Source organism: Dermochelys coriacea, chromosome 2 (genome assembly GCF_009764565.3).
Source record: "Dermochelys coriacea isolate rDerCor1 chromosome 2, rDerCor1.pri.v4, whole genome shotgun sequence".
Classification (NCBI taxonomy): Eukaryota; Metazoa; Chordata; order Testudines; family Dermochelyidae; genus Dermochelys; species Dermochelys coriacea.
Genome location: NC_050069.1, coordinates 98,354,290 through 98,884,548, shown reverse-complemented (window position 1 = coordinate 98,884,548; position 530,259 = coordinate 98,354,290). Strand labels below are relative to the sequence as shown.

General features: G+C 41.0%; 2 protein-coding genes and 1 long non-coding RNA gene across 6 annotated transcripts; 1 reads left to right on the top strand and 2 right to left on the bottom strand.

Annotated features, from left to right (window-relative positions):
* Positions 1-48,782: 48,782 nt before the first annotated feature.
* Positions 48,783-87,217, top strand: CD226 (CD226 molecule). 2 transcript variants are annotated; one of them, XM_043508167.1, is made up of 7 exons: positions 48,783-48,939; positions 49,233-49,562; positions 63,718-64,050; positions 79,356-79,467; positions 80,660-80,720; positions 83,206-83,694; positions 83,762-87,217. In XM_043508167.1, the coding sequence occupies exons 1-6, from the start codon at positions 48,894-48,896 to the stop codon at positions 83,341-83,343; spliced, it is 1,020 nt and encodes a 339-aa protein (XP_043364102.1). In that variant the 5' UTR covers positions 48,783-48,893; the 3' UTR covers positions 83,344-83,694; positions 83,762-87,217. The 2 variants fall into 2 exon arrangements, with proteins under 2 accessions (XP_043364102.1, XP_043364103.1); XM_043508168.1 differs by lacking the exon at positions 83,762-87,217 and having other exon boundaries at positions 79,356-79,471; positions 83,206-83,264.
* A 1,484-nt stretch (positions 87,218-88,701) lies between these two features.
* Positions 88,702-527,817, bottom strand: DOK6 (docking protein 6). 3 transcript variants are annotated; one of them, XR_006278942.1, is made up of 10 exons: positions 527,540-527,817; positions 328,604-328,711; positions 300,616-300,730; positions 253,743-253,862; positions 238,234-238,423; positions 195,954-196,092; positions 160,000-160,117; positions 141,689-141,762; positions 96,840-98,597; positions 88,702-96,343 (listed from the first exon to the last, which is right to left on the bottom strand). XR_006278942.1 is itself a non-coding variant. In XM_038391994.2 (9 exons), the coding sequence occupies exons 1-9, from the start codon at positions 527,603-527,605 to the stop codon at positions 98,346-98,348; spliced, it is 1,182 nt and encodes a 393-aa protein (XP_038247922.1). In that variant the 5' UTR covers positions 527,606-527,817; the 3' UTR covers positions 88,702-98,345. The 3 variants fall into 3 exon arrangements, 2 of the variants coding, with proteins under 2 accessions (XP_038247922.1, XP_038247919.1); XM_038391994.2 differs by having other exon boundaries at positions 88,702-98,597; XM_038391991.2 differs by lacking the exon at positions 141,689-141,762 and having other exon boundaries at positions 88,702-98,597.
* Positions 411,372-412,253, bottom strand: LOC122458738. The gene is made up of 2 exons (XR_006278943.1): positions 412,118-412,253; positions 411,372-411,459 (listed from the first exon to the last, which is right to left on the bottom strand). It is a non-coding gene; the product is annotated as an uncharacterized LOC122458738 (long non-coding RNA).
* Positions 527,818-530,259: the final 2,442 nt, after the last annotated feature.

Sequence of the window (530,259 nt, the reverse complement as noted above, 5' to 3'; positions counted from 1 at the left end):
ACGAGAAGGTGAGTAACTGTTTTTTCCCATGGATTTTTCAGTTTAAAGTTAGAACCTTTACGTCAAAATGTGTACAAGAGAAGTCCCTATTGATATTGTCACATTAACATAGCAGCTCTTATGTCTGTGCAAGTGTTTGAGGCTCTTCTGTTTGAAATCAGAATGGAAAAGTTATAATTACAACATTGTAAGAGACACTTCCAGAAACTGTGTTTATTACTTGTAGAGTTCTAGTGCTTTACAAAAACCACAGAGGCAGAGCGCTACCTTGAAGAGATTAGACTGTTAGGCAGGTCTGTGTATCCTTAAACTGCTATCATGTCATTAATATCATCATGGTTTTCCTAATAAATTCTAGATACATTCAGGAACATTGGAGAGTGGAAAGAGTGTCACCATGTAGTGCGTGGCTGAGAGCTCCAGTGCAAGTGCTTCTGAGATCCATTACAGGGCTGCTTTGCTTCTCCCTAGGTACACTTGGTGTTTTCATGGTTCCCCCAGGGAGAACTGACACACAATTATTTCAAAATGAGCAAAGAGCAGGTTCAGCATGAACAAACTTCTAAGAAACACCTGAAGCAGAGATTTGAGTCTCCATTTTTAACTGTCCTACTTTTCCTCCAGACCAGACCACAAAAGACTGTAGCACTTTTGAAAACTGATCTATCTTTGCTTATTTCTGAAATTATATTCTGGCAATAATTATAAAACTGTGCAACTTTATAACATAATAATAGACATTGCCATGATGGAGATAACGTTGGGTTAGCTCTCTATCAGGACAGTAGTAGCTCAGATGAAAATCAGCAAAATCCTGGGTGATTTTCCTGAAAGGAGAAAAGAAGTCCTTTAGATCATCAAGACCTGATTTTCCACTATCTTGCAAATTGCATAGTCATTTATCCTGGCACAGCTGCTATGAAATGCTGCCATTCTGACCTAGTAGTGTTTTATACCCACTTTGAATAAGTGTAAATGACTGCACAAAATGCAAGGCAGTGGAGAGTCAGGATTACAGTCTCTAATGGATGAAGTAGACTATGTAGAAAGTCATCACCACAGTTATAATATATGTATTTTATGATTCCCTGAGGAACTGGAAACTGCAGACATTACTGCTTTCCTTCAGAATCTATTGTTTAAAGATTTTTCTGAAAAGGCAACTAATGAACAGGCACATAAAATGTCAACTCTCCCACCTCATCTGACAGAGAGAGACAGAAAGCCCGGTCTTTCACTGCCAAATTCATTAATTTTAAACATAAGGAATTTATTATGCATTTAGGAGGAGCAAAAAGAAAGCTGTTATATCAATTTAAAAATATTCTTTTCTGAAGTTTACCAAGTGGATCCAATAAGGCAGGGAAAACAGTGATGAGTTATCTAGCTAACTCAAAACCCAGTTGTATTTGGTTGATATAAAAAAAATATTTTATCTGTAGAGGTACAGAAATTGAAAAGCTCTTCACTATTGTGAGGAAAGAATCACACGTGCACATTCAAGAAATAAAAACCATACAAGATTCCTCAGGTCAAAGGAAGACCTGCCTGGAAGATTACAAGCATGGTGACAAATGATCTGTCTACGTTCTGAACTTTTAAATTCTGCACAGACAAGTTCTTTTGTCTAATTGGTATCTGATACTGATGTATCTAACACATAGTCTAAAAAATTTCACTCAAATCCAGGTACAGTACAACATGGATGTAATAGAATTGGATTTCCTTTTTAATATATAATTTTGAATTTATTAAGCTATTTGTGTTCTTTATCCAATTACTCCTATTGTAAAATGCAGGTAGATTCCGGTTATATTTGTTGCTATAGCAGATCTTACTCTATTACTTTGTATATCTCAAATCCACAGCCAGACAAATTCTTTATATTTCTCAACATTTTCTTTATGAAGCAATAATGGGAGGCAGTTTTAACTGTTCTCTATTATGATTAAGGTAAATAAGGCCTAAGAAATCTAGGTCTACAGGTCCAAATTTGTACTCAAGCTGGCTAAAATTCTTAATGTAGAATTTGTCAGAGACTGAAGATGTTTTCATGCTGTAAGAAAGGGTTTTTTTTCTCTCATGCTGTTATTTTCAACCATTGTATACTAATAACTCATGTTAAAAACTGCCCTGTTGGTGACATACTAATACACTGCTATCATGGCAGGTAAATATTTAACAAAATCAGAGAACATATATAACAGACATGTAGTGGCTCACCAAACATTCATCTGCATCTCTTATAGGAAATGGTTGAATAAACCACATATATTTCTGTCAGACTTCCTGTGTGAGGGCCCTTAAAGCTACTTGTACAAACTTAGAGACCACTGTACAGATTTAGACTTAAGATGGAAAGGTACTGAAAATTCATAAGCAAAATAATACCTGGCTTTCATCAGTAGATCTGAAAGCACTTTACAAAGGAGGTAAGTATCATTATCCTTGTTTATCGGATAACTGATCTGATATTCTTACACGCATTTACCCTTAAGGTAAAACCTAACAACCGTCTAATTGATGGGAACATATGTATCATTTAACAGTGCAAACCTGTTGTAAGCTGTGATGGAGTGTTCACCCCATACAAGCGCTAAACGGTTAAGGTGGCTCAGAAGGAGCCAATTAACCATATAGACCACACGTGGGTTTCCCTGCCAATCAGTGGGGAAGTGGCACAGACTGGGAATTGGCACAGACTGGGAATTGGCATGAAGGACTGCCAGTGTACAGACAGGAGTTGGTCCAAGAGGGACTTTTATACCCAGGAAGGGGAAGACTAGATAGTGACCTAGCTGGAGGGCTGAGCCACAAAGGTGGAGTTCTGTGAAGTATGAGAAAAGAGACCACCACAGCCATAGAATCACTGGTGGTAGGAGGGTGCCAAACCAGGCATGAGCTAATCTCCAGACCCAACCACGTGGAGGCACCCCAGCAGTGAGTGAACCTTGTCACAATTTGATGGAGAATGCAGGTATGACTGTTGCCCCCATGACTCGCCCAAGGCAAGTGTGAGAGGTTGCAGTGGAAGAACAGGGAGAAAGATAATGGGGTCATATATGGAAGCCACCTTTCCAGAAGGTAGGTACACTCTCCCACTTAAGGGGGCTGACAACAAAAGGGGATCCCGGCACTACTTACACAGGTCCCTGGAGCAGTAGAGACAGTGGGAAGCACAGTTACATTTGTAAAGCTGTTTGAGGCTGGGGAAACAGCAGTATTTATATAGGGTCTTGCGGGAGGAAATTAGCAGAGACTTCAGAGGCAGGGAAAAGAAAAGAGGTTCTTAGGTCAGCAGTGCAGCCAAGGAAGCTTGACGCCTATGGGGACGTGCAAAAAAAAAAAAAAGTGACCCTAACTGTATGGGGATAAGAAGCCTTACAGTGGAGATGGGGATGCAAGAAAGCCTTAAGGCAGCTAACCTGCTGGGAGAGTTGGAAGGGGATGTGCCTGTTCGTTCTGTGGGGAATTGTGACATGGGAGGAGGCATTGCCCTCATAAGAAGCAGAAATGTGTCCAAGAGAAGTGCAGGGTCCTAACTTGGGGACTGAAGAAAGTTGGTGACTGCAGCATCGGCACAGGTAGAGTAGAGAAGGCTGTGATGACAGAGCGTGAGAAGGAACTGAAGGGGAGAAAGGTTCTTACAAAGACAAACCTGAAGGAGGCAGGAATAAAAACAGAGATTAGCCAGTATACGTTTAGAACCCAGATCCTGAGAGAGCGTCTGCAGAGCAAGGGAAGGGGCTACAAGAGAAGGCAGTAGCTGCAGAGCAGACCTTACAAGTAGCTGTACAGGACCTAGAATATCAGAACGAAAAGTAGTGGTACACCATGGAAGAGGGGGAAACTGCTTCTCTTGATGAGTGAATTAGAGCAGGAGTGAAATGACCTCCGGGCCCAACTCTGGTAAATGCAGGGTTGGGGGAATCCATACCCCTGACAGTTGCAGTCTTGATGGGGAGAGTATGTGATGGGGTATTCACCCCACACCTGCCCTGATGGAGTTAAGGTGGCTGAGATGAGACCAGTTAACCTTATAGATTGCACCTGGGGGAAAGTCAGGCTTGACTGACAAGCTCTAATTGAAGATGAAGCCCAGCTGGGCAGGAACAGACCGGGCTTGTATAAAACTAGGAAATTGAAAGGGGTGCTGCAGGGAGAGATTCTGCAGTCACCTGGGTGCAGAGAAGTGGGTGTGAGGAAACCCTGGGATTCTCCTGTCCTTCACATAAGGGGTTTAGTCAGAGGAGTTGCAGGGAAAGCCTGTGGAAGGCAGAATTGGAAGAAGCCCAGGAAAAGAGCAGCAAAGGTTGACTGTGTACACTTTGGCTGCTGAGGATAGGGTCCCTGGGCTGGGGTAGAGGAGGGAATCGCTGGGAAAGTGGCATAGACTGGGAATTGACATGGAGGACTGCATGGGCCAGTATACAGACAGTCCAAAGGAATTTTTGATACCCCAGAGGGGGAAGAATAGATCAAGACCTAGTCAGAGGGCTGAGCCAGAAAAAGGGAGTGCTGTGAAGTATTGGAGAAGAGACCACTACCGCAACTGAATGACCAACGAAAGGGGGTGCCAAACCTAGCAAGAACTAATCCCCAGATCCAGCCACAAGGAGAGCCACAGCGGTTAGTGAAACTGGATGCATAAACATAATAAATCTTACAAAATACCACCGTAAAATACTTTTAAATGTTAACAATGACAATGAATTACACCCTGATACAGAAATCTTACGTTTTTAGAGAGTGCTATAACAAACTTGTTATACCTATAAATTACAAGCTTCTGAAAACATCAAATATCATAATAAAATCAATTTTCTATACTGAACAAGGCTTATTCAGTCAACTCGGATGGCACAGTCACCCCTACAAAATAAGTGGTTAGGGTGTGTAACTAAACTCTTGTTGGCAAGGTCACATCATCTTTCATGATGGAAGCAGTAAATATCTACATTATACATACTGGGTGTGTTTGTGTACATAAAAAGAAAAGGAGTACTTGTGGCACCTTAGAGACTAACAAATTTATTTGTTGTTTTATTTATTTATCTGTGTACATACTAATGTACTTTCTATCAGTGTAGGAGCCTCTATCATGTAAAATTGATAGCAATAGCAAAGTTCCTAGTGGACTCTGTGGCATCTCTGGATCTCCTCTACGGGAGTAAAAAAAATTGATACAGTTTGATGATGGGGGGGGGTGATATTTTGAGTGGGTTTTTTATTTTGTTTTTTGTATGTTAATTTTCTTGTACTATGGGGGATTATTTTTGGATGGGGGAGGGGAGGGGAAGATAGAATGCGTCAGTGATGTCATTCCGAGCCCCCTCCGTGTCAGCCTTCACAATCAGGCTGTCCCCATGATATTCCTGTCCCCATGATAACTGGAGGCAGACCAGATCTTTGCTTTGAGCCTGGGCTCCTCAGGAAGACATCCCCAGAATTCTCTGCCTCCAAGCAGCCCATGCGGCAGACCCCACGTCTCCCACTACAGCAGAACTTGCACAGGATTTCTAAAGAAGATTTTTAATTAAATGTCTCTTGAGTTTCTTCGCTGGCTTCATTTTTTTTTCTCCTGAGAATGGCCAAATTAAAAAAAAACCCCAAAAACAAACAAAAAACCCCCACCCTTTTTGGCTTTCTGAGGAGGGTTTTGAGGGCTGCAGGCTCTCCTCCCTGCCCCCTCAGAAATGGCAGTCAGAGATAGAGAAACCTGGCTCCAGCCTTGGTCAACGCTGAGACAGTGAAGTTCCCTTCACTGAGACCAAGCCAGAATCAGCGGCCTGTAACCAGGCCACTGTTTTGTTTAATTTAATAGTGCAAGGATAAGAATAAATCTAGCATGTCTCCTAGGCATGGGATTCCTATTCCCACAGCTTGTAGGGCCAGCAGGAAAGGTTCACTGGAGTCTCCTGAATCTCTGGGAAGAGGTCTCCCCTTAGCAACCAGGAAGGAATTCCTGCTCCCAGCCAGCATGCAAGCAAAATCTGTGCTGAGATGTTGAGAAGACTACAAAGTATTCTAGCCCCTCTTCCTACAAGTGGTTTCCCACAGGCAGCTAGGCCTCAGCAAACATGAAAGGTGCCAGCCTTTGTGACCTCCCTGATACCAATGCATCATTTGTCCAGCACTCATTTTGTGTGGTCAGTTCGCACTCAGCCTGGCCCCAGCAACAGGGAGCATGGCATAAAGTTAATCAGATCCCCTTCTTTGAGAGACAGACCCTACCTCCTCTCCCCTCCCAGTCTCCAGGGGTTCTACAGGAGGTTATAAAGTGGCTACTGGTTTCCTCAGGGTACATGTCTGCAGACTGTCTTCACAATCTTCCTGATAATGCACTCTGTCCCTCATGGGGCCCGTCCCCTTTTTTTCAGGTGTTTGACCTAGTGACTGGTGAAACATATTCCTTACAAGCAGCTCTTAAAGGGGCAGCACAAAGATGTAAACTTTCTCTTGGATCCCTCCCCCTCTTCCTCTGAAGGGAAGAAGAAATCGCTAAAGCTGGAGCTTTGGGTGAGAACTTAGACTCTCAATTAAGCTTCCCAGAATTACGTGAGAATGGGGATATAACTTTGTAGGTATTTGTTTTCAGAAAACAAAATGCCAAAAAATCCAACAACCCTGTAATTCTTCCTCACCTCATTTATGATGGTGTGATTAAGGTGGAGTAGAAATTCCCTGTAAATACTTGCTTGAATATCTTTTAGTTCTTATTACTCTGCGTAGAGTTAAGCCTGCTGTGGTCTCCTTGATAAAGGACATAGTTACACCAGCTGAAGGAGATAATCACTCAGGCAAAACTTCAATACAACAACTCAGCCGTGTGTATGTTGTCAGATGAATATTCTAGGGGAAAATACTGAAATATACCATTGCCGCATTATTGTTCCAAAACTTCAGAATATGAAAATAAACATTCTGGACTGCTACTGAAGATATGGAGATCATTCAGAGAAACCTTTAGTTTCTGCTACAAGAAGAACTATTTTCAATAGAGAGTACTCTCTTTTTGAACTTGTAACTTTTACATGGGTATTCATAAATGCCATATCTCTCCCTTGCAAGTGAAAGGAATGCATGTCTTTGCCTTGTTAGGCTATGCAGGACACACAAGCCAAATCTTCTGAAATATGGTTTTGAACAAGCAATTAGAAGGGCCAATTGAAGCCCCTCACAAAACTCCAGCATCTATTTTGTTATTCAAGACCGCATTTGTTTCAGAAGAGAGACGGAAGTAGTATGGTAACATAAGCTGGCGTTCTTTTTTGTTTGTTTTTTTTGATGCAATTCTGTGGTTGCAGTTTTTCTGAACACAATATATTTTGCAGATGCACACCAGCCATACCACCAGTTTGATTATGGACTTTAACTATCATTGCCACACATTAATGCTCTGAAATTACAAAGTAGCAGAGTCTCTGACCCTGTGCAAACTCAGATTAGAGGGCAGAGTAGAAACTTCAGACAGTACTGATTCTAGAGATGTGGAATCTACAAGCAGGAGCGCTATCCCCTCACATTTGAAACTTGTGGGTCATTTGCCAGCTTGAGTACAACCTTTTAAAGCCCTGAGACTCTGGTTTTGAACACTAACACTTGTGTAGTCCCACTGCAAGACAGAAGCCAACCTATACTAGGATTGATAAATTGCCATTTTTGTGCATTATTATTGCATTCAAGTCAATAAATAGTGGCTAGGATGGGAGGCAGTTTGTCTTCTATGCCCATCATGTTAACTTTTGAATACAAAACCTGTATATATGTATAATATGATAGAGCTGGTTGGGAAGTGTTTTTTTTTTCTCCTGTAAAACCACAACTTTTCATTATTGCTCCAAGAAAACCCTAAAATTCATGTCAAGGTTCTGCTGCAAAAGGTTTCAGTTGACTAGCTCTTTAAAACTTTTATATAGTTAACTTCCAATGCTGGAAAATACTGAACTCTGGGGAGTTCTTCCTGAGAAATGGTTCAAAGTATAGGCTCAGAGCCGAAGATCTGATATACCTGCAATTGCCATGGTGACAGGAAAACTTCCTGTTGCGAAGACTCTCAAAATTCCCAGGTAAGGCAGAATTTTCCCTTACTTGCTCTGATGGACAGGTGGTTTTGAATGTTTTGCAGCATCTCAGAAGATGGTACTAATTTAATCTGTACTGCAAATTCATTCCATAGCTGGATCTCCTCAACTGTGACTGCTTTGTCCCCAGCTCTCACATGCTTCATCTTAGACTTTGTCATCTGCATTCTCAGAAGGGTGCAACTGTCTCAGCAGTTCTGCTATTTAAAATTCAGTCTTTAACATAATTGAGGCTTGGTCCATTAATTGTTTTGAAGATTAAGACTAAGTCTTTAAATTGGCCTCTGAAACTGACTAGAAGTTAGTAGAGAGACTTGAGATTTGGAGAGCCTGGTGTGCTCCTGGCAGCCAAAACCATGGAGCAGACAGGTATATATGTTCTGTACCAGCTGGAAAAATTTTGACCAGCTCTGCTACTTGGTAGAAATGGGAAATAATTTCTGCTTCCCCGTCAGGCAAGGAAATATGCTGTTTTCTTACCCTGTTCTCACCTGGCACACTGCAAAGTTAAACCTTTTTATTTCAATTATATTTCAGACCTTACCGGCAGGGCTGCCGGGCAAAAGGGGCAGCTGGCCTGGGACTCCGGACGCTGCCGCAGTAGTGGTGCCCGGGAGCCCTGGGCCCTTTTAAATTGCAGCCAGAGCCCTGGGCAGCGCAGGCCAGGCAGCACAGATGGGCTGGCTGAGGGAGGCTGACAGCCAGCCCCACCCCTTCTGCCTGAGGCCCAGAGCCAAGCACCTGTCCTATAAGTATTTAATATTACTTTCACCCCTGCTTTGAGTTAATATTTGTGCTTTTTGAGTTCTTTAGCTGATTTTGAACCTCCATTTCAATTTTTAAAAATTCCATAATCCTCTTAAATTTTCTCAATGGTATTCTGATGTTAATTTCAGTAGAGGGTAATTAAGTTAAGAACAATATGTAAGGATCTTGTTTATGTGATGATAAGGCTTTATAGTCTTGCTGATGTAAGCAAAACCATTCAGGCCCTTAGAATATGTGTATATATTGACCCTTTGGAAAAATTTCAGTCCTTGGTCCTCTGTTTTTTTTCTGGAAAAAAAATTAGGTCAATCAAACATTATGATTAAGCTAAAGTATTTTTACTATGGTCAGTTGTATCTATTGGTGAAGATGGAAAGCAAATATTAGTGAGTTTTATAATGACAATATGTTTCTGTGATTTAATTTTACTCTAGTTCACTTTGGATAGTTACAGGCCAAAATGCCAAATTAACAGCTTCTATTAACCAGATAGGTAACTTTAATATGTATCAAAGCTGGATATCTACTTTGAGTAGCTCCTACTGCTATCTCTGATACTGACAGTCAAAAATCCATTTATAGATCTGATTGCTTCCTTCCGGGACAGTAATGAGAACACTACCCGTTAGTGCATGGAAGAGAGTAGGTCAGGTTTCACTGGCATTCCTAATGTCCGCTCCTACCTAATATAAAATGGCCTAAGTCTTCTGCTTAGTTGGCCCAGTATTTTACTAAAATGGCTGACATACCAATATGAAAATACTTGAGACACCAATAGGTTAACACCTGTGTGTAACTTAACTGTAACACATCGCATATATAGAATTTTAAGTATTGGAGAGAGCATTTCTAAGAAATGTTGGCCAACAGCCCTTACCCCACAAAGCCTTCAATGATAAACCACCAAGCAATGGTTTGCTTTATCATCAAACCCAGGAAATGCATTTCATTTAATTATAATTTTCTTCTCTGATTAAGGTAGGACCTGTAATTTCATCAGGCTGCACCAAAATTAGTAATGAAGATGGCTGCAGTCTGCCATCTGCCATCTGCAGTCTGTTTTATATATCTACATCTGTCTCTATATACACACAAACATATATTAGGTGCAACCCTCGGGTTACTGACAGATTGCTATTACAGCTTTCATCTGGGCAAGATTTGGGCTATCTTGGGCTACAGCGTTTCTACTAACTAGCAATGGAAGTCTTGAGGATACTGTTTATTCACTCCACATTCTCATGTTTTGTTTGTATCTACTTTCTTCCTTACATAGTCTTAAAATATCCATCTAAATAAATAAACAGCTCTTAATTTAATAAGTAATTTTTTTTTTTAGTGGTAACACTAAACCTAGAATAGTTCTTCCACTTGGCAATGGTAAAATCAAGACAAAGTATGCTATAAAATATTTCCTTGAACAAATAGTCCACTGAAAACCACCAGCAAGATTTCTGTGCAAATGTAATAAATAACTCCATGTATGTACATGGATTAAATGGGATCAGATAAAGCATGGAAAATATTTGGTCTTTAGTTGTGAGGAGGTTTCTCACACTGGATGTCACTGTTTTAAAAAGGGAGGTTGCAAATGCTCTCAGCTTTTTGCAAATAAAAGTATATTTTGCAACTTGTAGAGTAAAACTCCAACAACGTAAGATGAAAGGGGTCTGTGCATCACCCACGCTACTGAAAAAACCGCAGATCAGCAGATAATCTGACAGCCTCTTGAAAACCCTCAGTAGCAAAAGCCCCTGCTAGCCACTCATGTGCAATAAAATGAGTGCTGCTCATATCTTGGGGGAGGGGGGAAGGGAGAAAAGAACAATTTTACAACTGAAAGGTAACTTCAAAAATATGGTGACAATGCTCCATTCTTTTCAACAAAACAGCAAATAACACAAGTATCTTAGGCTATATGATTGTAGAAATATCAACAAGCATTGCAGATCAGTTTCATATTGGCAGTTGACATTTTTAATATTTGTTTTGGAAATGCTCAAAGGCTGCAACCAGGATCAAGAACCTGTTGTGCTGAACAGCTGCTGTCAAGAGTTTTCAGTCTTCGGCCCCAAACTTTCAGTAAGATTCACTTAGTTTGAGCTTTGCAGGGTCAAGGCCCACGAAGACAAGTGATGTATAAGAATGGCCATAGTGGGTTAGACCAGTGGTCCATCTAGACCAGTATTTTGTCTCCCTGTTCAGAGGGAATTAACAGAACGCAGCAACTATTGAGTGATCTGTCCCCTGTCAACCAGTCTCAGCATCTGGCAGTCACAGGTTTAGACTCACCCAAAGGATGGGGATTACTCACTGACCGCCCTGACTAATTGCCATTGACGACCTATCCTCCATGAACCTATCTTTTAATTCTTTTTTGAAGCCAGGAGTATTTTTGGCCTTTTCAGCATCCCCTAGTAACGAGATTCACAGGATGGCTGTGTGTTGTGTGAAGAAATAGCTCCCTATGTTTGTTTTAAGCCTGCTGCCTATTAATTTCATAGGTTGAACCCTGGTTTGAGTGTTATGTGGAGAGGCCCATAATGCCTTTTCTCCACAGCGTGCATGATTTGATAGACCTCTGTCATATTCTCCTCTTACTTGTCTCTCTTTCTAAACTGAACATCCCTGTCTTTTTAATCTCTCCTCATATGGAAGTTCTATACCCCTAATAATTTTTGTTGCCCTTCTCTGTACTTTTTTAAATTCGAATGTATCCTTTTTGAGATGGGGTGACCAGCACTGCACACAATATTCAAGATGTGGGCATGCCATGGATTTATATAGCAGCATTAGGATATTTTCTTTTTTTATTATCTATCTCTTTCTTAATGGTTCCTAACATTCTGTTTGCTTTTTTGACTGACACTGCACATTGAGCAGATGTTTTCAGTGAACTATCCACCAAGACTCCAAGATCTCTGATCCAAGTGGTAACAGCTAATTTAGAACCCATCATTTTGTATGTATAGTTGGGATTTTTTTTCAATGTCCATTACTTTCCCTTTGTTAACATTGAATTTAAATTGCCATTTGTTGCCCAGTCACCCAGCTTTGTGAGATCCCTTTGTAACTCTGCAGTCTGCTTTGGATTTAACTATCTTGAATAATTTTGTATCATCTGCAAATTTTGTCACCTCACTGTTCACCCCTTTTTATTTCCCTCCACTATATAAAGGATGGAGAGAGAACGATCAAGTCAAATATTAAAGCTGGCAACAAAATCCATAAAATATTGACAGAAAAGGGCTTTTCAATGAATGGAAATTTTTGAGAAACTTGTTTTTGTCAAAGTTTTATCAAAAAGGTTTTTAACAAAAATTAAACCATTTTGTTTAGAAAAATGTTTTTTTTTTTCAGGAAGAAAAATAATCCTTCCCTAACCAGCTCTCTGACTGTACCATTTATTATTAAAAAGTGCAAACGTGTGTCCTCTATGCCCAACTGCCTCCCAACCTATCCACTATTAACTGACTTGACTGAAATAATGATGCACAAGTAGTGTTGCCAACTTTCTAATTTCTGAAAACAGGACCCCCCTGCCCCATCTGTCTCCACAGAGGCCCTGCTCCGCCTCTTCCCTCGAGGCCCTGCCCCCCCGTTCTTCTCCCTCTCTCCCTTTACAAAGTCTGCCAAGCCCTCTGCTGTTTTAATGCCTAACAAACAGATTCCAGTCCCAGCAACATCTCTCTAACCCCTGGGCAACTCCAACATGAGCAATCCCAAGGGACGTGCAAATCCCAGTTCGAGCAGGCCACCTGGAAGTGCAGGTCAGATGAGCACTGTGGTCTCTCAGGAGCAGCCAGGCACCCCCTGCTTGCAAGCTAGGACTCAGTATTCCTGCACAGCAGCCTCCCTCTGCACTGCCTGCCCAGAAGCCCCCTTACCCGTCCATTCGAGCCCTCCCAAACCCCAGAGCTGCCTGACAGCACAGCCAGGGAAGCTGCAGTTCACATTCCTTCCCTCCCGGGGAAAGTTCCATGCCTGCTGGGAGCCCCACCCCACCCCACCCCACTCGCCATGAGCCCCTGCATTCTGTCCTCCACTGCAGCCCTGCAAACAGTGCTCCTTAAAGGGGCCACCCACATCAGTGCATGCATGCTGCCATGGGAGCTGACTCCTCAGGGCCTGGTGAGAGGCTTTTGGTTTCTGGTCTTTTGGTTTCTGGTCAGTACAACCAACCAGACTCTGCCAGGTCCTCTTTTTGACAGGTCAAGAGGTATTAATCCTGCCATACTTGGGCTTCTATCCAGCAGTGGCACTATTCACGTGTGTGCTGATCTCAAGATAAGGACCTCAGTGCTTTAAAAGTTTGTACTCAGGTTGGAAAATGATCCAGAAGTCTGAGGGGTGATGAGAGAATGCTCCTGCTTGCATCAATAAATACAACATCAATAGACTCCTCAGGTCTCGGAAGTTTCCGCTCTGCTTTTTAATTTGTAGTTTGCATAGGCTCATAGTACCTGCAACTTTGTAACATCAGAGCATAAGGCTGGTAAAGGTCTGTAGCAAACTTTTGTAGACCCTGTGGTATGGCTGTTGTGCACCTGCAAAATATATTGTTTCAACAAAACTGCACAGAATTGCAGAATGATGTCTTGTCTGAGAATATATGACACATCTTTCAAGGGTCTGGCTCAATTATAACAAAAATTAACATTTTAAATTATTTACATGCTCCATAAGATTTGAAATATTTGAAATAAAGTTGCTTTAGGGCCTTTGCAATTGAATTTCTTAATATGCTAAGAAAGTGTGTGTTTTCTTATATTGTACTACTTTAAAAATCTGTAAAATGACACAGAACTATGCAGTATTCATATTCATTTTTTCTCATTGAAATGACAAATCCTGCTGCTTCTCAGAAATTATCACACACAACTGGTGTGCTACTGTAGTCTGCTGTTATAAATCAGGCAATCTGAAAACTTCTCTGCAAAAGCCAAATTAATATGAAAGAACAAGCAGAGTTGTTCAATATTAAGTCATTACAGTATGAAAGGACTAGCCAAGAGTCCTTTCAGGACCAGTATTCTAGGACTTTAGTTTGTTTAAGACTGTTTATAATCATGAAGTTTGTGCTAAGATAGAATGTATGACAGTTAATAGATCAAAAAGAACAATCATTTTAAGCAATTGTTGCTTTTACAGGGACATCATCAACTTAAAAATCACACCTTTGTCAGGTGTCGTGTACTAATAGACTTTAATGTTTTGTGACAGGGCAAGGCCAGAAGGCTATGGAAGAGTAGTGGGAGATAGATATATTACCTCCAGGCTAAACAAATCCCTGGTACCAGGATAAGTGAAATGGGAGCTGCTCCAGGTCAATTAAGAACTTTCCAGAAGGCAGGGAGAAGGCTAAGTTGATTGGGACACCTGAAGCGAATCAGGCTGGCCTGAAACGAGTTAAAAGCCTCCCAGTCGGTCAGGTGGGTGTGCATGTCAGGAACTGTGGGAAGAAGTTGCGCGGTTGGAGAGGCTGAGTAGTACACACCATATCAGGCACACGGAAGGAGGCCCTGAGGTAAGGGTGAAGTGGAGCTTGAGGAAGTGAGGGCTGCTGTGGGGGAAGTAGCCCAGGGAATTGTCATGTCTCTAAAAGGTCAGCTACCATAGCTGATACTATTAGGGTCCCTGGGCTGGAACCCGGAGTAGAGGGTGGGCCCGGGCTCCCCCCCCCCCCACCTTTGCCCCCTGTTTAATCACTGAGACTGGGAGACAACAGAGACTGCAAGGAAGGATAACTTCTCCTCACCTCCCTCGCTGGCTTATGAAAATGGCTCTGTAGACTGTGACCCTTGTCTCTAGAGAAAGAAGGGTTACATGGAGGGTCACAGTGAGCTTCTGAGGCTAGCGAAATCTGCCAGGAAACGCGGGACCCACAAAGGCAAGGACAGAGCTTTGTCACAGTTTATTACAAAAAAAAATTTTTCTTTGTTTACTTTGTCCATTTGAGAATTTTATATATAGTCCATTTCTCCACTTATTTGTGAGTCTTTCATAGAGCAAGAAGGCAAAGAAAAATATTTTTTTAAATAGGAAAATGTTTTTGTAGTATCACAAAAACTGGCAGAGAGTGAGTATAGTATGAGCAATTACTCTGAACTCATTTTTTGAAAATCTCACTATTTCTAATGGTAGAAAAATCCTGCAAACTGCGAATGAAAAATAAGAGACTGCAGGTTTTTCATCATTTAGTATTCTATATTGTTCCTAGTTTGTATGCAATTGCCACAGTTTTACATTGTGGTTTTTATCAAGAAGAATCCTAAAGCATATTGCATGTCCTTGCAATTAGTACACTGAGCACTATGCACCCATGATAATAAGTAAAACAGCAACTGTAAGGGACAATTCAAAGTCCATTGAAGTAAATGGAAAGAGTTCTATTGAAGTCAGTGGGCATTGGACCAGGTCCTAACAGAATAAAATACTGCTGTATAGATGACCATACCAATAGGAAGTACATAGGGCATTAAGAGGAAAATGTAGTTACTGAGAACACAGGTCCCTATGGACTCAGTTTTATGCCACCTCTGAAAGGAGGCATAGCAGAGAAGCCCCTAACCCTATGCTGAGGGAATTGGCTCAGTGACTAGAGAGAAGAATGTCACATACTGAATTGCCAACACATTCCATACAGTTCCTTGGATTTTTCCTTCGCTGTCTCCAGACAAATACTGATCATGCCAGGTGTTGATTTAATGCTAAAATTTGAGATCACAACCTGAAGTGGAAACAATATGGCTGATAAAAAGAAATGTGTGCACCTGTCTGAAGGTTTGAAATACAGCTGCAGTTAACAAGAACTGAAGAGGGGTGGGAAGGAGGGGAAGATTTAACAGAATAATGTTGATACAAAGTGGCTGTTGGGATTATCGTGTTTACTTGTGATAAGTAACCGAGAGTCCAGTTTATAGTAGAGTAAACTTGGAAAAGAAATTATTTAGTGTGCTACAGTTTGGATTCATTTTTTTTGTTTGTACTTGGTTTCCTTATCTTTATTTGTGTGCTTGCTAATGACCTGCTATATTCCATTGCTGCATTCTGGAAACTTTTTAGTTGAACTCATCAGTATGAATAAAATTGCCTGGCACATGACAGTGATGTCATCCTGAGGACGGAGAGATCTACTTGCTGACTTAAACTAGCATTAAAGAGTTTCTCAAAATGACCTATAGTCATCATAACTGGCATTACTGAGACAAACCCCTTTCTGAGTAAGACATTAGTTATTTCTTTCTTATAGATTAATTTACAGAAACTTGTCTGCAACTTCCCACACTTTACATAAATGAATTTAAAGAAAATGTTTAGGTTTGAACTACACATGCATTTTGTACCTATATAATAATTTTAACAATAATTTTTTACCCATATAAATTATACTGGAGCAAGCCCTAGTATAGATGCAATTATACTAATTTAAAGATGTCTTGTAAGAATATAGCTTATCCCCCTTCCCATAGGGGAATGAGCCATAACTGAGTGCCTTCGTGCCAATATAACTTCAACAATACAAGTAGGTTGTACTGCTTTAACTACATTGGCATAAAGTGTTACAACTTTTGAGTGTAGATAATCCCTTAGTTTTCTTCATTGAGAATAAAGGGAATAGAAATGCGTCTTGTTAGGCTGTTTTGTTTAGGTTTTTCTCCTACTTAAATGACCTCATTCCACCATCCTGCAAATTTACAATAATGACTCATTTCTGGGTTTAGCAAGAACTTTGCTCTTTTCTTCTGATTTCTAAAGAAATATAACAATATGATTTAGTATGACAGATAACCAATGTGACCAAGGTAGAGTGAAATGTTACATAGGCTAGATGTTTAGCAGAGCTACAGCCAGGTTCTACCAATGAATCACTTTGTGTAGAGTTTACCTATCTATAAAATTGGGCTAACTACCTGCCTCACATTGGTATTATGAAGCTTAATTTGTTTTCTATGTGCTTTGAAATCCTCAGATAAAATGTTTGATGTACATGCAGAGTAACATTGCTGTTCTATCATGTAATCAATGAATTTTACTGCTGCTACATTTGGAGGAAGCTATTCTCTCAGTAATCCATTCACTGAAAAAAGAATATCTGCAGTATCTCCCAAGTACACATTCTTTTATTAACACAAGACAATACTAGCAGTAACACTTGTTTCAGAACAAAATATTTGATCAGTGTAAACAGGAATTTAATTGGGACTTAGTTAGACTCATCTATAAACAAACTTGATATTTCTTTCAAACTCGGCAGAAGGGAATGATGTGAAAATGAAATCTAAGGAGTCAGTGTTTCTCATCTCAAAATTAATTACTTTTCAAGTAGCTAAAATCATGCCCCAAAGATTCCATTGCTCCCATTTAAAATGCTTGGATGACTGTCTTATACAAAGAATAGGTAATATCTGGCAGGATATCTGTATCTGTGTTCACATATTTACCAATTTAGTAAATTAATTCAGTTCCCACATACTGTGAATAATTTTTAAATTGCTCCAGAAGCAGAAAAACGTCTAATTAAATGACAATTGGCCAAATGCGTTTATCAGGCTTATAGAAAATGGCAATTGTTGCAGTGGTGGGGAAAAAAGTCTGTAGAGCCTCAGCCATACTACCTATCAATCACCACCTACCACCACGTGGAACATAAAAAAGACCAGCACAAAGGCTTCAGTCATGCTAGGAAACAGGGGAAGAAAAACAATGATAACAATGCCACTGTAGTTGCAGCATGTGTTTTGTGTTCAGAGTAATATGCACATCATAAAACCTAGATGCTGGGCATCCAGTTTTCTTGTTGAAAAATACATTGCAATGGATGCATCCAGCAATACAAGGAGGTTGAAGAATAAATATGTTTGACTGCAGCTATCCCAGTTCAGGCTGTTAACTTGGCACAAGCTAAGAAAAGTTAAGCCAAGCTAGAGCTTGGATGATTTCAAAGAAAACCCAGCTCTGCAGGGAAGTAGTAAGGAGGATTGGATAAATGGCACATCTTGCCTTGTTTTATGAGTTAAATAAAGGCCCAGTATTGTATTAGGGTTACTGTACTGTTGGAGGTGTCACCTTTTGTCTGAGACACCAAACCAAAATCATGACTATTTTTGATCATTAAAGATACCATGACACTTTATTGTAAGAGTTTGGAATGTTAGTTTATTTTGGTAAACAAGGGGACTATTCGTGTGGGCAAAGTTACACCTGTGTATCAGTGTTTCTAAGACAGACCCTTTGTCATTTCACCTAGTTGGTTGGGTAGATCTTTCACACACGGACAAGAAATCATTTTCAAAAATAGGAAAACATGATGGTAAAAGCAGAGATAATGGCTAGAGGTAGGTGGGGTGCCTGAAACTTTTAGCTCACTCTTAAAAAGTGACTATATTTCAAATTCATGATGTCCTTAAGGTAAAATAACTTTTTGATTATAGCTCCAATGTTCAAGGCAGTTTGCCTTATTTCTGAAAATCTTCCTTGTGCTGAATCTTGGCACATGATTTTTGGATAAGGTGGAATTAAAGCAAATTTTGAGAATAAAAGAAATAGTGAGGCTTTCTGGATGTGTAATGGTACTAATAACTTAAATATTAGGGTATTTGAAAAATCACACTTGAGCTTGTAAAAATATTGTACAAGCTCATTTAGTTCCTCATGTGTATCAGCTTTGTTTTTAAAAACCTCTAAGAGATCAGGTTCTTTGAGGAATATTTTAATGTAGTAAATAGGCCTGTGAAGTCACAATAATTGAATTTTTAAAAGTAAGCCTTAGTAGGATGACTTGCAGTGCTTCTATAATGGCTGCTGTAATTAAATCTGCTGACTATGAAGAGATAACATCAGTGAATAGAAAATAGTTGCATAATGAATGCTAGATAAATGCTAAGGCAAAGCCATGACATTCCTTTTCAAAGCAGGAGATGTTAATCCAGTGATGGGGACTGATTCATCACTGCTTTAGTATAAATGCCATTGATTTCATTGGAGTTACACTAGTGTAAAACAGAAGTAACGTGGTGGTGAATAAGGCATAAGTTTCTGGTACAATTACTCTTTCTATTAAATCAAATGATTACTGCAGATTCCCTCATTCTTTCTTTGGTTCAGTTAGTTTACAGCTGCCATTCTTGAAAAGCTCCACTGCTGTGACACTGTAGCTGGGAGACCAGACTTCTGTAAAAATGTCATCCTGGTCTTCCACATGTATTCTTTCTTTGGGAGGGGCATGGGGAATCCTCTCTCCAGCACTCAAATGGAGACTTTGTGTATGAGAAGCTGGAACGTGAATGTACAGCGCACTGGTCTGCCATGCACTAAATTGCCAAGTGGACCCTGCTGCAGTGCACTAAAATTCCATTTCTGTCTCAAAGAGCAGCAAGTCAAAGTGCTCTATGGAACTTTAAGTGCATGGTATCGGGGTCCGCAATTAGGGATTTAGTGCATGGCAGGCTAGTGTGTCACATGCTCCAGCTTGCCATGCACTAAGTCTCTGTACAGATGAGTCTCTGTACTTCGTTGGGATCTTTGCACAGGGAAGTGTAGAGAAGGAAACATCCCCTCTTCAGACTATAGTCTAATGTTTTTGCAGCTGTAGGGCGAGCCCCTCCCTGTGCAGTTAGGGATGACTGGAGGATCCAGGTAGCACTTTTGGAAGGTGCTTAGATATCATTGAGTTGGGTGTGGTATAAGTAAGCAGCCTGCCAGAGACTCTAGCTCACTGGTTTTAAAACTTTTTTTCTGGGGACCCAGTTGAAGAAAATTGTTGATGCCTGCTACCCAACAGAGCTGGTAATGAGGGGTTTGGGGCGTGGGAGGGGCTCAGGGCTAGGGCAGAGGGTTGGAGTGAGGGCTTCCGGGTGGGGCCATGAATGAGGGGTTCAGGGTGTGGGAGGGGGCTCTGGGCTGGAGCAGGGCATTGCGGTGAGGGAGGTCTGGGCTGGGGCCAGGGATGAGCAGGAAGGGGCTCTGGTTTTGCGGGGGATTCAGGGCTGCAGCAGGGGGTTGGGGTGCAGGCTTGCCTTGGGCAGCTCCCGGTCAGCAGTGCAGCAGAGGTGCTAAGGCAGGCTTCCTGCCTGTCCTGGCACCACAGACCGCGCTGCACCCTGGAAGAAGCCAGCAGCAGGTCCGGCTCCTAGGCGGAGGCCCTTACATGGCTCCATGCAATTCTTGCCTGCCCTCCTGCCCCCAGATCCTGGCCAATGGGAGTGTGGAGCCGGTGCTCAGGGCAGTGACAGTGCGTGGAGCTCTATGGCTGCCCCTCCCCTGCTGCTGGCCATTTCCAGGGCACCGTGTAGTGTCAGACAGGTAGGGACTAGCCTGCTTTCGCTGGGCAGCACTGCCAATGGGACTTTTAAAGACTTGGTCAGCAGTGCTGACCAGAGCCACCACAACCCAGTGCCTGACATTCCATGACCCAATACTGGGCTGCTACTCACAGTTTGAAAATCACTGCTCTAGCTAGAAGGAACAGGAACTGTTGCACTGGAGTGAGGAGGTAAAATGGGGCCCACCTGGAGCCACCCCTTCCCTAACTATTCGTTAGGACTTGGGCAATGCCTTCCTGCCCTCCCCTCCCCAAATGGTCTTGAGGGGGAACTTCAGAAAGCAGCCAAATAGATGCCAGCCACTTGGATCAGGAGTGGACAAAGCAGGGACCTTTGGACTTCTGGACATTTCTGACTTTCTCTGCCCTGTATTGGTTGGCTGATTGCTCCCTCCCAGTCTCTTCACCTCAAGCGTCATTTCACACTTGGCCAACCTCCAGTCCCCCTTTCATCCCCTTCCCTTTCCCATCCATTTAGCTGATCCCCTCCTAACTAAACCCACCAAAAGTAAATAAATAAACTTGAAACTAACATGACATTTGCTGCCATCACATTGTTCACTCTATCTCCTTCCCCTGCCCTGTCTTTCTATTTAGACAATACTGTCTCCTCGTTTCCTTGTACTCCCCTGTCTCCATCTGTTGTCTCTTGTCTTGTCTATTATAAAGACTTTGGGGGTGAGACAGTCTTTCTTCTTTGTTTGTACAGTGTCTAGTGCAATAGGGTCCTGGCCATGGCTGGGGTTTCTAGGTGCCACTGCAATACAAATAATAACCCGAATAAAATAATTTGTCTTTCCTCCACACTCCAGCTTATGACCACACATAGACCCTTAGCAGAGTCAGGGGTGTGCCTGTACTGTGCAGTGTGGGTAGGTGTCATCTAATGGGCTTCATTTCCCTCTCTTTCTGTCCCAAGGGCATTGTACACCCACAGAGGTGGTGCAGGATTTTGTTCCCCATCCCCTCTTGACTTCTGTAGCAAATTCTTTGTCGTTTTGAGTTTGGATTATTTTAGCTGGGTACTTCATTTATGTTGGGTTTTGTTGTTGTTTTGAAATATATTTCTATTGGTGTATTTTAATTATTTTACATCAGTTAGAGATGTGGATTGGGGCCTTTTGTAAAAGTCACAAACAATTGTCAAAGATCAACAAACAATTTCTCTAATTATCCAGCAATGATGGGATGTGTATCCCACACTGGTAGTTCAAGGGTTAACTGGAGCTGGAGAGTAATTAGTGCATTCACTTGCACCTGGAAGGTGAGCCAGTCCCAGTTTAGTATTAGCTCCAGCTGGATGTCTCCTAAAGGAAGGACTTTAGGGCATTAGAGGGGAGGAAGGAGGCCCAGGGTGGGAGTAGGCCTTGGGATTGTCTCCTGAAATGGGAGCTCTGGCAAAGGGCCAGTGGACAGGCCCAAACACCCTGACAGTCTGGGGAGAGGCAGAGAGGTGCTAGAGTTCCAGGGAGAAAGCTCAGGGGCATTGCTCTGTATAAGAGCAGGAAAAACTCTGCAGAGCTTGGGAGGGGATGAAAAGCCTGTAGAGCAGTGAGACCAGGAAGAGGCAAGCCAAGGTAGCAACTAGTCTAGGGAGGCAGCAAGGAGCCTTAGGGAGCAGACCTTAGCTGCTCACTGCAGAGTCTCTGGGCTGAAAACCTGAGCAGTGGAGCAGCCTGTGTTCCTGTCATAAATATAAAGAGAAGGGTAACCACCTTTCTGTATACAGAACTACAAAATCCCTCCTGGCCAGAGGCAAAACCCTTTCACCTGTAAAAGGGTTAAGAAGCTAGGATAACCTCACTGGCACCTGACCAAAGTGACCAATGAGGAGACAAGTTACTTTCAAATCTGAAGGGGGAGGAAACAAAGGGTTCTCTCGGTCTGTGTGATGCTTTTGCCAGGACCAGAGCAGGAATGCAGGTCAGAACTCCTGTAAAGAGTTAGTAAGCAATCTAGTTAGATATGCGTCAGATTCTGTTTTGTTTAAATGGCTGATAAAATAGGTTGTGCTGAATGGAATGTATATTTCTGTTTTTGTGTCTTTTTGTAACTTAAGGTTTTGCCTAGAGGGATTCACTGTGTTTTGAATCTGATTAACCTTTAAGGTATTTACCATCCTGATTTTACAGAGGTGATTCTTTTACTTTTTCTTTCATTAAAATTCTTCTTTTAAGAACCTGATTGCTTTTTCATTGTTCTTAAGATCCAAGGGTTTGGGTCTGTGTTCACCTATGCAAATTGGTAAGGATTTTTATCAAGCCTTCCCCAGGAAAGGGGGTGTAGTGTTTGGTGGGAATGTTTTTTGGGAGGGAGACGTTTCCAAGTGAGCACTTCCCCTATTGTTTTGGTAGACACTTTGGTGGTGGCAGCTTTTAACCTAAGCTCGTAAGAATAAGCGAAGGGGGGTCTTTCATGCAGGTCCCCACATCTATACCCTAGAGTTCAGAGTGGGAAAGGAACCTTGACAGTTCCCTTACTGACCACTGAGCGAGATGGTGTGAAAGCCCTGTGATTTATGGTAGCTGTTCTCAACCAGGGATATGTTTACCCCCGAGGGTACACAGAGGTCTTTCAGGGGATATATCAACTCATCTAGATAGTTGCCTAATTTTACAATAGGCTACATAAAAAGCACTAACAAAGTCAGTACAAACTAAAATTTCAGACAGTGACTTGTTTATTCTGCTCTATATAATTATATTCTAATTGATTTAGTTTATAATTATATAGTAAATGAGAATATAAGCAATTTTTCAATAAGTGTGCTGTTATACTTTTTTTTGTATTTTTGTCTGGTTTTGTAATCAAATAGTTTTAAGTGAGGTGTAACTTGGGAGTACACAAAAACAAATCAGACCCCTGAAAGGGGTACAGTAGTCTGGAAAGGTTGAGAGCCACTGATTTATGGATTGTTAATACTATTAAACCCAGAATCAGGCTGCAGACATGGCATGAAGTCATTGAATTATTATTTGGGGGAAAATCATGAGAAGAAGCTGATTGCCACAAGTCTGGACGGCTAATGGCAGGGGACACCAGAGGAAGAGAGCCTGCTATGCCATACTCGGGAAGAGGCGTACCAGTCAGTGAGTCACCCTTCTACACCAGTCTTTTGGGCTAAGCCAAGCATCTGAAAATCTAAATACAGCTGTTTAACACATTATCACCAAAGTACATTGTGGAGTTAGGTTAATAAGCAGTTTTTGGATGATGCCACACTTGGAATAGACTACTTACTCAGATCATAGGAAGAATATATGCACTAGAATAAAATTCTGTAATCAGGTTTTAAAATTGTTCCATACTTTTCTGCTTTAGCAACCTCTCGATAGGTGTGGTACATAAAGGACTTGAAATAATAGGGTACAAGAGACCCCCTTCTCCTCTACATGTCCTAGACTAGGATATTCTGGTGTAAGAAGGTAGGTTAAGTCAGAGATACTAAAAATCAATGAGAAATATGTTAAGGCTGTTGTACCTTATGCCCTCTCTATAAATGATGCCATATTTGAAGCACGTTCAAAAGCTATTGAGGGCTCAGGCCACACACATTCATTTGAATTAATGTAAATAATAGACTCTCTTAGAATTAGGATTCTATCAATTCAGGCATATTTTCATCTGGCCTCAGCATTGCTTTGTTCTAAGCAGAAAGGCATCCAACTTGAGTTGCCACGTGGGAAGGTTGTATGTTCAGGCTTCTGTTAAGCTCATGAGATAGAAAATTACACAGTAAGCCTGTTTCAGCAATAGAGAAACAGGTGACACTTGTTTGTTAAAGGTGGCCTTTAATACTTTTAAAATGGCTGTGCATTATTGTAGAGAAATGACTGGTAAAGAGCATATAGTACAATCAGGAAAAAAATTGTGTTTGGGGAGGGGGAGTGAGGAAATAGAGGAAAGAATGGCCATGCGCTGAGAGCATTGACTTGGGATGGAGTGGGGTTTGGAAGAGGCTTTATTCCATATTCGGATACAGATTTCCTGTGGGACCTTCAAATCTTTCTGCATCGCTTTTTCCTTTAGTAAATTGAAGATAACACTTTTTCTGTTAGAAGGTATGGTAAGCATTATCAATAGAAAACTAATGAAAACGAGAACTGAATGGGGGAAAGGAGCTAAATTTTTAAAACAATGTTACAAGACCCACTGTTGAAACAACATCAGTAAATGAATCTGACAAGGATTCAAATGCTACACAACAGCTGTCTGGGAGGTAATTTTTTGTTTGCTATAAATGTACTTCAAATACTTCCTCCATTGTAAAATGCCAGTTATTCTCAGGTAGGTACATGTAGGTGTCTTCCGATATCTATAATAGGCCTTACAACAGTCACCAACATAACACAGTTACTTCTTCTAAATATAGAGGAAAACTACACTATTTCAGATACCACTGTGTGGCAAATGCTGACTTTGTAATGGTGACTATTGTCTGATTAAAATAGGCTTAGATGAACGGTGGCTAGTGACATCTTATACCTGAGTCTCCAATTTATCACTTAGAATATTTTGTCTCTTTAAATATTTAATTTCTCTCAAGTCCTTGTCTGATTATTTTCTTATGATTGATTATTTTTGAGTTTTCTCTGTCTCTTTTTAACTTCCTTCAGTTTGTTTTTGGGAAATATAATAAAGGAGAGGTCAAGACAATTTCCATTTTTATTTTAAGCTAATGTCCAGAAGGTTACCCTCAATTTTTTTTCATAGTAACTATGCTTTGGGTTGTACAACAGAAAATAACAAAAAATAAACAAGCTGTGCCCAGCTTCCTGGGCATAATTTTTCTTGCCAAGAAACGGACACAAAATCAGTTATACAATGTCTTTTAAAAAAACCAAAGCGAACAGCCTTCATTCTTTAGCAAGGTAGTCAGTAATGCTAGCTCTGTGACCAGTGCTTTGTTTGTTGTAGTTTTAATGCTTTCTACAGTGGTGCTTCTACTACATCCCTGGTTAAAATTATTCCACAGACTGCTAAATCTCACTGTTAGGAAATTCATCCTGCTATTTTTTTCCTTTGTTCAGCCACCATCAATTAATCATAGTTAGTCCCTCTTAGAAAACCAATAAAACGAGCTTCCTGAATCTCAACATTTCAGTGACATCTGTACACGCATTGCTTTGCATCCTTCTGTCACCAGCAATCTGTAATTTCCTGGCACATTTGGGTACCCAAGTGATACTGGGAATCAGCATTTGCAGTTAATGTTGCCTAGCACCAGAAATGTAAAAATAAAATGTGTTATCTGTCTTTTTAAGTGTTATCACTAATGGCCTTTTCTCTAGCATGAGCATATGGTTTAAAAAAATCTCTCCACGCTCCGCTGATTTGACATCACTTTATTAAACTGATTTTTGTTCCCCGTGGTTTGTTGAAATGCTAGAGAACTCCTGTGCAGTGGATCATTAAGTTGTCAGTATTGTAACTACAGTGTATTAATTCCATCAGTTGTTATGAACTGAGTTTATAGAAAACTCTGGATACGTAATTCCCATTTGCCTTACATCAAAAAATATAAACACACATTATTGGCAAGGGAAACTGTACAATAACTGTTTTCATTTCAAATGATATTTTATAGTGTTGCCTCTCAAAGAAATTATTGTGATTAAATGTATAGGACTAACTTGAAGATGTACAGTGTTCTCTAGATTTCATTCTCTCTCCTTTCCTGTTTATAGGCAAGGTCAAATTGGAGTCCATTCCCTCCCCTTTGAGTCATCCTTGTCTCTATGTCTCTAAAATATGATTTTATTTAATTCATAACTTTCTCCTCTCTCTGTTTAGAGTAATAGATGGTATTAACATATCCTTTCCTTTGAGGTTAATGAATACATGCTAAAGATTTCTATCCATTATGTCAGTGAGTCAGGCATGCTTGCTAGATTAATCCAATATTATTTTAGGCTTTATTGATTCAGTTGGATTAGAAATTGAAAAGGAAAAAAGCAAATTAAATTATTGTATCTTGAGTCTACTGCAGTAGTGAGACACTCTGCTTAGAGAAACTGTGGAATGATAAACAGCAGTAGAGGCGATTTCCCTGGTGAGGGGTTCGTTCACCACAGGAAGCCAATCATTCATAAGGAAACAGGTGAATCTATTGATTCTTAATTGACCCATTGTTTTCACTTCAGTGAGCCTGGCTTCCTTGGGAAGATTCAGGTAAACCAGGAAAAATGAAAAAATATCTTTTCTTCTTGCTTGCTTCATCGTTTTTACTTAACTCAACAAAACTAACTATTTGTAGTGCATATTACTGTCCCTTTTCAAACCAAGTGGCTAGTCAAATTTCAGGGCTCTAGGAATGTTCCAGCTAGAAGTAGAAATTGACCAAATCTGATAGCTTCTTTGATACAATTTTGTTTATTTACAAGGAATGTACAAAGTCCTGCCTCTTCGACTGCAGGAGGAACCAAGAACAAAAAGAGCAGGTTTTTAGCTTATACCCCAAAGCTTCTTTAGCCAACTGGCCCAGAAGCTTTCGCTCTAGTCTTTTTGCAAGGTCACACTGTGCTCACAGGCTACAGATTGGCTTTCTAGCTTTTTTGCCTCAGCCCCTCTCTGCTGTTGGTTTCTGTGTGTTCTTTCATCTTCTCCGCTCCACACGCCAAGTCACAATATCCAGGGAATTCCCCTGCCCACACGGTGCTGGTTTCTGCTTAGGCTCTCTTAGGCCTTGTTTCAGGTGTGACCCCTTAACTGTCTTGCACTTATTTGAAATGAATGGGACAGAATTGTAGGATTGGAAGGGACCTCAGTAGATCATCTAGTCCCATCCGCTGAACTCAAGGCAGGACTATGTAATAACTAGATCATCCCTGACAGGTGTTTGTCTAACTTGTTATTAAAAACCTCCAATGAGGGAGATTCCACAACCTGCCCTAGGTAATTTGTTCCAGTGTTTACCCTGACAGGAAGTTTTTCCTAATGTCCAACTTAAAACTGCCCTTGCTGCAATTTAAGCTCATTGCTTCTTGTCCTATCCTCCGAGGTTAAGGAGAACACTTTTTCTCCCTCCTCTTTGTAACAATCTTTTATTTACTTGAAAATTGTTATCCTGTCCCCCCTCAGCCTTCTCTTCTCCATACTAAATAAACATATTTTTTTTCAATCTTTCCTCAGAGGGAGGGCATGTTTTCCAGACCTTTAATCATTTTTGTTGCTCTTCTCTGGACTTTCTCCAATTTGTCCCCATCTTTCCTGAAATGTGGTGCCCAGAACTAGACACCATACTCCATATGAGGCCTTATCAGCATGGAGTAGGGTGGAAGACTTACTTCTCATGTCTTGCTTACAACACTTCTGCTAATATATCATAGAATTATATTCACTTTTTTTGCAAGAGCGTCACATTGTTGTCTCTCATTTAGCTTGTGATCCACTATAATTCCCAGATCCCTTTCCACAGCACTCCTTCCTAGGCAGTCATTTCCCATTTTGTATTTGTTCATACAAAGACAGACAGCTGCAGTGGCACAGGAGCTAGCAAACAGAGCTCTAAACAGGGGAGTTGGAGTGGAAGTTCTGTTGGAGGAGAAGGTAGTCGTACTTAGTTTTGTATTTTTAGTATTTGTGTGTGTGTAGGGGCTTTGTGCTGGGAGAGCAGCTGAGCCCTGCTTAGGGGGTGGGGCTTTGTGCTGTGAGCAGCTGAGCCCTGCTTAGGGGGTGGGGCTTCTGACTAGGGGTCCTATAAAGGTAGCCAGCCAGTCAGGCACTGGCACAGACAGCTGCAGCGGCACAGGAGCTAGCAAACAGGGCTCTAAACAGGGGAGTTTGAGTGGGAGTTTATATTGTGGTGCTTGTTTGGGGTTTGCTTTTGCTGGGGGGGTCTTTTTGGTGTGCCTTGTGTTTCCCAGATGAACAGGATTTAGGTGGGAAGGTGATGACAGATATGGAGGCAGCTGTGGGAGTGACTCATGTAGTGCAAGACACATTGAGGATGACTGGATGTGGAAGCTGTGGTATGTACATGATCCTGGAGGGGTGAACCGGTAAGACTTTTTTCTGCATGAAATGTCATCTGATGGAGGAAAAGATCCGAGGTTTGGAGATGCAGGTGGAAAGTCTGGTTGAGTTTAGGAAGGGGTTTGAGCAGATGATGGAGCAAAGATATGAGTTATCTGAAGGGAAAATCTCAGACTCACAGATGGAAGCAGGGCTGGGGAATTTTGAGGGGAGACTGGGTGAGGAAAGTGGTCAGTGGAAGCATGGGACTAAAAGAACCAGGCAGAGGAAAAGACGGGCTAGTGAAGGAGAAATAGAGCTTAGGAATAGGTTTCCAGAGTTGGAAAATGAAGAAGGGGCTCAGCAGGTACTTGTTGAAGGTGGAAGGGTAAGGAAGAAGAGAAGAGAGGCTAGTCCTATAGGAAAAGCGGAAGAGTGAAGGGAGACTAGACCAAATATGAGCCCCAGGAGGATACAGGATGGGTTGAAGAAGATTATAAGGGAAAATAGGAATGGAAAGAACTTGCAGCCAGAGGGAACAGGGGAGAGACTGGAGAATAGCACAGTCACCAGGAAAAGGCAGGTCTATGTGATCGGGGACTCTTTATTGAGAAGAATAGACAGGCCTGTAACTAGAGCTGATCCAGAGAATAGAAGGGTGTGCTGTCTTCCAGGTGCTAAGATACGGGATGTAGACCTGAAGTTGAAAAGGATCCTAAAGGGAGCGGGAAAGAATCCCCTAATTATCCTTCATGTGGGAACAAATGATATGGCTAGATTCTCGCTGGAAAGTATTAAGGGAGACTATGCTAGGCTGGGGAAGACGCTTAAGGAAATTGAGGCTCAGGTGATCTTTAGCGGGATCTTTCCTGTTCCTAGAAAAGGGCAACAAAGGTGTGACAAGATTATGACTGTCAACAGATGGCTTAGGCAGTGGTGCTATAAGGAGGGCTTTGGGATGTATGGCCACTGGGAGGCATTCATGGACAGAGGACAGTTCTCTTGGGATGGACTTCATCTGAGTAGTGAAGGAAATAGACTTCTAGGATGGAGGCTGGCACAACTGATAAAGAGAGCTTTAAACTAGGAATTAGGGGGAGATGGATGGGAGATGCCCAGGAAATCTCCACGCCAGATTTTAGCATTGAGAGGGAAGAAGACGAAGTAAGAAAGGATACAGCCGTGGGTAGGAGAATGTATATAAGGAGTGAGGGCGGTGTGGATACTAGCCTAATAGGTTATACTGGCTGTAGAATGACTGTGCCTAATAGGGTACAAAATGTGAGCGAGGCCAAACAGCAAAAATTAAGATGTTTATACACCAATGCGAGGAGCCTAGGTAACAAAATGGAGGAACTAGAGCTACTGGTGCAAGAAGTGAAACCAGATATTCTAGGGATAACAGAAACATGGTGGAATAGTAGTCATGACTGGACTACAGGTATTGAAGGGTATGTGCTGCTTAGGAAAGACAGAAACAAAGGTAAAGGGGGTGGAGTAGCATTGTATATCAATGATGAGGTAGAATGTAAAGAAATAAGAAGCGATGCAATGGATAAGACAGAGTCCGTCTGGGCAAAAATTACATTGGGGAAGAAAACTAGTAAAGCCTCTCCTACGATAGTGCTTGGGGTGTGCTATAGACCTCCGGGATCTAATTTGGATATGGATAGAGCCCTTTTTAATGTCTTTAATAAAGTAAATACTAATGGAAACTGCGTGATCATGGGAGACTTTAACTTCCCAGATATAGCCTGGAGGACCAGTGCTAGTAATAATAATAGGGCTCAGATTTTCCTGAATGCGATAGCTGATGGATTCCTTCATCAAGTAGTTGCTGAACCGACTAGAGGGGATGCCATTTTAGATTTAATTTTGGTGAGTAGCGAGGACCTCATAGAAGAAATGGTTGTAGGGGACAATCTTGGCTCAAGTGATCATGAGCTAATTCAGTTCAAACTAAATGGAAGGATTAACAAAAATAAATCTGCAACTAGGGTTTTTGATTTCAAAAGGGCTGACTTTCAAAAATTAAGGAAATTAGTTAGGGAAGTGGATTGGACTGAAGAATTTATGGATCTAAAGGTAGAGGAGGCCTGGGATTACTTTAAATCAAAGCTGCAGAAGCTATCGGAAGCCTGTATCCCAAGAAAGGGGAAAAAATTCATAGGAAGGAGTTGTAGACCAAGCTGGATGAGCAAGCATCTTAGAGAGGTGATTAAGAAGAAGCAGAAAGCATACAGGGAGTGGAAGATGGGAGGGATCAGCAAGAAAAGCTACCTAATTGAGGTCAGAACATGTAGGGATAAAGTGAGACGGGCTAAAAGTCGAGTAGAGTTGGACCTTGCAAAGGGAATTAAAACCAATAGTAAAAGGTTCTCTCGCCATATAAATAAGAAGAAAACTAAGAAAGAAGAAGTGGGGCCGCTTAACACTGAGGATGGAGTGGAGGTTAAAGATAATCTAGGCATGGCCCAATATCTAAACAAATACTTTGCCTCAGTCTTTAATAAGGCTAAAGAGGATCTTAGGGATAATGGTAGCATGACAAATGGGAATGAGGATATGGAGGTAGATATTACCATATCTGAGGTAGAAGCCAAACTGAAACAGCTTAATGGGACTAAATCAGGGGGCCCAGATAATCTTCATCCAAGAATATTAAAGGAATTGGCACCTGAAATTGCAAGCCCATTAGCAAGAATTTTTAATGAATCTGTAAACTCAGGAGTAGTACCGAATGATTGGAGAATTGCTAATATAGTTCCTATTTTTAAGAAAGGAAAAAAAAGTGATCCGGGTAACTACAGGCCAGTTAGTTTGACATCTGTAGTATGTAAGGTCCTGGAAAAAATTTTGAAGGAGAAATTAGTTAAGGACATTGAAGTCAATGGTAAATGGGACAAAATACAACATGGTTTTACAAAAGGTAGATCGTGCCAAACCAACCTAATCTCCTTTTTTGAAAAAGTAACAGATTTTTTAGATAAAGGAAATGCAGTGGATCTAATTTACCTAGATTTCAGTAAGGCATTTGATACCGTGCCACATGGGGAATTATTAGTTAAATTGGAGAAGATGGGGATCAATATGAACATCAAAAGGTGGATAAGGAATTGGTTAAAGGGGAGACTGCAACGGGTCCTACTGAAAGGCGAACTGTCAGGTTGGAGGGAGGTTACCAGTGGAGTTCCTCAGGGACTGGTTTTGGGACCAATCTTATTTAATCTTTTTATTACTGACCTTGGCACAAAAAGTGGGAGTGTGCTAATAAAGTTTGCAGATGATACAAAGCTGGGAGGTATTGCCAATTCGGAGAAGGATCGGGATATTATACAGGAGGATCTGGATGACCTTGTAAACTGTAGTAATAGTAATAGGATGAAATTTAATAGTGAGAAGTGTAAGGTTATGCATTTAGGGATTAATAACAAGAATTTTAGTTATAAATTGGGGACGCATCAATTAGAAGTAACGGAAGAGGAGAAGGACCTTGGAGTATTGGTTGATCATAGGATGACTATGAGCTGCCACTGTGATATGGCTGTGAAAAAAGCTAATGTGGTTTTGGGATGCATCAGGAGAGGCATTTCCAGTAGGGATAAGGAGGTTTTAGTACCGTTATACGAGGCACTGGTGAGACCTCACCTAGAATACTGTGTGCAGTTCTGGTCTCCCATGTTTAAAAAGGATGAATTCAAGCTGGAGCAGGTACAGAGAAGGGCTACTAGGATGATCCGAGGAATGGAAAACTTGTCTTATGAAAGGAGACTTAAGGAGCTTAGCTTGTTTAGCCTAACTAAAAGAAGGTTCGCAAAAAGAAAAGGAGTACTTGTGGCACCTTAGAGACTAACAAATTTATTTATATCATATAAATCTCTCCTCTGTTTTTTCCACCAAATGCATCCGATGAAGTGAGCTGTAGCTCACGAAAGCTTATGCTCTAATAAATTTGTTAGTCTCTAAGGTGCCACAAGTACTCCTTTTCTTTTTGCGAATACAGACTAACACGGCTGCTACTCTGAAACCTAAAAGAAGGTTGAGGGGAGATATGATTGCTCTCTATAAATATATCAGAGGGATAAATATAGGAGAGGGAGAGGAATTATTTCAGCTCAGCACCAATGTGGACACAAGAACAAATGGGTATAAACTGGCTACCAGGAAGTTTAGACTTGAAATCAGAGGAAGGTTTTTAACCATCAGAGGAGTGAAGTTTTGGAATAGCTTTCCAAGGGAAGCAGTGGGGGCAAAAGATCTATCTGGTTTTAAGATTCTACTTGATAAGTTTATGGAGGAGATGGTATGATGGGATAATGGGATTTTGGTAAGTAATTGATCTTTAAATATTCAGGGTAAATAGGCCAAATCCCCTGAGATGGGATATTAGATGGATGGGATCTGAGTTACCCAGGAAAGAATTTTCTGCAGTATGTGGCTGGTGAATCTTGCCCATATGCTCAGGGTTTAGCTGATTGCCATATTTGGGGTCGGGAAGGAATTTTCGTCCAGGGCAGATTGGAGAGGCCCTGGAGGTTTTTCGCCTTCCTCTGTAGCATGGGGCATGGTTGACTTGAGGGAGGCTTCTCTGCTCCTTGAGGTCTTTAAACCATGATTTAAGGACTTCAATAGCCCAGACATAGGTGAGGTTTTTCATAGGAGTGGGTGGGTGAGATTCTGTGGCCTGCACTGTGCAGGAGGTCAGACTAGATGATCAGAATGGTCCCTTCTGACCTTAGTATCTATGAATCTATGAATTGATTGTTCCTCCGTAAGTGGAGTACTTTGCTGTTGTCCTTATTGAATTTCATCCTATTTACTTCAGAGCATTTCTCCTGTTTGTCCAGATCATTTTGAATTTTAATCCTATCCTCCAGAGCACTTGCAACCCCTATCAGCTTGGTAATGTTCACAAACTTGTACATGTTCACAAATTAGTTTGAGCAGGGTTTTACCTATCTCATAACAATATTCCAGGGCCAGTTCTGTTTTTGTTGTATCCTATATAGTAAGAAGCCTGAAAACAAAACACAATTCTTCATCATTAAGTAGCAACTTCCATTACAGGTGTTTATAATAATAGACATTTATGCAACATACTTCAAAACATCTCTGTGCATTAGGTATTATCTGTATTTTGCAGGCACATGAACATGAAGTGACTTGCCCAAGGTCACACAGGAAGTGTGTCAGCTGAGAATAGAATCCAATGTGTGTGTTCACTGCAAGACCCTATTTCCTCCTTTATTTTAGTTAATCTTCTAAGTGCATTTAATGTTGGAGTTACGGTCTTGGGGTAAGAGCTTTACAATACTATACATGTAACTCTGGTTATTTTGGTTATCCTTGAGTGCGAGTGGTTTTTACCTCTGTCCCATTCTTCCTGCCCAACGTTGTCAACTTCTCACTGGGCTGCAAGGACTCTGCCCTCCGTTATGTCCTCTTCTTCTGCTGGCAGGTCCAACTTCAACTGATGCCACCAGCACGTAGTGGGGTGGTGCTCCAGGGTCCTTTTTGGTGCTGTACCAGGGGGCCCACTACCAGGTGCACTAGTCTTCTGGGGAAGCCCAGTGTTCCCTCTGCTGAGCAACAGGGCATGTCCAGAGGGACTTCCCCCTGGTCCGGCACGGAGGGGTGCCTGGGACCCCTGAGACCCGGGAGGGTGCTGGCCCTGCCATCGCTGCCGACCCTAGTGGCCCGGCTCCCATAGTCCACCCTCCTCCTCCTGCCATAGTTCCCGTGGGTAGCCCCAGTGTTGTGCCAGGATGAGCAGGTGGGTCCTGCCCCCGTTGTGTGTGTGTGTGTGTGTAGTCTGGTGGGGGGCAGGGCCATTGCTGGGCATGGGAGAGGGCCTGCCCAAAGGCAAGGTTTCCCTTCCCCTCATTGTCGCCTCCCAGACAACAAGTTCATTGCCCTTGCCCCCTGGCCCCACCCCCGCCGGCCGGCCCTCCACCTCCGCCTTGGAGGGCTGGGTACTCATGCAGGGGAAATGCACCAAAAGGAGGGCTCGGGCTAAGAACCTCCCCATCAACGCAGAGGGGGGGAGGCACCCCGCAAGACCATGAGGGGGGCCACTGCTGCCGAGCCTTCTGCCATGCCCCCCGATAGAGTCTAGCAGGTGGAGCCGGCCATAGCAGTGGAGGGGGGCAGGACTGCCCCTCTCTTGGAGTATATCCCCAAGGGGGCCTCAGATGGAGCCCCCGCTACCCTTTTGTCACCTGTGCCCCTTGCTGGCGCCGAGGCAATTGCCGCCTCGGTTACTGGCAGGGAGGTCTCTGTGGCGGTGGGGGGAGACTTCACTTCCATCTTTGAGAAGATCAAGGCCCCGGGTCTGACCCCGATCACCCAGGAGGAGGATGACCCTTTGCCAGCAGGCCTCAATCTGGGCAGCGTCATGCTGCCCCCTCCTCCTCTTTCACCCTTGCTCCAAGCTGTTGTCCCAGCTCTTGACCCTTGGGATGCCCCTGGGTTTGTTCATATTCCCGGCCACAGATGGCACCGAGCTTGTGGCTGCTGAGCCTGTGGTGGTGACAGCCAGCGCTGAGCAACCGGGCCCAGAGCTCTTGCGTGCGCCCCTTTCTAAGGCGGGCAGCTGCCTCCCCTCTAGGTTGGGGGCCCTGCTGCTGATGCCACTAAATCCGATGCTGTGGTTGAGGGCGCTAAGCTTGTTGAAGAACCCAGGCCTGGCGTCAGTGAGGGCCCCCTTCCCGTCCCTGCCCCCTCAGACCCTGAATCTGGTCGACAGGTGCCGCACGCCGGGGATCCCTCTCCCACCTTTGCCCCTGCCACAGGAGCCAGGTGCTCTCCTTCCTCCAGGAGGGCGGGTACTCTGTGATTATCCTCCAGGAGACCCACACGGCTCCAGCTGCTGAGGCTAACTGGCGGCTGAAGTGGGGGAACAGGGTGTACTTTAGCCACCTTAGAGCTAATTTGGCTGGGGTGGCCACCCTGTTCTCCCTGAACCTACGGCCTGAGGTGCTGGGGGTCACCGAGGTCATGCCAGATCGTCTGCTGCATGTCCGGGCCTGTGTGGAGGGGTTGACATTGAATCTATTCAACGTCTGCGCCCTGAACATAGGCCCGGAGCGGGTGCATTTTTATCAGCAGACGTCTGCCTACCTTGGATCCTCACGAGTTCCTGGTCCTGGGCGGGGATTTTAATACCACCCTTCAGAACTGGGATCACTCAGGGCTTGGGAGTAGCCAGGCCATAGCAGGCATCCTGAGGGAGATCGTCGACCATCACTTCCTGGTGGACATGTGGCGTGACCACCACCTGGACGATGATACCACCTTCACCTATGTCCAGGTGGAGGGTGATTGTGCCACTCTGGTTGGACTGCGTTTATTTATCATGTTTCCATATGGCAGGAGTCCACTCCTCCAGCATTTGGATGACCCTGTTCTTGGATCACCACTTGGTGACCATGATGGCTTCTCTGAGCTCAGAGGGGCTGGGGCCGGCCTATTGGCACTTTAATAATAGCTTGCTGGAGTATGTGGGCTTTGTGGCATCCTCCAAGGAGTTCTGGTAAGGGCAGCGGTATGCCTTTCCCTTGGCATGGAGGTGGTGGGATGTGGGAAAGGTGTGCACCTCGCTCTTCTGCTGAGACTACACCTGGGGCATCAGCCAGCACAGGGATGTGGTGATAGGGCAGTTGGAGTGGGAGGTCTTGGAGCTGGAGAGGTGTCTGGCCACCAGCCCTGGGGATCCATCCCTTTGAGAATTGTGCCGCAAAAAGCGGGAGGAGCTCCAGGCCCTGGAGGATCATCGGGCCCAGGGTGCATTCATTCGATCCTGCAACCATCTCCTTTGGGAGATGGATTGCGGCTCCAGCTTCTTCTATGCCCTGAACAAAAAGAGAGGGGCAAGAAGTCACATCACCTGCCTTTTGGCAGAGGATGGCACCCCACTCATGGATCCAGGGGAGATATGTGGAAGCGCCAGGACCTTCTACGCCAGCCTCTTCTCCCTGGATCTGACTGACTCCACTGCTTGCAGGGTGCTCTGGAATGAACTCCTGACAGTCAGCATGGGTGACCAGGACCAGCTGGAGCTGCCTCTCAGTTCTTGGAAGCCCACCATCTCATGCCCACCAATACATCTCTGGGCATGGACGGACAGCCCATGGCAGACGTGGTCCATCCCAAGAAGTACACCATCCCAGGCCACTTCATCTTCGATAACCTGTATTTGGTCCAGGATCTCCTGGAGTTTGGGTGTAGAGATGGTCTGTTGTTCGCCCTCCTGTCCCTGGATCAGGAGAAGGCGTTCGACAGGGTGGATCACGGGTATCTCCTGGGCACTCTGCAGGCATTTGGTTTCAGGCCCCAATTTGTGGGTTTTCTTCAGGAGCTATACGGTTCCACAGAGTGCTTGGTCAGGCTCAACTGGACCCTGACCAAGTTGGTCAGCTTTCGGCAGGGGGTGCATAAGGGGTGTCTGCTCTCAGGCCAGCTGTATACTCTGGCAATCAAGTCCTTCCTCTGTCTCCTCCATTGGAGGTTGATGGGGTTGGTGCTCCATGAGTCAGAGCTTCAGCTGGTCCTGTCAGCATATGCCAATGATGTGCTGCTCGTGGTCCAGGACCCGGGCGACCTGGTGCAGGTGGAGGCCTGCCAGGCGATCGACTCAGTGGCCTCCTCTGCCTGGGTCAACTCTGGCCTGATGGTTGGGGAAGGGTGGCAGAAGAGATCCCTTCCACCCATTCTTCGAGCCATTCGTGGAGCACAGGTCCACTGCTCTATCTCAACATTTACCTTTCCACCATACATCCTTCTCTGCCGGAGAACAGGCAGGATTTGGAGGCCAGGGTGGGTGAGCAGCTGTGGAGATGGACAGGGCTCTTTCAGTGCCCCTCTCTGAGGGGGAGGACACTGATACTGAACCAACTAGTCCTGTCCATGCTCTTGCACCGGCTCAACTCCCTGAGCCTGGCCCTGGGGATCCAGGCCTGGCTCCAGAGGGTAGCTCTGGAGTTCTTCTGGCCAGGACTACACTGGGTCTCTGCAAGGGTCCTGAGTCTTTTCCTGGAGGAGGGAGGACAGGGCCTGGTCTGCCTCCACAGCCAGATCCAGGTCTTCCGCCTCCAGGACCTGCAGAGACTCCTGTATGGTGCAGGTAGTCTGGTGTGGAGAAAGTTGGTACAGGCCTTCCTCTGCTGCCTCCGAGGGCTTCGATATGACTGGCAGCTCTTTTTTTTTTTTTTCCCCCTCCATTCAAGGGGTCTTCCATGAAATGTCTCCGAGCTGCCGGTATTCTACCAGGACCTCCTCCAGACCTGGAAGCTGTTCTTTGCAACCAAGTCCATCATGGCCACTGAGACTATGGACCTACTTGCAGAGCCCCGCTACACAATGCCTCCCTTTGTGTGCAGGTGGCCAAGTCCCCCTCGGTGCACTGGAGGTTGATCCTGGCAGACGCCACCAGAATCTGAGACCACCTGGACTATGACGGGGGGACTGGGTGGATCCCTGAGTGCTCAGTCAGTGCATGGGGGCACTCTACCCTTCTGAACCCCCTGCACATACTCCAGGAGGTGGGGACAGCCTTTTCACCTATCTCTTGGGTTTTCCTTGAGCGGGTACTGCGAGAGGATGCTCCCTGACCACCCCTTACCCCAGGTCCTCTGGACCTTTTCATTGGGCCCCTGTCCTGTGAGTCCTCCCAGCCCCCTTCCTTCCACAATCCGAGCTGGCTGCATGCCTGCAGCCGGTTCACTTCCAAACCACACCAAGGAAACAGCTATATATGCTCGTGCACCACATGTTTCACTTCCTCACCCTCATTTCCTGCCCTGATACCAAATGGTGGGACTATCTACCACCCGTGGAGCATGAGGAACCCCGGTGGGCCAGCCTCTATTCCACCCTGGTCCCATGGCCTACTGGGGATATTGGTTGGTGGCTCCTCCATGGAGCCATGAGCATGGGCGTGTACCTGGCATGGTTCATCCCCATCCCCAATGCCTGCCCCTTTTGCGGTGTGAGGGAGAACCTGGGGCATGCTTATCTCGAGTGCACAAGGCTACAGCCCCTATTCTGAGTTCTCCAGAACCTCCTGTTGAGGTTCTGGCTGCACTTTTCCACACCCGTTTATGTTCTCTCACCCTGTCTCCTGGCCCTGGTCAAAGTGGCTATCTTCAACACCAGGAGGAGGAAGCTAGATAAGGGGGTGCTCTGCAACTGTGGGGCCTATTTCCGCTCCTCCCTACTCTCACGCATCCGGGCAGAGTTCCTCTTGGTGGCCCCCGCTGACTCCCTAGACAGCTTTTAGGAGCAGTGGGTGCTGTCCGGGGTTCTCTGCTCAGTGTCCTCCTCCTGGATTCCTAATTTTGAACCTGTGACCTTCACTCCTGACTCTGTTATTCATTAGTTGTCCCCCATATTCAGTTGGTTCCCGGCTCCAGTGGTCTCTCCTGCAAGGCTGGGGGAGGGCCCTTTAGACATGGGCAGGCTTGCAACCATCTCTCAGGATTCCAATAAGGCCTCACTACAACAGGTTTTTTTAAATTATTAACCCTTCAATGTTTACAAACTTGGACTCTGAATAAACACGAGAAGCAATGTTCCTCTACTGAGAATAATTTGTCTCCATATATGTTTATGTTTAAGCTTAATTAATAGCATTAATGTAGTTCATATAGGGCTTGAGTCTGATATCTATGTTCATTTTGGGTAGTACCTTTCTTGTGAGTGTTTGCATTATGGTCAGTGGGACTATTTCATGGAGTAAGGTATTAGAATCTGGCCAAAAATAGTGTCATTTTGCCAGCATGTATTGAAAGAGTGGTTCTATATATTTTTCCACACCCTTGTCACACGTCCTGGTGAGGTTAGAGAGTTGTGTGTACAGATTTAACTAATTTGTTTCTCCAGTTCATTCTGAAGCTATTTAACTTGAGACAGGAATATAAGAACCACCATACTGGGTCAGACCAGTGGTCCATCTAGCCCAGTATCCTGTCTTCTGACTGTGGCCAATGCTTCAGAGGGAATAACGGATTAGGTAATCATTAAGTGATCCATCCCCTGTGGCGTGTGCAATGCAGGAATGCAGACACAGTTTAGATGGTGGTAATGATCCCTTCTGACCTTAAAATATGACACTCTAATATTATGAACAGGGTGAGGGACAGAATAGAACCTTGCAGTTTTGCTCACTGGACAGCTCTTGTGGCAGATGAGCAATCACCGAAAGCTACTCTGTGGGTCATCTTAAGGAGAAAAGAATGAAGCCAATTAAGCAGACATGGTCTATCTCTGCAAAGATCTGAAAATGTGTCAACAATACCTTGAGATAAGTGATATCAAAGGCAGGGAGAAGAATGAGCATTGATCATCATCCTTTTGCTTGGAGAGATCGGCAAATAACAAGACTAGTGCAAGTGTGATCACTTGTCCAGGCAAAAATGAGACTGACAGGTGTCAAGGAAATATGAAGATTCCAGGTATTATCAGAATTGCATCACCATAACCTGCAGAGGTTGAATATTTTTCCCTTTGGCCCTCGACTGATAAGTGCAGCTCTTTCAGACAACTGATGGCTTATTTTCTCCATGTGTTTCTCTGCAGAGGCAGCATGGGAAGGTGGACGAGAAGACAGATATTAGAGACCGGGGGGGGGGGGTGGAGGCTGCATGCCAGCTCTCACTGGTAGTGGCCTTAACCACCTATTTTGCAAAAAGCTCTGATGGGAGACAGGTGTGTGTGCGTGCATGCAGGGTGGGAGTGGAGCACTAGAAGCATGGAGGTGAAAGAGAGAGAGAGAGAGAGAGAGAGAGAGTTGTTGCTTCATTAAAAACATTCCTATTTGATTCTGCCAAAACTATTTTTATTTTATGACTAAAATTTGGAGTCTGAACTATCTAGGGTGATCAGACAGCAAGTGTGGAAAAATTGGGATAGGGTGAGGGGTAATAGGAGCCTAGATAAGAAAAAGACCCAAAAATCAGGACTGTCCCTATAAAATCAGGACATCTGGTCACCCTAGAACTATCTGCCAGAGACCATATTAATCTTCAGGCTGTGGGGGATATCTTGCTTTGATTTTTGTGTAATTCTCATCACTGAGTTTGATCTTTGTGCACATACTTAGTCCATAAGATATCTGCTATTTTCCTTTAGAAAAACTATATCCTTTTTTACATTTTCTAACATTTGATGTCTTCTGTTTCCAGAGAACAAATAGGTAACGCTTATAAAGTCCAGTCTTCTAAGAAACTGTTTCCCTCTGTGATAAAGATACAATTTATATATAAAGGATCTATATCCTTCTAATGAGAGGTAAAATAGCATACAATTAGGTAAGGTACAGTATCCTGACTCATGTCCTCATTATTTCACTTTCTATATTTTTTTTAGAGAATCTCAGCATCTCAACATTTTCTGAGTGTTATGCAATATGTTTCAAAACAGATTAATTTTTAAAACATGTAAATAGAAAGCTCCAATAGAATTTCTTAGAAAATCCTTTCTATAGACTTTGTAACCAATTTATTCATTCTACAGAAATTGACAACATTCTGTAAGTTTTAGAGTAAAACATCTTTGTTTTCCTGAGGTGCAAGAAAATGGCAGAGCATAAAGATTGAAAATATGTTTTATCAGCTGGCTGTGATTGTATATTAAATATTAGGTGAAGGGAGGCTCCAGGAACAATCTGTTCAATTGTATTTCCAAAATTTGCTATAAAGTGCCTAGAGCAAAAGATAGGAGCTCCTTTTTCATGGCATGAGTGTATAAACTGAAGGTAAATAATTTTTCTTGAAACCTATTAGTCCTATCCCCAGATATCTGTAGAATTCTTCCTTAATGGTTGATGTGATCCCACCTCTTACAATTGATTCATGAGACTAGTTAAATTAATTTGCTCATCTTAGTTTTCCATAGTTCATGTTACAAAAGTAAAATGCTTGTGAGTGAGCAAAATCCCTCTCGAGGTAAAGGATTACTTAAACTTTTTGCCATCTCCACTTTGATAAAAAGCAAATGAGCTCCATCCTCACCTTCCTCTGTTAGTGACAGAATTAATATAGATGAACTGTTAATGAAATACTACAATAGAAAAGTATTCTTCTTACAATAGTAACACTGTTTTTTCCATAAGATCTTTGTCTTGGTAGGTTTTGGGGTGTCACTCAAAAGAGCAATATCATCACAAAGTGTAGATCTTCTATGCATTTGCCATCTACCTAGGCTATGCCAGTGTTTGTGTTGCTAATACTTCATTATCCAGTCTATGGCAATGTCAAACAACAGCGGACATAAAATGTAGCCCTGTTTCTCACCAGTGTCCACGTTGAACCACAAATCTGTTGTTGCTCTTCACTCTTACAGCACACTGCATCTATGTACAGAACCATGATGTTCATGACTCTAGCTGGAATTCCATAAGACTGAAGAACATTCCACAATATATATCTACACGGGCTGTCAAATGCATTTTGAAAATAAACAAAATTGATAAGGGGGGGCCCTGCCATTCTATACATTCTTCTGTGATGGTCCTTAGTGAAAATATTTGATCTACACAGGTTTTCTTGGGCCCTGAATCCAACCTCTTCTTCTTCTGTAAGCTTTGCATCTACTGCTTCTTTTATCCTGTGTAGTATCACACTACAGAAGACTTTCCCTACAACAAGGAGTAGTATGACTTCTCTCCAGTTGTTACAGTCAGTAAGATCACACTTTTTGGGTATTCTGACAATTATTCCATGTTTCCACTGGTCAGAAAGAGTCTTCCCCCGCGACCCCCCCCCCGACTTTACTGAACAACTTGGACAATTCATTAAGGCGGTAGTTTCAGGTGATTTGATCATCTCCCCACACTTTGTTGCTTTTTAGCTTTTTGACTGCAGCTTGTACTCTGAGATCTCTATTGGACCAATGCTGCTGATATCAAGTTGATAAGGCTGGCATGTTTCATTGAACTCGGGGGCTGAGGTAAGGTTGGGTCTGTTGAGATGACCTTGCTCTGCCCATCTGTTCTCCATTTTTTCATCTTTATTTTTTATTGGCCTATTTTGTGTTTTGAATTTTCCACAAAGGGTTTTAATCAGTTGGTAAATGACTCTGGGATTTCCTATCATAGCAGCAGCTTCAGTTGTAGGTCTTCACCATATCTCTGTTTCTCTTTCCTTGCATTGTTTTTCACTGCTTTGTCTGCTTTCTTGCACTCCTCCATTGCTTTTTGTAATAATTCATTGGTCTTACCATTCAGGAGTTTTCCTTTCAGTGCTTTTCTTTCTTCAGTAAGACGCTACGTCTCTTGGCTTATGCAATTCTTGCTCTATTTATGTTGATACCCATTTTCATCTGCTGCAGCTTGATTCACATCATCTCTAAGCACTGACTTTTTTTTTTTCTGGTCCAGTCAGTGTCTCGCGCTACTCTGCTTCTGGCAGTGCTCAGATCTTTCCCTTAGTTCAAGTTGGAATTTCTCACAGTACTCTGTTAGCCACTGGAAACCTCAGGAAAGAGATGTCATCAAGGATAGGAAAGGCATCTACGGCATTCACTAAACTCAGCAACATGTGGAAATCAAAGATATACCATATCAAAACAAAACTAAGACTTTTCAACTCAAATGTAATCACTGTTAATGTATGGCTGTGAGAACCGAAGATCTATTAAAATGTTATACAACCAGATGCCTTTGAAAATAAATGCCTACAATAGATTCTGGGCATTGGGTGGAGAGACTTTATAACTAGCGAAGACATGAACAGTCACTACCAGTTGCTCATCTCCACTAGAATTGGAAGGAAAGAGTGGACATTTGGGGGCATGTATTCTGGGTGCCAACACACAGATCCCCCTCCCCCCCAGAAGCAGTCAAGTGGAATCAACGGGTGTGAGGAAACAAGGTCGTGCAAGAGAAACCTTGAAAAGAAATCTCAGCACAGAGAGCATAAAAGTCAATCTAAGAACATAAGAATGGCCATGTGGGGTCAAATGGATGGTCCATCTAGCCCAGTGCCCTATCTTCCAACAATGGCCAATGCCAGATGCTTCAGAGGGAATGAACAGAACAGACAATTGTCTAGTGATCCATCCCCTGTCGTCCACTCCCAACTTCTGGAAGTCAGAGGCTAGGGACACTCAGAGCATGGGGTTGTATCTCTGGCCATCTTGGCTAATAACCATTGATGGACTTATCCTCCAGAGCGTATCTAATTCTTTTTTGAACCCTGTTATAGTTTTGACCTTCACAACATCCCTTGGCAACTAGGTCCACAGGTTGATTGCATGTTGTATGAAGAAGTACTTCTTTGTTTGTCTTAAACCTGCTGCCTATTAATCTCAACACTATGGAACAGATAGAAGCAGGAGCAAATGGCAGAGAGGGATGGTAGAAACTGGTTTCTGCTCTGTGCACCAATACTGGCATGAGACAGATGTAATAGTAATAACAGCGGGAGCCTGGAGTCTTGAGAATTGTTTGCAGAGGATCCTGGAGAAACCTCATCATTTATGCTTCTGCTCCTCATGCCATCTGAGCCCCATCACGCTAGCCCATTTTCCTCCTTTAAGCCGCTACCCCCTCATTCTGTTCTGCTAATTCCTCTGCTAACAAGGCCTTGAGGTGGCCTGCTGCCTCGTCTTCCCTGCTTTCTCCTCCCTGGTGGCTCCAGGATTACTGGGCACCTGTAGGGGAAGCATTAAAAGAGGGAGGTCCTCCCTTTCCTTAATAGTGGTGCCCCTACTAATAGGGGTCCCAGGCAGTATTGAGGAGGCCTCCCTGTAGCTCTGCTGTATTTATCAGAGATCTAGCTGCTGCTCAAACACATGCTCGGAGACCCTACTATAAAATCCCATGCACCAATTCATTTTCAAGATTGTAAATAAAAAAAGCAAGACATATCTCAGGCACGGCCAGGTCTCCACCAATAAGGACAAGCCCCATGGTATAAGCCTGCTGTAAAATACCACAGAGTTGCAGAAGGTAGCAGTAGAGAGAGCTAGATCAGGCTCTTTCAGTGAGAGCCATGCCCTTCTAATGGCTAGTCCACAGAGAGGATAAGGGAGTTGGTACTAGTACTGCCAGACAGAGTTGCAATAAATGGACTGACTCCTTATCCGTTCCCCTCACTCTGAGCAGGAGGGAAAGGATCTAGCCAGAGGGGTGCAATGTGTTGCACTTTTCAATATCCAGACACTAGAGAGCTCTGTAAGTTCAGTAAAAAAGTGCAACATCCTGAGATCAAGGGTGACGAGGGTCAGGAAAGAGCCAGAAGCTGCATTTGTGCAGGAGCAGCAGGCTGGAGGCAGCCACTAGATAGCTGGCTGGGGAAGGAAGTCTGGGTAGCAGGCACACTGACAGATGAGCAAGGAAGCAGCATGTTGCCAGTAAAGCATCAGTAGTAATTGCAGCAGGAGGATAGAGGGCAGTGACCAATAAGCAGGGAACCACCTGCATGTGATCAGTACAGATGGGCTCCAAAAAGGCCATAGACAAGAGAACTGAGTGGGCAAGAGTCACTGATGTGTTTACATCCAGGAGATGGGAGGCTGGAAGGGAGTATCCCTGGTACTAAACTGAGAGCCCCAAGGTACAGTTATCTTTATACCCCTCAGATGGACTGCCCCAAAGGACTGACTTCTGTACGGTTGGGTTGATTAAAAGTCCTTGCACCAGGGTCCTTGCATCTGCACTTTTTATGTTCTGGCAGCCCTAGTGAAGTGTAGTGTAGTTAATTGAAATGTGTGAGTGTTAATAGATTTGGTGTTCAGTGATCACTCCATGCTTCAGGAGCTTGCTAGAGATTTGCTTTTTATTATGTCAGTTTCCAACTAGCTGTGCATAACAACAGCTTTACAGTGCCATGCCCAGACTCTCGCTGGGAAGCTGAGCCCTTAAATGCTCAGTCCCCAAAACCACAATCGGAATTCCCTGCCCAAAGACTACCACCTGCGAAGAGCTAGTGCTTGCAGCAGCTACAGGGTTTGCCTTCCTAGTTCGTGGTATACAAAGCATGCTCCCAGATATCTAGAGTAGACTGGTATTTCACTGCACTCACAGGGAAATCCTGCAATGGGTTGGTTAAAAAGTTCCCCTTTAGCAGAAATGTCAGAGGACTGTGTTTTTGAAACTATATGTCCAGCATTGTAGTCCCTGCTCTCCTTGTGTGAGTTATATAGTAATTGTGCCTGACATCTGCTGACATGTATTTGTTACAACATATCACGTCCAAAATAATTAGGCATTGTGTAGGGTTGGATAATGATCTTAGTAACTTCCATTTCTCTCTTAATGACAGATGGAGAGAAATGAGCATGGAATTCAGTTCAACATAACAGTAATTTATATATAAACAGACGAGTGAAAATTTACTTTCACTGAAAGGAATTTGTCATTTGTGAGGCTTCTTTGGTAATTCATTTCAGTCCCAATTAAGACTGACAGATTTGTAGGATGCTTCACTAGGAATAATAAAAATAAAAATGTATTAGCACAACTTTATATTTATCTTTCTCTATCTGGTGCCAATTCCTGCAGATCTGTAAAATGCCATGCTCAAGTGTGGTATTATATAAATAATAATCTTCCAGCCTAGAGAGTTCACCTGTGACTAGACATTATAGGTGTTTTGCAGATTTTCCTTGCTCCAGCAAGTACGTGTAGAGTGTTTTGGTGGAACTTTTCTAAGGTTGCAATTTCTTTAATAGATTATATGGGCCTAGTTGACCATTGCTCCAGTCTTACATTAGTGTAACTCCACTGAAATCAGTGGAGCTACACTGATGTAAAATGTGAGTAATGCACTGGTGAATCAGGCTCCTTATTTTCCTTTTTCGGTGTAGGCTTCTTCAGTTATACTATCTGATCGTGAGCTGTAGCTCACGAAAGCTTATGCTCTAATAAATTTGTTAGTCTCTAAGGTGCCACAAGTACTCCTTTTTCTTTTTGTCTGATCTAGTTGTCTATTTCGAATATAAACTCTTGGAGCAGAGACCTTGTCTCCATCTTTGAATGTAAAGCATTTAGTACATTACATAAATAAATATAATCCAGCACCTCTCACTATCAGTGGTTATACCTCCCAATAGCCAGGCACTGAGTCTTGCACTCAAGTTGGCAACTACAGCATAATAGGGGCATCCATACCTGAGTGCCACTCATTTTCCACCAAGATAGCTTGAGTTATGAATGAGTTCCACTCCCCATTCTGTTTTGCCCACTCAGTCCTTCCTAAATAGGGTATAACCATTGATCTTAACATTTCAATCATGCAAATCTTCCCACCATGTTTGTTATACCAACTGGGTCAAATTTATACTAATAAATGAGCAATTCCAATTCCTCTCATTTATTACCCAGACTACTAGCATAGTATATAGGCTAATAAAGAATTTATTCTCTTTATGTTCCCTGGTTTCTTGATTAATTTTGTTCTCAACATCTTGATTTTCTTTTACATAAGTTCTCATTTATTCTCCCTTTTCACCCTCCTCTTTTGTTCTTCTTTAATGCGCTCCAGACTAGTCTAGCCAGCCTGTCCCCTAGAAGATTTGTTCCCCTTTTATTGAGACGGAGGCCATCCAAATTGTACAGCCTCCTTGCCCCAAAGAAGGTGGACCAATGTTCCACAAAACTAAAACCCTGTATCTGACACCACTTACCAAGCCAGCATTTCATTTCCAAAATCTTCAATTTTCTGTCTTCCTTCACCCTCAAGATAAGGATTTCCAAGAAGCTCGTTTGGACGTTCTTCTCTTTCAGCGCCCTTCCGAATTCCCTGATGTTGTCTATAGTGCCAATATACACCATTGTTAATGGATTTTTGTCCACCAACTTCAGAAGCCTATCTAGTCTTACAGTCAAATCTCTTACCTGGGAAGACAGCACATCATCCTGTTTGTCCACCTGTGCCTTGCAAAATGTTCTGTCCATTCTTCTAAGTACCAAAACCCCAACAAGGACAGGCTGTCTTCCTTGGATCATTGGAGATCTCTTCATGGGCAACCTCGCTTACCCTGCAGATTGGGCTGTACAGCCACCCACAGTATGTCCTATGCAGCTCTCCATTCTGTTTGACCAGCTGGATCTTCAGAGATATCTTCTACAGTTTCCACACTGAGAATGTGATAAAAGTTGGGTACTTCTAGCTGTGTGGAATTCCTACAGGGGCTCTTCTCTCTGTTGGTCACAGCCTGCCCATCCTTCATCTGCCTCCAGCCACGTAGCAAGCCACCTGGCCCTCTTGCCTTGGGTGGTTATGAACTACCAAACCTCCTCTCAGGTGTCCATACTCTCTGGTTCCTTAGCAGACAGTTCCTTTGTTTTTTGAATCTGGAGTGGTGAAGCTTCCTGAATCTGGTCATCCAAGAATCCCTCAACCTCTCTGATGCTCCGTGGTATCTGAACTGGTCTTCCAGACCACAAATCTTTTCTTCCAGCACAGTTACCAGCTTGTACTTCATACAGAGGAAATCCCTTGTGGCTTCCAGTAGGAAACAAACCATTGCACATATATTGTTTACCACAACTACGGTTTTATTGCTGGACATCACAGCATTAAGTGTAGAGCTATACCTAGAACAAAAGCTCCTGTTTGCTATTCCTGTTCACTTGGTCATGAGTTCACCTGGCAAATGACTTTCACTCTTCACTCCAGCCCTTCACTAACAACAAGCAAATAACTAGTCACCAAGTTAATCTACCTCCAAGCACAGCATCCACAGGTATGCGCTCTAAAACTCCCATTTGCCACTCCTGTTTGCTGTTATGGTCGAGATTTTGTGGTAAGCTGGATCTAAGTTAGACTTTGGCCTAAGAAGGAGAAATGTGTGATGCCAGTAGAACAAGTCCCAACTCAGATTCCCAATTCTAGATATGTTCTTATATCACACCCCTCACTATGGTATCTGAATGTGAGGAGGCCATTTGCTAGCCTATAGCTCATAGTATTAAAATCAAGTCCCAATCCTTAAGTGAAACCACTGGTATTCAAGATCTATGTATAGATCAGTTCTGTGACAGTCACAGGACCACTTATACTCAAAGGTAGTCTGTGCCATTGCTTTCCAGTTTAAACTACTGTATAATGAAACCATGGAAATTTCTTTTCTTTGGATACAAGAGGAATTTTATTAGCCTGCACAGATGAAAACTAAGGATCCCTATATCAGTGGCTCTCAACCATGGGCACACGAACCCCTGGGAATACACAGAGGTCTTCTAAGGGGTACATCAACTTATCTAGCTATTTCCCTAGTTTTACCAACAGGCTACTGAAATGTAAGTACAATATTTATATTTCAATTGATTTATTTTATAACATGGTAAAAATGAGAAAGTAAGCAATATTTCAGTAATAGTGTGCTGTGGAACTTTTGTGTGTTTATGTCTGGTTTTATAAGCAAGTAATTTTTAAGTGAGGTGAAACTTTGGGGGTTTTTACGCAAGAAAATCAGACTCCTGAAAGGGATAAAGTAATCTGGAAAGGTTGGGAGCCACTGCTGTAGATCACCCAAACATCATCATCATCATCCATATTTTTAAAGTTCTCTTGGGATTGGGAAGCTTTTGTTTCAGTGAATTTTGACAGACTTTTAGTGCATCTGATGTGAATAGCTGAACTATACGGTAAATCTGATTGCCTATAGATGGGGCTATTGTTTATGTGAAAGTAAAAGCACATTGTTTCTTTCTAGTGTCTCATTTCAAAAGTAAAGACTTCAGTGATAACAGTCGATCAGGAAATAGCATATTGTGAAGGGAATCTGAATAAAGCTGTATCACATAGTAATCTAATCTAGAGATGGACTATCTTGCCTGCCTTATTGTTGTTCTCCAGTTATATGAAAGTAAGATTGCTTTCTTTTTCGTTGTTAATATATGTTCTTTTGTTCTTTTTTTCTTGAATGACAGATATAATCAGAATTCATCAGTATTTATGTGTGGCTTGTATAGTTTTTCTGAATGCCTTAAAAGTTAACGGTTTTAAGTAATAACACCCATAAGGATTTTGCTGGGTCTGTTCTTGTGCTGCCAGGCTTTTCAAAATCTCAAGTATTTTGCTTGGTCTTAGGATGTTATCTCGCTAGTTGTATTAAACTTTGAAACTACAATTAGTGCTAATGCTGTGTATGTGTTTCAGCCATGGGGGAAGGAAGATTTGTGGATGCAACTGTAAAACTCACCAGTAATATGAATCTGGAATGCATCTATCCAAAGACAGCTGGTATAACCCAGGTGTCCTGGGTTAAGAGTATTGCAGCTGGCAAAGAAACTATTGCTATCTCCCACCCATTGTACGGTGTGCATATTGAAGACAAATATAAAGGCAGAGTTTGCTTTGTAAATGCTTTCTCAAGAGACAAGTCCCTAAATTTCATCAAGACAACTGAAGCAGACGTGGGCTTGTATTTATGCTCCATAACTTTCTTAGACGGAGTTTGGGAAAAGGTGATACAGGTTATCCAATCAGGTAAGTGAAACCTTTGCTATTTTATAAATTTCTGGTAAATACAAATATATACAAAGTTAGGAAAGATCTGGGCTCTCCTTTTGGTAATGGAATTTGGTGGATGATTCAGTTGCTCTGCTATGTGGAAATGGGGTAATTTGGAGATTGCTTGCTACCATTTCAGAACATAATTACATTGCCAGGGATCCAAGTTAGGGGTGCTCAACATTATCGCAAAGGAGAAGAGCTGAATGTTTAAGGGAAGACCTCACAGCAGTGATACAAATTTATTTAATTGCCATGACAAGGGTTTAGCGATGACAGGGTTTTAGAAAATATTGCACATGGCAACATCAGTGAGCCATTTCCATTGGGATATAATATCTCATGACATTGCAACCTCGCTACATGTATGAAATTAGCCCTTGTTGCCACTTTGTACTTTTTTGGGGTAGATTCATAGATCATAGATACTAAGGTCAGAAGGGACCATTCTGATCATCTAGTCCAACCTCCTGCACAACGCAGGCCACAGAATCTCACCCACCCACTCCCACGAAAAACCTCACCTATGTCTGAGCTATTGAAGTCCTCAAATCGTGGTTTAAAGACTTCAAGGAGCAGAGAATCCTCCCTCAAGTGTCCTGTGCCCCATGCTACAGAGGAAGGCGAAAAACCTCCAGGGCCTCTTCCAATCTGCCCTGGAGGAAAATTCCTTCCCGACCCCAAATATGGCGATCAGCTAAACCCTGAGCATATGGGCAAGATTCACCAGCCAGATACCCAGGAAAGAATTTTCTATAGTAACTCAGATCCCATCCATCTAATATCCCATCTCAGGGGATTAGGCCTATTTACCCTGAATATTTAAAGATCAATTAATTACCAAAATCACATTATCCCATCATACCATCTCCTCCATAAACTTATCAAGTAGAATCTTAAAGCCAGATAGATCTTTTGCCCCCACTGCTTCCCTTGGAAGGCTATTCCAAAACTTTACTCCTCTGATGGTTAGAAACTTCGTCTAATTTCAAGTCTAAACTTCCTGGTGGCCAGTTTATACCCATTTGTTCTTGTGTCCACGTTGATGCTGAGCCTAAATAATTCCTCTCCCTCTCCTATATTTATCCCTCTGATATATTTATAGAGAGCAATCATATCTCCCCTCAATCATGCTTTTGAGTCCACACTACTTGGTCATCAGTCCTTCTGCCCCAGGATTAATTCCTTTAGAAGCTCTTCAGAAACAGAATGACAGAGTAATTAGCCATTTAGGAATGAAGAGACTACGAAAGGGAGACTGTTAGGAAAGGGTAAAAAACAAACAAAAAAAACCCTCTCCCCAAATGGACATTGTTTAAAGCCGGGGAGAGGAGGAAGTCAGAGCCATGTTAATGAAAGTCTGTACAGGAGAGGGAAGGGGCCCATGTGGCTTCGCCTATCCCTGTAGTTGCTGACTGTTTTTATTGTTTGCTTTCTCTCCTTGCCCCTGTGGAAGAGGAAAGCTGGAGGATCCTTTCTTTCTTGCTGTCCCCTGGAGGTGAGAGCAGCAAGGTAGTTGTTTGTTTGGCTCTTCTGTCAAGACTGCCAGCAGTGAGGACACTTAGTGCCAGTTATGAACATCTATCTACTAAGGGAGCTGGATTACAAACATAAATTCATTTTGTGCAGGCTATTGAACAGCTTTCAGAAGATAATACATTTTGGTCACTACTCAGCCTGGGCTACATTTGAACTGCTGACCAGTGAAAGTCCTATTCCAGGCCATTAGAGCTACCGTGGTAAAATTTGACTCTTCATATCTCCATTTTAAAATATTTTATTTTGGTATTTCCCTTTCAGGCAATGATGAGCTGAAAGGAGAATTTAGCCTCTAACAGTTGGAATCCAGTAGCTGCTAATGGGACACTTCCTTTTTAAATTCCATCTTCCTTTCCTGCACTCTGTCCTCTATCCTTCATTTATTTCAGTATCCTTATAAGTTTAAGTTGCAGTTGTAGTCAGAGTTAGCTGTATAAAAATGATATATGGGGGATCCATATTATCCCATGGTGAATATTCTTTCATATTAATCCCAGGTCAAATAAGAGAGAAGACTTTTCTGACTTTCAGGTTCAGCCTGGGATCTAAAAGCCTGTATTCTCTCTAACTTTCGCCTTTCCTCCAGAATGAAGATGTTGCGCTTGGGTTTAAGATGACACTTTTGTTGAGATGGAATCCAGGTCATCCTTCCCTACCTATCTTAGCTCTGTCAATTGTAAAAACTTCTCTTTGTCAGCATAGTGACTAGATGTGGGGAATGAGAAAATTCTGTTTTTACAGTTACTTTCCTGACTAAAACAACACTTTTAAAACTTGCTAATTCTGTTTCTTTTGCTCCTGCCCCAAAAGTTGTTTTAGCTAGAGAAAAAATTCTGGGATGGAAATGACTATACCTATTATGTAGCCATCAATCAGTCTACCAGGTGAGGGGAGCATTTTTTTTCCCTGAAACAAGTATGGGGATTGTGTTAACAGTCTGCCAACAGCAGGGAAGTCTTCATTAGCTGCACCTTGCACCTGTAACAGTCAGTCATTGATAAATCCAGTGTTGAGCTCCATACTTATGCTCACCAGTGGTTTCCTTCAGTGATATCCGTGAGTAGCGGCTTTTTTGTTTTATTTCTCTTGTTAGATTAGGGGTCTTTGCATTTTGGTCTCTTTAGAAGATCAGTAAAGTTAAAAGATTCTGGAGGAAAAGACGATCCTTCTTTGTTTGAAGGATAAGAGGGAAGACTTCTTAAGGGCCATAGGGACCAAATGCTAATTTGAGCCTTTGAAAATCTGCCCTAAAGCCACAGAACTTTTAATATGGTTCATATCACTCAGCCTAGAAATTGTTTCTAAAGGCTAAACCAAACAATTAGGTCCCCTAAAAATAGTACATATTTGCAGTTTTAAAAGTGATTTTAAATAATATCTGATTGGTACATTTGACTTTCCTAATCCTATTATTTTAATTAATTGAAACACGGAGGTTTAAAGAGAATTGTAACAGAAACCAAAGAGCAGTGGAAGGAAAGTTTGTGGTCTCTTCTTTCCTTTGGTGAAATGTCAATATGAAAATATCAGTGATGACACCAGCAAACATCTGAACGTTTTTTTTATTAATTTCTTGTGATACTATTTGCAGAGCTTAGGAAGTGGTTTTTACATGCCATCTATCCCAGTATTTCATTTAGCAAGTTGTGAGGCACAGATATGTAACCCTGACTCCAGCACATTGGCTAGCAGTGCCATTTACAGACAGACCAATGGGTCAGTGGCCTACATCTGTATTCAGTTCTTGCATCCAACACACACTGATCCACCACCTCTAACAAATAAAAAACAAAAACCAAACAGAGGTCTAACTGAGACTTGTTGGACTTACACCCTGACAGACTGAAGACTATAAGAGTCAGAAGCTCTTCCTTGTAACTTTTTACCTGTCTCCAAGCACTTTTTTTTTTTTCCAAGCTGGCACTGCCTAAAATAGCTACCATGCCCTAAAACCAGAACAAGCACTGAGTGAGTCATGGAGAGTTTTCAGTTTGTGATGGTGTGGCATGGAATTAATGAATTTGGGAGATCCTGCACTTAAATAGCACAGTGTTCAAGGCCTGAATTGGAAAGAAAATGGTGCTTTTGGTTAAGGGGGGACTTATTACAGTCAATAAGTACCTACATGGGAAACACACATTTGACAATGGGCTCTTCCATCTAGCAAAGGCAAGTACAATGGCTGGAAGTTGAAATTAACCACTGGAACAACTTACCGAGGGTCATGACTGGATGATCACAGCCTTCTGGTCTTGGAAGCTATTAATGGGCTTCAGCTACTTGAGATGCAATGGAGAATACACAGTGCAGATGTCAAAACATGATCAGAGGTACCTTGGCTTGGTTCCCTCTCAGTGGTATTCAAATATACCCCGGGATAGCGCCAGATTGAAACATAGGCAAAAATCTTGGTGTGCCTAAGAGACTGGCCCCATGAGCCATGTGATGATGTCAAAATCTAAGTTTTCACTTGGGGGGGGGGGAGAAATTTCTAGGCCTTGAATTGCAAAGAAGTTTGAAAACTTGAAAAGATACAGTGAAGTCTGCCTGCAGACAGTGTTCAGCAGAGGGAGAACCAGCAGTCGCTAATCAGACAGAAAGCCACCTGGCCTCAGGCTCATACTCCTGACCAGATTAGGCCCTCACGGCTCCAGGAAAAGGAAAAGGTGCATGGATAGTCAGTGAGGAGGTGTGATTGTCCTGTTGAGCTATGTGGGATCACCCATTGGTAGGGCTCAGATGTCCCACTAGCTTGCACTTCATAGCCATGAGAGTTCAAAGCTTACTTTAAAACAAAAAAGTAAAGAACAACATGGCTATTTCAAGAAAAAAGGGAAAAGGTTGGTGACCCTTTGTGACCCATCGCAATTTGAGCTCTGAGCAAGTCTACCCTTTCTTGACAGGGATTTCCTATAAAATCTAAAAAATTAGAAGTGAAAGAGACCTATAGGCCCTTTTCCAAAAGGCCTGGTTTCTTTGTTCAGTTGGGTATTTTGAAGTTATTTTATACATTGTCTGCAGACATTATGAACCTCTGCCATTTCAGGATTGTGCCGAGATCTGTATTTTTGAGTGCTTTGGCCAGTCTAACTTAAAATTCCTCAAGAAACGAGGCTTCCACCTCATTCCTTTGGGAAATTAATCCACAGTGTAATATCTGCAAATGGCATCCCCTTCACATATATCAGCAAACTATAAATCCCAGTTAAAATTGCAGTCGTTGTCAGAGGTAACTATTTAAAAATGATATCATGAGGTTCGGTATGCTCAGTGTTAGGGATTTTCCCCCCTGTTTTAGCGCTTTTAAAAAAAATTCTTCAGATGTTCTCTTTAATCTGACGAGAGAGAATAAATGTCACATAGAAATAACATTTTTTTTTCATTTAGAAAAATTAAGCCTGGGAACAAGAACAATTGTGTGAATTATTTGCTTCCCTAAAGGTGTATGCAAACATTGGTCTAAATGGAATGAACTGCCTTACCACTGGAGATGATGCCTTATAACTTTATTCTACCACATGCATTAAACACTTAATTAAAAATAGGGCATTAAAATATATCTATCACAGCAAGATCATAGCAGAACATTTTCTGTCAGTTTTATCTAATTTTATAGATATAAATATATACAATCCTGGAGTCAATGAAGGCAGGATGATCTAGCAAATAGAGCACTGAACTATAATTCAGGAGACCTGAGTTTTATTCCCAGCTCTGCCACTGACCAGCAGTATATGATCTCTAGCAAGTCACTTCCCCTCTCGCTTTTAGTTTCACGTCATTGTGTTAGTTTTTCTACCTTTTAATATGAAGATGGTCACATTTGACTTCTTTTCTAAAATGCTTTGAGATCTATGGATGAAAAGTGCTAATGAGAGCAAAGTATTATAGTTCCCTCTGTTTTGCTTTGTGTCCTGCAGTGTAAATTCCATTATCAAGTAACTCTGAGTACCTGTAAAAAGATAGCTGTTATTGAGGCAGTATTCTTTTATACACAAATCTGGCCAATATATCAGAAGGGTCACTTTAGTAGACATTTGAGACTGTTTTTGAGTAACAATGACTTCCTGAGTTTAAGATTTTTGTTAAAATTTGTATTTTATTGACTTTTAATGAACATTACTTTTCCAAAAGGTCTGGTTTCTTTGTTCAGTTGGGTATTTTGAAGTTATTTTATACATTGTCTGCAGACATTATGAACCTCGCTTCTTCTATTTGTTGGAATGGCAGATCTGGGATTTTGCAATAAGCTCCATCTTTATGAAATACAGTGAACTGAATGAGATCTGAAGTTTTATCCAAAAAATATTTTAAATCCTTTTTTTTTCTTGCAAAATAGTTAGCTGTATTTTCTATCATTTTGTTAGGCATACTCTACATGCGAAGTTCCATCAGTTACATTAAAGGTGTGATTTTTATACTAATTTTATTTAAACCACTATAACTTTTTCTGTCTGGGAACTCTTAGATCAATGTAAACATGGCTTATGTCAGTTCAACTTGCAGTGGTAAACTTACAAGCACAAGCTAAACTATATAGCCAGTTTTAAACCAATGTAAGGGGTCCATAGTTTTTTGTTTTTTAACTAATTTATCTAAATCGGATTTTAAACTTGCACAACTTCTGTGCACAGATAAACCCTATGTGTTTTGGATCATTCTTTATAATAAAAAAAATATCAATAGTACTCCATTCAGACAATTCTCAGGCACTGTAGTGCATCACTTAATTTCCAGATTAGTTAGAAAGGAAGAGAAGTGTTCTACAGAAACTGTAGACATAATTAAAATCACACTTAGTCTAAGCTCTATTTGAAGATTGTGAACAACTGTTAGGCTAGTATTGAGCCAGCATTACACTAACAGTATTGGATATGGATTCCTTTCCTTGCTGTTATCTTTACCATTGTTGGTGGAGCTGGTTGGGAATTTTTTGGAAAAAAAAATTTTGTTGGGAAATGCTGATTCATCGAAACTGAAACATTTCATGGAAACTTATCAGTTCTCCCCAAAATTTTAAAAATTTCATCAGGAAAGTTGTTCAGATCCAGGATTGGGAGGTATGGGAATGGGGTGAGGAGGCCAGGAGAAAGAGACCCATCCTAGAATAGCCAGTAGTTAGTTATCATTAGGACACTCACCTGAAATGTGATGGCAATACTATTTTAGACTTGGTTTTGGTAAGTAGTGAGGACATTAAGAAAGAGCTAGTTGTAGAAAATAACCTTGAATCACCAATTGATATAGCTGTGAAAAAGACAAGTGTGAGGTGAGGCCCGTCCAGCAGAGAGAGGGGGAAGTAGTAATACCATTGAACAAGGCATCTGGAATATTGTGTGTGATTCTGGTCACCCATGTTCAAGAAAGAGGAATTCAAATGAGAACAAGTACAGAAAAAGGCTGTACCAGGATGATCAGGAGAATGGGGAGTCTGTCTTACAAGGGAAGACTAAAAGAGCTTGGCTTTTTTAGTTTAGCAAAACTAAGGCTGAGAAGGGGATATTATTGCTCTCTATAAATATATTGGGGAAGGAGGTAAAAGACAATCTAAAGAACAATTTTTGCACAACAATGAATACATATACATTTGTCGTGAGTATCTTTTAGGTTGGAAAATAGAAGAAGGCTTCTAACCATGAGAGGAGTGAGGTTCTAGAATAGAATTGCCCCAATAGTGTAACTGGGGGCAAACAAGCTAACTAGTTTTAAGATGGAGCTTGACAAATTTTATGAATGGGATGACATATGGGGTTGCTTATCATAGCCGTGGGACTGGGATCGATGACCCAGGAAGTCCCATCCAGGTCTATGTGCCTATGGATGTGGGAGACTCTGGTTTAAGTCCCTGCTCTGCCAGATCTGTAATAAAAACAAATATCAAAGCCTTATTTTTGTGTGTGAGATATAGAATCCTTGTTTTTCTAGTCAGCCTTATCTTATACTCCGTGGAGGCCTTGAGCTGGATTATCCTCTACCTTGCACCTTGGATAGTAGTTTAACATCCAAGCAAAGTGAGAACAAAGTCAGGGTAAATTGATAACATTCTGATTTGGTAGCATTTTACATCCACTTTGCACTGGTATAAATGATAATGAAGGCAGGACCCCTGAGGTTTGTCATTGAATAAATATGGCAACAAGTGGCTAATTTGTTGATTGTTCACACTCACTTTAGTTGTATTTGCTGAAATACTTAAGCACCAAATATAACTACAGGCATTTTTAGTGTAAACACCAAGTATGTTGTTTAAATATGTGAATGAAGCATCTTTAAGTGGACGAAATAGTGAACATCTAGAATATTACTGTAGAGACCCCGATGGTACATTCTGTCTTTATTTGATTTGATTATTCAGGTCACTCTAGTGTCCACCAGGAAAACGTTTGCCAGCTCTGTGTTGTTTTTGATAGTGTGTCTTGCTGTGGTCTGAGAGTACACCAAGCTGTTTAGAGAAGTTCTTTAAGGGCCTTTTTAATAGTATTCCTATCTTGTGTGAACCGCAACCACTTCCTATTACCCTAAAAAACCACAGAGAAAGCTCCATTAATATGCCACAAATTGAGCTGAATGTAGGGAGTTTGCCCGTTCCATATAGTTATGTTTCAGACGTTCTTCCTGCACTACACTTAGCACTGTACATGTTTGCACTCTGTTCATGTTTGGGAGTTTTTCTTTAGGACCGTAAAGGCTAGAACTGCCCCAGCCACCCTAAATGGAAGCTAGATTCTGCAGATGCTGCTGAATTTCACTGGGAGAATGCACTTTGACCCCAGCCAGGTCTACGATCAATTGCTGGACTTTCTGAAGTCAGTAGATGAGCTGATGAGGGATATGAAGTTTGGTATATCTACACTTTTATAAAATGTAACTCAAGAGGTCACAGAGTAATTTTTGCAAAACACTATTACATAAATAATAGTGATTAAACACTAACAAAATCCTCAACCAAAAGACTTAATTAAGCTAAAGTTTAGATTGTAAACACCTATGAGTTCTGGAAGGAAAGAAAAATTTAGACCATTTAAATAAAAAAAAAACAAAATAAAGACAAGAAATTCTAAGACAATGATAAACTGAAAAGAATCAACAAAATCAAGCATCTGAAAGTATGGAAAATAGACAGTTAAGATACCACAAACAACCATTTATATGTCACTATACTGTTGTCCACCCACCACTCAAAATGATGAGATAATCATGCCTACACACTGCATCTTCCACACGAAAGTATGAGGCACCTACTCCCATTCTCTCACCTGGAACGCACGATACTCATGTTCACACCACAAAACTCCTACATTTGCATCGCCTACACAACTGCAGACTATCCTCTTATTCACCCCTTCTCGAGAAATGGCAACACCAACATCTTGCTTCGTGTGCTACACATACACACAAAGACCTGTCCGATGTCATACTGCTTTTCTCATACAGTTGTCATCCTGGAAATGTTACAGAGGCTGAATCCTGTATATCTAATTTACCAATCTACGTGTACACCTAAGTTTTTTATGTTGTACTTATCAGTATGGTATCTAAATATTTTCTTTCTCTCTAATCCTTCAGGCAAAAGAACATCGATTTGTGTACTTGATTATTTATTTTAAGGGCATTTATTTTTGTGGGTGGAAGCTACTGAAACAGTAGGTTCTACCATCTGATCTGAATGACAGCTGGCTTGGGCTCAGCCTGATCATTCCTGATATCCTAGCACCAAGAGTGTTCTGTTCCCAGTGTTGTATTATTCCTGGGGAGAGCAAGGCATTCGCTGAGGTACTGCTTAAATAGATTCCAGTTCAACAAGTCTTTTGTAGATTAGGACCAAGCCTTTTAAAATTCTTTTTTGGAAGAGTCCTGGGAGCCTGTGGCATTTAGAAAGCACAGGTGCTCGATGCCTATGTCAGCCTTTGTTGCTAACGACATGAGCTGCTATGAGGTATACTCACTCCAGTTTTTTTGTCGTGATTGACTCTAAACTCAGGTAAGAGTGAGTTAGAGTAGTTCTGTCTGGAGATGATGGAAACAGGAATGACTGTGCCACAGCCTCCTGCCCAAGAGATGGTGAAAAAAGATTAGCTGTTCATTGGCAGCCGGAGTTTCCTCAGTGGTCAGGCTCACTGACCACTAACAGTGGTTATTGTTGACGGCACAGGAGCTAGTGGAGTGACAACATTGAGCCAGGGGCTGAATGTGAGGGGGTTCAGGGCCACATGGGGCTGAGTGGGGGGGTGGCTGAATGGGGAGTGGGTTGCAGGGACACATGGAGATGGGCAGATGTTCCTGACAATGGAAGAGGCTAGGGGTCAGTCAGGGTCTGCATGGGCAAGGCTCCCCAACTCTCTAACAATCCCACTCCAGAAAAAACCTGTTCCATACTTCTCCCAGCCACACCCAACAACCCTCCAGGTTCACTCCTAGGCTCCTTCCCAGCAATTACTTCCCTCTCCCTTAGCTCCTCCATTACCTGTGACTCCCCCAAGCCTTTGCACTATTTCTGAAGGGTCTAGGAAATAAGTTCCTGTATTATAGTTTCAATTAATTATTACTCAAAATTTTGCATTATTATGCTAAGAAAGGAATCTGTTTGTCAAAAAACATTTCCTGAGTCTTTTTTTATCAGTATCTGTGTTCTTACAGACATACTTGGTGACAGGTATTTGAAATAAATTACTAAAATACTGTAAACCTGCTGAGGTTCCACCATATCTATTTGTCTTTGAAAAAGTAAGTAGGAGCAAAAATAGCTGCAAAATTATTGTTACCTACAGAAATGTGAAAAATATATGCAAAAGTAATTTTTGAAGGTGCCCCTGCTCCCTACCCATAGGCAGTGTAAGCACCCTGATGTTGACTGTTGACTCAGGTGGAGTGCTCCCCACAGCAACTGTGTGCACTCACGGCTTGACTTAGATTGCCTGTTGCTAGGCAGAAAGTGCTTGAACTAGTGCAACTTGTGATAAGCAGTAATAAAGTCATATATACTGACTTTAAAAATGAATGAAAAACTAGCTGGGAGTGGGAGAGCCTGATGTCTGAACCATCTGCCAGTGAAGAAACAAAAATTAGGTGAGGTTGTCCAAAGAATGGGAAAAGTATTAGAATTGGGCCAGAAACAGTTCTCTTATCCTGCAAGAATTTTCAAAATTTTTAAAAACTTTCCCATGTCTGATCCGAACAAAAAGTAGGAATATTGAAAATTTTCAGAAGCTGAAATTCTGATTTTTTTTTAGATCAGATAAAAAAAAATTTTGTTTAGATAATTTTGAACTGTTTCATTTTGATTTTTAAAACTTTTTTAAACTATAAATTAACTTTTTCAATTCAAAATAAAAAGCCCTTTCAACCCTACACCTGGAACTTTTTGTTACAGGATGCTGAGAATAGATACTGGAATCCTTCACTCCAGCCAACTTTCTGTTGCAGAATTTGAGCTTATCTGCTCGTCCTCTTAAACCCTAGCAATTAAATTACATTGGTTTATATCCATTTACATTTTCAAGGCTACCATAGCAAGAAAAATGCCTAGAGACTTTCAAGAGACAAACATAAAGATTTTCTTTCACATTTTTAGTGGCCTCAAACCATGGGGAAGGGTCCATGGCTCCAAGATATGAGGAGACTAGAAGATAGCTCTGACTGTGACTGAATTAGTTCCAGCATTAGCAGGGAAAAACTTATTCAGAGAGTCTAGCACACTCATCTCACACAAAGCAAGAAGTAAGTATATAGTGAGATGTGCTAAAAAAGAAAGTTGTTACATGGAGGAGGAGGAGGAAAGTACTGAGCTAACACCCTTGTCAAGATAAAGAGAGCTAATTAAATAAAATAAAAGCTCCAAATGTGCAGTATTTTTGATCCATTTATTGGGAGCATTTAATTAGAAATATGTAGGCCTGATTCTCCACTACCGTGCACCTTCTGGGGTCACCTATACACAGTATGTGTAAAATACTACCGTGTCAGAATGGCAGCGTTTTACACCCACTTTCACAGGTTTAAATGACTGCAGATAGGTTTTATTCTACAGTAGGTTGCCCTATGTATAAACGCGCGTGAGAGAGAAAAGTAAAGATTATCATTTTAAAATAGATTGTGACTTCTTCTTATGATGAAATGCTCAAACAGCTACATATTGGCAATGAATTTCAGTGCTATCCTTATTTGTTTTGTTTTATAAAAATATGTTTGGCTATTATTTTCATTTTCTTCCTATCCTAATATTTATTATATCAAAAATAACCAAGTTAATGCAATATCAAGTCTGAAGTGCACAATATCAAGTATTTAAGTGCATACAAGTCTGAAAGTTATAGGTCTAAGGTCCATAGCCACGTTAACTCTGTTCTTCCTGTGTGTATATTGTAATAGGATCTCTTATTGTAAGACGGTATACTGCTGGTAACTGTTACATATTATTGGGCCACTAATATAATATGAAGAAATAGCACTTTTCATAAAGTCATAGATGTAAAGACCAGAAAGGATCATCTAGTCTGACTAAGCATAGTGCAGGCCAGGAAGACTTCTCTGAATTAATTCGAACCATATCAGTCTCTTAGAAAAACATCCACTCTTGTTGATCAAGTTGGCAAGTTGTTTCAAAGGTTAATTACCCTTCTTGTTAAAATTTTGCACCTTACAGGATGAATTTGTCAACCTTCAGCTTCCAGCCATTGGATTTTGTTATACCCTTGCCCATTAGAGTTCTATTCATCACATTTCTATTCCCCATGAAGGTACTTGTACAAACTTTGAAGAAGTCACCCCCTGAATCTTCTTTTTGATAAGATACATAAATTGAGCTTCTTGAGTTTTTGACTATATGGCATATTTTCCAATTCTTTAATCATTCTTGTGCTTTTCTCTGAACCATCTCCAGTTTTTCGACATCCTTCTTGAATTGTGGACACCAGAACTAGAGACAGTAATTCCAGTAGTGTTTGCAACAATGTCAAATGTATAGGCAATATAACTGCCTCCTCCTGCTTGATATTCCTATATTTGTGCATCCAAGGATCACATTAATCCTTTGGCCATATCATTGAAGTAGATGCTTCTGTTGAGCTGATTGACCATGACACCGCTCCCTCCTTTCCCCCCGCCACTTTTCGGAATCACAGCTTCCCAGGATAGAGTCCCTTAGCCTGTAAGTTGGGCCTCCATTCTTTGTTCCTAGATTTATGTCTTTGCATTAGGTCATAATAAAATGCATATTGTTTTCTTGTGCTTGGTGTATCAAGCAATTTAGATTGTTCTCTATCAGTGACCTGTTCTCTTCATTATTTACCACGTACGGGGTATGCTTTGTATGAAATACCACAACCATATACGAATGATGAATCTGGTGGTTAGAGGTACAGTGTAAATTGCCCATTTCAATAACATTATGAGACCTGTCAGTTAGCCAGTTTTTAATCTACTTAATGTGCTTTTGTATTATTTTGTTTTACTTCACTCTCCCCCATATGTAAGTTAATGGTATCAAGTGCATGCAGAAGCGCATGAGAAACGCATCTTGAGACAAGTTTCTGAAGTGAACAAAAGTAATATGAGATCCAATGCTTCAGTCCTTACCACCAGTGGAAATTGAGTGCACTGAGCACCTTGGACTGTTCCTTTTACAGTAACTTGATTTCCAACCTCTTTCAGTACCAAATGTCTCCAAACAAGACAAAAATACCTATTGTCATTTAGGAGTTACATACATCCAAAAATCGATGTTAGAAACCAAACTGTTATTGAGTCCTCTGAATGCCAAGATTATTTAAAGTTGTTCTAAAGAAGAGGACCTTTTTTCTAGCTTTGTTTATTTATAACCAGCTAACTATTTCACTCCAAAAACTACTTCTGGGCTAAGAAACTTTAACGAGGGATTTTTAAAAAGAATTTCTTTTAAGAAATTTGTGCAACTGAGAAGTCAGTTTTTTGAGCTGACAGTAACTAAAATAATTCATTTGGGGAGTTACTGACCTTTCACAGGTCAGCCAAATGTTTAGCTATCATGCAAGTTTTTCCTCAGTGGGCAGTCTGAGATTTTTTGAGGTGCTCTGGGGCTGTGGTTGGGAGAACTTCAGTTCATTAACTGGTACCTTATGTAATCTAACTGATGAATGTAGATTTGGAACTATATAGGGGGTTGAATTTTTAGTTCATGTGCTGAGAGGTCACAACAGGCAAGTTTTTATTAATCTGGAAAATAAAAATTAACGTGACTGAAAAACAGACTCTTAGAAGGAAAGTGCCATCTGAATCTTAACTTGATTGTTACTATAATTTTGTTGTGGCCAGGGATTTATTCGACAATGTGGGTAAATGGGTAATGCATTAAAAATAAACTTGAAAATATCTTCACATCCTGCATTATAGAGGTGTTATAATATAGTTTGTGCACATGTGTGTGTATATATGTAATGTTACCTTTAAGTGTTTTAAAATTACCAGAAGTCTTCAAACATCCTTCTGCTCTAAGCCAATTTAATTAGTATTAGCACGTAGTATTAGCATATGGACAACAGTATTTCTTGGAATAGATTGTTGCTCTTAAATGTAACCTATATACATTATAAACACTTTTTTGCTTTCCTTTTAACAGATTCTTTTGAGGTACCTGTGCTGCCAATCAACCACATGATTACTGAATCAGGGGGAAATGTGACGCTTAGATGTCCTTACAGTGTTGGAAGTTTGGTGCAGCAATTGATGTGGGAAAGGATTAAAGTGGATCGGGTGGATACCATAGGCCTGTGTAACCTGTCAGAAGGGAAAATCTATGGTTCAGATTACCAGGAGCGTATAATGATAGATTGTGCTACTCAGGAGAGCGACATTCTTGTCATTCAAAATGTTACAGCTTCTGACTCTGGAATTTACCGCTGTCGTTATGGTGGAAACAAAACCCATGTGTTGAACTTGACTGTCACTAGCGGTAAGTGAAGGGGCAGATGGGAACTCTTTGAACTGCTTATGTTTCCCCCCTCATGCACAAATACTCGTAACTGCTAAGTGGGCTTCTCTGATGTCACGAATAGCAGAATGTGGTGGTTACGCTGGCTTTCACAAGGCTGGGCTGACTTTGAACCTGGCTGGTCTCTGTGTTACTTTTACAGCTGTCTCAGGAAAACCAGTGACTGTGTGGGAGTGAGAGAGAAGGGTGCTTTGGAACAGGGGAGAGTAGTGGGAGAGAGCTGCATAAGGCAGGGAAGGAGTCTCCAGCTCCATTCAAGCTGTACCTTGGGAATTTCCGAGTGTTTATGCCCTGGGGCAGGGGTGCTGGAACAGTTTTTATAGTGGGGGTGCTGAGTGCCATTGAAACAAACTGTCAACCCAGTATATGATGGAAACCACTTCAAGCCAAGGGGTGCAGCACCTAAATCCAGCACCTATGCCCTGGAGTGCATTATGCTGGGTTCCAGAAGTGTGATGCACTCTGAGTTGTAAATATCTGGGAAGCTCAAGAGTGCAGTTTGTCTGGAGCTACAGTACATCAAACATGGCTGCTACAATATGCATGTCAGGTACTTGTTTATTTATATATATTTGTTGTTTTGGATATGAGTAGAGAATTCATCCCATCCGTGTTGTAAGCTTCTAATGTAATGCTTGTGAAACAAGCCAAACTGACAGCTACACTTGCTGAAGTCCAATCATTATCCTTGCAATAGTCTAAGCATACACCAAAACAGTGCAAATTCCCCCACGTTGCCCTAAAATGACCTAGGCCTGCCCAGGTGAAAAGATAGCTTGGCCACCCCAGCTCAGTGGTGGGCAACCTGCAGTCTGTGGGTCGCATGCAGCCCATCAGGGTAATCTGATTGCAGGCCACAAGACATTTTGCTGATGTTGACCATCCGCAGGCATGGCCCCCTGCAGCTCCCAGTGGCTGCAATGCACTGTTCCTGGCCAACAGGAGCTTCAAGAAATGGCAGGCCACAGGGACGTGTTGCCCTCCACTGCCCTAGCTTCTCTACTAATTGTGCTGATGATATGGGGATATGGCCACCACCACACTAGTAAATAAGATGGAGACCACAAAAATAATTTCTTCTAGACCATTGAAGAATTGTTGTGTGATATCAACCAGGCTTGGCTTCTCACTGGCAATCTGATAGGAAATGCTCCATGTTCCATTATCAATGCACAGAGCCATCCAGCTGACAGTGCTTTGCATCACTAAAGGCTATGGACTGGATCTCACTACCTTGTCTCAGAACTATATAATGTAGATACCACATGCAGAGTAAAAATTCAAAATAGGAATTTCTTTTTTTGGTTTTCTTTTAAGAACTAGTCGATTTTCATATAGTCTTTTTCATGCTTAGAAACCTATCCAATGAATTTACAGCCAGGAAAGAACACAGTGCAAAGTGCTAACTATGATGTACATGAAATTAAAGACAGTACATGTGAGAATATGGAAACATTTTGCACTGATTGCTTGCAACAGTCTCCTTCTTCCTAACAGGAAATCTAACCATTGCGAAAAATTTGATATTCTCCTGTGTATATGTGAACTAACTCAATTTTATTGCATTTTCCATTCATCCTGATACCGCAGAGCTCCTTTGATGGTCCATTCTAAATAATCCTGCTGCAGTTTTGATTTCTACTTTAAATATGCTTTGAAGGAGCTAAGACTCATTTTAGGTTGTTTTGAAAGTATAACTCCTCTTGTGCCTTCCAAATTCGACTCCTTCCATTCATGTTTAAGTCCATGCTGTTAAGTACCTTTAAAGGTGCTGTTTTTTCTTTTTCATCACTGAGTGTTCTGGATATTCAACATATATCCTAGGACTAGAAGATTTTCTTTAACAGAAGTAGTTCCTATGGCATGGAGTCTGAATCCTTTCAGAAGATTTCATCCAAAGGGTGGTTATTAGGGGGTGGAAACATGGGAAAATAAACTGGGCATGTTACTGTGGTGCACACCTAACCTGTTGTTGAAGCGAGAAGGGAAAGAAGCTTTTGAATCTTGAATTTCTCTTGACTTTAACAGTTTTAGGCATTCAAGTTTAAAAACGTTGACCTTATATAATAATAATCAAACATGCTTGAACCTGATGAAGTGTCTAGGAAAATTCCTATTGACTCCAAGTGCAGCAGGACACAAAAAGCCCAAAACAACAATAAAAAAACCCAAACAATAAAAAGGACCAGTCTACCCCACCTGTTAAAATGCCCTCTCCCAACCTAAAGGTTGATTATTAACCTTCTATAGCTTTAAAGAAATCTTATAAATCCCTGACAACTTTGACATTGTCAGTGTACATTTGACAGGTTTCAGAGTAGCAGCCGTGTTAGTCTGTATTCGCAAAAAGAAAAGGAGTACTTGTGGCACCTTAGAGACTAACAAATTTATTAGAGCATAAGCTTTCGTGAGCTACAGCTCACTTCATCCGATGAGCTCACGAAAGCTTATGCTCTAATAAATTTGTTAGTCTCTAAGGTGCCACAAGTACTCCTTTTCTTTCAGTGTACATTTGGTTTCTCTTTCTAACAACTGTTGTTAGATGGGAAAAAAGTTGAGACTGTGCCTACAGTGCAATACAATTCAGAGTGTGCCAAGCCCTCTCCCTCTCAGATACACACATTGCAACATTACACACACAACTGTGCACCTTTTATCATAATGAAAGGAAATATTTTGGATTGAAATGTTTTTCCAATCATTTTGTTTTTATTTTTCAAAAGTGTTATAACGCACAATGAATGAATGAGAGAAATATTAACTGGAAGGGGGAGAGAGAACTGGTATCACTTCTGTACGTAGTAATGCACATTGGAAAACATAATCCCAGGGTAATCTGATTACTATACATGTAAAATGATGGGGTATAAATTAGCTGTTACCACTGGAGAAAGAGATCTTGGAGTCATTGAGGATAGTTCTCTGAAAACATTTGCTCAATGTACAGCATTAGTCAAAAAACTAAAAATATTAGGAACCATTAAGAAAGGGATAGATAATGAAACTGAATATATCACAATGACACTATGTAAATTCATGGTATGCCCACACCTTGAATACTGTGTATTATCCCATCTCAAAAGAGATGTATTAGAATTGTAAAAAGTACAGGGTGGGGTAACAAGAATGATTAAGAGTATGGAACACCTTCCAGATGAGGAGAGATTAAAAAGTCTGGGACTGTTCAGCATAGAAAAGAGACAACTGACAAGGGACAACAACAAAATCCTGAATCTATAAAATCATGAATGGTGTAGAGAAAGTGAATGGGGAAGTGGTGTTTACCCCTTCACATAGCACAAGAACCAGGGGTCATCCAATGAAATTAACAAGCAGCAGGCAGGCTTAAAACAGTCGTAAGGAAGTACTACTTCACACTATGCACAGTCAACCTGTGGAACTCATTGCCATAGCATGTTGTGAAGGCCAAAAGTATAACTGGTTTCAAAAAAGAATTAGACAAGTTCCTGGTGGATAGGTCCATCAATGGCTATTAGCCAAGATGGTCAGGGACATAACCCCATGCTCTGGGTGTCCCTAAGACTCTGACTGCCAGATACTAGGACTGTATAACAGATGAGTCACTCAATAAATTGCCATGTGCTTTTCTCTCCCTCTGAAGCAACTGGCACCAGCTGCTGGTGGAAGACATGATACTGGGCTAGATGAACCATTGGTCTGACCCAGTATGGCCATTCCTATGTTAACATTCTGTGAGACGTGGGGAAACCAATGAAATGTCCAGCCAAGGTCAAATTTAGTGACTGTGGCCTGGTTCAGCACTTGTTTTGAATGAGCCAAGAAAAACATTTCATTTCTAGGCATGACTACTTGATGTACCATTTTATGTATTTCCTTTTCATATCCATTTAGTCACCTCATTTAGCCTGATTTTCATTTGGGGCTGCAGAGCCAAGTAATAGTCCAGGTTTGATCTCCTATCAAACTCTTTACCATTTCTTCCTGATCTGGAAGTGGATTAAAACCTTGAGAGGTTCTGTACAAATATTGCAAGCCAGAACTAGATATAGGGTAAGGAGAGAGAGGAGTCAAAGATGACTCTGAGGTTTTGAGTCTGGAAAATTGGGGGGGATGGTAGAATTGTAAATAGTGATAGAGAAGTGGTGTTGGAGAGGGATTAAGAGGAAAGATTAGAAATACAGTTTTGGAGAGACCAAGTTTGAGAAGATGGTTGGCCAGTGTAAGAAAATGTCTGACAATTATGGAAGTGGAGAAACTGTACAGAGGGGCATCGGACAGGGGCAGAGAAATAGATTTGGGAGTCATTTGCAGAGTTGAAGCCATAGAAACAGACATACTCAGGTTATGAGAGAGAAAATACTGTGGGAGAATAAAAGTTTCCCCTTTTCTAAATGTGAATTTCTTCATCTCTTTGTGCAAACAGAAATCACACCATGCACTTCTGAGCAAAATAAGGAGTACACGCAAAGTAAGAAAATATACCATGGAGGGCTCATACAATATTTTTCATTAGAAGTCCACATGCTACAGCTGGACATTTTCTCAGGGGAATGAGAGCGGAGCCCACTTAATACTCTGATTTTTCCCCAGTCTATCCTTATTACTTGTATGTATTGGTTTATTTATGTTACAATAAATTTGGAATCCCCATTGTATGGGGTGTTCTACAATTAGATAAGACTTTCTCTGTCCCTAAACCCTTACAGTCTGACTACAGACATGAAGTGACAGCTAGATTGCTGTATACAATATAGAGAAGGGTGACAGTAATAGGAACACAGGGCTGTATATATTGGCTAAATAGATAGCATTATTTTATTTTTAAACAAGCAATCTTGACCATGTTCAGCAGACTTCAGAAAGTTCAATTTCTAGTTTGTAGTGGAGTGATCTAAGGCTGTCTATTATTCTGCAGCAAATTGTCATTTGCAGAGATGCTGTTTCAGATCTTTTAACCACCTAGGTTTAAAGTGCTGGCAACATTCACTACTTTTATGCTTCTTATTCCTCTGTCTGCCCATCCCAAGAGAGATCTTTACAAATGGTGGCATAACAATTTATTTCTAATCTAAACAAAGGAAGACAGAAAACTTATGAGTAGCTGTGGGATCTCTCACTCTTTTTCTGAAAACCAGACAAGTTTTTTAGTGCTTAAATATGGATTTAGGGGCCAGAAGTGCATCTGTTGTGCACTGAATTACACTAGCTGAGCATCTGGCCCTACGTGCCTAACTTGTAGGCATACAAGTTTGAAAATGTTGCCTATATAAGGTTGGCATGTCACTATTTATTATACCAAGTTACATCTGATATATTGTATTTAGATATTTTGTTTTAAAGTTGTTTTTTGAGAGAGTTAAAAGGGGATATAGTTAAAAGACCACAAAGGGTGAAGTAATGAGTGGCTAAGAGATCTTGAGCTATCCATGAGCACTGCTGGAGGTATAGTCAGTAAAGTGAGGTTCAACTCTGAAAAGTGCGTGTAAAAAAACAAAAGAAAAAACACAATAGTATAATTGGAGTGCATGTTTATTATTGCACTGATTTCCATATTATTAGAAGCAAAATTTTCCATCTTTTGAGTTTAACGTGTCTCAGGCTGTAGCCTGTGTAGTGCATCATCTCGTCTCCTGATGACTTGGTTTAACCCCAGCAGCACACTTGACAGGTTTCAGAGTAGCAGCCGTGTTATTCGCAAAAAGAAAAGGAGTACTTGTGGCACCTTAGAGACTAACAAATTTATTAGAGCATAAGCTTTCGTGAGCGATGCATCCGATGAAGTGAGCTGTAGCTCACGAAAGCTTATGCTCTAATAAATTTGTCAGCACACTTGAGTTTCAGTGATGATTGGTCTCACAAAGACTTCAAACCTCTTGTACTTAGTTTGGATGTTTAGATTTCACACAAAACCAATACAACTCAGATGTGTTATTTTCTGAAGCAGCAATGTGCTATGGAATCTATGCTTCTAACATTCAAAAGGATTGTAGGACATTTGCTATGATATGAATCAATTGTAGGATACAGGGAATGTAGGATGTTCATGCTAAGTACCTTATTTTAATTCTAGAAAGCTCACAAGGTATCTTTAAATTGGAAAAGTAGCTGCCAGTTTTTTGTTTGGTATAATAGTTAGAATTAATGTTTAATTTCACAAATCTTTGCAGTAGATGTCATTGTAACACTAAATAATTTTGAGCTAAAGAATTAAAACAAGAACTATGCAGTACAAGTGTTCAAATTAAGATCAAATTGACTGAGCCCGTTTTTTTTTTTTAAGAAATACTGTGTAGTTGGATTCCTTTTATTTACCTTCTTGTCTTTAAGGCTTTAGGGTTCACCTGGAGAGGGGTGCCGCACACACTACTGTATACCTCTCTCACGGGGGGAGTGACCAGCTGACCCAACCCTCCATGCCCAGTGGTCTCCACCCTCCATGCCTGGCTGGGCTCCTGGGATGGACCTGCCTCTCCCGGTACCTGGCACCACATCTTCCTGAGGCAACGCATGGCGGGGTGGCATAGGTTCACATGTCCCCCTCATATTTCTGCCAGGGTTCGCGCCAGAATATAACCAGCAGCAACCTCTTGGCACTGTGCAGGAGGGAAGGGATGGGAGCTGCTTTCAGCTACGAGGGAGGGGGAGGGGAAAGGGATGACCTGGCCTGTGTCTTTGCAGAGCTCATCTCTTCACACCCCCACCCCCATCTTGTGGCTGGAAGCAGCTTGTCCATTCCTGCCTGCACAGTGTCAAAAGGCAGCTAACACCTCCAGGCTGCTGCTGGCCACGGACTTAACCCAGCCGCCTCTGGCTACAGCACGGGCAGGAAGGGGTTAAGCCCTAAGGATGCATTGTGCACCAGGGAACCTGACTGCAGGGGTTTCAGCAAACCCTGCCACAGAGGGACTCAGCTGGGGAGGGTGCCTAGGGGACAAAGCAGCCCGTGCTCCCGGAGGGCAGGACCCAGGGTGGGGTGGGGTGGGGGGTCAGGTGAAGAGGGTGCTAAGCCCAGCCTGTGGACTCTGCAGGGTTGGGGTGTGAACAGGCTGGAAATCGCTCCCCCACCCTCCCACTCCTCCGCCCCTTGGCTAAGCTCGAGGTTTCCCTGTGCCAGTGTTGTACGGGGCTTTGGCACATGCAGAGCTTGGCTCCTCCTGACCAGAGCCCCGGACTGGTGGGTCTTGGGCTTTCCAGGGGCACCAGCTCAGCCAGAGGCAGTGGGGGAAAGAAGGAGCCTGTTGGCCGGGCTGTGGGTGAACTGAGGACTCCGAACGGGGGCTGGTTTTCCACACAGTGCTGGGAGCAGGATGCTGGGGATATGGAGGAGCAGTGGGGACAGGAGGGATGAAGGGGCAAAGCAGGGAGAGGACAGTGAGAGGGGGAGCATGTAAAGGGCTGATGGGTGGGCAGCAGAGGCGACGTGTAGTGTGCAGTGTGCAGCCAGTGCCAGCCAGAAACAGGATGGGGGATGGGGCCCTGCTGGCTGAGAGCCAGCACGCAGAGCAGCCAGCCCCACACGCTGCATCTGTGCCTGGAAACCAGCTTTGCACCCCCACCCACCAACCACTGGACCCTCCCACTCACCACTGGTGGGCAGGCAGCTGGCAAGCAAGGATCTGGCCAGCAGCAGGACCCACCAGTACTGATGGGAGGAGGAGTCAGAAAATATGGGAAAATTTGCCCATTTTTAAGAATGTCAGGATACCTTTGGGAGGGCTTAAATACGGGACAGTCTCTTTAAAAACGGGACAGCTGGTCACCCTAATTAAATCTCCCTGTCTCCTATAAATTCTGTTGACATGATGTCGTGCTAAATATGATCATGTCATGAAATTAGATACTGGCAATAGTTATCCTTTTAATATCTCCATTAGTCTCAACTTGCTTTTAATAAGAGCTGCAGTTAATGTCATTCACCTGTTGCTGACTGTGGCCAAAACATCTAAATTTTGTATAACAACTCCTGCATCCAGCTAATAGACTTTCCATCTGAACACATAAATAACCATTCATTCACTGACTATCCTGTCTGTTTTATAATTTCCTTTGTAAAAAGAAAATTCTTTTAGTACCAATTGCATTCTTTGCCTTTTTACAGACAACATGACAGGTGAATTTACTGAATTAGTTTTGGAATCTCCTTTAAATCTCTAACCTTTAATTAAACTTTGGCATTTACTGAATTACTCTGTATGATCTAAAAATGCTTAAATTATTGTAACTAATTAAAGTGATTTGAGCTGAATTAGGACTAGAGAAAAAAATCAAAATTGTATGTGTACTTTATATACACACACACACACACACACACACACACCCATTCTCTTCAACTGAGAAAAGGCAAAAGGACTTCTAAGTATTATTTTTACATCTAAAGCAAAACTGTAGATTTTTCTTATCCAATCTACTAAAGGTTTTATTTGATTTTAAGATTTCTACTTTTGCCAGATGAGTTTTTGGTGCAGATCTGGGAAAAGGGAAACCAGTTAAAGCATTTGAGAAACTTACCATTTGCTAGTACTTGAGTCAGAGACTATCATTTCCAAAGACGACAGCTCTACATTTGACTGAAAGAAGCTGCCAGCTCCATTAGCTGTCAATAGCCATAGGACCCTGCCATAAATATAAAGGGAAGGGTAAACACCTTTATATCCCACTTGGCCAGAGGAAAAACCCTTTCACCTGTAAAGGGTTAAGAAGCTAGGATAACCTCGCTGGCACCTGACCAAAATGACCAATGAGGAGATGAGGTACTTTCAAAGCTGGAGCGGGGGAGAGGGAAACAAAAGGTTCTCTCTGTCTGTGTGTTGCTTTTGCCGGGACCAGAGCAGGAATGCAGGTCAGAACTCCTGTAAAGAGTTAATAAGCAATCTAGTTAGATATGAGTTAGATTATGTTTTGTTTAAATGGCTGATAAAAATAAGTTGTGCTGAATGGAATGGATATTCCTTTTTTTGTGTCTTTTTGTAACGTAAGGTTTTGCCTAGAGGGATTCTCTATGTTTTGAATCTGATTACCCTGTAAGGTATTTACCATCCTAATTTTACAGAGGTGATTCTTTTACTTTTTCTTTCATTGAAATACTTCTTTTAAGAACCTGATTGCTTTTTCATTGTCTTACGATCCAAGGGTTTGGGTCTGTGTTCACCTATGCAAATTGGTGAGGATTTTTATCAAGTCTTCCCCAGGAAAGGGGATGTAAGGCTTGGGTGGATTTTGGGGGGAAAGACGTTTCCAAGTGGGCTCTTTCCCTGTTGTTTTTGTTAGACGCTTGGTGGTGGCAGGAATAAGGTCCAGGGGCAAAAGGTAAAATAATTTGTACCTTGGGGAAGTTTTAACCTAAGCTGGTAAAAAATAAGCTTAGGGGGTTTTTCATGCAGGTCCCCACATCTGTATCCTAGAGTTAAGAGTGGGGAAGGAACCTTGACAGATCCTTTCTAGACTACTGGCCACCTGAGAAGACAATACCATTTCCACTCTTTGGGTAATGGCCATCCCTGTGGTATTTTAAGCTGTCAGGACTCCAAGGGGCTCAGGTTGCTGGTTCAATGAGAGGGGAAAACCAGCAAGACAATGGGTTGGATCAGGGCCCTTGAGCACAGCCTTCCCACATTGTCTACCCTACATAGGAACACACTTCTCTTCCCTTGCCCTGCCTCATTCTGCCTCCTTGATTGTTGCTGGATCCTGCCCTATGCCTCATTCTGAAAGCAACAGGGAAGGGTGGAAGGGAGGTTCAGGCAATCACTGTGGCAACAATAGCTCAGCGAGAGGATAAAACCAACATGCAGCCAAAAGTGGCTGCTGGGGAATGTTAGATGGGTGGGAAACAGGAGGCACATTGTCCAGTCAGTGGCTCTTCTGGTATGATGTGGGCAGGTGGTATTAGGAGTTCGCCTTCTACAGCAGGCAGTGAGAGGCGTGTGTGTGTGTGGGGTGTGTGTGAAGGCAAGGCTATTGGAGGAAGACAGAAGTGAAGAGATAGGAACTGAGTGGAATTAGCTCTTTTCCCTCACCTTAGTTTCCTAAATGAATTGTGTGTGTCTGTAGGACTTTTAGGAGTTAACAAAGCCCCTTTCCCTAAGCATGAACATGCATGTGTTGCTTTCTTTCTCACTTTCATTTGCACAATCAGCTGTTCCAGCAGTGTGTAGTTAGCATACTGTATGTACCATTCCAGCAACGCATATAACAAGCTATAAGCAGCTCCTTACCCTGCAATAAAAACCTCTCTCATTAGTCACAATGCACTGTAACTGTCTAGCCCATCAGTGTTTCCTTCTCAAAACAACTGTTAGTGTGTTGAAGGTTGAAAGATTTCACCCATAAAAATTACAAAATCCTGTGAAGAAAGTGTCAATACTACAAAACTGTTTTTCATCCAACACTTAAGGGAAATGGGCCTGGCCTTTAGAACAGATGAATAGTCTCCCATCCGCCTAGCTTCTTTTATCAGAAGACAGGCATTAAAGAGATAAATGACAAGTCTCTGACATGTAGATATTGTTTCTGTGAAAGCTTGAATCTTGAAAGGTCAGTAGTTACAGTAGGGTTTGGTATATTTATGAAAACAAAAGCAGCAGTAGGGCATAATTCACTTCAACTGAGAAGGCAAAAAAGGGCTTCTAGGCATTTTTGCTTCTAAAGCAAAATCTGTAGAATTTTCTTACCCAAATTTAACTAGGTAGCTGGTAATCACCATGTTCAAAGTGTCATACACCTGAGATGAGCCCAGCCTAATAACCCTGGAGCCAAAACTCCCCTATGTTTTTGAGGGGAGTTTTCTGGTTGGAATCTACCTTACAAGGATTCAATCCAGAAGTATTGAGCCTGATGCAGATGTACCCTTTCCTGAAATGTGAGGGGATTAGCATCTGATGTTCTGGCACAGATAATAATGAAATGCTCTGTTTTAGCAAAGCAGCTAATATGTGAAAATGTTTGAACTTGCTCCATAGAGGGCAATTGTTTGTTTGTTTCTGCAATTGCCTAAGCAGAAAATTCTTATGATGTAGAGACTGACTAATGCTGTATAATATCTTGGAAGGAAATACAACATGTCTTTCATAGATTCATGGATACTAAGGTCAGAAGGGACCATTCTGATCATCTAGTCCGACCTCCTGCACAACGCAGGCCACAGAATCTCACCCACCCACTCCCACGAAAAACCTCACCTATGTCTGAGCTATTGAAGTCCTCAAATCGTGGTTTAAAGACTTCAAGGAGCAGAGAATCCTCCCTCAAGTGACCAGTGCCCCATGCTACAGAGGAAGGCGAAAAACCTCCAGGGCCTCTTCCAATCTGCCCTAGAGGAAAATTCCTTCCCGACCCCAAATATGGTGATCAGCTAAAGCCAGAGCATATGGGCAAGATTCACCAGCCAGATACTACAGAAAATTCTTTCCTGGGTAACTCAGATCCCATCTATCTAATATCCCATTTCAGGGGATTAGGCCTATTTACCCTGAATATTTAAAGATCAATTAATTACCAAAATCACATTATCCCATCATACCATCTGCTCCATAAACTTATAGAGTAGAATCTTAAAGCCAGATAGATCTTTTGCCCCCACTGCTTCCCTTGGAAGGCTATTCCAAAACTTCACTCCTCTGATGGTTAGAAACCTTCATCTAATTTCAAGTCTAAACTTCCTGGAGGCCAGTTTATACCCATTTGTCCACATTGGTGCTGAGCCTAAATAATTCCTCTCCCTCTCCTGTATTTATCCCTCTGATATATTTATAGAGAGCAATCATATCTCCCCTCAACCTTCTTTTAGTTAGGCTAAACAAGCCAAGCTCCTTAAGTCTCCTTTCATAAGACAAGTTTTCCATTTCTCAGATCATCCTAGTAGCCCTTCTCTGTACTTGCTCCAGTTTGAATTCATCCTTTTTAAATATGGGAGACCAGAACTGCACACAGTATTCCAGATGAGGTCTCACCAGTGCCTTGTATAATGGTACTAAAACCTCCTTATCCCTACTGGAAATGCCTCTCCTGATGCATCCCAAAACTGCATTAGCTTTTTTCACAGCCATATCACATTGGCAACTCATAGTCATCCTATGATCAACCAATACTCCAAGGTCCTTCTCCTCTTCCGTTACTTCTAATTGATGCGTCCCCAATTTATAACTAAAATTCTTGTTATTAATCCCTAAATGCATAACCTTACACTTCTCACTATTAAATTTCATCCTATTACTATTACTCCAGTTTACAAGGTCATCCAGATCCTCCTGTATAATATCCCAATCCTTCTCTGAATTGGCAATACCTCCCAGCTTTGTATCATCTGCAAACTTTATTAGCACACTCCCACTTTTTGTGCCAAGGTCAGTAATAAAAAGATTAAATAAGATTGTTCCCAAAACTGATCCCTGAGGAAGTTCCCAGTGGTAACTTCCCTCCAACCTGACAGTTCGCCTTTCAGTAGGACCCGTTGTAGTCTCCTTTAACCAATTCCTTATCCACCTTTTGATGTTCATATTGATCCCCATCTTTTCCAATTTAACTAATAATTCCCCATGTGGCACGGTATCAAACGCCTTACTGAAATCTAGGTAAATTAGATCCACTGCGTTTCCTTTATCTAAAAAATCTGTTACTTTCTCAAAGAAGGAGATCAGGTTGGTTTGGCATGATCTACCTTTTGTAAAACCATGTTGTATTTTGTCCCATTTACCATTGATTTCAATGTCCTTAACTAATTTCTCTTCTCCTTTGTCATTATAAGCATATGACAACTACAATCAGGCTCAAAACACAAGGCCACAGGTTTTTATATGTGCTTACAATATGAAAGTCTTCAGCTCTTACAGTCCGTCAGAATGCTATAATGTCCCATGTCCCTTCAGCAATATAAAAGTTTGAGTTTTCTTTCTTTCCAGTAGAACAATATTGAAATTAAAGCATGGGGTCTTTCTGTGGGTAGCATTTGCCCTGCAGTTTCCTGTGTGCACATCAGCATTGAAGAGAAGCTAGTGAACAAGTTACGGCCTCTGTTCATAGTATCCAATAATCACTGTCCTCCTAAGGATTCACCTGTGCTATGTTGCCCCCAGAACACAGCCATCTGGTAATGGGTTAAGCAGGTGGCGATTTGTGATGACTGCTACTGATTGGCTTATCTCACATACAAACCCTGCATTTAGCTAGTTCCTGGTTAAACATACTCCTGTTATTGCTACCTTGCCCTATCACCTGCCTATTAGTCTGTTTCTTGCCTGTTTAAACTGTAAGCTCTTTGGGGGCAGGGATTGTCTCTTACTTTGTGTCTGTAGGGTCTGTAGACCCGGTCTGGTTTAGTAATCTAGGCTCTAGTAATACAAATAATAAATAGTAATGATGTATGGCAAGGGTTCTCAAGATCGTCAGTAACATGGAACAGACCTTAATAGAGAGTTTTCTTCATTATCTGCTGTCCTCCCATTTTCAGTTAATTAGTATCTCTGTGGCAATTACAGCAATTGCTTACATGGAAAGAATATTAGGAAAGCACTTCAGCTGTCTTTTAATACATTTTAACAGATGGAAACCAGGAGGAAACACAACACTATGTGACCAACCAGGGTTTCCTGGATCACTGTTTGAGAACTGCTGATATATAGTTAATATAGTCAGTATATTAAAAGTCCCCATTTTTAACAAACCAGATATTTGCCTTTTTCAGCCCATGTCTTCCTTATTGTTCGTTACTTTCATTTCTGTGTCATGTCAGAATTTGAAAACAGTAAGGTTATTTGTTTTTGCATTCTGTTTACTTTTGGCTAGATCCTACCCTCTATGTGCACAGAGGTAAAAGAAGTAGAAGACTGTATAAGGGTGCATTTTTTTCCTATGCAAATAGCTGAACAGAATCCCTCCTACCACTCGGATGGACTGGGTGGTACGTCTGTTCACACACTGACTTTCACATTGTGGACCCTGCAGCATAGAGGTGAAACCAGCTGGCTAATGCTTATGCTGCTATTAACAGTTTGTGTTATCTGGGTGTGCCCCTAGTACCTACTCATAGGAGGAGGAAGCAGTGCATTGTGGTGGGTTGCACAAAGGCTGATTAGAAGTTCTGTGGTTTAACATACTTTTTTTTCCTGCTTCTTTTAATCAAAATCAGTATCAAGAGTGTGAGAAAATATATTCAGTATAACTACTGTGTGTGTAGTAAACAGTACTGAAGAGGGATGGTTGTAGGCCTGAGACTCAAGAGATTTGGGTTCAGGCCCTGGCACTGCCACAGAGTTTTTGGGAGGCTTCCCCTCCGTGCTTCAATTTTCCCATCTGTAAAATTGGGATAATCACTTCTTACCTGTCAGGAGTTTTGTGAGAATATATTAGCATTTGTGGTGCTCAGATATCAGGAACCATATAAACTGACTGTGTGCAGGGCGGTCTCAGGATTGGGGGAATACATATGTAAAATCATCTTTTCCCCCTCAAGTTGGCCATTTGAGTGTTCCTTGGCTACAGTTGGGGTCAGTAAAATTTTCAGAAATAAAATCTAAACATTTCAAGGAAAGTGAAGTCTAACTTAATTTTAATTAAGTGCTTCTCACCTTGGTTATGGTTCTCAGAAAGTGTCTTTGTTTAAATAGTAGAACAGATGAATAGGTTCTTCAAACAAAAGCCCCAGGACATGGGATCTACCATAGGTTAAGGGGATAAATTTTTGTGGAAATGCTTGTTAAAATAGTTTCCCCTACAGTTAGCACAGGAAACAACTGGCATGATTGTGTAGTAGTTGACAATGTAATGTTGACTGTGGCAACCTTTCTGGGGGTCTCTGAAGAGATGACAAAGCTATTGGTTGTTTTGAGTCATGAAGCCCAGAAGGCTGAGTACAGAGAGATTGTTGGACTATTTGTTTAGGATAACCTCTGTAGAGTAAAATCATAGGCCATATCTGGTTCTGCAATAACTTTTACACGACTAGCATGCAGTATTTTTTTTATTTCTACCTGAAGAGATCTTGTCTGTGATATCAGACTCTGGTTTCCTCAGTGGGGAAAAATAAGCTATGAGATGCATTGTTTAGTCCCTATCTCTGTATTGTGGTCTCTCACCTTTTGTGATATCCATGTAAACTCTGCTGAGAGCCCCAGTAATAGTGAAAAATTGGTGTTGGAGCCTGAGGGGAAAGAGGAAGGGCCAGTCTCATTTTCCCCTTTAGCTTTCACTGAATATGTTTTTATCCATATAACTGTTGATTTGAACCTTAGTGGAATGTGAAGAATTCCTGCCTCTTCAAACTATTGATGATCTTTATTATTATCTTCTAGCAACTTTGGATCATCACTGGCATATTTTGCTCATTGCTGGAGGGGCTGTTGCCTCATTATTATTATTGGTCACCATACTGATCATCAGCATCACTCTTGTTTATCGTAGAAAGTAAGTAGAGTAACAGATCCAATTCCTTAATGACCCTGAGTAGCTCTAAAGTGTCAAAGACCTCATATTGGATAGTCTTCCATTGACATCACTGCTAAGAGTCTAACATCCTCTTTAGAATTCGTTTTAAAAAATGGGGTGTGGAAATGTAGCAATTTTTTAAAATTTACCCCTTTTATTCAAAATTTGAAATATCAACACTTGGAAAATTCTGATGCTATCGTTGGTAGAAAAAAATTGTGACTGTTTCAAGTTTTTCCTAATTTTTTAAAAAATTTGAATTTCAAAAAATGTCAACATGTTCTAATCTTCATGCTTTTATGAAGTGCTTTCATGGCATAAACCACAACTGGCACACTCTGCGATTACATGCTAAGGGATTAAGTTCTGAATTTATTTCCTGCTTGAATTCCCTCATCCCCAAGTATGCTGCATCCCCTACCAAATGACTAAAAGTTGTTGAACCTAGATTTCAGAGTAGCAGCCGTGTTAGTCTGTATTCGCAAAAAGAAAAGGAGTACTTGTGGCACCTTAGAGACTAACAAATTTATTAGAGCATAAGCTTTCGTGATGCATCCGATGAAGTGAGCTGTAGCTCACGAAAGCTTATGCTCTAATAAATTTGTTAGTCTCTAAGGTGCCACAAGTACTCCTTTTCTTTGAACCTAGATTGTATATCTTTTTGTTTTTTGTTGAAGCTGGCAAAAACAACAATAACAAAATAATGAGACATCTCGCGCCCTCCCCCCCGTCCCCCCAAATACAAAGCATTTTTAGAAAAAAGGTCATTGTAGCTAATTGGCAAATATGTCTTTATATTCACCTCAAATGGGGTTGGTTTTTTAAATGTATTATTTATGTCCCAACTTTGTGTTCAGCACTATATGAGACAAAGTCAATTTCTGTCCCAAGGAGGACACTAAACTGCTGAGGGACCCAGAGGAGAGGCTGATTGGAGTTTGTTCTTTCTTTTGCTTTGAGTAAGAAGGTAGAACCAGATCTCCATTCTCTCTCTCCTTTCTAGTTCTCCCTGGGAAGGAAAATCCCAAGATGCTAGATGGCCTTTTAAGCCTTTATGGTTATTATTTTTGTATTGAGATTATTGTACAGATCTATGGTGTTAGAATTAATCTGCTAAACTATGTAAATGTGCATTTCCACTGTAACATTCCTGCTGAATGTGTGTCACCAGAAAGAAAAGGAGAAGGATTATGAAGGCCCTGTCGAAAGCCATGTACTCTGCTCAGACCCAGGTAAGACTGGCCAAAGAACTACTTGCTTTTTGCGGGATTTTTTTCTGTATCTTTCTTTTCTGCGTAATTTAAATGTGACAACATGAAAACAGTACTTTCTGCCGTTCGCGATTTAAATTATACTCTTACTACTGGTGTTTTTTTCACTGTTTCCCTGAAATATGCTCACGCTTGTAAGAGACAGTGGTGTAGTGGTCTGAGCATTGATCCAAGCACCAGGAATTCCTGAGGTCTAATCCCGTTGATGGGCTCGTCATGCAGGCCACCATTCTCAAGTCAATGGGAGTTGCAGATACTCAGCAATGCTCCAAATCAGGCCCTGTGTATTTGTCCTAAATATGGATTTATGGGCTGGATTTTGAGCTCCCAATTTGGCTTTAACACCTTTTTGAATTTCTGTTTCCCCTTGAATAAAAATTGATTGCTAGTTTAAGAGGAGTGCTGCAAGGATTAGTTCATATTTGCTAAGGACTTTGATAGTATTAAACATCAAAGTGCTAACTATTTTGGCTGTCATCCTTCTGTGATATAAAAGGATAGATATGTTTGCAAATAATTTACCTTTGGGCTTGAAAGCTAACCCCATCATTCCTCCATATGCTTCATGCATGTTTAATTTTGGACACTAAAGGTAACATTGGTTCATTCTATTATTTGATACATCTTCAGTTTGTCTTAAAAGTAATACCTAAACATATTGCATATGTATGCAGGAATTCTGCCATGGGAGAAGTGTAACAGGAAAACTTTGGGAGCGAGAGTGAGTTAATCTACTTTAATTTTGTAGGGCAGATACCCAGTTTTCAAAGGTTTCCCTCTTTTTTGTTCTTTAGAGATGGGACCCAAACACTAATACTTAAACATGACCAACATGTGCTGGGTCATCATCCGAGACTGCTAGAACATGAAATATATGGCAGAATGTGGTTAAAAAACAGCAGGGGGCATGCAATTCTCCCCCAAGGAGCTCAGTCACAAATTTAATTAATGCATTATTATTTTAACGAGCATCAGCAGGATGGAAGCATGCCCTCCAGAATGATGTCCGAAGCATGAAGGGGCATACAAATGTTTAGTTTAACTGGCACATAAATACCTTGCAATGCCAGCTACAAAAGTGCCATACGAATGCTAGTTCTCACTTTCTGGTGACACTGTAAACAAGAAGAGGACAGCCTTATCTCCCATAAATGTAAACAAACTTGTTTGTCTTAGTTATTGGCTGAACAAGAAGTAGGACTGCGTGGACTTGTAGGCTCTGAAGTTTTACATTGTTTTGTTTTTGAGTGCTGCAGTTATTTAACAAACAAAATCTACATTTATAAGTTGCACTGTCACGACAAAGAGATTGTACTACAGTACTTGTATGAGGTGAATTGAAAAATACTATTTCTTTATCATTTTTACAATGCAAATATTTGTAATCAAAAATAATATTAAGTGAGCACGGTACATCTTGTATTCTGTGCTGTAACTGAAATCAATATATTTGAAAATGTAGAAAAACATTCAAAATATTTAATACATTTCAATTGGTATTCTATTGTTTAACAGTGCAATTAAAACTGCGATTTAATTGCGATTAATTTTTTCTGGCATAGTAGTTGAAGCATGAAGGGACACGTGAATCTTTAACACATCTGGAACGTAAATACCTTGCAATGCCAGCTACAAAAGTGCCATGTGAACACCAGTTCTCACTTTCTGGTGATAGTGTAAACAAGAAGAGGGCAGCATTATCTCCTGCACATGTAAACAAACTTGTCTGAGTGCTTGGCTGAACAAGAAGTGGGACTGAGTGGACTTGTAAGCTCTAAAGTTTGACGTTTGTTTTATTTCTGAATGCAGTTATTTTTTGTGCATAATGCTACATTTGTAAGTTCAACTTTCATGATAAAGAGACTGCACTACAGAACTTGTATTAAGTGAATTGAAAAATACAATTTTTTATTTTTACAGAGCACAAATTAATAAAAAATAAAGTGAGCACTGTACACTGTTGAAATTGAAATCAATATATTTGAAAATGTGGAAAACATCCAAAAATATTTAAATAAATGGTATTCTAATATTATTTAACAGTACAATTTTTTTTAACTGTGTGATCACTTTTTTTAATCGCTTGACAGCCCCATCCTAGATATTTTGAGAAAACTCTCTGGAACTTTTTGAAATGTTCAGAATACTAAAAATACCAACGTGTTCCAGGTTCTTCCTCCCATCTCTGTTCTTTCCCACCTTACCTTCACTACTGCAGTATCTGCTTGTACTGTAAATGAGATCTGGGCTCAAGGACCTTTTCTTCATTTTTTTGACATTCCTATTACTGTTGTTCTGAGGGCATTCAGAGCCCAACACTAACAGGGGCTCTTGAGCTTTAGCTCGATTGTGAACATCTCCCTTGAGTAAATAAAGTGTGGCTGTCTAATGAACCACTGATTTGCAGTTCACTGTTGTCATTTTTAATGGTTTTATGTTCTTCTAGCCCAGTAACAGTTATGGAAGATCCAACTTTCATGGCACACCAAACAGCAGAAGAGGAGTAGAATCAGTATCTGGACAGATGGATGAGATTTATATCAACTACAGAGACTACTCACGCAAACCTAAGACGAGACCATGAGTTTCTTTTGCATGTCTGAATAAAGTAACCAATGTAGAAGTATAGGCTTTGGATCGTAGGCTTGATTCTCTGTACCAGACTGACCTTTTGTTTTTTTAGTCTCCATCAGCAAAGTGACATTGATTTATCAGTGCAGAAAGAGATTTGTTTGTCTATAATTTACACTTTCCGAGACTTTAGTTACATTTTAAGAAATCATTTTGGCAGGGAGGGAGGGAATAAATTAAGGGGCCAACTTCAGAGCTGCTGCACCTCCCATGGCCTGTCTACACCAGGTCTGAATTTGATCTTGGAAGTTTATATGAACGAGTGAAGCAGAGGGAAAATGTGTTCTTTTCTGTCTAGATCCAGGTATTTAACATCTTCACGGTGTCATCGCTGCGGTAAGTCGACAGCTGACTTTCTCCCATTGATCCAGGTATTTAACATCTGCAGTGGCACTCACATTGTGTGTTTTATAGAGTGGTAGCAGAATGAAACTGTTTTTGCCCACTGGTAACATAGTACTTGTATTTGATCTTGTCTCTTCACATACATCTGGTTTCCTCCTGCCCAGAATAAGAAGGGTTCATAGGAACTCACCATCCCTTCCTCTCCATGGCCACACAAGATGTTCAAGCAGTTACTCAGGTCCTTATGGTTGAGGAAAGGATAGAAATCTGGCCCTCAGGCCTGGTCTACACTGGAGTGGGGATCGATCTAAGTTACGCAACTTCAGCTACGTGAATAATATAGCTAAAGTCCATGTATTTAGATCTACTTATTGCAGTGTCTTCACTGCGGTAAGTCGACAGCTGACTTTCTCCCATTGACTCCACCTGTGCCTCTCGCCCTGGTGGAGTACTGGAGTCGAGGGGAGAGCTCTCTATTTATCGCATCTAGACTAGATGTGATAAATCAACCCCTGCTGAATTGATCACTGCCCATTGATCCAGCTGGTAATGTCGACAAGCCCACAGGTGAAAACAAAACACAAAGACTCAGTCACTGGCAAGTTATATTTAATAATAATTTATTATAAGGGTTGGTTGCACAAAAAATAAATGAGAACAAGGAGGATACAGGAATAAATGAGGCAAAACAGAAGAAAAAAGCATGATTAAGAACACTTACAAAATGGTATGTATACATACACATACATATATGTGTATATATTCTGCAGGAACCTGCAGAAGAAAATGCACAAAAATAGAAAGAAACAAAACCAGAAGGCAGACCTGAGAATTATGGTCTACGCATCTTGTTGGCCCTTTACACAAGTGAAATGTCTCTAGGCGTGCGCAGGACAGTCACTTTAACATGAGGGAGGAATCAAGGTGAGTGAGTGCTATCATGAAGACTAATAGTCACATATGGCTGCATACTATAGTGCCTCAACATACTGTATACTGTATGTCAGGCTGATTAATCACATCTGCTTGGCCTGGTGCTCCCTTTCTCTTTAAACATTAGTGAAAGTGGCACTGAAATTGAATATTTCTGGAAAGGGGAAAAAAGTTAACGTCATTCTTCCTAAGCATTAGTTACCAGTTCCATTGAATTTGGCAGGGAAAGAGCATTGACAGCAGCCTGAAAGCTAAAAGCACATTATAGTTAACCTCTTCTGACAGAAGGCTGTTTTCATGTGAATAAGAAAACAGTGGTCTAGATTCTTCTGGTCATCATGTGGACATGGGTGTCCTAAGCTACTGGAGAGGATCACAGCATTGTGCAGCTAACCTACACTTCAGCTAAATTGAAGTGTTGTAAGACTAAAAATTCATTCAAACCTAGCATTTAAGAGTTTCATTGTTTACAATGGCAAACACATTTTTTTTATCTGTGTACTCCTCAGCAAATACCTAAACACATTATAAAGGGTACTTTTATTTTTTTTCCACCGACTGAAGGATGGTAAGCAGATGAACAATGAAATTGCATCATACCGATGAGGATACAAGGAAATGTACTATTAATAAGTTGGGGTTTTTTTACCTGAGTTATCACGTCATACCAGATCATTGCAAATTGTGCACAGTATTACAAGTAGAGCCCTGTATCAGCAGGCCTTTTCTTTAACCTAGATCTGGTGATCCCATTTATATTCAAATGCAAAGTTATTAATATAATTCATTCCAGTAGATTTGTTTTCCAGTCAGAGCGCTGGATGCCTCAAGATATAATAAGCACAAAGTTGGTAGTGCCCTCCTGCTTTTATAGAAGCGGAGTTTTCACTCGTAGTGCATTCATACTAGTTTACATAGACTAAAAAGATGGAGATTTTTTTTTTAACTTGAATAGCTATAGGATCATCTTATTTTCGTTTGTTTCTGGTAAGTGTCCTTGATGTTTCCTTGACATGGTATCTGAGGCCATTATAACATTTCTGTGTACAATTTTTTTTTCAAAATAATTGAACATTTTCCAGATTTTAGGGGGGAAAATCTATACTGCATATCTTGGCATTTTGTTTAATCTATTTTAATTCAAATTCCATAGATGTTTTGCTTCTACAAAGACAGTATACAGGGAAAATTGTGTCACCACATCACACATAGCATAATAAAAGTAATATATTAATCTTTTCCAATAAACAGACCAAGCAACAGCTTAATTTTGTACCATTATCATAAAGCTATATCAGTGAACAGCAGCTGAACCCCAGATGAAACCATTAAAAAAACAACCTTCTCAATGTCCCAAACTGGCAGCAAAATCAATAAGTTACTAAAATCTCTTAAGACTAAAAAGCCTGGCTTGCACATGTTGTCATTAATATGTCAATGTTGCCAACAGTTTGTTTTCTAAATAGAGGGAAAAACTTAGCTACCACTGTGGAGTAACTGTTGGCCAGTGCTGATTTTTTTAATGGAAATCACTGTAGGTGAAGCATCTAAGCACAGCAGTTGGGGAGTAGGATTTAATACCTCTTAAAATGTATGAGTGTGGCTTGAGGGACTGTCTATGGCAAAATTTGCATCGTTTTAAATTAGTGTTCTAGTTACCCACTCTGAAGTCAGACAGCTCATAGGGCATATTTATGACTTAGATGATCAAGCTCTGAATTTCACATAAGAGGACCAAATTACATCCTTAGCCAATGTAAGAAATGCAATTCCTTTTACAGGTGCTTATTTCCTCTAGGGCAAAAGTATGCAACTAAACTTTGCAATCACTTTTGAACAGAAAAATAGCAATGATAAACCGTGAAAATAATGATTGAAATAAGTGTGATTTTTCTCTACAGCTTAGAACCGTTTAAAAAAAATCAATGTCCCACAAAGATAAGAATAAGCCCTGAACAGCAGCCAGATTATGGGATTTACTGAAGGCTGTTACAGCATTACTTATTTAAAAATAACCAAACAAACCCAGGCTCCAGAAACATTACTTAAATAAATGAAGCTTACAGGATAAAGCATATTTTCATTAAACAAAAGAGATATTTAATTTGTTAATCTTTAATTAAGGGACCTCTTAGCAGAAAACTGGAATTATACTGATGAAAAGGAAAAGATGGCTTTTCTTCAGTGACACATTAAATGTGCTATGGCTAGTTGTATGCAAGGAAAGACACATTTATATGCTTGGTTTATGTTTCAAGGAGAAGTCCTGTAATTGATGGCATTATGAAACCTTTTAAATTTAAATACATGTCTCTTGAAGAACCGAGTCCTCCAGAGTAAAATAGTATCTGAAATTGGCCTATTCTGGTAGCACTTCACTCTGCAGAGACAGCCATCTTCCTGGTTCATGAAAAACTCCCACTTTAATGTGCTTTGGGCAGATAGTATAGCAGGGAGTTGAGATGCTATATTGAAATATTTCCTTTAACTTTCTTTATTCTTAAAAAAATGCTGATGTGTTTTAAAGACAATAAATAATCTGCATCCTGCCAAGGCCTCCATCATAACTTCCCTCTTTCTGTTCCTCTTGGCTATTTCTTTCTCTCTGGCCCAACAGAGCACATTTTGTCTGCTAGTAGTTGGAGGTGTGAAGGAATGTCTGGAGAGTTTGCAAAAAGAAAAGGAGTACTTGTGGCACCTTAGAGACTAACAAATTTATTAGAGCATAAGCTTTCGTGAGCTACAGCTCACTTCATCGGATGCATTTGGTGGAAAAAGCAGAGGAGAGATTTATATACACACACACAGAGAACATGAAACAATGGGTTTATCATACACACTGTAAGGAGAGTGATCACTTAAGATGAGCCATCACCAGCAGCAGGGGGGGGAAGGAGGAAAACCTTTCATGGTGACAAGCAGGTAGGCTAATTCCAGCAGTTAACAAGAATATCAGAGGAACAGTGGGGGGTGGGGTGGGAGGGAGAAATACCATGGGGAAATAGTTTTACTTTGTGTAATGACTCATCCATTCCCAGTCTCTATTCAAGCCTAAGTTAATTGTATCCAGTTTGCAAATTAATTCCAATTCAGCAGTCTCTCGTTGGAGTCTGTTTTTGAAGCTTTTTTGTTGAAGTATAGCCACTCTTAGGTCTGTGATCGAGTGACCAGAGAGATTGAAGTGTTCTCCAACTGGTTTTTGAATGTTATAATTCTTGACGTCTGATTTGTGTCCATTCATTCTTTTACGTAGAGACTGTCCAGTTTGGCCAATGTACATGGCAGAGGGGCATTGCTGGCACATGATGGCATATATCACATTGGTAGATGCACAGGTGAACGAGCCTCTGATGGTGTGGCTGATGTGATTAGGCCCTATGATGGTATCCCCTGAATAGATATGTGGACAGAGTTGGCAACGGGCTTTGTTGCAAGGATAGGTTCCTGGGTTAGTGGTTCTGTTGTGTGGTGTGTGGTTGCTGGTGAGTATCATCTCTGGTCACTCGATCACAGACCTAAGAGTGGCTATACTTCAACAAAAAAGCTTCAAAAACAGACTCCAACGAGAGACTGCTGAATTGGAATTAATTTGCAAACTGGATACAATTAACTTAGGCTTGAATAGAGACTGGGAATGGATGAGTCATTACACAAAGTAAAACTATTTCCCCATGGTATTTCTCCCTCCCACCCCACCCCCCACTGTTCCTCTGATATTCTTGTTAACTGCTGGAATTAGCCTACCTGCTTGTCACCATGAAAGGTTTTCCTCCTTCCCCCCCCTGCTGCTGGTGATGGCTCATCTTAAGTGATCACTCTCCTTACAGTGTGTATGATAAACCCATTGTTTCATGTTCTCTGTGTGTGTGTATATAAATCTCTCCTCTGCTTTTTCCACCAAATGCATCCGATGAAGTGAGCTGTAGCTCACGAAAGCTTATGCTCTAATAAATTTGTTAGTCTCTAAGGTGCCACAAGTACTCCTTTTCTTTTTGCGAATACAGACTAACACGGCTGCTACTCTGAAATCTGGAGAGTTTGTTACTGAGAGGGGGAGAGAAGGGAGCTAAAAGTGTATGTTGGGTTGTACTTGAAAGATTGAGTCAGGCAGGGAACTTTGGATTTGGGGAATGGTCTGGGCTGAGCTATGAAAAGAAACTGTTTCAAATAACAGATCCTAGGGCGAAGATTACTTGCAGTCTTAAAACTTCTGGAAACCAGGGGGCAGATTTTCTCATATCTACTTTACACCTCTAAAGTTCCATTTAAACTCAGTAGGCTAAGTGATTGTCATGTGGGGATGGTCCTCTGAAGTCCATTGATTGACACCAGCACAGTTACCATCTACCTCACTGAGTTACACAGATGTAAGTGAGAGGAAACCCAGGCTGTAAATGCCTCCACTGAATTCAGTGGAGTTGTATTTGCTTATTCCAGGGCTACAATTAATTGCTAATGCCTTGTTTCTCCAATTAAATTTAATTGTTTGCTCCTGTCTTTAATGATCATCGGGTAGCAAGATGACTTTCTCAATGTTCTGAGAAATTTATTTTAAAGCTCTTTCTGAAATTAACACCATTGAGATGTTGAAATTGTGCACATTTCTAAAATTTCACATTTCCTTTTACATGTTTTATGTCTAGTTGGACACCAACCTAACTAGTTCAGGCTCCCAATCTAAACCCTGCTCATAGAATTATTTAGATGATGGGCAAAATTTTAGAAACATTTAAATGATTGAGGCTCCTAAGTCCCTTTTTTCAAAAATGATGTAGGCATTTAAAAGTTTAAGTACCACTGACTTGCTATGAAACTTAAGTGCCTAATGACCAGATTTTCTACAGTATTTAGGCACCTAGAGATGTGGATAGGCAAACTGTCAGATTTTCAAAAGCACCAAAGCAGGTTACATGCCTAGTTGCCATGGGAATCAATAGGAGATAGTGCTGAACCAGCTTTAGTTCGTTACCAGGTGTTACACTCTTTTGAAAATGGAAGATAGGTTCCTAAAGCGCTCAGATGCATTTGAAAATGTTACCTGATGTTTTAATCAGTTCTCAGAAGAAAGCAGCTCAGGCATCTACCTCCCAGGCTGAGATATACCTGGAAAAATTTAGATAGCTCATCAATGCTGGAAAATATGCACCTTGGGGTAAGTAAAATTTGCCACACTTTGCTGAAACACATGGCTGTGTTTGCCACACATTGCTGAAACATTATTTTGAAGGTTTTGAACAAAATGTTGTATTGAATATTTCCTAAATCTAGTCACCGCTCTCAGAATTCATCTCTGTCTTGGAAGCTCTATTTCAGAGTGAATGATGCAGTTATCATGCTACTTTGCCTTCTGCTAGCACTGTGTCTAATACAAAGATGGATTCTGGATACAGTTACTTTTCCATCATGTGGGGTACTCAAAAAAAAAAGTTTTACCTTAGTTAAAAAGATAAGTTTATGTTAGTATCTATGGTACAATATTCCCTTATGCTTTGGCTTGGCAGAATTCAATTTTTATTTTTTGTAATTTTTGACACATAATATCAATGTTTATTTGTAAGCTTATTTTTAATCCATTTAAAATTTCATTATCATGAAATTATGGGGGTGGAAGCAAGAACATATGTCAAAATATACAAAGCGACCATCCTTAAATCAAAATCTAATAAGTTTGCAAACGGCACTTTTTGTACTGTGACTATTGATAAATTTTGCTGCCATCAGTGGAAATACTTTTTTATCAACATGTGAGTATGGAGAAATCAATGTTTATAGGTATTAAAAATCTAATCCTGTCTAGCCTACCTATACTTTATATAGGATATAACTGGAATACTAGAAATATTGAAGTAAATTTGTAAAGTTATCTAAGGCAATTGGCATATTTTTATGAGTAGCCACTTTCCTAGTAACACAGCCCGTACTGAGCAAAGTTGAAAATGCTTATGGAAAAAATGAGAAATAGCTGAGACCCCCTGGGTGCCTCTCTATTGCCAACTGGAAGAAGGCACCACCATACCATAACTCACCTGAGGTCTGACACACTCATTATGACAACAGTGAGTTGAGGCAATCTATGTAAAAAAAAGGCATCCTGTAAGGTATCCTATCGAAACTGGTAACACGCCAGTCATTACAGGTGATGTATAGAGAATTATAGCTGTGTGCTGGAAATATGGTCTTAAAACGTGTTTGTCCAGCAGTGCATTAGCCTAACCCAGCCAAAGGAATGTTGTTTCATCGGCTTCACGGTGTTGTCAATGTAAATTGAGCAAGGTGAGGACAGGCATAATGGAAGTACATTTAAAGTAAACACAGCCATAAAACTAGCAGATAGGGGAGATGACCACTTACCGATCAAAATGGGGTATGTTGTACCCTCAGGAAGCCTTCCTGGCTCTTAAAACAGAGACTTTGGAAAATATAAGCAGAAACATAAAGCCACTTTGGCATCTATCAGCTGAGAGAGACAAGGGGCCAGAGCTCTTGAAATCTTGATCCTTCAACCAAGGGGGGGGGGGGGAAGGAAGAAGAGGGGTGAAGTCTCTGGGAACTGACTGTAGGTGAGAAACCTGCTTCGACAAAGATTGTAACATGCTGAAGTTAAGTTTTAGTCACTAGAAAGTATATTTTGTTTGTTACCTTCCATATCTCTTTCATTCCTACGTGAAATCACTTCCAATTAGTGATCAGTAGCACATTAGCCATGCTAAATTATAGTCGAAGTACATTTTGCCACATTTTTCTTGTATTTTTTAATAAGAGTAGTGTATATTTCATTTCCATTTAAGTGTACACTCTGCCAACACCATATTTTCTCACAGCTTAAAGAAGGTATTCAAGAAAATAAATGTTTTAAGATTTATACTATATCCTGCAGAAGATGTAAAACCTCCATAATTGTACACTAATATATCATGTAAGAAATTTCTCATTAGACTCCTTCTGCATGTCATTGTATGGGCAGAAGTATGAGAACTGAGGGTCCTCAAATTTTCTTTCTTATAATTGCTGACACTGTTTTTATTCACATAAATGTTTAATCCAATTCTGAAATGTTCCAAGTTATTTGCTTCAATAAAATCTTACCTCAGTTAGTTCCACAAGCTAAACCAACTATAAATGAGTTTCTTTCATCTAGATTAAACAATGCATTTTAACATGAGTGCTGATGTTCTTATTTACCCTTTTCCATAATATAAGAACACCTGACTGACCCTCTCTGCGCAAATTATTGTTCTGTGGGACCTTGATCCTATGAGTTGAGTGCCAATCTCAGCTTCCATTGAAGCCAGTGGAAGTTGAGCACTTTAGTGAGAGTTGAGTACCCTCAGTTTCCACTGGCTTCAATAGGAGTAGAGGGCACCTTGCAGGATCCAATGCTCTATGAGTATCATATCTCCTAAATCACCCTAATCCTAATCCTTTTAAGTCTTTCCATGTTTTGACTCCTCACCCCATTCCATGCTTCTATTCTTTTTGTTGCCCTTCCCTGAGGGCTCTGTTTACTATGCCCTTTTGGAGATGAGGGGACAAGAGCTGAATGCAGGCTTGAAGATGAGTACATTCCATTTATTACTGTTTTTCTTATTACAGTCTAAAAAAGTGCAATGCAACTTTTACAAAAAGCACCTCCAGAATTTAGATGCTTGATATCATTGTCATCTGAGGAAGCTTAAAAGACTCCAATATTAATTTTGTCACAAGGATAGCTTTATTTTGCACCATGTTCTGTTCTTGCTACAAGAGCAGTCATGACAATAGATGTGTAACTGCCATCTTTGTTCTCATTATTGGTGTAAAATTGTCAAGAGACTGGATTCATTTTATGCTGTCTTTCTATGCTCGCTGCAGTCTTTGTTACAAGACAATGAAATATATATTGAGAACAAGAATAAACATACATTAAAAACGGGGGATAACTTTGCTCAGAACTAAAATAGGTACATGGAAAAATCCTCTGTAAAATATATCAATTCCTCTGACTGTCCTAAGACTATAACAAAAGAAAGATGCAAATCTATTCATTCTCAGGACGCTTTCTACATAGAAAGATAAGGCAGAAGTGGTGAAAACTTAACCCTTAATGCTGTTCAGAATGAAGTGTGAAATTTGAGAAGGGTTTGAACTCATGCATCCGATGAAGTGAACTGTAGCTCACGAAAGCTTATGCTCTAATAAATTTGTTAGTCTCTAAGGTGCCATGGGTACTCCTTTTCTTTTTGCGAATACAGACTAACACGGCTGCTACTCTGAAATCTCTCTTAAAGAGCATTTTATATGCTGAACCGGCATTGAGCTTAGTGGGGGGTTACAAGGTGTAACTGAAAACAAGTTATTTTCAAAGGGGTTGTAACTCAAGGCAAAAGCTGGCCCATAGGGTCAAAGTGAACTTAAAAGGAAAAACTGTGCTTCATCTACAATAATGTTGTTTTCCTCTTTATTTTTAAATGACTAAACATTTTAAATAAAAACAAACTCTTTACAATTAATTTAACATCTTTCTCTAAAAGTCTACCAAGTATAAGAAACAAACTGCAGAAAAAAGCTACAGAAAGGTGTCTTATGGCAAAACTTTCACTGACATGCATGGAATCAGGATTTTTACCTAGAAGCATAGAGGTAGGGTCCTAAATCCACATTTAAGCACCTAAATAAGTGGTTTAATTTTTAAACGTTATGAGTACCCATCACCTCCCATTGTCTTCATTGCCTTGTGAGTGTTTTGCCTCTTAGTGCTACAGAAGGACATTCAGTGTACATTCAAGGACCATTCAACTACCATGTTTGTTCCTCTGTGCTTCTTAGTATTCATTTTATTTTCAAGAGTATTTGTTTTACTTGCTCACTCATTACAAATATCAGACCCCTTTCTTCACAAAGTCAGGAATAAGGACTATGCTTGATTACAGAAGCTCAAGACTTTATCTCCAGAAAGTGCTTATGTACTGCATCAAATCTTAACCAGTTCACTTGTAAAACCTGTGTCAATGCAACCTTCCACCAGTAAATTATAGGCTGACCCCATAGGCTTTTCTGTGTGTGGGAGAATGTGAGAAGCTAGGATTTGTTTGTTGTGCCATAAATGGTTATAGGAGAGTGTCACTAGTTGGGCTGATGTACTAAGAGGAGTCATTCTATTTCTGGTGCTGCCTCCCTGTCATCTTTAATTAACAATGGCTTTTTGCTACCCTATCCTCTAGTCCATTCTTCTTTTGATTTTGTGCAATGGCCATTTCACCCCCTAAGAAATTATCTATAAAATGTGGAAAAATTACAAAATACAAAACTGGACTTGGAGACAAACATGTTGCATTTGAATGATGTTTGTTTTTTTGCTTCAATCTAAAGTGTAGCAATTATGAGATCTGATCATAGAAAACAAAGCCTAGCCTGCAGGTTACCAGTTAAAATCCAGCCTAGATTGCTGGTGGCCAACCTCTAAGCTGAGACCTACGTGACATTGGCCAATGGTCTCAGTGAGTTTCTAATACACAGATAATGGCATCCCTAAAATCACCAGCATTCTTGGCTCTAATTAGCATCTTTGTTAGCAGTTACAATGGAGGCCAATGACTGAATGAGCATGAAGTCTGAACTTTACACACAGGTGGCCACTACAGTTCAAGGCTGAGAAAAAGTACTATCCCTGTTGCATTTGTTCTGCGTATAACTAAAGGACTTTATTGCTCGTGAAACATGCTGAATTGACTGCTTTCTAGTTTCGCTTAGGAAAAAAAGCCCAGGATGTTTGTGAGCTGTTAATATTGTGAGCCCTACTAGTGAAATTATTGCTATGGAGTCTTTCAGCTGTTTTGTCCCAACACCACCCATAAAATTTGGTCTGGTTAACAGGGAGGAACTAATGCAAGGCATAGCTAAAAACAGTATGTTTATTTTACTACCTGGTTCTGATTTGTTTCTATGGCGTCAAATGTAAGATTTGCTAGAAACTTCATGTTAGACCTTTGCTAGAATGAAACAGAATAGCTTTCCTAACAAATTTGATACCTGCATTTACTTTACCAACAGATTCGTAAGCTTTTTCCTATTGCTCTACCTGCACCAACTCAAGAGCATAACTTTAGAAGGACAGCGTGTAGCTGGAGAACTGGGATCAAATTGGAAAAGACAAAAGCAAAGCCCAAATAGTTGTACAATTTTTCTACAAGAAGACTCTAAGCTCCAGATTTCAAGATATTTAATGCAGGCAAGCAAAATTTGATCCATAATGGTATACTCAGAGCCAAATTTAAAGCAAAAAGTGTCACACTGGATCAAATGTATTAAAAACTGGGGTGGCACTGACAACCCTGAGGAAACTACACTACTTTAGAAGCATATTTCATTATTTATCACTGGTCTCCACTCCATTTCCTCTTATCTGCCCTAAGTGAATGCTACAGCTTAAAGACATCAGCATGTGACAATCTACTAGAACATCTCACATGCTATGATTCTAGTTAAGTGCATCTATGCAGAGCCTCATTTGTATATAATGACTAATGTACACCCTGGGTATTTATATTAGAAAAGTCCTTTTCAAAGTGTATATCAAAGCTAATTAGATATATTCATGTTACCAGAACCAAAGAAGTCATTTTGTTGCCCTCTTACTCTACACAGCCCAGGAACTGAAATCAGAGTTCATTTTTCATGCTTCAGGAGTGGACTTCTTATCTGTGTATGTTGCACAGGAATGAAGCTGAGACTTGAATAGGACTCTTTGTGGTCCAAAGGCTCCTTATGGACCCTGATGGTCTCTAGACTGCAGCTCAGCTATGTGCCAAAAAGGAAGCTCCTTCTGGCAGAACCCCATTAGGAGCTGTAAAAGCTTGTTTCAGTGAGAAGCCACTCATATCATAAGCAGGCATATGCCACGAGTTACTGTAATTCAAAGAAGGCAGTGTTTGTGATATGGCTAGCACTAGTAGGAAGTGTAACGGTTCTTGTAGGAAGTGTAACACTCTTCTGGAGAATGACAAACCCAAACCTCTTCAGCTGTATCACCTGCTTTTCTGGGGTGGCACATAAAGCAAACTGTGCAATCTACTCATCTGCTTCTGAAAATCCCTGTGTCTGGGGATTTCTTTTAACGAGTCTTTATAAGATGCTGCAAGTTCATTGTTCACTGTCTGAGAAATCAGGTTTTCTATAGGTTTAATTTAACTTAATTTTGGACCTACTTTCCCTCCTTTTTCTTTTGTTTTAGCTGCACCTGAAGGTGCAAGGACTGGTTAAAGAGTTGATAAAAGTATGAGTGGTTTGGAAATTATAGCCACTCAAAGTTATGAAGATAAAGGCAGTTACTAAGATTCCTATAAGTGGCTTTTTTTTTTTTTTTTTTTTTTTTTTTGCAGGGGGCAGCAGATAGTTTCTGCTGTTACAAGGGCTAGACTAAAATAACACAGATTATCAGCAATCATATATCACCATATGAGGTGATCACCAGCTGGGGTCAGACAGTAATATCATCCATACAACTCAAAAGCAGAAAATCTCCATAATGAGGTATAATCAGAAGCAACTGCTGTGGGCCACCCTCAGAGGCTGGATTCTGAAATATATGGACATGTGGTCCGTATGGCAATTCCAATGCTTCCCTTTTAACCCTGCCAGTTCCCTTGTTTTTGGACCATGATGTATGTATAAATATAAAGTGACCACCATTGATATCACTGAGGGACACAATGAATGAGAATCTGAGGTCATGAAACGAGTATTTAGACCAAGAAATACAAAGGAAATTATACACACACACACACACACATTTTCTTTCTCATTGTGGGCAAGCTGCAGCATTTCCAGTTACAAAGAAGTAAAAATATTAGGCCAGATTGTCAAATGATGTAAATCTGGCATAGCTCCTTTGAACAATGGATTTATGTCAAATTATACCAGCTGAGGATCTGAACCTGATTTTCTTTTTAAAAATGAAAAGTGTAGCTGAGGCTTTATTGATGGGTGCAGTATCATGGGTGCAATTTGCTGACAGTGTGGGATGGCATATTTCCATTGTGGTGTTAGCCCGTTATGCTATACAGGGGGCTGTTCTATTTGTGAATGTGGTGGGGGAAGAGGCCCAATAAGGACTGGGAAGAGAAAGGCAAAGAAAGAAAAGAATAACCTTGATTAAATGAATCAGCTGCACTTTGTAACAAACAAATCACAAACCTTTTCGTTCAGCAGCTGTTCACTGAGGTGTATAAGCTTGCAATCTGTTAGCCTGTAAAATGTTTGGAGAAAAGTCAAACATACTTTATCAATAAATGTTTAGTCAAAGCAGACATTTCTTTTATAAAAAAACCAGCCTTTTTTCAGTTAAATTACCATAGATAAAACTGTTCATGTAATTGGAAAAAAAATCTTCTGCTCTTTTCCTTGTTATGCTGCTTCTGCCAGTCCTGACAACTAATGACAAGAATTCCTCTGGTAATCGCAGAAAACAAGAGAATGGACTGTATGGTTGGCTCACATGATACACAGCAAGTAGATCTTTTGTTCCCCCAATTTCCAGCATTTCAGAGCCTCAGATGCTGCACATAAATAATTGATGACCCTTATGAAAAATTAAATATTCAGGGCAGCTCAAACTCATTCTCCAGACCTACATTTGTGCCTTCCCCATTATTCCTTACTGATTCTAAACAAACTTAGCAGGTTTTTTTTTTAAATGCCTTTCAAGCACGGAAAGGCCTAGTTTAGAATTGTTCCATGTCTTTCCAATTAATTGATCCACAATCATACACAACACACAATGTGGCTAAAACAGAAATCCTGGAAAGAAACTGAAAAAATCAAAGTAACAATGACCAGAAGCATAAGAATAGAGCTAGGCTGCTAGACACTAGCAAAGAATCTAGCTCATTAGGTAGAATAGGAGTTTGCCTTTCAAGATTTCAGCCCAGATTCCTTTGTTTGAAGAATAGTTTCCCCTCTTTTTTTTTTAAAGATATACTTGTCATAACAGTAGACAGTCCTGTTTAGATATTTTGCAGGTGTGAAGACTTCACAGTTCTAAGAGCCGGATTCTGCCCTTTAGATATGTATGTACAGCTCTGAATGGCATTCAGAGGCAGAAATTGGCCGTAGGAATTTAAAATGAGAGCTAAACTAGGTAGTAATATTACTTTTAATGCACCAAATTGTATTTCCCAAGATGTTACTAAAGATTATCTTGCTACTCCCAATATACATGTTTAGTTATACATGGTAGCCATGGGAACCTGATTAAAAAGGTGTTCTACTTTCTGTAATTGCAGCTTTGCTTATTTCTAAGGATAACATCTACAGTCGCTATACTGTTTAACGGACAACACTTTTCCAGTACCAACTGGAACCAATGGGCGGCCACTTCGATATAAAAAGGTGGGTGCTGTCAGTGGGAATGGAGATGGGCAAACTTGACCATAGTGTTGGGGGACAAGTCTAACGTTGATTGTGTCATCATGTTTCCACTCCAGAACAGGTGGTGTCCTGTGAAGCAGAAACCTCCGCTTCACACCAGCAGGGTTTCATTGGATTCAATTGCTTTCTTACACCTGGGAATCTGTCTGGTTGTTTTTACATATGGACCAAAGAAAATAAAAAATTAATAAATAAAAAGACTTAGCCTGTGCCTCATGGAAGTTGCATTGCAGTTTTTAATCTTCACTGTGACCAGACTGGAGCTAGTAGGCCTCAATTTTCATTATAATTTGTCTTTCGTGGATTCTGAGGGTGCAACTGGCTTTCTGAACCTACTGGCAGGTTCCAGGCTCGACTGTCTCTCTGGTCATCTGTTGTGTGTGTATCATTGGATGAGGGCTGAACTGAAGCTGAATCCATAGCTGCTAGACAGCGACAGGGACTGCTGGTGCTCCTTGCCCGGTTCTGAGGTGTAGCTGGGAAACGTCTGTGCACGAGACACCTTTGTTGAACTGAGACTGTGACCTGGAAGGAAGCCAGAGAGCAGTGTATTATGAATCAACTTACTGAGCTTCAAAAACAATTGAGCTGAAAATGTCCTCTGAATAGGCTAATAAGATATTAGCCATAGCTCTTTCTGAACTGGCAACATCCTCTATACACACAAGTGCATCAGCTCCATACTGTATTTGGACCCTTTTAGCCAAAAACACTCAGACAGAGGAGAAAAAGAACAAACCAAGGTTTTGGCTGCATTTTCGGTTCTCTTCCTTTATTTCCTCCATGAATCAAATTAACAAGTACTGATTTATTCATATTTATGCCCTTGTTCCTGGGCTTTTCAGTAAGGGATGCCTCCAACAACCCCCGGACCCCATATGATTAGATTCTGTACTGTTTTGGGTGTGCACATACATAACGGTTATTTGTGTGAGCAGGCTGTTATGGGAGAGAGTGATTGTAAGTGGAAGTCATCCTTGCTTTCCCCATATGAAATGACTTTTTATTTTATTCACTAACAAACAAAATATATGCCATTTTTCACAGCAACAATTAACATGGTCAAGTTCTAAAGTGCTCTTTTAGGAAAAAGGCTATGTAAGTCTCACTAGTTACTTTTGAAGCTGTGGAGAGCTTTCACCAGCACAGAATTCAATTAGTTAAATCCAATTAGTCATGCATCCGATGAAGTGAGCTGTAGCAAGCAGGCAAGCAAGCAGGCTAGCCCTATAGGCTACAGAACTACCTAAATTCTCAGCTATGCTATTGATATGCAGCATGACCTGTCCCTAATTACTCTGAGTTATGGAAAAGTTAAATGACGTCCAAAGTCCAAAACCCTGTAGCAAACCGGTGATAAAACTGGGAATAGAACTCAGATTACTTTGTTCCCTATCCCATAGATTTATCTACCTCAGATGGAAGGTTTGAGGCGAAATTAATTATCTACAATTGATAAAACTCTTTTAGCTCCTTAGATCAAAGGATAATTAGTACAAATTATTATCCATCTTTTTCACCTTTGGAATCCACATTCAAGACTAGAGCTGAAGTGAGATTAGAAGGTGTTAAAATGTATTTAGTAAATTTACTATATATGAGAAGATGAAAGAATAATCCTCTTGGACAATGCCAAAATTAAATATTTGCATGGAATGAAAGGAAACTATTTAACAGTGAATAAGAATGATGGTTTCACACTGAAGAATTTCAAGATAACTAGCAGTTTTCTAGAATGATTTAAACCTGAACTAGTAGAGCAGGAATAGCAAATATGCAGCTGATCAGGAATGAGACACATTGCAAAACTTTGCCATAATGGCTGTCCTTGGAAAAGTCTGGCTATGGCCACTGCTATAAGTCTATTGCTTCATGCAAAATTACAGGTCACCAAAAGGCAAGGAAATGAGCAACAATATCGAGAGAGAGGAAACAAACAAAACGACTAATCAACCCAGCAACATTAAAGACAATAAAACCACAGACTGCTTTCCCAGTGGCAACTTAATGATCACAAAATCCCTTTTATAGCATGCACAGCAGACTGCATTCTGTCTGTATAGCTTTCCTCACTGGGTTAAATTAACATTAGCTATCAAAATCCTGACTGAGATGCCAAGTCTAAATGTCTTTCTGCTTCAAGGAGCCTTTGCATTAAACTAGCAGTGATGTCTGAACAACAAGGTAAAACTATTGAAAAAGCACAAGCGGACTTGGATAGTAAAGAGTCAATTATGAAAAGCTTTACTCATACAAGAGATTCAATTGGGGCCTTGCAGAGCTTTATAGTTATCTGGGGTTTGCATCATAATGATCCGTTCTTTTTTAACTTAACTCAAACCTATCTCTGGTCCAGTCACATGCTCTTACATTTTTTCAAAGCTTCCAGTGTCCTTTCTGAAGATGTAAAGACTCGTTCTGTACTTACCTGAAAGCTGGAATAATATAGTAGTTAATGATTCCTACTGGATTCTTAATATAGAAATTTTATTGGGTCTTCAGAACTTCACCAGTAAAGTATTATGTTTGTGAGCAACACAGGCAGAGAACAAAGCTAATTATCTAATCTAATTCATCTATCCATCCATGTCACTGGTCTTTTCTATTCTTTGAAATGCATTTTGCTATGTACAATGGTAGGCTCTTAGAAAAAGACTAGATGGTACACAAAAACATTAATCAAAACGGGAAAGATTATCTTAGCAGTATTCTACTGCGTATTTTGAAACGTATGACACCAGTGAGCATGTACCTAAAACCAGTACTAGCTCCCTGTTTGCATTCCCTTTAATGGTCATATTGTACCTTTGTTCATGTGTTTTGGTCTCTGGTATAAACCATGCAAAAGCAAAAGAACAGTCCTGGAGCTCACCAGGAGTTGGCAGAAACTGGTCTCTTTTTTTCACAGATAACTCACTCTTTCCGAAGGGCTGAAGCCAGTTTTCTCCCATCTGCTCACTCTGTGGGATTCACATGGATATTTCAAATCCATTTGGGTGTTTCCTCACCAGAATCTCCTGTCTCAGTGGAAATCTATGAACAGGCTGGTGACTAATTCTGAAGCATTAATTCACTTTTGTAGAATTAACAAAACCGCTTGTGGCAGTCCATACATTTGTAGACAATAAAAACTATTGTTCTTTAGTGAGGCAAATTTCATGGAAGCATGATATGGAGGGAGTAAATTTGTGTGAGAGATGATTTAAGTCTGATAAATGATTTTAAGCACTTTTAAAAATTATATTTAACTGCCATTTGAAAAACTTAATAGTATGTGTTAAGTGACAAATCTTGCACACTCCTTCTGCCATGTGCATGAATTTCCCTCTACCATTCCCTCTTGCAGTGGAAATAATGTGATTCCACTCCTCTATAAGTACCACAAGCCCTCTTTTCCCCCTTCCAAAACTTATTAATTGCATATTCCAGACTTGGCCATGTTCCTGATGCTCAAGGATGAACAGAAGGAGGGATGGGGAAGAGCTACCTTACAGAGATTTTCTGGTCTTTCCTGTGGAGCACACTAAGGCCAAATGAAGTCTATTCCAGCTTTTAAGATGGAGTTAAGGCTGTGGAGGGATCTAGAGGAAAAGGCTCCTTCTCCCTCTACCCCTCATAGAATTCTCCAGTGCTCAGTCCTGTCACTTGGACTGGACAGAGAATTTAGATTTAGACAAAAATAGTCTGTAAATACTAATCTTTTGGGCCACATTCTGCACTTTGCATCACATAGGGAAATCCACAGGAGGAAAAGGTTTCCCTCATGGAGGACCTATGCTTCTGGATAGGCTTTGGAATCTACTCTCCCGGATTCTTGCAGCCATGTTACCAAAGCCTCCTCTGTTCACCTTTTGTTAGGCCCCTCTTCCAGGGGGGAGAGAGGACTACAGTGCACGGGGCTTCACTGAAACATGAATACAGACTGAAGATACATTAACTTTTCAGTGGATTCCCCACCAAGCTGGTGTGAGGTGGGGTAAGATAGGAGAACAATGCACATAGTGCATCTATCTTCCCAACTGATCACCTCCAGACACTTGACTCAGTGAAGGGCTATCCAGGTGGGTGATTGTTTTTGCAGATGTGGTTCTTTTACCACTGCCAGGTGCTGAATGGTAGGGGGAAATTCATGCCCAAAGAATTCAAGAGACAGAACTAGGGCCCAGTGGCTGTTTCATAGAGCAATAGAATCCTAGACAGCAACAATCCCAAACTAAATTGTGGTAATGTTAAACCAACAAAGAAAAAACGCCACCAAAAGTGCAATAAATGATACAGAAAAGTCGGCTTATGTATAAATTAGAGTTGTTAATTAATCACAGTTAACTCATGTGATTAATTCAAAAAAATGAATCACTTAAAAAAATTAATCACAGTTTAAACAATAGAATACCTATTGACATTTATTAAATATTTTGGATGTTTTTCTACATTTTCATATATATTGTATTCTGTGTTTTAATTGAAATCAAAGTGTATATTATTTTTATAACAAATATTCACACTGCAAAAATGATAAACAAAAGAAATAGTATTTTTCAATTCACCTCATACAAGTACTGTAGCCCAATCTTTGTTGTGAAACATGCAACTTACAAATGTAGATTTTTTTTGTTATATAATTGCACTCAAAAACAAAACATGTAAAACTTCAGAGCCTGCAAGTCCACTCAACCCTATTTCTTGTTCAGCCAATCACTCAGATAAATGAGTTTGTTTACATTTACAGGAGATAAGGCTGCCTCTTCTTATTTACAATGTCACCAAAGGTGAGAACAGGCATTTGCATGGCACTGTTGTAGCGGGCATTGCAAGGTATTTACGTGACACTTATGCTAAACATTTTTATACCCCTTCATGCTTCAGCCACCATTCCAGAGGACATGCTTCCATGCTGATGATGCTTTTTAAAAAAATAATGCATTAATTAAGTTTGTGACTAAACTCCTTGGGGGAGAATTGTATGACCCCCTGCTCTGTTTTACCCATGTTCTGCCATACGTTATATGTTATAGCAGTCTCGGATGATGACCCAGCACATGCTGTTCATTTTAAGAACACATTCGTTACAGATTTGACAAAACGCAAAGAAGATACCAATGTGAGATTTCTAAGATAGCTACAGAACTTGACTCAAGGTTTAAGAATCTGAAGTACCTTCCAAAATCTAAGAGGGATGAGATGTGGAGCATTCTTTCATAAGTCTTTAAAGAGCAACACTCTGATGCGGAAACTACAGAACCCAAATCACCAAAAAAGTAAATCAACCTTCTGCTGGTGGCATCTGACTCAGATGATGAAAATGAACACACGTTGGTCCACACTGCTTTGATTGTTATTTGGCAGAACCCATCATCAGCATGGACGCATGTCCTCTGGTTGAAGCATGAAAGGACATATGAATCTTTAGCACATTTGGCACATAAATAACTTGTGACACCGGCTAAAATAGAGCCATGAGAATGCCTATTCTCACTTTCAGGTGACATTGTAAGCAAGAAGCATTTCAGTAAGCATGAAAACAAATACGTATCATAACTCAGAACTGGAGCTACCAGGTGATCTGAATTACCATTCCATGAGAAATTCCAACATTTCTATTTTGTTTTCATTCTGAATCTCAATGAAAAAACATTTTGAAATTTCCCATGTAACAAAAATCCACAAAAATTAATTCAAGATCATTGAATCTTTTAGCTTCTAGACCACTGAACTGTTTCATTTTGACTTTATATTATATTACTATATTACATATACATAATATTAATATAACATAAAGGTCAAAATGAAATGAATCACGTTTCAACATTTTCCAAATGAAACAATTAGACATTTTCCTGTTACATTTTTTGTCAAAATCCATACTTTGCTCCTAAACATTTCAAATTCAATGAAACTACATTTGAAACTGAATATATAGGCAGAGTTATTTGCAGTAAATACATTAATTCCACAGTGTTTTAAGCTTCCATTATGAATGTCCCACTTTCTGAGTAACTGTCACACACTATAAATCCCACATCTGGGACCTGGCAAGTTGAGAGCCTATATCGGTAAACTGTCTCCTGCATATTTCAGCAGCTCTGAGCTACTGGGGCTTTTTTCCTGTACATTTCACAATGTGCACAAGACAGACACACACACTTCCATGGCTGTGGTAAAAAGTTCCATTACCATACACTGGTAGGACCCCTCCACACTATGTGAGTTGGTCTGTGACGGATTTATGAAAAGTCTAATTCTTTTCTGTTTTAGGACAGGAAATTGTGTTACATAACTTCTTGTCTTTTTTTATTCCTCTCACTATCACAGGATGCAATGAAGCTTTAGTCAAACCAAATAAGTATACACAATTCATAAAGATAACACGTGTCAGTTGGCAAATTGGGACAAAATTAGATTCCTCCTAATCTTAATTAGGTTGGGGGCAGAAGCAGTTTACTGCAGCATAACACTTTTTGTGGCATGGTTCTTACATATTATGCTACTTTAGAGATAAAAAACAAAACAGCAACAACTAATGATAGGGCAGATGGGTAGGTAGATAAATAATCACAGCTTCTCCAAGGAGGTTAGAAGTGTATAAAGTGGTCTGAGTTTAAATGGAAAATGCAAGAGATTTCAAAATATATACACATCTTAATGTATAGGCCTGCCTCCTTTAAGCAATAATTTCCTAGATTTTTACTGGCTGTGTTGATAGGACATACACTTGAGTGACTTCAGCTCTAAGCAAATGCATTTTTGTTTATGAATTTCCTTGGGTTTTATTTTTTTAAAAAGTGATAAAAGGTAGCCCTATCTTCCTGCTCAGTTTTCCTGAATTTGCTCACATCTATGTTCCTGCTTAACCCCTGTACTCCAGCTCCACACTCTATGATGCCTAAAAAAGTCCCTTCTCTAGAGGTCCAATCCACACATGCCTGCCTGTGATTCCTTCCTTACCTCCCTCCAGGTCCCTCAGCCCCTGCAGTTTCCTTCTTGCCCTTTGGTTCCTTGGATCATCTACTCTATGCCCCCTCAATAGCTCCCTTCAATGTTCCTTGCTTCCCATTCCATTTTTAAATATTTAAAAATTGACTAGGGGCACAAAACTAACATGTGGGGTGCAGCCCCTTTAACATATTGTGCTGTTGTGGGCAGGGACTAGACCTGCTTGCGTAGTGGGAAAGCACCAAACAAAATAGTGACCCAATCATGATCAGGGCCTCTTAAGTGCTGCCATAATACAAATAATAAAAGATAATTACAAATGGGGTGGGTAGCACTGCCAACTATTAAGGTCATCTGACAGTTCCCAAGGTGTGAAATGGGGATAATTCCACCTGCTCATCTAATAAGCATGGTGTTATGAAAAAAAAAATTAATGTTTGTGAATCACTCAGCACTTTAGTATAAGCATAAGTATGAGAAAATTTATAATTCTGTCTTTAGAGCAGGGTTTAAATAGTGTGCAGTAAATAAAGACCTTACATTGAGCAATGAAGAGAAAACAAAATACTGTAAAAACCTCAGAGTTACGAATACTAGAGTTACAAACTGACCGGTGAACCACACACCTCATTTGGACCTGGAAGTATGTAATCAATCATCAGCAAAGACCCCCTCTTCCCTCCCCACCAAAGGCAAATACAATACAGTACTGTGTTAAATGTAAACTATATTAAAAAATAAAGGGACAGATTAAAAAAAAAATTTGACAAGGCTCTGAGTGTGCACAAGTTGGTTTCTGTGCTTGTTTCATTTAAACTAAGATGGTTAAAAGCAGCATTTTTCTTCTACATAGTAAAGTTTAAAGTTGTATTAAGTCAATGTTCAGTTGTAAACATGTGAAAGAACAATCATAACATTTTTTTGAGAGTTATGAACATTTCAGAGGTACGAACAACCTCCATTCCTGAGGTGCTCATAACTCTGAGGTTCTGCTGTACTGAATGAACACACCCACCCACAAAGGCAGGGATCCTATGGAACAAATAGTATGTGCTCATGTCATTAATGACTATCTGTCATGGAGTCCCTGGGCATTGCTCTGGAACTGCTCCCTATGAAGCCAGTCAGGACTCTGGGGAAGTTCCCTCTCTGTGATCAGCCTGTCTTCAGGGCAAGCAGCTCACATAGCTTCCACCTTCCTGGGTCTGATCTTGGAGCATTCAACATCCTCTTCCCCTCTGTGCGCTTCCCACAGTGAGTCCGCCCAGGTGGGGCTCTGGGGAAGCCAGAGGGTTCTGCAGCCCAACTTCGCAGTCAGACGTGACTCTTAGCCAGCCAGTAAAACAGAAGGTTTATTAGATGACAGGAACATGGTCAAAAACAGAGCTTGTAGGTACAAAGAACAGGACCCCCTGCACCTGGTTCCTTTTTGGGGAGCAGGGAGCCAGACAACTCTACGTCCCCAGCCGGCCCCAACCTGGCTCATCCTCCAGCCCCTCCTCTTCTGGGCTTTGTCCCTTTCCTGGGCCAGGAGGTCACCTGATTCCTTTGTTCTCCAACCCTTTAGCTCTCACCTTGCCGGGGGGAGGGGGAGGGTCCAGGCCATCAGTTGCCAGGAGACAGAGTGTTGGCCATTTACGTACACTGGCCCTTTGCTCTCCAACAATTACACCCCCTTATCCCACCACCTAGAGACTTAAGAAATGCATAGGGGAAACTGGGGCACCCCTATAATATTCAGAGGAAACATTAAGAACAGTCCCACTTAGTCACACTGTCATCATGCTTATGCACAAGAGGTTCAAATTAAGGTTCCCAGACAACCTTAAATTTGGTATTTCCTCATTTTGGAGTGCTTGATTTTGCAATTTTAATAATGTGCTTTTAATGCGGTTTTTTAATGTAATAAAAATAGCTGGAGATGTCTAACTACCAAACTATGTGCTTTGTGATGCAAATGAAAATTGTAACATTTGCAAGCACAAGTGCTGACGAGCACAAAATATCAGGCATTAAAGTCAGTTAATTATTTTTATTTTATACAGCAGTGCTCAAAAGTCAGGAATACAGCTCTATGGTGGTTACATGCTATAGAAAAATATGGGTGTTGAAAACTAAGTTGTATACAGCAACTTGTGCGCACACAGAGCCTGAAAAGTGGATCAAGCAAAGCAAAGTAAAACAAAGTCTACTTTTCATGAGAAATTCATTGTCAAGTTGTTATACTTTTAATAAATGGAGCAGTTAAGAAAGCAATGGCACCATGGCAGCCATTAGGAAATTTGTGTGCAGAGTGTTGCAGGGAAGTTGGAAAAAGCAGTAAGTTAATGGATGCTTGCAGAATAAAGGTATGTGAGAGCATGTCTGTATATGTGTGGGGAGGAGGCAGCTGTTGCATTTTGTTTCCACACGTATCTTCACTCATTAGGCTCTAGAAATGGTCTTTTGGCCAGAAAAGTTCATAAAACTGGTAACAGCTTTTTATCTAGATTTATATCCTCTAAAGACATTTCCATCATCAGTGAAAGCGCCTTCTATTTATTTCAGGTAAGGCCCACTGGTTGTGGTAATGTTGTTGTTTTGATAGGGAGTGTGTCTCCAGAGATGCTTCAAGCTGTATATTTTTGGCAGCATCATTGTAAAGAATTATGACAAAAACAGAAAGGCACGGTAGCCATGGTCCTAATTTCCACTGGGAAGAATGAAACACTAAATTGTTATTGCTGCTGATTTTAGAGGGAAGCTTTAATCCTTTTGTTGAGCAGAAATAAAGAATCCTCTTTTTTTAATCTGGGTACAGAAGATGGATTATCAAATACACTAACAGCAACTTCAAGTCACCATAAATGTCTTTTATTGTATTGTTAAATTTCATTTAAAGCAGAAAATAAAGAATTGTGGTTACTCTACTTTGCTTCTATTGGTTAATAAAATTCTACCTACAATTCAATATTGAACAAACAATATCTCTTATTAACCAGTTAATGAGAAACCACTTTTATCTTTTCTGTCCATCATTAAATAGGAAAACTAAAGCAAAGTTTCATACTAGGGTAAACTACTACAAAGTAAACCCATTATTTTGCTGTGAGTATGTTTATATTCATGTATTCTTTCATGTGTTCTTTAAAAGCCCAACTCTGGGATTGATCAAAAATGAAGTCAATGTAAGTCTTTACTGAATTCAATGGGCATAAGAATGGGCCTTCTGTGAGGTACTGAGCATCATAAATGTCTATTTGTTTCAATGGGAGTGGAAAGCATTCTCCACCTTACAGGATTGGACCATTATTGTTTATTTTAAGGGTTAATGGCTTTGTCATCAGCTCTCCCCATTTACTTGAAAGGAATCTCATTTATATTGGTGTTAGTGAGAGTAGAATGGAAATCTTTGTATGTGAAAACCCATAATACACACACACACACACACACACACACACACACACTCATGGGGGGTGGAGTGGGTCCAATCTTGCATCCATATAAGTAAATTTTGATTTTGCTCAAAATTTCCCATTGGGAAAATCTAAATGTAAATCTATTTTATTTTGGTCAATTCAACCTAAATCACAATATTTTGTCTTTTGAACTGACCCTAAACATTTTGTTTTGAAGCAGTTCAACAAAGCTACATTCCCTCCCAGTACATTGCCTTATGAGAGGTTTGGGCCCCCATTCTCTCCTATGGTCTAGGCTCCCCAGAGGACTATATCTCCCCTAATACAATGCAGTTTTCCCTCTAACCTCTGAATGGGGTCATGGGAGTCACATATTCAACTGACTTAAAGTGATGCGTTTCCGGTTATTTCAATCAACTGACACAAAACAGTTGGTTTGGGCAATGTGAAAATGTTTAGTTTTGATTGAAAATATTGAAACAGAACGTTTTCAACATCGTGGTTGCACAAAAAATTTCAACTTTTGTCCTGTTGAAAAATTAAGTGCGAAGAGGATTGAGTCACTTCAGAGTATGAGCCTGATCTTGTGAAGTGGTGACTATCTTCACAAAAGGTGTTGACAGTGCTCAGGAGTCAAGAGTTCAAGACCTAAAAAGGGGCATATATGGTCTCCCAATCACATTGGCTGAGACAATCAGGGACCCAGACAACCCATTATTATGTGATAAGTGGAAGAAGGTTTATAAATGAAACAGCAAAACTTTGGTTTTAATTATTTGTTCCTTGCTATCCAAAATGCAGCAAAATAACTTTGCCTGTAGGTTATACCAAAGGTTAATGGCCAAAATAGTTTTGCAGAGAAGCCAGATAGTTTCATTGTCTTGTTCAAGCTCAAAACGAGCAGAGCTTCATGTGGTTGCAGGATTTTTGTTTTGTTTTAACAAAAGCTTCACAAAGCTCCACTAATAGAGTTGAGAATTGGTATATTAGAGAAAGAAATAGGAAAATGGCTGAGGAAGTCACCCAAAGACAACATTGTTCTATTTTCTTTGAAAAAGATGTTTGAATTAGACTGGAATGACAAATATTACCTATTTGGTCTGATCACAAAGCAAACTCTGGCAAAAATAAAATAGGCATATAACAAATCAATAGTAAGGAAAGAGAACCATTAAAATATTAAATTAATATTAAAAAATTCCAATTACTATTGGAATGACCTGGAAAATGGGTAAGGATATAAGAGTAATAAAACAAGAAACAAAAGCAAAAGAAGATGGTGACTGCACTGCATTAGCTACTTGAATTTAGCAAGAAATCATTTTATTAATCAATTTATTGTTGATTTCACACCTAAATAGATTTATAAGACCATTTTCTTTTAGATCCTTGAAAATTACCTCTACCAAAGTACTTTCACACAGGTATCTTATATCAACAGTGCTAGTTTCTTGATTTACTGGTCTGTTATCTCTTACCAGACATTTTCACGTCTCTCAAAATGTAATACATAATAATTTTCAATTGTTAACCAAATATGCAATTCAAAGGATAGCATCAATTGCCATATTATTTTTTTTAAAAAAGTATATATGCTGATTTCTTATCATGATTTCACTCCGAAGTACTCTTTAACAGAATTACAGAGTAGAGGTAACAAACAAATTCCACCACGGTTTTGAGGCTATATAATAGTCTACTGGTAAATATTTACTGAATTTTAAATCACTTTGACATATGTCCTTTGGAATTGCTATCCCTGAAAACACTTTGTATGTGATAATGGCCTGTATGCAATGCACTGACATTACAGATAGTAAAGTGACATAGTGGAGTGTTTAATATTAGAAGGCCTTAAAAAAGAATAGAGGAAAAAAGAGACTTTTTTTGAAAATATAAAGCTAGATATAAAGATGGAAAGTAGAGCATCTCTTGAAAATAGAAAGTTAATAAAGCTGATTGCTCAGAGATGTTAAAGCTTTTTATCTATTATAGTATTGCTGATATTTCCTGGCCTGACAGTGTTTCCATAATAAATACTCTATTTACAGGATTGATAACTTATTGTAAAAAACTATTCCAAGATAAAACTCGCCATACAAAGTCTGAGGCCAGGGAGAAAATTTGGTTTAGCCACTTGGAGAGAATATGATTTCATCACGTTTTCATAAAACTGAAATATGGATTTGATTTAAAAAATTGACTACCAAGCAACATAATTTATACACTTTTGATAGCGGGGAAGCTGGGGACAGTGGAGTTACACAACACTTAGGCCTTCCCCACTCTACATACATTATCTCTGACTGATAAGTAGCGTAGACAAGGCTGTATGTTGGCACACATTACTGTGAGGCCTATAAAACAGAAAGCAGTCTCTGAAACTATCTGGTTCTCTCAAGCTCTCTAGGCCTCCCTGACTGCACAACAGCAGCGGAAGTTGCTCCCTATTGCTCCCACCTCAGCTTGGAAGTGGCATTTGGTGTCTACCCTACAACTGCACTTTCCAAGTATACACCTGCTTTAGGACCAAGTTTTGTCCCAACTGCATAGAAGCCAGTGGAAATTTTGATGCTTAGGCTCTGGTCACAACTTATTTTAGTGAAGGGAAGATTGTCGCATCAGTTCTTGTGGTATATGGTTTTATGGGAAAATTTTGGCTCTCCTAGAATCAGGCTGGCAAATGATCTTGAATGCTTATGGATCAATGTACTATCAGATAAAGCCCAAGTAGGGGGTACTAGCTGGTGTGTGCTTTAGACCACCAAATTACACTAGGGAACAGGATGACCATTTCCTTATTCATCTATCTACAATGTGTAGGAAACAAAGCTGTGTGATCCTAGGGGAACTTCCATTTGAATGACACATACTTGGAGATCTCATGCTCCCAGTAGTAAAACATCCTTGGAATTTCTAAACATAATAAATGACAATTTCCTAACTCAAAAAGTGTTGCAATGAACATGGGGGAATTCCATATCAGAATTATAATATATATATATATATATATATATATATATACATATATATGGAAGAAAGGGGAAGTTCATAGTCATTAATATAAATGAGATGTTAACAATTTTAGAAAACTGATATGGAAATCCAAGGGACACACAGACAAATCTATGGCTAGCAGAGCTAAGAACAATAAGGAATTTAAAAAAATATAATAGGAACAAAAAGCATCCTGATCATGGTATTTGGTCCATTATTAGATGGAAAGAGTAGAAATGTCTATAATGATGCGGAAAAGGCAGAGGTGTGCAATAAATGTCTCTGTTCTATATTTGGGGGGAATCAGATGATATAGTCTCATCATACGGTGATAGTACTCTTTCCATTCCACTGGTATCTCTGGAGGACGTTAAATTGAATAATGTTAATGTCTGACATTTTAAAATCAGCAGGTCCAGATAACCTGCATCCAAGAATCTTAAAAGAGCTGGCTGTGCAGCTCACTAGATGCTTGATGATTGTCAATAAGCCTTGGAACACTGGGAAAGTTCCAGAAGACTGGAAGAAAGCTAATGTGTGCCAATTTTTAAAAATGGTAAACAGGTTGACCCTGGTAATTATAGGCCTCTGAGCCTGACATCGATCCCAGGCAAGATAATAGAGAAGCTGATACAGGACTCAATTAATAAAGAACTAAAGAAGGGTAATGGAATTAATGCAAATCAACATGGAAAATATAGAAAACAGATCACATCAGTCTAACTTAATAGCTTTTTTATGATGAAATTATAAGTTGCCAAAGGTAACAGTGCTGACATAATATATTTAAACTTCTGTAACATGTTTTCCTTGGTACTGAATAATATTTTGATTAAAAAACTAGAATGATATTACATCAACATGGCACACATTAAATGGATTAAAACCTGGTTAGTGGATAGGTCTCAAAATGTAACTGTAAACAGGAAATCATCATGGAGAGGGTGTATTTCCACTGGGGTCCTGCAGGAATTGGTCTTGGCTCTATGCTATTTAACATTTTTATCAATGATCAGAAAGAAAACGTAAAATCATCACCGATAAAGTTTGCAGATGACAAAAACTGGGGAGTGGTAAATAAAGAAGAGGACAGGTCATTCAGAGCAATCTGGATTACTTGGTACACTGGGTTCAAGCAACCAATATGTGTTTTAATACAGCTAAATGTATACCTTTAGGAATAAAGAACATAGGCCATACTTATAGGATGGGGGACTCTGTCGGGGACTCTAAAGATTTGTGGGTCATGGTGGATAATCAGCTGAACATGAGCATCCAATGCAACATTGTGGCCAAAAGAGCTAATGTGATCCTCCAATGCATAAACAGAGGAATCTCAAGTAGGAGTAGAGAGGTTATTTTACCCCTGTATTTGGCACTCTGTATTGGTGCAACTACTCTTGGAATACTGAGTCCAGTTCTGGTGTCCACAATTCAAGAAGGCTGTTGAGAAATTGGAGAGAGTTCAGAGAAGAGCCACAAGAATGATTAAAGGATTAGAAAGCATGCCACAGTGATAGACTCATGGAGCTCAACCCATTCAGCTTACCAAAGAGAAGGTTAAGGGGTGACTTGATTACAGTCTATAAATACCTGCACGGGAACAAATATTTAATAATTGGCTCTTCAATATAGCAGAGAAAAGAATAACACAATCCCATGACTGGAAGTTCAAGCTGGACAAATTCAGACTGGAAATAAGGTGTAAATTTTTCGGTGAGCATTATTAACCATTGGAACAAGTTAGCAAAGGTTGTCGTGGATTCTCCGTCACTGACCATTTTAAGATCAGGATTGGATGTTTTTCTAAAAGATATACTCTAGGAATTATTTTGGGAAGTTCTGTTGCCTGTGATATGTAAGAAGTCTGATTAGATTATCCTAATGCTTCCTTCTAATTTTAATTTTAAAATTAATTGACAGCAGTAGCTAGTCAGCCAGGGAGTGCACTTTTCTATATAAATACCTTTGCAAGAGCACCTCAACCTGATTTGAGCAGACCCCTGCTTTACCTGATAGATGGCTGTGCTAAATTGTATCACAGTAGGCTGTGTGTATGTGTACATTCTGATTCTTCAGTAACACCTAGTTATCTTCACAATACATATTCCTACATGTATGGAATTCTACTGGAATTTTTGATGTGATTGGACAGAATTAATAGTTTAGAAATGTGTTGCAATATAAAGTTCAATTTGCATGGATTCTAATTCCTGAATGAACTTGTCATTCAACACAATGATGTAATCCTATCATATTTCAGCTTCTGCTGTACAGTTCCTATATCTGTTTTTTATGCTAGTTCTTGTATCACTCATATACACTGATATCACATAGTGAGGGAGGTAAGCACAAAGAAACTGACAAAGAGAAATGTAGTCTACTACGGCAGAATTCATAAAAGTAGTCACAATATGTATATGTTTGGGTTGTTAGTTGTTTTCCAGGAAGTATGTACAGGCAGGTATCATTTTGCTTATAGTAGCCTTTTGAATGGACAAAGCATTATAAATGGGAAACAAGTTTATGACTATGCAACACTCCAGTACTTTTGCATCTTGTCTGTCTCTTTTCCTTTGTAAGTAAACAAAGTACATTTCCCATTACTCTCCCTCTTGCATCTTTCTGTTTTATTCTTTAAAATATCTTTTGTCATGGTGTCCCCATCTCTTTCTCATTACTGCCCATATTTCTCCTTCCCCCCCGCCCAATAGTGACTTGGTCATGCAAAATATTGAGCATTTTAGCCCTTGTCCAGCAAAGCACATGCCTAATTTCAGTCTAGCTTCTCATGTGGTTAAAGTTAAATTTATGCTTAGGTGCTTTGATTAATTAGGGCCAGGATATTTAGCACCTTATGAGATTGGACCCTAGGAGTTTGAATTGAAAGGTAGTGAGTGGCACCTCCTCTGAATATTGTCATCTCCAAATTAAGCTCATGAGAGCCAAAGATGCTCAGACCTCTCAGGGTAAGGCCATTCCCTCCTTGCCTGCACTTTGCAGGGGCATCTGGAGCATGGGAATATTCTGTCTAGAATCCAGATGGCGTCTTCATGTGGTCCTTTATTAAAAACTCTATGTATTATACTTGTCTGAAACACAAAGAGTGTTACATTGTACCAGGGACAATTGGTCACTTTAGACCTGTACTATTTATTTTTCTCGTAAGGAATGGAATACCTACCAGAGTCATAATACTTCATTGAAAAGTGATGTCCTGAGCAGACACCCATCACCCTATGCTATAAAAACCCTGTTCCCTCTGCTATTACATCGCACTACACTATTTGTTTGAATCTCTGCTGCACAGCTAGAAAAGTAGCTCAGATTCCACAGTAATAAGTGTGGTATAAATAATGGGGAAAAAACCCTAGATAAACAGGGAGCGCAAATCAATTAATAAATCCCATTCCCAGGACAGTGCTAACAACTCTGATGGAACAGAAAATTATGCTGTTTGGAAGTATCCATTGCATTCTGTGTCAGCTTGTAGTCAATAATAAAGAGAGAGAAAAATCAGTGTTTGCAAAAGCACTAGGAAAGGATTTTTATTCTGTAGTTTCTAAGAGAATATTACAAGAAAAAAGAGCAGCAATGAGAAACTAAAAATATTAATATAGAAAATTGTGTCTAACTATAGATTTTTTTTAGAAAAAAAATCTATTGACTTAAATGTAACATGGATGTAAACACATGGGGATAAATTCTGCTCTTATATGCACCATGTGTGGTTGCCACCAATTTAATGGGAGCTATAAGCACATTCAAGGGCAGAATTTGTCTCCCAGTATTCATTAATCTTTCTGAGGGTCTCTCTTTATCAGCTCCACTGTACATAAGATCATGAAGAATGGTGACTGCCTTCCCTCTTTGAATTTTATTTTGTGATATGTCCATCTGAGGAGCTGTCTAAAGAGAAGTCCAGCATTTTGTGCTCGTGCACATGCCCGCCCCCCATACACACACATGCCCGCCCCCCATTCATTAAGAAACCAACAAGTTCCCCAAAAAGGAATGTGTAGGAATCCTTGATACAAGAGCACACTCATGCCTCAATAGTCTCTACTACTACTATTATACACATTTTTAAGACAGCCATCACTTGCATATCTAGCTGATGATACATAACTACAGAAGTATATCAACATTTCTTCAAGTAAAGGAACCAATTCTCCTTCCACCATTCCAAAATCATCTAAATTGTTTACTTATGAGCAGATGAATTTATTGTTTCCTACAATAAACATATTGCCAGGGCTGTTCCAGTACAAAGCTGTTAAGGGAATGCAGACTGAACAAAATGATCACAATCTGAGGGTTCGCAAAAAGAAAAGGAGTACTTGTGGCACCTTAGAGACTAACAAATTTATTTGAGCATAAGCTTACATGAGCTACAGCTCACTTCATCAGATGCATTTGGTGACAAATACAGTGGGGAGATTTATATACACACACACAGAACATGAAACAATGGGTTTTATCATACACACTGTAAGGAGAGTGATCACTTAAGATAACTATGTTACCAGCACTCCCAGGTATTTTAGAGACACCACTGACTTCCTGAGAAAACTACAATCCATTGGTGATCTTCCTAAAAACACCCTCCTGGCCACTATGGACGTAGAAGCCCTCTACACCAACATTCCACACAAAGATGGACTACAAGCCGTCAGGAACAGTATCCCTGATAATGTCACGGCTAACCTGGTGGCTGAACTTTGTGACTTTGTCCTCACCCATAACTATTTCACTTTTGGGGACAATGTATACCTTCAAATCAGCGGCACTGCGATGGGTACCCACATGGCCCCACAGTATGCCAATATTTTTATGGCTGACTTAGAACAACGCTTCCTCAGCTCTCGTCCCCTAATGCCCCTACTCTACTTGCGCTACATTGATGACATCTTCATCATATGGACCCATGGAAAAGAAGCCCTTGAGGAATTCCACCATGATTTCAACAATTTCCATCCCACCATCAACCTCAGCCTGGACCAGTCCACACAAGAGATCCACTTCCTGGACACTACGGTGCTAATAAGCGATGGTCACATAAACACCACCCTATATCGGAAACCTACTGACCGCTATTCCTACCTACATGCCTCTAGCTTTCATCCAGATAATACCACACGCTCCATTGTCTACAGTCAAGCTCTACAATATAACCGCATTTGCTCCAACCCCTCAGACAAAGACAAACACCTACAAGATCTCTATCATGCATTCTTACAACTACAATACCCACCTGCTGAAGTGAAGAAACAGATTGACAGAGCCAGAAGAGTATCCAGAAGTCACCTACTACAGGACAGGCCCAACAAAGAAAATAACAGAACACCACTAGCCATCACCTTCAGCCCCCAACTAAAACTTCTCCAATGCATCATCAAGGATCTACAACCTATCCTGAAGGATGACCCATCACTCTCACAGATCTTGGGAGACAGGCCAGTCCTTGCTTACAGACAGCCCTCCAACCTGAAGCAAATACTCTCCAGCAAGCACACACCACACAACAGAACCACTAACCCAGGAACCTCTCCTTGCAACAAAGCCCGTTGCCAACTCTGTCCACATATCTATTCAGGGGACACCATCATAGGGCCTAATCACATCAGCCACACTATCAGAGGCTCGTTCACTGAACATCTACCAATGTGATATATGCCATCATGTGCCAGCAATGCCCCTCTGCCATGTACATTGGTCAAACAGGACAGTCTCTACGTAAAAGAATAAATGGACACAAATCAGACGTCAAGAATTATAACATTCAAAAACCAGTTGGAGAACACTTCAATCTCTCCAGTCACTCGATTACAGACCTGAGGGTGGCTATCCTTCAACAAAAAAACTTCAAAAACAGACTCCAACGAGAGACTGCTGAATTGGAATTAATTTGCTAACTGGATACATTTAACTTTAGGCTTGAATAGAGATTGGGAATGGATGAGTCATTACACAAAGTAAAACTATTTCCCCATGTTATTTCTCCCCACCACCACACCCCCCACTGTTCCTCTGATATTCTTGTTAACTGCTGGAAATGGCCTACCTTGCTTGTCACCATGAAAGGTTTTCCTCCTTTCCCCCCCTTGCTGCTGGTGATGGCTCATCTTAAGTGATCACTCTCCTTACAGTGTGTATGATAAAACCCATTGTTTCATGTTCTCTGTGTGTGTATATAAATCTCCCCACTGTATTTTCCACCAAATGCATCCGATGAAGTGAGCTGTAGCTCATGAAAGCTTATGTTCAAATAAATTTGTTAGTCTCTAAGGTGCCACAAGTACTCCTTTTCTTTTTGCGAATACAGACTAACACGGCTGCTACTCTGAAATCTGAGGGTTGAAAGACTTGGACTTAATCTGACTCACCTTGGACAGACAATGCAATATCAAACCCATATTTACTGTAAAGATTCTTTTCAGAGTAGCAGCCGTGTTAGTCTGTATCCGCAAAAAGAAAAGGAGTACTTGTGGCACCTTAGAGACTCACATATTTATTTGAGCATAAGCTTTCGGCATCCGATGAAGTGAGCTGTAGCTCACTTATGCTCAAATAAACGTGCAAGTCTCTAAGGTGCCACAAGTACTCCTTTTCTTTTTGTAAAGATTCTGTGCACATTTCTACAGAGACTGAACTGCTGATTGACATACTTCACTGACATATTATACAGACTGGATGCTGACTTTGCTGGCCTATCAAACCGTAATATTTTAACATGAGATCAGGGTGGTAGGGAAGACTCAAGAGACAGTTTTCTGACCCACATGAACCAGTCATAAACATCCTGCAAACAAATAGTGATCAAAAGTCACCAACATCTGACTAATTAAGTCTAACCAAAGTGAGTTTTACTTAAGCAATCAAGAACTAAAATTGACCCAATGAGATAGGAGGAAAGGAGTAACATGTACATTACATCAAGTATTCAAGTATGTCTATTGTTCTTCTTTCGCTATTTGCTTCAGTGAATGTCTGTGAAATGTACACATACTTTGAGTTTCCTGAATGGAAGATTTAGACAATGAAAATTCAAGTGAGAGGGATGATTCATAGAATTTATGGCCAGAAGGGACCATTAGGTCAGGGGTTCTCAACCTTTTTCTTCTTGAGCTCCCCCGACCCCAACATGCTATTAAAACTCCACTGCCCACCTGTGCCACACTAACTGATTTTCTGCATATAAAAGCCAGGATCAGTGTTAGGGGGTAGCAAGCAGGACAATTGCCTGGGGCTCCATGTCACAGGGGCCCCTGTAAAGTTACATTGCTCAGTATTTGGCTGCAGCCCCGGGTGGCGGGGCTCACGTCCCTGGGCTTCAGCTCAGGGTGGTGGTGCTTTGGCTTTCTGCCCTGGGCACCAGTGAGTCTAATGCTGGCCCTGCTTGGTTGTCCCCCTGAACCCCTGGTTGCAAATCACTGCATTAGATCATATAGTCTGATCTTCTGTATAACACAGGACATTACATTTTACCCAGTCGTCCCTGTACTAAGCCCAACAACTTGTGTTTGGCTAACACACATTCCAGAAAGGCTCCAGTCTGGATTGGAAGCCATCAAGAAATGAAGACTCCACCACTGTTATTGGGAGTGTGTTTCAATGGTTAATCACCCTCCCTGTTGAACATTTGTGCCTAAATTCTAATTTGAATTTGTCTGGCTTCAGCTTTCAACCATTGGTTCTCTTGTTCTACCTATCTCCTCAAGTTAAAGACTTTTTGATGACTCAGTATTTTCTCCCAGTGAAGGTACTTTTACACTGTAATCAAGTCACCTCTTAATCTTTTTGATAAGCTAAATAGATTGAGCTCTTTATAGAGGTAAAAATCATCTCCCTATTTCTCTATAAACCAAAGGATTGCATGAACCCTTTTAGCCACAGCATCACAGTGGTACCACATGCTGAGTTGCTCATGACACCAAATCCTTTTCAGAATCACTGGTTTCCAGGATGAAGTCCTCCATTTTGTTGGATTAAAACACATTTTCTTTGAATAGGTTCAGCTTACCACACAATGCAGATCCCCCATCATTAGTTACCACTCTGCCTATCTTTGTGTCATATGTAAATTTTATCAGCTGTGATTTTATATTTATCTCCAGATCACCGATGAAAATGCTGAATAGTATTGGGTTTAGTACTTATCCCGGTGGAATCCCACTAGAAACAACCCCATTTGATGATGTTACCCACTGATGACTACTTTGAGATCTGTCAGTTAGCCAGTTCTTATGTATATCTGAAGGAGATGTACTGATGTATCCCTGATGTTCATCTGGAGTTGTACACACACTTGTGGGTCGATGTGTTCTAAAGAAGTCAAGGAAGGTTCACCAGGATGAATTTGGCCAAACATTCCTAGATCATCCAAACAGTGCCCTGAATAGTCAATGCCTTTCAACCAGTATTCAGGAAGAAACAGTAATAAATAATTTCCTTCTACAACAGAAGTTACTAGCCTTTGCTGATTGAGGCAAAAGTTTATAATATTGCCCCTGCTTCCAACATCAGTGTCATATTCTGACATAACTGTTGCCCATCTCCAGAGTGCTAGCCAATGTCTGTCTAGTTTCTTGCAAATCAGTTTCCCAGTGGAGGAGAAACCAGGCAAAGAGTCTGGGTTTATTCTAGGTCAGGGGTTCCCAAACTTGGTTCGCAGCTTGTTCAGGGTAAGCTCCGGTGAGCTGCGAGATGTTTTGTTTACCTGAGCATCCGCCGGTATGGTCGCTTGCAGCTCCCAGTGGCCGCAGTTCACCGTTTCAGGGGCTTACTCTGAACAATTCGCGAAATAAGTTTGGGAACCCCTGTTCTAGGATAACTTGTTTTATTTTCAAATGTACTCCAGCCCTGGAGCAGAAGTGATCAAAGAGCATGCAGGGCATCCCTTCTTTCAGGAATCTCAGCCAACAACAATGCCTGGTTCCTAAAGAGCAATTCTGCCTCTAGAATTGACTCTAATCAGGGACCAAGACAGTCAGCAAACTCTCTTTCTGCTCTCACAGCTCCTTCTCCACAAAACCTTGATTAACTCCAAAGCAAACAACACAATACGGCTTCCTAAAATGGAACATTTGCTTGCACAGTAAAGAAAAACGACAAACACCGAAGAACATATGTAACAGCACTACTTGGTGATACCTGCCATACCAATTATAACTATATGAAATATTCATCCTGATTTCCAATAGTTAAAACTGTTTTCCCTCATTTATTAGTTCTTTTCTTATCATTAAACTAATTAATAGCACATTTTTATTTTCATTCAAATACACACAATAGATTTATAATTTTTTGCACATTTGCTGATCAGAAGCAGACTTTGGGGCCTTGTACTAGATCAGTTTCCTTTTGGAAGAGTCAGGGTATTTTCTAGTGTAAGACAGTTATTTACAAGTCTTGATTATCCTGAACAGAGGAGGTCAAAACTGCACACAGATATTTCCATTCTACAGAACTTTCACCAAAGGCAGCACTGCTCTACTACTGAGAAACAGTGTTCTAGGCTAAAAGCTTCAGAAAAATCTGTCCTCTTTTTGGGCCAGATCCTTGGATAGTGTAAATAGAAGTAGCTCAATTTAACCATATGGTGATATGTCAAGTTATACCAGCTGAGGATCTGGCCTTTAGAAACAAGTTGCTTTAGAACAGCCCAAGCCCCTGAGCCTTCTTCTTGGGAGACCCCTAGGAGTCTCAAGCTTATGCACTGTAATAAACACCCCTGCTATAACAATATTTTCTCTCCCTCTTGATCACAATATCTCTCAAGTGATCTTAACTCTCCACAGCACTTCTAGTGTCAACTCTTATACAAGATCATAATACTTGTTCTGGGGAAGATGGAATTGAAAGTGACAAGACCAGTACACGTTCATGAAGGTAATGCCATTATCCTCAGCACTGTTTATGTCATGTTCCTTAGTCCCAATATTGCTTGATAAAATGATACAAAACAACAATATTTCAATTACATTTATATTTAATTTTCAGTCAATGGGAACAGTTCAAAACAGAACATTTTATTCAGTCTTTATCAACTACTGGAAATGATGTTGTCACTTGAGACTTTAATCGTGCAAATTTTCCTTGGAACTAGTTGCCATGCAAAATGTTCAGAGAGAATGTGCTAGATCCACAAAGTGGACTTAGGCTCTGTGTTGCAAAACCTAACTTTTGGTGCTCTACCGCTTAGTGGAATCCACAGCCCGAAGTTGGACACTTAGCTCTCTATACAATGCTTGGGAAGAGTTAGGCACTTAAGAATAGGATCCACAAAAGCCAGGAAGCCGAGCAAGGAGCTGCGTATATCATCCTGTTGGCATTTCCTGCAATCTGAATGTCAGAGAAGGTGGTAACTTGTACATTTTCTTCTTAATAGTATTTTTCAAACAATACTAGTTTCAATGTTATCAACTTTATGTTGAGCTTTATTAAGGGGGAGCTTTCCGAAGTGCATGTAAAATACCTCTTTAATTTTTTTTTGAATTCTTATCGATGGGTGACAATGATAACTCAATTTCAGCACTGCAATTTTTGACACTGCTCTTTCCCTCTCCCGCATAGTAATACTGTTACTAATTCATGTTATTTGTTTATACAACTCCTCAAAAATTTGCCCATTCCTCTCTGCCAAAACCCTGTTCAGGTCCTAAGGATTAATTGTCACTTTAGTAACTTCAGCTTCTTCATCTGACCTAATGGATGCCACCTTCAATCTGTCCCCAATATTGCTGCTACAGAAATAATCTTCCATGGTCACTGGTCTGACTATGTCTAAGGCCTGGTCTACACTACAGGGTTAGGTCGAATTTAGCCACATTAGGTTGATTTAAAAATGACTGTGTCCAAACAACCAACCCTGTTTGGTCGACCTAAAGGGCTCTTAAAATCGACTTCTGTACTCTTCCCCGACAAGAGGAGTAGCGCTAAAATCGACCTTGCTGGGTCGAATTTGGGGTAGTGCCGATGCAAATTAATGGTATTGGCCTCCAGGAGCTATCCCAGAATGCTCCATTGTGTCTGCTCTGGAAAGCACTTTGAACTCTGATGCATTAGCCAGGTACACAGGAAAAGCCCCGGAAACTTCTGAATTTCTTTTCCTGTTTAGGCAACATGGCGAACTCAGCAGCACTCAGCAGCACAGGTGACCGTGCAGTCCCCCCAGAATCGTAGAGCATAGAATGTTTCTACGCTTCCCCTATCATCTCTGTCCCTGAGGTTATCACAGATTAGAAGGTGAAAAAAACACACTCGCAATGACATGTTTTCCGAGCTCATGCAGTCCTCCTGCACTGATAGGATACAGCTTAATGCATGGAGGCATTCAGTGGCAGAAGCCGGGAAAGAATTAAGTGAGCACGAAGAGTGGAGGCAGGACGCAATGCTGAGGCTAATGGGGGAGCAAATGAACATGATGAAGCATCTGTTGGAGCTGCAGGAAAGCCAACAAGAGCACAGACCCCCACTTCATCCACTGTATAACCGCCTACCCTCCTCCCCATGTTCCATAGCCTCCTCACCCAGACGCCCAAGAACGCGGAGGAAGGGCTCCGGGCACCCAGCCACTCCCCTCCAGAAGATGGCCCAAGCAACAGAAGGCTGTCATTCAAACAGTTTGATTTTTAGTGTGGCTACAATAAGCAATGTGGCCTTGTCCTTCCCTCTTCTCCCACCCCACCCAGGCTACCTTGTCTGTTATCTATTTTTTTTAATTAATAAAGAAAGAATGCATGGTTTCAAACAATAGTTACTTTATTTCGAAGGGGGGAGGGTGGTTGGCTTACAGAGAATTAAAATCAACAAAGGGGGTGGGTCTCCATCAAGGAGAAACACACACAACTGTCACACCGAAGGCTGGCCAGTCATGAAACTGGGTTTCAAAGCCTCTCTGATGTACAGTGCACCTTGCTGTGCTCTTCTAATCGCCCTAGTGTCTGGCTGCTCAAAATCAGACGCCAGATGATTTACCTCAATCTCCCACCCCACCATAAACATCTCCCCCTTACTCTCACAGATATTATGGAGCACATAGCAAACAGCAATAACAATGGGAATGTTAGTTGCGCTGAGGTCTGACCTAGTCAGCAAACAGCACCAGTGATCTTTTAAATGTCCAAAGGCACATTCTAACACCAATTCTGCACTTGCTCAGCCTATAGTTGAACTGCTTCTTACTATTGTCCAGGCTTCATGAGCCATGGGTAGGCTGCGGAAGGTGTGACCGCGCAGTACTGATGACTGGGAGAGCAGCCTAAGGCAGAAGCCTCCAGCTCTCATGATATTCCATGGAAGGACTGAATCTCCATGAGACGAAACTTAAAGAAGAGAATGACCATTCGGTGCTCTAAGAGGAGAATAACCATGTCTGTCCAGGTGCCCCTGATCGATCTCACCGAGGTCTGCCAGGAACACCCAGGAGATGTATGATGGCTATCAGTACTACTGCACCATCTGCCACAAAGGCAAGGAGCTGCTGCTGTGTAGCAATGCAGTACTGCATCTGTCAACAACACCCAGGAGATGTATGGTGACAGTGAGCTCAGTGGGCTTCATGCTTGCCATGGTTAGTCTCTAAGGTGCCACATGCATGGGTAACCCAGGAAAAAAGGCGCAAAATGATTGCAGTTGCTTTCACGGGGGGGGGGGGGGGCTGATGACATGTACCCCAAACCACCCATGACAATGTTTTTGCCCCATCAGGCATTGGGAGCTTAATCCAGAATTCCAATGCGCAGTGGAGACTGCTCGAACTGTGGGATAGCTACCCACAGTACACTGTCTGTAAGTCGATGCTAGCCACGGTAGTGAGGACGCACTCTGTTGACTTAATTCACTTAGCGTGGACGTATGCAATCAACTGTATAAAATCGGTTTCTAAAATTCGAACTAATTTCGTAGTGTAAACAGATCTGAAGAAGACTTAGGGTATTTCTACTTAGTTTTGCAGATCACCTAGATTATCTTTAAGATCTTTGCTTTGCTGCAACCTAGCTCCCGCCTACCTCTCTTCCATCTGTCTGCTACCCTCCTCATTACGCATGGGGAGAGAAAAGGTTCTAGACCATGACAAAGAAAGAGAGAGAGAGATTAACTTTAGGGACAAATACTATTTTCCAGTTTACGAATAAAGTTCTTGTTCAGAGTTAGAGAAACTTAGAGAGAGCAGCTTTCTTCTATCATGGTCACATGACCGATGCCCTCCTTCCATGCTCATGTCCTGGATTTCTTCCAAATAGCCCACATATATGTCATCCTTTCTCAGACCTAAACCATCCTCACTCCAAGTTGCTGCTGGGGAAAAAAAATACTTTCAAAGAGCTCAAAAATTGTCTTCTGGGCAACAATTCCATTCCGGCTAAGGTATTAACTAACGTGACTCTTTGAAAAGATAGGCCATAAATAAACAAAGCCAAAATATTAATTTGCATTAAAAAAATAGGGAGATATCAATACACATGACTACATTTATCATGCAGCTGTATCGCTTTTCATTGCTCCCCTTCTCTCTCTTTGGTTTTGTAATTTGTCAGGCCCAAACAAAATATTTTCCCCTATTATTTATTACTGTGGCATATGAAAGTTTATTCATTTAGGTTATTTAAGTTTAGTAGGAATAAAGTAGTTGCCCAAAACATCCATGAACCACCAAGGGAAACTAATCTACTTTTCATAACTCTAAAAATAGCTTGTTTTAGCTGTAAAAGCCCTCAATTACCACTAGGAAATCAAAAACAAAGGACAGATTTATTGAGGGATGTAAGTTATGTTCTTTTCTTTTCCCCAGAAGGGACTTCTGCTGTGAACTGCCTGTCTCATTTTCACTAGATGCTTGTAAAGCTGGATGAAACCAGATGAGGCAGAACTTGAAAAGATGTGTCAAAAAGTAAGAGAGAGAGAGAGAGTGTGTGTGTGCGCGGTGATGGTAGGAGACCCTTAAAAACATCTCTTGCAAAAAAAAAAAAGAGAAAATAAAAGCTTCATTAAAATACCTCTCCCCTTCCCCCCTCCCCAATGTCTACCAGCATATCCTTTTTGGAATCATTATCCTAACTTGTAAACATCTATCTTGTGTTTTCCAGTCTCCTGCCACCTCTGTTTCTCTGTTCATTCATTCCCTTTCTTTGTTAGTGTTGCCTTTGTGACCAGTACTGTCTCAGAAAATACAACAGTTGTGCAGCAGCCATCCTTACACAGCTCTGTTTAATCCCAAGTGGCTGGAGCTGCATCCTTATGCAAAACATTATAGTCTGACAAATCAAATGAACAATCTGCTAAATGTGCTGGCAGGCAGATCTCTGAAACTGTCTTCTCAAAGGGTAAATTAGTTGTCTTTTCACAGTGCCTCTTAGTTATGTATTACTAGTATGAGCTACATAATTACAAAAAAAGACAGTATGAATCTTTTCAATAGCCCAGGTTATTTTCCAGGAAAACACAACTGATAGTGTTTAGAGTGTGCCACATGCACAAGACAATTATACTTCATATGAACATTTGAGAAAAGGACAGCATTAGGTTAAATTTTATTGCTTACAAAGTAATGGGATCAATCCTTCGATTGAAGAAATGAATGGAAATGTTGCTATTGAACATAAGAATATGGCCATATTAGTCACACCCGTGGTCCAACTAGCCCAGTATCCTGTCTTCGGATAGTTGTCAATGCCAGGTGGTTCAGAGGGAATGAACAGAACAGGTAATCATCAAGTGATCCATCCCCTGTTGCCCAGTCCTAGCTTCTGGCAAACAGAGGCTAGAGACACTTCAGAGCATGGTTTTGCATCCCTGCTCGTCCGGGCTAATACCTATTAATGGACCTATACTCCATGAACTTATTGGCTTTGATAGGAAAAGGAAGGAGACACTACAAAGATTGTTCTCTACTATTACTGCAATATCAGATGCGCTTTGTAAACAGATAGAAGATGACAAAGTGGGAAAGAGAATTGGAGAGGCTGATTCAAGGCTAATGAAAAGATATCAGTTTTTAGGAGGAAGTCGGAATGTGAAAAAAGGGATGGAGAAAGGAGTGAGAGAAAGAGAAGGTTACAGTGAGCCGAGAAGAATTGGCAGAGCATAACACCATTTAGAAATATTTGGAGATAGATTTGTATGCTGCAGTAGTGTAAAGGAAATGCAGCTCTCCTTGACATGCCGCTTCACATGCTTAGTCCCACTTCACATTTTGGTGATGGAAGAGGTGTGGCCAGCACTTTGTGCTCTAGCTATTCTTGGATGTGAAGCAAACCAACAACAGCAACAGAGAAGTTGGTGAAGTTAGATCAGCATCCCAGAAGCAGAGAGATATAAAAAGGGAAATCAAGAAAATGCATGCCATGAACTGTGCCATATGGGCTGCATCTCCTGAGAGAGGCACAGCATAGAATCTGTCCCTTAAACTTCTGTCTTAAACTAGAACCTGTTGTTGTGTAGACACACACAATACGAGACATTCTTAAACTACAGCACCCTTCTTCACAAATATTGCAAACACAGAGGGAATTATCTAAGTACAAGCAAACTTTGATACAGCCGAAGAGGAAGACAATAAACACCAGAATTTTAGTGGCTTCCCAGATAGATGAAACTGGGAATATAGTTATACTGAGCTGGAGGGACATTACAGTCCAATTTTAGCTCACATGACTTTGGAAATAATTTGTCTGATTAAAAAAGGTGATAAAATGCTTTTACATTAGGGCAAAATAGCAGCCTGCAAATATGCAGTACAAAGATTATTGGCTAGAGAGTTTGAACACGAAAGGCAAACCAAAATTAAGGTATCTCCTGTTTTTAAGAATACAATAAAATAATACAGGAAATAAAAAAACAGTAGCTAAACAATCCCCCCAAAGTAAAGATGAACAGCAAACAGCTTTTCCCCACTGCTTTTAATTTGTCTTCTTAAGGCGGCATTCCCTGGGAAATAAGACTATTAAAAAATAAGCCAGCAATTATGATGACTTCTCTTTACTATTATTAAAGTCAAATGGTATTGAGAATGAAGCTGTTCTGAGGGGTTCTAATATTATGATAATTGGGCCTACAAATTTACCCTAAATCGGAATTGAACTGTAAAGAGTGAAGTTCATAAGATCTCACAAAAAATCTGTAACAACAAAGAAAGGTATGAAAGGGACACAGAAAGACTGAATTTGTCCAGACAAAAAGGCCTAACAATATAACTCAAGGACTGGGTTAAGATCATGCTTGGTAAACAAGAAAAGAATGGAATCAGAAATCAGTGAACCAAAACTGATGCGTCTGAAACTAGGCCTAGTTGATGGACAAAATAAAAGGGTGGGGAGGGCTATTCTGCCCACCACCACCTTTTGGAGTTCTTAAGAAAAGAGATTTTGGGAGAAAAACTGGCTCCACCCCCATCACTTCTTGGGACTCCAGGCCTTCATTATCCTGATCCTGAGAGATGTCCTGACTAGATCGGATCACAGAGAGGGACTTAGATGACACTATCACCTCCCCACCTTCACCTACCACTGAATCCCAAACACAACCTGGGGTGAAATGAAATTGGACTTGAAAAAACAGCTTCAGCCTATTTCAACTAACTTCTTTTCTGTTCCTCAAAGGAACAGTTATTACCATCTTTGATACCATTTAAGAGATGCTACAAATACAAATAGAGGGTATTTTCCCTTCTAAAAACTCTCTCCAACTAAAGGGAAATGGAAAAGGGATGTTGTTAACACGAAAGCCATAATTAGTACTTTACATTTCAAATGCCTTAACTGCTTTTCTTTGTTTTCTGTATCTTAAATAAAAGGTTAAAAAGATTTTAAATGGTGTATTTGCCATGGTACTAAGCAAGCTGAGGTCTCTGTAACCCCACACCTTGTTTAATATTGTTTAATGTTGGACAGTAACAGGATTATGTTACCACGTTTAACTCTTTCTGCCCATATATTCCATCATAATACAACAGTTCTTTCTTGAGCGTGCATCAGGCAGGAACAGCTGAAGTTTGAGATAACTCTGATAGAATGGGCATGCTATAATAACATATGGATGCTTTCTACCTCTGGAAGAACAACATCTAGAATTTATTATGCGGTAGCTCACACCAGGGATGCCTGAATCATCTTGATTACTCAGGACATTGATTCTGCATGATAAAAATCACCATATTTATACCCCATGACTGCGGCGTGCTGTTAAACTGGTCCCCTTTATCTAGTCTTCAGTCTACTGGCATTTCTTGATTTCTGAGTCATGAGACTATTATAAATACTCAGACGTGCAGTAAAGATCATTTTTCTTTTAATAGATTCTGTTTTACTTAGTGAATGTGAGCATGGGGTAATTTTTTGCTTAGGGCCATGGGTTGTTCCTTCCATATATTATGACTGATCTTTAGTTGAATGAAACCTGGGAGCAGGAGGGTTGGAAACTGCCTTTACATGCCTGGGAGCCTCTGACATCTTGGGTGATGTCAATCCAATCCAATTTTGACACAGATGACTTTGAAAATATTGTATCTGATGAAAAAGGTGATCAAATGATTCTACATTAAGGCAAAATGGCAGCCTGCAAATAAGAAGCACAAAGTATTTAGGTATTCATCACAAAGGCAAATCAAACTTAAATGAACACATCTGGTATTTTTAAGAGCACGTTGAGGACAATCACAGGATAAAATGGCATTCTGTATGGACCTAGGGGGTCTGTCTTCCCAGTTCACTTTCAGGGACTGGAGCCAGTGGATGACCAGAAACCGAATTTCAAAAACATTTGGGAACTTATTTAAAACTTAGGTGACACTCAGGATTACTGGGAGAGGCACTGAGAGAGAGTGCTTCACCCCTGCAAAGGTATTTCCCAGGAAACACTTGCAAAACTCTGTGGTGGCAGTGTGTGATCTAGGCAGGTGTACAAGGAAGACATATTTCTGAAGTAGGAAGTGGTTGGTTGGTCACATAGGTAGCGTCAACAGGCAAAGAACACAGCCAAAGTGCACAAATCAAAACCACACCATTAGCACTAAACAGTTTTTGTAATAGTTAAACTAAGAAGCAGTAGCAGGAAGGAGCATTTTGAGATGAGCACAGTGGCTCAGGCTTTTGCCAGCCAGGGATTTTTTGATTTGTCTTGAAAATGAATTTGCTTTAAAAAAACAGTAGGGATGTGTCACAATGTGTCATGTTCCCCTCTCCCCCACTCCCGATGAAAAATAATTTTCATTTACTTATTTAGAAAAACCCAGAAAACAGCCTCCCTTCTTCCACACGTGCTCTTCAGCCCAGTATGTGACACAAATGACAAGAGTTGCAAGCAGCTATTGTGTCTCAGCAGCAGTGATTCTGGAGGAGACAACTTGCAAAAGATGAGAACAATAATGAAAGACCAGTGCTGGCCTTCAGCCCCAGACGCAGCAAACACAACAGCTCCTCCTTTTCTCAAAATGCAGTGCAATCCAAAGTGCACTGGGTCTCATTTTTTTGCCCAGATGGAGAGTCTCTCCTGTCACATGGCTTTGCATCAGATCTGCCTTCATAGTTCTTTTAATAACAATGCCTTTGCCTAACAGGAATCTAAGTTCTCCTGAACTTTGTGTGTCCGGAATTATGAAACCGGTGAGCCAGAATTCTGATCTGATACGGCATGGGGACAGGGGAGAGAGAAAAAAGGAGACCTGTGCCTACCTTAACCTGACCTGGGGTTTCTCAAGATTGTATTGCTAGGGGATTGGGGGAAAGCAATTTCCAAAGTTCTGATCACCTTGGCAAGTGCTTATGCTCCATTGAGTTCAACAAAACCAAAGGACATAGTTTGTGCTTTACTGACTCAAACCCAACTTGGTTTGTGCAACGGGTCATTTAAGTCACATGGTACTTTTTTGTTTCCTGATTGGATGAGCTTAATGACAGGTAAATAATAAATGACAGCATACTTCATTTTGAATTTTGGACCAATAATCATTCATGAATCTCACAAACAACCAGAGATTATCCAAACATTGCTGAATAACGAACAACATCACCCCAAAAAATTCAGCACTTTTATTAGGGAGCAACAAATCCATTTCATTTTACTATTTGACCAACTCTATTTTTGAACTTCATCAACAGTGGCCAACCTATCACATTTGGAATTTTGCATTAAAAGCTGAGTGTTATTGTTAATTAATGAAAAATTTAACATTTAGTATTCAAACTTTTTCTGGTATATTTTGGTTTTGTTTTATATTGCTTGTATCTTCTTCGTATTATTTTCTGAACATTTTTTGTAAGGTTAGTTTTATTTCATAGTTCAAACATCCAAATAATTTGTGACATGGTAAGTCTTCTGGCATTGCAGGTTCCTAAAATGGAGTCCTCTACATTTAGCAGGGGACTCAGCAAAAGAAGGATGCTTTATAACGTGCATACTGGATATTTTTGAGGAAAAAGAAGAGAGTTATATAGAAGATAGTAAGCTGTGACACACTGTTAACCATTTTATTGCATGCTATATGTCTTGCTGAGCTTCTCTGGCAGTTTTCCTGCTTTTATAGATCCTAAATAAATTCAAATTCTTTCCTAGCGTTTTGTGATTTTATTTCAGCTGGAACATTGTTGTTACCTTAAAACATTTTAGTCTCTTATTTCCATTCATCACAGCTGGTGCCCTGTCACATGGCTTAGAAGAATGTCTCAGGGTCTCATGCCAACCTAGTCACCTGCTGAAAATTGTGAATTTAAATGAACTATATTGCGGGCTGATGTATGCCTCACTGGTGTTTTTTTCATACATCAGTGAGTTGCATCATTTGGAAAGAAGAAACTGAATGAGAATGACCTAAGCAAATTAAAATAAAAGGTATTAAGTTCAAGCAATTTTGAATAGATTTTCATGCATTTTAAATATTATGGGGCAGATCTTCAGATGGCGTAAATTGTCATAGCTTCACTGATGTCAGTGGAACATAACAGTTTACACCAGTTGAGGATTTGCTCCTTATTTCTGTTCAGATCTCTAATGAAGAGGCCTAACTTTTCTTCCTAGTGTTAAGTCTTTGAAAAAATAATGATGGGATAAAGCATGAGTATTCTCAGGTTGACTCATCACTCTGTGCACTTTGTAAGTGTCCCCACATGGGCAAAATTGACAAGATAATTGATTAAGCACCAAGTGATTAACCAATTAAAAAGGTCTTTCAGCTCCTCAACTCAGGACAGTTAAAAGAGAGACAGGAAGAGATAAATGGGCTCCTTACATTTCCAATTCTGCTTTGCTTTTTAGCAAACTGAATCTTATTGCTAAATACTTAGCCAAAATCCATGTGCTGGTTTAAACCAGTGGCTCTCAACTTTTCCAGACTACTGTACTCCTTTCAGGAGTCTGATTTGTTTTGCATATCTTCAAGTTACACCTCACTTAAAAACTACTTGCTTACAAAACCAGACATATTATTGAAAAATTGCTTTCTTTCTCATTTTTACCATAGAATTATAAAACATAAGCAATTGGAATATATATAGTACTTACATTTCAGTCTACAGTATATAGAGCAGTATAAACAAGTCACTGTCTTTGTACTTTGAAGTTTGTACTGACTTCATTCGTGCTTTTTATGTAGCCTGTTGTAAAACTAGGCAAATATCTAGATGAGTTGATGTACCCTCTGGAAGACCTCTGCGTTCCTCCCGGGGTTCATGTACCCCTAGTTGAGAACCACTGGTCTAAACTCTGTTTACTAGGTGCAGCGTCTGTGGTTCATCAAGAACACTAACAATTTGCTGCTACTGATGCACACCTGCAAAATCTGCTCTCTAGCATGTTTCAGATATCAATCATGCTTTTTTTCCATTTATCCTACTTTATCAAGATCCATTAATTTGATGTTGTGATGCTTAATCCTGATACTAAATTCATGAGCTAAATTTCATTAGTAGATAACATTTTTATATCCATTTCTTGGTTTGTTTCAACTTATGCTGGACCATTCAGACAAAGTCTGTAGTTTACAAGGGACAACTTGATGCATGCTTACACAACTTCCACGGTTAACTATTGGAAGAATTCTGACTGGTTTTTGCCCCTTGTTATTTACAAATTAAATTAAAATGGAGTATTTAAGCACTGAACCAGCCACAGTTGCCACTGCCATTAGGTTTCTCTCTTACTTCTGATATTTACAAACACTCCCTCACACTGAAGGCCTGATTTTGGTCTCACACCAGTTTTTCAGCAGTGTAACCTTACATACTTCATTGAGATACTTCCATCTGCACAGGAGTAAATGGATACTGACCATTGAAGGGAAAGCCAGTTCAACAGCAACTAATACAACAATACATTCCACAGAAGTGACACTGCTTGTATGCAATCAGAACCTCATTTACCAAAGCACATTGGCTGTTTTGCTGCAGTCATACATGACTCAGCTCTAAGTGTACTCGAGTCCCTGATACATAGCAGCATGACAGTGAAGTGTAGCAGCAAACTCTGCCTAATCCAATAATTGGGACTCTGGCCACAACTTCACAAAGCAGCCAGTTTTCCTTATACTGTCCACTGCTCAGATAATTGGTCTGACATTTCATTTCTCTCTTCTCGGAGACACAGTCAGGCAGAAAACCCATTCTTCTAGAATATGCCTCTGGCCCAGAGTAACAGGGCAATTATGGATCTCAGCTGAGTAGCTGGCACGTTTTCCAATACCATCAAGGGCTATTTTCCACTTCTTTATTGGTTTAACGAGAAATAAGGCAGGAATAAAAAACAGTGCTGCTTCCCTAACACACAAAAATTGTCAGGTAGCCAAATGCATGTAAAAGCAGCTCCTCAATATGTTATTTACTTAGGTGTGAGGTTTATGCAATTGCTTCCTTTGAAAAATCTGACACCTAAACAATATTGTTTGCAACTTGTATGCCACTAGGGTTAAATCATTTCAGATAATGGACTGCAGGCATCAGTAGATTAACACAGAGTTTGCAGGTTTGAAAATGAAGGTCCATTGTCTCCTCCTGCCCCTATTTCCCTACCTCTGCCTTTCCTTTTGGATCCAGGAATGGGAAAACAGAGCTACAGAACAGTTCAGTTACAAATAGTTCTTCATATCTAGATCCTTGTGAATTTATCATCTTTTTTTTTCCATTTAGCAGAAAGCTGGTCTTTGAGAATCTTTTCAAGGGACTGTAGGATTTCTGTTAAAAGTCAAGGTATCGATTGTGGTATATTAGCAAATAACATTCTGATCTTATAAAGAGTTTGTGTCACAAAAATATTTTTGTTATATGAGACTGGAATATTACTCTTGTTGCAGTAGAGATTGGCTCATACAGAGCAATAAAGCTTGTGACTCAACTGCAGCAAAGAATCATCTTTTCTATCATGGTTACCATCATATAGTCTACATCAGCTGAAGCATCACAATCTCATTATGAGAGCCTAGTAATAACCTGACTGATTTTACAGTCAAAAAATCATAATTGCAATGTAATCCAATAACAAGAAACTTCTAAAGATAATTAATTTTGTGGCAGAGCCATTACAGTAATTTCTTCGGATAAATAACATCCAAAAAAGAAAAAAAAAAAAAGAAAACCCTGAAAAAACTGTGATCGTGATTTCTTGTTATAAGTTAATATGCATTCTAGGCTGAAAAGAAAAATTGTAATCACCAGGGGGCAATCCAGCACTGCCAGACATGGTCATGGCAAAGGTCCATTCGATACATATTTACACACAAGTGTGTCAGCTGAAGTCATATTCTTCAAACTCATAAACACAACAAATATGACAAGTAAGTTATTTGAAAGTTAAACATACTCTGTTTCTCAAAATCAAAGGGGAGCCCAATTGGAAGTGTTTTGTTTGGTGTGTGTGGTGTTGTGGGGTTTTTCTAAAATGTTTAAAGACTTTATTTTCTTTATTGTTGCTGATATCTCTTAGGACAGATGGTCTCAAAAAGACATCCTTCCATTTAGGCTTCTGCTGAACTGAATTTATCAGACAATGAATAGTTAAGACATATGCCACCTGGCTCTGAGCTGCGATTCGTCAAACTACAGAATTGCACTAGGTGAAAATCTTTTCAACACTGAGGACTCTACTGGTACCCTGAGGGATAAAAGAATGAATTTCCTGCAGATTTACTACAATCTCCCAGAGAAGGACAGCAATATCTGAACCTCTTGCCTGGAAAAACTATGCCGAATAGTAGATTTTGAAAGACCATTGTGTTGGAGATTAAAGAGACAGACAGACAATTTGAAATTGGATTTGAGTGCCTGATTGAGATTTATGAACTAATCTTACAAAACCTTACTCATGTGAGTAAAGCCATTGAAATGAACAAGGCTTTAAAGATCATGTCCTAAAAGCTCATTCCATTTAAAAATCAATGGAGATATTGGAAACAATAATGAAAAAGAAAGGCTTTAGAACATTAGACAGACAGATAAACACATAGTACTGAGACGATCGCAGTATTCTTCAATTCGAGAAGCTGCCTTTGTAATCTTTGAAATAACTTAGTGGGCATAATTGTGATATTTACCATCTCATAGACCGGGGTGGGCAAACTTTTTGACCTCAGGGCTACATCAGGGTATGGAAATTGTATGCTGGGCCACGAATGTTCACAAAATTGGGGTAGGGGTGCGGGAGGGAGTGAGGGCTCCTGTTGGGGGTGTGCGCTCTGGGGTGAGGCCAGAGGTGAGGAGTCTAGGGTGCGGGAGGTTGCTCCGGGTTGGTGTACGGGGGGGTGTAAGGGCTCTGGGGTAGGGCTGGGAATGAGGGGTTTGAGGTGTAGGAGGGTCTGGGCTGGGACCAATGGGTTCAGAGGGCAGCAGGGGGATCAGGGCTGGGGCTCTGGCTGGGGATGTGGGCTCTGGAGATGAGGAGCTTATGGTACAAGTGGGCTGGGATCGAGGGATTTGAAGGGTGAGAGGGAAATTAGGGCTGTGGCAGGGGATTGGGTCATGGGTGGGGAGGGGAGGGCTCAGGCTCCAGGCAGCGCTTACCACAAGCAGCTCCCAGAAGCATGTTCCTGCTCTGGCTCCGAGGCGTAGTCAGGCGGCTCTGTGCACTGCCCCATTCGCAGAGGCACCTGGCCACGTCTCCATGTACTATGTAGGAGCCAGAGTGGGGTCGGAGGGGAGTCATGCTGGCTATTTCCTGGGAGCTGCATGGAGTGGGGCAAGCCCCGATTCCCACTCCCTGGCTGGAGTGCTGGAGGCAGGCAACCCCCCAACCCAGCTCCCCGGTGGGAGCTGAGGGCCAGATTAAATGGTCTGATGGGCTGGATGTGGCCTGTGGTCCGCCCCTGCGATAGACTGTATTTTGATCTAGACATTTGTTCATAAACATGCTCTGAATGACTAAGCCCAACAGAACTAGATTGCCCCCTTGTGACTAAATATTTATTACGCAGACTAGAACGTATATGAAAGATCTCGAACCCAACTAACTAATGTCAGTAGTCCTTGCTCATGTGAGTAGTCACACTGTAGCGAAGTGGTACAGGAGTAGAATAAAATTTTAACACAAAATCATGATCTCACCATCTTTTTTTTGCATAATTTTTATCCACAGAAAAAAACACCATGCTGCATACTAGTTGCTCATTCCATTATATTTCACTTCATTTACTGTATGACTGAATAGTAAAGTCTACTACTGGATTATTACTGTGTTCACCAGAAAACTCCTATTCATTCCAGAATTCCTAAATTTCTCTCCTTTCTTTCTTTTAGAAAATGGTAAGAATGAAATAAAATCACATGATTCAGAAAAAGTTCACAGAATTTTTAATAAAGAAAATGATCTTAAGAAAAGTTCAATTAAATACTCTTGAAATACAGCCAAGCTTTATAAAGATAAAATATACATCACCCCGAACTAAAGTCACCAATTCCTGGTTTGAAAGAGTAGTTCCATCTACCTGCCAGTTTTAGTCTCTCTACTAAGATTTCCAACAAGGACACAAATTAGTTCTGAGGATGGTAAAGATGTTTGTGTTGTGAATATTTCTCCTTTAGAAATTGGAGGGAAATCACCAATTTAATCCACACAATCCAGTGGGCAGAAGAGACTGACTTTAAGATACTAGCCATCTGGATGTTCAAATGAGTGATGTGCAGATGAAAGCTCCATATTTTATCATTAATCACGTTTGCTTAATAACGTCCAACAACAATTGGCCCAACCCCTCTCTTCCCACGGGAAGCAAGTTAAAGAGGAGGAAGTCTATATGATTGTTCCATGGAGTCAACAGAGGGCCAGAGACATCTTCATGGAGACTGTATGTCTGTGTGAGATCTGTGCCTGTTACACCACCCTCTTCCAATTTCCCAATGGTGTCTCTACAGTGAAGCTGCATTGTTACAGCTTCCAGAGCTGGTGGCTGCCCCTGGGATCAAATTTACAGTCCATCCCATTTTCTGTCACAGATCAATAGAGTTGCCCGTCCCTGTGTAGATCAGGGCAATTTAACAGTGTATCTTTCTGTTTGTTTATCAGAAAAGCTGAGTATAGCCTTGGATGCGAAATGATTCTGAATTCTCAGACAGACAGCCTTTTCATTTTAAGTAACTGAGATACCATTAACAAAGTCTATTTATCTCTGACTTCAAATCTAATTGATGGCTAAAGTTTGCACCTTCTTTGTGCCCATGGTCCAAAACGTTATCAAGATAAACAGTCAAGAACTCCTGAACATTGATAGACATCTAAAGAATAGTGCTTACGCAGCCTCAGGATTGAGTGTAATTGGAAATGATAGGTTTAAATTCTCTATGCTGTTAGTCACTGATTCACTATAGCATGGAGTTTTACAGATCAAAGAGCTTGACGGTCATTAAATGATGTCTTCCAGTCTAAAATCACTTTACATTTCCAGTGTAGTTAAATATATTTGGTCCAACTCACGCAAAATTAGATTAGAGATGTGTTTTAAGTTGTTTGGCTATTTAAAAAAAACATTTAACATCATAATGCAGATGCAGCAGGAAAGTCACTTTGGGACAAACTGTTGAGGTCCTACTTATGTTACTGGCTTCTCCAGCCTCTCACAGGATCCAGTTCCAATACTATAAATCACAATTTTTCTTAGTTTTAGAGCGAGGCCACAGTTACATCTGCCTATAACTGACCTGGAAAAAGCATCTTAGGTCACCTCATATGTATTCATCTGCTCCCATCTGGTATATCTTTAGTTTTATTTTCTCACTCAGGAATACCTAGAACTGCCCTTTGTTCACAGACATTGACACAAGTGTGTTGAAATGGTGTGTGTGCGAACACCATATGGAAAGGGTGTCAACTCCATGAATATTCTATACTAGTAATTAAGGTACCTTATTATCAGATAGTGTACAAAATAATACACCACTGGAAATATGGAACCATATTGCTGATTATTGTTAAAAAAACAAGAAAAAATGTAAACAGGAAGGGGGTGTGCAACATTATGCCGTGGCAAAGCATTTTTCAAATTAAGTTCTTTTCATAAGAATAATTAAGGATCTGGAAACTCTCTATAACAAATTACATATATGAATCAATTTATCCATCACTGAAATGTAGTAATCTGCAGAGTGAAACAAGGCAGCTGTTTAACAGTGCATAATAAGATTACATAATAATTAAGGGCAGAAAGAAGAATATAATACCTAGCCATGGGATCAGGCATTATTAGTTTGGTTTTAGTACAAATTCAGTTCTTGTTTAGATTAATGTCCTGTAGAGTTTAAGAGCATTTTATACTTTCCAAGTTTCCCCTTTACTTGTGACATGATACAAAAAAAGTAATAGTCTCTTTTATGATTATTAATTATTATTATTATTACCCATTATTCTAGAAGTAGGGGGCAGGGGAAGAGGAAGTTAAATAAAATCAGACACAACAAACTTCAGGTTTAACATTACTAAAGAAAATGTTTTATAGAAACAGGCAACCCCCCCAAACAAACAAACAAACAACCAACAAACAAACAAACAAACACAAAAACACTCCCAGCATTGACAAAATCCTGCGGTAGGCCAGTTCAAAGCATTGTCCACATTAACGTAAAAATATGTGGAAAACCATTTTCCATCCCTGGGAAAAAGGGACTTTTGCTGGATCTTTTTGCTGGATATCCAACATGTTCTGAAACTAATGCAGGACTGTGCAAAAAAATCCGTAGTAAATAGATCCCCCCCTAACCCCAACCTAACATAAAAGCATACAAATGTGAGATTTGGCCCATTTCTATACATCTATCTAATTGACTGCTGGGACAGAATAGAAATATTATTTCTGGAAGTGCTGGAATTTTGTTAGGACACTAATGTTAACAACTCAACTCTTGTGAAAAGTGTTATGGATTTTTAAGGACTACAAATGGTCAGGACTTCAATTTTATATTTCTTTCAAAAGGTGATATGCTTTTATTACATTGTTCTTATGATCATGCCAGATATTGTTGAAAGTTCAAAGAATGCTGCATATTCAATTACCAATAGCATTTCTTGCAGCACCTGAATATGTACTATGGAGGCCTCCAATCTAAGTAAAGACCAATCTGACCCTAATTAACTTGTAAGATCTGACTGGATCAAAATACAAGCTGATTTAGCTGCAGAAAATATAAGATTTCCATTATTCTCTAACACATTTTATATTTTGTAAAGAAATGGCAGGTATTTGCAAAAAAATGTGATAAAATTGTGTTGGTTTATTTAATTCTTTTCTCTATTATATGACTTGCGATATATCAATATATCATTATTGTTATTAGTTATTTCTGCAAGAGTGTTTATATTACCTGGATGTATCATCTCGGATCGTGATGTGAGTGATTTTAACCAGCATCATGATTGCAATTTACCCTTTCTGATTACAAAATGGCACTCTGTTTCTGTGCCAAGCTTACAAATGATTGTTGAGAGCCCCATTTGGAGTTTTTTTTAAACTGCAGCCTGTTAAATGCATCGTTTTGATAGATCACATGTTAGCCATTACTTTGATGATAGAAACTGCACTTACTCATTAGCCATTAATTGACTGGGAATACTGGAAACAACTGGTATTCTTTTCATGAAAGTGACCTTTCATGAGAAGTTTTCTGAGAGAAGCTTATTGATCTAAGATGGTCTACATTGGTGGTGGCCAAAGTCTGAGAAAAATGGATCTTGCACACACACACTTATGTGATAAATTAATTTATTATGTACTTTTCACTGCCTTCCCTGCCCTCTGTCCAATATTCATCTCCAGAGATTTATTCTAAAATCTTAAACTACTATGAGATTTTATAAATCATCCCTTCTGGAGAAATGCTTCTTTCTTATCAACACAAATATTGAATTCCTCCCCTTTCCCTCTCCCTTCCCTGTTACCCAGGCCTAAGGCTTAGGATTGGAAAGTTTCAGTCTGAAGGCAGTAGCAGCTTCTCTCTGCCTATACACCGATTGTAATCTCTTCAGGGCCAGGAACACATTTTCTTGGATTTCGGGACAGCATGACGTGTTGGGGCATAAAAATATTAATAAACGTAGCCAACAAAGTTCCTTAATGTGGTCCATGGCTGCCTGATGTTCTATGTCACTAAGAAGCCTTTGGAGACTACAAGTCCCAGCAGTAAGCTCCACAGAAACAGGTACTTAGCTAATCTGCTCCATTGCTCCATTTTATAGAAATTACATACATCTCTAGGGTTCTGGAAAGCTGGTTACATGGCTATTACTTGGGTAAAATTTGGGTGCCTCTGCTCTAAGGAGATGTTTCAGTCAATTCACAACTATAATAAGCTTATACCATCAAGCCAAATATTATCAGCACATTTACTCAACATTTATGACCAAAACCTCAGACATATTGATATTGGATTATGATTTTACGACACTTACGGGTATATTATATCATCTCACTGCAATTTTGTTATTTTCAGGATGACAGAATTTCCTATAAAGTGAAATAATACACCAATTTCTTAAAAAAGATGTTCAATATGTGAACAAAAGCATACTTGATTTGGAAAAAAACCCCCAGGCATTAAAATCACTATTGTCAGCATCTGAACATTAGTATTTCTGGGTTCACTCGCCCTTTCTTCTGAGCCTCTCATCCCTGTAGTTTATATTACTCAGACAAAGTAACTGAATGTGCTGTGTAAAAGGTCTTTACCAGCATCCAAAACCTATTATTGTCTCATGTCTCTACATTTGATTGCAGAACACATTCATGCTTTTCAGCCTACATAGTGGTTGAATCATAATTCTATTTATTATAGTTACCTGAACAGGACATAATCACAATATGACAAGAATCATGTGGGTAGTTGGAGTATACAAAAAGGTGGCTTTAAGCCGCCTTTACACTATACCAGTCCTTGGATATCTGTGTGCGAGTCCAATCCTCCATCATAAATTAGAGAAGCCTGATGTCTAACAGACCCCAGGGTCATCCAGGGATCATTGGAGTACAGAGAATTCCCGATACATCCCGTTTTCCCTGGAAAATACTCCCTACAGTGGCTACAGGGAGGAAAGTGGTGTACAAGCCATTATATTGTCTCTGAACCACCACAGAATCCCCATATACTGGGAAAGGAAGCTCCTACTGTTATGCTTTAGAGTCTCTTGACAACAATGGTGAAATGCAAAGCAGAGACACTATAATTGAAACTCAGACACAGGTATCAAGAGGACCCATAGTGCTTGTCCTCACCAGAAGCCATTAGCTAACTTCAGGTTGTCTTCAACAATATATGATGTTAAAGGAAAACAAGCATCTTCAGAAACAGATATATGAACAAGCAGAACAAGAGATGGTCAAAATGCACATACCCGATCAAATAAAAGTGCTTCTATTAAGGCACAAAAAGGATGAAAAGCTGCTGAGCTATTTCTCAGAATTAAATACCTAATCTGATGAGTGGAGCGTAATGAGACAGTTGACAAGACCGAATGAAATACATTTCCATTTCCTAACCCAAAACTGCTCAGCTTACTTATGGTAAAATGGCTGTAACATCAAAAGCTTGGTGATGATAGGACTGTCATCTCACAAATAAAAGTACTGAAAACTGCTGAGACATTGATGAACAAAACAATGGCAGTAATGGAGAAAACAAGTGCCAAAGCCTGTCAATAATCATCCAATCAAACGCACACTGCATGTCCAGTAATTATGATGAGAGCATGCTTTTTCAAATTGAAGTTCATGCTTTGGTGTTTATGTAAACAGGCTTTGAATTTCATTTTCAGCACCCACATTGTTCATGATCATTCTCAGAGGCTGAGATTTGGGTGGATGATGAGTGGAAAGAGAAAAGCATATTGTACCTGCATCCCTGGTTTGATATCATCAGTCCGTGACCAAGAAACCAGGAAATCTGACGACTCTCCCATTAGATATCCTAATGTAGTACACAGAAATCTTATTTAAAAACAAGCATCATTTGTGTTTATTTAAAAATGTAGGCACATTTATGGAACAGGGCTGCCATTCTGTTACATTTATGTATGTGTTCAGGAACAAAATATTGCTTTATTTTTATATGTTTGAATACACATGCAGAAAAGTAGCAAAATGAGGTCAAATATGTAGGTATGCTTGATGGGGTTTTCTTTAACTTCCATGAAAGGTCATCATAACTATTCATGGAAACATTAGAACTTGTATACATTAGCATACGGTAGAGGGTAAAACTGATATAATTTGATTAATATAATACAAGAACAATGAACAAAGTTGTGAGCATGAGGATATCTTTATTTTCTTAAGAAACCACAACCAATACAAAAATGTATATAAAACACACTAATTATAGATGTCAGCTCTGATTAGTCACTCATTGTTTTTTGATCAGTTTAGACTGGTTACTGGGTGGTCATTCATGAGCTGGCTTTGCACCTGCACAGAGGAATAAAGAGCCCCTTACTCACCTGCACACCTATCTGCATTGCCAAACCCTGCAAAGGGTGAAAGGAAAGCAAAGAGTGGCAGATTGCTTCTTCCTCTCCCTGGATGGCAAAAAAGCTGGTACAGATTAATTCCCGCACCAAGGAGAAGCTGGCACCCAATTGTGACTCTCTGAGTCACAATTTAATACCTATCCCTGCTCCTGGGACAGTGTAACTATGCACTGTCCCTTACTTGGGCTGGATTGAAAGGTGGTAATCCAGTCCACTGTTAGGCCATGTCTACACTACCCGCCGGATCGGCGGGTAGTGATCGATCTATCGCGTCTAGTGTAGATGTGATAGATAAATCAATCCCCAATCGCTCTGCCGTCGACTCCGGAACTCCACCATAGCAAGAGGCGGAAGAGGAGTTGATGGGGGAGTGGTGGCCATCGATCCCTCACCCGAACATGCGAAGTAAGTGATTCTAAGTCGATCTAAGATATGTCGACTTCAGCTACGCTATTCTCGTAGCTGAAGTTGCGTATCTTAGATTGATCCCCCCCAGTGTAGACCAGGCCTTAGTAACATGACCATACTTGATGAGACAATAGGGCTTTTGCTGTGAACATACCCATCCTTGCTATGTTACTTATCACATGCATGACTTGACAAAATATCATCGAAATGCAATCTCCAATTTCCACCAAACTCATGGGGACATAGACAAAATAATTTAAATATCAAAACCAAGTGATTAAAAACAAAAAACCCAACCAACTCAACCAAAAACAGTAAAAACACTTTCAATTTCACCCACTCGTCCAAGCTTGAGTTTTTTGCTTCCCTCAATCAGCAGTTTCTTTCTCTAGAGAGGACTCGACCCAAAAAGCTTGTCCCACCAAAAGTCACTAAAGTCCAATACAAGACGTCTTAAGTAGCACAAAATTGTTGCTTATTAACTATAGTAAATTGTTCTTTAATCTGCGTTCTGGGAATGATGCTCTCCTTGGTGTGTTTCAGAGTAGCAGCCGTGTTAGTCTGTATTCACAAAAAGAAAAGGAATACTTGTGGCACCTTAGAGACTAACAAATTTATTAGAGCATAAGCTTTCGTGAGCTACAGCTCACTTCATCGGATGCATTTGGTGGAAAAAACAGAGGGGAGATTGATATACACACACAGAGAACATGAAACAATGGGTTTATCATACACACTGTAAGGAGAGTGATCACTTAAGATAAGCCATCACCAGCAGCAGGGGGGGGAAAGGAGGAAAACCTTTCATGGTGACAAGCAAGGTAGGCTATTATAGCTAATATAACAGAGGGAGGGCAGGAAGCCCCACAAGCTGAAGGGCAGGAGAGGGAAGAAGTCAGGGGAAGGAACCACTAGTTCAAGCGGTTTACTGCTATCCCTAGGGCCCCTAGGCTGGGACCCGGAGTGGAGGACAGGCCCGGGTCTCTCCCTCTCCCCTCCCCTCCTCTAGGACACCAGTGGGCAGTTAATACCCCAGTTCAGGGGTGATAAATGGTGCCCTGAACCCTCCCCAAGAAGAGAAAGCATGAGACCCATCAAAGTAGTGCTGGCAATTTGCCACACGCACATTAAATAAACTAGTTAAAAATCCATCAGTTGCTTGATTTTTGAAGCAGCCATTCAACATAGAATCATTTCTGTTGCACTTCTTTTTTTATATATTCAAAATACCCTGAGAAATTGCTAACAGTTAATTACAGCTTAACTAGTTTCACTAAAGTGACATTCATTGTGAGAAAGAGTATTGCAATCAGGCCTTAAATGAACACAGAACTTTCATATTTGAAATCTTTTAACCTTTTAAATACCTTACAATTTTCTCCCTTGTTTTACATCGTCAACAACTTTTGGAACTTCAGACCTCATCCAGAATGGTTCAGAATGAACAAAAACATGACCTCCCCTCTGAGCTTGTCAATGTTGTTCCTTAATTAGCAAGAGCAGTTGAGCAAAATCAGGTCTTCCTTCCCCCATACCAGTCTCTGCTGGACTTAAGAGTGAGAAACTTCTCCCACATGGCATTTACTCTTTCACTCAGGAAAAAGCTACTGACAGACTTAATTTTTATTAGGATACATATGTTTATTATATTCCTTCCTGGCAAGTATTTTCAGGTGAAACTGATTTCAGGTGGAACTGCGCAGCAGAAGTTAGATCAGGATCTGAACTTCCTCAAAGTCCTGGGGTCTTGCCTCAAGCCCAAATCTAAAACTACTTTGTTTTCCCCAAGTATAAGGCTAGATTGTGCTTGAGGCACACTGGAGGAATTAGGTAATCAGCCAGAATCTCCAAGGGGAAATAATTCAGTCATCATTATTCCTAGAAGATCCCATGTAACATAGTGACATAGCAGCTATATCCTTCAAGACTGTCCGATGTACTTTCCCCCCCATGTCCAGCCAACAAAATTAGGCCTGGAATGAGGATGGACACATGGCTCTACCATCACACTGCAGAAACTTATCAAGGGCAGAGGTTGCAGAATCACTTCAACATAGAAAACTATTGTTTCCTTATGTACGAATCAGGGAGTTATTGGATAGGTTGCGTGTGATAATTTCGTAGAATGAAGAAGCTTAGAGAATCGGGGATTTTGGTGTAAACATTAATGTATAAAGGAAAAGGGAATATTGATGGTTTTCAGCTATCATGGTGATGAGGGCCATATAGAATAGATAAGAAAATAATGGGAATTATTCTTCCAAAAAATTTGATTTAAAAACTCAGTGGGAAATGGAAAACTGTAAGGATCTGGGGACGAGAAAGTCGGGCAGCTGATGTTCCTACAGAGCTACCAGAAAGCCATGCAGGGGCACAGCAAGGGAGCACTGTGGAAAGTAGGCACCACAGGAAGTACCGCCCAAGAAACTTAGAGTGACAGCACCCTGTGGTCCTCTGGTTGGCTAAGCTCCCAGGAAGTTGTCTGGGCAACCACATAGACTTTGGCCTGCTGCAATGACAGACTTTGCTTGATCTCCTGATCTCGGGTTTCCGATCCAAGCCTGATTCTGACCCTGATTCATGTCTCCCAGTTCCAGCCTGGTACTATTTCTGATCTCTGACCCCAGCCTGACTCTTCCTTATAGGACCTAGCTCTTCTGATTCCTACAACTCCTGCTCAGTGACTATAGTCCCTGCTGTGCAGACCTCAGTCCAGCTGTGATCCCTAGGCCAGACCACCTATACCCCTGTTCCTGATAAAAACAACAAAACAAAAAACTTACAATAAGTCTTGGGGCAGAACCACTGTATGTGGAGATTTGACCAAACATTTTAATGTTTCCTGTATATACATTTTCATGAAATGGTTTTAGAAAAAAAACTAATGAAAAATGCACAAAACTAACAATAGATTCATTTATATAGATTTTCAAAGCTTTCAGGAATAGGAGCAAAGATACTGCATAAGATTAAGGAACCTACACACTATAATTTAATAACACTTTGAATAATGTGGATCTTCTGTACATATTTCTGGTATCCTTTATTTAGACTTCCAGCTTTATGAGGCTTTAGTTTACTGATCTGCAAGTCCTGATTATAGATTTAGAAAAAAAAATGGCAAGGTGTTTCATCCAGCCGCTGGCAGACAGTGAAACACAACTGAATGTTCCAATTTATATGCTGTAACATTTGATATCAATTGCATTGTTCAGGGACTAAAAGTAAATAGAAAAAGGAATTCTGCACTAAGTTGCTGTGAATATGAACAAACAATGGAAATGCCAAAATGATGAATGCTCTGTGATTCTTTTTACATACTTTAATTTGCAGAAAGCTAAAGAAGCACAAAGGATTAGTCTAACGGAGGACTAAGCAGGATAATTCAAACAGCTCTACATACTTGAATATTCTCTGAATATTTGTAATGAGCTGCCAACTAGCATTCCTTCTACTTTGTAAAGTCTGGGAATTTGAAGCTGAAATCATGTGACTGTGTCATTGTCATTGTCACTTTCTTAGAATTAAAACTTTTAACCTCCATGAGTTTAACTGGCACGAATATCAGCTTTGTTAGCACTGGCAAGTGCTTTGCAGTATATTGAAAGAGGAGGAGAGCTCTCGCCTCACTAGCCCAAGAAATAGGAAGAGCCTTGCTTATCCAGGGCAAGGAGAGGAGGGGGAGCTCCCTGCTGCTTTGATCAGAGGAAGTGGAGCCATGATCTCCCTGCTCCCCTTTACAGGGGGTCCCCAATATACATCTCCCCCTTATCCGTTGTTTCGGATATCCAGTGCTCATCAATAGGGGAACATTCATGTTGGTCCTGATCTGCATATCCACTGTTTGCACGGAACATGAATTGGAACACAATCCCCTATTGTACAGTACAGTACTGTGCTTGTGTCAGCCCACAGGACCACTGATCAGCTCCTCCCTCTCCCTCCCAGTGCCTCCTGCCTGCTGCAATCAGCAGTTGGGCAGCATTCAGGAGCCATGCAGGGAAGGGGAAGGAGTGGGGAAGAGGCACTCAGAGGAGAGGGCGGAACTGGGTGGGAAGAAGCAGAACATGGGTGGAGGGGCAGGAAGAGGCGGGGCATGGGTGGAGGGGGGCAGGAAGAGGCAGGGTGGCCCTGTGTACAGTACTGTCCTGTAGCCATCATGAGTGCAAAACACATTCAAAGTGTTAAGAGTGGGCCTGTGTCTAAGAAGTAATGTAAGAGTGTAACATTAGAAGTGAAATTAGATGTTATAAAGCATATTGAAAGAGGAGAGCATCCAGACGGTTTGCCTGCTTCGACAGTACACTCAATTTTTAAGAGTGCTAATCGAATTCATGAAAGCGCTGGAAGTGGTCTGAAATTGTCATAATTGAAGATAATGAAACAGAGAAGCAGTACAACTGAGAAGATGGAATGTTTGCTGGCTGACTGGATTGATGACCTCCATCAAAAGAAAATGCCTGTGAGTTTAAGCTTGATTCAGGAGAAGGCCAAAAGCCTGTATAACAATTTAAAGGAAAGAGAGGGAGAGAACTCAACAGCAGAAAAGGATGCCTTCAATGCTAGTCATGGGTGGTTCCACAGATTTCAGAAGTGTGCCAAACTACATAATGTAAAACTCACAGGAGAAGCGGCTAGTGCAGATGAAGAAGCAGCTGAAATGTTTCCTATGCAGCTACACACAATTGTTTCAGAAGGTGGCTACTTTCCGAAACAAGTTTTTAACGTAGACGAGACAGGCCTTTACTGGTAGAAGATGCCAATGATGACTTGTATTTCTTGTGATGAGAAGACTGCTCCTGGATTCAAAGCCTCAAAAGACCGATTAACTCTTCTGTTTGGGGGAAATATAGAAGGAGATTGCAAGTTGAAGCCCTTGCTTGTGTACCATAGTGAAAACCGAAGAGCAACTAGGGGCTATGTTAAGTCTCGTTTCCCTATAATTTGGAAGTCGAATTGAAAGGCCTGGATGACAAACAATATTTGGAGGATGTTCTTCGTGCTGATTAAGGAGACGGCAGTTGAAGGAAAGCCAAGTATAAAGGAGTTTTGGAAGACCTACATCATCTTGAACTGTGTGGAAAACATTGACGTGTCATGGGAAGAGGTCACTTCGCAATGTGTGAACGGCGTTTGGCACAGTGCATGGCCAGATGCTGTCCACAGCTTCATGGGATTTGATGCTGTTCCTCTTGAGCAAGAAATTGTCAAGTTGGTGAAGGATGTCAGCTTCAAGGAAGTGGAGGAGGAGGATGTACAGGAGTTGCTGGAATCTCACGCTGAGCAACTGACAAATGAGGAACTGATTGATCTGGATCAATAATGGATATCCGAAGAAAGCAAGGATGATGATGACGATGATGTAAGGCAGGAAGCTAGGAGTCTGATGACAAAGAATCTTTTCTATTTTTTGGGCTGCTGGATGAGATGACGGAAATCATACAGAGTCGTGATCCTTTTCGTGAATGGACTGCCAACGTCTCCAAGGCTCTCAATGAGGCAGTGGCTTGCTACAGGGAGATCTATTGTTCAAAGATTCATGCAGGAGAGCAGACATCGATAAAGTGCTTTTTTAAGACTTCTGGAACTGAAAAGACAGCCCAAGAAAATCCAGCTGCCACCCCACCTAAGTTTAATGTAATTGACACTTTTATACTGTATTACTGTACTGTATTTACTATATTACAATGTTCTATATTTTGAACAGTGGTAGTAGGGTTCTACATTATTTTATTCAATGTTTATGTGTAAAATGTATACTGTATAACCTGTCATTGTAAAAAAGATACACTGTTTAGGTACACTGTTTAGGCGAAAAGAGCATTGTCATAGGCGAATGTGGTAAAGTTGTGAACATATCCCCTGCCTTATTCCATTATTTCTGATGAGGAAAAATTCCCCGGTATATGCCGTTTTGGTATCCATTGCCCTTTTCAAGAACGCAACCCCAATGTATACAGAGGACCCTCCTGTACCTTAACCATTGGTTTCAATGGAAAAAAAAATCACATTGACTTCAAATGGGTCCAGGATTTTATCCCTGATGTTTTCGTTTTATTTTGGTATGTGCTCATCAGGTAAGCAGTTACTAGGCTTAGATTTGGCCATACTTATTATACTGGGTAGCATCTTACTCTGTAAGGAGTTCCATTGAATTCAAAGGTGGAGAATCTAGCCCTTGGTAAACAAGTTTAGATGACTTTCATTTTGGTTTTAAAATAAGTCTGAAGCAGAAATACTCTTTTGGGCATTTATAATAAAGCTGAATCAAAAATTTCATTGGTGCCTCCTTTTATTTAATGTAACTATAAAAAAGAAGTTGCTTTTCTTCTCAAAATGAAAACATGCAGGGTATTCCTGCGTAATGCTCATACTGTGAACATTTACTTATGCAAGCAGTCTCCCTGAAGCCAATGGGACTATTTGTGTGAGTACATGTTCATTAACATGAGTGATGGTTGCACTAACAAGTCCTGAATAACAACCAGAACCTTAGATCTAGTCATAACAGGGGACCTGAAGTTGGTATGTGACCCTTAATTTGGGTTTTCTTGGATTAAGGCCAGCCTTTAATTAGATTTTCTATAGTTCATTTCCTAAGGGTTTTCAATGATAGCAAAACAGAGTGGAGAGAAGAAATAAAAAGTTTCTGTATCAAAATTTTATTTTGGCCTTAAAATAGCCAAATCAATTGAATACCAAATTTGCAACATCCATTTAATTAGAAAAAAAGAAAAAGAGAGAGAGAGAGAGAGAGAGAGAGAGAGAGAGAAAATTGACTTCAGAGCAAGAATTGTAATACTAAATTTCAGTTCACTGCAAAATTTCAGTCAAAATGTTAACTTAAACTATATGTTTAAACAAGATATATGACAATTTTTAAATGAAAGACATCTGTGCTGTCAGTTATGTTCTGCTATTAAAAAAAAGTTCATCTTGAATTATAGTGACTTTGCAAAACAGGTGTAAGCAATCCCAGAATAATAGCAAAGAACGCATTTTTTAGCAGGCACACTCTTTGCTATTACACCTATGTCATAAATATAAAGAGAAGGGTAACCACCTTTCTGTATACAGTGCTATAAAATCCCTTCTGGCCAGACGTAAAGTCCTTTTACCTGTAAAGAGTTAAGCTCGGGTAACCTGGCTGGCACCTAACCCAAAATGACCAATGAGGGGACTTTAAAATCTGGAGGGAGGGAAAAGGCTTTTGTCTGTCTGTGTGATACCTCTGCCAGGAACAAATCAAGGATGCAAGCCCTCCAACTCCGATAAAGTTAGTAAGTAATCTAGCTAGAAAATGCAGTAGGTTTTCTTTGTTTTGGCTTGTGAAATTCGCTATGCTGAGGAAATGTGTATTCCTGTTTTTGTGTCTTTTTGTAACTTAAGGTTTTGCCAAGAGGGATTCTCTATGTTTTGAATCTGATTGCCTATAAAATTATCTTCCATTCTGATTTTACAGAGATGTGCTCATCTCTTTTGGTTCTTCTAATAAAGTTCTGTTTTTTTAAGAATCTGACTGGGTTTTTTGGGGTCTTAAAAATCCAAAGATGGTTTGTGCTCATCTAGTTTATTCTCAAGCCTCCCCAGGAAATTTGGTGTAAGGTCTTGGGTGGGGGGATATTTTGAGGAAATAGGAAATCCAAGTGGTCCTTTCCCTGTTCTTTGTCTAAATCACTTGGTGGTGGCAGCATACTGTTCAAGGACAAGGTGAAATTTGTGCCTTGGGAAAGTTTTTAGCCTAAGCCAGTAAAAATAAGCTTAGGAGGTCTTTCATGTGGGTCCCCACAACTGTACCCTAAAGTTCAGAGTGGAGAAGGAACCCTGACAACCTATATGAAGCGTTTTACTTATTTTCATCCAGGTATTAACCAATTAACTTGCCCTTTGTTTTTGAGGCAACTGGATCAAATGCGCTGTGTGGCTGGAAAACAAATTTGGTGAAAATGCACATGTAAGGGACTGCAGAAAACTTTGTTATGGCCTAGCTAGGGAATTTCCACTTTCTCGAGCTGAGGGATTACTGTAGGACATAGATAGCTACTGAAGGACACAGCTGCTTTGCATGGCCCTTCGCCAGGTTGGGAAGTACATAGATAGTTACTGAAGGACACAGCTGCTTTGCATGGCCCTTCGCCAGGTAGCAGAAAGCCCCCCTTTGGGAAGTACCTAATTCTATGTTCATGAGCTGTTTTTGTGTAGTGCTTATTAACGCTGACTGTCTGCCCCTCCGTTGGACTCCGTCCCAGGCAGAGCTCTGGGTGTGCTGGGTTCATGACTGCAATCTTCATGACTGCAATGCTTGGAGTCCCCATTGCGGGTGGGTCACTAACCTTCAGTAAAGCTGATAACTCACAGCTGTGTGTAAGCCTCGTTTTTCTCAGAGTACTCCTGGCAGGCCTGTGGTGCTTCGAGCACCTTGGCCCAGAACAGCACAATACTCAGAACCAGAGAAAATATACTGTCTTGGAAAATATGGCTTCTGTTGATAAAATCTCCAACTCCCTCAAAGTAGATTTGAATTCTTGTTCAGGTCACTCACAATCTGAATTGGAGCTAACATGTACTCTACTGTTGAGACGTCCAGTTGTCACCTCGAAAACCAATATTTAATGTATTAGTAAAGAACAGATGGAGAGAACCCCCAGGCTTACCATTAATTAGTGTAAGACCTGAAGGTGGGAGAAAACATTTTTGTGCCTAGCAGTTAGGAGACCAAATGAAGTGAGAAAAATATAAATTAATTCCTACAAGACTTCTGTTGGCTATTAACTTACATTGCTTAAAATTACTTAGTTTTCCTCCCCACAGAAAATAAATGCCAACATATGAGACTTGTTCTTTACCGAACTATTATTGATCACACTGTATCCTGGATTAAGAATACTCAGGATAAAAAATCAGCTGTTTACCCACATAGAGAAGGGCTGCAATACAATAACAACAGCCTTTAAACCTGTTAGCATCAATGGCCACACCTTGTGCTACTGTTAATAGTAGAATGTCTGCTGAGAAATCCTGGCTAACATTAGTGTTAGCAAACTGTGATGGTCTGGGGCTCAGCCCAGGCAATAACGGGTTCAAGAGCATCTGTCTTGTAACCCTGGGAGTCTTATGGCTGTACATCCGTGGTCCAGAGCTCTATCCCCAACAGCCTGCCAGCAGCCCACAAGTCTCAAATTCACCCCACAATGATCCTAATGCAGGGACTCTCTCTCTCTAGACCCTCACAGAGGAAGTGTGAGGTTCTTTGACTTTACAGAGACAGTAAAACATTCCAACCTGTTAGCTTTCTAGAAGCACACACTTTACTGAATTTACACAGCACTGATGATTTATAATGAAAGTTTATTAACCAAAGAGCAAGGATTAAATTATACCAAGTAAAAGACATATGGTAGATATGGTTACAAGCAAATAATCATGAAAACACGCAACTAGAAGTTTAAATCTAACAAGACACCGTCTTTGTTCAAGATTGTTTCTCTCCCCCCACATTCTCCTTGCTGTTTTTTTACTGCCCAGTCTGGCTAGGTCCCATCTTAGAGACCAAATCACTTGGTTTCTTTTTCTCCTACAGTTAAAGATAAAGCTGGAGTCTCACTCTATTCCTTATATTCCCAAAGGAATATCTTTGTCTTACAAGTCATGAAGGCCTCCTGGGGATTCAGTGTCCTGTCTCTCTCTGAGGTACAGGAGCCATGGAAATTCTCTGTCTCTTGAGTTCACGATCAGGATAACTGTGAGGGATTGAGTCATAGAAACCCCCTTGGGGCTACCACCTGATGTGCTGAGACTACCTCTAAGCCCATTTTCCCTGGCAGCTTGGGATTTCAGTGCCCTGTCTGGTTGTGCTGGACACGCTAGCCTGCTACAAGCACAGACCCAGGTCTCAACCACATCCCTCCAAAGCTGCAGGTTTAACTGAAAACAGCTTAAGAAGTGTTCCTGTCTCCAACACCCAGATACCCAGTTCCCAATGGGATCAAAACCCCAAATAAATCCATTTTACTCTGTATAAAGCTTATACAGGGTAAACTCATAAACTGTTCACCCTCTATAACACTGATAGAGAGATATGCACAGCTGTTTGCTTCCCCAGGTATTAATACTTGCTCTGGGTTAATTAATAAGTAAAAGTGATTTTATTTAGTATAAAAAGTAGGATTTAAGCGGTTCCAAGTAGTAACTGACAGAATGAAGTAAATTGCCAAGCAAAATAAAATAAAACATGCAAGTCTAAGCCTAATAAAATAGGAAACTAAATGCAGGTAAATCTCACCCTCAGAGATGTGCCAATAAACTTCTTTTACAGACTAGACTTCCTCCTAGTCTGGGTCCAGCAATCCCTTTCAGACATCCCTTTGGTGGAGAGGCCATCTTTTGAGCCAGCTGAAGACAAAATGGAGGGGTTTCCAGGGGCTTGTATAGTTTTTCTCTTGTGGGTGGAAATCTCTCTCCTCTTCTGTGTAAAATCCCCTCCACAAGATGGAGTTTTGCAGTCACATGTCTATGAATGATTCAGCTTTTGCAGGCCAACACCATTGTTTACATGTTAGTTTGAATGTTCCCAGAAAAGCTCAGATGTGGACTGGTGTCTCTCAAGATACATTGTTAGCTGAGTACTCTCAATTACTTGAATAACCCCTTCACACTATGTTGACCAAATAGGCCTTATGTGCTTCCTACAGCAAACACTTTAAATACAAACGTAGGGAGCCAATGCTCATAACTTGAGATATATAAATGATACATGCATATGAATAGGATGACTACATGCAGTAGAACATAACCTTTGCTGACAGCACCTCAAGATTTCTTGTTTATCCACTTAGCCAGCCATGACAGGGGATTTGATAGAAGTGATGATAATTAGTACAAATTAAAAAATAAATAAATCCAAAACCATTCCCATTTACAGAGCTGAATCCTATCTGCATGTATTTTTAAATAATTTCTTTTGAGTAATTTACCTTGTAGACCAATAATAAAGAAACTGAATGCAATGAACAAGACAAACAAAGAGCACCCTGCAGTAAGCCTATTTATTTATTATGTTCACATTTTTAAAGCACCAAACATCACAGTATCTAGGCATAATATATCAACTTAGACACCGAAGTAGCATATTCTCAACCGACAATTCCATTTTATCATCCCTCTGATTAAAAGTAGCCATTGGGGGTTAGTGAGAAGGCATGGGCTATACAGTATCATCAGTATGTTGTTGACACAGAGCTTTCTGTCTCTACCTCATCAGTACCTGGCCAAACAATCAATTGCATGGTGTACGGGTGAACTTGGTACATGGATTAGGGCTAAATGGCTGAGATTCCAAACAAGATAAGATTGATATAATGTTGATTGCTTGGACAAAGCAAGCAGAAGAGATTTCAGGGATAAATATCTGAACCTCAATGGGTTACGTGAATTCACAACTGGGTAGACTGGTTAGACCTTCTAGTTTCCACCTTAATATTAGGTAGTAGCAATAGCCAACTGGTAGATCAGCACTGTCCCCATCCCAACTACAAAGGCTGCAAGTTGGGCATATTTACTTCCACGAGTAAAGCGGTCAAAACCTGACGTTCTGCTGTGCTATCAGATCTTGCTTTTTTGTGCCTTACATTTTCTATAGAAATGAATACCACTTCCTATTTGTGAAAAAGTAGAAGTGAATCTGAGTCTCACTATTGTACATATTTCAAATCAGCATATGGTGAGAAAGAGTTTTTTTTCTTTCTTTGATGTTTGTTTTAATTGTGTTATGTTAAAATGTTGTAAACATGAAATTTTATGTCTAGATTTTAATGGAAGGTCTGATTTGGATTATTAATATGCTAACTTTAGAAACAGCCACTATAATTTGTAAGGCAATAGGTATAGATTGGGGTCTTTTATTTATATCTATGCATCATAATACAGACATGCTCCTCCTGAGTGTAAATTGACCCTAAGGCTAATATTCTTAAAGAGTTCTTACATGTTAGCTAGATTCAGGACCTTTGCATTTATATTTTACTGGATGGTCTGGCTTCAAGAATTCTTTGAAACAAAATTATGAAAAAAAAGAAAGTTTCCATCTGAGCTGTTGCAAAGGGAATGGAAATTAGAGAGTCAAATTTCTATTTTGTGGCAAATTTCAACATTTTTAAAATGTTTTTTGTTCCAAACAAAGTGGTTAATGTTACATACCAACCCTTATCTAATCATCTTACTACAGATAGGCAAGTTCTAAAATATGTCTATCATGTTTTAGTGGAATACATAAATCTACAATTTTTCATAAAGCAGAATTTCTGCAGTTTTAAAGATACATATACTGGTATACCATATTTTAATATATTTTCTCCTGTGAAACCAGTTATGCATATTATTAATTATTATTATTATATTCCATATACCTAGCCTTATTTCCTACATTTTTGTTACACTGATCCTATCATAGCAAAGCTGCTGTTTCAGAAACACAAGATATGGCACAATGTTTCATAAAATTGTCTTACTGTCAATGTCTCATATATTTGTCTCACAAGACAAACACCATATCATTGTCCTGTAAAAAATAGCTAATAATGTAAAATATTTCCCCCCAAAACATAACTGAACATAACAAGAAGAACTGTAATATCTGAATGCGTATACATTTTATTTATATTTATTACTATACGAATATAATGAAATATCTACAATATGGTGAAGGTCATCCAAGCAGTACATTATTAAGATATTTTTCACAATCAACTCCACAATACTTTTTGGTTAGCACAATGATGTGAATGTCCAGATGGCCAGGTAAACAGACAAAAAACATTCAAAAAGATACTGGCTGTTAAACACGATTCTGTTATCGGTCACAATTAATTTTGTTTTGTTTTTCAGGATTTGCACAGAATTACCCTGTCATGTGAAGAATGCTGTAAATATAAAATACCCACCTTTGCTACCTCTATGTAGGAACCTCTATATCTGCATGTGTTTGTAGGACATCTATGACATCTTTGTTGTTTATAAACTTTTAGCCATGAAGTCCTGGGATATTTTCTAAACCAGGAATGAGTCTCTAATACAAAACTCAGAAGTTGCATCAACTGCCTGATTAGAAAGTTATTCTTCTTTATTTGCCCTTCTTAGATGAGACAGGAAAAGAAAAAATATTTTATCCTGTTAATAATGCTTACATTATGGGTTGAATTCAGGACTTACAAACACACGCTTTAGTGTACAGATGTTTTCTCTTCTACAATCTTTGCAGGAGCTTCCCACCTGCTGAGTTTAATTTATATGATGATTTAAAAAACAAAACAAAACAAAACAAAACAGCCCAGGTCTTTCATCAATGCACTGCACTGCACCAGTTTTCAAGAAAAATTGTAAAATATTTTCTCAGGCAAGATATTTCAGCCATCCTGCAATTTCTAACCTCTAGCTCTGGCTGTAAATTAATAGTGCACATGCACATTAAGAGATAAGTCAAGTAAAACTGTTAAACCCTTGTCAAATTACACAAAGAGATAGATAGCATGTAGATTTTTGTTTTATTTTTCAGTTTGAATGAAACCATTATTCTTATTTATGTGTTAAATTTTAAAATACATAAAGAGCCTGTACCATGGAAGGGCAAATCACCTGCCTCTCCACTTAACTTAAAGGGAAGTTACTCATCATTGGCATTATTCATCATTATTAATAATTTTTGTTATTGTAGCACTTGGAAGTCTCAAACAAAATCAAGACCCAACTGTTCTAGATGTTGTTCAAATACATAATTAGAGACTGTAACCTCTTTGAGGAGGATCTATCTAAATACACAAGACAAAAGGCATGAGAAGAACTCGAAGCACAAAGAGATGCATAGACTTGCTCCAGGTCTCACACAGCAGGTCATTGGCACAGCTGCAACAGAACTCAGGTCCCTGCAGTCCCCAGTACAGGTCCTAACCACTAAAATACACTGTCTTTCTCATCATGTCTCAGAATCAGAATCAGGCCCCTATTTAGTCAAGCCCAGGGCAGAACATTTGTCTCTAGATATAAGCATATTCACCAAAAATCACTGATATTCTAAGGCAGAGGTGGGCAAACTATGGCTCGCGGGTCACATCCAGCCCACAGGACCATCCTGCCCAGCCCCTGAGCTCCCTGCTATTCCCCATCCCCCGCAGCCAAGCTGCCATTCAGTCAGCAGGGCTGCGTGCTCATGCAGGGCAGCACGGCAGTGTGTCTGGCTCTGGCCGGGTGACACGGTGGCCAGACATGCTGCTCTGACCAGCCTGGTAAGGGGCCAGGGCCAGGGGGTTGGATAAGGGGTAGGGAGTCCCAGGAGGCAGTCAGGGGACAGGGAGCGGTTGGATGGGGCGGAGGTTCTGGGGGTGGTAGTCAGGGGATGGGGAATGGGGGGTTGATGGGGCAGAGGTTTGGGGGGGCAGTCAGGGGATGGGGAGCAGAGGGGGTTTGAGAGGTGTGGGGTCTCGGGGGGCAGTTAGGGGAGGGAGTCCCGGGAGGCGACGGTCAGGGGACAAGGAGCAGGGGGTGGTTGGATGGGGTGGAGGTTCAGGGTGGTCAGGGGATGGGGAACAGGAAGCGGTTGGATAGGGCAGTGGTTCTGGGCAGGGCGGTCAGGGGATGGCGAGCGGGGGGGTATTAGATAGGGTGGGGTCCCTGTGGGGCAGTTAGGGGCAGGGGTCCTGGGAGGGAGCAGTCAGGAGACAAGGAGCAGGATGGAGTTGGATGGGTCGGGAGTCCTGAGGGGGGCAGTCGGGGGCAGGAAATGGGAGGGGACAAATAGGGGGGAGGGGCCAGGCTGTTTGGGGAGGCACAGCCTTCCCTACCCGGCCCTCCAAACAGTTTTGCACTCCAATGTGGCCCTCAGGCCAAAAAGTTTGCCCACCCCTGTTCTAGGGGTTTTGATGTTAGACTTGAAATTCATACATCAGTTTTATGCAGATTTAATCAGACACCCTGAAGCTAGCTTCCAGAATATACAGGAACATACGAATGGACATACTGGGTCTGATCAATGGTTCATCTAGCTCAGTATTTTGTCTTCTGACAGTAGCCCATGCAGAGGCTTCAGAGGGAATGAATAGAACGGGGCAATTATGTGGTGATCCATCCCGTCATCCACTCCCAGATTCTGGCAGTCAGAGGTTTAGGGATAGCCAGAGTATGGGGTTGTATCCCTGACTATCTTGGCTAGTAGCCATGGATGTACCTATCCTCCATGAACTCATCTAATTCTTTTTTTGAACCCAATTATGCTTTTGGCATTCACAACATTCCCCTGGCAACAAGTTCCACAGGTTGACTGCATTGAGGGAAGAAGTACTTCCTTATGTTTATTTTAAACAATGGTCTCAAGTTGCAGTGGGAGAGGTCTAGGTTGGATATTAGGAAAAACTATTTCATTAGGAGGGTGGTGAAGCACTGGAATGGGTTACCTAGGGAGGTGGTGGAATCTCCATCCTTAGAGGTTTTTAAGGCCTGGCTTGACAAAGCCCTGGCTGGGATGATTTAGTTGGGGTTGGTCCTGCTTGAGCAAGGGGTTGGACTAGATGATCTCCTGAGGTCTCTTCCAAACCTAATCTTCTATTATTCTAAACTTGCTGCCTCTTAATTTCATTGGATGACCACTGGTTCTTGTGTTATCTAAAGGAGTAAATAATACTTCCTTATTCACTTTCTCCACACCATGATTTTACAGACCTCTGTCATATCCCCCCATCAATCATCTCTTTTCTAAGATGAACAGACCCTGTCTTTTTAACTCTCCTCATATGAAAGTTGTTCTATGCCCCTAATCATTTTTATTGCCCTTCTCTGTACTTTTTTCGAGTTCTAACTTTTCTTAAATGGGGTGACGAGAACGGCACACAGTATTCAAGATGTGGGTGTACCATGGGTTTACATAGTGGTATTATAATATTTTCTGTCTTATTATCTACCAATGGTTCCTAACATTCTGTTAGCATTTTGATTGTCAGTGCACACTGAGTAGATGTTTTCAGAGAACTATCCACAATGACTCCAAGATCTCTTTCTTGAGTGGTAAAAGCTAATTTAGACCCCATAATTTTGTATGTATAGTCAGAATTATGTTTTCCAATGTGCATTACTTTGCATTTATCAACATTCAACTTCCTCTGCGATTTTGTTGCAAAGTCGCCCAGTTTTGTGAAATCCCTTTTAACTCTTTTCAGTCAGCCTTGGACTTATCTATATTGAGTAATTTTGTATTATCTGAAAACTTTGCCTCACAGTTTGCCGCTTTTTCTAGATCATCTATGAATATGTTGAACAGCACTGGTTCCAGTACAGATCTCTGGGGGGTCCCTGCTGGTTACCGCTGTCCATTCTAAAAACTGACCATTTATTCCTACCCTTTGTTTCCTATCTTTTAACCAGTTACGTGTTCCATGACTGCCTACTTTGCTTAAGACCCTTTGGTGAGGGACATTGTCAAAGGCTTTCTTAAAATCCAAGTATACTATATCCACTGGATTACCCTTCTCCACATGTTTGTTTAAAAGAAAAGGAGTACTTGTGGCACCTTAGAGACTCATGTTTGTTGACATCCTCAAAGAATTCTGATACATTGGTGAGACATGGTTTCCCTTTACAAAAGCCATGTTGACTCTTCCCCAACATATCGTGTGCTTCTATGTATCTGAAAATACTTTTATTTATTATAGTTTCTACCAATTTTCCTGGTACTGAAGTTAGGCTCACCAGCCTGAAATTGTCAGGATCATCCCTGGAGCTTTTTTTAAAGATAGGTATTACATTAGCCCTCCCTCCAGTCATCTGGAACACAGGTTCATTTAAGCAATCAGTTACATACCACAGTTAATAGTTCTGCAACCTAATATCTGAGTTCCTTCAGAACTCTTGGGTGAATATCATTTGGTCTCCTCATATTCTATCTTATTAGGAAAAGGAGATGCAAGAAAAGCTCTCTGCAGAACACACTATGAAACGGATCCAGATGCCAGACACTCTTTAGGTACTTATAAGTTACATTATACAGTATTATATTCAAATTCCAGTGCCAAATTGACTGATGCATGGTGATTCTGGAAGTAATTTTCACCATTAGTTTATCAAAAAATAACTAAAAAAAATTGTATTGCAAATCTCAGGAGTTCCTCTAGAGTTGGTGACAGTTGATAAACTGAAATGAAGGAAAAACAACCATGCAAATGATAAGCATGAATTCTGATCAATGTGAGGGAAACTAATGAACATGTCATTTTATTTTTAAAGCTACTTGCCTTGTAAACTGTAGATTTCTCCAACGCTATTCTGTCGGGTGATGTGATGCCAGTATGCGCTACGGGGAAGTGAGATTGACTTGGATAATGTCATTGGTTCACTCAGACTGGTCTGGAGCTAAAAGACAAAGAAAACATAAGTGGCAAATCATTCACCAACCCATTTGATATGTACATTTCAGTGTTTAAAACTAGAAAAAAGCCATCATTAGAATGTATATTTTACTGAATCATCACAGTTTGTATGTTATGATTTACTTTCTGTTAAGAGCATCAATACTAAAAATGGGTTGCTAATATTCAGGGGGAAAAATCAAAGGTATTCCTAAATAATGGGGTTTACTAGGTCATTTTTTCCTGCTTCTGCCCCTACTTTCCTACAGCTGTTCATGTGGTCATGCTTGTAATGTTTTGGTCTAATGTCAGTTGTTGCGGTTAGTGTGCAAGTGATTAGGTGGTACTGGTGGCCTGTGATATATAGGATGTCAGATGAGAAGATCTGGTGGTCCCTTCTGGCCTTAAACACTACGATTCTATGTGTTTGTCATTTTCCTTCCTAAGTATTATACTTAATGCAAAATACCACTTTTGTGTTTATTGGCTGAGCTCTGATGTAAGTATCAGAAGTAACTTCTTCTGGAGACAGTAGTTCAGGGAAAGAGCTAGAGTGGTTTTGTTAGTGAGTGCCAATATACACTGCTGTGTAGTAGTGATTTTGATTCCAGATGTCTCTATTTGAAACTACTTTAGCAATTCATTTTTTAGGGATTGTAATGAAAACTGGTCATATTTATTGTAGCTAATCCCTTTTCCTCCCAGACATCTAATTTATTTCCCTATAAGATCATTCTAACTTAAAGATTCCAGTCAAAAACTTGAGAACTTAAAATTAATAAAAGTTTACAAAGTCTGGAAATAAACATAGCAGTAAATGATCTGACAATTACTCTTTGTTTGTACAGTTGCCTAGCACAAGGTAGCCCTGATCCTGACTAGGCAGCAAGGCACTACTGTAGTATAAGTGATAAATAATAACAACAAAAGCCTTAAAAATGCAGCCCACTATGCAATAGGAAATTTCTTACCAACCGACATAGAAACAAAATTCTAGTCTGAAAGCAACATGCCAAATTCGTTATTGATTCATGCCAAGTGCTACCCAATTCCAGTCAATGGAATCAGCTTTGAATCTGGCCCATTCTCCCAGAGATGCACCCAGGGATTTAACTAAAAGTGACTTTCTAAAGACACACAGAGGTAAGTAATGGACAAGTTGAGTCACAGATCAGATAAATATTACACAAGTTCATTGAAACCTTAAGATTAAAAAATGCCCCTAAAACAAAAAAGGCAAGAACCACTATTATACCCAAAAGCACAGTTCTGAGAGCAACAGCAGGGCATCTTTTTCTCTGGATCTGTAATTTAATAAATAAAACATCTTTTGATATTAAGCCTTAAGCAGGAAGATGAGTCACTAGTATTCACGAGTGTAGTATGAACTGAACTAGATATCCTTTCAGATGGTTAATACCAAAGAGAATGCAATTCAAATTTTATGGAAATATCACCCTCAAGGAAAGAGCACTTTAAAACACATCACCAGTTTTTCATTAAAGGCCTAAGCTTAAAATATAAACATGGATATTTAATTGGTGACGGTAATGCCAATTAATAGCACTAATGAGTCCATAAGCTAATCTCATTAATTGGCATGCTCTCATTAACCACAGTCCTGACTTCTCCTTATCTTTTCATTTTAAAGAGAAATTTCTGGCCTAGTATAAGAATTAGTCAATGATAGAGTGGATATTTTTAGACACTCATTTTTGCACAATATTATTGCAATGATAAAACAGATTGGGAGAAGCTATTAACTGATAGATAAATGTTTACTGTTGAGAAACTTGTTATGTACCAGATTAGGAACAATTTGGAACTAGTTTGAGAGGGGAAAAAAGCTATACCTGTATGTTATTTTTTATTTATATATAATCATTTATATATGAATCTTCATAACACAATATAATGTTTAAGGAGGACTGTAGCAGGGTGGTCACCCGCTCCAGCCCTGAAAGGGTTAAAGCCCAGCCCTGGGAGAGGGCTGGGGCTGTGAGCAAAGGCTAGGCTGATTGGGGGAAGCAGCCACAGCTGGGCCACGCCCCAATCAGGCCATGCCTTGCCCTGTTATAAGGCCTCAGGGTCAGGACTCTCCCTCTAGCTTCAGAGTCTGGGAGCTGAGAGTGCAGGCAATTGAGCAGGGCTGGGGAAAGGCAAGAGGAGCAGGGGAGCTCCTGCCTGGCAACTCCCCAGAGGCTGCAGCCCAGGGGCTAATCAAAGGCAGCAGGTCCATACCCATCTTTGCCAACAATGAATGGCTTATACACGGCAGTCCGCCCCAGTGAGCAGGGGCTAGATGGTGACTGGCAATAGCCATAGACTGAGGCGAGGTGGGGATAGAGGGTTGGGGGTTCCCCAGGATGGGGAGACCCAGAGCTTTGGGGTTACTGCAGGGGGCAGAACCCTCCTGTAGAGGAGCACCGGGATCTGGGAGGGACACGGAGGCCAGTGGCAGGTGAGATACCGGCCTGCAGAGGGTGCTCTGGGGCGACAGAGCTAATTCCCAGGACGACTGACAGGAGGTACTGCACCGATGAATCATTTCCTTACTACAAGGACCCAGGAGTCAAATTTACCAGGAGAGAAGGTACAGCACTGTGAATTAACAGTACAAACACACACCTCAGAATAAGACTCCTCAGGCTTCTGAAACAGTCCATACTGTCATGATCAGAGGCTTAACACACATACTAATACTAACATAGTCACTCCAGCGCTAGTGAATTCATAACTATCTTTCATGTAACTCTTTCCACAGACTCTTCCAATCTTCCAGAACCATTTTGCTTTGAGTGTCATACAATTCGTTAGAATCCATCCTTTAAACTACATTATAAAAAATGAAAAAAATAAACAGTTTAACAGCCAATATTTTCATTTAACTTATTATTGGCAAATCTCCTGTGGTTCTTATTCCCTTCATCTGTAATAGCTGAGTATGCCCATCTTGCGCAAAATAAAAAATAAAATACATTCTTGCATTAGAGTTCTGAATAGAACTGCATTCAGAACAAATAAACAAGATAGAGTGACCTAATAATGTCGAGGAAGAGCAATACAGTTACTCCCACACATACACAGGAAGTTAATATCAAAATATGCCCAAATTTTCTACCTGGATAACTGGATGTGGCCAAAGAAAAGGCAGAAATTGGGGCTTACAAATAGGACAGAGAATTGGACAGCAGCTTTATGTGGAAAGGCAGAAAAATAATCTGTTTTATAGATTAAAATAAAACGTCTAAGTTTCCTTTAAGAGTATTTTACCAGTCTAGTATCTACTAAACCCTATGTACTACCTACAGATGTAAATCAACACTAATCAATACTCCCTCTAATGGGTTGTTGCAGGTGTTTCTAGAAACAGTATAATGGGCTTGATTCTCCTCTTGCTTTTAACAATTTAGACCATTAACTTTCCATCACTGGCAGACAGGCAGAGTCATGTCTACTGTTTTCAGTGATGCTAAAGCCTACAGGGTCCATAATGACAGAAACAGTATAGATGCATTTAAAAGATTTGCTCTGAGAAATAAACTAGCCTTAATATTAAATAACTAGTTTATGTTTCTATTAAAGCAGGGGTGGGCAAAATTTTTGGCCAGAGGGCCACATCTGGGTATGGAAATTGTATGGCAGGCCATGAATGCTCATGCAATTGGGGTTGGGATGTGGAGGGGGTAAGGGCTTCGGCTGGGGATGTGGGTTCTAGAGTGAGGCTGGGGATGAGGGATTAGGGGTGCAGGTGGGTGCTCTGGCCTGGGAGGAGGATCAGGGTGCAGGCTCCAGGTGGCGTTTACCTCAAGCCGCTCCTGGAAGCAGTGGCATGTCCCCTCTCTGGCTCCTACGCAGAGGCGCAGCCAGGAGACTCTGTGTGCTGCCCTGTCCCCAGTCACCACCCCTGCAGCTCCCATTGGCCATGGTTGCCAGCCAATGGGAGCTGCAGGGGCAGTGTGTGAAGCCACCTGGCTGCCCCTACATGTAGGAGGGACATGCCGCTGCTTCTGGGAGCCCGTATAGAGACCTGGCATGCAGGGAGTGGGGTAAACCCTACACCCTGCTCCCTGACTGGAGCTCGAGGGCTGTATTAAAACATGAGATGGGCTGGATGTGGCCCCCCAGGCCGTAGTTTTCCAACCCTTGTATTAGAGGAAGATATGACCAGTAACAGAAGCAGTGAGATAAGTGAGCTGTAGCTCACGAAAGCTTATGCTCTAATAAATTTGTTAGTCTCTAAGGTGCCACAAGTACTCCTTTTCTAATCACAACAGTATTATTGTTTCCATTTAATAGCCCTAAAAGTGAAAAATATCATGAATGATTTTGCTATAAGGATTTTTCAGATTCACTGAGATGTTGAGGACTGCAAATACATAGTCCAGACCTTCTTGCCCCACGATCTGAGGAAAGAAATGCTTATTGTGATTAGAGACTGGAGGCAAGAGAGTAGAAATGGGAAGCATAAATACATAAATCTAGATCAGAATGACCTATATTTCTTAGATTTAAAGCAGAATATCACTGACACATTTGAAAGACTTTTCTTAAACTGGCATGGAGTAGTCCATTGCTCTTGTTTTCTCCAGATACTTGACACGTCCCTTGATTTCGACCTCTGGGATTGTGGACACAGTTGGTTATCCATAATGAATAAATCTAAAGTAACATCAATTTCATCTACAACCAGTGACTTCTTTACAATTTCAAAGGGACTGTGATGGATGGAAATGGAAACTCTTTTCATTGTAAGCCATCTTCAAAAATGTTAATAGTGTATCTTTTTGAAATAAGGCATAAGGGCTAGATTTTCCACTGATGTTCATGGGAGAGCTCTATTGACTTCAGTGGTGTTACTCCCTCTGATGCCAGCATTGAATTTGGTTCTAAGAATGTAACCTGTTAAACAGGTTATAACTCTGAGCTTTGATGTATAGCATGTGATTCTCTCATTTTCCTCTGACTTTTCTAAAGAAAACTTAAAGCTTTGAAGGCACTAGAGAACAAAGTATTTTCTTTATTCAAGAACATGTAAACATGAGCAGCAGAATTAAGCAGTGTCCCATCCTTTCAGTTTCTGGGGTTGCTCCAAAGTTGGCCAATAAAAACAGTTTTTTGTGTGTTTTGGACATTGGTCCACAAGGAGTTGGACTGAGGCCACTGACTGATCTCACATTCTCACCAGACCTGCTCGGGTTAATCAAGTGTCACCAGAGACAAGTTCATAGTGGATTCAAGCCCCCCCACCAATACAACCCCCCCTTCACTGAACTGAAAAATCTAATTGTAAATATATATTAGAAATAGCTAGTGATAATCTTAGTTCACATTTCCGCTCTATTTTTTTTTAACTGGAACAAGATGTTTAGAGAGACCATTATCTTTTGATTCTAGCAAGAAGAAAAGAGTGATTCCAAAATGGATTAATACTGAGTGAGCAGGACACCAAAGCATAACAACATTTGTCAAATTAATCTTACCAATGGAGATGTGTGAGGCCAAATAGCTATTTTAATTCAGACAGACAGAGGAAGTTTTCAACAGGTCCAGCAGCAGAAACATAGTATATTCCTCCCTCCCCCCACACCTTGTTAAAGCCTATATAGAGTTCCCTCTTTCTATCCCTAAGGGTGCTTCTGTTCCGTGAAGAACTTGGAGGGGAAGGAAGAGGGGGTAGAATTTTTTACTTGTACAATGTATGTAACCTGGTGGTGGCAGCAAAGCCCAGATTAACTTCACTGGCATGCACAATATATTATAACAATAAGGTACTCCCAGATAAATGAGAGATCACTTCTAGCATAATCCCATTATAGCATGCTATAAATCACTCTTCAAATTCACATAGCAAAGGAATTTTAAGATGATACATAAAACTAGTGTAGTGCTACTATGGGGGTCCAAAAGACTATAAAACTGGACTGCCCTGAAACCAGAACAATTCATTCTAAACCAGGACTTGTGGGTCACACAATATCTTTGAGGAAGCAGGAGACGAGTAATAAACTAGACCATAACACTTAACATGAATGTAAGCAATAGGCAAGATCACATTCAGATAATGAGCATTTCATTTTTAAAAAATGTTATAATTTTGTGAAGAAGAAACCCAAAGATAGTGGCTTCCCAGTGTATAGATTACATTCTCTCCTGATAAGGAAAAACACAGATTTTGGTTTATCAATTTATAAAAAAATTTCTTATTAAAGAGAAAATCTGAAGAAGTGCTGAGCAGCTCCCATGGTCATTAGGCAGAGGTATGCATGAGTGATCTGCAGGTGATCAGCATCAATCAAGGTTTACTGAGTATGAAGATATTTACATAGTTGCTCGGCTGAATTATCACTGTTTTATGCCTGCTATTTCAGTCTTCCCAACCAGTGAGGCAAGCTCACTGACCCGAGACTAGTCTAGAGCAGTCACAGTCCTCAGGCCAAAGGGAAAAAGCAGTGGAAGTGGAAAAGGCTGCATGGCTCTGTATCTGCTCCTCGCTGCACTGCAAATATGCTCTTGCAACTAGGGGCAAAACAGCAGATAGCTCTTTGAAAATTGCCAGGCTTCCACCAACCCTTCTCCTGCAGTGGCCTCTATTACAGTCAACTAAGGAGTAGCTCACATATACAGCATGGAGCTACAGTATGTTTGCCAACCCTCCAGGATTGTCCTGGAGTCTCCGGGAATTAAAGATTCATCTTTAATTAAAGATTATGTAATGTGATGAAACCTCCAGAAATACATCTAACCAAAATTGGCAACCCTACCTGCACCCCAAACCCCTCATCCCCAGACCCACTGCAGAGCCCTCACCTCTTCCTGCACCCCAACCCTGTGCCCCAGCTTGGTGAAAATAAGCAACTGAGTGAGGGTGGGGGAGAGGGAGAGAGCGGGCCTCAGAGAAGGGGTGGGGCAGAGGCCAGGGCCTCAGGGCAGAGGTGTTTGGTTTTCCGCTATTAGAAAGTCGGCAATTCTAGACTACAGGCTCAGGCTCATAGGCCCAAACTCTGCTTCTACAGTTCATGCTAGCAGTGAGATGAGATTAACAGAACAGAAGAGGTGTATGATGACACCAACCAAACAGGTACTACCTATTACTTAATACTACATAAAGGAGAAATAAAAATGGGCAAAATAAAGTTAGGCCTAATCTTGCATGTATTGAAGTTAATGGCCAAGCTTCAATTGATTATTTGGGGAGAGGGACTGTATACAAAATATTCACCCATTTTCCTGACCTATGTCCAGTATCACTGATTTTCAATATCCCTGCTTATATCTATTCAAGAATAATCTCTTAATCAATTACAGGAAAATATCCTGCTTTGTAATGCCAGGATGGATGCCTGTTATTTTCTGGCTGTGGACAATATTGTATATAAATAATGAAGCACTAATGAATAATCAGCTGGAAAGTGAATCAATGACTGGGGATTGACTATTAATTTTTATCTCCTTGGCTATACTATAAAGAAAGGATTATGGCATCTCACTCCCTCTCTGGCAGGATATTTAACTGGCAGTTTTTCCAGTGAGAGATGCCCAGAATAGATCACATCATTATCTGAAACATGAAGGACTAATGTAACAGTTTGTACAGAATATGAGGACTATTCTGTTAATAAAGTATATATATTCACTCATATTTCAACATCTCTTCTCACACTCAGCTTTTCTTTCTTTGCTCCAGTTGAAATCAATGGGAATTACACTAATCATTGCAATGACTGAAGCTTGTACCTTTACATTTTACCGAGACTTGAACCACTGTAAAATATGCTGTGAACACTTTGCAATAGTCACAACACACTTACTAAAAACACAAATACTGAATACTTGGCTCCAGTGTGGGCAGGGCCCAGGGTATTAAAGCTCTTGATAGTAAGGAACATTTCCAAGGAATGAAGTCAGCCTGCTAGAAAGTCAGCTCCCATAGCTACCGGCAGAATAAACAACTGCAAAATGTACCCTACTGTGAAAGAATATAAAAATCACTGATATGTGGAAGTAACTGATACAGTAAACACATTTCTACGACAGAGAATTTACTAGCTGGAGAGCATTAATCAGTGCACAGACAGTATTAACAGATATTGGCTTCTGTTAAGGTGGAGATTAAAAATTATTGACCTAAGAGATATATATTAAGAGTGAGACTGTTCTCTCTGCCTCTATGAGCAGAGGGGAATCCCAATCTAATAGATACAGCTGCTGGATGGGAGGGGGAAGTGTCAACTCTGTGGCACTGTCTCACCATTATTGGGACCCTGCAGATGCTTTGCAGATGAACCTCTGCTGAAGTGTAGTTATGCAGGATTTTGGGGTAGGGCTGAGTGGAAGTGGCAAACAGGTATTTTATAAGCAGCAGCATCCTGTGCAGAGTCTAAGGGTTTAACTGGTAGAAATCTCATAGGAGATAATGATGTTCGAAGGCAATAGTACCTTCCATGGATGTTACTGTACAAAGATTAAGGGTACCATGGCTATTTCAAAAGGGGAAGTGGGAAAGAGGAGAGCAGATTGAAGGGGCCAATCTTCCTGTCTTTGCACGTCAAGGGTTTCCCTTCAATACAAAAGCTCCAGATCCAGAGAGTCTGGAGACTGCAGCCACAGCATGGGATTATTGCTCAGTTCCTCCGTCTTTTGTTTGGCTTCTCTACATGAGGGGCAATCTACTTGAAACATTGAGATGAAACATTAATGGAACTTATTGTATCCTGTTTGAATGCATATTCACACTTCAGAATTATCATCCCCTCAACAAGAATTGGTTACTCATCCTGTGCAGTAACTGTGGTTCTTCGAGATGCGTCCCCCTATGGATGCTCCACTCTAGGTGCACTTGCGGCCCCTGAGATTTTTTCAGAGTAGTGTCCATTCAGCCTGCGCATGTGTGTTACTCAGTCTCGTGCTCCGTGCTGTTATACAACACTATGCGAGCAAATCACCTTCAATTCCTTCTCTACTGTGAAGCTCCATAGCAGAGAATTCCAAAGTAAAGGGGAAAGAAGGCAGGTAGTAGAGCACCACAGGGACACAGATCTTGAAGAACCACAGTTACTACACAGGGTGAGTAACCATTTCTTCTTCTTCTATGGGTGCTCCATTCTAGGTGACTAGGAGGAGGGGTTTTTGGAGATCAGTCTACTATTGAAGAAAATATAGCTGAGCCAAATGCAGCATCAAAAGCTAAGTTGTGAGTTATTGCATAGTGCTCAGTAAAGATAAGTATACAGGCCTCAAGTCGCAGCTTTACATATTTCAGTTATGGGAGCATTTTTGAGAGAGGCTGCAGAAGTGGAAGTAGATCTTGCAGAGTGAGTTCTGAACTCGTAGGAGGTAAGCTGCTGTAATGACACACTGTGTATGCACCAATTCCACAGTTTGACAGCTGTGGCAAGGGGGGGGGGTCTTGCCCCTCCTTGTTGCTTAACATAGAACATGCATGACACATTGTCTGTCATGGCCTTCATGTATTTGCCCCTGATTAGAGTTAGAAACTGGAGACAAGTGTATCTGACTGCCCCGAGTTCCAAGAGGTTGACGTGTAGAGTGGTTTCCTGAGGCATTCAGGTGCCTTGGGCTGTGTGGGTGTCTAGCTGCGCTCCCCATCTCAACAGGGATTCATTCGTCATTATGTTAACTGCTGGGGGAGGGTGGGTGAAAGGGACTCCAGCACAAAGGTTGGGAGGGTATTGCCAACAATTGAGGGATTCCTTTATGAAGGTGGGTTTGGAAAGTAGTGTAGTTGGATAGGGCTACAAATCTGTGCATTGGGAAGTATGCTCTTGCCACTACCGAATCGAGATGAGCTCCTATGAATTCTAACTTTTGCACAGGGATCAAGGTGGATATTTAAATGTTCAATTGCAGCCCAATTTGAGGAAAAGGTATATGGCTTCACAAGTTGCCTGTGAAGTTAGGCCCAGGGAGCGACCTTTTAGAAGCCAATCATCTAGGTAAGGGAACACCAGAATTCCTTTTCTGCAGAGGTGTGTCACTACTACTGACATGACCTTTGAAAAGACATTTGGGACAGATGATTGGCCAAAAGGGAGAACCCTTTACTGAAAATGGTTCTGACAGACAGTAAAACATAGGTATCTTTTATGGGATAGGTGGATTGTTATATGGAAATATGCATCCTGAAGGCTGAGGGCTGAGAACAATTCCTTTGGTTCAGTGATGGCATTATTGCTACAAGTGTCACCATTTTGAATTTTTGTGTCTTCACTAAGCTGTTGAGTAGCCTTAAATCTAGGATGGGTCTCTCAACTACTACTCTTTTTTGGAACCAGGAAATACCTGGAATACCCCCCACTCCCTCTGTGCTCCATGGGAACTGGTTCTATAGCATCCAAGAGTAGAAGAAAGTCTATTTCCTGACCTAGCAGATTCTTTGTGGAACAGGTCCCTGAAGACAGATTGGGAAGGGGGATTGGCAGGCAGAAGAGAAGTGAATTAGATGCAGTACCTTGTGGAGATTATCTCCAAACCTCACTTGTCCACAGTGATGGACTTCCAAGCCTATTGGAAATGGTAAGGGTAGTTGCCAAAGAGAGGAAGGCAGGTGAAAGGGAATGGCAGCTCAGAAGGTTGACCACTCTGTCAAAACTGGTGCTTCAGGGTGGAGGGTTGTGAGGTGGGTTGTTTTCTTCTCTAGTACCTATGTTTCTTGCATTGCGGTTCATATGACCTTTGCAAATTTGAGAATTGGGCAGGGCAGGATCTCTGTGCTGTCTGAGAACTTTCTCTTTTGGGTAGGTGTATAGATCCTCAGAAAATGTAAAGTATCCCTGGAGTCTCAACATGTGCAGGGATTCTTCCATGCTGTCAGCGAACAGCTTAGTGACATCAAAGGGAAGGTCTTTGACTGTATTCTGGTCCTCCTTTGGAAATCCTGAGAGCTGAAGCCAGGAGGCTCTCCTCATAACTACTGCCATAGAAATTGAAATCAACAGCAGTATCAGCGACACTGAGAGAAGCCTGCAGAGAAATTCTGGTGAGCAGTTGGCTTTCTGCAATATTTGCCTGGAATTACTCTGTGTTCTGTTGGTAAATGTACAATAAAGGAGTTCAGTTTGGTACAATTTGTTTGGTTGTACTTCTCCATTAATGCCTGGTAGATAGCAATTCCAAATTGTAAAGTAGCTATGTGAATATGATTTTCTACAAAACAGGCCGAGGGGCTTGTGATTTCTATCAGAGGGCATAGATTTTGTGTGGTACAGCCTTCCATATTCAATAAGTGCCTTGACCATCAAGGAGTTAGGAGAGAGATGAGAAAATAAGATTTCTGAGTCCTTTGAGGGGACATATTTTTGTCCATGCTCTTGAATGTGTGTGGAATTGAGGCCAGGGTGTACCAGATACTTTTTGCAGGATCCAGGAGTGCCTCATTAACAGGCAAGGCAATGTAGGCAGATGAAACTGTGTGGAGGATGTCAAGCAGCTTATGATGAGGTTCTTTAACCTCCTCAAGCTAAGAATCCACAACCCTCTTGATAAGGTCCTGGAACTATTTAAATTGTCAGACAGGGATAGTTGAGGTGGCATGATCTCTTCATCCGGGGATGAAGAAGAGATATCAGCTGGTGGAGAGAGCTGTTTGTCAGCCCTAGCTTCCTGTTTCTCAAAGGTTTCTTCCTAAGGTTCTGGTCTCCTGGAGAGGGATGGTGAGAAAGGTTGTCTATCTCTGTGACAGATGGTACTTGAGGACCTAGAGAATTGCTGATGATAGGCCACCCAGGGTCCCAGTATGACCAACTGGATGATGCATATGGCATAGGTGGAGGCATGCATGAGTGCTCATACCAGCAAGATGGTAGTTGTGGATGTGTCTCATGAGTGAGATCAACTGCCTTAGAGACCTCTGGAAAAAAGCCTCTATAGGGATAGAGTGGAGAGCCATGGACAGATATTTGAGAGACCAAGGCAAGATCTGCTTCAGAGACCTCCTCCTCCAAGTCACTTTGAAGTGCTGGAGTAGCAGAAGACATTTGATATACAACCGTTGGTACTGCATGTGTGTCTGTGGAACTGAAGATCCTCAGTACTGAGACCAGATTGGAGATGAGCAATGGGGAGTCAGGAGTCTCAGACACAGCCAGGTCTCAGGGAAAACTAAACTCCTGTGGTACCAAGAATGTTGTCAGTATCATGTCCATGGCTTGAGCTGAAGTAATGGTAGCTGAGGGAGTTGAGTGCTCAAAAGGGGAGTCCAGATGGAGTCCGAATGGTCCTTTTTTGGTACCGATTATGAAGAGGTAGAGCTCTTCTTCCTGCTTCACTCCCCCGTTGATACCAATGGTCTATGGAAGCCCGACTTTTTGGAGTCTCTAGGCTTAACTGAGCCCTCAATACCTGAGGAACCAGCACCCTCGTTGGGTAGAGACCGATGGAAGCCAAAGTGGCTAGAGTCATTGGCAACCTCAACTTCTTTGATTTAGGTTCCCTGGAGAACTCGGGGTATGAACTTTGGAAGTCTTATGAGAGGAATCTTGTGTCTTCCTTTTGGATTCCCTCAGGAGTGCAGCTTGGAGATGGCCCAGGTAGCTGACTTACTTGGAGACAAGCATACAGGGGGTCCCCTGGTCTGGGTTAGAGGCTGGGCACAGTGAGCTCTCCATCATGAGGAACCAACGTTTGATCTCCCTGTTTTTTCTGGCTCTAGATTGTAATGCTAGACAGAAGTTGCACTTTTGGAAAATATGAGATTCCCCAGGCAGTGGATGCAGTGAGAGTGCCATCACTCACCGGGATTGCCTCAAGACACAAAAGGCAACATTTGAAACCAGGAGAACTGGGCATGCCTTTCCAGTAAAGCAAAATCTCCCAGGAGGAGAGAAACTATGTAAAAGCTATGTATAAAAAGGTTTTTTTTAAACTACTACAGCTAAAACTACTAACTACTACTAAAAACAACTGTAATAAACTAACTACTAAAAGAGCTAAAAGAAAAGGAGTACTTGTGCCACCTTAGAGACTAAGGTGGCACAAGTACTCCTTTTCTTTTTGCGAATACAGACTAAGACGGCTGCTACTCTGAAACCTAAAAGAGCTAAGGGGACACAGTTGAGGTAAGCTCAATGCAGATGACTGTTAAGGCTTAATCTCTGGCCGAGGCCACTAAGAAGGAACTGAAGGCAGTTCGTTTATGCAGTGCTATATAACACTGAGTAACACCCATATGCGAGCCAAACGAACACAGCTATGAGAGATCTCCATTAAAGGCACAGGGGTGCACCTACAGTGGAGCACCCATAGGGATACTACTTGAAGAAGACTATACATTAGTTGACTCATCGCATGAGTCCTTTCAGCCATTTGTGACCCAGAATTTTCCTGATGAAGGAACAATTTTTATTTTAAGACTTAGCATTTAAGTGGTAGATTTTTATCTTATTAGTTTTATTTTACACGTACACTGGAGAAGTCTGTCAGACTGCCTTTACCCACAGTGTTCACTGTGAGAAGAGGAAAGTGAAAGGAACTGCTTAAATTCAGTTAAGCTGAAGAGCAGAATAAACAGGTGTAAGGCTATTACAGTCAATTTAAAAATCACACTGTGGGCAAGGGTCGAATCAAACCCACATATAAATAGTACCTAATTATACTTAGCATTTATGTAGAGCTGGGCAAACTGTGCGAAAAATTATTAATAAACATTTCACCATCTTCTAAATAAAATTTAGCTTCACCCTTGTTCATGCCTCTCTTTATTCAGTTTTTACTAACTTCTGTGTGAGCAAAGTTTGTATGAATATTGAAAAAGGGAATGTTGGGCCTGTAGCTGAGATTCGTTTATGAGACTAAAGAAAATTTGTTTTGGGACTCTAAGGAATATTTTTGTTTACATCAAAATACAAAAGTCTAGAGTGGTATATGCAGTCAGAATCACACTGTCAGCAACTTTGAAATTGGCCCTAGGTTCCAGGTAAATAGATTTGCAATGTTGGAGTACCTTGGAAAACAAATAGGAAATATGGAATTAAATGTTTCCTCCCTGCCTTGTAGGCACTCAAATATAAAGTGATGGGAGCCATACAAGAACCAGGACAGTAGATTTGGTCAGGAATTTTCTGTCAAAATGTTTTTTGAAGGAAAATGCAGTTTCCAGAAAATTAATTTTATTTTGCCAATTTTTTTCAGTTTTCCATCAGGAAAATCAAAACTAAATATTTTGTTTCAGGTCACATCCTTGAGAATAAGGAGGACATACATATACTTCTTGCTCATTCTCCTGTCCTACCACTAATGTCCTGCAATATTGTCTTATCCTTTAACTCTTTGTTTTTAAAATATATTCATTTTCAATTTCCAGTGCTGTTTCTGATAATCAGTGATTACCTTCAGATTATACAGCTCATGAAGATAAATTGGCATTTTGTTAGCTTCAGTTTGTTCTCTTCTTGTGCCAGACATTCAATTTTGTGTCATACCATCTCTGCATCCTTCAGAGTTCTCTGTATAAATCCTTTTGCTTTCCTGGAGCCTAATGATGCAATTTTATAGATGTGCATTTCTATTCCATTACAATTCACAGATGTCGATGGGATATGCAGTACTATGTTATGTCTTGATAGATGTGTGAGCCCCATAAGACCTCATATATTTGGATCTGTGAAGTACCATACATATGGCTCATGGATGCCATTTGGGATGTCAGTGAAGCACAAGTATTCCAGCCTCCAGAGCTGCTTTTGAAGCTCTTACAGCTTCATTTTCCCTGAGAAAATGTATATTTGATCTCTACCATTATCTAAATGGTATTTGAGATCAAATAGACTTTTGCTAAGGGAAAGAGGGAAAAACATCTCTTAAAAGCTTCAAAAGCAGCTCTGGGAGATTTTATTTTTAGACAGCAGGAATCCAAAATCTGATCAGTACCGACTTCTTCCTCCATAAATTAAGTTAGTAATTGGCAGCTGTGCTTGTTTATTTAAAGGAAGCAAGTGAGGGTCTCTAGTACACTGTAGCACTGCTGTAGTACTCTCTATACACGGTAATTCACTAGGTGTTTCAGTCTAGTGTTAAACAGATGGGCCATCTTGGGAGTCTGAATGCAGACACTTACCACCTCATAGGTTTCAGAGTAGCAGCCCTGTTAGTCTGTATTCGCAAAAAGAAAAGGAGTACCCGTGGCACCTTAGAAACTAACAAATTTATTAGAGCATAAGCTTTTGTGAGCTACAGCTCACTTCATCAGATGCATCCAATGAAGTGAGCTGTAGCTCACAAAAGCTTATGCTCTAATAAATTTGTTAGTCTCTAAGGTGCCACGGGTACTCCTTTTCTTTTTACCACCTCATAGTAACTTCACCCAGATAACCATTCCCACAATGTTGTGCTGAATGGATGCCAGGGTACTTGGTAATGAATATTGATCTGGACCCAAAATGTCATTTATCTATAGGACTTCTGAAGTGGTGTGCTGGAATCTAAGGGGGAACAGACCATTTCAGAACACCCCTCATAGTCACAGAGCCTGTGACTGCAAGCCCTTAAGGCTAACTGCCAAACAATGGAGCAACCATCACAGGGTGGGACTGGCTGACTGGGGGAAAAAAACCCAGCAAGAGGCAAAAGGAAGACTTCACACATAGGCCCTGTAACAAAAGCCATTAAGCAAAACTGTAATTAGACTCAGACACACACAGGCAGGGTTGGGCTTTGAGAAAGAGGAGTTTTCTCTGAGAGGGAGAACAGACTGGGGGACACACTCTGAAAGGGAAATGGAGATCAGATTGGGTCCCAAGAGGTTTGGGGCTTCTTAAAAGAATATAAGTAGGGCCTGTTGTCTCTCTCTGTAACTCAAGAGGGAAGCCCATCTAACTTAGCTTGTAGGGAAGCATAAGATTAGATTAACAAATTTATTTGAGCATAAGTTTTTGTGAGTTACACCTCACTTCATCGGATTCATTTTCCACTGAATGCATCTGATGAAGTGAGCTGTAGCTCAAAAAAGCTTATGCTCAAATAAATTTGTTAGTCTCTAAGGTGCCACAAGTATTCCTTTTCTTTTTGCGAATACAGACTAACATGGCTGCTACTCTGAAACATAAGATTAAATGAGAGTAAATATTCATGTAGGGCAAAGGTGGGCAAACTATGGCCCGCGGGACTGCCTTGCCTGTCCCCTGAGCTCCCAGCTGGGGAGGCTAGCCCCCGGCCCCTCCCCTGCTGTTCCCCCTCCCCCACAGCCATGCCGCCGCGTGGGCAGTGCAGCTTGTGCCCACCCACCTCTCAGGCTTTCAAATAAGCCTATCTTGCCCCTCAGAGCGGCAAGGTAAGGGGGACGGGGGGTGGGATAAGGGCAGGAGGTCCCAGGGGGCAGTCAGGGGATGGGGGAGAAGTTGGATGGGGAGGAGGCTCGGGGGGGACAGTCAGGAGACAGGGAGCAGTGGGGATTGGATAGAGGGTGGGGGGGGCAGGGAGCAGGGCAGGTTAGATAGGGGTTGGTGTCCTGGGGAGGCAGTGAGGGATGGGGGTCCCGGGGGGGCAGTCAGGGGACAAGGAGTGTGTGTGTGTGGGGGGGTTGGATGGGTCAGGAAGCCTGGGGGGCCTCTCAGGGGGTGGGGGTGTGGATGGGGTGGGGGCAGTCAGGGAACAGGGAGCAGGGGGGGTTGGATAGGGGGTGGGGTCCTGGGGGAGGTGGTCAGGGGACAAGGAGCGGGGGTTGATGGGTTGGGGGTTCTGAGGGCAGTCAGGGGGCAGGAAGTAGGAGGGGGTGGATAGGGGCAGAGGCCAGGCTGTTTGCGGAGGCACAGCCTTCCCTTCCTAGCCCTCCATACCATTTCGCAACCTCGATGTGGTCCTCGGGCCAAAAAGTTTGCCCACCCCTGATGTAGGGTGTTGGCTCTCTAAAGTTTTGGTCCATGCCCTAGATAAACCTATTTGTTTTATGAAGGCTATTCATCACTGTATAGTGCTGGTCACAAGCTCCTGGAGAGAAGGAACACAGGCATCCAGTCAGACCTGCGTGTTACAAAACAGTTGGCCTAGATGGGAGTGTTGTACTATGTTCTGATAAGAGTGGGAGAATTGCAAAATTCCACCTTGAGACAGGCAAGGTTACAAGGCCTAATACCTGAGCATGTGCACTCAGTCAGACCAAAAAGGAGATCATGGTACAAACAGTCCCATAACCATGACAAGGAGTTCCTGGCTCTATTGTACAAATTTATGGACATTTAATTTCCAAAAATGGACCTTCATTTGATATGCACAGAAACTCCTGGCTACTCATGAATTTTAACGAAAGGTCAAGAATGCATCTACCTAAACTTTTGATAAAATACAATTTCACAAATAGTTCACAATAAGGTTGTCAGTATCCAATCCCAGTATTCAGTTACACACATAGTCCTGCTGACCTCAGTGTATGTTTTTAGAAGCCCAGATTTATATCTATATCACACAAAGATATTTGAATAAGAAAAACGTAAAATACTCATACATTGTAATCATGAAGCACAAAGCTTCCTAGATATTTCATTAGTGTCTTTTTATAAAGAAGTATTTGCTTACTTTTACTAGTTATTTCCCAAATACTATAAATCTTTTGAACTATACCTGTGGTATTAATTACACACACACACACACACACACACATTGTGTATATAGATAGGTATACATATATATGTGTGTGTGCATGCACACACATATAATCCATAAATATATTTCAAGAGAATGTTTAAGAAATTATACACACAGAAGTTTGTTTACTTTTAACTAATTATTTCTTAAACATTATCTCTTGAATATATATATACACACACAGAGAGAGGATGCATTTCAGTTTTTATATGTACTTTATGCGTATTTAATTAGGGTTGTGTGTGACTTTTGAGTGTTTGTTTACTAAGTCTTAACATTGTAGTAACGATGGGAGTTTTCATGGAATATGTTTATACAGGCCAGATCCTCAGATGGTTTAAATCTGCATAGATCTACTGATGTCACTAGAACTATTCCAATTTATATTAGTTGAGGACCTGGCCTATACATATATTCTATGCAAAATCCTATCATTACTGCAATGCTAAGATTTAGTAAAAACCTCTCAATCACACACACTCTAATTAAATATGCATAAAGTACACATGAAACAGAAAAAAATCAAATACACCTTTTATGTGTGGACAGCTCAAAATTGAGATCACTGTCCAACTCTCTGTGGACAATGGAAGCTAGTGGAAACCAATGTAATTTTATGCTTTGTTAGCCTGATGTACATAACTGCAATTTATAAAATATGTAAGTAAATGGATAGACAGATACATGTTTTTGTAAATTGTTTTAATTCATATAATGGTTTAAACATATGCTTCAGCCCAATGAATCGCACCAGCTGGCAACAATTACATATTGGATGAAGCATGACTTTCCTTCCTGTAAATGTTCTTATATTTACTATAATCAGAATTGGTATAAGTTGACCTACATTGATCTTTCTAGTTCATTTACGTTTTATTAATAAAGCAATTCTTTTCCCAACGCTCCTTCCTGTCCAGATTTGTTTGGTATATTTTAGGTTGTATTTGTATGACCACATGCCCTGAAACTTTGAATACCTCTTTGAAATCCACTGTTACCATTCAATAAAAAAAATTCTTGCAGAGCCACCTCAACACAGCTCAGTTGCAGCCTCACAAAAGAAAGAAATTAAATTGCATCTGTTACCCATGGAAATCTGCACTTCTAGCATGTTTTTACCCCCCTCATATGATGTAAAATATAGCAATGAGCAATATATAGAGCATGTTACAGAAAGAACATCCTTGAAAACAGAATGCAGATTTTATGGTGGGTGTACAAATTCTATTTCCCAACCTTCAGTTTTTACTATTGCACCATACCTTAGTGAAACCATTAAGTAGAATGGAGAAATCACAACTTTAAAACTAAAAACCAAAATATTGCCATGTCAGTGAGATTCGAACTTGCAAAACACACTACCAATTTTCACATTCAACAACCCAGCCAATTACACGTCCATATTAATCAAGCCCTTGGTAAAAACAGATTCAAACAAAGAGCAGGCTAACTCCCAAAGTTACCTGAAAGGGCAAGTCATATGGAGAGCTTTGGGGTTTCCTGAGGGAATCCAAACACAAGGGATAGGGATTGATTTCACGCTGTGTGAGTTGGAATCACTAAGCCAGAAGAAGTAGTTGTGTGTGAATCCCAAAGGAAGTAGAGGCAGAGAGGCTGCCTCTCCTTGGGCACAGTAGTGGCAGGAGAGGTCCACATATGGAGATTTCTGAGCCAAGAAATAGTCTGTATGCTGTACGTTTGCGGCACTACTCAGGGAAACAGGACCTTGTGCATTTTTGTAAATAAACAAGTTTATGCCAAGAATATACCTTATCACCAGCTTTTCATCCAAATGGGACCCACCCCACAAGGCCCCAAACTTTGGCTTTCTATTCAGCCTAGAGACAACAATGTGGCTGTTATTGGAACTTTGACTATCCTCCAGTGGTGTTGGAACTAGAGGAATTGGGGGTGCTGCTGCATGCCCTGGCTTGAAGTAATAATAAAAACAACAAAAACATTGTTTCCAACATCAGCACCCCTACTCTAAAAATTGTTCCAGCACCCCTGCTATCCTCTCTGATTCAAATTTTCTTTAAAAAAATCTCCTTATTCTCTGATTATTATTACACACTAGTCATTGATAAAGGAAGGTTCCTATTGATAAGGAAAAAGAAAAGGAGTACTTGTGGCACCTTAGAGACTAACAAATTTATTAGAGCATAAGCTTTCGTGAGCTACAGCTCACTTCATCGGATGCATTTGGTGGAAAAAACAGAGGAGAGATTTATATACACACACACAGAGAACATGAAACAATGGGTTTATCATACACACTGTAAGGAGAGTGATCACTTAAGATAAGCCATCACCAACAGCAGGGGGGGGAAGGAGGAAAACCTTTCATGGTGACAAGCAGGTAGATAGATATCTATTCAGGGGATACCATCATAGGGCCTAATCACATCAGCCACACTATCAGAGGCTCGTTCACCTGCGCATCTACCAATGTGATATATGCCATCATGTGCCAGCAATGCCCCTCTGCCATGTACATTGGCCAAACTGGACAGTCTCTACGTAAAAGAATGAATGGACACAAATCAGACGTCAAAAATGATAAAATTCAAAAACCAGTTGGAGAACACTTCAATCTCTCTGGTCACTTGATCACAGACCTAAGAGAGGCTATACTTCAACAAAAAAGCTTCAAAAACAGACTCCAACGAGAGACTGCTGAATTGGAATTAATTTGCAAACTGGACACAATTAACTTAGGCTTGAATAGAGACTGGGAATGGATGAGTCATTACACAAAGTAAAACTATTTCCCCATGGTATTTCTCCCTCCCACCCCACCCCCCACTGTTCCTCTGATATTCTTGTTAACTGCTGGAATTAGCCTACCTGCTTGTCACCATGAAAGGTTTTCCTCCTTCCCCCCCCTGCTGTTGGTGATGGCTTATCTTAAGTGATCACTCTCCTTACAGTGTGTATGATAAACCCATTGTTTCATGTTCTCTGTGTGTGTGTATATAAATCTCTCCTCTGTTTTTTCCACCAAATGCATCCGATGAAGTGAGCTGTAGCTCACGAAAGCTTATGCTCTAATAAATTTGTTAGTCTCTAAGGTGCCACAAGTACTCCTTTTCTTTTTGCGAATACAGACTAACACGGCTGCTACTCTGAAACCTATTGATAAGGAAGGTTCATGATTCCAGGGAATGGTAGAAGGGAAAACAGCAAAATAAAGACAATTGATTTCAAAAGGCAGACTTTAGCAAACTTAGGGAATTGATAGTAAGATCCCATGGGAAGCAAGTCTAAGGGGAAAAACAATTAAATACAGTTGGCAGTTTTTCAAAGAGACATTATTAAGGGAACAAAAGCAAACTATCCCACTGTATAGGAAAGACAGAAAGTATGGCAAGAGACCACCCTGGCTTAACCAGGAGATCTTCATTGATTTACAAATCGTAAAAGAGTCCTACAAAAAGTGGAAACTAGGTCAAATTCTAAAGGATGAATTTGAACAAATAACACAAGTATGTAGGGACAAAATTAGAAAGGCCAAGGCGCAAAATGAGATCAAACTAACTAGAGACATAAAGGGTAACAAGAAAACATTCTACAGATACATTAGAAGCAAAAGGAAGACCAAGTACAGGATAGGCCCATTACTCAATGAGGGGGGAAATACAATAACAGAAAATGTGAAAAGGCGGAGATGCTTAATGACTTCTCTGTTTCGGTTTTTACCAAAAAAGTTTAGTAGTGATTGGACGTCTAACATAATGAATGCCAGTGAAAATGAGATAGGATCAGAGGCTAAAATAGGGAAAGAATTAATTAAAAATTACTTAGACAAGTTAGATATCTTCAAGGCACCGGGGCCTGATGAAATGCATCCTAGAATACTCAAGGAGTTGACCAAGGAGGTATCTGAGCCATTAGTGATTATCTTTGAAAAGTCATGGAAGATGGGAGAGACTCTAGAAGACTGGAAAAGGGCAAATATAGTGCCAATCTATAAAAAGGGAAATAAGGACAACCCGGGGAATTAGAGACCAGTCAGCTAACTTCTGTATCTGGAAAGATAACGAAGCAAATAATTAAGCAATCAATTTGCAAACATCTACAAGATAATAAGATGATAAGTAACAGTCAGCATGGATTTGACAAGAACAAATCATGTCAAACCAACTTGATAGCTTTCTTTGACAGAGTAACAAGCCTTGTGGATAGCATGGAAGCAGTAGATGTGGTATATCTTGGTTTTAGTAAAGCTTTTGATACTGTCTCGCATGACCATCTCATAAAGAAACTAGGGAAATGAAACCTAGATGGAGTTACTATAAGGTGGGTGCATAACTGGTTGGAAAACCATTCGCAGAGAGTAGTTATCAGAGGTTCACAGTCATGCTGGAAAAGCACAATGAGTGGGGTCCCGCAGGGCTCAGTTCTGGGTCCAGTTCTTTTCAATATCTTCATCAATGATTTAGATAATGGCATAGAGAGAGCACTTATAAAGTTTATGGACGATACCAAGCTGGGAAGGGTTGCAAGTGCTTTGGAGGATAGAATTAAAATTCAAAATGATCTGGACAAATTGGATAAATGATCTGAAGGAAATAGGATGAAATTCAATAAGGACAAATGCAAAGTACTCCACTTAGGAAGAAACAATCAGTTGCACGCATACAAAATGGGAAATGACTGCCTAGGAAGTAGTACTGCGAAAAGAGATCTGGGGGTCATAATGGAACACAAGCTAAATATGAGTCAACACTGTAACACTGTTACAAAAAAAAAGCGAAGATCATTCTGGGATGTATTAGCAGGAGTGTTGTAAACAAGACACAAGACTTAATTCTTCCGCTCTACTCTGCGCTGATTAGGCCTCAAATGGAGCATTGTGGCTAGTTCTAGGTGCCACATTTCAGGAAAGATGTGGACAAATTGGAGAAAGTCCAGAGAAGAGCAACAAAAATGATTAGAGGTCTAGAAAACATGACCTATGAGGAAAGATTGAAAAAATTGGGTTTGTTTAGTCTGAAAAAGAGAAGACAGAGGGGCCATGATAACAGTTTTCAAGTATGTAAAAGGTTGTTACAAGGAGAAGGGAGAAAAATTGTTCCTCTTAACTGCTGAGGATAGGAAGGAAGCAATGGTCTTAAATTGCAGCAAAGGCGGTTTAGGTTGGACATTAGGAAAAACTTTCTAACTGTCAGGGTGGTTAAGCACTGGCATAAATTGCCTAGAGAGGTTGTGGAATCTCCATCATTGGAGATTTTTAAGATCAGGTTAGACAAACACCTGTCAGGGAGGGTCTAGATAATACCTAGTCCTGCCATGAGTGCAGGGGATTGGGCTAGATGACCTCCCTTTCCGTCCTATGATTCTATGCGTCAGAGCTACACATTTTCAGTTCCCCTCAATTTGCTCTAAAGAGCTGCTTAGTGCATGAATAGAGGAGGGCTTTTCAGTGGTGTGGGGTTTTTTTGTTTGTTTTTGTTTTTGAGAGAAAGAGGGAAGGAGACACATACATAGGGATTCACAAAACTGTGGGAGAAAATGGGTATGAGGCAAATTTCCCCAGAATTGCAACATTTATTCCAAATGTTAATACTTTTATGAATAAGATGTTGATAGGGATTCAGGACTCCATTTTGGCAGTGGTTTATTACTAGCAGTGCCATTGATTTACTCTATGACCTTGGGCAAGTTATATGCAGCCAAATGTGGCCTTAATCTCTCTGTGCATCAGTTTACTCATTAATATAATTATTAAAATAATACCTATCACATGAGAGTGTTGTGTGGTTTTATCTCTTAGTATTGTTGCCAACAACAGCTACTCTGTTACGGAATTTAGAACGTTGTACAAGACAAATGTTTCTCAAAATTCTATATTAATAGTTTAATATTAAAGTAAAGCACTTACGGCTGGATCAGCTGCAGAGTCCTCAGCACTAGGCTCGACAGAGCCCGTGGATATTACAGTGCTCGGCATTATAGAAAACTCTTAGGGAGATGTGTTCAAGATATTGAAAAAAAAATCCCTGAAAACAGTTTTGTTTGCTGATTTTAACATTCTGTTGCAGTGAGTGCTACCCAGACACTGTAACATTGTGCTTGTGCCTAAGAGTGAAAAGTGAAACTATTAAAAAACAAAAACAAATGAACAAATTTTCTTAAATTGTCTAAAGTGTGCATAGAGTGAACTAAGAATACTAGGTCAGACCAATGGTCCATCTAGCCCACTATCCTGTCTTCTGAAAGTGGCCGGTGCCAGGTTCTTTCGAAGGAATGAACAGGACAGGGTCATTATCGAGTGGTCCATCCCATCATGCACTCCCAGCTTCTGGCAGTCAGAGGCTAGGTATGCACAGACTATGGGGTTGCATCCCTGACCATTTTGGCTAAGAGCCTTTGATGGCCTTATTCTCCATTAACTTATATAATTCTTTTTGAACCCCATTATAGTTTTGGCCTTCACAATATCCCCATGCAACAAGTTCCACAGGTTCACTGTGCATTGTGTGAAGAAGTACTTCCTTTCCCAAATATATTAAATGTCTGTTCAAAGTTTAGACTGGGGGAGAGCTGGGAGTAGCCAAACAGGGTTCAGTCAGGCATGCCCCAGACATCTAATAATTACAGCAAACATTCTTAACTTAACGTTCCTATTACCTGTGACTCTTCGAGAACAGGCCTATAATCACACCACGTTTTTTGCTCATGTTAAATTCTCTGCCTTTTCACTTATTTGTCTCATTTTCTAGCAAGGGTTTTAAGCTGATACAGTCCCTTTAAATACTTCCATAGCTCTGTAAATGTACACAATGTTTTACAAAGAATAAGATTAGGGTAAAAATTTCAAATGTCGTTATGTAACTTAGGAGTCCAAGCCCTATTTTCAAAAGTGAATTAGACATATAGGGCCCTAAGTCTCATTGACAATTAATGGGGCTTAGGCTCATAAATCACTTAGGGGCAGATTTTTATACATATTTAGGTGCTTACAGATGCAGATAGGTGCCTAGTGAGATTATCAAAAGCACCTAACTCCAAGTGCAGTCAGCTTCTTTATGCACCTAAAAACCTGTAAGCCTTTTAGAAAATTTTACCCTAGATATCTGTCCCAAAATGTTGTCAATGCAACAAACAAAATCTTGTTTTAAAGTAACAGGGCTACAATTGAGGCATAGAGGATGTGGAGACCAATGTTTGGAGATTAATGGATGGGATTTAGGATGTATTTGAAGAAGGGTAAGCAAGTTTTTTGGCAGACACGAGGAGGATTCTTCCAATCATGAAGGACAATTCAAAGCTGAGACTGGGAAAGAAGATGAAAAGTGGAAAAGAGGAAAAAGAGGAAATAGTTTAATCAATTCCTGTTTGCAAAGTACTTTGAGAACCCTGAATATAAGATATCTCAGAGGGCCACAAAACAAATCAGAGGGAGAGTTTACAAGATGAGTAGGGTCTGATGCTCCCTTGTGGAGGTTCCCATCTGAACTGGATACCAGACAAGAATGTTTGTCTTCCCTTTGATAGGCATGTGCATCTCCCACTGTCACTAACAGGAACTGCACATTCACTGAGGGACACTGGTTGGCTTGAAAAGTCTTCAACAGGCACAGAATTTTCCTGTCTTCTAAAGAGGATTCTGATAAAGAAAGTATACTGTATCTCTTAGCACCTTTGTAGCTTTTGCCACCGACAGCTCAGTAGTGCATGAGGTTTTCAAAACTTCAGATTTTCAACTTCTTAGGCAATATCTAAATATACTTTTTTAGCACACAAATGTTAGCAGAATCTCATCCCTTTTTATAGTCATCATGTTTTGGGACTACTGTCTGGGAATGAATTTAAAGATGAAGGCCTAGTGGACAAATTAAATAGAAAGTGTGCAGTGCGGGGGGAGAAGGGGAAATAAGGGACTCAATGCGGAGTTTGTATGGAGGAAGAATGAGAACTGGGGGTTAATAAAAACAAACAAAAATGGCTAATCTTAGAGTTATCCATCAATTCCTTATGGTTTCTTCTCCTCTCCAGCCTCCCATTTTCATCCTCATATACTTCCCTTTTCTGCTCCATTATACCTTTCCTTCCTTTGTATTATTTTTCTCAACTTTTTCCCATCTCTTTCCCTTCTCCAGAAGCCCCTCCCTATTACCCCATCTCTCTTCCACCCCTAATCTTTGAGGCATCTCTCTCTCCATCACCCTTCTTTCTTCATTCACCCTCTATGACATTCCAGAGTGCAATCCAAACCTATCATGCAACCTAGGATGCCTCACCATGCTTTGCTGCTATTGACCCCAACCTGGGCCCCTTGCAAACTGCCAGACAGCATGCAGGTCATATCCTGAGTGTCTGTGTATAGTTGCAAGGTGCCAGTACACTTTGGCTTCCACCAGCCTTGGATACCACTTGCAGGGTGACCCCAACATGCTCCCTGTCCTGGATTTTCCCCTAACAATTTGAGTTCTGCATTGTCCAGCCCTCTCATGGACACTTCAGTTATTGCAGATCCATTGCCCTTGTAAGGGGTCAATGTACAACAATTGCTACTTTAAACAGAGCTACCCAAACAGTCCAGTTTAAAGACAACACTGGATTAGTTTTGATTAAAAATGAAACAAGAGTATTTAACTACAAAGAGAGATTTCAAGTGATTACAAGTACAAGGCATTAAAGTCAGAAATGGTTACAAGAGAAATAAAGATAAAATGCTAAAACTTAAACTAGACTTGGTTCAAGATAAAATTATTACCAAATGTTCCCAGCAACAGGGCTGACCAAATTCTCAGTCAGAATCCCTCCCAAAAGTCCAAAGCTCTGGTTACTTTTGTCTTCATTGGTGAAAAAAAGAGAAATATGGACGGGGAGAGAAAGAATACCTGGGGTGGTTTTGCCCCTCACCTTTATAGTCCAGTCACCCTTTGAAATGCATTTTGTTCAGGATTACCCCTAGATAAAGTTCATTCCCACAGTGAGGTTGGAGTCATAGAGCCTTGTGATGAAAGATTACATGCTGTTGTTTGCTAAAATGTAAATTGATCTGCTCCTTCCCCTCCCCCATCCTTGCCAAAGAATGGCCCCTTGACAGGTGATTGCCCCTCAACTGACTAGAAGTGTCAGCTTGTCCTTTGTATTTAGAAACAGGTTTAGCCACTTCTTAGACTCATCTGGTAACCACATTACAGTCATAATATCATTTTATGTTCATAACTTTACATATAATGTTGCTACACACATTTCACCATGATATTATATCTATAGGTAATAGATTTTAAATATGCATCCGATGAAGTGAGCTGTAGCTCACAAAATCTTATGCTCTAATAAATTTGTTAGTCTCTAAGGTGCAACAAGTACTCCTTTTCTTTTTGCGAATACAGACTAACATGGCTGCTACTCTGAAACCAGATTTTAAATAATATCTCACAAGGCATATTTTGTACAAAGATTATTATAATAGTGTGTAAGGTGTGAATACAGATGTGCATTTGGTCACAGCCTCCCAATGTTCTCTTCTCTATTTTTCTCTCTTCTTTCCTTCCTATATTTCTTTGTTCCTTCTTTATTTTCCTCTTCTACCCCTCTTTCATTCCCTGCCATCCCTCTACAGTTGGTCCATCCACTCACACTCAATATTACATCAGTTCAACTCACATGTAAGCACTTCTTGTATGTGTTCCCCCTTCTACACACAAAACACACACATACTCCACAAAACTGCTCCCACAACACAAAATCCACATATCAAACCCAGGAGATAAGGGTTTAGCTAGAAGTGTACAGAATGCGAGTTTGGGATAGGCAAGGCAAGAAGAACTCCAAGAGAGTGGCAGTAAGGTTCATGGTAGTACAGACATTAGCTGCTGGAGAGCGGGCCCCTTGGCAGGAACCCAAGGTCTGGCTTCCCCTACCAGCACAGAATAAGCGGCACAGTCTGAGCAATGAACTTGAAGACTGTCTGGGTCTGTTCAATCTAGTCACCTAGGGAGTGGCTCAGCCAGGGCAGTGGATTTAAGGACAACTTGGGAGGGTGTGGAAGAACTTGACAGTACTCTGAAAAGGGAGGACTATTGTGACCTGGAGAGCTAAGACACAAAGATGAGGTGCTGCAGCTCCTAAGGAGCAAGAGATGAGCTGGTGACCAAGAGAAGAGGGCATCAGGATGGCAGAGCTAATCCCCAGATGTGGTCAGAAGGAGGCTATTCAGTAGTGAGTAGAGGTCCCCATGACAGATGGTCATAGAAAAAAATATTATACTTCAATAGGACTTCTAAATCAACTAATTGACTCTGATAGGAACTGAGGTTACAATACTCAAATCTAAAATTAAGGAGTGCACGGATTGAGACTGAGAAAAAATACCAGCAGTACACATTTTTCCCTTGATAATGCCTGCAGCTGGCAGGGACCTGCCAGTGGGCGGAATCTCATCACAGACTGTGAAATAGCACACTACCAGCTGTTCAGTGTTTGGGTACATCAGACAGGAGAGACAGGTTCACTTTTACAAAAGCTCTCTGGAGTTGAACTGGACAATTTTTTTCATGAGATAATAATAACATAAAAATGATGAACTTCCATATCAACTTTAATCTTCAGCTCTCAAAGAGTTTTTGAAACAATAACTAAATGAGCCTCACAACACCTTGGAGGAGTGGATAAAGAGATATTGGAATGCAGGCACCTACATATAGACTAATAATCATAGATTTCAAGACTAAAAGGGACCATTGTGATCATCTAGTATGACCTCCTGTATAACACAGGCCATAGAACATCCTCAGAATTATTCCTAGAGCATACCTTTCAGAAAAACAAAAATATTTATTGTTAGGATATAGATATTCAGGCCTGTCTGTAAAGGCCTATACCCTAAGAATTTAGGTGTATTCTTATCACTTAGCTAGTTATAGAGATATAAAAGAAAGAATCAAAATCACTGTCTGCTGGTGTAAGAGCCTTCTCTTACAGTGACAGTCTGAGGCCCTGTTCTTAGGCTAAAGCCTTTGGCTAAGCAGCAGAGGCAGCCATAAGCTGGGAAGAGAATGGTCACATCCTCACATTCCAAACTAGTCACACTGAAATAAGGTGCTATTGGGCCATTAGGAATACAATCCTGTCCTGATAATGCCTATCACCTCCAGAGAAAGAGAAGTTCCTAGAAGATGTAAAAGGAAACTTAGTTTGATAGCATCCTGTCTGGCAAGAACTCACTTATCAATAGCTGGGATATGAAATCGTCATTTCTTTGTTGTTCTATCATTGTAGTTCCCATTTCCCCATTGTTTATCTGTATAATCTCTGTCTGGGTCTGTGATTGTTTCTGTCTCTGTATAATTAATTTTGCTGGGTGTAAACTAATTAAGGTGGTGGGATATAATTGGTTAATAAATCATGTTACAATATGTTAGGATTGGTTAGTTAAATTTCAGTAAAATGATTGGTTAAGGTATAGCTAAGCAGAACTCAAGTTTTACTATATAGTCCGCAGTCAATCAGGAAGTGAGCGGGTGGGTGAGGGTATGGGAACAGGGAATGGGGGTGGCAAAATTGGAATCATGTTTGGCTAAGGGCAGGAATGGGAACAGGGACACAAGTGTAAGGCTCTGTAGTGTCAGAGCTGGGAAGGAGGACACTAAGGAAGGAAACTGGAATCATGCTTTCTGGAAGTTCACCCCAATAAACATTGAATTGTTTGCACCTTTGGTATTGTTGCTCGCTGTTTATGCGAGAAGGACCAGGGAAATAAGTGGATGAAGGAATAACCCCCTAACATTTATTATGATAATGGGGTGAGATGCACCAGCTGATTCTAAAAGTGCACAGCAACAATATATAATTTTTTAGGACAGGAAATGAAGAAGAATATTGTATCAAATTGGAACTGTGGGAAGAATTTGGAAGCAGTTGGATGGTTATCCAGGACATCACATTCAATACCTATGCTCTTACACAAAGTGAAACAGGACTTTAATGACCACAAGTGTTAGGACCTTGGTTCTTTATCATATCTGAAAAATGGTAGCACAATACCCCCTTGGGTATCAAAATTTGAGTAGAGTTACCATGTTTTCCTTCGTCAACACGTTTACTGTTCTCCTTGCCTAAATGACACAGTTTAAATTTATACGACTTTGAGATAGAAGTAGATTCATAGATTCCAAGGCCAGAAGGGACCATTGTGATCACCTAGTTTGACCTCCTGCATAACACAGCCACAGAACTTCCCCAAAATAATTCTTGGAGTCTAACTTACAGAAACAAAGATAGGAGAAGAGTGAAAGAGAGCCCTATAGACACCATAAGTTGTAAGAGGTTCATTTTTTGTAAAATGTCTCGTATCAGAAGAAGAAAGACACCTCTGAAATTTCAACACTTTCTCATCCACTGTGCTAGTGAATCACCTTCCTATAATTCCTGTAAACTTACTAAAATTGTATTTGTTGTGCAAATATATACAATTCTCTCCAAATACTTTGGAAATACTCCAAATTCTTTCCAAATACTTTGTTTCTAGTGTTATTGACGCACGACTGACATCAGCTGTTTTCATCTTACTCAACCTTATTTTAAAAATTTTAAATTATAGTTCTTTGAGAAGACATAAATGAAGTTTTACTGCCACCTCTTGAAATAAGCAATTTTTAGGGCTATTAAATTACACATCTCTGTCCTCAGCCAATCATAAGAGAGTCATTCACTCACAAACAGAACAATAAAACTTACTGTACACATTCAAAAAGGTCAAAGTTCATTGCAACCCATAATTCCCCATTCTATACTTCCAAACACAATGAGACTGGTTGTGTGTGCCTTTACGTTGGTGTAAATCAGGAGTAACTCCAATGAAGTCAGTAGTGTTATACCAGTGTAAAGAGGGGTTAGGTTTGAGAAGAACCAGGCCCAACAGTCCCACTTGAAAGAGTTGGGGAAAATTTTTACTGGTGCATGGAGATTAGACACATAAGGATCATTAGGAACAACTGCATTCACATGTTTTGATAGTCTCTGAGTTTCTTTTGTAATTACCAGTAGAACGGGCAATAGCTGACATCCTTATTGATTGTAAAAAGAGAGATGCAAAGGATTGAATGGGCATAGAGAGTGAAATACTCTCTCATCCCTAGAGACCAGGTCTACAGCTAAAACTTTTGCCAATATAGTAATGTTGGTTAAGGTGTGATTGTCGTTTTACAACATTTTTATACTGACCAAAGCCTTAGGATAGATGCAGTTATACCAGCAAAAAAGTGCTTTTGTCAGTACAGTTTATTTTGTTTGGGGAACTGGTATAAGCTATACCACCCAAAGCATCCCTTTGCCAGTATACACTGTGTCTGTACTAGAAAGCTTTACCTGTGTAGCAGTATGGTGAAACTTGCACTAGTGCTGTTCCTTTTCTTTTGATACACAGAGGATTTCAGTCATTCCCTCAACATTTACAAGCACCAGATGTACCAAAAAATAGTAAGAGACAAATATTAAAACAAAAAGGACCCTGGAAGCCAATAACATCTTTTCATCTTGCACAAATAGCTACATATACAACTTACTAATGATAAAACCAAAGATAGAAATAAGGTAACATAGATAACACAATGGCACCAAAAAAGTCTTTAATAGAAACCAGTCATTGCTTTATTTAATTTTAAATGTTATTAAACAATAAACACATTATTTTAAATGTTTTTGTTAAAATAAAACACCAGCAAAACATAATACTCAGAAATACAGTGATTCTGTCACTCTATTCTTGTCAAAAAGAAAAAAAAATAAGAAAAGTTTTGCAACACTAGAAAACAGCTTTTATGTTCCGTCAGTAAGGTACTTCCAGCATCAAGCACAATTGTCCAGTGCCCTGTACCTTGTGCAGTCATTTACACCTGTTCAAAGGGAGTGTAAAATGCTGCTGCAGGGATCTGGTAATATTTCATAGTCACTTTGCAGAAAGTACATGACAGTGCAAAATTTGGCATGTCTGATTTTTCTTGGCATTGACTTTGGGGCAAACACGATCCATGCCTCCCATGGCTGGGTAAGTTTCTGACTGCAGCAGAAGCAGCATGGTCAATTGAGCAGGGTGCCTCAACCCTTTTTCCAGGAGGTCTCCCAATGCCACAGCGTGGAGGGGAATTTGGCAAGGTACCAAGTGTATGCGTCTGTGACTACATGTATCTACTTGCCATTCTTTTCCATCATGGTGAGGGAAGGGTATATGAGACACCAGAGCAGTTGCATCCCTGATACTGCAGTGGCTGCTATGGAGAAGCTTTGCTGCCATTTCATGCCTTTTGGAGGGTATTGGGAAGGATTCATTTTTCTTCCCATCCACTGCAACCCACAGAATTTTCCAGCACACAAAACTGTTAGTATTACTGTTCAGCAGTAGGTTTCTTAGCAGAGAAATTAGTTTATTGCTTCTGTCAAGGTTCCTTCCCCACTCTGAACTCTAGGGTACAGACCTGCATGAAACCCCCCTAAGCTTATTTTTACCAGCTTAGGTTAAAACTTCCCCAAGGTACAAACTATTTTACCTTTTGCCCTTGGACTTTATTGCTGCCACCACCAAGTGTCTAACAAATATATAACAGGGAAAGAGCCTGCTTGGAAAAGTCTTTCCCCCCAAATTCCTCCCAAACCCTTGGTTCTTAATAACAATGAAAAGGCAATCAGGTTCTTAAAAGAAGAATTTTAATTGAAGAAAAAGTAGAAGAATCACCTCTGTAAAATCAGGATTACAGGGTAATCAGATTCAAAACATAGAGAATCCCTCTAGGCAAAGCCTTAAGTTACAAAAAGACACAAAAACAGGAATAAACATTCCATTCAGCACAGCTTATTTTATCAACCATTTAAACAAAACAGAATCTAACATATATCTAGCTAGATTACTTACTAAGTTCTAAGACTCCATTCTTTTTCTGTTCCCGGAAAAAGCATCACACAGAGAAAAACTTTTGTTTCTCCCCCCCCCCTCCAGCTTTAAAAGTATCTTGTCTCCTCATTGGTCATTTTGGTCAGGTGCCAGCGAGGTTATCCTAGCTTCTTAACCCTTTACAGGTGAAAGGATTTTTCCTCTGGGCAGGCGGGATTTTAAAGGTGTTTACCCTTTCCTTTGTATGTATGACAGCTTATTATACTGAGATAAAATAAGGCTTTTTGTTTACATAATTCCCCATATGTGGAGGGGGTTTTGCTACTAGCTATTAGCAATACCCTTATTTGACAGACCTCTTGCAGTAAAAATTAATCTTGCCTTTTCTTTATTGACAGAATTTGGTATTCTTTGAATGTTAAAGTAACCCACTTTGCTTTTAGTTCTCATAATGGAGTATATAATCTATATACCTCATCAGGGTTGCTAATTGCACACAGTTCAAGATAAAAAGAATCAGAAAAAAAGGAAAAGTTAACTAGTAAAGGCTATGGTCACAAGACCAAAACAGGAGCTTGAAGGCAGAATTTAAAATACATTTTTGGCCTCTTAATCCTAGATTTAAAATATATTTTTGTTTTCTTTCTTGCACTATACATTCACAACTTGTCTGCTAAGAACAAAGGGGCCATCTGGAAAAATGGTAGGATAACAATATTGGAGATGTGATGCAATGCAATCTAACTAAAGGAAAAACTATTTTTGTTAAAGATTTCATGCCTCTTCAGTTACAGGCTGATGGAGCTTCTCATATATATGAGACTTCCAGTAAGTGCTCCAGTAAAATCAGGTAACACTGGACTTACTGTGTATTAATATACATCAACAAACTTTCAGGCATCTTTTATAAACCATAAAGCAGTAAAACAGTTCACAAGCTTATTTTGCCCCCTTTGGAGGTCACCATCAAGTTTACATCCCAGAGACACAAGTATAAAAGACATCGGGTGGATATTTCCCAGTCTGCTCTAAGAATTTAATGTTATACACCATATGGTTAGAAGCACCATATCTGATATTTTTAAAACAGTCATCTAATGGCAGAGCCAAAACAATTTCAGTAAACAGTAAAGCTGCTAGAGAGCAGGTGGGAAGTCCTGAAAAAAAAAGTCCCATTAATAAATAAGTAAATAAAGCAAACTGTAGCCATTCTCTGTATTCTCATTGAAATGAGTAGAACAGTAGACAAAACAGTAGACCTACAGGGTTCAATTCTTCCTGCATCCAAGTTCCATTTTGCTTTGGGGGGTGGCCATCAAGCAGCCAGTTACGACTCCTTGATTCCATGCCCCCCGGAGGAGGGTGCACCCTACAGTCTGGGGCCATTGGTGTAGCCACAGACCATAACCACTTACTACAGGGTCCTGAACTGGAACACAGAGTAGAGGGTGAGCCTCAGTTGCGCTACCAACTACTGCAGAGTGGTATTGCTTGGGTTAGTGAACTAGAAGACTGCCAGGGTCACGGAGGCAGGTGTGAGGACTACCTGACGCTGTTTGAGCAGAAAGACTTTCAAGGACACTTTCCCCACACCCAAAGGGGAATCAAAATGTGACCTGGTCAGAGACCAGAGTCATGATGCAGCCATGCTGTGATTCTGTGAGCAGGAGGAGAGCTGCAGATTGTAGAAAGAAGAAAGGGGGTGCTGAACTGGGCAGAGCTAATCTCCAGGACTGCCCAAAGAGGGTGCCATCCAGCGGTGAGTACAGAGTCCTATGACACCATCTCCAATACTCAATCACTTTTGTAAAAAAGCTGCTTTATTATGTACCTAATTAGGGTTCCCACTCATCCAGGTTTTATCTGGACAATCTGGTTTTTGGCTTCTGTGTCCAGGTGCCATTTAGGTAATGGTCCCCAAATTGTGGGGCAGGGGGGCATGGTGGGACCATTGGGGGGCACAGAGGGTCCAGACCAGCCCCCATGGGGGGCAGGGAGATAGTGCCACCCCTTGCCCCAGCTCTGCTCCCGCCCCAGCCATGGCACTGGCTCCCGGCATGCGACTGGCCTCATCCACAGCCTCAGCATGGCTCCACACCTGGATGGGAGCCCAGTTGCCGTCCCTCACCACAGCCTGGCTGTGGCTCTGCTCTGGCCAGGACTGAGGCTGTGGGCAGGGTGGGGCCGGGAGTGGAGCCACACCAGGCTGTGGGCCTGGATGTTGACCCACACTGTGGCCTGGTTGTGGCTCCACCCAACAGCGGATCAGCCCACAGACCCTGTCCTCTTACCCCTGTGTGTGTGCCCCTGCCCAGCAGTACCAGCTCTGGGGGTGGGACAGAGGTGGCAGGGACAGGGATAAGGGGGCAGCATGGCCCTCAAAAGTTTGGGAACCACTGCATTCAGGGTTGCCAGGTGCCTGGTTTTCATCCGGAAAGACCGATCAAAAAGGGAACCTGGCACTGTCTGATCAGAGGTACTGACCGGATACCAAAAACCTGGTTAAAGCGGGGTGGGAGGGTCATTAACCCACATTAGCCCCTGCTCAGCTGGGGCCACCTCCTATCTGCAGGCAGGCTCCTTGTCTGGCTGCAGTAGCTTCCGTCCCAGTTCCAGAGCAGAGGGAGTCCAGCTGGGTAGGGGGAGGGAGGTGGAGATGATTCAGCAAGCAATGGGGGTGGAGGGAAGAGGCAGAGCAGAGGGTAGAGCCTGAGGGGTCTGATTACCACAATTAGAAAGGTGGCAATGCTATAACCAATAGAACTAAGATATTCTGTAGAGTAGTAAGTGTTTTGGGCAATTGGAACATCACTAAACACAATTCCATTTGCTCTTTGCCCTTTTCGGCTTGGACCTTCTGCTTGTCTCCAACTTCATTTTAACCTTGATTTTGAATTCTCTTCTTCTCATCTTTCCTAAGTCAGTAAATCTTCCTGTCTCCAGTTCTACAATATTTTTTATTTAGATTCCTGCCTGTAAATCCTTAGCCATCACTTCTCAATGTAAGTGTTGCAATTCCCTTCTCTATGGCTTCCCCGGATCTCTGCTCTCCAAATTCCAATATGTGTAGTGTGCTGCTGCATGCTTTGTCACATATACAAAGAAGCAGGTAGGACTATGCAACCATCATCCCAAAATTCCAGGATGTAGTTGAAAATTACCTTCCGTTTCTTTTTTCATGCATTCTTTGAATTTGCTCCATCCACCCTCGATGGATTATTTCTTTATTTTGTGTATTATCATCTTTTAAAAAAATCAAAGTTGTTGGGACAATTTTTTTTTAAAATCACACAGTTATGGCATAACTAGCTGGAGCTGTACTCTGCAATCATCATAAGCCTTCACTTCACCAAGTTTTTGAACTTTTGAAGTTTTTAAACTATGGGAGGTAAGATCTTACCCGTGCCTTTTGCTGCATCTCCATCATTAGTCTTTCATGTTGCTCAGCTATCGCCAGTGTTGCAGAATGGACTTTCTGATAGATCATCTCTCCTTCCCTTGTCTGAAAGGTGAACAGTCCTTCTCCTGTGTCACACATCCTGGGATAAGATTTAGGGAGTGGGAGGAATGAAAAAAAGTGAGTACTTGTTTTATAACAGTTAAAAATTAATGCACTGACCTCTATAATTCATGTGCTCACCCTGCTGTTGGAAATGTCTTCTCAATTTTCATAGATAATTTGTGGCATTTTGAACCTCTGCATGGTTACTTCTACCAGCAAAGAAATGTATTCTGAGAGACATGTGTGTGCAGAACTTTGTGAATGTAGCCTTTCCATTCAATTTTAGGTTTCAAATCTCTCCTCTGTTTTTTCCACCAAATGCATCCGATGAAGTGAGCTGTAGCTCACGAAAGCTTATGCGCTAATAAATTTGTTAGTCTCTAAGGTGCCACAAGTACTCCTTTTCTTCATTCAATTTTAGTCATCCAGCCAAAATAATCTGAACCGAATGAGAGAAGTCTTTATAATAAAATAAGAAACCTTTAGTAATGCAGTCAACTATTTATGGCATTGTTTCAGATGTCTGTACTGGTGACTAGGCAATTAAATTTAATTCCCTTAACCACTTCATTACTGCCAAATGTACAAGGTACATCGTGCCTCCACTGTGCTGATATTTTAACAGAACATTGGCACTTCAAAAATGCCATTGTGGTCTATCACTGGAAAGAGGTTGTATTGAGAGCGAGCATTAAAGGGATTAAGAGATAATATTCATATTGTTGGAGTACATTTGCACTAGGCAGCTTCTACAACTCATCTGATGATTACAGAAGCCAGTCAGTATGAATACATTCTGTACTACAAACATTATTTGTATTATACAATTCGATTAAAATAATGCAAATTACAATATAAATAAAAATAATATTTTCTTCCTTTGTGAAGCTAAGTGTTGTGCTGTCTTACTCTCAGGACTTTCCCACGACAATACATGGAGGAAGAAGAGAGGTAGATAAGATTAATAACTGAACTGGGAAAGATTTTTAAATGTGAATAAACATTCAAGGGCAGGTGGTAAAAGTGAATATTGATTCAAGAGGAAGAACTATGTGAAGGAGACATTTAGGGCCCCAGTTTCTAAAAAGACATGCAACTTTGCCCCTGCAATATTGCATGTGGCCCCATAAAATCTACATTTATGCATGTAAATGGAATTTGCTCCGATAATTTGAATAGTCAGCCCACAAGGTGGTTTGGGCATGCAAAAATCAGCACACAAATAATTGTGTGTGCAATTTTAGAGGCTGAGTTGAAATCGGTTTGTTAATTTGGTTCAGTATTAACAATCAAGAGTTTTGGTATCATTTGACATAGGAAAATATTTGATTTCCTGGGCCATTAGTAAACAAAATTTTTCAACTGCTCAATAATTTCTGTTAAATTTACAAGACAAAGATTTTGAAAAGTGACTAGTGATTTTGTGTGTCTCCGTTTTTTGATGACCTACTTGAGATACCTTTAAGGGGCCTAATTTTTCATAAAGGGTATAGCACCCACCTTCTGAATCTCAGCTGCCTTTTCAAGCGCTTCACATCTAGCAATGAAAAATCACTAGTCACTTTTTAAAATCTTGGCCTTCTAAAAGTTCCTACAGTTTTATTTATTTATGTTTCTTATAAAAATCTTAAAAGTTGCTTTTACATTAATACAAAAAAATTCTAATTCTACATAATGAGCTTATTTACCCTGCTTTAATAAACACCCATGAATAAATCCCCCTCCCAGACTAGGCATATAGATCAAAGCTAGTGAAAATTTTTCAAAATTCAAAAGGTCAAGGAATTTTGTGTCAAAATTTGACAGAAAAGGATTCAAATTATATGAAAGTTGCACTGTTTTTTATGATTAATTTTAATGTAACTTTCATATAATTTTTATCCTTTTTTGTTAAAATTTTGACACAAATTGAAATTTTGAATTTTGAAAATTTTTGACCAGCTTTAATATTAGTAATACCTCCTGCAGTCCTTAATCTTATTTCTGTACTGGATTATTGTATTCAATATTTATGAAGAGGCTTAAACTGTTCAGCTAGGCCCTTTGATGACATCAAGATTGATCTTTATATAAAACATCAGGTGAGCATCAGGCATAGCTCAGCAGTTTTTTCTTGGAAGGTGTACAAGAACAGTCAAGATCAATCTCCAAAAATTGTTTCAAGGGATGGGGGGAAGGCGGTGGGGGAAGGGAGGAGAAGCGTGGAGAAAATATTTTTGGTGCAAATATTTGCTAACAGTCAATAGAGATGTGCAGTTGAATAGAAAAAAGAAAATAAAGAGTCACACTCTTTAGAAATCCAACCTCACTATAATATACTGTATTTATCACCACACTTCCAAAACAAAAACCAACTAACCAAACAAGATTCAATCTATTTCAATAAGGAGCAGTAGAGGGTTATTAGCAAACTTGGCATTAATTCAATTTGAAGGTAAAAATAAAAATATTTGTATTAAATTCCACCTGAGACTTTCTGTAAACATTGAAAATATTTTATGTATTTAGCCACAGGTCTCCAAGGAGCTTCTGGTACAAATGAAATGTCTCAAGAGATCTGAGACATTAAAGCAACAACATTTTGGTTCCCTTAGGGCATCATATAGCTGGTATTCAGCTCCTGTGTAAAGAGATCTTAATAAAATTCAAACAGCGTGAAATGGAAAGTCTGGAAAAAATTACGAGTTTCACAAACTGAAACAAACCACTATCTCTTTGCTGGTTTCAGAGGAGGAAAAAAATCAACAGGGATCACAACAAGAAAACAACAAACAGGGTTTCATTAAGATTCAAGAGTTAAGCTGCTTATTTTAACAAAGCAATGCATAATCACCAGCCAGAGCCAATACAATCAAAATCTACTATCAAACTAAAAAACAGGAAACAGTGAAGCTGGCCCATGCGGTAGTATGGCAGCTCTTCATGCTGGTGAAGCCTAACATGGAGGTTGTGTCTTCCGGTTGGAACCAGAAAGCATACTGTGCTATATTATGCCAAAATGAGGTAAGCTATTTATGGCAGCCTTCCAATAAATGTACTGTGTTTCCCTAAGGATTCACTATACACGCAACTGCTCAAAAGGTATGAGAGGGGAATAATGGGCCCCATCCTCTAAGGTGCTGAGTGGACTTAACTCCATTTGAAGTCAATGGGAGTAGAAGGCAATCAGCACTAGAGCTGGTCCAAAATTTTTTGGCAAAACTTTTTTTCTGTTGAAAATTGCCATTGTGTTCAAACCAAAACAATTGAGGCAATGTAGGGACTTGAACCAGAGTCTCCCACATGCCAGATGATCACCCTAACCATTGGGATATTGGCTACAGGCACACTAATTTTTTCACAAAAATTTTGAAAGGTCTTGGTTTTGTTCCACATCAGAACAAAACCAAATTTCAAATATTTTTGCAAAATGGAATTGTTTTCCAGCCAGCACTACTCAACACCATGCAGGGCTGACCCTTATAAAAGGAAAATGGAAAGACTCAGTGGGACAAAGCTCTGTTGCTTCCATGTAAGCTTATCATAGACAATTACTCTCTCAAGGAGGTGAGTCTATTCCATGGATAATATAGAGCAGAGTCTTTTTTGCTCAGCTGTCTGGAATATTAGGATACAGAAAGGTAACCCTAATTATTTATATTGTTTCCCTCAGATGACAAGTGGTTAGATTAAAAATAAGAGTCCAAGAACAATGAAATGTATATTGTCACACTGTGGGCTAGATTCACCCCAGCTAACACAGAGAGATGCAAATTTAACCAGAGAAACCAACTATAGTCTGAGGTGTGGGATTGATTCTTAGAGGTAGAAGTGGAGGTGGGGAGAAGAAGGGAGGACAGGTGTTTTTACCATTGTTGGTCTACCCCAGGAACTATGCTGGGAAAGGGCAGCTTTACTTTCTTCCAGGAGCTCCATAGTAACCTTGCCAGCAGAGACTGCCAAGCATACATAGAATCAGTACATCTGTAACTGCTCTGCTTATTGTCTGGTTATGCTAAAAGAAGGACAGGAGACATCTGATATGGGTTTAATCAGGCCGCAACTTTATTATTAGATGTCTGGGACTAACCGGCAGATAAAAGTGTACAGTTCAGGTAACCCCATGTTTATTCCATAATTACCCAGGAGGATTTTACCAGCTTCCCCCCTTTTCCCCTCCAGCAAATCCACTGCTGGGACCTTACCATCCACCCCTACCCCATAGGAGGGTTAAGGTGGGAAATAAGAATTGGGGGTTGGCTCCCTGCCATGCCAATCATAGGAGTCCCCAACCACCCCCCTTTCGTTCCGTTAATGAATACCTCTTTTTAAGTCATTTTCCAAGCCATTTATCCTGTCACTGTATACCTTTCCTATGGAGTACCTACACGGGACATCTACCCTACATTTAAATAATGAATTGCAACATATGGTCTACTGTCTGTCATGCCATGCATGAACAGAACCCACCTGAACCTGCTGTGGGAAAGGTGAAGAAAACCCCAACTGCACCCAAGCCAATATGGTGGTAAGGGCAAAATTCCTTCCCAGCCCCCCCAAACAAGGGATGGCTAGCATAATGCCCACAGTAGGTGTTAACCAAACCTAGTATTTTACCATCTAAAAGGGAGGGAGGGTGGGTGCTGCTTCAGTCCTGTGTAAGACGGGAGGCTTCACGTGCAGATCAGCCACTTTTAAATCCTGCATTCCCAGGGGATGAGTCAGTGACCAGGCTAGGGTGACCAGAGATCCCGATTTAGAGGGATCTACTGCAGCTAGAGGAGCCGGAATTCCACCCTGTGTCGGCGACTGACCCCTAACCCCTGATTGTCCCCCGTCCAGCCCACCCCTTTTGGCACCCTCCTCCCCTGCCTGCAGCCTAGCAGGGAGGAGTGGTCGACCTGCTTCCCCTTTCCCCTCCTTATGGTATCTCCCCTCCTCTCCCTGCTCACGATGCTGGGCAAATAGATGGGTGGGGGCCCCCTAGCAGCCCCAGCTACCCCTCCTCTGTCTGCCCATCCATCACCCCCCCAAGCCTCTACCTCCGCTGCTGAACCATCTGCCACTGCCCCCGCTGGGGCACCAGCAGCGACGGGCACTGGGGTGACCTCCACTGCTGCCACGTCTCTCACCCCCTCAGATTCTGGGGGAGCCCCACCCAGCTGGCGGGAAAGGCCAGGGTAAGAAGAAGGGGAAGGGCCCCGCTAAAAAGAAGAGGCCCTCCATGGCAGGGGCTGCCCCCAATGCCCCAGCCCCACCACCAGCTGGGGCATCCCTCCCCGCTATTCCCTCCACCAGCTCTGCGGGTGTCCCTCCCCTGGCTCCCAGGGCATACGCCCAGGTGGCGGCAGCCCCCCCCCACCGCCTCCGCTACCATCTATAGCGGCCGGGGCCCATTTCCCACCATGACCAGGAAGCACGGCGTCCGTTGCCTTCTGGTACCCGCCTCGCCCCACGTGGAGACTTACGTGAGGGCATTGGCGAGGGTGGTGGGGCCCACGGCCATTGTGGCGGCCTCCAAAATGTACGGCAAGGTTATCTTCTTCTTAGCATCGGAGGCCGCCACCTAGGAGGCGGTGGAGAAGGGCCTGGCAGTAGGGGGCATGTTCATCCCCTTGGAGCCGCTAGAGGACCTGGGTGTCCGCCTGGTCCTGACCTCCGTCCCTCCCTTTCTTCCCAATGCCGCCCTGTTACCCGCTCTCTCTACCCTGGGGAAGCCCATCTCTGTCATCAGCCCTCTCCCGTTGGGATGCAAAGACGCCGCCCTCTGTCACGTCTTCTCATTCCGTCGGCAAGTGCAGCTTCAACTGCTGCTGGCGGTGTGTGACGGAGAGGCGCTGGAGGGGTCCTTCCTAGTCCCCTACCAGGGGGCCCATTACCGGGTGCATTACTGTATGGGGGAGGCCCCAATTCCCGGATCCCAATAAGACTACTCTTCCATAGCCTTCTAGCTTGGAGGGAGATGGAAAGCTGCTACTCCTGCTGCTAGGCCTAAGCTCTCCCTGCTGCTCCAGCTGCTCCCCTGGCAGGGTCAGACACCCGCCCCCCCGGTCTCTGCTACCTGGTTCTGGACCCCCGACTCTCGGGTTCTGCTACTGCTCCAACTGCAGCCATGGGGGGGGCCTGCTAGCCCACTCCCCAGAGAGGAGGAGTGAAGGACCCCAGCCACTGCTATTGTGGTCACCACCAAAACCACCACCCAAGGGGGGTCCTTTCTGCCTGCCTGGACCATCACCTGGAGTTCCTGGAGTGTGCTCTTGTGGTGGAGGTCTTGACTGTGTTTCCAGGGACACAAGGGGTGTGGTGTGGAGCTCCCCCCGATCCATCTGTGTGTCCCCCCCACCCCCACCACTACTACCACCACCGCTGCCCCCTCCACCACCCTCACTGGCTGTAATACCATCTGCCTCAGCTCCTGCCGCTGGACTCAGCTGCTTGCTTGGCTTGCCATGCCCTGATTCCATCCGAGGGCCAGAAGCAGTAACCAGCCCAAATTGACTTGTGCAAGTGCACGTGCCCCCCCCCGGACTGCCCACACCACAGCTTTTCCCTTTACTACCTGCCCTATTTGCCACTTACAGCTTTGCCCCCCCCTTTTGCCCCAGCCCCCCTTACTAGCTTCAGTTTGTTTGCCTGCCCCACCCATTTTCTTCTACAGTCTTTGTTTGTTTACCCCGCCCCAGTCTCTGAAGCTAGCCCCTTGGTTTCCCTGTCCTACCTCCAGCCCGCTTAGCTCTTGCTTCGTGCGCCCATGCCCCATCCCATACGCTTGTGCCACTCCCCATTTTAGTTTCAACCCTCTTCACTGAACCCCCAATTTTGTTGTATCCCCCCCACAGTGCAGACAGAGGAGCTGGAATTCCACCCTGTGTCGGCGACTGACCCCTAACCCCTGATTGCCCCCACGTCCAGCCCACTCCTTTTGGCGCCCTCCTCCCCTGCCTGCAGCCTAGCGGAGAGGAGTGGTCAACCTGCTTCCGCTTTCCCCTCCTCCTCGTTCTGGTGTCTCTCTTTCTCTCCCTGCTCATGATGGTGGGGGATGAGACTGGTGGGGCCCCTCCAGCAACCCGAGCTGCCCCTCCCCCGCCTGCCCCTCCGTCACCCCCCCAGGCCTCTATCTCCGCTGCCGAACCATCTGCCACTGCCCCCGCTGGGGCACCAGCAGCGATGGGCACCGGGGTGACCTCCACTGCTGCCATGTCCTTCCCCCAATCAGATTCTGGGGGAGCCCCCCAGCTGGCGGGAAGGGCTAGGATAAGAAGAAGGGGAAGGGCCCCGCTAAAAAGAAGAGGCCCTCCATGGCAGGGGCTGCCCCCAGTGCCCTGGCCCCACCACCGGCTGGGGTGTCCCTCCCCGCTGTTCCCTCCACCAGTTCTGCAGGTATCCCTCCCCCGACCCCCAGGGCGTACGCCCAGGAGGCAGCAGGCCCCTCGCCTGCCACTATGTCATCTCTCCCGCCCATCGCCTCCACTACCATCTATAGTGGCCGGGACCCTTTCCCACTATGACCAGGAAGCACGGCATCTGTTGCCTCCTGGTGCCCGCCTTGCCCCACGTGGAGACCTATGTGTGGGCATTAGCGACGGCCATTGTGGCGGCCTCCAAAACGTATGGCAGGGTTGTCTTCTTCTTAGTATCGGAGGCCGCTGCCCAGGAGGCGGTGGAGAATGGCCTGGCAGTAGGGCGTGTTCGTCCCCTTGGAGCCGCTAGAGGACCTGGGCGTCTGCCTGGTCCTGACCTCCGTCCCTCTCTGTCTTCCCAATGCCGCCCTGTTACCCGCTCTCTCTACCCTGGGGAAGCCCATCTCTGTCATCAGCCCTCTCCCGTTGGACTCCAAAGACCCCGCCCTCAGTCATGTTCTCTCGTTCTGCCGACAAGTGCAGCTTCAACTGCTGCTGGCGGCGCGTGACGGAGAGGCACTGGAGCGGTCTTTCCTCATCTCCTACCAGGGGGCCCATTACTGGGTGCATTAATCCACGGGCGAGGCCCGGTGCGACTTCTGCCGGGCGATGGGGCACGTCCGGAGGGACTGCCCCTTGGCCTGGTAAGGAGGGGCATCTGGGACTCCCGAGCCCCGGCAGGGCACCGGCCCCATTGTCGCCTGCACCCTTGGCTGCCCGGCACCTGAAACCACCCCTCCTCCTTCCCAGTCCAACATTGCTCCGGCTTGGGCCCAAGGGGCATCTCCCCAACTATGCCCAGACAAGCGGGAGAGTCTCGCCCCCACTGCTTGCAATCTGCCAGGGCCTGTGGAGGAGGGTGTGGCAGGGACACCATCAGGCATGGGAGAGGTCCGCCCCAAGGGGAATCTTCCCTCCCTTGTGCTGCCCCACGGTTATCCCCTCGAGTCCCTAAGCCATCGCCTCTACCCCTGACACGACCCCTGCTAACCAGCCCCCGGATGATGCCATGGAAGGCTGGGCCCTAGTCCAGGGGAAGTGGGGCAAGTGGAAGGCTTGAGCTCTGCTCCTCCCATCTGATGTGGAGGCCCCCCAGAAGACCAGGAAGGGGGCACCGATGCCAACCCTTCTGCTTTACCCACGGGTGTGTTCCATCCACCGGAGCCAGCTGGGGAAGACGTGGCAGCACTGGAAGGAAGTATTCCCCCCTCCACGGGAGTCCCTCCCCTCCAAGGCCCCCGAGGTGCATCTGAAACCTCAGTGTGCCCCGAGGCGACCGTCACGTCAGGTGCCAGAAGGGGAGAATCCCAGGGTGGCGGAAAATGATCTCCTGTCCATATATGAGGAGATCGAGGCCCTGGGTCTGACCCCAGTCACCAAGGGGGAGGACGACCCTATGCCAGTAGGCCTCGATCTGGGTGACTTCACTCCAGTCCTCCTTTCCCCATGCTCCCTCCCCCAAACCGTTGCTTCCACTCCCACCTCCGAGGAGCTCTTGGACTCCTCCATCAACCCGGCTGCAGATGGCACCCCGATGAGGGCCGCCAAGCCTGTTGAGGCGACGGCCAGTGCCACGCGGCCGGGACCCCAGTCACCGGGGCACCCCTCGTTGGTGAGGAGCATTCGACCTCCTTCCCAGGAGAGGGCCCTACGGAAGAGAGTCTACCTCCTGATGCCGTGGCTGCCAAATCCACCATAGAGCCTGCACCCGGCATCACTGAGAGCCCTCTCCCCGCCCAGAATCTCGCCTCTAACCCTGCCTCTGCCCCTATCCCGTCCACCTCCCGAGATGTTATTGTCGCCCCTGGGGCTGTCTCCTTCCCTTTTCCAATCGATGACCCCCAGGGAGCGGCCTTTGTGTTTACCAGTCCCAACCCACCAGGGGCTGCTATCCTCCCTCCGCCGCCCCCTCTCGCCCCAGTGCTCGGGCCAACCCAACAGGAGTCCCGTCGGGGGTCCGCACCCTGTCTGCCCATCTCGGTGGGCCATGGGGCTGTACCAAGGGCCCCGTTGGGAAGTAACCAGGAGACCGTAACCCCAGCCCCCCATGCGCTGCAAGAGGAGTTGCGGGAGTTTTTAGAAGACGTCTGTGACTCCCGCAACAAAGTACAGCTTGCTCTCCAGCAATGGGGGGACTTTCATCAAATCCTCCGGGCTGCAAGGGCCTCATGAGGGAGGGTAAAAGGACCAGGAGGCAGGGTGCCATGGCCTACCAGCGGGTCTGCCTCTTCCGTGACTCCTTACTCACCTATGGGGTAGGTCATGGACTGCTGTGCGGCCCGTCGGGAGCCGTGAGCGTCCCTGCCGGCGAGGATCCCCCCCAGCCCTCCTCATGGCACCTCTTATCATCGCAACATTGAACACCCGTGGCTGTAGGAGGGGTCTCCGCAGGTTCCAGGTGCTCTCCTTCCTTTGGGGGGGGGTACTCTGTGGTTTTCCTACAGGAGACCCATACAGATCTGACCGCCGAAGACAGCTGGCAGCTGGATTGGGGGGACAGGGTCTACTTTAGGCATCTCACAGTTCATACGGCTGGAGTCGCAACCCTGTTCTCCCCCGACCTACGGCCCAAGGTACTGGGGGTCACCGAGGCTGTGTCGGGCCGCCTGCGGCACCTCCAGGTCCACATGGAGGGGCTCGTTGTCAACTTCATTAACATCTATGCCTGGCAGCGAGCCCGGAGCGGCTGCAATTCTAACAGCAGGTGTCCGCCTTCCTCGGCACCTTGGATCCTCAGGAGTGCCTGGTCCTGGGAGGGAACTTTAACATCACCCTCGAGGAGCGGGACCGCTCGGGAACCGAGCAGAGCCCGGCCGCCGTCGCCGTCCTCCAGGAGATAGTCGAACACCACTCCCTGGTGGACGTCTGGCGCGACCACCACCCGGATGACACTTCCACGTTCATCTTTGTCTGGGTGGAGGCCCATCGGTCGAGCGACTCCCGGTTGGACCGCATTTATTTGTCACGCTTTCATCTTTCACGAGCCCACTCCTCCAGCATCCAGCCAGCCCCATTTTCTGACCATCATTTAGCCACCGTGACAGCCTCCCTCTGCGCGGAGAGGCCGGGGCCGGCCTATTGGCATTTTAACAACAGTTTGCTGGAGGATGCGGGCTTCGTGGCATGCTTCCAGGAGTTCTGGCTGGCCTGGCGAGGGCAGCGGCGTGCCTTTCCCTCGGCGCGGCGGTGGTGGGACCTAGGGAAGGTGCGCGCCCGGCTCTTCTGCTGTGACTACACCCGGGGCGCCAGCCGACGGAGGGATGAGGCGATAGAGCAGTTGGAACGGGAGGTCTTAGAACTGGAGAGGCATCTGGCGGCCAGCCCAGAGGATCCACCCCTCTGCGGAGCGTGCCAGGAGAAGCAGGAGGAGCTCCAGGCCCTCAAGGACTATCGGGCCTGGGGTGCCTTTGTTCGATCCCGCATCGGTCTCCTTCGGGAGATGAATCGCGGCTCCCGCTTCTTCTACACCCTGGAGAAAAGGAGGGAGGCTAAGAAACATGTCATCTGCATTCTGGCAGAAGATGGCACCCTCCTCACAGATCCGGTGGAGATGTGCGGGAGGGCGAGAGCCTTCTACGCAAGCCTTTTCTCCCCGGATCCAACCGATCCTAATGCTTGCAGAGTGCTCTGGGAGGAGCTCTCGACGGTCAGTGCGGGCGACCGAGACTGGCTAGAGCTGCCTCTCACTCTGGCCGAGTTCTCGGAAGCCCTCCGTCGCATGCCCACCAATAAATCTCCGGGCATGAACGGGCTGACCGTCGAGTTCTACCGTGTGTTCTGGGACATCCTCGGCCCAGACCTAGTCACCGTCTGGGCCAAGTCTTTGCAGAGCGGGGTCCTCCCTCTTTCGTGCAGGTGAGCCATGCTCGCCTTATTGCCGAAGAAGGGGGACCTCTGCGATTTACGAAATTGGCGTCCCGTCTCGCTCCTCAGCACGGACTACAAAGTCGTGGCAAAAGCAATCTCGCTGTGGCTAGGGTCCATGCTGGTGGACGTGGTCCACCCAGATCAGACCTACACCATCCCGGGCTGCAGCATCTTCGACAACGTATATCTGGTCTGGGACCTTTTGGAACTCAGGTATAGGGATGGCGCGTCATTCGCCCTCCTGTCCTTAGATCAGGAGAAGGCATTCGACAGGGTGGATCACGGGTATCTCCTGGCACTCTGCAAGTGTTTGGCTTTGGACCCCAGTTTGTGGGTTTTCTCCGGGCGCTGTACGCCTCTGCAGAGTGTTTGGTCAGGCTCAACTGGACCCTGACCGAACTGGTCAGCTTCGGGAGAGGAGTACGGCAGGGGTGCCCCCTCTAGGGCCAGCTGTACGCTCTGGCGATTGAGCCCTTCCTCTGTCTCCTCCGAAGGAGAGGCTGCGGGAGCCGGATCTGCGGCTGGTCCTGTCGGCGTATGATGACGTGCTCCTCGTGGTCCAGGACCCGGGCGACTTGGCGTGGGTGGAGGCTTGCCAGGCCATCTATTCGGCAGCCTCCTCCGCGTGGGTTAACTGGGTCAAGAGCTCTGGCTTGGTGGTAGAGGACTGGTTGCAGGCAAGCTCCCTCCCACTCGCGCTTCAGGCCATCCGGTGGAGCACAGGTCCGCTGCTCTATCTTGGCATTTATCTTTCTGCCACACATCCCTCTCCACCGGAGAACTGGCAGAATTTAGAGGGCTGGGTGATAGAGCAGCTCCATAAATGGACAGGACTACTCCTTCGAGGGAGAGCACTGGTGCTTAATCAACTAGTCTTGTCCATGCTCTGGTACCGGCTCAACACCCTGGTCCTGGCTCCGGGTTTCCTGGCCAACCTCCAGACATCGATTCTGGAGTTCTTTTGGTCAGGACTGCACTGGGTCCCTACAGGGGTTCTCCATCTACCCCTGGAAGAGGGAGGGCAGGACCTGAAATGTCCGCTTACTCAGGTCCATGTCTTCCGCCTCCAGGCCCTGCAGAGGCTCCTTTATGGTGCAAGTAGTCCAGCGTGGAGCATACTGGCGCATGCCTTCCTGCACCGCTTCCGAGGGCTCCGATATGACCGGCAGCTCCTTTATCTCCATCCGAGAGGTCTTCTGCGAGACCTCTCCGGGCTGCCAGTTTTCTAACAAGACCTCCTCCGGACCCGGAAACTCTTTTCAACGATCAGGTCCATGGCGGCCACCGAGGGGGCAGATCTTCTCGCGGAGCCCCTGCTACACAACCCCCAGCTCCGTGTGCAGGTGGCGGTGTCCCGCTCGGTGCGCCAGAGGTTGGTCCTGGCAGAAGTCACAGGAGTCGGAGACCTCCTGGACTAATGACTGGGGAGACTGGCTAGATCCCCTGATGCTCGCTCAGCACATGGCACTTTCCAGACCTTGTACTCCCTGGCACATTCTTCAGGAGGTGAAGGCCGCTTTGCCTCCCGCTGCTCGGGTTTATCTCGACTGGGTCCTGCACGTGGGCATGCCCCGCCCACCCCCTACCCCAGGCCCGCCGGACCTTTTAATTGGACCCCTGCCCCGTGGACCCAACCGACCCCCTCACCCCTTCACTGTAAGCCAGCTGCACGAGATGCAGCCAGTCTACTTTCAAACCGCACCAAGAAAACATCTATACACGCTCATGCTCCATACCCTTCACACCCTCACCCTCATGTCCCACCCCAATACAAAATGGCAGGACCTCCTGCCACCTTTGGAGGGTGAGGAGCCCCGGTGGGCCAACCTATATTCCACCTTAGTCCCAAGACCTGCCGGGGATGTCAGTTGGCGGCTCCTTCACAGAGCTGTAGCACGGGTGTGTACTTGGTGCGGTTCACCTCAATCCCAGACACCTGCCCCTTTCGCGGTGTGAGGGAAACCCTGGCACATATATACTTGGAGTGTGCCAGGCTGCAGCCCCTATTCCGGCTCCTCACCAATATTTTATTATGCTTTTGGTTGCACTTTTCCCTTCACCTTCTTATCTATGCACTCCCTATCCATGGCCCCACAAAGTCATGGGATCTCCTGGTCAACCTCCTCCTGGCCCTAGCTAAAATGGCCATCTATAAAACCAGAGTGAGGAGATTGGCCGACGGAGTCTCCTGGACCGTGGGGCCTATTTCCGATCCTCGGTCCGTTCACGTATCCGGGCAGAGTTCCTCTGGGCTGCGTCCTCTGATTCCCTTGACGCCTTTGAGGAGCAGTGGGCACTGTCCGGGGTTCTCTGCTCGGTGTCCCCATCTGGTTCCCTTCGTTTGACCCTTTGACCACACTCCTGTCCCTGTTATTTCATTAGTTGTCCCCCGGAAATTTTTGGTATCTAGGTCCTGTGGATCCCCCTTTTAGGCTGGGGGGGATCCTTTAGCGGTGGACAGGCTTCGCCCGTCCACTTCCCAGATCCCAGTAAAACTACTCTTCCATAGCCATCTGGCCTTGCCCCTATGTATAAAATATGAAGCGAGGTATGAGGACATCAGATTTGTTTATACTTTATTCTCTAGTGAACAATCAATATCAGTTTGTAGATTTTTAATTTATCATATTACAGTATGAGTAAGACAGGAGCTACAGGAAATACCTGAGTTATTAGCATGTAGTTCTGTTCTTTGACTCTGTTAGATTAATTGTTGGTAAACTGTAGCACAGTGAACACCATTTTAAAGCTAATTTTCCGGAACAGTAGCCAATGTTTCTATTAGCCCAGTAAATGAACAACAAAATATTCACCTCCTTTCATATTTGATATGTGCAGCCATACATCATACTAAACTGGGGATTCAATATGCAGTACTGTAGTTGCAGATGCCCACTATTATCTACAGAATACTTAACTTCAGGGTGAAAGTGGCCTGGTATGGGCTAGTATGGCATACCGGTAAGATGCCGGTACCAGCCTGTACACAGCCCACGTTAAAGCGCTGCCACAGCAGTGCTCTAATGACACTGGCCCTTTTGCCTCCCCTGGGCCACTGAAGGGGAGGGCAAAAGGGGAAGCTGCCCCAGGGCCAGCAATTTAAAAGGGCCCAGGGCTTCTGGCTGCCACCACCCCTGCAACCGTGGCAGCGGCCAGAGCCCTGGACTCTTTTTAATTGCTGCTGGAGCCACAGGCAGCAGGGGCCAGGAAGTGTGGATGGGCTGGCTCCGGGAGACTGATCCCCTGCCCCGCCCCTTCAGCCTAAGGGTCTGCCCCTTCTGGGGGCCAGAACCCCCCCATACCAGTAAGAATTTAATATTACCTTCATCCCTGATTAACTTACCACTTTGGGCCTGATTCAAAACTTGTGGAAGTCAGTGGGAAGATTCCCACTGATGTTAGACCAGATCCTTAAGAAAGAAGGAGAAATTAACATTCCACAAAATAGCAACCTTGAAAGTCATTCCATTTTGAAATGTTGACACAGCGTTAGCTCACCAATTAGCCTTAATGTAGGGTCACTACTAGAAGCTCCGGTTGCATGGATAAGAAAGACATCTAAGATGACAGCACAGAATAAATTGGAAGTAGATCAATTATAAAATTACCCTGATTTACTCATATGTTCCAAATACTTGCTTTAGTCTGAATTTGTTTGCATCATTTCTAAAATTAACCTTTTTTTCAATTGATGCAAACATCAAACCCTCAAACCAGACACTATAGGATTACTGTTGAGAAAGCTAACGATAACGTAAATAATGCATGGACTTGATGCTACCATTTACAAATGGCACTTCTCTCCCAAAGAGAGCTTGATTCTTTCAAGTCATGGTTGCGACTTTCCCTCATGTTTTTAAACATATCTATAAATAAGATCCTAATAAGAGAGGCACAAAACAAAAGCAAGCAAAACAGATTATAGGTATTATTTTCCATTTGGTTATCTAAACATTTATTTAATTAAAAGATTTACCCTTTTATTAGGTTAAGGTGACCAGTACATTTTCAGAGAGTAGTGAAGAATGCTGAAATACTGCCACTGATTTTAATAGGAGTTGTCCACCTAAAACTTTTTAGAATGTTTGAAGATTTAGGGGCAAAGAAGCTGATTTTCGGAAGTGCTGAATGCCCAAAAAATTAAATGAAAATAATTGGAGCTGTGGATGGTCAGTGACTCTGAATATAGCATGCAAGTCTTAAGTAACACTACATTAAGCAATGGAAATCAATGACAAGAATGGACTGCATTTATAAAGAGAGACTGTTGTCATTTAATTTCCTATTTTAGTGGGATCAGTGGGAGGATGTCTGTCTGTATCTGTGTTAGTTAAACTTCTGAATCCTGCAGTTGCTTCACACAGGTAGTTGTAGAATAGGAAATGTGATGGGTAAGGAAGTGATCCAGGATCTATTTAAGTTAATGGTAAATCTCCCATTGATTTCAGTGGGGCACAGTCAGGCATGACTAAAGAGAAGTGTATAATATTGAATAGCCAAATGAGTTAAACAAATATGTAGGCAATTATTACAGTGCAGGACTAGGACTATCTAGAGCAGTGGTGGGCAACCTGTGGCCCGTCAGGGTAAGCAGCTGGTGGGCTGTCAGACCATTTGTTTACATTTGTACGGCAGCCCGCACCTCACAGTGGCCACGGTTCGCTGTTCTTGGCCAATGTGAGCTGCGTAAAGATATTACCTCACCCACCTTGTGTCTCTCATCAGAAATAAAAATAATTCTGACAAAGTATGTTTGTTGTTTGTGCACAAATGGAACACATGGCATACCCTCCTCAGGGGTGATCTATTTTCAAGAGGCATGGTTGGCTTTTATATCTAACTAGTTTAATATAATGTGGTTTTCATCTTTTTTCAGGCAAGATGTCTAAGCCAAGAGTCTCAAAAGTGACTAGAGAATTTGGGTACCTCGGTGTTTGAATGTTAACTTGGAATACTCTAAAAGAGTCTGATTTTCAATGTGGTGCTCCTCACTTTAAAAAAAGTGAGGAACACCACTCTGAAAATCAGTCCTCTTTAAGGAGTTTCAACTTGAGCACTCAAAAAATGAGGCAACCAGAATCACTACTCATATTTGAAACTTTCAATCTGTCTTAGAATAAAGGGTGACATTTATAATTAGGTAGATTAATTCCTACATATTTCTAATTAAAAATGTATTTTGATTTTAAGAGCCTCCCGAATGTGACAGTGTTAATTTAATTAAAGAAATAAAAATGCTTAGTCTGTCATTTCACTAATGTGAGGTGTAATTAAAACCATATACATTTTTTAAAATATGTAATTAGTCAAAAATTAGCCCCTGAACAGTCTTCACTTAACCCATTTAATAAACTGAGCTGAATCAGCAAAGAACAACAACTAAAACATTACAGATTCATGCAGGGCAGGGTCTTTAGTGCCTGAGGCAACATGATTAATTGTTGGTTTCAGAGTAGCAGCCGTGTTAGTCTGTATCCGCAAAAAGAAAAGAAGTACTTGTGGCAATAAAGTGAGCTGCAGCTCACGAAAGCTTATGATTAATTGTGATGGTAGAAAGACCTGTGAAAACTCCATTCTTGATTCTCAATTGTGTGTGCTAAAGAAACTGATAAGAACATGAATAATTATCACCTGCACATTTTACTCCTCTGATTCGATTGCTCTTGTATTTTGGCTTTTCCATTTTATTTGCTTAGCCTGAGATTCTGTCATTTTGGGGCTGACCTGGGGAAAAAGCCATAACTATCCATGATACTTTATAAACATATAAAAACAAATAATAATTCTGGTGCTATAAAAACTGTGACAATAAGGGCAGTGACAGTTGTTGCAATAATAGGAAAAATAGATGAAGATATAAGACAATGTTGATAAGATGCAGAGTACTGAACTAGAGTAAGGAAATGTAAAAGGGTGGATGAGTGAGTCATTAGGAAAAGGTTACACTACATAAATGTCCTGAATCTAGAAAAGGTCAACAAATGAAGAGGTGAGAAAAATCAACAGGAGGCAAGCGGGAAATGTTGTTTAATACAAGAGCAGACTTTTGACAGTAGACAGGAGAAGCCCTAAAGGTGAGAAAAGGTCAGTGAAAAACTGAGAAACAAAGAATAATAATGTGAAGTGCAAGGAGTTTATAAAGAGCTACATACAGAACAGGTAGAAGTTCATAATGACTCTGTCATTTAGCCAAGGAAATTGGTGGGAATCTAAACGGATAATAAGCTTGGTTTCCATGTTTTGCAGTTAGCATCATAGAGTCCCATTCTGCACATCTAACAGAAATATCATGGCAATTATAAGGTGAAAAACAATGAACCAAATTCTTTCCTGGTATAGCTCCACTTATTTCATAGTTTATCAGCCCTATAATCTAATTTCCCCATAGATCTCTCAGTGACCTCCATTTCTAGCTGTATTGTAGAATTATGAGTTGATATACAGGACATCTGCTTGTTCACCAGCAATAAAAGCTGGTTATTTACTGCAAAGAACATTATGTACAAAACATGTTTTTTCTTGTTGTATAAAGCAACTTCATATGTTTTTAAATGTGCAATTCCGGTTAGCTTTATTCCATGCCTATGTCAGGCAGTTGTAAAGTGCCTATCACCTTGGTTATTAGTATTTACTATTTTTATGAAATTAGCACTCTCAGACTTCGGCCAAAACTAGTGTCTCTAATTGTGCTAGGCACTATACAAATATATAAGGCTTGTCTACACTACTGCTTAAGTCAATGTAACTTACATCACTCAAGGGTGTGAAAAAACACCTCCCTGCGTGATGTAAGTTACATCGACTTAAAGCGGTGTCTACAGCGCGCTATGTTGGCAGGAGACGCTCTCTTGCCGACATAGCTTCTGCCTCTCTTTGAGGCAGAGTAATTACGTTGATGGGAGAACTTCTTCATAGCGCAGTGGTGAAGACAAGCCCATTATAAGAGATGGTACCTGCTCCTTTGCAGGCCAAATATACAAGACACAAGGGGAGGAGAAAGAAGATAATATTATTTCCATTTTACAGATGGGAAATGGAGGCCCAGAGAGATCAAATGATTTTTCAAGGGTCACACAGGACATGAACCCATATTTCTTAGTCCAGAGCCTTAATTTCAAGACTATTGTTCTTCTTGGTATCCAAATACCTTTTACGAGATAGTAAACCTATCCACTGGAGTGATGAATCTCCACAATTGGCCATTTTGGATTTCCTCTTCTGAGTTGTAAAACTCTCACAGCTTGTTGTAAGTGGCAGTGAGGACTTGCTCTAAAAAATTGCTGAGATTCTGTTGCTCCAAAGAGATCCAACAATCCTCTGTTCTGTCCTGCAGAATCATAACTCTTTCCAAGTGACAGCATTATGTTTTCAAATTATTTTATTTATATGTAATGTAATGCAACTTTGAGCCCATATGTGACAGACAAATGAACATCCCCAGGTGTGCGTGTGTTAATATTTGTGACTGATCTATGCTAACCTAACAATTTTCCCTCTTAGATTACAGTATTTTGTTTTAAAAAACGAACAATTTTTAAGGTAAAGTGACAGATTTAAGTTTCCACCAAAACTAGGCAACAGTTTAAGGAGAAGAAAAAAGTCTTTCATTTTTTATTTTTACAATTTTAACTTGTTCATGAAATGTATTTTTCTACTTCACTGGCAGGGAGAGTTTTTTTGCACAGTTCTAGCAGTAATGGTGTCTCTCTAGAAATTCAATTTTCTCCAGTGACTGTGATGTCTCTCCTCTGCAATAGCCTTCCCTACATTAAGTGTACTGAAGCATGCAGATCACACTGATGGAACTGCAAGAATAATATCCCATTACTATATTTTGCACATTTCTCATGTAACCATGCAGGATTGGAGCTACAGTACGCAACTGTAAGATTTGCACTGAGATGTTTGTCAGGTCTGGTATCCTCAAGAACCAGGATTCTTTGTCAGGGAATAGAACTGAATCAGACTGGTTTGGTTCAGATAATAAAAAAAAAAGCTCTTGCCTTCTTTTCTTTCACTAAATAAATTGGTCTTTTGTGTTCAGTTCATTTTCTTTTCCTCAGTGAATCAGAATAAATCTCAACTCTTAGCACTGAAAAGCTAAAGAACAGGCCTCATGGTATAAAAATCAGATAGAAAAAAAATAGTCAAATGTAGTTACCATCTGTCAGCTGGTAAGTAGCGAATTTGAAGTGCTATTCCAAGGCAGCAAGTGTTTACACTGCAAAAACCACCACCAATACCATAACCATCAAGTTTGTTGCTACTCATATCAGAAAGGTGAATGAGTACAAAGACTGAACTACCCTCAGTCTTGGTAGAGATGGGAAAACCGGATATAATGGTGCGTGAACTCTGGAGAGGAACTGTGGTATACTCTCCCAGACACACGTGAAGTCAGTTACTGGGAGAAGGGTCCTCTGAGTGACATTTGTACTCAGGAGTTCAACAATTACCATCCTCAAATATGAATGGCATCTACATCTGAATAGTCACCTGTGACTAGCTAAAGATAATCCTTCAAAACATGATTGAGGCACTTTGGTGGGAAAGCTTGTGCTGCTGCTGTGAGTACTATGTATCATCTCTCAATAAACAGAGGAATTAAGTCTTCTGCATTGGCAATGCATACTAGCATCTTTCACCAGTATTAAATTCACTTAAAATACATTAATATGCAGCTGAATAATATATACATGATATAGTATTAGTGTATTTTTGACTTCTCAGGATTTCTTTAAGAAGCTTTATTAAATTCACTCATATGACATACTGCACTAAATGTAAGAAATAAACTAAGCCAGGATAGTGAAATCAATTTTCTCCATATTCTTAAATACAGAAGGCATTCAAATTTTTGGAGCAAAATATACATTTTTGTAAGCAGTGGAGCAAACATGAAAATGCTGTCAAATAATTCATTCTCCTAATTTGTGAAACCTTGGTCTGATCAATAATAATAGAATAAGGTTTATCACTGTCTTGTCTTGAAATAGCACCTGTTCTTAAGAGCAAAAAGAAAGACTGAAGATAACAGTTCATTGTTTATGTAGTAATATTATAATTTTACCACAGAAACATTATAGCATGTTACGGTACACAATGCAACAGTAACGGCAAACCACTGACAAAAAAACAAAACAAAAAAACCCAACTAGCTGTGAAAAAATGAGGTCATAAAGATTACCTATGTTGGGTTTTTAAAATTTTTTTATTGCATCTTTTCATTTTAACAGGGCTCAGATATTTTTAGACCAGAGAGTTGCAGCTGTTGAGTCCTGGAATCGATGCTTATATCTAATACTGATATTACAATCCATTACAGAATAAGTGGCATCCTATTAGAAGGTACTATTCCTCATTGAGGAAAACAGCATCCCATAACAACACTCATTCTCTCTCACTCTCTTAACTAGCAGCAAGACAGGTTAAGCAGCATTAATTACACACTAACACAGTTGATTTTGCTAACTACTCAATGTTAAACATAAAACACAAAATAAACCAATTACTTTACAGCTTAAAGTAAAGTTTAAGCTGTAAAGTAATGGGTTTACTTTGTGTTTTATGTTTAAACATACCCCCACCCCCAGTAATACAGGATACCAGTGTCAGTAAAACACGACCACCCTACATAAAAAACAATAAAACTGGGAACTCATTTCGACTAATTTCTTTTTTCTTTCCCACTGCATCTTTATAATCTTTTCTGGCTTTATTGCTAGAATTGGGATGTTCTTGGCAGAAGCCCATTCTTTATGGAATTTGCTTCCACTGGTTGTTTGCCAGAGATTGGAGATACATGCACCTGTCTGTATAATCCGTCTGGTGGGTGAGCTCAAGGCTTTGCAATGATGAGGTACATGTCAGTAAACAAATATGGATTAGTAAAGCAAAGACTATGTAACCAAACCTGTGCAGGTCACTGTGTTTATTTAATTGTATTTTTAAATAATGTGAGGCACTCACATGCTGTGATATTGGCCACCATTTTACTACTGCTTGTAAATTATGCTTTACATGTTCTGAGTAATCAATCATGAATAAAGACCAGCTGTTTAAAAGCTATTGCACAAAAGCCATTTTGGCATTTGCACACTCACACAAGCGAACTTAAGCACTGAACATGGGAATATTTCTAAGAGGTGGTTTAAAGAAGCTTTATCTTATAATGCTTCAGTGACTTTCTATCCCACATATCAGTGCTGATGGAGCACTTCATTCACTCTGAATGACATACTTATATGCACTTGTGATATCACCAACTTTTTTATGTGCACTGTAAATAAGTGTATGCAACAGATACTTCAATAAAATAGACATATAATAATGTCTCCATTGCTTATGTAAAAAATACCACCAAGAGAGGTGAATGGGAAGGAACTATTATAATTAGCATATTTGATGGATGAACAATGTCAAGACATTAATGAGAAAAATTCTTATTGAGCTGAATTTAAATCTATTGTATAGGCAAATGAGCAAGTGAATGAGTCACAGATGATTATACTATATATTCATAACATTTCCCCACCTAACTGAAAATGACATGCCTTCTGATGTTGGAATTTCCCATTTTAAAAAACTCATAAAGGTGCAGGGGAACACTGAAAGGAGCTCCACTGGGTGCTATGTATGGGATTTGGTGATCCAGTTTTGGATGCTTTAAAAACAAGATGTAGTTGTAGCCATGTTGGTCCCAGGATATTAGAGAGACAAGGTGGGTGAGGTAATAACTTTTATTGGACCAACTTCTGCTGGTGAGAGACACTAGCTTGGAGATCTGCGTGGCTTGAAAGCTTGTCTCTCTCACCAACAGAAGTTCATCCAATAAAAAATATTACCTCACCCAACTTGCCTCTCAAAAACAAGGGGAATTCTCAAAGCAAGATGTGCTTGTTCTCTCAAATACATCCTAAGTACTGGTTTCAGAGTAGCAGCCGTGTTAATCTGTATTCGCAAAAAGAAAAGGAGTACTTGTGGCACCTTAGAGACTAACATTAGTCTCTAAGGTGCCACAAGTACTCCTATCCTAAGTATTGGTTACTTAAAGTCTCTGAAACTTTCAAAGCATCACTGTTTTATCATGCTGCAGAGGCACTGCTGTCCTTCCTGTGTCACTGTCCCCTCCCATTCCTCTCCTGCTCTTTCTAGCTACCTCACCATAACAACCATTCCTTGCTTTTCCTGTTCAGATTTCCTCTTCCCAGCTCTAATGGTGTCTTGCTGGCTCCTGTCTTACCCTCAATTCCTTTCCCCATGGGCTGTTTCACTCTCTAGCCCTTAATTTTGTTCTGAATCCACTAGGTTGATTATCTCCCTACTAGCTTCCTGATGAACTCTTCCCAGTCTTCATACACCAATCAGATTAAGCCCTATCAACTTCATCTCTTTGTTTGGCTTCACAGCTGCCTCTCAGATTGCTGCTGCCCTTCATTGTAATACCTGACTTTTCAACCCAGGCCTCAGCTTTAGGGTATCCACACAACTGCTATTATCATGGCTTGAAGTGGTTTTGACTCCCTTCTGCCAGTTCCTTCCCCTACAGTACATTGTCTACTAGGCAATGCCTCTGATACTAGTTAATACATCAGGAATGGAGATGGTCCAACCAGTTCTTTCGTTACACTCCCATGGAGGGCAAACGTCCCCAAGACCAGCTTTTCAGGGAACTTCAGTTTTTTCCCCCAACTGTCACTATGTTGACACAGTTTACTGATCTTTACCTCCATTCTCTCTTCCCCACAAACACCACAGGATTCTGTTGGTCACTGTAATACTGCGATTTCTTATACACTGTACACGGATAGAATTTTGCATTAAGCAGTACTAATTTGAACCTGTTTTATTTTTATAATCCACATCCACACTTGGTTGTGAGCTTTCAGTCATCACAACACATGGATCCAGACAGATAAAATATATCAGGGATCGGCAATGGGGGCTGCCGGAAGTGGTGGCCGGCACATCCCTCGGCCCGCGCCACTTCCCTCAGCCCCCGTTGACCTGGAGCGGCGAACCGCGGCCAGTGGGAGCTGTGATCAGCCAAACCTGCAGACGCAGCAGGTAAACAAACCGGCCCAGCCTACCGGGGGGCTTACCCTGGTAGGCCGTGTGCCAAAGGTTGCTGATCCGTGAAATATATCCTGCCACTCATACTGCTACTTTGAGAAAGAAAGAGCTCATTTCTCACTTAGAGGGATGGGAATTTACTCAATTTGTATAGAGTAACTAAAAAAGAAAAGGCAATGTTGTTTTATATGGTAAAATACTAAAATCATATTTTACTGGTTTAAGCAAGCCAAGTTACTGCAATCTTATATTTGATTCTTACACTTTTCTTCACTACCACGCTAAATCGATGGAAGAGCAATCTCCTGTTGTTGTGATTAATCCACCTCAATGAGAGGCGGAAGCTATGTCGATGGAAGATCATCTGCTGCCGACATAACACAGTGTCTACTCCGCACTAAGTTAATGTAAGTAACATAACATAATGTAATGTAACGTAAGAAGTCAATTTTAAGAGCCCTTTATGTCGATGGAACAGGGTTGGTTGTGTAGATGCATTCATTAAAAGGCCTTTTAGAAAATATGATGTGACAAGTCTCCATGCATAGTAATACTAAATCATATACCATCCCAGTATTGCTCAGACTCCAGAATTATTAATAGTGCAATAATAGTAATAACCTACTCTGCTATCCAGGAAATACTCTTAGAAGAGATACAGTATCTAATAGTACTTCCTCTCATAGAGTCCAAGAGACAAAACTTCCTGTAGTGTCCTAAATAAGCAACCGATAAAGGAGCCCAAGAACCCAATCAAACATACCTCAAGGTTTATCTCATCCTATTCTGCCTGCTATTTCCAGTCATGCTATGAGCTTCATATAAAATTTGGTACACATTTCCGGATTTTCCTTATCCGTCAGGTTTTTGATTCATTCTTACCTAGCTAAAGTTGGAGATGAGAAGACACAGAAACATGCAAAGACTTGCAGAATAAGCTATGTGTTGATGTGATTAAATGACTTGTTACCCCTTGTTAGGTTGTACATGAGCCTATGTGAGTCTTACTGTTTTGCATGAATTCTGTGTGTGTACCTCAGTTTTCTTGTGTATTACACCACTTCCTAGATGGTGGGAATAAGGGAGTGTGACTTTTGCTGAGAACCCCGAGGGCAGGTGAGGTTGCTCCAGCTGCCTGCACATAAGCGATGGCTGATGCCCTTGGTAACCTGAGAACCAGGAGGGGGACGCGATGAGGTGACACTTTGCCTGGGAAAAATGACAAAGACCAGAGGAGGGGCAATGGGATGGGGGGGTCAGTCTCCTGTTTGGGACTCGGAGAGGGAAGTCCAAAGGCACCATGCCAGGGGTCCCCCCAAGATGGACTTAGCTGAAAGTTCCTGATTCTGTGATGGCAAACTCTGTCAACTAATAAACCCTTCTGTTTTACACACTGGCTGAGAGTCATGGCTGACTGCAAATTTGGTGTGCAGGACTCCTCTGGCTTCCCCAGAGGTCCTGTCCAGGTGAACCTGCTGCAGAAGTGCACAGTGAGAACAGGGGTGTTGAATGCTCTGAGGTCAGACCCAAGAAGGCCATAGACAAGGAGGCTTTTTGCCCAGGGCAGCATTCCTGGAAGAGAGTCATACTACAACACCAGAGTCCTACAGAGTCCTACACACACAGAGCAGTTCCAAAGCATTGGGCCTGTGACTCCATGACAATTGGTATTCTGACATCATTTTCAGTGACTATCCTTGTTCTCCCCTCAGCAGAATAATGATTTTATTTTAAATGTATTCATTTATTTTCCTCTTTATGCTCTAGGTCCTAAGTTTTGAACATGATTTATACCTACAGCCTGCATATACAATTACTGCAGACAAACATAGTAATTTCATTCACAAACGTCTAGTTTGATGTCTAATTGGCCACTGGTATGTCATTTGCATGTGCATTTACTGTAAATGCCTGCTCAATTAGGCAGCAAATTATGCACTACTTTGCATACATTCAATTTTGAAAACTTAGCTTTTCACTGGTAACACATATTTGTCACATTTGATCAATGTTTGTTGTTAGTAAATATACTTAAAATGCCAGAAAAACTCAAGAATCTATTTTATATACTATATGGAGAGCATTCAGCTAAAGTTTACAATTTTCACCCTTTCCAAAGGAATAAACAATAATAAAAAAGATTCAAATTCACAGCAGGAATATTTTTATAAAAAGAAAAGTCACATATAAAGTTCCACGCTTGTCAATGGGATCTGTGGACATTGAGTATTTGAAAATCCAGCTGCTATACTGAGGCTATGTCTACACTATGAGCCAGGGGTGTGATTCCCCTGCTTGGGTATACATACTTGTGCTAGCTCTGGTTGAGCTAGCATGAATATAAACAGCAGTGAAACCATGGTAGCATGGGAAGTAAGAGCAGAGACATGGCTTAGCCGTGCTGCCTGAAATCGATGGGTATATACTTAGCATAGCGAGGCCTTGCTTCTGTTGTGCATATATGTGTACATGAGCAGAGGACTCATACCCCTAGCTCATAGTGAAGACTAGCCTTAAAACCAGGTAATGGACTCTTGAAAATTTGGGTTCAATTACGAGTGCTGAGCACTTTTGAAAGCTGTCTTGAAATAGTCAAGGTCTGGTGGTAGTGTGGCTATAAAAGGTCCCCTGGTGCTTTTCGTAAAAGAAGAGGGTTTTTTTCAACCATTGTGCTGGGCCACAATTTTCTCTCTTTTCCGTGTTTGTGATTCAGAGGTGGTTGTATATCAGTAGTGGTGAATGTATGTACTGTACTTTATGGGGCACTTTGGGATCTTTCAAGATGAAAGTCATAATGCACCATAAATACAAAATAATCCTGATAAAAGTATTAAATTTAGCTTCATAAAGCCTAAGTACAATCCATAATCATCCTTGTGAAGAAATGATTGGAAGAAACACTGCGGAAAAAATACTGTTTTTAGTCCTATAAGGTTATTTCTACGTGCAGTGATATTCCGAGAGCTGCTGTATTTCTGTGAATGACAGCAAAGGTCAAAGACATGGTGTAGTGACCCCAGATAGTTGTTTGATGCAGCAAAGTCAGCAGGTACTAGCAGGTTCAAACACAGTTAAATCATACTAAAGGTAAACAGAAAAGAACCAATAAGATTTTGAATGAATTTATTATTTACTAAATCAGAGGACTGACAACATCAGCTAGAACAAAGCAAAGTACACACCAGTGCTAAGCAAGCCTCCCAACACAGTTTGCCTATGAAGATGAGTTCAGACCTGCAGTGCCACATCTATTGCAGGCCTCGGATTCCCCTGCTCTTGAGCAGGGATTGAGAATTAAGCTGAGCTGTGCCAAACTGTGCAGTGTAATTTGCAGGGTGAACAAGTGTCATCACTAGAATTGAAACAGAACCATCACACCATTTTTCACTTCTGATTTAATAGGGTGACCAGATGTCCCAATATTATTGGGACCATCCTGATATTAGGGGTTTTGTCTTATATACACAACTATACTCCCCCTTCCCCTTCAAAAAAGTGTCCCGGTTTTTCACGTGCTATCTGATCACTCTATAATTTCAGCAGGAAACGATCCAAACTTTCTGGATAGCATGATAATCTTTAGGGGTAGGGATCCTCTGTATTTTGAATCTGAATACCCTGTAAAGTATTTTCCATCCTGATTTTACAGAGGTGATTCTTTTACCTTTTTTTTTAATTAAAATTCTTCTTTTAAGAACCTGATTGATTTTTCATTGTTCTTAAGATCCAAGGGTTTGGGTCTGTGTTCACCTGTACCAATTCGTGAGGATTCTTATCAAGCCTTCCCCAGGAAAGGGGATGTAGGGCTTGGGGGGATATTTTGGGGAAAGATGTCTCCAAGTGGTCTCTTTCCCTGTTCTTTGTTTAAAATGCTTGGTGGTGGCAGCATATGGTTCAAGGACAAGGCAAAGTTTGTACCTTGGGGAAGTTTTTAACCTAAACTGGTAAGAATAAGCTTAGGGGGTCTTTCATGCGGGTCCCCACTCTGTACCCTAGAGTTCAGAGTGGGCAAGGAACCCTGAGGTACCACAAGTATTCCTGTTCTTTTTAGGAGTAGGCTATCTGCCTTTTAAACCTTAGGAAGCAAAGTTTTGAAATCAAAGGCTGGGGACCATGTGCCAAGAGTGAATGTGCCTACAAATTAAATGTATGTGCAAGTGCATTGATTTTTATGTGCACATGTATACACTTATTTCGCACATGGACACTGCTCGCTGTGTTTTGATTAGCTGCCTTTATGTGTTGTACAGTGTACAGAGTAGTGCAGGGTTCCTCAAACAGACTTTCAACTGCATTCATGTCATAGACCAGTGGTTCTCAAACTTTTGTACTGCTGACCCCTTTCACATAGCAAGCCTCTGAATGCAACCTCCCCTTATAAATTAAAAACACATTTTGATATATTTAACACCATTATAAATGGTGGAGGCAAAGCAGGATTTGGGGTGGAGGCTGATAGCTCGCAACTCCCCAGTGTAATAACTTTGCGACCCCCTGAGGGGTCCCGACCACCAGTTTGAGAACCCCTGTCATAGACTGACAAGTGGCACTGTATTGCCCAGTTTGTCCAGGAGCTCACAGATTCTGACAAATTGGAAAAAAACAGTGAGCTAGATGATATATGTATATTTTGAGAAAGGGTCTCTTTGGGCAAGTTCTTTGAACTTTACATCTAAGTTTAAATATTTACAATGAAAAAAACAATTCAGAACAATAACTTTAAACCAAGTAACAGATATGTCTAGCAATAAGTTGTTAAAAACATATAAGCCCTCCAAAATTGCTTATTTCAATATCTTACTCACTGAACAGCCTTTTATGTACATAGTGAAATCATCACACAGATATGACTCTATCTATCTTTGAGTTTTATACTGCCATTCATTACTGTAATACCTGAGTGCCTTCCAACAGCAATAGCAAGGCCCTCAATGGATTACATAGAATTACTGGTGCTTCTCTTTTGGGGGAAAAAAACTCTGCTTGGGGTAGGACCTTTCTGTTTCATTTTATTACATTATTTTATTGGGGTTTTAAGGTTTATTTGTTGCATTGTGCTTTTGTTTTTTCTTTCTTTCTTTGTGTTATTTGTGCAGAAGGTGTTGTCAGTGATGTGCATGTCACTCTTAGGGTGGAAAGGCTTCTATGGCTGTGTCTCTCCAGAGTTATTCAAAATCTCCACATGGCAGATTAAATGCTGTGATTAAATGCTGTGATCTGCAGTGACATTAAAGGGGTAAGCTGTGACTTTGGAACTAATAGCGAAAATCTAAAATTATTTTAAATGGATAAACTGCATTGTCTCCTTCCTCTTATTTATGCTAATGAAATCTTTAGTCACATTCTGAGGCAGGAAAATTAATGCAAAGATTTGTGCATATAGCAGGGCAATAGGTATGAAAAGTGAGAGATAGAGAGAATAAGTGAAAACTCTCCTTCTGAGCTCAAGACATGTATATAAATCAGCTCATTTGAAAGGAGGAAATCAGGAATGGTGCCAAAACATTGTATGGCAAGTCTCATTCTGGTTGTGGCAGGTGAACTTGTTAGAAAGACAGGACCTAACGAGACTGCACTAAAGTGGAGGTGACTGCCTCTTTGCCTTACCATCATCACCAGGGACATCATTAAGTTCTGTTTAAAAATGGTTTGAGTTGGAACTAGCATTTGCTCTTGTATCCCCTATGATTTATAAAGGCCAGTTACCTTTAACTTACTATCCTTTAAGAATGTATGTGTGAAAAGTGAAGATGTGGAAAGAAAGGGGAGAAGATTTTTCACATACAGATACAGATTACAAGTTTTTGTTTTTTGAAGTGGACCTGTTTGCTCAGTTACTTTGGAATGGATTTTTTAAAAATCTTTTTCTTTGTAGCATGGACCATGAGTCATTTCATTTGAGCATCACATATTATATGTAGCTCTATATTTTCCCATTTCATAATATATGTCATAATTCATTCATCTGAGAAACCACAGACCAAGAAAACATGTTGTACATCTCTCTTCAGATCCATAGCTATGAGCAGGATTTTTAGGGAAAAGTCAGCCCTTTTAAGATATCTGAAATGTTGGTAGGTTATATAATTTCCCATATACCTTAAGTGCAGCTGCAGTGCAGTACCTTAAGTGCAGAATTTGAGAGTACTTATTCGTCATCTTATCTAATAATTAGAAGAACCCAATAAAGCTTTTTGCATGTGACCAAAAGTGATCTTACTACATGTTCTCTCTGCCCAGTTGGACAGGTACAGCAGCTTGTTCTTTTCAGGCTGCTGGCTCAATTTGAAGAGAGAGAGTGTACATGTTCCACTAAAATACATACACAGAAAATCCTTCAAAATTATAGCTTAACATAGAGAAGGCAGAAAAATGTGGGGAGGATATAATAGATTCCACCACTTTAGACTCTTTCTGGTATTTTTGCTGTATTCTACAATATTCTATTGTAACTTTGTGAGAAACTGAAATTTAGGTTTTTTTCCCCCCTTTGTAAAGATACAGCCATAACATTGGAAAGCTTTCTCAAGCTTGCAAGGTTGGAACTCCCCACCCCACTTTCCTGTAAGAATCTTAACTTTCACTGAGAAAAATGTCATCCTAGACAAAATCATCATCTAATCAGGCAGCAAAATCTGCACTGTAAGTGATACTGAAAGTCCTGTGCAGAATGGAACACAACAGGCTAATAAAAAATGGGGCAGTGAATGCCAAATAGAAAGACCCTGAGCAGCAGGCTGCACAGCTGAAGACAGATACCATGATGGGCAACCTTATCAAAACCTATATAGATAGAAAAGAAGAGCCACATACACCCATCCTCAATTTCAATGATTCACCTCTGAATAAGGACAGTTTCCTCTGCATGACTCACTACTCAGTGTGCAGGTTTTCAATCACCTGAATGGAGCACAAATGGCTCTTTGCAAGCACACAAGCTGGTGGACCCAAGTTTAGAGGCTCTTCTGAAAGTGTGGGCCATGTCACTGATAGAAGTGGGTTAGGCTACATTTACATTTCTGTGCTATGGCGATTCCGTCACCAAATGCCCCAGCTGTGGCTTCTCTCTCTATTTGACCAGTGAGTTGAAAATAATGTGGTGTAGTGTCTGGCTGTTTGCACTGACATGCATTGAAAAAGCGGTCTTAAAGTTTTAGGTCAGCATACATTCTTAATAATGATTAATGTTTCAGCCTTTAGTCATCTCATAGTTTTGGGGTAATCAGGCTGGCAAATAACCAAAACAAATAGTGTGATGCATTTGAAGCTGCCTGTGATCATTTATGAATATTACGTGTTGACCGTTACTGGATGCACATATTGAATTAATTCAATAGCAGGATTGTTTGATAGCAGGAAATGCACCCAGGAAGGGGAAGGCTGTCAGAAAAAACTTGAATGGCAATGAAAGAACCATTAACTTCGATGCTCTGGCTCAGGCCCTTTATGAGTCTGCCAGACATGTTTTGACATTAGGGACTCAGTCCCTATGAGACGGAGAGAATCAATACATTTATCAGAATTTACAGCTGCTTCGCTGCAGCGCTTAGCGAAGACGCTACCTACACCAAGAGGAGAGCTTCTCCCAAGAGGTGGTAGCTATGATAGTGGGAGAAGCTCTTGCATTGATATAGCACTGCCCACACCTGTCCTGGAGTTAGAACAGTATAACTGTGTCACTGAGGGGTGTGGATTTTCTACATCCTTTAGTAATGTAGTTAAACTGACATACGTTTGTAATGAAAACCAGGGCAAAGAGACTCAGGAGGGTTTAAAGAGACACATGCCCTCAAGAGAGGAGCAACTAACAGAGACAGGTTTTTACGTCTGAGAACCCAGAGCCTACCATACAAGGAATCTGAGGAAAGTTAGACCTCCTGGGGTCCCCATCAGGACACTGTTTAGACTCTAAGTCAGAGAGCTAAGGGTGTGGACCTTTCATTGTTTTAATATTCTTTTACTTTTATGCTATGCTGTGCTCCTTTGGTTAAATAAACATTTACAATTTAAGAAGACTATTTAGGGTTACTGTAATCCACTGGTCAATACTTCCAAAGGGAAGAACTCCGTTTAATACAACAATTTTATAATGCCCAACCAGTCTGAAATATTAGAAAAGGTAATTTTGTTTCATTTTTCTAAGTACCCTGCTTGGAACAAACATTTCTGGGATAATTTATTTTTAAATATGTCTGTTCTTTAAGTGGAAATAGAACATTATATTGAATTGTCCCTTGGCAAGTTTGATGTGGAGGGTGAGTGCTACAAGTCATCTAACACAGTAAAATATCAGAGACAACCTGGAACAAAGATGATGCTTTGATGGATTTACAGAAGAAAAGTGGAGATACCAGAGTCAAAGATTATTAAATTATGAGTACAGAAAGGTGGAAATACATGTTCTGAACAGAATCTGTTTGTTTAGAACTCTTTCTTCTTACATCTAACAGCATAGTATTCAGCACACACTGTTCACCACAAACAATGAACAAAGGAGAGGCCTACAAATCACTAACATCTGGCACTGGTTAGGCTGGTAGCCAACTGTGACTATGGAGACCACAGTGACTACTAATTTATGCAAACATTCCTATTTCTGTTGTTACCTTATTCCTCTATCCCATCTGTCTACATTTTCTAAATCCTAAAATGTGAGTTCCTTGGAGCAGGCATGGTCTTTGTATTATTTGTTTAAACAATGCCTAGATTTTGTTTTGGCCCTTTACATGCTACTGTAGAAACTCCCATGGATAGTCAAGGACACCAAAAAATATGAGGGACATTGAGGCTTGTGTGTGTGTATGTAAGTAAAGATATGGAACAGCTGGATGCCTCAAGGTTCTGTGCATTAATTAATATACCCCCCACAACATACATAAATAAAACATTTATTAACATTAATCTTCCACTAAAATTGCCACATTGGATCAGACTAACTATCCAGTCTGATATCCTGTCTCTAACAGTGACCAGTAGCAGATGTTTCAGAGGAAGATGAAAGAAACCCCTTAGTGGATAGTTGGCTATGTGTACACTGCACAATAAGCCTGGGTTTGTGGGATCCAGGCTTGCAGACTAGGGGTTTCAAGCCTGCATTTCAAAGTCCCCATTGCGTTGTAAACCCGGGCCACACAAATGTGCTGGCATGTCTGTACTGCACTACGCAGACCCAAGTCAGCTGTTCTGCTTCTGGGGGCATATCCCATTGTATCACAGGGATCCTAGTGCCCTCACCAGCTGTAGCCACTATAGGGTTTGTTCATAGTGGATTGGGGGAGAACTTTTCTGTCCATTCTTCAGGACTTGACCAGAAGCATTTTCAGTGGTTTGAGCCCACCAACTCATCCAGCCAAGCTATTTAGGATCTGCACACTCCCATCATGCTCCCAGAAGCCAGAGCCATCAACATGGTTCCTGACCTGATGGAACAATTTCTCCAGCTCATGCTGAAAGTTCTAATTAGGGAAGCAGGCGGAGCATCTCTGGCATTTTGGCAGTGGTTTCTGACCTGCCAAAGGCACCTCTCAGAACAGCATGGCATATAGGCTGCAAGCCCCCACTGCTGCTCACGCCTGCTGCCATAGCTGTGCATTCCCCATACATAGTCTGACACTTTTGGAGCAGTGCCACAAGCACAGATTGATAGGATAACATCATCATGCGGATGTGGGATGACCAGCAGTGGCTCCGGAATTTTCACATGAAGAAGCAGACATTCCTGGAGGTTTGTGATCAACTTGCTCTGACCCTTCATCATCAGGAAACATATATGAGGGAGGCCATGCAGGTTGCTAAGGCCATTGGAAACTGGCTACTCCAGACTTCTATACATCTGTTCCTAATCAGTTTGGAGTTCGTAAGTCAACTGCAGGGATTGTTGTGGTGGCTTGTAAGTCAATCAGGACAGTGATGTATCCAAAGGTGGGGAGCATTACAAATTTTCCTGAAATAATTGCTGGGTTTGAGAGAATGGGATTTCCAAACTGTGCCTTGGCCACTGATGGACTCATGCGACTTCCACCAGGAGTACAAGTATATAAACCGCCAAAGGCTATTACTCCATCATTTTGCAGGCCTTGGTTGACGTCAGAGGCAGATTCATAGACACTAATGTGGGATGCACTGGCAAAGTGCATAATACCAGGGTTTATTTTGGAGATTGAGACTTTACCTTGTTGGGCAAGATGGGACATTATTATTATTATTTTGGAGATTGAGACTTTACCCTGTTGGGCAAGCTGGGACTGAATAAATATAGCTGGGGCGGGGATGAAGAAACACTTCTTTCCTACAGGTGACAGCTGAATCCCCCTGAAGCGTGAGATTCTATGAACATAAGACATGAACCAGAAGGTACTCCCAGCATTGCCCAGCTCAGGCCCACCCCACTGCAAGCAACCCCTCATACAATCCCTTTTGAAAATGCATCAGGCTTTAAGGTAAACTAGTTAGGTTGTTTGCTCCCACAATTCATATTGTGTGACTGTTCCAGAATCTCACTCCTCTGATGGTTAAAAACCTTCTTGTAAATTCCAGCCTAAGTGTATTCCTGGATAGTTTATACCCATTCAGGCTACTGAATTCAATCACAAGGCAGTTATTAATAGGTCATTGCTGTTTTTATATCTTGTTTTTGGAGAAAGGATTAAAAGTCTGTTTATTATGCACAATTAAGTCAAACACATGAGCAGGACAGAGCTTATTCTAGGTTAGATTGGTTGGCAGAAACTTCAACCACACAAGTCTTGCAATTGAATATTGAGTGACAATATTGGCAGCCAATGAATTAAAATAGAGAAACATTACACAATAAGAACACACTCACTGGCTGGACATACCCTTAGGGAGGGCACTTTTACCACAGACTAAGAGATAATTAATCTTCCTTTGCTGCCACACTGCATCTTTTTTCAATTGTAAAAAATGCCATTTTTGTTCCTACTATCATTGTAAAATTTTATAATTGTATTTACTGACAAAGCCTGAAGAAAAATATGCAACATTTCTTATTAACTATTTCCTCCACAACCTTTTTTTTTACGCTCTTAAAAGAATATTGTTAAAACTTGAAAATACTATTTTAAGAAAGTGGGAGAAGAGACCTGAGCTGAATTTGAAACATTGTAAAAAAAGTTCCAATTAGTGGTTTTAAACCACTTGGCCAAAATTATTCTCACTTGAGGTATTTGAAAAAAAAATGCCCCACCACCACATGCAAAAAGAATTTGTGGTGTTTCCCCCTCCGTTACTGTATGGGTTACCTGACTCTGACATCTCAATGAAACTCCAAAACTTGCCTGTAGAAGAATGACATAAAAATAAAAGATATCTATCAAACACTCAACTTTCTGCTTCACATAACTCTGGAATCTGTGTATTTTCTCTTGAGAAAATTAATACATCAACCTGGGGTCAAGTAAAAGGAGAGAAATTACATAGAAATGTGGCTCAACACTTATTCTGAATTTAGCACTTTTCATGGTGTAACCCTTGAACTTAAAGTTTTCTCAGCTGTGGAAATGGATTCAAGGCCTGACGAGTGTTTAAGAAAAACACACTTAATTACAGTTTTTCTTCAGACAAAGAGAAATGAAAGAACAGTTTTGTGTGGCCACTGCAGAGGAACTAAATGAATTTGGTCTTCACGGTTGAGGAGGTGAGGGAGATTCCCTAACCTGAGCCATTCTTTTTAGGTGACAAATCTGAGGAACTGTCCCAGATTGAAGTGTCATTAGAGGAGATTTTGGAACAAATTGATAAATTAAACAGTAATAAGTCACCAAGACCAGATGGTATTCACCCAAGAGTTCTGAAGGAACTCAAACGTGAAATTGCAGAACTACTAACTATGGTATCATTTAAATCAGATTCTGTACCAGATGACTGGGGAATAGCTAATGTGATACAAATTTTTAGAAAAGACTCCAGAAGTGATCCCAACAATTACAGAATTGGCCAGAAAGCCAAACTTCAATGCCAGGCAAACGGGTTGAAACTATAGTAAAGAACAGAATTATCAGACACATAGATGAACAAAAAAAAAAAGGAGTACCCGTGGCACCTTAGAGACTAACAAATTTATTAGAGCATAAGCTTTCGTGAGCTACAGCTCACTTCATCGGATGCATTTACAAAAGCTTATGCTCTAATAAATTTGTTAGTCTCTAAGGTGCCACGGGTACTCCTTTTCTTTTTGCGAATACAGACTAACACGGCTGCTACTCTGAAACCTGTCATAGATGAACACCATTTGTTGGGAAACAGTCAACATGTTTTTTGTAAAGGGGAATCATGCCTCATCAATCTACTAGAATTCTTTGAGGGGGTCAACAAGCATGTGGACAAGGGTGATCCAGTGGATATAGTGTACTTAGATTTTCAGAAAGCCTTTGACAAGATTCCTCACCAAAGGGTTTTAAGCAAAGTAAGTTGTCATAGGATAAGAAGGAAGGTCCTCTCATGGATCAGTAACTGGTTAAAAGAGAGGAGACAAAGGAATAAATGGTCAGTTTTCAGAATGGTGAGAGGTGGTGTCCCCCAAGGGTCTGTACTGGGACTAGTACTGTTCAACATACTCAAAACTGAACTGGAAAAAGGGGTAGTCAGGGAGGTGGCAAAATATGCAGATGATATAAAACTATTCAAGATAGTTAAGTCCAAAGCAGACTGCAAAGAGTTACAAAAGGATCTCACAAAACTGGGGGAACAGGGCTGTGACGGGTTCAGTCACAGAGACCCCCTTGGGACTGTGCTCTGACGTGCTGAGACTAAGCTCTTTTTCTCTGCCAGTTTGGGCCTCCAGAACCCTGTCTTGTTGAGCCAGATACACTAATCTGCTGCAACACAAGATCTGACCCACGCCCCCAAAGCTACAGACTTAACTGAAAAACCTTAACAAGTGCTCCTGTCTCTAGCACCCAGACAGCCAGCGCCCAATGGGATCCAAACCCCAAATAAATCTGTTTTACTCTGTATAAAGATTATACAGGGTAAGCTCATAAATTGTCCTCCCTCTATAACACTGATAGAGAGATATGCACAGCTGTTTGCTCTCCCAGGTATTAATTACTTATTCTGAGTTAAGTAATAAGCAAAAAGAGATTTTATGAAGTATAAAAAGTAATATTTAAATGGTTCCAAGTAATAACAAACAGAACAAAGTAAGTTACCAAGCAAAATAAAACAAAACATGCAAGTCTAAGCCTAATACAGTAGGAAACTGAATACAGGTAAATCTCACCCTAAGAGATGTCTCAATATGCTTCTTTCACAGACTAGACTCCTTCCTAGTATGGATCCAGCTATCACTGACACCCCCATAGTTACTGTCCTTTGTTCCAGTTTCTTTCAGGCATCTCTTTGGGGTGGAGAGGCCACCTCTTGAGCCAACTGAAGACAAAATGGAGAGGCTTCCAGGGCTTTTTATATTCTCTCTCTTGTGGGTGGAAACCCCTTTATTCTTCTGTGCAAAGTCACAGCAACAAGATGGAGTTTGTAGCCACCTGGGCAAGTCACGTGTCCATGAATGATTCAGCTTTTTGCAGGACAACGCCATTGTTTACATGTTAGTTTGAACATTCCCAGGAAAGCTCAGATGTGGATTGGCATCTCCCAAAGTCCATTGTCCATTAGGTGTTTCCTGATTGGGCACTTACTGAGAATAGTCCTTTCTCAAGAAGCTGACCAAATGCTTCACTGAGGCTACTTAGAATCAACAGCATTGAGATACAAGTAAATAGCCAATATTCATAACTTCAAATACAAAAATGATACACACATTCAGCCAGCATAATCCAGCAAATTACAACCTGTCTATAGACACCTTACTTGACTTCCTTTGTACAAGATTTGGTGCAACTATAGGACCTTGGTTGCAACAATGATCTATATGGTCACAGTCAGGGATGGCTCTAGGAACCAGCAAAACAAGCAGGTTTTTTGGGCGGCACATTTCTGGGGGCAGCATTGTGGCGCCAGCCATGCCACCCCTAGAAATGTGCCTCCGCCGCCCCAGCTTGCCTCCGCTCCACCTCTGCTTGCTCCCTGAGCGCGCTGCTGCCACTCCGCTTCTCCCCCCTCCCTTCCAGGCTTGCCGTGCATGAAACAGCTGTTTGGCATGGCAAGCCTGGGAGGGAGAGAGGAGAAGCCGAGTAGCAGCGTGCTCAGGGGAAGCAGTGGTGGTGGAGCGGAGGTGAGCTGGGGCAGGGAGCCATTCCGCTACCCCCCCGTTACTTCCTGCGCTCCACTCCACCCTCCCTTGTCTCCATTATGCCTGCTCCCCTGAACGCGCTGCCTCTCCTTCACCTGAGAGAGGGGGGAGAAGTGGAGCGTTTTCAGGGGAGCAGGAGGAGAGGAGGTGAGCTAGGGGGGGAGGTTGCGGGGGGGGGAGCTGCAGGAAGCAATGGGGGGGAAATGCGGCATGCCTGGGGGAGGAGGCGGGGCTGGGGATTTGGGGAAGAGGTTGGGAAGGGGCGGAGTTGAGCTGGGGAAAGGGGAGGGGCCCAAAAAAAATGCAGGGGCAGCCAAAAAGTTTTTTGCTTGGGGCAGCAAAAATCCTAGAGCCAGCCCTGGTCACAGTTCATGTCAATAAATCACAAGGGCAACAAAATGGCAGATGAAATTCAATGATGAAAAATGCAAAGTAATGCACACTGGAATACAAAATCCCAACAATACATACAAAATGATGGGGTCTAAATCAGCTGTTACCACTCAAGAGAGAGATCTTAGAGTCATTGCATATAGTTCTCTGAAAACATCCACTCAATGTGTAGTGGCAGTTAATAATGATATGATAAAGGTCTATAAAATCATGACATGTAGAGAAAGTAAATAAGGAAGTGTTATTTACTCCTTCTCATAACACAAGAATTAGGGGTCACCAAATGAAAATTAACAGGCAGCAGGTTTAAAAGAAACAAAAGGAAGTATTTCTTCACACAATGCACAGTCAACCTGTGGAACTCTTGCCAGAGGATGTTGTGAAGGCCAACACTATAACAGGGTTAAAAAAATAACTTAAGTTCATGGAGGATAGGTCCATCAATAACTATTAGCCAGATGGGCAGGGATGGTGTCGCTAGCTTGTTTGCCAGAAGCTGGGAATGAGAGACAGGGGATAGATCACTTGATGATTGCCTGTTCTGTTCATTCCCTCTGAAGTATCTGGCATTAGCCACTGTTGGAAGACAGGATACTGGGCTAGATGGACCTTTGGTCTGACCCAGTATGGCCGTTCTTATGTTTATGTCTGAGTAGATTGAATATACTTGGACATACTTAGAAATCCTTCAAATACCAACATCTGAAACTCTACCAAGTAGAAAGAAAAGCATTTCAGGGAAGCACGTGTGTCATGGTTATGGAGCTAGTGGTACTTGAGTCCTCTTGATTCTCTCTAAGTGCATCCGCTCAGGAGTTAGGCCTCTTCTTCCCTGGGATGCATCTCTTACTCCTATGATTCTCCTACTCTTAGACCAGAACTTGGGGCTACAGCACCCTGCATACCAGCAAAAATTTCTGTGCATGTCCAACTGGGTTTGGCACCTGTAAGTGTTTCATTCGATAGCTTGTGACCAGTGGTTAATATAGGTGACCAAACAGCTTTCCTAGAACAAAGTTGTGACAACCTGCCACCCCCAAATTCATCTTTGTCATGTAATTAGGATACATTTTGTACAAAGTATGCCTTGTGACTTTCATTCTAAAAATCTTGATCCACTAGACATTAATATCTCATTGGATTGTATATGCTATCGTCGTATGTGAAGTTATGAAGTTTGGCTATGTATGTGTTACTCAAGCATGTTGTGAGGTTAAAAATATCCAAAAGCAGCCATTCAGGTACAACAGTAAAAAGGACAAACAATGTTAGTAGCTTATTGAAGAAATGCACACAAGCACAAGAATTACCTCAGGAACTCCATACAATAGAAACCTCTCAGAGATAGCACTACACAATGGGAACTGTTTGACCCAGGTCACAGCAAAAGAGCTTTCCAGCAAGTGGGAAGAAGATATGAAAGGGGGAAATGACATCATGATGGTACCTTACTCTCCCTACAACAACACACCTGGGAACACCTGAGGAATAAAGACTGAACTGGGGATGATCTCAGGCTAAAGGGTTTTCTAGCCTGTGTATGAAAACCTGGAAAGAAAAGGCAGATTGTGCCTTAAGAATCTACCAGCCTGTTTATCACTCAGGGTGAGAATGTGCTAATTCATATCCTACCTATCTAGTATGTTAAGCTCATTTTGTGCTTTTGTTTATTTAATAGATAATCTGCTTTGATCGGTTTGCTATCACTTATAATCACTTAAAATCTATCTTTTTATAGTTAATAAACTTATTTTATGTTTTAATCCAAACTGGTGTGCATTTGACTAAGACGTCTGGGGAAAATTTCAGCTTGGTTACCACAAGTGTGTATGATCCTCTTAACACTGAGGGAGAGGTGGACCAGGTATTAAACCCATATACTGGCCAGATTTGATCATAAAAGAAAAGGTTTTTAATACAGCAACAATCTTCATTTACAGCTATCTTACCTAAATCTTACCAGTTTAAGGTTGCTAATTCTGACTGAAGCTATTCCGGTAGATTCCCCCCCCCCAACATGACATAATGTCATTTTCTTAAAATAGCCTATTAAAATCTCCTGGATTGCTTTCAATAGTCACCGGGAGACTGATGCCGATACTGTACTTCACACTTAGTGGTGCACACAGAGATTATTATAGTGTGTATTTTGATGCCTCAGATGAAAACACTACTACCGTGAACATCCTTTTACGGCATGACTCAACTCTTCACTTTTAATAAGAGACCATATATCAGTATTTTGCTGCATTAGGAGATGAACAGCTCAAAGAACCAAGCAATAATAATGTTCAGAGAGATGCTGGAGGGAGAACCATAAAATAAAGCCAAGGACAGGTTTTAAAAAGTGCATCAGTGTTGCATTTCATAGGTTTATGATATTAAAGGCACTACTTTTTCTGTAGTCAGATATTTTACCTCCCTATTTTCTGTGCCAGAGCAAATCCACATATAAGGAACTCTGATAGAACCAAGGGAGGGATCAGATCATAGAAAATGAAGCGTAGATTGAGATTTAAGATTACTTTTATTCTGATGTGGAATGAAAACAAGACCTCTTCAATTTTTTCATGACAAAAATAAGACAGAGAGAGACACAGACCAGTCCCAGAGTAGCACATAGTCCAATGATTAGGGCACCCACCTGGGATGTGGAAGACCCAGGTTCAGTTCCCTGCTACAAATCAGCCAGAGCAGGGATAAGAATCTGGGTTTCTCACATCCCAGGGGAGTGCCCCAAACGCCAGAAAATTAGGTATTCTGGGCTAGGTCTCCCTCTTTCTCCAATTCCATCCTGGACCCAAATAACTTTCCTGACAAAATTTTCATTGAAACCTATATGTTTTAGCAAAACATTTCAGTTTCAACAAAACAACATTTTTCAATAGAAAAATATTTCATCACTTTTTTTGGATCATTTCTAGTTATAGGACTTGTCTCTTATTTAAAAGCCCAATTTAATTCTCTTTCTAGTGACTTTAATTAGAGCTATATCAGATTTTAGCAGAGAGATTTCTTGTTCTCAGTGATGCAACTCATGAAACATGCATTGGGCTGTATTGTGCAATGCCAGATACACAAAGTTATGCTGTATGGTTAACCTGAGCACAGTGAATGTAGCCTTCTCCCCATTGACAGCTGTTTTTTTTTAATTAAACATGATATTAATGGACAAAAAAGGAAGTCTGCAGAAAATGCTATAGTGCTACAGGCATCAAATAACTATAGATGTTTACCTTGTGTTTTCCGACTTTTCTTACCCTTTCTGCCTTTGGTAATCTTACAATATAACCACTTTAAAATCTGCCATCTGTTAAGCGGTTTCTGTAACGAATCACACCCAAGAATGCACTTACTACTCTGTCTATTAGCTTTGGAGGAGAACAGTTTCTCTATAAACCTACATCTGAATTATTTCACACTAATTGGTCTGTTGGAAGTATAACCGAACCACAGGTCAGCCATTGTAGTTTTTCCATCAGTTTTGTTGGAATAATCCTATTAAGTTTCTTAATGGTGAAAATGTGAAGGAAAGAAAATAGCACCCTAAAAAAACCTCTGTAAAAATGAATCCTGATGCACATAGCTATAAGGACATAACTATCATTGAAAAGAAATTGTAAAAAAGACTTAGGGCTTGTCTACATCGCATGGCAAAGTGCATTAGACAAACCCTACACCTTTTGGTCAGTGTTGTTTTTTCTTTTCATATAACAGGAAGAAAACACCTTGACATTCACCAGATTTTAATTTTTCTGCATCATGCACACACATATCCTGCTAGCTTTCATGAGCATAGCCACATCTCTAATACTCAAATCTGATAACACAGTTCCCATTATTTGAAAGACCGCCCCAGCAATGGTACAAATGGAAATAAGCTGGATAGAAACAAAAGGGCAGCATTCATACTTTTTCAGTGCTTTTAAATGTTAAGCATGATGCAATCCTTTTGAACATGAAGCATTCTGAAAAGTAATATACAAAACGGGAGGTAGCATTTACTCTTTCTTGTTCACTCAAAAAAATGGAATAGCCTAACTTAGAGCATCTGCCTCTCAAGAATCACATTTTCTCTCCACATGTCAGTGGATCCTCCCTCCAACAGTATAATGCTATCTTCAAAATCAAGGCATAGGTAGGTAACTGTTAGTTACTATTAGCCAGAATTTCCATGGCAACAATATTTATTCCCAGTAATTGAACAATGGAGTGATCTGCATTTTCTTCCCACTTGCCACACTTCCTTAACTCTTACCTTCCAGACTCAAATGTGAACCACGTTGAGTCACGACCATATCTCCTCAAAGAACTCAGAGGCCACATGACCAGCTTGACCTTGGCATTATGGATATCCCAGAGATAGATGTTTTCATGCGTGATCTGCATTGTACATTCCCCATAGATATCTAAATTTGGTGTAGGCATAAGATATACGTTGAATCGCTCTAGGAAGGAAAAAAGCAAAACGAGAGGGAAATCTGGTGAAAATGAGAGTTAATTTGAAAAATTAACATAATACCAACTTGCCTGACTACAGAAATTTTAGATATCATGAGTCAGATCCTCCACTGATTTAAATGAAGTCAATGAAGCCATAACATTTACATAAGTGAAGGATCTGGCTCCAGGCATTTTACATACAGTACTACTACAAACACAGCTCACTGAGATCTGAACAGCATTACAAATGACTTCCCAAGATGTACTAAAGAACTTTAACCTTGTCAGAGATCATTCCCCTCAGTAATGTGTGTGCAAACTCTGACCTTCCATTTTTGGAGGGCACCTCTAGCTAACTTCTTAATAGATGGAGAATCACACTGACCTAACAACTTTGAAGGATCCTTTACAATATAGGGGATCAACATTTCAAGGCATAGAACAACAGGTGTACTGGCAAAAAATATCTGTGCAACTGTTACACATAAAATTGTTTTTTGTATGAAGACCCCCAATTGTTTGTGCATATCTGTTAACTGCACATAAAGGTCTGGTTAGATGGACAATTTTTTTATTTGTGTGCTCAGATGCCCATTAGCCAAGTAAGGGGCAATTCATAGACATGCATGTTTGACTACCCACCTGTTGTATAGAACTACATTTTACTGTGGTTATACAGTATATTGTGAAGGCATTTCCAAAGTTGTTACTAGATATACTGTCATTTCATAGTATAGATGTTTTAATACATTAGGTAGAAGGTCAAAGAGAAGACAACACTTTTAAAAAGTGCCTCAACAATGTAGTAGAATAGGCAAGCTTTGAAAAATTATTAGATGATATAAAGCATCATTTAGTCACATGGATGGAAAAAGCCCATGATGCTAGTTAGGGAATTTTAAATCAAATTGTAGTTTATTGCCACTATATTATATATATATAAACACACACACACACACACACACACACACACATACACACACACAAACAGAATAACAGTTAAAATTTAAGGTGCAAATATTGGAAATGCTGGGTTATGTTTTAATTCTCAAGGCACAATGGTATGATCCAGGGCAGAATGTCAGCCTCAGTTTGTAGATTTGTTTCTGAATTTCCTAGCACTTGTGGAACTAGGTCATACGCTTACACTTTTGTGATGCTGCTTTTAAGGGTGCTAAAAAGACCAAACCTATGAATAAAATAACAATTCAAGAGAGGGCATCAGAAATATTCACTCTATAAATGAGCGGTTGGAAATATATACATATGTATAAGGGCCAATTAGGAAAAGTGCCTTCAAAAATTAATAAAGGAGCAAGGGTTTGGTGCAGAACATTTTTTTTTTAAAAAATCCAATCTTGGGCAGACATTCATTGGGAGGGTCCTCATATAAATATGAAAGGAATTAAAACTCATTTAAGGATGGTTTGTAAAGAGAGTAAATATCTCTCTCTATATATAACTAAATATATCAGTCAAAAGAGACCTAAGTTATGTGTGTATGCCAACAGACCAGACTGTATTTTCAACATTTGTTAAATACACTTTTTGACAGATCAGTGAAGGAAGAACTTGTAAATGAGCATCCAGGTTAATGAAAAAGTGTAGGGGCAGAAATGAACACAAGTTTGGTTAAGGAATTAAAGTGATCATGGAACAATCGCATGTACAGTAAGATTTGCAACCCTGCGTGGCTATAAGTAAACTTGTCATCCCCAATGATAGTCTGTCTCAGTCCATTTAATTTTGACCCATTAGTGCCTTCCCTGTTGATTCACTCAATCTTCTGGCCATCCAACCTCTTCTCTTAAATTCCATTTCTCATGAATCATACTAATGGGTGTTAGCCCTGTAAATTGTACTTTATGACTAAAGTCCCATATGTGAAACCCGCCCCCCCCAATGATTAGTGACAGTCCTTTAACAGATAGCACAAATAGCTTAGCAGTTAAAATCACTGCAAACAATTTCCCTTACTGGTCACAGAGATTTCTTCAGTAGAGATCTAATCCAATGCCACTGAAATAAATGAAAAGTCTTCCACTGACTTCAGTTGGCATTGGATAAAAAGCCCTTAGACACAGACTACCGAGTGAAGAATCTAGAGAACATCATGATAGTTTACTTACTCTTTGTATTAGAATTTTACATGGACACATTGTTCAGTGATTAGATACTACAATGATGGGCATTATGCAAAACCCAAAGATAGAGGAGGGAAGGAAAAGTGTGAAAGTGAGATAATAGAAACGATTGACAAATGGGCTAACAAAAATGATTGTGGGCATGGATTTCTAGCCAGCCTCATGACTTCTACTTCATAACAGACACTGTTATGATTTAGTTACACACTAGACTTTAGTTTTGTACTGTTATGCTATTACCATTCCTGGCGAGGGTTGCTACTGCTGAATTCCCAACATATGAGACATTCTGGTACTTACAGGAATGGTATAGGCCTTTCTCGCCATTGTGACCTTGCACACACAATGTGTGAGAGGTCACATTGCACAGAGGATGCCATTTTGAAGAATACACTATCCTTCCCCCACAGTGTGACATTGCACATGGCTTGTGCAAAGTCATGCTGGTCGGGTGGAGCAGCATGATCTTCAAAATGGCATCCCTCCTCCATAATACCGGACGAAACCACATTCAGTTTTGTCTCTGTAGCGGACAGGGGACAAACCATAGAAAAAGAGAACTGTCCATCTTAAAACTGGATGAATGGCCTGCCTATTTCAGGCCCTTGCATCCTCCCCCTCTTTGAACTGGACCAGAATGAAAGGTCCGGATAATCTGTGTAACGGCAGATTCTCTGGCCCACCCCAGTCTTAGACTCACTGTGTGCAGCCACACAAGCAGCCCCACTGGAATTGTGCTACATGATGAACAGGGGAATGTACATTCCCTGAAACTTTGTCCCTTTCTTGTGTAGCAGAATCCCCTTGCTTGCACTGTCACAATGGCACCAACACCAGTGGAGAAAGGTTTGTCACTTTGTGCAGATTTTAATTTTCAGGGATAATTTCAAGCACTATGCTATTATTTAAGGAAGGGTCTAAGGACATATGAAAAATAGAAGCCAATTGGTTTAGTTTCCACTTAGAATATACAAACACAACTTTGAATTCACAGAGAAAAGCTTAGCATCATTTAAAAGCTACCAAAATATTCACAGAAAGAAACCTAACTTCTTGGAATTATTTGAGGATATTGTTGCATAAGGGCATTCAGGAAACATGATATACTCAAATTGTCAGAAGACATTTGTCTAATCTGCATTCAAGGTCAGTGTTTAAGGTAAGGTGTCATGGATTGAAAGGAAATGTGTCTGATTAAACTGAACATCAGCTGCAATGCAACCAAGTGGAACCATAGGAACTTATTCAGGCTGGCAATAACAGAAGTTATTCATATGTACTGGAGGAACAAATGTTGTTTGTTTTTACAGATTTTCAGTTTTGTTTTTTTAACTAAGAGTACAATTTTGTAACTAAAATTTATGAAAGTGTGTGGACAACAGGAAATTGGGGGGGAAATGAATTCTGAAGAAAAATGCAAGGAATTACAAATTAGGGTCAAATCTGCTGGGGAAGGTTTGCACAGTCTCTCTGTGAAGTCAAGGGGAAAAACTGGGTTTCAGAGGCAAATCCTTGGCTAGGGTTTAGGAAATTGAGGCTCAATCCCCAGTTCTGCCTCAGATTCCCTGAATGACTCTGGGCAAGTTACTTACTCTGTGTCTCAGTTTCTGTTTTTCTGTAAAATTGGGAAAGATAATACTTGCTTACATTGTGAGGATAAACTCGTTAATGTTTATGAGGTTCTCTGACCAGTTTGAGGGAGCATCCCTGGAGTGGCATGGTGCTCAGCTTCACAACTGCCCTGTGGACATTAGGGTGAGCTGTGGGCAGAGCATGGTCTGTTGGAGCTAAAGCCTGAGAATTTGCTGCTATTTGCATCTATCATTCCGCCACAGAGGGCATGCAGCCAGGCATTCCCTACTCCATCTCTCCATGGAGCAGAACAGCACAGAGCAAGGTACTTGGGTTATGTGATTCAGTCCAGAACGTAGGCCTTCGAGAACAGAAGTCCTTTATCTTGATGAAAAAAATTCAGTGTCAATAAATAAACCAACAATGATCTTCAGAGTGCAAAATAAAGGGGAAGACTATTTCTTAAATGAAGCATTTTGACTAAGAAAGAAATTTGGCAGCAACCATAAAAACCTCTAAGGCCATGTCTACACTACAGGGACTATACCAGCATAACTACTGTGCTGTAGCTATGCCAGTATAGCCCCGTAGTGAAGACACAGCCTACAGCGACAGAAGGGGTTTTTCTGTCACTGTAGGAACATCACCTCTCTGAGCAATGAGATTGGTAGGGTTGTCTAAAATAATTTGCCAATGGTCCTTTGTCAAAACCAGGGTGTGCAGGAATTTTGTTCTGCCCAAAGAGTCTAGTATATCATTGATTCTGGGTATAGGCTATGCATCTGAAACAATTATGTTTCCTATAATCAACACAAAATCGTATGGTCCCATCCCTTTGGGGAACCATAACAACTGGAGAAGCCATGGGACTATTTGACTTTGTAATTATTGCCACATCTACCATACTAGCTATCTCCTTAGGGAATTGCTCCTTCATTCTACCAGATGTTCAGTATGATCTGCTCGGCACAGGCTGTGGTCCTGCAGTGTTAATCTGATGGACCAATTTGTGAGTCAGCCCAGCCCTGTTGGAAAATACCTGCTGGTGCCATTGCATCATAGCCATAATCTTTGTTTATTTTGGTTAGGGTTAACCCTTCATATCAATTAATGCTCTCTAGTGGTGTATCACTATGGCATTCAGCCATTAAATCATTAAGAGTCGTACAGTCCTCCTCTGCACAGCATATCATGTTTACAGTGGCTTCACGACTGTGATAAGCTTTTAACTCATTTATATGCACAGTCCGTGGTGCAACCCTGCTACAGGGTCTTTGTACATTGTAGATAACATCGATAACCCTTTCTATCACCTCAAACGCCCCCTCCCCCATGAGTTCTGCATTTTGTATTTTTTTTACAGGGAGTAATACCGATCCCAAATCCCTCACATGAAATGACTGATTACAGGTATTGCAATTATATCATTCTTTCTGAGCTGCCTGGCTTTTAGTGAGGTTTTGCTACATTATTTCCATCATGGATTTTTAACCCCCGCCTCCCCGAACTTCTGCACATATGCAGTAACCAGTTCCCCACTCTGCTTCAGTGCCACACTCCTAGGAGTCTCTAATCAGATCCAGGAGACCTCTGACCTTTCTCCTTCTTCAGGAGATCAAATAGGGCAAACCCCATGGACTCTTGTGGCACCTCACAGTAAGCAAACAACAGACTGGGTAACATTACATCCTAGTCACTTGTCTTCTTGTTTACATGATTTTTAGAATAGATTTTAGGATTCCATTGAACCTCTCATCTACTCCATTTGTTTCTGAATGGGATGGGACAGATTTCAATTATTTTACCCCCACACATCCTCCGTAGCTCACCAAACAGCTAGGACGTGAAATCTGACCCATGGTCTAATAACTTCTCTTTTGGATAGCCCATCCTGCTGAATACAGAAAACAGTGCCTTAGCAATTGTTTCAACTTCCACATTTGAAAGAGGAAATGCTTCTGGATTCCTGGTGGCAAAATCCACCACAACTAATATAAATATTTTTCTCCCTTGGCTGGCTTGGGTAGGGGGACCCTATGATAGCCATGACAACCCTTTGATTACAGGTAAAGGATGCAAAGGAGCCTTGTGGAGATGTACAGTCTTTTTTCGCTTTTGCCATTTGGCATGAGTCTTGAAGTATTTCTTTACCTCATTTTGAGTACTGGGCCAATAGAAATTTTTCTTTAGCCTTTTGTATATCCTCTCCATTTTCAGGTAACCAACAAAAGGGCAATCGGGGGCTAGTGGCTTCAACAGGAGAGACTGAGTGAGCATCACATCAGAATATCCTATAGCTCAGTGGTTAGAGAGCTCACCTGAGAAGTGGCAGATCCCCATTCAAACTCCTTCTCCCCCTCAGGCAGAGAAAGGACTTGAACTAGGCCCAGTTGAATACCCTAACCATTGGGCTCAACTCCCCACACTCGCCCCTGGATTCTTGCAAAAATGACATAGGTGCCAAACACCAAGAGAGAGTTTGCAACAGAGAATCCCAAGCAGGAGAATGCACCTCCCTGCAGCCCAGACTTAAATATCTATCTCTGGAAGATGGGTGGGGCTTAGCACACATCTCTCAGCTTGGCACTTCCCACTGGCTAGTTTAGGTAAGGAGTTACCGAGAATGCTAGCTTTTGTGATTCCCACTCTTGGAGCCTCTCTTTCCCTATTCATTATATAGGGAACCTAGGCACCAAACACAGTCTTTTGTGTATCCCAGTGATTTTCTAGGCACCTAAAAGTTAGGAGTAGTGATACTCAGTGTCACCACGCTTAAGTTTCTTTGTGAATCTAGCTCTTAGTCTTAATCTTGAAAGTAATGTTCCTCAAACTACAGTCCTTGGGATACTAACTTTACTTGGATCATTTCCAGGTAGTCAACAGAGCTCTTTCACTCACAGTATCTGTCATCTGCAAGTAGTAACATTTCTTGTTAGTTATAGCCCAAGTCTAGGATTCTTTTTAGGGAAAGCCACAACCACAGCCTGATAAAAAGAAATGCAAATTTAGCCAGCTCTTCACTTGTATGAATCAGTGTAGCTCCAATAGATTCAGTGGAGCTACCCAATGTATACCAACTGAGGAACTGGCCCTTAAATATTGATTTTACCTTTTTAACTGCAATTATTCTATTTTACATCAGTTACAAAATATTTTGTAGAAAGATTTCTTAATTTCCTAAATATCAAAGCTATTATAAATCAGTTAATTTCACCTACAAATCAGCAAGGTAGAGAAGATGTTGTGCTTAGGACTTACTAAACATTTGCTTTGGTTACAGATGCAATATATTGAATAAGCTTTTTAATGTTTAAATAAATGTCTTATTTGAATAATACTAGCCATACACGTGTATTTTATCTTTTTCAAATTTGAAACTATAATCAATGGATTAAGGATGACAGAAAATGAATAAAATATGTGCAAAATTCTGTCACACAGTGAATCACATACAGTAATTCAATAGATCTAAGAACATTTCCTAAAAGTGAATCCGATGAGTATAATTGAATCATATAATCTTTTGTATGAGTTAACTAAGTTTGTAATTTCACTGCTTATAAAAAGGAAAAGGCTACTCTGGGGATTCAAGACTTCTGTTCAACAAGTTACATTTGACACTGGGGCAGTTAATGAGTTTGCTGCAATTGAATACTATGGTATCTTCCAAATAAAAAGCACTTATACAAGACACCACAATAGCTAACAAAACGTCTTTACTAGAGAAATCAATAATGAGGCATTAGTCAATGATAACATGGAAAGAATGAAAAGGAATGAAAAAATAATTCACTCTCTCTCAGATACACCCGCAACCCACCCTAAGCAAACCTCCCATTAAACTTTTGCATTAAAATCTGGATATACTTGCCCAGTTTCTCCAGTCATGTATACCAATTTTACATTGCCGTAACTCCATTTAAATCATTGGAGATGTTCTGAATAAAACCAACAAAATAAGTGAAGAATTTGGCCCACTACTGGGCAAACTGATGCCCAAACATGTCACTTTGATGCCTCTGCATAAGCAGAGTACTTTTGATCAGACTCATAGGGCCAGATTTTCAAAAGCCAACTAAAGTTGATGGGAGCCTTCAATGGGCTTCACATTGGGCCCAACATTCTGTCTTAAACATACGGATCCAGAAACGAATACAATAACTAGAGAAAACAGATAAGATATATAGGTCCAAATCCTAATTCATGCAGTGGTCCCACTGAAGGAAGTAAGACAAGTAGGAGTGAGCTCATTATGTATAGATTCCCAAAGAAATCACATAAAGAACTTTTGGTTTTTTAAATGTCTATTCCACTGATAATCAGGTACATTTTGAGATTTTCCCTTTGGTTGCATATTTGCCTTAACATTTGGCATTTTGCACCTTTTCGAGATGGAATGTCTTTCTGGCCCACTTTTTCTTTCTGACTCTTGGCAGGGAATTCGACTAGATGACCCTTGTGGTTCCTATCCTATGATTCTATTGGTCCAATCCTGCAATTTTCTGAACATCTTTAATATCTATTAAAATGGGGGTTGAAGGCACTCAGAACCTGGCAGAAACTGATCCCATATTACCTGATTTCATATTTGATTTGTACCACTTTAAAAATATTATAATTTAATTGATGTCTTTGCCTGTGAGTTTTCCACCACCTTACATATAATTGATATATACCATGATTGTCATTAAAAAGGCAACATATAGCACAATATCTGAAATATTACCATTCTCTCTTATATAAAATATAAGGGCAACAGTTACCAACAGGGGTAACTATTGGCAAAGTCTGAATTTTTAACAGCAACCACAGTATCATCCATTCTCAATCACTATTATCTCTTTCCCAGTCTCTTTCACATACTAAGAGTAGTTTTGTACTGGGTATAACTTTACTAACAATGTCGAAGACCTGAAGTCTGTCCTTAGTTTTCTCCCAGGAGCAAAAATCCCATTCCACTATACAAGAACTTGTTTTGTCCTCCTCTAAAAGAAGTGTATTGGTCTTTTTGGGAAAAAAAAATCAAACAGAAAGAGACAGCAAATATTACTCCAGTGTTTTACCAGAGTAAAGTAAATGTTCAACGGACAAACAGCTTCATTTTTATCAAGGAGATTGAGAACATAGTACTAAAAACTAAAGCACTAAAACATTTTGATTTAGCTGGTCAGAAGAACTTAACTCCTCAGGCAAACCACAGCAAGTCAGCTAAACAAATTAAAATAGTGCAACTTTTCCTATTATAAAGGTTCAGTCAACAGATTCAAAATACATCACCATGTATGGTTGTATAGAAATGAGTTGACGATGTACACTAGGTCTCTTATTTCCTGTGTTAGCAAGAGGAATGGTTGTGGTAGGGAGCAGTGTACCATACTCTCAAGAGATCCTTCTCTTGTGGCTAAGGGCCAATGGAAATTATCAAGATCCAGATGTAATCGAGTCCAGCCTCTCTTCACTAGAATTATTATTTGTGATAGTGCCTAGAGGCCCCAGCCCCACTGTGCTAAGTACTGTACGAACACATACCAAAGATGTATGTATATAATTTAAATAAGAGGAGTGCAATCTAACTAGAAAAGGTTGCTGAAGTTCATGGGGTTGGAGAGCTGCAGTAATCCAGGAGGGCTTTGAAGGGAGGAAAGAAGGTAAAAGGGGAGAGGAAGAGTAAGGGAGGCTTTATCTCAGCTCTCAGTTTCCTACAAATTTTATTCAACTCAGCCATGAGTTATGAGTCTGATATATAAAGAAAACATCTAAAAGCCACTTAAAGCATTCGAATTAAGGAATTTACATGGGCAATAATATCTCTTACGAGTAATAACTGAGATAGAATCCAAACAGGTGGCTTCATACTGTTAATGATGTGCTTTGCGCAGCAGTAGCTTAAAAATCTTCTTTATTCCCTCCCTAGTGGCAGGACTTTTCCAGCCAGAGGTTCCCATTAAAGCAAGCACTGCCACATCCTTGCTTAACTCTTATCATCAGGGAATAATTGTGGCAGTGGATGGGGGTGCGGGATGAAGGGAAGGGAACCTCCCTCTATCCTTCTAGTACTACCTATATTAAATAAGCAATCATTACAACAATCTAAAAGTTTTAACCTTTTCTACTCTCCTTTACATGCTGGCTGTTTACCATGTAAAAGCTGTTGCTTTTCAAAACATTAACAAAAAAACCAAAGAGAAAATGTGAACATGCATTTTTCACAACATGCCATAAATCCAATAAAACCAGTCGGTAGAAAATAAATGTTTTGGGGGTTACAAATAAGGATTGTACAACAATGGAAAGAATTAGAAAATGGTTTTATATCTTGCTATCAAACACTCAAAATCGTAAAAGAAACAATCTGTTTCAAACCACTAGGCTAACACAGACTTTTGCCTCAATCAAGCAACATTAATAATTTAGTTAATAGACCTAAGACTAGAGCTGGGTGAAATATTTTGACCCCCCTCCTTTTTTAAATAAAAAATTAAGGCTCTGCAACACAAAAACATTTTGTGAATGTGTGTTAATTGACCAAATTGTTTCAGCTAAAAAAACCAAATTAATCAGAAAAAATATAAAGTGCTTCATTTCAATACTTTTATTTTAAATGACAAATAAAAAAGTCTAATTTTGTTAAAAATAAAAATTAAATAATCCTCCCAATTAAAACAAAATGTTGTGTTTGACACAAAACTATTTATTTATTTCAGAATTGTCAGCGAACTGAAAAACCAATTTTTCTCCCACCTCCACTTGGGACCTGTCATGTGGTAGGTACACCCCATCACAGGTGCCGGGGTCACGTATGGTGAGAAGAAGGAAAGAAACTGTACAGCCGCCAGTTAGGTCCTGTGTTCGTGACCCTGACTATAAATGTGGTAGTACGGCCTAGTGGCCAATGTCAGTAAAGCAGCCCTTCTTTGAGGGCAGCCTGACCCAATGGCCGTAGTCAATAGGGTAGCCCACGTCTGTGGTATTGTGTGGCCTATTGGAGAAGTGGGGTGCCACTCAGGGGTGTGTGGCATCCAAAGTAGGGAGACTCTACTCCGAGTCCCAGCCTGGGGGAGGTCTCACCACTGAGTCAGGGGAGATCCTCCCAAAACATGCTGACTGTTGCCCTGGTTCATTCACCAGAGAAGAGTCTAAGTCCCCTGGGCTGCTTACTGCCCTTTCTCCCTCAGCAATGCTCCACGGTTCCCCCAGGTCCCTGGGGTCCTCAGGTGGCATAGCTCCTGCTGGCGTGGTATCTTCTCCAGGCTTGTTAGGGAGCCCGGAGTCTGTCTGGAACTTTGTGTGCCGTGTCTCTGTAGTTGGAGCCTGTAGACAGGGGTTCTCAAACTGGGGGTCGCAAGTTTATTACCTGGGGGTCACGAGCTGTCAGCCTCCACCTAAAACCCTGCTTTGCCTCCTGCATTTATAATGGTGTTAAATGTATTAAAATGTGTTTTTAATGTATAAGGGGGGTTGCACTCAGAGGCTTGCTATGTGAAAGGGGTCACCAGTATAAAAGTTTGAGAACCACTGGTGTAGAAGCTCCCTGGAGAAAGCTTGCAGTCTGCATCCTCCCCCTTCAGCAGCCTTCCCAGACTGAGTTGGGCTGCTTCCTTTTATACTCTGCCTCCAGGCTGAGCATTGCCTGCAGAGTTGGAGGGGCAGGGCTTCCTCAGCCTGCAAGGCACAGTTAACCATTTGGGGGCTGGTGCGGGGTAGGTACACCCCATCACAGGACCCTATTGTTATATTGCTTACATCCTAAATATAAATTCTTCCAGATTTCCAGGCAAAAAGAATGGTATAGGATGTCTTTTTCAGTTTATGTCACAAAGCACCAAGTATCCTCCCTCCAAAAATCTGTTGCTCATCTGAGGGGAACCACAGGAGTGTGAAGGGGGAGGGTAAATGGACATGTACATGTAAAAAAGAAGACAAGCAGGCCAAATTGTCCATATAGCACATATTTTTCCTTGCCAGATGTTTTCAAAACCCTGGAATCACTAGGTGTAAAAACTAAAGTAACACCTAACATATCTCACTGACAAGAGGTCATATAGTCCTAGGGCTTACACAATGAGAAGTGTAACAACTTACTACAAAACTTGAAAGCTAGGCCCTCCCATCTGCTGTTCTGCCATAGCCAGGAGCTAAACCAAGGGGAAATGGGGACAGAGAACTCCATTCTTCCTTCCTTACCTTAGATGGGCTGCTATCTCCACATCTCCCCCTCCTCCTTGGCTCATGTGGAAAGTGCTCCCCTCCCTTTTCAATCTACATTAACTGATTTATGGAATGATCTCAACAGAGAATTCACAAACTCCAGAGAAAGGGAGCGTAGCATGGAAATATTGAGATGTAGGACATAGCATATTAAGAATGCTACCATGGAAAAACAAGATTAGTTATGAAAGAAAACTGTTTTAAGTTAGTTCTTCTTTGAGTAGCAGGTTTCAGAGTAGCAGCAATGTTAGTCTGTATTCGCAAAAAAGAAAAGGAGTACTTGTGGCACCTTAGAGACTAACAAATTTATTTGAGCATAAGCTTTTCGTGAGCTACAGCTCACTTCATCGGATGCATTCTTTTTTGAGTAGCAGTAATTGCCTATCAGTAAAGTCTGCACCTCACTGCGGCAAAGTATGTTCAGCAGATGGCTAGGGTTATGGGGCCATTTGCATATGATAGCAGTGTAGGGTTGTATCTAGCAGTACTGTCTTGCCAAAATATAAAGATATTAACTTTGTGATGTTATATCATGTCAACGTGTTGCAATTATTTTAGTCTACAAAATATCAATAGTAAGTTAGAACCCAAAGTTTAATTCAACTGAAAATTCTGTCGCAATCTTAACAAGAAAACTGAAAATTCTGTTGCAACCTCAGCTGTTAACAAGAACCAACAGACAGGGTACCTCTTGTTCAGCCATATCCAACCCTCCTAAAAGTATAGCCCTGAAAATTTTAAGAAAACAATACATGCTACTAGTAAGAAAAGGAAATTAGGAGTAGAGACTTTGGGTTCTATCCCTGGCTCCGTTGCTAAGATTCAGGTGTGTCTTCCCCTCTTTTTCTGTCAGTCTGTGCATTAATATTAACCCAACTCAGAGGGATATTGTGAGGATATTAATGCTTATAAAGTACTTTAAGATACTGGGTTTAAAGGTGATGTGTAAGTGTTAAATACAGTTACATAACACCTATATAATGCAGTCATTTGTAACAGACTTGAGTCTGACAATTAATTGCCATTTTCACCAGGAGCAAGAATCTTGAAATTTGTTACACACTGTTGCTTTTTATGGGCTGCAAATTTAAACTCTGACCTTTCAATTTCAAGTCATCAGAAACTCATCAGTCTTTCTATGGATTTCAAGGCCCTTTGAGCTACAATGTTCAATGAGCCCTTATGAGCTAGAATCTTGCAAATTAGTAGAACTCATTATTTTGTACCACTGATTAAAGAAAAATAAATTTTAAATTTGACATTTCTATCACAGATCACCAAACTATTTCCTCAGAAATTGTTAATTTCTTCCATTACACTGTCATGTTGGGAATAAGGCCTCCAAGTTTAGAGTAACTAAGGTAATCTGAAGTGGACTGATGCCAATAATAATTGCATCTGGTTTTCTGGTCATCCTATTGGGATTTTAAGAAAACAAGCACTTGTTTTGCATTAAGCAACTAACTAGGATAGCAACTCTGAGTTTTAAACATGCTAATTTAAATACAGAATTATATATTGGGGCATGTGTATCAAAATTGCATTGTCTGAGGTACTGTAACTAATGACTCAGTACAGAATGTTCTTGACATTTTGATTTCATTCACCCCCCCTTTGCCTGAAGAGGTACCACTAATCATACCCCTTGCTATCTTATCAATGTGATCCACACCAAGGCCCCATGCCCCCAAGCTAATTGTACTTGTTTCATTCTATTTATTTACAACAGGACAATAAAGATGCTAATTAGTTTACATGGGCCAATTTTTAGTAGTCAGTAGCAACACAATTAACTGTTATACTACAGCAACTGCATCAAGGCCAATTCAGACTGAGCTGTTCAACCTGGATCTTCAGAGGACCCTATATCACGGAAGCCCCACTCTATCAGGCATAAGCTGAGAAATCTCATTATGATATTCACTGTTTATGACACAAAGCTGCAGGACACTGACTCACAGCTCTGTGATGATATCTTGAGACCCTAGGGAATAAAGATGTTTCTCCTTTTATTGCAATCCATTTGAGCAGATCACAGGTTTATTCCTCTTCCTCTCTGAGGAAACCTCCATCTACTGTTCCCATAACTCCCCCATCAGACACATACACACTTGTTCTACAATATAAAAACCTATACATATATGGCAGATGATAGAAAAAAAGTGTGTGTGTGTTTGTGATTTTTTCCCCCATGGATATATTCCTGATCACCTGCACCTCCCCACATGGCTGTCAATCCACCCTCCTGAACTTAGTATAGTAGTCTGAGGCAGTTGTTAAGGAGAAGCATATTACATGTTAAACCTTGTATCTTGCAGTGAGTGATCCAACCAAACAGCTACACAAAGGCCCCAGACTTATTTGAAATGAATCTGAGCAACATCCTTTCCTAGAACTGGCAGGATATCAAATTTCTTATGGATTTCTCCATGTTTCATTTACTGGATTTACTGGATTCAAATTCAACACGACCACAAGTTAATAAATAAAATAATATTGAGAAAATGGTAGTCCTTCCATAATTTAATGATGTAATTTTGTTTGCAAAGGTGAAGCAAAGATACAGGTTCTGGTACTATTTTATAGCTATCTAAGCTTCTTTGCATTACTTTGTTAAAAGACATGGACTTTGTTACAAGGAATAAGAATTATTGATAAAAGAGGGCTGTGAGTTTGGTGTTAAATGACTGTATAACAGAAGATTTTGTTTAGTTCTTGTGGATTTCAACTACCAACATCAAATCACCTGTGCATTTGTCTGGATAAAAGTTTTATTCCATTTATTGGAAAGCTAGAGATATTCTTCTCAGTGAACCATGCCCCACCATTATATTTATTATTTGTATGTGGTAGCACTTAGAGGCCCTGGCACCATTGTATTAGGCACTGTACGAATATATATAACAAGAAGATGGTTTCTAACCCAAAGGGTGACTTTTTCAAATGTTCACCAATTTCTTCAGGGACTATTTTAGAGTGTCTGCTGTTTTCTCTCATTGTGCAAAGGCTGGTGTTTCTGGAGCCAATGAAGTCATGATTTAAATTTCCCAAATGTGACCACAGTGTCCGTCTCTCTGTCTGTCTGTCTCTCTATACGTACACATCATATTTGTCAGGGACTTACTTACTAGAGTTAGTCAGAATTTTCTCCCCTCCTTGCATTAGGTTAATTTTTCCTTATTAATCCAACACATACTATGATGTTGTTAAAATAGAGCAAAATTCTAATAATTTTAAGGCAACATTCTTATGAAGAAAAAACCCTCAACAAATGTAGAATATTGGATATATTACAATCCAATAATAATAAAATATTATAATATAATAATAAAATATAAAATATTCTTTAGGAAGAACTATACAGAAATATTTGGAATGGCCAGATTAGATGGCTACCTACCATTTTGTTCCCTCTGGACTCCAGCAGCAAGCAAATCTGGCTCCCCAAGGCTTATATCATTGAGCCTGGTTCCTAAACACTCCATGCAAAGATGTTTGCACCACTCCTCTGCCTCCAGTTCTGAAAATAACCATAAACAAAGACATCAGTGGAATTCATGAAGTATTATTACTCAAAAGAAGGTACAGCATGAAATAAGTGTTTGATCAACAGGCTACTTTTATGACTGAGTTAGGACTAATAACGTCTGTTTCAAAACCAGCAAAAAACAACAACAAAAATACCACACAACATTGTTGTTGTTTTAAATCCATCTTGATTATTAAGATTAACTGGGTTGCTTTTGCTTACAGTCCCTAGATATCAATATGAGGAAAACTAAGAGAATGGAGCAAACTCAACTATAGAACTCCTTATTAGTCTGATAAAGTCCAAGTTTAATGACTTTTATAGCACCATGCAGTGGCTGTCATTTTTCCTGAGGTAATTTATTTTGTCAAAAAATATGTTTTCTTACAGTACAGAACTGTTCCAGCACCCACAGGTTCAAGAATGGGTTTGTCTTATAAATTCAACAGTAAATAAGATAGATCTGTGAGGTGATGGTAAATACATGTAAAGCCATTCTGTCTCTCATGCAAACGTCATGCAACAGAGAGAAAAAGCAATGTGCACAAATCAATACTGTGTTCATGAATCCAGCCTAATGTCACTGTAGTTAAAGGAGGACTTTTACGGAAAAAAACTTTGAAAGCATTGAGTAAATTCTTATATATTGTCAGTGCTGAAAGTATACTTTTAATAGTTTAAATTTGGAAACTTTTTGGAAAGTATAAAATATATGGAAATATATGAATCATGAACTTATAGCCAAATATTTGAAGAATATATTATACTTGCATAAATCTCAGGCAAAAACAAATTGTATTGATTTAGGTAAACTGTTCCCACTAATTGATAAGATTTTTATGCAACTAAGTAAAGCAAAATACTAAAATTATGATTACATCAGGCTGTAGTCACATTTGTCATATTGTAAGTGTATAACCCATGTTTACCTGTTACAAAAACAAACAATTTAATACCATAAAAATATATATTTTCCATTATGGAAATTACTCTGTTGTTGGACTGAAAAGCTTCTGCAAGACTGAAGGGCTGTATGTGCACTTCCAGAAGCACAAATGGATTGTCTATATGGTGCTGTTTCAGCTTATGCATTGCTAGTACTTTTTGGATGCACAGGATTGCCTAGGTGGAGCTTTCCCCCTTGACACACACTCTGAAATAACAGTTTTTAAATGGCTACACTCCCTTTGAATCTACTACCACATTTCCCCTTATAATACAGATGTACTAGGGGAGTTGTAGCAGATTCCTTTTCCATATCTTCAGAATATCAAACCAATGCAATTTAGATTAGAATTAGGGCTGTCACATGATTACTCACACTGCTAAACAACAATAGAATACCATTTATTTAAGCTTTCTGTATTTTCAAATATATTGATTTCAATTACAACACAGAATACAAATTGTACAGTGCTCACTTTATATTTATTTTTGATTACAAATATTTGCACTGTAAAAAAACAAAAGAAATAGTATTTTTCAATTCACCTAATACAAGTACTGTAGTGCAATCTCTTTGTCATGAAAGTTGAACTTACAAATGTAGAATTATGGAAAAAAAACTGCATTCAAAAATAAAACAATGTAAAACTTTAGAGCCTACAAGTCCACTCAGTCCTACTTATTGTTCAGCCAATCACTCTGACAAACAAGTTTGGTCACAATTTGCAGGAGATAATGCTGTCCACTTCTTGTTTACAATGTCACCTGAAAGTGTGCATTCATATGGCACTGTTGTTGCTGGCATTGCAAGATATTTACGTGCCAGATGAGCTAAAGATTCATATGTCCCTTCATCTTCAACCACCATTCCAGAGGACATGCATTCATGCTGGTGATGGGTTCTGCTCAATAACAATCCAAAACAGAGAGGACTGACACATGCTCATTTTCATCATGTCAGTCAGATGCCATCAGCAGAAGGTTGATTTTCTTTTTTGGTGGTTTGGGGTCTATAGTTTCCACATCAGTGTTGCTCTGTTAAGACTTCTGAAAGCATGCTCCACACCTCATCTCTCTCAGATTTTGGAAGGCACCTCAGATTATTAAACCTTGGGTTGAGTGCTTTAGCTATTTTTAGAAATCTCACACTGGTACGTTCTTTGTGTTTTGTCAAATCTGCTGTGAAAGTGTTCTTAAAACGAACATGTGCTGGGTGATCATCCGAGACTCCCATAACATGAAATATATGGCAGATTGTGGGTAAAACAGAACAGGAGACATACAATTCTCCCCTAAGGAGTTCACTCACAAATTTAATTAACATGTTTTTTTTTTAACGAGCATCATCAGCATGGAAGCATGTCCTCTGGAATGGTGGCCGAAGCATGAAGGGGCATATGAATATTTAGCATATCTGGTATGCAAATACCTTGTGATACCGGCTACAAAAGTGCCATGCGAAAGCCTGTAATCACTTTCAGGTGACATTGTAAATAAGAAGCAGGCAGCAGTATCTCCCATAAATGTAAACAAACGTATTTGTCTTAGCGATTGGCTGAACAAGAAGTAGGACTGAGTGAACTTGTAGGCTCTAAAGTTTTACATTATTTTGTTTTTGAGTGCAGTTATATAACAAAAAAAATCTACATTTGTAAGTTGCACTTTCACGATAAAGAGATTGCATTACAGTACCTGTATGAGGTGAATTGAAAAATACTATTTCTTTTAACATGTTTACAGTTCAAATATTTGTAATAAAAATAATATAAAGTGAGCACTGTACACTTCATATTCTATGTTGCAATAGAAATCAATATGTATGAAAATGTAGAAAAACATCCAAAAATATTTAATACATTTCAATTGGTATTCTATTGTTTAACAGTGTGATTAATCATGATTCATTTTTTGAGTTAATCGCGTGAGTTAACTGCGAATAATTGACAGCCCTAATTAGAATGTTTTGAGTTGCTCAGTAACTGACACCAAATTTGTTACATATGACATTGTTAACAGTGCTCATCTTTAAGAATCAACAAATTGCCTTCCATAGCCTCTGAAGTGCCACAATTTTTTTTTATTCCAAGTACAGGGAAATTCTGAAGTATCTGACCTATTACAGTGGATCCACTCCTGCTTCCATGGAAACCAGCGGCAAAGTACTCATTGACTTCAGTGGAATCTGGATCAGATTCTATGTATTAACTGTTGAAAAGGGTTGACTTTTTAGTGGCAATCACTCTATGGCACTGCAGAACTTAGCCCACTTTTACACCTTTATGCCAAACGTTGAAAGGCATATTTTAAACAGCCATAAATAGTCTCAAAATACTCGCATCTTCATTTCCTCTAATATTCAAGTATTTTGCTCCGCTATATGAATATCAAAAGGTGAGATCAAATGTAAAGAAACAGGTGGCCCCCATTTGACACTGCTTCTTGCAAGAGAAATGTAACTAGCAGCAGCCTGAAGTCTGTTCTTCTGAAAATACAATCTTGTTAGTTGCAAGATTTTTAGGCAGGTTTCCCCACAGTTTCCCCTGAGCTTCCAGTTAAGTGACTAAAAGAATATGCCATTTCTGCTCTAGATCACAGTTCAGTACCTGCTGCAATTACATAAAGTGAATTTTGTTTCTCTGCATCCTGGTTCACAAGAGCCCAGTCCCATGTTTCAGGAATTCAGGACTTCAGGTTAAATTGAAAATGCATATTGTACAGCCCTATAGCCATCAATACTAAAGAATCACAAAGGGCCTCCAAAGTGTTGGGCACACACAACCACCACTGTCTTGAAAGTGTGGGACTAGGTCCAGTCCAGTAACAACACACAAATGGCTCAGTAGATTTTGTACTGAACTGAAATAAAGATGAGGAAGCTGGTTCTTGTATGAAATTGTCAGTTGTATAGAGCTAAAAGAGCCTTTTCCTTGTACATAATATGAATTTGGTTTATTTCTTTGGGCTTTCCTCAATGCCTGCCTATGTCTAGCTACACCAGTGGTTCTCGAACTTTTGTACAGGTGACCCCTTTCACATAGCAAGCCTCTGAGTGTGACTGCCCCTTATAAATTAAAAACACATTTTTATATATTTAATAAATGCTGGAGGAAAAGCGGGGTATGGGGGGGGAGGCTGACAGCTTGTGACACCCCATTTAATAACCTCGCAACCCCCTGAGGGATCCCGACCACCAGTTTGAGAACCCCTGAGCTACAAAGACTTAAAATTGCTGGATCTTTGACTTGGAATCAATGTCTACATATTTCCCGCAAAAAGTTACTTCTGCTACCATTGCTCTCCCAGAACTGTTTGTAAGAATTCCAAAACCCATTTGGATTTTCTCATTCAGAAGAAGACTAGAAACAGAACTGGATCATTCAAACCTGGACCTGCAAGATCTTTTTGGAGAAGAAAGATGGGAACTGAAGAAACACACATGCCAACTTTACAAAAATACATTCAGCCATAATAAGAAACCTCTGTGTGGAGGGTGAGGGGGGACAAAGAATCAGCAAAGAACTATTTTTTTAAATTGAATTGAGCCACATAAAATAAATTCACAAACATAATTTCATTTTTACTAGTAGATAACAGTACAGCCTGCAACAGCCATTTTTTCCTTAACTAGTACTTCTTTTTATAAAACTATCCCAGACCTCATAACTTCTGAAGACTTGAGAATGTTTTTATTTAATTATTATTTTTAAATAAGTTATCTGACAATGTTTCCATTAATTAAAGGTATCCATGTTAGTCAGAGAAGGCAGTACATACTCAGAGCAGTGTGGCAGCTTAAGTCAGAATAAGTGATTTAAAGATACTATGCTGTTTCCAACTTTTGATGACCTTTTTTCTGCAGTGGTTTAAATACATATCTGGGTAAAAGATCCTTAATAAATAAGTAATGAAGTAAATACATTATTGTCAATTAATGCTAATGATTAAAGATGAAAATGCAATGATTTCCTTCAAAAAATAAATAGGAGTCCACAGTAGGAAGAATGTACCATATTTTAGGAAGAAAAGAGAAATTAGACAAAGCATCCATCCACTTTTCCTCTACAGATGCTGAAAGATATGGCAAGAGCAGATCTATAAGCATCCTGTTTGTGAAAAAAAATCACAGTAATTGTAATTACAAAATAACTAGTCATGTATCTAAGTAGTCATTTGAGCATGCAATGGCATGCATTACCCTGGCAATTCCCTGTTCACATTTTAAAGTCTGTACGAAAGTGTCAGCTTAGTCAATATGCTTATTCTTATTATAATGTGTACCATACAACCATTAATCTAAAAATCTCAAAAGATAGTGAAATTAACAAGGCAGGAATATTGTAATACAAGGCAAAAGACTTGTCACATTAATGCTATTTCTCTTTAAAGTATTTCCCAAAATATATGATATTGTATTGATGTACAAATTTTTCCTTAATAAATTATGCTGCATACATTTGTATTAAAAAGAAAGAGCATATAAAATGCTGGAATACTGCTATAATTAGGGCCCTACCATGGCCATGAAAAATGCATCACAGATTGTGAAACCTGGTCTCCCCCCATGAAATCTGTTTTTTTGTGTGCTTTTACCCTACACTATACAGATTTCATGGGGGAGACCAGTGTTTCTCAAATTGCGGGCCCTGACCCAAAAAGGAGTTGAAGGGGGTTCACAAGGTTATTTTAGTGGGGGGTCACTGCATTGCCACCCTTACTTCTGTGCTGCCTTCAGCCCCTCGGCAGCTGTTGACTGAGGGCCCAGCTCCACAGCCAGCAGCGCAGAAGTAAGGGTGGCAATACCATACCATGTCATCCTTACTTCTGATCTGCTCCTTCAGAGCTGGGTGGCCAGAGAATGGTGACTGATGGCTGAGGACCCCGCTCTGAAGGCAGAAGTAAGGGTGCCAATACCATATCATTCTATCCTTACTTCTGTGCTGCTGCTGGAAGCGGCTCTGCCTTCAGAGCTGGACTCCGGGCCAGCAGTCGCCGCTCTCCAGCTGCTCAGCTCTGAAAGCAGCACTGCCACCAGCAGCAGCATAGAAGTAAGGGTAGTAGTACTGCAACCCCGCTACAATAACCATGTGACCCCCCCCATCTCCTTTTTGGGTCTACTATTACAACACTGTGAAATGTCAGAGTTAAAAAGCTGAAATCATGAAATTTTCTATTTTTAAAATCCTATGACTGTGAAATTGACCAAAATGGACCATGAATTTAGTAAGGTCCTAGCTATAATGTTGTATGCTATTAGTCATTATTTTCATAACTGTATAAAATGTCAGCCATTTCCAGAATACAGTTTTTAAAACTGCATTAACAGTAAATAAGGCAACACCAAGAAATAAATACTGACAATAATGTGAAAACTTAAATCAAATTTTAAGAAATGTTGTACAGAATTGGAGCAAAATACTTCAGTAGGTCTCCCTGAGGTCACAGTGGGTGAGAAGAAAGAGTATCTTATCCAAACCATATCTTGACAATATAGGCTAAGGGCTAAGTTTCAGCGCAATTCTTGTTAAAAAAACAAAACAAAAGCAAACCCACACATCAGTGAATGTATGGGAACACGAAAGGAAATTGTACATTTTATAGAAAGTGTTTTTTTTTCCAGTTAGACATTGGTGCAATTTAGCTACATAACATACCTCTTTATTTTCCTCTAGTTAAAGAATAAATTCTACCATTCTTACTTACACTGAATAGCACTTACCTCATTGACTAGTCCCATTGAAATGAATGGTGATATGCATGGAGTACAATGCTACCCGGTGTGAGCAAAAGAATTGTGTCTTTAAGGCTAGATTTCCTTTTCCATTACTTATCTTGGGTAGTACTTTTGTCAGAAAGTAGTCCCCATTCATTTCAATGGGACTCTTCCTCAGAGTAGGTACTATGCAGTATGAGTAACAGTGGCAGAATATGGCTCCAGTGTTATTAGCCAAAAAGAAATACAACGATTGTTTGATATGAATGGTGCTTTTCCTTTTTAGTGTAAAAGAGGAAACACTAAAATCTGTCTAGAAATAGGCAGAAACACATTTTTATAGTGAACATTGTTTGTCAGCTACAAGGATTTGCCATAGAAATTAGGCAACTTCCCAGTATCGTCAATCTATCTCCAGTTCTGCAATTAAATGAAAAGAGAACAGTGCAAAAGTAAAATAACTGCAGGGAACATGTATAAAATATGCTTCATGGCAATAATATAAACAATGTCAGTCACATCTCCAAAAAGGGCCCTTTCAGCAATGACACACAATATATTACTCCTTTGGGAATTCTACGGCAAAAAAAATTAAAAATTCTGTGCACAATATTTTGAAATTTTGCAAGATTTGTCAATATATAAATGTGGAGGCTCCAGCCTGGCAGTGGGGAGAACGGAGGTGGGAGATCACCCTGAAGCCCCTCCTCAGCCCAGACAGGGACTCGTCAGTGAGGCTGCACCCAACCCTGACAAGTGCAAGGGCCAGGTCTGCCCCAGAAACACTCAAGGGCCCTGCCCCTCTGTGCAAGGTGCACCAGTTGGGACAAGCAGGCTCAGCTCAGTATGATCCAAGTGTGGAGGGACTTAGTGTGAGGGGATCCAGGTGTGGGGTGTGTGGGGCAATCTGGCTGCAGGTGGCTCAGTGGGGGATCTGGATGTACAGGGGCTTTTGGAGGATCCAGATGCAGGGGAAATGGGACTCTTCAGGGGGGCCAGGTGAAGGTGGCTGGGGCTCAGCAGGGGTGGGTCTAGATGTGGGGGTCCAGGTGCTGGGGGAATGGGGCTTGGTGGGCTCATGGTTTCAGTGTGGAGGGCTCATCAGGGTGATCCCGGTGAAGAGGGGGTGGGGCTCATTGTGGTGGGGGTTCGATGGGCCTGCTTAGCATGGGAGCCCCAGCTACTGAGGGGATGCTGCATGCTACGCTGGCTTCCCCCGTCCCTTCTCCACTGTCCCCTGCCCTATCCCCTTCCTCTTCCCACTGTTCCCTGAATCTATATCCCCCACCCCTCACTCCCAGGTGCAGAGGTGGCCAGGTGCAGAGTCAGGAAGCTGAGGCTAATGACCACCGTCCCGGGCAATTCTGCACTCACAGAAATCAGGGGTGGTGGTAGGGAGACAGTGGCACGTGCCCCCGCATGACCTTTATGCCTTGCCTCTGTTTGGGGGGGATGATGTCTCTCCATGGTGATTTACCTCTCCACCCACTGTTCTGGGCACCAGAAATGATGCACCTGCACTGCTGGAGAGGGGCATGTGACCACTCTTACAGCTTCCCTTTGCTTCCCCATCATTTTCTATGGAGAAACAAAGAATTCTGCCCTGGTCATGAATTCTGAGTGCATGCATGGTGCAGAATTCCCCGACAAATAACATATGTATTGAATGCCATTACATCAAGTTACACAACTGCTACTTATGATATGTGGTCAATCATATAATTTATTTGGCTCAAAACTGTCTTCAACTTGTTTCAGGTTCAATTTTCCCCGACAAGGATTTTATTTCTCTTGAGAGATTGAAGAATCATCTCTTAAATGAATAGGGGAATTAAGTACCTTCTGTACAAGTCTTAACTGTTTCCTTTCTTCTGCCATCAGAGCTTCAAGTCTCATACAAATGAGAATTCGTATTCATACAAACACAGTCTGGGACTTATTTAATCCTCAATAATATTTCAAGAAATAAGTCTTTTTCTCCAGTTATGGACAAGAGTAATTATTGAGGGTCAGAATACTGATAGACAAGATAGGAGGAGAGAATTGCTCTAACAATCTATCTACACAGAAGCAATGCTGATGCATCCATATAAATCACTAGAAATAGTGAAGTACCTAGTGGACTTCAGGAAGTCTAACTTTTGAGGGGTAAATATTCTGCCTGAGGTAGGAGCTTTTATTGTGATTTTTTTAGACTTTATTAAATCTCTGCCCAACTCCTCCCCCTTTTTTTTGGTTTAGTTGACAGGGATTTTTTGGGTTGAAGGGGGTGTCAGTGTTGCAAGTGTCACTCTTAGCTACAAAGACTTTGGAAAGCATCACTTGCACTCTGCCACAACTGTCTTTTAAAACAAACACCAATGTTTTTCTCTTTGCTTCCCTTATCTCCAAAATATTACATTTCACCCAAAATTATGAAGGAATCAGACTCAGAATGGGCAATGACTGGTGATCAAAAGGTATCACCTCTTTCTATCCATTAGAACTAGAAATGGGAGCTTCATGACATTAAACAATTAGGTTCAGGCCCCATTTTCCAATGGCATAAAATACTGGCAGTGTACTGTTCCAGGGTCAATAGTATGCCATTATATCTTAATACTATGATACACTGTGTACACTTTTGCTGAGAATAAATTAAGTTTTAGTCATATAAAATTTTGCACTCATGTAGGTCTAGTATTAGCTAGAGAATGTAATTTTGTATGTCTTCTGTTACCCTTCCATTTGACAGTTTTATCATGTTTTCCCTTATAGTTCTCAATATGTTTCTATTGCAAAATAATACAGAACTTTTAAGTTTCCCTATATAACTATAGACTATGTAACCTAATGAATAAATGTCTGCTTACACTGCACAAATACACTGATCAAATCCTAAGTGGTTCTTTTGTTAGTAATTCTTAGTATATATATTTTTTTATTCTGATCTTAAATTAATCATGTATCTTTTATTCTCAGTGTGAAATGGATCATTGCATTTTCTACACTAAATTATCTTTTTCAGCCAAAAATATTCTGGATTTAATGAAAATATTTACACGTTTTGTTCAAGCAAGCAAAACATAATATGCAGCATTCTTCCCTCCCCCCACATTTCTTTTTTAAATAAATTGTACTTTGTATATAGATCAGATCGTTTTAGATTTGTGGTTTTCAAAGTGAGCCACCTTAAACATGGGACCGTCCATCTCCATCAGTACTGAGAAGTTGTTGTTTTTTTTAAAATGATGACACTCCTAGGTATCGTAAACCTCTAAAACTGAGGGTGAAATCCTGAACCTATTGAAGTCAATAGAAATTTTGTCATTGTCTTCAGTAAGGCCAAGATTTCCTGCAGAGGCCATGACTCAGCAAATCATGCACTTTGCTGAACCAGAGTCTAAATGCCTATATAAAGTGCTAAAAGATGAACCCCTTTCCAATTGTGTAGCATTCTCCCACCAAGAAAAGCAAAACTTGAGAATTAGTCTGGATGACTGAAGATTGATGGAACATATCACAAAGGGTGAAAAGGTTTAAAAATTCAATAGTGTTCTACTGAATTACAACTCAGAGCCTTGTTAAATTGAAACATGCTATCAAAAGACAGGCCTGATTACAAGTCTTTCACCCTTATTTAGGGGACTGCTGCACTTTCCAAAAATATTAGGAACATTTACATGTAAGAGTGTTCTTCAAGCCTATTTTTAAAACTGCATAAAGCATGATCATGGAACTTAGTTCACTAAGAGGGAAAAAAGAAGATTATTCATCTTGTAATAACTGGAGTTTTTCAAGATGTGTTGGCACTATGTGTAGTGCACTCCACATTGTGCATGAGCTTTATGCCCCCAGGTGTGAATAATTTTTCCTAGCAGTGTCTGCTCAAACCATACATGCACCCCCACTCTCCTCATACTCCACGAGGAAAGTTCAAAGGGGGCTGTCAGTTCCTTCTTACTGCTAGTTTCCATGATAGAATCTGAGGCAGTGGGGAAGGGGGCTGAGTAGTTCACAGATCACATCTAGAAGAATTCCAGTTACTATAAGAAAAGGAGTACTTGTGGCACCTTAGAGACTAAAAAATTTATTAGAGCATAAGCTTTCGTGAGCTACAGCTCACTTCATCGGATGCATTTTTCCACCAAATGCATCCGATGAAGTGAGCTGTAGCTCACGAAAGCTTATGCTCTAATAAATTTGTTAGTCTCTAAGGTGCCACAAGTACTCCTTTTCTTTTTGCGAATACAGACTAACACGGCTGCTACTATGAAACCAGAAAAGGAGTACCCGTGGCACCTTAGAGACTAACAAATTTATTAGAGCATAAGCTTTCGTGAGCCACAGCTCACTTCATCGGATGCGAATACAGACTAACACGGCTGCTACTCTGAAAACTATGAAACCAGTTACTATAAGGTGAGTAACCATTCCTTCTTCTTCAAGTGCTTGTCCCTACATGTAGTAGACTTCAGGCAATTCACAAGCCATGCCCCTCTTGAGGAGATGAGTGCCTGGAGCCCTGTGCCACTATAGAATGCTGGACTGCCCTGCCCAGGGAGGCATCTAAGGCAGATGCTTGCACCAGTGAATGATGTCTCATGCAAGTGTGCACAGAGACCCAGCCTGCTGCTTTGCAGATGTCAGTACTAGGGATATCCTTGAGTGAGACTATTAAGGCTGCCTGGCTCTTGTCAAGCACGCTCTCACACTTCCCCCAAGAGGGCCATTGTTCAGTTTGTAGCAGAGTACTATGTGACCCAAGATCCACTTTGACATCCTCTGGGTAGAAACAGCATCTTCCGTTCATCCTCTCCACAAACAAAACAGAGTTTAGGAGATTTCTTTGGATTGGCTGGGATGATGAGTCCTCCCCTCATATTATGTCAAGAGATCTTGTTACGAGAGAATTGGCCTTGACATGACCACAGCCATTTTGTGTATTCATAGATACTAAGGTCAGAAGGGACCATTCTGATCATCTACTCCGACCTCCTGCATAGCGCAGGCCACAGAATCTCAACCACCCATTCCTACAAAAAATCTCACCTATGTCTGAGCTATTGAAGTCCTTAAATCATGGTTTAAAGACTTCAAGGAGCAGAGAAGCCTCCCTCAAGTCAACCATGCCCCATGCTACAGAGGAAGGCGAAAAACCTCCAGGGCCTCTCCAATCTGCCCTGGAGGAAAATTCCTTCCCAATCCCAAATATGGCAATCAGCTAAACCCTGAGCATATGGGCAAGATTCACCAGCCAGATACTACAGAAAATTCTTTCCTGGGTAACTCAGATCCCATCCATCTAATATCCCATCTCAGGGGATTAGTCCTATTTACCCTGAATATTTAAAGATCAATTACTTACCAAAATCCCATTATCCCATCATACCATCTCCTCCATAAACTTATCAAGTAGAATCTTAAAACCAGATAGATCTTTTGCTCCCACTGCTTCCCTTGGAAGGCTATTCCAAAACTTCACTCCTCTGATGGTTAAAAACCTTTGTCTGATTTCAAGTCTAAACTTCCTGGTGGCCAGTTTATACCCATTTGTTCTTGTGTCCACATTGGTGCTGAGCTGAAATAATTCCTCTCCCTCTCCTGTATTTATCCCTCTGATATATTTATAGAGAGCAATCATATCTCCCCTCAACCTTCTTTTAGTTAGGCTAAACAAGCCAAGCTCCTTAAGTCTCCTTTCATAAGACAAGTTTTCCATTCCTCGGATCATCCTAGTAGCCCTTCTCTGTACCTGCTCCAGTTTGAATTCATCCTTTTTAAACACGGGAGACCAGAACTGCACACAGTATTCTAGGTGAGGTCTCACCAGTGCCTTGTATAACGGTACTAAAACCTCCTTATCCCTACTGGAAATGCCTCTCCTGATGCATCCCAAAACCGCCTTAGCTTTTTTCACAGCCATATCACATTGGCAGCTCATAGTCATCCTATGATCAACCAATACTCCAAGGTCCTTCTCCTCTTCCGTTACTTCTGATTGATGCGTCCCCAACTTATAACTAAAATTCTTGTTATTAATCCCTAAATGCATAACCTTAAACTTCTCACTATTAAATTTCATCCTATTACTATTACTCCAGTTTACAAGGTCATCCAGATCCTCCTGTATGATATCCCGATCCTTCTCCGAATTGGCAATACCTCCCAGCTTTCTATCATCTGCAAACTTTATTAGCCCACTCCCACTTTTTGTGCCAAGGTCAGTAATAAAAAGATTAAATAAGATTGGTCCCAAAACTGATCCCTGAGGAACTCCACTGGTAACCTCCCTCCAACCTGACAGTTCTCCTTTCAGTAGGACCCGTTGCAGTCTCCCCTTTAACCAATTCCTTATCCACCTTTTCATGTTCATATTGATCCCCATCTTCTCCAATTTAACTAATAATTCCCCATGTGGCACGGTATCAAATGCCTTACTGAAATCTAGGTAAATTAGATCCACTGCATTTCCTTTATCTAAAAAACCTTTTCAAAAAAGATTAGGTTGGTTTGGCACGATCTACCTTTTGTAAAACCATGTTGTATTTTGTCCCATTCACTATTGACTTCAATGTCCTTAACTGATTTCTCCTTCAAAATTTTTTCCAGGACCTTGCATACTACAGATGTCAAACTAACTGGCCTGTAGTTACCCGGATCACTTTTTTTTCCTTTCTTAAAAATAGGAACTATATTAGCAATTCTCCAATCATTCGGTACTACTCCTGAGTTTACAGATTCATTAAAAATTCTTGCTAATGGGCTTGCAATTTCAGGTGCCAATTCCTTTAATATTCTTGGATGAAGATTATCTGGGCCCCCCGATTTAGTCCCATTAAGCTGTTTCAGTTTTGCTTCTACCTCAGGTATGGTAATATCTACCTCCATATCCTCATTCCCATTTGTCATGCTACCATTATCCCTAAGATCCTCTTTAGCCTTATTAAAGACTGAGGCAAAGTATTTGTTTAGATATTGGGCCATGCCTAGATTATCTTTAACCTCCACTCCATTCTCAGTGTTAAGGATTCAGCCACCATTAACTGGAAGAGAGAACACCAAATAGTTAGAAATACATTGGCCTTTGCTAAGAAAGATGAAACTGCTGCACAGCTGCAGTGTGGCTAATAAGAACAGATGAAGTGACAGATTCATGAGACTGGGAAGGCGTGTGGACCCCAGGTAACAGTCTCATACCAGGAGAAGGCAGTTAGAAAGCTGGGCTGACAGGAGCATCAACAACCCATCACAAGCTGAAATCCTTGCACTTTCTGTTCACTTCCGAATGCAAACAAGCCTGTGGTCAATTGACCTTACTCATGAAATAACTCCCACAGGCATCAGGCTGTAAAGTTCCCACCTGTGCTCTCTGGAGACTTTTCTGTTGAGGGAATCTGTAAGGATATTTTGAACCCCTGGCAGGTGGATGGCAGTCTGAGGAACTTTCAGAGGTATGCACATGTTCCAGTGGGTGATGATCTCTGCACAGAGTTGCAAGGAACATGCCCCTCCCTGCTTGTTTATGTAACAGATCGCTGTCACATTGTCCGGTGGCACCAAGACTGACTGGATGCAAATGCAAGGCAAGAAATACTCGCAGGCCAGGTGGACTATGGTACACTCTAGCATGTGGATGTGAAGCATTAACTCCTGAGGGGACCACATTGCTTGGACCACCTACCCCTTCCAGGTGGGTTCCCCACTCTATCAAGGATGTGTCTGTGTGGTCAGAGTCCTCATTAGCAGTGGGGGACTGAACTGGAGCCCGATGCACACCTTTCCCTTGTCCTCCCACAAGCCAAGAGACTCCAGGACACTTTGAGGAACCAAAACTAGCGATTCGAGGCTGTGTCTGCCCAGGGTGTACAGAGTCTGGCAGCAGTTTGGCAGCCCCCTTTAGATGCTTGGTGGTGAGCACAAGGAGATGAAGCGTGCATGTGTGGACTGAGTGGGTGCTCCTGGAGTGTACTTCACATAGGGACAGGCACTCAAAGAAAAAGAGGATTGAATTGAAATGCAGAAGTCAGTGGTGAGGGCTACAATGAAAGACAATATCCATGGGCCACACTGTGAACCCTTTAAACTGGTGAAAAGGGCTTAATAGTGAACTGCCTTATGAACCCACAGGAAGAGTGTAAAATACCTCCTTACTCCCACTTCTGGGCTATCTGCATTGCTGATCTGTTCCTGGGGGAGAGAGCAGCCATCACAAGGCCTCTGGCTCCCTTCTGGCATAAGGTGGACGGGCAGGGAAACGGGCAGAGTATTGGCCAATGAAACTGAGCTGGTGCTGAGTGGAATATATGTTGCACCAGGTATAGTGATGACATAGCTTATTTCTCCTGGAGCAAGGGAGAAACAGGGACTGAACTGTGACTGAGAGTTCCAACTGTGTCTCTAGTGTGTTTTTGGAGTAATGCAACTGTGCACTGTCCCTTCCATAGGTCTCACGGTAATGCACGATGTAACCCAGAACTGGCCACTGAAGTCAATGAGACTAGTCATGTGAGCAACTGCTTTCCAATATGAAAAGGAGTACTTGTGGCACCTTAGAGACTAACAAATTTATTTGAGCATAAGCTTTCGTGAGCTACAGTGAGCTGTAGCTCACGAAAGCTTATGCTCAAATAAATGTTAGTCTCTAAGGTGCCACAAGTACTCCTTTTCTTTTTTGCGAATACAGACTAACACGGCTGCTTTTCTGAAACGTTTCCAATATGAGTAAAGGATTCACAATCTGGCCCTAAATAATCTCCTTTCATGTTGCTCATTTGGATTTCAGGCTGAATTGTTTAAAGACTTAAGACCTGAAAAAAGGGGTGACAGTCTAGAATATAAACAATTTTCTGTTAGTGAAATGCAAGTCTATATTCTCCCAACTCTTTGCAGTACAGAAAACAACATTCTGGAGATGGTATATTCAGCTAACATAACATCTTGAAATGTGTTTTAATTTAACAAAAACAAGTGGTGAGAAAATTGAACATTGCCATTTATGAAACACAGACCTTTGGCTGCACTGAGTCTCAGTATACACTTGACAGATGAGTGGAAGGACAATAAACCCATTGTTTGTAATGCTTTTGTTTGCTCTCTGCATTAATACTCTTAAATAGGAAAATGGCTCTCAATGCTTTTCTCCTGTCTGCTTGTCAAGCATGGCCTAGTTCTGTCTTCGGGGGGAAAATAAGAAAGAAGAAGAAAAAAAACACCCTGCAACAAATAATCACTTCTTGATTTTGAAATATGTGAGGGTAACTCGGGTTTTGTTGACCTATTTATAAGATATATATTGGGCATCTAGGTTTTCTTTGGCTCATGGCATTAGAAATAGCTGCAGCAACAGCAGCTCCTAGATTACCGAAGGTGAGTGAGCAGCAGGGTTCTCTTCTTTTTTCAGAGTCAGATAAGGGCTTGCACACACAAATCTTTCTTCTCATTCTCAGAAATAATCTTGAAACATGCCTTGGCATAGAATCATTGGACTCTAGGAATAGAGAGAAACCAAGTGGTTTAATTTCTATGTGTTGAAAGAAGATCTTGTTAAATAGCTACTGCAAGTGCAGAAAGGGCCATTAGGTGCCCACAAAACTGACTAAGGAGCTGTTTCAAAGATTTGTATATAAAATACATTTGCATGCTGTTTGCCTACCTCACTCACTGTTTGTGGGTTTGATGTGGATGTAAAACAGTAATATCTTAAAAGATGGCTAATGTTTAGTCTCTAACAAATCATAATCTTCATTGATTTAAGATATCTGCATAATACAATGCATGTATATTTGTGAACTACTTTCATTACTGGCACATGCAATTTCCCTGAGGATTAAAGTCCTTCCATCGGACTCCTTGTTGTTTTTGTGGATACAGACTAACACGGCTATTCCCTGATACTTATTTAACTAGGAGGTAGGAGGAAGTCACATTTGCTTAAGATATTGCTCAGAGTTTTTATAATTTATTCATTTAAAATATTCCCTATACAATCAATGTTTTGTTAATAATAAATAATTTGATATTGTCTCATATCCCAAAGACAAATATATACATATTTATAAATATTTAATATTTATATTTTAATATTTAAATAGATAAAAATAAACATTGGTGTGCATTTGCATGCAAGCATGTTCACCTATCTTTACAAATTTACTCCCCCACAAAAAATAACCATACATGTGTCTTTCTGTGTACACACACACACACACACACACACGCGCGCGCACACACACACACACACACACACACACACACACACACACACACCCCGCCCATCCTGCTCAAAACCCATGCCTAAATTGAGGATAACAGCTAAGAGAAGTGGAAAGCATGCTATACAAGTTGGGAAAGGGGAAATTTTGGCCAACAAAATTGAAGCAAGCCTGTGCTCTTCAATACTATGAAAAACAGACAACACTAGGACTTGTCAATAATTTTCTCTACATTTTTTTCCTATGGAAAATTAGATTTTCAACTAAATGAATTTTTTTGTAGAAAGTGTCTGGTTAACTTGAAAATTTTCAATTTTTTGGAAGAAAAGTTAATCAGCCAAAAAAAAAAGTTGGGTTTTGTTTAATGAAAACTAAAAAAGTTTTTTTTAAAAGCAAAAACAGAAAAATGTTCTACTGAAGAAAAGAAACCTATATTTCAACCAGTTCTAGATAGCATAATTTTTGAAATTTATCTGACATATCTCACCTCCTCTACCCCACAATGGGACTAACTGTGGTCACCGTATTCAGATAAATATTCCAACTGAAATATAGCATTGCTTATCTGAACCACAGCAGAAGAGTGAAGAGCTGAGATGACCCTACCAGGATTTGAACTTTTCTCCGAGGCAAAAAAAGAACTGGGGTATCATCTACAGGAATCTTCCTTCCAAACATATCGAGAACAAAAGTGCTCCAATACTATTTAGTAAAACTATGAATTTCAGAAATTCTCAGACCTACTGCTTCACAAGAAGTTAAGACCTGTTCCATGTTCCACTGCCCTTAAAAGATTTTGTTTTGTAGACTCCATTAATCAACAATAATTATTCAAAAGCTTTCCAAGGTTTACTATTTATTTTTGTGCCAACTACAGCCTATCTTTGTTCTTCCACAGCTTCTTAAGGAACCTATTATAAAAGGGGGGGAAAGGGGGAAGTGGCTTGCAGTGGAGTATACATTGACCAAAAAGAAATATATAAACAGATTTATGTGACCTATTGACACAAGTGGTTGGTATAGCGATGAGCTCTTAGTTTTCTATCTCCTTGCTAAACAGCCTATCCCCTTTAATCTTCAGTAAGAGGCTCAGATTGCTGTCCATTCTCCCTTCTCTCTTCACAAATGCCACACTGATGGTTATAATTTAGCAATTGACTGATAAATGGAAATATTCCAGCCAGTTCATAGCTAGTTGAGGTCTCTTGATTGTATTAAACACAACACTTCAGCTGCAAACATATCCTGAAAGCTTCATCCCAAGTTCTTTCAGCCACAGCATTGCTAAGGAATGTTGCTTGATTACATGAGAGGCAAACTCTACAATAGCTAGGTCCCTGACCTTTATAGGCCATTTGTAGAATGAGTCAACTGAAGCTTCCAGGTGACATTCACTTCCAGCCCCAGTCACAGTGCATTGCTGAAATCCTACATGGAACCATCAATATATTTTGTTTTGACTTGTATATTAAAATATTAAATAATACATATATTTAACATATATAAATATTTAAAATATAAAAGTCAAAACAAAATCAATAGAAATTATGTCAAAATGAAATATCTTCTCAAAACAAAGCATTTTAATATTATTTAAACATAAGAAGAAAGTTGAAGTGTTTTATTTTAGCTTTTACCGAGTCCAGATTCATCAGAATAAGACACATTCCCATTAAATGTTTTGATTTTGACAAAACTGCATTTTCTGATGAAAAACTGTTCTGTCAGAAATGTTTCAACCTGTTCTCTCCACAATATACCCAGGACCTTGAAGAGAAGATTTTTTTTTTCTTCTAATCTTTTTCTCCTACTGTGTGTTACCAAAACTAGACAGAAAACTTAGGTGAACATAGTCTTTAGTTTCTGAAAGAGGACATGACTACAAAATGCTAGTCCAATATGACGCACACAAAATTAAATATGTAGATACAATTTTGAAAGCGTTCACACTGTTTACATAAAGCTGGAATATGAACAGATAACCTAATGGAAAACAACTTTTTATTAAGTTGATAATTTATATAGTACTATTTCCAGTGGTACTTAAAAAGAGTATTGGAAGAAGAGCAGTCAGGCAACAGAGGCCTTTGAAATCAAATGTAGTTTAACTGCTGCTGTTGATGATAAAATTAAAAATAAAACACCTTCTTCTCACTTGCCAAGCAAATAAACTCATGCCTCTTGAGTACGATAAGCATGATAGCAGCAATAGTTCTATCCTTGATACACAAAGAATTTTTAGTATAGGATGTGATCTCTTGGCAGGATGGCAAGCCAGCTGTTCTGATTTGACCTGATTAAGACATCTCTTATAGGGATGAGCAGTATGTCCTCATTTGGGAAAATGGAACACCACTGAATGTTCTCTTATCCTCTAGAAAACCAAAAATCTATTAATCTCATTTGACAGGAGATAGTGGATTAGAATATTAAATATATCTACATGAATTTAATAAAGAGAAGGATAATATAAAAAGTAATCTACATGAGAATAAGTATTGCACTTATTTTGTGTTTAATGTAATGGAAATAGAAAACTATGTACACAGAGAGAGACCGACCCCCATTTGGTCATCTGGAGCAAAATCTTTAAATTAACCATATTGTATGACTAAATGATTGGCCCTACTCACTCTAAGTGCCATGTTTTCAGGGACCGTTCATTAATTAAATTGTAAAATTTGAGCACTCCTCATCTTGCATGCACAAACCCATTGTTAAAGTAGATTCACACAGGAGGGGGGGAACTCACACTGCACCAAAGACAATAGAATTTTGGGGGAGCACTGCTTACCCAGGCCAGGGAAGGGATTGGGTACTGCATGCCCTCCTGTTCCCCCTTAATTTAGTCCCTGACAAAGCACCCAGATTTGCATTCATAAACCAGGTACTAGTGTATAAAGAGTAGGGTGACCAGACAAAGTGTGAAAAATCAGGACTGTCCCTATAAAATCGGGACATCTGGTCACCCTAATAAAGAGGGAAATGTGTGTGTGCACAATAACTCAATTGCTTTAAGGAAACATAGGATTTTGCATACATAAACTGATACAAACACAAATTTTATTTTCTTTAAATGGAAGTCTATCGAAAACATAGGCCTATGGATAGGTCTCTACCAAATTCATGGTCCATTATGGTCAATTTCATGGCCATAGGATTTGAAAATTGATAATTTTCACTTTTTCAGATGTTTAAATCTGAAATTTCATGGCGTTGTAGCCATGAGGGTCCTGACCCAAAATGGGATGGGGATTGCAAACCTGTTGTAGGGGGCTCATGGGATTGCCACCCTCACTTCTGTGCTGCCTTCAGAGCTGGACTCTGAAGCCAGAAACCGCAGAGCTTCCTGAAGCCGCAGGAGGTTCCTGGAGGTGGAAGTGGGTCTGATCTCTATGTTGCTAGAAGTGTCCCACCCAGGGGCTCCTAGCTGATAGTCCTGGCTGGTTGGGAGGGACAAGATTTGCTCTTCCTGTGCACGGCTGCTCTCGGTTCTCCTGGCTGCAGAGAACTCTGCACCTCCCCGGCCCGCACACACAGACACACACTCACTTCTTGCCCCCATCGCTCCACAGCTACAGGAGGAGTGGCACTTCCCCATTCAAGATGCAATATTAGCTTGTTTCAATAAAATAAAGTCATGTGAACTTGACAGCCTTTATTGATTGATACTTTATAGCAGCAAATAATACTCAGGGCTCAACTCCCTGATTAGTAGATATGGGCATCTGAGAAAGTCTTTTAGGGTAGCAATCTCAATTGGTAGCCTCAAACTTGAGAGCCACAGCCTTAAGTTAACAAAAAAAAGTGAAAAAAAAGTTCTGGTTTCAAATGTCATTAATAGAATGTCAGCATGTAGCATCCAGCAACCGTGTGGTATCTTTCTTCATTCCCTGTCGCTGAAAACACCTGTCCATGTTTAGACACTGCTTTCATCCATGAAGTTCATTAGAATTGTCAGACAGCGCCGAACTAGCTTTGCAAGATGTGGGATTTTGCCTTCCAGTCCAGAACATTACATCCATTACTTTAGTTAGTGGATTGTGACATGCCGAGCTTCAAACCAAGTGATTAAGTCCATGAGTCCTGTGGCATTTTTGGCAATGAACTGAACTTCCTCATTCAGCTGAGCATCGTTTAGAAGGGTTGACAGTTCTGTTAAAACCTGCCTTTTCAGTCTGTGTGTCAGCTCTTCTGAGACAAACTCAGAGTAGTGCTTCAAGTGAGCTGCAAAGTATTGTATAGCCTGAAACCAGTAATTCCAACAAGTAATTACTGGCTCTGGGGGAAGTGCAGTTTTTTGTTCCTCATTTCTGTCATGTTTGCAATGTGCTTCTTGTAACGAAGTTTCGGGCTTGGGCAGTGTTTAAAGATCTGGTAATGTAGCTGGCCAGTTTATCAAACTCGCATCTCCACAGCTCTCTAACAAGAGAAATTATATGTGCATTATGTGTAATATGGACAGCATTTGGCATTAGACCTTGGAGAACTGATTTGAAAGATTTCATCATGTAAGTTGCATTGTCAAACTTTGTCAAAGTTTCCACTTCATTTTGAAACGGTTTTAATTATTGCTTGAGAAACTCTAGTGTAGTTACCAACATCCAAATAAATGCAGTTTGTGAACACTGTTGTTGGCTTCCCTGTCTGTACACCTTTGGCCTTGTCAGAAGTAAAATAAAAAAGAACATGCAGTACATAGTTCTCTTGCTCATCTGTTGACTCAGCTGAAATAACTGCAAAAGACTTACATGAATTAATTTGAGACTTCATATCCTCAAAATGTGTAGCAAAAACCTTCGGAAGGTAGTCCTGTCGGAGCTTATTCACTTGGTACGCAACTGGCATTTTGTATATTCGACTGAATTAACTCACGCAGCTTTGGGTGATCAAATTTTTCCAACGTTATATTAGCACTTGCAAATGCATCCACAAGTTCCATTCTAGATAAATGATGGGTCTCAGAGTTCTCTGTCATCTTCTTAAAAAGAGAATAAATTATATTTTGGATTTTTTACTTTTCGTTTACCAGCAATGCACTATCTGAAGCCCTCTTTCTGCTTCTATGGGTTTCTGAGTCTAAGTGGCGCTGAACCATTGCCCGGCATGTGTGATCCAGTGAAACACTGCAGCTTGTACAAAATAGTTTGTCACCATCGGCATGTAGAATTTGGCTTCCAATTCTTTAACATGATTTGCTGCAGTAATAATTTTTGAGGTTTTTGATTTACTTTGGACACTCATTTTATAGTAATTGCATGTGTCTTCTGGTAGGCTGCCAATTGAGATCACTACACTACAAAATCTTCCCAATATCCATATCAACGAATCAGTGAGTTGAACCCTGAGTGTGAGCTGCTGCTGTAAAGTATTAATAAAAAAAATCTGCCAAGTGCCTCACCTTTATTTTTATTGAAATGAGATAATGATTGCACCTGGAGGGCGAGAGGCAGTTCCCTGTACAATGTCCCCTCTCCAGGCAGGTGCAAAGGGAAGGGGACAGGAAGCAAGTGGGGAGGAAGGGGTGAGAAGCTGTCTGCAGTCACTAGAGATACCCAATAACAGCCCTGTAGATAAAAGAGCAAGTCCTGTCCCGCCCCAGCCCTGCCCAGACTTGCAGCTAGTCCCCTGCTGAAGTGCTCCAGCAGCACAGGGAAGATTGGATCCAACTCCACAAGCCTCACCCAGCTGCAGGAACCTCTGGGGCTGCTGCCCAGTCCCAGAGCATCTGCAGCAGGGGGAGGCACCCTGAGGTGGGTCTGGTCTCCCCCTCCCCCCAAGAGCATCCGTGCAGGGGACGGATAAATCCTGTTCGTCCCCAGCACAGCTGACGCTAGAAGACCTCTTTGCTGGGATGCTCCTAGGAACAAGGGGACATCAGATTTCATGGGGAAGGGATTATTTCATGGTACGTTTTTCATGGCCATGAAATTGGTAGAGTCCTACCTAAGGAATTGTGCTCTAAACATTTGGACTAGAGTATTTAATTCTCCAATATTAAAACTGGAACGCATCTATAAACTGATTGATTGCTTTTCCACACTCGAAAATAAATAGATTATGATGATGAGGAGGCCAAAAATGCAGATGATTAAACAAAAAAGTAAAATTAGAATGACTAAAACCTCCAAAGCATATAGCTCTTTACCTCTGTTCCCTTGATGAAACATTCAAAGAAACTCAGGAAATACTGGTTGGTGAAGCAGCTTGCCCTGACCACACAGAGAAATGTGCACCCATCTTTTTAACCTCTTGCTAATAGTGGCTGTTTTTTCAGAGCTAAATGCTAATACATTTTCAGTTGTGCCTTGGCAATTTAAAAAAAGAAACCAAAAATATGTTTTAAAAAATGCCCTGCCTTATCTGTTATCTTGCAATTATGTATATGAGTTTCAGCTATGAACATAATTTTCTCAATAGCTGTATAAACTTGAGGAAAGCTCCAGAGAGCAAGTACTAAGCAACAGTTTGAAGTGTGAGTACACATACTCCTGGAACTACAGGATTCTTAGAGGATCTTCAAAATTATTTATTGTGTGTCCTGTAGAATCATAGTTAACTATGCTTTTTACCTAATTTATGTTTTTGTAGGTAGCTAGATTTCTTTCCCAATGTAAAGCACTTTTCTTGAAAGTAAACTAGTTGTGCTCACCACTCATTGAGCACAATATTACAAAGTCTGGTTTAATGGGCATACCAAAAAAAGAAGTAGTAAAAACAGAGATATAAAATCTACCTCTGCCTAAGACAGCAGATAAATAAAGGTACTATAAAGAGATTATTAAATAATATGTGGATATTACTTATTTGTATGTTAGAGCTAACCTGTACCAACTGGGGGGGGGGGAAGGGGAGGATTATAAAGTGGGACTGGGCAGTGCAGGTTGGGTATATCCAGTGAAATATCAGGGAGGTACAGCCTCTTGAAGCACAGGGACATCCTGGATGCTGAACCACACTGAGAAGGTACAGTACACACCCTTTCCTGCCAGTATTTTTATGCTGCCCCATCCCTTTTATTTTTATGTCAGGAGGATGTAAGTGGAAGGAAAGGCTCCTTGCACACTAACCATCACACTGATGCAGGACTGGACACAATCAGGACTTTCATATTTAGAATGTAAAATAGAAACTACATAGATAGTTTGCCATACTGACTGTAATGGTCTGTGAATGAATGTTCATAGGAGCTCAATTAACACTAATATGTCTGGTTTCCAATGCAGTTTTAATTACCTAGAGGTTTTACCATTAACATACTCAAATGGTCTCTCAATTTACATTTATTAGCCACATCCATCTCACACACTCAATACAAATTCTCTAAATGTGCTATTCTAATTGCTAAGTCCAGCAAAAACAATCCATAGCACAGTAGCGGAACCACTTGTAATCTCTGCTTCCCTTTTTATTTATAGAACTTAAATTTAATTACAAGATACATTTTTACTCAAAATAAACATTGTGCTAGTCAAAGAGTTAGATCAACTGAGAACTGTGAAGGAGGATAGGAAGGTTCCTTAGGAGGAGCATGCCTTCATTTGGTCAAAGAGCTGCAAATCACTCAGCTCCTCCTAAAGTCAGGACTGTTAAAATTATATGCTTAAAGGATCAAGTTCTCTCTTCCACTTGGAATTGTTGAGATTTTTGGATTTATAGCCCAGTTTCACTCTGTTTTAGCTGTTACAATTATGAATTTACAGCTGACTTCCTTATTATTTTCCTCAGTCTTAGGTTAATTTTCAGTTACCTCTTTTGTACTTTAGGTACCAAGAGCTGTTTTTAGGAAACCCAGGCCCTACAGTACATTTAAATGGGACAGTAAAATAGAAGTGCTATGTCTGGATCTCACCTTTAGGAATACAAATATTTTACTTTTTTATTAAAATCTTTGGATTTAAAAAAAAATCTGTTAACTGAGACAAGAAGTTCTTTAGATGTGTGTGGGGTGGTCTTTAAAGCTCTAGGATAGTGTCTTCTAAGTATGGTTCGTGAACACTTGGTGGTCAGTGGAGAGCTGGCTGAGCTCATCTTCTTTTCAGATGCATCTCTGTGTTTCTGTACTAGAGCCATCTGGAAGTTTTTCAACAAAGTGTTTTCAAGTCAAACAAACGCCGATTTGGCAAAAAATGAAACTGCAAATCAGAGTTGTTTTTTTAGCACTCTGCTGACTCAGCTCCAAAGGAAGGTCTGCACCTAGCCAAGAGGTCAGAAGAGTGGAATCGCTCATTGGGATTCATGTGAATGTGGAGATCAAAACCCTCTGATTTCTCAAATCACCTTATCCCTAACACTAATTAGCAGGCACTCCAGCATGAAAACAGTTCCTTAAGGATGGGCAGACTTGTGCACATTTGAGGATCGTTAGTATATTACACCTGCAAAGAAAAGTGTGAATACATTTCTTTTAAATAAAAGTGCCACAACCACACTGAATTCAAGGAATCAGAATGGGCAAGTCTCTAGAAGAGCAGTGAATTAAACTGGAGTCTCCCAAGTCACAGGTGAATTCCTAACAGCTGGACCATCCTTTCACTGACTGTGGACTTGTCACAGTAACGATTAATGGCAAAACACAGTTTAATGAATTAAGCACTTGTAACATTTAAACCCTAACAAATTAAACCTAACTTATTATTGCATAGATTCTGCTCTCCAGATTTGGAATACCAGTAAAAACTGAATTTGAAATAACTTTCCCTTACAATCACATCTATATCTAAATATAAAATGTAAGTTTACCACTTATATTTCCAGACCAAAATGTATGGTCTTTTTACGACTGGTATGTGTGTTTTTGTGTATTCAAAGTTATTTGCATTGTTTTCCTTAGACTAAAGTGTACTGATGCATGTACAACTCTTTATGCAATCCAATATGAACTGTGCAGCCAGGAGATGCTCAATCTATTGACTAATTTCAGTTTTCTTTCAAGATGGCAATAGCAATACTTGGTATCAATTTGGACATAGATGTTAAATGCAGCCAGGCATTCATTGGGATATTTTCCATAGGCTCGCGCATTGAAATCAATGCAGCTATAAATAGCTTGGAAACCTAGAATATGGCACATTGTCAAAAGTTGATTGAAAAAGGCACAATTTACATGTACAACACATGGATAACATCCTGGCCCTACTGAAGTCAATGGGAGTTTTGCCTGAGTTCAGTGGGACCAGGATTTCATTCACAATTTTCAAGTTATAATTTCATTATTTCTAAAGAAAATCTTATCTCAAATGCTGTTATTAAGGGCTAAGCATCAGATCATCAGCTGGTGCAAATCAGCATAGCTGCACTGAAGTAAATGAAGGTGTGACGTTGCACCCCATAATTCTTTATGGAAATATGCTTATGAATGTAAATATAACGTAACTGGAATATGTTTTATGCTATGTATGCCATGTAACATATCTCTGCAAAGGTTATGATCCACTGAAAATATTCATCCTATTTGTATGCATGCATCATTTTTGTATTTGAAGTTAGGAATATTGGCTGTGTACTTGTTTGATTTTAAGTAGCCTTAGTAAGGTGTTTGGTCAGCTTCTTAGAAAGGAATTTGAAGTTAAGTGCCCAATCAATAAACACTTAATGGACAATGGATCTTGGAAGACTCCAATCCACATAAGAAGTCTACCTGAGGATGTTCAAGCATGTGAACAATGGGGGAGGGAAGGGAACCACGCACAAGAGAGAGTCTATGTAAGCCCCAGGACCCCCTCCATTTTGTCTTCAAGTGGCTCAAGAGGCAGCCTCTCCACCCCCAAAGGATACCTGAAAGAAACTGGAACAAAAGACAGTAACTACAGGGGTGTGAGTGATTGCTGTACCCAGACTAGAAGGAGCATAGTCTGTAAAAGAAGCTTACTGGAGCATCTCTGAGGGTGAGATTTCATCTGTAATCACTTTCTTACTGTATTAGGTTTAGACTTGCGTGTTTTATTTTATTTTACTTGGTAATTCACTTTGTTCTGTCTGTTATTACTTGGAACCACTTAAATATTAATGTTTGTGGTTAATAAAATCACTTTTTACTTATTAATTAATCCAGAGTATGTATTAATACCTGGAGGGGGAACAGCTGTGCATATCTCTCTATCAGTGTTATAGAGGGCAAACCTTTATGAGTTTACCCTGTATAAGTTTTATACTGGGTAAACAGATTTATTTAGGGTTTGGATCCCTAACTTTGGGAGCTGGGCATCTGAGTGTTGGAGCCAGGAGCACTTCTTAAGCTGTTTTCAGTTAAGCTTGCAGCTTTTAGGGGACGTGGTTCAGACCTGACTCTGGGTTTTGCATTAGGCAAGCGTGTCTGGCTCAAACCAGGCATGGTACTGAAGTCCTAAGATGGCAGGGAAAACAGACTCAGAGGTAGTCAAAGCACATCAGGTGGCAGTCCCAAAGGGGGTTTCTCTGATCCAACCCATCACAGAAGGTATGCCAGTTTACACCTGATGATGATCTGGCCCTCAATTCATAAGAAGATTGAAGTTTCAGAAATAACTCATTACAGGCCAAACAAGTCCTACCTAATAGTAGTCTTAACATTAAACAATAGCCCACCATGTTTTCCCACTGTAATACTGCCAAAACAGCCTAACACATTTTAACAGATCTTTCCAAAAAAGTTTTACCTTTGATCTGAGAAAAAGCATGAGAATCTCAGAACAAGGATAAATTAAAAAAAAAAAAAGAGAGAGAGAGACAAAAAATGGAATTTTAATGAAAGTACCTCTTCATCCAGCACTCTCAAAGCACTATAGCACCAGTATGATACTGACAGCTTCCAAAACTTCTATAGTTCTCAAATCTGACAAACAAAGAGCAGCAAGTTCCAAAGCTTTACAGGTAAACATCAAGAGGTGTTGCTATTATGAATCTTGTGTGCACTAGCCCACTGGGGCTTTTATTTTGACAGTAATATTCAAATTAACAAGTGACTTCAGGCAATCTACCTAAAACCTGGTGGGATTAGATGGCTATTGAACATATTGCTATATTCATCACCCATAATGAACTTTTGCACTGAATGAAATTTCTTACCACATTCTGTTTCTTATTGAAAAACAGAACACATGACATTTCTGTCTGGCAAGCTTTCATTCCAAACCAGTATCCTCCTCTCTAGCCATATCACTAGATATTACATGATATAGGAATGCCCCAGGCTCCAGGTAAGTACACATAACTTGTATACATTATTTTCAATGCCCATATAAACATACTGGTCAGTTCAAAACACCTTCATTCAATGACAGATTCAGACTTTCAGAAAAGTCTTTAAATGGTTAATCTATTTATAGCACCAGGCACTGCATGCTATGTAAGTAGTCAAATGCAACTGAGACTGAATAGTGACAGAAAATGAAAAATAGACCTGGTGTTTCAGGTTAGGTGCAGTAAATTACCATGTTATTCATTTAAATCTCTCTAGTCATACATCATCTGTCAATACCCCAAATTCCATCTATAAATTAATGTCAAGGGTTTTTTATGCTGCCTCTAAATGTACACTATTTTCAAGGGAGGCCAGGAGCTGCAGAAGTTACATGGTTTAACAATATGATGCACATTTTCACAAACTCTGAAAGTGCTAACCCATACTCCAGGAAGATGAGTAGAGACCTCATGCCTTAGCTGATGTCTGGTTTTCTAAGTTCCTCTCCATTGTTATCATACCACATGTGCTGTCTTGTCTGGTTACCTAATACCAGATTCTGATGTGCTGAATCTAGTAGAACTTGCAAATGTGCTTCAGCCCAGAAATGAGGTAAGTTCTCAGACAGACACAGACAGAGTTATGTATTTCTATCGGACTGCTATTATTAGGCATGTTTGTATGGAAACAATATTTTTTAAGAATTTGCTCCTGCTACTTATTCCTCATCTGAAGTCCTAATAGCGAGTTCATGACAACATAGTAGAAGGATTAGGAGTTTGGATGAGTGATAAACAGAGTAAAGAGAGTAACTTAAAAACAGAAATGCTGTTTTAATACAAATATCCTCAAGAATAATAAAAAAATGAGAAGAGACATAAAATAAGTGATATGCAATATAAGCAGGATTATCTCAAAATAGATTGTTTTCTAAGATTGCCCTCAGGTATCAACAAATCCTGCCACAAACACTTCCTTTATGAAGCTTCCGGAAACAGATGTATCGGTAAATTCTATTTCCTTTTACTACATATATAAGTGGTACTACTCACGTGAGTAAGGTGAGAAGGATTTGGTTCCAGCTCCCAAAAAGTAAATGTGGATGATACTCTCGATTTCCTTGTCAACTCATCCTTCACTTCAGCACTCACAAAAATTAGTGTTCTTCATAACAATGTGTCTTAATATCTCACAAGTTTTCTACAACCTTCTAATTAACACCTAGTGTTAATTGCCATAGGATAACTGACTTCAATAGGCCTAAGACAATTTATATCAGTTGAGGATCTGCCCCTAAGTAATTCATTCCAGAGAACTGTATACTGTAAATTAAAATAACGTTTCTAATTATTATGACATAGAAAAACCAAAACTATGTTAAAAGTACTTTGCAACCTGAAAACTAAGGACTCCAAAGTTTGGAAATGCCAAATACATTGAACTCCTTTGCATGTATACATTGTGATAATTTTGCCCAGCATCACACAAGAAATCTATGTCAAGGACAGGAACAGAATCCAGCTCACTTGGATCCCAGTCCAGTGCTTTCAACACAAGAGAATATTCTCTCTCCTCCTGCAGTGCCCTGCAGCATTCACAGCTCTTCCCATGCACTGAATTAGGAAGAAGTCCTATAGAAAAAATAGCATATGGCTATATAATTAAAGACTGCAATAATGCATAACAGAAAGGGTGTGAATTAAGGTTGAATGGGCAGTTTTAATTCAGGCATTTCCTAATTTGAGTGCTTGACTTTGTACCCTCAACACTCTTTTCATACACATTTTTTGGATCTAATAATAATAATAATAATATATACTTGACTTACTTTACATATCACACATTAATAATTCTCTATTTTCTGCTAAAACAACATAAGGTTATGTTTGATAACTGCCACGCATGGTAGTTATTCTGATCACCATTTCAAATACAATAGTTTGCTGGAATTAACTAAGATAGCAAGCATAACAGCATCAAGTTACTATAGCAAGGAACCAGATGACATAAGAAGAATAAAAACACCAGAATATCCATAAAGATAAATGTATGAATATGAATTCCTAATTCATAGTGGAAAGCTGGTAAGTGTTGATTTTAATATAACCACTTGGAGCACAGGATTTAGCATGAGCTGTAGAAATGTTCTGTGTAATTCCGAGAGCTCTTTAGTGACTGTTAACACAGATGTTTCAGAAGTATTTTTAAACAAAAGAACTCAAGTTGTGTACAGCCCTCATCCTTTTAGCCAATAGCTTTGCCTCAGAATAATCTGCTTCTCTCCTGATTAACTGCCACCAAATTTCCACCTGTAGCAATGCATCTCAATTAAAAAATATACAATACAGAAAATGTGTATGCCAGTTTATGAATTATATAAAATAAGCAACAGTATGAATATTTTCAAGATTGTTTAGGAAGGAGCAGAGGAAAAGTGAAATTCATGGATTTGTTCCTCACCTCCAACACCGATTGTCTATTTTCACATAGTGTGGAAAGCCAGCTACTCCACAGATCCCAAGGCCAGAAGGAACCATTGCAATCACCTAGTCTGACATTCTATATAACACAGGCGTTAGAACATCCCCCAAAATAATAACTACATGCACATAGAAGGTCAGAATACAGAAATAGTTTCCTGTTATTTTTTTGCATCCACAAAATATGAGCATCTAGAAAAGGATGAGAAGCAAAAGTGGACAATACACATAATCCCCCCGTTTCCCCCACACATATTTTAATAAAATTTTCTAAGTATTTCAATTTTTCTTACCAACACTAGTGACTGCAAATGTTCACCTTGTATGCAAATATCCATGTGTATATTAGGGTGACCAGACAGCAAGTGTGAAAAAATCGGGAAGTGGGCGGAGGGTAATAGGCACCTATATAAGACAAAATCCCAAATATCGGGACTGTCCCTATAAAATTGGGACATCTGCTCCCCTGGGTATCCAGATTTATATTTTGTGAAGGGAAGTCATACGACTAAGACATGGAAATTGATACTTGGGCATATGGATTCTGTTGCCAGTCTTTCTGTGAGATCAGGGAAATTCAGTTAAACTACTTGCGTTTCTGTTTCCTCATCTGTAAAGTGTGGGGGGGAAATACCTCCAAATACCTCACAAGAATGTTTTGAGACAATGTTTATAAAACCTTATTGAGATTCCTAGATGGAAGGCACTAAAAAAGACAAAAACAAAGTTATTATTTTATTATTATTCCCAAGAAAGGGGAAAAAATTCATAGGAAGGAGTTGTAGACCAAGCTGGATGAGCAAGCATCTTAGAGAGGTGATTAAGAAGAAGCAGAAAGCATACAGGGAGTGGAAGATGGGAGAGATCAGCAAGGAAAGCTACCAAATTGAGGTCAGAACATGTAGGGATAAAGTGAGAGAGGCTAAAAGTCGAGTAGAGTTGGACCTTGCAAAGGGAATTAAAACCAATAGTAAAAGGTTCTATAGCCATATAAATAAGAAGAAAACTAAGAAAGAAGAAGTGGGGCCGCTAAACATTGAGGACGGAGTGGAGGTTAAAGATAATCTAGGCATGGCCCAATATCTAAACAAATACTTTGCCTCAGTCTTTAATAAGGCTAAAGAGGATCTTAGGGATAATGGTAGCATGACAAATGGGAATGAGGATATGGAGGTAGATATTACCATACCTGAGGTAGAAGCAAAACTGAAACAGCTTAATGGGACTAAATCGGGGGGCCCAGATAATCTTCATCCAAGAATATTAAAGGAATTGGCACCTGAAATTGCAAGCCCATTAGCAAGAATTTTTAATGAATCTGTAAACTCAGGAGTAGTACCGAATGATTGGAGAATTGCTAATATAGTTCCTATTTTTAAGAAAGGAAAAAAAAGTGATCCGGGTAACTACAGGCCAGTTAGTTTGACATCTGTAGTATGCAAGGTCCTGGAAAAAATTTTGAAGGAGAAATCAGTTAAGGACATTGAAGTCAATAGTGAATGGGACAAAATACAACATGGTTTTACAAAAGGTAGATCGTGCCAAACCAACCTAATCTCCTTTTTTGAAAAGGTTTTTTAGATAAAGGAAATGCAGTGGATCTAATTTACCTAGATTTCAGTAAGGCATTTGATACCGTGCCACATGGGGAATTATTAGTTAAATTGGAGAAGATGGGGATCAATATGAACATGAAAAGGTGGATAAGGAATTGGTTAAAGGGGAGACTGCAACGGGTCCTACTGAAAGGAGAACTGTCAGGTTGGAGGGAGGTTACCAGTGGAGTTCCTCAGGGATCAGTTTTGGGACCAATCTTATTTAATCTTTTTATTACTGACCTTGGCACAAAAAGTGGGAGTGTGCTAATAAAGTTTGCAGATGATAGAAAGCTGGGAGGTATTGCCAATTCAGAGAAGGATCGGGATATTATACAGGAGGATCTGGATGATTTTGTAAACTGGAGTAATAGTAATAGGATGAAATTTAATAGTGAAAAGTGTAAGGCTATGCATTTAGGGATTAATAACAAGAATTTTAGTTATAAGTTGGGGACGCATCAATCAGAAGTAACGGAAGAGGAGAAGGACCTTGGAGTATTGGTTGATCATAGGATGACTATGAGCTGCCAATGTGATATGGCTGTGAAAAAAGCTAATGTGGTTTTGGGATGCATCAGGAGAGGCATTTCCAGTAGGGATAAGGAGGTTTTAGTACCGTTATACAAGGCACTGGTGAGACCTCACCTAGAATACTGTGTGCAGTTCTGGTCTCCCATGTTTAAAAAGGATGAATTCAAACTGGAGCAGGTACAGAGAAGGGCTACTAGGATGATCCGAGGAATGGAATGGAAAACTTGTCTTATGAAAGGAGACTTAAGGAGCTTGGCTTGTTTAGCCTAACTAAAAGAAGGTTGAGGGGAGATATGATTGCTCTCTATAAATATATCAGAGGGATAAATACATGAGAGGGAGAGGAATTATTTCAGCTCAGCACCAACGTGGACACAAGAACAAATGGGTACAAACTGGCCACCAGGAAGTTTAGACCTGAAATCAGACGAAGGTTTCTAACCATCAGAGGAATGAAGTTTTGGAATAGCCTTCCAAGGGAAGCAGTGGGGGCAAAAGATCTATCTGGTTTTAAGATTCTACTCTATAAGTTTATGGAGGAGATGGTATGATGGGATAATGGGATTTTGGTAAGTAATTGATCTTTAAATATTCAGGGTAAATAGGCCAAATCCCCTGAGATGGGATATTAGATGGATGGGATCTGAGTTACCCAGGAAAGAATTTTCTGTAGTATCTGGCTGGTCAATCTTGCCCATATGCTCAGGGTTTAGCTGATTGCCATATTTGGGGTCGGGAAGGAATTTTCCTCCAGGGCAGATTGGAGAGGCCCTGGAGGTTTTTCGTCTTCCTCTGTAGCATGGGGCATGGCTGACTTGAGGGAGGCTTCTCTGCTCCTTGAAGTCTTTAAACCATGATTTAAGGACTTCAATAGCTCAGATATAGGTGAGGTTTTTTGTAGGAGTGGGTGGGTGAGATTCTGTGGCCTGCGCTGTGCAGGAGGTCGGACTAGATGATCAGAATGGTCCCTTCTGACCTTAGTATCTATGAATCTATTATTTTTCTGCATAGCCATATTATTATGGTCTACCACAGATTATCCTACAGTGTATGAAAAGTATGCTGACATCCTGAGATATACAGCATGAAGACACCTAAACGACCCTTGCTGCAATTTAGCCCATTGCATCTTATCCTATCCTCAGAGGTTGAGCAGAACAATTTTTCTCCCTCCTCCTTGTAACAACCTTTTAAGCACTTGAAAACTGTTCTCATGTTCCCTCTCAATCTTCTCTACTCCAGACTAAACAAAGTCAATCTTTTCAGTCTTCCCTCAGAGGTCATATTTTGTAGATGTTTAATCATTTGTATTACTCTTCTCTGGACTTTCTCCAAATTGTCCACATCTTTCCTGAAATGTGATGCCCAGAACTGGGCACAATACTCCACTTGAGGTCTAATCAACAGAGTAGAGTGGAAGAATCACTTCTCATGTCTTGCTTAGAAAACTCCTGCTAATGCATCCCAGATTGATGTTTGCTTTTTTTGCAACAGTGTTACACTATTGACTCATATTTAGTTTGTGATACACTATGACCCCCAGATCCCTTTTCTGTGGTACTCCTTCCTAGGAACTCATTTCCTATTTTGTAGTGCGCAACTGATTGTTCCTTCCTAAGTGGAGTACTTCACATTTGTCCTTATTGAATTTCATCCTATTTACTTCAGACCGTTCTCCAGTTTGTCTCGATCATTTTCAATTTCAATTCTATCCTCCAAAACACTTGCAACACCTCCCAATTTGGTATCTTCCACAAACTTGGTAAGTGTACCTTTTATGCCATTGTCAAAATCATTGATGAACATATTGAACAGAACTGGACCCAGAACTGATCTCTGTGGGACCTCACTCGATTTGCCCTTCCAGATGGGTTGTGAAGCACTGATAGCTACTCTCTGGGAATGGTTTTTCAACCAATTATGGACCCACTGTGACATTTCCCTCTGGTTTTATCCAGGCCAGTGATCTTCTAGGTCACTCCAGTCCTTGACTCTGGAAGCCAGCCTTACCCTATTCTGATGTGAGAACTTCCACGCCTGGCCTGTTCACGCACAGCCTGTAACATGTAAACTGCTCCTTGGATTGTGCAACCAAATGACACTAGTCAATATCTCTGGCCTCAGACACAATCCTAGGAACCTCCGTCTTGCACTGTCTAGTTATTCCCCCTGGATGCTGCAAACTTATATGAGTTTATCAATTTAAGAAAGAAATTGATACGCACCAGGCTTGTTATCCCAAGGGGAGTCTCTGACACACTTCAAACCAAACACACTGCTTCAGGTAAAATAAACAAACAGATTTATTAACTGCAAAGGTAGATTTTAAGTAAGTATAAGTCAAAGCATAACAAGTCAGATTTAGTCAAATGAAATAAAAGCAAAATCATTCTAAGTTGATCTTAACACTTTCAATGCCCTTACAAATTTAGCTGCGTCTCACCACAGGCTGGCTGATTGCCCTTCAGCCAGGCTCTCCCCTTTGATCAGCACTTCAGTCGCTTGGTGTGGTGTCTGTAGATGTAGGTAGAAGAGAGAGGAAGAGCATGGCAAATGACTCTCCCTTTTATCATGTCCTTTCTTCCCTCTTGGCTTTGCCCCTCCCCTTCAGTGTCAGTCCCAAATTGACCAAAGGAACGAGGGGAGACTCACTCAAGAGTTCAATAGAGCCTTTGTTGTTGCCTAGGCCAGTGTCCTTTGTTCCTCTGAAGCTGGGCTGGGTTTGTCCCATACATGACCTGATGAGGTGCGAACTGCCCCTCTGCTTCTGGAGAGTTTTTGTCTGGACTTGCTTTAAGCCATGAGGACACATGTATCATAACTATATACATGAAATTACAACCTAGAACATTACTATAACATTAGTATAACAACGATTACTATGACGTTACCATAACAAGAATGCTCAGTACATCATGAGCCTTCTGAAGATTTCTGACATGACAAACTTTGCATTAGATACCACACAATCGTATTATAAGGATGAACATGGGGGTGCTGGGTGTTCCCCCGAGGTCCAGAATGTCACACCCACCTTATAGTAGTTTCATCTAGGTTGTATTTCCCTACTTTGTTTATGAGAAGGTCATGCAAGACAGTATCAAAAGCTTTACTAAAGTCAAGATATACCACGTCAACCACTTCCCCCTATCCACAAGGCTGGTTACTCTGTCAAAGAAAGCTATCAGGTTGGTTTGATACAATTTGTTCTTAACAAATCCATGCTGACTGTTACTTATCATCTTATTATCTTCTAGATGTTTGCAAATTGATTGCTTAATTATTTGGTCCATTGACTTTTCAGGTATAGAAGTTAAGCTGACTGGTCTGCAATTCCCCGGGTTGTCCTTATTTCCCTTTTTATAGATTGGCACTATATTTGTCCTTTTCCAGTCTTCTGGAATCTCTCCCATCTTCCATGACTTTTCAAAGATAATCGTTAATGGCTCAGATATCTCCTCAGTCAGCTCCTTAAGTATTCTAGGATGCATTTCATCAGGCCCTGGTGACTTGAAGACATCTAACTTTTCTAAGTAATTTTTAACTTGTTCTTTCCCTATTTTAGCCTCTGCTCCTACCTCATTTTAACTGGCATTCACTATGTTAGACATCCAATCACTACTATACTTTGTTGGTGATAACCGAAACAAAGAAGTGATTAAGCACCTCTGCCTTTCCACATTTTCTGTTATTGTTCCCCCCTCCCCCATTGAGTAATGGGGCCTGCCCTGTCTTTGGGTCTTGCTCTTGCTTCTAATGTAGAATGTTTTCTGGTTACCCTTTATGTCTCTAACTAGTTTAATCTCATTTTGAGCCTTGGCCTTTCTAATTTTGTCCCTACATATTTGTGTTATTTGTTTATATTCATCCTTTGCAATATAACCTAGTTTCCACTTTTTGTTGGACTCTTTTTTGAGTTTCAGATGACTGAAGTTTTCCTGGTTTAGACAGGGTAGTCTCTTGACATAATTCCTATCTTTCCTCTGTAGTGGGATAGTTTGCTCGTGTCCTTAACAATGTCTCTCTGAAAAACTGCCAACTCTTTTGAACTGTTTTCCCCCTTAGATTTGCTTCCCATCGGATCCTACCTAACTCCCTGAGTTCACTAAAGTCTTCCTTCTTCAAGTCTTATTGTGTTGTTTTCTCTCCTACCATTCCTTAGAATCATGAACTCTACCCTTTCATGATCACTTTCACCTAAGGTGCATTCCAATTTCAAATTCTCATCCAGTTCCTCCTTATTTGTCAAAATCAGATCTAGAACAGTCTCAGCCCTAGTATCTTACCCCACTTTCTGAAATAAAAACAGTCTCCAATACATTCCAAGAGTTTGCTGGATAATCTGTACCCTGCTGAATTATTTTTCCAACAGATGTCTGGGTAGTTGAAGTCCCCCATGACCACCAAGTCTTGTGCTTTGAATAATTTTGTTAGTTGTTTAAAAAAAGCTTCACCCACCTATTATTCCTGGTTAGATGGTCTGTAGTAACCCCTACCATGACATATCCTTGTTTTTATCCCTTTTATTCTTACCCAGATACTTTCAATAAGTCTGTTTCCTATTTCCATCTCAACCTCAGTCCAAATGTACACATTTTTAACATAGAAGGTAACACCTTCTCCCTTTTTCCGCTGCCTGTCCTTTCTGAGCAAGCTGTACCCTTCTATACCAATATTCCAGTCATACATATTATCCCACTAAGTCTCTGTGATACCATCTACGTCATAGTTGTGTTTATTAACTAGCATTTCAAATTCTTCCTGTTTATTCCCCATACTTCTTGCATTATTATATAGACATCTAAGGTTTCAGAGTAGCAGCCGTGTTAGTCTGTATTCGCAAAAAGAAAAGGAGTACTTGTGGCACCTTAGAGACTAACAAATTTATTTGAGCATAAGCTTTCGTGAGCTACAGCTCACTTCATCGGATGCATTTGGTGGAAAAAACAGAGGAGAGATTTATATACACACACACAGAGAACATGAAACAATGGGTTTATCATACACACTGTAAGGAGAGTGATCACTTAAGATAAGCCATCACCAACAGCAGGGGGGGGAAAGGAGGAAAACCTTTCATGGTGACAAGCAGGTAGGCTAATTCCAGCAGTTAACAAGAATATCAGAGGAACAGTGGGGGGTGGGGTGGGAGGGAGAAATACCATGGGGAAATAGTTTTACTTTGTGTAATGACTCATCCATTCCCAGTCTCTATTCAAGCCTAAGTTAATTGTATCCAGTTTGCAAATTAATTCCAATTCAGCAGTCTCTCGTTGGAGTCTGTTTTTGAAGCTTTTTTGTTGAAGTATAGCCACTCTTAGGTCTGTGATCGAGTGACCAGAGAGATTGAAGTGTTCTCCAACTGGTTTTTGAATGTTATAATTCTTGACGTCTGATTTGTGTCCATTCATTCTTTTACGTAGAGACTGTCCAGTTTGGCCAATGTACATGGCAGAGGGGCATTGCTGGCACATGATGGCATATATCACATTGGTAGATGCGCAGGTGAACGAGCCTCTGATAGTGTGGCTGATGTGATTAGGCCCTATGATGGTATCCCCTGAATAGATATGTGGACAGAGTTGGCAACGGGCTTTGTTGCAAGGATAGGTTCCTGGGTTAGTGGTTCTGTTGTGTGGTGTGTGGTTGCTGGTGAGTATTTGCTTCAGATTGGGGGGCTGTCTGTAAGCAAGGACTGGTCTGTCTCCCAAGATCTGAGAGAGCGATGGCTCGTCCTTCAGGATAGGTTGTAGATCCTTGATGATGCGTTGGAGGGGTTTTAGTTGGGGGCTGAAGGTGATGGCTAGTGGCGTTCTGTTGTTTTCTTTGTTGGGCCTGTCCTGTAGTAGGTGACTTCTGGGTACTCTTCTGGCTCTGTCAATCTGTTTCTTCACTTCAGCAGGTGGGTACTGTAGTTGTAGGAATGCATGATAGAGATCTTGTAGGTGTTTGTCTCTGTCTGAGGGGTTGGAGCAAATGCGGTTATATCGTAGCGCTTGGCTGTAGACAATGGATCGAGTGGTATGATCTGGATGAAAGCTAGAGGCATGTAGGTAGGAATAGCGGTCAGTAGGTTTCCGATATAGGGTGGTGTTTATGTGACCATCGCTTATTAGCACCGTAGTGTCCAGGAAGTGGATCTCTTGTGTGGACTGGTCCAGGCTGAGGTTGATGGTGGGATGGAAATTGTTGAAATCATGGTGGAATTCCTCAAGAGCTTCTTTTCCATGGGTCCAGATGATGAAGATGTCATCAATGTAGCGCAAGTAGAGTAGGGGCATTAGGGGACGAGAGCTGAGGAAGCGTTGTTCTAAGTCAGCCATAAAAATGTTGGCATACTGTGGGGCCATGCGGGTACCCATCGCAGTGCCGCTGATTTGAAGGTATACATTGTCACCAAATGTGAAATAGTTATGGGTCAGGACAAAGTCACAAAGTTCTGCCACCAGGTTAGCCGTGACAGTATCGGGGATACTGTTCCTGACGGCTTGTAGTCCATCTTTGTGTGGAATGTTGGTGTAGAGGGCTTCTACATCCATAGTGGCTAGGATGGTGTTTTTAGGAAGATCACCAATGGACTGTAGTTTCCTCAGGAAATCGGTGGTGTCTCGAAGATAGCTGGGAGTGCTGGTAACGAAGGGCCTGAGGAGGGAGTCTACATAGCCAGACAATCCTGCTGTCAGGGTGCCAATGCCTGAGATGATGGGGCGTCCAGGATTTCCAGGTTTATGGATCTTGGGTAGCAGATAGAATACCCCAGGTCCTGGCTCCAGGGGTGTGTCTGTGCGGATTTGTTCTTGTGCTTTTTCAGGGAGTTTCTTGAGCAAATGCTGTAGTTTCTTTGGTAACTCTCAGTGGGATCAGAGGGTAATGGCTTGTAGAAAGTGGTGTTGGAGAGCTGCCTAGTAGCCTCTTGTTCATACTCTGACCTATTCATGATGACGACAGCACCTCCTTTGTCAGCCTTTTTGATTATGATGTCAGAGTTGTTTCTGAGGCTGTGGATGGCACTGTGTTCTGCATGGCTGAGGTTATGGGGTAAGCGATGCTGCTTTTCCACAATTTCAGCTCGTGCACGTCGGCGGAAGCAGTCTATGTAGAAATCCAGGCTGCTGTTTCGACCTTCAGGAGGAGTCCACCCAGAATCCTTCTTTTTGTAGTGTTGGCAGGAAGGTCTCTGTGGGTTAATATGTTGGTCAGAGGTGTGTTGGAAATATTCCTTGAGTCTGAGACGTCGAAAATAGGATTCTAGGTCACCACAGAACTGTATCATGTTCGTGGGGGTGGAGGGGCAAAAGGAGAGGCCCCGAGATAGGACAGATTCTTCCGCTGGGCTAAGAGTATAGTTGGATAGATTAACAATATTGCTGGGTGGGTTACGGGAACCATTGTTGTGGCCCCTTGTGGCATATAGTAGTTTAGATAGCTTAGTGTCCTTTTTCTTTTGTAGAGAATCAAAGTGTGTTTTGTAAATGGCTTGTCTAGTTTTTGTAAAGTCCAGCCATGAGGAAGTTTGTGTGGAAGGTTGGTTCTTTATGAGAGTAGCCTGGATTTCTACATAGACTGCTTCCGCCGACGTGCACGAGCTGAAATTGTGGAAAAGCAGCATCGCTTACCCCATAACCTCAGCCATGCAGAACACAGTGCCATCCACAGCCTCAGAAACAACTCTGACATCATAATCAAAAAGGCTGACAAAGGAGGTGCTGTCGTCATCATGAATAGGTCAGAGTATGAACAAGAGGCTACTAGGCAGCTCTCCAACACCACTTTCTACAAGCCATTACCCTCTGATCCCACTGAGAGTTACCAAAAGAAACTACAGCATTTGCTCAAGAAACTCCCTGAAAAAGCACAAGAACAAATCCGCACAGACACACCCCTGGAGCCAGGACCTGGGGTATTCTATCTGCTACCCAAGATCCATAAACCTGGAAATCCTGGACGCCCCATCATCTCAGGCATTGGCACCCTGACAGCAGGATTGTCTGGCTATGTAGACTCCCTCCTCAGGCCCTTCGTTACCAGCACTCCCAGCTATCTTCGAGACACCACCGATTTCCTGAGGAAACTACAGTCCATTGGTGATCTTCCTAAAAACACCATCCTAGCCACTATGGATGTAGAAGCCCTCTACACCAACATTCCACACAAAGATGGACTACAAGCCGTCAGGAACAGTATCCCCGATACTGTCACGGCTAACCTGGTGGCAGAACTTTGTGACTTTGTCCTGACCCATAACTATTTCACATTTGGTGACAATGTATACCTTCAAATCAGCGGCACTGCGATGGGTACCCGCATGGCCCCACAGTATGCCAACATTTTTATGGCTGACTTAGAACAACGCTTCCTCAGCTCTCGTTCCCTAATGCCCCTACTCTACTTGCGCTACATTGATGACATCTTCATCATCTGGACCCATGGAAAAGAAGCTCTTGAGGAATTCCACCATGATTTCAACAATTTCCATCCCACCATCAACCTCAGCCTGGACCAGTCCACACAAGAGATCCACTTCCTGGACACTACGGTGCTAATAAGCGATGGTCACATAAACACCACCCTATATCGGAAACCTACTGACCGCTATTCCTACCTACATGCCTCTAGCTTTCATCCAGATCATACCACTCGATCCATTGTCTACAGCCAAGCGCTACGATATAACCGCATTTGCTCCAACCCCTCAGACAGAGACAAACACCTACAAGATCTCTATCATGCATTCCTACAACTACAGTACCCACCTGCTGAAGTGAAGAAACAGATTGACAGAGCCAGAAGAGTACCCAGAAGTCACCTACTACAGGACAGGCCCAACAAAGAAAACAACAGAACGCCACTAGCCATCACCTTCAGCCCCCAACTAAAACCCCTCCAACGCATCATCAAGGATCTACAACCTATCCTGAAGGACGAGCCATCGCTCTCTCAGATCTTGGGAGACAGACCAGTCCTTGCTTACAGACAGCCCCCCAATCTGAAGCAAATACTCACCAGCAACCACACACCACACAACAGAACCACTAACCCAGGAACCTATCCTTGCAACAAAGCCCGTTGCCAACTCTGTCCACATATCTATTCAGGGGATACCATCATAGGGCCTAATCACATCAGCCACACTATCAGAGGCTCGTTCACCTGCGCATCTATCAATGTGATATATGCCATCATGTGCCAGCAATGCCCCTCTGCCATGTACATTGGCCAAACTGGACAGTCTCTACGTAAAAGAATGAATGGACACAAATCAGACGTCAAGAATTATAACATTCAAAAACCAGTTGGAGAACACTTCAATCTCTCTGGTCACTCGATCACAGACCTAAGAGTGGCTATACTTCAACAAAAAAGCTTCAAAAACAGACTCCAACGAGAGACTGCTGAATTGGAATTAATTTGCAAACTGGATACAATTAACTTAGGCTTGAATAGAGACTGGGAATGGATGAGTCATTACACAAAGTAAAACTATTTCCCCATGGTATTTCTCCCTCCCACCCCACCCCCCACTGTTCCTCTGATATTCTTGTTAACTGCTGGAATTAGCCTACCTGCTTGTCACCATGAAAGGTTTTCCTCCTTTCCCCCCCCTGCTGTTGGTGATGGCTTATCTTAAGTGATCACTCTCCTTACAGTGTGTATGATAAACCCATTGTTTCATGTTCTCTGTGTGTGTGTATATAAATCTCTCCTCTGTTTTTTCCACCAAATGCATCCGATGAAGTGAGCTGTAGCTCACGAAAGCTTATGCTCAAATAAATTTGTTAGTCTCTAAGGTGCCACAAGTACTCCTTTTCTTTTTATAGACATCTAAGATACTGATTTGATTCCCACACTCCAGTTGTGTCTTGTCTCTCCTTTATCCCTGCTATAACAGCCTGTGTTCCCACCAAATTCCAACCCTTCTCCCAGGTCTCCATGTTTTTGACTTACCTGTGAGCTTTGGTAACCTGTCCCCTTTGAATCTCGTTTAAAGCCATCCTCATGAGGTTAGCCAGTATGTATCCAAATATACTCTTCCCCATTCCTTGATAGGTGGACCCCATCACTGCTTAGCAGTCCTACTTCCTGGAACAGCATCCCGTGATTAAGAGAGTTGAAACCCTCCTGGTGGCACTATCACTGCAGCCAGGCATTTATCTCCAGGATGCATCTGTCTCTGCCTGGGCCCCTACCCTTGACTAGAAGGATTGAAGAGAACACCACCTGCTCCCCCAACTCCTTCACCTTTACTCCCAGAGCCCTGTAGTCACTTCTGATCTTTTTAGGGTCATATCTTGCAGTATCATTAGTGCCCACATGGATGAGCAGCATGGGATAGTATTCAGAGGGCTGGATGATCCTTGACAATTGGTCTGTAACATCTAGGACATGGGTTCCTGACAGGCAGCATACTTCCTGGGATGCAATGTCAGGCCGACAGATGGGTGCCTCCATCTGGAGCACCTGGCATTGGCTACTGTCAGAAGACAGGATACTGGGCTAAATGGTCTGATCCAGTGTGGCCATTCTTATGTTCTTGCATGTAATTTTCTAGGGTTTTTTTATGAAGCTGTACAAATGGATATTCCATCATGTGGCATCACCTTGACACCCAAAGGGGTCATAAGCATAGTTGGAACATTTAGATTCATTCAGACCTCTGAATCTTGAGTTAATGCAGTAACTGATAACAATAGTAGATGCTGCTGGAAATCTGGCTGTTGACTCTGCATTCTTCCTCGCGATGCTGCCTGGACCCAGTAGGGGGAGCACAGAAAGCACAGGAGAGAGAGAGTCTTCCTGCTCTCAGTTTTTGTGGGGAGTCCAACAGCAGCCAGGAGCAGCAACCAGGATAGTTCTGCTCAGCACCTGCAGCCCTAGGATTGAGTGTGCTAATTATAGACAGAAATGTCAAAGAAAGAACCTACAAACTGTAACAAATCTCTACTGAGATTGTACAAACAGATTTTCAGAGGCTCATAACTTGGCCAGTTTTGGGTGGTTTTTCACAGGAAAGTTCAGCTTCTCAACAAAACATTTGTCATAATCTTCCTCCCTACCCCCAAATATGGTCTGAACTATTTCTGATGAAACTTGCCAACAGACTTTAGTCTGATGCAGACACCCAACATGGAAAATTTCAGCTTGAATAGTTAAAGTTTGGCAAAGTCATTTGTAACTCTAAACAGGGTTTTATAATGGGAAAATATTATCAGCTCTGCCCATAATAAATAGTTTTAAATCCAGTGCTTCTACACATTAAATTCAGGATTCCATGATGCAGGGTTTTTTTTTTCATTTAAAAAAATGAAGATTCCTACAACTTATGAAGATTTCCTACAACAGCTTTTCTACTTGTTTTAAAATACCACACTTAGTGAGCACTGAAAATACAATAAAATTGATGCCATTTGGAGTAGTTTGATACAGTAGTCTTGAGAATTGATTCATCCAACAATTTTTTTATTTTATTGAACACAGTAATAACACCAGGATGATCCTTCAAGTCACTTTTATCTTTTATATGATAGGAAGAATTATGTAAATCTTTCTCAAAAGACTTAATAAAGGTCTGTCACTTATGCCCTCTTAGAGCTTTGTATCATCAGAATAGAATTATCTTTTGTGGCTTCAGGACATTAAATATGATAATAATATTGTATTATGAAGTACTGGTAACATTTTTAAAAAAGCTTTTTTCCCTTAATTTCAAATTTCCCTGTCTGGCCACATGCCTGGAGACTTTATACCCATTTTGTGTTGGTGTGGCTCTTCAACCATATATATTAATAAGACTATAAAATGATAAATAATTGACTTGACAATGTAGTTACATAAGGTGACTTAAAAAACAACTCCTAATTGCCACTATTTTCCCACTTTGCCTCCCACACAACCATAAAAATCTTTACACTGCAACCAACCAGTCTCAGCATGAGATGTCTAGCACCAACGCTCTATCTATCTTCCCTCTGGTTTCATTTGTCACCAAGACATTCACAAAAATCTCAGACAACACGTTTGGTTTGGGCGCTAGACAGGTAAATCTGGAACGAGTGAGAGTGCCCTTCTTTCCACATCAGGGTGGTCATATTATATCATTTTCAATTTGTTTGTGTTTGGCAGTCTTTTGAACCACGTCAAATTAGAATATGCAGTTTCCCTCAGAGGGGTTGAGGCTCCTCTGGATTTGCTTTAATCACTCCCCAGTGATTTTAGTTCCTGCAAGAAACTACTGTAGCTCTCCCCCAGCCCATGCAGATACATATAACACTTATGAAGCTGATACAATGGTCTTTGAATATTCCATGATTCTATAACTCAGGTCACAGGTTGACAGTCCCTGATAGTTCAATTTATTACTTTTTCCCAGTCACTGCATAGCTTGTCCTGTTTCAAGACACAAATTATCTCATTCACACCCCATGGATAACAAGATAAGTGAACAGAAACTCAGTCACATTTTTCCCCCATGAAAATAAACCATTGGTTTCCCAGTTCTCCACAGGCTGAGGGTATGCTTTCCAGCTGCAGTAGAGAATCAAAGAGCCAAGTTCCTGTGGAACTGATTTTAATGTTGCTGAGATTTAATGTAATTGAATTCAATGTATGATTACGTTAGGGTGCCATGGTGCGCAACCTGCGGCCCATCAGGGTAATCGGATTGTGGGCTGCAAGACATTTTGCTGACATTGGCCGTCCGCAGGCATGGCCTCCACTGGAGCTCCCAATTGCCGCGGTTCACTGTTCCCGACCAGCATGAGCTGCAGGAAACAGCAGCCAGCACGTCCCTGGGGCCTGCCGCTTCCCGCAGATCCCATTGGCCGGGAACGGAGAACCGTGGTCATTGGGAGCTGTGGGGGGCTGTGCCTACAGACGGTCAATGTCAGCAAAATATCTCACGCCAGCAATCAGATTACCCTGATGGGCTGCATGCGGCCCGTAGACCGCAGGTTGCCCATCACTGGCCTAGAGTCTGGGATAGGTGCCTGTTATTTTTTTAACTCTAAAATAGATACATAAAACTAATAGACTCACTGACACATATCACCTACCTACCTTTGCTGCTGATACCCCTGAACTGGATCCTAGAAAGCAACTGCATTTTTTTTCCTTTTACCTCAAAATTCACTTCTCTGTCAGGTTATCCCTCCGATTTTGAGTAGTTTTACGGATACTACTCATGTGAATGGAGTTAAGCACATGGATAAATGTTTGCATGACTGGGGCCTAAATGTGCATATCCAATGATATATTGCCTTTTTGCAATCTCCCTTCCCAATATTTATTGTTATCCTTTGTGGTGTTACGTCTAATTTAGACTGTCTGCTCTTACAGAATGTCATTTTATTTGTCTGTAATGCTCTGTTACGTGCATTCATGGTACTGTATATTGTTTAATAATAATTAAGGAAATGTATAGCTTTAAACAATCTAGTTCAACTTAAACAAATGTATGTTATCAATTAATAAGAAATGTTCAACTTTAAAGACTAAAATCATTTTTTTTTTGAAGTGTAAGGCACCAATGAATATAGTCATATACTTGTGCGGTTTCAAAACAAGAAAGCTAGTGTACTTTAAAAATACAAAGCATTTGGTGTCTCACTAATGATAGGTGATTTTATGAATCACAACACCCAAATACACTCAGAACTTTATTCATTCATCATGCCAGGTAACTGTTCAATACATAAATTGCTTGAAGTTCGGCTTTAAAGTGTCTTGAGATTTTAATTGTTTTTTGCCTCTCTCTTTCCCATGACAGCATCACTCCCCTAGCAAATGCTTACAGCAACACTTGGCCAAAACAGAATTCGTGTCACTGCTTGCCTTAATAATGTCCCATAGGTATGTTTACTTGTTCTACAAGCTTAGCTGAAAACCTCAAGAGTCTCTGGACCATCTGGGCACAAAACCCATATAAAGACAAATAATAAATCATTACCAAAACCTCTACAAACAACACCACAATCAAAACTTCCAGTATTGGTTACTTAAAAAAAAAATACAACACATTCCCATTAAGATAACGCTTACTATTTATTGCTGTATCTTAATCCATCTTCTGAATCATTGTTTCATATACAGCTTGATTTCCTGAAGCTGGAGATGTGGTAGTAATTGCTTACCTGACTCACAGGCAAATGTCTTTGATGTCTCATCATGAAAAATAATTGCCACTGCATGCTTCTTTGTCTCTCGAGGCAGTCTGGTTATGTTTTTGATGTTGTGAAGCTCAGTTACCTTGAAGTGAAGAGAAACATATTTTAGACTAGTGTATAAATAGTACAGAACACTCACCCCAGATGGTCAGTTTTCACTACAATCACCACATTGTCAAAAAGCCATCTGAATTCATTTTATTGTAGCTCAGAAACAATATACAAGTGTGTCAAGTCAACACCTGCAGAATGGTCTACAGAATTTATCTTCTGTCAAAAATATATGGTCTTATTTTTTCTTTCATTTTATGAGAATGTGCATGAAAAAGTATTAACCTATTCTTTTTCCTCTAGACTGGCTTTGCACTCTCCCTATAATACAACAAACTTTTGTGAACATACAAATTGGCAAATCTGTTGCAGAATTTGTAGCCAGTATGTTGCTGTTAAAGAAATAGCAGTATCTTATTAGCCAAGGGAAGCAGCCAATTCATTGTACCAATTAACACCATACACCTTCATATTGACACTGTGTCATTTATTTTTAAAGTGGAATTGGCAGCTCCAGTGCTGTCCTTGTCAGAACTAGAAAGCCATGATTCGAACTTTAACTATGGATCCAAAAATTGAGAAGGTCCAGGAAAAACTTAACAAGAAGAAATTAGCCATAATATAATAAATTAATTGCATAAACAATGCAATATATATTTTCCCATTCTTTAATTCACATGGATTACTTCAATTAACACTAAATGAGAGAAAAATACCCAGAAAAATACGAGTATTACTAGTACTGCCTATTAAGTAGCATTTCCCATTACAAGGCCCTGATTTTAGTTCCTCATAACTTTGTGAAACTTCAACCATTTAGGCTGAAATTTTCTAGGCCAGGTGTCTCCCTCATGCTGAATTGTTTTGAAAATTTTCAGCCAAAACAGTTCAGCCATTTATAAAAAAAGATGCTAAGGATTTTACCCATAACAACAAAATTCTGGAGACCTTTTCTATGCACAGAAGAACTATGTTAAAAGAACATTACTGAGACCTAATCTCCACTGGCAAACCGTCCTAGTGAATATACACTGATCCTGGCAAAAAGGTTCCTTTGCTGAATGCATCCAATGAAGTGAGCTGTAGCTTATGCTCAAATAAATTTGTTAGTGCCACAAGGTGCCACAAGTACTCCCGTTCTTTTTGTGAATACAGACTAACATGGCTGCTACTCTGAAACCTACTATTCCCCAAATAAAATAAGCTCTACCGACAAAAAAAATCTCTGCTTTTGCTGTGTCTACACTAGGATTTTTGCCACTATAGTAATGCTGTTAAAAAAACAAAACCAAACCCTAACTGACGTTACTATACCGGCAAAAGTTTTTCATGTAGACTTAGATTAAAGTCATAAAGTCAAGCACTCGAAAGTTAGGAAATGCAGAATTAAGGTTACCTGTGCGACCTTAATTAGCCCCCTTGTGAGTATCCATTATGATGAAGTGAGCTGCAGCTTACGAAAGCTTATGCTCAAATAAACTTTTTAGTCTCTAAGGTTCCACAAGTACTCCTTTTCTTTTTGCGAATACAGACTAACATGGCTGCTACTCTGAAACCTGTCATTATGATACAGTCTTTAATTACATGAGCACATACTATATATTCCACAAGACCCCTGTCTCTGTGCACAGAATGGACATTGCTCATTGAACAAACAGCTATTCAATATTTTGTTTTATCTTCATTGTTCAACATGTGGCCCTAGATCTTATGTACTGCACACTAATCAAACACTGCTCTGAAGACATAATTGTTCATTTCTTCAGTTTTTTTTATGGCGCTCATCACCATAATATCTGAGTACTTCATAACAGTTCATTTAATATTCATCTCCGTGAGGTGAGGGGATGGTATTATCCCTGTCAAGGTTCCTTCCGCACTCTGAACTCTAGGGTACAGATGTGGGGATCTTCATGAAAGACCCCCTAAGCTTATTCTTACCAGCTTAGATTAAACGCTGACACCACCAAAGTGTTACACAAAGAACAGGGGAAGTGCCCACTTGGAAACGTCTCTCCCCCAAAATATCCCCCCAAGCCCACTAACTCCCTTTCCTAGGGAAAGCTTGATAAAAATCCTTACCAATTTGCATAGGTGAACACAGACCCAAAGCCTTGGATCTTAAGAACAATGAAAAAAACAATCAGGTTCTTAAAAGAAGAATTTTAATGAAAGAAAAAGTAAAAGAATCACCTCTGTAAAATCAGCATGGTAAATACCTTACAGGGTAATCAGATTCAAAACATAAAGAATCCCTCTAGGCAAAACCTTAAGTTACAAAAAGACACAAAAACAGGAATATACATCCCATTCAGCACAGCTTATTTTATCAGCCATTTAAACAAAACAGAAGTACTTGTGGCACCTTAGAGACTAACAAATTTATTAGAGCATAAGCTTTCGTGAGCTACAGCTCACTTCATCTGATGCAAGCTTATGCTCTAATAAATTTGTTAGTCTCTAAGGTGCCACAAGTACTCCTTTTCTTTTTGCGAATACAGACTAACACGGCTGCTACTCTGAAACCTGTCATTAAACAAAACAGAATCTAACACATATCTAACTAGATTGCTTACTGACTCTTTAAAGGAGTTCTGACCTGCATTCCTGCTCTGGTCCTGACAAAAGGATCACAGAGAAAGAGACACCCTTTGTTCCCCCTCCCCCAGCTTTGAAAGTATCTTGTCTCCTCATTGGTCATTTTGGTCAGGTGCCAGCGAGGTTATCTTAGCTTCTTAACCCTTTACAGGTGAAAGGGTTTTTCCTCTGGCCAGGAGGGATTTAAAGGTGTTTATCCTTCCCTTTAAATTTATGACAATCCCATTTTACAAATGGGAGCTGAAGCATATAGAGATTATGGTCAAAAGTATCCACTAATTTGGGGTGCTCAATTAGTGACACCTGTTGTCTCCAGAGAGGCTCCGCAAAGAAGGAAGGGGGGAAAATGCATTAATTAATGGTGGGAAGGGAGGAAGCGCAGAATCCAATAATTGAAGGGCAGGAAGGTGCCAGAATTTAATAAATGAAGGGGAACCCAAAATTAATTCACTACAAGATAGGAGGGAGGATAAACTCCCAGGCTCATTAATTAGGAATAAGATTTAGAGCTCAGAAATCATGGGTTTGACTGAGTGGAGGGAACCCAAATTAACTAACTGAGGTGTAGGTTAGTTCTCAGTGTGTGATTATGGGTCAGAATTTATTAAATTATTTATCAACAATCCATGGACAGAGGTGTGGGAAAATAAGTTGCACCCATACTTGATCCCCTCTCAACTTCACCACAGGGCACTTGGATGCCAGTGATGCGGAGAAAACCCCCACAATCTGGCACCAGGACTACAGCCAAAATACAGGTGGGAGGATCATTCTAGAGAAGGATTGGCTTTCTCTCTTCCCAGACTTCTCTAAACCCCACCCAAGCTAGCGATCTGGTTATTTATTGGTGCGGGAATGAAGATGTAGTTTAAACAGATGTGGCTTTGGAGGATTTGTAGCCTTGGAAGTATGAAATCTCAGGTACTTTTCACTATGGATAGAAAAGTTGGGCCTATAATTTTAAAGGTGTTTAGGCACCTAAGGATGCAGATACATGGCTAATGAGGTTTTTCAAAGGTGCCTGTCTGCCATTGATTTAAGATTAGGGGTTCAGAATCTAAATAGACAAATAATACTATAACATGAAAGAAATATAGATGACCTTAATTAAATGGGGGAAAGCATATGAAGTAGATCGTGTTGGATATCTAAATGGTTGTGAGAACAACATTCAGAAAAACCCAGTATAATATGCACTAAATGAACAATGGAAGATCTCTCTCTCTGGAGCAGGAGGAAAGGAAATACTAGATAATAATCTTCAAAAGCTTTGAATGGTGACAAGATGTCATAAACTACATCAAGAACTCTTTACACAACTCTTCAGCCAGAAATACCAGTTATGCTAGGTAGTGATTTTTTTTCCTTTATCACTTGGATAAAGATTAAAGATTATCAAAATAATCCTGCAGTAAATAGTTCCTAAACTGCCTTTGATAAAAAAAATAGATAAAATATACTCCAATCTAGGCACCAAAACTATATAAGAATTTTGACAGTAACTCAAATTTTGTTCAGAGGCTACTATCCACAAAACTGGGAAGATGTATTTAGCCATCCACACAGAAGCAAAAGATTTTACTTGTCTCTCATACCAATCAGTATATAAAATTATATCATGCAACAAATAATTGTATTAAAATACATTAGCAATAGAAAAATCAGTGTCAGTCACACACAGAGTAGCATTCAACATTGCTAATTGGAAGTAAGCAGGGGGTGAGTCCTTCTGTTTGACTCACTGGGAAGAAATGCTTTGATTTTCATGGGATTCAGATACACACCTTGGAAGCAGGGCAATGGGAGACTATTTTCTGCCACATTCTCTTTGTCCTTTATTATGTGCTATGACCAGATGTGTTCTCCAGATTTTCAATAGACTGTTTGTAAAGTTCCTTGTTTTGGTGGGTCAAGTACAGCTGCATGAAATTCACATTTTGTTTCATGGGATTTTGATTCCTAAAATGTCGTGGGCTTCCTGCCACTCATATTGATTGTACAGGGCAGTGGGTTAATTGGTCGCTGAATAATGTATAATTTCATGTAGAAAATATGCTTATTTTTGCCATAAAATTCATGAAATTTGCTATGGAAATGGGCCTATTTTCAACACCGTAAAAATATTTGGAGTTGTTTTGTATTTAATTACAAATGTTTGCCCTGTATAGATTTCTGTTATTAGAAACCTTTCAAGGTTTAGAGCCTGTTCTCAGGATTTTTCTTGGTCAATAAAAATAGAATTCTAATACTGAATTTTTTAAACAGCTACTTCTCTTCCCACTAAAGGGACATTGCCTACCTGAAATCCAGCCATTTCCTGAAAGTGGAGTCACAATTACTTTTAGGTACTCCCAACTGCTCCTGAGCCCTCCTAACGACATCTGAGGTTTATAAGTCACATGCTTTCTTTTTTTAAAGTATTTCTTACCCATTGGGGTATGAGATTCCCACACAAATATTGGGGCAAACTGACCAAAAGGCTACACAAGTGAAACTGACTACAGAGAAATAGTGAGAGTGACCACACTCAAAGTACTGCCAAGTGCATAAAATGAACAAAACTGAAAAAAAAAGTCAAGATGTTTGCAGCATTCTTTAGACTGATATCAATCTCAGACAAAACTATCCAGTTAACTGATGCAACAAGAATCACCTTAGCAATGGTGGTGGAGCCTTCCCAAAAGTGTGTGGGTCCCTGGGTGGGCCCCACCCCATCCCTTCCACCCAGGGCCCCGCCCCCCCAGCCAAGATGGAAGCTGGAGCAGGCTGGGAGTCACGGACCCTCCACCAGCCTGGGGTAGGGAGGACAAGAGCATCCCCCAGCTCTTGTCCATGCCAAGCAGCCCCTCCTGCTCAGTGTTTGTGGCTCCTGCACAGCTCTCCCCAACCAGGCTCCAGCCAAGGGATGGGGCCTTGGAGCCACAGCCTGTCCATGGTAAATGGGTGAGGGGTCCGGGGGGCAGAGATACGGGGTGCTCTCTGCCCTTCCACTTCAGCCACTACAGGTGGAGGGTCTGCAGTGCCCCATGCTGCCAAGAATCCCTGGTTGGGCTCCAGCTGCGGGCAAGGTGGGATGGCCCATGGCAAAAAGTGGACGGGCCAGGCCTGTCCACTTTCAAAAAGTGAGAGGGCCATGGCCCTTCCGGTTCCAGTGCCCTTACACCTTATAAAAGAAAAGAATCCAGTTTTCACATCATTTTGCTTCTGGCACTTTAGCAACTCCCTCTGTTCATAATGGGTCAGGTCCTCAGCCCTCTTACAGCAATGCAAAAAGGGATAGAAATTTATCTTTAAAAGCCTGCTGGGATTATCCTTATATCATTGTCAGAAAGCTAGCATTGCTAGCTCTTCATCAGCTTCTCCTGGCAGCTCAACTTGTACTGAGGACCAGATAAGTTCATGACTGCTCCTAGCATCAAAATCTGGAAAGCCAGTAGAAAGCAACTTATGCCTCTATACTCAAGTGTGCTAAGTGCAAGATCTTAAGTATCTAGTTCTGCTCGTGTCCACACTTAAATTTGTCTTCCACTGCTGTAAGTGGCCTATTAGGCCAATATAGTAATATCACCTCCCCAAGCAGCATTGAGCCAAGGTCAAGGTACAGAGATCAACACGTAGATACGTAGACACTGTGTTACCTGTGCCAAGCCTAATAATCATCCAGAAGCTGTCCCACAATGCCCAACACTGACTGCTCTGGTCACCATTGTGAACTCTACTGCCTAGGGGTTATGGAGACTGGAAGCTATCTCTCTCCTTTAAAGACCCACAATTTTTTTGAAATACCTTTTCCTGATTTCCTGTCTAGCAGCTCTCCATTGTTGTGTGCATCTGCCCAGCTGACCATGCCAGCTACATGCTCCAGACACGCTCCAGCCTGGAGGAGACAAGAGATATTGGATCTTTTGGGCCTGTAGTGAGAAGAGGCTGTGCAAGCACAGCTATGGACCTGCCATGGAAATGTGGATATCAACAAGCAGATTGTTCAGCCTGCCCCTGGCTCCTGAGTATTTTCTGTGACTTGACCCTGGGCCCCAGGTCCTGGTTCCAGACTATGGCTTGACCCCACCCCTTCAGCTCTGGATCCAGGTTATTGACTGTGGCTCGACCTCCTTCTCCAGTCCATCTATGGACATGACTGTCCGGCTGTGGTCCCTGACACCCACTCTCATGAAAACTCATCTTTCTCATCTTTGTGTGTGCCTGTGCGCAATTATATTTCTCAAAATATGGAATGTTGTTGTAGTTGTGTTGGTCCCAGGACAATAGATAGATGTGGGTGAGGTAATATCTTCTATTAGACCAACTTCTTGTCTCTCCCACTAACAGATTTTGGTTCAATAACAGAACCACCTTGTCTCTTTCATATTTCTCAATGGCTTTCATTACAGGGCCTAGGTATGAAGTCTTTCTTTTACCTCAGATTGTTTTTTCCCCACTCTACCTGCCACGCCATCTAAGAGAATGCCTTTGTGATAGTTGCTCCATTGTTTGGAAGTTAGACTAATTCAGCCCTAATAGCTTGCAATCACTGGTCTTATGATTGTAGGTGGAGGGGAAGTGTGTTGAAACGATGCTCCTCCTGACATTCCACCTGGTCATCTCAGAAATCCTATAACACATTTTGGGATATAGACCAATATATATTAACAAACACTCCCACATTCATCAAAAAGTAGCTCTGCCACATTCAATTTGTTCAACTGAATGGTCTTTCCCAGCGTCGTTGCCTATGAATCTGTGAAAAAAATACATGGAAAAAAGTAAAGTTCTTGCTTTCTTGTTCAACGGACTCTCAGGTTCACAGTCATCAGGACACTGTTGTTCCTATGACTGTGACAAAAACTTAATATTAAGAGTATTTGCCTTACACTGTAAATCAAAAGCCATGAGTTGGCCCACTTCAGAAAGCTTGCACACCAGATTATTACTTCTATCCCTAGTGTAAACAATGTCAACTGGCCAGCCTAATGCATAGTAAAGCTACTCTAGGTATCCCCAGAATTTTTTGGTGTGGTTTAGAATGGATAATTTTGTTCTAGTGATCAGTCACTATGATCATCTATTGGTACTCCACTACATATTAGTGTACAAGTTAACACTACTGCCGATTTTTCTATTAAGCCATTATCTATCTGTCCTTGTTTATGCAGCACTGACTAATCTCTATTATGTCTAGTGATGTTTCTGAATCCAGAATCTTGTTCTTTTTCAAGCCAGGTCTCTGTTGCAATGTCTCACAATGCTGTCGAAAGACCAATTTCAGATGGTATATAGAGCTATTTCTGTTACAGGGATTAAACATATGGAAGTCTTGAAATTCTTGATAGCACAACCTTGCATTCTTTATGCAGAGATGATGTGTAACTCTTGATAGTGTGTGGGGGGGCACAATTTAAAGGTTCAGCCAACCCTGAACAGCTTGAGTCATGGCCTGCCCTAGGCAGATCCCCCTTACTCTCACTCTCTACTCCCAGAAAGCAGCAGCAACTCCCTGCAACATCCAGACATTGCTCCTGCCTCTCCCCGCAGGGCACAACTCACAGTTTGCTCATCCTCCAAGGTCACATGACTGGCTCAGCTCCACTTGCTGGTACGTAGGGCTGGCTCCGAGTCAACAAGAAACCCATACACAGGAATTGGTCAGCCTCAGCCCCGCCCCAAGCCCTTGGAGGCTGGATGATTTCCAGATGTGGCTTCCAAGCCCTGCTGTCTTTCCCCCCACCAGGGACTCTTGTGCATTAGCCACCCTGTGGCCCTGGTTAAATCCTCCCCAGGTCTCTGTGCGAGACACGAACATACATCGGGGTAGGCGCCCGGCCTCACGGGCTCCTGCAAGCCTCTGGAAGTGCAGCATTTGCCTCCCATGCACAGCCCCATTGAGGTGGCTGGAGAGTCGCTGTAGGTCAGCACCAGGATGACAAAGGGTAAAGGGAGACAGCTCGCTATTGTTATTGAAATAAACTACTGTGCAATCACATCTTTAGAACCCACTCCCTGCAAAAAAAGAAATACAAATAAAAATATAAGCCCTGGCAGAACTCTGGGGAAGCACATGGTGTCGCCTCTGTCTGTAAGGGTTTCCAAAGGCTTTTTAGACAAACTAAACCCCCCCATCCAAAAAGACACTACACAAGAACAAGCACCTTAATCACCCACTCCATTGGGTCTTCATTGGGTGTGTCTTCGGTATGAATTCAATTGTGATCATATCTGAAAATGACATTGAAATTCTTCCACAAATCTGAAGAATTATCACAAATTGAAGTGTCACTAGAGGAGGTTTTGGAATTAATTGATAAACTTAACTGTAACAAGTCACCGGGACTAGATGGCTTTCACCAAGAGTTCTGAAAGAACTCAAATGTGAAATTGCGGAACTATTAACTGTGGTTTGTAACCTGTCCTTTAAATCAGCTACTGTACCCAATGACTGGAAGATAGCTAATGTAACACCAATATTTAAGAAGGGCTCTAGAGGTGATCCTGGAAATTAGAGACCGGTAAGTCTAACGTCAGTATCAGGCAAATTAGTTGAATCACTAGTGAAGAATAAAATTGTCAGACACATAGAAGAACATAAATTGTTAAGCAAAAGTCAACATGGTTTCTGTAAAGGGAGATCATGCCTTACTAATCTATTAGAGTTCTTTGGGGGGGGGTCAACAAACATGTGGACGAGGGGGATCCAGTGGAAATAGTGTACTTAGATTTCCAAAAAGCCTTTGACAAGGTCCCTCACCAAAAACACTTACATAAATTAAGTTGTCATGGGATAAGAGGGAAGATCCTTTCATGAATTGAGAACTGATTAAAAGACAGGGAACAAAGGGTAGGAATAAATGGTAAATTTTCAGGATGGAGAGGGTAACTCGTGGTGTGCCCCAAAGGGTCAGTCCTAGGACCAATCCTATTCAACTGATTCATAAATGGTCTGGAGAAAGGGGTAAACAGTGAGGTGGCAAAGTTTTCAGTGATACTAAACTGCTCAAGGTAGTTAAGACCAAAGCAGACTGTAAGGAACCTCAAAAAGATCTCACAAAACTAAGTGATTGGGCAACAAAATGGCAAATGAAATTTAATGTGGGAAAATGTAAAGTAATGCACATTGGGAAAAATAACCCCAACTATACATACAATATGATGGGGGTTAATTTAGCTACACCTAATTAGGAGAAAGATCTTGGAGTCATCATGGATAGTTCTCTGAAGAGTTCAACGCAGTATGCAGCAAAAAAAGCAAATGGGATGTTAGGAATCATTACAAAAGGGATAGAGAATAAGACAGAGAATATCTTATTGCCCGTATATAAATCCATGGTACGCCCACATCTTGAATAGTACATACAGATGTGGTTCCCTCATCTAAATATATATATATACTGGCATTAGAAAAGGTTCAGAAAAGGGCAACTAAAATGATTAGGGGTTTGGAACGGGTGCCATATGAGGAGAGATTAAAGAGGCTAGGACTTTTCAGAAAAGAGGAGACTAAGAGGGGATATGATAGAGGTATATAAAATCATGAGAGGTGTGGAAAAAGTGAATAAGGAAAAGTTATTTACTTGTTCCCATAATATAAGAACTAGGGGCCACCAAATTAAATTAATGGGTAGCAGGTTTAAACAAATAAAAGGAAATTCTTCTTCACTCAGCGTACAGTCAACCTGTGGAACTCCTTGCCTGAGGAGGTTGTGAAGGCTAAGACTATAACAGGATTTAAAAGAGAACTGGATAAATTCATGGAGGTTAAGTCCATTAATGGCTATTACCTAGGATGGGTAAGGAATGGTGTCCCTAGGCTCTGTTTGTCCGAGGGTGGAGATGGATGGCAGGAGAGAGATCACTTGATCACTACCTGTTAGGTTCACTCCCTCTGGGGCACCTGGCATTGACCACTGTCGGTAGACAGTATACTGGGCTGGATGGACCTTTAGTCTGACCCAGTATGGCCATTCTTATGTTCACAACACAGAGCCAAACTGGTGATATGAGCTTCACCATCCATCCCCTTTAATCTACTATAAAAAAATCTATTATGCAAAAAAAAAAAAAAAAAACAATCACACAAAAACCAGGGAATTAACAACATACATTCTTAACTTCACCATTCAGTTGCACTGGTTTTGGTTACACCTACTTCATTATATCTCTGCATAAACTGTAAATTTTTCAGGACAGGTGCTTTGTTATTATGGTGACGGGATATACAGGTAAATAGATGGATCAATGGATCAATACACTGATAGTCTTCATAACTATCTGTGAAGCACAGAACATATTGTTAGTACTGTATTGTATTAATAATCATAATTAATAATAGAGCAGTGGGGTCTACAGGCAACAATAAGAGATTTGATTAAAATAAATGTAAAATCCTACATACAAATAGATGCAGTGAATTGCACAGATACAAAATGGGATGACTAACTAATAGCTGAACCAATCACACTGAAATGAGTTCATTTCCATTTTGCCTACTTAATACTCTACTAAAATTACTTTCTTATTCTACCAGGTTATATGGTGGAATTGAGATTTTACAGGGTACCGGAGAAAGGTCTACATTAATACATGTCTTAATATATGCCTTGCAAAGTTACAAAAGAGATCAGCTGCAGTATTCATTTATGCAAATAAATCTTGTCTGTGTATATTACTCACATCTAGGAACATGATCGTAAAACATGATATATTTAAACATCTCACTGCTCCACAGTGAAGACCTAAATTATAGTCAGAAAATAAAGTCCTATGACAAACAAAAACAGATAATGAAGACACGCAAAAACAATATATAGAATTATAGAAATGTACGACCGAAGGGACCTTGGGAAGTTATCAAGTCCAACACCCTGCATTGAAGCCAAGTAAACCTAGACCATCCCTTACCGTTTTCTGTCCAAGCTGCTCTCAAAAGCCTCCAGTGATGGGGATTTCACAGCCTCCTTTGAAAGACTATAGTTAGAAAGGTTTTCCTAATATCTAACTTGTATCTTCCTTGCTGTGGTTTAAACCCATTACTTACTGTCCTACCTTCAGTGGACATGGTGAACAATTGGTCACAGTCCTCTTTATAACTGTTCTTAACATGTTTGAAGAAGTTTCAATTTGTGATCCACTATAACCCCCAGATCCTTTTCAGCAGTAGTACCACCTAGCTACCTAGTGAGAAAGAATAAACATACAAAACGTAGACAAGGTACAGTCAAGAAAGGCCACTACAAGAAAATGAAAATTTGACTGGAGAAAATATGCACAGCTCAGAAAATGAACACTCTCTTATTTCTTATTGCCTTTTGATTTTAAATTTGATCTTTTAAAACAACTGAAACATTCCGAAGATCAAAATTCATCAGTTATTTTTGAGAATGCAATCTTTATTATTGTAAATTTTGAACTGAGTGAAAAATAAATAAAAATCTTTCATTTATTCTTAGGGTTTAAATAATTTAAAAAAAACCCAAGAAATTGTATTTATCATTTGAACTGTAAAACTGATTGACCCTCACCTTTAAAAGAGAATCATTATTATCATCATTAAACTGACTCCCAGGAAATTCACCCTGCCGCACCCTGTCACCATATGATGCAAAACCTGTCCAGCTACCATAAAACTTCAAACAAATCCATTCTAGAATTCTTTTGTCTTGTTTCCATGAAATCTAAATTAAAAAAAAAAACAACCACCATCATTTGATGGGGTGGTTGCTATATATTTCACAACATGTATTAAGTGCTTCACAGTCTCTACAACTCAGGACCACCAAATCTGCTTGATCACTGCAAATTATTTATGTAGACTGGCATTCATTAGGCAATAAGGCAGAGCCCTCATCACAGCAATGTCTCTTGAAGTATACTGCTGTAATGCTTCCAGAACTGAACTGCCGCATAATCCGTAAAATCAGACAGCCCACTGGGGTTACAGTGTTCCTGGCCAATCGTCTGCAGTTGTAAAATGGAGTTTAAAGCCTAGTTGTGATCTCTCTCATTTTAATCACCAATTATTATTTTATAGCTACTGAAAAAGAATTGCCTTTATACTTCAAAAAAAAAAACTTTGCAGACAAAGATTAATCAACTGTAATCTAAAAACCCAACCTCCACAACTCCCCCCTACCCCATATATTTTCCAAACTGTACCATTCATTTTGATTCACAAATTGATCATCATAGAACAATCATCTTGGTGCATGATTAAAATATAAAAACCCCAGGGAGAATTGAGAGTATGGAAATGTTTTAAATAAGGCATAATTTGATTAAAAGAACCTTGCAATTTAGAATCCAAATTTAGATTTGAAAAATAAAGTAGTTTTGAGGATGTGGGGAAGAGGGAGTTTAAAACATGCCCAAATATGAATAGCAAACATCTCATTCTCCTCTTTCCAAATTTCAGTAAAGATGGTTTTTAAAACTGATCAGTCCCCTGATGTGATGGGAACACAAACCCAATAGCATTGTTCTTTTGTCTGAGAAACAGAAATGGAGAACTGATCAGTTTAGTGTAATCATCCAAGCAGACAGTAATACATGAACTGCATAAATGGTGAAATTATTTCACTTTTAATAATATATTTAGATTACTACAGTATGACAATACTAGTAGAGTATGCCAGTCATCTTCCACCTTTTACCCATCATAATGCTCTCCAATAGTCCATTTGGGTCCAAACTTTTCATAATTGATCTGAATGTATGTATAGCAGAATATTTTCATTAGGGTTTAACAACATAATCCTCTTTGGAACTACTGAACTGCTGAATTCTGCTCTTTAAAATGATGTAAATCCAGACTCACAGTTTCCTTCAGTAGGAGTAGGTGTTGAACTCTGCACAGATGAACTTCTGAAACCATGCAACGTTCAGTGCATAAGTCTGATTTACCCCATTTTAAATGAGGTGAGAATTTGCCCCAATGATTTTTAAAGGTTTTCATCCAACAAATTAAAATGAGACACATCTGTGTGTATTGTGTTGGACAGGCATGGCTTTAACTGACTCCTGCAAAATTCAGGTATACAAAATTCAGGGCATAATTTGCATCCACAATTTAAGCTCTGAGTGGGTCAAGGTGCTCCATGTGGGTAGACTACTGAGCCTGCATATAGTATCACTGACTTCAAAAGGATGCTGTCTACGTGGAGCTCATTGAGGAATCGGGGCCGAGCTTCTAGCACTGATGTGTCTCCTCACACAAGTAAATTAAGAGATTTGGGGCCTGATTCAGCAAATCACTTAAGCATGTGCTTAACTTTAAGCACAAATAGTTCTATGCATTTAAAATTAATCATGCACATAAATCTTTGCAGGATTGGTGACCTTATAAAATACATTGTAATAAATATAAAGTTACCACAATAAGGCTAACATTTTCAAAACACTTAAGGGCTTGACTACCTGAACACTTTGTTGGTGGCAAACTGGGGTGTAAATCTAGCCCTCATTAGCCTGCTGCACATTATGTGTCTATGTGAACCCAGCTGCCACACACTAAAAGTTTGTTTTTTTTTTACCAAAATTTGATCTACCCTGTTTGAAAGGGAATTAGATTAAAGTGCACTGTGGAACATTTAGTGTGTAGCAGCAGAGTGCACAGGGACATTAAGTGCACAGTAGGCCAGGGCAGGATAGATTTATACCCCAATTTGCCGCAAAATAAGTGTTCTTGTAGACAAGCCCTAAGCAGTATGAGAGATTTTGTCTATATCTACTCCAATCAGTGTGGACTATGTTAATATGAACTACGTACCTTTTAGTTCATGCCACAGTGTCCACCCCAGCCTGGAATAGAGTGCCACACACTGTTGTGCTCTGCAAGTAACATCCTGCAATGCAGTGTAGATACGTCCTAAGTTCCATTGTTAAAAGTGACATAGACACTTAGGACCAGGTCTACACTACACAACATAGCTACTGCCTCTGGGGGAGATGAATTAACTACGCCGCCAGGAAGCTCTCATCTCGGCTTAGAAGCATCTTCACTAAAGTGCTACAGCGATGCAGTGCAGTTGTGCCACTGTAGTATTGTACATGAAGACAAGCCCTAGGAATCTCTTACTATAAATGCAAAGTTTCAGAGTAGCAGCCACGTTAGTCTGTATCCGCAAAAAGAAAAGGAGGACTTGTGGCACCTTAGAGACTAACAAACAATGCTCACGAAAGTAAGTGCTCACGAAAGCTTATGCTCAAATAAATTTGTTAGTCTCTAAGGTGCCACAAGTCCTCCTTTTCTTTTTATAAATGCAAAGGCAACCAATGTATGCATTTACAATCATTACAGTTGCCATGTACAAGAAATTAATCATATTATATTATTTGTGGAATTTCCTATAGTATATATGAAAGCTACAACAATCAATTGGGTAAAAGATATAAAAAGGTTTTTATACCAAGTATTTTACATTACAATATATGAAGCAGCACAAAGAAGTTAAAAATATTTTGCCTTTCAGAATTCTGTACTAATTTCATTTAGAAGTTGTCTGAAAAAGAGGAGGATATTCTGTAGTAGAAACCCAAAAGATACTGAGAAAGGAGGCACATGGTAGTTTGAGGAAAGTGAAAGAAAGACTCTGGAATGAAAGTACAACCCTTTGCCTGGGATTTCTGCATTTTCTTAAAAAAAATGACATTTCTAGTATTTATTCTTCTAAAACTTCTTTTTATTGTTTCTATTGCATCTGTTTCAAAATTAAATGAAATTTATTAGCTGATTATATGAACATTCTTTTAGCTTAATTGTCACTGGGGATAAATTTGTTTAGAATATCTGTTATGACAATTATCTACAGCTACATTTTCAACCCTAATGCATTTTTAATAGCATTCTTCATCAGCCAGTGATTTGAATTTCAAATTTCCTTCTATGAAGTAGTAAAAATTACAGACAGAATTTCTGTAGCAATATTGATAATAAATTGTTCTTTTTTTATTTACTCTAGAAGGGCTCTCTTGCAGTAAACATACCAAATACATGAAGGAGCCTTTTAATACACATAAGGCTTGTTATATTTAGTTTCTCTTTATTACCACAGAATGAAAGTGACAATAAACCTAAATGTTTTCCCCAGCATCATATTCAACCTTAATGTGTTTGGATGTGATGTCTGTATCTGTTTGCTATTAAGGAAATTTCTTGTTCGCATTCCCATTTGAGAAACCTAAATCTATACTCATTCCATGATTTGCCTAGCAAAATGCAATGTAGCTTTTAAGGGGGTCATTCCAGTTAAAAATCATACATGCTTAAAAAATAAAATTTCCTTACTAGTGTTACTGATAGTATGATAGTATGCATCTGATGAAGTGAGCTGTAGCTCACGAAAGCTTATGCTCAAATAAATTTGTTAGTCTCTAAGGTGCCACAAGTACTCCTTTTCTTTTTGTGAATACAGAGTAACACGGCGGCTACTCTGAAACCTGATAGTATGTTAGATGGTTAAGTTTGAAATAGTTCAAATTTACTTTTTTCCTGCTTATGCTGTTCACTTCTCCTACTTGGATAATCACAAAGTAGTCAATCCCTTTAATCTGTTACACACTTTAAAAAAAACAAAACAAAAAAACCCTATGGTAAAAGATTGCAAAATCTAGCATCCCAAAGCTAGGAAATGCTAGAATTAAGGTTACCTCTGCAATTTTTATTCATACCCTTGTGCGTATGCATTATGATACAGTCTTTATTACTTGATCACATTCTATTTTTTTCCATAGGACCCCTGCCCTATTCCATGCACATGATGGATAGGTCTCAGTGACTGAGCAGTTATTGAAAAATGAGCATAAATATTGTATGTGTGGACCCTGCCCTTGCTGAACACTATTTAAACCCTGCCCCAAAGAAAGAATTGTTAATTTCTCCATAGCATTTTCTATGCTGCTCATCCATACAGTATCTGAATGCTTCACAGTCAATCTTCATAACACATCTGTTGGTAATATCTTTATTTTACAGGAGTATAGGCAAAGAGAGACTGAGGTCAAAATTTGTCCATTAACTTGGATGCCTGATATGATACACATAGGACCTGACTTTTCAGCATACTTACCATTAGACATTGTTTTACATGTTCAAAGCAAAGATCTCATTGACTTTAATTGCAGCTCTAAGTGCTCCACACTTTAGCCAAGTCAGGCATCCAGAAAACAAGTCACACATATTTAGTGAAACCTCTGAAAAGTTTAGGTTAAAAATGGCTTGATAGGAACTTTGTGGCAGGAGCAGAGATAGGATCTAATTCTCCAGGGCAGTATTCAACTGCCTTAACTATGAGACAATCTTTTCTCTTCATGCAATAAGTCCACGTTATTCACTACACATCCGTCAAATATTACAAAAAATGAATAAAGGGTCCTCAAGAGAACAGCCTATTTAGTACGAAAGCAAACTAATCACGACTATGATCGTATTGCTCTCTCCCGCCCCGACTATATAAAAATCAGATACAGTAGTTTGGCGACTTAGGCCTCTGACTTGTTATTATTGAGACCTAATTGTTTTATATGAAAGCACCTGGTGAGCTAACTTTCCTTTTCTGTATACGTTTTTTCACTTAACTGCCCTGTCTACCTTACAATTAATTCAAAACAAAATCCCCAATCCTTCAAACAATTCCACATAAGAGCAGATAATGGGACTATACACATGTAATCATGTGAAACATTTGGGCCCAAATTTGTAAGAGTTCAGTCAGGTCCCTACTCTTCAGTCAGCAAGTTAGAATGCTGCTTTCTCAATTACACTTAGCAGGGAGAAAACAATTGTATTGCTTTAATACATTCTTAGTTGAAGGGATTTCATTGTGTTAGTTTATATTCTGCCCTTTGATGTACTGAAACTCTATTAACAGCTTTATTACTGCACAGTTCCAATTATATTTTGTAATTTGCTTTTTGGTACACAGAATGCCTGTTTTGAACAATGACATTATTCAGATAGCTGTATATTTAAAAGGGGGCTGATAATTACTGCAAATTTTACGGTTTGGTGTGCAGAACACTCAGTATATTAAATTATTCTGCAAATGATTACTCATTTAAATGAGATTCACTTTAATCAGTTATCACTTCCAGGGCAGCTCTCTCCTGACTAATATATATTTTCATCTTTCCATAACCTCCAAATAAACTCAGTAAAGATGGTTTCTCATCTGACAGATTTACTATAACATTTTCAAAACACAGGACTAAAGTGGGGGGGAGGGGAGGAAGAAGCAGGTGACATTTTCAAGGGTGCTTAAGACCCATTTTCAATAATGACTTACGTCCAGATTTTTAAAAGCATTTAGGCATGGCAATGTTCAGTATTGCAACACCTAAGTGTCATTTCCAAAAATAAAGTAGGCACTTTTTAAAGATTTTTAAAAGGTCTTTAGATGCCAAATCTCCACTGTAAACAAGATTCTGGTGCCTAAATACATTTGAGAATCTGCCTTTTAAACTCCTAAATCAGTTAGGGGTTGCAGCATTTAGTATGGCAATACCTAGTACCTTTAAAAACCTGAGCCTGAGTCACTACTGAAAAGAGTCAAATCCTAGTGAGGAAAAATAAAAGGGTGCAAATTCTGGAAAGTCAACTGTAAAAGTGTAAGACAGTACAAGAAAGAATTTGAATAGCAAATAGCTAAGGACATAAAAACTAACAGCAAAAGTACATCAGAAGCAGGAACCCTACCACTCAGTGGAGCCATGGACAAGAGAGGTGCTAAAGGAGTACTCAAGGAAAATAAGGTTGTTGCAGAGAAGCTAAATGAATTCTTTGTATTAGTCTTTACTATAGAGGATATGGGGGAGATCCCCACACCCGAGTCACTTTTTTTTAGGTGACAAATCTGAAGAGTTGTCCCAGATTGAAGTATTAACAGAGGACAATTTGGAACAAATTGATAAATTAAACAGTAATAAGTCACCAGGACCAGATGGTTTTCACCCAAGAGTTCTGAACTTAGGAACTCAAATATGAAGCTGCAGAACTACTAACCATGGTATGTAACCTATCGCTTAAATCAGTCCCTTTCCAGAGGACTGAAGGGTAGTTAATGAAATGGCAATTTTTAAAGAGACTCAAAGATGATCCTAGCAACTAGAGACTGGTAAACCTAACTTCAGTATCAGGGAAATTGGTAGAAACTATAGTAAAGATCAGAATGATCAGATACATGATGGACATGGTATATTGGGGAAGAGTCGACATGGTGTTTGTAAAGAGAAATCATGCCTCACCAATCCATTGGAATTCTTTGAAGGAATCAACAAGCAAGTGGAGAAGATTGATCCAGTTGATATAGTGTACTTTCACTTTCAGAAAGCTTTTGAAACCCATTGTTTGATGTTTGCTTAAGAGCTTTCTCACCAAAAGCTCTTAAGCAAACAAGGAGTCATAGGATAAGAGGGAAGGACTTCTCATGGATCAGTAACTGCAGATAGGGAAAAGGGCCAGAATAAATGATCATGTTTCACAATGGAAAGAGATAAATAGTGGGGTACCTCAAGGATCTATACAGCGAGCTGTGCTCTTCCACATATTCATACATGAGCTGGAAAAAAGGTTGAACAGAGAAGTGGCAAAATTTGGAGATGATACAAAATTATTCAACGTGATTAAGTCCAAAGCTGATTTCAAAGAGTTACAAAGTGATCACACAAAACTAAGTGACAAAATGGCAGATGAAATTCAATGTTGATAAATGCAAAGTAATTCACATTGAAAAACAATTTCAACTACACATACAAAATGACAGAGTCTAAATTAGCTGTTACCACTCAAGAAAGATATCTTGGACTCATTGTGGATAGTTCTCTGAAAACATCCACTCAATGTGCAGCGATAGTCAAAAAAACAAACAATGTTAGGAACTGTTAGGAAAGGGACAGATGATAAAACAGAAAATTACCATAATGCCACGATGTAAACACATTGTACTGAATACTGTGTGCAGTTCTGGTTGCCCCATCTCAAAAAAGACACATTAGGATTAGAATAGGTGCAGAAGAGATCAACAAAAATGAATAGCTTCCATTAGAGGAGAGATTCAAAGACTGGAACTGTTCAGCTTGGAAAAGAGACAATTGAGGGGGGGATCCGATAGAGATCTATACAATCATGAATGGTGTGGAGAAAGTGAATAGGGAAATGTTGTTTACCCCTTCACATAAACACAAGAACTAGGGGTCACCGAATGAAATTAATTGACAGCAAAATTAAAGCAAACTTAACCAAGTACTTCTTCACATAATGCAGTCAACTTGTGGTTCTCATTGCCATAGGATATTGTGAGGGCAAAAAGTATAACTCAGTTCAAAAAAGAATTAGATAAGTTCAGGGAAAATAGATCCATCAATGGCTGTTAGAAAAGGTGGCCAGGAACATAATCCCATGCTCTGGGAGCCCATAAACCTCCAACTGTCAGAAGCTGGAACTGGATGAGCAGGGATGGATCACTCAAAATTGCCCTGTTCTGTTAATTCCCTCTGAAGCATCTGGCACTAGCAACTGTCAGAAGACAGGATACTGGGATAGATGGACCACTGATCTGATCCCGTATGGCCATTCTTATATTCTTAGGCACTTTTGAAAACTTTACTCAAAAACTGAAGTTTCCACAATCTTAGGAAACCTAAGAGGGACATTTTGAAAACCACAGATGCATCTGAGTAAGTCTGTCAGCCTAAGAATGAAAAGGTTTATAAAAGTAATCATCATATTAATGGCTCTTTAGAGATATTTGTTTAGGAATTTCCAAAAACAAACGTATTTTCAAAAATATTATTTAGACAATTATCTTTCTATATTTCTGATGCTATTGTTTATGGTGGATCAGTATTACTGTACAAAATCAGTCTTTTGATAGTGTCCAAAATAATTATTTTGGAGATGAAACTTTATGAAGTTTGGTCCAGATTTTCAAAACTGACTAGTGATTAGAAATTGAGACAATTTAAAGGGACTTAATTTTTAGGGGGAAGCTATTTAGTTCTCTTTGAGAATTTGCATTGACAGGTAAAGTAAACAGGATGGCAACTGTAACAAAACCAAACAAGTTAAGGATTTGATAGATCAAGAGGTTTTAAGATAAGAAAACATGAGCATTATGCATTAAAACAGTTGAGGAAGACATGTCTAGACTTCAAAATGAAAGACAATTTTCAGGCTTGATATGAGCCAAGGTTTTTAGGCAAGACTGACTCAATATAGAAAATGCAAAACCCAGAATTTCCAATCCTTCTTTTGGTGGATATATGTTTAAACAACTTCCCTTTGATATTGCAGTCAACCATTGCTATTAATATTAATAATAACCAACGTTAATAACAATAATGTCACAAACTAAATGAGGCACACATAACTGCTGATTGGGATAAAACATAAGCAACAACATAATAAAATACTGAATATTCTGCAATATGGTAGTTAGAAGAAACTTGACTTGAATATGAATACATTCCAGATTGGATGAAAGAAATCAGTTATTTGAAAAGTATGTTTAGGGAAGATAGTTAAGTCCCAGGCAGACTGTGAAGAGCTACAAAAGGATCTCTCAAAACTAGGTGACTGGGCAACAAAATGGCAAATGAAATTCAATGTTGATAAATGCAAGGTAATGCACATTAGAAAACATAATCCCAACTATACATATAAAATGATGGGGTCTAAATTAGCTGTTGACACTCAAGAAAGAGATCTTGGAATCATTATGGATAGTTCTCTGAAAACGTCCACTCAATTTACAGTGGCAGTCAAAACAGCAAACAGAATGTTGGGCATCATTAAGAATGGGATAGATAAGAAGACAGAAAATATCATATTGACTCTATATAAATCCATGGTACGCCCACATCTTGAATACTGTGTGCAGATGTGGTTGCCCCATCTCAAAAAAGATACACTGGAATTGGAAAAGATTCAGAAAAGGGCAACAAAAATAATTAGTGGTATGGAACAGCTTCTGTATGAGGAGTGATTAATAAGACTGGGACTTTTCAACTTGGAAAAGAGAAAACTATGGGGGGATATGATTGAGGTCTATAAAATCATGACTGGTGTGGAGAAAGTAAATAAGGAAGTGTTATTTACTCCTTCTCATAACACAAGAATTAGAGGTCACCAAATGAAATTAATAGGCAGCCGGTTTAAAACAAAGAAAAGGAAGTATTTATTCACAGAACGCACAGTCAACCTGTGGAACTCTTTCCAGAGGATGTTGTGAAGGCCAAGACTATAACAGGGTTAAAAAAACAACTAGATACATTCATGGAGAATAGGTCCATTAATGGCTATTAGCAAGGATGGGCAGGGATGGTGTCCCTAGCCTCTGTTTCCCAGAAGCTGGGAATGAGCGACAGGGAATGGATCACTTGATGATTACCTGTTCTGTTCATTCCCTCTGGGGCACTTGACATTGGCCACTGTCAGAAAACAGGATACTGGGCTAGATGGACCTTTGGTCTGACTCAGTATGGCCGTTCTTATGTTCTAAAAAGGACAGTAGACATAGGAGAGGTAATTGTGCAAATAGAAAGAGCCTAAATATGGAGGCCTAAAATTAACATCTTATAACAAACAAACAAAAATCACGCAATTTTCACAAATAAATGTTCAAATTACGTCATCTGAGGACAGTACAGATTGTCAAGGGATGATTGTGAGAAAAATGCCTTAGGGAATTTAAATTTGTCAGGGATCCACTTGTTCTGAAATACTTTGATATTAATGAAGAGCCTAAAATCAGTGCAAGATCACCTGGACTGGGGACTGTTGTTCTCCAAGACAACTGTCCAGTGGTGAATAGTTCCTAAGCACTGATTTAAATGCAACAGAAGTATGCTCAGTTTAAAAAAGAAATGCTGACAATGTTGTGCATTGTTGGGAGCTGTTTTATAAGTATGTTAATAGGAAGAAATCAGCTGAGGGAAGACATGCCATAAACCACTAGAATCCATATTAAAGAAACCACTGTTCTAAGTACCACCTAAAATTCAGAAAGTGATCAAGAAATTGCAAAAGCTTCCTTAACTGTGAAACATAGGCTTGGTAAGGAGCTCTTTATGCCAGTATACTTTATAGTTGTTCTTTAAATAGGGACAGCAAGGAACTGCAGGAAAAAGACACTGAAATAAATATAATTCATGTGCTGTTTTGAAAAAGTTTGGTAAGACTAGCTGAAAAAAATACAAAATGACCTGATTTTACAAGAGATTGAGAGATTAACCCTAGACAGATGACAGACAGGAAAAACAACCACCACCACCAGTTATCAAGCACAAAAGCATATTGGGACTAGAGATGAAATTTCTGCACAAAGGACATTGTGTCATAATACAATACAGCATCAGTTAAAAAATGCTAAGCATAATGAACAATGCACCTGTGGGTACTGAAAAATATAAGAACAGAGTCTGAAATGTTTCATTCTGGACAGTTGTGAATGCTGCCATCAAAGATACAGTATCCATGGATAAAATATGCACCCAATAAAGGAATAAGAATGCAAAATAATCTCTGAAATTTCATGATATTCCCATTTGCCCTCAGTCTGCAGTTGATGCAGATCTATTTGAATTAAATGGGAAAGATTACCATTGAATAGCAGACCACTTCTATTTTTTCTTGAAACTGAATAGTTGCACAACATGTTGCATTTCATAATTTGTTCCCAGTGGGTTTCTAGATGAATTAATAACAAATACTGACATTAAATTTGTGAGATTCGCTTTATCCTTTTTATATATACATCAGTTTAATCACATCACCTCAAGCCCTTACTAGACAATCAAAATGAATTAGCAGAAGTTTGTACAAATAGCAAAAATTTAAAAAGGATCCATATTTAGCATTGTTAGAATGCTACAGCACAACTGACAATACTTTCTTAAAATCTCAAGTGTAGAGACAAAGAAAAAAACCTTTATGGTTAACATCTTAATTCTTGAGCCAAAGACAATTAATCTTGTATTAGCTACAAAAGAATTATGTGTCAAGAAACTAGAACTGAAGAAATACCAAAACAAGAATACAGCACCTAGCAAATGGGATCCTGGTCTAATGAGGACTTCTGAACACTACAATAATACAAATAATAAATAAGATTACTAACTAAACAATGATCAAAACTGTAAAGATAGTGATAAACTCCAACAGAAAATGACTGGTAAGCTGTAAAAATAATATCTATACCAGTCACACCAAGCTCACACATCAAAATCATTCTATAGGGTCAGTCTGACACAATGAACAGAAGATTTCTAAACAAATATAAGAAAGAAAGAAACCAAGTTCCCCCCATTGACTACTTGCCATTTAGCTCTTCTTAATAAGCTACTAGTGCCTCATGGAAGTTTTTTGAAATGTTGTTGTGGATGAGAAGTAAATTCTCTAACTCCTGATAGCTTGTGGTGTATACTGATTTAATGACAATTTTTTATAAAGTGGGGATGTCACCCTGGTGGCCCAATTAAATTTGTCCTTAGATAATTATATTCCACATATAATAAAATTCCACCACTCATGGAAACAGGACAAGGTATTACTCTTCACATCCTGTCCTAAAGGACTATACTATTTTGATGCCCTATTAAATAATTGTTTCTTCTATAAAATATATAGCTGACAAATCAGCTTGGAAAGTGCTTTTGGGGCCTTCTGGATGAAAGGTACTTCTAAATATTAGTCATTTTAATTTATTTTTTAAAATCCTATCCTGCTTTTTTCATCAACAAAGACATTTTCAAGTAAAAGAGATATTTGCTTCTGAAGAAGTTGTCTACTCCTACTCCTTATTTCCCTATCTGGAGATGTAATTTTATTGTGACATCACACCTGTTTTCTATGCAAGTCATTCTTGATATCAGTTGTGAGCCATCTGTGGATATTTGATGGAAATAAATGGAATATAAATTATATAAACGGATATAGAGGAATCATGTTAATGCAGTAAAATGAACAATAGTGGACATAATTGTCTATGATTAATGATGAGCTAGCAGTGTAGTCATTTTTAGATATCAAAAACTACAATGTTATTTAAAGAGAATTTAAATAGGCAATAATAGCAGCCCAGAAAAAAGGGGAAGGTATATGCCCTACATCTCCAATTCAAACTGTACCACTTGCATTTTAAAGAGGAGGAGGACTATTTTTGCTTGGTGGGGACTTGGTACATCTAATGAATACTAGATCAGTGACTTGCACTGGGCAATGTGAAAATTCCATACAGAGCTCTGATCCTAACCCACAAAATAAAAGTTATATGAGTATTGGGCCTGTCATTAACAGAGACTTCCACTAATGACAAATTATTTGCGTGTTGGGATGGTGAACAAATATCCACCAGGAAATAGTAGGTGACCCACCTGATCTGTTTCCCTTGTGACAGATGCCAAAAGGTGGACTCAGTTCATCAGAACTGAAATGTAAATTTGTCCTCCTGTGATGGAAAGCAGAAGACTGGGATCTCAGGAGATCTGTATATTTACTCCTGAGTCCTTCACAGTCTCACTGTGCAATCTTGACAGGTTTCAGAGTAGCAGCCGTGTTAGTCTGTATTCACAAAAAGAAAAGGAGTACTCGTGGCACCTTAGAGACTATCAAATTTATTTGAGCATAAGCTTTCGTGAGCTACAGCTCACTTCATCGAATGCATTTGGTGGAAAATACAGAGGGGAGATTTATATACACATACAGAGAACATGAAACAATGGGTTTTATCATACACACTGTAAGGAGAGCGATCACTTAAGATGAGTCATCACCAGCAGCAGCGGGGGGAAAGGAGGAAAACCTTTCATGGTGACAAGCAAGGTAGGCTATTTCCAGCAGTTAACAAGAATATCTGAGGAACAGTGGGGGGTGGGGTGGGGGGGGGAAATAACATGAGGAAATAGTTTTACTTTATGTAATGACTCATCCATTCCCAGTCTCTATTCAAGTCTAAGTTAAGAACAACGCTTCCTCAGCTCATCAATGTAGCGCAAGTAGAGTAGGGGCATTAGGGGACGAGAGCTGAGAAAGCATTGTTCTAAGTCAGCCATAAAAATGTTGGCATACTGTGGGGCCATGCGGGTACCCATCGCAGTGCTACTCTACTTGCGCTACATTGATGACATCTTCATCATCTTGACCCATGGAAAAGAAGCCCTTGAGGAATTCCACCATGATTTCAACAATTTCCATCCCACCATCAACCTCAGCCTGGACCAATCCACACAAGAGATCCACTTCCTGGATACTACGGTGCGAATAAGCGATGGTCACATAAACATCATCCTATATCGGAAACTTACTGACCGCTATTCCTACCTACATGCCTCTAGCTTTCATTCAGATCATACCACACGATCCATTGTCTATAGCCAAGCTCTATGATATAACCGCATTTGCTCCAACCCCTCAGACAGAGACAAACACCTACAAGATCTCTATCATGCATTCCTACAACTACAATACCCACCTGCTGAAGTGAAGAAACAGATTGACAGAGCCAGAAGAGTACCCAGAAGTCACCTACTACAGGACAGGCCCAACAAAGAAAATAACAGAACGCCACTAGCCATCACCTTCAGCCCCCAACTAAAACCTGTCCAACGCATCTACAACCTATCCTGAAGGACGACCCATCACTCTCATAGATCTTGGGAGACAGGCCAGTCGTTGCTTACAAACAGTCCCCCAATCTGAAGCAAATACTCACCAGCAACCACACACCACACAACAGAACCACTAACCCAGGAACCTATCCTTGCAAAAAACCTGTTGCCAACTCTGTCCACATATCTATTCGGACACACCATCATAGGGCCTAATCACATCAGCCACACTATCAGAGGCTCATTCACCTGCGCATCTACCAATGTGATAGATGCCATCATGTGCCAGCAATGCCCCTCTGCCATGGACATTGGTCAAACTGGACAGTCTCTACGTAAAAGAATAAATGGACACAAATCAGACGTCAAGAATTATAACATTCAAAAAACAATTGGAGAACACTTCAATCTCTCCGGTCACTCGATTACAGACCTGAGGTGGCTATCCTTCAACAAAAAAACTTCAAAAACAGACTCCAATGAGAGACTGCTGAATTGGAATTAATTTGCAAACTGGATACAATTAGCTTAGGCTTGAATAGAGACTGGGAATGGATGAGTCATTACACAAAGTAAAACTATTTCCCCATGTTATTTCTCCCCCCCACCCCACCCCCCACTGTTCCTCAGATATTCTTGTTAACTGCTAGAAATAGCCTACCTTGCTTGTCACCATGAAAGGTTTTCCTCCTTTCCCCCCGCTGCTGCTGGTGATGGCTCATCTTAAGTGATCACTCTCCTTACAGTGTGTATGATAAAACCCATTGTTTCATGTTCTCTGTATGCGTATATAAATCTCCTCTCTGTATTTTCCACCAAATGCATCCGATGAAGTGAGCTGTAGCTCACGAAAGCTTATGCTCAAATAAATTTGTTAGTCTCTAAGGTGCCACAAGTACTCCTTTTCTTTTTGCAATCTTGAGTAAGTCACCTCTGTGCTTCAGTTTGATCCTGAGCTAATGAGGTAATGTCTAACTGTGAGGGAATGTCTAATTTATAGAGCTGTTGTGAGGCTAAATCCAAATGTTTATCCTGTCTTTTGAGATCCCTGGACAGAAGATGGTTATAGAAATGAAAAGTATTATGTCATTTTATTATTAGATCACTGCTGCACCACTTGGCAAGTTAAGAATCTGGAGCAAAAGGAATGGAAAGCCCATTCTCAAATATTTTGGGTTCCACAACAGAACTGACTGTGACAAATAGAAAGCAATAAGGAACTTTTCAATCAAGACTGCCAATTTAGTAATAAGGCTGATATTTTTCCTCAAAAAAATCCCCATTTTGCTGTTTTCTATGAAAAATTATAATTTCTATGAAAATTATGTTTAATATTCCAACACTGTTGATCTCACTAGAACTTACAACTGGTATATTTAGCATCTTCTGAAATTGGTTTAATATTTAATTTTTAATTGTTGAATATTTGACAAACACCCTTGTACAAAACTTTAGTAAATTCAGTCTCATATTTTCAAGGCAAACATTAATGTAGAGATCAGATACTTATATCAAAGAGAATAAAACTTCTTTTGCTTATCTGGACAGAAACATAAAGTCATGATTCTTCAACACTGACATTAATAGGAATTTTACCATTAACGTCAGTGATCTCAGGATCACACCCTTCAGCTTGGTCATGATATCTTTACCCAGAGTTTACATATCAGAAGCACCTTATGCCCAAGCAGATGTGCACTTGTGGGAGGGCATGACCTACCTTATGAAAATTTCTGAAATATGCCGCTTTTTCATCTGGAAATTTTTCTAGCCTTCTGGGTCCTTTACTAGAAGCCTTCTTGAAAACCAACCAGCATCGCCTGAAAATCTGCAAGCAAAATGAAGGAACTCTATTATTTTCTCTTTCTTAATTAAGCTCATTAACATTAGAGTCCTAAATGATATGGTTCAGCTGATCCATGGGAAGAAATTCTCATAAAACAGCCCTCAGTTTAAAGATATTAAGAGTACCCTTACTGCATCAGACAACTGGTCCATCTATCCCAGCATCCTGTTTTCTGACACTGGCCAGTGCCAGATGCTTCAGAGGAAATGAACAGAACAGGGCAATTTTGAGTGATCCATCCTCTCTTGTCTAGCCACAGCTTCTGACAGTGGAAAGTTTATGGATACCCAGAGCATGGGATTGCATCCCTGACCATCTTGGCTAATAGGCATTGATGGACCTATTCTCCATGAACTTATCTAATTATTTTTTGAAGTCAGTTATACTTTTGGCCTTCACAACATCCCATGGCAACAAGTACCACAGGTTGACTATGTGTTCTGTGAAGAAGTGCTTCCTTTTGTTTGCTTTAATTTGCTGCCAACTAATTTCATTCGGTGACCCCTAGTTCTTGTGTTTATGTGAATGGGTAAATAACACTTCCCTATTCTCTTTCTCCACCCCATTCATGATTTTATAGACCTCGATCATATTCCTCCTAGTCACCTGTTTCTTAAGATGAACACTCCCAGTCTTTTCAATCTTTCCTCTTATGGAAGCTCTTCTATTATAATTTTTTTTGCCTTTCTCTGTACCTTTTCAATTCTAATTTATCTTTTTGAAATAAGGTGACCAGAACTCCACACAATATTCAAAGTGTGGGCAAACCACAGATTTATATTGTGGCATTATGATATTTTCTGTTTTATTACCTGTCCCTTCATAGGCTCCTGCTCCACCCTGAGGCCCTGCCCTCACTCTGCCCCTTCCCCCAAGGCCCCACCCCTCACTCCACCTCTTCCAGCCCCCTTTCCACCCCTTCCCTGAGGCCCCCGCCTGCCCGCCCACTGCTTGCTGCTCTCCATTCTCCCCCAAACTGCCAGACAGCTTGAGTAATTTTCTGTCATCCGCAAATTTTGTCATCTCACTGTTCACACCCTTTTCCAAATCATTTATGAATATGTTGAATAGCACAGGTCCCTGTACACATTCTTGGGTTACTCCACTATTTACCTCTTTGCATTGTGAAAAATGACTGATTATTCTGACCTTTTCCCTTATCTCCAGTTATTGATCCAGGAGAGGACCTTCCCTCTTATCCCATGACTACTTACTTTGATTAAAAGCCTATGGTGAGGAACCTCATCAAAATTATTTCTGAAAATACAATACACTATATCAACTGGCTCACCCTTTTCCACATTCTTGTTGACTCCCACAAAGAAGTCCAATATGGAGTCATGATTTCCTTTTACAAAAACCATGTTGACTCTTCCTCAGCATACCATGTTCATCTATGCGACTGATCATTCTGATCTTTACTATAGATTCTATCATTTTGCCTGGTACTGAAGTTAGGCTTACCGGCCTGTAATTGCTAGGATTGCCTTTGGAGCCTTTTATAAAAATTGGTGTTGCATTAGCTACCCTCCAGTCATCTGTAACAGAGACTGATTTAAGCAATAGGTTACAAACCACAGTTAGTAGTTCTGCAATTTCATATTTGAGTTCCTTCAGAACCCTGGGTGAATACTGTTCAGTCCTGATGATTTATTGCTATTTAATTTATCAATCTGTTCCAAACTGTCTTCTATTAATTCTTCAATCTGGGACAGGGTTGTTCAGGTTTGTCACCTAAAAAGAGTGGCTCAGCTGTGGGGCGCTCTCCAATACCCTCTGGAATGAAGACTGATGCAAAGAATTCATTCAGCTTCCCTGCAATGACCTTGTTTTCCTTGAATGCTCCTTTAGCAGCCCAATTGTCCAGCGGCCCAACTGATTGTTTGGCAGGGTTACTGCTTCTGATGTACTTAAAAAAAAGCTGTTAGAATTTGAACAACAAGTAGATAAGGACACAGAAACTTTCTTAGCCTGTGTTGCTATCCTGTTACACTTAACTTGCCAGAGTTTATGCTCCTTTCCATTTTTCTCATCAAGATTTGACTTCCAAATTTTAAAGAATGCCTTTTTGCTACTAACAGCCTTTGTACTCTGCTGCTTAGCCACAGTGGTATGTTTTTGGTACTTGGTTTCATTTTTTTGTTTTTTATTTGGGGTATATATTTAGTTTAAGCATCTAGTATAGTGTTTATAAATAGTCTCCATGCAGTTTTCAGGCATTTCACTTTTGGACTGTTCCTTTTTTGTTTAACTAGCTTCCTCATTTGTGCGTAGCTCCCCTTTTTTGAAGTAAAATGCTATTGCGGTGTGTTTCTTTGATATTTCCCCATACGATGATGGTAAATTTAATTACATTATGGTTGTTATTACTGAGTGGTTTATCTACATTCACGTCTTGGACCAGATCCTGCCTTTCACTTAGGACTAAATCCAGAATTGCCTGTCCCCTGGTGGGTTCCAGGACTAGCTGCTCCAAGAAATAGTCATTTAATGTATCTGGAAATTTTTCATTCCTTCATGAGGTGACACATATCCAGTCAGCAGGAGTATAGCTGAAATTCCAAATTATTGTTGAGCTTTCTGCCTAATCATTTTACAGTCACACTGCCATCCCGGTCAGGTGTTTGGAAGTATATTTCTACTGCTATCCTCTTATTGTTCTAACATGGACTTTGGTCATTTTGAACTCATTTTTAAAATACACATCTTGGTTTACTGAACACCTCAACAAGAACACCAGGCCCAAACCTCTGTCTACTTCCCTTTTTTTTTTTTTTTTTTTTTGTTATAGCTGTAGTGCTGCTGGGGATCCTGACAAATCCTGCCAGTGCTCTAGGTGGATGAGATATCGAAAGCACGACTGAATGACATATTACTGAAAATAAAATGGGGTGCAGAAATGTCTCATCCATGGAGTCCTATAGGCACTTATCCCTGGTGTGACTAGAAGATCCTTCTAGGATCCAAGCATTACAGTCAATGAGAGTGGAAGATGCTCATTACCTCTCAAGAGAGCCTTGGTACATAGCAAGATTGGACCCTTCCTTTATCCTCATTTACAAGTATAAACGAGAGAGTCCTATTTTGCTAAAAATGTACACATATCCATTCAAATACAGTACAGGGACAGGAGCCACTGCTGTGGGGTGAGTTTGGGTCAGGCTTGCTGTCCAAACTCCCTCAACCCTCCAGGGCCTCCCCTCCCACATAAGCCAGGATTAGGGCTGCGGTGCCAGGGAGGAGGGTGCTGCTGTGGGTGATCAACACCTCCTCAGCAGTTTAGTGTACCCATCCAATCAAGGAGGCCACTTCCATCTCTGTTTTAAATAGATCTAAAGTGAAATCCTGGCTCCATTGAAGTCAATAGCAAAATTGCCATTAACTTCACCATAACAAAGATTTAACCCCCAATATTTAAAAGTTTATATAAAGATCCTTGATACCTATGGGTAAAAAGAACTATGTAGGTGATAAATATTAGTAAAAATCTTTATTACAGTATTTTGGTATTTCTGTTTCCAGACAAAACATAGAATAGTAATGAAACTTCTGAACTTCAAAAAACCTTAGACTGGGTTATGAATGAAACTCCAAATCAGTTATTTTTTTTTCTATTCTTGTTAAGAGAGAAACACATTATGCAAAAATAAAAAAGTAATATTGACATGGATTTGTCATTTAATTATTTTGATAACGTTTCAAAACATTTCCATTGTTATTATGATTACTTATTTCTATTATCAACCTAGATCAGGACCTCTAGGTGCTGGACACTGAGCGTGCACATAGTAAAAGGCAGTCCTTGCCCCAAAGAGCTGACAATTTTCAGGCATATCTCCACTTGGACAATCAGGAAAATTGATTCAAATTAACTAAAGGTGTGAATTTGTGGATTAGTTAAACCCCTGTGGCCTTCGTTTAGTTAATTCACTATGATGCTTTGATGTATAAACAGGGGAATATCAAGTAGGAGTAGGGAGGTTATATTAACTCTGAATTTGGCATTGGTGCAACTGCCAGCGGGTGGATCTAATGGTAAATTGCCCTGAACGTAGACACTATCAGGAGTGTGTTGAGTTTGCTGTATAAGCAATTGTAGAAGCTATTCATAATGATCTCAGTGTAGGAATCAAGTTTAAATTAATATACTGTAGTAAAACCAGGGCAATGGGATGCAATCAATATCTCAAATGAATGCTAGGTATGCAATAAATCAAATGCTCTTTTTTAAAAAACTCTAATTACATTACAGTGTCACTTTGTGTTTATTTAAGAGAACATTAAGGGAAAAGAGAAAATTATTGGCTCTTCAAGAATTGGTCTGCAAGTATGTTTCTTATCACAAGACAAGAGAGGTTGCTGGTTCTTCTGTTCAGGTTTGGAAAGTGACAACTGTGGCTTCTGAAAATGGGAATGCTATCTAACTTGTGAGGAAAGTAATGTATCATCATATCCCTTCATGCCCCATAGTGTAATGTCAATTCTTCATGTATCCTCTTCATTAGACAGAACTTTCTGAATTGATGTGTCAGCAGTGGAACTGCTATTTCACTGAAACTGTAACATCACCTCCACAAGTTCAATCTCCTGGTAATAATGTTACAACATAGCAAATCTCCATATATGCAAGTTAAAGTGAATACACAGAGATACAGAGTATTTTTCCCCTTCACATCACTAGATGCAACAGTGCTATGCTCTCTGATGCTTTTTTGCTCTCATGTTTGCTCACCAGATGACTGCCCAATTTCCAGTGGTTTAAATTTCTGGCTTAGCAAGAACTTGCTTGTTATATCTTGCTCCTTTGGTAATGAGAATCTCGTCAGTGCTGTCTTGCAGGGATGCGAGTCTTCTCAGGTTCTGCCTATACGCTTTTTTAATCCGTCCCACCTCTTTCGAGGTCAGTGTTTTCTTCGAGATTCTTTACACCCTGTAATGGTGAAATGGACAATTGTCTCCTCCACTTCAGGCTTGGGGTGAAACTTCCCATTTTGATAATCAACCCTTAAAGATAAATGGGATCAGTGCTCTGACAGATGGGTTTGAAGGAGAATACTGTTCAACCTACAGAATACCACACCATATGTTCTATATTTTCAATACAGGTTTCAGAGTAGCAGCCGTGTTAGTCTGTATTCGCAAAAAGAAAAGGAGTACTTGTGGCACCTTAGAGACTAACAAATTTTATAAAATGAAATCAGGTGGTTCCGCAGTTTCCTTGAGAGTGTGTGGCACAAGCTGTCAGCATAGTCTGTGTGGTATGTAGATTGTAATGGATTTTTTACCTTCAGTCCTTTCGGTATGATGTCCATCTTTTTAGATGGATCTTTTAATTTGTTAGTCTCTAAGGTGCCACAAGTACTCCTTTTCTATTTTCAATACAGTGGACTTTAAACATACTCTCAATCAGTTTTGTCCTTCATGGATACTTTACAGGTGACCTCAAACTGAGACAGATGAAACAAAAAAGATGTCAGCAAGAGCAGTAGCAGTAGACTGTGCTGTCTTGTGCTGACTCTGACAAAATATTTTTTCCTGTCTTATGCCATGGTTATGTGGGATAGGATCCAAAGCATCAGCTAGATCCTGCACAGCAGAAGTGTTCCAGATGGTTAATTTGGCTGGCCTCCAATTAAATAAGGAGTCAAATTTTCCCTCACTGTGAGGAATTTGCATTACTATATAGATAAAAATCACCGGAAGCTAGTTCAAGCTGTCTGCCACTGTGGGAAAAAAGCAGAGTTTCACAGTAATAACTATTACATCTTCTTTGCTTGAATTTCAGACCGTGTCACTTACTTAGTTTTTGTAGATGCTGCAGAAGCTTTGTGCTACAACTTGTGAGCTACATTAGTGAAGTTCAACAAAAAGGCTTTGGGCCTCCATTAATGAAGATTGCCAGTACTTCCATTTCAAAGGTCTCAGTGCCAACTACCCTTAAGAGAGACAAGGTGAATGAGATAATATCTTGTATTGGACCAATTTCTGTTTGTGAAAGAGACAAGCTTTCGATCTCCAGGGAGGTCTTCTTGAAGTCTGGGAAAGGTATTCAGTGTCAAAGCTAAATGCAAGGTGAAATAGATTGTTTAGCATATGTAGTTAATATATACTGTAAGAGATCATTCAAGGTGAAGTGACCAGTTAACATTTCTGCAGTGAGGACAAAAAAGGTTGGTCAGTGGGTTAGAGTTTGTTGTAATAAGCCATAAATCCAGTGTCTTTATTGACATCATGATTTTTAGGGTCTAGAAACCTTATGAATTTAAGCTCCCAGGCTCATCTTTTGAAAGTATTGTGCAGGTTTCCTTTGAGGATGCGGACTGAGAGGTTAGATATGAAGTGATCATTTTGTGAAAAGTGTTCACCCACGGGTAATATGGTGTTTTTGTCTTATTTTTCTATGCGAGTTCATTTGAGAGCATAGGGATTGTCTGGTTTCACCCAAAACATTGCAAACAATTATCTTTAAGGAAACCCTCATTAGGCCTCTGCATGAGGTTAGGCCTTGGGATGCTTTAAATACATTCACTGGAGCAGACTTCAGAAGCCAGAGTAAGAGATGCTTCATACAGACGGATTCTCCTGTTTCTGTAGTAAATCTGCCTCCCAGTAAGTCAGTAGCTAGGTCAGGATTCTTCCATTGACCTAGTACTGTCTACATGGGACTTAGGTCGGCTTAACATCATCTCTCAGGGGTGTGGATTTTCACATCTCTAAGCAACATACTGGGTCAATCTAATTTTCTAGTGTAAACCAGTTCTTATGCTCCTTTGGCTTCCTATTTGTTCATGAGTAGTTTAAGGTGCTGATTTTGACCTACAAAGTTCTAAATGGTTTGGAACCTGGATACTGGAGTAATCACCTCAATTTGTGTTATACCTTCACATCTGTGATCAGTGGAAAGTGATCAGTAGTAGTCCTCATGTTTAAAAGGGAAATGGCTGGTGGAAGGATATTTCATGTGAGGGTCCTTGACCGTAGAAATGATTCCACCTTGATCTGTCATTGCCTGAATATATTAACCATCAGGAATATGTGTTGACATTTACCTTTGCTCTTTTGCAACTGTTTAGAAAGGGGAAGAGAGATTGGAGGAATGCAAATGTTGGATGAGGATGCACAATGCATAGGTTATTTTTATGAAAGGAGCAGGCATGATGGAGCATGTCTTTATATTTTGAAGTTTTATACTTTCTGGGCCAGGTTCTAAGAAAATGCATTCAGAGGTGGAGTGAAAGGGTGCAATTCCATTTTCTTCAGTAGAGTTTCCTCTATTTGCACCAGAAGAGTTTGGCCCTAAAATTTGTAAAAACATTAGACATATGGGTAAATAAACATGAATAAATATTATTGGCTAGGAATCAAAGCTTTTGACATTCTGTGGGAGTTCACAACTAATTTTGGTAGCAATTGTGAAAGATTTCAGTGTCAGACGTTTAACAATAGGAGAAATATTATAACTGCCTGTAGTTTTCCTTTATAATATGTAGTGCTCCCTGTAAGAATGTATGTCCCTGCTTTTAGCATATGTCCTCAGTGTGTTGGCTTGTGTGGATCCCGTTCTTAAGTGTTTAACTCTCTCCATGTATTGTATAGAGAGCTTGGGCAACTAACTCTAGGTTTGGATTCCACTTAGCGACAGAGGCCTAAACATTAGGCACTGTGATGTTTGAAGTCCCTTTTTTGGATCTAGCCCCCAACGCGCAGGGAAAATGCCTTAAGTATTTTATATTGTAGGTAAATGAAGACAAACTCAAAATACTGCACTAATATGCTCTATGTCTAACTGCATATTATAGTTTTTTCCCTATGGAAATTCCAGAGGGGTTAGCAGGGTGACACAAAATGCTTTTTAAGCACATGACACTCTCTTCCTCCTCCTATTTAGTATCATGATTACAAGGGCCACCATAGGTTGTCCAATGCAAATCTGAAACGATTGGCACTGAAGCAGGGAAATATTCATGGTTCTTTGTATGTGACAGCAGTTTATTTTTTTAAATAGTGCCCTTTTCTTCTCAGATTCATTTAATTTTCATTCAGACAGTCAAATCTGATCAGACTATCCAAGTCAGGTTCTCTCCTCACTTTATGCTGTGCAGCTATACAAAGCACACTTGTGCTAAATTATTTCTAAGAATTATTTCTGCAACCCTCACTAATACTGTGTAGTACTTCTCTGGATGAGTAAAGTACTACTCAATGTGTGTAAGAGTGGCAGAATCAGGTGCCAAGAACTACTATTAGTGAAAAGGGACACAGAATAGTTCATCTAATAGCAAAAGAAATTGATTGTTCCAATTATTTAAGTAACTTTATTCCCCAACACAATTTTTAAAAAACTTTGCAGAAAGAAGCACCACTCCATAGTACTCCTCTCAACTGTCTTTCTGATCATCTACAGTTGTTCTTTAAAAGTTCTTTACATAATAAGAAAGAGACATGAAGCACCATTAACTGAGCAGAGAAAAGATTGGGAACTGCTCTATTGCCTCCCTTGTTCTATACAGCAACTTCACAGCTTGTTTTACTGATTTCTTGATTATTACTTTATGTTCATTGAAGATTGTTGACTTAAATAATATATGCAAGTGTTTGTTTGGCCAGTGACTGAACCACTTTTATTCATGATGATGTAAGCTCTGTGGTTTCATCAATACCAAGGTTATACATAAAGTCAAATACGGAGATGTTAGGGGAAAACAACAGCACAGCTTTAGCCCCTATTAAAATCCATATACTAGATACATTTTCTGGAAGGTACAAGATGGAAAAATATTTTGTCTGCTAAAAATAATACATGACGATAGCAAGCTATAGGTAAGAATGATGTGGATTTTGCAGTGACATACTCCCTTTTCACTTTTTTTGAAGTTCTTAAATGCTTCTGCACTCATTTACAAGTCTACTGAGCCAGAACTAACTTGGAGCCTAGGCAATGATCAGAATGAATGTCAGTTCATATCCTCAGCGATAACTAATAATGAAACTCTGAAAGTGTTTTAAACAGCCAACACATTTTTACAGGCATCCATTCATTGACATAAGTCCCTGAGCAAGTATCTACTATGTAAGAGAGAATACTCCTGCAAAATAACCTCACTTTATTTCAAGGATATGATTGAGAAGTTTTTCAACTCTCTGCTTTGCTAGTAAGATTTACACATTGAGAATTCTTTTTGACAACACTTAAAAGAACCTCTCCAATAGATATCATCTGATCTTTTTATGGCTATGTCTACACTACAGCTTACATTGGCAGAATTTATGTACTAAAGGGTGTGAATACCACCCACGCCCGAGCAACATAAGTTACACCAACATAAGCGCCGGTGTGGACAGCACTATGTTGGCAGGAGAACTTCTTCCGCTGACATAACTTCTGCCGCTCGGGAAGGTGGTTTTATTAAGCCAACTAGAGAGCTCTCTCCCAACAGCATAGAGCAGTGGTCCCCAATCTTTCTGTGGGAATAGCATATTGCTATTCCCAGAAGACTGTTGCAGGCGCCGGACACCCCGCAACGAAAATGCGGTTGCTGGAGAAGCGGCAGCGGCAAGAAGCGTCCCCGCCGAAATGCTGCCTAGTAACGGCAATGCTTGGCAACATTTTGGTGGGCGGTACTCCAGCAGGTGCACAAAAATGCCCCGGCGGGTGCCATGGCACCCACGGACACTGTGTTGGGGACCACTGGCATACAGTATCTTCACCAGATGCACTCCAGCAGCACAGCTGGATCAGTACAGCTGCATCGCTGCAGTGCTGTACATGTAGACACGTCCTAAATCTAGCTGATTGCCACTCTCACCAGTCTTAGGGAACTTGAAGACTGTCACCAGCAGCTATCTCTCCAGAGAAGTAGTGACTCAAGCTCTTATCTTCTTAAGAAACTGTAGCTGAGCAGAAACAGCCACTGAAGCATCACTTATGGACATTTTTTCTAAGTGAACCCATTGAATGTATCCCAGTAATGCATCAATATAACAATATTCTGACTTACATTTAATCATTTATTGAAAAGGTTAACTACTTTTCCATCCCTCAGGTTCAGTGGGGCACAATTCTGTTCAGATATTAAAATGATTATTCAAGACCTACCGAGGTTCCACTAAAAGCACTAACGGTGAAGTTGTTCACAATTTAGGTCAATAACGGTTGGGAGCCTACACTTTTTTTAAAAAAAGGTAGACTACAAGATGACATATAACCTGAAGGTAAAATAAAAATAGAATCCTGACTCAAATTAAACTCACATTTTACCGTGCTGGCATCATCACCACCCTCATCTGCATCATGTTAAAATACATTAAGGCAAAAATAAAGGGAGGAGGTGAAAGACAGGCTGAGATAGCCTTTCCTTTGCCTAAAGTATTATTTTGTCAGGTCCTCAGCTGAAGTAATCAGTGCTGCTCTACTGACTTCAATAGAGCCATGCTGATTTACACCAGCTGAGGATCTAACACTTGCTTTAAAAAGTTTTATTTAAGGGGAGCTAAAAGCAGCTCTTAACCACAAAAATTCTAAGGATAACAAATAAATGAATCACTCATGCCTCAGGGCATGGGCAGCAGATATAAGAGGCCAGGGGAGGCTAAGTCTCCACAAAAAGGATGCGGCACACCTCCCTTTGGAGGTCTGACAGCCCGCTGCCTTTGGAGCACTGCCCACTAAAAGGGCATCTGAGCCATGACCCCACCTGCACTCCGCCCTGAGGCCCCATCCCCACTCTACCTGTTCCCCCTGAAGCCCTGCCCCTACTCTGCCTCTTTTCATCCCTGCTCCGCCTTTTCCTCTGAGGCCCCGTGCTTGCTCTGCCTCTTCTCATCCCCGCTCCACCTCTTCCCCCGAGACCCCCTGCCTGACGCTTTAGCCTCTCTGCCTTGGGAGCGGGGCCTTGGAGGGGAGGAGGCCAAGTAGGGATGGTGGGCCTCAGGGCAGGGACAGGGCCACAGTCAGGCACAGGTGCCCCCCTACTTCTAGGGAGCTTCCAGTGCTTGGCCCCAGCCTCCCCAAATGCAGGAGTCATGCACAGTCCATGCCTCACAAGAAAAGCAAATCACCAAGTCCCCGAGCCATGTAATTCCCACTGAAGTCAATGGGAATCTTTCCCTCAAGTTCACTGAAGCCAGAAGGAGGAGTCAGGCAATTTCTCCCATCCTTTCTTGATAGTGAGCCAACAATAATACTGAATATAAAGAATAAAACAATCCACAGGGTTCCCAGGGCATCTTGTCTACTGTGTATCTGTTAGAAAATAAGCTCTCTAGAGCAGGGAATGGTTTCTATCTTGCACAGCAAGATTGTTCTTAACAAACAGAGCCAATCATAATTCTTCATAACTAGTACTAGATCATTGCACAATTGACTAGATGCACTGTGGGTTCTTTTCTTTTTCTACATAGCTTTGAAGTTGTGCGTAGGTCACCGCCAGAAGCAGGATACTGGACCTACTATGGCAAGTTTGAGATGAGAATTTCCAGAAAGACACTACTTATGAAAGCAAACTTGCTTGTGGAGAAGAAATTGTAATGGATTTCTAGATAGAAAAGAAATGACAGAAAATTCCCTCCTACTTTTCCTCCATGGAAAACAACACAGCTTTACTCCAAACATCTAGAAAGGATGTCCTTTCAGGGCTGAAAAAACAATGTGGGTAATCAGACTGAAGTTGTACTAATGACCATGAGAACTGAATAAAGGGAAACGCTGCATATGTTGTTAGGTTACAAAGCTTGAGATTTAGTTAATTTTTTTCCCATTTGGAAGTTGTCAAGGTTGGCTCTCTCTCCTAGCGTCTGAGCTCAAAGAAACAATATTATGTTTATAGAATGTTCTGTTTTATCTCCCACTTGCATTCTTAAGGAATGTAAAGTTGTACTTGCATTGCTAAACCTAGAAACTGCTGAATAAGATTCATGAGTCCCAGGAATGAATTAAAACGTTATACTCTGGAAAAAAGGAAGCAGCACACATTAAAAAAGCAAGAATAAATCTCTTGCTAACATTTAAAAGCACAATTTTTTTTTAGATTCTCCTTTTGAAGCTTGGTATTTATATCAGACCAATCAGATTAAACCGGCTATTTGTACTCCTAAAAGAAAAGAAAAAAAGATGTATTTTGTACTTGCTGTAAGTTCTGTGTCACTCCTCTAAGTTATTTATTAATAATTACACACTATAGTTAATTATGCAGTAAAGTAATGAGTTGTGCAGCACTACACTTTTTGCAGATGTTGACTTATTAGCCTACTTCCTTTTTACACAACTTTTTTACTGCCCAATTTTTAGACTTTTAAAAATTAATATTGCTATTGAATGTGTGTCAGATCATCTGTATAGCATATGCCTTTTTGTAGTGACCATCACTAAGCGCTGTGGATCTATACATGGAGCAGAAAAGGAGTTGTGCTATTTGCCTCTGCTGAAGACTTTCAGCAGAACAAGGGATCTATGAGTAGAGATGGGGGGGGGGAATAGCAGTGGACATCATCTGAAGAATCTAGGGTCTCCATTAAAGCCCTCACCAAACTGTGAAATAATTCTTTAAGAGAGGGAGGAATTTCTAGCAGCTGAGTGGGTAAAAAAACCCACCTGGGGGACACAATTTGCTCCATTTTATTAGTGGTAGATTAGTTATATGATATGACTTAATTAAGATGGCAACCTATCCTTTTGATATCTCACATATTTAGATTTAGTGTCACTTTCAAGATCTTTAGCAAAGAGCCAGGTTTCGGTTTGGAAGGGGTTTATTATTTATTTATTTATTTATTTAAAAAACCTGCTGTCCAAAGCCATTGATAAACTCAGAGATGAGAGCTGCCTGGCCAGTTGTTTTGCCATGTTTTATGGCAACTTAAAAAAATATGCATCTTGTATGCATTTACTTAAAGAAACCAGTGTTCACAGAAAAATTACTGTACAATATGATGAACACTTCAAAATTGATATTCCATTTCTTTCCCTAAAATCTGTTATAGTGGCTTTAAAAAATTATCTAAAAATAAGTATATTCTAAACTTAAAATTGAATACAGATGATCAGAAATTGGCCTAATGGGCATTTTTTTAAATATAAAAATCAATAAAACTTCTACACCAAAATACTCAAATAGCTAGAAAACTTATCTCAGTCCCTATTAAGTAGTCTTCCCCATGAACACAGACGTTCTTCTGTGCTAGCTATAAGGCATACCTAGTGATCCATATGAAATACCATCTCTGAGAGTGACAGTCTTATTTCTATACATATTCACTTTGCCTTTTCAGGTAAATTCAAGAAAATGTCATCCTTTACATAGTGTGTCATTCCCCTCACTCCCACCCTTTTTAATTTTTTTTTCTTTTTTAGGCCCAGGAACATGTATTACTGCATTGAAAGAAAAAGAAAAAAAGCAAAAAATCAAAGTATATGAGTTCTTCTGCTTGAACTGCCAATTGGAAAGATTACTCTTCTCTGTCTAAACTCTTGGTTTTATTTCTTGAATCTCATTTCTACAGTTATAATGTAAGAACATAAGAATTGCCATACTTGGTCAGACCAGTGATCCACCTAGCCCAGTATCCCATCTTCTGACACTGGCCGGAACCAGACGCTTCAGAGTCAACAGAACAGGACAATTTATCAAGTGATCCATCCATACAGTCCCAGCTTCTAGCCATCAGAGGTTTAGAGATCCCCAGAGCATGAGGCTGCATTCCTGATCATCCTGGCTAATAACCATTGATGGATCTATCCTCCACGAACGTATCTAATTCTTTTTTTTACAGCAGTGATACCTTTGGCCTTCACAACAACCCCTGGCAATGAGTTCCATGGTGCGTGAAGAAGTAATTCCTTTTGTTCATTTTACACTTTCTGCCTATTAATTTCACTGGGTGACCCGTATACTTTTTGTAAAGCAAAAAAGTACAATTTCTGTAAAAAGTGTTTTATTAGCAGTCATGCACCCAACCTAATGGATTAAGAATGAGGCAACAAGGATAGGAATACAGCTGTACCTGGTGATGACAATTTAGTACACAAGCCCCATTCCATTAGGGAAGCTGCAGTTTTGTGAACCACTAGAGAATTTCTCGCCAAAGAGACTACTAGAACTGCATCAGAATACAATCCAAAGGAGGGAGAGAATAAGTGGTTTAGAGACTGTATTGTGAGAGTGCACTCAAGAACATTCCAGAAGATATGCTTGTTTCTCAGCTAAAGCCTTAGTATGATAGCAGAAAGGTTAACGGCCCATTTCTTTGCTGCCTTGCACTTTGTGCAGTTATTTACACCTACACAGAGTGGCTGTTAAACACTACTAAATCATTATTCTAGCATTTTGTACAGGTGTGAGTGACTGTACATAATGCAGTATGACAGGTTCGGGCCATATGGCTATAGGAGAGTAATAGAAGGCAGATGTATTAGCCCCAGGCGAAGTAGGTCCCTTTTCCTGGGTAAGATAACAGGGAAGGTTCCAGAACAATCAGGAACCTTCTGGAGACAATTAAGACTGACAGGCTGATTAGAACAGCTGCAGCCAATCAAGAAGCTGCTAGAATCAATTAAGGCAGGCTAATCAAGGCACCTGGGTTTTTAAAAAAGGAGCTCACTTCAGTTTGTGGTGAGCGTGTGAGGAGGTGGGAGCAAGAGTCATGTGGAGCTGAGAGTGAGAACGCGGACTGTTGGAGGACTGAGGTGTACAAGCATTATCAGACACCAGGAGGAAGGTCCTATGGTGAGGATAAAGAAGGTGTTGGGAGGAAGCCATGGGGAAGTGGCCCAGGGAGTTGTAGCTGTCGCACAGCTGTTCCAGGAGGCACTCTAGACAGCTGCATTATGCAGGGCCCTGGGCTGGAACCTGGAGTAGAGGGCGGGCCCAGGTTCCCCCCAAATCCTCCCAACTCCTTTTCAGACACAGGGAGAGTAGACCTGGACTGTGGGTTCAGAAAAACGGCCAAGCTGATGGCTTCTGTGAAGCTCCAAGGCGACCAAATCCACCAATAAGCGCAAGATTCACCAAGGTAGAGCATGAACTTTATCAAAACTGGTGTTGGAAGTGGGATCTGGTGTCCACTGTGCAGTGGAAGAAGGTGGGTGTTTGGAAGGAAGAAAAAAAAAAAGGGGGGGAAGAGGGTCTATTTTTATTATTTTTCCCCAAAATGGAAGAGGTAGTGCAGGCACTGATACAAGCCACGACTGCCCAGCAGGAGGCTACGTGTGTCCAGGCATCCACCCAACGGGAGGCAATGCAGCTGCAGCAAGAGACTAATCGCCTGCTAAGAGAGTAATGGACTAGGCTGCTCAAGACCGGGCTATGTTGCGGGAACTGGTAAACCAGGTAAAGGCTCTTACAGATCTGAACTGTGGCCATGATGGGATGCAGATCATGAGGGCCAGCAATTGGCTGAAGAAAATGACTGCGGGAAGATGATGTAGAGGCATATCTCCTAGCCTTTGAGAGGACAGCCCTGTGGGAGGCTTGGCCCCAAGAACAGTGGTCTGGCATCCTCGCTCCATTCCTGTGTGGGGAGGCCCAGAAGGCCTACTATGATTTGCCTGAAGAGGCTGTGGCAGACTACCCCCTAGCTGAAAGCAGAGCTCCTGGCCAGATCTGGGGTAATGACCGCAGTGCGGGCCCAGCAATCTCATGAGTGGAGGTACCAGGAAAACAAAACCCCGTGGTCCCAATTATATGATCTCATCCATCTCGCACAAAAGTGGTTACGAACTGAGTCCCGGAGTCCGGAGGAGATACTTGAGGTTCTGGTCATCGACCAGTACACGAGAGGACTACCGCCAGACCTTCGCGCCTGGATAAGTCAGAACAAACCCTCCGCCTAAGACGAGGTTGTCGCGCTGGTAGAAAGGCAAAGGACGGCGAGGGAGCTGACCCGACCAGTTAAGGAAGAAGCACTCTGGGTTAAACTAGCAGCACCAAGCCCAAGAGCTCAGGTGACTGGGCCACCAGGAGAACCCAGGTGGAAAAAGAGAGGGGCCCACCAGAAGCCACAAAGAGTCAGAGCACTGATGGGGAAGAGGATTGTGATGTTAGACTACCCAAACCAAGAGACTGGGGAATGCCTAGGGCTCCATACAGATGTTACGCCTGCGGAGAGTGGGGACACATAGCTGCACAGTGTCCCAATGCCGAGGAGCCTATGCTGTGTAACCTGGGGAACTGGGCAGACCCATGCTCCCTAATCCACCTTGAGGGGGTCTCACTAACACTAGACCAGTGAAGCTAAATGGGGTAGAGACCACAGCACTGGTTGATTCGGGGAGTGCTATCACGCTTGTCTCGGGGAAGCTTGTGAAGCGTAGTCAACTGCTGTGGGATAAGCGTACGGGGATAACATGCGTCCATGGGACAGTTGGTTATTACCCCACCATCCCAGTAAAAATAGAGATTCAGGGGAACACTACTGAGACAGCAGCAGGTGTAGTCCCTAAACTGCCATACCCAGTGCTCATAGGGAGGGACTTCCCAGGGTTTGTAGACTTACTCCCATTAGGGGAATTGGAGAAAGGGGGAAGCCCTGAAAGTAGTGAGGCACCCACAGTAGACTGTCAACCCCCAACTTTCTCTGAAATATCCCCAGACTTGTTCTCCACTCCCAGCCAGTGTAGAAAGACGAAAAGGGAAAGAAGGGCAGCTAAGGCCTTGGGAACCCGAATGCTGGCCCAAAGCCAGAGGGTTGCTCTCGTAGGTAGGCAGACCCGAGCAGCTGAAAAGGAGGCCACCCAGGAGGGAGAAGCATCTGAGTCTGACCCGAACCCTAACGCCTCTGAACCAATACAGGCAACAGAGACTGGCCCCCTCGATGTCGGGCAGATTAGCTCCGGGAGAGGAAATTTTGGACAGGACCAGGCTGAAGACCCAAGGTACGACAACATTAGGAAGGAGGTGACCAAAATAGATGGAGTCCCCTTGGATGGGAAAACCCAGGGACCAGGACCCTTCTTCATAATGAAGAAGAATCTCTTATACCGGGTTGCAGCAGTACAGGGGCAGAAGATACAGCAGACCCTAGTACCTCAAAAACACCAGAATACTGTATTAAGACTGGCCCATAGTCATATTTTGAGGGGGGCATTTGGAGGTAGAGAAGACCCTGGCACGGGTCCTGCGACGATTCTTCTGGCCCGGAGTACATGAAGAAGGGTGGCGGTACTGTGCGTCCTGCCTGGAGTGTCAGCTGCACAGTTCCCGTCCCCACTTAGATTCAGAGATACTAAGGTCAGAAGGGACCATTCTGATCATCTAGTCCGACCTCCTGCACAGCGCAGGCCACAGAATCTCACCCACCCACTCCTATGAAAAACCTCACCCATATCTGAGCTATTGAAGTCCTTAAATCATGGTTCAAAGACTTCAAGGAGCAGAGAAGCCTCCCTCCAGTCAACCATGCCCCATGCTACAGAGGAAGGCAAAAAACCTCCAGGGCCTCTCCAATCTGCCCTGAAGTAAAATTCCTTCCCGACCCCAAATATGGCAATCAGCTAAACCCTGAGCATATGGGCAAGATTGACCAGCCAGATACCCAGGAAAGAATTTTCTATAGTAACTCAGATCCCATCCATCTAATATCCCATCTCAGGGGATTAGTCCTATTTACCCTGAATATTTAAAGATCAATTACTTACCAAAATCCCATTATCCCATCATACCATCTCCTCCATAAACTTATCAAGTAGAATCTTAAAACCAGATAGATCTTTTGCCCCCACTGCTTCCCTTGGAAGGCTATTCCAAAATTCACTCCTCTGATGGTTAAAAACCTTCGTCTGATTTCAAGTCTAAACTTCCTGGTGGCCAATTTATACCCATTTGTTCTTGTGTCCACATTGGTGCTGAGCTGAAAGAATTCCTCTCCCTCTCCTATATTTATCCCTCTGATATATTTATAGAGAGCAATCATATCTCCCCTCAACCTTCTTTTAGTTAGGCTAAACAAACCAAGCTCCTTAAGTCTCCTTTCATAAGACAAGTTTTCCTTTCCTCGGATCATCCTAGTAGCCCTTCTCTGTACCTGCTCCAGTTTGAATTCATCCTTTTTAAACATGGGAGACCAGAACTGCACACAGTATTCTAGGTGAGGTCTCACCAGTGCCTTGTATAACGGTACTAAAACCTCCTTATCCCTACTGGAAATGCCTCTCCTGATGCATCCCAAAACCGCATTAGCTTTTTTCACAGCCATATCACATTGGCAGCTCATAGTCATCCTATGATCAACCAATACTCCAAGGTCCTTCTCCTCTTCCGTTACTTCTAATTGATGCGTCCAGCTTTGTATCATCTGCAAACTTTATTAGCACACTCCCACTTTTTGTGCCAAGGTCAGTAATAAAAAGATTAAATAAGATTGGTCCCAAAACCGATCCCTGAGGAACTCCACTGGTAACCTCCCTCCAACCTGACAGTTCGCCTTTCAGTAGGACCCGTTGCAGTCTCCCCTTTAACCAATTCCTTATCCACCTTTTCATGTTCATATTGATCCCCATCTTCTCCAATTTAACTAATAATTCCCCATGTGGCACGGTATCAAATGCCTTACTGAAATCTAGGTAAATTAGATCCACTGCATTTCCTTTATCTAAAAAATCTGTTACTTTTTCAAAAAAGGAGATTAGGTTGGTTTGGCACGATCTACCTTTTGTAAAACCATGTTGTATTTTGTCCCATTTACCATTGACTTCAATGTCCTTAACTAATTTCTCCTTCAAAATTTTTTCCAGGGCCTTGCATACTACAGATGTCAAACTAACTGGCCTGTAGTTACCCGGATCACTTTTTTTTCCTTTCTTAAAAATAGGAACTATATTAGCAATTCTCCAATCATTCGGTACTACTCCTGAGTTTACAGATTCATTAAAAATTCTTGCTAATGGGCTTGCAATTTCAGGTGCCAATTCCTTTAATATTCTTGGATGAAGATTATCTGGGCCCCCCGATTTAGTCCCATTAAGCTGTTTCAGTTTCGCTTCTACCTCTGATATGGTAATATCTACCTCCATATCCTCCTTCCCATTTGTCATGCTACCATTATCCCCAAGATCCTCTTTAGCCTTATTAAAGACTGAGGCAAAGTATTTGTTTAGATATTGGGCCATGCCTAGATTATCTTTAACCTCCACTCCATCCTCAGTGTTAAGCAGCCCCACTTCTTCCTTCTTAGTTTTCTTCTTATTTATATGGCTATAGAACCTTTTACTATTGGTTTTAATTCCCTTTGCAAGGTCCAACTCTACTCGACTTTTAGCCTCTCTCACTTTATCCCTACATGTTCTGACCTCAATTAGGTAGCTTTCCTTGCTGATTCCTCCCATCTTCCACTTCCTGTATGCTTTCTGCTTCTTCTTAATCACCTCTCTAAGATGCTTGCTCATCCAGCTTGGTCTACAACTCCTTCCTATGAATTTTTCCCCTTTCTTGGGATACAGGCTTCCGATAGCTTCTGCAGCTTTTATTTAAAGTAATCCCAGGCCTCCTCTACCTTTAGATCCATAAGTTCTTCAGTCCAATCCACTTCCCTAACTAATTTCCTTAATTTTTGAAAGTCAGCCCTTTTGAAATCAAAAACCCTAGTTGCAGATTTATTTTTGTTAATCCTTCCATTTAGTTTGAACTGAATTAGCTCATGATCACTTGAGCCAAGATTGTCCCCTACAACCATTTCTTCTATGAGGTCCTCGCTACTCACCAAAATTAAATCTAAAATGGCATCCCCTCTAGTCGGTTCAGCAACTACTTGATGAAGGAATCCATCAGCTATCGCATCTAGGAAAATCTGAGCCCTATTATTATTACTAGCACTGGTCCTCCAGTCTATATCTGGGAAGTTAAAGTCTCCCATGATCACATAGTTTCCATTACTATTTACTTTATTAAAGACATTAAAAAGGGCTCTATACATATCCAAATTAGATCCCGGAGGTCTATAGCACACCCCAAGCACTATTGTAGGAGAGGCTTTACTAGTTTTCTTCCCCAATGTAATTTTTGCCCACACGGACTCTGTCTTATCCATTGCATCGCTTCTTATTTCTTTACATTCTACCTCATCATTGATATACAATGCTACTCCACCCCCTTTACCTTTGTTTCTGTCTTTCCTAAAGAGCACATACCCTTCAATACCTGTAGTCCAGTCATGACTACTATTCCACCATGTTTCTGTTATCCCTAGAATATCTGGTTTCACTTCCTGCACCAGTAGCTCTAGTTCCTCCATTTTGTTACCTAGACATTGGTGTACAAACATCTTAATTTTTGCTGTTTGGCCTCGCTCACATTTTGTACCCTATTAGGCACAGTCATTCTACAGCCATTAGACTATTAGACTAGTATCCACACCGCCCTCGCTCCTTATATACATTCTCCTACCCACGGCTGTATCCTTTCTTACTTCATCTTCTTCCCTCTCAATGCTAAAATCTGGCGTGGAGATTTTCTGGACATCTCCCATCCATCTCCCCCCAATTCCTAGTTTAAAGCTCTCTTTATCAGTTGTGCCAGCCTTGATCCTAGAAGTCTATTTCCTTCCCTACTCAGATGAAGTCCATCCCGAGAGAACTGACCTCTGTCCGTGAATGCCTCCCAGTGGCCATACATCCCAAAGCCCTCCTTATAGCACCACTGCCTAAGCCATCTGTTGACAGTCATAATCTTGTCAGACCTTTGTTGCCCTTCTCTAGGAACAGGAAGGATCCCGCTAAAGATCACCTGAGCTTCAATTTCCTTAAGTGTCTTCCCCAGCCTAGCATAGTCTCCCTTGATACTTTCCAGCGAGAATCTGGCTGTATCATTTGTTCCCACATGAAGGATAATTAGGGGATTCTTTCCCGCTCCCTTTAGGATCCTTTTCAACCTCAGGTCTACATCCCGTATCTTAGCACCTGGAAGACAGCACACCCTTCTATTCTCAGGATCAGCTCTAGTTACAGGCCTGTCTATTCTTCTCAATAAAGAGTCCCCGATCACATAGACCTGCCTTTTCCTGGTGACAGTGCTATTCTCCAGTCTCTCCCCTGTTCCCTCTGGCTGCAAGTTCTTTCCATTCCTATTTTCCCTTACAATCTTCTTCAACCCATCCTGTATCCTCCTGGGGCTCATATTTGGTGTAGTCTCCCTTTTCCTATAGGACTAGCCTCTCTTCTCTTCTTCCTTACCCTTCCACCTTCAACAAGTACCTGCTGAGCCCCTTCTTCATTTTCCAACTCTGCAAACCTGTTCCTAAGCTCTATTTCTCCTTCACTAGCCCATCTTTTTCTCTGCCTGGTTCTCTGAGTCACATGTTTCCACTGACCACTTTCCTCATCCAGTCTCTCCTCAGAATTCCCCAGCCCTGCTTCCATCTGTGAGTCTGAGCTTTTCCCTTCAGATACCTCATATCTTTGCTCCATCATCTGCTCAAACCCCTTCCTAAACTCAACCAGACTTTCCACCTGCATCTCTAAACCTCGGATCTTTTCCTCCATCAGCTCTATCAGACTACATTTCATGCAGAAAAAACTCTTACCAGTTCCCCCCTCCAGGATCATGTACATACCACAGCTTCCACATCCAGTCATCCTCAATGTGTCTTTCACTACAGGAGTCACTCCCACAGCTGCCTCTGTATCTGTCATCACCTTCCCACCTAAATCCTGTTAATCTGGGAAACACAAGCCACACCAAAAAGACCAAACCCTCCCCCCCAGCAAAAGCAAACCCCAAACAAGCACCACAATATAAACTCCCACTCAAACTCCCCTGTTTAGAGCTCTGTTTGCTAGCTCCTGTGCCGTTGCAGCTGTCTGTGCCGCTGCACGACTGGCTGGCTACCTTTATAGGGCCCCTAGTCAGAAGCCCCACCCCCTAAGCAGGGCTCAGCTGCTCTCTCAGCACAAAGCCCCACCCCCTAATCAGGCTCAGCTGCTCTCCCAGCACAAAGCCCCTACACACACGCACACAAATACTAAAAATACAAAACCAAGTACAACTACCTTCTCCTCCAACAGAACTCCCACTCAAACTCCCCTGTTTAGAGCTCTGTTTGCTAGCTCCTGTGCCGCTGCAGCTGTCTGAGGGCACCTTTAGTACCCCTCCCCATCATAGAGGTTCCCTTCAAGCCAATAGCTATGGATCTAGTGGGACCCCTGGAGAAGACAGCCCGGGGCCACCAATATATACTTGTCGTTCTGGATTATGCTTCTCACTACCCAGAAGCCGTCCCCCTGCAGAACACGGCCTCTAAAACGATAGCTAAAGCGTTGGTGGGGATCTTTGCCCGAGTGGGGCTACCAAAGGAGATATTAACAGACCAAGGTACCCCATTTATGTTGAAGCTAATGAAGGACCTGTGTACACTGCTCCATATACATACCCTGAGAACTTCAGTCTATCATCTGCAGACCAATGGACTGATAGAAAGGTTTAACTGAACCCTCAAGGCAACAATAAGGAAAGTGGTAAGTCAAGACGGGAAGGATTGGGACACCCTAGTACCCTACCTTATGTTTGCAATCCAAGAGGTACCTCAGTCCTCAAATGTGTTTTCCCCCTTGGAATTATTATACAGAAGCCACCCCCATGGCATACTACATATTGCCAAAGAAATCTGGGAAGAGGAACCCAATGAGTGGAGAAATATAATTGACCACGTGTTGTAGATGCGAGAACCGATAGCCCGGGTCACCCCTATAGTACGGAAACATTTGGTAAAGGAGCAGAAGGCCCAGCAAACCCATTACAATCGGCAGGCAAAAGTCCGACAGTTCCAACCTGGGAATCGGGTGATAGTGTTGTGACCCATGGTAGAAAGCAAGCTTTTGGCCCCATGGCAGGGGCCCTATGAGGTGGTTGAACCCATGGGGGAAGTAACCTACAAGGTGTGGCAGCCAGGATGCCGGAAACAAGAACAAATTTATCACATTAACCTCTTAAAGCCTTGGCACCAACGAAAGGCGTGTGTAGTGGCCCAACAGACCCCAATCCAGGGAAATAATATGCAGGAGCAGATCAGAATATCCACTGATCTGACACCAAACCAGAAGAATGAGGTAATTGAGACGATCAACTGATAGAAGGACGTGTTTTCAACCAAACCAGGCCGGACCACAGCAGCATATCATCACATTATCACAGACCCTGGGGCAAAAGTAACTTTAAGGCCCTATCAGGTCCCAGCAGCAAAAAGGGAGGAGATCAAGGCAGAGGTAAAAAGGATGTTGGAGCTGGGAGTCATTGAAGAGTCCCACAGTCAGTGGTCAAGCCCAATTGTGTTGGTGCCCAAACCTGATGGCACCACTATGTTTTGTAATGACTTTTGCCGGCGAATGAGATATCCAAATTCGATGAATACCCCATACCCCGTATTGATGAGTTAGTTGACTGCCTGGGCAATGCCCGATTTTTGACCACCCTTGATTTAACAAAGGGATACTGGCAGATTCCCCTTGCCAAAGGTGCGAAAGAAAAGACGGCATTCTCTACACCAGATTGTCTGTTTCAATATACTGTTCTTCGTTTTGGACTGCATAGGGCACCTGCCACTTTCCAGCATCTTATGGACAAGCTCCTATGGCCCCATACCAGTTATGGAGTAGCATACCTGGATGATGTGAATATTCACACCCCCAACTGGGAAACCCACTTAGGAAAGGTAGAAGCGGTTCTGGACACGCTAAGTCAGGCTGACCTCACAGCCAACCCAGCCAAGCATGCTATAGGGCTATCCAAGGCTAAATACCTTGGCTACATTGTAGGAAGGGGCATGGTCAAGCCCCAACTAAACAAACTAGAGGCTCTCCAAAACTGGCCCTGGCCGAATCGGAAAAAGCAAGTCCGGGCATTCCTGGGTGGGGTGGGGTACTACCGACGATTTAGTCCCCATTTTGCTTCCAGAGCAAGTCCCCTGACAGACTTGATAAAAGCCTGGGGTCCAGACATGGTGAAGTGGATAGATGCCGCAGAGAAAGCATTCATGGATCTACAGACAACCCTCTGCAGTAACCCCGTGCTTATAGCCCCAGACTTCAACAAAGAATTCATTTTATGAACAGATGCATTTGAAGTAGGATTGGGAGCTGTCCTATCGCAGATGGTCGTAGATGAAGAACACCCAATCCTCCACCTCAGCAGGAAACTCCTCCCGAGAGAGCAGAAGTATGCCGCGGTTGAAAGAGAGTGTCTAGCTGTGAAACGGGCCATGGAAACACTACGTTATTACCTTCTGGGACGACGGTTTACCCTTGTGACCGAACATGCATCCCTCCAATGGATACAGCGAAATAAAGAGAAGAACGCAAGGGTGACCAGATGGTTCCTGTCCCTACAACCTTTCCAATTCACCATACAACACCGGGCTGGAAGCCATCATGTCAATGCAGATGGCTTGTCACGAGTACACTGCCTGACGTCCCAAGTTCCCCAACCCTGTAGTGTTGAGCAGAGCCGGGGGATATGTGACAGGTTCGGGCAAGATGGCTCTAGGAGAGTAATAGAAGGCAGATATATTAGCCCCAGGCTAAGTAGGTCCGTTTTCCCTGGGTAAGGTATCAGGGAAGGTTCCAGAATAATCAGGAACCTTCTGGAGACAATTAAGACAGGCTGATTAGAACACCTGCAACCAGTCAAGAAGCTGCTAGAATCAATTAAGGCAGGCTAATCAGGGCACCTGGATTTTAAAAAGGCGCTCACTTCAGTTTGTGGTGTACGTGTGAGGAGCTGGGAGCAAGAGGCACGTGGAGCTGAGAGTGAGACTGAGGTGTACAAGCATTATCAGACACCAGGAGGAAGGTCCTATGGTGAGGATAAAGAAGGTGTTGGGAGGAGGCTGTGGGGAAGTAGCCCAGCGAGTTGTAGCTGTTGCACAGCTGTTCCAGGAGCAGCAGTTCTAGACAGCTGCATTCCACAGGACTCTAGGCTGGAACCCAGAGTAGAGGGCAGGCCCAGGTTCCCCCCAAACCCTCCCAACTCCTGGTCAGACACAGGAGGAGTCTACCTGGACTGCGGGTCCAGAAAAATGGCCAAGCTGAGGGCTGCTGTGAAGCTCCAAGGCGAGCAAATCCGCCAATAAGCGCAAGTCCCACCAAGGTAGAGCAGGAACTTTGTCACAGCAGGGTAATGGAAAACCAGGCCCCATCTCCCTAGGTCTTTTCTTGATGTGCAAGGGAGAAAAAATCCCCGAGGTACTGTATCAATAATGGGAAAAAATTGTTAACTTTAATTTTAGGAACAACTGATAACTCTGAAATGAGCTTGATAGAAAAAGGGCTGAACAGCTGCCCATTGAAACACCAAAAAGATCATTAAATGTTTTTAATTTATGAATGTTCTTGCATTGATATGCATACAAAATGAATAGAGAGATATTTGAGTCACAATGCGGAATTTTCTAAAACATTCTCTTTTTTGTAGATTTTGTTCTTGAGCCTTTTACTTCTAATGTTGCTGTTTGCTTAATTTCGTCATTCCAAGTGGAGAATAAATTCCATAATTCAGAATGACAAAGAAGTTTAGAGACACCATTTAGATATGATCCTTTTTCAGAAAGAAAAGGAGGACTTGTGGCACCTTAGAGACTAACAAATTTATTTGAGCATCAGCTTTCGTGAGCTACAGCTCACTTCATCGGTAAATGCATTAAATGCATCCGATGAAGTGAGCTGTAGCTCACAAAAGCTGATGCTCAAATAAATTTGTTAGTCTCTAAGGTGCCACAAGTCCTCCTTTTCTTTTTGTGGATACAGACCAACACGGCTGCTACCCTGGATCCTTTTTCAGTTTCACAGTTCAAATCCCAAAGCTTCTGGTGGCTCTGGTTTTGTTTAGTGATTTTCCAGACTGAAAATGTGCTGGCATTTACAGCTGGGAACAGAAAGAAATATAGAAACATCTGGTGCAGTCAGACTGTTTCATCTCAGCTTAGATCAAACCTCACAGGCTTGATTGCAGTCAGTGGGAATTAGTATGGAGTTAAAGAGACGATTAGGGACAATTCAGCCACTACCCTATAATTGCTGTTGTACGTGAATCTGGAATGTTTATAATGTACTGTAATTTACGGATCTGCAGTTGCAGGCTCTATTTGTAATTCATAAGAAGATTTACTTCACTATTAGAGAGTTATCAGAAATCAGAGTGTGTCATTACCAGTAATTTTCCAACTATTCCTATGGTAACCAAACCCCTGAACCACTGCGTATCATCAAACTGTATAGCCCTGGAATACAAAATCCAAAAAGAGTATTTAGATCAAACAAAGAGAATTAGCTCCAGTTTTTGACATAATTAATATTTAAATCTTCTCTGTCTCTCATGTGTGTTTTTATATATACACACACACTTTTTTCTGAATTATTTATGAATAATTAGAGGCAGAAATTTAGAAAAAAATTTCATAGTATTCTTCAGAGAAGAGATATGCATTAATCCCTAGATACATTAAGCTCACAACTCAACATCATGTTACTTTGCTTTGAGTTGTCAATAGGCATGTCTGAAGGAAGAGATTCACAAACAATGCAAACACCTGTATTTCACTCACATTTCACTAGCTAAAGCTGGTGACCAATGTGACAAAATGCTATTTTGTCAAAATGAACTTTTCCTGGGAAAGGGTTGGGTTTTTATAAACTTCTTGACTCAGATTTTTCCTAAAAATTGTCAGTATTTGATTTCTACATGTTTGAAATTACCAACATTGAGACAAAAACATTTTGACTGACCTGCACTGAGGTTTTTTTCAGATTTTTGGTTCATGAAACATTTCAAAATTTTGAATTTTCATCCCAATTCAGGACAGGAACATTTTTTTTGAGATCTCAAATTCCAGGGGATGGGAAAATTGTTTCCCACCCAGCTCTGCCACTAATTCCTACACATGCTGTAGTACAAACTTTCCTACAGCATGTGATGCAAACTAACCAAGAGGAGGAAAAAGCCAGAGCTTCCAATATTAAAAAAGTCCATTTCTCATTATGCCCACAAAACAGTTTGGTTCCTGTGAGTAAGACAGTCCATTAGGGCTTAAATTCTACACACACAGGTTGATTCTTAAAAACAAGTAGACTAAATGATAAGCAAGGGCCAGAATCTGCACCCTAAGTCACCTAATTCATGCTTATTACCATCTGCACCACAAGTATTCAATGTCATATAGCAGCCCTGCTGGGATGCCCTCCAGAGTCAGGCTGTGGCATGAAAGATGTGCCTGCCTTAGTTTCCACCCATGAAAGGAACATATATGTCAGTAACTGATATGAAGCCTGCTTCTGGGCCTAATTCATTCATATATACCAGTGCAGTAATTCCCCAAAAGCCTTGTAGTGAAAATCAATCTCCATAATAAACATGTAAACATTTTTCTATTCCCTTCTGAGGCACCCACCTGAAAGTCAACAGCAGCACTTTGTTCCAGTTCCCTTTGCTCCTTTCCCAAGGCCCACTCCCCAGGCCTCCCTGTCTGAAATGGCCAGTCTTCCTACAGCCCTTAACTTGGCTCTTCACCTAGAGGACTCTTCCACAGGACAGAAGCGACTTTGTCGGTACAAAGTGCAAGCTGGTCTCCACATTGGAAGAGAAGGTTCAAGGTCTGGAGAAACAAGTATTGACCCTGCATTGCATTAGAGAAACTGAAGATTTCCTGGAGAGATGTCAGGATATGCTTCTACAGGCACAATGTTCTGAAGATTGTGAAGGTTCTGAAGAGCAGGTTGCCTAGTGGGGACAGGAAGACGGTGAAGAAATTTGACAGCATGTGACCTCCAGAAGAAGAAAGGGGAGCGTCCATGTACCCGCAGCGCAGATACAGGTAAGCAACCGTTTTCATGTTCTCTTCACAGGTACTAATGCGGAGAGCAGACTAGATGATACATCTGAGGGAACGGAACAGAAAGAGACTCCGCCGATTGGAAGGCATGAGATGCAATGTCCTAGGGATGGGGGTTCCATGACCACCACTCCGAAAAGGAGGCGGGTGGTGGTGGTAGTCGGGGACTCTCTTCTCAGGGGGACTGAGTCATCAATCTGTCGCCCCAACCGGGAAAACCAAGAAGTCTGCTGCTTGCCAGGAGCTAGGATTCACAATGTGACGGAGAGACTGCCAAGACCCATCAAGCCCTCGGATCGCTACCCCTTCCTGCTTCTCCATGTGGGCACCAGTGATACTGCCAAGAATGACCTTGAGCAGATCACTGCAGACTACGTAGCGCTGGGAAGAAGGATAAAGGAGTTTGAGGTGCAAGTGGTATTTTCGTCCATCCTCCCCGTAGAAGGAAAAGGCCTGGGTAGAGACTGTCGAATCGTGGAAGTCAACGAATGGCTATGCAGGTAGTGTCGTAGAGAAGGCTTTGGATTCTTTGACCATGGGCTGGTGTTCCAAGAAGGAGGAGTGCTAGGCAGAGACGGGCCCCAACTAACGAAGAGAGGGAATAGCATCTTTGCAAGCAGGCTGGCTAACCTAGTGAGGAGGGCTTTAAACTACGTTCACCGGGGGAAGGAGACCAAAGCCCTGAGATAAGTGGGGAAGTGGGATACCGGGAGAAAGCATGAGCAGGAGAGCACAAGAGGGGAGGGCTCTTGCCTCATACTGAGAAAGCGGGACAATCAGCGAGTTATTTAAATGCCTATACACAAATGCAAGAAGCCTGGGAAACAAGCAGGGAGAACTGGAAATCCTGGCACAGTCAAGGAATTATGATGTGACTGGAATAACAGAGACTTGATGGGATAACTCACAGGACTGGAGTACTGTCATGGATGGATATAAGCTGTTCAGGAAGGACAGGCAGGGCAGAAAAGGTGTGGGAGTTGCATTGTATGTAAGAGAGCAGTATGACTGCTCAGAGCTCCGGTATGAAACTGCAGAAAAACCTGAGAGTCTCTGGATTAAGTTTAGAAGTATGAGCAACAAGGGTGATGTCGTGGTGGGAGTCTGCTATAGACCACCGGATCAGGGAGATGAGGTGGACGAGGCTTTCTTCCGGCAACTCATGGAAGTTACTAGATTGCAGGCCCTGGTTCTCATGGGAGAATTCAATCACACTGATATCTGCTGGGAAAGCAATACAGCGGTGCACAGACAATCCAGGAAGTTTTTGGAAAGTGTAGGGGACAATTTCCTGGTGCAAGTGCTGGAGGAAACAACTAGGGGCAGAGCTCTTCTTGACCCGCTGCTCACATACTGGGAAGAATTAGTAGGGGAAGCAAAAGTGGATGAGAATCTGGGAGGCAGTGACCATGAGATGGTTGAGTTCAGGATCCTGACACAGGGAAGAAAAGAGAGCAGCAGAATACAGACCCTGGACTTCAGAAAAGAAGACTTTGACAACCTCAGGGAGCCGATGGGCAGGATCCCCTGGGAGAATAACATGGGGGGGAAAAGGAGTCCAGGAGAGCTGGCTTTATTTTAAAGAATCCTTATTGAGGTTACAAGGACAAACCATCCCGATGTGTAGAAAGAATAGTAAATATGGCAGCTTGGATTAACAGTGAAATCCTTGCAGATCTTAAACACAAAAAAGAAGCGTACAAGAAGTGGAAGATTGGACAAATGACCAGGAAAAAGTATAAAAATATTGCTCGGGCATGCAGGAGTGAAATCAGGAAGGCCAAATCACACCTGGAGCTGCAGCTAGCAAGAGATGTTAAGAGTAACAAGAAGGGTTTCTTCAGGTATGTTAGCAATAAGAAGAAAATCAAGGGAAGTGTGGGCCCCTTACTGAATGAGGGAGGCAACCTAGTGACAGAGGATGTGGAAAAAGCTAATGTACTCAATGCTTTTTTTGCTTCTGTCTTCACGATCAAGATCAGCTCTCAGACTGCTGCACTGGGCAGCACAGCATGGGGAGGAGATGATCAGCCATCTGTGAAGAAAGAAGTGCCTCGGGACTATTTAGAAAAGCTGGATGAGCACAAGTCCATGGGGCCGGATGCGTTGCATCCGAGAGTGCTAAAGGAGTTGGCGGATGTGATTGCAGAGCCATTGGCCATTATCTTTGAAAACTAATGGCGATTGGGGGAGATCCCGGATGACTGGAAAAAGGCTAATGTAGTGCCCATCTTTAAAAAAGGGAAGGAGGAGGATCCGGGGAACTACAGGCCGGTCAGCCTCACCTCAGTCCCTGGGAAAATATCATGAAGCAGGTCTCAAGGAATCAATTCTGAAGCACTTAGAGGAGAGGAAAGTGATCAGGAACAGTCAGCATGGATTCACCAAGGGCAAGTCATGCCTGACTAATCTAATTGCCTTCTGTGACGAGATAACTGGCTCTGTGGATGAGGGGAAAGCAGCGGATGCGTTGTTCCTTGACTTTAGCAAGCTTTTGACACGGTCTCCCACAGTATTCTTGCCAGTAAGTTAAAGAATGGATGAATGGACAATAAGGTGGATAGAAAGCTGGCTAGATTGTTGGGCTCAACGTTTAGTGATCAATGGCTCCATGTCTAGTTGGCAGCCGGTATCAAGTGGAGTGTTCCAAGGGTCAGCCCTCGGGCCGGTTTTATTCAATATCTTCATTAATGATCTGGAGGATGGTGTGGATTGCACCCTCAACAAGTTTGCAGATGACACTAAACTGGGAGGAGAAGTAGATACACTGGAGGGTAGGGATAGGATATAGAGAGCCCTAGACAAATTAGAGGATTCGGCCAAAAGAAATCTGATGAGGTTCAACAAGGACAAGTGCAGATTCTTGCACTTAGGACGGAAGAATCCCATGCACTGCCACAAACTAGGGACCGAATGGCTAGGCAGCAGTTCTGCAGAAAAGGACCTAGGGGTTACAGTGGACGAGAAGCTGGATATGAGTCAACAGTGTGCTCCTGTTGCCAAGAAGGCCAATGGAATTTTGGGATGTATAAGTAGGGGCATTGCCAGCAGATCGAGGGTCATGACCGTTCCCCTCTATTCAACATTGGTGAGGCCTCATCTGGAGTACTGTGTCCGGTTTTGGGCCCCACACTACAAGAAGGATGTGGGAAAAATTGGAAAAATCCAGCGGAGGGCAACAGAAATGATTCGGGGATTGGAACACATGACTTATGAGTAGAGGCTGAGGGAACTGGGATTGTTTAGTCTGCAGAAGAGAAGAATGAGGGGGAATTTAATAGCTGCCTTCAACTACCTGAAAGGAGGTTCCAAAGAGGATGGATCTAGACTGTTCTCTGTAGTAGCTGATGACAGAACAAGGAGTAATGGTCTCAAGTTGCAGTGCGGGAGGTTTAGGTTGGATATTAGGAAAAGCTTTTTCACTAGGAGGGTGGTGAAACACTGGAATGTGTTACCTAGGGAGGTGGTGGAATCTCCTTCCTTAGAAGTTTTTAAAGTCAGGCTTGACAAAGCCCTGGTGGAGATGATTTAGTTGGGGATTGGTCTTGCTTTGAGCAGGGGTTTGGACTGCATGACATCCTGAGGTCCCTTCCAACCCTGATATTCTATGACTCCTACCCTGCCACAGTATTCCACTCCTTCAGGCCTCCTTGTCAGGGAGTTTTACACCACTGTTTAGGGGGATCTATCGTGCAACAACCCTCTTGCTTCCCAGCTTGGCTTCCCTTGACAAAGCTGGATCTTCCCAATTTTATTAAGAGCATCTGCCTGAGACTTCCACTCATCAGGGGTCCTCAGTTTTGGTCATTTCTCACCTACAGCTCCTCACTTGCAGCTCACAGTTACTGCTCTCCTTCAGCTCCTTCCCTCTGGCAAATGTCTGCTGGTCCTTCCTGACTCTCTTAAGCGCCAATTTACCAGGTCTCTGATTCACCTAGTCTTCTTCCCTCTACAGCCCAGATGCTCTCTTATTAGGGGTCAACTGACCAGTTATAGGTGCAGTGGCCTCTTCCCTTCTAAAAGGCCAGTGTTACCTTATGACAGGCCCAATGAAACCAGTAGAACTACTTTCAAAGTAAGATACCATTTTATATCAGTAAAGGGTACAGAATATGGCACTAAATTTGAACAGTACAGGTTTATTTTACCTCGTAAACATTATTTTTACATTAACAACATATTGAAAATAAAAAGTACATACACTTAACATTTACTTATTTTCTCTTTAGCTTGATGCAAGTTATAACATTATCAAGAATTTTTGATTGTCCAGAATAGTGATTTCATGTACTATAATGATTCTTCAAGAGAACAATTGTAGTTTCTCATTAATGTTTAATACATTTTGTCTTCTTATTAAAGCAATGGAAGTCCCACCTTCTTTGAGTTAAAACTTTGACTCTACCACACTTTTTTGAAGGCAATGAAATGTCATTCTTTGTTATACATATTTAATACATGTTCTTTGACAAGGTAAATGCTGTTTACCACATGCACGCACACACAAAAGAGTTTCATACTACAAATAAATGAAAAAAGATAATTACTGAGATACTGCTTCCTTTTTTGTGTCTTTAGAATTCAAAATTCTGACCTTCACACAGCCTCAAATACCACATTTATATTGAAAGATGGTAGCTATCTACTCAAATCCTAAGTATTGCATATTGGGAGCACAGGGATTTGTCAAAATAAATATTACAATATCAAACCCAAGCAACTGAATATCTTAAAGCAAAGCAGAGAATTTGAATGGAATAATAATCATAGCCACCTGTTTTAAACTACCGAAGGACAAAAACTCAATCATTTTTACAGCCCTAATTTAGAGGGTTACAGACTTAAATTGAGCTTTGGGAGCAATACATTTATTCTTTATGTTTTCAAGAGGTAGCATTAGTGTTCTTTACATATCAGTCCTTATTTTTATCTGCTGTACCATGCAAACTTATCTATCAAGAAACAGCATCACTATCCTCAAGATGAAGTTGCTTTGACTAACAAGATAGATAGAAGTGGAGTCTGTTTAGTGTGGTATTTAGTAAGGCTAACAACAGCTCTTTAAATTCAGGGCATTTTCACAACTATAAAAATGTACACTCAATATGAAAGCTAGCGTACCTTTTTATATGATTACGGGCTATTTTATTTCTAATATCATCCCAGTCAGTTGGTTGTAAAACAGCGGAGGTCATAGTCTTTTTTTCTAATATACTATAGGTTCAAAACATTTTGCATATAGAAAATTCTGCAGGAGAAGCACTAGATGCTTAAATGTGTATGTTAACTAATGACCCACATAATCCATGGTCCATTACTATGAAATAACTGGTCATGGTTACATACCTATGTACATATACATGAATGTACAATTTGTGCAACTATATACACATTTGTTTTTTGTGTACATACATAGTAAAAACATCACTTTTTAAAACATCACTATTTTATATTATAGGGGGGCTAAATAATTAGAACAGGATAATGCATTTTGCAAATTGCACCTTCCAGCATGAGTGTGTCTGAATCAAACTCTTAGTGCCAGGTCATACAAATATCAGTAACCCTTTGAGACATGGGCTGGGGACTCTATTGACACACCAACATTGTAACCATCATCACCTATTCTTGCCACTATGCCCTCGGTCTCAAACCTGTTTCCCTTGCTATGGTTTAAAGAGTTACACGTCTTCTTTACCAGCTCTCCTCTTTGGAATCTGCTGCATCGCCTGTTGCCTTTCGGAGAAGTTCTGAAAAAGGAGCCATATTGGAGCTAGGGTGACCAGACAGGAAATGTGAAAAATTGGGAAAGGGGGTGGGGGGCTATAGGCGCGAATTAGACAAAGCCCCAAATATCAGGACTATCCCTATAAAATCGGGACATCTGGTCACCCTAATTGCAGCAGTAGTAGAGCAATAGGAGGTTCCTACTACCAGCAATGGACCAGAGGATGTGCCTTTGTCAGCTCCTCTATTCCCATAGCACCTGGCTTTTTGCATCACTTCAGCTTCTAGTTGTGGAAAAATGGGATGGAGCTGTATCTCCTACTGAGCAACCAGAGATTCACAAGAATTGAGGGCCTGGTCATGGTCCTTCAGTGACTCATTGCTTTGAAGATGGGGGGGAAAATCTGTATCAAGGGCTAAGTATTAATAATGTTTTTGCTTCCTATGAAGGCTAATTGGGCTTAATATCTTCCTTACACAATGTTTACTGTTATATATGTGTCTGCATAGCTGAACTATATTTAAGCGGATTTTTCAAAGGGCCACTCTGAGTGCTTAGACAAAAGGGGAATTTTCAAAGGCAAATACACACAGTACTCCCACTCTGAAAATTTACTTCAAGTCTTAAGTGTTCAGAAGGAACATGTATTCAGGCAGAAAACAAAAACACGCATACAATGACATTTTCAACTCCTCACTCGCTTCTTGTGAATGGTTTGCTTTTTGCCACTGTTCTGCTTCCCATTACAAGATATCACAACTGGACCTCTCCTGACATGTGTGACAATCTTGAACAGCACACGCACTCCATCAGCTCCAGATGTGAGAGAAAAGCATTTAACAACTAGAACAATGGGCTGAGGAGGAGTGAGGGGAGAATGAAACCTGCAGTCCCCAGCAGTATACACCTCATAGTATAGATTCAGTTCTGTTTCTCTTGCAGAAGAGGAATATGAAGCAGAAAAGGACAGTTTGTACATCTAATAAAAACAAGAAACACACATACACACACACACACACACACACACACACACACACACACACAAAGGCTCAGTCCATCTTTTCCCTAAACTCTTCAGCCATCTGGACTGTGAGGTTCCTAGGATGCTCCAAAAACCAAGGTAAGCACATATTCTTTATTTCTACTTGATTATTGTGAATGTTGGGGAAAGGGAGTCATCTTGTTACAAGCCCAGTGGGTGATGCAGAGTTAAAAAAAAAAAAGATGGCCACATGCCAAACCGGAGCGTTCAGTTGTGCCAAAGACCTCTCTGGAGTTCCTGTTCAGCATGTGTGATAAGCCTCCAAACACGTGTGAACTGGAGCTGTTTTAGAGCTTCAGACTATTGAAGTTCAGCTGAAAGACTCCCAGTGACTTGAATGTGGTTTGGTGAGGGCCTAAAAAGAATAATTCCTATGACATAATGACAATCTAAAACAAATGCAAGTTCCTTGGTTAAGGGAAGAATTATCTCATCTCACAAAAAAAAAAGACCAGGGAAAAATAGAGCAATAAATAAGCCATTGTCTCACTTAGCGAACCATGAGGTGACACCCCAAAGATTCTCCTTCTCCATCTCATCCTGGAAACAAGCACCCCAAGAACATTGACTTTGATTACAGATGCTAGCCTCATGATTAATCCACTGGCACAGTTAAAATTACACAGTAGCTTTCCCCTTGTATTTTTAAAATTCTCTCCTGTTTCTGGTTGCAGAAAATTTACTAAGAAAATAAAAAAAGAACAGCCTTCCATGCAGAAGAAAGCATGACTGGTTGTCCAGTGGGTGCCATATTTTGTGTGCCATGCTGACTCATTGGTAGCAAACAAACATGGTGTTCTGTCATGCCCTGATGTTCCCTGGAAAATATTATATTAAAAGGGACAATTTAGAGTTACTGATTTAAGGTAAACAAGCAGCTTAGTGACAGACTGTACCTTTGCACAATATTTCTGTTTATTTATGCAGTACCATTGTTGTGTGCCACCATGCCTTCCTCCCAGTATTAAAAGGGCAGAGGGGATGACAACAAAAAGGTTTGGTTCATTCTGGCTGGCTGTGGGGGTGGGGGTGAGTTTGGCTGTATACCAGGAGAGAAAATCTCAACAGCACTATATATTCTAGAACATTCCTGTGTATTGATATTAAAAACTAATATAAACCTGACCTGTCTGTAGTGCTCCCTATGACATTCATGTTGGTTGCTGAAACATTGCTAGCGTCTGCTTTGGGCAATTTACTTTGTGGTGTCAAAAGTAATTAGAGAGATTTGGGGTATAAGATGTGGGTATAGGGTGTGCATACAGGCAGGTGTTGAACAAGGCTTGGAGAGTCCAAAAACAATGGGAATTTTCCTATGGCTCAGAGCTTTGTGGACACCCCCTTCTCCTCCATGCCCCTATTGGCATGTGATGTCTGTGCACATGAAGATGCGCTGCAAATGGGATAGATTTTCAAAACAAACTTTGAAAGGAATGATTAAGAGCTCCACAAAAAGAGCTGCATACCTAAACCATTTTCAGTGCCCAGCGACAACTGTTTTATTCTAAAAAAAAAAAAAAAACAAACCCTGCAAACAAAGCTACTTTTTTTTTCCTTTCTTTTTTTGTTTTTTGGAGTTCTCCCTATTGGCCTTTAGTTATCTATAAACTAACTGACGACACAGATATGGACATCCATTTAGTAGAGCACAATTATTCCAGTGACCAGAACAGCAGCAGCTTATAGGTCAGTCACTTGCCAAGGAGGAAATGGCTGATATACCAAGAGGAGGAACTGGTAATCAGTTGAGAGAGAAAGATGCCCTTATTAAAGAACTCTCAGTTAAGGCTGTTGGCTGAGCTGAAGTAAGAGATCAGTTGCGGATTAGCTGTCCTTGATCACAGCATAATCAACTCTTCATTTCTTGAAGGAAGTGTGCTCTCTACTGCAGTCACTGGCAAAACTGCTATTGACAACAATGGGCACGAGTTGACTCTGAAGTTTCTAATTAACGATCCTATTGGAACAACTCTAAATGTGAAATTTCACAAGATGAGAGTAATTTCTTTAAAAGAAAATCTTAGTAACTGATTTTGTTTCAAGATGCTGTCATGTACGAGGTGGCAATCAGTATAGTCTTATTGTAACTCTTTTTATTAAGCAATTTTTCCCTGTGAAAGGTCAGGAACATACTACAGTTGCATAGTAAAATGTATAAATTGTGCATGACATCTGTCTAGTAGGATTAATAAAATAATTACTGTAGCTTTAGCAATAACTACTTTGAGTAAGAATGTAACATGAATTATAGGGGCAAGAGATAGGAATTTGAAAGAAGTCACAGTGTGATATAAATCCATACACTGCCAGAGTGTGGATTAAGAAATTTACTGTAGTTCTTGTATTAAATCACTGAGAGAAAGGGAACTGAGTTATTATGAACAATTCCTTATGCATAATTGGAAAGGGATTCATCTTAGACTTCAGGTCTCATTTGATGTCAAGTCTAATGATAGAGGCAGTGTGACAGGGTCAGGCCAGATGGCTACAGGAGAGTGACAGAAGGCAGATATATTAGCCACAGGCTAAGTGGGTCCCTTTTCCCTGGGTAAGGTAACAGGGAAGGTTCCAGAACAATCAGGAACCTTCTGGAGACAATTAAGACTGACAGGCTGATTAGAACACCTGCAGCCAATCAAGAAGCTGCTAGAATCAATTAAGGCAGACTAATCAGGACACCTGAGTTTAAAAAGGAGCTCACTTCAGTTTGTGGTGTGCCTGTGAGGAGCTGGGAGCAAGAGGCACAAGGAGCTGAGAGTGAGAACGAGGACTGAGGTGTACAAGCATTATCAGACACCAGGAGGAAGGTCCTATGGTGAGGATAAAGAAGGTGTTGGGAGGAGGCCATGGGGAAGTAGCCCAAGGAGTTGTAGCTGTCACACAGCTGTTCCAGGAGGCACTCTAGACAGCTGCGTTCCACAGGGCCTTGGGCTGGAACCCAGAGTAGAGGGCAGGCCCGGGTTCCCCTCAAATCCTCCCAACTCCTGGTCAGACACAGGAGGAGTCAACCTGGACTGTGAATTCAGAAAAACGGCCAAGCTGAGGGCTGCCGTGAAGCTCCAAGGCGAGCAAATCTGCCAGTAAGCGCAAGACCCACCAAGGGAGAGCAGGAACTTTGTCTCAGGCAGGTAGAGATAAGAGAAAGAGGCTGTGGCCTACAGGGGATCATTACATTTCGTAACAAGCTCACTTCTTTATCACTGCCTTTATAGTGTAATAATATATCACATCAGCTTTTGATTTATCTGTTTTAGTTTCTTTATTTATAAAGAAACAGTTGACTGGCTCACAACACAACAATGCACAACAATGTACAGCCACATGAAAATATATGTATTTTATTGCAAAAAAGTTTATCAATCAAATTCCAGAGGGTGGGGCAAAAGAGAGAGAGAGAAATATAATCCCAAAAGGATTTTCAGATAGAAGTTTCATCACAATATTTTAGAATGAAGGTTTATCTTTTTAGGCAAAAAAGGTTCAAATCTCCAACTTGAAATAATACAAACCATTTAATCATTTTTATTTCTAAGCATGAGGCCAGGGGCTTTTTGGTTTAGAATGATTCAAAGTTTAAGTGAGACATTGGTATATTAACAGACATCTAATAAAATCTATTCATGATTTTGAACAGCTGACAAGTAGCTAGTACAAAGGCAGAGTATAGTAGGTAAAATTGACTTACGGCACACTAATCAAAACAATTTTTTTTCTCTTTATACTACAAGTGCCTTTGAATGTTAAACTGTGTTGTGCAGTGTGTGTATACACACCCACCCACTGTATACACACATACACACACACGTACCGTAATGACTGATATAACTTCACCCTCACCTTGAATGGTCCAATATACTGTATATCTAAACTTAAAAATTAAAAACAATTCTTGGAGGAAATTTAAGGCCCCACTATGCCTGCCACCATGACATCATCACCTGAGAAGAAAACAGGAGCAAGGGGCTGGCCTAGCAGCAGGAAAAAACAAGGATGCTAAATAACTGAGATCGGGGAAGAGGGGAATGATCAGAGGCCCCTTCAGCCAGCTGAGAGCTAGAGATACCTAAATCAAATACTACTCCCCAAAGACCTGGTGTAATGGCAGATAGTAAGTGGACACACAGGAGAGAGGAACCTCTGCCCCCTAGGGGATGTCTGTAGATAAGGGAAAGAAAGAGCATGGCATCCTCCCCAAAAGAGAAACCAAAGAAATGGGCAGGGAGTTGGGAACAAACTTTGCTCACCAAAATAGTAAGAGTCAGAGGCATGAGTTGAGTGGTGAATGGATTCTACCTAGTTCTCATCTTCTACTTGCTTTCAGGAGTGATCAGAGAGTCCTGGACCAAAAAAATCCTTCCTGATGAAAACTTGGTTGAAATTGATGAGCGTGTCCATGAAATGTTTCAGCTTTGACAAGACATGCAATTTCATTTAATTGAAAGTGTTCCAACCAGCTCTACTTTAAACAAAACAAACCCCACATTTTCTGATATCTTTTGGAAATGTTGTCTCTACTTGCTGTGTGGAAGGCTCCCGCTAAGCACAGGACGAACGGGCTCATTTTACAGGGAAACCCTAAAACTGACTAGATAAAGTGCACAGAATATACAAATAGAATAATAATAGAGATTGTTTTACGGACAAACCTCCTCCTCCAGTCGTAATCCCATGAATTACCTTGCCTTCCATAATTTCTTTGTAGCGACTGCCAGAATTAATTTGATAAAATAATACATTTCAAATGTCAAAATTTGATACCTTCCATTAATGTTAAGGCTATGATTTAATCACAGGTATTTTTAGTAAAGTCATGGACAGGTCACGGGAAAGAAACAAAAAATCACAGCCCATGACTTGTCCATGACTTATAACATAAATACCCCTGATTGAGTCTTGGGGGAGGGCACTGTCCGCAGCACCATCTGTGAGGGAGGGGTGGGGGTGGAGGTGGAAGCTTTGGGGGCCCAGGCACCATCTAGGGTGGGAACCCGGGGACCCAGTGGCAATTCTGGCCACTGCTGGGGGGAGAGGGAGCCCGGGGGGCCAGCCGCTGCTCTGACCACCCCGAGACCGCTGCTGGGAGCCACCAAGCTGTGGCTGCCCCGGCCGCCCCCATAACCACCGCTCAGGTGGTCCCCCAAGGCCAGCTGCATCAGTCACACATTTGGTGGTCCCTGGGGCCAGGTGCCTGGGGCAGTCAGAGCAGTGGCCAGTGCAGCTGGCCCTGAGGCTACTCCAGCAGTGGCTTGTGCTACTGGCTGTGGTGCTGCTTGAGCAGCTGGTTGCAGAGCTGCTTCAGCAGCAGCTGATGTGGCTGTCCCCAGGGCTGCCTGAGCAGCTGACTCTGGAGCCAGCTGCTCGGGTAGCCCTCCTGTCAGCCACAATAGCCACTGCAGAAGTCACTGAGGTCACAGAATCCATGACTTCCACTACCTCTGTGACAAACACAGAACCCTAATCATTGTATGCAGTGTTGGTCCTGGATATTAGAGAGATGGTGGATGAGGTAATATCTTTTATTGGACTGACTTCTGTTGATGCTCTACACTGTTGGTGCTTTTTGTTTTTTATACAGTACCCTACCTTGTATCCTCATGTACAACAAAAAAAACTTCATGAGAAGTAGATACAGCATCTATGAACCAGCCCTCTTTAAAACGCATTAGCATGGTGGATATAAAATATAAATAAATAAAAATGTTCTCTTCAAGAAGTTATTCTAAGGTGCTTAACAGCACAAAGTTTACCGATGCTTATTCTGTAAAGCAAACTCCTTTTTTATTTTGAGTCACAGGCTCAAAACCATTTTTAATGTAGTAAACTTTTTTTTTTTCCCATAAAATAGCTCTTGGGTTTTTTCTAATACATTTTATTAGCACCTCTGCCATCGTACATCTGTATAGGATGTCTGTCATTTGTGAGACCAGGAAAGTATTAAATAAAGTTGATGTAAAGGCTTGCATTGTCCTCAAGTTACATAATGATAGAAGAATATAAATTAAGGGCCAAATAAATAAGTGCAATTAACTCTTTGGACTATGTAGTTTATGTATTTATAAAGTAAAAAAAAATCTATTTTAGTTGTTTGCTGTGCCCTTTTCCTATGCTAGGTGCACTGCATATAGCAAAAAACAAAGCAACCCCCTCCCCCCAAAAATCAGAAAATTATTGGGGTTCTTGGTTATCACATCTTAAGATACAGCACACCAAGTTCTTTTCCTCATTTAGACACATGCAACTCACTGAAGTCACATCACAAAGAAAAACACACATTTGTCCTCCTGAGTTAAATTTAGATATTCATGAATGTTAACTAGTAAATGTAATACTCGGCGCTGAGGCTTTGTGTAAAATGAACTGCCTGAATGAAGCTGGAGATGATTTCTTGAATTAGAGGCATACTGATGTGATTCAATGTTGGCAGAGTTCTCAGCAGCGAGTTTGAGCTAGTGCAATATGACAAAAAGAAAAGGAGTACTTGTGGCACCTTAGAGACTAACATTTATTAGAGCATAAGCTTTTGTGAGCTACAGCTCATTGAAGTGAGCTGTAGCTCACGAAAGCTTATGCTCTAATAAATTTGTTAGTCTCTAAAGTGCCACAAGTACTCATTTTCTTTTTGTGAATACAGACTAACACGGCTGCTACTCTGAAACCTGCAATATGACAGTCTGCTTTGATGGCTGTGCATGGTGATGATACTGCACACAAGAGGGACATTCCATTGTATCACACCAAAAAGATCTGGAAATAAAAAGAGATCACCCAGCCCTGAAAACCAAGCTGTACATGAATATTTAACACAAACTGCTAAAAGCTACATTATCTTTCTCTTGCAACTGCTTTGGAGAGGGAGTTAACTGACTCTTATTCTATTACCATATGTTTGCAGTTGAAAATATGAGAGTAATATCGCCACCTGTGGGCCCCTGGAGGCAGAAGCAGTACCGTCAGTCAAGGGCACCTGGCTGCAAGGTGCCCAGGCTGCTCTCCAGAGGGTCCTGTCTCTAAGGCTGCAGGGAGCAGGAGCACTGCTCTCCCTTTCCTATCAAAACTTCACTCCCTTCCTCCTGCTTCTCTTCCAGCAATGACTCTTCATATATATCATGGCTTGGAAGGAACAAAAAGTAAGAGGATGCCTTCCTTGAGGTGAGCTGCCACTTCTAGCTTCCTCCTTATCTAATACAAATACATAAATAAATGAACTATGAAGAAAGCCAAGCTGAAATGAATATTGTCAATTAGAAAGTTTCAGAGACTCTAATTCTAGCTGCCCAGACTAGTATACCACACTCACCACTGCGGTTTCTTGCACAACCATTAAGCTAAACCATAGCTTATCTGTGGAATGAGGTTCACTTGCAAGATTTATTGTTATGACAAGTTGCTACTTCTTTAGCTAAGAGTCATACTGCTGCTTTGCTCAGTCTTCTATGAATGTGTGCAGGATTTCTCACCGATTGTGTGTGGCACGATCATACACCAACTTCATGGAATTGTGCACCCCATCCATTCACAAAGCTAGCAAATCACAGATGTCAGGCTGTGGGTAAGGTTTGAATGAAAGTAGAATGCAAATGTCGGTCACTGAGACGTCCATTGTTTTGACAGCATAAGGAAAGTGTAAATAATGGCTTTTGGGGCAGGGACCACATCTTTAATCCCTATGTAAAGTGTCACGCATGCCTATAGCGCTGTACAGATATTGAACAATGCACCATACATTTATTCTCAATGGTATATTTTCAATTAGTTTTCATCTGTCTATCTATACTATCATGGCATCTGATTCAAAGGAAATGTTAACCTGCCTCAACAGGATTTTCCTCCTGTTTTGCCAAAAAATCCACTTCCTGCTCATTTTCTGCAGCTGGCGACCACGGATGGGATAAAATGCAAGCTTTGAATCTGCACATATCAGGATATGGACAATCAATCTCAATTCCCTCATACTTCCTATGAATAACTGCTGAAGATCATACATGAACACTAACACTTTCTCTAAGGTACTGCAGTCTTGTAGGATCCATGAAAATTGACGAGTGTGTGATGTGTGGTAAACATTCTTATACTCCATTACTCCTGTGAAGTTCTCCAAGTGAGACATGACAGCAGCCAAAAATAAATGAAGATCGAGTTTCCTTGTTTGGAGTAAGCAGCACATGTACTAAAAAAATAGATAGGTATAAAAAGACAACCTGCTTGACTGATGTTGAGGTAGAACCAAGAAAGAAAACAGCATTTTATTTCTGATCTAGTGTCAGTATAGAATTATTATTCAAGTATGTCAACTAATTAACATTATGCTCCAATAAAAAAAAAATACTCCCAGATGGTCAAAGCCAGAGTACAATGGAAATTTGAATCAATCCAGCAGACGTAGCAATTTAGAGCTAAGTGCTCTGAAATTCAGGGTTTCAATTGTCTTGTTTGCAAGCTTGATTTGGATAAAAGTTACAATTCTGAGCTACATACCATCTGCACTCAGTGCAGCTTAGAGGTATGTGGGGAAATGGAGGATCATGTGTGCACAAAGGTGTTCTTGAAGACCCCATGTAGCCATAATACTGGGAGACACCAATGGATGGCTGATTACCAAGACAATCCACAGAAGAGCTGCTCTAGCGATGATCTACTGTATAGCAGCTGCTACGAACTGCCAAAGCATAGGCACTCCCAGCACACCTTTGAGATTATGGCTGCAGAAAGGGTGATGCAGGAGTACCTATAGCAGTCTTATAACACCAGAAGATTCTTCTGAATGGGAAAACTGCCTCTGTTTGGATCCACAACTTGCCTCTAAATGGGGAATGCCTCTAAATGGGGAAACTGCCTAGTTTGGATCCACAACTTGCCAATAAACTAAAAATTTTAAGGCAACTGAAAGAAGTTGTAGGTGTTTGTATAGTTTCCCCCATCTTGTCTGTTACTACTGAAGACAGTAGTATGTGTTTAGAGTACATCTGACTAGAACACAATTCTGTTTTGTGGGAACTTCTGCAAGATTTCAGAGAGATAGAGAGAGAGAGAGAGAGAGGTGTGAGAGCCTATCTCCCCCACCCCACCCCACCCCACCCTCTATTGTGGGTAGGGTTTGGCCTGAGATTTGGGAGACCCGGTTCAAGTCCCTGCTCCACCTGATTCAGAGATGACTTTCTCCATCCCAGACCTAAAACTGTGCGTCTCTCATCCCAGGCAGTACCCTAACCACCTGGCTACAGTCAGCCAGTCTCTCAAAAAATCTTCCTGATGCAGATTGTCAAAACCGAAGTGTCTCCTTTCAATGAAACATATTTTAATTAAATTTCATTTTGTCAAAAATGTTCTGACCAGCTCTAGTTTAGAGTTTTTTCTTCCTACTCATGTCTTCCTACTTAATCCTGCAGTGAAGTCTCAATGTTGAACTTCTGATATCTCTATCATTTCCATAGCAACACACCAATTTCCTATGCATGATTATGACTCCACTGGAGGAGCAAACAGTCAGAGGCTAGGCTGGGAGGGAGAAAGCATCTTGCAAACATTTCACAAAGAGAGAGCAAGATTCACTGAAATTGGGATCAGTGTTATCAAAAAAAATGTAAGGAAAACAAATTTAAAAGTTAAACACAAAAAATTGTTTTTATGGAAGTGCTGTTTCATGAAATGTGCTCAACCATGGATGTTCTCTGCAGTGATGCCTATTTGAAATCAGCCAGTTAATGAACATTTAAGTTGGGTACCTGAAATAGTGTCCCTTTCCCTCACCCACCATCTGCTACTTATTTTAGATTCTAAATTCTTTGCTTAAATTTTTGGAGGACTGGGATCAGAGTCTGCATCTCCCTCTTTGTTTTGTATAGCATTGATCACAGTGATACTATTTATTCAAGCCGATTCTCAGGCTAGTTTATAGAGTGATGTCACATAACAGAAAAAGATCTTCGCTTCCATCTCCTGGCTTTAAAAAAATTGTTTAGAGCACAATTATTTGCTTCCTGTTCTCATCATTACACTGATTAATAACTTTATGTAGGTACAAGAATTAGGAAAAATTGCTCAATGTGCATCTCTAGGTTACTATGTGCCAATATCCATTATAAGAATGTTATGACAGAAGTGATAACTAAAAATTTCAGCTTTTAATCTTGAACATCTCTGCTCTTTGCCAAAGGAATCTCATTTCTGATGAGATTGCAAATGTACATGAAAAAGAGCATGCTCAATAGAACACATTAATTTTCTGTCAAGGAGCTCTTAAAGCTCACAGCAAAATCATTAAAATGGATAAATATTGCCTATTTCATCTCTACAACCAAGCCATTTGATCACCAATTGATAGCATAGAATTTTAATTCTTGGTGTTCTGTCTGTACAATGGTGACCCTGCAGCAGAAACAGAAAACCCAGAAGGCTCACTCCAGCCAAGGGGAACCAAAATAATATGGAGGAAAACATATTACTTTTGTTTATAGGATCTCTGATGTGAATTCTGTTCTGTACATGTGAAAGACAGGAAAAGATTAAAATATATCTATTTTAAAGAAATATGGTGCAAGAAAGAACAACTCTGTTTATTGTACAGTTGTAGCTGGTTGCACCTTTTCTGGATTAGCCCTACTGTATACATTTAGTAAAATCATTTCTCCACTACTCAAGTGGTTGCTCTCCCAGTATAAGAAAAAAATACATCTGTAAAATAAATGTACAAAATGGAAAATGTTTCAGATCTGTTTACAAATGAATAGAGCTCAGAGTGCTTTACAAAGGAGGGCAGTATCATTATTCCCATTTTACAGATGGGGAAATGGAAGCACAAAGAAAGGAAGCGACTTGCCATCCAGTACGCCAGTGGCCAAGACAGGAATAGAATCCAGGTCTCCTGATTCAGAGTCCCATGTTTTATCCACTAAGCAACATTGCCTAGTATGCATATGGTCTGTATGAGAAAACCAGTAACTAGAGCTGACCAGAGAACATCAGTTCAATTTCACAACAATCCTGAGATTTCAAAGTTGGTTTTCATTCCTTGTTGAAACAAAACAAAACCTTTTAAACTCTGCCACAAAAAAACAGTTGTGTCAAAATGTCCATTTTCCATTTGATTGTGGTCTTTCTCATGAGACGTGACCTGTGCCTTCTTGATGAGAACTTTGGTCTAATGAACATTTTTTGACAAAACATAGTTTAGCCACATTATGCAAATTGTTTTGACTTTGAATAAACAACATAATGAGACTAAATTCCATTTTGCCAAAAATGTTCCAAGCAGCTCTGCTAATAGTGTACCCTTTACCAGTAACCTTACACCAAATAGGAGGGTTTCATTGAAATACAGGATCATACAAGTTTGATCTTTGAATTACTGCCAGTTGAACAATTCACAGAAAATGTGCATTTACTGATTCTATGAGAAAATAAAGCTATTACTATTTTTATTTTGTTCTTTCACTCATTTCACATAAGCTTCACATATAAGGTATATGAACTGTGGGAGAGTTGACAAGGACACAGATTGTGATCCTTTAAATTATTCCATGTGCCTGTGCAGAGCCCTATTGAATGCAGTGTGGCTGCATGCAGACATACAAGTCTGTCCTCACTGAGTACCCTACAGAATAGGACCTCAGTCACCCAAAACTCATTTTAATAGTCTTCTGTTGTTGCTTTATGCAACTGGTCTGCTTTTTCTGACAGCCCAAATCCCATACAAGAGGTATTCTGTTGCCACTGAGCTTAACACAACAATCTTCAAGAAAAAATAAATAAATAAAGTAAATCCGGAAAAAAAGATTTCTTCTCTATGTCTTCAACTGAGGATTAAAAACCCTCTAAGATTACTCCCTATGCACTGTGCATAACAGACAGAGTGTTTAATAAATCTTCCCATTAAAGCAGATAACAAGAGGGCTGGCACAGCATGTATATAGCAAATGTCAGCATTTGTTAGTATCAAAGTAGGATTTGAAGAAACTGTACCGTGTAGAAATTTTTACCTAGACTAGTAATTAATTTATATGTTTCAGATAACATTGCTTTCTGATTCACTTGAGTCCCTGAACAGAACACTTTTTAAATACCCAGTAGAGTCGTACGTTTTTGAGCTACTTGCCCTATCTGGCATAACTTCACCTAAAACATGAGAGATTATAATCAGATGTGGAAATATTCGTATTTAATTATAACAGTGGTTTTTTTTCTGTCCCTCATTCTAGCTAACTGGATTGAGAGGCTATAAACTAGTGAGCTAACTCACTGATCATGGGTCAAAACACATTGCAGCCACAGGTTTTCAGTCCCTGTCTCTTCAGCTTTATTTCTTCCAATGAACAGAAGTTCAGCATATCCATTGTGTTCCTTCCCTCAACCCAAGGTCTTCTGCAGAGTGATCTAATCCACAGCATTATATTCCTTAGGCCATCTCTCAGGGAGTCCAGACAAGCTTCTCTGTTCACTTCTTCCTAGCCTGTTCCCTGCAAGATTATAGTTCATGGGGAACCTACCTGGGAGTCTTGCAAAAGAATAAATGGACCCAAATCTGATAACAGGAATCATAACATTCAAAAACCAGTAGGAGAACACTTCAATCTCCCTGGTCACTCAATAAGAGACCTAAAAGTGGCAATTCTTCAACAAAAAAAATTCAAAACCAGACTCCTACGTGAAACTGCAGAACTGGAATTAATTTGCAAACTGGACACCATCAGATTAGGCTTGCATAAAGACTGGGAGTGGTTGGGTCATTACAAAACCTAAACCTAATTTCCCCAGTACTAATTTCCCCTGACTGTTACTCACACCTTCTTGTCAACTCTCTGAAATGGGCCACTCTCATTACCACTTCAAAAGTTATTTTTCCTCCCTTGGTATCCCACTGTCAATTGAATTGTCTCATTAGACTGACCTCACACTTGGTAAGGCAAGCCGCATCTTTTCATGTATTTATACCTGCTCCTATATTTTCTATTCCGTGCATCTGATGAAGTGGGTACTAGCCTATGAAAGCTTTAACAAATTTATCTGGGCATGTCTCTAAAGTGCCACAAAGACTCCTTATTGTTTTTTCATGTAAATTAGGTTCTTTCCCCTGACCCAGGGACTCCTATTCTCCGTAGCTCTCCTGCTCAGCAGAGCTACTGCTGGCTTTTATGAGAAACAAGTGATTTTGAATTGCAGCTGATTAGTCACATGTGCGCTTAAGCCTGATTCCCTTTAAAGGACCAGCTGCCCTCTGTCACAGTGCATCTTCATGAAAGGAGAAAAATTCTTTGCATTGTTCCATCAGCTTCCATGATGGGGAAGGTAGGCCAACACCCATGATAATGAATAAACATGATAAACACTATGTTAAAAAAGAAAAGAAAAAAAGTACCCCTAGCAGTGAAGAGAAGGTGGTGGAGGAGTTGCATCATAAAGAGCCAAATTTTGAAACCTTTGCCCATGCTGTAGTTCCATGTAGTACCTTATTCCATGAGTAGTTCCACTGATTTTAATGAAGACTATTTGTGAAGTAAGACACTGCTCAGCATGATGAACAGCATTGTAATCTGGCCCTAAATGACACTCTTAACAAATGGATCAGAATAGTAAAAAGGGGGTTGAGGCTGGGATTACTTCCTACTTTTCGGAAGCCTGTGTTTGATAAGCGCAATATTTTTAGTTTCAGCCCAGGCCAACATAAAGGGTTAATCAATTAGTGCTTAAATTGCATTGTAACACTTTCACATCTCACCATATTTAATTGATATGAAGTTAACCATCACACATATTGTCACCTCCTTCCCAAAGCAGCTCTATTTCAGAATGTGTCCTAAATTCAAATGAAATATTACCCTTAAAGTTCATACCCTATGAGTCATGTGTTTCTAATCTTGTAAGGAGGGCACTTGTGATTTGAGTTACTAAGATGGCTCTGCTGAGTAAATCTAGATGTTGTGAGGCAGGAATTTATGAATGGACAGTCAGTGTTTTACTAGAAAAATATGAAAGATCAAAAATATAAAGCCTGATTGTGCCCCAATGTAGTCAATGAGAGTTTTACCCTTGATTTCAATGGAATTAGGATCAAGCCATTATTGTTTGACCTACCAACAAGGACTGTTGTTACCATACACATACCAGTATGAGAAATTCAATTAAATACCACAGATCAGATACCCTGAGAATCTACAGCTGCCATAGTACCAGTATAGCAAACTCTATCCCATGTACTCCTACTCCTGACCCTCCCACTTCAGGAGTGTGTAGTGAGGGAAGGAATGTGGCCAAAAAGTTATAATAGCTATGATCCCTGGCTGGCATACCAGCCCCTCGAGGGCTATTAGGAAATGGCACAAGTTAGAGCAGCCTTAAGACTGCAATAAATTGTTCTGGGAGTCAAATTAGACCCTGGCAGACCCCTAGAGCAGTGGAGAGAAATACCTATGGCCAGGATAAGGAATCAGTAACCATGTTGTTTAAATAAATTTTTGCATAAACCAAATTCTGTTTTGTAAGATGGAGTTCTCTCTCTTTATCTGAAGGTTTTTTGTATTTTTTTTAATCATTAATTCAAAAAAGCAACTTCTATATAGAAATCAAATTGAATACAGCAAGAGAGTAGAAAGGAGGTATTCCTAAAATATGTGCTAATCACAAAATAAAACAGACAGACTTTTTTTATTTCTTAGCTTTTTAACGACAATGTGTATGTTCTTTTCAGGATGACCTATGCTTTTGTTTACTTACAGCATGTGAGTAAAAATAGTGACTTAAGTCTCATGGGGAGCAGTAGCATGATTCTATCACTTGATAATGCATATGGAACGCTTTGTCCAAACATTAACCACAATAAGAATAACTCAAGAATAATACTAGAAGCAAGATATTTTCACTCTCCTCATATGCTAAAAATTAACTTCTTTAAAGGTCAACATGTAGAATTATATTAAATCTATTTGTTTACAGAGAACCCGCATTATTTGTGACTATCCAATAGATATTTGTATTCATAGTAATAATTATTACATCTACATTAATTTTTGTTTCCAGGCAGCTCAGAAATGAGTTTGGGGTGATTTGATTACTATACGTGCAACAGAAATTACTCATTTAAGTCTCTGCACAAAACCTACATGCTCAGCATTGATTATGATGCACTATGTGAAACTATCTAATATTAAAGCCAACGACATCTGTCACACACACACACCTCCCACTAATGGTGCTGTACATAGCAAATGCCCCTTCCCCATCTCCGGTCCTTCCCCATCAAATGCTGATCAGTTTTTCAAAGTGGAGAAACTGGGACACTGTGGTCAGGAGTGTGTTGTGGAAAGGCTGGCTGTGGGTTAAGGGAGTTTGTGGGGACGTGGGAAGAAATATTAGTGCTCTCTTCCCTCTCCCATATTCTGCCCCTTTCAGAATGGAAAATTGGGACACTTTAAGTACAGGGCAGGGTGGGGAAAATTAGTATTTATCTTTCTGTGACCCCTTTACTGATCTCTCCTAATCCCAACCTCTGCCCTGCCAATGTAGCCCTCACATTTTCCCCACTCTTTCCTTTTCACACTCCACCACCAATTCACCCACACCCTTGTGCAACTATTGACTCCATTCCCAAGACACTCAGTCCTATCGCTCATTACAACCTCCTCTCATATCAGACCCTCCTCAGCTACTTCCAACATAATTCTCACCCGCTCAGACACACATACTCCACTATCACCCCAGTTTGAGTAACCCAGGGTTGTCTCCTACTCCCATTAACACCTCCACAGCTCACAACCCTCTCCCATCATACACCACCAGTCTCACAATACCCCCTTCCACAGACACAGAAAGAATGTAATGAAATATTGAAGGTCTATTTGTTTACACAAGAACTAGCATACCGTAATGGTAGCAGGACATATGACACATCATCATTACAGAACATCTTTAATTGGATTCAGTAGGAATACAGAGTCTCTGAACTCTTCCTTTTTCACCTCACCCTAACAGAGCATGTACAAATCATCCTTTTATTTGTTTACTTTCATATAAACACCACTCACACTAAGGTCTCCTAGGAAAGATTGTTGATTAAGTGAGACACCACAAAATGAAGGGGGAGGAATTAGATCCAAGAGTTTCCCTAGAATAGTTCATATTCCTCTCAGCTAGATTTCAACATAGAGGATTGATACAAATGGCTATACTAAAGTGCTATTTCTTTTTCAGTGCCAGCCAACATGTGCCTTTTCCCACCTACAGTAATCGGTATACAAACAGATTCCTGAAGGCTGTGTTCCAAGTGCATTCTTAGCTTCTTTTATATACTTCAAGAAAAACGTTCCAAAAAAGTACTCTTGCTTGCTTGCTCCAGTGGGGTTGCTTGGCAGCACATGGGGAAGGGAATAGAGCTTCTTTGTGAACATCAGTGCGGCCTCCACACTCCTGCCACCTTCCCTAATGATAGGGATAGGGAAGTTCAAGCTGGTGGATATGCTTAATTGTTGATCCACTAGCCATGCTCCCACTCATCTTCTGCCTTGCTCCCCATGCCCCCCTCCTTAGCTGTACAGAATGATCCTTCCTCATGCACAACTTTGTGGTGCATAGGAAATGCAGACTCTCCTCTTAGGTCGCCTGCATCCTATAACTGCACCTGTTCCACTGTCTGTTGCACTTTCTCTATCAGCCAAGTAGATGGGATGGGATTTACCCCATGCTTAATGACTACCTTTCATAGACATGTTGTTACTGCAGACCCTGCACTCACTTCCTACTTCAGATAAGCAACTGAAAATTAAACCATATTTCTGAACACCAGTAAACTTCATACTATGTTAAATCTAAAATACCATCTTCACTTTTCCTTCAAAATTATATTGTCTCAAGAACTGTAATTAAAAACAGATAATCCTGCTCATACAGATGTGTAATGCAGTGAGATATTTGCACAATTTATTATATATCTATTAATCCTATTTAAAATTATCTGTCCTAACCTAAACAGTAGGATCCCTATACTCAGCAGCTGTGATGACCTGTAAAGCATAAGAACCTGAGAAGAAGGCCTAAATTGTATTGAGAGCAAGATAATAACTTTATGCAAAATGATTCACACTGTTCATTATTGTAAAGAGCAAAATCATTAAAAGTACAGCATAATGCTCTATAATTATAATCTGAACCACTTTCCTTGTTAAAAATACATTCTAATTACTTTAAGTGAAAACACATCATCACAACTTCCCTCGAAATGGGAACTAATAAATAGATTAGTAAAATCCTACAGTCAGTGCATTAAATCATGTTTATTCATTTAGTTCAGAGTGGAACATGTAGAAGATGTATCTTTGTAAAGAGATACTACTTCGGAGACTTGATGGCTCAGGGGATTAGTTATGGGATATTGACTTTTCCACATCTAGTTTGCTGGTGTGAATCCAGCCCAGCTTGGTGTTGACCAAAACTCATTACCATTTGGTGCTTGTTCAGTGTCCTACATAAAATGAAGTGGTTGTCTCAGTCCAATTGCTGGTACACAGGTGTCCAGTATTATAGCAACTGGCTTTAATTAGAACACCTTTTGCAGAATCAGCAAAGAGGCAGAATATTGAAAGTGTTTGGAGACAGCCACCAATGGGTGATCCCGTCACCTCCAGCGGTGGGCCACGATGGCTAAATAGAAGGAGGATAGCTGCAGTTTCTTACCCCTCTGTATTAAGTGTATATCTGCATTGCACTATTAACATGGTCTTTTCCCCAGGATTTAACCTTAACCCGCTATAGTCCAAATGCCAAAACCTCTGAACTGGGTATGGGGGTGCTTTAAGCCCAGGCTAGCTAATCCAGTTCGAGATGTGGTTTTACAGCCCAGGCAGTTTTAACTCAGGTTGGAACCCATTCACTGCGTAGTGAGGATGAAAGCTAACTCATTTGTTAGCTGATGGTCTTCCAATGCCCTTCTCATAATACTTCCTTAAGTACAGATAAGTTCTCCCCTAATAGACACCATTGACTGGAAGACAATCCTAGAGCATCTCAGCTCAAAGAACAATGGGATATATCCCCAGAATCATAGAAGATTAGGGTTGGAAGAGACCAAGAAGTCATCTAGTTCAACCCCCTGCGCTCAAAGCAGGACCAACCCCAACTATATCATCCCAGACAGGGATTTGTCAAGATCGGCCTTAAAAATCTCTAAGGATGGAGATTCCACCACCTCCCTAGGTAACCCATTCCAGTGCTTCACCACCCCCCCTACTGAAATAGTGTTTTCTAATATCCGATCTAGACCTTCTGCACTATAACTTGAAAGCATTGCTTCCTGTTCTGTCATCTGCCACCATTGAGAAAAGCCTAGCTCCATCCTCTTTGGAATCCCCCTTCAGGCTGCTATCAAATCCCCTCTAACTCATCTCTTCTGCAGACTAAATAAGCCCAGTCCCTCAGCCTCTCCTCATAAGTCATGTGCCCCAGCCCTCTAATCATTTTTGTTGCCCTCCACTGGACTCTCTCCAATTTGTCCACATCCCTTCTGTAGTGGGGGGCCCAAAACTGGACACAATACTCCAAATGTGGCCTCACCAGTGCCGAATAGAAGGAAATAATCACTTCCCTTGATCTGCTGGCAATGCTCCTACTAATGCAGCCCAATATGCTGTTAGCCTTCTTGGCAACAAGGGCACACTGTTGACTCATATCTAGCTTCTCATCCACCGTAATCACCAGCTCCTTTTCTGCAGGACTGCTGCTTAGACAATTGGTCCATGGCCTGTAGCGGTGCATGGGATTCTTCCTTCTTAAGTGCAGGACTCTGCACTTCTCCTTGTTGAAACTCATCAGATTTATTTTGGCCCAATCCTCCAATTTGTGCCCCCAGCATATCTACCTCTCCCCCAGCTTAGTGTTATCCGCAAACTTGCTGATGGTGCAAAACAAAATAGCCCCAGGACCGATCCCCGGGGCACTCTGCTTGATACAGTCTGCCAAATAGACATTGAGAAGTTGATCACTACCCGTTGAGCCTGACAATCTAACCAGCTTTCTATCCACCTTAAAGTCCATTCATCCAATCCATACTTTTTTAACTTGCTGACAAGAGTATTGTGGGAGACCGTATCAAAAGTTTTACTAAAGTCAAGATATTTCACATCCACTGCTTTCCCCATATCCACAGAGTTAGTTATCTCATCATAGAAGGCAATTAGGTTGGTCAAACATGACTTTCCTGTAATGAATCCATGTGGACTGCTCCTGATCACCTCTTTCTTTCTTCCAAGTGCTTCAAAATGGATTCCTTGAGGACCTGCTCCATGATTTTTTTCCAGGGACAGAGGTGACACTCACCGGTCTGTTGTTCCCAGAATTCTCCTTCTTTTTTTAAAGATGGGCACTATATTTGCCTTTTTTCAATTGTCCGGGACCTCCCCTGATTGCCACGAGTTTTTAAAGATAACGGCCAATGGCTCTGCAATCACATCAGCCAACTCCCTCAGCAGCCTTGGATTCATTAGATCCGGCCCCATGGACTTGTGCATGTCCAGCTTTTCTAAAGAGTCCTTACCCTGTTCTTTCACCACTTAGGGCTGCTCACCTCCTACCCATACTGTGCTGCCAGTGCAGTAGTCTGGGAGCTGACCTTGTCTGTGAAGACTGAGGCAAAAAAAGCATTGAGTACTTCAGCTTTTTCCACATCATCTGTTACTATGTTGCCTCCAACATTCTGTAAGGGTTCCACACTTTCCCTGACCACCTTTTTGTTGCTAACATACCTGTAGAAACCCTCCCTGTTGCTCTTCAAATCCCTTGCTAGCTGCAACTCCAATTGTGCTTTGGCCTTCCTAATTACTCCCCTGCATGCTTGAGCAATATTTGTATACTCCTTCCTAGTCACCTGTCTAAGTTCCCACTTCTTATAAACTTCCTTTTTGTGTTTAAGCTCACTAAAGATTTCTCTGTTAAGCCAAGCTGGTTGCCTGCGATATTTGCTATTCTTTCTGCACATCGGGATGGTTTGTTCCTGCGTCCTCAATAAGGCTTCTTTAAAATACAGCCAGCTCTCCTGGACTCCTTTCCCCCTCATATTAGCCTCCCAGGGGACCCTTCCCATCAGTTCCCCGAGGGAGTAAAAGTCTGCTTTTCTGAAGTCCAGTGTCCGTATTCTGTAGCTCTCCTTTCTTCCTTTTTTTCAGGATACTGAACTCAACCACCTCATGGTCACTGCTGCCCATGTTGTGACCCACTTCTACTTCCCTTACCAATTCTTCCCTGTTTGTGAGCAGCAGGTCAAGAGGAGCATGGCCCCTAGTTGGTTCCTGCAGCACTTACACCAGGAAGTTGGCCCTAACACTCTCCAAATACTTCCTGGATTGTCTGTGCATAGCTGTATTGCTCTCCCAGCAGATGTCAGGGTGATTGAAATCCTCTATGAGAAACAGGGCCTGCGATCTGGAAACTTCTGTTAGTTGTCCGAAGAAAGCCTTGTCTACCTTATCCTCCTGGTCTGGTGGTCTATAGCAGATCCCCACCATGGCATCACCCTTGTTGCTCTAGCCTCTAAACTTAACCTAAAGACTCTCAACAGGCTTTTCTCCAGTTTCATATTGGAGTTGTGGGCAATCATACTGCTCTCTTACATACAGTGCAACTCCACCACCTTTTCTGCCCGTCCTGTCTCTTCTGAACAGTTTGTACCCATCCATGACAGTGCTCCAGTCATGTGAGTTTCCCCACCAAGTCTCTGTTATTCCTTGACTGTGTCAGGACCTCCAATTCTTCCTATTTGTTTCCCAAGCTTCTTGCATTCGTGTATTGGCACCATTGTTCCCTCTGTGCGCGTGTCGTGCGCATATAGACCTTAAACCCCACGCAAACAGTGTAACACCGCGCACACTCCGGCTTCAGCTTTTTTTGTTGTTGTTTCAGCAGCAGCACTCTGGCTTTTTTTTTTTTTTTTTTTTTTATTTGCTTCGACAGCGGCTCACGGCCTGTTAAAAATTAGAGGGAACATTGACAGGCACCTAAGATAACTAGCTGATTGTCCTACTTTCTCAATATTAATCGGGTGGCCTCCCCCGTTGCACCATCCTCCTTGTGTTTCCTCCCGGTATCCCACTTCCCCACTTACCTCAAGGCTTAGGTCTCCATCCCTCAGCGAACCTAGTTTAAAGCCCTCCTTACTAGATTACAGAGTAGCAGCCGTGTTAGTCTGTATTCGCAAAAAGAAAAGGAGTACTTGTGGCACCTTAGAGACTAACAAATTTATTTGAGCATAAGCTTTCGTGAGCTACAGCTCACTTCATCGGATGCATTTGGTGGAAAAAACAGAGGAGAGATTTATATACACACACACACAGAGAACATGAAACAATGGGTTTATCATACACACTGTAAGGAGAGTGATCACTTAAGATAAGCCATCACCAGCAGCAGGGGGGGGAAAGGAGGAAAACCTTTCATGGTGACAAGCAAGGTAGGCTAATTCCAGCAGTTAACAAGAATATCAGAGGAACAGTGGGGGGTGGGGTGGGAGGGAGAAATACCATGGGGAAATAGTTTTACTTTGTGTAATGACTCATCCATTCCCAGTCTCTATTCAAGCCTAAGTTAATTGTATCCAGTTTGCAAATTAATTCCAATTCAGCAGTCTCTCGTTGGAGTCTGTTTTTGAAGCTTTTTTGTTGAAGGATAGCCACTCTTAGGTCTGTGATCGAGTGACCAGAGAGATTGAAGTGTTCTCCAACTGGTTTTTGAATGTTATAATTCTTGACATCTGATTTGTGTCCATTCATTTTTTTACGTAGAGACTGTCCAGTTTGGCCAATGTACATGGCAGAGGGGCATTGCTGGCACATGATGGCATATATCACATTGGTAGATGCGCAGGTGAACGAGCCTCTGATAGTGTGGCTGATGTGATTAGGCCCTATGATGGTATCCCCTGAATAGATATGTGGACAGAGTTGGCAACGGCTTTGTTGCAAGGATAGGTTCCTGGGTTAGTGGTTCTGTTGTGTGGTGTGTGGTTGCTGGTGAGTATTTGCTTCAGATTGGGGGGCTGTCTGTAAGCAAGGACTGGCCTGTCTCCCAAGATCTGTGAGAGTGATGGGTCATCCTTCAGGATAGGTTGTAGATCCTTGATGATGCGTTGGAGAGGTTTTAGTTGGGGGTTGAAGGTGATGGCTAGTGGCGTTCTGTTGTTTTCTTTGTTGGGCCTGTCCTGTACTAGGTGACTTCTGGGTACTCTTCTGGCTCTGTCAATCTGTTTCTTCACTTCAGCAGGTGGGTATTGTAGTTGTAGGAATGCATGATAGAGATCTTGTAGGTGTTTGTCTCTGTCTGAGGGGTTGGAGCAAATGCGGTTATATCGTAGCGCTTGGCTGTAGACAATGGATCGAGTGGTATGATCTGGATGAAAGCTAGAGGCATGTAGGTAGGAATAGCGGTCAGTAGGTTTCCGATATAGGGTGGTGTTTATGTGACCATCGCTTATTAGCACCGTAATGTCCAGGCAGTGGATCTCTTGTGTGGACTGGTCCAGGCTGAGGTTGATGGTGGGATGGAAATTGTTGAAATCATGGTGGAATTCCTCAAGAGCTTCTTCTCCATGGGTCCAGATGATGAAGATGTCATCAATGTAGCGCAAGTAGAGTAGGGGCATTAGGGGACGAGAGCTGAGGAAGCGTTGTTCTAAGTCAGCCATAAAAATGTTGGTATACTGTGGGGCCATGCGGGTACCCATCGCAGTGCCGCTGATTTGAAGGTATACATTGTCCCCAAATGTGAAATAGTTATGGGTGAGGACAAAGTCACAAAGTTCAGCCACCAGGTTAGCCGTGACAGTATCGGGGATACTGTTCCTGACGGCTTGTAGTCCATCTTTGTGTGGAATGTTGGTGTAGAGGGCTTCTACATCCATAGTGGCTAGGATGGTGTTTTTAGGAAGATCACCAATGGATTGTAGTTTCCTCAGGAAGTCAGTGGTGTCTCGAAGATAGCTGGGAGTGCTGGTAACGAAGGGCCTGAGGAGGGAGTCTACATAGCCAGACAATCCTGCTGCCAGGGTGCCAATGCCTGAGATGATGGGGCATCCAGGATTTCCAGGTTTATGGATCTTGGGTAGCAGATAGAATACCCCAGGTCGGGGTTCTAGGGGTGTGTCTGTGCGGATTTCTTCTTGTGCTTTTTCAGGGAGTTTCTTGAGCAAATGCTGTAGTTTCTTTTGGTAACTCTCAGTGGGATCAGAGGGTAATGGCTTGTAGAAAGTGGTGTTGGAGAGCTGCCTAGTAGCCTCTTGTTCATACTCCGACCTATTCATGATGACGACAGCACCTCCTTTGTCAGCCTTTTTGATTATGATGTCAGAGTTGCTTCTGAGGCTGTGGCTGGCACTGTGTTCTGCATGGCTGAGGTTATGGGGTAAGCGATGCTGACCCTGGCAGCAGGATTGTCTGGCTATGTAGACTCCCTCCTCAGGCCCTTCGTTACCAGCACTCCCAGCTATCTTCGAGACACCACTGACTTCCTGAGGAAACTACAATCCATTGGTGATCTTCCTAAAAACACCATCCTAGCCACTATGGATGTAGAAGCCCTCTACACCAACATTCCACACAAAGATGGACTACAAGCCGTCAGGAACAGTATCCCCGATACTGTCACGGCTAACCTGGTGGCTGAACTTTGTGACTTTGTCCTCACCCATAACTATTTCACATTTGGGGACAATGTATACCTTCAAATCAGCGGCACTGCGATGGGTACCCGCATGGCCCCACAGTATGCCCACATTTTTATGGCTGACTTAGAACAACGCTTCCTCAGCTCTCGTCCCCTAATGCCCCTACTCTACTTGCGCTACATTGATGACATCTTCATCATCTGGACCCATGGAGAAGAAGCTCTTGAGGAATTCCACCATGATTTCAACAATTTCCATCCCACCATCAACCTCAGCCTGGACCAGTCCACACAAGAGATCCACTGCCTGGACATTACGGTGCTAATAAGCGATGGTCACATAAACACCACCCTATATCGGAAACCTACTGACCGCTATTCCTACCTACATGCCTCTAGCTTTCATCCAGATCATACCACTCGATCCATTGTCTACAGCCAAGCGCTACGACATAACCGCATTTGCTCCAACCCCTCAGACAGAGACAAACACCTACAAGATCTCTATCATGCATTCCTACAACTACAATACCCACCTGCTGAAGTGAAGAAACAGATTGACAGAGCCAGAAGAGTATCCAGAAGTCACCTAGTACAGGACAGGCCCAACAAAGAAAACAACAGAACGCCACTAGCCATTACCTTCAACCCCCAACTAAAACCTCTCCAACGCATCATCAAGGATCTACAACCTATCCTGAAGGACGACCCATCACTCTCACAGATCTTGGGAGACAGGCCAGTCCTTGCTTACAGACAGCCCCCCAATCTGAAGCAAATACTCACCAGCAACCACACACCACACAACAGAACCACTAACCCAGGAACCTATCCTTGCAACAAAGCCCGTTGCCAACTCTGTCCACATATCTATTCAGGGGATACCATCATAGGGCCTAATCACATCAGCCACACTATCAGAGGCTCGTTCACCTGCGCATCTACCAATGTGATATATGCCATCATGTGCCAGCAATGCCCCTCTGCCATGTACATTGGCCAAACTGGACAGTAAAAGAATGAATGGACACAAATCAGACGTCAAGAATTATAACATTCAAAAACCAGTTGGAGAACACTTCAATCTCTCTGGTCACTCGATCACAGACCTAAGAGTGGCTATCCTTCAACAAAAAAGCTTCAAAAACAGACTCCAACGAGAGACTGCTGAATTGGAATTAATTTGCAAACTGGATACAATTAACTTAGGCTTGAATAGAGACTGGGAATGGATGAGTCATTACACAAAGTAAAACTATTTCCCCATGGTATTTCTCCCTCCCACCCCACCCCCCACTGTTCCTCTGATATTCTTGTTAACTGCTGGAATTAGCCTACCTTGCTTGTCACCATGAAAGGTTTTCCTCCTTTCCCCCCCCTGCTGCTGGTGATGGCTTATCTTAAGTGATCACTCTCCTTACAGTGTGTATGATAAACCCATTGTTTCATGTTCTCTGTGTGTGTGTATATATAAATCTCTCCTCTGTTTTTTCCACCAAATGCATCCGATGAAGTGAGCTGTAGCTCACGAAAGCTTATGCTCTAATAAATTTGTTAGTCTCTATGGTGCCACAAGTACCTTTTCTTCTCACTAGGTTAGCAAGCCTGCCTGCAGAGATGCTCTTCCCACTTTTTGTTAAGTGGATCCCATCTCTTCCTAGTAATCCTTCTTCCTGGAACAGCATTCCATGGTCGAAGAATCCAAAGCCCTCTCTCTGACATCACCTGCACAACCACACATTTTTCTCCACAATTTGATGGTCCCTTCTGAGCCTTATCTTTCCACAGGGAAGATAGATGAGAACATGACTTATGCCTCAAACTCCTTTATCCGTCTTTCCAGAGCCGCATAGTCTCCAGTGACCCACTCAAAGTCATTCTTGGCAGTATCATTGGTGTCCACATGGAGAAGTAGGAAGGGGGAGCAGTCCAAGGGCTTGATCAGCGTCATCAGACACTCCGTCACATCCTGAATTCTAGCTCCAGGCAAGCAGCACAATTCTCGAGTTTCCTGGTCTGGACAGCAGATGGATGATCCGTCCCTCTTCGGAGGGAGTCCCCAACCACCATCACCTGCCTCCTCTTCTTGGGAGTGGTGGTCATGGAACCCCCATCCCTACGACAATGCATCCCATGCCTTGCGGTCGATGGGGTGGCCCTCTAATCCCTTCTCCCAGATAACTCTTCCAAACCATTCTCTGCCACAGTGCCACTGCAGACAGCCTGAAATATTTTTATCTCTATCAGCGTTGTGGGTACATGGGTTCTCCTCTTGCTTCTTCTGGAGGTCACATGCTGCCAATTTTCTTCCCCCAGACACACAGGTGAGTACAGAAATAGGGAGGACACAGTAACGTGAGCAAGGCTTTGCCGTGGGGATATTCACACCTAGACAAGGCTAACCCAGGTGCTCAAATCTGGCTGCCAATCACCAGGGCTAATGGTGAAGTGTAGACATAGCCTTACATTAGTGAATGTAAGTCATTCACAGTCCAAACATTTTTATGTGTATAACTTTAACCTGAATTATAACTGGACCCAGAAACCAGTAGGAGATGGCAGAGAGCCTAATTCTTCCCTCCCTCTCAAATTTTAAATTTTTCCTCTTTCTTTTAAAATTTTGCTTTATCATAGTGATGTAATTACAATGTAATTACCCTTTTTGATACCTGAAACTAGTACTAATTCATACAATTTGCAGATTAATTAAAATATAGTAATTACAGTGTAAATATAATGCAGTTAATGTACCTGGATTTTAAAAATATACATATATTAAACGTGAAAGAAAAGGGTAATAATAAATTAAATTTCTAGCTATGCAAGTTACTGTTAAATTAGTTATCAGTAATTACAGTCACTATATTATAAAGTATAACTGTTGGTTTTCCTTAATCTTAATCCAGACTCAAAATCCTCACTTTGCTCTGTAAAAAATATAAATCATTCCCCATAACGATTCTGTTTAAGTTTGTCAGTCATTTGGAAAGATATTTTCTTACTTGACAAAGCACATGGTTGTTCACATCAAAAATTAACATATCCCAGGTGAAATGAAATATTTTGTTTCAGTTTTCCTGGTGGAAAAAAATGAAAAAAAATCAGCAAAAAAATCTAAATTTTACCATGGAAAATTTCAATTTTGCAGAAACTCCATTTTCTGTAAAAAAAAATAAAAACAAATCACTACGTTGGAAAATTCCCAGCCAGTTCTAGTTGCATTAGATGTGATGTTAATATAACTAGGAATCAATCAACCAGTTTCAGCCCCATCCAGAAAAGAACAAAACAAAACAGCCTGAACCTTCTTCCAAAATCTGAAGCAAACTACACCCAAAGCTTTTTGTGGTTTAGTAAAGTTTGATCATTTAAAAAACGAATCATGAAAACACAAACAGATTTACTGAAGTACTGTAAGGAAGGTATAGCCCTTGGGGCTTGATTCTGCTCCTATGCAAGTCAATGGGAACAACATCAAAAATGTACTATTCCCAGCCCAGTCCAGATTAGGATAGGCTGAATAACTCAGGTTTGTTACAAAGAACAGTAAAAATGACCATCTGATTTACTCTAAAACTATGAATGCTGAATGTTTTACAAGGGTTATCTCATCAATTACACCCATGCTCTTTCTATAGGTTCACATATATGATGCTGCCTCTGCAGGTCTTCTTCCTTCCCCTTCAAATAATACCTGCTTAATTCAATACAAGTAAATCAGCCCAACTGAAAATACTTGCCAGTTTCTATAACAATTTTTTTTTAAAATCAGTATTTTTCCCTAATTATTTCCAATAACACACTGTGTGTGTAAATGTAACCATGGCAGAGGTCTGTCAATGTACGCATCCGTCAGTGTCCACAAAACTAACTCTCCATTCTCATGTATAACTCCCCCCTGCCTCCCGTCCCCCCCCCCCACACACACACAGAATTTCTTGACAGTTAAAGTGCAGGGACCAGGTCTAGTAATCCTTACTTTTGAGAGTAGGCCTTAATTAACTTTAGTGTGACTATTTGTGATAGTCAGGCCTACCCACAAAAATATTGCAGGATCAAAACTGCTCCTTTTTAGTTGATTGCTGAAGTCCCTCATAATTTAAATCATGCTTCAACGTACCGTGAGGTTTATCTATAGGATGAAATTCCACTGTGCAGAGTCAGACACATTTAAGCCATATGTTGAGATATATATAAGTGTTGTATAGGTCTTGTTCTACCCTTCTAAATGGGGTTGAATATTACCCAGAGATTGAAGAACCATATGCATTTGTGTAACATTGCTTATATCTAAGGCTATGGTTTTGCCACGGAAGTCAAGGAATTTGTGACTTCCAAAGAGCTCTGTGATTTCAGCCCTGGCAGCTGGGAGCTGCAGGCTCCCGTTGCCTCCCAGAGTAGCAGAGAGCTGTAAGGTACCTGGCGCCTGAGGCAGCAGGTCCCCAAGCTCTCAGCCGCCATGAGCAGCGGAGGTACCCCAGCTGCTCCCCACCTGCTGCCACAGGAGGGCAGGGAACCCCCGCAGCTCCCCACTGCGGTGGTAGCAGGGGCACCCTGGACCTCTGAGTCCCCACAGGTGGTGGGGGCCCTAGAGTCCCAGCCACCCCACAGCTGCCCAGTCCCTTCCCATTTTATCATGAATATTTTTAGTAAAAGTCAGGGACAGATCACGGGCTCTGTGAATTTTTCTATATTGCCTGTGACCTGTCCGTGACTTTTACTTAAAATATCCATGACAAAATCTTAGCCTTACTTATATCCAACTAGCTGTGTTCTTCTGAACAAATTGAGATGCATATCTGTAAAAATTAGAATAAAAATAACCAAGAAAAAAAGCAAAACATAAAACTACACAGGCACTTGTATTTACCATTACATACAAACTGAGTGTAACCAGTGGGCGGGGGGACAGGGGGATTTAATTGCAGAATATTTTATTTTAAAGTGGATACCATAAGGGAGGTTTAATTACATATTTTCTTACAGTTTAATCAGTATAACTACCAATATGAAATTATGATATTATAATTAACATTGAGAACATTCATGATTAAGTAGGAATGAATTATTTACCACTTGGCAAACATTCAAATGCTAGCAAGAAAAGCTTCTTGAACACTAAGCATGATAAGAAGAAAAACATGGAAGAATATATAAAAATGATTTGAAACTAATGTAACAACCTTAAGCAATATATTTGACACAACATATAAGTACAACTCATTTTTAAAATGTGGACAATACACATGCTTTGTGACACAGTTCCCTTAATTTAAATCCACAAACAAATATTTAACAGCAAAGTAACTTGTAATTTTAGATACAAGTCACAAGTAAATCAGAGTGAAACTAATGTATTTTTTCAGCTAGTGAGACCCATAATTTGGGACAAATTTAGGGACTGAATGAAATTCCATTGAAATTAATGGAGATAGACCATGGCTATATTTGACCTGAGGTTTTTGTTCTGGGCAATTATGATGATTTAAAGAAAAAAGGAATAATGAAGACTTTTTAAAATCAAAACTAATATTTCTCCTATAAAAATACATTGATAACATTTAGAGAGTTCTGAATACCAGCCAAGTCTATCCTGACCTGAAAGGAAAATGTTTGTGAGCCAACACAAATTGGTTGGAATAGGTGCCTCAGCTTTCTTTTGAAGCAACTGAGAATGGGTTGGGCAAAGCAGGTTTCAAACTAAAAAAAAATATCTTCTACTTTCTAAGAGGCCACTTGCTTGCAGTTTGCTTTGTGATTAAATGGAACAAGCATCTTTATATTGATGCCGTCTATCAAAGTCTTCTAGCTGGTTGTTTACACCCTGTGAGACTGCATGAATGAGGCTTGTTGTTTTTATTGAAGTTTTGATGAAGTCCTTGCCTGCTGTTCCTGTGCACCATGCCCCACTCCATACACACACAGCACCAATTATTTAAAGGTAAACCTTTTTTAAAATCTTTTATTTTCTTTGAGGACCATAGTGATGACACTTATACTTCAGAAGCTGTACACTACAAACAGGGGTACTCTAAACATTAGAGTGATGTCTATTATCATGCCCCTGTTTATGCTTAAAATGTGTTCTAGTATCCAGCCATCATCATTTTAATTTAACTATCAATTACACTTAAAGAAAGAAAATTATTTTGTTAAATGAAGTGAAAATTCTTTAAAAAAAAAAAAAAAAAAGCTGAACAGCTGCCAAAATAGGAACAGTCCAGTGATTTAACTTCCCTTCTCTAATTTCTCACTTCGTTTTTTTGGAAAAAAAAATCTCCCTCTTCCTTTTGCAGGAAGAATAGGGAGATTAATAAAGAAAAAAACGACAGAGATCAAAAGAGAACAATATGGATGGAGGGAGGATAGAGGGATGGAGATTTCATTCTACTTTTCTCCATCCCATCTGTATCTTCTCCTTTCTTCCTCATTTATTTTGTTTTCTACAGTTGTACAGTGGGCCTCCCAGTTTTCTTTCTTTCAAGGCTTACCCTGTAACACTCCCACAGAGGAAACCTTATTTCTGTGAGTAGTCCCATTGGCTTAAAAGTAGCTTGTTTCCAGAACCAAACCCCTAGTCAATAATTCTCATTTGATATAAAAAGCTTAGCCCTAAATTTAAGTCAAGCAGAAATAGAGCGACAGACATTACAAAAAAATCAATATTACTTCTACAGTTAAAAACCAGAATATTTCAGCTGAAAAAAACAAATGATTTGGAAATACCACTATGGTACATCATGTGAGCTGTAGTTTGGGTGCCTTACAGATCTCCATTCTCCCTTGTAGCTGGGTTCAACTGGAATACATTTCCCATGATGAACCATGTCCAAGGACTCCTATAATATGCACCAATGGCTCATAAAGATGAGACAGTGGTGAATCAATGGAGATATAGTCCAGCTAGGGAACCCAGCAAATAGAGGAAAATGGAGCGCGAGACACCTCAAACTCCCATGAGGCACCACAGTGACATTTGTGAATCAAAATTTTCAGTTTTAAACTGAAACTCTTTGACTGAATGTTTTCAGCTTTCAATTTTTCACTGAAAACTCAAAATTTTCCATAAGGAGATTATATATATATATATATATATATATATATATATTTGTGTGTAACTAGCTCAACTTAATATATTAAAGGGCCCAACTCCAGAAGGTATTTGCTCAGGCCCACATCATCTCCAAGGTGTTATTTTGCCTTTAAAATAAAAATGGAGTTCATCTTAAAGAACTTCTGCCTTACATAGACTGAAAAGTGTCCTATAAGGTAACACAGGGGGAAAAAAAGTGCTAGGGTGCCTGTGTAAATTACAAAGAGGAAATCAAACAAGCTGTGTATTAGGAGAAACTGAATAATAAAAATAATTGAATATGTTGTCAGCTGGAAACACAATGCTGAAATTTGTAACAGGTCTTCCAGCAAAATGTTTACGGACAAGCGCAAATTCAAGCCATGTCATCTTGGGCAGTTTCCTGTGAAAATTAATTTATTTTCTTCTGATTTTCACAATAATGTCAAAACTTTAAAGCCATCCAGAACCAGATTTGCTACTGAAGTTTTGTTTTTGTTGTCTTCACTGGAATTATGCTTATGTTTTGCATAGGTGTGTCATAAAAACAAGACAACAGATCTTTGGGTTATGAAAGCAAAAAACTTATCAGTACTTATGGGGAAGTGTATTTTCTAATCCAGCTTTATTGTTATTCGAAAATGGGAACAAATTTTACTCAAATTTTTCTTGGAGAATCATTTTGGGGATGAGACAAGAATGGAAAATTTCAGCCCAAAAAGAAATTGTTTTTTTTTGTTTTTTTTTTAAATGGCTTAAGCAATTTAAGAGGAAATTGAAAAATCCGGTGCAACCCCAAAGATTATTACAGCACTATCATTATCATGCCTATGTCAAGAACAATTTTACCAGTAAAATGCAACCACACTTGTGATGAAATACAGTGACTATTAAATAGCGCTTACAAATATTACATAACAAATTAGCTCAGAAAGCACTGTACCCAAGTGAAAACAGTGGTGTGTGTGTGTGTGTGCGGGGGAATTAGCTAGGAGTAATTGGAATTAGACCAGTACATTGTCACATTTTGGGTCACTACCTGACCTGTAACCCTGGGTCATTGTCTCACCTCTCTGCATCAGCAAGAGCGAGTACCCAGTGGCTCACACTTCTGAGTATCCCCATCAGCACGTTACATACCTCATGGCTAAAATCCCTTGTTAGGATATAGATATTCAGCCTGTCTGTAAAGGCCTATACTCTAAGAGTTTAGGTGTATTCTTATCACTTAGCTAGTTATAGAGGTATAAAAGAAAGAATCAAAATCACTGTGGGCCAGTGTAAGGTCCTTCTCTTACTGTGACAGTCTGAGGCCCTGTTCTTAGGCTAAGGCCTTTGGCTAAGCAGCAGAGGCAGCCATAAGCTGGGAAGGGACCGGTCACATCCTCACATTCCAAACTAGTCACACTGAAATAAGGTGCTGTTGGGCTGTTAGGAATACAGTCCTGGCCTGATAATGCCCATCGCCTCCAGAGAAAGGGAAATGCCTAGAAGATGTAAAAGGAAACTTAGTTTGATAGCATCCTGTCTGGCAAGAACTCACTTATCAATAGCTGGGATGTGAAACCATCACTTCTGTATTGTTTTGTCATTATAGTTCCCACTTTGCTATTGTTTGTCTGTATAATCTCCGTCTGGTTCTGTGATTGTTCCTGTCTGCTGTATAATTAATTTTGCTGGGTATAAACTAATTAAGGTGGTGAGATATAATTGGTTACATAATCATGTTACAATATGTTAGGATTGGTTAGTTAAATTTCAGTAAAATGATTGGTTAAGGTATAGCTAAGCAGAGCTCAAGTTTTACTATATAGGCTGCAGTCAATCAGGAAGTGGGTGGGAAATGGGAACAGGGAATGGGGGTGGGGAAATTGGAATCATGTTTAGCTAGAGGGGGAAATGGGAACACAGGTAAGGCTCTGTGGTGTCAGAGCTGGGAAGGGGGACACTGAGGAAGGATACTGGATTCATACTTGCTGGAAGTTCACCCCAATAAACATTGAATTGTTTGCACCTTTGGACTTCAGGTATTCTTGCTCTCTGTTCATGCGAGAAGGACCAGGAAAGTAAGTGGGTGGAGGAATAAGCCCCCTAACATCCCTGTTCTTGCTTAATCTTTTTAAATAACCTTTATGGACAATAAGCAGTCAGAACTTCACGTTTTACATTTCATTAAAAAGAAATAAAGCAAGGCGCACTTCCTGCAGCACAATGCCCATTAACACAATGATTGAGCTTTGTCTTGGTGATGACTCAGAACCATCAACATCATTTCTTGCAGGACTTTAGGGTTTTTTTTCTTCTTTGAGGGGTGTGGCCAGGATTCATCCTGCTTAATTTATGAAATCTGATGAGATCAAAGCCCAAGGATTTTTGAGGGCAGAATTTGGCCCTTGTTTTATTCCAAGCATTACAATTTGGAAGTTTACATTTATTAGAAAATTACTCACTTTCCTGTGTAAAATTGCCAAATCTTATAATTTGGTATCTAGTGCATTAGTGCCATGGTGCAAACAACAATGATGATCAAATAATATTTTCCAGTAAGTAAAATATTGTCTATGTGTAAATTGTTCAAGCATTAAAATGTAATTTTTGACAAATCTGGCATTGTCTTACTTTCCAAATCTACTCTTAATTATCTCCCAACTACCAACCTTGCAGGTGCATTATATAAGAAACAAGATAACTTGCACAAAATAAAAAGTCAAACAAATGGCTAAATTAGCAATATCTTTTCTTTAAGAGTCTTGTAATAAATGTTCTGGGAGACAAAGGTGGTTGCATGGTCATGTAAAGATATGGGACTCCCTCAGTGATCAAAGTACCAGGGCTGCCAAGATGACAAAAATATTATTTTCCTCTTTTAGGCCTTGATTCATCAGTCCATTCCTATTCAGCAAAGCACCTAATCACATGCTTAATTTTGAGTGTGATTGCTTTTCTGAAAAGGAATAAAATTAAGCATGGGATTACATGCTTTGCTGAATGAGGGTCTGATCCAAAGCCCACTGAAATAATGGAAAGATTTCCATTAATGTCAATGGGCTTTTGATCAGGCTCTTCTAGTCTCAGATATGAATAATAATAAAAAGCACTATATAAGAGCCAGGTATTTTTATTTGTTATTAGTAGATATCAAAGCTTTTCACAATCTTTTGTGTATTTATCCTCACAATTCTGTAGTGCAGTAGGAATGTACTATTAACCCCATTTTACAGATAGGGAAGTAAGAGAAACGAAGTGACTTGCCAAAGGTCACGTACGAAGTTTGTGATGGAGCTGATAATTGAACGTCAGTCTCCCAAATCCTAAACTAGTGCCCTAAGCACTGAACCTAGATGGGTTTCAGAGTAGCAGCCGTGTTAGTCTGTATTCGCAAAAAGAAAAGGAGTACCCGTGGCACCTTAGAGACTAACAAATTTATTAGAGCATAAGCTTTCGTGAGCTACAGCTCACTTCATCGGATGCATTTGGTGGAAAAAGCAGAGGAGAGATTTATACACACACACACACACACACACACACACAGAGAGAACATGAAACAATGGGTTTATCATACACACTGTAAGGAGAGTGATCACTTAAAATAAGCCATCACCAGCAGCAGGGGGGGGGAAGGAGGAAAACCTTTCATGGTGACAAGCAAGGTAGGCTAATTCCAGCAGTTAACAAGAATATCAGAGGAACAGTGGGGGGGGGGAGAAATACCATGGGGAAATAGATTTCAGAGTAGCAGCCGTGTTAGATGGTGAGCATGAGAATAGCAAGAGCTTAGTGGGCCAAGGGACAAACCTCAGTGGATAAGGAAGAAAGAGGAATTGATGAAATTGACTTCTTGAAAATAATTCTTACATTTCCTTAAAAATATGCAGCTGGGTGGGTTTTATAAACCTAATGCACTTCTAAACATAGGAGTTGTCACATACTTCCAAGATTTCCTCATACATTCAGAGAGGCAATTCAATATCACAGGCCTGTCTCTAGTTTTACTATTCTTGTACAAAGTCCAGACAACATTTTACTTGAAAAACCCAGAAGTTTCTTTTAAAACTTGCTACAGGTATACAAAATAATGAACGGTAGAAGAAGATATATCAGATACTCCTATCTACCGTTTCTCATAATACAAAAGGAGTAATTCAATGAAATTGAAAGGCAGTATATTTAAAATTGATAAAAAATATTTTTATATACAGTGCGTATTCAGTGGAACTCCTCGATATCATTGAGGCAAAGAGCTTAGTAGGATTCCAAAAGCATTACACATTGATATGGATAATGAGAACTTCCCTGGTTACAATTAACAGGATTAAAACAATGTTAAAGGATGTAAGTGTTCATGCTTCAGGTTCTTAGCCAACCAATAAATGTCAGGGGTTGGCTACCTACAAAGGGAGGGAGGCTGTGTGTGTGTGTGTGTGTGTGACAATTTCGACATTCTACCATTGCAGAATGATGCAGATTTTTTAAAAAAAAAAAATTATTTTTTGCTTCAAACATATAGAACATCCCTTGCCCCATGTTACATTTTACAGAAAATTCAATTTTATGTAATGACTTTTTAAAGTTATGCATTAAAAAGCTTTTTTGTTTTGTGGGTGGTGAAAGATTAGTGCAATTTTATTTAAATTGTAAAATACAGAAAAGGTCTGATTCTTTAAATCACTTAACTAAGGACTTTAAATGTATATCATTGCAGATATGCACAGCACTGAAATCAATATCAGCAGAACTATACTGTCTTGTCAATTGACTGAGATGTTTTCATTATTAAATAACTAATGTTAAATAAAAGTATGAAGTGAAGTAACAAGCCATGAGTTTCTATCAACAGACTCACCAAGAAAAATTAATGGCAATAAAGAAGACAATGCAATAGGTGAGAGCTGACATTTATTTCAGTAAAGTATGTCATATTTACTGAATTTTTATAGAGAAATTTGGCTTTTTGGGAAAAAAATACTGTAGCATACAACAGAATCCTATGACATTTAGGGTGTTACTCTGCTCCCACTGAAGTGAATGGCAACACTTGTGTTGATTTGAATGTGACCAAAATGAGGTCTTGACATCCACTCGGTGCCAGTGAGGTTACTTGTCCCAATGTGGTGTGGGCTAAGTGTGTGTTTCTGTGTATCTCATTTTAAAATACATTCCTAAACAAACTCCATTTCCTGGAAATTTTAAGAAAGCTTCTGCCAGATTTTCAGCTTATGTAATTTGGCACAGCTCCATTGGTTTCAATGGACTTATACCAATCTACACCAGTTGAGAATTCGGTCCACCATTCTGATTTGTTTCTATGTGTGCTTTTTAAATTTTCTTATTTTACATAGAGATATATAAAATCATACCTGAATACACATGTCAAAATAATGCTGCAAGACAGTTCTGCTGACAGCCATTCAACCCTACAGAAGACAGGCAATAGCATCACCACCACATCACCTCCTGGAATTCAACCAAGGGGCCCACAAGCCATGAGCCTCACAGCAGAGGCTCTCAGAGAAATGAATCAGAATACCCTCTCATCTAGCCCGGTATTGCCCCTTCTTGGTCTGATCCCACTATAGAGTTTGCTGTGCATCCTAGTGACTTCTAGCATGTGTCCCCCCACACATGCTGGAGCATGCGCACACAAAGTTTACTTCATGAACATTAAGAATCTGATTTTCAGAGATGCTGAGCATCCAAAAGGAAAACTGAAGCCAGCGGTTGCTGTGGATGCTCAACACTTCTGCAAATCAGGTTCTAATTAACTAGATGGCACATCCTCCATCTAAGCAGTCTGACTGTTATCCTCATTTAACATATGGAGAAACTAACACATGGAGAAATGTCATACTGCAAAGCAAATAATAGTGATGGATTGATATGACTATACCTTAGCACATGACCTGCCACCATAATGTTTGCGATGTGGCTGGTACAAAACTCAGAAGTTGGCATTCCTAACACTCCTTCCGAAATGCCATCAATGTAATTTCTTCCTACCGTATTTACTTTCTAGTGGCCATCAGCATTGGTCCTCCCATGAGCCATAGAACTGCAGTTAGAATGACTCCATGTAGCTGTTGCCTGGGGTCTGCTAGTAGTGAGGTGATTTGTAATCTTCCTCAGAGACCAAGAACATCAATTTTGTGACATCCCTAATCCCGACCTGACTGAGGAAATAAGAGATCTGCAAATTAACGTGTAACCTTCCCCCGGCCTCCCCACCCTAGCATTTTTCCTGTGACACCACCTTTCCTCTTCCTCACAAACCTCAAATTACATGGTGTCCTTTCTATTTAAACAGTGCCCCAATCTGACAGTCAGTGAAGTACTTCTTCATCACTTACCTGAAATGGAAATTTATTCCATATTGCAATTTTCCTTTGTGACTCCCTGGAGATGCATAATGTGATTAAAGATGCTATTATAAAAGACAATCTGACTCAGAATCACCTTTCAGCAATTCCTAGTTCTTTGAGACTATCCTCACTACTTTTCAGTATAATATGCTGTCTTACATACTGTGACAAAGTTCCTGCTCTACTTTGGTGGATCTTGCGCTTATTGGTGGATTTGGTCGCCTTGGAGCTTCACAGCAGTCCTCAGCTTGGCCGTTTTTCTGAATTCACAGTCCAGGTCGACGACTCCTGTGACTGACTAGGAGTTGGGAGGATCTGGGAATAACCCAAGCCTGCCCTCTACTCCGGGTTCCAGCCCAGGGCCCTGTGGAATGCAGCTGTCTAGAGTGCCTCCTGGAACAGCTGTGCGACAGCTACAACTCCCTGGGCCACTTCCCCATGGCCTCTTCCCAACACCTTCTTTATCCTCACCATAGGACTTTCCTCCTGGTGTCTGATAATGCTTGTACACCTCAGTCCTCGTTCTCACTCTCAGCTCCTCGTGCCTCTTGTTCCCAGCTCCTCACACGCACACCACAAACTGAAGTGAGCTCCTTTTTAATCAGGTGCCCTGATTAGCCTGCCTTAATTGATTCTAGCAGCTTCTTGATTGGCTGCAGGTGTTCTAATCAGCCTGTCTTAATTGTCTCCAGAAGGTTCCTGATTTTTCTGGAACCTTTCCTGTTACCTTACCCAGGGAAAAGGGACCTACATATCCTGGAGCTAATATATCTGCCTTATATTACTCTCCTATAGCCATCTGGCCTGACCCTGTCACAATACATACAGACAAAAGCTTTTCTTAGTATCGTGGAAACATAATGGCACTATACATATAGGTTGTTACCATTCAACTGAGCAATTTAATTTTCTGAATAAAAAAACTTTTATAAAGGCAGTTACATTGGAAAGGGCAGCTTTTCAGTGTGATATTTTTAATATCATTGACTTTGGGGCCTGATCCTGCAATCCGTATCCATGTGAGTGATTCTCTCTCATGTAAACAGTCCTATTCAGTACTGATATGATGGAGATTTTATTACAAATATTATTTCTATTGCAGGAACACTGAGGTTCTCCAGTCAAAGATTAGGACCCATTTTGCTAGGCAATATACAAAAGTACAACCAAAAAAGTGGTCCTTGCCCCCAAATCATTACTCATGTGATTACGGCTTTGTAGGACTGGGCTTTATATTGGGTTTGAATAGAATTCTATTTTGAATAGAACACTTATTTTGAATGTTATCACTTAATTTCCAGATAAAAGGAAAAATATACTGGAAAATTTTTTTAAATATACCTAACTCAAAACTGAAATCTGTGCATCTTTCTGATCCTTTTCATCCTTTCTTTTTAACTACCTTTACTCTTGTGTTTCCACATCTCACACTCAGGTTCTTCTCTTATTTGATCAAGAAATAGAGCTGGCTGGGCAACCAAAACAATTTTTCATTAACTTTTCCATTATTTTTTTTCTCACTGAAATGTTGTTGCTTCAGCAGAAGCCCCTCAACCAGTTCTCAAGCTGTATTTATGACAGCACAATAATTTCCACAGCAACTGAGTATAATGTGAAATACAGAATTATGATTTCACTGGAAGATAAGGCTATTAGGGTGAGAACCCATATTAGAACACTCAAAACATCAGCAACAGCAAAAAGGAAGGTAGAGAAATACTGAATAAGTATATTTTCTTGGCATGGCACTGGTCCCATTTATATCTTTATTTATTTTTCCTACTCTTTCCCCCCAGAAAACTCTATTAGTCCATGGTATTACAAATGAATTAAAAGATTTGTCATTCTTCATCCTAATGGTCTCTTATTTATACCTTCAGATATTGATGAGTGACAATTTATTATGAGATTTCACCTAGAATGGAGAAACAATGCTGGCATTGTTGGGTGCATATAGATAGATTAGCTAGAACAGAATAGAATTCCTAGCAAATTATGCAGTTTTAAACCTGGATGACTAAATAAACCAAATTTTGGAGATACACTGGCACATATGGGTCTACAGTAATGTTTCCAACTACAGAATTCATTTATTTTGATTACTTGTGAATCAATGAATGATTAAGCATCTTCCAATATCAATGATGAGCTCCTTAGGAATTGGTGTACTATAGTTAATAGAATTATTTTCACTGGAATTTGGTAACTACTATATTAATGATTTCTCTAATCATAGTTTTTTCTTTGTTTGTTTTTGTCTATAAACCTCAACAGTAACATTTTCTATTCCTATATCCCTTCTTCCAACTGTAGAACATTAGCATTATTTTGATATAATTATTAATTAAAAGTTTTAATTACATGAATTTATATGCAGCAATAGTAATGTTACGGGGTGGGGAGAATCTACAGCAAACACATTTGCAACAGGAATTAAAATCCACCTGCCAGGCTGTTGCTTTTAAAGTTCCCAGCTGGCAATGCTGAAAACAAATGCAGTTAGGGGGAATGTTGTTTTTCAAGGCAAATGCTTTCTGTGCTGCAGTGTATAAGTTTTGTTTATATTAATTGTGTTATGCTTGCAAAAGAATAGCTCTTCAGCCAGACCTCCTCAGTGAAATAATCATCATTACTTCCAATTTACAGATGTTCCTGATTATTGTTGTACCTAAGAATAAAAATCAACATTTCTACATAATGTTAATATAATTAACCCCCCACAACATGCAGATCATTCCAATTATCAGAAGCAACCCAAGGGCTGATCTTACAATTTTATAGATGAAAGGAAGTTAAGTCCTGCTCCTGCAAGGAAGCATCTCCTGTGAGATCATTGTAGGTGCTCAGCACTTTATAGAATAGGCTTTTGCAGCATCCCTGCACATATAAAAATAATAAAGAGCTAGAGTTGGTTCCAAATCTCCCCACACCCCCATTTTGACTCCATCTCTCATAATGTCCATGGTCTCCGCTCATGGAGAGGAGAGGAGATTCATCCCTGGACATGGTACATATACACAGAAAATGCAGCCTATAGAGGAGAAGTGTGCTTGAGGTACCCATACTATGACTCCCATGAGGGAAAGCAATAGCATTTCCAAATCAAAATACTTTATTATTGGGGAAAAATATTATAATTTTCATTGAAGATATTTTGGGATTTCAATCCTGGAATCAAATCCTGATTCTGACACTGACTTGCTCTGTGACCTCAGTAAAAGTCAGTTAATCCCTCTGGTCCTCAATTTCTTCCATTTGTTGTCTCTCACAGCCAGTCTTCCTTTCCCACTGCTGATACACAAAGAATGCTATATTGTGCTCTAGGTCACTGTATCTCAGTTTTTAAGCCCACCATTCCTAGATGCTTCTATACTGGTATATGTATAAATGCCTAGGTAGACTTATTTCCTCATCTTTCCTTTTCTTTCCTTTCTAGGTTATTCTTCTGCATTTTATGCATAGAATTATGTTGCTAAAATCTCTCCTGAGATAACTTTGTACTAGCTACTGTTAGCAAGCATCACTTACAGCTGTTAGTATAGTTTGGTTGTTGTTTTTTCCTAACAAAGACAGTGGACTTGGAAAAAAAGTCTCAGCCTGGAATTCTACGGAATACTAACTAAAAGATAAACAATGCACTCTGCATACCCAGAAAGGCACAAAGAAAGGACCCTCACTAATTTTTGCAAAGTTAGATGAAAATGGTTAAGATTCATCCTTCTTTGTCACCCCACTGATATCAGGCATCAGTTTGGCTCAGTATATTGTGTGGTACCAAAAAGAAAGAAAGAAAGAAAGAAAGAAAGAAAGAAAGAAAGAGAGAGAGAGAGAGAGACTAATCATTACAGTGCCAAAAGCAAACTGAAGACCTTTTGGCAAGGCAGCTATAGTGGCCTCATGATCCATATACTGACAGGTTCTTACCTGTGCAGAAAGGGAGGTCAGGACAATACTGTTTCCAACTCTTAGCCAGGCCCATAGAGAGCTCCACAGAACAGGGCATCCACAAGTGGAGAGTGGTCAGGAAGCAGGCAGGCAGGGGCTGGAGTGGGGATACACAGATCAGTCCTTCTGACCCCATGAAAATGGGCCAGGAAAAGCCATACAGACTCAGGCTATATTCAGAATCTGTTTCCACTACCACCTCACTGCTATAGTTCCTGGGGTAACTTCTGGCTGAGGGGGACCTGGCTGCACAGTTCCAATCAATCTGCACTACCACGGAGTTGGATGGACTGTTCGGGATAGAGAGCCAGCACAGAGGCATAAGGTCAGGAGATCTCTGAGGCATGGAGGATGGTCCTTTAGGTGGAAGGGCAGAGAAGGGGAAAGCGTGCAAACACCAAACCACAACAGAAGGACACAGAAGAAGTTGCCTCCAGGAAAACCTAACAGAAATGTACTCTGCTTAATCTCCTCCCACAGGTTTTCCCACAGGAGTGAGTAATTGGGCCTTGGGCTAATGCTAAAGAAAACATTTGACCCTTATAAGCCAAATCAATTTACCAGACATTCACCACATAATTTATCAGGCATTCATAGCTTAAAACTGAGGTGATAACAGAATATAAAAAGACTAAACTTTTTTTTTAATATTGCTCCTGGCGTAAACATGCCATTTAAGATGTTAAATTATTCACAGTTAACTATTTGGACTATGGGTTATTTATTATATGTGCCAACACTTGGAAGTAATTAAAATTGGTATACTTGTGTGAAACAGGAGGAACGTTCCTCTAAAACCAATGAAATGTAATAGATTTATGGAAGGACAAAGCAAAAAGACTGAAAATAGTCTAAATGTTTTACTTAATATAGAGACTGCTGGCAATAATGTATTAGTTTATCACCCTCTTTGAAAAGAATATGGTAGATCATATTGCCACAGCCTCTTTTTATTTTACCTCTGAATGTTCATGCAATTTGAACACTGACAACTTTACATAGTGCAAATTCAGAGCTCCAAAACCCTCCAAATGTTTACCATTTGTTGCCCTACATACAGGTCCATGAGGAAATTCTAATGGAGTCAATGTGAATTTTGCTATTAATTTCATTTAAACAGCACTAGTATCTATTAGATAAAGCAAAAACTCCATAATGACACCACAAGACCTTAAGGACTAGGTAAAAACATTAATGAAAATTCCACACCCACAAATTATGAAGTAGATAAAAATTTTGCAGTGTTTACCAACTCTTTCAAAAGAGTTACTTAACATAAAAACCACACAGAGATAGTTTCTTTGAGTACAATACTAACATTTTTATAAACCAATGAGACCATATTCTGTCCTTGATTGAATACAGAGAACCTTTAGTGCAGTGAAAATAATCCAAGTAAAGAAAGATCAGTAAAGAGAAAATTATATAACTGTCTTTAAAATCCAAAAGGGAGATATAAGTGACAATGAAAAAGACTATTTGGCTTGCACTATTTAATTGATCTTACTGATTTTCATAAGTTATACAACAGAAAGACTAAAGAGGGAAAGTATTTCATTATCTGTGCTTCCTCTAAGAATTAATGGCATTTTCTAAACAATTAAGAAAATATAAGACCAATTATTTATAAGGTATTATGATCACAAAATACACACCTTTTATTTTGTATTTTATTATTTCATTACTATTCATACACTACAATTATTTACAAGCCCCTTGCTCAATCCTGTGCCCACATATGGAGGGAAGCTTGCGTCTCTGGAATTGCACTTGCCTTTATCTCTGCAAAATCCCAGCTCTGGGGACTTTATGGTTTAAGCTCCATGGAGCTGAAAGTAATGGGTTGGAGGAGATCTGGGGAAGCAGCCTAGCTCCTTGCTTCCTGTAATCCCCCCTGGGGAACACACTAGAGCAGGATAACACAGCTAAGGGCTGTTGTAATTTGTGCTGTCTCCCTTACATGTTATAGGACCTTCTTTTTGAGGAGCAGCACTGAAAGCACAGGTGCAGGAGCCATGTTCCCAGAGCCTGGCAGAAGCGGGTGGAGCCAAGTAACATGGCAGAGATAAGGGACAGGCTTACCTAAAAAGATCTGCAATGCCAGAGAAAGATGCTGCGGGAAGCCCAAGGAGAGAGGACTGTGTTCCTAGCGGGCTGCAGGAGGGGTAGTACCTTGGTCAGAGCAGTTGCTGACAGGACGAGAGGAGCAAGGGGCTGGCTGCTTGGACTGGCCGGCTCAATACCATGAGCAGAGGGCGAAGAAGATGCTGGCACCATGGGGAAATGGCCCAGGGAATTGAAGAACATTGAGCGAAGTTATGGAGACACAGCAGGAGGCTGCTATCTAAAAGGTCCCTGGATCAGGACCATGAATAGTGGGCAGGCTCGGTTCCCCCACAACTGACTCTGAGGAAGCGGCTAGATTATTGAACTGAAATACTTCCCTCCGCCCCCAAGGAGGAAGGGTGGGGAAACAAGGATGCAAAGACCTAAACTGCAAGCCTACGGCCAAAAGTGACGGGAGAAGCAGTGACACAGGTGGTTGCTGCCTTGGGCACAAAGCCCAGGTAGCAGCAGGGACAGCCCTCCCTGCCTGGCTCCTCACTGCTTGTGACCTCTGCAGGCCCTGGGACCAGAGCCGGACCAGAGCCCCTGCTCCTGGGTGCTACCAGCAGCAACATGCCCTGGGCGGTGAGACATGGGCCAGGAGCTGATCTCTGGCATCCCCCCCCTCCCAGGGCAGGCAGAGGGTCTGGGGCTCCCCATAGTGGCCAAACTCCCTGGGCAACACTTACCACTCTCCAGCTCTGGCTTCCAGCCTGGCCAGAAGGTGGGATCACATGGGGAAGGAGCAGGCAGGGACACAATTCCAGCAACAGTGGCCCTCCCACTTATACCCAGGTTTTGGCACCTTGCGGGGGCCCCCAAATTGACCAAGGCCATTGGGCATAGGCCCCATACATTAATCCACCCCTTCAGCCAGCAGGACACCATTACACATCCAAAGAACAACTATAGCATAGATAACAGCACTACGATGGCAGTTGCTCAATAGCACCACCAAGAACTTCAAGAAAATTGATTAAAAAAATTGACAGTTTGTTATTTCCAGTTCTTACTCTAATCAATTTTATGACAGTACCTCCCATCCTCTGTTAATTTTGAATATCTTCTTCATTCCCCATTGACTCAGTCTAGAATTTGATATTGTGCTCATATAATATTATGAGCAGGGAAACTATATACAGTTTGTTTTACTGATCTTTGTGTGCACTTCAGAAACACTCAGGGCCAGATTGAAGTGAATGAAGCTACCCCTGTGAATAACTGCTTATCAATGTGAGCAAGGGGGTCACAATCCCTTACATAATGGTAGCATCAGACAAAAGAACCGGACGGGTTCACGGGTTCAGAAGCATGGAGAATGAATTGCGAATGAGGTGGTAAATTTCACAACAGCAATGTGCATGTAAAAATTCAGCTCCATTTCAAATGCAAAACATTATCTGCCCCTTGCTCCCTTCAGGACCCGCCACAAGGTGAAAGACAGTATATGACAGAGCAGCATCTCCACCACATATGAGCATTTCATTTCAGTCATACAGTCACTTAATCAAATATATAGAAAGATGCTTATGGACTTAATTGATCAGTAACACTACTTGTACGGAATTTATTTTAGTTTTAATCCAGAGGGATACCTATCATCTCGCTGAGGAAAAATGAACTGCATCCTTTAAGCACACACATTTTCAAGCTATAAATCATCTATAAACAATCTATTTACATAAAAAGGATGAAAGTGTGAGGTTTTTTCCATAGAAACCTGGCAGATTTGAAAATACTGTAACTGCTGAAGGAAGATTACAAAACCTAATAAAATCTTCACTCTAGCTTCATAGCAGGTGTTAATAATATGCAGTATTTACTATACCAGAAACTTGACGTTTCTGCGTTCTGCATACAAATAATGCTGTCATTCAGCCAGTTCTGTTTACTTGCTTATGCTCCAGAGTCCTCATTTGGCTGGTGACCACCATAAATTGTTGACATTTGTCAGCAGTCTTGTGAATAGAATTACTGTATTCTTTAACAGGTCCATACCACTCATATGCTATCTATGTGACAGTTTGATGGGTAACTAACAGTGTTTTTTAGATCTCTCATCCATAGATGCGTGCCTGACAGAATGATTGAATAGGGCCTAAGTGCTTCTTCCAGGAAAGGAAAAAAAGACACAAAGCACTAGAGACCTGACAAAACAAACTTCTTCTCAGTTTATAAGTTTTATACACTCAAAAGAAAAGTTACGGAGAACATTAAGGCTAGCGAACATGGCTTTAGAGCCACCAGAGCATGAGCTTTCATCAACCTGCAAAATTAAGGATATGTCTACACTATGAAATTAGGTCAAATTTATAGAAGTCCATTTTTTAGAAAGTGATTTTACACAGTCGATTGTGTATGTCCCCACACTAATGCACTAAGCGCATTAAGTCAGCAGAGTGCGTCCACAGTACCAAGGCTAGTGTCGACTTTCGGAGCATCGAACCGTGGGTAGCTATCCCACAGTTCCTGCAGTCTCCACCACCCATTGGAATTCTGGGTTAAGCTCCCAATGCTTGATGGGGCAAAAACATTGTTGTGGGTGGTTTTGGGTACATGTCGTCAGTCACCCCTCCCTCCGTGAAAGCAATGGCAGACAATTGTTTCACGCCTTTTTTCCTTGCAGGCACCATACTGCTTTCAGCAGACGGTGCAGTAGGACTGCTAACCGTCATTGTCATCCACCGCTTCCACTGCCACTCTGCTCTCCTGATGCTATGAATCCACTTCTCAGGTCCTCTATATGACCATTGTCATCCGCCGCTTCTATTGACACTCTGCTCTCCTGGTGATCTCGCAGGGTCGCTTCCACTGCAACTCTGCTTGGCTGCTCTTGTCTCACCATAAACACGGCAAGTGTGCAGTCTGCTCAGCTGTTGTGTCCTGGCAGCAGACGGTGCAGTAGGTCTGCAAATCTGGTCATCCAACCACCGCTTCTGCTGCAACTTTGCTCTCCTGCAGACGCCATACCACAGCAAGCATGGAGCCTGCTCAGATCACCACGGCAGTTATGAGCATTGTAAACACCTTGCACATTATCATGCAGAATATGCAGAACCAGAACCTGCAAAAGCAGGCAAGGAGGCAATGGCAGTGCGGTGATGAGAGTGATGAGGACATGGACACAGACTTCTCTCCAAGTATGGGCCCCGGCAATTTGGCATCTTGGTGGCAATGGAGCAGGCTCATGCGGTGGAACGCCGATTCTGGGCCTGGGAAACAAGCACAGACTGGTGGGACCGTGTAGTGTTGTGGGTCTGGGATGATTCCCAGTGGCTGCAAAACTTTCTCATGCGTAAGGGCACTGGATCTCCACTTCATGGAATTTTGTGACTTGCTTTCCCCTGCCCTGAAGCACAAGAATACCAAGATGAGAGCAGTCTTCACAGTTCACAAGTGAGTGGAAATAGCCCTCTGGAAGCTTGTAATGCCAGACAGCTACCCATCAGTCGGGAATCAATTTGGAGTGGGCAAACCTACTGTGGGGGATGCTGTGATCCAAGTAGCCAACGCATTCAGTGAGCTGCTGCTATCAAGGGTAGTGACTCTGGGAAACATGCAGGTCATAGTGGATAACTTGGCTGCAATGGGATTCTCTAACTGTGGTGGGGTGATGGACAATATGCATATCCCTATCTTGGGACCGGACAACCAAAGCAGCCAGTACATAAACCGAAAGGGGTACTTTTCAATGGTGTTGCAAGCACTGGTGAATCACAAGGGACGTTTCACCATCATCAACCTGGGATGGCTGGGAAAGGTACATGACACTCGCATCTTCAGGAACTCTGGTCTGTATGAACAGCTGCAGCAAGGGACTTATTTCCCAGACCAGAAAATAACCACTGGGGATGTTGAAATGCCTATTGTTATCCTTGGGGACCCAGCCTACCCCTTAATGCCATGGCTCATGAAGCCATACCCAGAGACCCTGGACGGTAGTCAGGAGCTGTTCAACTATAGGCTGAGCAAGTGCAGAATGGTGGTAGAATGTGCATTTGGACATTTAAAAGTGTGCTGGCGCAGTTTACTGACTTGGTTAGACCTCAGCGAAACCAATATTCCCATTGTTATTGCTACTTGCTGTGTGCCCCACAATATCTGTGAGATTAAGGGGAAGACATTTATGGCGGAGTGGGAAGTTGAGGCAAATCGCCTGGCCGCTGATTACATGCAGCCAGACACCAGGATGGTTAGAAGAGCACAGCAGGGTGTGCTGTGCATCAGAGAAGCTTTGAAAACCATTTTCATGGCTGACCAAGCTACGGTGTGACAGTTGTTTGTTTCTCCTTGATGAAAACCTGCCCCCTTGATTCACTCCACTTCCCTGTAAGCCAACCGCCCTCCCCTCCCCTCCCCCCTTTGATCACCACTTGCAGAGGCAATAAAGTCATTGTTGTTTTAAAATCATGCATTCTTTATTAATTTGTCACACAAATAGGGGGATAACTAGGAAGGTAGCCTGGGAGGAGTGGAGGAGCAGGGAAGTACTGGGTGGGGTGGTGGATGAGGGGAGGAGGGAAGGACAAGACCAAATTGCACTTCAAAACTTATTGAATGCCAGCTGTCTGTTGCTTGGGCAGTCCTCTGGGATGGAGTGGTTGGGTGCCCGAAGCGCCTCGCCTCCCCCCCCCGCATTCTTGGGCATCTGGGTGAGGAGGCTATGGAACTTGAGGAGGACGACGGTTGGTTACACAGGGACTGCAGTGGTGGTCTGTGCCTTTCCTGCACCTCAACCATACACCAGAGAATATCAGTTTGATCCTCCAGTAGCCTCAGCATTGCATCCTGCCTCCTTTCATCATGCTGCTGCCACCTTTCCTCTTGATCCCACCACCTCTCCTGTTTCTCCCACCTCCTGTCCTCACATTCATTTTGTGCTTTCTTGGACTCTGCCATTGTCTGCCTCCATCCATTCTGCTGGGCTCTTTCAGTTTGGGTGGACTGCATAAGCTCAGAGAACATTTAATCACTAGTGAGTTTTTTTTCACCTTCTTATCTGCGCTAGCCTCGGGGACGGAGATGCTAGTTGCAGCATTGAAACATTTGTAGCTGCAGGGGGAAAGAAAGGGAGATTAAAATTGAAAAAGACACATTGTCCATTTAAAAGGAGGGGCTGAAGTTTTCAGGTTAATGTGCAGCACAAACCTAATTAACCCCACCCCCACAGCCAATTCTCTGGGATGATTGCTTTGCCCCTCCCCCCACCGCGTGGCTAACAGTGGGGATGATTTCTTTTCAGCCACAGGCAAACAGTCAAGAAGGAACAGCCACTTCTGATGTCCCCTTAATAAAATTCCCCTATTTCAACAAGGTGACCATGAATGATATCACTCTCCTGAGGATAACACAGAGAGATAAAGAACGGATGTTGCTTGAATGCCTGCAAACACTGGGACCACATGCTGCCATGCTTTCTTATGCAAGGATTCCAGACTACGTGCTACTGGCCTGCCATGGTAAAGTGTCCTACCATGCAGGACGCAATAAGGCTGCCTTCCCCAGAAACCTTTTGCAAAGGGTTTGGGAGTACCTCCAGGGCAGCTTCATTGAGATGTCCCTGGAGGGTTTCTGCCCCATCCCCAGACACATTAACAGACTTTTCCAGTAGCTGTACTGGCTGCGAATGCATCCCAAGTCTTCAGGACAAATTAATCATTAAACATGCTTGCTTTTAAAAAGTGTATTATATTTACAAAGGTACACTCACCAGAGATGCCTTCTCTGTCTTCAAGGTCCAGGAGCCCGGTTGGGAGGGTATTGGCTCCAGAGTGATAAACAGTTCCTGGCTGTCGGGGAGAACGGTTTTTCCACTTGCCTGGTGCGCTATCGTCTTCCTCGACCCCAAAATCCTCATCTCTGTTGCGTGAGAATCCCTTGCAGGAGTCCACGTAAAGGTAGTTGTAGGGCACCCCCTAGAATTGCATGCAGCTCATCATAGAAACGGCATGTCTGGGGCTCTGACCCCAGCGGGCGTTTGCCTCTTTGTTTTTTTGGTAGGCTTGCCTGAGCTCCTTAAGTTTCACACAGCACTGCTGCGAGTCCCTGTGATAACCTCTGTCCTTCATGCCCTTGGAGATTTTTTCAAATATTTTGTCTTTTGGAACAGAATTCTGATAGCACAGGTTCATCTCCCCATATAGAAATCAGATCCAGTACCTCCCATTCGGTCCATGCTGGAGCTCTTTTGCGATTCTGGGACTCCATGGTCATCTCTGCTGATGAGCTCTGCGTGGTCACGCCACAGTGGCCAAACAGGAAATGAAATTCAAAAGTTTGAGAGTGCTGTCCAGAGCGGTCATGATGGAGCACTGCGAGATTGCTCCTGGAGGCCAATACCATCGAACTGCATCCACACTAACCCAAATTCGACCCGGCAATGTCGATTTCAGTGCTAATCCCCTCGTCGGGGAGGAGTACAGAAATCGATTTTAAGAGCCCATTAAGTCAACAAAAATGGCTTCGTTGTGTGGATGGGTGCAGGGCTAAATTGATCTAATGCTGCTAAATTCAACCTAAACTCATAGTGTAGACCAGGGCTAAGAGTGTAGTAGCTCCTCTCTGTTTTGGAAGGTGAGGGCGAATTGATACATTATTCACTCTAATGCAAGAAAAGTTTGTAGGATCTTTTATCTTTAACTTGCATTCATGAAATATCACATTCCTAGCTGCAGCATGTAGCTTTTTAAAAAAAATAATATCACAGCCCTCCATTGTAATGTGATGTGTGACCCTTTTAACTCTCCAGGTACTTCCCATATCTTTATGTAACTATAGCAGCTATTCTACGCAGGCAGAGGAGGTGAAGGATCCATCATGATCGTAGCTACCTGTCTCGTTGCACTGGGATATGGTACTATTTATACTGGCGGGAGGGGAGTGGGGTATGAAGCCTTCAAAGCTGTGTAGGACCATGGCTTTTCTTTTTTGGGAAAGAGAAGAAAAAATTGCAAAATATACTTTGGAAGATTGCTTCAGCTGGCCTCCAGTTTTGTATCACAATTTGTAGCAGAGGGAAATAATGCAATATCTCAGATACCTCAGCATGGTAAGTGTGACTATGTGTTCATTTTTTTTTAAAACAGTAAACATTATAGTTGATGTCATGCAGCCAGATGCAGCATTTCCTTGGGAAATGTCAGCTTTACACAAAGCTGTCCCTTTACAGCGATATTCTCCCCCTCCTTCCCTTTCTCCATCCCCATGAAGCTCCCCCATTGATGAACTGTGGGGGATGAGAAGCTAGAGAGGGTGTATGAGGGTGTATCTCTCTGGCTGCCGAAACTCTGGCAGCACTCCTTGAGAACCTCACTGGTAGGGATTGGGGGTGGGAAGTTGCTGGAGCCACGGGGTTGGTGCAAAGGAAAAGGGACTCCACATATCGGTGTCCGACTTATTTCTGATTCCTGGGGCTCATGAGTGGGCCCAACAGCCAGATCCAACAGAGGATGGAAAAGAAAATCACCTCTTCATTGGAATAATCAATAAGAAATCTCTTCCTGGAGTATCAGACAGAGTTTTCTCCTGAGGATGAGAAGGTGCAATTGGGCCAGTGTTATCCCATACTGTAGTGAGTAACTGTTGGTATCAGTTGGCTTTTAAAAGATGATTACTATGTGAGAAATTATGCTTAAGCTAAGCACTGTGGGAAGGGCTACTAGGAAACATTGGGTATTCAAAATTTCAGTTAAAACATATAGCCCAGAGAAGGCGGAACTCTAGTGGCTTATAAGATTCAGATTGTTTTGTAGGTAATAATGCCACCAATAGCTATCTGATTAGTGAATGATATTGTCATTGGGACTATTAGAATCTTGGTACCACTTTTCCCCCTTAAGCTTCTCTCAAATACTGTTATCTGGAGATATCAGAGTTTGCTTGCAATGTTTTAATGCTTCTTGTTATTGTGAAAGAGCAGCAAGCATAATTCACATCAGGCATGTGGAACCAGACCACTGCACCCCTTACTTTGTGATGCAGTGGGCTGTAAGACCAAGAAAAGATTTCAAAAGAACACCATTGAGAGCTTCCAAAACCAGACAACACAAATAGCACCATGTTCAATGCCTTTCTAGGCATTCTCGCTACATGGCAGATTGGAAAAGCTATCCCCCCATATGGTTCTCTGAGATAATGCTGTCAAAGTATTAGCTAATTGTAAAGTGAAGGATGGTGTAGTTAAGATGTTTTGTCTATGCCTTGCTACTTTTGTACTGATGCCTTATTAAAACAGGCCTCAAAGACCAACATGTCCATGATTAGCTGGAAGTTGGCCAGCTATTTTGAATCATTCTTTGGTGTTTTACCAAAATTATACAGGCTACAAGCAAAAGGGGCTTCCATGTGAGCCAACGCTCCCAGGGAATTGTAACAAGATGCGATGTTGCAATTTATATGGTAGAGAGCAAGCAGGTTCTGATCATTTTCTGCTTTGAGGAGGTGAAAGTTGAGATGCTGACTCAGGCATAGCAGAACCTGGCAGAGGCTGACATTCACATTCACTCATCCTTTGAGGAGTTAACAAGTAAGAAGCTCCAGAGGCACTTGCTTATCTGTCACACTGCAAGCTGTCAGGGCTCTCACAGTCCTATCTCTTCATGGAAGCGGCATCAGGACCATGAAAAAGAAAATGTTCACTTCTATATCTGAGCAATGAAATGAAATTATTTTAGAGAAATGCCTTGATGTAGATGAGTGTTGGAACCTTGGGTCAGACTCTTACCTCTTCAGATTTGCCCCTCAGCAGGATAATGCCAGAGCCAACACATATAATTGCTGTCTGAAAAAAAAATATGTGTATATATATATATAAATCATAAATGCAGCAGAGAGTGGCTTGTACTGTACAACTCTACTCCATAATAGAAGACTGAACCACACTATTCCATTCACTGGGAAGCTGGGAATCTCCCCTTTCCCACAGAATAAACATCTAATTTCTGCTCTGCAGGGTCACAAGATAACAGAATTCAAAGTCAAGGCATCTTAACATATAGAAAAGCTGTCACTGGCCCACAACTCAGTTCTGTCCATCTTGGGCATTGGAAGGAGTGTTTTGGGATAGGAAATTCCACATTTTGGGAAGAAGGAGTTCTATGCCAGATTACAGAAAAAATTATAGCTCTCTGAAGCTGCTCAGGTGTTTGGAGTGTTCAAATAAGTTCCAGGGAGACGGTTCTGCAATTTATCATGACACTGAAATTTATCAAATGCTATCACCTCCACATAAGTGGTGTGTGTATAACACCATATCTGTATCTATAGATATCAGTACCTACACACATTTTTCACATGTAAAACTGTGAGGAGAATTTCAGTGCCCATGCTTGCATGGACACACACACAAACACACACACAGCAACTAGAAATGGCTACTAAATGGACAGTGACATCACAACAGCAGCAGAAGAAAAAACTACTGATTTTTGCACTCATAATTGTTAGTGGGTGTCAATCAAGATAATCTAAGTATTTCAGCCCATCCTTATTCACCTGTGAAGTCAGATGTTATGCAATGATAAGAATGTGTAGAGATTTAAATTCAATAGTGACATTTTTCCCCCCAACTTCCACGGCTGTTCCCTCTCACTACATCAGCCAAAACAAGCAAGAAAAGACTGTACATTTGTAAAATCATATATGTTGTTTGACTGAGTGGAATAGTCTTGTAAGATATAAAGTTATCCTTATAGCCTGTAATTGCATATTGGCACGTGAATCCCTGAATATCCAGCAAACATTTTTCCCATCGGTATTCAGACATCTTGCCAAAGAAGATAGTTATTTATGCTATCCAGCAAATTTATTATTTGGTTCATCCATCCCTATGACACAGTACTATTCATTAACAGAGCTTGATTCTTTTTTTTTTTTTTAAGTCTAGACAAAGCTAAGTAATTTGTGGTTGTTGTGGGAGAGAATACTGCAGGTTTTGATAACTGGGGTTCTCTGCTTCATTTCCAGTCAAGCTTAGAAGCAGCAAGAAAACAAAGCTTCCATAGCACGGAGAAGCTGTCTACCCAAACAGGGAAGATAAGAGTGAGGAATCCTTCCTAGTGGTGGCAGACAGGAGAGACACTTGCATCTCAAGAGGAAATTACAGATGTTGAATTAACCATAGTGCTCAAGACAAAAGACTCATCAGATAAATGTGGCCCATGTAAACCATATGGTATTGTGCCACACAATTCAGAAGTAACTGCAGATCCTGAAAACTACATATAAACAGTCATTTATGCCTTATTTGAAGGATAACTTTGGTTTCACAATCCGCACTTCCCCCCCAACCCCCATAATATAGCATGTCTGTGTACATACATACTTCATGGGCACATGCACACATTAAGCCTTTTTCTTCTCTCTTGGATAATTAGAAACTCAGGATGGATTTCCTCCAGATGTGCTGGCAGTATGCACCATACCCTGTCTCCTCCTCTTAAGAATTTTTCACATTTCAGTAAGATTTATGGAGAAAACAAATGTGCTTCATTTTGTTTAGAAATGGGAAAAATTAAAGTCTGCAAGTTAAAAAGTTGTCTGAAATACCAATTTAGCATCTATAAATCAACTCCCTCTACATGTACACAGTTTCTATGATACTGAAGCATTGGCATATCATTTTCTTTGTGCACAAAGTAAAAAATGAGGATGAAATGCTCTTTTGAAGCCAGATCTAGGGACCCAGAGCCCAGTGCAGTGGGTGTCTAAATGGGAGCTAGAGGAACTGAAGGATCCTCTCAGAGTGAAGTGCCACACCACTGAGACTGCTTCATCCCACTGGCTGAAATAACTGTCTATAGCCCCAACACACCACTATTAAAAGGAGGTGGGGACTGTAGGATCCATTGAGCAACCACTACTTCCTAAGACTGTCCTTTCCCCAGACTTTGTATACTGCTATACAGGGTATATGCACTTTTACATGAATGATGCATTTACCTACTGCAGACTATTATTATTTTGTTTTATTTATATTTTTGTAGTGCCTAGGAGTTCTAGTGGATCAGAACTGCATCATGCTAGCTACTGTATAACACAGAACAAAAAGACAGTCCCAGAGACTTTAAATCTAAGTATAAAGGCATGTCAGCATACCATCAGCCTAACTGTGGTTGAAGAATTTGGAGGAGGATAATGAGGCAGCTTTGCCGATGCTTATGGGAAGCTTCTCCCAAGCATGTGGGGCAGCATGGCAGAAAACAAAAATATGCTTGTTTGAAAAATGTAACAAGCGGGCAATGGAAGCCAGCATCGTGGGTTGAACAGAGGCAGGAGGCGACTTTTTGATGGGTGGAACAAAACCTGTGCATTACATAAGTCCCGTCCCACTTAAGCCCCCAGAACAGCCCTTTGATATATAGACTTTGTGCCAGGCCATTGTACAGGGGTGAATTTCACCCAAGTTGCCCACCATCCTAAACCACTATCCTCCAAAATAGCTGTTCCTTCAAGAAGTAAAGGTGTACAAATTCCATGGCCATGTAGACAGATGTTAATTTTGCCCCACAGCGATCAGCAGAGATGCACAACGGTTGAGCAGATATTTTCAGGATGACCTATCTGATCGTCTTTGTTCTATTTTAGCACTTACCATTATCAGGTGGAACAATATTGAACTTTCATTTTCTTCCAGTCTCAATATTGGACAGTAAATCAATTAGCACTGAATTCTACAAAGTTATTGATCATAACCTTTCAACCCAGAAGTACAGAATAATTAAAAATGCAACACACAGAACACATTACATGGAACACACAGAATTCCAAACTAAGTGAAACACTTTGAAGAAAAAGCTAAAAGTTGCTGTATTATAATCACAACTTCCCACTATACTCAAAGCAGTTTGTTTGTTTGTTTAGGCAAATATTTAAACAGTAGACATGCAAATGCACAGGAAAAATGCAAAGGCTAAGAAACGTCTTTCCTCAGCAAAAACACAGTAAAATGACATACGTTTTCTTCTATGGGCAAGAAGTAAGAAATTCTTTCAAAAACTAGCAGACATATCTCAGCTGCCTGATTTTAGGCACTTAAATTTGAAAATTGGAGGTTTAAGGTTTTGATTTTTTTCTGCTTTATATAAACTTCTTTCATTTGCAAAGTATGTGAACATTATCTATTTCCTGACAAAATCTGTGCTTTAATCTTAAAGGCCCCAATGACTCACGCAAATGCTTTTTCCATGAGTGAAACAGTGGTAAGTTGGCAACAAAATCTACCAGTATGTTGTTCAGCATTTACAGTGGTCTAGCAGCTGCATCTAGCCAAACCAGATCAGTGAGTTGGCTCCAATTCAGAATTATACTGAAGAGTGCATTTATGAGGCACACTCTCTCTCTCTCTCCCTCCCACTCCACCCCCCCCCCCACATTATAGAAGAGCAACAGCCTCTCTATGGTGGAGGTGAAGACCAGGTTTCTGTTTAAAAGCTCAAATCTCCTATGTGCTAGAAAGTTTGTATAGCTGCTCAAATTGCCTTCAAATTATGGCATTCCTTGTGGGGGCATAGTGTGCTGTCATTGGTCCAAATTTGGGACAATTTGAAAAAGGGCTTCCAGAGACACTGCTCTCAAAGAAAACCCAACAGCATTTCTTAAAATTGAGAGATTCTGGCAACATGTTTTTACCATCAGAGACAGAGATAGAACCAGGGCTCAGGTCATTGTGCAGAGTATCCAAATGCTCAAGGGTTACCCCAATAGAGTGAATGGCACACATCAGCCCTTTAGGGAAAAAAGATTTTGTCTCTCTAGTTTAGTGCATCAGAAGCTTCTCACACTAAATGTTTGCACCGATGTTCCACTGATCATGCACGTGCAGATGACGGTTAGCCTTCCAAGTTTCACTACAGCTGGATAGCTCAAGAGGATAAGCAGCAGGTCTTTGCACCTGAACCAGGGTCTGTTCCAGCCCTATCATGGGCAAGAATTTGGAAAAGGTTGTATAGCATATTGCTATATCTGTCTCGGTCAGCAGAGCGGGGCAGACAGGTGAAGACCAGGAAGCAATGAAGGTATATATAGTTTTTTGGTTGTGTTTTTAAATAGATATGAAAATGGTTGCTGGCAGAGAAGGGGCATTTTAAGTGAGAGAGAGTCTGGGGGCTACACCGAGAGGTGGGGATAAATAGGGATGGTAGCAGAGAAGGCGACAGGGTGAGCGGCAGGGGGTTGGGGCTGTCAGCCCCAAATTCTCCCCTTATGTGAATACACCTGTATCTGGGAGGTGTGAGCCCCTCTCCCTATACCTGTATGTGAGCCAGGATTAGGGGGCTCTGTGCCTCTCTAAGATGGATCTGAGCCTTTCTACTTGCCCCCCCCCCAATATGAGCTGGGATGCTTGAGCCTCATTCCCTGCCCTTCCCCCTATGTACATGCCAGGGTCTGGGGGACCCCTACCCATCTATGGGGGTCTGACCACCATCTCTGTCTCCTCTGATGGGATCCAGATTTTGGATGGGGCTTGTCTTTCTAGGTGGGGATCTGAACTCCTCTTCTTATCCCCACATTTAAGCTGGGATTTGGGGAAGCCCTGCTCCTCTGGCTGGCGAGCTTAGAAGAGGCATACTCGAGTTGGAATATGCACCAAGGACACACCATCAGGACTGCCTGAGGAACTGAGAACAGGTACCCTTGACACATAACAGAAACTCTCTAACGCTGGGGAGAGGGAGGATGGGAACATGTGAATGGAGAGTTCACATGACTCAGAGCTATTGTTTCAGACTGTACTCATCTTCACTGGGTATTCACTTTCATCTGAGACCACCTCATTGAGATTAATGGGCCACTTAACTTCCTGGGCAGAAATCTGAGAATGCACTGTAAACATTTGGGAAAAATCTGGCTCTATCAAGGTGATGTTAGGGTGTTCTGTGGTGTTATTGTGAAATGTAACTTGAGTACAGCAAAATATCCAGAAGGTTCTGAAATATTAAAAAAAAAGAAAAGAAAATAAACCAATGCGTGTGAATGTTCACGGGGAGGGGTGATCAGGGGTACAAGAGTAGGTGATAACATGGGCTGGGGTCTACAGCAAGAGATGGGGATAGATGGAAAGGAAGAGGGGTTGGATACTCAGGTAAGAGGCAGTGGCTAGAGACTAGTGGGAGTGGGATCACAGAAGACAAGGAGTGTGGCTGGAGAATGAGAGGGGTAGCAGAGGAACTTTAGGGGGAAGGGAGATGTCAACCCTGAATTCTCCCTTTGTGCTGGGATTTGGGGAACCGTACCTTCTGCGGGGGTCTGAATCCTGTGCCCTGCCCCTCCATGTGAGCTGGGATCTGGGGTTCAGGGAATGAGGGTAATACAAATTTAAACACCTGAAATCCAGCAAATGAAAAGTTAAGATACAGACCACCCTTGTGTGCAGTGGAAGGGGCTGCAGAATGTGTGTGTGGTGTGGCCCAGTACGGAAGAGGCGTGGACTGGGTGGACCCGAGGTGCGGCTGGGGAAACCAGCCTGATGCCTGAAGCAGGAGCAGGTGTCCCAGATGGAGGTAGGAATTAGCATTGAAGGCCCCAGCTCATTGTGAGGCTCGGGCTACATAATGAAAGTAGCATGCAGCCCTCCAATAAGCTGCAGTCTGTGATATGTGCACAGAAGCACAGGGCAGGAGACAGAAAAGAGCAACTTCTTGTGTGTTAACGGCTTCTACAGTGCCGACTAATGTCTTTATGGACAGGGAAGGGAAGGGGGAACTGGAAATGATCATGGGGGAGGGCTACATGTTGTGGAGAATGGTGAGGATGGGGGTGGAGAAGGAGAGATGCACATCTGTCTTAAACTTATTGTAACAGCCATGTAATAAAATTGTCTAGGTTTAAGGACACAATCCATGGATGAGATCTCTCTCACTCGCCTGTTTGCAACTATGCATTATCCCCATTCCACTGTAACAAAATATACAGGAGTGGGGAGGAACACTAAGGAATCACATAGCAACAGTGTGGCCTAGTGGAAAGACCATGGGACTAGCACTATTCCTAGCTCTGTCACTGGCCTTCTGGGTGATCTTGGGTAAGTTACATCACTGCTCTGTGCCTCACTTTCCCCATCTGTAAAATGGGGATTATGTAAGGTTCTTTGAGATCTACCGATAAAAAGCACTGTGTAAAACCTAGGTCTTTTGATTATAACTTAGCATATATACTGCAAATCTAGGTGAGAACTATAACCGTCTAAATGACATCTAACTCCTACCAACAAACATGCCTCTTCCTGGTTAAAAAAAACTAAGAAATTAAATGTCAAAAAAGTTATTAAGTTTGTCCAGGTTTCAGAGTAGCAGCCGTGTTAGTCTGTATTCACAAAAAGAAAAGGAGTACTTGTGGAACCTTAGAGACTAACAAATTTATTTGAGCATAAGCTTTCGTGAGCTACAGCTCACTTCATCGGATGCATCTGGTGGAAAATACAGAGGGGAGATTTATATACACATACAGAGAACATGAAACAATGGTTTTTATCATACACACTGTAAGGAGAGTGATCACTTAAGATGAGCCATCACCAGCAGCGGGGGGGGGAAGGGGGAAGGAGGAAAACCTTTCATGGTGACAAGCAAGGTAGGCTATTTCCAGCAGTTAACAAGAACATCTGAGGAACAGTGGGGGGTGGGGTGGGGGGGAGAAATAACATGGGGAAATAGTTTTACTTTGTGTAATGACTCATCCATTCCCAGTCTCTATTGAAGACTAAGTTAATTGTATCCAGTTTGCAAATTAATTCCAATTCAGCAGTCTCTCGGAGTCTGTTTTTGAAGTTTTTTTGTTGAAGGATAGCCACCCTCAGGTCTGTAATTGAGTGACCGGAGAGATTGAAGTGTTCTCCGACTGGTTTTTGAATGTTATAATTCTTGATGTCTGATTTGTGTCCATTTATTCTTTTACGTAGAGACTGTCCAGTTTGACCAATGGACATGGCAGAGGGCCATTGCTGGCACATGATGGCATCTATCACATTGGTAGATGCGCAGGTGAACGAGCCTCTGATAGTGTGGCTGATATGATTAGGCCCTATGATGGTGTCCCCTGAATAGATATGTGGACAGAGTTGGCAACGGGCTTTGTTGCAAGAATAGGTTCCTGGGTTAGTGGTTCTGTTGTGTGGTGTGTGGTTGCTGGTGAGTATTTGCTTCAGACTTGCGGGCTGTCTGTAAGCAAGGACTAGCCTGTCTCCCAAGATGCGTGAGAGCGATGGATCGTCCTTCAGGATAGGTTGTAGATCCTTGATGATGCGTTGGAGAAGTTTTAGTTGGGGGCTGAAGGTGATGGCTAAGTGGCGTTCTGTTATTTTCTTTGTTGGGCCTGTCCTGTAGTAGGTGACTTCTGGGTACTCTTCTGGCTCTGTCAGTCTGTTTCTTCACTTCAGCAGGTAGGTATTGTAGTTGTAAGAATGCACGATAGAGATCTTGTAGGTGTTTGTCTATGTCTGAGGGGTTGGAGCAAATGCGGTTATATCATAGAGCTTGGCTGTAGACAATGGATCGTGTGGTGTGATCTGGATGAAAACTAGAGGCATGCAGGTAGGAATAGCAGTCAATAGGTTTCCGATATAGGGTGGTGTTTATGTGACCATCGCTTATTAGCACTGTAGTGTCCAGGAAGTGGATCTCTTGTGTGGACTGGTCCAGGCTGAGGTTGATGGTGGGATGGAAATTGTTGAAATCATGGTGGAATTCCTCAAGGGCTTCTTTTCCATGGGTCCAGATGATGAAGATGTCATCAATGTAGCGCAAGTAGAGTAGGGGCATTAGGGGACAAGAGCTGAGGAAGCGTTGTTCTAAGTCAGCCATAAAAATGTTGGCATACTGTGGGGCCATGCGGGTACCCATCGCAGTGCTGCTGATTTGAAGGTATACTTTGTCCCCAAATGTGAAATAGTTATGGGTGAGGACAAAGTCACAAAGTTCAGCCACCAGGTTAGCCGTGACATTATCGGGGATACTATTCCTGACGGCTTGTAGTCCATCTTTGTGTGGAATGTTGGTGTAGAGGGCTTCTACATCCATAGTGGCTAGGATGGTGTTCTTAGGAAGATCACCAATGGACTGTAGTTTCCTCAGGAAGTCAGTGGTGTCTTGAAGATAGCTGGGAGTGCTGGTAACGTGGGGCCTGAGGAGGGAGTCTACATAGCCAGACAATCCTGCTGTCAGGATTCCAATGCCTGAGATGATGGAGCATCCAGGATTTCCAGGTTTATGGATCTTGGGTAGCAGATAGAATACCCGAGGTCGGGGTTCTAGGGGTGTGTCTGTGCGGATTTGTTCTTGTGCTTTTTCAGGGAGTTTCTTGAGCAAATGCTGTAGTTTCTTTTGGTAACTCTCAGTGGGATCAGAGGGTAATGGCTTGTAGAAAATGGTGTTGGAGAGCTGCCTAGTAGCCTTTTGTTCATACTCCGACCTATTCATGGTGACGACAGCACCTCCTTTGTCAGCCTTTTTGAGCAAGGCCTCTTTGATTAAGGCCTCAAAACGCTGATACATCTTCATGCTTTGCCTCTTAACTGTACAGCACAGACAGGTGCTACCTGCATTTGCCTTCTGCTCAAGCACTGAGCTTATTCTCCTACAAGTGTGGTATTCTAACAACCACTTCATACTCTTTTACAAACTCTTTACACTTGCATGAAGGATATCACTTAAATCTATACTTTCCTTTACCCATGATTAAATCCACAGACTGCTCTCATATCCTGCTTCACTACTGGCAGTCCACACATCAAGAAGACTTCCATTCCCTACTACTGACACAACCAACACAACTCTGTATTGAAGTGATGTGGAGTGGAACCTCATGATACCCATGCACCTTGTTCCTTTGATCACTCACGTGGGGGTACTCAGACCCTGATCTCTTCATATCACAATGATAGCTCTGTGATGCTCCTCAAACTAATCCCCAGATCACCTCATATTACAATTATAGCTCTTTCAAACTATTCCAACTTATTCCTTCACCATTCAATATGGCTACACCTAACACAATGACTGCAGCTGAAGTGCATGCAGATAGTTCTCAGTGCCTTTTGCAATCTCCAGAGGAAAAAAAATTAATGTTGTGAGCATGTTTTACCTGAACTCCATATTTTCTGGTTTTTCAGAAGATTGAGTTTTGCTGAATTCAACCATCTGGAAGGGCACAAGCTGTCAACAGGCACTTTTAATTTTGCATTAATGAAGTTTTTTGCCATTTAATTATAAGTAAGGCTATGATTTAGTCATGGAGGTCACAGCAATCACGGATTCATGACTTTACCAGACATCTGTGACTTCTTCTGCTTCAGCGGTCAGCAGCTGGAAGCGGGGCTGGAGGTGGGACTGCGTGCCCCTGCACTGCTGCAACTGGGACTGGATGGCTGGACTCTGCAAGCCCCTGCCCTGCAGCTTGAGAAATGAGGAGCTACAGCTGGGCTGTGTGCCCCTGTCCTGCAGTTGTGGCCAGCCTGAGATCTGGGGCTGTACGTCCCCCGTGGCTGAGCCCCCTGCTGTCCCCATGTCCCATGGCTTCCGCACCGTGCACTGCAGCAATGGCCATGCAGCCCCCTTGAGATGTCCCAGGGCCTTCTGCGGCTGTGGCCAGGGCTTGGCAGGGACCACAGTTGTAGCCAGCTCCAGAGCGGGGACTGTGAGCCTCCCATTGCCCCGCAGCTTCCACCGGGGGCTGCAACTGGGGTTGTGTGCCCCTGCCTGTCAGCTGCAGTGGGGGCCAGGTGCCCCACTCTTGGCTTCCCAGAACAGTGCGCCCCTCCCGCCTCCCCCCCCCCCCGCTGCAGCCGCTGGAGCTGGGACTGTGTCCCCTGCCATGGCAGGGGTCTCTGCCTGTCAGTTGCTCCCCTACCCCTTTGTGGAACTCCATTCCTCCCCCCAGTTATTTTTGGTAAAGTCACGGACAGGTCATGGGCTCCATGAATTTTTGTTTATTGCCTGAAACCTGTCCGTGACTTTTACTAAAAATAACCATGACAAAATCTTAGCCTTAATTATAAGCTTCCTTAAGAACCTGGCAACTCTTATTAAACTCTTTCAAATCTATTTTTATATATCCAAAGGAGGATTGGCTAGAGAGCTCCTTATACTCTGACTTCTACAATGATAATTGCTTTACCTTTCCTCCCTCCCCACTATGAATATTTTCTAGCTTGCTCTTCTTGAATGAGATGCCTGCAAAATAACTGTCATAACACAGACATTCTTAATAACCTTAAATCTTTAAGCTATCTTGTCATGACACTGCAAGGTTGATTCATAGGTCTAAAAGGGATCTTATCAACTTGAAAAATGAGGGCTGCCTGAAAGTATTGTTCCAGTTATAATATGAAAGTGGATTTTCCCCTTCTTGGTGTAGCCACTGACTACACCAAGGGAGTACAACAGCACAAAAACCTCATACCCATCCCTTCTCCAGGGATGAATCACTACTGGAGTTTAGTGGGCTCTGTAAGCACAGCAGGTGCAAACAATACCTCTTCACCATCTGGTGGAATGTAGTTCAGGTAATTATTCACATTTATTTCTATTGAAAATGAAGGAAAGTCACTAATCATTCAGGTTGAGATTTTCAAAGTTGTGTAGGGAATTCAGGCATGCATCTTTTTGTTCTGAAAATCTCAGCCTCCACCGACACATGAAGTAAAATTCTCATTCAGTCAGGAATGGAAAAGAACATCAGATGGCACTCAAGCACATAAGGACAGCTACAATGTTATGCACACCAAACTAACTACAATATCTAGTATTCTTCATTAAAGGAAATATATGCTGTAGAGTAATCTCAAACATTTCCTAGAGTAGTAGAGAACTATGCAAGAAGTAGTAAATTATCATCTGTAAATATATTTTTCCCCTCACCATTCACATACTTTTCTTTTCACACATTTCAAATGTAGTATAGTTGGATTATGGATATGTGACAATAATTCTTTTATTGGCTGAGCTTTTATCTTTTAGAAGTAATGATAGTTTTGCTAATCTGGTTTTGAGTTAATTTGGTGGACTCACAGACTGGTCTGTCAAGATTAATAAAGTATGAGAAATATAAAATGTGCTTCAAAATTAAATCGGAACTGCCAAAAATTCAAGAAGAGCATTGCTGACGTAGGAAATCCTCAGTGTAATTAATTGCATTATATAACTAAGGTAAACTTCTGGAGCAAAGCCGGGTAAAACTTGCTTCTGCAGTTGCATGATGCTACAAATCACTGATTTATATATATATATATCTATATCTATATAATAATTTATATATATATAAACTTTGCAAACATGCAAACTTTGGCATGTGGCCCACCAGGGTAAGCCCCCGGCGAGCTGAGCCAGGCCAGTTTGTTACCTGCTGCGTCTTCAGGCTCGGCTGATTGCGGCTCCCACAGGCTGCGGTTCACCGCTCCAGGCCAATGCGGGCTGCAGAAAGTGGTGGCCAGCACATTTCGTCCACCTGGAGTGGTGAATTGTGGCCTGTGGGATCCGCAATTGGCAAACCCTGCAGACACGGCATGTAAACAAACCGGCCCAGACCGCCAAGGGGCTTACCCTGGCAGGCCGCAGGCCAACGGTTGCTGATCCTTGTCCTAGAACCTTGCATTCTTCATCTTTCTCATTGTGCACAAAGTAATAATATTGGCATTAGAGAGAGAAGGTGGGTGAGGTAATATCTTTTATTGTACCAACTTCTGTTGGTGAGAGAGAAAAGCTCAGAGGTCTCACACAGACCTGAAGAAGAACTCAGCGTAGCTCAAAAGCTTATCTCTATCACCAACAGAAGTCCGTTCAATAAAATATTACCTCACCAACCTTGTCTCTCTAATATCTTGTAACCAACACAGTTACAACACTGCAAACAATGTCGGCATTAGGCATGCTGACAAAATAAACTGGCCTTGATAGATACTCAGTAAAGCAACTGCTGACAAACATCCATTTTAAGCATGTACCATATAAGATATTGTTAAAGTTCTTTCAATGCAATACAATGCACACAGTTATGCAGACAATGCAGTTATGAATAACCACTCCAAAAGCTCTGGCCTTCACAGCTAAACTAAATAATAATAATACTGCGATGAAAAGTACTAAAACTACAGAGAATTTATTTTCAATTAGTTGGTGCTGTTTGACTTATTGGGTTTCATAACAAAAAGTTTAAGACTCATCATATTTCCGAAGCTCTTCAGAGTTCCAAAGCACTTTCTACTTAAAAAAAAAATTATATTATATTATATTATATATATATATATATATATATACACACATACATACATACATACACACACACACCAGTGATTTGTAGCATCATGCAACTGCAGAAGCAAGTTTTACCCGGCTTTGCTCCAGAAGTTTACCTTAGTTATATAATGCAATTAATTACACTGAGGATTTCCTACGTCAGCAATGCTCTTCTTGAATTTTTGGCAGTTCCGATTTAATTTTGAAGCACATTTTATATTTCTCATACTTTATTAATCTTGACAGACCAGTCTGTGAGTCCATCAAATTAACTCAAAACCAGATTAGAAAAACTATCATTACTTCTAAAAGATAAAAGCTCAGCCAATAAAAGAATGATTGTCACATATCCATAATCCAACTATACTACATTTGAAATGTGTGAAAAGAAAAGTATGTGAATGGTGAGGGGAAAAATATATTTACAGATGATAAATTACTACTTCTTGCATAGTTCTCTACTACTTATAATTCACAAAAAACATTATGGATTAGGGGACATCATTCAAATTTGATATTCCTTCAAAGGTAATTATAGCAGGATTTGGTGTGAAATACAGAGCTGTGTTTACGTAACAGCAGGAGCACTCGGATACCACTCCAAATAACTTGTGCCCATCGTCATTAAAAGCAACTGCTGGAAAAGTATTCACAAGGGGAGGATAATCAGTCCAAATCACACAAAAGCCCCCCATTCTTTCCCAAATTAAATGACTGCATGAAAAGACATTTTTTTCGAAATGCCACTAAAGCTTGATAACAGATCCTTACTCTAAAACAGAGACTGATAACTGCCTACATTATTCCTTTAGATGCATCAAGGGAAATACAGGAAAACTACTGAACTATAAAGTAAGGGCATTTTCCTTGCAGAGAACTTAATAAATATTTGTAGATGAGGAAAAAGGTTGAAATCGCTGACCTCCATGCCTGACACTGAGCAAAAGCCAGTTTATATCTAATATATTGGAGAAATTATTTACTAACAGTTCATCCATTACAAAATAAGCTGTAAGGTCAATCAACAGTCCTCAAGTCCCAACTGTCCTTCATTTTGAGAGATGTCCCTCAATTTAGACCCAAAATTATCTAATTCTGGAAAACAAGAACATTTTCACTTTCATTCTTGTAATTTAGTTTAACACCAAAATGTTGATTCAAAAATGCTTTTATAGAAAATATTCTTCTCTTAATCATAGAAATCCCAAATCATATTAAGCTTTCTGTGCCATTAGTCTTGGGTCTTTAACTGAAATTTAGTTACTTTGGAGTCTCATGTCACTTATTCCTTAGTACTATTTTAAAATTCCTTTTTCCATTCCATAAAATCCTGCTGCCATGAAAAAATATCCAATACATTGTCACATGCTGGGATGTGGGAGCACTTGGACATATAATAGATCAATTAATTCCAAATGCCATGACAGCCACAATGATGCAGTCCCTCTTCCAGTTTATAAACCCGTTCACACAGGGTAATATTTACCACTTTGCAGAAGGCAAGCACAAGGTCTATGTGATACTTTAATTCCACTTAAGACATAAAATAGGGAAGTGAGAGAGAAGAATAAGGCAGAGAGGAGGTAAAGGGCATACCAATAAGAACCACACTAATTTGTGAAATATGAACCTTCAAGAAGACAGGAATATCAAGTGATTTATAAGATGTGATAATGCCTTGCAACATCTCTCAGCATTGAGAGAAGATGACTAAATTGCATCTGCTACAGTGAATATTCTGTTTTCTATTCAGTGGCTGCCAACTACATGTGCACACAAGTAAACATATTATATATAATTGGTGGGTATGATCACACTGCCTTTTATAAAGGTTGCCTGACACATTCTATCATAAGACCCTGTTTTCAATTGCTTATAACTGTCAAACTTTAGGTATTTGGGTTGAACTTTTCCATTTTGGGTGTCCGCATTAGGCTGAATTGTTTCAGAAAACTGCTTCAGCCATTTCTAAGAACAATACTAGAGAAAAATATGTTGTTTTTCCCATAAAAAATAATTCTGGTGACTTTTTTTGAGCAGCTCAAGTGTAGGAACTTGAAATTTGGCAGAGTGGAGCTCTTTATCAGGGATGTGAATTTTGGTGTCCCCATGAAAATCGGCCCAAATTTACCCAAGTTAGAAACTTTTGAGACAGGGATGGGGAAGAGACATGACCAGGACAGGGCAGAAGGAATCAAATTTTGCTGAAATGAACAGAAAAAAAAAAATCTATGCCTACTAGAAAACCCTCCCCAGAGATTTCCCTAGACTCCCCCTATGGGGGTGTTTACCTCCCTGAATTTTCCCACCTCCACATTTTGTGAACTAGTTACATGCAGTGTTGTCAATTTAATGATTTGGACATTTGAATTGAAATTGAAACATTAATACATACTTTAAAAGCATATACAGCGTATGATAAAATACGTGTATCTGAAAAAGTATAATAGATTTGAAAAGCATGAACATAGACTAGCTTCCTTGTACAGTTGTTTATGACAACGTCAGTGCATTCATTTCAGTGATGTTGGCCAACCTAATAATTTCAAATTATGATTTGTAAGCAAAGTCTAAATGAGCTCTCCTTGACAGCTAGTGACGAGCTCTGGGCTGGGGGAAAAGGCTTCCGGACCAGATTGCATTTACATTCACACCTAATTTACCTAGGTATCCAGCAAACAGAGCTGTACTGCCCAAGTGATAGATTTTGGGTTGGGTTACAAATCACTGGAATGCGGGGGGGGTGTAATGAAATGTTGTTATTCTTATTGTATGAGTAAAGGACAGTAGAACTATACTTAGACTGTGTTGATTGAGGGCATCGAGAGAGAGGGTGGGGACAGGTGTTTTGCTTGATGGTCTGCCTGAGTCACAAGTACTATTAGACCTGCCCCTCTCCACTATTTAAAGACAGAGCTGACTAGGCTCCATAGACAGTCTTTTGTTCTGTTAAGTGACCACTGTAGCTGAAATCACTGATAATGAGGTCTAAGTGCTTAGACCTGCTGTGGGACAGTGTTTCTGTGGAAGAGATGGCCCAGTCTGCGAGGTTCCCCCACTGAGAGCTCAGCTAAAATCACAGAGCTGGGTGGAACCTCAAGAGACTAACTTGCAGAGGTCACAGTGGCAGGTGGCAGCAGAAGGTGATGGTGCAGGACCATTGGTAACAGAGATATGGAGTGAACGGTGGTACAACAAACAACAGTGGCCAGAGCGAACAGTGAGCAGCTGGAGGAACGAGCAAGGTGCCTTCTTGCTGCCCACCTGGGAGATGAACTCATGTGAAAGCACCTCTGAACTCTGAGTCTCCACTGACCAAGGACAACACCAATGAGAGTTAATGAGGCTGTTACACACACAGTTCAAGCTAACAAACATGGCTGTGGCATCATACTTCCTATTTAAGTCAGAGAGACACACTACAAACTGGAGGCTAATGTTAAGTGCATTGTCACTTGTTCATCCTGAAGTTGAACACTGGCTCTGAACAAGACCAGCAAATGCTCACTATCTTTCTGCAAGAAACTTAACTAGCTGTTGATGTGGTGCAACAATGAAAGACTGAACAGTTGAAAAAGTGAAGAACTCTCTCACCACATTCAAAAAATTTGCATACATGTCTGATGAGTGCACCAATCCAAATGCTCATCAAGTATTAAGTCACTGTGTATGTTATCTTGATGTCAGTGATAGGCCAGTACATACATTTCTAGATGTTCAAGTTATAGAAGACAGATTGGCTGCATCTGTGACAACCCACATCTTAGAAGAGTTAAATGCTTGTCAATGGGACCCCAAACAGATGGCTGCTTGTGTATTTGATGGAGCTGCAAACTTCTCTGGAAGACATCGTGGAGCACAAGCTTTGCTCAGAGAAAAGTGTAAACCTAGTCTCTCCTATACACACTGCAGAGGCCATCTACTACAACTAGCACTAATATGAGCTGCAGACTCTTCAAAAGACATTTAAAAAGCTATACATTTTACGTCTTCATTATATTCTTTTTTCAGCAAGAGTCCAAAAAGACTGAATATCTTGGAAAATATAGAAGATACACTGGGACTGAAGTTCAAATTAGTCCAACCTGGGAAAACCCTCTGGCTTTGAAAAGTCAGAGCGATCCTTGGCTGTTGTCTTAAAATTACTCCAGCCATTATTACTGGCTTTGGAAAGTATCAACCAAGATGGGATAAATCTAAGTACTAAGTACTTTTGCTACTACATTCAGAGAAGACTATTGCCATTCTCTCTATCGTTGAAACCACTTGGGTCATTAAACAATGCCATCCAGGCATCTGCGACAACAGTAGTAGATCTTTGTGCAGCAATAGAAGCTAGATTTGGATCAATCAGAAAGCTAGCCTCTGAAAAAGTACTGGAAGAAGCAAAGACTTCAGTCCAGAAGTTGACTAATGAAGGCATTTATATTGAATCCTTAAGTGAAGAGGATAAGAAGTGTTTGTTAAAACAACTGAAAAAGTAAACAGACTTGATTCTTAAAAATCTACAACAGTGGCTTCTAGATTCTACTCAACCTCTACATAGCTTTTACAGATCCCTATCTTATAAAACACCGACAGTTGAGTGGAATGAGGCACTACCAGCAATGGGGCTGCCATGTGCTCAGGACAGAATAGAGAATTTGAACATAGAGTGGAATATCATACAATGAATGAATGAATGAAATGATTGATTTGATTTCATCTTTATCATCACTAGTGGCTCGATCCGATCTTTATGCTATGTTTTCTGGGCTGAAAGAAGTAGGAATTAATCTCTTGCTACTCCCAGTCACAACAGCTACAGTTGAGCCTTATTTTTCATCATTGAATAGAATTTTGTGTTTTGAAAGAAGTCTCCTTCTGCCTGATCATATGAATGAACTAATGAGCATATCAGTTGAAGGAATGGAAGTACCGGACACAAGAGAAACCGCCAAAAATGAATGCATTGTATTCAAGAAGTTCATTAACAGAGTTGTGCAAAATTATAACAAGAAACCCAAAAGGATGTAGATATAGTGCTTCATAGAAGGCTTGAATAGTCAACTTTAATTTGTGTGAATATTTTAAAATCTAATAAAATGATCACGAAACATTTTTCAGTTTTTACTATAGTGGCATACAGCCCACCTTCACCCTCACCATCTCACCCCTCATCAGCCCTGCCCCCCACCCCCAATTTCAATCCCTGGGGAAAACACTGCTCCTCTCTCTAGAGCCTGGAAAAAACACAAAAGATTCCTGAGTCGTACCAGTCCTATGCTGTCACCTAATATCTGTGAAAACCACTGACAAAGCGTTTGCCTCACACACACTTTCTAGTGCGGCTCCACAAAGAGGATGACAACCTACTATTGCTATCAGTTACTTCAGAAGCTCAAGAGGCAAATGTCTGTAGAGTAGATCTAAAAAATTCCCCAAGGATGATGCAAGTGGATCTCAATACAATGGTATTTGGGGGGGTTCAGTTTGCTTTTTTAAAACCTAGGAAATTTAACACACACACACACACACACACACACACACACACACACACACACACACACACACACAGAATGTTTTTAAGATTATAATGTCAAGCACTCAAAATTTAGGAAATGCCTGAATTAAGATTCCTGTGCATCTTTAAATTGAGTAAAAACTTGAGAATTTGTCCTAAGATATTTTTTACTAAAAAAATTATATAAACAATGTTTTTTCAACCCATCAGACCAAATCTTATAACAACTTTTCAACTCTTTAATTTCATAATCTCTGCCCCTTAAATTCTGATACTGTGTAGCATTCTGCAAAAGGGATTTATTACATTAGCTTGTTTCCCTTTAAAGAAAGCTCTTTCTGCAGGCACAGCTCATTTAAAAATAAAATGGAATAAATACTTAAAAGGGTAACTGTAACCATACAGATTTAATTCCTATCACACACAATCGCTTGTGCATTTCTTGGTAAGACTTTGTTTAAACTAAACAATTTATGTTTATATCCCATGACAAAAGAAATGTTCAAGAAATTATAATAAATTGAAATAAGTATAAATGTTCAAACTACATAATGGGTTAAAATCTTTTCTTCTGAAGGGGACAAAACACCCTAGTTATATTATTTGAAACCATAGAATACTGAATTTTCTTTATTGCTTGGTCAATGTTTTTGTTAATGTCCCAGGCTCAGTTACTCACAACAAACATATGTAAGTACAGCACCTGGTAGATGGTCAGGTATCTGTCTATGCTTTCTGACAGCACCAAGTAAATTTAGCCTAAGCTTGGAGCAGAAGGTTTGAGAAAATAAATGAACTGTGAAGCAGTTTCTGAATTTGCAACACCCATCTTTCTGATACAACACAAATTATGATATTTTCCCGGGGTTATTTGGCTTCTCTAGATGAAAAAAAACACTTCTTTTTCTTTTAGAAATCAACACATCTGTACTTATACATTATGGTGATGAATTAATGTCAGTTTGCAGGGTTCCTGATTTCTCATCCTATGCAAGATCTAAAAGGGCTCTGACAGAAGACAGAATAAGAGCTTTTTGTCCAAATCTGTATTTAAATTATTACTAAGCACACTTTCTATGTTACACTTCCTCACATGCTGTAGTCACTGCACTACCTGTATCCATTTAATCATATAGTAAAGCAACTCAAGATACTTTGGGTACAAGAAGAAGTTTTATATAAAACTACATTCCACTCCCAATAGTGTCTGTAGCATGACAAATCAGTCTTCACAAACCTTATGATACTTGACCCCACAGGCATCACACATATCTGAAGGTGCATCATTCATCAGATGAATTAATTGGCTACATTTCAAACATCTGAAGAGATAAACCAGACACAGAGGGTAATTAATACCTGAATCCCTTCTGATAGCCAACTTTAAACAGAAGAAATAGGCTGTAGAAACATGAGGCCCCATCATTCCCCCAGTATTTACTGTGCTGACAGTACTCCATGAGCTTCCTCCCACCTCATGTGAAGTTGGGGTTAGGGAAGTCTTCTGGCTCCCTGGCACCATCTCCTCCTTTCCCAGACTCTGTGGAAAACCCCTAGGGTGTTTGAGAGTCCTCAACTTGAGAGAACACAGATTGGGAAGACATGGGGACTAAAACAGGGAATGCACACTCTTTCCTTTCCCCAAACACCATGGAAATGCTGGTAACAAGTAAACATAACTAGACTGACTTATTCACACCCAATGCCCCCTCTTTAAGAAGAATTCCAGGGCCTTTGCCAACTGGGGAAAGACTTTGCAGTGCAGCTCAAGTTAGAACTTCAATGTTACAGAACTGGAGAGTGGAGAGGCTATGGACCCCTGACCCAGCAAGGAGGCAGAATCTCTGTTTATTCTGTGATGGGGCTTGGATGAAGACAAACTCATTCTCTCCAATGAAAAAATATGGGGGGGAGAATACAAGGAGATCTTGGTAAATCTCTTCTCTCTGTGCCTCAGCAGGAAGGGGAGGACTGGCCAATGATTTAGAAATATTCCTATCTGGCCATTGAATTTCACTGTTGCACCATAGGATTATAGCAGCAACCATCATCATTTCACCTGATCGTTAATTAGATGACTCTTGGAGAAATACGTCCTGAACTGCTCATAGTTTCAGATGTTTGCCTCAAATTTTCAGAGCATCTCAATATTCAATGACCTAGAAACAACACAATTTCAACCAGCAATGTCATTAAAAACATTTTACAGTGAAAAAAGTTAAACAGCCTACCTAGTTGTAGGCAGGCTAATACCCATCACCACAGTATAAACACAACACAGATCTTGTATGGGGAGCTAAATCAGGACAAAAGAAAGAAGGGTCACTTCAAAGACAATCTGACTAGCAGTCTCCGGTGGGTGGGCATCAATCTCCAAGAACTTGAGCAAACGGCTCAGAAAGGACTCACTGGCAGTCTCAGACAAGATCAGCATGTAACAGGTTTGAGAGGAATCAACAAAATCTCCTCCAGGTTGCACATGAAAGGTGCCACAGAGCTGCATCATCAGACATCATAGATATGGACTTCCCATGCACGTAATGTGGCTGACTCTGTGCATCAGAGTTCAGACTTCAGAGTCATATGCATAGTCATAGATGAGAACTGCAACAATATTGTCATCATCATCAGTGATGGACTACTAACACCATCCCCACCAGCGGCGTACTAATGCCTAGGCCAACAAGGCCTAGGCTTAAGGCGTCAAATTTGCAGGGGTGGCAAATTTATAATAGCAGCCAGAGGCTGCTTCCCCCGGTGCTGGTTTGCGCCCTCTGCCCCTGGCCCCACCCCCATTCTCCACCTGCTCCCTGCCCCTATTGGTCCCCTTCCTCAAATCCCCACCCCAGCCCCACCTCCTCGCCTGAGCGTGCCGCGTCCCCTCTCTTCCCCCCTCCTTCGTGAAGCTGTTTTGCACACAATCACTGGCAGGGAGCGGGGAGAACCAGCACCTGTTGGCACGCTCAGGGGAAGAGGCAGAGCAGAGATGAGCTGGGCAGGCGGCTATTATTTCTGGGCGTAGGGGCGGCAAAATCTTTAATCCGCCACTGACCCCCACTACTGTATAAACACAACACCATGTAGTCTACCCTAATTAAATACAAAGAATACCAGTCGGGATCAATGGAAGTTCTGTAAACAAGTCAAGGGAAGAATACGTTCCAAGATGTAGACCAGGTTTCAACTTTATGGAAGATAAAGTTGTCGTAGAAAGAAAAAAATAAAAAGTCAAGTTGTTAAGTATGTGACATCCTTTACACTTCACATAAGGATATAAAATGCATACAAATCCACATAAATGCAGATACACCACTCAATTTCTATTGCACTATTCTTGGGATCTATTATTTTTAAAATTCAAATAAGTTTTGTGTTATAAGAGGACAGTAATAATGAAATTTAGTAAATATTTTAGGAAAGTACTTTTTATAACAGTCTGCCATAAAGAGAATATACTGTGTATGTTTGTAAGACAAATAATACCATGTGAGATACTAACTATCTTGCACTTCAAGTAACTACACTTAATTTGGATTATAAAAAAGTTGACTTGACTCAGCTAAGTTATAGCTATTCAGCTGCACCATTTCAAGAAAACTTTACAATACCATCCAACATTGGTCAAAATATTATTTAACCTAGCAAACAGTTATATACCCACCCTACTTGCTGCTTATAACTCAAAGATAAACTCAAAATCAGAGAAAGGGAACTAAACCATTTTGACATGAATATAAGGTGTAAAAAAAAAAAAAAAGCGGAATTGTCATTATGTTTACAATGATACTTCAAAGACCAGCGTTCATAGCATGGCTTTTCACAGTTCCGTTTTACTTTTCTTCTTTAAGAGGAGAGATCATTGAAAAAGAAATTAGTCACAGAAAATGTGCATAAGATACAACTTTCTATAAACTGAACTCTGGTTTCACAAATTCTTCTATTTATTTATTACAATTATTTATTTGGATGAGGGTAGTGCTTACACAGCCCAATCATGATCCAGGTCCAACTGGTAAGTCTCAAGGAAACAGTAAGAATAAAGGTTTCAGAGTGGCAGCCGTGTTAGTCTGTATTCGCAAAAAGAAAAGGAGTACTTGTGGCACCTTAGAGACTAACAAATTTATTAGAGCATAAGCTTTCGTGAGCTACAGCTCACTTCATCGGATGCATTTGGTGGAAAAAACAGAGGAGAGATTTATATACACACACACAGAGAACATGAAACAATGGGTTTATCATACACACTGTAAGGAGAGTGCTCACTTAAGATAAGCCATCACCTGTCCTGTAGTAGGTGACTTCTGGGTACTCTTCTGGCTCTGTCAACGTGTTTCTTCACTTCAGCAGGTGGGTATTGTAGTTGTAAGAATGCATGATAGAGAAGAAACAGATTGACAGAGGCAGAAGAGTACCCAGAAGTCACCTACTACAGGACAGGCCCAACAAAGAAAATAACAGAACGCCACTAGCCATCACCTTCAGCCCCCAACTAAAACCTCTCCAACGCATCATCAAGGATCTACAACCTATCCTGAACGACGACCCATCACTCTCACAGATCTTGGGAGACAGGCCAGTCCTTGCTTACAGACAGCCCCCCAATCTGAAGCAAATACTCACCAGCAACCACACACCACACAACAGAACCACTAACCCAGGAACCTATCCTTGCAACAAAGCCCGTTGCCAACTCTGTCCACATATCTATTCAGGGGATACCATCATAGGGCCCAATCACATCAGCCACACTATCAGAGGCTCGTTCACCTGCGCATCTACCAATGTGATATATGCCATCATGTGCCAGCAATGCCCCTCTGCCATGTACATTGGTCAAACTGGACAGTCTCTACGTAAAAGAATGAATGGGCACAAATCAGACGTCAAGAATAATAACATTCAAAAACCAGTTGGAGAACACTTCAATCTCTCTGGTCACTCGATTACATACCTTAGAGTGGCTATCCTTCAACAAAAAAGCTTCAAAAACAGACTCCAATGAGAGACTGCTGAATTGGAATTAATTTGCAAACTGGATACAATTAACTTAGGCTTGAATAGAGACTGGGAATGGATGAGTCATTACACAAAGTAAAACTATTTCCCCATGGTATTTCTCCCCCAACCCCACCCCCCACTGTTCCTCTGATATTCTTGTTAACTGCTGGAATTAGCCTACCTTGCTTGTCACCATGAAAGGTTTTCCTCCTTCCCCCCCTCCCCCCGCTGCTGGTGATGGCTTATCTTTAGTGAGCACTCTCCTTACAGTGTGTATGATAAACCCATTGTTTCATGTTCTCTGTGTGTGTATATATAAATCTCTCCTCTGTTTTTTCCACCAAATGCATCCGATGAAGTGAGCTGTAGCTCACGAAAGCTTATGCTCTAATAAATTTGTTAGTCTCTAAGGTGCAGTAAGAAAAAGTGTTTATATAGTTTGAATAAGTCAGATAAATATCAGAAGTCCTTTCTGATCAGCTACCTAACCACTGAACGTTGATAGTTTACCATGTTAGAGGTAATTAATTTTAGCCTTGATCTAACAAAGCATTTAACCACATGCTTAATTGTAAGCATGTGAGCAGTCTTACTGATGGTATAAAGATACTGATATCAATGGGACTAATTCATTGGCTTAAAGTCTCACTTTCAGCCAGAAATCATTCTTCATATTACTTTCAGCATTCCCAAGGAAGAAGTGGCTCAGATTTCCATTTGAGGCTTCCAGCTTTGATATTAAACATATGGAATAAAAACTTCTATAGCATTTTTTTAAAAAAGTTACAGAAAAAAATGAAGACAAATCATTTAAGATTGCTCTATCCGAAACTGGAATATTAGGAAATCAGTCAGTTTTAAAACAGTAATGTTGACAGTGATGTCATGACAACAGAACCAACTGCAAACATAACCAGTCTTCAGGAGAGAGACTGTACAGTTACAAGGGCTATAAAGTACAGACAGTCCCTTTTGTAATTGTGGGAAGGCCCTGTTCCCAGAGTCACACAGAAAGAGTATTAAGCACTTGGAGGCTTTGTTGAACTTGTTTTGGGAACTAAATTCCTACTAATAGAAGCAGAGACTCCTTACAGATAAAGTGTAGCAGGATTATGAAAATGTATACTTTCCAGACAGTCAAGGCTCTGATGAAGGACACACAACTTTCTGTGCTTGTCAGGATTTTTGATAGTAAACAGAGACAACCCAAAGTACTATAAATGAGGTAATTCTGCTCCGCTGGTTTCTTTTTTTGTCCCTTTCTTTTGCCTTTCCTATTTTCTTGTTCTCACCAAGCCTATGGCCTTGGTGCCTCTTGAGCTAGTATCCTAACGGTCCTTCACATAGTCCTGACCTACTCATTTGATATTGCCTTTATTGATTCTTCTGCTGGAAGAGAGGACAACATTTCACCCATCATACAACATCACCTCTGTCTCCTCAATCTTCAACCTGACCCGAACATCCATGGATAAGGTGTCTTCCTGATGAAAAAAGGGAACCAGCTTCAGCCTGATACAACACTGCAACCTCTCATCTACATCTGACCATAACAAAACACATTTTTACTTTTTTGCTCTTCTTCTGTCTTTTCTTTCTGTACGTGTTTGGGGAAACTGATTTAACAACAACAACAACAAAAATCACACTTTTGTGAGTTGAAACTAATTTTGGTTGTAACCTAGAGCACCGTCATCATAACCTTATTTAATATATTCAAACTTATTGACCTTACTATTGTAACTTAAGAAAAGTGGGAAAGACAAAGCTGATTTTGTAAGTTTTTTTTTCTTGTAACATAGAATTAATAAAGAAGAAGAATTACAATGTGTGGTCATCAAGAAAGTAGAGCCAGGGACAATTAAAGAATCCTAACACATACAACTATCCATGGGGTACAGTGTAATATCAAAATAATCCCATAGCCATGACAGTGATCCTTTAACCTTTTTCAGTAAAAAAGCAAGCTGGTGTCTAATATCGCAGTTGAAAATAGAACTATTGTTCTATTTTATATTGTATGATGGTTACCCTTATAAAACTTGCCAATATTTCAGATAGAGAGAGAGAGCGCAAGATAAACTTCAGTATTTGCAATATTACCTAAACTTCTCTATATATACTATTGGGAATATACTCTACACGGATAATCCTTAAGTAAAATAATTGAAGGTCAGATCCTACCATTCTAATTCATATTTAATAGCATCATATTCTGCGAGTTGGTCCCATTGATTTTAATTTCTCCAAGCCTATGTTGAGGTGCATTAAAGGCTAAGAGAGCTTTCTTCTCGGTCTGCACTGAAACCACCAAATCATGCCTTCAGGAGATATTTAGGGTGATAATTACAGATGGTTGAAAAATCTGACAAAAACTTCTCCCTGTCAAAACCGAAATATTTTGTGGGAACCTATTAGTCTCAATGAAAATTTCTCAGTTTCAGAAAGGACAAGTGAGCAGGAGACACCCACTACAGAATAGCCAATAGCCTGATGATTGAGTACTCATTTGAACCTGGGTCTCTCACATCCCAAATCCTTAATCTGAATCAGGCAGAACCAGGACTTTAATTGGGTCTCCCAACATCCCAGGTGAGTGCCCTAACCATTAGGCTATTGGCTATGCAGGGATGAGTCTCATGTTTTATAATAAAAATAAAGCAAAAGGTCTATTTTTTATTCTGCATCAGAATGAAAACATATTTTGAAACCTCAGAATTTTTGGTGAAATAGAATGGTTTTCTGGCTGATCCTACTGATAAGCCACTTCACGAAATCTGACTGCTTTCCATCCACAGCAGCACCAAGCTCAAAGCATTGCAGAGAATAATCATCCCATTTCTGAAAGAGATCAACCATACTTTGGAAGATTTCTTAGACTGCATGGATCTGTTCTCTACACCCAATCAACAAATAGCCCACCTTCATTCCATGAGTTCAGTTAATTTACGCAACAGAAAACTCCAGACACTGTGAAGGAGACTTGACCTAAGACTTGTGAAACTGACTCCTGCCCTTCCTAGTTGGTAAGAGAGAGTCACAAGCAACCAATGCCTCTTTTGATTGAAAAATCTAATGCATCATTCAGGGAAGGAATCTTCTTTCCTCTTTCAAACAATGAAGAAATACAACCTGAATACATTGGACCTTGCTAACTATTGTGATCACTTCCATTTCTCAGGAAGGTCACAGAGAAGCTAGCTAAAAGCTGCTTTCAGGTTCATCTAACTGAAGTCAGTACCCTAGATGTGGAATAATCTGGAATCAGCATCATGGAACAGGAACAGTATTAATGGAGTGGACAGATGGTCTCCTACGCTCAATGGATGGAGGGCAGACATTCGCTCTCACACTCCTGGACTGCTCTCCAGCATTTAACAGTCAGTCATGAGATACTGTAGTCTCATATGACAGAAGTCGTAGCATCTAGGGTAATGTACTAAAATGATTTGGGGCCATTTCTGGATGGACATATCCAAAGACTAGTGATGGGAAGCCACACCTCTGCCAGTGAACACTTCAATTGCAAAGTACCACAAGGATCAACTCTCTTCCTGATTTTGTTCAATGTCTACATGCAACCTCGAGGAAAACTGGTGAGAAATAAGTGTCAACAATATGCAGATGATGGAAAACCCTACTTATCCATCCCAACATACACCTACACCAATATCACCAGCTAGACCAGTACTTGGATGAAGTCAGCTGATGAATGAAGAACAGCTGGTTGAAGCTCTATCAGAGTAAAATGGCAGCTAGTGTAACTGGTTCAGAATTCCTCACAGTATTTTCTTTTGCCATAGTGTGGTTTACTTTAGCTGGAGATACATGTCCACAATGGATCAGTTCAGTCCACAGTTTAGGACTGCTCCTGAATTCCTCACTGATGTTAAACTCTCACCTAGCAATGACTGTAAGTAACATGTTCCGTCATTTAAGGCAGGCTAGGAGATAGCATCTCATCCAGGCAGATAAAAACCTGGCCTCAATAATATACATCTTTACCACCTCCTGGCTAATCTACAGCAATGCAATATATTTGGGCAGGAAGCCAGGAGCCCTCAGGAAAAAAACAACAGAAAACAGCCCATCACCTCAGCAATATGGGCAACTGTGAGCACATCAGATTTGCTCTCTACTAGTTACATTGGCTTCCTGTGGAATACCATGTCAAATACAATGCGTCTGTCCTCTTCCACAAGGTGCTCAGTGGTTTGGTTGCAGGATATGAGGTACCTGGGGTAAGATCCAGACTAATTACTAGTTGTGTCCCCCTGCCCTCTAACCTGGGGTGTCTTTTTCACTGATTTTCTCATGTAGCCACCATTCCTGGTCAGCTCACAAACAGCCTCCAGCATGCAAGTCAGGCCCAGCTATGTCTCATACGGGATTTTTAGTTGCAGTACACTTCCAGTCTCAGATTTTCCCCCAGAAATGTATATCATGTACAGCCCAGCCCTTTTCTGGACAATACAAGCTTATATAAAGTTTGTCATTTAATTAATAATTATATGCACACTCTTGCTGTCCCAAATGGAGTCTCCCAAACACTTCAGTTCAGACACACTATTAGATAAAACAATAACACAAGTTTATTAACTACAAAGAGATAGATTTTAAATGGTTACAAGTAATGAGGCATAAAAGTCAGAACTGGTTACAAGACAAATAAAAGTAAAACAAAAAGTAAAACACAACTAATGCCCAACTTAGCCAGCTAGGGTAAATTCAAGGCAAAGTCTCTCTCTCTTTCTCTCCACAAGTTTCAACAGTTTTATTGACTGAACTTCTTTCAGTCAGAACCCCTTCCCCAATCCAGTCCTCCTTCTTTTGTTCTTCAGGTGAAGGCCATGGGCAGAGAGAAAGCAAGGGATCATTTGGGGTGCCTGTCCTTCCTTTTTTATAGTCCTTTTCCCTCCTTTGAGAAGCATCTCCAGCTGGGAACATGGTAACAAGCACACTATGTGGATGGGAGCCCCATGGTATTTCTTTGCTAAGATGTAGGTTTTTTGCCCACGTCCCTTTTTCTGTGAATGAATAGCCTCTTAGCAGGTGATGGCCCATGTGATCTTGTTTACACTTGACTGAGGCATCAGCTTGCTCTTTGACTGTGAAGAGCTGGTTTGGCCGCTCTCTAGACTAGGAACACATTTTAGTAACACGATACAATGGAATCTTATACTTTACATAAAACAACATTGTCATAAGTATTTTATCAGGACAATAATGACCAGTAAATTAAGAGTTTTAAAATGATATCTCACAAGGCATACTTTGTACAAAGATTATTACAATAGTGCACAAGAGGTGAATACAGGGATCTGACTGGTTACTCAGGATACCTAAAATATCACCTAAATCTGTGGAATGAGGACCATTGTCAACAGTCCCACCCCACAGAGGCAATGGAGCTGTCTAATATAAGGGTAGAAAATGCTTGAAACAGTGTTTTTTCAAATGATGGTCTTAAAGATGGGAATTTACTCCTTCAGGATCTAAGAACTACCTCAAATCTGACCACTTTCTGTTCCCACTGCAAGGCATGCTTCTTCACACTTGCTTTCAATAATATATAAACACAAAGCACAACGGACAAAACCAAAAAAAATATAGAAAAAACCCCCAATTTTCTCAAGCGCTAGTCACATCACTTTATGCATTTCTGGAAAATGCTCAGACATTACCATGATGTAAGAACTTGGACAGAACAAATTACTACTCAACATGTGTATTCATGGTAGAATATAGATCTTATTTAACTAATGCTTACTTGTGTTGGTAAACATTTACTCATGTGAGTAACCCCATTCACTTAAATAGAACTACTGGTGTGAGTAAGTGGTCACCAATACAAAAGTGTAACATAACCGGCCATAAAGCAATTAGTAAATTTTTAAGAGTGGCCACCTACCAAGTTTTATTTAAAAGTAGGTTCTAAAACGCAATCTAGATTTCAGATGGAACATGGCAAGAATACTTCCCCGCCTCATCCTCCCATATGTAAGCATGAACTTGTCTAATTTAATTACATTTCTTTTTACTACAACCAAAACAAAAGCATAACTAGCAGAAAAGCCACAAAATTTTCTTCTTTTGGAAACCAATGTTAATTATAGAACTGATCTTCAAATAATCCCTTGTCGAGGTTGGTATATTCTCTATAAACCTCTCACATCAAAAGGGCCTGTTTTTGCGAAACTGTAATCTATGGTTCTTTGGTATGCACACCTAAACACAGCAGTATAAAACTAGCCTTGAAGAAATGTGTAACAGCACAGGGAAGAAAAACCATAACAGTCAATCAGAGGAAAAACAAAAATGCAGATAGAGTATTTAGAAATGAAGTTTGACAAAAACATAAATCATATTTTTGCGTTTCATGACTCTCTTGGGAGCATACAGTGGTCTGATTTAAATTTCATTGAGAGACAAGGTGAGTGAGGCAATATCTTTTATTGGACCAACTTCTGTTGGTGAGAGAAACAAGCTTTAGAGGTATGTCATCACGAAGCAGGTCATTATCAAAAGTTATTAATTTACTAATATGCTCCAATACTCTTAATCCTTCAGAAACTAAGTTAATTAGTTGTTACAGATTGCACACTGAAATAACACAGACCATCTGAATAAATTTAGATGCACAAAATGTAATATTTTAAATATTAAAATATTATTTTAGGAATATCTAGTCCCCACTGCTAAACATAGTAGATTATCTCTTTCTTGTATTCAACATTTTGTTTATGATATACTCATTGTGTATAATCATTTTGAGGATATTATGTGAATACTTGATCGAAATGTAATTTAAAAGGCTGAAACAGCATGTGCAAGAATAGCATACTTTTTCCATAGAAGATATGAAATCTGTTACCTTGCCAATATTTCTGAATTCTCTCACTTCATAATGCAGAATATTCATGCCAAATATTTATAAGCTTCCATATCATGTAAAATAGTCTCTTGCAGGTTAAATAGGCTATGCTGATGAATACCAATTTTATATAATTTACATATAAGGGCAGTGGTGAGCCGGAGCTGGTTCCCACCGGTTCGCTAGAACCGGTTGTTAAGTTTAGAAGCCCTTTTAGAACCGGTTGTTCCGCGAGGGACAACCAGTTCTAAATGCGCTTCTAAATTTAACCGGCCCAAAGTGGCGCCTTAGGCACCAATTCCACAGGTGCTCCAAGCAGCTCCCCGCCCCGCCCCCGGCCCCAGCTCACCTCCGCTCCGCCTCTGCCCCTGAATGCACTGCCCTGCTCTGCTTCTCCGCCCGCCCCAGGCTTCCCACAAATCAGCTGTTCGCGCAGGAAGCCGGGGCAGGCTGAGAAGCAGGATATGGCTTCCCGCTCAGGCCCAGGGAGGTAGAGGTGGAAGTGAGCTGGGGCGGGTGGGGGGGTGCGAGGAGGGCCGCCTATGCTGCAGCAGGTAACCGGGGGGGGGCATGCAGGGGAACCGCTCCCTGTCCCAGCTCACCTCTGCCACCCTTGGCCTGAGTGTGAAGCCGTCGCCTGCTTCTCCGCCCTCCCCGGCTTCCTGCCAAACAGCTGATTTGCGGGAAGCTGGGGAAGGGGGTGGAGAAGCAAAGCGGGGTGGTGCGTTCACGGGAGGAGGCGGAGCAGAGGTGAGGTGAGCTGGGGCCGGGCGCAGGGCAGGGAGCTGCCAGTGGGTGCTCTGCACCCACCAAATTCTCCCCGTAGGTGCTTCAGCCCCGGAGCACCCAGGGAGTCGGCACCTAAGGCAACACTTTTGACGTGATTTGCTCCCTCCCAGCTACGCTCCCCCGCCTCTAGGAGTCAGAGGGACCTGCCGGATGCTTTCTGGGAGCTGCCCCAGGTAAGCACCTCCGGGACTCCCCACCTCACCCCTGGCAGGTGCCTCTGGCTGTTTTGGGTGGGGTGGGCACCCACTACAGTGGCCCACAAGAATCTCCTGCCCAGTTCTGGGGAAGGTCAGGAGACAGGGGAGGGGGGTGGATGCGGCTGGGTGGGGGCGTCAAGGAACGCTGGGGGATTGGATGGGGCAGGAGTCCCGGGGGTGGGGGTGGGCAATGACCCCCTCGTGGGGTGAGGAGAGAACCCATTGTTAAGATTTTGGCAGTTCATCATGGGGGGGGCACTATATAAAACCCAAGGATTAATGGGACACAAGACATTTCTGCATAGGATTTCTTATTCATAGATACTAAGGTCAGAAGGGACCATTCTGATCATCTAGTCCAACCTCCTGCACAGCACAGGCCACAGAATCTCACCCACCAACTCCTACGAAAAACCTCACCTATGTCTGAGCTATTGAAGTACTTAAATCATGATTTAAAGACTTTAAGGATTCCTCACTTACCAGTATACTTCCACCTTACATTCACACCTAAACTCTGTCTCTTACTCTCCTATTCATATCTGTGTACACACAAAATGTAGTTGGCTACCAAATACTTAGTAGACATTTTTATGTTCAAAGAATGGTGCACAAGCAGTCATTTTGAAAAATGGCTTTAGTCTATAAAACTGTTTCCTTAATTATGCTTTTCAAGCAATTTTATTTCTCACCCTTCCTGATGCTTGACTTATCATTTTCTCATACTACACATTGTATTATGATAGTCATCGTTTGAGATGTAGCATGACACTACTGATGAATTCTGACACTACTGCAATGTAATTTGATATATGTAATTCTGCAACAATCTACATAGTTAAGGAAAAATGAGTTTTATAAATAAAGTTTCATTTTAGGCACTGATTCAGCAAGATACTTAAGCAGGTGAATAGCCCCACTGAAGCTGAAGAGACAAAGGTCCAAGGGAGAAGTCAACAATTACTTTTCTTTCACGTTCTACTAAAACACAGTTTAATAAAGCCCTGATCATGTAAGAATTTATATGCATCAATGGAACTACTCACACAGTAAAGTTAAGAACATACATGAGTGTTTACAGGATTATGAAGTACTAAATTAATCTAAGTAAGAAGTTAATTAGAAAACTTCTTTTCTTTTTTTAAAGAAATTCAATGGGATCTCAGCAGAATTTAGTCTCAGTATATAGTTCTGTACAGGATAGTACAGATTCCCTCCACATTGCATTAACATAAGATCATAGGACCTCCTGGGTCATACAATCCAGTCCCCTGCAATTGCAGACAACCATAACATGCAATCCCTTTCATAAACTTATCAAACCCCATCTTGAGTGATCTTCATTAGCTTTCACATGAAATCACTTTTAAATATCAATTCTAAAAGATAACACATCTAAGGCTTTAAAACCATCTCTAAAAGACCGTTGATGCATCAGTTCATTACAAAGGCTGTGTATGGAGTTTTACACACACATTTGGTATTTTGAGAACAGATCAGCATAAAATGAGTAGTTGCCACATAAACACACATATGAAGCTTTGAGGATGGAGAGGTAATACTGTACAGTAAATCCCCCGAGGAGAAAATATACATTTAAATAAAACATCCAGGAAGGCATTACCACATAACCCCAAGGCTGCCTGGGGCTTTTCAGGCTCCATGTGAGCCTTTGTATCTCCTCCACAAATCCAGGATCTCATTAAGCAACCCATCCTCCACTGTTCCTACTCTACATCTATGCAGGAGAATCCACGTAGGCATGCAGTGTCCTAGATCTGTAAGCCCTGGTAGTTGCTTAGGAGTGAGTTTACGACAGTCCCATTAGATACAGGGTGGAGGTCTTCAGCCAATATTATTTATGTATTGGAAGATTTTACTGTTGTTGTGGGTAGACCTCATGCGGTTTAAGGTCTGTCTCTCATATAATCTTGTATTTCAGAGTGGTAGGCAGGCAACAATTAATAGAAAAGCAGTTTTCCAGGGTTAAAGCTGCCTTTTTCCTTCAGATTTGAATGATACATGGATATAAAATTATAATAGACCGAATACTGTTCCCTCACAAATTTATGGGTGAGGAACTGGGAAACATTAAATGTGAAAGTCTGAGGAGTATTCATAATTGGAAGCAAATACAATACACAACCCAAATCTTTATCAGTGTAATTAATTTATTTTCCAATTGTTGTAAAATGCAAAAAATCCAATTACTCACAATGAACTCTCTTTTCCCTTCTTTCATCTTTAAATTTTCATCTGGCCTCTAAGCTCAAGAGCAAGAGTATCTATTCCAAATACTACTACTATTATGAAAGCTGAAGCATATCTGAGTTTTTTCAAGGAGATTTAACACAAATTTGTTTCAGAAACCATGTCTGAAGCGAGTTCCATTCATCCTTCCTGAATAGGGGCTCATGCAGAGACTCCACTGGCAATGTTATACTGCTGAAGGTCAACAAGATCTAATGTCTGACTAGCATTGAGAAACAAGAAAAGCCATCATTTGTAAACTGTCATGGCCAAATGACAGCAAATACGTCAAATGGAAATAATAGATAAAGGAGATTCAGGAAAGAGAAAAGATAACTTCAGAAAAACAGCACAGGTGCAGGTTTTTTTGTATACCCCTATTACTAATGGACTTGAGTAACTTACATCTGTTTTCTCACCTAATTAATTTGTATTACTCAGACCATACTCTTACTAGTATCTCAGTATTTTAGGTCTTATTGAATGCATTTAAAATAAGGGGTCTAACTTTTCTCACTTTAAATATTTACGTAAAAATCAGTAGTTACTAAACCACATTACATTATATTTTCATAATTCATTGCAATACCCTTAAAATTACAGGAAATTATGGCCTTTAAATTGTGAACATATAAACTGTATAAAAACCATATCATCATAGAGGATGGTGTTGTGCACTGCTATGTAAAATACAGTCCTACCACAAGATGCAGCACTGATCATGAAATATCTTGGGCTTTATCTACAGTGACAGGAGCGCAAATAGCATAATGCACCCAAGTGCTGTGCTGTAAATCCCCCATAGGGATGCTGTGGGCATAAAATGAAAGGTTCCTAATTTGCATTAATATAATCCAGAGAATTAGGAACTTTTCCATTCGTGCCTCCAGCATCCACATGGGAGAGACAGAAAGCAGCTCCAAGTATTTAAAGTTATATATGATACATAGGGAAAATACATGAAATAACTAAATGGCACATTTTCTGAATTGAGAGGGGTAACTAGTCGTGTTCCCCAATGGTCAGTCCTAGGACCAATCCTATTCAATTTATTCATAAATGATCTGGAGAAAGGGGTAAACAGAGAGGTGGCAAAGTCTGCAGATGATATTAAACTGCTCAAGATAGTTAAGACCAAGGCAGACTGTGAAGAACTTCAAAGAGATCTCACAAAACTAAGCGATTGGGCAAGAAAATGGCAAATGAAATTTAATGTGGATAAATGTAAAGAAATGCACATTGGAAAAAATAACCAACTATACACACACCATATGATGGGGGCTAATTTAGCTACAATTAATCAGGAAAAAGATCTTGGAGTCATCATGGATAGTTCTCTGAAGATGTCCATGCAGTGTGCAGCGGCAGTCAAAAAAGCAAACTGGATGTTAGGAATCATTAAAAAAGGGATAGAGAATAAGACAGAGAATATCTTATTGCCCTTATATAAATCCATGGTACACCCAAATTTTGAATAGTGCGTACAGAGGTGGTCTCCTCATCTCAAAAGAGATATACTGGCATTAGAAAAGGTTCAGAGAAGGGCAACTAAATGATTAGGGGTTTGGAATGGGTCCCATATATGTGGATAGATTAAAGAGGCTAGGACTTTTCAGCTTGGGAAAGAGGAGACTAAGGGGGGGGGATACAATAGAGGGATATAAAATTATGAATGGTGTGGAGAAAGTGAATAAGGAAAAGTTATTTACTTGTTCCCATAATATAAGAACTAGGGGCCACCAAATTAAATTAATGGGTAGCAGGTTTAAACAAATAAAAGGAAATTCTTCTTCACTCAGCACACAGTCAACCTGTGGAACTCCTTGCCTGAGGAGGTTGTGAAGGCTAGGACTAGAATAGGGTTTAAAAGAGAATTGGATAAATTCATGGAGGTTAAGTCCATTAATGGCTATTGGCCAGGATGGGTAAGGAATGGTGTCCCTAGGCTCTGTTTGTCAGAGGGTGGAGATGGTTGGCAGGAGAGAGATCACTTGATCATTACCTGTTAGATATCGGGGGTAGCCGTGTTAGTCTGTATTCACAAAAACAACAAGGAGTCTGGTGGCACCTTATAGACTAACAGATTTATTTGAGCATAAGCTTTTGTTGGTAAAAACCTCACTTCTTCAGATGCATGGAGTGAAAGTTACAGATGCAGACATAAATATACTGACACCTGAAGGGAAGGGAGTTACCTCACAAGTGGAGAACCAGTGTTGACAGGGCCAATTCAATCAGGGTGGATGTAGTCCACTCCCAACAATAGATGAGGAAGTGTCAAGTCCAGGAGAGGCAAAACTACTTCTGTAATGAGCCTGCCACTCCCAGTCCCTATTCAAGCCCAAATTAATGGTGTTAAATTTGCAAATGAATTTTAGTTTCATAGCTACTAAGGTCAGAAGGGACCATTCTGATCATCTAGTCCGACCTCCTGCACAACGCAGGCCACAGAATCTCACCCACCCACTCCTACGAAAAATCTCACCTATGTCTGAGCTATTGAAGTCCTCAAATCGTGGTTTAAAGACTTCAAGGAACAGAGAAGCCTCCCTCAAGTGACCCGTACCTCATGCTACAGAGGAAGGCAAAAAACCTCCAGGGCCTCTTCCAATCTGCCTTGGAGGAAAATTCCTTCCCGACTCCAAATATGGCGATCAACTAAACCCTGAGCATATGGGCAAGATTCACCAGCTAGATACTACAGAAAATCCTTTCCTGGGTAACTCAGATCCCATCCATCTAATATCCCATCTCAGGGGATTAGGCCTATTTACCCTGAATATTTAAAGATCAATTACTTACCAAAATCACATTATCCCATCATACCATCTCCTCCATTAACTTATCCAGTAGAATCTTTCTACTGTTTCTCTTTGAAGTCTGTTTCTGAAGGTTTTTTGTTCAAGTATAGCTACTTTCAAGTCTGTTATAGAATGCCCAGGAAGACTGAAGTGTTCTCCCATGGGCTTTTGTGCGTTACTATTCCTGATGACCGATTTGTGTCCATTTATTCTTTTACGTTGGGAACGTCCGGTTTGGTCAATGTACATGGCAGAGGGGCATTTCTGGCACATGATGGCATATATAACATTAGTAGACATGCAGGTGAATGAGCCTCTGATGGTGTGGCTGATGTGGTTGGGTCCTCTGATGAATGTCACTAGAGTAGATATGGGGACAGAGTAGGCAACGAGGTTTGCTACAAGGATTGGTTCCTGGGTTACTGTTTCTGTGGTGTGTTGTGGTGTGTAGTTGCTGGCTTATGCTCAAATAAATCTGTTGTCTTTAAAGGTGCTGCTGGACTCCTTGTTGTTTTTGTAATTATCTGTTAGATTCACTCCCTCTGGGGCACCTGGCTTTGGCCACTGTTGGCAGACAGGATACTGGGCTGGATGGACCTTTGGTCTGACCCAGTATGGCCATTCTTATGTTCTTATGATACCACCATGGGGAGGGACAGATTTCAACTCCATGCAATTGGATTGGCTGCATTACTCACAAGGGCCAAAACCATGAGAGATTTATAGTGGTAATCACAACTAATTGTGAATCCAACCTTTCTAATATACCATCATGTATTCTGTATATGCCACTCACAGTTTACAGAAAAACTCTTTTTGAAATTATTATAAAAAAAATCTTTAAAGTTGCACTGCTGCTATTTCCCGTCTCCATGCATCTGTAAAACCAGGAGTGTTGATTACAATAATACAACTAAAATTACCTTTTTGCTTGATTGTTTTAGAGCAGTGATCAAACTTATCTGAGCGGGCTCCCCTTCTTTGTGTCCATAGTCGTTTACGCTGCCTCCAAAAGTACACATACTGGCACCCAGCTCTGAAGACAGCACCATGCCAGCAGCAGCACAGAAGTAAGGGAGGCAATATAAAAAGCTATATTTGTCAATATAACTTTTCACATCAGGGTTAGCACTGACACACTTACTTCCATGCTGCTGCTGCCATGCTGGGGCTGACAGCCAGACCCTGCCGCCTGCAGGTAAGGGATGTGGGGGGGGATGGGGGGGGGGGAAATAGGAGAGCCCAAGCCCAGGTGGCGGGGCTTTGTCAGTCAGTCCTGGGGCTCTGGTGCTCCAGCTGTGCCCTTTATCCCCCCCCCCCAACATCCTTCGGCCCACGCCGTTTCCCGCAGCCCCCATTGGCCTGGAACTGGGGACCGTGGCCAGTAGGAGCTGCGATCAGCTGAACCTGTGGATGTTGCAGGTAAACAAACCATCCCATCCGAAGATTTCCCTGATGGGCTGTATGCCAAATGTTGCCGATCGCTCGTATACATGAACCTTCAGAATAAATAGGTGAGTTATAAATATTATTATTTAAAAAAAAATGAAGTGTGAATTTTGTCCCCTTCCAGTGACTGGTCCACACAAAAGACACGGTTCTAGTGCTGCTGATGCCACCAACCAATGGAGTGACTCTTTATGCTCAAGTAGTAGAAGCCTAGGTTCAACATCTATTCCTTGGTGCCTGTTGGTGGAAGCTAGTTACAAATGCATGTACTGACAGAAGTGTTTTCTAGTGGTTAGAACAAAAGACTATGATGAATACCCAACTCTGTCATCAATATGATGTGTGACCTTGGTTAAGACAACAACCTCTTTTGATATGGTTTGCTTATCTGTAAAATGGAAATGATATGTATCTATCAGCATTGTTGTGAGGCCTAATTAATATTTTTTTAAAAAGGACAGACAGCTCCTCAGATGAAAAGCACTTAAAAATGCCAAATAGTAGTATTGCTATCAATCAAAATGTATTTGCACAGATGTATTAAAGCAGCTGGTTCTAATATCAGGATTCATATAATATAAATAAGACTGTCAATCGCAGTTAACAATTCAAAAAAATGAATTGTGATTAATCACACTGTTAAACAGAATACCAACTGAAATTTATTAAATATTTTTGGATGTTTTCTACATTTTCAAATATATTGATTTCAATTACAACACAGAATACACAGTGTAGGTGCTCACTTTATAGTTATATTTATTATGAATATTTGCACTGTAAAAAACAAAAGAAATAGTATTTTTCAAATCACCTAATACAAGAACTGTAGTGCAATCTCTTTATCATGAAAGTTGAACTTAATGTAGAATTATGTACAAAAATAACTGCATTCAAAATAAAACAATGTAAAACTTTAGGGACAACAAGTCCACTCAACCCTACTTCAGCCAAATCACTCAGACAAACAAGTTTGGTTAAAATTTGCAGGAGATAATGCTGCCTGCTTCTTATTTACAATGCCACCTGAAAGTGAAAAGAAAAGGAGTACTTGTGGCACCTTAGAGACTAACAAATTTATTAGAGCATAAGCTTCCGTGAGCTACAGCTCACTTCATCGGATGCATACAGTGAAAAATATAGTGGGGAGATTGTATATACACAGAGAACATGAAACAATGGTTGTTACCATACAGACTGTAACAAGAGTGAACAGGAAAGGTGAGCTATTACCAGCAGGAGAGTGGGGGCGAGGGGAAACCTTTGTAGTGATAATCAAGGTGGGCCATTTCCAGCAGTTGACAAGAACTGTAGGAGGGGAAATAATAAACAAGGGGAAAATAGTTTTACTTTGTGTATTTCCCCTCCTCCAGTTCTTGTCACCTGCTGGAAATGGCCCACTACTTGATTATCACGTTACCCCCCACACAGTCTCCTGCTGGTAATAGCTCACCTTTCCTGATCACTGTGGTTACAGTGTGATGGTAACACCCATTGTTTCATGTTCTCTGTGTATATAAAATCTCCCCACTATATTTTCCACTGCATGCATCCGATGAAGTCAGCTGTAGCTCACGAAAACTTATGCTCTAATAAATTCATTAGTCTCTAAGGTGCCACAAGTACTCCTTTTCTTTTTACAGATACAGACTAACACGGCTGCTACTCTGAAACCTGAAAGTGAGAACAGGCGTTTGCATGGCACTTTTGAAGCCAGCGTTGCAAGTATTTACATGTCAAATATGCTAAATATGCTTTGGCATGCTTTGGCATTCCAGAGGACATGCTTTGGCATTCCAGAGGACATGCTTCCATGCTGATGACGCTCGTTAAAAAAAATAATAATGTGCCAATTAAATTTGTGACTGTATTCCTTTTGAGGAGAATTGTATGTCTCCTGTTCGGTTTTACCCACATTCTGCCATATATTTCATGTCATAGTAGTCTCAGATGATGACCTAGCACGTTTGTTTTAAGAACACTTTCACAGCAGATTTGACAAAAAGCAAAGAAGATACCAATGTGAGATTTCTAAAGATAGCTACGGCACTCAACGCAAGGTTTAAGAATCTGAAGTGTCACCCAAAATCTCAGCGGGACAAGCTGTGGAACATGCTTTCAGAAGACTTAAAAGAGCAACACTCAGATATGGGAACTACAGAACCCAAACCACCAAAAAAGAAAATCAACCTTCTGCTGGCAACATCTAACTCAGATGAAGAAAATGAACATGCATCAGTCCGCACTGCTTTGGGTTGTTATCAAGCAGAACCAATCATCAACATGGAAGCATGTCCTCTGTAATGGTTATTGAAGCATGAAGGTACATCTAAATCTTCAGCGCTTCTGGCAAATAAATACCTTGCAGCACCGGCTACAACAGTGCCATGCGAACGCTTGTTCTCACTTTCAGGTGACATTATAAACAAGAAGTGGGCAGCAGCATCTCCTGCTAATTGTAACCAAATTCGTTTGTCTGAGCAATTGGCTGAAGTAGGACTGAGTGGACTTGCAGGCTCTGAAATTTTACATCGTTTTATATTTGAATGCAGTTATTTTGTACATAATTCTAAATTCGTAAGTTCAATTTTCATGACAAAGAGATTGCACTATAGTACTTCTAATAGGTGAATTGAAAAACACTTTCTTTTGTTTTTTTACAGTGCAAATACTGTAATAAAAATATAAAGTGAGCACTGTACACTTTGTATTCTGTGTTGTAATTGAAATCAATATATTTGAAAATGTAGAAAAAATCCAAAATATTTAAATAAATTGTATTCTATTATTGTTTAACAGTGTGATTAATCGTAATTAATTTTTTTAATTGCTTAACAGCCATAAATATAAATATATCAAATTCTTGGTAACTCGTTTAGGCTCTTGGTTAAACAGTCTGAAGTGGTTACTTGCCCTTTTGGCATAAATATAGTCCTTTTTAATGTTTGTGATTTGAAATACTTCTATATTTGGATAATTTTATAAATGAAAAGAAAAAGACAAAAAGAGACAAAACCTCATCCATCAGTAGGTATTACATTTACGACATTATAATAATTTCCATAGCAACATGTTATAGTATCTTAAACACAGACATCATGAAATTATGAGATTTTAGGGCTGAATAAAAATAGCAGTTAGGGAGTGGAAATGCTAATAAAAAGTAACAGTAACATGGATCAAATTTGCTAAATAATGGATCATTATTTAAAACATCTGTAACCATTTCAGGACAAGCTCTTAAAGATTATTTCTACTTGGATAAATTCCACCATATTCTCACTAAATATATTATTTTTACTTTCATTCAACCTGTTATGTAAATATTTAAAGGTGATGTCTAAATCACTGACAGAAATTACTTCAGTGTTATTTGTGTCTTTGACATTTATTTCCCCATATGAAACATAGTCCATCATTTTTGAAAAAATATTTAAGTTATGCTGCAAACTAAATGTTATGTTTAGATAAAACTATCTGATAAAACTGAGGAAAACTGTCTTTGGCATACATTTTCCAGATCAATTTAACATTATTAAATTTTCAGCCCCTTCAAACATAAGCCTAATGTAAGCAAACCACAAGAATAGTTAAAGAAAAACTCAGTACCCATTACCAAGTAGATAAGCAATAATAAAACAATAATTATAAAGTTCAAAACCAAAAAAAACAAGCAGTGCATCCAATTTCACACACAACTCCAGGCATCTCACAAGAATATGGTGACATTCAGGTTAACTCAAGTCTTCCAGAGTGTGATCTACCTTACTTATGTAACATGAAACTGAGACTCCTGTACAAAGCCCCCAAGTCCCCTGTTTGTCTCCGACTTTGAAAATACTTTGGCAAAGGGTTCACTGTGAATCCCAGAAGATGTTTTTATTTAAAATATAATTTTTTTTAAAAAAAGCCCCAGTGGTCTGGGCTGTGAAAAGAAGAGAGTTCCTGCAGCAAGTGGAAAAGGACAGGTCCAATAAATTTGGGGTTAAAAAAATGATGTATTAAAATGTGCTAAAGCTTTATTATAAAAACATATGTAGTACTTGTGTCTTTAGGTGTCTTTTGCTTTCCCACTGAGAAGTCTGTTTCATATTAAAAGTGTATATATAAGAAAAGAGGAAAGAAGTATTTCCAAAAAATTAAATGAAATATCAAAATAAAAAAATCCATTTTTTAACATTAAGAGACTCCAGGGACTGATTTACTTAGAGATTAATGCACTTCTTGGGACAACAGCCTTGAACCTAACAGTGCACTAGAGGCATGTGTTAATGATCTAGTAAAACACATCCTATTGTGTCTTAGTATTGTAGCTAGAAAGATAATGCAGTGCACACGTCTTCCTCAGAATTTAAGGGATTATTAACAATGTGTTGACCACGAAAGCCAACATATTATGTTTTTTAAAAATTAACAGTACTAGTGTTCTTCTTATCCTGTAATCAGCTGCTGTGCTACTTTTAGAGACTCATTCCTTTGAGAAGACATTGAAGTGCTTGAAATTCATTTAGACACTCAATACATATTTTACAATGAAAAAAAAAAGGGATTTTTCACCCTAAAACATAATGTTTTACATATTCAGGGCCTGAGGCTGGGAGGTGCTGTGTAGGTTAGGTTGGGTTGGTTGGGGTGGGATGAGGTGGGAGAGGAGTTGTAGCAAAGCATGTTGGGACTTTGAAGGCTCAGCACAGATTTTTTTTTTTTTTAAAAGGTCTGGGCTTTTAAGGCCAGGGATCCTGGGAACTGTAGTCCTTAGAGGGGACATGTGACTGCAGACTGGCCATAAAGGGGCAACTTTCCTCCTAGTAGAGATCAGGGGGCTGTGCGTAGGAGCTGTTCTCTGGTTATTCTCCATTGTAGAGAGCGGAGCTCTGGACTACAGAGAGCGGCAGTCAATGCTAGGTGCTGTGATGTTTGTTAGGTAATTTTTAAATACAAATAACGTAAGTAATAAATATGTTTTCCGAGACTAAATAAAGAGAATGGCAAAGGAAAGACCTGGTAAGAATCTTGTTGCAGAGAGAGATTTGAGGAAAGCAGCAGCTTGGTTACAGATTAAGCTCTCCAGAGTCATGGGTCTGTGCTAGCACTGGCATGGTTCCCTGCTGAGAAGAACTTGAAAGCTGCTTAAGAGGAGATCTGGGAAAAAGTAACAGCCAAGGATCTGGAGTGAGACAGATGGGGGTTCCCTGTGGGATGTGAGCTGGGAAACTGTGACCAACAACACTGAAAACCCTTGTCTCCCGCTTGATCTTTTGGCTTCTGTCATCATGTTCACCTATCACAGCCCAGTGGCCAGCTCTACACTAAAAAATTCTCCTAGCACAGCTAGGAGAGTGGAAAATTCACACGCTAGGTGACATAACTATACCAGCAGACCCCCCCCCCCAAGTGTACATGCAACTAAACTGACAGAAGAGGGTTTCTGTTGGCTTAACTAATGTTTTTTAAGACAGTGGGATTACTACGTCAGCAGAAGAATTTCTTCTGTTGGCCTGTGCAGCAGGCTAGGATACTGAACCAAGGTAAAATAAAAATCTTACAAATTGAGGCAAGTCACCAACAAGCATTACCGACATAATTACTATTTATATCCCAAAAAAAGAGAGAGGCTTGAATTTACAAATTGTATTTATAATTAATCTACATAGATGTGTGTTCCTATAACTGTTACCATCATCCTCCCTTCTTCATTTTCTCCATTTATATCCACCTGTTTATATTGTAAACTCTGAAGGGTGGGATTTTTCTCTTACTATGTGTTTGTAATATGCCCAGCACAGTGGGGCTCTGAGTTGATTGGGGCCCCTGTGTTCCATATAATACAAATAATAATAAAATGTATATCCTGATTACTTTTTAAATGGTAAGAGTCAAAAACAGAAGCAGCCTGAAAGACAGAAATGGGTTCATCGATATATTTTTTCAATGTGGCTAAGTAGAGTGTACTCATTTGGAAATACCATATTAGTGAATTGAACAAACAGTCCGATCCCCTTCCTCACAAGAACTACCTTAGTCTTATGATCAGCTGAAGAGACATTTTACTCATGCTCATTTCTGATAAGTTTTGTAACAGGATTAACCTAAACTGAGAAAGGTCACATATCCCTGAAAAGAAGCAGGCAGTTTTCAGAGACTGTTGCAGTTGTTGTCTTTCTGATTAAACAGCATGAGAACATTTTTATCCATTTCTTTTCCTTGTATTATGATCACTACCATTGCTATAGAATCTCATGTGGGAATGTGAAAACAATGAATTTTTGTGTGTACCATATCATACCTCCCCTGCCCTCCAAAAAAAACAAAACAAAACAAAAAAAACACAACACCTTCAGTTTTCAGAACCACAATTTAACTACTTTGGAAAACAAATACTCCTGGCTGAATCAGACGAAATAAAAATTAGCTTGCAAATGAAAAACAGTTGATGTTGCCTAGCCTGAAACAGTAGAAGGTTCAAAGTTATGTATTTAAAAAACAGCCTAGATTGCTGGAAGACCTTATACTGCCCTCTTCTTCAAATCTGGAAGAGTACATTATCTGATCAGATCAGTGTCATGCATTATGTGAGACATTCAAGTATTTGGCAGCCCTCATGTACCTCTCAGGTAAAATCAGATGAATAAAGACAGAAAAACTGCACCACAAAATACTCTTTAAACTAAGAGAAGGCACACAGGACTGTGAGCCAGAAGAACATGAATTGTTGGCTCACATTCGCTGCTGTTAATATTTCTGCAGTTTGCAATCCATATCATTAAGCAAGGAGTTATACCCCTACCTTGGAATAGATCCCAACTTTTTAATATGACAGATCCAAGCTACATCCCTCCCCCTCCATTATAATGCCTTTAAAAACAAATATTCCAAAACTCTGTGTTTGGCTACACCAGGGCTGGCCTTACCATGAGGCAAACTGAGGCAGAAGGTGCAAAGAGAGAGAGGAGGAGGAGCCACTTATGTACCTCTCTAGCACCCCCAGGAGCCTGGATTGATTAACACCAACTTCTCAGGGAGCTTCCTGTTTCCTGCTGCTTCCCTGAACCCACTTGAGGAGAACAAGCAGTCAACTGAAGTAGTAAGAGCCAGTTAGGCCCTTAAGGCTGATATCTTCCCTTACTCAGGCCCTGCTGCCAGCCTGCTTATTTGTCCTCTTCAATTGAGTGTCAAGAGCCACTATAGCTGGCACAGACAGCACTCATGAGTGAAAGAAGAAAACGCCCCTCTGGGGCAGCATTCAGAAGAAAGAAAGCAAGCAGAGGAAGCTTTTCTATCTAAGCACGAAGGAGCTCTCCTGAGATGCAGAGATACAAATGTTCAAGGCCCCAGTGAGGATGTGAGTGATGAGGAGATGCCTGATCTTCCAGTTAGTGAGTGCAGTTGCCTGGCTGCTACTGCAGCATCGATATCTCCATCTCAAATGGATGTAACCATGCACATTCCTGAAGAAAAAAGCATAGAAGAGTGTGGTGGAGGTGCAAGAAACAGTCGCTGCTGAGTTTAGTTCCTTAAGTCTAGATGATCCAGGACTGTAGACCCACTTGAGCAGTAGCCTGAGGGACTTCCTTGTAGTGCATGGACCACAACAAGTGAAAAACTTCATGTTCCCCAAAGATAATGAAAATAGAAGTTTACATTTGTAAGCGAGGGAATAGTCCCGCTATTGTGGGAAACTTTCCTGGCTTCAGCACTACCCCTGTGAAGTGGGCTAGCGAAAGGATCCGAGTCCTCGATCCCACTTCCTTTACCCAGTGGCCTCCCTGCCCTTGAGGACTCCGCTTCCACTCTCCTGTCTGGCAGAGTCCTCGTAACCCCAACAACCCTGGGCCCACGATTTCTGGGGGGCTCGATCCCCAGCCCGCTGTGGTCACCTAGGACAGGGGCTAGAGTGTCCCCACTCCAGGGTACTCTCTCTGCACTGGGCACTTCTCCGACCCACTGATCATGACATACAAGTTAAAGCAAATGCAAGTTATTTAATCAACAATTAATTTTAAAAAGAATAAAAAAAAATGGAAAAGGTTAAAGGAAACACATCAACCCACTCTGTGGCAGGGAACATCACAAACAGTGTCTCTGGAATATCCAGGCAGTTCACAGTCTGTTCCTTGTAAGTCCCAGGCCTTCTTCTCAGGCCCTGGCTGTGCTGTAGGGGTGCTGTGGGTTGGACTCTTGCTCTGGTGGTGGTCTCAGGCTCTAAGTGGTAGGACCCTTCTTCCCAGTGTCGCCCCTGCCCTGTCGGGGTTATGATCCAAGCCTGACCTGCAGAGCCTCTTAGCTTAGGCGTCTCCCTGTGCTGGGCCTGCTGCCCAGGGTCCCCTCGGTCTCCGCAGCTGCTCACCGCACCCAGCTCCAGACTGCTCCAGCCCCAGCAGCACCATTCTGTCTCTGCACTGCTGCTGCTACTCTGCCTCCAGCTCCCTGGGCTGCTTCTTTAGCCCCTCGGGCTCTGGTTACAGCAGCTCTGCTCCCAGGACAAATCTGCTCTGCAGGCTGCTTCTGTGACTCTGCTCCCAGCACTGACCTGCTTCGTGGGCTGCTTTTCTGGCCCTTCTGGCTCTGGTTGCTGCAGCTTTGCTCCCAGGGCAAGTCCACTCTCTCTGGGCTGAGCCTCTGGCTTTGGGGCTGCAGCTCTGCTCTCAGGACAGGGTCTGCTCTCTCTGGGCTGCTTTTCTGGTCCCTCTGGATCTGGCACAGCTCTGCTCCCCAGCTTAGCTCGGCCCCACTCTGTTTGACCCAGGCAAATCCAGCTCACACGGAGGATCTCCCTGGCCTCCCAACTCTCTGATTAGCCCGCCCGCCCTGTCAATCAGGCTGACCTGGAGCATTGGCCTCTCCCCATTGTTCCTGGGAACTATCAGTCTCAGGGTCCTGATTCACCATCGACCATTCCCCCTTTTTAGTACTGTTAGCTAGCAACTAAAACACCTCCATTGAATGTTAGTAAGGGGGCAACAGTCCCCTTACACATCCAACACATTACTGGCGTGAAATCCCCAATGATGACAAACATGGCTTATGTACTCAGAAACACAGAATACTGCATACTGTTTTTGTTGAAAAAACTCTTCCAGTCTAATGTTCCAGCCACACTGGTTCTACAGGAACAAAGGACTGGAAAAATCTGGCTAGAAATCTGGTATGCCACGAGAAGGCAGAAAATCACCAGAGCATTCCATAGGTGGAAAGAGCTTGAGAGGAGACTACTGTTAAAGGCCACCAGAGATGATCCGCATCAAGAGAAGATTGTATCAAAGTCTCTTTACTGGCAAAATGTTCTTAAAAAGCTCACTGCCATTGTGAGAATGCTTGCTACCCAAAACCTAGCACTGCATGGCACTTCAAATCGGCTATATGTGCCAAACAATGGAAACTTCCTTAAAATTGTGGAGCTGATGGCTGAGTTTGATGCTGTACTCCAGGAGCATCTAAGAAGAGTCACCACCCAAGAAATGTACACACACCACTACCTTGGAAAAACAATTCAAAATGAGATCATACAGTTACTGGCAACAAAAGTCAAACAGAAAATTGTGGCAAACCTGAAGTCAGCAAGATGTTACTCTGTTATTCTGGACTGCACACCTGACATCAACCATACGGAACAAATAACTTTAATGGTGCATTTTGTAACAACAACAGAACCTATTGAAAATGTCCCTGCAATTGTGACTGTCAGAGCATTTTCTAGAATTTATTGACATTGATGACACTACAGGACAGTATTACAAATGTGCTTCTTAAAAAGCTGGATGATACAGGAATTGCAATAGCTGACGTGAGAGGTCAGAGCTACGATAATGGTGCCAACATGAGAGGAAAGAACAGAGGAGTGCAGACACGGATCCGAGAGTTAAACCCTTGAGCTTTTTTTGTCCCATGCAGTTCTCATTCACTGAACTTGGTGGTCAGGGATGCAGCATCAGCTTCTAGTGAGGCTGCTGAATTTTTTAATGTAATTTAAAGGATCTATGTATTTTTGTCTGCACCAACTCATGAATGGCAAATTTTAAAGCAATATCTGGGAACATCCTCTCTGACACTGAAACCACTGAGTGCCACACGATGGGAAAGTCGAGTGGAGGTGATAAAGCTTATCAAACACCAAATTGGGATGATAGATGATGCCATAGTTGCCATTATGGAGAATAATGCTATGGCAGGAACTGTTTGTGAGAGAACAGTGGCAGAGTGAAATGGAATCACCAGAAACATACATAACTTCAAATTTCTGTGCGACTTAGTGTTGTGGCATGACATACTGTTTGAAATAAATGTTGTAAGTAAATGACTTCAAGGTATTGACCCTGATATATCTAAAGCAATGGAACAACTGGACAAAGCAAAGTCATACCTACAGTCTTACTGGTCAGATGAGGGATTCAAAATGATCTGAAGAGTGCACAGAAGTTGACAGAGGAACTTCACACTGAAGCTATTTTCCCACCCATTCAAGAATAAAAAAGAGTCACTGAAGAAGACGACATTTTGATTACAAGGCACGGGATAATCCCATAAGAGACCCCAAACAACAATTCAAAGTTGCATTATTTAACCAGATTGTGCAATACTGTCAGTTGAAGAACGTTTTATGCAGCTCAAGGAACACAGCAGTATATTTGGGATGTTGTATGATATTCCAAGACTCCTCACTATACCTGAAGAAGACCTACACCAGCAATTCAGGGCGCTAGAGACAGTGTTGACACATGATGACATGCGCAATATTGATGCGAGCAATTTAGGTGATGAACTGAAAGCCCTTTCTAGATACATTTCAGCAGGATCATCTCCAAAGGCTGTTCTGGAATATATGTGCACAGATAAGATGACCACCGTCTTTCCAAATGCTTTTGTTGCTCTGCACATACTTCTAACACTTCCTGTAACAGTTGCCAGTGAAGAAAGCAGCTTCTCCAAGCTCAAGTTAATAAAAACACATCTGTGCTCCACAATGACACAGAAGAGGCTAGTCGGCCTTGCAACCATCTCAATGGAGCATGAGCTGGCCCAGACTGTGGACTTTCAACAGGAAGCAATTCAAATCTTTTCAGCCAAGGCGGCGCAGAAAGCACCACTTTGATTATTCAAACAGATAAAAATGCCGGTGTTTACTATGCAGACAAGAAAAGTTACATTTTCTGTTTAGGCGTTTGAAAGTTACCTTACTTAAAATTTTTGAACAAGGCATTTTAAGTTGTTAGTTCTCCTTTATTGGGGTGGGTAGCAGAGCAGTACCATGAGAGGAGTAGAACAGGAAGGTGGCAGAATTGAGACCTTTCAAAGTTTTGGCCCAAGTGAGGAGACATGGGGACATCATTTGAGCTCCCCGCCTCAGGTGCCAAGATGCTGTGGGCCAGCCCGAGGCTATACCTTTAGCTGTCTAGCTGCCTAGCAATAATAATACAAAACAGTTAGCAACTCAATGTGAAGATTTAAAATGAGTTCTTAGGTTTATGCCCAGGCCATCAGAGACTAGAAGTACTCTCTGGAAGTAACATACTCAGTGCTGCCACTACAGGGTCCACTGAATGACCAATCCAATGCCCTTTGAAATCAGTGGGGATTTTTCCCCTGAGCTCAGCTTGCATTGGATTGGGCCCATACACAGAGAGCAGCTTGCCGAGCTCTCTAGAGACGTTCATTTAGGCTCTTATTAGGAAGGTACTTAAGCGTGTGTATAATTTTAAGAACATGAGTGATCAATTAAACTATTTGTGGAGTAAATAATAATTCAGCAAGAGTCAGGTTCCTTTCCATTTTTCTATAGGGCTTTTTGTACTTTTCATTTCTCTCGCGACAATATTTCAACATATTGTATAGACGTTAAAACTGGTATTCATGAGATGAGGCATATATGAATATTTCATAATGTCAATGGACTTCTTCCCCTTCACCCTCATTCCAATATATAAAATTCTTTATTTTTTTCCCCTGTAGAAATTAAGGGAGAGATCAGCAAATATTTTTGGGCTGCCACCAAAGGACAAGCATGAAGCAAATACAGAAGAAATAGATTTGATTATATTTCAGAAAAATGTTCATTATGTTTTGTCTTTTGTTTTATAACTCAAGGTTTCAGGGTTTCCTCATCCTTCTAAGCCTTATTTGCTGTTTACAAAACAACACAGCCATGTGCATTCCAATTACAGCATTTTCAAATTTTTTCCTTCAGTATTGAGTGTGAATGCTATGTAGCTACTGTAACTGAACATAAGGAAAATGTAAAAATGAGGATCATCAGCTTTGTAGACAATAGGATTTTTAATAAATTAGTTTAGAAATTTTAATTTCTAGAGATAGAGAAGTAAATTAAAAATATTTTCTTGGATAGCCACATAATATATTGATTAACGTAGCCATGCCATAACTAAAGCAAATTGTTGCAGCTGCCCTTAGGCAGGGTTTCTAAAAAGTGTAATATATTAACGTGGGCAAGAAAGTATTGCTCAATAATCTTTAGTTCATCATGTGTATGCCTTTTCAATTCAGCTTACTTAGTTGAGGCCTGGAAGCCGGGAGTAGTGTCTATGGCAAGTTAGGTCCACATGCTAAAACCCCTCATTCAGTGCACCCCTTGAGCAGCCTCCATCAGCAAGCATCATTTGGGGTATGTCTACGTTGCTATTAGACACCCGCAGCTGGCCCAGGCCAAATGACTCAGACTCGCATGGCTATTTAATTACAGTGCAGAGGTTCAGGGAACCTGGGCTCTAGGACCCCATGATATTGCAGGGTCCCAAAGCCCAGGCTCCATCCCGAGTCCAAATGTCTACACCACAATTAGGGGTTGTCTACACTACCATGGTAATAACATAACTGGAGTAGATATAGCTTAGGATGACTTACTACAGTGTCTACACCATGCTGCACTGACGGGAGACACTCTCCTGTTGATTTACCTTACTCGTCTCAGAGTGGTGGATTACTGGAGTCAACTGGAGAGCACTCTGATCGATTTAGTGGGTTCACTAGACCCGCTAAATCATCATCATCTGCGATCTACTGGTAAGTATAGACCAGGCCTTAAAGACCCCCAAGCCCAAGTCAGCTGGCATAGGCCAGCTGCGAGTGTGTAATTGCAGTGTCAACATACCTATGGAGACCCTTTCAGAGGTTAGAGATGCCATTTGTTAGGTAGAATTGCCAGGGAGGCCAAACTGTGCAAAAACACTATCTGCCTTTCCCCAAGATGAGTTCCTAGTGGCACCTTCCCAAAGTGGCATGGAGTGAGGAGGGATGGGAGCAATTTGAAATAATTACTATCAGAGATGCGTTGGGCAACTTATAAATTTATAAGATATTTAAAATTATGTTTTTTTCATTTTACCTCTAAAGTTTTGTGAGACTGAATATACCTTACTGTTTATGCAATCAGCTGCGTTATACTGGTTGTCTCAATGTGCAATTACTAAAGAATGTAAGCTCAGACATTCTCTGATTCTCCCCTCCACTACACTGAAATAATCCTTATTCACTCAAATAGTCCTATCACATTAAATTCAATGAGCTATTAATGTGAATAAAGGTTGCAAATGTGGATCTTTAGTTTATTATTCAATTGGACTGATATGTCTGTTTCTTTCCTAAAACACAGGGCTTTAAGAGATGGAATCAGCTGCCATATTCTACCCAGTTAGTGGAATTCTACCCAATTAGCTGCCAGAGGGTCCAATCATGTAAGGACCTGTGCTCCCTCAACTCCCATTGCTTTAAGAAAGAGCTGAAGGAGCTCAGCACTTTCTTAGGATGGGTTCCATACCCTTCTGAACAGGCCCTGTTAAAAGTATGTATTTTATTTAAGTATTCTGATGACTTTAATAGATCAAAATATAGGAGTGGTAACCACATCTCTATTTGTGTAAGAAATGTCTCTTCAGTAGATATACTTTAAGGGACAATCCATGAAAATATAATTATTGCAAAAAACAAATGTGCTATAATATACTGTTATGGGTTTGGTTAAATCTCATTGAAATGGGTGGCACAAAAATGGGCCTTCTCTCAAGATAGTTGTAAGAAAACGTTGCAATCCTTATGGAACCAGGTAGCTGATACAATAGAGGCCACCAACCAAAACACAGGCACATATCACTGCACAGAACAAAGGCACGTGGCAAGTCACATGTGGGCAGAAGACTTCTGCAGGCTATTGTTTTCTGAGGGGAAAAAAGGCAGAAAAACCAGAGAAGCAGCAAGAAAAGGCAGAAAAGAATGACTAGATACAACAATAGAAGCACTGAGAAACATGGTCCTGAGAAAAAGTTAATAAAGTGTGTTTGGACTATGTGCTGTCTGCCTGATGGACCAAAACCAGGCTTGGACCAAAACTGTTGCTTGTTGTTTGCTTTCTCCTGTGTTCAGGAGAACAAGACTTTGTATGTTCCTTGTAAATATACAGGTTTGTGCCAAAGATAGCTGACTCCATGATCAATTTCTCCTGTAATGAAAACCACCAACTAGGCCCTGAACTCTAACTGCTCAGGTGAAATAAAGAGTAACAATACATTACAAAACTATAAACCTCTATTCGGAACATGTCAGTTGCCAAAAGTAATGTTTTCGCACCTCTAGTTCTATTATCTCAAGCATGAACATGTCAAAATTAAACCTGCAACCAAGTTGAGAATCTGACAACTGACTAAGGGTTACCCCATATCTGGTTTTCAACAGAAATGTCTGGTTTTAAGGGGACCTGTTCCGTCTCCAGTCATAAGTATTGACCGTGAACCAAAAATCCAGTTACCACAATTTTCCAGGGCTGTAACTAGGACAGGGCAAGAGAGGTAGCTGCAGTGGGCACAGAGCCGACAGGGGGTGCAAAGATAGCGTGGTACAGGATCAAGCCCAGAGTCATCAGCTTAAGCCCAGGTCAGAGCAGCACTTTCTGGGCAGGAACTGGGGAAGGAGCTGGCCTGCTCCTGGCCGGAGGTGCTTCTGGTTCCATTTTGTCCCAGAGGGCTGGCTTGGCTGCTACCATGGGCCCATAGGAGCCACCTCCACGCTGGGGGGGGGGGGGAGGAGGGCTGGTCCCTTGCTGGCCACTAGGCGGGGGAGGATCTATGGGGGAAGCTGAGCAACAGAGGCAATTTTAACCATAACAGTAGGGCAGTGGTGCTGGAATGGAGGGGGAGGGGGAGGGAGAATCACAGTTTACCTACCTTAAGGGCGAGAGCAGGCAGGCTGGGGCAGGGGTTAGGCACCAGATCAATCCGCACCGGCCCCTGCTAGGGATGGAACCCATCTCATGGACTGGCAGGCAGCAGGCTCTGCAGCAGGCTGCTTATACACAGCCCTGGCCTTGCAGGAAGCAGGTGAGTAGTCTCCTTCCAAACAGAGGGAACCCAGATTAGTGTGTAGGGGGGAGAAAAGATGGGGAAGAGGATCAAATGACAGGGAAGGGGTAGGAGAAAGAGCAGCGAGTGATGGGGGGTGAAATAGCGAGCAGGGGGTGGGTCCCAATGGTGGGGGAGCAGAGAAAGGTTCCAGCACTCCTGTTGCAGTGTCCAGTTCTGAAAAATTGGAAAGTTGGCAACCATAGACTATGTCCATAGAAGACAAGAATTGTCATCGTTCTTTTGCTGAAGTGTACATGCCTGCTATGAAAGGAAAGCTATTCCTATTATGAGCAACATCAATTTCCACCATTATACAGTGGCAACTATGTAGAAAATAAACCAAAGGAGTGATATATGAATCGCTATAATCACTTAAAGAGGATAATACATGTAGTAATAATGAGACAAAAAAAAATTCATTTTTCTTTCAAAAAATAGTCTTAGAATTATAGTCTATTACATAGTACATCACTTTTCAAAAGAGCAGAACTGCTATGTCTTTATTTAATAATTAACCCCAAAACTAGATAATTGCTCAGTACTCTTAGTCCAACCTAATTTTTGCTTACAATTTATGGTAATCTAGTTATATTACTCCATATTTCCCCAGTAAGAATGCAGTCCTTAGAGAGAAAAGGAGCAGACTTTTTTTTCAGGATATATAGTGTTTTCTTTTTTAAAAAATTATTTTCCTTATTCTTTCTTTCTAGTGAATATTCTTTTCTTTTAGCTTGGAAGGCTTAGTACTCCAATAATGGAATGCAACATCTTAGGTCAACTCAAACCTTGTCTTTCAAGTCTGTCCTAGACTGCTAGTCACCTGAAGTTATTTTCACAGTCCTGTATGAAATGAATTTTCTGGTTTCATTGCATTTATTAGGGAACAAGTGTCCATATCACAAACATCATCATAAATAGCAAGGTTATGCCCATGGAGACACTGACGAATGAATGTACCTGAAGACTGAACAAAAAAAAAAAAAAAAAAAAAAAAAAAAACAACAACAACAACTTATAAGAAGACTCTTTCGCATGACAGTGGGAAACCTGCATTGCTGCAATGTATATTGTGCCTATGTTGTGAATAATAAATAGAGGACATCAGTCTCCAGAGTTGTCATTCTGACACATTTTGCCAGTATTAAAATTCAGTTACTACTACTACTACTAAAAAAAAAAGGAAAAAACAATTTAGTAATTACAGAAAACTGGCATTTCATAAACAAATAATGCTAATATGATTAAATTGCACCTTCCCATTGCTAGCTGAGGGAATGTTTGATCAGACTAGAAAGAGAATGGCTATACCCCCTGTGATGCTGGTAGGCCAGGTACCAGCTTTTGCCAAGGCTGCCGGCATTAGTGAAGAACTGACAAACTCATAGCTGGAGACCAGACCAATCCACCTGTATGTTAGTTTTGCTCAAAATACTAGTCTTCTAAGAATGTATGTAGAGTTTAGACTCTATGAAATGCATGCAAGTTGCTGAATGCATCAATATCACTTGTAATATATGCATTCCATGCTATAAGAAAACACATGGAAGTCAATGAATGGCTACCCAGGTGGTGTCGGAGAGAAGGCTTTGGATTCTTTGACCATGGGATGGTGTTCCAAGAAGGAGGAGTGCTAGGCAGAGATGGGCTCCACCTAACGAAGAGAGGGAAGAGCATCTTTGCAAGCAGGCTGGCTAACCTAGTGAGGAGGGCTTTAAACTAGGTTCACGGGGGAAGGAGACCAAAGCTCTGAGGTAAGTGGGGACGTGGGATATCGGGAGGAAGCACAAGCAGGAGAAGGGGAAAGGGAAGGGCTCCTGCCTCATACTAAGAAAGCAGGACAAACAGCAAGTTATTTCAAGTGCCTATTCACAAATGCAAGAAGCCTGGGAAACAAGCAAGGAGAACTGGAAGTCCTGGCACAGTCAAGTAATTATGATGTGATTGGAATAACAGAGACTCGGTGGAATAACTCACAGGACTGGAGTACTGTCGTGGATGGATATAAACTGCTCAGGAAGGACAGGCAAGGCAGAAAAGGTGGGGGAGTTGCATTGTATGCAAGAGAACAGTATGACTGCTCAGAGCTCCGGTATAAAACTGCAGAAAAACCTGAGAGTCTCTGGATTAAATGTGGAAGCATGAGCAACAAAGGTGATGTCATGATGGGAGTCTGCTATAGACCACAGGATTGGGGGGGTGAGGTGGATGAGGCTTTCTGGCAACTAACGGAATTTACTAGATCGCAGGCCCTGGTTCTTATGGGAGACTTCAATCACCCTGATATCTGCTGGGAGAGCAATACAGCGGTGCACAGACAATCCAGGAAGTTTTTGGAAAATGTAGGGGACAATTTCCTGATGCAAGTGCTGGAGGAACCAACTAGGGACAGAGCTCTTCTTGACCTGCTGCTCACAAACCGGGAAGAATTAATAGGGGAAGCAAAAGTGGATGGGAACCTGGGAGGCAGTGACCATGAGATGGTCAAGTTCAGGATCCTGGCACAGGGAAGAAAGGAGAACAGCAGAATACGGACCTTGGACTTCAGAAAAGCAGACTTTGACAAGCTCAGGGAGTTGATGGGCAGGATCCCCTGAGAGAATAACATGGGGGGGGAAAAGGAGTCCAGGAGAGCTGGCTGTATTTTAAAGAATCCTTATTGAGGTTACAGGGACAAACCATCCCGATGTGTAGAAAGAATAGTAAATATGGCAGGTGACCAGCTTGGCTTAACAGTGAAATCCTTGCTGATCTTAAACACAGAAAAGACGCTTACAAGAAGTGGAAGATTGGACAAATGAGCAGGGAAGAGTATAAAAATATTGCTCAGGCATGCAGGAGTGAAATCAGGAAGGCCAAATCACACCTGGAAGTGCAGCTAGCAGGAGATGTTAAGAGTAACAAGAAGGGTTTCTTCAGGTATGTTAGCAACAAGAAGAAAATCAAGGAAAGTGTGGGCCCCTTACTGAATGACGGAGGCAAAGTAGTGACAGAGGATATGGAAAAAGCTAATGTACTCAATGCTTTTTTTGCCTCTGTCTTCATGAACAAGGTCAACTCCCAGATTGCTGCACTGGGCAGCACAGCATGGGGAGGAAGTGAACACCCCTCTGTGAAGAAAGAAGCGTTTCAGGATTATTTAGAAAAGCTGGATGAGCACAAGTCCATGGGGCCAGATGCGCTGCATTCAAGAGTGCTAAAGGAGTTGGCGGATGTGATTGCAGAGCCATTGGCCATTATCTTTGAAAACTCATGGCGATTGGGGGAGGTTCCGGACAACTGAAAAAAGCTAATGTAGTGCCCATCTTTAACAAAGGGAAGGAAGAAAGAAAGAAAGATCCAGGGAACTACAGGTCAGTTAGCTTCACCTGAGTCCCTGGAAAAATCATGGAGCAGGTCCTCAAGGAGTCAATTCTAAAGCACTTAGAGGAGAGGAAAGTGATCAGGAACAGTCAGCATAGATTCACCAAGGGCAAGTCATGCCTGACTAATCTAATTGCCTTCTGTGACAAGATAACTGGCTCTGTGGATGAGGGGAAAGCAGTGGACATGTTGTTCCTTGACTTTAGCAAAGCTTTTGACATGGTCTCCCACAGTATTCTTGCTAGCAAGTTAAAGAAGTATGGATTGGATGAATGGACTACAAGGTAGGTAGAAAGCTGGCTAGATCATTGGGCTCAACGGGTAGTGATCAATGGCTCCTTGTCTAGTTGGCAGCCAGTATCAAGTGGAGTTCCCAAGGGTTGGTGGGGCCAGTTTTGTTCCATATATTCATCAATAATCTGGAGGATGGTGTGGATTGCACCCTCAGCAAGTTTGCAGATAACACTAAACTGGGAGGAGTGGTAGATATGCTGGAGAGTAGGGATAGGATACAGAGGGCCCTAGACAAATTAGAGGATTTGGCCAAAAGAAATCTGATGAGGTTCAACAAGGACAAGCGCAGAGTCCTGCACTTAGGACGGAAGAATCCTATGCACCGCTACAGACTAGGGACCGAATGGCTAGGCAACAGTTCTGCAGAAAAGGACCTAGGGGTTATAGTGGACGAGAAGCTGGATATGAGTCAACAGTGTGCCTGTTGCCAAGAAGGCCAATGGCATTTTGGGATGTACAAGTAGGGTCATTGCCAGCAGATCGAGGGACGTGATCGTTCCCCTCTATTCAACATTGGTGAGGCCTCATCTGGAGTACTGTGTCCAGTTTTGGGCCTCACACTACAAGAAGGATGTGGAAAAATTCAGCGGAGGGCAACAAAAATGATTAGGGGACTGGAACACAAGACTTATGAGAAGAGGCTGAGGGAACTGGGATTGTTTAGTCTGCGGATGAGAAGAATAAGGGGGGATTTGATAGCTGCTTTTAACTACCTGAAAGAGGGTTCCAAAGAGGATGGATCTAGCTGTTCTCAGTGGTAGCAGATGAGAGAATGAGGATTAATGGTCTCAAGCTTCAGTGGGGGAGGTTTAGGTTGGATATTAGGAAAAGCTTTTTCACTAGGAGGGTGGTGAAACACTGGAATGCGTTACCTAGGGAGGTGGTGGAATCGCCTTCCTTAGAAGTTTTTAAGGTCAGGCTTGACAAAGCCCTGGCTGGAATGATTTAGTTGGGGATTGGTCCTGCTTTGAGCAGGGAGTTGGACTAGATGACCTCCTGAGGTTCCTTCCAACCTTGATATTCTATGATTCTTTGAACATTTTGCTTTATAATTTTGAAAATGTTTACTCTAAACTTGTGAACTCCGGTTGGAAGAGTGTTTCCCCCCCACCTATCCAGAAGAACTATCAAATCAGATTGGTCATCAAGGAACATTGCAACAAAGAATTGGTGAATGGCCAATCACACCTTGGAAATGCTACATACGAGGAAGCTCATCCGATGGACTTGGAGGCTGAATGAAGGAAATAAAACAAAGAGAAGAACATTTCTCATCTCTTTGCTGTTTGAACTTTCACAGAGCCAAAACTCTCAACTGAAGCCAGAGATGTCCAGAGGGTACCCCTGGGTCAGCCCTGAAAGACATTCTGAATTGAAAGATCACTACAATTCTGTCACTCTTAGGATTTAGATTGCAACTCATTTGTGTGTATATGTTTGCTTGTTTTAATCTGTAAATTACTCGTTTCTTTTTCCTAGTTAATAAACCTTTAGATAGTATGTTACAGGATTGGCTACAAGTATTGTCTTTGATGCAAGAACTAGGGTACTCTTGAGACTGGAAGCAACCTGAACATTTTGAGATTTTTGGCGTAGGTGACCATTTATCACTAAGACCAACTTCCCAGGTGCCAAGATAGACTGGGGAGTCTAAGGACTGTCTGTGACTCTATGGTAAGTCTGTTACAGTGATCAAGGAGTTCATATTTGTCACTGGCTTCACAAAATCTAATTATAGAACATACCGCCAGTTTGGGGTATCTGCCCTGTTTTTAAGTCTGTCCTGATGTAGACACTTACAGTTGTGAGCCCCTCCAGACAGCATGATACCCTCAGTTCCTGATTGGAAGAGGAATCTGCCATCAAGGCCCTGCACTTTTTCCTCTCTCCCTACTCAAAATGCATGTGGGGATTGTGTGGCGGGTGGAGGCTGGGGCTAGATAAAGTGGAGCAGAGATGCACCACTCCTAACCACCCCTGGGTCAATTTGGTGGAGGAGGAGTGGGTTGAAAATGTCAGCAATTATAGTAAATCCCCTACATTAGTGGGCATGTGGCAGCCATTCTTGCCACTGAAAACTGCTGCCCACCTGCTTTACCATATAGATAGCAAATTTATCAGAGATAAGTTTCCAAGCTTGCTATGGGTCTGACCAGATTGCCCTTTGAGATCAGAAAGGAATTCTTCCCTCTGGCCAAGATTGGCAAGATGTCTGGTTAGTTCACCTTCCTTACAGCATCCTGAAGGATAAAGAGGAGAAAGAATACCTTAAAAAAAAAAAGGGGGGGGGGGCTGGTGCTGGTGGTAAATGTCAATGAATTGTATTGCAACTTATGGCTTGTATCCAGTGCAGGCAAGAGGCTTCATGGGACCATTCTTAGGGTAAACCTGAGCACAGGACACCAGGACTAATGAACCCTGTTAGCCTATGCTACAAGAGGACATCTTAAGTCTTCGCAGACTGAGCTACCCCACTCTACACTCTCACTCCCCTTTCAAATGGGAAGGTGGAGGCCTGAATGATTAATTCATTCATGGAAATTTGGCTGAGGAAGCCAACCCTCATTCCTTGGTTGTTTGGCATAAGGCAATTCTACTCCATCCTTGACCAAATTAAATCTGGAATTAAAAAGGTTGGGGAGAGTGTCAGACCCTATATTAATAATAAAATTAATAAAATTGGGATCTTCTGCTTTAAAACCAAGGCTGTATCTGTGTCATCACTCTCTTGTGTGTCCTAATCATACTGACAAATCTGTATTTTTTGTAAAATCTCCAGAACTTTTTCTAAAAATGCAAGGATAGGTAAATGAAGAGAATGGGCCAAAATTTGCTGTCAGGTCAGCACAGGTGCCATTCCCATCCAGCCCAATGTTACTTATTCATTAAAAATAAAAATTGCTTATTATGCTTTTACTTATTGCAGTTTCACATAAAGAGGAAAAGAAATAAAATATATGGATTAAATCAGGGATCGGCAGCCTTTGGCACGCGACCCGCCAGGGTAAGCCCCCTGGTGGGCCGGGCCAGTTTGTTTACCTGCTGCATCCACAGGTTCGGCTGATTGCGGCTTCCACTGGCTGTGGTTCGCCTCTCCAGGCCAATGGGGGCTGTGGGAAGTGGCGGCCAGCAAATCTCCCAGCCCATGCCACTTCCCGCAGCCCCCATTGGCCTGGAGCAGTGAACTGCGGCCAGTGGGAGCTGGGAAAGGTCAAACCTGAGGATGTGGCAGGTAAACAAACTGGCCAGGCCCGCCAGGGGGCTTACCCTGGTGGGCCACATGCCAAAGGTTGCCAATCCCTGGATTAAATGATTCCTCCTTCTATGCGTACAGTGGGGGTGGTGGGTCTTTAGGCATATCCTCTAATGCATCGATGGATGATCAGGCAGGCATGGTCTAGTAGCCACAAAAAGGAAAAGAAGGGTAGCTATTCCTGCTAGCAGAGCTAATTACCTCAGAGGGAATGCATGGATAGGACATGAATAGGCCCTCTGTGTATACCATCAGGGCAGTGTTAGACTGGAGCATCACTAAACCTGCTATATAAATGTAACATATTAATTATGTCTACACTTCACACTGCTTTTAGCAGTGTGTAGAGTACATACTGTGGCATGTCATTCCATATTCTTTATAGAAATATGCTTATGATCTAAATATGACATAACAGATATACTTTTAGCAAGATGGCTGATATGAGATATCATTGGAAATGTTATGATTTACTAAATGTGATTATCCAATTTGTATGCCTGTATCATTTCTGTATCTGAAGTTAGGAATATTGACTATATCTGTATTTCAACTATGCTACTTTGGGTGACGCCCACTGCTAAAACTTCAGGTACAACAATGGACAAGCCAGACAGACCAGATGGCCCATCAGTGAGGACAATGGACTGTGAAAAGCTTAGCCTTCCTGTGGACACTCCATACTGCCACTGACTCATGAATGCTGTGATCCTACAGAGTCAGGTGGTCTTGTCACCTGATACTAAAACATTACCCGGGACTTCTTGTTATTTTCCACTGTACGAGCAGGGGGGTCAAGTTTGGGAAACAAAGGATTCCCGTCTTATGTAAATCTTATTTAAGGGTAGGGAGGAAGGCTGACAGGACTCCTCCTGTCCATGGCTGTCTGCCCAAGAAGAAAGTCTGTAAAAGCCACCTGAAGGGAAGGCAATGGAGGAGTCCAGACTCAGACAATGGTCTAGTCTGAAAAGGAATATAACTGGAACTCTGAACCACAGAAACTTTGCAAATTGCCTGCAACAATATCTAGAGTGAGAAATACTATTTGTAACTAATTTCTTTAATGAAATTAGCTTAGTTTGCATGTTTGATTTCATTTGCTTAGTAATAGGCTTTGCTCTGTTTGTTACCCCTTTTACCACTTAAAATCTGCCTTTCATAGTTAATAAAATCTGTTTTGTTTATTATTAAACCCAGTTTTTGTAATTTCTAATGGGAGGGGGGCAAGAAGTGTGCACACCTCTCTCCACATTGAGGGAAGGGGCAAATTTCATAATATTTCTTTGGGTCTGCACTCCAATGGAGGTGGACATCTGAGTGTTAGAGCAAATCCCTAAATACGAGTCTTCCCAGAGCTGATCTGCAGCGGGGTGTGGCCCTGCCTATTTGTGTATGTTAGAGGAGGCTTTAATAGCCTGGCTCAGCAAGACAGAACAGGTAAATTCAGTGGTACCTCAGCACATCAGGTGGCTTCCCAAGGGGTCCAACCTGCCACACACACTACATGCCCCCTAACATGGATACTAACAGCAACATAGCTAGTGAGGCACTGCTTAGGCAAGTAAAATAAAGACAGTCCTAAACTCTATGGGTATATACCCATTTATACACTTATGCTCTCTACACACCCAACCAGTGCCTTTCTTCATCTACACTTCTATTTTTATCAGTGTAGTGTCCTGCTGTCTCCCCAGTGCTGGAAATTTTCCTCACCACAGGGAAAGGCTCCAGTACTGGGGAAAGACTCCAGCAGCTCCCTGCTGCAGGAACCTTCCCCTGAGGCAGGGACAGGCTCCAGCAATTCCAGCATCAGGGAAAGTCTCCAGCAGTGAGGCACTGCTGGGAGCTTTCCTTGATGCAATAAAAGAGTCCGGCTGCGGAGAAAGGCTCTAGCAGCTTCCCACTGCAGATCCTTTCCTCTGCTTCCCCCTTGGATGAGGCTTGCTTTTCACTGCAGCGTATAGCTACACATAGACAGGGCCTAGAAGACTCACTTTTAAAGACATCTCTCAAACTGCATCTGTTGGGCTGATATACCTTTTCTATTTGAGGAAAATGAAGCCCCAGCAAAGGCTTAATCAAGCTCAATATGGTTATCAAAATGCAGACCATTATGAAATGAAATAAAAAAATATAAACTTAGTCAGTATTACATGTGTCAAATGTTTTCATGAGTAGCTGAAAATAATTGTTTCAAAATGACAGGTTTCAGAGTAGCAACCATGTTAGTCTGTATCCGCAAAAAGAAACGGAGGACTTGTGGCACCTTAGAGACTAAAATTTATTTGAGCATAAGCTTTCGTGAGCTACAGCTCACTTCATCGGATTCAATCGATCCAATGAAGTGAGCTGTAGCTCACGAAAGCTTATGCTCAAATAAATTTGTTAGTCTCTAAGGTGCCACAAGTCCTCCTTTTCTTGTTTCAAAATGGTTATCCATTTTATATATGGATAATCTGTATTTCAGTATGTTTTTCCTCTCTTTCTGTTATTGAAACAAATACATTTTGGTTCTTTACTAAACAGAAAATGACCAGATAATACAGATCAGAGGGTCAGGCATCATTACCTTGTTGGTGAAAAGCCAATACTATGTGTATTATTGTTCTGATTAACTTAATTTTATTGTTTGAAATCCCACAAACAGAAGGACAATTTCAGTTTTCATCCAAAGCAATAAAATTTGCAGAAATGTAAATCAAAGCAAACTACTGAAATTCCAGGGTCATCTTTCAAGGAGGAGCCATCCCTTTGGTCACATGATTATTTTGTTAATGTAAATCTTAATCTATATTGTATTATTTACTTTTAAAAAAGCAGCAGTTGAGAGCTGACAATGTGCACAGTGGTAAGAAGTTCTGTCTTAAACTGATCCAGAGAAGGACCTACTTTTGATGCTGCCCATGGATTTAAGCTACAGGCCTCATCCAACTCCCAAACAAGTTAATGACAAGATGCTCACCAATTTAACTGAGAGTTGGATCAAGTACAGTGTTAGCAAACCGAGGGGGCATGTGCGGTGAAAGGGGGGGAGAGCTATCTTCTCCCTGAATGCCTCAGAGAATCATGTCCATGGTAGCTTGTCTCCTTAAATTCCCACTCTGTTGATTTTATTGTGGCCACAAATAATCTTTGAATATCATTATATCCAAAAGAACAGAAGTGAAGTAGGGAAATGTTCACTCTGGGTGGTTCAAGTGTTTCATTCTGAGTGACAGCAGTAGGGAGTTGAAAAGGGTAGGTACCTCAAAGAGTTCCATTTTACTCTGGAATCTGTTTTTCTGTCCATCTGATGTCTGTTTTTGACAGCATTTCATTTGGGATTTCATATTATTTAGCCTGGCAATCTAGTTCAGAATGGGTAGAACAGAAAATACCATGCACTGTGCTACGTCTACTGGGATGAAGGCAGGAATCAGCACCTGAACTTTCCCAAGAAAAACAAAGAAGCGTGAACTTCCTTTGAAAAACTGGCAAAGAGTCCTGTGGCACCTTATAGACTAACAGACGTATTTGGAGCACACGTTTTCATGGGTAAATACCCATTTCGTCAGATGCAACCCACAAAAGCTTATGCTCCAATATGTTTGTTAGTCTAGAAGGTGCCACAGGACTCTTTGCCACTTTTACAGATCCAGACTAACACTGTTCTGATCTTTGAAAAATTGTTACTGCAGAGGGCACATCAAGGAGAAACAGTGGCTTTTAAAGAAAAAGTGCACTTATTAATATATTCTATATGTCCATTAACATTATCAGCAGCAAAATTCCCTATCCTGGAACGGACAAACAAAATTCCTTGTTTTTTGTCTTTATAATGAGAGGAGGCCCCAGTGGAAAGCTCTAACATAAACAGGTGTTGAAAATGTTTAGTGACCATTTGCATTAGTCACTTCAATTTCTAATGGACTCAAATTAGATTTCTACATATTGGCATGAAACAAGTTAAGTTGTTATCCAAAACCGGTCAAACCATATCTAGTAGTATCAAATATTCTACAATCAGCAACCTCTCTTGGTTGTGGCCATTTTGAAGATATGCTTGTTGGGTCAAAAGGGGAGCTTTTTTATATGTTAATATTTACACAAAAGTTACTTGCATAATATATGAGAGAGAGAGAAAATATGACTATCTTCAAGCTTATATTTTATTATGTGAATACAAAAATTCATGCTGGACTACTAAGCCTCCTGGTAGTCAGACCTGAATGTCTGATCTGTACACAGCTAACAAACTTCCTAAATTAAAAAAAGCCCCTCCCACCTCCCCCCATACCCCATCTCACAAATCCTTTGATGGTTTAAACCCTTGCAATGATAGGTTTGATGTCATGTTTATTAGAAGTAAAAAGAGCAAATAGAGTTCAATATTTACAACCAAATAAAGGGCAAGCAAGATTCTCATATACACTAAGGCCCCTTTATACTGCTAGAGTGTGTAGAGAGAATCACATCAACATATTTAGGTATACTAGCAGTGAATGTTATTTTTCAGTTTATGCAGTCAAGAGAGTCAACCCTTGGTTAAAACAATTGTTTTAAGCATTTTACTCACAAAACCTTACTATTGTAGCTTTTAAAAACTTCTGAAAGCAAAAATCAGGTCAGCAATTAACTGAACCGCTTATCGTTAGCATGAAGTTCTGTTAAACAACAACATGTGTATTGTGGTGGAAGGCTGTCTACAAACTAACTTGCAAGTAGCTAGCTGAAAAGAAATCACTGATCAAGGAAATGAGAAATAGGCAGCACTGTCAGTCCTCCCTCCTGATTCAAAGAATGTAAAACACATGATGATTCTTAATGGCTTGGTTTCTTTGGCACAGAGCTCAAATAATTGTTCAAGGCCCCAAGAGAGCCATGATTCCCAATGCTTAAAATCTTTTAATCTGGATTTGTTGAATTGTTCACAGATTTGAGGGTTGCATAATCTTGAAACTGGAGGATTAATCAGTTAATACCGAGCATAAAATGCTCTACAAAAATATAAAAATCCAGCCATGGCAATACATGGAGAGTGTTAATCAAAATAGAGAGATAACAAGTCTGGTAGGAGCAGGGTTTTCCATCATATAAAATAATGTACTGAATAAATATAATTTGAAATACCCATGACATTAGGGACTGCTAATACTAAAACAATGTGCAGCAATAATTTAATCAAAACATTCTTGAAAAGCGGATACTCCAAAGACTAAATTTGTAAATGTCACTCACTCTTACACCCCCAAAGTGGTATACAAAAATAAGTGTAATGAGAGAGAAGTATTCAAAATGGCTATTTATAACAACATAGCATTCAAAAACAAACTAGCGTATAACATGCATGCAGTTATTTATGTACGCTACTATGCCACTTGCTGTGCTATTCAATGACATAAGGAGTAAATCATAGCAACAATCACCTCAAATGACACAATTAGTACTCTGAGTTTATCATAATTAACTATCTAGGGCCAGAATCTACCCTTACTCACACTGAATAGTACCTTACTAAATAAATAGTACTACTGAAACTGAACTACTTGTGTAATAAACTATTTAATTAAAATAATGGTGACATAATCTGACCCTTGCACAGCATACATCATCCACATAGCATGTTGTGATGTAGATTAAGATGTACTCCCAACCCCAAAGAGTTTACAATCTAAACTAAACAAGACAAGACACAGAACAATCTTTCATGCAGAATAACGAGCACTGGATTGCCACTTTTAGACCACACAGCCCAGATGAAAGTGCAGAGCTCCACTGGAAGACTCTGCTTCACTGAGATAACTTGTGCTGCAGCACCCTGTGCACAAGGGATAATGCAGTCTCCTTCCACTGATGCCCAACCTCATTACACAGGAGAGCGTCATAAATCTAAGCACAACCTTGTGTGAGCCAACAAATTCAACATATTTTAATAAGATTTGAAGTCAACTGTATTGATTTATATTTTAAATCCAGCTTGTTTCATATGTATTTAGACAGAACCAACCTATGTACAGAATTGTCTATTTACATACTTGTGTAAACTAAAGCGATGTACACATGATGACAACATGCTAATGAATTGACTATGAGTATATTGTGTTGAAGCAGGCTGTGAGCCTTAAGAAATGCTCTGGTGGGCAGTATATGGTCCCAAGGCTGTAGGTTAAGCACCCTTGTTTTATGGGAAAGGTCTGGAGGAAATTGCTCCTCCTAGTTTGCTAGCCACGTTCCATAGGATAATGCAGAGCAGAACCCTGCTTCTTCTGTGCCCCATTTCAGACTCCCACTCTCTAACCAAGATCAGGAATAAGCAATCTTTGCAATCCCCAGAGTATAGGGAGTGTAAGGGATGCTATAGTTAGTGGCCCTAGGGCAACTGTACAAGGATGCAAAACTTCTCACTCTCAATCCCTATGCAGCGGCCCAAAGGGCATGCACAAACCAGCACTGAGAAAATAAGTAATACCTGCATGATTTTCACTATTAGGCAGAGAGACAATCTATGTGATTAAGAATTCAAAATACATCTTACTTTAAAATAAAATTCAACCTCTGCCCATTTCCTTGGAAAGAAGTTTTCTAATAACTATCACTGCCAGCTTGTTATTCCATAGAAACTTGGTTAGAATGCACATTTCTGAAAAAGTGAGATGCAAAGGAAAGAGAAATACTATGGGTCTCACGTGGAGAGATTGGGGTGTTAATCACTTCCCAGTGATCCGTGAGATTGGAAAATAATTTTTACAGTTGAGAGTGTCTCATAGAAGAAATGCTAAAGAAATCTAGAAAGAAGCATTTGAAGCAGCATTGGTTTCCGTCTAATTAAAAAGAACATTAAGTTCTGATGGCAGTAGATCTTTACACATTATACTGACCACAGCAGGGAATCCAACTGGCTCAAGATCTCTTTATGACTCCAGTCATTTTGCAGTTAATTTCATTTCATTTGCAAAGACTGGCTCTTCCACATAATTTTGGACTGACTTATCTAAAATTAGCATTGAAAGGCCCACAAGAAAAGGTTCTAATGCCAGCAGAATCTGATTGATATACATATATTTATGAACCTGTCAGCATACCTTCTTTGACTTTCACGACTAAACCTAATATTCCACTAATTTTATTTCTTGTTTTATGAATTTGAGATAGTTAGCTAGAAAAATGTGTAGGTATAAAAGGTCCTGCCTCAGACCTGGGGGGAAGGGAGAATGGACTACATAATCTCTTGAGGTCCCATCCACCCTACATTTCTATTGTTCTATGGCTTGCATAATTTGATTCAGAATAGTACTCGTTAGATTTAAAACGCAATAGCAAGGCCCCATGTTGGAGGAGAGCTGTGAAATTTTACAAAAACAGGGTTTTAAGATAATCTCCAATTTTGAAATACTTTTCTTTCCAAGATCAACAGAAGAAAAAAAAAATCTCATTCAGATTCATTGATTCCAAGGCCAGAAGGAAGCAGTGTGATCATCTAGTCTGGCCTCCTATATAATACAGGCATGGAATGTCCCCCAAATAATTCTTAGATCATATTTTTTTGGACAGCATCCAATCTTGAGCCAATTCTTCCTTTCATGACTACACTGAAAGGGAAAACTGACCATATATTTGTAACGGAAAGGCAATCTAATTTTGTTTTTAACTTAAACAGCTATGATCCTGTAATAAAATTGTATTTAATTGCCATCCCCTCTACTCAATACCCGAGTCTCATTTTAAATTTGTTCAAGATGAATATGAGCATAACCTGACAAAACATGGAGACGTTAAATATGAACTCAAGTACAGATTACGGTATTACACTGAACTCAGTCATTAAGTAAATGTTACGAAAGTTTTAGAAAAATGTGGTTTAAACTCTCCAATCAGCGATTTTAAAGATTTTGTGATATTTTCAAAGAGCATAATATGAGAGAGATCTTATACTTCAGCTTAGAATTAAAAAAAAATAAGTCTGAAGTCCTTTCCACTAACATATGGAGCAGTGCCAAATGAGATAATAGTATTTGAGATGTTAGTAAAAATGATGGAGTCAGCAGACGTGGGTGAATAGAGATTAAGCCGATACCTTTGTTCTTAGGTTACGCCTACACTTGAAGCAAGAAGTGATTCCCAGCTCATTTAAATATACTTGCACTAACTCCCATTGAGCTAGCATACTGAAAATAGTAGTATAGCCATGGTAACATGGGCAGTGACCAGCTGCGGCATGAGTAGCTTCTCCAGTACATACTCATGGGGTCGAGGCAGATTTGTGCAATCACTAGCCGCCACCCATGCTACTGTGACTACACTACTATTTTTAGCACACTAGCTCAATGAGGGCTAGTACAAGTATGTCTACACAAGCTTGGAAATCACACCCCAGCTCCAATTGCAGATATAGTCTTAGTTTTAATTTCCACTTCCACCAACCTCCTATCTATAAAAGAACGACCAATGTTAGGTATTTCTGACAAAGTTGTTTTCTTTTATTCCTTGTAGTTTTTTTCTAGAAACATTTTTAAAATCATTGTAAAGAATGGACATTTGAAAGAGAAACAGAGGGATAAACAGAATTAACAGTTGGAGTATGTTTTAAATGCCTGAACTTGCTGCTGCAATTGGAGATAAATACAAAGGTGATATTATAACCCGTTTATAAAAGGTCTGCATAAATTGTCACACTGACTATGCAATCTCAGTTACAATGGCTGCAAAGTGTGTTTTTCCCCCAAAGCCCTGGACTTGTATTTTCACACAGGAATGAACACATATGCTCTATCCCTACATAAAAGTGGGTTTCTCATTTACAAAGGAAAAATCAGATACATTGCAGTATATTCACTCTAACTCCCACATATTAACAAAAAGTCCTAAACATAATCAGGGATGGATTAAATCAGGTTCCTTAGCTCTACATTGTCTAACCACAAAAGGCCCAGATTCTGCAGAATGAGACTGAAGAAAGGCTGAATGAGTAGCATCAAAGACTCGGGATTCAGAGGCAGTCAAGAGACTATATGGAAGAAACAGGGAGCAGGCTGAAAAATTTTGTCAAGAGGATGCTAGGCTGGGAAGAAGAGTATGTCTTGGAAGGTAAAACCTTGTTGGATATTGTCAAGGTTCCTTCCCCACTCTGAACTCTAGGGTACAGATGTGGGGACCTGCATGAAAGACCCCTTAAGCTTAACCAGCTTAAGTTAAAAAACTTCCAACGTACAAACTTTGCCTTGTCCTTGAATTCTATGCTGCCACCACCAAGCGTTTTAAACAAAGAACAAGGAAAAAGACCACTTGGAGAGGTCTTCCCCCAAAATATCCCCCCAAGCCCTACACCCTTTTTCCTGGGGAAGGCTTGGTAAGAATCCTCATCAATTTGTACAAGTGAACACAGACCAAACCCTTGGATCTTAAGAACAATGAAAAATCAATCAGGTTCTTAAAAGAAGAATTTTAATTAAAGAAAAGGTAAAAGAATCACCTCTGTAAAATCAGAATGGTAAATACCTTTCAGGGTAATCAGATTCAAAACATAGGGAATCCCTCTAGGCAAAACCTTAAGTTACAAAAACAGGAATATACATTCCATCCAGCACAGCTTATTTTACCAGCCATTAATCAAAAGGAAATCTAATGCATTTCTAGCTAGATTATTTACTAATTTAACAGGAGTTGTAAGGCTGCATTCCTGATCTGTTCCCAGCAAAAGCATCACACAGACAGACAAACCCTTTGCCCCTCTCACCCCCACACTGCCACTCCAGATTTGAAAGTATCTTGTCCCCTCATTGGTCATTTTGGGTCAGGTGCCAGCGAGGTTATTTTAGCTTCTTAATCCTTTACAGGTGAAAGGGTTTTGCCTCTGGCCAGGAGGGATTTTATAGCACTGTATACAGAAGGTGGTTACCCTTTCCTTTATATGTATGACAGATATGAACCCCATTTAGTCTTAACCCATCTCCTGGGAGCAAGTGAACAATATGCCATAGTTTTCAAAATTAGGTGCTTAAAGATAAGCTCCTAAATTCAAATGTAATCATCAATACTGTTTTATATATATAAATTTTGCACTTTACATGCTCAAAGAAATAAGTGGCTTCTTTTTCAGTTGCTTAGCCTCTGAAAATCAGGCAATTTTGACATAATTACCTAAATATGGATTTTGGTGTTTTACTTCAAAGCTGCTTGCCTGTACATTTTGGTCAATATCTCTATTAAATGTTTTTCCTTGCTGTGTGCTGTATTCTATTTTCCATTCCATTTGCCTTCTCCCAACAAATATTAATACTGTTACTATATTTCTTAGTAAATATAATAACCAGGAATGAAAAGCAGAGAAATTGTTTTAAGTAACATGTATTGTCAAGAAATAGGCACAAGCTGCAAATTCTGCATTTGGATTTCCAATACCCTAAAGTTCAGCAAATTCAAATCTAGGGCTTTGGATCAGTCTATTATTGAAACATGAGCCACTGGCAAAATTTGGACCCAAATTTTTAAACACTCCTAAGGTTCTAGGGCTTGAACCTGGGGTTTTACTTTGGGCCTATCTTGAATGCAATCTATAAAATAAACCATTTCCTAGAGTGCAGCACTTTTAACACAGTCAACATTTTTATCACCGTATACTAATGGGAAGTTTCATCACTGAGGCCTATATTTGGGAGCTGTCCTACTCTCATTTAAGCTTGTGGAAGTTTTTTTAATGGAACCTGGATCAGGTTTTTTTAAATAAAATTTTTCTACAATAATGTGGAAATATTACAATGAGGAAAATGTTGACTTTTTTTAAGTGCACCTACTCTATATGCATGATCTCAACCCCAAGGACATCATAAAATGTGAAAAAGGACTAAAATGTTTTATATAATTAAGAAAAAAATGGTATAATTCTCTAAGAAGATTTTTTCTTCTGAGACAGTGAATTTTAATTGCATCTTTTCTAGTTTGAAGATTTATGGGCAATTAATTATAGTTAAAAGGTCTCTGCAGATTTGAGGGAGCAAATCTACATTCCCAAAGTTTGACTGGCAGAAGCCATGGAACGAAAGGTTGCATTCCACGATTGAATACATCCTATATGATATTTCGTTAACTGGTAGTACACTTGTTTATTGAATGGGGCCAAGGTTGCTTCTGTTAAATATATTGGCCAGAATTTGTGCACTCAAAGAAAGTCAGGGATCTAAACCAGTGGCTTGATTTTCAGAGATCCTGAGCAGCCACAGTTCCCTATGTTTATTATATAAAACATGCAGTGTTACCTGTTGTGTAGTGCTGTCTTTAAGTTAGGGCTATCAAGATTTTTAAAAATCTGGGCTTTAGTCCCCCTCAGGGTACAGGTCTCCATCCTTCAGCTCCCCCACTGCCTCTGGAGCTTCAGACCCCCATTCAGAGCTCCAGGATTTAGCCCTGCTCAGGGCACAGGGCTCTGGGCTTCAAACCCCCATGGGGGTGCAGGGTTCCGCCCACGGAGCTCTAGGGCTCCAGCCCCCTGACTTGCAGCAATGTGTTAATTATTCTGTGAATTAATCCTTAATTGACAGCCCTTGTGCAAAGTGAAAGGTCATGGGGACTTCTCAGTTGGAAGCGACAGAGGAGGAGTAAGAGCTGGGTATATTGGTTGATAACTATGAGCTGCCAATATGATACATCTGTGAAATAGGCTAATTCAATCCTAGAATGCATTATGCGAGATATTTCCAGTAGAAATAGGTATTGTACAAGGCACTGGTGAGACTTCATCTGGAGAACTGGATTCAATTCTGGTCTCCAATGTTTAACAAAGATGATTTCAAACTGGAACAGGTTCAGAGAAGGGCTGCTAGGATGATCAGAGGAATGGAGAAATTGCCTTACAAGAGGAGACTTAAGGATCTTGGCTTGTTTAGGCCAACAAAACAAAGGCTGAAGGGAGGTATGCCTGCTCTCCATCAATATGTCAGAAGAATAAACATCAGGAAGAGAGAGCTGCTATTTAAGTTAAGAGCCAGAGGTAGTACAAGATATGAATTGGCCATCAACAAGTTTAGGCTTGAAGTTAGATGAAAGTTTCTAACTATCAGAGAAGTGAAGTACTGGAACAGCCTTCCAAGGGGAGTAGTGGGGGCATAAAAAACTAACTTGTTTCAAGACTGAGCTTGATAAGTAGGACTGTCAAGCAATTTAAAAAATTAATCACGATTAATCAGTGTTTTGATCGCACTGGATAAAAAGATGGTTATATGTAGCTATTGCAAGGCTAAGTTCCAATACCATCAAAGTACTTCAAGTCTGCAATACCACCTACATGCTAAACATGCTTTCACCTTCAGTTCTTATGCTACCGATAACCCACCAGCAAATGAATCCCACCAGCCGAGACAGAGTTTCAGGATTGCTACAAGCCCATGGATCAAACAAAGTACAATAGCTTAACCAATGCTATTATAAAGTGGATAGCTAAGGACAGCAGATCATGCAACACTGTAAACGACAAAGGGCTAAGAGATGTTATTTACGTGGCACTTTCCAATCAGTCATACACCTTGCCCTCCTGAGGAATCATTACATCATGAATACATGAGCTATATCACAATGAGAAGACTACGAAGTTGGACTACAAAGCTTTGACTGGCGATCACTGGACATCCTTGAGCAATCACAGCTATCTTGGAGTCACAGCACACACCTGATTGATGCTTCATGGACATTGCAGTCCTTTACTTTAACAGTAATGCATACCAAAGAGAGACATTAGGTTGAAACATGTGTAGAGCATTTCTTGGACATTGTGAAAGAACAGAATATTCAAGAAAAGGTAACAACAATTAGTACCAACAGTGCAATCAAAATTGCATTTAATTGCGATTCATTTGTTTTTAGTTAATTGCTGAGTTAACTGCAATTAATTGACAGTCCTACTTTAAATTAAATGGGAATGTTCCAGTTCTTTTTGTTGCCATTGTGGCCACTGTTAACACTGTAGAGGTGGTTGGAAACAGCTAATTCTCTGTAAATAGTGTCGCAGTGTTATGGAGTCCTGCCTTCTCATGACAGCGCTGTTCCTTTGGGTTTTCAATAAATTAGCAAACTGGAATTAAATCACATGAAAATACATCATTTAAATTAAGGTGCCCAATTATATAGCTCATATATGCACTTGTATTCGTCTTATCCCACAACAGCCAATAAATATTGGTCTCATTTGAGTGAGCCACTTAATGAAAATATTACAGTCCATGCCAGTCCAGACATGTAGCCAGTTATCTTTATGGCAATTACCAATTTTTAGGCATACACTCCAAGAACATCTTGGTGATATTTATTCTGCACTCATTCTTCTGTGCTACGGAAGAAGTTTAACAGAACATAACTTTTCTAGCCAGGTTAGGTACATGAAAGCAGTTTGTGTGTGTACCCAAAACCAAACAAACTGATGTGGTTGAATAGATTCATACAGTTGTCTTTTCCAAAAGGTCAGAAAAATAAGATAATATGGCTTTGTCATGTTTTATATTTTGTTTTTACGTTATTTCTTCTCACCCTCCATAAACCTGCATGTCTCTCTAAAAACAGAGTGAGAGGTATTAAAGATCTAGTGTAAACCTCCTAATTATATTGCAGATGTAATTGTTATAACCGGTCATTCTTATAGCTAAAGGACACAATAATAGAGACCTGAGATTTGGGATGCCAAACACAGTACATGAGTTAACATGATGGAAACCCATTCCTAAAATGATTGTGTTGCTGTGCTCATTTGCCCTTATTTTAAAAAAAAAATCCCCTTTCTATTATTCAAAGATAAAACGCCTAATTTTTTCTCCCCACTACATAACTACAGTAGTTGCGTAACCTTAAGCAGGTGGCCTGTGCACTGCATACGCAGTAAAATATATCAGAGCCGTGTGGGGTAAAGGCATCACCACTCCACTTTCAGTCACAGATTAACAGAAAGGGGGGATTTGACCATCCTCAACTCCAGTAAGCCTCTCACCCATGCCACCTAAAATTTTTCACAACCTGAACTTGTCGCTTTCCCAGCATTATGCTACTACACATGGAGTAATACCAACTGCTACACCTTTGCATAGCACTATAAAATGCCCTTACTCTATGCATTCAGCAGGATCACCAGAGGAAGACCTGAGTTATGCTACCCAGAGGTTCAACATTAACATTATACATAAAAATAAAGATAAAGATACACTTTTTGCCATTATTTTACTACCTTCCGGACGTGTTAAGATGTGTGTGCACTAAAGTCAGCCTAGGTCCTCCACCTTGTAATTACAGTATGCATTAGATCACAATGTGTTGCTGTAGAAAGGACTAGAAGATCATAAATAAAAGTATTGCTAAATCTCAAACTGCCCTGCATAATTCATAAGCTTCAAAGAAAGCACCAGCAAATATGTTTCCAATTATAGACATATTTAAACAATAAAAATTCCTTTAGCAGTTATCTGAATTGGTAATATGATATGGCATTACTATATAGAAGAGCATTAAGGAGGGATTGGACAGTTCAGAGATCGATCACCTTTAAGATGATAAATAATGCCGCCCAAGTTAAGAGAGCAAATGTTGTTTTCATCTGTATGTGGGGACTCTATGATATTATATTAGTAGAACTAGTATTTGTATTACAGTAGTATCTAGAATCTCTAAGATCAGGGCTTCATTGCGTTAGGCGCTGTATGAACACACAGTGAGAAATAGTTTCTGCCCAAAACAGCTTACAATCTAGATAATTTGGCTGAGTGGTAGCCAATGAGTTTTGTGGTTTCAGTCCAGTTCCCAGTGAGCAAATTTCCACATTTTTAAAAAGCCACTATAATTAAAAAACCTCTTGTTGGCATTCCAAGTGCAGAATGATGAAAGACTGAATGGACCATAAAGACTAAACTACCAGTACATTCTCACAACATAGAGGTGGTCTGTCTAGAGAAGCTTGGAGGTAAACTGCAGGGAGAAGTGGGGGAAATGTTGAATTGTCATGGTCTATGGCAGGGGCAGTCAATATGCAGACCACAGACCAAATCCGGACAGCCAGATGCTTTTGAACGGACCGCAAAATCTTTTTATTTACTTCTTATTGTTGTTATTATTTTGTATGATTTTCTCTGGAGTGTGGATCTTGACCATACCTTGCCTAAGAAATTTGGACCTAAACAAAAAATAATTGATGACCCCTGGTCTATGGTATTCATGTTTTGAATATAAATTAAAAACTTCAGTCTTCAAAGGTCTCAGTTTCAATTTATCTACATGCACATAAAGGCTGTGTCTACACTATGAGCTAGGGATGCAATTTTCCTGTTTATATCCACATACACATGCTAACTCTCATCAAGCTAGCATGAGTACACACAGCATTGTAGCCGTGGTAGCATGGTTAACAGCAACAGAGGCTCAGCTGAGCCATGCTGGGTACAAATCCACCTGAAACTGCTGGGTATGTACTCAACACAGTTCAGTTATGCCTCTGCTGTCACTACCACTACCCGCAGTACTTCAGTTACACTACTATTTATACTCACCCTAGTTTGAAGAGAGCTAGTGCAAGTATGTGTACACAAAACAGGGGAATCACACCCCTAACTTGTACAGTGGATGTAGCCACTACGCCCCTTCTGAGGTAACCAGCTACGGTACCCAAGTAGTAATAGCCCAACTTTTAAAGACATATTGCTAAAATATTAAATTAAATAGTCACAATATAATTTATACATATCAAATCCTACATTTAAATAAAGTGCGCACTAGTACGACTGATATAATTCAAGGGATACCTTTAATAGCGTTGAAGCCTTAGCTTTAAAAATTCCATCCCACAGTCCGTTTCATTCTCTTATATATCCTGGTCAGCAGGGTCTGTTGTAGTCTGTAGACCCTCTGTGTACAGAACTCACACTGAAGTTCTACACCCAGAAGACTTACAGTATTTTCTGATAAAGATTTTTAGAATGCTATTCCACCCTCATAGTACCTAACATTAGAAGTTCAAAGAGGTTCAGCACCTAGTTACTACGGTGATCAGCTCTTTCAAAATACCTCAGGAAGATAGAGTCCCCAGTGGGTGGGCTGTGACATCCTTCCAAGCAGAGATACATATACCTCTCAAAGACTTGTTCGCACCGATTAAACTGTATTTGACAATTCATCAAAAAGGTGCTTTCACTGAATGTCATTTACTCACCTATTCTGTATCATCTCTCCCCTCCTCTCTCTCTCGAAGGATTAATGAGTGTCAAGTTATTAGAGGAGATATATTTCACCCTAAACTGCCAAGGTATCTCAAATATTAACCATCTCCTGGATGTGGCTGCTGAAGTAATTCTAAATCTCCATTATCCACATACACATTTTCTGTTTATCTTTCCATTATAAGAAACTGTGATTTTGCTTTAACCTGATTACAAATGTCCTGATGCAATTAAAATTACATCAATTATTTAATTAGAAATTTAATCAAATACTTTCAGTAAATAAATGTTAATTTGCATTTCATTCAGATTTCAAAAGTATAAGGCCTAATGGCAGTATTTTTTTAGTAAAATGCACAGTGAATTAGGCATGCAACCATCATTATTCTTAATGGGAAACAGTCAGTCATCGACTTCCCTACATGCTTTGGGGTCATAAATTTATTTTAGTCAATCCACTTGTGAAAACTGAGGTATATTTGAATATCCATGCACAGTATTTTGTTATAGACTAACACACAACACAACACCATACACCAAATACAAAGGCCAAGATTTTTTTAAAAATCTATGCCTAAAGTAGGGCTTCTAAATCCACATTTAAAAACCTCCACAAGTATTGCAAAAACAGGTTTTTCTGTGTACACAATTTCCTGCAAGCCCGATCTCAGTTGCATACTTACTGCATATGTGCGGATATGAAAGTTTTTAAAAATAGACAGATATTGAACTGCATAACTAGAACAGGTTTCAGAGTAGCAGCTGTGTTAGTCTGTATCCGCAAAAAGAAAAGGAGGACTTGTGGCACCTTAGAGACTAAAATTTATTTGAGCATAAGCTTTCGTGAGCTACAAACGTGAGCTATGCATCATCGGATGCATTCAGTGGAAAATACAGTGGGGAGATTTATATACATAGAGAACATGAAACAATGGGTGTAAGAGAGTGATCAGGCAAGGTGACTTATTACCAGCAGGAGAGCCCGGGGCCGGGGGGGGAACCTTTTGTAGTGATAATCAAGGTGGGCCATTTCCAGCAGTTGACAACAATGTCTGAGGAACTTTGTTCCTGTCAACTGCTGGAAATGGCCCACCTTGATTATCACTACAAAAGGTTCCTTCCTTCCCCCCCCCCGCTCTCCTGATGGTAATAGCTCACCTTAAGTGATCTCACTGGTTACAGTGTGTATGGTAACACCCATTGTTTCATGTTCTCTATGTATATAAATCTCCCCACTGTATTTTCCACTGAATGTATCCGATGAAGTGAGCTGTAGCTCACGAAAGCTTATGCTCAAATAAATTTATTAGTCTCTAATGTGCCTACTCCTTTTCTTATAACTAGAACAGTTTCAAAGCAGTCATTTTTACATGAGCTATGGGTTCACTGTGTGATGTTTTGTTCATTTAAATGTTTGAGCACTGCCCCATTCCCAGCGCAAATTGTCACTTTCATGTTAGTTTCAGTTTTGCTGCCTGAACACTAAAGTGAGCACAGCAGACGGCTGGATTTTTATCAGCTTGTGTCTGTGACTATCTCCTTCTCTGCTGAGTTCAAATAGAACATTTAGCACCGCTGAAAATCATGCTTTAATCCCTTAACACAGCCTTTAACCCATTTAGTTTGTCCTATTTTGATCTTGTCCTCTAGACCCATTGATAAACAATTCTGTCCAGTAGCTCTGACCTCTGCAGGTGTAGTCCTCTCCCTCCAAGCTCTAATTTACTCCCTGCCTCCCCTTCTATAAGCTATGGTGTCTGTCTCTGTCTAGTGTTGATGTTTGTTACCTAAGAGACAGAAGTTCTAGGGTGAAAGGAGTACCGCAGCAAACTTCACTTTACAAAGAGTGAAACTACCTTGCAGGGCCACAGACTGGCAAGGGAAGCCCACACTTTACCAGGCTCTAGGAAAGGATATGACAATGGCCGTTACCAACAATGAAGAGCAGAGTGTGAGTGTAGCTATAGGCCCACCAATCCATCAAGTAGGCATCCTCTCCATCAAGAGGTAACAGGATGGCTGCCAAGAAAGGAGGCAGCATCTCAAGCCATTCTCCAGACCTCCCATGGGGAAGGTATTAGCCAAAAGCTGAATGCGAGTGGTCTTTCATGGAGTGCTAAGTAAAATGATCATGCAGCTCCCAGGGAGGCCTTGTAAATGCACAAACCTGGTAATCCTATGCTGAAAATTAAATCCCTTGGGCAAATGATTTCAACAGAAAAGAGGGTGAGGCAGAAGTAGAGAAGGTAAGGGACATCACAATGAGAGAAGCTACGTTTGTGGAGCAAATGCAACAGAATGGTAATTTTCAAATATTTGAATGCTTGAACTGAAACAGACTATTGAATCAACTGTACTGACACAGTAGATGTACAAGATAAAAAATGTTCAGTAGACTTGTGATATGTAGTTGCTTATTTTCTATTATTTATCACATATGACTGTTAAATTCTTAACGTATACAGCAAAATCCTCAAGCCAAAAAAAATGGGAAGTAAAGCAGGATCCCATTTCCTTCACCATCCACATCTAGTCTGTCCTCATATTAGAACATTCAGAGAGCTGGCATGGCACACTCTTGATTCATCTTCCTTGAAAAATACTGAAAAAATGAATAATGATGCCATTATTCATCTTGCAGTGTTTTCAACCCAACAAATCAAGTCTTTGAAAGGTTCACAATTTAGCTTTTTCAATAAAAATTACAAGTCATTAGCCAAGTCAGATGAAAGCAGAAGCCCGGCCTGGACAAAAGGTTTAAAACAAACTGCTGCATTCCTATCCATCACCCCTTTGCCCTCCAGTATTCCATGCAGCTCATCCACTATCAAAAATACCTTTGTACCTGGACCTGATATTATATCATTGTGACAGGGTCGGGCCAGAGGCTACAGGAGAGTAATAGAAGGCAGATATATTAGCTCCAGGTTAAGTAGGTCCCTTTTCCCTGGGTAAGGTAACAGGGAAGGTTCAAGAACAATCAGGAACCTTCTGGAGACAAGACAGACAGGCTGATTAGAATGCCTGCAGCCAATCAAGAAGCTGCTAGAATCAGGGCACCTGGGATTAAAAAGGAGCTCACTTCAGTTTGTGGCGCACATGTAAGGAGCTGGGAGCAAGAGGCACTAGGAGCTGAGAGTGAGAACGCATACTGTTGGAGGACGGAGGAGTACAAGCATTATCAGACACCAGGAGGAAGGTCCTATGGTGAGCTTAAAGAAGAGGTTGTGAGAAGGCCATAGGGAAGTAGCTCAGGGAGTTGTAGCTGTCGCACAGCTGTTCCAGGAGGCACTAGACAGCTGCATTCCACAGGGCCCTGGGCTGGAACCCGGAGTAGAGGGCAGGCCCGGGTTCCCCCCAAACCTCCCAACTCCTGGTCAGACACAGGAGGAGTTGACCTCAACTGTGGGTTCACGAAAATGGCCAAATTAAGGGCTGCCGTGAAGCTCCAAGGTGAGCAAATCTGCCAGTAAGTGCAAGACCCATCAAGGTAGAGGAGGAACTTTGTCACAATCATATATAGAACAAAGTGTTCTATCAATCAGGAATCTTGTTCACATAGGATAATATTTTTGACCAATAGAATTCTACTATTCTACAATGACAACATTGCTACTGGGAATAGAAACAAACTTTTGGGTATTGTGGGGCTATAATTCTGACTATAAATTCCTACGATAAGCCAGGATGGCGATGTTGAAGATGATCATGTGGTCACCAGAAAACAAAAGTTGTAGTTGTAGCCCCATCATGTTAACATTTGTTTGATATTTTATAAAATATGTACTCCACATAGTAGTCTGCTTGTTGTGGATATTCCTGCTGTCACTTATGTCTAACCTCGCTTTGTGAGTTAGGGATACAGATAAGATGGCAAAGCTGCCCCTTTTAGCAACCTCTGAAGCCCTTAAATGTTTTTGCAAACTTCCATTCTTTATCCAAATATGGTATGGAGACTACACTGGCATCATTAGTTGATGACAACCTCCTACTGATGGACAAAGATTGAGCGTTCATGCTTCATCTTCTTTCAGCTGGCTGAGATAGGTATCAATGACTACAAATTTATATCTAGATTTCATAGCCAGCACATTGCGGCAGCAGTAAGATGGTGAATGTCCTTCGGGCCTCCAGCGAAAAAACAAAGGAGACACTCAGATATGATGTGTTCCATCATTTGTAGCTGTTGACCACAGTTGCATACTGGTGTTTTCCTCATTTTCCATTTAAAGAGGGTTTGTCCACATCTCCCATGAGACATCCTGATGCAATTCAATCTGCAACAGTCTTTCTGACATAAATCAAAACCTGGTGGTTCCTTGGCAGGTTCAACAACTAGTTGCTTATTTTGAGTAGTCAAAATGCTCCATGTGGCTCTCCATTTCAGCCTCAGTGTCAAAGTAGGGTGTAAGGTGGTCATAATGCCCCCAGCCTGCTCCCTCCCCAGTCACTGATCACCAGTGCCACAGAGGGCTCTGGTCCTATGATACTTCTGGGGTATATATTATAAGCAACATATAGTAATACCATTGGAGAGTGAAGGTTGCACTAATGTTTCAGTCTAAAAGGTCACATCCCAGATTCTTATAACTTCCTCAAACTTTTATTTCTGAAATTTTACACATTTGTTCTTAGATTAGTAGTATTATTTTTCTGAAAGTTTGAAGCGGGGGGGAACAATTCAGCTGTGCTCTTCTCTGAACTTACCTCCATGCTGACTTTCCACCATAGGGTTCCCAAGATAACACAGGGTGAATCACAGCTTGGAAATACTAGCAAGTTATATTTTCCATAACACACTGTTCCCAGAAATTAGGACTGACCAACTTCATTGGCAATATTTAAAGACAAGTTGGATGTTTTTCTAAGAGAGATGTTCCAGTTCTCTGGCCTGAGCTATACAGTAGGTCAGACTAGATGATCACAATGGCCCCCTCCTGGTCTTGGAAACTACTAAATGAATGCGGTACTACAAAGTACATTGGTAAAGCAGAAATTCAAAATCCACCTTTGGCCACTGGAGCTCATTATAAAATGTGAGATACCATCTGATGCAATATTGGAAGCGTCTTAGAATTTTACTGAAACTAGAACAATTTCATTTGAACACACTAATCGAAGATTGATCTGGGACAGAGAGACTCAATACACACTGCAGACTATTAATTCAAATGAAATAAAGTAAAAAAAAAAAGTAGGTATTGGATTTTATGTTTAACATGGATTCTGAGTCTTCAAGTAAATATCCTGCATTCAGAATGACATCCTTTACTATATTAAGTCTCCCTGCAGCAAAGAGTAATAATAATTTGTAGCTTAACTTTCACAAACTTACATGATCCCTTGTCTTCTAAGCACTAACAAATTCAGAGGGGTGTTTTGCGACTAGTCCTTTCAGCTTCTTTGCTTTGATATACATGTCCAGTTATATAGATTAATATAAATCTCAATAGTCTGAAAATAGGTACTGTGAGGCTTACAAAATGTTATACAATACATTTCAGAAAAAAAAAGAAGCAGCTGAACCAAATACACAGAAAAACACTCAAAATACCTAGTCAAGCCTTGTTCTGGGAACATAATGAAAGAACATTGAGCTGGAATTCATTGTAGTGTCTGTTTATTTCACTAGTCTAGTCTCTAAGGCTCTTCCCTATGTTGAATCTGTATAATAAACTCTGCAACGGAGACAAGAGGGTCAGAGTTGACTGACATTTATTAATAATTTTTGCAAAAATATTATATGCCCAAGTAAAGATTGTGCCTTATATCATTAATTCTTCCTTTTAGCTTTCAGCACATATAGAAAGCAATAATAAAATCTCACTATACTTTAGTTGTAAATGCTAATATAACTGTGATAAATAAAGTGGGGGGATAGGTCTCTTTGATGGACACCCAGCCAGCAAGTTAACTATAAAATCCCTCTTGGTAGCTGTTCTTTACTTGCTTTACCTGTAAAGGGTTAAAAAGTCCCCCAGGCATAAAAAAAAAAGTGGGCACCTGTCCAAAAGAGCCAATGGAAAGGCTAGAACTTTTTAAAATGGGGAAAGAAACTTTCCCTTTGTCTGTTGTTCTCTGGGCTGCAGAAACACTGAGCAGCAATGCTATAAGCAGGACTGCTGTGTAAGGTTTGAACCAGATATGAAAAAGTATCTTCCATACCTAGAAGAAATTATTTGAATAGGAAATGTTTAGTTAAATGCTATCAGGTTTCTTATTTTGGCTTGTGGATCTCCTCTGTGCTAATCCCTGATGCTTTTGTTTGCTTATAACCTTTAAGATGAACCCCCAAGAAAGCTATTTTGGGTGCTTAATTTTAGTAAGTGTTCCTTTTAAGATCTAGCAAAAAACCTAAGTTTTAGATGTATTTTTTTTCTTTTTAATAAAATTTACCTTTTTAAAGAATAGAATTGGATTTTTGGTGTTCTAAGAGATTTTTGCATGTTGTTTGATTAGCTGGTAGTCACAGATATTTTCCTTTGTTTTTTTCTCAGCTCTTCCCCGTAAGGCAGGCGGGGGGGGGGGAGGTCATGAAAGGGCTTGAGGGTACCCCACAGGGAGGAATTCCCAAGTGCTCCTTCCTGGGTTCAAAGGATTATTTTTGCATTTGGGTGGTAGTAGCATTTACCAAGCCAAGGTCAGAGAAAACTGTAACCTTGGGAATGTAATACAAGCCTAGAGTGGCAAGTTGTTTTTTTTTTAATCCTTGCGAGCCCCCATTTCCTGTACTCAAGGTGCCGGAGTGGGGATTCAGCCTTGACAACAACTATTTTCAAATTACAGTTCAAGTCTGAAACAGTAGTTTACAGTGGTAGCTTAATAGACAGAAGCAAACTATTTGAAAAATTTAACAAGAGGAGAAAGCACAATCCAAGACATAAGAACATTGTTTTAAAATTGAATAGAACAGTAAACTTCACTTGGCATTAGCTTCTGTCATTTTCAGAAAACCTGAAAATGAAAACAGACAATGAATAATCTAAAAAGCAGATATTAGGAAGATAAACGTACTGATGTCAACAATCTCAAGTAGTTGGACATGATGGCTCTTTCTTCTCTCTTGTACTCAAGTCAATCCTAGATCTCATGACACAATGTAGATCTAATAGTTGCATTTGTCCCTCTCAGGCTAAAAGCTTTTTGATCATTAATAGCTATGGGAATCAATGATGTAACTATCATTTCAACTATAGATTTATTTCAGAAATGGTTGCATAATTTGATACTCAAACATTTTCCTTAGTCTTCTGCTCAGAAAAAGGAATTTCATTAGCCTAAAACATGGAATTAATCAATGCTACACGCTGCAATATTTTACCTATGTTGTCACCAGATTTTTTTACAGAAATGTCTGCTGTGTGCCCTCACACTTTTGGTGTAAATGATAGTTTCTCTCTAGTTAACATTTTAACTTGTATTAAAGCCTTATCTGTAAACATGGCAGTACTGCAAAATCAGCAACTACAGCCTAGATAGCTTCACCCAATTAGAGATCTTTTGTGCCAAGAGCTACAGCAGAGACAGATTGTGGGTTGGACTTTATTAACTCATTCTTTATTACAATAGAACAATTAAGTGCCTCTTCTGCAACCATATTAAAGTCAATCTAACTGTTCTACAGTTAGACTGCCTTTGCCTGGAATAATTGTGGTCTTCAGGCTGGGAATTTTTCAATGGGGAGCTTTCATGTAAATAACCAAGTGAATTCAACATTTACATGAGAGAAAAATAAGTTAGTTATCTGCAGTACTTGCCAAACTAATATAAAAAGAATTTTGCAGGTTTCAGCTTTGGAATATCTAGCATAATTTTACTATTCCATGTTTGCTCCAACTATACCACCCTTCACCTGTGCACATACACATATACGATTCCAAAAAAATATGTCTAGTAGGAGGATGTTGCAGTGTCTTTTCTTTTGCTACCTTTTTTCTCCCTGTTCTGAAACAGACAGTTCATAAGTGTAAAGGCTTATAAACGACACATATTAGCTGTTTAAACAAAGGAGCAAAATGCAACCTGAAAGGATTATCTAGTTGTGAAGAATCATGTCCTATATGTTATCCCATAGACATTTAGGGTAAAATCCTGGTCTCATTCAAGTGAGAGTTTTTAAATTGAGTTCAGTAGGCCAGGATTTCACCCCTAGATGATAAATAGTTGTAAAAATATTTGAAAGAAAGACAGACAGACAAAGTACCATGGAGGGGAGTGCACTAGGGTTCTCATTCAGCTCCTAGTGAAACCAATGAATGTCTTTTCATTAATTTCAGTAGGGATTAGATAAAGCCTCAGAAATGCAATTAGATAGATTTGGCAGAAAAAATGAAACAGCATGTTCACTTGAAAAATATTATCAGAATGCCACATGTAACAAATCAGATATTAGATTGTAAACTCTTTGGGGAAAGGATCATATTTGTGTTATGAATTTGTACAATGTCTGGAAGAATTGGGTCCTGACTGATTGGCACTACTTCAATATAAATAATAATAGGCTCTGATCTTCCAAGGTGCTGAGCAAACCCAGCACCTACTAACTTCAAAAGGACTTGTGGTTCTTCTGCTTCTTGCAGGCCCATAACAAATTATGCTATGAAATAATATTTTACACCTATATAGAATACAAATAAGGAAAGTAGTAATTATTATAAGAATTGGCATTAATTACATCTATCAAGATAATTTTAATATTGTAATTAGTCTAACTCGTATACTAAAATTCATTGTGACTTAATATTTTACACTGATTTTAAAGAAAGAAAACAATATGTATATGCAAAAACATTATTATATTTAATTACCTTTAATTGCCATTACTTGGGCCAGGTTAAGGCACATGGCTTGTAGGCCTGTGCCTAGAGCACCAGCTCCTGGGGTGGTAATGTTACTTTAAGTAAAATCTGAGATTCTGGTGTAGTAGTAAGTCTCTCACTTCCATGGTTATGAAGATAAGTGTAAAAACATAAAACCAAGCATAACCAATGTAGTAATGACACCCGAGTCAGCTGAGCACAAAATAACCCAAACACAAACAAACCACAAAAAACCACACACTGAAAAATTGTGAACTGCCCCATTCAATCTATTGCTATGTTAATTCCATGAATCCACTGTTCTGGGGACCTCATCAATACCAGCCTAGCTAATAGCTCTGTGATGGGCAACAGGAGAAGCCTGTACCAGGATTGACCAAAATACCCCAGTAGATACACCCTAACGCAACTCTTCAAGGGAGGGACAGTATCTACTGCTGCGGGCGGGGAGCATACTGCTGCCTTAGAAGCCACTTGCTACTACCATTCTTAGGGCTTGTCTACATTACCTGCTGGATTGACGGGCAGCGATCAATCCAGCAGGGGTCGATTTATTGCATCTAGTCTAGACACGATAAATCGACTGCCAAGCGCTCTTCCGTTGATTCTGGTTTTCCACCAGGGCAAGAGGTGCAGGCGGAGTCGACAGGGGAGCATCAGCCGCCAACTTACCGCCATGAAGACACCACGGTAAGTAGATCTAAGTACATAGACTTCAGCTACGTTATTCACTTAGCTGAAGTTGCATAATTTAGATCGATTGCCCGCCCCCTCATAGTGTAGACCAGATCTTAGTGTTGGAGGGTGTGGGGGGAATGAATCCATTGAGTCCAAATCCTGCAAATAATTATGCTTAAATGAAAGTTTGCATACGAAGTGCATATCAAACTCTTAAATTGTAAACTCTTTAATGCAGAAGCCTGTCAATTGTATTACTCAATAAAGCACCATGCACACCTAAGCCACTGAACAAATACTATGATAATTCAACATGAAAGCTCTCTCAACAATCAGCTATAGTACATTTCTCTCATGACCATTCAGTTACAAGAGGTGGGTATGCGGGCTTGAAGAACTTTTTTGTTTGGATAGCACCATAAAGTTGTGGTCTGGACTCCCAGGGTAACACACAAACTGCATAAGCGTGGGCTTAATAGTAATGGAGGCTGTACAAGTCACACAACTAATATATTCATTCATCAGACTTGTGAGGCAATATACAAAACTATTCTACCATAGATTTAGCTGATCTATGCAGTGGCATTAGCACAGGCTCCAAAAAGCAGTTGAAATGCATCTCTTCACCAAAGATCTAATTATGAGATGAGCAAATCTTAAAAAATTAAAAGGATGGATAAGTACAGCTATGGCATAAATTTGCATTTTAAAAATATTCAGAAGCACTTTAAAAAAACCAAATTATTTGGGTGAACAGAAGGTATTTTAAAAGCTTTAAATATCCTTAATTTGTATAAAAAAACCCAGACCTCCCACAAACCAAAGATTCCACACTGACTTTACACCTCTAAGTGCTTTGAACCCAACTCTGTCCAGCAATGCAAAGCATAACTGAAAGATACTGAGAAAAATCTCAGTGCTGTGGTTTATTTGCTTGCCTTTTTTAAAATTGTGTTGGCAATTCACCGTCACTTAAAGAAAATCTGCCATACATCAGTTTGGCTACTAACATCATAAATCACATTCTTTGGAGGGGATCTAAAATAAGTTGCCTAAATAACTAGAGTTCCCAAAATAAAATGTTATTGAAATTGGGCTAATATTTGTCTTAAACTAAGTAATGCTATTTTCTAAAATTTTGCCATCAATCAATTACTTACGGCTTGAAGCCAAAGCTAGATACATTTTTCTGTGCAGTCTCGGCTTCTGGAGACAAGGGAGTGTTTAAAAGGGATTAACTCTCAGATAATGGTAAAAGATGTTCTGCTAGTAGATGAGGAATATAGACACCTATTTCAAAGAGAACAGAAGTTTGGAACTGTAGAAAGAATAAAAGGTTTTCTCCCCTTCCCTCTCCCCACCACAGTTAAAAAGAGAAAAATCTGATCCAATTAGCAAACTAAGACATCAAAGACATGAAGCTACAGTACTTGTAGCATTTGAAAGCCTGACACTATCTAAGCTTAAAATGAATCTTCTCAGGTTAGCAGTTTTGAGAGCTTTAATAGTTTATAATTTATGTAACTCTTACCCCTTCAGTAAGGGAATTATGTATCTAACTTTTCCACTGATTTGATATGGGTATTTAAAAGGATCTCTTACACTTTATCATTTTAACAATGATGTATTTATACTTCATGGATAAATAATGAGCATATACTATTTTTAAAGTTTGGTCTTTGTCAAGTTAGTTCAATGCATAATACCAAAAAAAATATAAATATATATATATATCTCAAGAGAAAGAAGACTTTACAAACACACATGCACAGTACCAGTTTTTTCCAATCATAGCAATCAACCCTTACAATCATAGCACCCTGATTTTTTAAAACTTCTAGAAGTTTATTGCAGCTCAATTTTCCTTTTCCATTCCATTGGACTCATTAAATTAAGGCTGCCTGGATTTACTAGTGGATGAATAAGAAAAATAAAGTTACCAATGATATCTTTTAAGCCCTCTTAAAAAAAAATCACATTTCCATAAAATATAGGATAAAATTATATATTGGGTTATAAAGGTTTTGACGACACTTTTTTAGGGTGACCTTCACAGCTCATAGTTTTGATACCCATGAATAATGCTGTCATCCCAAGCTCATACCACTAAACCCACCACTTATAGGAAATACAGACCTGTAAGTAGTTTTATACATCTCATACACAAAAATCCATCAACAATTTGCTCTTGGGTTGAAAATCCTTATGCATACTGAAGGATTCTGTGTAAGGATGGGCCAAATTCATCCTTGTTGGTCAATCCCAGGCATATACTTGGCCCAATGATGTTATACTTTTAATTAATCCATTAAAATGCCAATGAAAGCCTACAATTATATATGTACTAAGAGCAGGTCTTTACTCTTTATGCTGACTTCCAAAAAGTAGTAGAGAGAGATGAGTACTGGAATCCCCAGATGCTAGTTTTCCTATCAGGCAGTCATTTTTTTGTTTTCATGAAGGTCTTTGAAGGGGGGGGGGGTCAAGGGGAGAGGAAATCAGAAAGATCCAACCAAAAGGAACCAATTCACCATAACTTTTAAATATGCACTTCACTAGCTTACAGTGGAGAAAACGCAATTATTTATTCCAGGTTTTTATGTTTTTGGAACAATTCACTATTTATATTACAATAGTACCTAGTGACCCCAACCATGATCAGTGCTACATACATATGATATTAGACAATATCTGCCCTGAAGAGCTTACAATCTAAATCAGAGATTCTCAAACTATGGTACAAGGACCACTGCAGGTGGTGCACTGACAGTTCCCTGTAAGTGGAGCTGCAGCATGCCTTCCCAGCCCGGTGGCTGCCAGGGCAGGAGACAGACATCCCACCTCCACCCCCTTCTCAGCCTGGTGGAGAGATTTAGTGGTCTATGGTAGGATTTAATTGGGCCTTTGGTGGTTTTTACTCACATTTAATCCAGAAACAAAATGTGTATTTCTTTAAATTGGTACCTACTACACTACGTACCTAGTAGCAAATGGTTTCATTTTTCAGCTGTGTATGCATGGTTTGTATTTGATGCAATTCAGCTAACCTACCTATTGTATGTATTGGACATTCTTGTCATGTGGAAAGTACTGACTGTATCAGAATGTAGTGCTTTTTCAAAAAAATGTAACAGTTGTCAGTCCAGTAAGTAGGATAGTAGTCAACCCCCAGACATGGATTTGTGGTTGAAAACTGGATATTTGAAAAAGAAAAACAACAACAAATAATCAAACCAGTGATGGTGAGATTAGTGAAAAGTTCAAAATCGAACATGAAAAAGAGTACAGCAAGCAAAGATACTTCTGCAAAGGAAATGTTTACCAGGAATCAGTAAGTCATGTATGAGTACCGGTAATGAAAATACACTGAAACGCTGAAAACAGGTAAGACAATACCACTCAAGCTATATTAATATAGGTTTCAGAGTAGCAGCTGTGTTAGTCTGTATTCACAAAAAGAAAAGGAGTACTTGTGGCACCTTAGAGACTAAAATTTATTTGAGCATAAGCTTTCATGAGCTACAGCTGAATGCATCCAATGAAGTGAGATAGCTCACGAAAACTTATGCTCAAATAAATTCGTTAGTCTCTAAGGTGCCACAAGTAATCCTTTTCTTTTTATATTAATATAGGCTTCACATGGACTGGAGAACAAGCTAAACCAAGTCGACAATGTGTGTTATGTTACACAGTACTGGCTAACAAAAGCTTGAAGCCTGCAAATCTCCAGCGTCATTTGGAGACAAATCATGCTGCTTTCAAAGATAAGCCTCCTGAATTTTTTCAGCACAAACTAAATGAGTTGAAACAAGGGAAAGTTACAATGATTGCTCATGCAACAGTAAAGGTAAGGGCCCTGGAAGCTTCATTTTGTACAAGCCTTTGAATCACCAAAGCCGGGGAAGAACTCACACTATTGGGGAAGAAATTATTCCACCTGCAGCTAAAGAAATTGCATTTATAATGTGCGGAGAGAAAACAGCAAAGCAGTTTGATTGTGTGCCTCTTTCAAACGACACTGTCGCACAGAATTCAAGATACGGCAGCTAATGTTAAAGATATTCTCGTGAAACGTTGGAAACAACAGTAGGTATTTTGCATTGCAGTTGGATGAGATGACTGATATCGCTGCAAATCTTCTTACATAGACTAGGTATGAGTGGGAAGAGAAAGTACTGCAAGTTATTTTGTTTTGTTGTTCAATGCCAAGAAGAAAAACCCCGGACAACTTTTCCAGTTACTAGATGAGTTTGTGAAGGAACACAGTATTGATTGGCAATGTGTTGGAGTATGTACTGACAGTGCACAAGCAATGACAGGAAGACACAGTGGAGTAATGGCTCGTATCCACAAAGTGGCACCTAATGCCACATGGGTGCACTGTAGCATTCATCAAGAGGCACTAGCTGCCAAGAAAATGCCAGTGGAAATGAAGAGTGTTTTGGACTTTACTGTGAAAACTGTTAATTTAATAAAAGATAGACCTATAAATTCTTGAATATTTAGTGTACTGTGCAATGAAATGGATAGTGCTCATGTACAACTTCTTCATACAGAAGCAGAGTGGTTGTCAAGAGGCAAAATACTTTGTTTGTTTGAGCTACGTTCAGAAGTACAGTTATTTCTAACAGACAATCCATTCCAATTCATGATTTTAAGATTCATTCTGGCTCTCGCAGTTGGCTTACCTCTCCGATATAGTGACACACCTAAATGAGTTGAACGCTGGATGGTAGGGCATTTCAGTGATTATATTGGATGTGCGAGACAAAAAAAAAATCAATATAATGATCAAAAAAACTTGACTTGTTTGCTAGTCACATAAAAAGATGATTTCAGTTATTGGAAGGTTTTCTGTCCGAAAATGAACTGGTCCTTGACAAAAAACACCCCACGCACCACACAAAAAACATCTTGTTGCTCTTAAGCAACAGTTCGAAGATTGCTTTCCAGTAGAAGCTGAACCAAAAAACTGGGTATGTAATCCTTTCAAAATCAGTGAGCTGCTCTCTGGTTTGTCCAATAAGGCACAAGAGTGCTTGTTGGAGCTTTCTTGTGACAAAACATTCCAGTCAGAATTTAACCGACATTCCCTAATTGAGTTTTGGATTCAAAGAACTGGAGAGTACCCAGAACTTGCAGACAAAGCAGTGCGTTTTCTGATGCCATTTGCTACTACGTACCTGTGCAAGACAGGATTTTCATCACTTACCGCCCTCAAGTCCAAACAGAGAAGCAGGATGAATGCTGAACCTGACCTAAGGCTAATGCTGATAAACATTACACCAATTTCCCTGAACTTTGCTCACAAAAACAGGCAGACCCATCATAACATCATAAGAATGGCCATACTGTGTCAGACCAAAGGTCCATCCAGCCCAGTATCCTATCTACCGTCAGTGGCCAATGCCAGGTGCTCTAGAGGGAGTAAACCTAACAGGTAATGATCAAGTGATCTCTCTCCTGCCATCCATCTCCACTCACTGACAAACAGTGGCTAAGGACACCATTCCTTGCCCATCCTGGCTAATAGCCATTATGGACTTATCCTCCATGAATTTATCCAGTTCTCTTTTAAACCCTGTTATAGTCCTAGCCTTCGCAACCTCCTCAGGCAAGGAGTTCCACAGGTTGACTGTGCGCTGAGTGAAGAAGAACTTCCTTTTATTTGTTTAAACCTGCTACCGATTAATTTCATTTGGTGGTCCCTAGTTCTTATATTATGGGAACATATAAAAAACATTTCCTTATTTACTGTCTCTACACCACTCATGATTTTATATACCTCTATCATATCCCCCTTTTAGTCTCCTCTTTTCCAAGCTGAAAAGTCCTAGCCTCTTTAATCTCTCCTCATATGGGACATCGCATTAAAAGGTAAGACTATGGCTATTAAAATATGAGTTGTGCTTTTATTTGTAGAACAAAAAAAAGTTAATTAAGTGTTTTTATCCAAAGCACTTTAGAATAGTTAGCTAATGGCATAAAACAACATTAAGTGATCCGCCGAGACCCTCAGCAATTTTCAAGTGATCTGTGAAAAAAGTTTGAAAACCATTGATCTAAATAAACGAGACACTGAAGCACAGAAGGCCTGATTCTCACTTACACTTAGGCCACTTCAAATTATTTTGGCAGTATAGAGGCCTAAACATGGATCTAAATGTAACTTATGCATACAGACAAATGAAAGTGACTTGCCAAGATCACAGATTAAACCTGTGGCAGAGCCCAGGAACTGAACCCAAATCTCTTAACTACAGTCTAATATTTTACCCACATAGTGCTCGTCAACACTACTGGTTAAGTCGATGCAAGTTACATCTCTCAGGGGTGTGAAAAAAAAAATCTCCCAGAGCAATGCAAGTTACATTTACTTAAAGCAGTATCTACACCATGCTACGTCAGTGGGAAATGCTCTCCTGTCAACAATACGTGTCTGGTGCATTGATACAGTGGCACCAATTTAGTGCAGTAGTGAAGATAAGCCCATAGACACCTTGCATTTAGAACAAGAGTCTTAGTTAGTTATTAGCAATAATAAATAAATAAAACCCTTCAAATCCTCAATACAGTTTAAACCTAAGAACTATAGCAGTTAAGAATTTCTACAGTAAGACTTTAAAAAGTAAAACATACATATTGGTTTTCCTCTTGTCACAATTGTGGAATGTTATTGCAGTCGCTGTGAGCTGAAATCAGTTTCTTTACTGAAGAGAGAAATTGTGGTGTTGTTTAAAGACAAGAAGCAGCAGTGCCTGTTAACAAAGGCTAACCATTTTATAAAGGATATGTTTGAAACCAAAAGTCCTGACTTAGGAATTTTCTCTAGTTTTCCATTTGTTGCATTTCCATCTACTTAAGTCTCTGTAGACCTCTCTGCAATAGTATACATGCATGGAGATCCCAGAGAGTCATTTCAAGGGTAACAGTAACTAGCAGTACCGCATGTCTACAATAAAAGTCATCAGAAGTAAAATAGCCTTGTCCTCAATGTCTGAACTTTCAAACCTTTCAGCCAGAAAGTCTTTAGACAGCCAGTAAATATGTTAAGAGTCAGAGCCACAATCCAAATAGAGTACAACACTGACAACATAATATTTGGCCTTATATAAATCAGCAGAAATTAGTATGGTCATTGTGGGCACATTACGTAAGAGTTGAGAGAACTCAGCACTTTACAGGACCACTAAGTGCCTATAGTTTTGTTTTTGTTTTTTTAATTCTCACAAGACCATAATGGTCTTTCAGTATGCTGATGTGGAAATTCTCTCCCTCAAGCAGACTTTCCATTGCAGTAGCGTAACCCACACACCTCCTGGGTGTGGTGCTCTGTCCCATCTAGTAGCACCAAAACCACTTAGAGAGAGAAAAACTTCAAAAAGTTCAATTTCAAGGGCAAATATAATTATTCTCTTTTTACTAAACTATAGTTGCCTTAATTGGTAAAAGCAACTCATTTGAAAGCACTTTGCCAATATCTAATCATCACCAATAACATATTACAACAATTAAAGTTAAAAATAGAATGGATTTTTCCCCATCAAGTGCCAAGTATATTTGCACTATTTAAAAAAAAAAAACACACCACACAAAAAACAATTTTCAACCACATTTGAATTGGATGAGTTCACATCATTTAGAATGTGAATTTAGAAATTTAGGCAGCCTGACTTCTTAGGGAAGTTCATTGGACAAGATTTCACCATTAGTCCCTAGACTGCACTAATTTTTCCAATAAGTTCAAAGTGGAATTCAAGGTATTCATATCGAACTTTAAAGCTCTACTAAGTTTTGGCCCTAACTACATGAAAAAGGTCTTCTGTTTTCCAGACACTGCAATGGTAGCAGAGCTACGATAATACAACAGTCACTAACTGTCCTTAATTAGAGATTAGAAAATCTCTGAGTTGGTGACAGGACTTTAAAAAAAAAAAAAAAAAAAAACCACACCACACACACACACACACCCACCACACATTTCAACTCTACAACCCATTTTCCGGTTGCACTGACAGTCCGAATTTATTAGCCTCTCAGACATGACACAAGACTGTCTCTGGTTATCTGGAAGAGATGTTTTCTTTGACTTTATACTTTCTAAAGTATAGTACTAAATTTAAGAAGATGTCCTTTTTAGAGCTAACTATTGCTTGTATGTTAAGAACATTTTGATTAGACGTTCTAACAGGCTTAGATAAGGTGAACATGATTTTTATTAATTTAAATAGAAATAAATTCATTTCTATTTCTCAACACTAAAGTAATACAAATCTGGTTAGCATATAAATAAGCTTGGCAGAATTTATATATAATTGATGATAACATCTACCTATTTTAAGCAGATTTTTAAACTTATCAATTTAAGTTTTCACAGTTGTATGAAATTATGTGGTCAGACAATTACAGTAGCATTGATATTCAAAAAGTGAAATCTTTATAAGCCATTTAAACAATTTTTCAACATCACATGCTAAAATATAGAGTAAATTTCCTTACAGTCAACAAGTCATACCTCTTTTACTGTTCAATTAGTCCATTTGTAACAAATCTAATCCAAAAGTCTAAATTCCTGGATTTTGATTCTGCTAAATTCTCAGGATTGTTTTGGTTTTGTTTGGGTTTTTTTTAAACTTTGCCTGTCTAATTTTAGATCATCATCATCCATGGAAATTTTTTGTTGTTGGTTTGTGTACGTATGACAAAATTGACTTTTACTGATAAAAATCTAATCCTTCCTAATCTACCAATAAGACATGTAAATTCTAACCAAACTTTTATTATGCAGTGACGCTATATGATTGAAACATGACCATTTATAAACATTGATATTCCAATTGTTAGACAATTGCAACAAATCTTATACAAAAGTATATCATGGAAAGTATCAATGGAAAAGATACAAACAGGATAATTGTATGTACATATCTAAAGTTATGAACATTGACTAGGTACCATTATTTCAAATGTGGTTGAAGCTTGGGTCACACACACAAGGTAGTTTACATCCAGTCTGCCCAGCACATTGTGATGAACTATTCAAGTTGATGCCCATTAAAGAACACAATAGGCCATAGAAGAAACTTGTCCCCACCTGGTGAACCTTCCTGTGGATGCTTTATCCAAAAATATGGATAATGGCTGCTCCTATGAGCCATCAAATAATGCAAGAGCATGAGACTAGCTCATGTGATCCTGGACTACATCTTATGCCTGTAATTTTCCATAAACTAAAAGGATACGTCTACACTGCAGAGTTACAGCGCCAGCAGGTACAGTGCCATTTAGATTGCGCTGAAGGGAAACCGCTGTTGTGTGTTCACAGTGTCAACTGCCTGCTCAATAGCGTGTTCACATTTGCGGCACTTGCAATGGTATGTAGAGCAGTGCACTCTGGGCAGCTATCCTACAAAGCATCTCTTCTGCCGCTAAGAGTTGTTGAAAGGCAGAGGGGGCACAGGACATCCTGGGTCCTGTCCCAATGCCCTGTGATGCATTGCTTTGCATCCCAGCAATCCCTGTACTTCTGTCTGCATTTGGGGCCATCTTTCAATGGTTTGGGTACTGCACATGTTGCCTCTTCTGTCTGCAGGAATGGATCCCACACTGTTGATCAATATGCTGTTCGCTCTCACTAACACATCATGAGTGGCAGTGGAGTTATTCCTTAAACTATAAATGCAAGAGGAGTTTGACATTGATCTCACCATGCATAGTAGCTACGACACAAGATTGCTTGTGGCATTCACAGAGGTGCTGATCACAGTGGAATGCCGTTTTTGGGCTTGGAAAAACAAGCACTGAATGGTGGGATCACATCGTCATGCATGTCTGGGATGATTAGCAGTGGCTGCAGAACTTTTAGATGAGGAAAGCCACATACGTGGGACTGTGTGATGAGCTCACCCCAGCCCTGTGGCTTAAGACTATGAGAATGAGAGCTGCCCTGCCATTGGAGAAGCATGTTGTGATTGCACTATGTAAGGTGGCTACTACAGACTGCTACTGATCAGTCGCTAAACAGTTTGGAGTGGGAAAGTCGACTGTTGGAGTTGTGTTGACGGAAGTGTGCAGGGCCATTAATTGCATCCTGCTCTGAAAGATGTTGACTCTGGGCAACGTGCCTGACATTGTGGATGGCTTTGCACAAATGGGCTTCCCCAACAGCGGAGGGGTGATAGATGGCACACACATTCCAATTCTGGCACCAGACCACCTAGCCACTGAGTACTTTAATTTGAAGGGGTATTTCTCTGTGATTCTCCAGGCGCTTTTGGATCACTGGGACATTTCACCATTAACATTAACGCCGGCTGGTCCGGAAAGGTGCATGATGCTCACATGACACTGAAAAGGTGCATGACACATCTTTTGGAACACTGGCCCATTCAGGAAGCTGCAAGCAGGGACTTTCTTCCCAGACCAGATCACTGTAGGGGAAGTCAAAATGCCCATTGTGATCCTGGGAGATCCTGCCTACTCCTTAATGCTGTGGCTTAGAAAGCCATACACAGGGCACCTTGACAGTAGTAAGGAGCAATTCAGCAACGGGCTGAGCAAGTGCAGAATCACTGTTCAGTGTGCTTTTGGCCATTTAAAGGCCCGCTGGCACTGCCTATATGGGAGGCTGCACCTGGCCGATGACAATATTCCTATGCTTATAGTTGCGTCCTGTACGCTCCATAACATTTGTAAAGGGAAGGGGGAAAGCTTCACTTAGGGCTGGACCATTGAGGCTCAGTGTCTGGAGGCTGAATTTGAACAGCCAGAGACCAGGGCTATTAGAGGGGTGCAGCATGGGGCCATAAGGATCAGGGATACCATGAGGCAGCAATTTGAAGCTGAAAGCCACTAATTTGTTGCTATGCTCAGGAGTGCAATGCTTGTAATGCTCAGAGATGATTGTGATTGGTGCAGATGATGCACTATGAAGGTTTCAGAAAATTGCCTGTTGCCTTGCAGGGCTCTGTTTGCTTTCAATTAATAGAATAAAGATTGTTTTGGTTTGAAAGAAATTTTATTGAAAAGTAACAACCGGAGGGGAGAGAGAAACAAAAAAAACCACATCAGCACTGAAGGGGATGGGGGAAGGGAGGGTCCAGGTGGAGGTGGAGTCCCAGGATGGTTAAAGACTTGTGTATGTCCAGGTATAATATACAACCTTCTCCTTTGAAGTACAGTGCAGCAGGTACTGTACTTCAGCAGGGCTCAATTGCAGAGGGATGAGTGTTGAGTGCAGCGAGTACTTGGAGTCTGCAGTGCTGGACTGTGATGGGGAGTTGTGGAATGCAGTGGGTACAGACTAGAACCAGGAGGTTGATAAGAGTGTGTTGGCGGTGTCTGGGAGGGCGCATGTAAAAGAGTTTTGCAACAGTGACTGCAGAGGAGGGCAGGTGCAGAGCTGCTCCGTTTGCAGTGCTAGTAGTGCCTGGAGCATGTCCGCTTGGCACTCCATAATGTTTAAGAGCCGCTCCTTGGCTTCATTCTGGTGTGCCGCATTCTTCTTTCAGTCCCTCTTCTCGCTGTCCCGCCACTCTTTCAATTCTTGTATTTCAGCTACAGAGAGCATAACACGCAGAAAGTCCTCTTTAGTTCGTTGTGGCCACTTTCTAATTCTGCACAGCCGTTCAGCCAGCGATAAAGAGGGAGATTGGGCTCCCAAGATCATATCTGTGAAGCCAAAATGCAACATTTTACAGAAGCAGTATTGTTTGCAACACAGACCACTGATTTAAAACATAGCCACTATTCACATACCTGTCACTAACTGGCTGACCCCAGGCAAGCACACATGAGCCACAAGACCCCCAAAATGGTGAGTAACCACAGGGGCAGGGGAAATTAATGTTCCAGGACCGTACTGTACACTGGGCATGTGGCTCTTGGGGAGAGCCAGCACTGTGAGGGGACGGGCCTTATAATCATTACTGTCCCCACATTTTTCACAGGATGTGTTCATTATGCAAGATATCTCGCTGCTAAGGGTGAGCAGGGAATCAAGAGAGGGTCTTCTCCAAGATGGTGATTTCCACCCTGGTCCTTATACAGCTCGCCTGTGTGTGACAATGTGTGTGTGTGTGTGTGTGTGTGTCCCCTTCATGATGTCAGAGTGGAGTGGGAAATTTACCTTTAAAGGGGCAAGAAACAAAGCAGCTCTGCCAAAGAACCTGCAGCAGCGGATTGCCCAATAATCGCCATGAGAGTTTTCTGGAGATCTGAGGCAGATTCCCATGAAGTTAGGGAGTCAATCAACGCCCTGTTCCACCACTCAGACTAGGCATGTGGTAGTACGTGCATCATACAGACACAAGCCTGCTTCCTGCAACCCTCCTGACCCCAACAACTCACTTCGATAGATTCCCAAAATCAAAGCCACTTACCAGGGGCCTCCTCTCCCATTTGTGCTTCACCAAGATCTGACAGCTGCGACTGGCTAGCCTCCTCCAGGGTAGACAAAAACTTTGGGCTGCATGCATCTCTGACCCATTCTTTGCCTGTAGGTCCCCCTCCCCCTCCACATCCTCATCCAAGATTTCCTCCTCCTGGCTTGGTCCCCTCTGACTGTCACATGAGCCACCGAAGTATCCACAACAGCCTTTGCAGTGGAGGTGGGGTCACCACCGAGTATTGCATCTTTTTGTAGAACCAGGGGCTCTTGGGGCGCCAGAGCAGCAGTTTGCCTCCCGCACCTTGTGGTAGGCGTTCCACAGCTCCTTCACTTTGACCCTGCACTGCAGTGTGTCCCGATCATGGGCCCTTTCTATCATGGTCATGAAATCTGTCCATAGGTATCATAATTCCTATGGCTGGAGCGCAGCTGGAACTGGAGAGCCTCCTCTTCCCAAATGCTAATGAGGTCCAGCAGCTTGGCATTGCTCCAAGTGGGGGATCACCTGGTGCATGGAGCAGGGATGGTCACCTGGAAAGATGTGCAGAGTTCAAAATTTCAAAATTTTCAAAAAACTTTCAAAATTTCCAAGGAATTTAAGGGGTGGGCCACATGGTTCGTCATCTCAGGGCAGGGCAGTAGAGTTCAAACCAATGACCAGAGAGGTGAGAACAGGCATTGTAGGACATCTCCCAGAGGCCAATCGCAGCATTGTAATCAATCAGGATGTCTATGTAAAGGAACTGTTGTCCCCTTACTAAAACTCAGTGGGGGTGTTTTGGTTGGCTAGCTCCCAGTACCAAAAGAAAGGGAAAGGGTTAATGGGAAATCAGGACCCTGAGACTGACAGTCCCCAGGAACAATGGGGAGAGGCCAATGCTCCAGGTCAGCCTGATTGACAGGGTGGGCAGGCTAATCAGGGAGTCAGGAGGCTAGGAGAATCCCGTCCTCCATGTGAGATGGAATTGTCTGGGTCAGACAGAGTGGGACTGAGTTAAGGAGAAATCAGGAGCCCAAGATGAGCTGGGAAGCAGAGCTGTGCCAGCCAAAGACTTGCCAGAAAAGCAGCCCAGGAAGCAGGTCAGTGCTGGGAGCACAGTCACAGAAGCAGCCCACAGAGCAGACCAGTGCTGGGAGCAAGGCTGCAGCAACCAGAGCCAGAGCCAGAGGGGCCAGAAAAGCAGCCCAAGGATCTGGGGGCAGAGCAGCAGCAGCCGTGCTGAGGCAGAGTGGAACTGGAGCTGAGGCAGACTGGTGGAGCTAGACCTGGAGCTGGGGCAGTCCGGAGCTGGGTGTGGTGAGCAGCTGGGAACAGCGAGGGGGATAATTGGGCAGCAGGCCCAGCTCAGGGAGACGCCCCAGGCCAAGACGCCTGGCAGGCCAGAGTTAGAGGGGGATTGTAACCCTGATGCTGGGAAGAATGGTCCTGCCACCTAAAGAGCATGTGGCCACCGCCAGAGCAAGTATCCGACCCGCAGCATCCCTGCGGCACAGCCAGGGCCTGAGAAGGAGACCTGAGACTCGTGAGGAACAGACCGATCTGCCCTTACATTCCAGAGATGCTGGTTGTGATGTCCCCATGCCCCAGAGCAGGGTGGTGGGTTTTCCTTTAACCTTCCCCATTTTTTTGTATTTTTTTTAAAAAATTGATTGCTGTTTAATAAACTGTATTTGCTTTGAACTGCATGCAATGGTCATTGGGTCAGGGAAACATCCAGTGCAGAGGGAGCACCCCAGCCCCTGCCGTAAGTGACCATGACAAGCTGGGGGTCAAGCCCCCCAGGAATTCTGGGCCCAGCCTTGTTGGGGTTATGAGGACTCTGCCACACAGAGTGGAAGGGGAGCCCTTGATGTCAGGCAGGCCTCTGGGTAAAGGCAGTGGGAGTGAGGAGTCAGATCCTTTCACTAGCCCACTTCACTGGGGTAGTGTATAAGCCAGGAAAGTTCCCCACAATAGCGGGACCATTCCCCCCGATTACATAATTGGTGTCACGAACAGGATACTATCCCACTGGTTTACTGGTTGAACTGGTAGCACTGTCTAGGCCTGGTCAAGAACTTTACCATGGCTGAAATTGAAGAACTACGGGCCCAGTTTGCTGAACTTTAGTGCAGATCATCGGACCAAGCTGAGGCATTACAACAAGCTAGAACAGGACAGAGAGAAGCCTTATCATTGGCTAAGGCAGTAATAGACCAACAGGCAGAAAAAGCTAAGAACTCCCCTACTATTTATGTCCCAAGGGAGCAGAAGGTCACAGAGTTTGGTGGCTTCCCAACAAGACCAGGAGACGTTACACAGTAGAGGAGTGTGTCAAGTCTCTGAAGGCGGCTCTGCGTGTGCTAAGAGTACCTGAAGAAGATTGTGTGGACTTCACAGAGGAACACCTCAAGGCCATAGTAAAGTTCATGGCAATGGCAGACAAGAAAGATGTGGAAAAGGTATTTGAAGTCCTCCTAGAAGAGTATGGAGACAAGGTATCTATTGGAACCCGACTAAAGGAGTTCTTTGAGAGAAAGCAGGAGAAACTATCCGGGCGTACATGTATGACCTCCAGGAGAGAATGAGCAAAGCGGAGTGGTGAGACCTTCAATGAGTTCCAGATACGATTCTGAAACCGCAGTTGGCACTGGGCTCCGGGACGATTCCCTCCATGGTTAAATGAAAAGAAGGTTGAAGGAAGAGCCTGAACTCATGCAAACTGTCATTATGTGGTCAGAAGAAAGAGGAAGTTCCTGTGGAAGAAATAGCCATGTCTAACCTGTGGCTGTACATGAAGAAGTGGGGGCCAAGTGAATGCAACTGCTGTGAAAAATACCCTGCCCCGAACACATTTAACAATGGAAAAAGTGATGCTGTCCAAAAACTGGCAGTCCAACAGGAAGAGATGCTGAAAATGACGACTGAATTGGCGAAAGAAAAAAAAAATCCCATTACTATGCCAAAGTATCCAAGGGCACTGGGATCCCGACAATCCCCATGAAGGATGAGCTGGGAAGATACATTTGTTACACTTGTAAAAGGCCAGGGCATACTAGGGGACAATGTCCATGGAGAAGGAGAACAGAGTCTCAGGCACTGGAAACCAGTGGGGCACCAGGAGTGAGTGGTCCATCTACAGTAGAAGGCCAAGCAGTGGCAGAAGGATTCCTAGGCCTGTCCTTCATGGAAAAATCACTCTGCATACAGTGTTGAAAGGAACACGGGTGGTACCAGCATATCAAGCGACCTCTGTAAGTGAGCATTTGGAGACTAACTGCTGATGTACTATACCAGGGGTGAAGACCAGGTGTTTGTTAGATACTAGCTCAGAAGTCACCACCATTACTGAGTCACATTTTCAGAAATATTTGAAAGACAAGGAGCTGACCATGCACAGCACACAGTTTGTACATCTAACAGCAGTTAATGGACTGGCAATCCCAGTGGTGGGATGTTTTGAAGCAGACTACATGGGCCAGATGCTGCCAGGGAAATGCGTCTTCATCCTGAAAGACAAAGCCTCTGAAGGGAACCATATGGGAGAAGGAATCCCAGGGATTCTAGGGATGAACATCTTTAGCAAGCTGAAGGAGCTACTGTTGCCAGCAGAAGGAACCAGGAGGGTGAACCATCATGGGCACTCTAAGAAGAATGCTGTGCTGAGTAGAGGACTGGCTTGAGCAGAGAGACAAAACCATTCACTGGGCCCTGCGGGGCAGAATGGAAATGTTAAAGTGGGCAAAAAAAACAGAAGACTGTTATTCCTCCTCAGAGAGGGAAGATCCTTGATAAATACTGCTGGGTACCAGGAAATACCAATAGATATCAAGCTCTTGTATAGCCTATGTCTGGGATAAACCTACCTAATAGGCTCTTGCCAGCCAATGTACTGACTAATGCCATCAAAGGAAGAGTACCAGTGAGTCTTCTAAACTCAAGTTTGAAGGCTATGGAGATGCATCCTCAAAACAGAACTTCAGAGGTACACTGGCCTGAGGGAGTGGTTCCTCAGATGAAGGTAACATTTGAAGAGAATGGAAATGAGCTGCGGGAGACAAGGAGGAAGAGAGGAGGACGAGTTACCTTTCCTCAAGAAAGATGTGGTGGGAGACTGCCAGTTCCTGTTCAAGCAGCATGCCAAGGACTGATTCCTACACGGGTGGCTAACTTAAAGGGCATTGCCAAAGATGCATCAAGAAGTCTAAGGATGAGGTGACCAATTTTGATGACTAGGTCAAAGGTGTCCCTGACAGGCCAAAGACAGCCAGCGAAGTTGCCCTCCATACAATTAAAGGCAGCCCAAAATAGGAAAAGGACTTATAATCACAAGTCCAGTGGGGCTCTCATCAGACCTAGCAACTGTGTACCAGTTCGTAGCCATGGACGCCAGAGAAGAAATAAAATACATGACAAATAGGAGCCAAATCCCCACACTCTGTGGTCATCTACAACAATCCCAAACTGCCAGTTTACACTATCCAGCATGAACAAGGAGGTCCTGAGAGAGTAGTACATAGGGACCAGTTAAAAACATTGGACTTTTAGTCTGACCAAGGCTCATAAGAGCAGCATTTCCCGAGGAGAGTGAAACCAATGGGGCAAACCCAAATCCTGACGAAAATGGCCAAATCTCTCAAATTGACCTGGTGTTACCTGGAGACAGGGGAAGAGAAAAATGAACCATGAGTCCGAAGAAAGTCCCAGAGAACTACTACGGGACTAAGGGTGCCTGTTAAACTTAGAAATGATTGTTATTGGTTCTATGTAGTGTTTTAGTGAATATTAAATATGTAGTATTATGAGGAACTATATGTAGAATGTTAAATGTTTTTGATAATTGTTGTTAGGTTTTTACTGTGACATGATGTGGGTATATATTGTTAATATGGGGCCGGATGTACCAGTGTGAATATCGTGGCTGTGGTAGAATTTTAGCAAGGGGGAATGCAAGGGAATTATTGTCCCTTTACTAAAACTCAGTGGGGGTGTTTTGGTTGTTTAGCTCCCAGTACCAAAGAAAGGGGAAGAGTCGATGGAAAGTCAGGACCCTGAGACTGACAGTCCCGAGGAACAATGGGGAGAGGCCAATGCTCCAGGTCAGCCTGATTGACAGGGTGGGCAGGCTAATCAGGGAGTCGGGAGGCCTGGGAGGGCCCATCCTCCACATGAGCTGGAATTGCCTGGATCAGACTGAGTGGGGCCGAGCTAAGGAGAAAGCAGGGCCCAAGCTGAGCTAGGGCCAGAAAAGCAGCCTAGGAAGCAGGTCAGTGCTGGGAGCACAGTCACAGAAGCAGCCCACAGAGCAGACCTGTGCTAGGAGGAGATCTGCAGCAACCAGAGCCAGAGAAGCAGCCCAGGAAACTGGTGGCAGAATGGAGCTGGGGCTGGAACAGTCCCGAGCCGGGTGTGGTGAGCAGCTGGGAAGAGTGAGGGGGACCTTGGGCAGTGGGCCCAGCGCAGGGAGACGTCCCCTGCCAGGATGCCTTTCAGGCCAGGCTTGGAGGGGGATCATAATCCCAACGCGACAGGGTCAATGCTGGGAAGAAGGGTCCTGCCACCTAAAGCCCGAGAGCTTATGGCCACCGCCAGAGCAAATGTCCGACCTGCAGAATCCCTGCAGCACAGCCAGGGCCTGAGAAGGAGGCCTGGGGCTTGTGAGGAACAGACTGAACTTCCCTTACATTCCAGAGATGCTGGTTGTGATGTCCCCGTGCCACAGAGTGGGGCGACATGTTTTCTTTTAACCTTTTCTATATTTTTAATTGATTGCTGTTCAATAAATTGTATTTGAACTGTATGTAGTGATCAGTGGGTCAGGAAAGGGTCCAGTGCAAAGAGAGCACCCCAGAGTGGGAACATCTTAGCCCCTGCCCTAAGTGACCATAACAAGCTGGGGGTCGAGACCCCCAGGAATTCAGGGCCTAGCCTTGTTGGGATTACAAGGACTCTGCCACACAGAGTGGAAGGGGAGTCCTTGAGGTCAGGCAGGCCTCTGGGTAAAGGAAGTGGGTGCAAGGACTCGGATCCTTTCGCTAGCCCACTTCACCAGGGTAGTGTATAAGCCTGGAAAGTTCCCCACAATAGCAGGACCATTCCCCTGCTTACAGCTATACTGGCACCATGGTGCTGTAGGCCTGGCTGTATGCCTCTCATCAGGGTGGCTTTTTACAGCACTGCAACTGCACAGTTTCTGTGCACTAAGTGACTTGACAGTGTTATACCTCATGAGTTACAATGCAGAAATGCTTTACTGTGCATAAACTTGCCAGTGTAGACAAGGCTTAAGACTGAGAGCACTCCTACCATATGAGAGAAAATGTAAAAGACCCTGGAAGCATCTCTATGTTGCCTCTTTCCTGCTCTGATCTCTGGACTATGGACTTACACTAAATGCAAGTCCAACCAATTGACTGATGACATTCCAATCTTTTGGAAGTTACCAGAAACTACAAGCCATCAGTCTGTAACATCACTGCTTCCAACCTGATATATACAATCATTGCAGAGTTCTTGTAATTTATTTCTTTGACCATTTTAAATCTCTCATTCTTTTCACTTATAAATAAACCTTTAAATATTAGATAAAAGGATTTTCAACAGCATGATTATTAAGTAAGGTCTGAGTTATATATTGACCTGGGTAGGTGGGTGATCTTCCGATATCAGAAGAACCCTTTGTTTGATTAAAAACTGGTTTTAAATAACCTCTCATCATAAAGTCTAGTCTAGTGTCTGCCTGACGAAATAAGGGCTGGGATACCTAAGACGACTGCATTTCTGAGTTCTTGTTAACAAGAGTGGTGAGACAAAAGTTTACTTTTGTTACTGGCTGGATCTATCTTATAGAAGAATAGCCACTAGCTTAGAGTGGGTCTGCCCTAATTCTCAGCAGTTTGTCCGGAATCTGGTATTCTCAGCTGTGACCCACTGAGACACGGTGACATATGCTTATACATTTTAATTAACGATGAATCATTGAAAGGGACATCTATTTAACATTCATTATCTGTTAGCAGCAAAATAAAGAGAACAGATGTCTGAACTGTGTTAGTGTCTTTATTTTAACATGACATTCCTAAAACATTTCAAATTAGTACCTGTGAGAAATTTTATATGGCAGATAAGCACCAACAGCCAGATTCTAGTAACCTTTACTCATGCAAACAGGCTTGACTCGGGTGAGTAGAAGGTGCACTATTAGCCCATTTCGAACAAACTTCCCACACAACATTTTAATAAAGTACCCTTTAAAAATTGCTGAATCTTCAAAGACCAGAGCAAACACAGCCAAACTATATATATTTTATCTGGAAGTACAGGTTTGCAACAGATTAAAATGTTAACATAAGTCGGACATAGCTCTGGATATTAGAGCTGCATGATATGCTGCAGAGATTGACATGGTGTATTTAAAAATGTTTAAAAGATTACAGTGTAAAGGAAAATACCATAATTTTGTTTCAGAAACATGTTTCAATTCAGGAAGTGCCCAGCAATCTAAATCAATATCAATAAATTGCCACAAACTGGAGTGTTATTTACTTCAAATATCTAAAAAAGATATTTTACAGAGCTCGGTATGTCTGCTTACAAATATGTCAGCTAAATTCTGACATTTGTGGAAAGTGTTTGAATTAATAGCTTGTTTTGTCAAATTCAGAATAGTACACAAACTTTACAACGTATGACAGTCTCAGAAACATTGCTCATCTTTTACAAAAAATGATAGCATCTTACTCTGTGCATCTTAGAATTTTCTAGGTTTTATATATATAAAAACTAAAGTGTAACTAATGTGAGCAAAAATTTGTTGTTGCTAGGCAACCCACAGAACACATTGTGAAGGCACAGGTGACAATCTATGATGAATTAAAACAGAAGAAGAATTTTTTAAAAGGTCAAATGCAACTCACTATTTGAACTCCTGACGAGCACAATTACTTATTATACATTTCAATCATAAACAAGTAGGTCATGATCCTGCCACAATTATTCATGAGAAGGACTATTCATAGGAGTACAGGTTGTAGGGTTTTTGTTTGTTTTTGGTTTTTTTATAAAAACAAGAAAATTCAGATTGTATGCAGTTTACTAATTTTCCTCTAAGGACCTGGCCCAAAGACCACTGAAGTCAATGGGATTAAACAAACTGAATTCAATGGACTGTGAATCAGGCCCTTAATGCTCATAATAGGACAAAAACAACAGACCGTTAACTAGTGGCTCAGTAGGGCCATTAATTTAGAGTGAAGGCATACTAACTGCTAAAATCAGATAAAAATTTATTGCCTGATCGCTGGCATGATGAAGGGCTCAATTCCACAAACCCTTATTCCATGAGTAATCGTTACACTTGAGGAGTAATCCCTTTGAAACCAATGGTATTACATGAGAGAAAATGTTGTAGTTCCCATAACCTGCAGTAACATGGAGGCAATGCACATAATCTTCTCAGGAAAGAAACTGCCACTTAAGGCCAAGCACAAAGTATGTAACATGAATGTAAATAGTGTGTAAATCCTTTTAATGCCACATCTTGGACTGTCTTGAAGTGGTGTGACTATAATAGAAGTTCCTTCACACAAAATTAGACTTATGAATGCTGAGGGTCTGAAGATTCATTAATATTAAATAGAGCACATTATAAACAGAAATTATGTTAAAAGCACTCATATTAATTGTTTTCATGCACTGAAATAAGTCAATTTCACAAAGGATGATGATGACATCATAGGCGCCATCGTGAATTCCTTCAAAGACCTTGAGCAAATGTAACAGAAAATATAGGGTAAACTACGGAAAGAAAATATTCAAGACAGCCCATTCCACCTAATATCAAGTTGCTGCTTTTGTTCATAATAAGTTACCACAATCTAACCAGGTGAAAGACCATCCATTATGCCCATCATAACCCCTCCAGTTAAAACAGAGCTTTTGTTCTCAATCAATACAAGCTAAAGCATTGCACATTTTCTTGACTTATTCTTAGCCAGATTGTAATTTAAATATTAACATGTTGCAAGGTATTTACTGCAGTTTCAAGAGGAACCCCAGACTGCAGCTTAGTTCACGTTCACAATAATGCTAACTCTGTCCTAAATCAATCAAACAGGAGAAGCAGTGTGCTTGTCTTCAGAAACAAGTTACCTATAATGATTTACTACATGGTTAAAAATAGTTTGCTATATGATAAAACTTTTCATTTAGTGACTAACAGCAACGTGTTATTTATTACTAAATCACGGCCGACTGGCAGGTACAATTTTCCTCTTTGGATAACAGCATTAGAGCACAAAATGAACCACTCAGCAAATAATTCTGCTCACAACGTGGAAAGGCATAAATATATATTCACAAACAATGAAAATTTCTATTAAACAGAATTCTTTCGTTCTGTGGTCAAAGTGCGCAATAAATAAAATAAATGTTGTGACCAAAGAGGTTGAAATGGATCAAAACAAAACTGTTTTGATACAATAGTCCTTTTAATTAGACTATTTAACGTGACATCAAATTGTTTTCCCCTCTTAGAAACAGCACTTCAACAATGCATGAAATCTTTGCAGCTCAGGATATTAGAAGACAATAAAAGGATTCCTATCTCTTACAAGGAAGTTGCAGCCTGTGAGCACAACTAGTATGGTGTAAAATTGTGTCAGATGAATTTTAATGCAACACAAATATGAAAGATTCAAAAAGAACAAAGGCAGCATAGTACTATTCCACACCACACAAATGACTATTATGATCTGAACAGCACACCACATTACAATTAAAGTTATTTCAAAAGAGGGTCACACAGTTCAAATGTAACGGCTGCAGAATGAGGTATTTCCTTTATGTAATATTAGGGAAATGCAAAATATCAAACACAGTGGTAATGTTAGAAAGTTGAAAAGACACTCATATTTAGGCCACTGGGAATCCAGATCTTTAAAAAAAATGCTTTAATTACAAGTATTATCCTTACTGACTATAGATTCCAAAATTTGTGGGAGTTCAGATATTTATAAAAGACTGTAATTGATGTGCATATATTTAGGATATTTTCATGCACAGACTTTAATAGACTGTATTTCAAGTTGATGGGCATCCTAAAATACTTTGTGTACCTTTTTAAAATGTTTAAATCAATGAAAGTACTAGAGTCTTGGTGGGTTAAATTTAGGGTGACCAGAAGTCCTCATTTTATAAGGACAGTACTGATTTTGGGGTCTTTTTCTAATATAGACTCCTATTACCCTTCACCCCAGTCCCAATTTTTCACAGTTGCTGTCTGGTCACCCTAGTTAAACTAGTTGGGTAAATTTCTTCCACATCCTGCTGCTTCTGCAGCAGCTTCAATTATATTCCCAATGGTGGCAGCTGACAGATTTTGACAAAAACAGAATTGCAAGTAAGGTTTCTCTCTGTGATATTATTGTCTCCAATTCTGGATCAAAAGGAGCTATTTTTACCAGTGTGTAAAGAAATAGTGTACACAATGGGGTCACTTTGAAAATTGCTGGATGGCAAAAGAGTACACACAAACCCATTAAGATGCAAGCCTAGTGTTAGACTGGTGCATGGTTAAGGGGGTGGGAGGAGGCGAAGAGACAACAAAATAAAGATAATCAGTACATCACATAGGCCCACTGTGAAACAAGTCATTATCAAGTCTGGTAAGATGTTTTGTCATTTATTTCCATCAGCACTTGGGCTCCTTTTTTTAATCCGAAATAATCATTTTGGTATGAAATCGTTAACCCATTGCTACAGTTGATTGCAAGGAATAATAATTCTCCTACTTTCCCTGAAAAAGAGTAGAATATACTTGTATAATAATCACAACTTAAAAACGGATGCTGCTATTGAGAATGTTAAACAAAGGGAGAACTTCCTATATTGAAATTGAAGTTCAACTATATTCCTGTGTAGAGAGGGATTAACCAATGGACTACATGGCATTAAGAATTAAACCAAAATATACTTTTAATAAAATAGTGATTCATGCATCATATTTTATAATAAAGCACTCATAAAGAGACATTTTTCTTCTAAGAATTGTGAAATTCATGAGATGTGATAAGATGGCTTTAGTTTCCAGAAACTACATATTCTACCAAAATTTCACTCCAAACCTAAGATTAATTTATTTCTCAAAAACGAATTACACTTCCTCTGTTTGTACTATAGCACTGTTTCACCCACCTGAACATCAGACTGTCACTCCACAGGTTGCATTAGATCACAATATCTTTAGTTTGGTTCCCAGCCAGGGCTCACTCAGTCATAAAACAAGACTGAATATAGCAAAAGCACTGGAAGAACCTTTGTAATGGGTTGGCCACCTGCCTAGAGGGTAGAAGTTGTTTTATAGCCCAGGTTTGGCATTAAAGTGGTATTAGCCATCTGGGCTCTCCCAGTTCTGATCTACTTTTACAGGCCACAGGAAAATATTCTTAGAATTTACATCATTATAATAAAAAATTAATGTATGTAAATTTTAGGGAAATTAAATAAATTTAAGAAATACCCTAATGAGATAAAAATGCTCTTTACATATTTCAGAATTATCTAGGCAACAAGTTCCAACATACAGACCCTCTATTTCATTATTTTCGTGGATGATAAGAAAATTCATGTTATTACGTCCCCTAAAGAGGATTTATTCACCTACAGGAAGACAGGCTTTAGTATACTTTTTTAAGGCTTAACTGTAAAATACAACAGTCAGACTCTCTCATTCATTTGGAAATATACTTTTATATAAGGAAAGAATCTTTACTGTTTCATTTTCTGAATAAAATTTGCATTCATTTAGAAAATTCAGGCAGGATAGGATCTGAATAGCTATAGACAAATACACACACATTCATACATTTCAACCACAGCTTCTCATGATTTTTGATGCTATTTTTTTTTTTTTACACAATAATATGCATTTGTACATTTTATGCGATATATTTGGTTTACTCACATCTGCATCCCTGCTTTCCGCATATACGCTTATACCAACATCTACCTGAGGTTGTGAAATCTGAACTCTCACGCCCTACATCTTTTCAACAGGAGACAATTTTCCAGAGAGACTACAGAGATGGTCTAGTCTGCCTTCTGCAGCACACCAGCCCAGCTACCATGAATAACGTGTAGTTTTGAAGAGCATTCTATTGTTATCAGCCACAAGTCAGATTTACAGCTCTAAAAGAACTTCAACCATATAAGCTATGCCATGATGAAATTACTGTCTTCATATATGTCACCTGTGGACGTTTACATTAACCTTGTGCGATGCCTGCTAATATGCAGCCATTGTATGTTTACTGCATATACTCTTCCTTTAATTCGTACATATTTAGAGGTACGGCCAATTATTTTCGGAAGGTAAGTCAACAAGACAATTCTGCCTCCAATTAAGAGCCCTAACGTGCTGTGATACTGCCCGGATTCAAATCTTTTCATTGCTTTGGATCGGGCCCCCATAATACCACTACTGACTCAGGAACTAAGGGGTTAACAGACGCCACAAGGTTCAGAGATAGCTTCCTGACACCAACTAACGCTCGACCCTGAAAATCACGATTTTTGGAAGAGGGGTGGGGGGGGAGGCGTCATTGCTCGCTGTACTTCAAATCATTTCCCTAACATTTCCCATCTGAAGGCCACGGGAGTCGGCGGTAGGTGCGATTCCAACCAAACTCTGCCGTGTCCTTTGGGAACCAACATCCCTGTCAAGACAGAAAAGTGTTCCAAGGGTCACAGAACCACAGAATACCAGGGTTGGAAGGGACCTCGGGAGGTCATCTAGTCCAACCCCCTGTTCAAAGCAGGGCCAATCCCCAATATTTGCCCCAGATCCCTAAATGGCCAGGCCAATGCTCAAACCTCTGAGCTACCCCTCTCCCTCTCAATTTATGATTATTTCCATTGTCCTGTACACCACGTCTGCAAGCTAAGCATCGCATCCGGGGGGAGGGGGAAAGAGAGAGATTAGCTCTGCGATAAACTCCCAGTTACTTGTAGAATTGCAGATTTCAAACGGCCTCTTCCTTATCCGGCTTTGGGGTCGGGGAGAGGGAAATACGAGAGAGAAACGCGGCTCATGCTTTCGAGAAAAAGCCCTTGACATGAGAGCTGGAGCCTGAGACTGCACCTTCCTCCCTGCCCTCTGCTGCGACTGCCTGTCTGATGCAAAGCCGGCTCCGCAGCCGAAACACCGCCTGCTTGGTTTAAATTCCTTTCGCCTTCCTGACTAAACAGCCCATTACGCGGGAGGCTCCACTATAGTGTCGCTTCTGAGCACCTAGTGGGATTCTGCTCTGACTCACTCGGGTGTGGATTCGAGCTCACCTCACTGGAGTCAATGGAGAAGTTCATTCTTCGTTGCACCTAAGGAGCGGAGACCAGAATCGTTGCTGCCCCTTCTCAGCACGTTGTGTGCACCTTGTTCTCAGGAGGAGCCTCTCTCAGCAGCAAACAAGCACCGGTACTACCAATTGAACCCCTTTCCCTTTACTCCAAACACCTGCCTGTCTACAAACACGTGTGGGAACTGAAGGAACTCCTGGATGGGGGACTAATCACACTGCTTAAACTGGCAATGTTCTCCCTGAACAACTTCCTAATAAAATCAGAAAAGCTCTTCTGGCTCATGCATTCAAACAAAAGCCAACTAATCATGATTTCGGCTGGGGTTCATTAGGGCCTTCCAATTCGCATTGCTCCAGCACCCGCAAGACACACACACACACACACAGAGAGAAAGCAAAGTTCTGAAGCGTTTGGAAGTGTCTGAAGTTTGGAAAGTTCTGTCCGTTCTGTTGATGTTTCTGTCTGTCTAGGTCGCTGAATCGCTGCCCTTCAGAGCAAGCTTTTGGGGACAAGCAGAGTAAGCATTACCTGTCTAGTGTACGCTCTTGAAAGCGACTCCGACTACTTTGGGTTACACCGTTTCGGCCACTTTTTCCCTAGCCATTAGCATATGTATATTTGCACACACTGGCGGTTGTCAACCCCTGTGTCTGTCAGTCTTTCAATTCCCCTTCCACGCGGTCTACCCATCGAGATGCAACTCCCCTCGCCCCCAATTTTCTTACACTCCTCCCAGCCCCCCAGACCAGCTACTTTGCTCCTCTCCTCCGGCCCCGAGCCATAATTCTTCCTGCACCAATCTTCGCTGCTTCCTCAGTTCGTTTGCCAGGCTGCTATGGAGCCCTTCAAAAGTCTCGGGCTTTCCATTATTTTCTTCTGTTGGAGCCAACCCTCCTCCAACGGAGGAAGGGGGATCTCTGGCCAAAGTTTGCAGAGACTGTCCCCGCTCCCCCGCCCACCTGGTTCAAGTGGAAGCTTTAAACGGGGAGTGGAGGGGGGGGGGGGAAGAAACACCCAAAGGGAAATTTCCTCACCAGCTTGAGACGCCGCGACAGGGAAGAAGAGGCTCCCCTCAAAGTACAAAGCCCAATCACCTCTATTAGCCAAACAAGGAAAACAGGGGAAACGGTGCCTTCACGGGGGGGGTGGGGGGGGGGACTGTCTGTAAGGTACACAGCCAACGCAAAGCCCTCCTCCCACCTAAGTGAAGGGAAAGCAAAGTCCAGGCAGCAGTTGCAGGTCCCTGCTTCCCCCCACTGTCCCCAGCACCGCCACTCTCTCCGCGGAGCTGGGAGCAAGCCCCAGGCAGCATGCTGCCAGCCAGCCGCGGCGAGGAGGTGTGGGTAGGTGCCCACCCCCGAAAGGGCCAGGGAGCGGCGGAGAGAAAGGGGGGGGGGGAACGAACGCAACCGGCTCACCCCCAGCTTCCTGCTGCGGATTTTCACATAGCCCTGCTTGACGATGTCGTTAAAGTTGGAGGCCATGGCCAGCGGTGCCGCCTGCTTCCTCCGCTCACAGCCCAGGCGCCTCGTCCTCCTCCTCCTCCGGGGTGCCTCTGGCCGCCGGCTCCCGGGGAGCCTCTGGCATCCAGGCAGCAGCGGGCTGCTCCCCGCTCCCGCCCGGCTGGCGCTGCCCGGCTGCAGCCCGCTCCCAGCAGGGCGCTGCGCTCAGCCCCGGAGCCCCCGCAGCGGCGGCCGCCGCGAGCGGCTCTGCTCCGCCGCCGCTACTGCCTGGAGCGGAGACCGGCTCCTCGCGCTTCCGCCAGCTGTTTGCTCCCCCTGCTGCTGCTGCCGCCCCCCCGCATCACTCGGCGGTAGCGCCACAGCTGTCCGGACCGCACCATCCGCCTGCGCTGCGGGGGGAGGGGGGGGTTGGGCACCGGCTGCGGGCCGCCTCCTCACACCTCAGCAGCCGGGGAAGGCACCATCTGCCGGTCCCACCTCCTGGCTCTCTCCCCCGCACCTCAGCCAGGCACGCTCCACCTCCGCCCCCCGGGAGAAGATGCTCGGGAAGCTGATGCCCTCGGCTCACCCAGCCCTTTTTGTGACCCAGGGCAATCGAAACGGATTGCCTGGCTCGGGAAGAGGCGGGCAGGGGGCTAATTTTGCCTCTTAAAAACGTCTAAAGGGAAAGAATCCTTGCCCTCCCCTCGGGCTCGTCTAGTTGGGCTGTGACTGTTGAAGGCAGAGATCATCCCTCCTATGTTTGTACTGCGCCTAGCACAATAAGTGCAACTGTCTTTTCAATAAATAACGATGAGGGTCCATTTTGAGACTGGGGCAGCTGCTTCAGGATTTTTACACTTGATCAGGGCACATGTGCACCTTGGTAGGCAAGTCCCTGCATTATTTGCATGTGGACAAAGTCATGTCAAAATTGACATTCACCAAAAAGTGTTGGGTACACTTGTGAGAGGACCAGAGCCTGCAAACACGGAGAAACAAGAGAAACTTTACTCAGCGATCAGTCTCTTTGGTTGAGATTTTTCCAACCCAGGCAGGGCATTTAGCCACCAGAACACCCACTGAAATTAAACAACTATATAACCAGTATGGCTAAAATGATTTGAAAAGCTCAGACATTTAAAGTGACTCAGGTGTGTATTTGTTTGAGAATCATGTCCATATTGTGCTAAAACCATAGGCATGAGTGGTCTACACATAGGCATATAGAAAGGCTGGGCTTTTTTTTTTTTTTTTTTTTTGTCATTCAGGAATGCACACTAGATCCCGTTGCCAAACACTCTGCAGCATTGCATCAATATAATATACATTTTGAACAAGCAACAAAAAAATAAAGTACAAGTCCCTTTGAGCTTGAGAAATGGAACTCCACACTGTGCCACACACATACCTACTATACCCTCAGCAGTGATAAGTATGTCTTTAATTATAATGCTCCTTGAGGCAGATCTAGCAAAGAATGATTCTGCACTAAAGCTAGATTATGTTTTGAAGACACCAGGAAAAACAACTCTGATTGATTTACTTGTTTGTTTTAGGTATGTGCAAACCCAGGGTAGACAGATGATTTAGCCTGCTGCACAAAACCAAGCTATCGATGTAAGAGACACACATCATTAGCAGATTGTAAAAAAATATTTTTTTTAGAATATTTTATGTGAAAGTTAGAGGTTTATGATAGGCTTAATGAAAGTTTCATGACTTTTTTTTTACTAAAAAATTGCTGTTCTCAGTAAAATTGCACAATTGACCCCTGAAGTGTTATTTATGAAGAATTTGCATTATACTGTACATATATATTACAGATTTAAAGTGTGCTTTTGAGGTGAGATCAAAAGTACACTTTTCCATAATTTCTCTTTTCTATTTTAAATGGTTTTCATATCTGTCTCAGTAAAAGATGTTAATGTACAGGACATTAACATTATATTATATTTATTATATTGTTTCTCCCATTAAGTGAATTTCTTCTCTGAAATAATAATATTAAGATTGGCCAACCTTTGGGCAAGTTGTACTTTCCAGTAAAACTCTCTAGAGTTACATCTAGAAATACACTTTAAGCACATAGGGAAAAGATGGAGAATGATCAGAATCTGGAAAATAGATTTCAAAGCTTTGGAGATCGAGATATGAGTGAAGGCTGTGTCACTTCAATATATATTTTATATTAATATATAGGAATAATAAGTGGATTAAAATATAAGGCTTGATGTGTCTGGAACTCCAGATTTTTTAAAAACTTATCTGAAAATCTAGATTTTTACATTTTCTCTTGCATCCCATTATCTTGGTTTAGGACCCTATTTTAGGAAAAGACTGAGCATTAACAGTCTGATCATTTGACAATAGTAGGCTTTGGATCAGATGCTAGTGAACTGGAAATTTTCCAAATGCTAGGGAAGGAATATTCTTACTCACCTTCCAATTTTATCTTTTTTCCCTGTTTAATTTAAACTTTATTTGTTAACAGATAAGTGAGGTGAGAGTTTAACTATTCCTAAACTCTCCTAGACACTGTATATTTTGGAGTGGCTTCTAGCAGTATAACATCTGCATTATTTCCATCCAAGCACAAGCATTTATCTAATCATGCAGTTGTTCATAGTAGATAAGATGAGAGAGAGAGAGAGAGAGAGAAAAATATTTGTCATATAGACAGTTGTAGCTCCTGG

Excerpts from the sequence above, each read along its gene's own strand:
- CD226 (XM_043508167.1), top strand. The coding sequence starts at position 48,894 with ATGGACTATCTTGCCTGCCTTATTGTTGTTCTCCAGTTATATGAAA. Across the intron at positions 48,940-49,232 it reads TGTTCTCCAGTTATATGAAA|CCATGGGGGAAGGAAGATTT; the intron begins GTAAGATTGCTT and ends TATGTGTTTCAG. Across the intron at positions 80,721-83,205 it reads TGTACTCTGCTCAGACCCAG|CCCAGTAACAGTTATGGAAG; the intron begins GTAAGACTGGCC and ends ATGTTCTTCTAG.
- DOK6 (XM_038391994.2), bottom strand. The coding sequence starts at position 527,605 with ATGGCCTCCAACTTTAACGACATCGTCAAGCAGGGCTATGTGAAAATC. Across the intron at positions 300,731-328,603 it reads ATTTCAGAAATTTTCATAAG|GTAACTGAGCTTCACAACAT; the intron begins GTAGGTCATGCC and ends CTTCACTTCAAG. Across the intron at positions 141,763-159,999 it reads AGAAATCTACAGTTTACAAG|GATATCTAATGGGAGAGTCG; the intron begins GCAAGTAGCTTT and ends GTACTACATTAG.